Source organism: Microcaecilia unicolor, chromosome 1 (assembly GCF_901765095.1).
Source record: "Microcaecilia unicolor chromosome 1, aMicUni1.1, whole genome shotgun sequence".
NCBI lineage: Eukaryota > Metazoa > Chordata > Amphibia > Gymnophiona > Siphonopidae > Microcaecilia > Microcaecilia unicolor.
In genome coordinates this window covers 460,429,543-461,006,258 of record NC_044031.1, presented here as the reverse complement: position 1 = coordinate 461,006,258, position 576,716 = coordinate 460,429,543, and the positions used below count along the sequence as shown (strand labels likewise).

The 576,716-nt window shown below is 43.2% G+C and overlaps 2 protein-coding genes across 2 annotated transcripts; one reads left to right on the top strand and one right to left on the bottom strand.

The window, feature by feature from the left end:
- Positions 1 to 122,168: 122,168 nt before the first annotated feature.
- On the bottom strand, positions 122,169 to 123,608 carry LRRC30 (leucine rich repeat containing 30). Its single transcript, XM_030190127.1, has one exon. It carries the CDS (start codon positions 123,440 to 123,442, stop codon positions 122,555 to 122,557), a length of 888 nt encoding a protein of 295 aa, XP_030045987.1. The 5' UTR covers positions 123,443 to 123,608; the 3' UTR covers positions 122,169 to 122,554.
- Positions 123,609 to 194,192: 70,584 nt separating this feature from the next.
- Positions 194,193 to 551,218, top strand: LAMA1 (laminin subunit alpha 1). The gene is given in 65 exon segments (XM_030213227.1): positions 194,193 to 194,345; positions 272,262 to 272,431; positions 274,070 to 274,182; positions 280,862 to 281,104; positions 296,866 to 297,045; positions 302,025 to 302,114; positions 306,319 to 306,436; positions 311,237 to 311,415; positions 314,590 to 314,695; positions 325,344 to 325,504; positions 325,803 to 325,943; positions 327,505 to 327,675; positions 331,593 to 331,694; positions 333,800 to 334,011; positions 345,267 to 345,378; positions 348,940 to 349,050; positions 355,389 to 355,516; positions 356,063 to 356,149; positions 363,020 to 363,231; positions 365,360 to 365,466; positions 370,110 to 370,290; positions 371,679 to 371,815; positions 375,900 to 376,136; positions 376,543 to 376,686; positions 377,468 to 377,647; positions 389,055 to 389,240; positions 392,854 to 392,981; positions 396,648 to 396,699; positions 396,701 to 396,769; positions 399,188 to 399,240; positions 399,242 to 399,326; positions 400,511 to 400,632; positions 408,440 to 408,526; positions 414,318 to 414,511; positions 421,459 to 421,601; positions 434,980 to 435,078; positions 441,924 to 442,035; positions 443,144 to 443,306; positions 447,757 to 447,967; positions 452,415 to 452,531; positions 452,619 to 452,782; positions 458,875 to 459,013; positions 462,658 to 462,760; positions 466,833 to 466,949; positions 485,502 to 485,684; positions 487,497 to 487,651; positions 493,155 to 493,298; positions 496,876 to 497,009; positions 498,515 to 498,665; positions 500,076 to 500,200; positions 506,844 to 506,994; positions 509,705 to 509,849; positions 511,350 to 511,491; positions 517,751 to 517,865; positions 518,182 to 518,352; positions 520,639 to 520,790; positions 527,907 to 528,095; positions 528,342 to 528,543; positions 533,478 to 533,590; positions 534,435 to 534,624; positions 537,859 to 538,017; positions 541,556 to 541,709; positions 543,880 to 544,013; positions 549,388 to 549,610; positions 550,678 to 551,218. Coding segments are annotated over 64 exon segments (9,180 nt in total). The 5' UTR covers positions 194,193 to 194,345; positions 272,262 to 272,340; the 3' UTR covers positions 550,839 to 551,218.
- Positions 551,219 to 576,716: the final 25,498 nt, after the last annotated feature.

The following is a 576,716-nucleotide window of genomic DNA, read 5'->3' as shown; positions in this document are numbered from 1 at the left end:
CAATATTCAGCAACACTTAACCGTCTAAGTTTTATATATTCTTATGTTCTAACTTCTGTTGAATATCACAATTAGCACCAAACACAAAGTCAGCTATGTTGCCAGCATTCTGGGGGCGGAGTCAGCACTTGGCTGCTTAAGTGTTGATATTCAACCTTCAAGCCGCCAGGTTTACCATATAAAGTGGATCGCATAAAAGTTTGTCCTATTTTTATGCGGTAACCCATGGCCACTTAAGGGCTGAATATCAACTTAAGTGGCTACACTGGTGACTCGATATAATACGCTTTGATAGATCATGGACCCACCTACAACGCGGACAGCCTGTGGACCCCAATTTATTGTCCAGCCTCTTCAGATCCTGCTGCTTTTATTTCACCTTATTGTAGGCTACTGAGTTAAATTGGCAGTTAACAGCACAGTTCAGAATCAATTGGCTTGATTTGCAATGTTTTGCTGGACAAACCTATACCCAGGAGGTAGATTGCCTAAAAATTCTCCAGCTGCAGTCCATCATCAACTTAGTTAAATGGAAGAAAAAGAAAGGCATGAAACAAATGTCTATCACATCATTTTTCCAAAAATGAGCTCATCCTCGTCCTGAGTCAGTAAACTCATGTCCTCATGCAAAACATTGAATGTGTTTTATTCATGCCAAAATCTTTGTGTACATATTTTTCTAATCTAGCCCAACATTATTGTGTTTACTTGCTGCACCTGGCTTAAATTCCAAAGTGATGCATTGTAGTTAACTTAAAAAATTGAATGCTAAAAAAAAGTCTGTTTGATCAATCACATATGAAAGCTGAATTTGTCCAGCCACGATCAGGGCTCAGATAAACATAAGAATAGCCATACTGGGTCAGACCAATGGTCGATCTAACCCAGTATCCTGCTTCCAACAGTGGCCAATCCAGGCCACAAGTACCTGGCAGAAACCACCATGTGATATGGGTTGTTCATACAAGCTGCAGAAAAGATTCCTCCTTAGAAAGTGGTCTCATGTACAACGTGGTAAAATGTTTTGGACCCCAAGCACCATATTATATTAAGTCACCAGTGTTATCTGTTAATTGGCTTACAAATAACCAGATATTCAAAGTTGAAGTCTGTACAGGTCCCAGCTTTGAATAACCTGGAATAATGCCATCAGCGATTGAACATTGACCTCACTGAACATAGGAAAGGCGCTGAAGACAGCTACTGGGAGCTTCACTGATACAGCAAAGCTTGCAGAGTGTAGGCAGCGTCATTTTTTATATCTTAAAAAATATGGGGCAGGGAGCCTGAGGGATCTCCTGTTTTTGAGCTGCTTTCTAGTCCCTGTGGCTGCACAGGGAATGCTCTATTTGTGCCTGAGAAGGAAGAGAGGGAGGGGGCGAGAGCAATAGGCCGGAAGAGGCCACAAAAATGGAGGTGACAGTTGAGAGAGGACTCTGACCTCTTCATCTACTCCTTATCTCTGCCTCACACATTCCTGCATTTGTTCTTTGCCATCTATTTTGCATCCTTCAATCTCCCAGTCTTTATTCTCTATATTCCTCACTCTTCTTTCTCTCTGTGGAAAAGCAACTAACCATGTTCTGTCTGTTTAATGATATAGTTATAATCATATATGTCTAATTTTACCTCCTTTATCTTTTAATCCTGTGTTACCCAAGAATATAGCACCATTCTTGTCACAGGTTATTCACAATGGGTAAAAGTGAAATGATAAAACATAATTAACTCAAGCTTCCTGAATAATTTGCACGCAATAAAGAGCCTTATTTAATAACCACTTAGATATTAATATGATAGTTAATATGTGCCACTAATTAATCTAGGTGCCATGCTAACAGTTAACTCAGTTAACAGATAGAACACCAGCATCAGAAAGACAAAAATGCTGACTTAGAGCCTTATGTCTATTCTTACAGTCCATTGCTGGCTCCTCCTCACCCTAGTGCCAATTGACTTTCCTTGCCCAGGTATCCTAAGCTGGGCCCACCCACTCATCATTCCCCCCACCCTCCTTCCACTTGGCCAGGGAACCATGCGGTCACTGCCATGTTGTGCCCCTAGCCATAGTGGAGGGTGGCCTCAGAAGCTGAATCCTAGCCAAAAAAAGATATAACATCTACAGGAGTTTCAGTTGTGTTATTGTGTATTTCTTCTAGTTTTTACCTGCTCTGTCTGTTATCAATGATTAACTTAAGGTAGTGGTTCTTAAGTTTTTAGGCACTTATTGTTGCTGCAGATATAATATGAAATCAATCTGCCAAAGAGGGGAAACCACTAATATTGCCAGCAGGGCCTGTGCCATTGGTTGTCAAATAAAAAGGAATGACTGATGAAAGTGCTGTTGGAACTGTGTCCTTCTCCTGCTAAACAGAGAGTTTTGCTGCTCTGGATCCTAACTGAAGAAGAATTAATGCTGCTGTGGTAACAAGGGCAGGCCTGAATCCAAGTAAGACAGAACCACATAGCAGTTGCAGACAATGAAAAATAGCATTTATTAAAGCTGTAGGTAAGGGCTCTGTTCTGTTCACAGGCAGGAGAAACAAAAACCACATAAAACTAGTCCAATGCAACCAAGTCCTTGCGTGGCCTGCTCCTGTAGGGCCACTGTGCACCTTTCTGTCCCTCAGCACAGAAGCACACTTTACTTGTTCCTGGCCTGGTTCCTCAAGTACTCAGGTCAAAATACAAAATCTGCAGGGTTCCAAGTGAGGTTTGGCCTACCTGACTGTAGCAGTGGCAAGTCATACATAGATGGTAGAAGCATATGCCCTGGGGCTGCACTGTTTCCTTCTGGGCCTCCCTAACCTGCCCCTAGCTTTCATACTTCCTAGTTCCTGCTCTTCTGGCTCCAACCCTTCCATGTCACTTCCCCCTTGGGGGACGGGGACGGGACTATGGAACATAAGGTGGTTCTGACACTGTGAGGGAGTATCCTTAAGTGGGAGGGCAACATCCTATAGACTCCCTCAATAGAGGCTATGCTGTTGCTGTTTCCCCAGAAGACAAGAGTGATGTGACTAGACAGATGAAAGAGATGATAAGTAGGAAACGGAGCAATGGAAGTAGAGCAATAGGTGAAGAAAGAGAGATTAGAAACAGAATAATAGAGTGGATTGAAAATAGAAAGATGGAAAGGGAGAAAGAAGAGAGCAAGACGGATAAAGAATATAGAGAAACATACATAAAAGGAGGAGGGGTGAAAGGAGCAGATGGAAGGGTATCAGATGCAGACAAGAATCAGATAAATGGGCGAGAGGCTGAAACATTGCATATCCGCCTTGAAACAGAGCTCAAGAGTTGAGAAATAATTAGAAGATGGAGGAAGGTAGACTCAGAGACTAGGAGTATTGTCCTGGAAGTCCCACAATAAAAATGTTTGAAAACTTCTGTATTGAATGACCAGCCTATTATGGCACCTGGAATAAGTTAGTAAAATATCTGCATAAAGGTGACAGTTGTTTTTTAAAGGCCTAGTCTAATAAAATTATCTTTTCACTCAATTACTAATTTAATATATCTAATTACATACATAATTTATAACAAAGTGCTAAGGAAGTCCTGATATTAGGTATTTATAAAATCTAAATGTTGGTGTTTACCCTACAGTTACCAAGAGTTGTTATGCTTATAATTATTGTTTATTATGGTTTTTGTATTGTGATTGCATTTATTAAATTACTTTTTATGTTATTTCAAAATATCCTGAATTCTATAACCACAGCCCTCTTTCTCTCCACACAACACAGTTCCTCAATGCTGCTGAAAGACATTGGGGTATGAAAACCATGCAATCTCCAATTCACTGTGAGCCACAAGGTTAGGTGCAATTGAAAGCAGCTTCACATTCCACCAAAGCCCCATATTATTATTTGATGATTCATGAAGAAACTATTGATATTATTTTGGAGCTCTACCCTAACGAAGAACCTCAAAACCTGGTCGTGTCAGCAGAGACTTCATATATTTTCTAAGCAAAGTACTTTTTGAATTTTTGATAAGAAATGTTATTAAGATATAAAATATGGAATCAATGAGGATTATGCTGTGCTGCTTAAAGAAAACTGATCGCTAGCAGCATTTGTGCTGTATTATCTGAGGATCCCTGTATCAAAATTATTTAAAAGATAAAATATGCTTATTGGTTTATTAATATCTACCATAAGCCTGATGACATCTAATATAATCTGAACTCTAATACAGAAGTCTATCACATCACTGACTCCAATAACTTCATTGTCTAGGAAGACCTTTGCAGAACAAAAGCAAAATATTTTACTGAGTGAAATGTAAAAGTAGAATGCCAAAGAGACAGTTCTTTGAAGCAGGTAATTAAGCAAGTGAATCTAAAACCAAGAGGAAAAGTCTTGTTGGATCTAGCAGATTCCCGTTCTTTCTCTTAAGGCTCATTGAGTCCCTTCTTCACTTTATAGAATTTCAGATCCTCCAGGAACCTGTAAAGATAGATTCCCCAAAACAGACCCTCTCCAACCTTTTTCTAGACTCACAGGGTACCTCCATACTTTGTCACTCTTTCAGGCTCATAGAGCCACAAGGGAATCCTTGTGGACATACCCCAAGGGTACTTCTTCTCTCAGGCTCCTTGAGTCACTAGGGGCTGTGGAAAATAAAAACCCCTGAATCATATACTCCTCTTCAGTCCCTAGGCTACTGTGACTATCAGAGTTCTGAGCTTCAATGCCTCACAGGAAGATTTTTGAGATGAACAATATCTTCCTCAATACTTTAAGGCCACTTTTATCCAAACCTTAGACCTGCTGACCTGAAGACCACATTTCAGGGAGTGCAGTAGCTCACATATAAAGAGGAGAAAGGATATGATTCCATATTTCCTTTGTCTATGATCAGTTTGGTGGTTAGGACTCAACTCTCAAAAGTCAAAATACTTCTCTCTTGCATGAGACACTGTTACAGTGACAGAAAAAGTATGGCTAGAAAAGACAAAAAAAACCCTTTCGAAAAGGAATTTGTATACTGTAAATATCCCTCTCATATTTCAAATAGGAAACACATATTTTACATAACCACTCCCACTTCATTGCTTCTACAGATACAGGCATATCCACAAAGCAACAAGTAAGGAAAGAAGCAGCAGAGGCTAAATTTATCTCTGAGATGGCAGTGTAACAGTCAACTTTAGAGACAGGTCACACATTAACATGGTTACAGTCTTTAAAATACTGGAATCTGAATCCCACTTTCTACTTTTTCATTTTTATTAAGAATTTCATCATATTGCAAAAGGGAAAAAAATTAAAAATACACAACAATTCTCTTGATAGAAGCAGAAAAAAATACAAAGAAAAAGAACCCTCAATATAGCCCTCATCACTTGAGTAGCAGCAGAGGACAAAAATGAATGAAACAGATTAATGTACATTATCCCAAACAAGCATCCTCCACATCTTAGGACTGAGATCAGGAACTTCCACCTACCACCCCCTTATGCTAAGAAACTCATCTATCAATGATGGTTCAAAGTAGACTTAAAGTGATTCCCAGAATACAAAATTAAACATTTACAAGAGAACCAAAGATAGAAAGAGGAACCCAACGGGTCATTAACTGAGGTTTCAATGCAAAAAGACCCTATGCTAGAGAATGACACATGGACAAAGCTTGTCCCCCGTCCCTACCCCATTCCTGTGGGTTCTGTCTCCATCCCCATCTCATCCCCGCAGGCCCTGTCTCCATCTACTCCCCGTCCCCACAGGTTCTGTCCCTGTCCCCATGGGCTCTGTCCTCATCTGCAGAAGCCTCAAACAATTATGATTTTATATTTAAATCTTTTTATTAAAGTAGAAAAAGGAACAATATGCTGTGCAACTATTGTGTATAAATTACAAATAGAAAACAATAACAGTGAGCAACTATAATAAACCCTCCCACCACCACCACCCTCTACTCTTCCTACCCCAACAATAGCTGATTTCTACTACCCTAAGGAATCCTAATCCACCCTGTTAAAATGTCCAGAGGTACAAAATACAGCCCATTCTGTATGCCCTAGAGGGGAGAAATATGCTCTATGAAGCACTGTTATGATTTTTTAATCTATTGATGAATAAGAAGTCATCAACAATCTTAGGATACAGTCTAGCTCTCCTATCTTCCACAGGCCTTCCTGCAATAGAAGATGTCTTCTTAGAAGATGTGCTGGTAGCAGGATGTACAGGATCTCCCATGCAAAATTTGCTAGTTGTAGCCAGCATGTTTGCTTGTTTTCCCAAAAAATTAAAATATTGTCTGCATCACTCAAACATAAATAACAGTCCAGTTCATTAATAGGCTTCAAAGTAGAAAATGACATGGGGACAAACTTTGTCCCCATCCCCATGAGCTCTGTCCCCATCCTTGCCCCGTCCCTGTAGGATCTGTCCCCGCCCCATCCTCACAAGCTCTGTCCCGGTCCCCATCCCTGTGTCATTCTCAGTGCTTTTTTTGTAGAAAAAAAGGTGCCGGTACTCATTGTGGGCGGGGTCACCACACATGGCACCGCCCCTATTATAGCCACACCCACATTAGCCACACCCCTTATACCAGCCATGGCGCATATAAACAGACATCATTGAAAATATTATACTAGTATAGGAGAAAAAATAATGTGATTTTTTTTCATTATAAATAATTTCTGTAAGCTCTTACAGCTCCAGTATACCCAGTGCAAAATAAGACAAATTCCAAACACTAAAATGAAAATAAAATGATTTTTTTCTACCTTTGTTGTCTGGTGACTTTGTTTTTCTATCCATATTGGTCCCAGTCTCTGATTCTGCTGCTCTCTATCTGTTCTCTTAACTCCGTTTCCAGGGTTTCCTTTCCATTTATTTCTTTACTTTCCTCCTTTCTTCTTCTTTTGTTGCCCTGCATCCATAAGTAAAAGCTGGGTCCTCCTCCATGGAATTGACTGGAGGAGGTATGACATGGATCCAGCTTTTGCCTATTTTCTCCATCCATGTGCAGTTTTTCTCCTCTTCCCTTTCCCTCATCTCCATCCATGCGCATCTTCTTTTTTCTTTCCTCCCCTACATTCATGTCCAGCACTTCTCCTCTCTCTTCCCCTCCATCCATGTCCAGCATTTCTCATCTCTCTTCCCTCCTCTATATCCATATAAAGCAATAATTCTCTCTCCCCTCTCCTCCATCCAAGTCAGCATTTCTCCTCTCTCCTAGCCAACTCCTCCATCCATGTCCAGCAATTCTTCTCTATCTCCTGCTCTCCTCTCCATCCATTTCTAGCATTTCTCCTCTCTCTCCTCTCATCCATGTCCAGCAATTCTCTCTTCCCTGTCCAGCGATTCTCCTCTCTCCCCTCCATGTCCAGCAATTCTCTCTTCCCTATCCTCCCCTCCCTGTCCAGCGATTCTCCTCTCTCCCCTCCATGTCCAGCAATTCTATCTTCCCTGCCCTCCCCTCCATGATCAGCAATTATCTCATCCCTGCCCTCCCATCAATGTCCTGCAATTCTCTCTCCCTTGCCCTTCCCTCCCATCCCATGTCCAGCAATTCTCTCTCCCCTGCCCTTCCCTCCCATGTCCAGCAATTCTCCCATCCCATGTCCAGCAATTCTCTCTCCCTTGCCCTTCCCTCCCATCCCATCCTATGTCCAGCAATTCTCCACCTCTCCCCTGCCCTCCCATCGACGTGCAGCGATTTTTCCGTCCCTCCCCTGCCCTCACCTCTCCCAATATCCAGCGATTCTTCGTCCCCAAGGGTCCTCCTTCACTGCCTGCCTGCCAGCCAGCGTCGAACTCAGAAGTGAACGGTGCAGGCAGCGATTGGCTGGCAGCGTCGTAGCTTCCCTCTGCAGGTCCCGCCTACAACTTCCTGTTTACGCATAGGCGGGACTTGCAGAGGGAAGCTACGACGCTGCCAGCCAATCGCTGCCTGCACCGTTCGCTTCTGAGTCCGACTGGCTGGCAGGCAGTGAAGGAGGGCCCTGGGGGACGAAGAATCGCTGGATATGAGAGAGGTGAGGGCAGGGGAGGGACGGAAAAATCGCTGCACGTCGATGGGAGGGCAGGAGAGAGGCAGAGAATCGCTGGAAGTAATGGGAGGGGAGGAGGAGAAAAAGGTGCCGGTACGCCGTACCGTTGCGTACCGGCACAAAAAAAGCACTGGTCATTCTCTACCCTATGCCTCAATAGAGTTGAAGATGCAACATCTAGGAAGAGCTGAATCTTCTGCCCACAGAAAGAAATGTCTTTACATAAAAATGTTATTTTGAAGTCTTACTTTATATCACTTTCAGATACAAGTGAGACCAGGAAAGTCACTTTATGAGGAAAAGAATCTTGCAAAACGTCAAGAAAGCAGAGATCAAAATTCAGCTTTTTCTTACTATATATCTACCTCCCTCCATCTCATTTATTGAGGCAGTATTATCAAAAAGGTAATACAATTTAGAAATAACAATTTTCCCTTTGTTGGAGAGTTTAAGTACCTCAGAGAAATGCTTTTTTAACCATTTCAGGAGATAGTAATCTTGTTATAGGACAATTAAAAAATCTCAGATTCTTGGACCTAACCACATTTTCAATGCTTCAGACTCCCAACTTCCCATATACCACTAGGCAATCTTTTATAGCAGACACCCAATATGATTCAGTGTCTCTCTCTGTCTCTATTGCCAAGGATATTTTTTTCCCAACTTCAAAGTCCTAGCACTTAATTCTTCCGATTTGCCTTGGAAAAGGTACACAACTGAGACACTGTCCCTCATATGAGATTCTCAGTCCTTGCGACAACATTCCATATATCCACCAAGGATATTTCTGTTTGGGATCTCACTGCTGGCTCTTTTGTATCAATATTGACAAGAAATTAATCTAGAATAGGCAATAACACAGCAGAGACAACCAAAGAGAAATCTTGGTTCTCTGGACTAAATAACAAGGCATTCATGAACCCTTCGCCTGACATGGCCCCTTAAGGCCTGTCATGCAGACCATAGGATGAGAGCCCTGGTTCTGGGGAGGAGGCTTCAGATTTATTCATATCTTCACCTAAACAGTGACATGTCTATCCATTGGCCCAAATCTTAGGAAAACAAGTTTGAATACTGTAGGAATTAGCTTTCCCTTTCCTCATAACTATATAGAGAAAAATAGAACAAACTTACTGTGGCACAAACAGCCGTCCAAATCATTCATCAAATAACTTCTGTGCCCCTGGCTTCCTTGCAGTTCTTTGCAGCTCCTTCAGGAACTCCCCAACAGCTGTGTGTCATGGAGGGGCATAATTGAACAGGGGCGCCCATCTCTAAGGGCACCCATCTCTAAGGATGGCCCCGTAAAGGGGCGTCCCTGACCATATTATCGAAACAAGATGGGCGTCCATCTTTTGTTTCGATAATACGGTCGGGGACGCCCAAATCTCAACATTTGGGTCGACCTTAGAGATGGCTGCCCTTGGTTTTCACCGATAATGGAATCCAAAAACGCCCATTTTAAAAACGGCTAAATCTAAGCCATTTGGTCGTGGGAGGAGCCAGCATTTGTAGTGCACTGGTCCCCCTCACATGCCAGGACACCAACCAGGCACCCTAGGAGGCACTACAGTGGACTTCAGAAATTGCTCCCAGGTGCAAAGCTCCCTTACCTTGGGTGCAGAGCCCCCCAACCCCCCCCCAGGTCCGCCTGCCTGAAGTACACTGCACCCACTACAACTGCTCCAGGGACCTGTATACTGCTGCGATGGACCTGAGTATGGCATTTGAGGCAGGCATAGAGGCTGGCAAAAAAGTATTTTTAACCTGTGGTCGGAGGGGGTTAGTGACCACTGGGGAAGTAAGGGGAGGTCATCCCCGATTCCCTCCGGTGGTCATCTACTCAGTTTGGGCATTTTTTCATGGCTTGGTCATGAAAAAAAATGGACCAAGTAAAGTCGGTCAAGTGCTCGTCAGGGCCACCCTTCTTTTTTCCATTATCGGCCGAGGACGCCCATCTCCTAATCACGCCCCAGTCCTGCCCCAGTCCCGCCTTCGCTACCCTGCAGACATGCCCCCATGAACTTTGGTCGTCCCCGTGACGGAAAGCCGTCGAGGGTGTCAAAAAATCGGCTTTCGATTATGCCGATTTGGGCGGCTTTGCGAGAAGGGCGCCCATCTCCCGATTTGTGTCGAAAGATGGGCACCCTTCTCTTTCAAAAATGAGCTGGATAGTGACCCTTGCTTTTATACCAGAGCCCGTCTTTCCTTGATAAAATCAGTTGGTCCAGATTGCCGAAGGGAAACAGCGATATACATGACACTGCTGTGTACTTCCCCTCCGTGTAGTAAGTTGTTCGAATCTCTCTTTCCTCCTTACTTATACTGTATATATATATATATAAATGTATTATCAAGTAGGCAATATCTATGAATCTAAATCTCCTTTCTTCCTAACATAATTATATCTGACATGGAGTGACTGGCTTAAAATAAACAGATTTATTAACTGTGATTGCCACAGTATTTCCAAAAATATGGACATTGTCGATTTCTTTTAGTCATCCTTTCCATTTTTGAAGTCCCACTCTATGAAGCATGTCTAATTTGGACTCTTTGTATTCTATTATCCAATAATAAATTACAAATTCCTTGACTATATAAAATCTGTTACCAATCTCCTATAGCAATAGAATAGCAGATTAATCTTAACTTGTCAAAGAAAGTACACAGTGAGTGTTCCACTGAATACTCATTGTGCTTTGATTTGCTAAAAGCTGCTAGATTTATTTGCTGTCTTTGAATATCTCACTCGGCTGGCAATAGAGTATAATGGTTATAGCACAAAACTGTGAAGGTGAAGTGCCTGTTTGATTTCCGTATTCATAAAAGTGAACAATGTGTTGAGTTTAAAATTCTTACCCATGTATGCACACAGTCTGTGCCAGGTATGACTTTCTTAAAAGGTAAATCTAAAATGTAAACCTCCATTTTAAAAAGAGTGTGTGTAAAGAGCCTTATTGAATATGGATCACTGTTGGTCACCACTTTTAACAGCTTCGATGCCACATTAATGTACCCTTTTTGCTCCTGGTGTTGAGAGATAGGGATTCTTAGTATTGTTCACAATGAAGGAAGCAAATAATTTAGGAGCTGATATTCAGCCCGTGGAGGTCAGCAGTTTTTAAACACTGACATCTGTGAGTAGAATTAAGTCCAGACGTTCAATGTCAGGCCATGTACGGACACTGACATTGAATATCTGGTACCCCAAAATTCAAAGTTTAGAACATGGTTGGACCATCAGAAGGTGCGTATGCTCAAATAATGTTTCTGAAAGAGCACCATTACCAACACAAGCAGTCTTCATCGGTCCTTATATAATTTTTTAAAAGAAAATTTTCAACCATTCAATAAAATATAATTCCCAGGTTATTTCATATTCAGCATTTCAACTCACTTAGATCAGAATTAAGAAATCTCCCACTTGAAATCCACGGACTCCACAAGCTCCACTGCCACAGAATATGGCCAGTTCCCACGTATCTGCCAGCTCCTCCACGACTCTACCCACAGACTGCCCCGGCAATAACCATACAGTTCCATGGCATTTAGAGGGCTATTCAGTGGTACTGTGCAGTCAAGTGCTGCAGAATATCAGAGGACAGCCTGCTGAGTGGGGATCAATTTGACAGGAGCTTCTCCTGCCTGCTTAAACCTCATTGAATATTGACTCCCTTAGATTCTGAATTACTTAATGGTGTGTCTATATTGGATCTGGAATAAAACACAAATCTTGCAGTGGAATAATGGAAGATGAAATTGAAGAGCTACCAAAATCTTTAAAAATGAGGGTACATTTCCTTCTCAGAAATGCCTGGAAGATCAGAATAAATACAAAAAAGAGGTAGGTACTGAAATGTGCCAAAGTGTCAAAAAAGCGATAGAACCAAAACCAGTTGGGGCTGGCCCTTGGTGCACTGTTGTAAAATCTTGCTAGTTTTGTTGTTTACACTATTGAAATAAAGTATCATTTTTTTAACCTATATGGTGAATGCCTCCCGCTATCCTTTCCTTATTATCTGGTTGATGTGGAGGGGCATAATCGAATGTCGCCGGCCAAATAGATTGCTGGCGATCTATGTTGACGGCGGCGCTACAGCTGGCCGGAACCATATTATCGAAAAAGATGGCTGGCCATCTTTTTTTTTCGATAATATGGTTTAGCCTGGCCAAATGCCTTGGAGTTCGCCGGGTTTGAAATGGCCGGGTTTGTTTTTCAGCGATAATGGAAAAAATGCCGGCCATCTCCAACCCGGCGAAATCCAAGGCATTTGGTCGTGGGAGGAGCCAGCATTTGTAGCGCACTGGTCCCCCTGACATGCCAGGATACCAGCTGGGCACCCTAGGGGTCAGTGCGGTGGACTTCAGAAAAACCTCCCACATGCATAGCTCCCTTACTTTGGGTGCTGAGCCCCCCCACCCCCCCAAAACCCACTACCCACAAATGTACAACGCTACCAAAGCTCTTAGGGGTGAAGGGGGCAACTACATGTGGGTACAGTGGATTTTGGAGGGCTTCCATTACCAGCACAAGTGTTACAGGTAGGGGGGATGGGCCTGGGTCCGCCTGCCTTAAGTGCACTGCAGTACCCACTAAAAGTGCTCCAGGGACTGCATACATGCAGGCCTCTAGGACTTGTTGCTGCTGTATAACCTTGGCACACCAGTTGACACCTGAAGACTAATCTCTTTGAAAAAGTCCTTTATTTGAATAAGCACGTTTACTCACAGTTAACTGCAGATCAGAGGTTCTGCCCCACTGGCAAAGAGTCTCCCTGGTACTGAGATTAGCAGTAGGTCAGAGCTGGCAGAATGGCGTACAATGCCCTCTTTCAGCCACATTCAAGGTAATAACGTTCTCTAACGTGGGTAACACATGAAAGGGATCTAAAACTGGCTTACAAAAATGGCCACTACCTCATGGACTACCGGAAACAAAACAGGGCACACTCTGACCCAGTTAGCAGGGGGGAAAAGCACCATGGGAGTAGAGCCCAGTACCCTACACCCACCACAATGCATTGCTGATGTGACTCTGCAGGGCACCTAACAGAAAAGGTGTCACACTCACCCAAGAGCCACATCGCAACCAGGGAAGGGCTGTCGGAGGATACAACACATTCTGCTGTCATGGAGGTGGGTACGGCATTTGAGGCTGGCATACAGGCTGGCAAAAAAGGTTTTTAGTTTTATTTTTTTAGTATGGGAGGGGGTTGGTGACCACTGGGGGAGTATGGGGAGGTTATCCACCATTTCCTCCAGTGGTCATCTGGTCATTTGGTGCACCTTTTTGAGGCTTGGTCGTGAAAATAAAAGGAACAAGTAAAGCCGGCGATATACTGCTTATTGCCGTTTTTTTTTCCATTATCGCCGAAAGCCGACCATCTGGTAGCCATGCCCGTGTCCCGCCTTTGCTTTGCCGCCGACATGCCCCTTTGAACTTTGGCCGGCGACGCGACGGGAAAGAGGCGATGTTGCCAAAAAAGCGGCTTTCGATTATACTTATTTGGCCGCTTTTCCGAGATCGCCGGCCATCTCCCGATTTATGTCGGAAAATGGCCGGTGATCACTTTCGAAAATGAGCTGGATATTCTGCTAGGGAATATACTAGAGGCAGAATGAAGGGAAAGAAATGATAGTTGCAAAATTGAGATGGAGTTTTCTAATGAAAGGCTGGTTTGATGTCTCAGCAATAACTTTGACCTTCACATTAAGAATGTAACTTTATAACAGTGCACTAATGTCTGTACATAATCTTGGCACTAAGCACACAGCATTAAGGCACCTACATTGAAGTGCCAATTTATAGAATTGTCCATTAATATATGCAAATGTCAGTTTTAGAAAACTGTTATTTCCTTGTGTAGAGTCCTCTAAGTTTTGGTCTTGCTTAGAAGGCAGGTGGCTCTACTGGTATACTGCATTTTAAACTGTTTATAACTCTTGAAAAAAAATGTCAAAATTCCAAGTGAATAATGAAATATATCATCAAATAATACCTGGGCATCCATTATCTACAACTTAGTAAAATGGACCATCATATCCAACATCCTCCTCAGTAATTCAAATAGAGAATATTAATTATAATCATAGGTCTCAATTAAGTTACAACTGGATCTTCCAAATGTAAAAAAAAAAAAAGCTATGTAGAAAAATCTTCACTGAATTTCAATCAATAGTCAACTGCATACAAAACACCAAAAATCCACTTATCTTAGTGCAATAATATTGCAGCCTCTCAAATTACTTATAGCAGATGAGGACTCTCCTGATCTGTCTGATAATGGTGGGAAGAAACCATTCTTGGGGAGAAACTGAGACTGGTATAATACTTCACACCCAATGAGCATCTGGTCTTTAGATAACCCAGCCATTGCACCACAAGGAGCAGAAAAGTGTTGAGGGGTAACAGCGGTTACTTAGGCCCCTGTATTTCACTGAAAGTGTGCTCTGGTCAGCTATACCAAAGCACCTCTGCTCTTAAAGAGAAGTAGCAGCAGAAGGTTACACTATCCATAAGGAAAAGGGAAGCCATAATCCCTGAAAAGAGAAGGAGAGGATACTGCGGTCCCCATGGGGTCTGAGACAGAAGGCCAAGATCCACAATAATTGATGCACCTGTGATTATATCTGAGTTCAGAATCCTGTTCCATATGGTACTTGTGAAGGAAAGAGATGGGTTCTTGTGACCCAGAGAAGCCACTGCAGAAGTAGGGTGTCTGACTTATTCTAGATTTTCATACTTTGCGAACTACTTTAATATGGATTTGACCCCTAATGATTTTAGTACATTTCTTGGTTCAGAACAAAATCCTAACTTGGACTGAATGTTGGAAATTAGGGGGTTGAGTGAGTGGATTTTACTGCCAACAGCTTTCCAGTTTTACTGGTCCTGACCTGGAATCCTAAATTCCTAGATAGATAAACCTACAAGACTCAGTGCTATCTCCCTGAAGTTGTTCCCCCAGTATGCCATACATCAAAAACTAGCCACTGTGAGGGTCCCCACACTAGAGTTACAAGATTCACTCGAGTAGCTGGTCCTCCAAAGTGTTGTTTCTGACGGTGACCCTAGGGGGCGGGTATACACTTTATCTATCGTGCCTATGCTATAAAAACAAAATCTCTTCCAAAATCCTCTCCCCAGGCACACAGAACAGATATAAAGGGTCCCTGTGGGATGGCTGAATAATCTTTGAACAGTCTTTGGACAGGTACACAAGACCCACACAGGAAAGATAACTGAAGGAGGCTGAAAGGGGTTTATGTTAACAAAACATATAGGAAGCATAACTGGTGCTTTTATTTGGGCACCCTGAAGACACATGGTGGGAGCCTATTCTATAACGGTATCTGGGCACTCAGATTCCATCATGGCAAAAATTAGTGTAACCCACAGTGTTGTATACTAACTAAGTAAATGTAGGTAAAGGTTTTGTCACGTTTTACTTGTAAAGAAGTATAAGAGAACATTTGTTACTTTTACTGAAGTAGTATTTCACCAGTTTCACTACTTTTACTCAGTTACATCTGATGCTTGCAGTTAAAAGTAAAAGCAGAAGCAACACATAAATGAGAATTCCTCAGGATTTTGCTATTGCAAACCTCGTCACACAAACAGTGGATCATCTCATCTTAAATTTTGTTATTCAGTGAATATAGCCTATGAGAACAGTGGAGTTGCCTGTATTTGTTGATTTTGTTACTGGTTGCCAGCCAGATAGAACAGTGATGAGTTGGGTTACTTTGAAGTGGAGATGAAGCTGAAGCTGTTTGCAATTCTTGGTGAATATCAAACATATAAACGGCGAGTGACCGACTCACTCGCAAATGCGCAGTAGAGACTTCCCTCTCTGTCCCGCCCCCGCGTCAATATGTGATGACGAGGGCGGGACAGAGAGGGAAACTGCGCCGCCGAGGTTGATACCGCTCCCCCCCACCACCCGCCCACCCGAGGTCGCCGCTACCGTTACCCCCCCCTGGCCCGGGCCCTCTCTCCGCTACTAAACTTACACATCCATTCGCCGGACCGCAGCATGCACATCAGCTGAGCTGCCGTCGGCCTTCCTTCCCTGCCTGTGTCCCGCCCTCGCTGACATTACGTCACAGGAGGGCAGGACACAGGCAGAGAAGGAAGGGCCGACGGCAGCTCAGCTGATGTGCGTGCTGCGTTCCGGCGAATGGATGTGTAAGTTTAGTAGCGGAGAGAGAGAGGGCCCAGGCCGGGTAGAGGGATGGCGGCGACTCCGGGGGGGGGGAGGAGAACGGTAGCGGTGGCGACCTTGCGGGGAGGGGGGGAGGGAGAAGGAAGGAAAACCCCAATACCAGCCCGTTTTTACGGGCTCAACTGCTAGTACAGTATATATATATATGGATCTATCACAACAGACTGCTGATCATTCAATGGAAATTTTTACATTGGGGTGACTCTCTACTGGATTGCTAGGCTTTAGAGAAGGTGTCTTTCCCCACACATTTGACATTCTTGTATCAGTTCTTGAAGATATTCAGAGTTTGCCATCAGATGAAAAATTGTTAGAACAACAGACAATGATTCTGTAATTGGACAGCATGACAATGATAATGAAGATGAAGATGCAAATGATGAATTAGACTGCACTGCTTCTAATGTAGTTGATCATGACAATGATGATGATAAAGCATTCTTCACTATACGGAAGTCAAATGTTTCAGACAAAGATTCTCTTGATCAATATCTGCAGATTCAGTCAGAAGTTATCAGTCAAACTGCAGTCTGGCCTGATTTGAAGAACTTTTTATCAGACTGAACAATCTGCTTCCTGCCAGTGCAGAACACTTTTTTTTTTTTAGCTGCGCTGGTTTAATAATGTCTCACAAGCGCACTCATATGAATGGAAGTCATTTTCAAAATTTGTTTTAGTAAAAGCAAAGTGGATTGAATTGAGCTCAGCTTCTTCCACAGGGTCTTTGGAGCGAATCAGTGGAACTGTGTGATGTGCTGATTGTTCATGTACCATACCTGATACAACAAGACACATTCTTGGATTTCTGTATCACCACACTGCACAAAGGTTTATGGACTCCGAAACACGGCCATGTCGAGTCCCTACAATAAAGTGTATTACTGTTTTATCCACTTGGGTTTGTCATTTGTACCTCACTCCTTTTTCCTTGCTGTGCTACCCCCATGAAGTCCTGCTTGCTCCTCTTTTGCTGTTCCTTAGTTTAAAACAAGGCTGTCCAACTTTGGCCCTCACCAGTCGCCAGGTCGGGTTTTCAGGATTTCCTCAATGAATATGCATGAGATCTATTTGCATACAATAGGAACAGTGCATGCAAATAAATCTCATACATATTCATTGGGAAAATCCTGAAAACCTGACTGGATTGCGGCCCTTGAGGACCAAGGTTAGACAACCCTAGTTTAAAACATACCATGATAAAAATGAACTTCACTCCTAATTTACTACACCTTAGTACTTACATTATGCCTAAGAGAGCTTTCTTCTGGTGTTCAAAGGATGTCAGATGTAGATAAGTACTTTCTTGGCACCTAAAAATAGGCATCCCTTTGTAGAACTGAAGTCATGAGGGAAAGTCAGTAAATGGTGGCCAAAGTTAGGTTTCAAGAAGATCATGCTAAACCAGTATTTTACAAAAGGTGCTCTGCATGCAACAACCTTTACAGAATACTGGCTTATGCCTGCCAAAACCTGATGTAGTTGGATACGTAAATTACACTATTCTGTGGCATTGAGGGGCATAATTGAACGTCGCCCGGCGATCTATTTTGCCGGCGGCGCAACAGATGGTCGGAACCGTATTATCAAAAAAGATGGCTGGCCATCTTTTTTTTCGATAATACTGCTTAGCCCGGTCAAGTGCCTTGGATTTCGCCGGGTTTGAGATTGCAGGTTTTGTTTTTCAGCGATAATGGAAACTAACGCCAGGCCATGCCCGGCGAAATCCAAGGCATTTGGTCATGGGAGGAGCCAGCATTTGTAGTACACTGGTTCCCCTGACATGCCAGGACACCAACTGGGCACCCTAGGGGGCACTTCTAACAATCGTAAAAAAATATACAAATACCTCCCAGGTGCATAGCTCCCTTACATTGGGTGCTGAGCCCCCAAAATCCCCCCCAAACCCACTCCCCACAACTCTACACCATTACCATAGCCCTCATGGGTGAAGGGGGCATCTACATGTGGGTACAGTGGGTTTGGGGGGGGGTTGGAGGGCTCAACACTTAGGTAGGGGGGGATGGACCTGGGTCTGCCTGCCTGAAGTGCACTGCATGCATTAAAAACTGCTCCAGGGACTTGCTTACTGCTGTCAGGGAGCTGGGTATGACATCTGAGGCTGGCATACAGGCTGGCAAAAAAGGTTTTGATTTTGATTTTTTTAGTGTGGGAGGGGGTTGGTGACCACTGGGGGACTACGGGGAGGTCATCCCCCATTCCCTTCGGTGGTCATCTGGTCAGTTGGGGCACCTTTTTGAGGCTTGGTCATGAAAATAAAAGGACCAAGTAAACTTGGCAAAATACTGCTTAACGCCGCTTTTTTGTTTTCCATTATCCGCAAAAGCCGGCCATCTGGTAGCCACGCCCATGCCCGCCCATGTCCCGCCTTCGCTACGCTGCTGACACACCCCCTTGAACTTTCGCCGGCGAGGCAATGGGAAAGTGGCGATCCTGTCAAAAAAGCCACTTTCGATTATGCCGATTTCGCCGCTTTTGAAAGATCGCCGGCCATCTCCCGATTTATGTCGGGAAATGGCCGGCGATCACTTTCGAAAATAAGCCTGATTGTGCCTAAATCCTGGGAATGCCGTGACCCACCCAAGCTCCTTCCATGGCCACATCTCCTTTGGAGTTGCATGCCATAAAATTTAGGCATGTTATAGACTAGGGTGCAGGGCATATCCATGTGTAACCACTAATGGCTGCCAATTAATACCAATTATTGATTGTTAACGTCTCATTACTAAGTAATGTATATGCAGATTTGCGATCCACACCCAAATTTGCGCACCTAGCTTTGGCCAACCTATACAGAATCCAGAAGTTAGTGTCTTTGTACACAACTTCTGACATCTGTACATCACAACCAGCAACCTAAGCATACTCACTTCTGTCTCAACAATGTCCTCTGACACCAATCTTTGAAAATTATTACTGACACATAAGCTTCTCAGTTGCTCTCCCCAACATGTTCTCCTCCAAGTCTGTCCCGGCTTGTCTCAATTCCCATCAGTTCATCATCCCGTCTCCAATTCCAACTCCATTAAGATGAGTATTATCCTCCTCCCTGTCCACCCCCCCACCCAAAAAAAACAATTTTCAATCATACTATATTTTCTCCATAGAATTGTTGACAGTGCCACTTCTAGAACAGTTATTCTGTTTTTCTATTGGAGCCACATGACTCTCCGCAAGTGTGAGTTGCTCAGTGCCCAATTTCCCACACTTCTATCTCAACCTTATGAGAATACTGAAGAGGGTGTGGTAATACATGGCTCAGAGTTACAGAGAGCTGCAAGTATAAAAATGCCAGTAGTAAGACTCAAGATGGGGTCAGAGGTAAGATCAAAACTTAGGGTCAATGGAGGCTGCCAATGGACCCTGGGCTTTGCAGCGAAGAACACACTGAATTATTGTGACCAAGGTAACCCCTCATTTGCATATGATGTCCCTTCGTTTGCAGGCACAAGCATCCACATAAGGCTTTCCTGCGTGGCATTTTTTTCATTGTGCATATGAGGACATTATTATCCATGTTAAAATCTATTCAATATGACCCTATATGTTTGGAATTTATCAAATAATTCTAATATAGAAGTTCTAGGAAAGAGTTTCCTCTTTGAAGCCATCACAACAATACTCTCAAGGCAAATACATAGACATTGCTGCTATTATCAGAATCATACACAGACAGAGGGCTCTTAATTTTCTACATTTTGTTTTTAAGTCATTCCTTAGAAATTGGAAGCCAGATCCTAGAGAAAGAAAGGTCCAGTTGATAGATCTTTTGAAAAGTCTATTACAATAAAATTTTTCAGGAAGTAGCTATTCCTGTGACACATCTCATCAGAGATTCTTCCATAAGCACAACAGAATCTATAAAAAGTCATGCATTATGATCCTTTGAGGTGGGAGAGAGAATAAGATTGGATCACTTTCAGTCAAAGTAGTTACTTTTTTATCTTCATACAAAATGTAAACATGAAATGCATGAACATATTTCTTCAGTGAATCAAGATTTTCTGGCTTGAAGAATTAAATATTGCAAAGTATAAAATTCTACCTTCTTTGACTTGCTGAACTAATATGCTGAACAGGAGGCCATTCATCAGAAATTGGCTCCTTCTCCTACTGCATCAGGACAGTTAGGAATAATAATTCATGTTTCTAATCCACTCTACTCTAGAGATTTGTTTTTGAGCAGCTCTAAATTCAGAAATTAGTCACTTAATAACCGCAGGAGAGAGAAAATTAGCTCCAGAGTAATCCTTACTGATTCAAGGAGCCACAACTTCTAACTATAGGGGCACTGGCTTCTCAGCAATTTTTGACTGAATTTCCTTCCCCAGCCCCAACTAATGAAAAATCTTTGACTACCTCAGGGGCTATTTTAAGATTGTCCGTCTTATGGCAGTTCTAGCAAAAGAAATTAGTAAAATTTGCTTTTTAAAATATCAGTACAAATCCTCCTGGGGCTAGCCTGGTGGTTCAATAGCAGTGCAGTATCCATCCATGCAGAGGACCTGGGTTTGATTCCTTGATCAGGTCCTTTGCTCCCTGGGCTAATTGTGGTTGGAGATTCTAGAGAGGCTCACAGCCTCCTGAGAAGAAGGATACCGAGTTATCATATAATGGTGACTTCTATTGGCAAGATTGTTGATATTGCCAATAGGAGTCATCATGTCCACATTTTGTTTAAGGTAGCTTGTTTTATATTTAAAATCTATTACAGTTTCTCACCAACCCATATCGTTGAAAAGATTCCTATTTCCCATGCTTGGGGAGCCCCACCAGCTATAAAGCAAGGGTAAGGGCCAGTGTTAGACATGCTCTAGCCCAGGTCAGAAAATAAAGGAGGGCACTCTCTCCAATCCCCTCTCTTCCCTGCCTCCCTTCCGATTTCTGTACCTGCCATTACTATCACACTGACAGACCCTCACCAAAAACAGAACAAGGGATCACAAGTTAGAAATAAAAATATTTACACAAAAATTGAAGTGAGAACCCCAAGAAGTTAAACTTAACATGTACTACAACCCTGGAGAAATAAAAACCAAAAGTGCATTTCCTTTCTACTGAACACAATGCAAAGACATTTGCTATGCACTTTTCACAAAGCTAACATATTCCATTTAAACATTTAAAATAAAATGCTTTTTTCTACCTTTGATGTCTGGACATTTTATTTTTCCATTATGTTGCTTCTAATTTCCTGTCTGTCGTCTACTAATTCTCCTTCAAGTGACTGCTGTCCATTTGTCTTTTCTCCTCTCTACTGTCTATTCCTTCACTACATCTACCTCTGACATACTGATCATTCCTTTTTAGCTCTTTCCTCTTTTTTTTATTTTTTGCCTGTCAACTCAAATTTTACTCACTTTCTCCTTCTTTTTACTTTACAGCTGCCTATCAGATCGTCATCTTCTTCTCTCACCCACTACCTCTCCCATTACCCAACTCACTCCTTCTCCAGCCATTCCCTTTCATCTTTAATCTACTCCCCATTACTATATTTACAGTATATCCTCTGTAATCACTATCCTCTCATCCATTTTCTTGCCACCCTCTTCCACATGGTTCCACCATTCCCAGCATCTTCCTCCATCCACCCTTCTAGCTCAGTATCTACTCCCTCTTTCTTCCCTCCCTGCTTTCGTAGCCCAACATCTCTCTGTCCTTTCTCTTCTCTCCTCCCCTGTCCCCCATGGTCCAGCATTTCTCCCTCTCTCTTCCTTCACTCCCATTGCCTGGCATCTCTCCATCATTCTCATTTGCTCCTGGATCCAATATCTCCCTCTCTCCCCTCTCCTATGAATCTCCCCTGCCTCTCATCCAACCCCATGTCCTACATCTCCCCCATTGTCCACATCCTTCTTTCCCCCTCCCTTGTACCCCAGATCCAATATCTGTCTTCCCCCTTCATCCCATGCAACATTCTCTTCCTTCCTCCACCATGTCCAACATTTCTGCCTCTCTCCCACTGTCCACCATTGTCTTCCCCCTCCCTTGTGCCCCAGAGGTCAATATCTCTTTCTCCTCCTCCCATACAGCATCTCTCCCTTCCTCCCATCCACTGTCATGCCCATCATTTCTCCCTCTCTTCTCTAGGCACCATCTCTCCCTCCCCTCTACCCCCATATACAAGATTTCTCCCTTTATTGCCCCCCTTTATCCCTTTGTCTCTCTCTCCCTTCCTCCCCTCCACCCTCATGCACCATCTATCCCTCCCCTTCACCTCTGTGTCCAACATTTCTCCCTGTGTTCTCCCTCCCCCTCCGTGCAACATTTCTCCTTCTCCATCCACCCCATTATCTCTTGTCCCTATCCCCCTCTCCCTCCAGGCAGCATTTCTCCCTCTCCTCTGCTATATACAACTAATTTCTCCCTCTGCTCTGCTGCCTGCCCGGTACCTTGGCTGAGCCCAAACTTTTAGCTATGGGCACTTCTTCCCGGGCTCCGCTTTGCTGCACGATCGCCGCTCCCTGCATTCTTCTTCTCGCAAGTCATGCTGCACGCAGCGCTGCCATTCACACAGGCAGCTGCGCTCTCCTTTGCCGCGTCCATCCGGTCCTCTGATGCACTTCCTATTAGGATCGGATAGACGCGGTAGGGGGGAGCGCAGCTGCCTGTGTGAATGGCAGCGCTGCGTGCAGCGTGACAGGCGAGGACGGAGAAGAATGCAGAGCAATGCAGCGAAGCAGAGCTGGGGAGAAAAGGCAGCCAGCGAAGAAGAAGGTGGATGGGTGGGCCTGGAGGCAAAGTGGGTGGGCCTGGGCCCATCCAGGCCCACCCGTGGCTACGCCCCTGCTCCGCCCTTTCTGCCTCGCCTCACCCCATGCTTGGAACAAACTCCCTGAGCCCGTATGGCAGGCCCCCTCCCTGCCCATCTTCAAGTCCTTGCTCAAAGCCCACCTCTTCAATGTCGCTTTCGGCACCTAACCACTACACCTCTACTCAGGAAATTTAGACTGCGCCAACTTGACATTTCGTCCTTTAGATTGTAAGCTCCTTTGAGCAGGGACCGTCCTTCTTTGTTAATTTGTACAGCGCTGCGTAACCCTAGTAGTGATCTAGAAATGTTAAGTAGTAGTAGTAGTAATAGAAACCAAGATTTTCGTTTTTGACCGAAACTGAATCTGTGACTGAAATTGGTTGCTGGGTTTCAGCCGAAACTGAATCTGAAAATTAAACTAGCCTTGCCCCTGAATAGCCCCTCTCCCTCCCCCACCTGACCAAAAAGAGCCCCCAACTGGATTCCCCTGGCAACAGCCTCCTCTGTAACCTCCTTTTGATGAAAGCTCCCTCCCAAAACCCCTCCTAGTAATAACCTCCTCCTGTGCCTACCTTTTCATTGGTGGCTGGTTGGGGTAGGAACAATCCCCACTTGCTCCTGCCCACTGCCGGCTTTTGCCTTATAATAGCTTCTAGGACTTCCAGCAGCAGTCTCACAAGACTGCTGCTGGAGGTCAAGGCAGCCATTTTGAGATTGAAACTGGCAGGCAAAATCAATCCTCTAATACCTGTGCTGGTTCCAATTTCAAAATGGCTGCTGCAACCTCTAGCAGCAGTTTTGCAAGGCTGCTACTGGAAATCCTGGAAGCCATTTTGAAGCAGAAGTCCGCCATGGGGAGGAGCCAGTGGAGATTGCTCCTGTCTCCACTAGCCACCAACAAAAATGTAGGCCCAAAATGGGACTGCCACTAGGAGGTGGGGGTCAGTTCCGAGAAGGAGGCTTTTTTGGTGGAGGGGAGAAGAGAGGGGGTGGGGGCTGTGCAGCAGTATTGGTTCCAACCAAAAATGCACAGGTATTTTTGGCCAAAACCGAATAACATCAAACACTTATTTCAGGCTGGTTTCAGCACTGAAGCTGAAACCAAATCTGAAATTCGGTCAGCATTTACTTATAAGGTAAGAAAGAGGAATTGAGGGTTAATGTGAAAAGATTAAATGGAATGTGTTTACATTGTTGTGGAATACAGGCCTCCCTCACAGGCAGAAGAAATATAGAGATTAAATTGAAGATATTAACAAAATTGTTATTAAAGGGGAAGTGATTTCAATCAGTCAGGTGTTGATTAGTCACCCCAGCTATGATGTCATCTAGAACAGTGTTTTGCAAGTCTGGTCCTGGAGTACCCCTTGCCAGTCAGGCTTTCAGGATATCCACAATGAATATGCATGAACTTGAATTGCATACACTGCCTCTATTATATGCAAATCTCTTTCATGCACATTCATTATGGATATCTTGAAAACCTGACTGGCAAGGGGTACTCCAGGACCAGACTTGCGAAACACTGATCTAGAAGTTGGGAACTGCATAGACACTTAAGGGGTTCTTTTACAAAGCCATGGTAAAAAATGGCTTGCGTAATATAGGCGCATCTTTTGGGAGCATGCTGGGCCATTTTTTATTGTGTCTGGGGAAAAGGCTATGTTTTAATGGGCGTGCACAAAAATTAAAACTAGTGCATGTCTATTTACAGCCTGAGACCTTACCGCTAGCCATTGACTTAGTGGTAAGGGCTCATGAACTACCCATGTGGTAACCATGGAGCACCGGGAATTTACACCAGGAATGCCTCCAAAGGGCACAAAACTCAGAATTACTACCAGGTGCATGCACTACCCCGGCGGTAGTACCGATTTGGCATGTACTACCCGCACATTGGCCCTCCCGCGGCTTTGGAACAGGGTCCCTTACATTCCTATATATAGAATAAAATTCCAAAAGGCACTCCTTTATAGAATTGCCCTCATAAACTGCGGATGAAATTTAATGTGGACAAGCACAAAGTGATGCAGATGGGAAAAAAAAGAATCTTAATTACAAAATGCTGGGTTCTGAGTTAGGAGTCAACACCCAAGAAAAAGATTTTGAAGTCATTATGGGCAATATGTTGAAATTTTCAGCTCAGTGTGGCACAGCTACCAAAAATATTTTTTAAATCCCTGAACAGGAACATCAGGGATTATATGAAAAGGAATGGAGAATAGAATTTAGTAAATTAGATTATTGCAACACTGTATATCTGGGTTTATCGAAACGATTATTGAGAAAAATTCAAACTGTTTGAATTTTTCTCAATAATCGTTTCGATTACAGCTTCTAACTGTTCAAAACGTGGTTTTACATCTGATTTTGGTTTTTCTCTTAAGAAATCAGATAGAATTACACCATATTTTATTAAGTTGCACTGGGTTCCCATAGACACTAGGGTGCTGTTTAAACTAGGATGCCTATTATTTAAGATTGCATGTGGCTTGATTCCACAATATATGATTTCTCTGGTATGTTATTTAAAATCAGAACAACACTATAACACTCGAAGTTCATTTTCTTTCCCAAGTCCTCGGGGGATTACGTCAAAGAAAGTGTTTACTTGCTTATTTGCATATCAGGCAGTTAGCTTATGGAACTCCTTTCCTAAGTTAAGGCATATGCCTAGTTATAATATCTTTAAAAAGGGATTAAAAACTTTGTTGTTTTATAAATATGTGATAAGGAAGTAATATGTTGCAGTTACTTTAGTGATGGTGAGTTTTAGTAACGTTATTGACAACAATAATATTAATATATGCAGCAATTCTGGATTAATTTTGTCACATCCTAGATTTATTTTGATCTACTATCTTAGTTGTAATCCGCTATGAACTATGTTATTGGTATTAGTGGGCTATAAATGAACTAACTGTAACTCTAACTGTAGAATATCTTTATGCCTATGTATACATCCATTTTCTGAACACACTTTGAGTACTGTGTGCAGTTCTAGTCACCCCATCTCAAAAAGGATATAGAAAAGGTTCAGAGAAGGAAGACAAAAATGTTACAGGGGATAGAACTCCTCCCTTATGAAGAAAAGGTTAAACAGATCAATTCAGAGAAAAGATTATTGAGAGGAGATATGACAGAAGTTTATAAAATCATGATGAGTGGGATGGAATGATTTAATAGGGAGCAGTTGTTTAATCTTTCAAAGAACACTAAAACAAAAGGGTGCTCCATGAAACTAATGAGCAGCTGAATGAAGACAAATAGTAGATTTTTCATCCAGAGATAATCAAGCTGTGGAATTTGGTGCCAGAGCACATGTTCAGAGCAAATAGCATAGCAGGGTGACAAGACGTTTGGACAAGTTCCTGGAGTTAAAATCCATACTAACTATCAGCCAGATAGATTTGGGAGAGCTATTGCTTATCTACTTTTTTGGAAATTGTCAAATACTTGTGACCTGGACTGGCCACTGTCAGAGACAGGATTCTGGGCTTGATAGGCCTCAGTCCGACTCAGACTGGATTAGTTTATGTTCTTATTGTACCTGAGACCAATAGATATAATCAGATTGGTTGGATAGCTTTCAGTCTTCAGGGCCTTTTCTGTGGTCTTTTTCTTCTGCTCTTGATACTTATAGGAATACTGATCAGCACTTGTGAGAGGATTAGGGGACTGGGTGAGTAAAAGGTTACAAGGCTTTCACTTCATTCTGGACTTGTGTGGGATACAGCAAGGAACATTCTTTCAGAGCTCTACCTATATGAGGGTCCCTTTTACCAAGCTGTGGTAGCAGCAGTGGCCATTTTTGGTACGCACTGAGGCCCTTTTTACCATAGCAGATAAAAAGACTGCATCAATACATGGCCATGCGGTAAGATTGCTTTTACCATGTGGTGATACAGGGGGGAGCACTTACTGCCACACATTGATGTGGCAGTAAGGGCTCTTGCGCTAACCCAGCAGTAGCCGGGTAGCATGTGGTACTGCACAATTACCGTTGAGTAGCCACCGTGCAAATAAAAACAAGCCCTATTTTCCCCAGCATGGCAAATGGCAAGTGCTAGGGCTGGAAATACAGCCAGCGCCCGCGTTGATCGGTGGTACCTCCAAATTAGCACGCGATAAGCCCACGTTGGCCCATGTTGGCTCACATTGGCCTTTTACAAACGGCATATGTTGGCCACTTGTAAAAGGGCCACTGAATGTTTTGCTTGGGTATGCTCCACCAACAATCACTCATACCTTCTCGATTTAGCTCACACCTTTTTTGTTCAGTTGTAGCTCAAGATGAGTTACATTCAGATACTGTAGGTATTTTCCTGGAGGCCTTACAATCTAAGGGGTCCTTTTACTAAGCTGCATCAGGAGCGAACACATGCCCAACACAGTTTTAAAAGGCTTACCATGGGACATGCTCAGGTGTCCTGTGGAATGTTTGGCATTAATGCGAACAAGCTATGCACAAAAGAATTGTTTAATTTTTTCTGTGGAGGGGGCATATCAGGGGGAAGAAAATGGGAGTTTCTGCACTGATGTATTATTACATCTACCATGCACTAACTGATTAGTACAGAATTAGTGTGTGAGCCCTTACCGTCTCCAAAATGGGTGGCGATAAGGGATCACACGCTAATTTTGTTCATGGCTGCGTGCTAATGGCAACATTAGCGCATGGCCATTAATTTGAAAAATAGAATATCAGTCATTTTCTGGCTGCAGGAGAAATGGTCAACTTTTCCCACAGCTTGAAAAAAAGGACCCCTAAGTTTGCACCTGAGGCATTGAAGAGTTAAGTAACTTGCCACAGGAAAAAAAATGGGAATACTGCACTCCAAAGAAGCTGCGTAAAAAAAAAAAAGCAGGATATATAAACAAATGTATTATTCAACTCAAACATATATAATAAAAACAATCAACAGCAATATAGTAACATAGTAGATGACAGCAGAAAAAGACCTGCACGGTCCATCCAGTCTGCCCAACAAGATAAACTCACATGTGCTACTTTTTGTGTATACCTTACCTTGATTTGTACCTGTCCTTTTCAGGGCACAGACCGTATAAGTCTGCCCAGCACTATCCCCACCTCCCAAACACCAGTCCCGCCTCCCACCACCAGCTCTGGCACAGACTGTATAAGTCTGCCCAGCACCATCTCCACCTCCCGCCACCGGCTCTGCCACCCAATCTCGGCTAAGCGACTTAGGATCCATTCCTTCTGAACAGGATTCCTTTATGTTTATCCCACACAAGTTTGAATTCCGTTACCGTTTTCGTTTCCACGACCTCCCGCGGGAGGGCATTCCAAACATCCACTACTCTCTCCGTGAAAAAATACTTCCTGACATTTTTCTTGAGTCTGCCCCCCTTCAATCTCATTTCATGTCCTCTCGTTCTACCGCCTTCGCATCTCCGGAAAAGGTTCATTTGCAGATTAATACCTTTCAAATATTTGAACGTCTGTGTCATATCACCCCTGTTTCTCCTTTCCTCCAGAGTATACATGTTCAGGTCAGCAAGTCTCTCCTCATACATCTTGTAATGCAAATCCCATACCATTCTTGTAGCTTTTCTTTGCACCGCTTCAATTCTTTTTACATCCTTAACAAGATACGGCGTCCAAAACTGAACACAATACTCCAGGTAGGGCCTCAGACAAAATTCCAGCCATTTCTAAAACTAGGTCAAAAGCCCGACATGTTTCAGCACCCGGCCTGCATCAGGGGCTGTTGATATTTCACATGAACCCAGACCTCTGTTGTAAAAAAGAAGAAAGACATATAGGAACACAAGAAGAAAGACCTCTGCTGGTCATACAAAAAATACAAAAGAACTCTTATACTTCTTTTATTAGAATGCCCTAATCGTGTTCTTTTTTGGTCAGATGTTTGGGATAAGCTAAGAGAGATATTTGGTTTCCAAGCATCATTTTTACCAAAATATATCATTTGGAAATCAATTCTTTCAGATGAAGATAAATTATTGTTTGATTTTCTAATATCTGTTGCATTAAAATTGATCATTTCACATTGGAAGGACAGCTCTCAAGTGAATGTCTATCTTTGGTGGAATTTGATTTTACTATACAACAAAATATGAACAGTCTATTGCTTATACCTCAGTGAGTATTCCAGCTAGACTTCGGAAATGGAAAACTTTAGATCTTTTTCTATCTCCTATTACTTAGTCTTATAGTGATGTTTGTTTGTAAATCTCAGCTTTAGAAATTATACAATGTACTGATGTATTTATTTTGTTTTGTCTTGAAAATGTTTGTTATATATTTGAAAAACTCAATAAAAAATAATAATAAAAAGAAGAAGAAAGAAAGGGGAAAATAATTAAATCAAATTAAATGATAGATGAATTTTAAAAAGGAGCAAAGGCAAAAGAAAAAGATAAGGAAAGAGAAAACTTCCTTATTTTATAAATAAAAAAGACATTCCACATGAGAAGAACCTAATGTGTGAAACCAAAGATCCCATATGCCTATCAGTGGCGTAGCCACAGGTGGGCCTGGGTGGGCCAGGGCCCACCCACTTAGGGCTTAGGCCCACCCAACAGCAGCACATGTTTAGCAGTAGCTGGTGGAGATCCCAAGCTCTCCCCCTGATGGTAATGAAAACGCTATTCTCCACAATACCAGCACCTGCACATGCTCAGTTTTCAGCGCATGCCTGCTGCAGACTTCCGAGGTGGAAAGAAGCATTTTCCTGCCAGTTGAGATGTCTTTTGGTGGTGGTGGGGGAGAACATTTGGTGCCCACCCACTTCTTGCCTAGGCCCACCCAAAATCTGTTGTCTGGCTACGCCCCTGATGCCTATATCAGGGTCACTGGGTCATGCTTACAAAAATTGCCACCCAACAGAACATCACCTAAAAAAAATACCAAAAACATGTCATTCAAACATGGTGTTCTTATCAAGTCTAATGCTAATAGCACATCTACAATAAATGCCCAAAAAGCACCAGACTATCCCCCCAATATTCAGCCGGCAGCAGTCAGTGTTTTTTTAAATGCTGATCGTCGCCAGCTAAATTATCCCTGATATTCAGTGCCAGCCATTATATTCTTATGGGCATCTTAACATTTAGCACATGTGAATTTTTAAAAATGCTAACGCACCCTTGTAAAAGATCCCCTAAGTGCTTAAAGTTAGGTCAGCAAAACAGCTGTCCTAATCTTATGCGCCAAGTTAACCAGGCACCGGTCTGAATATCAGCAGTCATACCCAGATATTCAAAGCCAGGGGCTGCGCATACCCCAGCATTGACTATCTGGAGTTAGTTCATCCTGCAGGTGGCAGTAGCTTACCAGCTGCTTACCGCCGCAGGCTAAATATCGAGCCCTTTATTTTTTACATTGTTCATACACAGAGAAAATGATGGCACTAATGACATTAAGGAGGTCATTTTAGACGGATTAGTCTCCATTTACATATGTAAATGGCCCTGTACATGCAAATCGTGATTTCAAGCACAGCATGCACAGTTTTGAAGGGGGCAGGTACTAGACATGGTTTCGGCAAGTCTCTAAAGCATGCATATTTCCTATTTTGTAAAAGCGATGCATGTACACTTCAACAAAGTTCCTAGTTAGAATTTGCATCTGCTCCGTGCGAGTCAAGTGTAAGATTCAGCTAAGTGCTGATTGGGACTAAGGCTTTGAAGGAACATAAGAATATTAGTGTTGCCGTACTGGGATAGACAGAAGATCTATCAAGCCCAGTATCCTGTTTCCAACAGTGACCAATCCAGGTTACAAGTACCTGGTAAGATCCCAAAACAGTAAAATAGATTTTATGCTGCTTATCCTAGAAATAAGCAATGGATTTTCCTCAACTCCATCTTAATAATGGCTTATGGACTTTTCTTTTAGGAAGTTATCCAAACCTCTTTTAAACTCCGCTAAGCTAATTTCTTTTACCACATTCTCTGGCAACAAATTCCAGAGTTTAACCGCACATTGAGTGAAGAAATATTTTCTCTAAGTTGCTTTAAATTTACTACTTTGTAGCTTCATTGCGTGCCCCCCTAATCCTAGTATTTTTGGAAAGAGTAAACAAGTGATTCACTTCTACCTATTCCACTCCACTCATTATTTTATAGCCCTCTATCATATCTCCCCTCAGCCATTTTTTCTCCAAGCTGAAGAGCCCTAGCTGCTTTAGCCTTTCCTAATAGGGTAATCGTCCCAACCCCTTTATCATTTTCGTCACCCTTCTCTGTACCTTTTCTAATTCCACTATATCTTTTTTGAGATGCGGTGACCAGAATTGAGCACAATATTCGAGCAGTGGTCGTACCATGGAGCTATACAAAGGCTTTATAACATTCTCATTTTTGCTTTCCATACCTTTCCTAATAATACTTATCATTCTATTTACTTTCTTAGCTGCCGCTGCCGCACACTAAGCAGAAGGTTTCAGTGATGACACCTAGATCCTTTTCCTGGGCGGTGACTCCTAATGTGGAACCTTGCGTGATGCAGCTATAATTGGGATTCCTCTTTCTACATGCAATAGTGCTTGCCTCTTTGATAGTGAAAGCTACTTTAAAAATCTAGGCAGTTGAGTTTTGCAGCTCAACTCATTTAATTTGCTAGCCCCGGACATCCTGTTTTATGATGTTGCAGAACTTACATAGGTAGATTGTGAAATCTTCCGTTTTTACACGATAATGCTGCTACGTACATGCTCAAAGCCACAAGTAATTCCACTTCTTTTTTGAATATATATTTATGTACACTAACCCCCAGATTCTATATATGGTGCCTAAAGTTGTGCACCCAACTATGGGCGTGCTTCCAAAATGCACACGCAAATAAATTGGAGAATGAGCTCTGAACCATCAATAATTAGGTGCTAACAACCAATTATTGATTTTAAATGGCACTCATTAAATTTGTGCACACATCTGGATGCACGCTATAACTAGCCAACACAGGAAATGTTGCTCAAGAGACTTTATTGAAGGCACCAGACACACTTGACCTGACATGGGCTGTGTTTCGTTGGATACAAACCGCCTGCCTCAGGGGTTACCAAAAATTCTTTGCAAGACAAGATTGCTCTTGTGGCTGGTACAAGAAAAGATAAGCGCACCAAAAAGTATCAACAGAAATGATGGAAACGGCACTCAGAATAAAAACTCATTTCCTGCGTTGGCTGGTCTTTGCGTCAACGTCTACTTCACCTTGGATTGACTGGATTTTCCTTAGAGGTCTTTTTTCCCTGTTCACTGCTTTGTCTGTTGCACGCTATAACTCCCATGTTGTGTATCTCAAAAAGGGGACATGACTATTGGCATGTCAGGAGCGTTCCGAAACGTTGCACCTGGGATTACAGAACACTGCCCAACTGCACCTAGCTTGGGCACCAACATTTCCACTAGGTTTTAGCAGGCATAACTCTGGCATCCAGTGCATTTTTTTCTAGCAAAAAAGGTGCCAGTACTCAAATGACAGGCCATCTTTCAGGGGTGGGGTGATCACTGAGGGACCCACCCCACAGTAGCCAGGCCCCCTGCAACCGGTCACAGAATCTATGACAAGGCAGAATTGGTGTGTAGAGCCTGAGCTCTTTCATTAAACCTTGGGGACCACAGGTCAATTTTAGCAGACAATGGAAAAGGTACAGGTACTCAGTACCCCCAAGTACCCCCTCAAAAATAGCCATGCTGGCATCTAAAATAGACATGAGATCCAAGCTAAATGCTGTTCTATATAAGGCATGTGCCCTTTATAGAATAGCACTTAGCGCTGAATTTTTTCAGCACCTAGGTTTGGTCACTGTTTATTGAACTTCTTCCCATATGTACATGTACATTCTCTATAGCAGGATTGTCCGACATCGGTCTTCAAGGGCCGTAATCCAGTCAGGTTTTCAGGATTTCTCCAATGAATATGCATGAGATCTATTTGCATGCACTGCCTCCATTGTATGCAAATAGATTTCATGCATATTCATTAGGGACATCCTGAAAACTCGTCCTGGCAAGGGCCAAGTTTGGACATCCCTGGTCTATAGCCTTATGCATATTTTACAAAATGTTCTGGGTTTAATGAATCTTTTGTAAAATACTTCTCAAATTTTCAACATCTCAATTTTAAATATCCCTTTTCCTACCTAGACAACATATGCAAAATTAGGCTTCACTTCTATTATTTTACCATTAAATATTCTTAGTGATTTAGAAAATGTCATCTGTTCTACTGTCTCCTTTAATTGGCAAAAAGAATACATTTCATAATTAGGGGTTGAAATCTCTTCTCTAATTAAGGATTTATATTGGCTAAATCACTTTCCTCTGATTTATTATGCTATGTTATGTTGTATTTAAGTACCACCTTCTTTAACCCAAAGTTCAACCAAGGTAGTTTACAAAGTAATGAAACACACACAAAAAAGACAAATTTTCCCTCATGTCGATAAATCTTTTCAATTGAGCAGTGATCTGTCAAGATGACCTTGTACTGCTCATTCCTTAATTACCAGGATTAAGGAGCAATTTTAGACTAGGTTGCCTAAAAAAATGTGAATATAAGCTCCCACGTGCCTTTATAAAATGGACACCCAGAGCTATATCATATAAATTCATATGTGCAAATTTATACCCACTCTGAGGTGGGTGTAAATGTGTGCATCTACTTTATGCATATAGGGATCTTTTTACTAAGCAGCGTTAAAAAGTGGACTACAGTAGTGTGGGCGCGTGAAATTGGTGCATGCTGGATCATTTTTTACCAGGGCTGAGAAAAGGGCTTTTTTAATGGAGTCAGTAAATGGCCTTGCACTAAAATTAAAAGTAGCATGCAGCTATTTACTGCCTGAGCCCTTACTGTCACCCACTGACCTAGCGGTAAGGGCTCACACTCTACTCCATGGTAATCAGGCAGCGCACGCCAATGTGGCCACACTGCCGATTACCACCGGGAACGCCCCTCCTGGTAGAAAATAGAAAAATATTTTCTACCATGGGAAACTGTGTGCCAACTGTGAAACTACCACAGGGCGCCCATGCTACCCCTGTGGTAGGGTCGATTTGGCACGTGCTAACCACGTGTTAGCTCTACAGCTGCTTGGAAAAATGGCCCCATAGAGCTGCATTTTATGAAATATATATATACATAGAGCAACTCGATCCCAGATCTACCCCCTGGAATGCCTATGCACAGCATGTATAGAAATGTGCATATGATTGTCAGCATTCATAGTTATATGCACACATACAGCTGTCTGATTTTAGAAAAGCTCCTTTTCCTTGTGTAAAAGAGGCTTTACGCAAAGAAAAACCTTTCTAAAATCAAATCCTCATGCAATTCAAATGAACATCATACCCATGTTGTCCTTCGTGATTTTGGATAATTGTTTTGTTGCTTTACAGTGTTATCCTTTGATACCTAGAATGGTAAATATCCCAGAGTCTTGCGAACACTGCCTAAAGTTCTGGCTGACCTCTCCTCACCAAATTTTAAAAATTACTACTGCGCTGCACAGTTGTAAGCAGCAGTCTCTTGACATCATCCAAGGATGAATCAACACTGGACAGAAATAAAAAAAAAACTTAATTCTCATGCAATTATAGATTTCACTTTTAATATCTAGGGTAAGATTGTACAATTATTTAAACTTAATTTCTGGTGTACGCATAAAAGCATGATTTTATGTAGGTGTTTCTACCTATAAAAACTTGCGGAAACAGGAAATGAGGGCGGGACCAGAGCTGAGAGAGAAGGAAAGGCTGAAGTGCCGAGCCTGCTCGCCTTTCACTGCTGCCGCAGGGACCCCGAGGTAAGATAAGTTTTAAATTCTGGGCGGTACGCAGGAAGGCGAGGGCAGAGGACTGTTGTGAGAGAAGAGGTCGGGCTGGGGTTGAGACTGGCACTTAGAGGAGAGGGGGGGCCTGGAACTCGGAAGAGAGGGAGGAGGCCTGTAACTCAAAGGAGAGGGAGGGGGCTGGGGGGCCTGGAACATGGAGGGAGTGAGGGAGGCCTGTAACTCGGAGGGAGGGGGGCCTGGAACTCGCAGGGAGGTAGGGGGGCCTGGAACTCGCAGGGAGGGAGGGGGCCTGGAACTCGGAGGAGAGGGAGGGGCTGAAAAGGGGCAGGTGGTGTTTGGGGCAAGTTACTGGACATGGAGGGGAGGGGAGGAAGGAGAAATTGTTGGACATGGAAGAGAGGACAGGGGAGAGATGTAACTTGTTGGGCATGGATGGATGGAGGCAGGTGAGAGAGAGAGGAGAATTCGCTGGACATGGATGAGAGGAGAGGGCAGGGGAGAGAGGAGAATTGCTGGATATGAATGGAGGGGGAGGGGGAGGGGGAGGGGAATGTCCCGCCCTCGCCTGACGTAACGTCCGTGAGGGCGGGGCACGGAAGGAAGCAGAGATCTGCACTGCTGCTGCTTGCTGCGAAGGTGAAAGGAGGCGTTTAAGGTTAGTTCCGGGAGCGATGGAGGGTGGGTGGAGGGGGGGCCTGGCGACCTCGGGTGGGGGCGGCCTGGGGACGGCCTTGTCCGGCTCTCGGCGGCCCTGGTTTCAAACAAAAATTTGCTAGGTCTTACTTTCGGGGGAGGTCTTATATCTAGCAATTCAGGAAAACCTCTACTAGGTCTTATTTTTGGAGGATGTCTTACTTTCAGGGAAACAGGTAGTAACATAGTAGATGACGGCAGAAAAAGACCTGCACGGTCCATCCAGTCTGCCCAACAAGATAAACTCATATGTGCTACTTTTTGTGTATACCCTACTTTGATTTGTACCTGTCCTCTTCAGGGCCCAGCACTATCCCCGCCTACCAACCACCAGTCCTGCCTCCCACCACCGGCACTTAACAACTTGCTACCACATTAACATTTTTTTTTACAGGTTTCTTGTTTGAACTTGAAAACACTTTATTTGTGGGGTTTTATATGACTATACCAATTTGTCTTTTTGTGCACTGAGCTTAGATCCTGAGTATGGTATCCACCAGGAACCTTTTTGAGCACTGGTACTGATATTGCTGTTCTCCCTGTTGTGTTAGTGCTAATCACATCTTTTTCTTCACCCCCTTGTAAGAGGCCTCTTATATCAAGTTTGATTTTCTAATGAGTTCAAGCTGAGGCATTCACCTAGAAGCTTTCTGCATTCAACAATTGAAACTGGCTGTGAGAATTTTCAAACCTGCATGCCAAGCTGATAATCTCATAATTTGCAAGGTCAGCAGGTAATAAACAGAAATAAATCAAAACAGAGAAAAGAAAATAAGATGATACCTTTTTTATTGGACTAACATAATACATTTTTTGATTAGCTTTCGAAGATAAACCTTCTTCTTCAGATTGGAAACCTTTGAAAGCTAATCAAAAAATGTATTATATTAGTCCAATAAAAAAGGTATCATTTTATTTTCTTTTATATGTTTTGATTTATTTTTATTTATTACCTTTAAAAGTGGACTAACACGGCTACCACACCATGTTGGTCCAATAAAAAAGGTATCATCTTATTTTCTTTTCTATGTTTTGATTTATTTCTATTTATTACCTTTAAAAGTGGACTAACACGGCTACCACACCATGTTGGTCCAATAAAAAAGGTATCATCTTATTTTCTTTTCTATGTTTTGATTTATTTCTATTTATTACCTTTAAAAGTGGACTTACATGGCTACCACACCACATGACTCAAGGTCAGCAGCAAAGAGGCAATGATTTGTGAGTTTAAAATGCTTGTAGGCTTGAACAGGAATGCGGAGACTGGCAGAGATCAACCTGCCAGTCATGAAGAGAGAAGTCTAGAGATCGCATTACTGAGGTTAGTAGAGATTGTTAGTGCAGGCATCTTCCCCTCCCCATCTATCATTCAATCTGGCACCTTTTATTTTACAAAATCATCCAAAGTTTATTTCAGTAAGGACTTAAGTTGAAACAAAAGTCAGTATGAGCAGATTGTTTATTCTAGTTCTAGAGCATAAACCCAATGACCTAGGGGAAGGACCAAGATGGCATCATGAGCAGACGCTCGAATGGGCACTCTTTGCCATACCTCTTGAGGCTTGCTTTTCTGGTCCCCCCTCCCCCCCAATGCTTTGAAATGGGGAAGAGAAGGAGACAAGTCCAGAAACCACCTTCAGCTCTGACCTTGACACTAGTTATGAAGCAGTCCATGCAAGAGGGCTTTCAAGCCCTGGCTTGTTTGAGGATGGCAGGCTCTTCTGCTCTGCTGCTGATGGATACCTCTGACAGCTGTATCAATGGGGTTTCTCTAAGCCCTGCATTCAATGCCTTTTGGAGCTTTGTAGTTACTGCTTGCCTCAGGGCATGCTGGGAGGAGCAGAATTCCTCCCTTCCTCCAATTGCTCTCTTTTGGAAATTGAGAGAGCTGGTAGCTGTACCTAAGTTTAAGTCTCTGAATAGACTCAGTACATAACACTGGGTTAGGAACATACTCCGTACATTACACTGAGTCGAGTTCAGAAGACCCAGCATTAAACTTCTCCCCCGGAGACAATGTGGGTAAAAGAGAAGAGCTGAAAGCACAGGAACATCCAACAGTGAGTACCCCTCATTCCTCAGGTGAAGGAGCTTCATCAGATATGGCAGCAATGCTTGTTATATGAAAATCCAACCCCACAGCCAAAAAGCTGCAAACAAACAAGTTATTATAATACCCACGATGTGACCCAAACACACAACCACAACCCAGCTGTTAGAAGGTGGAGAAAAAAAAGCCTCAGTAATGCCACCCAGCCAGCCTGATATAACAAGCTCTAAGGCGTGGGCCTGGCTCACCATCATATGGCTCAAAAAAACCTCCACTACTAATTGTGCTGAAGTGTTTGCTGAAATGTTTCCAAGTGACAAACGTGTGTATATGTATAGAACACAGAATACAGATTCATACAATTTCAGTTCAATTTAATCTCAATCCAAATCAATTCAGTGTAAATCGACAATTATGGTGAGACAGCCCCACAGCACTTATCTGAGGATTCTCCTGTTCTCATAGCACTCCGCTGCCAATCACTTCACCATTCAGTCTATTCATCCCAAACGACCCAACAGGGTCCCCGTTTCGCACAAGCTGCATCAGGGGTTCCAATCCTGTGTTGATCAGCTGAATTGCAAACCTAAGCAGGTAACTGACAGAAGGGCGCCATCTCAACTATTTAAATAGATGAAGCACCACCCACGTCCAATCGAAACAGCCAATCAGTACTGATCTTCAGTGGTGACATCACTTCAACCCATTGAAACCTTTCAAAAAATTCAAAAAAATGCCGACCATTCTATCCAGATACTAAGTCCATCTAGTTCTAATGAACTGAAGAAAAAAAATCCACTTCTGTTCAAGTTGCTGTAGAGCGCGACCCCTGTCACCTCTCCTCTGTGACTGCTGTAATTGCTCTAATGCCATACATTGTAACATGTCAAATTGATGATGTTCCGTTTCACAGTATGAAACCAGGGGGGGCCATATGATGGTGCGGTGGGCCCATGCCTTATAGATTGTTATGTCAGGCTGGCTGAGTGGCGTTACTGAGGCTATTTTTCTCTCCACCTTCTAACGGATGGGTTGTGGTTGTGTGTTTGGGTCACATCGTGGGTATTATAATAACTTGTTTGTTTGCAGCTTTTTGGCTGTGGGGTTGGATTTTCATGTTGAATTTGAGAGCTTAGGTGTATGATTAGCAATGCTTGTTAAGACAACAACAGGAACTTTACATTCATTGTGGGACGACACAAGGCTCTTAATACTTCTTTAATTGATTAAGAGCGACTACTAAGTTTTCCTCTGAAATAACAAATGTGAGTGGAACATTGGACACTCAAGTCCAAGTTGCAAAGCAGCAAACACTTAAGGTGGTTTCCATGGATAATAAAGATTCTGAGTTACAGGAGGTTTATAGTGCATTGGTTAAAGATAAGAACTTTATAACAAAGAAAATGGAATATTTAGAAAATCAGACTAGAAAAATTTTTGAGGCATTTTATTTGCACGTAAAAAAAGAAAAAACCCAATGGAGATAAGTTTATAACCCCCATGATAGAAACTATCAACAGCCCTTTTTTTGGCATGTTGTAAACCTAGGACGCATGGTCCGATAGGTTCTGAGGGGTTTTCTCTTAAAATATCATTATGTGATTGACCAATTTTGACTGGTGTGTTGTTGTGTTTAGCATTGATCTACTTATTGATCACATCAGTATATTTCTGCATTTATAGATTGAGTAGAAAAATTACTTCCCTAAGTCACTGTTAGTGACACCAATTGATATGGTTAGAAAATATCTGAAGGAAGTTTTACAGATGCCTTCTGATGCCCTAACACCTATTGTGAGAGCTCAGTATGTATCCTTGCCAAGATCAAAGGAAGGAGATGGCCCTCAGGCAACACCATAGTCTGGATTAAATTTGGTTGAATTTTTGAAGTCATTACTGGATGTAGTGACTCAGAGAGCCGCCTTAATTGTGACATTTGCCTTGGAACTAGACAGAAAAACAGTTCTAAAATTGTATTTCCACTATATGAATCAGTCGCTTTTAAGCTCCACGATTTGAATATTTCCTGATCTTTCAAAGAATACCCAAAAGCATCATTAAGAATTCTCGGCACTGTGCCCTTGGGTACAGGCTCTGGTAATAACTTTTTTGTTATGATTTCTTTGCTCATGCTGTTACATTTGAAGGCAAATCTTATATCTTTAGTGAACCTAAACAACGAATAGATTTTGTGGCTTGAAAAGAAGAATTGAGAAGGATAACATGATAGCTGGGGTATTAGTGTATGAACTGGCCAAAATGTCTCCCTAATTGTTGTCTGCTCTGATTTGAGACTTATTTTTCCTTTTTGGTTTATTTTCTTTTTCATTGTCCCATTACCTGTGATTTGGACGATATGGATGGGTTTTTTCCCCTCTTTTCTCTTTGTATTTAACTTTCTTGATTTTTATGTCTTTAATCCTGAAATTACATTGTTTGATACAATTGTATAATTGAAATTCTTTAAATAAAACATTTTTAGAAATCCAAGGTCTTAGAAGTGAATCTTTCCCCAGGCACAGAATGGATCTGCAACTCTAACCCTCCTTCATAGTGCTTATGGCTGAAGCCAGACTAAATGGAAACACATGAAGGGCAGTTCTATAACTTGCTTGCTTAAATGTACAGAATATTTACACTTTGGGAGATAAGTGAACATACATTAGTGGCAGCAAAATAACAGCACATAGTGTTAGGGTGCACATAGCATGTGTCAGGTTCTCAGGTTCAGAGCCCGCGGGGCCGGGCTCTGGAGCAAACATGAGTCCTTGGGCTGCTGCCGAGGAGCGACAGCAGCAGGCAAAACCCACCAACCAACACTGGGCAAGCACACCGGCAGGGACTGCAGGCACTGCCCAGCAAACCGGAACACATGAACTGGAATCCCCCGGACTGGAGGACACAGGACTGGAACACTAGATTGCAATTCCCCGGACTGGAGGACTCAGGACTGGAACACACACCGGACCGGAACACACTGGACTGGAGCGCACCAGATTGGAACACACCGGACTGGAACACATTGGACTGGAGCACACTGGACTGGTCCATACAGCTTTACCTGCGCTTGGCCACTACCCCCCCAAGGGTTGAGCCCTTGGGTTTGAGTGGCCGGCAGGACTAACCGGATACCGGATGACACAGGGACCAGGACTGGAAACAGAAGTACTCCTAAACCTAAACTGATCTACGTGCTCCCAAGCCCTAAACCAGCAGGAGTGTTCCTAACAGTAAACTGACAAAAGGACTTCCTAAGCCTATACTAAACAGGAGCTCCTAAGCCCTGCTCAACAAAGGGACTTCCTAAGCCCTAAACTAACAGAGCAGGGAATTAAACACAAAGCTAAAACAGGTGCTACTAAGCACCAAGCTACAAGCAGAGCTCTACACTAACAAGCTAAACACAAAACTAACAAGCTACCTAAGCACTGCTCTAGCAAGCTAGATACAAAACTAACAAGGAGTTTCCTAAGCCCTACCCTAGCAAGCGAGACACCAAACTAACAAAGTGCTTCCTACACCACCAAAACCCAAACAGCAAAGACTGCAATGCTCCCAATAGCACAAACACCAGGAGTACTTCTAACAGCAAAATCTGTAGTGTTCCTAACAACACCAAACCGTGAAGTACTTCTAACAGTAACAGAGTTTCCAAAGCCCTACACACAGCCCTACACACAGCTTCCAAAACCAAGAGGGAAAATCAGGGGAACCATAAGGGAAAAGCAGGAAAGCTAAACACACAAACACCAGTGCACACTGCACTAACACTAATCTGGACCTTAGCAAAAGCAAGCAGGGAAACTAGACACAAAGTCAGAAGTGCACACTGCACCACCCTACCTAAAGCAAACACCACCGTTGCAAAGGCTCTGAAGGAAACAACACCACTTTCTTATCAAGGCCCTCCCTGATGATGTCACACTCCCTAGACCCAGGCAGCACCCTGAAACACAGAGAGCACACTGAAACCCATAGAGGCCCAACCCACACCAATGCAGCACCGTGAAGCACTTGAAGCCAGTACACCCAAAGAGAGGTAGAGCTAACTCAGTCCACACACACACAGGTGCAGTATAGTGAAACAATTAGAGTCATGCTGCTGGAAGCTGCCAGCACAGAGAGAGAGAGAGAGCCAGCTGCTCAGAAAGGACAGACAAAAGAAACAGAAGCCAGCTAAGCTGACCACCAGGAAAAAGGTAAGTTTGAGAGGGGTTATGACCACAATCATAACAGCATGCAACACAAGTTAGCATTCACCAAGGAGGGGCATGGGTGGTGCTGCCACTTATTTGCATAACTCACAGGGTACTGTTACGAATGCCCTTGCCATGTGTATGCACCCGCAACTATGCCAGGTCTGTGACAGCTGTAACTGTAAGGCTGCACAATGCTAGTATTCTATAAAACCCACCACGCGGCATCAGAACACCTAAAAGGAGGCACCCACTTGTAGAATTGCCCACTTACCCCCAGATTATACATAGTGTGTCTAGAGATCCCTGCCGAAATTCAGGCATATTCAATAACAACGCGTGTATCTTAATTGGCTTAACAAGCTAATCAGCATTGATAACAGCACTTGACAAGCAATAATAAGCACTAAAGGGTAATAATTAGAATTTAAGCACACAACTCGCTAAGTGTGTTCTGTAATGAATGGCGCCTAAATTCTAATGCACACAGTTCAAAAGGGGTGAGGCTAATGGCAGGGAAATGGATATTTTATGACTGTTCCAAAATTTCCATGCATAATTATAAAATATGGCCCAGTGTGCGTAAATCTACATGCAGGGATTTACACCATGTTTTTGTTGGTGTAAATGGAGGTGCATAGTTTTAGGCGCTGGGATATCAACTAAGCGTATTCTATATGCCACGCCTAAATCTAGGCGCCACTTATAGAATATGCTTAGGCAGAAATGTTTACCGCGTGGATTTTGTAGGTGCCTTATACAGAATCTGGCCATTAATGCTGAAATTGTTAACTCAGTATGACAGAGGTTTCCAAATGCGTTCCCTATGGGATACAAACCAGCTTATGTTTCAGGATATTCACAATGAATATTTATCAGAGATATTTGCATGCATTGGGTCTATAACTAAAGCTAATTTGCATAGGTTGTTTATGCTGAAACTAAAGCTGCGTGTGGCCCTTGAAGGCTAGAGTTGGGATCTTCATGGGTGACAATACAGCTGAGACGTAGTGCTGTGGTGGGAGCTGAAGATCAAAGTTGTCATGATATGAATATCTGTGGATGTAAAAAAATTACAATTTCTTTATCTAATGATACTAAAGTGATACTTTGTTGATCCTCTGTAATGTGCTTTGCTCTCTATTTGTTCAATTCCTGGTGTCTATTAATGTGTACATACGCATAAACATCTACAGGGACCTTTGATTACCATTAAATACAATATATACTTTATAGAACAGTTATTCTCAGAGCTGTATCTGAAACATGAGAAAACAGATACCTACTGCACTGGATAAATATATTACACTACACTGCACTGGAGAAATTGCAAAGCATTTCAAATTCTTATCCTGGAAGGCACTTGGTAATTGGGGCTAAGAGGTTCAGTAATCATTCCTTCTCTAGACCATGGAATGAAGAAGATCCCTAAGGCATCTCTTTGCTTTCATACTACAATAGGGAACTATCTTTTCTGCTTTTATAAATAGAGGATGGAATGAATTTTGAAGGTTTAATTTAAAGCTAAGTGCTATTCAAATGACCTACATTGCTAACTGTTTTTTTATTTTATTTTTGTTTTATGTCTTGTGTTGGTTTTGTTATTGGAGTTTATTTTATTTTTTGAAGCACAGAATTCTACAAACTATTTAGGGTTGTATCATCCATGGTCTTTTTGCCATGAAGTAAAATCTCTTTTTTTTTCTGTTTTATGTTGACTTCACCCGTTTTTGTCCATCTATGTTTAAATCATTTTTGTTATTGTACGGATAGGTATCCAACATATGATGTAATTGGGAGCCCAGCATAAAAGCTTCAGATATGGTTTTCGGCACATCTTCTGTAAGATCTGTCCATGTTAATGATAGTATGAAACAGGGCCGTAGCGAGGGCGGCTGACACCCAGGGCGGGTCGGCCCTGCGCACCCCCCCTCCGGAGCAAATTCTTACTTGCGGGGGACGGGCGGGAGGGCCGATCCGCCCCAAGTGCACGTCGTTCGGAGCTGCGTCGGCTCCGCTGGTTCACTGCTCTCTCTGCCCCGGAACAGGAAGTAACCTGTTCCGGAGCAGAGGGAGCAGGGAACCAGCGGGGCTGACACCCCCCCAGCGTGTGCACCCGGGGCGGACTGCCCCTCCTGCCCCCTCTTCCTAAGCCACTGGTATAAAACGTCACAGTTGCAGGTAAGAAAAGAAATTTGCAGGTAATCAACGAAATGTGCTTACCTGCAACTGTGACATTTCATATTATCTAAGAAATTAGATGGAGGCACTTGATATTCTTGCTGTAAAGCAGCAAATGGCTTAGGGTGGCCCTCCTCATTCACCACATCAGCAATATAGCAAATGCCCTTCTGTGCTTAGCCAGAGAAAATGCTAGGTTCCTGACCAGGTGGGAATGCAGGGTTGTTACAGGGAGGCAGGTAAGGGGTCACAGAAGCTGAAAACTGGTGCCTCCTACAGATCCATTTCCAGACAGTCTTTAATGATCTTAGTAGAGGGTACTGTTGAAAGATATGAGGAGACTGCTTTTTAGTAGTATGAATAATATGGCTAAAGTATATCCCAGGAACCAATTTGGACTCCAAAGACGTAAGAGAAAAGTGTTCAATACCCCTATACCAATCGTTAATGTGACGCATTCCACTGGCCACTGTCAGATACTGGATATTCAAGAGGCCCATGCCCCCGTGGGATTTAGGGGTTTGAATCAGGGCCAGCGGAAGGCATGGTTTCTTCCCCCTCCCCATAAAAATAGCTGCAAGATTTTAGCAAGACACCACTCCTCCCTGCATCTTAAGAACTAAGGCAACATCTGAAAAACTAGTGGAACCCAGCCCGTTTCCTCAACAATGAAACGGGCCCTAGGAAGGCTCTCTTGTAAGCGATTTTTGTCTCTCCCCTGCCCTCCCCTCCATGTCCAGCGATTCTTCCCTTCCCTCCTCTCCTCTCCCATCCCCTCCCCTCCCCTCCATGTCCAGCGATTCTCCTCTTCCCTGCCCTCCCATCCATGTCTCGTGATTCTCTTCTCTCCTGTCCTCTCCTCCCATCCCATCCATGTCCATCGATTCTGCTGTGCTGTGCTGTGTTCTGCCCTGCCCTCGATGTCCCATGATTCTTTCTTCCTTTGTACGTCATCATTTTCTGGCTGGCGTGGCTGGCTTCCCTTCCGTTGGTAACATCCTGATGTCAGCTCGCCTCCAGCGTTCCCTTCCCTCTCACTGTTCCGCCCTCTGACGTCATTACATTTTGACGCGAGGGTGGGGCAGTGAGGGGAATGGAACGCTGGAGGCTGGTTGACGTCATGAGATGTTACGAACCAGACAGCCAGACAGCGATGGAACATTGGAGGTGCAAATTATTATATAGGATGTAGAGCTACTTAGGAGCCAGTAACATATTGAATAGATGAATACATCCCCAAAGCAAAAGAGGGTAGGTCTTCCAAAACTGAATTCTATGTTTGGTGTCATCCAATAATGGCATGATGTTCACTCTGTAAAGTGAAGATAAGTCAATGGGCAACAGAACTACCAGATAGCGCAGCATAGTGTCTTCCCATGCTAGAGGAAATGTCCCAGTTTCGACGCACATCAGAGATTATCAGTAATGCTTTGAATTTGGAATAATTCAAGGAAAACCCTGAGAAGTGATGATAACAGTGGGAGACAGTCTTAGGGGGGGGGGAAGTAAGTAGTATTAGAAGATCATCCACATAGGTCAGGGCCTTAATTAGATGACCAGAAAGGGGAGGCATTAATAATTCGAACAAGGGGCTCCAGGGAAAGAACAAATAGGAGAAGGGAGAGAGGACATCCCTGCCGAGTCCCACGACAGATAGGGAAAGAGGCGGTCCAGCCTCCATTGACCAGTAGTTGTATGTGTGGCGTATTGTAAAAAGTGTGTACTGCTTGGAGAAACCAACCCTGCAGGCCTATCTGGTCAAGAACCCGAAAGATGTGACCAGTGGACTTGATCAAAAGCCTTGGCCGCATCAAGGCTGACTAACATAGATGGAATATTATGGGCCTGACAGTGAGATACAGCAAGTAGAATCTGACACATGTTACGAACCAACTGTTTGGCGGTATAAAACCCACTTGTGTAGGGTCAACTAGATCAGGGAGATAACGAGGCTGGCACGAGGCCATTATACTTGCCAGGAACTTAATGTTTACATTAAGCAAGGAGATCGGATGGTAAGACTCTGCCTCTTCTTGCAGCTTCCCCGGCTTCGGAATTAGAGTTATTAAAGCCACGTTCTCATGAAGAGGAAAGGATCCTGTCAATACCACAGCTTGATAATAAGACAAAAGAGGGACATAACCTGTTGTTGCAGTAATGTATAGTATTCGCCGGAAAATCCATCTGCCTTGGGCGCAGAATAGGGTTTTAATTACTTAATGGTTTGCTGAAGCTCTTTGGCTTGAAGAAGCATATTCAATTCCCGAGCTTCCGAGCTCCAACAATCATGGCAGCTCTGCTCTGTCTATCTATAAACTGGAACAATCTTAACCTTACCCATTGATCATCTGATCTCTAGCTTACAATACATGACTATTATCACTGTCATTTGAGGCTACCAGCTTTCTAAGGAGAGGAAGCTAGAAACCTGATATGCAAAAGGCACTGGGCACATTGATTTAGGTACACTAACCTCTGGATTCTACATAGGTTGTCCAAAGATGGCTGCCCAAATTTGGGTGTGGAGACTAGATGCACGCATAAACTCATCAGTTTACTGGGTGCTAACAACCAATTATTGGTGTTGGAGTAAATTGACAGTTAATTGGCATTAACATGGAGACACGCGCTATTCTATAATGATGCATGGCCAAAGTGTATCATGTGCAACCCAAAAGGGGCCATTGCCATGGCAGGGAAATGGGTGCATCAGAGGCATTCTAAATATTTAGGTGCAGTGTTATAGAATACCGGGGGTTACACACCCAACTTGTGCACTAGGATTTACACCAGGTATCAGCAGGTGTAAGTCCTCGTACCCTAAGTTGGGCATGGTAAACCGCTCTAAAGCCTGTTCTATAAAGGCACTCAACCCAGAGTGCCCTTTAAAGAATAGTGCTTAGCACAAATTTTTCCTGCCGCCTAAATTGGAGCCATACAAGAACAGAAAACAAACAATATAAACCCCCCCCCCCCAAAAAAAAGGAGGAAAAAAGGGTGGTTATGCAGTGATAACTAACAAGGAAATATTCACAATCTTCACTCCCAAAACCTCTTACAAAGCTGGATGTGCATTGAGACAGAGGATGGACATCATATTATCAACACCTTTGTTTTCATCTGCATGTATCTCTAGTGATAAAGAAAGTCTTTAAAACTTTATGGAGGTTGAAAAGAATTAGACCCCTTTTCTCAAAAGAAATTTTCTAAAACTTAGCCCAAACCCCAGTACTATCCCAATTTGATTATTGTAATGCAGTATATGCAAGATGGATGGACATAGTTATAAAGAAACTACAAACTGCCCAAAACACTGCCACAAGACTTGTATGTAACGTCTCATGATTCATCAAGGCATCACCATTCCTTTACTCATTATATTGGCTTCTGATCAAAGCCAGGGTTGCCTTCAAATTATGTGTCTTTGCATTCCAAATTATCTATGGGGTGACACCGACTATATGCTCCCTTTGATTGACTTCCTTACATGTAATTCCATCCCTGGATCCAGAGAATTCCTAATTCTCCATCATCCAAATTGTAAAAAGTCTGCTGACTTCTCCTATCAACGTACTAATTGGTGGAATCTTCTTCCAAGGGCATTTAGATCTGTACATGATTACAGTTGCTTTCGGAAATTATTTTAAAAAATTCTTTTTTAAAAAGTTCCTGCAACAAGATAATGGAAGATATGAATAACCACTTTTATGCAAAATGCTGTTTCAAAGCTTATTCTGTATAACAGCTTATAATTTGATGTTTGTTACACAATAGAACCTTGTAAAATAATTCATAAACTAATTTTTGTAAAGTTTCATATGAACATATATAGAAGATTTACTCAATATTTTTCCTTTATCAGAAGATAATGTATGTACTAAATTGTCTGGATTGCAAGCTACATTGAACCTGAACTCTGTTTGGGATAATGTGGGATACAAATGTCATTATAAATAAATAGTACACCAATGTCGCCCTTCTTTGCACCTTTTCTAATTTCGCTATTTATTTTTTGAGATGTGGTGACCAGAATTGCACACAGTATTCGAGATGCAGTCACACCATGGAGTGATACAAAGGCATTATAACATTCTCAATTCTTTCCTAATAATACAAAATTCTATTTGCTTTCTTTGCCACCGCTGCACACTGAGCAGAGGGTTTCAACATATCATCAATGATAACACCTAGATCCTTTTCCTGGGTGGTGATTCCTAATGTGGAACCGAACCATGCATCACGTAGCTATAGTTTGGTTTCCTCTTTCCCACATGCATCACTATGTACTTGCTCACATTAAACATCATCTGCCACTTGGATGCCCAGTCTCCCAGTTTTGTAAGGGCCTCTTGTGATTTAACAACTCTGAATAACTTAGGGGCTCATTTTCAAGACACTTAGACTTACTAAGTTCCATCAGCTTTGAAAATATGCCTCCTGGCATTATCTACTCTTCTTCATTGAGGGCCCTGTTTACTAAGATGTGCTAGCGTTTTTAGCATGCGCTATAACTAGAGTCACCCATATATTTCTATGGGTGTCTTTAGCGTTAGCGAGTGCTAATTTTTAGCGTGTGCTAAAAACGCTAGTTCGCCTATAGCGTGGCTTAGTAAACAGAGCCCTGAGAATACTAACCATTTAACCCTACTTTCTGTTTTCTATCTTTTAACTAGTTTTTAATCTACAATAGGACATTACTTCCTATCCCATGACTTTCTAATTTTCTCAAGTCTTTCATGAGGTACTTTGTCAAATGCCTTTTGAAAATCCAGATGCAGAATATCGACTGACTTACCTTTATCCACATGTTTATTCACCCTTTCAAAGAAATGCAGTAGATTGATGAGACAAGATTTCTCTTGACTAAGTCCATGTTGATTCACGTCTCATTAATCCATGCTTTGTAAGTTTGTTCTTTATAATAGTCTCTAAACTTTAACAACCGGCTCCCAAAATTTGGGCTGAGGTGGCTCAGGTCCCTTCCTGACAGTGTCAGCTCCAGCTGCCCTGTGGCTGGACGTATCACTCCGACCCTTTTGGCAAAAAAAAGCGTGAAACCGTGCGTGGAGCCGTAGCCCTGCATGCACGACTGCCAGCTCCCTTCCTCCTCCCTCTCTAAAACAAAACGTTACATCCTGAGAGGTGGGAGGAGGAAGGAAGCCAGCAGCAGTGCGCATAAGGCTATGACCCTGCACACAGTTTCATGCTGCTTTTTGTTTTGCCCGCCACCAACCTGAGGATCGCAGCTCATGGTTCCTGCTTCAGGCTGCCGCAGTACCTGCCCGGGAGGAGAAAGGAAGCCAGCAGCGCGTGCAGGGCTGCAGCTGAAAGAGGTTAGATTGAAAACAGGAGACACATGAAGTCAAGATTCCACGGAGGTTTGTCTCTTTCCCCTACCCCACGCAGCCGTCATCCCAAATAAAGGGGGTCTTTTACTAAAACTTAACTCGAGTTATCTGCAGCAGGGTCCATAGGAATAAAATGGGCCCTGCTACAGATAACTCGAGCTAAGCTTTAGTAAAAGACCCCCAAAGCAAGCAGTCCTTTGAGCTGTTGCATCCATATTGTTGCTCTTTAATGTTGGTAGCATTTTTATTTAATCTCACTTATATGTTCAAACATGCCAGCTTTTCATAGGTAGAGTAGTAATCCTACTATATAAATGAAGAGTGATCGACGTGCCGCGCATGCGCAGAACAGCACAGCTGTTCTGCACATGCGTGGCACGTCACACCTCTCTCCCGTGCCTCCATACCTGCTGCGGGGATATGCGGGGACAGTACGAGCAGTTCTTACAGCTCTCTCCCGACTACACCCACTTCGCTGCCGCTACCACCCAGTACTTACGCCGCTGCTGATAAAATGCACCCAGTACCTCTGACGCTGGCACGCTGTTCTGCGCCCCGGTAAAGCGTTGCTCCACTGCAGCAAGCGGAAGAACGCAGCCGGAGTGTGTGGAGCAAGTTGTTTTGATGTGTGGCGGCTTTGGCAAGTTCGGAACTTTCCCGCTCATCGGAGCTCAGCAGCAGTGCCATGTTTGATGCATCGGGTGACGCGCGGCTCTCGGTCCCTTTAGAGAGTGAGGGCATAAATCGAGAGGGAGGGAAGGAGGGAGGGGTCCTGACACCAGAGAGAGAGAGAGAGCGAGAGAGAGAGAGAGGGAGGGGGGATGGGGGTCCTGACACCAGAGAGAGGGAGGGGTCCTGACACCAGAGAGGGAGGGAGAGAGAGGGAAGTCCTGACACCAGAGAGGGAGGTCCTGACACCAGAGAAGGAGGGGGGAGGGGGTCCTGACACCAAGGGGGGAGGGAGAGAGAGGAAGGTCCTGACACCAGAGAGGGAGGGAGGATGGGGGGGTCCTGACACCAGAGAGAGGGAGAGAGGGAGGGGTCCTGACACCAGAGAGGGAGGGGGGAGAGGGAGGTCCTGACACCAGGGGGGAGGAGGGTCCTCACACTAGAGAGGGAGGGGAGAGGTATCTCTGTCACACACACACTCATACACTCTCTCTCTCACAGTCAGTATCTTTCTCTCACTCTCACACACTGTCTCTCACATTGTATCACATTCACTCTCTATGTGTCACAGTCACTCTCACACACTCTCACTGTCTCATACACTCGGTCTCACAGAGAGTCTGTGTATCGCACACATATTCTCACACTCTCTCTGTCTCACACACTCTGTCACACACACTGTATCTGTGTGAAACACACACTCTCTCTCTCACACTCACTGAGTCTCACATACGCACTCGCACACACTCATTCTCACAAACACACTCACACCCAGTCTCACTCTCTCTCTGTCACACACACACACACACACACACACACACACACACTCGCACATTCACTCTCTCTCACACAGTCACTCTCACACACACTCTCTCAAACATACCCACTCCGAGGAACTCTCATTTCTTGCTTTCGCTAATTCATTACATTTTTCACAACAAAAATGCCACCCATTTTAACGGGCTTTATGACTAGTTTGTTATAAATCATAATTAGTGTGTCATTTGGAAGGGCTGGTTATGCGGAGACTCTAGCATGCGTTGTCTTTTTTTTCTCCTGTTAAAGGGCCACTAAAACAGGCATCATGTTATGAGAATCAGGTGCTCAACATCCAGAGTTTCTATCTATTTATTTACTTATCTTAAGTAATTAATGACATTTATATGATATTATCCCACATTACACATGAATTAGGTTGAAACATGGGAGCATTTAAAATCTTTTTTTTCCTGTGCCTAGATCAAAAGGGAAAGATAGTGCCTAGCATGCCGGCCTGGGGGGGGGGGGGGGGAAGCGGAGAGTGAGGAATGTGTTGCCCCCCCAATCCACCTCCCCCCCATCCCACATTGTATGGCTGGCTATGCCCGGAGAGAGAGCCTGTTGTTAAAAATTTTCCAGCACACCACTGCACAGACATCAGGCTCACTGGTCTATAATTTCCCGGATCACCCCTGGAACCCTTTTTAAAAATTGGCATTATATTGGCAACCCTCTAATCTTCTGGTACCATACTTGATTTTAAAGATAAATTACATATTACTAACAATAGCTCTGTAAGTTCATTTTTCTTTTAGTACTCTGGCCAGGTGAATTGCTACTCTTCAGTTTGTCAGATTGCTCCATTACATCTTCCAGGTTTACAGAGATTTGTTTCAGTTTTTCTTACTCATCAGCTTTGAATACCATTGAATACTATTTCTGGCACTGCTACCTCTTTCACATCTTCATCAGTGAAAACTGAAGCAAAGAATTCACTTAATCTCTCCGCTATGGCCTTGTCTTCCCTGAGTACCCTTTTTACCCCTCGTTCATCTAGCGGTCCAACTGATTCTGTCTCTCATCACATCTCCCCTTTTCCTTACCTTTCCGGCCTGGCACTGAAAGGATCTGGCAATTGCTTCACTCCCCCCTGCTCCTTCCCTCCCCCATGTCTTAAAATCTCATTCAGTCTTTACCCAGGCAGCAGCAGTGGCACCGGCTACTTGCAACCTGCACCAGAACTTTCTCTCAGAACCGTCCTGCCCCTTCTGAAGCAAATTCCTGATTTCTGAAGGATGGAACAGTTCAGAGAGAAAGCCCCGGTGCAGGCAGCCTATGAGTGCCACTGTTGTTGGACTGCCCTGGTGAAGACTGGAGGTAATTTTAAGGTATGGGGGAAGGATCGGGGGGGGGGGGGAGGGAGGGATTTGCCAGATCTTTGTGGGGCTGGGCCAGGAAGGGAAGGGAGAGATGTGGCAGGAGAGAGAAGGGAGGGAAATGAAGACACACTGCGCTGAGTACCTAACTTCTCCCCTCAACCTGTTTCTGAATGAATTTAGCCAATGAGCCTTGAAAATTTTAAAAGACAGGTGCCTAGATCTTTTGAATATACCACTCTAACTGCTGTAGCAAACCTATGCATAGCCTTTGACCTTTACCTGATTCCTGTACTCCATTTATACTCTAGATACAGTAGTGATTTTTGATGACTGAGACAACAGGCTACTTTTCTTTCTAGTTTGCATTCATTGCCATAAATATCAGCTAACAGTTGCCTGATTAGTTTTCAGTCTGGAACAATCTAGCCCAATGCCAATAACTGAACTTGAGTCACTTGCATTGAGATGTGCCTCCAGCATTAATATTTCAGGTACTGACTATTACGTTCTGTTCAATATTATTAAGGCCATTGCTGAATTTAGTTTTGAGCCCCAAACTTCAAAGGGGAGCTAGAGATACTGGAGAAAGCCCAATAAAAACAATAAAATGATTAGAGGCATAGGCAATATGACATATGAAGATAAAAAAGAAGCTTATCTAGCTTGGGAAAGGAAAGACTTTGGGGTAACTTGGTGGCAAGTCTTCAAACATGTAACAAAGGTGTCGGTAGGACAGTTTTCCATCTCTGTCCAGGTTATCAATAGAAATCAAACAAAATAAAACATGGAAAAGAAAATAAGATGATACCTTTTTTATTGGACATAACTTAATACATTTCTTGATGCCGGGGGTCGCATATCTATTCTCTGTCCAGGAATAGATGTGAGGATGGCCTCCCTACATTAATTCCTTTTTTCGACTCTGAGCTTACCAAGGAGGTTTAATGAGAGGAGATAGCATGACATCAAAAAGCTGAAGCCAGTTGCCCCAGCAGCCACAATCTTGGTATGTCCAAAACAAGCTATTAGCTGTTGCATTCACATTGTCCTTGTGCATTGTATGCCAGCTTGTGCAGTATAGGGATGTACACAGAGGAACTACACATGGGAAGCTTTGAAATAAATAAAAAAAGCTGTCAGAGAGCACTTGGAGCGGTGAAAAGCTTCCAGGAGGCTCTGTGTGCGAGACAATTAGCAGAGTCGTGGAGAGAGAGGAAGACGGAAACTTGCCGGTCAATATTCAGCGTGCACCACAAACTATTTAACCCAGCAGGAGCCTTTCCTGCCCAGTTAAATCGCTTTGCATCGGCTGGTTGGAGTCTAATCCTGGGATAGACAGAGGAAACCGGGCCATGGATTAGCAGTTAGCCCATGAGCCTCTCTGTGTATGAAATGCCAATATCTTGGTCTCATTTTCAGACCTCTTCAATAAGTGCCCGATGATTGAATAACAAAGACCAAAAATATTGGTGGTGGTATATACTAAGCTTAACATTTTCCAGTGCTTTTGTATTTCCTCCTGATGTTAGGTTTGCTTTAACTTGCTTTATCAAATTTATATTTTTTCACACCTGTAAGACATAACAGTGAACATCAATTCTGAACAATTTTTTAGGTAATTATGTAAATGTAAGGACAGCAATAGATCAAGGGCCCTGTTTACTAAGCCATTCTAGAGGCGCTCTAGCGTTTTTAGCACATGCTATGCATTAACACGCGCTAACCATGTAGATACCCATAATATTTCTATGGGCGTCTACATAGTTAACGTGTGCTAATTTTTAGCAAATGTGCACATGATTCTCATAACATGATGACTGTTTTTGTGGTCCTTTACTAGGTGAAAACATCTCTGCACGAATACAGGGAGTCCCTATAGCCAACCCCTCCAAATGACACAATGATGTAAAATGTAGAGCAAATTAGTACTCTAACCGATAAAACCAATACTTCCTCTGTGTACATTAGTTTGCTGCACAAGTCAGCATGTTTGAAAATAGAAGTGAGATTAAATAAAATTGCTACCAAGAATAAAGATCGACAACAAGGATGCAGCAGCTCATAGGTTTGCTTGCTTTGGGCCCTGTTTACTAAGCCACACTGTAGGCATGCAAGAGTTTTAGCGCACGGTAATGAAAGAGACACCCACGTTAACGTGCGCTAATTTTTAGCATGCACTAAAAAGTTAGCATGCCTACAGCGCGCCTCAGTAAACAGGGCCCTTTGTTTTGAGTGTACTAGATGATGGCTGCGTGGGGAAGAGGAAACAAAGGCTAACCTAAGTGTATCCCTGTGCAAAGGTGGAGTTTGGGTTTAATGAAAGGAGTTGTAGTGAGGTACAAGAAGTCTTTGGTTGTTTGTACCCCCACCAGGACCCTCAGGAGTGAAGAAATAAATACAAGCTGGCTAAAGGAGCAGTTACCGCCAGTGGCGTTCCTAGGGGGGCGGACACCCGGGGCGGCGCCCCGCCCCCCCCGGGTGCAGTGCCCCCCCTGATGCAGCGCGGACCCCCCCGGTGAAAGACACCCCCCGGATGCATGCCGCTAGGGGGGGTGCCGCAGCGCGCACCTTTTGCGAGTTTACTAACTTTGCTCGTTTGCTGCAGCTCCCTCTGCCCCAGAACAGGAAGTAACCTGTTCCGGGGCAGAGGGAGCTGCAGCGAACGAGAGAAGTTAGCGAACTCTCGCAGCAGGCGCGCACCGCGGCACCCCCCAGCGGCGTGCACCTGGGGCGGACCGCCCCCACCGCCCCCCCTTGGTACGCCACTGGTTACTGCCCCTATAAGTGGCAACTGGAGAGGGTGTGAGAGCTTTAGGTGGACAAGGGGAGTCTAGCCTGGAAGCAGGACTTGGACAGGGATAGCGAGGTGCGCTGCTGGAAGAAGGACAGCCTAAAGGGTCTGTGCCTGAAATTAGTGGATTGGAGTCAGGAGTAATAAAGCAGCTTTGGATTTATTGCTGACACAAAAGGATGAGTAAAAGGACAGGAGGTGGTGTAAATATGTACACTAGACATCCTATCTAGGAAGCGGGGAGAGAACTGAGAGTATTGCTAATGGTTTTGAACGGGACTGTAAATAGCAGAAGAGTTGGCACACGTGTTTGACAGTTGAAGTTAAAGTAAAGTTGTGTTGTATTCTATAAAACTCCCTGAGTGCAGCGTTATCATTGGCAAGAGAGGGAGAATGGATGTTCTGGACTGAGTGAAATGACACCCCGAGACTCTAAGTACTCCCAATACCCCGGATCTCTATTCTGGACCATTTACCCACTCCCAGCTCGACTGCAGGAGATATGGAATTTGAGTGTAGTGTTAGAGTGATCCCCTATGACACTGTGACCGGAGAGAGAGAGAGGAAAAATAAATCGTGTTTCCCTGGGTCAGGGTTTTTGTGGACCTGAGCTAGTAAAGGCCGAGACCCGAGTTACACAATTAGGGGCATAATCGAATGCGGATGCCCATCTCCATGGGCGACTATCTCTGAGAACGGGTCCACGAAGGGGCGGGACAGACCGTATTGTCGAAAAAGATGGGCGTCCATCTTTTGTTTCGATAATACGGTTGGTGCCGGGCAAATGCATCGGATTTGGGCGGATTTGAGCTGGGCGGTATCGGTTTTCAGCGATAATGGAAACCGAAGCCGCCCAGCTCAAAAACGAACAACTCCAAGGCATTTGGTCATGGGAGGGGCCAGGATTCGTAGTGCACTGGTCCCCCTCACATGCCAGGACACCAACTAGGTACCCTAGGGGGGACTTGTAAAAAGTTAAAAAGAAAATTAAAATACCTCCCAAGTCCATAGCTCCCTTACCTTGGGTGCTGAGCCCCCCAAATCCCCCCCCCAAAACCCACTGCCCACAACTCTACACCATTACCTTAGCACTTATGGGTGAAGGGGGGCACCTAGATGTGGGTACAGGGGGTTTTGGGGGCGGTTTGGAGGACTCCCATTTACCAGCACAAGTGTAACAGGTAGGGGGGATGGGCCTGGGTCCACCTGCCTGAAGTGCACTGCACCCACTAACAACTGCTCCAGGGATCTGTATACTGCTGTGATGGAGCTGGGTATAACATTTGAGGCTGGCATACAGGCTGGCAAAAAAAAGTTTTTAAAGTTCATTTTTTTTGGTGGGAGGGGGTTAGTGACCACTGGGGGAGTCAGGGGAGGTCATCCCCGATTCCCTCCGGTGGTCATCTGGGCAGTTGGGGCACTTTTTGGGGACTTGTTCGTGAAAAAAAGGGTCCAAAAAAAGCGGCCCAAATTCTCGCTACTGTCGCCCTTCTTTTTTCCATTATCGGCCGAGGGCGCCCATCTCTCCTCGGCCGATAAACACGCCCCAGTCCCACCTTCACCACGCCTCCGACACGCCCCGTCAACTTTGTTTGTTCCTGCGACAGACTGCAGTTGGAGGCGCCCAAAATTGACTTTCGATTATACCGATTTGGGCGCCCATGAGAGAAAGGCGCCCATCTCCCGGTTTGGGTCGAAATATGGGTGTCTTTCTCTTTCGAAAATAAGCTGGATAGTAAACCTCACAAATTTGCTATTCTTTTGGACAAACCAATATGACGGTAAGAGCCCACTGGCTTCAGCCCGAATAATGGGCCAGATAGGCTTATGCCTTCTCCTGTCATTAAACCTGGTGCTTCCATGGTGCTTTCAAAGGAAAAGTAACCCGGGCCACAAAAGAAGTTAACTATCTTTCTCACTTCAAACCTCGCAGTCTTCATTTTCACGCAGGCTACTCTTACCACACACCTCCTTTCCAGTCCACTTACAGTCAAACTGGGGTGGGTCAATGGTCCAGAATAGCTATCTGGGAGTTTGGGAGACACTTTACTAGTTCTGGGTTCCACTCAGCTCTTCAGTCCAGGAACCACACAGCACTCCAAAGACTTAATAATAAACTCAACCTCTATTGTGGCTGGTGAGACAGAGTTGTTGGAGGGTGTGCAAATCTGAGAGACAGTTTCAGGGATTTACAAAAGACCTGAGAGAGAAGAGAAACAATTTGGACTACAGAAGCTACACATAAGATTCCTACTGGAAACACACATCCACTTGATTTTCAGTTGCATTGTCCCTCACTGGCAGACAGAGAAAAGAGCCTGCCCTGGAAATACAGACTGTGTCTTAGAGAATGACAAAGGCTTCTTACTCAAGCTGGAAAGGAGTGGCCAGCAAACCAGTGGAACCTGGTTCAATTCCCACTGCAGCTCCTTGTGACTCTGGGCAAGTCACTTAGCCCTCCACTGCCTCATGTGCAAAATTCTATCTATCTATCTATCTATCTATCTATCTATCTATCTATCTATCTATCTATCTATCTATCTATCTATCTATAAACCACTTTGATTGTAACCACAGAAAGGCAGTATATCAAATCCCTCCCCTTTCCCTAATACTAAACCTGCTATCTTTGAGGAGCAATCAGGAATTCAGCTCAGAGGGGATCTGCATATGAAACAAACTGCTTTAGCTCTGATCTTTTATTAAACACAGAAGGGACAAACTGTTCAAATTCTATTAAAGTACTGAGAGGTTTATCATATCTTTTGGGAACTTATCTGAAAGCATTAAGAGCTCCAGCTGGGCGCCTGGAACATAAAGGCTCCTTTACCTTAGTTAATACTATTTTTGTCAGACAATAACTGTCTGAAAGTTCAGGTTTCTGAAGTAACCTTCGCTGTTTATAGGAAGTACGATTTATTATATATTACATGACTAATTCATCCCTGTGTTCCTGTTCTTTGAGTTAAAACCAGTACCCCACCAGTACCCCCCCCCCCCCCCGCCACACACACACACACACACCTTTTAGTGAAATAGAGGAGTGCACCAGACACAGTGCTGCTTAGCGTTCTCATAGGGGTCCTTTTACTAAGCTGTGGTAAAAAGTTGCCTTAGTGCACACTTATGTGGGTTTTTCCTACTCACTAAGGTCATTTTTACCGCAGCTGTAAAATGGCCGATGTTCTATTTTTTTTTATTAATGGCTAGGCGCTAATATTTACCATTAAAAAAATTACCACTTGCGAATTAAGATGGTGGCAACTGCCTGAACCATGCTTGGAGCACTTTTTTCTTCCTAAAAGTTTATTATCGCCGGATACAATGGAAGAAATGAACTTACCCCTCCATGTCCATTGGAACACCCACAACAGGACTGATTGATTCCTTTGTGCAGCATATGAAGATATTGGAAACTGGAGCAAAAAGTCCACTTGAGCAGTGTGTGGAAGCAGAAGCTACTCCCGCTTCTCCTGGGCTGGATACAACTTTGAGCCCAGAGTTAAGGCACCCCCCCCCCCCACACCACCACCAAATCCACACTATTCCAGCTATCTGGAAGCAGCTGCCCTAGGAGCTGACTCTCCTATTGATGAGGTTGGGGCCTACACTCCTGGAGGTGTTTCAATCTGAGTTATGAGACCCTGTCAGGCTTATTTTCGAAAGAGAAGGGCGCCCATCTTTCAACACAAATCAGGAGATGGGCGTCCTTCTCCCAGGGGTGCCCAAATTGGCATAATTGAAAGCCGATTTTGGGCGTCCTCAACTGCTTTCTGTTGCGGGGATGACCAAAGTTCACGGGGGCATGTCAGAAGCGCAGCAAAGGCGAGGCTGAGGCATGCCTAACACATGTGCGTCTTCGACCGATAATGGAAAAAAGAAGGGCGTCCCTGACGAGCACTTGGGCGACTTTACTTGGTCCTTTTTTTGTTACGACCAAGCCTCAAAAAGGTGCCCGAACTGACCAGATGACCACCAGATGGAATCGGGAATCACCTCCCCTTACTCCCCCAGTGGTCACCAACCCCCTCCCACCCCCCAAAAAAAATTCATTTTTTTTGCCAGCCTCAAATGTCATACCCAGCTCCATGACAGCAGTATGCAGGTCCCTGGAGCAGTTTTAGTGGGTGCAGTGCACTTCAGGCAGTCAGACCCAGGCCCATCCCTCCTACCTGTTACACTTGTGGTGGTAAATGTGAGCCCTTCAAAACCCACCAGAAACCCACTGTTCCCACATATAGGTGCTCCTTCACCCCTTAGGGCTAGGGTAGTGGTGTACAGTTGTGGATAGTGGGTTTTTTTGGGGGGGGTTGGGGGGCTCAGCACACAAGGTAAGGGAGCTATGTTCCTGGGAGCAATTTCTGAAGTCCACTGCAGTGCCCCCTAGGGTGCCCGGTTGGTGTCTTGGCATGTGAGGGGGACTAGTGCACTACAAATGCTGGCTCCACCTATGACCAAATGGCTTGGATTTGGTCGTTTCTGAGATGGGCGTCCTCGGTTTCCATTATCGCTGAAAATCGGGGACAACCATCTCAAGGGACGACCATCTCTAAGGTCGACCTAAGTTTCGCGATTTGGGCGTCCCCGACCATATTAACGAAACGAAAGATGGACGCCCATTTTGTTTTGATAATACAGGTTTCCCCGCCCCTTCACCGGGACGTCCTGCAAGGACATCCTCAGGAAAACATGGGCGCCCATTTCGAATATGCCCCTCTGTGTGAGAAAACTGCCAAAGGTGTGGAAAATATGGAAGGGGGATGGTTCTTTGTTGAAGGTACTGCAGGATCTTTGCAATCAACTTCCTTGCCTGCTACAAGTTTGTCATTGTCACAATATTTTCTTCAGCGTCCTGCTAACATTACTTTAGAGGTCATTTAAGAGAAGGCCAATGAGATCTCTTTAACTAGCACCTTGGTGGAGTGGATCATTGCCAGCCCTCCACCCCATTTCGTCAACCGAGTGAATTAACTGACGTTATATTCAGCTGGAAGACATTCGAAAAGAAATGTTCTGCCCAATTTCTGATCCAAGTTTCCATTAAACAGAGAAGATCAGTTTTGGAGGACGAGATAATCTCCCGAATTAAAGCAGAATTAGGGGCCCTTTTACTAAGCCGCGGTAGGGCTAACGCATGGGTAGCGTGTGCCAAATCGACACTACCACTGGGATAGTGCAGACGCCCGGCGATAATTCTGAAGATGACATGCACTGTTTCCCATTGTAGAATATAATTTTCTACCACGAGGGCGTTCCTGCTGGTAATTGGCAGCGCGGTCACATTGCTGCACAATGCCTATTACCGCACGAGTAGTGTGTGAGCCCTTACTGTCAAGTCAGGAAATAGCTGTATGCTAATTTTAATGTTAGCGCACGGCCTTTTACCGCCCCATTAAACAGACCTTTTTAACCGCTGCATTAAAAAACAGCCCTGTGCGCACTAATTTCACACACCCACACTAGCGCAGGCTACATTTTACAGCAGCTTAGGAAAAGTGCCCCTTATTTCGAAAAAGATCAACAGTTAAGATGTGAACAGGCAACTTCCGCGTTATACTGACATCAGAGAGATAAGCTGGCATGGAAAACTGATAATAAAATAAGTTACTCACCATTCTAGATCTGACACGGTCGGATTTTACTGGCTGATGGCTCAGGATGGCTGGTATTTGCTGAGTGAAATCCATACTTCCATAGAATAGTGATAAAGCCAGGAGGGAGAAAATAAGAAATAAGTGAGCGGTGGGATGGTATGGAAATGAGGGAAAAACAGACTCCTCCTAACACTGAAGCTCAGGAGAACGTTTAGCCTTAATAATAAATAGTGATATCCTTTTGCTCAAGTTTGAGTACCTATAATTTTACATTGCAAATTTTTAGTAATTTTCTAGGGGTCCTTTGACTAAGTCATGGCAAAAAAATGGCCTGTGGTAGTGTGGGTGCATTTTTGGTGCGCGCTGTCTGGGAAAAAGGGCTTTTCTTCAATGGGCCGGGAAAAGGGCCTGTGGTAAAACTGAAACCAGCGCACGTCTATTTACGGCCTGAGCCCTTAATGACACCCACTGAGCTAGCGGTAAGGGCTCACACCGTTACACATGTGGTGACTGGTTGGCACATGCCAACTGCTGATTAATGCTGGAAATACTGTGCGCGGTAGGAAATGTATGGCTGAGTGCCAAATCCGAAATTACTGCCAGGGGGTGCACTAGCCTGGCGGTAGTCTCGTTTTGGTGCATGCTGTACGCACGTAGAGCCTATTGCGCCTTTGTAAAAGGGCCCCCTAAACTCTTACCCCCTCAACTTGAGGACTTGAAAGCATTAGAAATATTTACCCCCCCTATTATAAAGGCGTGCTAGCGGCTGCTGGTGTGGTAATACCAACATAGCCCATTCACTTTGAATGGACTGTGTCAGCATTGCTGAGCAGGAACCGCTAGCACAGCTTAATAAAAGAGGCCCATAGATAGAACTGACTTTTATATGGTCCAATTTAACTGCTAAAACTTAGGGGCCCTTTTACTAAGCTGTGGTAAAAGGGAGACTGCGCTAGCATCAGCGCCTGTTTTTGACACATGCCGAGGCCCCCCTTTTACTACAGCAGGTAAGAGGCTGTCTTTTTTTTTTTAGGAAAAGAAATGTCCGTGTGGTAAGTGAATCACCATGTGGCCATTTTTGGAGGAATCCTTACCACCACCCATTGCGATGGATTACCGCTGGGTAAGCCCTGATGCTACAAAAATAGAAGATTTTTTTGTAGTGCCAGAAATGGCGCACACTGGAGGTGGGAACTACCTCCAGCCTCCTGCAGTAGCTCGGCAGTAGTTCCAGATTGGTGCACTGTAAGCCCGTGGTGGGCTTACCACTGCTTAGTAAATGAGCCCCTTAGGCAGTTAAGTGCCGAATATCGGCCAACTCTGCCCACAGACCACCCACAAATTAGCCGACTTTGAGTTTAGCAGTCTTTGATGATATTCAGAGACATTAACCAGTTAAGTGCTGCTGAATATCAGCAGATAACCCCGAGCAAGCGATTTCACCAGCCAGGAGTCAGTTATGGCCACTTAAATCAATTTGAATATTGACCCCCATGCATTCCAAGTGATGTGGGGACAACTTAGAACAATGATGCCCAGATGATCAAAAGCCCCACACTGTTCCAAACAGCACTCTAAAAGTAGCACTGGAACAGCACATGGCTTTACCGCCCCTATGATCAGAGATAATAGCATGCCAATTTATGCACACTATTATCTCTGATCAAAGGGTAAAATTTGGGAGGATTGTGCCTGAGCATGTACTCAGGCACAATCCTACTGTACTTGTTTGACAGGTCTGGGCAGTCAAAAGCCCAGACCTGTCAAACACAGGGGCTGGAGGTCCGTGGGACCACCAGACCCCTGAAATAGCAAGGCCCTGGTGGCCTAGTGCTTCCATCTAACCCCCATCTAAGCCAGAGACACGGGGGCTAGAGGTCCAGCAGACCTCCAGTCCCCCAACCCCCCCCTACACAGGTTCACGGGGGGCTGGTGATCCGGTGGATCTCCAGACCCCTCATTCCCTCCAAAAAAAGCCCTGGTTGCCCAGTGGACTGCAAACCAAGCCCCCCAACTCTTCCCCATCCCCTGTACCTTTGTTGGAAGAGGGACTGCCTTGAAAATGGTGGTGTCCAGCCCTGCCCAGTGCATCCTGGGGTGCGCTGGGCAAGGCTTCACACCATATAAGGGAAGAACTAGGCAGGGCTTTTTGGGGGGGGGTGTGAGGGAGGGCTAGGGGCTGCAGATCCACCGTATCGCCAGCCCCCGTGAACTTGTGTCAGAGGGGTCTGGGGAACTGGAGGTCCACTGGACCTCCAGCCCCCATGTCGCTGGCTTGGGATGGGGGGTCAGAGTTCCTGGGGGGGGGGGGGCTCCTGCCTGGGGGTTTATATTGGGGGGAACGAGGGGCTTGCTAGCATGCAAGTGCATGCTGGACAGGGCTCACTATTCCTCCCTAATGGTCTGTCAACCCTAACACCAGCTCCGAGCTGACGTAGGGTTTGCCATGGACAGCGCGCCAATGTTTGGCACGCTGCCCACTGATCACTGGGATGGAATATGTTTAGCATGCATTTGCATGCTACTTTCAGTAAGATCCCTGTTCAGAATGCATTTGCATGCTACTGCGGTCAGAGCCTGCGAGCTCTGATCATGGGGCGGTAGCCAACACAGGTGCTACTTTGGAGCTAATAGCTTCTAGCGCCCTCTAGCGTTTGCGTCTGATCATCCACCCATGAGTCACTACTGAGACCTTCATCACTATAAAGCGGAAGTCTCCTACATCCATGGCGGTAAATAAATCCTAATAAATAAATATAAAGATAACCAGCTATAATTAAACAGTAATTTTACCTACACAGCAGATCTTTGAAAACTGACCCCTAAGTAACCCAGGCACCCTCACCTTATACTTGAGCAAATGTTTCAAGCAAGTTACTGTATAGGAATATAACCTGGAATGCCAACCTCTCCTCAGTGTGGCAGTTCTAGCAATATGACTTTTCACTGCAGGGTTTCCGCCTCCACAAGGCTTCTTCATATACCCCAGGCTGTCTCAAAAAAATTATACACGTGTCTTCCAAAATTCTGTCGCTCTAAAAGAAGAGTCATCATAATCACAGCTAACATGACAGTAGTACGGTATGCTCCCATCATTTTCCTTTCTCACTTTCCTTCCAGGGGGCTTCTTCTGAACCTCTTCCACTGAGTGCACTTTCTTTCTCTCTTGAGTAAACTTGGCAGCTGCATCTTAAAAGGATCTGCAAACACCTGCCAGTAACAGCCTTTGGCTTGCCTTTCTGACAGGTACAGGTAATTTCACCAGGGCTCTAATGCACATGGATGCAATCAGATATGTATATTTCAGTATATAAACATATAACTGGAAGACTATACTTCTACCAGTGCATGTTTTAAAATATAAACTCAAATGAATTAACTATTTCTATGACAACTGTGTTTTATTATATGCTTGAGGCAATAGTGAGATCATATAAACACAATAGAAATCTGTTCACATTTTCACAAGAAGTAAGAATGAAGGAAAATCTCCACGAGCATTTCTGTAGGTAAAACAGTGCATTATTTATAAAAACATAAGAATAGCCATACTGGGTCAGACCAGTGGTCCATCTAGCCCAGTATCCTGCTTCCAACAGTGACCAATCCAGGTACCTGGCAGAAAACCAATAATACCAACATTCCTTGCCAGGGCCGGTCTTAGCAACTGCGGGGCCCTGTGCAGACCAGTTCGCTGCCCCCCCAGTCCCACCAGCCCCACCCCCAACCACACTTGGCGAATGCCTTTACAGTATGCCTGCAAATAGGTGGGAAAATGTGGGCTACAAATGAGAGAAATAAATAAAATAAATTCTGCATGCAGCACAATACCAGAAAAACAGAACATTGCTATACATTGCAAAATAAGACAGCAGATGTAAATTCTCAAATTGAACATATTCCAAACACTAACAAGAAAATAAAATGATTTTTTTCTACCTTTGTTGTCTTGTGACTTTATTTTTCTGATCATGTTGATCCCAGTCTCTGATTCTGCTGCTCTCTATCTACTCCATTAACTCCACTTCCAGGGCTTCCTTTCCATTTATTTCTTTACTTTCCTCATTTCTTCCTCATTTCTTGCCCTACATTCATAGGTAAAAGCTGGGCCCTCCGTGGACTTGACTGGAGGAGGTATAGAGTGGATCCAGCTTTTGCCTAGTTTCTCCAGCCATGTGCAGTTTTTCTCCTCTTTTCCCTTTTCCTCATCTCCGTCAGTATGCATCTCCTTCCTCTCTCTTCCCTCTCCTCCATGTCCAGCATTTCTCCTCTCTCTCCTCCCCTCCATCCATGTTCATCTCACGTCCTCTCTCTTTCCTTCCCTCCATCCATATCCAGCATTTCAACTCTCCCCTCTCCTCCATCCATGTCCAGAATTTCTCCTCTCCCCTCCATCCATCCATAGCAACTCTCATCTCTCCCCTGCCCTCCCTACCCATCCATGTCCAGCAAATTTCCTCTGCCCTCCCCTCCCATCTATGTCCAATGATTCTCCTTTGCCCCCTGTTCTCCCCTTTCATCCACAACCAGTGATTTTCCTCTGTCCCCTGCCCTCCCCTCCCATCCATGTCCAGCATTTCTCCTCTCTCCCCTCCCCTCCATCCATGAGCATCTCCTTCCTGTCTTCCCTCAACTCCATCCATGTCCAGCATTTCTCCTGCCCTCCCCTCCATCTATCCATGTCCAGCAACTCTCCTCTGTCCCCTGCCCTCCCTACCCATCCATGCCCAGAGATTCTCCTTTGCCCCCTGTCCTCCTCTCTCATCCACATCCAGTGATTCTCCTCTGTCCCCTGCTCTCCCATCCCATCCATGTCCAGCGATTCTCTGCCCTCCCCTCCATGTCCAGTGACTTGCCCGCCCCAGCCCCAACTTAACTTACCCCCCTTTTCAGCCCCCGAGTTTCTGAGGTCCCAACCCCAGCCCCATCTGTGCCCTCAGTTTTACTCAGCTGCTTTCCTTTTAGCCGCCCTGTGTTTAAAAAGTTGCAGCGGTGGCAGCAGCAGCGAAAAAGCGGGCTCGCCTCTAGCCTTTAAGCCTTCCCTTCTTTCTCAACGTGCACTGTGCCGCCTTCGCAGAAACCGGAAATGGGAAATTGCATCAGTGCACGCTGAGAGAGAGAAGGGGAAGGCTTAAAGGCTAGAGGCGAGCCTGCTTTTTCGCTGCCGCTGCAACTTTTTTAACCCAGGGCGGCTGGAAGGAAAGCAGCTGAGCGACAATACGGCAGGGAGCGACAGGAAGAGCCGCGGGGCCCCTGGAGGCGCGAGACCCTTTGTGACCGCTCCTGTCGCCCTTGCCTATGACCGGCCCTGTTCCTTGCTATCAATCCCAGGGCAAGCAATGACTTCCCCCATGCCCATCTCAATATCAGACCATAGACTTTTCCTCCAGGAACTTGTCCAAACCTTTTTTTAACCCAGATATGCTAACTGCAGTGAGTTCCAGAGCTTAACTATTCTTTGAGTGAAAAAATATTTCCTCATATTTGATTTAAAAGTATTTCCATGTAATTTAATTGAGTGTCCCCTAGTCTTTGTTCTTTTTTGAAAGATTGAAAATTTGATTCACTTTTACCTGTTCTACACCAGTCAGGATTTTACAGACCTCAATCATATCCTCAGCCATCTCTTTTCCAAACTGAAGAACCCTAACTTTTTTAGACTTTCCTCATATGGGAGGAGTTCCATCCCCTTTATCATTTGGTCGCTCTTTTTTGAACCTTTTCTAAAAGTTTTGACAACTTTGAATAGTTTTGTGTCATCTGCAAATGTAATCACCTCACTCGTTCCAATTTCCAGATCATTTATAAATATGTTAAATAACACTGGTCCCAATACAGATCTCTGCAGCACTCCACTATTCACCCTCCTCCATTGAGAAAAATGTCTATTTAAACCTACCCTCTGTTTTCTGTCCAATAACCAATTCCAAATCCACAACAGAACACTGCCTCCTATCCAATGACCTTTTAATTTTCTCAGGAGTCTCTCATAAGGAACTTTGTCAAAGGCTTTCTGAGAATCTAGACACACTACATCAACTGGCTCACTTATATCGACATGGTTAGTCACACCTTCAAAGAAATGAAGCAAATTGGTGTCCCATTAAACAATGTTTGTCTACGTGTTCCGTAATTTTATTCTTTATAATAGTTTCCACTATTTTGCCCAGCACTGAAGTCTGGCTTACCGGTCTGTAATTTCTCAGATCACCCCTGGAACCCTTTTTAAAAATCGGCTTTACATTGGTCACCCACCATGAACTTGTCTGTCTGATCGGTGGATAAACTTGGGTATGTATAGTCTCTATATGCATAAATTTAGCTGAACTGAGGGCAAGATGCACTAAACTTAACGAGCTAGCAACGTGGTTTTTAAACTGGTTCTAGCCAGTTTAGCGCACAAGTAGTAAACCGGGACATGCACAAAAGTGTTCTCCGAGCCATTTTCCTGTCACGGTAGCAACTAACGAAAATGGAATGCAAATTAGCTAATTACTATTATAATGTAAATGTGATGCGATGCACTACTGTTTTCGACCCCATGCACAAAAGCAGCCCCTACCTTTACCGTGGAAATTTTAACGGGAGGTGTGAACCTGCCGGTTCTTCATTATCGCAAGTAGGAGAAGGGGAGAAACAAGCAGGGAAGATGGAGCACAAAAAGAAAAAGTATACCAGCTTACATGCAGCTTCTTTGCGTGTATGAAAGCCGTGCCATATGTTTCTTTTTCAAATTACATTTTACTGGCAAGAAATTGGGGGGGGGGGGGGGGGGTAGTACCAAAATGTAGAGCATAAAAGTAATGGTGACTTACCAAAAATGCAAGGAAGACAAGGGTCCATCAAAGAAACAGCATCTGTGTGAAATGGACTTGGTTCCACCCCCAGCTGTTCCTGCTGCTTCCTTCTATTGGATCCAAACTTCCTGGTGTCCCCCTCCACAGAGAGGAGCTAAACCAATTGGACACCATCAGCCTGGGATGTCTCACCCACTCATTACTGGAAGGGGACCCCAGGAAGTTAGGATCTAATCAGTTCACAGCTGTAAAGTGATGTCATCAGGGAAGTCCTACAGGGAGGAGTTGGGACAGCAGCCAGCTATTAATGAGAGTCCATCTTCAGGGAGATGTGCATTCTAGGATGTCAGCCGGCCAGTAGAAAGAAGCAGCAGGAACAGCTGGGGGTGGAACCAAGCCCTGATGCTGCTGATTCCTCATAGAAGAGCCGAGAGCAGCAGAGAGGTTTTTCCCACTTTTTCCCAGCAGCAGGAGACAGGGAGCTGCAATACAGGTATGCCCATCCAAAAAAAGCACTTTTGTGCTTGCAAAAAAAAAAAAAAAAGGTTAAATCTAGCTTTCATACATGCAGTTTGTCTGCGTGTATGAGAGCCGTCTGTAGCATGCGCAGAGCAGCCACACATAGCGATTGACTGTTCTGCGCAAGCTCAGCTCACCAATTTGCTTCTCCCATATCGCACAAAAGCAACGAGCAGCTCATTTGCATGCAATTTTCTTTGTGAATCCCTCTGTGTTTCTAAATCGGTAAATTTTTACCGATTTAGAAACACAGACGGATCCTTAATGGGACCTTTGTGCATCCCCTTCTGAGTAATGTTCCTAGGTTCAGACTCAGTGAGAGGTTTGCACTTAATGGGGTGATATTATAAAGGTATTTTAAGCAGGTACAGATCTTTGTCTGTGATTAAAGGAGCTTTTATTTAATTACCCCAGGAACAATATGTGTTAAAGTGTATTTGGTACCAAAAAGGCATATACTTTTATGTGTCTGACATGTAGGCATGTACAGGATTGGAGTTTGGGCAGAGCGTGGGTAGAGCTGTGATTTATGAAAACATTTACAAGCATCTTTTATATGTTTGTGTCCAGAGAAATTAGTCTTCTAGTGTATATCCATAATTATTTTCCTTCCCTAGTGGTCCTTCAATAAATCTGGGTATTATATAGAAAAAAAAGTAAGAAGACATAATACATTTTCTGAGTAGCTTTTAAAAGTAATAGCTTTCAAAGGTAATACCTTCTTCTTCAGGTCAGATTGAAGAAGGTTTCACTGCCTTCACAAGCTAGTTGAAAAATATACTAAGGTGGTCCAACGAAAAAGGTATCATCTCTACTTCTTTTTTAAATTTTTGTTTTATTTCTACTGATTACCTTTAAAAGTGAACTAATGTGGCTACCACACTATTCTATCCAATAAATATGGGAAAACTCATATTTTGAAAAACAAAAACAGAGAATTGAGTTTCTTTCTTTTTTGGAGAAAAACAAAAGATACCAAAATATAGCTCTGTGTTTCATCTTACCTATACTCTCAAACTACTGCATAAGATCTAAACTATCCAGAATTAGTTGTTAATTAAGGTGTGAGGAAGTAGAGCATTTACAAAGGTTACTAAGGGCAAACAGATTACTGGGTTAACTTCAAAGGGTTTGTTTGAAGCAGTCTCCTTAGAATCCAAACTATATAGAGAGGAAAGGTCCCACTTACCTTTCTTTCTGAGAAGTTCTGAGAAAAGAGGACATTTCTCTAGGTAAGTGATATTATTTTGCTCTGTGCTTGGTAACTTAAGATTGGGTTTAAAAAAAGAATTGTAGGTTATTCATAATCACAGAATTTTTTAAAAAAAGCAAACGTTATTAACTAGTCTACATACCCTTTTCCCCATTGTTTTAAAAATTGAATTTTCTGCCACAGCCTTAACAGATAGACTTTAGGAGGCAAAGCAGGGCCTAGTTCAGTCCTCATTCCCACCCCCACTCTCCAACTACCACCCACCCCTAGCTCAACTCTTCATTTATAATCAATTATTCTAACTAGGACAACATGAAGAGAGTTTTCATTAGAGTTTTAATTACATTTAATTAGTTTCTGATAAGCAAACACTAAGGTGCGCTAGCATTTTTAATGTTGCTAAAAATTAGTGTGTGCTAATGCTAGAGACATCCATAGGAATATATAGGTGTCTCCAAACTTAGCGCGTACTAAGTTTTAGCATGGGCTAAAACTGCTAGCATGCCTACAGCGCAACTTAGTAAACAGGGCCCTAAGTGTGATAATTAGCACTTAACCGGTTACAGGTTACCAGGTAAAGATAGGACTGACTTTTATGTGGTCCTATTGATGTGGTTAACCTGACTGGTTAAGTGATGTATATCTGCACTTAACCAGCCAAGTGCCGACTCCATCCCTGGCACATCCCCAAAATAGCCAGTTTTCAGTTCGGCACTAACTGGTTATTTTCAGCGGTACTAACCGATTAAGGGCCCTGTTTACTAAGCTGCACTGTAGGCATGCTAACATTTTTAGCACACGCTAAAAATTAGTGGGTGCTAACACTAGAGACATCCATAGGAATATAGGGGTGTCTCTAGCATTAGCGCATGCTAAAAATTAGCACATGCTAAAAACGCTATCGTGTCTTAGTAAACAGGACCCTAAGTGCTACTGAAAATTTGCCATTATCCCCAAGCAAGTGATTCAACTGGCCATGAGCCATTTCTCTCCAGTTAAATCGCTTTGAATATCAACTCACATAAATTCTAATTCCAAATCAAACAGTGCTCCATCTTGGGCACATTATCTTATATCCCAGTTGTATCCTGATATAATATGAAATAGTTACTATTGTTCTTTCTGCTTTCCTCTTTCTTCTACATATGGTTATCTACCTCCTACTTGGTCATATGCTTGCTTCCAAAATGCTATTGCTGTAAAATGGTTTTGGATCTGGCCTGGGTTAAAATAATAATATCCAAGCAAATTCTTCCCTTTATAATTGTTATTACAGCTCTGAGATTGCAATACTGTGATTATTTCTCAACATACACAAAAGGGAGCTGTGAACCACTGCTACAATTTTCATCTGCTGCACATCAACACAAGCTTTTGCCAACACTAATCAAAAAACCCCTACTGTAATTATAATTGCAACTCTATGTTTTCCACAGTAAAAAGTAAATGGCTCAAGCTCTTTTTTTTTTTTTTACCTCTTTCTTGCCTCTGCTTTTATTGTGAAATATCTTTAGCCTTACTTTTTCAACTCACCAGTACACTCTTATAATGTTCAGTGGTCCACATAGTTTCAGAGTAAGCCAGAAGTATACAACTCAAGCCATGGGACACAACCAGCTAGTCAGGTTTTCAGGATATCCACAATGAATAGGTGTGAAATAAAAATTTGTATACACTGCCTCCATTGTATGCAAATCTATCTCACCCCTCATCGTGAGTGTCCTGAAAACCTGACTGGCTAGGTGTGTCCCATGGACTGGGTTGAAAACCATTGGAGTAAGCTGATAGCTTTCAAAGGGAGACATTATTAAGATGGGAAAAATCCACTGCATATTCTAGGATAAGCAGCATCAAATCTGAATTTCTGTTCTGGGATCTTGCCAGGTACTTGTGACCTGGTTTGGCCACTGTTGGAAACAGGATACTGGGCTTGATGAACCTTCGGTCTGTCCCAGTACGGCAGTGCTTATGTTCTTAATGCACATAGCTTCCCTATCAAAACTGTACACAAAATGTACCTGCATGGTTTGCACCTTCTTTACCTGAAAATACTGTATGTACATTTGAAAATCCAAAATATAAGCACATTGGGGGTAATTCTAAACTGATTGCCTAATGTTAGATACCAAGATGATGCATGCTAAATGCAAATTCTATAACATCAATTGTGCGCACAACTGCCATTGTAGAATAATAGCATACATCTGCATTAATGTGCCTAATGGCTGGTATAAATACTCATGCCTAAGTGTAGACAGGTGTGGAAATGCTAGTATTCTATAACCAGTATGCATAAGTGTCTAAAACATCCCTGACCTGTCCCTTTCCCTGCCCCTTCCAGTCCATGCCCCCCTTGAAGTTGTGTGCTCTGGAATTTGAGAGTGCAATTTATAGAATACTAATTAAGGGCAGTTATGTGTGTAATGACCATTGCGTTTTTTTCTAGAAAAAAAGGTGCCGGTACTCAAATGCTAGGCCACCCTTCAGGAGTAGGGTGATCACTGAGGGACCAACCCAACAATAGCCAGCCTCCCTGCAACCAGTCTCAGAATCTATGACAAGGCAGAATTGGTGTATAGAGCGTGAGCTCTTTCATTAAAACTTGGGGTTCATGGGTCAATTTTAGCAGACATTGGAAAAGGTGCCGGTACTCAGTACCCCCTCAAAAAAAAGCCCTGGTAATGATTAATTGGTGCCAATTAGCCCCAATCAAGGCCAATTATAACCTATTGCTTTTTAACACCAATTAGTGGCTCATTATTAAATTAATTTATGGGTGAAACTGACCTTATTCTTTAACTTGAGTGCACAAATTTGTGTGTTAATCACAAATTTGGGCATGCAACCTTTGAGAGTTATTTATTTATTTATTGTACACACTTGATATACTGCAAAGTAGATCCAGTCACTGACAACTAAGTGGTTAACAAAGCTGATCAAAAATTTAGTACTGGAGGTGAGGGGGAGAGTCAAAGGGAAGTGGGTGGAGAAAGGCAAGGACATATGGAAACAGGAGATTAGCTGGGGGATGAGCCAAAGGAAGAAGAAAAGAGGAGGATTGTAAGAAGACCCTTGAAGAACTGTAGGGTAGTAGCTGACCTAAGAGTGGGGGGAAGGGAATTCCAAAGGAAGGGGCCAAGGTAACTAAAGGCAGTATCATGTTAGATTGAAAGATGAAACATGGGGGGGGGGGGGGGGGGGGGGGTTGGGACGCAGAGAAGATTGCCAGAAGAACGGACAGAATGTGAAGGGGAGTAGGGATTCAGGAGTTTATTCAGATAGACTGGTGTGAAGGGAGAGTGACAATTAAAAACTAACATAAGTAGTTTAAAATGAATACAGGAGAAAACAGGATGCCAGTGCTTGAGGTGAAGAAATAGTGTGAAGTGATCGAACCGGTAAGCACGGTGGATAAGTTTAACTGCTGTGGATTGAATCAACTTTAGGCACCTCAGAGAAGAAAGAGGGAGACCTGAATAAAGTGAATTGCAGTAGTCAAGTCAAGAGATCACAAAAGCACGAATAAGGGAATGAATAGAGATGGGTGAAAGAAAAGAGCAAACAGAGTGGATATGGTGAAGAGTGAAGAAGAAGGTGCAGACCACGGAATCAATCTGTATTTTAAAAGTGAGTTTTGAATTTAAAATTAAGCCTAAAATCTTAATAGAATCGCTAAAATTAAGTAGTGTGTTGTCAAGGATTGTGTACTCCCTTGATCTAAAGGCACTCTCAGAAATGTTTCCTTTTGATCCAGCTAGAAGGTGTGCATTGTGAAAGCACCTATGTGACATTAGCTGCTGTGAAGGATGTTGGTTTCCACTCACGGCATTCTAATTGGGTAACTACTTTGAAAATTTTCCAATGTATTCTGTGTAGATCTTTAATGTTATGGCTGGGCTGTCCACAAGTTTCCCAGATGTCTGGTCTCTAAAAACAGAAGAGATACTTTAACACTATTATTTCACTTCAACAAGTTCCATCAAGTATCTTATACCCCTGCTTAAATTTGAAGGAAGACTGAGCAGTTCTGAAGGTGTTTCCCATGATAACTAAGCAGTTACCTAAGCCATTCCATGGGTTGAAAATCGCCCTCCTGTCATATGGTCAAAGGTTCATGTACTGTGAAGAACAAGGGCCTATCCAGAACATACCTACTTTGCACCTTCCACTTTTGTGCTTACAGGCCCCAAATTTTCAAAAAGAAGCTTTGCTTAAAACCTTGCTGTGGACCTGCAACATGCCATGCTTTAAAAAAAAAAATTGCCCCTAGAATGAGTTATGAAGGCAGGTGGTTGTTTCAATGTATTTATTAATGTTGTTGTATTTGTTATACCACTTTCCAAAGGAATATCATAGCGGTTTACTATGGCCTTTGTTTTGTGTATAAAAAATGATCTATATAAATACATTTTTATGGGACAGAAATTTACAACTGGGGCTGTGCATTCTGGATGTTTTCTGTCTCATTTTGTTCTGGGGTGGGGGTGGGGGGTTGAGTGTTTTTTCATTTATCATTTATTAATTTACTATACTGCTTCATTCATTCTCTAAGGCATGTTTTTGCAAATAGCCCATATTAAAAACAAAACAATTTTTTTTAATTCAATTTTTATTCATTTGGAAATAGCGCAAGCCTGTCTCATTGCAACTCTCGTTTCAGCTGAAAAAAGAATGCATATCCCTGTGAATAACCTTCTAGCCGGCTTGAATAAGTATGCATGCCATGGGCTGAATATCTCCAGTTGTTCAGCTATTTATGCTACCTAAGAAATTTGCAGAAGTGAGACTGCCATGTGATAGGCAGATGATTCTTAGTAGACAACCCCTGAAGAGACAAAGTTCTGCTATATTCTCACGTTTCTAAGGTCAAATCCTTAAATACTGAAAAGTCACATTGAATTGCTATAGAAGATTATACACTAAAACATGGAGAGCAGTTCTATAACATGGTTTCTGTTGTTTGGTGACAAGAAGGGGGCAATGAGGAGCCTATTTTGCATTATGAGATACTAGCATAACAGGTGTAGTATGAGTTTATATTTTAGGTACTATCACTTACAGCAGCCATAGAACTGATGTAAATGTTTGCATCTAGATGGTATAAATCAATGCATAAATTACAGTATTTTATAATTTACAGGTGCAATCATGCAGGCTACCCTCAAGTTATACACCATTATATTTATACACAAGGTTATAGAATAGCATGTAACGTGAGTAACATAGTAGATGACGGCAGAAAAAGACCTGCACGGTCCATCTAGTCTGCCCAACAATTTAAACTCATATGTGCTACTTTATGTGTATACTTGACCTTGATTTGTTTCTGCCATTTTCAGGGCACAGACCTTACAAGTCTGCCCAGAACAAGGCCCACCCCCCAACCACCAGCCCCGCCTCCCCCCACCGGCTCTGCCACCCAATCTCGGCTAAGCTTCTGAGGATATTGGCATTTAATATTGGCATTTAACACACTTTCTCGGTGCATGAGTATTGACTCCCTCCTTCATGTGCATACTAAGGCCGCCAGGGTGCACGCAGAAGGCATCACTTGTGCACTTATATGTACAGAATACAATCACCTTGAGACATAGCTATGAATGTGAGCTACCATTAAGATATGTTAGTTTACCACTAACTCCTTCTATGCGATGAATCCTAGTTACTGATAACTCAGGTTAACAGTAAAATAGGATGTCATAACAGTAGCCCATGTTGACAACTTTCCCGTTTTATCAGGAACTGAATATTTACGCGTGGAAGCGGCAGCGAAGCAACTAAGCAATATTCTGCAAATAGTGCATATTTGCAAGGGGAGCATTCACATGGGCAGAGCATGGAAGGGCCATGGGCAGGGCTCCCATATATACATGTAACTTACAGAATACTGCCAATTATGCGTTTCTCTGCCACATTTACACGACCGCAGTTATGCCAGGTCTAGGGCTGGTGCAATTGTAGATGTATAAACGATGAGGAGTGGCCTAGTGGTTAGTGCAGCAGGCTTGCATCCCAGCATCCTAGGTTCAATTCCCACTGCAGTTCCTTGTAACCCTAGGCAAGTCATTTAACCCTCCATTGCCTCAGGTACAAAAACCAAGATTGTGAGTCCTCTAGCAGCAGAAATAGCACCTGCTTATTATTGGATTGTAAGCCACATTGAACCTGAACTCTATTTGGGATAATGCAGGATACAAATATCATTATAAATATAAAATAGGCATGCTTGGTTACAGTAATTTTCTGTAATGCAGTTCTGGTGTTCAGATGCCATTGTAAAATAAGCTCTCACTACACAGCATCGGAGCACCTAAATGGGGGTGTCCAGTTGTAAAATTGCTCCCTAAGGCTCTAGCATGCACACTAAACCAGTCTCAAGAGACAGTGTGTACTTGCATGGAAATGAGAAAACATAATAGCATGCTCTCCTCCATTTCTTCATTTGATATTTTCCGAGGAAGACCACCAGCCAGTTCCCTGTTTACCATCTGTGTTGTTCTTCATCTGCGTGATGTTTGGAAGCAGGTGTGCTTCTTTCCTCTGCAAAGACATTTATGAGCATAAGCTTCCATTCATTTGCAAATGAAAAATGACAAGGATAGACGTGATCAAGCACATAAGGCATTCCAAGGCTTCCTGTTTTCACAGTAAGGCATAATCATCTCTACTTAGAAAACAATTTAAACAGAATTTAAGTTTAACTGTGGAATTTTCATGTCTTGGTATCATTACTCGGTCTTTTGTTTTACTTGCCTTTTTCTTTTTTTTTCTAGAACCATTGATATGTATAAGAGAACTCTCTTTGCACAATTTGTTTATCCTCAGCTTCATCCATTTTCAGACTTCTGACAACATTAAATATGTGGAGGGGACATTTCAGTATGACGTTCAAATGGCAAAACAAACGTTTTAAAATGGAAGTCCTTAATGAAAGAAATAAACAAATGAATTCCAATATTCGAAAATACAGAAAAAAAAGTGTTTAGAAAGACGATGCAGTGTAAATATCATAGACATTCAGAGATAAATATCTCCGCCAATTGGAAATAGAATATGCAAAACGTGCAACAGAGGTACTGGTCTCCGTGTCAAGAAAACGTCCTGGGCAACGGCAACCTGTTCTCTCCATGTGCAAAATGTACATATATACTTCCTGCCCATGAAGAAACATTCCTTGCTGTGGCCAGTCATGTCTCTTCGGAGGGAACCTAATTTCTCTGTGCCAGAGACAGAGCTCCTGAGAGAAATTTTCAAGCATCTTCACCATCTGCCACCGCACAATGTCTTCATGAGGGCATGGAGATCAATTAGAGGCAGCCTGGCAAGGTGAGTGTGAAGCAATGCCACCCAGGGTCACTGCACCACTCATGTGCAAGCATCATAAATAGGCAGGGTCACATACAGAAAGGTCCCTTTGTTGTTGCAATACATGTTATTGATTTTTCATAAGAAAGAATAACAAAATACTGCTGAAATCAGGATGGCCAGAATATTCAATGACAAGTAATTATGAGGCCCCTTCCACTAACCGTTCAGTCCTGAAATGAGGGGCTGCACATATCTGGACCCCCTTCCCCCTCCCCCTCCCTGGACCAGCATCCTGCCCCATGCCTACAAACTGATGGGAACTAGGCAGCAGCTCACTAAAGTACATTGAGCCACCCAAAGGCACATCTGTACCCCACTGCCCATCCCCCCTTCCCAGCAACAGTGCACATGTTCTACAGAAAGGCCACCATGCCATCCTCTGTCCCATGACCACCTCAGCTCAAACAGCACCTGTGCTGTGTACTGCATTCCCACCCCCTCAGCATTCCCCCCCCCCCCCAAAAAAAAAAAACATCTGGCTTTAACCATCTTTCAGAGGCTACGTGAGGAGCATTGCACAACATGTCCAAAAAGGTTTCTGTATGTGACACCAAGAAAGTTCATTACCTGAACCCTGTCTCCACCAGCTTGTGTTTTATAGACGATTTGGTATCCATAGGGACCTTGAGGCGCTCAGGCACTGGTAGAGGAAGATATGATGCAAAGACCCAGGCCTCATCCAGCACATGAGAGAGTGCTCAGGGCCCAATATAAGTCCCACTGACATTGCACCCCTATAACAGATCTGTCCTGGATCAAGGCCTGAGAATGCAGCTATCCTCATTACATTGTGTCCCCAAACCCAAACCCAAACCTATGAGATGACATGGAAAGGAAGAGAGGAGGGTGGAAGAGATGTTGTACAGCATCCTCCTGTGACCCAAAGAAAAGTATCCAGCATGTCACACAGAGCTACCAGGTTTTCTGGCCCGTCAATTACATTTCTGAGGGTCTTCTTTAACATTCTCTCTGTTTTATCTGCACACTGTGAACTGAAGATGTTTTGATAGAATTTGTTTGATTATTGTTTTCCCTGGCTTGTGGATTGTGTGTTCATTTAGAAACCGGTGGATATTTGGGATTTTTTTGTTACTGTTTGGTTCACCATAAAATTCCCTTATGGCAGCTAATTGGCAGGGTATACTTGGGTATACTGATGTCAATAAACAACTTATTTAGCCAATATATATTAATTTTCATAGACTCAATATAACAACAATCACCATAAAGTGTAAATGGTCTACGTAATTCACCATTCAAAAATCAAATATTTCTTACATTTTTGTGAAGACCTCAGCTGGCTTATTTCATGGAACAGTATACTTATAGTGCATTTGAGTAATATCCCCAAAACTTCACTGGTCTTCCTTTTTATATATATAAACATATTTTCACTTGTCTTTCTGAAATTTATTTTTGTATTATAACTTTCACATATTTACTGTTGTCTAAAGCGTATGACTTATCTTAGTAATTTCGGTGTCTGGGATGCTGCTGGTCCAACATGAATCGTGTTGTCATGAATGGCTGTTTCAAGGATTCACTCCCTGTGTAAAGACAGTTGGGGCCCTGTTTACTAAGGAGCATTAGAGTTTTTAATGTGCCTACAATTAGTGCGTGCTAATCATGTAGGTGCCTATAGGAATTTTGTAGGCATGTACACAATTAGCGCACGTACATGGTTAACGTGCACTAAAGACGCTAACATGCCTATAACGTGGCTTAGTAAACAGGACCCTTGGTTAGTAGATGTTTTTATACAACCCAAAAATAACAATCTTCTTCTGAACTTTATAAGATACTACATTTTTAACCTATAATCTTCCCCAGTCATCCGAACCATCTGTCATCGCTTTTAATGGTTAAGATGGTGGTGGAGTGTTTTACCTAATAAATTATAGAACAGCTGATAGATGAGCCTCATCAATCAGGGGCTTGGATTCAAACTAACGTCATCCATTCAAGTTCTGGAGTCACAGTTTTAAAGTAAAAATCCAATATTGTTCCTTATAGTTTAATTGTTGTTCTATATGTCCTCCCTCCCACCCTTCTTGAACATAATCAATCACCTGCCGTGTTAAGTCATTCCAGTCATGATGTTGTTCTTGCCAATGAGTTACTAATGGTGCTTGTAAATTTTCATTAATAATGCAAGATTTATGTTCATTCAATCAAATTTTTTTTAATGGTTGACTACTGCAGCCAATATATAGTAAACAACATGGACATGTAATCATATACACTACATTGGTGCTGTTACAAGTAGTGTTAAATTTTGATGTATAAACGTGACCTGTTGTTTCTAAGATGGTCCTGAGATAGTTGACATACACCATTGGCATCTGCCACATTGCTGGTGATTGTCTACATACGAGGGAAAACCATCGGAGAAATATTATCTCATCAAAGATATGAACATAGTAGACCCTTGAGAATTTAAGGCTTTCATGAGCAATGTGGCAGATGCCAATAGTGTATGTTGACTATCTCAGGACCATCTTGGAAAACACCTGAGGGTTTGGGGTGCCCCCAGGAACTGGCAGGGGAATATTTGGCCAAAGGTCTCATGTCAGTAAAGGCCTCACTCACAGATGCCCTACAGCCAGAGCCCAGCCAGTGTTCCTCTGGGAAGTTGGGGGGAGAGTAGCCAGCTGAACTGAATAATGCCAGTCTTCGCTTATGTAGCTACAGTAACCTGGATATAAGAAGACAAAGCAGTTCAGAGAAATAGCATTGTGAGTCACAGGATAGGGCTGATGCCCGTCTACATCATTGTTGTACTGTGTAGCCATCTGTTACCTGGGGGTTCACAATCTGTGCATAATCCTATAACAATGCTGCCTACAGAGATCTGGTCTGTGGGATAGTTTGGGTTAATAGGGCTGGATGGTACGTGACATAAACATTTGTATAAACCAGCATGTTATGCCCCCAGTCTAGCTTCATGCTGGAACCTGGAACAAAGTTCCCATCACAGGTGTCCCTTCACAAAAAGGATAGGTAAACCTTTGCTCTGCTACCCCTAGGAACAGGACAGCAGCTTACTCATATCAGCCACATTTGGCATGCCCTAAGCATTACCATGTCTTTGCCAACCAGCTAGCAGCAGGATTCCAGTCCCATATAACCCCTCCACCCTGCAGACTCACATCCATTTGCCAGACTGCACAAATCATAGTAAAGGTTTATTGTCTCGCACTAGCCACCAGTGTGGTACCAACCAGCTGGTGTTCCTAGGCAGTGCCCAGACTAAAGTTTGCTCTCTGCTCAGCATGCTGCCTTGCCTACAACCAGCATGGCTGAGGGCTTAAGAAGATGTGCAAGCATCTGCTTCCTATCTATATATTGTAAGAGGGAAACAGGAGCTAAAGGAGGAACACCGCTAATCCCACCACCTTTCCCTCTTATTTCATCAGGGAAAATAGATAAGTAGAGAAAATTTGATGCAACTAAAGGTTTCCCCAGTAGAAGGCACTAGGACTCGATTAAGCAATGGGGGGGGGGGGGGGGGGGGGGGGGGGGCTCCAGATTGAGGAAGAAAGGTCCAGAAAAATTCTGGTGGTACTGCCCAGTGGGAGAGAGGCTTCCTGGTAAGGACAAGAGCTATATAAGCCTCAGGTTATACTAGAAAAGAGTGAGGGGGAGGAATACCCTGAAACCTAGTGAAGAAACCATGAGTTATGAGGAAGTTGCACCTGTGCTCCAAGATTCAGATGAGAAGATTGAAGTCCAGTTTATATAACAGCATATAAAGTAGTGGCAAGCAGTGCCTCTGTAAAGAAACTCTGTGTAATATGAAGAGATCATTTACTTTTGTTCTTTATGTTTTTCTTGCAGAAATGGGGAGGGTAACACAATGAAGCTTAAACCTGCTTAACTGTGACTGATAAGGGTTTTGGGTCTGTCAGCAGTTTGAACCCTAGGCTTATTAAAAAGCAGCTCAAACTCTTACATTTGGAAGTATTCCTTTTCTTTGATGTGTGAACAGAGGAGGCTTCGTGTTTTTTGGTTTTGCTTTAAGTGTTTGGACTTCTGACATGCCCTTCTCTTAAGACAAAGGGGGGAGGGGATCAAGCTTGTTTATGAGAAAAGCATAGAGAAGATTAGCCTAAATGCTGAAAGATTGTGTTAAGACTGCCTCGAACCAGGAAATGAAGAACTGGGACTGATTTTGGTGGAGATAGCAGTTGAATATAAACTAATTAGCATAAAGCTTTGATGAAGGTTATTTCTGTTTTTTCTTCCTTCTTAAGAGGACAAAGGAAGGATGTGAATTTGGAGATAACAATCTATTGTTTTGCATTGAGGAGAGAAGGCAGAATGACTTTCTAGGACCACTCACCCTGAAATAAAGGTAGTCCTCAAGCTTGACTTTTGAGAGTGACAGGAAGCACTAGAAAAAGAACCTTCTATGGACTTCTTTTTGTGGGGAGAAGTTCTGGCTTCTTAGCACCTTCTGTTGAACAGGAGTAAGAGCTATAAAGGCCACCTCTTCATTGAAAGGAGGAGGGGCCTGTGGGAGTTTCTACCTTGAGGCTCTGACTAGCAGAACCCCAGATGTCATTTGCTGGTGGAAAGAGAGCATGTTGCAATATTTACATATTTAAAATAACATATAAAATTACAGGTAAGGGAATAGAAAAGAACTATATACAAATATGGGGGATATAGGGAAAGGAACTTTTATACACATGTCTTATTTCACAATAGTGACTAGTCAGGTACAAACTAGCAGGCCTCCTTTGCCATTGCACAGAGTTTACTCTGTTTAGCAGGCCAGAGGGCAGGGGAATAATCTAGGCACCATGCACACGCTGAGGTCTTGTTCAACATACTCCCCACCCCCCAGCAGGCGCATGACCCTCCCAGTGGAACTGGTGAGGCTCCCAGAGGCAACTGTCACCACAGATGGCAGGTGGGAACCAAGCAGATTCTATGTGACCTCAGCTTTAGGAATCCTAAAACTAGGACAGGGTCCCTGGCATCAGGGTCTACTGAATGTGAGGGCCAGGACAGGGATACAAGCACACAATACTGGATGTTGTGAACCTCAAGGCTGGGAATAGTTGGCCATATGCCTTAAGCTTAATGGAGTTTTACAGAAATGGAGATCTTGAGGGCTGGCCACATAAACAGGGTTACTGGTGAGGCCAGCATTCCAGCAGCACCACACCAGCTGCAAGTGGCACTAGTGCACACACCACCCAGCCCAGCTTCACAGCAACCTCCTCAGCTCTGGCCAAGCAACCGGAATCTAAGCGGGCGCAGATGGGATTCACTAGACCCCAGGCCATTGGGTCTACCTTGCAGCCAGGTCCCTTTGGGGAAGCACACACTGGCCTGCTGGATGCTGTGCCCAACAATAACTCAGCTACAGGGCCAACCAGGTGGCCTTATTTCCATGGGGCACCAGAAGCAGCTGCATCTCCTGACACCCCTGAGGGCAGTAGCAACCCCACAGGGGAGGACTTGGATAGTGCGTATGCTCCCGCAAGGCCTTGACCATCCCAGGATGCTAGAGGGAGGGGTGGGAGAGATGTCCTGCAGAGGGGACAGGAAAGAGGGGAGGGGGAGGACGTAGAGCTATGAGACAAACACCATGCTGTGGTGGTGTGTGCTGGTGGGTGTATGTGATGGGGGAGGGGCTAGGTGTCTGGTGTGGAAGGGGTGGGTGTGTGCTTGTGAGAGAGGGGAGGGCGGGGGGGGGGGGGGGTAGAATGATATGGTGACCACAAATAAATACTGCATTGACCCTTACTGGAGATTGGTCTTTGAGTTTTTGTCTGGTATGGACCCCTGTGGTCCCTGGTCAGCTCTGTGGGCAGCTGTTGCTGCTGTGTGTCCTCTGGCAGGGGCTGTCTTCATTGCAGTGCAAAGTTGTGCAGTTTGCAGCAGGCCATGAAGATCTTGGTAACCTTTTCTGGGCTGTAGAGGAGCTCCACTCCTGAACAGTCAAGATATCTGAATCTATTTTTCAGGTATCCAAGCGTATCTAAAGGTGCACTGAATGATGGTGCAGGCATTCTTGTGGCTCTTGTTGTATTCCTTCTCTGTCTCATTTTTGGGGTGAACAATGGGAGTCATTAGCCAGGTTCGCTGGGGATAGCCTCTGTCATCTTTAGGGGTGGGAGCAAGATTCACAGACATGGGTGTGCATTTATATGTGGACCTCGTGGAGTGCGGGCCATGGGTGTGGGTTCTAGGGGCATGTTGAGGGAGATAGGGTGGTGATGTAAGGGGTGGGGGAGTGGGTGTGGGAGTTAGGAATCCCAGTACTGCTTACCTACAAGCCAGCCGCTGGTGGTCTCCTCTTGGTCAAACCTGTGGTAAATTCCAGAATGCTGCAGGATATATGCATCGTAGGTGGACCCCGGGTAGCAAGCACACACATCTACAATCTCCCCCTGGGCATCACACATGACCTGCATGCTTATTGAGTAATATGATTTTCATTTTCCTATAGGTCTCCTCGTGTGCCTGGGGGGGGGGGGGGGGGTCTGAATGTGATGTTTGCAGTCAATGATGCCAGTGACTGAGGGGAAGCAGTCTATGGTATAGAACTGAGCAATATTGTTCCGGAGGGCCTGGTGGTAGTCAGGGCCACTGAGAGGGGGGGGCAGGGGGGACAAAATTCCCCAGGCCCGGGCCTCCAAGGGGGCCCGGCGCCGGAGTCCCACCCCGCCCTCCGTCATCAGGACCTCGCACCTCCTGGGGCCCTGCGGCGCTTCCTGGCGCTCCCTTCCGACGCTTCCTTGCGACGCTCTCAGCTTCATTTTTTCCAGCCGCCCTGCATTTAAAAAGTTGCAGCGGCGGCAGCGAAAACGCAGGCTCGCCTCTTCTTTAAGCCCTTCCCCTTCTCTTTCAGCGTGCACTGATGCAATTTCCGGTTTCCGCGAAGGCGGCACAGTGCACGCTGAAAGAGAAGGGGAAGGGCTTAAAGAAGAGGCGAGCCTGCGTTTTCGCCGCCGCCGCTGCAACTTTTTAAATGCAGGGCGGCTGGCCTGGAAGGAAGGAAGGGCTGCCCTCAGTTTCTTCATTTGTAGGTAGCATTTTTATTTATTCTCACTTATATTTTCAAATGTGCCGGCTTGTGCAGCATAGGAATGTACACAGGGGAAGTATAATAACGGAATAACTTTTGGTAGTAATTTGTCATTTGGAGGGGCTGTTTATAGGGACTCCCTAGCACGTGTTCTATTCGTGCAGACATTTTTTTTTCTCCTGGTAAAGACATCATTTATGAGAATCAGGTGCTCAACACTTAGAGTTTTTATCTGTATGGTTATTTACTTATTTATGACACTTATGTACTGGAAACCTGAGGGCATAGCTGGGGCTGGGAATTGAAACTTGGGGGAGGGGGGGTGAAAAGGGGGGTAAGTTGGGGCAAGTCACTGGACATGTAGGGGAAGGGAGGGAGGACAGGGAGCAAAGGAGAATCACTGGGGATGAGTAGGGAGGGCAGGGGAGCGAGGAGAGTTGCGATGGATGGAGGGGAGGGTAGGAGAAATGCTGGACATGGAAGTGAGGGAAGACAGGAAGGAGATGCACATGGATGGAGGGGAGAGGAGAAATTCTGGATATGGATGGAGGAGAAGGGAGAGTTGAAATACTGGATATGGATGCAGGGGAGGGAAGAGAGGACATGAGATGAACATGGATGGAGGGGAGGAGAGAGAGGATAAATGCTGGACATGGATGGAGGAGAGGGAAGAGAGAGGAAGGAGATGCATCCTGATGGAGATGAGGGAAAGGGGAAAGAGGAGAAAAACTGCACATGGCTGGAGAACATAGGCAACAGCTGGATCCACTCTATACCTACCTCTTCCAGTCAAGTCCGCGGAGGACCCAGCTTTTACCTATGGATGTAGGGTAAGAAATGAAGAAGAAAGTAAAGAAATAAATGGAAAGGAAACCCTGGAAGTGGAGTTAAGGGAGCAGATAGAGAGCAACAGAATCAGAGACTGGGACCAACATGATCTGAAATACAGTCACAAGACAACAAAGGTAGAAAAAAATCATTTTATTTTCATTATAGTGTTTGGAATATGTCCAATTTGAGAATCTACATCTGCTGTCTTATTTTGCAATGTATAGCAATGTTCTGTTTTTCTGGTATTGTGCTGCATGCAGAATCTGTATGCTAATTTGGTTTCTGTCATTTTGGGTATACTGGGGAGGGGTGGGTGGGCTCTGAGAACTGGTCTGCACAGCTCCCTGTAGTTGCTAAGACCGGCCCTGTCCGTCGTCAACCGTCTGCCACCAGGCCGGGCCCCCTGCATTGAAATCACAGCGCCTCTCACCTCTGTGTGAAAGCGCTGCAGGCAGCAGCAGATCGCCTCCCTTCGGGCCTCCTTCCCTCTCTGTGTCCCGTCCTCATGGAAGTTACATCAGATGAGGGCAGGACACAGAGAGGGAAGGAGGCCCGAAGGAGGGAGGCAATCTGCTGCTGCCTGCAGTACCTTCACATGGAGGTGAGAGGCACTGTGATTTCAATGCAGGGGCCCACTGGTGCGCGGAGGAGGGACGGGTGGTGTGGGAACGGTGGCGACCTGGGGGGGGGGGGGCCTGGGGGGTGGCCTTGTCCCGGGCCTGGCCCAGTCTCTCGGCAGCCCTGGTGGTAGTGGGGAAGGTAATATAGCCTGAGGTGTGGGTGAGGAAGGCATCAAGGAGTGAGCAAGGTAGTTGGAGATGGCGGGCTAGGTGAGGACTACATTGACTGAAATGTGCCAGTGGCAAGAAAGGTGAGGGAAGCAGTGATGTTAAGGTGTACTGGCTCTGGATTATTCCTGCATGTCCTAGACTGGAGGAAGGGTTGTAGATGGTCACAGAGATGCTTTATAGCAGTCTTATCAAAGCATACCTAGTAAGGCATTTCTGGTCAGTGAGGTCTGTGAAGTAGGTCCTCGGCCTACATACTTCTGGTCTGGGGTCTCCCCTCCAAACTCTCATCCACATTCAGCAATATTTTTCTTTCGGTGAATATCGGACTTAAATTTTTTGAAATTATTATATGGTTTTAAACATTTTCCTGTGATAAATACATCCATCTGCCCCTTGTGCCACTTTTTGCACATTCTTTTCTTTTGAAAATAAGCCCCTTGATGTCATAAAGGATAGAGTCAGACATTCTGCAAGGACATTTTTTTTTCTTGGTCAGAGTGTGATTTTTGTCTACTGATGTTCCAGAAAGGTTTAATTTTAATGGATTTATTTATTTGGATGTAGCTCATACCTTTTCAGTAGTAGCACAAGGTGAGTTACATTCAGATACATTAGATAATTCCCTGTCTCCAGAGGGCTCACAATCTATTTTTGTACCAGAGGCAATGAAGGGTTAAGTGACTTATGCAAGATTACAAGGAGCAGCAGTGGGATTTGAATTGGGCTTTTGATGGCAATTTGATTTCTACAACACGGAAAATGATCTGCAAATAGGCTAATACAACACAGAAATTGTCTTGAAAATTGACTAATTAGACACCTGATAATTTCTCAATGATGAATTGAACATCTACTGTTAAATATGGAAAACAGTGAGCAGTTGAGAAGTGTGGTCTTACAGTGGATACACTGTGTTCATTGTAAGACCTAGCAAATTCCTCTTGCTGCTTTAGGGGACAATTCTATAAAGTGATACCTAAATGTAGGTGAGAAAAAGGGGCACCCTTAGCGTCAATTCTATAATGGCATTAGAACTTGCCTGACCCATTATAAAATAGAGGCACAAAGCCTCTTTGGGACACCAAAACTTAGGTGCAATCACTCATGCCAAGTCAATGATTGGCATAAGTTGATGTGCCTAAGTATGCCATGCAGCACAAGTGAGAATATTCTTTATGTTGTGCATGTCACATGGTGACACTCCTATGGTTATGACCTATGGTAACATACAGTAACATAGTAGATGATGACAGATAAAATACCTGTACAGTCCATCCAGTGTGCTGAACAAGAAACTCATTACAAAAGAGCCCGCCTTGGTGGGAATATGTGGGATATAAATGTTCACAATAAATAAATAAATAAATAAATAAATAAGGTGTGAATTGATGCTTCATATGTATACCTGATCTTGATTTGTCCCTGCCATTTTCAGGGCACAGACTGTAGAAGTCCTCCCAGCACAATCCTTGTTCTAAAACTTCTGAAGTTGTCATTGAAGCCCCTGAAAAGCTGTACTCCAACCCATCCAAATCTATTCAGCCACGATTAGGGCACAGACCATAGAGGTCTGCCCAGCACTGGCCTTATTCGCCAACTTCTGAAGCTTAATCTGTCCAGCCACAATCAGGGCAACAGACCTGTAGAAGTCTGCCCAGCACTGGCCTTGGTCTCTAGCTACTAAAATTGCATCTCTCCAGCCATGATCAGGGCACAGACAGTAGAAGTCTGCCAGAACTGGCCTTGCTTCCCAATTACCAGTGTTGCCACCTAATCTCTGCTAAGCTTAGGTGGCAACACCAGTATTTGGGAAGCAAAGTCAGTGCACTTGCAGGTACACACTATCTGAGTATATAGAATAGCAACAAGCACTTATGGATGTAAGTGCCAATTAATGGTGCCAATCCTGTGCATTAATGCCTCTATTCTGTAAACTTTGGCACACAATTAGTGCCTTACTTTAGGCATGCTTTATTGCTCTTTTAGGTTTCCATCTCATTCGGAACCTGCCCTGAATAGGGTCAAACAGCCACAAGCCTTCAATTGCAACTCCCAAGATTGATTTACTTTAGTTTCATTCTTTTCTTTCTTTCTCTATAACCCACCAATGCAATCATAATCTTTGGCAGGAGGCAATTGCACATAGCTCCCTTCAGAAGCCAGTGCATTCATGCCCTAAAGCTTACCCATAGGTAGTACTCTTGTGTGGTGGTTGGGATTTCTTCCGTCTCTGCAACATCCTCATTCTCTGATTGGCAGATGAAAGCAGCCAATCCAGCAAGAGAATCCATGCAACTTTCAGTCTTAGCAATCTAAATATTCCATGTAGTAGTTCACTAGGTATTTAAGAGTCTAATTGGGCCTCTTTATTTCTGTTTTCAATCTGCTATTTGCCTCAGGATTTAGCTGTTTGTCTCTTTCTATGTGCCTGAACTTAGGTGAGTAAAATCGTGGTTGGACAGAGATTAACTATATAAGTTTGAAAATTTAGCTGTCTTTCTAATATCTCAACTACCACCTTTGCCAAGTAAAAGAATATTTTTATCAGCAGAATTTCTAAATAAACCTCACCAACTTTTCTGCTCCATTATTCAGCTACAGTCAAACACCATTTCAGTTATTCTGTGTTTGGCCGAGTAATACAATTTGATATTCTGCAAAGCCCAAGTATGGAATTTATGAAGCTTCTAAACCATATGATGAAATTGGAAAAAAAAAACCCTAAAAAATGCTTCTATATTGCTCTGTGTTATTAACATCCCAGGCTAGTCGTACTGGAATGCTGCTTGCTGAATAAATCTGGTATACAATTGAACCAGTGGGAATAAATCATTATGCAAATATGATGGTTTCATTTACATGAAGAAACTGTTTTAATTTAGTGTTGAACAAAGCAAGCTTTGCTTCTCCATAATGCTAGTCTATAAGCAGCAAGACAGGAGGAAAGGGGAAGCAAAGGACTGCCTGTGACTGCCACTGGAGTGTTAACAATGCACTAGGTTGCAAATTGACATAATAGAAGGGAAGGAAGGGAAATGCATCTGGACTTTTGTTGTAAAAGAATGTCCTGTAACTAGTCCAACTCCAGTGCCAGTGCAGGAGTGCCACCTACTGCTGCCTCTAACACTCTGCACTATTATAATCAATATTTGCATGAATCTGAAATTATTTGCTGCTTACAAGTGATTCAAACTATCAAAGTTTTAAATACTATTTTTTAAGACAACAAAAACTGACTAGAATAATGAGTGATATCCCACAGTCTGTTCAGCTTCCATGGCTGGCAAATTGGAATATATCCCTACCAGTATGAAACAAGATAATTAGGCAGACCTGATGGACAAACAGGATGTACTTTGTTATACTGTATATAGAGAGTTAATATATAAACATATACACCCATATAGATAGATAGATAGATAGATAGATAGATAGATAGATAGATAGATAGATATTATGGAGGGGCATTTTCAATATGACATCCAAATCCAATTTTGGACGTTTTGCAAAAACTGTCCAAAAATTCAGTGCCAAACATGGTCATTTTTTAATAAAAAAAATGTCTATCTTTTTGGTTTGAAAATCACCCTATTTTAGATGTTTTGTTTTGGGTTGGTTTTTTTTTTTTTTTTTGCTCAGTGAATCTTTCTTTAAGATCCATTTTCAAACAAAAAATGCACAAAAAAATCAAGCCATTGGGATGTCTGGGAACCAGCAGTCTTACTAGATTGGCCACACAGACATTCCAGCAGAGCAGTGGGGCAACCTAGGGAACACTTTAGTGAGCTTCACGTAAAAAGTCCCAGGTACACATCAAATCATAGCCCCCTTATATTATATGGTGAGCACTCCAGGAATAGCAAAAAATGTACTATACCCAACTGCACACCACTACAAAAGCCCTTATGCCTATACGTGTCACCTATATGTGGGTTCAGTAGGTATTTTATGGTTTTTGGGGTGCTCACACTTTACACCACAAGTGTACCAGTTAAAGTGGGATATGGCCCTGGGTACCCTTCTCTACAGTCCATTGTACTGACCACTAGGCTACTTCAGTGACCTAAGAGGAATGGCCATTATATCTGCAGCTGTCATAGAGACTGGTATATACTGTCACTTTCACCTCTCAGGGGACCGGGAGGGGATCAGTGACCACTGAGGGATTAAGGGGGGGGTCATGTCTTTATCCCTCCAGTGGTCAGTTTGGGCACCATTTTGGCACTTAGTCGTTATTGAAACAGGTCTAGCCAAACAGTCCTATTTTTTGCCCTAGATGTTTCACAATGTTCCATTATTGCATAAAAACATCCAAATCATAAGCCCGTCCTAGTCCTGACGAAAACACACCTCGAACACACCCCCTTGAGATTTTGATGAACTATATAGAAAAACATCTTACAATGAGTTTCAAAAATAGCGAACAACAAAAAAAAAGTCTATCTGCAACTTTGTGCCCGTTTTGGGGTGTTTTTTTCTGTCTCAAAAATGAACCCCATAGTGTATCTGGCTTTTCAGAAGGCATTTGACAAAGTACCTCATGAACAACTCCAGAGAAAATTAAAAAGCCATGGGATAGGAGGCAATGTCCTAATATGGATTAAGAATTAGTTAAAAGGTAGAAAACAGAGAGTAGGGTTAAATGGTCAATATTCTTAATGGAGAAAGGTAAATAGTGGAGTTCCCCAGGGATCTGTGCTGGGACCGTTGCTTTTAAACTTATTTACAGCATCACCTCGTATTTGTTTCTCTACCGGATTTGGCGAACACCTTTACGGTACTATGTAAGCCACATTGAGCCTGCAAATAGGTGGGAAAATGTGGGATACAAATGTAACAAATAAAAAATAAAACAAATTTATAAATAATCTGGAAACAGGAATAATAAGTGAAGTGATGAAATCTACAGATGCCACAAAGTTATTCAAAGTTGTTGAATCACAAGAGAATTGTGAAAAATTGCAACAGGACCTTATGAGACTGGCAGACTGGGCTTCCAAATGGCAGATGGTGTTTAATGTGAGCAAGTGCAAAGCGTTGCATGTGAGAAAGAGGAACCCAAACTATAGCTACATGATGAAAGGTTCCACATTAGAAATCACCACCCAGGAAAAGGATCTAGGTGACATTGATGATACATTGGAATCCTCTGTTCAGTGTGCAGCAGCAGCTAAGAAAGCAAACAGAATGTTAGGAATTATTAGGAAAGAAAAGGAGAACAATACTGAGAATAGTGGCCCACTGAGCAAAAAGATACCAAAAGTGGGGTTAAAATAACAGATATAAAGGCTATAAAAATTTGAAGAAGTTCATTTGGGCAACTTTCATTTTAGAAAGTTTTGTGTACTATAGAGGCTACAGAGCACTGTGTAACTTTCATGTCTATGTGCTTTGAAAATGAGCACCATAGGGTCAGTAGAATGGGACTATGCAATTTTTTTTTCACAAATGTGATGTTTTTCATGTTCTATAGCCTAAAAACTGCAAGGACCAATGTGATTTCCGGAGTTAATTACTTTTTTATTGGTAAACATTTCTTATTTTTTTAAAGATGCAATTGTCCATGCCCAAGGCTTAATTTATGCAGGATTATGCAGTTGATATCCCTGTATCTTGTAGTATAAATAAGTCACATACCCCACTTCTGGTATCTTTTTGCTGAGTGGGCCACATATTGTAATGGCTTTGTATCACTCTATGGTATGAATGCAAATCAAATATTGTGTGCAATTCTGATCACTGCATCTCAAAAAATATCTAGTGGGATTAGAAAATGGATAGAGAAGAATGACCAAAAGGAATGGGATAACTTCCATATAAGGAAAAGCTAAAGATGTTAGGGCTCTTCAGCTTGGAGATGATATGGCTGAGGGGAGATTTGATAGATGTCTATAAAATCCAGGGAAAAGTAGAATGGGTAGATGTGTCTAACTATGAAAGCAGAGGTCAAATGGTAATATTCCTATGGTGGTGCTTCTGATACTGCACTGTAAGTAACTGTTCCTGAGGAACCCAGTAGAAGAGTGAAGAGTAACCCCACACTGAAAATGCAACTCTCTCATTCTGGGTCTGTCTCTTATGGGGAGAGAAGACCCTGATCTTGGGAGAGAACAAAGAATTGTGCAATAACATGAGATCCAAAAGTATCCAGTAGTGATATCTCAAGGTACCTTTCCAGATATAGTATCATAATAAGATTGGTAGATAAATCATCTTCTTGACTGCAGCTGTTATATAATGGCAACAATTTGAGTTACTCAAGGCTCAGCATGATAGTATCAAACAATTATCAGCAGGATAAACAACAATTTCATAGAACAGAAAGAACACAGTTTACACTTTCTAAATTATTTTAATTTTTCAAGGAGATGGAAGTACTGTATCAGTCAACCAAATATTAAATTAGTTGAAAGAACATCTGCAAAGTGGTTGGGTAAAGATAATACTTACATAGGATTAACTTTGGGGTTTAAAAGTCTTTTCCCATTGCCTGATTGGAGGTAGAAATAAACAATAGGGGATTAAAGAGAATGGGATCTTTAATCACTCATGTAGAACTTGGATGAAATGAGCACTTTTTTAAAACCTATACATCCCATTGAGCAGGTCTAAAAGTTGGAGAGGAACATTTTCCCATACACATGTATTTCCTTTGTGAAATGGGGAGCATACATATAGATTTTAGTCCTGCCCAAGCCCCCCTCCCCCAACTATGCTCTCTTGAAATCCCATCACACATGTGGTGCATAACTTCTACAGCACACATACTGGCGATTTCACTAGGGTAGGGCTACAATGTGTCAAGGCAACACTAGGACATGAGAAGATGTACAGTAATACTGTGTGTCCACTCCACATTGCTCTGACTATTGTACCACTGTCACCCCAGCACCCACCACAGTCCCTGCTGTCTCATCTTGCCAATGTTTAAGGCCACATGAATCGGGTCCTACACTAACTGCCACTGAACTCACTTTTCTCTCCAACCATCCAGATCTATGGACATAATGAACATACAGGGGCAATTCTAAATGGGTGCCAGGGTTACATGCCCAACTTGCACACCAGGATTTACACCAGGTTCCAACTGGCATAAGTTCTTTGCCCAAAGTTGGGCATGGGACTCCATTCTAAGCACTATTATATAAAGGCACTCAGCCCAAGCATCCTTTATAGAATAACACTTGGCACTGATTTTTCCCAGCTCCTAAATTTGTGTATCATTTACTGAATCTAGCTCTATTTGGGTTTTTGTAATATTCACGGGAGCACTTGTAGTAAACTTTTCATATATGAAAAAGAAGAAATGTGTATGAATAAATTCATTCCTCATTGCCATTGCCTGCTGGTGGGCCTGTGGGTCTATAAAGTCTCTGAACTGCAAAACCTCATCACTGTCTTGGTTTGCCAGCATCTGTGGCTAAAGATTAGGCAGCTGCTATGGATGAAGTAATGGAGTATATAGAAAGACCAGGAACGAGTCACATATTTTGCCAGGATTGTAGAGAAGTTCTTCCTCTGACCTGTCCAGGCACTTGAAGCAGATTTTAAACATGCCAAAAGTCTGCTCAGTGATAGCCCTGGTACTCCAGTGCACCTCATTATATTTTACTTCAGCTGGGCCCTTAGGGTAGAATATAGGCTAGCCTCTTTCACCTGCAAGGAGAAACTACATGAGTGCTACTTTATCTAGTGTAATGGGGGTTGGTACATCACAACCTTGATCCCAGAGGCTCACAAGACTGGTTGTTGCATGCAGATGGAGTTATCTGTGGGAAGAGAAAGAGTATATTAGTGACAGTAAGGTTGTTAGAGGGTGTAGTAAACTCACCTGGAAGCCATCCCCTGGTGATCTTGCCACTCTCAAAGCCGTCATGGATGCCAGATTGACAGCATGTAGGCATCATGACAAGAGTTTGGATAGCAGATACACATATCAGTTATGATATTGGAGGCGTATTAAGGGAATGGTATGACTTCTGATTCCTTTTGTAATGTATGGTTAAAATAATTTTTCTTTTACTTTGTCAGGGCCACGTTTTGGTCTTAAGTCCTGGAGCACGTGCCTGAAAAGAAGGGGGAAATTAGGGAAAAATATAAGCAGGGGTCGAGGATAAATAGGATTCCTTGTTTCCAAAGTTAAGTGTATATTTAAATGTGTGCATAGGATATAGTAGTTTGCAGTTGTATAGAGCTTATCCTGAGGGCAAAGAAAGTACAAGCTCATGTTAAGAGGAAAGGCTCTGAGGGAAAAATAAGGCTGAAAACTGAATTGTTTGTGTGACCATTTGAGTAAGTGACTGGGAGACAAAGACCACTGACCATTTTAGTAGCTGCCCTCTGGACTGACTCTATCTTGTTTATATTTTGATGAAGGTACGGTCTCCAGAATTGTACACAACATTCTAAATGAGGTCTAAATGAGAAAGATAAGAGGGACACAATTTATTTATAATCTTAAAAAATAAACACTATTTTAAATTCAATACCTGCTTTAATAGGCAACCAATATAAAGAAAAAAGTAGAAGTGTTGCTCTATCATGTCTGCTTTTATATACATTTATTCTAGCAGCTGTATTTTGAACTAGTTGAACCCTATCCATCAATTTCTTTGGTAAGCCCAAACATAAACGGTCTTTTACTAAGCCGCAGTAACGTTTTTAGCTCACGGTAGAAATCAGCTGGCAGCAAATGCCGAGATGCCCATTATATTCCTATGAGTGTCTCAGCATTTACCGCCAGCTGATTTCTACCGCAAGCTAAAATTGCTACCATGACTTAGTAAAAGACCCCCATAGGCTGTTATAATAATCTAATTTGGAAGAAATTAGTGCTTGTACAATCAATTGCAGATCATTTAGAGAAAAATAATCATGACCTTGCCTCAATAATTTCAATTTGCAAAAACATGATTTTATTATCTGATTAATCTGGGGTTCTGAAGGTAAAGATGAAGCAATCAATATTCCTAAACTGCAAATAGTTGTTTGTAAAGATATTTCTTTCTACTCAATAATTGGTCCCTTTAAAGAACAGAATGATCCTTGTCAGACATCCACAAACATTGTTGTCTTATCAGAATTCAATTTTAAACAATGTTTTGATCCAAGCAGCTATTTTGTCAAACCATAGACATAGAAAAACATATTCCTGCATTAAAGACTGGTGTATAGGAATAATCAATTCTTTGTCATCCATGTAGATAAAATAAGAGAGTCTGAAAGTATGCAACTTTCTACCGAATAAATTCAAATTAAACATTAAACGATATCGGTGCCAATGGGGGACCAATACTCGGATATCTTTTCTCTATGTCAAATTCTATAGCATCTATTTTTCAAAAACATGAGAACCATAATAATATATTACCTGTTATTCCTATAGAACTAAGTTGAAAAAAAACAAAATATCATAGGACGCCAAATCAATTGCTAAATTTGAATCCAATTATAACAATAGAGCCACACCTCCTTTATCTAAAATCATCCTAAGTTCAGTAATTAACACAAGCAAACACGTTTCTGTGCTACAATGCTTCCTAAAACCCCACTGCATATCATCCAATATCTCAAAGTCCCATAAATACATAGGGGCCTCTTACAAAGCTACAGTAAGCACTAATGTGTGCTTATTGCAGCAAATAAATGACTTATTGCGGGGCATGCTGAGGCATCCTACAGTAATTTGGGGATGTGCGCACGTTACCCATGCACTAAAAAATAACATTTATTTTTTAAAGCTGGGGACAGAGAGTGGATATCTTCTGCGCTAAGCAGTTAGCACGTTGGCATTGCTGCATGCAATCTGATTAGTGCAGGTTTAGCATGTGAGTCCCTACTGCCTAAAATAGGTAGTGGTAGGGACACACACAAACAAGTGGCCACATGTTAATGAGAAAATTAGCATTGGCCATTAATATGAAAAATAGGTAACTTGGCTATTTTACCCCAGTGGTAAAAATGGCCTTAGCATACACGAATGACCCTCATAAGGGCGCACAAAGGTCACTTTTTACCACTGTTTGGTAAAGTAAGTTGCTCAGCTAATTCTGATTCATATGTTTTAGCCAAAAATGGTATGCTTGCTACTGGACAATAATTTATTTATTTATTTATTTATTACATTTGTATCCCACATTTTCCCGCATAGCAGTAGGCTCAATGTGGCTTACAGGTTCCGGAGAGGAGAGTACCAACTCCGAGAAATATATACAGAGTGGAAAATAGAGTAACAGTAGGTGCAAAGAAGCTGATAAGGTTCCGGAAAAGAGAATGCAACTCTGGGATGAATATATAGTAGCATATAGAGAGAAGTAATCCCAATGAGGCTGATAAGTCTCCGGGGATGGGACTACAACTTCTAGTGAGCAATACAGAGTAGGATAAGGGTAGAAGTACACTTAATTATAACTGGCTTGGTAAAATCCGTACAGTTTGAAGTAATAGGATTATGTAGAAGGGGTATTGTTCATTTCTTAGATCGAAAGATGTGATCAGTGGTGTGCTGGAGCCGGCTCGCACCGGCTCGCAAGAGCCGCTTGTTAAATTTTGACAGCTCTTGCGAGCCGGTTGTTGTAGGGGGCGAGCCGGCTCCACTGCAGGAGGTAAGCTTGGCAGGAGGGCGCCATGCTTACCTCCCCTCCCGCTTCCATCCATGTGTAGTGATGTCCTTTGCCCCCCATCCTCCCCTGCCGCTCCCATCCATCCGTTAATTACCTGCCTCGAAGCGCCGCATTATCTAAAGCCTGCCTGCTGCCCGTCTCCAGCTGCCTGCCTTCCCTGCTTGCTTCTCAGGAGTTGGTTCGCGCCTTTAGTCCCGCCTTCTGACGTCATTCTGACGTCATTTCCTTTTCCCGCGGCGGGACTAAGGGCGCGAACCAACTCCTGAGAAGCAAGCAGGGAAGGCAGGCAGCTGGAGATGGGCAGCAGGCAGGCTTTAGATAATGCGGCACTTCGAGGTAGGTAATTTAACGGACGGATGGGAGCGGCAGGGGAGGATGGGGGGCAAAGGACATCGCTAGACCTGGATGGGAGCGGGAGGGCAGGGGAGGGAGGAGAACTGCTGGGCATGGATGGGCAGAGGGAGGCAGGGGAGAGAACTGCTGGGCAAGGATGGGCAGAGGGAGGCAGGGGAGAGAATTGGTGGGCATGGATGGGCAGAGGGGGGCGGGGAGAGAACTGCTGGGCAAGGATGGGCAGAGGGAGAGGGAGGCGGGGGAGAGAATTGCTGGGCATGGATGGGCAGAGGGGGGCAGGGGAGAGAACTGGGCATGGATGGGCAGAGGGAGGCAGGGGAGAGAACTTCTGGGCAAGGATGGGCAGAGGGAGGCAGGGGAGAGAATTGCTGGGCATGGATGAGCAGGGGGAGGCAGGGGAGAGAACTGCTGGGCAAGGATGGGCAGAGGGAGGCAGGGGAGAGAACTGCTGGGCATGGATAGGCAGAGGGGGGCAGGGGAGAGAATTGCTGAGCATGGATGGGCAGAGGGAAGCAGGGGAGAGAACTGCTGGGCATGGATGGGCAGAGGGGGCAGGGGAGAGAATTGCTGAGCATGGATGGGCAGAGGGAAGCAGGGGAGAGAATTGCTGGGCATGGATGAGCAGAGGAGAGAATTGCTGGGCATGGATGGGCAGAGGGGGGCAGGGGAGAGAACTGCTGGGCAAGGATGGGCAGAGGGAGGCAGGAGAGAGAATTGCTGGGCATGGATGGGCAGAGGGGGGCAGGGGAGAGAACTGCTGGGCAAGGATGGGCAGAGGGGGCAGGGGAGAGAACTGCTGGGCATGGATGGGAAGATGGAGGCAGGGGAGAGAACTGCTGGGCATGGATGGGCAGAGGGGGGCAGGGGAGAGAACTGCTGGGCAAGGATGGGCAGCGGGAGGCAGGGGAGAGAACTGCTGGGCATGGATGGGCAGAGGGGGGCAGGGGAGAGAACTGCTGGGCAAGGATGGGCAGAGGGAGGCAGGGGAGAGAACTGCTGGGCATGGATAGGCAGAGGGGGGCAGGGGAGAGAATTGCTGAGCATGGATGGGCAGAGGGAAGCAGGGGAGAGAACTGCTGGGCATGGATGGGCAGAGGGGGCAGGGGAGAGAATTGCTGAGCATGGATGGGCAGAGGGAAGCAGGGGAGAGAATTGCTGGGCATGGATGGGCAGAGGAGAGAATTGCTGGGCATGGATGGGCAGAGGGGGCAGGGGAGAGAAGAGAAGAGAATTGCTGGGCATGGATGGGCAGAGGGGGCAGGGGAGAGAACTGCTGGGCATGGATGGGCAGAGGGAGGCAGGGGAGAGAATTGGTGGGCATGGATGGGCAGAGGGAGGCAGGGGAGAGAACTGCTGGGCAAGGATGGGCAGAGGGAGGCAGGGGAGAGAATTGCTGGGCATGGGTGGGCAGGGGGAGGCAGGGGAGAGAACTGCTGGGCAAGGATGGGCAGAGGGAGGCAGGGGAGAGAACTGCTGGGCATGGATAGGCAGAGGGGGGCAGGGGAGAGAATTGCTGAGCATGGATGGGCAGAGGGAAGCAGGGGAGAGAACTGCTGGGCATGGATGGGCAGAGGGGCAGGGGAGAGAATTGCTGAGCATGGATGGGCAGAGGGAAGCAGGGGAGAGAATTGCTGGGCATGGATGGGCAGAGGAGAGAATTGCTGGGCATGGATGGGCAGAGGGGGGCAGGGGAGAGAAGAGAAGAGAAGAGAATTGCTGGGTATGGATGGATAGAGAGGGGCAGGGGAGAGAGGAGAGTTTCAGGACATGGATGGCGGGGAGAGCAAGAGAAATTCTGGACATGGAGGGAAGATAGAGGAAGGAGATTAGATGAGGGAAAAGGAAGTGAGGAGAGAAACTGCACATGGATGGAGAAAATAGGTAGAAGCTGGATCCACTGTACAGTCAAGTATGCGGAGGACCAGAAATGAAGAAGAAAGGAGGAAAGAAAAGAAATAAATGGAAAGGAAGCCCTGGAAATGGAGTCAAGGGAACAGATAGAGAGCAGCAGAATCAGAGAAACAAAGTCACCAGACAACAAAGGTAGAAAAAAAATAATTTTATTTTCATTATAGTGTTTGGAATATGTCCACTTTGAGAATCAGGTGCTGAACGTCAAAAGTTTATGTTTATTTACTTATTTATGGCATTTTATCCCATATTAAACATGAATTAGATTGGAACCTGGGATCATTTAATTTTTTTTGCCTGGAGAGAGTAATGTGTTGGCCACCGCCCCCCCCCCCTGGTATAGCCAGCTCTGCAATTTTTTTGGGGGGGCGCAGAGGTGGGTGGGGGGCGCAGTGGTGGATGGGGGGGCGCAGAGGTGGATGTGGGGGCGCTGAGGTGGGGGGGGGGGGCGCCGAGGTGGACCGGGGAGAGAGCCTGTTGTTAAAAATTTACCAGCACACCACTGGATGTGATGCATTGTTCATGAATTAGTTCGGGTCTGCTGGGTAGACTTTCCAGAAGAGGTGAGTCTTGAGGTCTTTTCAAAATTTTAGATGGGTGTTCACAGTTCTAATGTTTCTAGGTAAAGCGTTCCAGAGCTGGGTGCTAATTTAGGAAAAGCTGGATGCATATTTTGATTTGTATTTTAGTCCTTTACAGTTTGGGTAATGCAGGTTTAGAAACATTCTTGATGATTCAATGATGTTTCTAGTTGATAATCTAAGCATTGTTTAATATGTTTCTTCTTGTCCAAGAGTAAAATTCATAAAAGATTGCAGCCACACATAACCCTCTAAAGGAAGATATCTAAAAAGATTTGAAGGACAGGAAGCAATATCATAGACACCGTTACTGAATTTCGGTACCAATCTACTTACAAAAGCAGAAGAAATAGGTGCAAATTCATCACAGCAACGGTCTGCAGATATCTCCCTCAAATTATCAACATATAAATTGCTTTCTTTTGTTATTGCATAGTAATCCACTTGACTCGTAAACAACTCTTTGAGACAAATAATTTTGTTTAAAAATAATTCTATGAGGTCAACTGCTGATGAGTTCCCATTCTTTTTCATGAGTTTGAGTATAAAGTAACAAATTTATTACCCTAAATAATTTATTTCATCCTAATTGTGTCCTATCAATATCAGGGTTTTTTCAACATTTAGGTCTTCTTTTATAAAGCTGCTCTACCAATTAGCGTGCACTGAATGCGACAAAACCCATGGGAATTAAATGGGCTTCTTCACATTCAGCATGCCCCTAATTGGTAGAGCCACTTTGTAAAAGGAGCCCTTAATTTCCTGTTTGTAAATAGAAATAGCTTTCCTCCAGTTCAATTTATCCTTATACATGCTATTCAATCAATTCAGCTGTTGGCAAAAAGAAGTCTCTATCCTCCTTCCCAAACTTTAGTCACATGGTACCTTGCTGATCCCATGAAGGCCACAGCCCCATTTGTCTTGGCATATTGGGCACACAAAGTTGCAGTCTGGCCAGACCTCACCAAGGTCACCCAGCATTTCCTTTCCTGCTCACCAACCAGCCTGCCTAGTGAATAAGTATTGTAAATAGGATGCAAAAGTTATTTGAAAATACTTACCCCATGGCTACCGGGGTTCTGGGTTTGGGTTGGCTCTAGCTGTGAGTGCTGGAGGTCTGTGGAGCAGCTACTGGTCTGAGGACTGGGAGCTGCTAGGACTGTAAGGGGTTCAGTTATGGCACTCATAGCCTGGAAGTGTGCAGGGCTGTGTGCTGCAGCACTCTAGGGCCAGTGTAGGCCTAGGCTGCTCAGATCTGATGGAGGAGGCTGGTCTGAAGTAGTCTGAGTTGTCCAGAGCCTTGCTGCAGATGTCAGGTTGGTTGTTCAGGTGCACTAATCATGCGTGCACTGGAAAGCAAAAGCAGAGGAAAGGCATAGATGTGGTGTACAAAGGAGTGCACCCTTGTAAATGGTGACTCTGTCCAGTCCAGGTTAAATGTACCTGGTAGAGTCCCAAAAAGTGGCAAGATTCCATGCTACTTAATTCCAAGGATATGCAATGTCATTCCCATGTCCTACTTTAGTAATGGTTTATGAGCTTTTCCTCCAGGAATTTAGCCAAACCATTTTTTAAACCCAGCCACATTAACTGCTTTTAGCACTTGCTCTGGCAATGAGTGCTGGAGCTTAACTATACATTGCGTGAAAAAATATTTTTTTCCTATTTGTTTTAAAGGTGCTACTATCCATAGGTGCCAGCTCTGTGGATGTAGTGGGTGCCTGGGCACCCACAATATTTTAATAATATATTTATAAGCCAAACAGAGAGGGTAACCAGCATACATAAAAAGTAGATGAACAAAAAAGCAACACTGGTCCTTCAAGACTGAGACAACAGGAGTGTTTTATTAGTGAATGACCCGACACGGGCCACGTTTCGGCGTAAAGCACTGCCCGCACTGAAACCATTAGAGCACTAGGTGGCACACTAACGACAGTGCTAATTGTCTTTAGCGCAGGCATTAGGCATCAGAGAGGTGTTTAACAATGTTAATCTAGAAAGTGAAATTTTGAAGTGGATGAATAAGGAAAACACTTGAGTTAACTTGAGACAGTGTTTACTAAAGTTCATTACCTGAAGTATGCTACAAGCCAGTGATTCCTGTTTGACAAGCTGATAAATGGGTGAAATTATTTTAACGTGCCTAACTGTTTTGAAATCTTCTGAAATCTCAGAGGAATGCAAAGTTATCTATGAAGAGAGAGAGAGAAACTGACATTAAGTATGGCAGGTTATTCTGAAGAGAGCCTGAATAAGACTAACTGAAGAATGGAATAGTTAGGAACTCATAATTACCCATTTACTTTAAAGGTAGATAGCAGACAAATTTAACATGAAAAACAACACATGAAAATATAAGTGCACGCACATAAGGAAGTAGGGTTTTTCTTTGTTTATTTAGCAATCCTTTTACAAAGCTGAGGTAGAAAGTAGCCTTAGTGCACCCTTACACGGGCCTTTAGCATGCCCTTCTCACAGCCAGAAAATGGCCAATTTTCCATTTTCTGAATTAATGGTCATGCACTAATTTTAGAGGATGAGATTCCCACTTGGGTCCAGTGGCGTAGCTACATGGGGCCACGGGGGCCTGGGCCCCCATAGATTTGGCCCTGGACCACCATGCCGATGACCCTCTCGACCCCCCTCCTGCCGCCAACTCTCCCCTGCTGCCGTCGCCTACCTTTGCTGGCGGGGGACCCTAACCCCTGCCAGCCGAGGTCCTCTTCCTCCGGCGCAAGGCTTCCTTCTGTTTCTGTGAGTCTGACGCAATTCAGTCAGCATTTCAGATGTTTTGATTTTTTAATTAGGATGATCTGTTTTAAATTACATATTTGTTTTTATCTCTTGTATTTATTTTATGCTTATATACAGGTGTAAGTAGATTATAAATAAGGTTTTTTTTTTTTAAAAAAAGGAAAAACTCTTTTCCTCTCTGCCCCTTTTGGATGTCTTGGGATCTTCTCACCCCTGTGCCTAAATTTGGATGTGAGGACTTATGCCAGCTGAAACCTAGTATAAATTCTGGCACACAAATTGGGCACTTATCCCACAAATTCTATAACACTGCATGTAGTTTATTGGAACACTCCTGACCCACCCCTGCCCCTCCCATGGCTATGCCTCCTTTTGAGTTACATGTGACAGAATTTGGGCATGGATCATTATAGAATCATGCACAGCCAGATCCATGGACAAATCCAAATTAGTGCCAACTAACTTCAGTAATTTATTAACAGCCAATTATTGATTGTTAACACCTCATTAACTAATTTATTTGCAGAACTCAGGGTCATGTGCAAATTTTGGGCACCCAAATTAGGATGCCATTTATATAATCCTTCTGTGTTAAATTTGTCTGCTATCTACCCTTACAGTAAATGGATAATTATGAGTGCCTAACTATTTCATCCTTCATTTAGTCTTATTCAGTCTCTCTTCAGAATAACCTGTCATACTTACTCACCCCCCCCCTCTCTCTCTCTCTCTCTCTCGCTCTCTCTCTCTCTCTCTCTCTCTGTCTTCATAGTTAACTTTGCCTTCCTCTAAGATTTCAGAAGATTTCAAAACAGTTAGGCAGTTTTAAATCAGTTTGTCAAGCAGGAATCACTAGTTTGTCCCATACTTCAGATAATTAACTTTAGTAAACACCATCTCAAATTAACTCAAGTATAAATCCTTCCAGTAACCAGCACAGAATAAAAACATACCTACATGCCATTTTTACCTTCCCACATTTCTGCATATAAAGCCTGTCTTACACAAAGAAAAAACTTTTATACAATTTTGCAACCATATACTTGGGTAAAAGGTATGTGCATGAAAAGTATGTGCCTACTTCTATGTTGTGTAGTATAGTTATTACAAGCAGCAGAGTTTGGACACAGCAGAGATAGATTTGCAATGTACTTGTGTATAATATATAAAAGAGGTGTACATTTACATCATCTTCAGAGCAGGGTAAAATATGTGTATCAGGATTTGTAAGCTAATGAGGTTGGATCTGGAAACTTATTTTGTAAACGAATGGAAGCACCTTCTTGGACTTCTGACATAGGTGCCCTTTTATAAAATGAAGTTCAGAAGCTGTTATATTTTTAACCATAAGAATGTGTTTGTTGAAAGGTAATATAGCATTTCTTGAATGTAATATTATTTAAGAAATTCACATAAGAACATAAGAATAGCCATATTGGGTCAGACCAAAGGTCCATCTAGCCCAGTATCCTGCTTCCAACAAAGGGCAATCAAGGTCGTACCTGAAAGAATCCCAAACAATAGCAAGATTCCATACTACGAATTCCAAGAAAAACTAATGGCTTTCCCCAAGTCTATTTTAATAACAGATTATGGACTTTTCTTCCAGAAACTTGTTCAAACCTTTTTTAAACCTAGATATGGTAACTGCTGTTACCACCTCCTCCGGCAATGAGTTCTAGAGCTTAATTATTTGTTGAGTGAAAAAAATATTTTCTCCTATTCAATTTAATAATACCATGTAATATCACGGAGCATCCCAGTCTTGGAACTTTTTTAAAGAGTAAACACTTGTTTCACTGGCGTGACTTCAGACCTGATTTAAGTGTTACATAAAAGTCAGCACTGTCTGATGGACCAGACTAGCATATGAACTCTGTTCTCAACAACTTGTAGCCAAAATAGACACCAGAGGTGGCTCTAAATCATGAAGAGTTCCTCTCTGTCTGCATACGCATCTCTCTTGTTTTCCATATACAGTCTGAGTTTGAGAATTAACAGGCAGCATATGTAGGTCACAGATGGCTGGTGGAGTCTGTTCTGTGCAGCACACACACAATATTCCTCCTTTTTCATGTTCTTGAACCTCCTCCTCTGAGACTTTCCAACATTTTGTGGGGATTTCAGTGCCTCTCTAAATTTTCTTTTGGCCATGAGTCCTTTTTCATGGCCACACTGTGTGCAGTGATGATTGGTATACATACAATATTTTTGAAAATGTTGGTGACCCTTGAGATTGAAAACTCAAAAACACTGCTTTATTGCTTTAGAAGAAATTCTTGGAGTTCTAGTTTTTATGGAGAAAACAGTTTTTGGAGTGGAGCTTTTCAGGGGCTTTGACAACAACTTCAGAAATTTTAGAACAAGGCCAGTGCCGGACAGACTTCTACGGTCTATGTCCTAAAAATGGTAAGGATAAATCAAGAACAGGTGTACATACCATATGTAATGAGTTTATCTTGTTGGGCAGACTGGATGGACCTTACAGGTCTTTATCTGCTGACATCTACTATGTTACTATAAAGGGCAACGCAATCTCAGACTGGTATATGCAGAATCAAAGCATATCATTGTAGAACTGTTTTATACACATAGGGGCCGATTTTCAAAGTGATTTAGCCAGCAGGAGAGCCTCCTATCTACTTAAATCACTTGTGCCTGCCTATCTGCTGATATTCAGCAGTATCTAACCAGACCGTGCCACTGAATATCAACACTAAACACCTCTGAACTGTCTGGTGAATGCAGGGGCTGACTATGGGTGGAGCTTGGTTAGTGTCCATATTCAGTCCTCTAACTGGATAAATAAGTGAATAAAGCTAGGACAGCAAAAACGTTGTCCTAATTTATCCACTGAGCTTATTGGGCACCTGTCTGAATATCAGCAAGTTAAAGGAGCTGATTCTTAACGCAGAGAAGATGTTGGGAGATAGTCCAATCAGCAATTTCTTCTACAGGGATAGTGTTTTTGCAGCTTGATTGCTGGAGCGAAGGAAGAGGAGGAGACTTCTGAAGAAGATGTCAAAGAAGCCAGAAATGCAGAAAAGGACTCTTGATTCAGAGGGAGGCAGTGACTTGAAGAGCAGGAACTCATCCATTCAACCAAGTTTTTATTTTATTTTTCATGGTGTCTGTAAATACTCAGATGAGCCAAGCTTATTGTTTGATTCATGTCCTAATTTTTTTTTAATACAGTGGACTTCCAGAGTGAATAGTAAATCATTTAAGAGTGAGTGTTGAAGAAGGCAGAGGACATAGGATTTATTGAGTGACCATCCACTGAACTTGGGCTTTGGAAAAAAGTCTACTCCTCTCCCTATCCCCTCCCTTTCTGTGGTCCCTGCAGCCAAAACCAGTCTATCCGGGGCCTAGATATAACAGTTTCCAGCACCTATTGCTCAGTTCCTAAACTGTTTTGCTTTACAGTAGTAAGATAGTATTAATAATCTTACCATGCAGTCAGTGTACTCACAAACATTAATGTTCAATATAAAACATCACCTGGGTAAACCCCTGACACATACGTGCCATGTGTTTTTGAATACGTTGACTTCTAGCTTTTTTGAACATTTGCAAACTGAATTTGTAAGTGGTGAGAACAGCAAGTGCCACATCAGATGTATTCTTTGCATTTCCATTCCTCTAAGGAGGCTTAAAAATGTAACAGAAGAAAGAAGAATCCATCGTTCCTGCATGGAAAAAAACAACAGGGGGGACTTAACATACTTTATTCAAAACCACCTGCTATATTTGAATGCATTTGCTTACAATTAGGAAAATGACCCCAATTCATATCAAAGAAGAAAAGGAATTTGAGTAATAGACTTTGACATCCTCTGCTCAACTTTATATGCAAAATGTATCTGTTTTAAGCATTAAATTATCCAAAAGAGATCACTCCTGTGGGCTAATCACAAATGCAGGCAAAACACGCTTTAAATTGTATACCCAGACTGTCACAATGCTTATGGCCCAACGTTTGTGAAAATTCTTGGGGTTCTGCTGAGAAGGACCAAAAGATGGATTTTCTACGAAGAGTCAGTTTATTTTAAAGTATTTATATGCCACATATTGGAATTTCTAGTCTTCATCTGGGGATAAGAAAGGGTCCCAATACCTGTGAGAGTGCTTCAGAAGCTAGAGGGCAATGGAGGAAGACGTCCGTAGTCTGTGCTATGTGCAAATTCTGTTTATACTAATATTACCACCCTCTGAGCTCTGATGTTGAATTGTGTGTCTGGCTTTTACTTTCTATTGGAAGTATATACTTTTATTCATTGAATTTAGTTCACATCTTTTCACAAGTAGCTTAAGGCAAGATACATCCAGGTATATTAGGACAACATGCACACTGTTTGTACTGGTTTTTTTTTTTTACTTGTATCAAGTTACCCAATAAAGGTTTTGTTCTTGAACAACACCAACCTGGTATATTGTGAAATCTGATTCTGGATTGGGATTTATGCTAAAAACCTCAGAAACCTAGGTCCCTCAACGACTGTCTTTTTCCCCATTCACTAGGAGTCCTAGAGAGAATGGTGGACCAGTTTGATCTATCATTTTGAATATGCCCCTCTATTCTACTAGCCAACACTTAAGTTATATTTACTAGCAAAGTATATCAAAGAGGTAAGGAGGACATCATGCAAAGAGCACTCACTCAGTCGATCTTTGACACCTAAATAACTTCAGAAATAGCTGTTACAAAAAATTGAACTGCAGATCTTCTTTCAACCTGTTTAATTATTTCTGTATTATTAATACACTAGTAAAAAAGGCCCGTTTCTCAAAGAAATGAAATGGGCGCTAGCAAGGTAATGACTTACTGCGATTAATGTTTTAAATGGAAGTGTTAGGATAAATGTGCTGTGATGGTAATGAATAATTTTCATTGTTGTATTATATGTAATATTATGGAGTAAAATTAGATGTGTATTGTTGTATGTATTTCGATTGTTTTGTTTTTCTGTGGTTGATATTTAATGTATGTATAGGATTTTAATAAAGGAAAAGAGAATGTAGATTTTGAAACAGTTTTATTCCGAATATATATATATTATGTTTACATTTGTAAGATTTCTTTATAAACAATATCTGCATGCTGCACAGAAAATGACCCCTTCTCCTGACGCTCCTCCTTTCTTCCCATACACTTACCTCTGCTAGGTCCCTCGATGTCGCGTACCATTGCCTGACACTCCTCCCTTCTTCCCATACACTTCCCTCTGATAGGTCCCTCGACGTCGCGTACTGTTGCCTGGCAACTGTGCACCGTTGCCTTGACTCATAGAAAATGACCCCTTCTTCTGACGCTCCTCCCTTCTTCCCATACTGTTCCCTCTGATAGGTCCCACAGCATCGCAACTATGCACCATTGCCTTCACTCTCAGTGTTCTGCCCTCGACGTCATCATGTTTTGACGCAAAGGCGGGGCAGAGAGAGATGTGACAGACTTACGAATATTACGAACTTACGAATGTTATGAACCCTTCACTGAAGCCACGGAGTCAGCTTCAGAACATTGGAGGTGCGTTTTATTATAGTAGATTAGCTGTGATCCTTAGAAAATTCAGCTGAGGATTTTTGGCCCTCACCCCTCCCCAGCCCAATACCAGAACTGTTCCCTCATGTCACCAACATCCTTCCTCATCTCAGCAGACCACAGCAACACCTTATTCTCTCCTCCTATACCTCTGTTGCAGGTACGCTTTCCATGCTGGCCGCCTGTCTTGAGGCCTCTCCACAACTCATTACACAGATCTGCTACCTCGCTCTCTTTGTGAAGTACATACACTGGAGGTAATTTTATATGCTTTTTTCGGCATATAAAGCCTGTTTTACATGCAGGAAAATGCTTTCGTAAAAATTGTTTGATTGCACGGTCAAATAAAAAGCAGGTGCAGAGACAAACCCCTTAACTCTATAAAATGGCTTAGAACATAAAGTTGAGTGCCTGATTTATAGAATAAGGTGAGCTGAACGTGCACCTTAATTTAATAATTGGTTGTTAATTGGAGGTAACAGCCAATTATTGGCTTAAATTGGTGTTAACTGGCACCAGTTGGCAGTTGTACACACAGGGGTGGCCCAAGGCAATCTGCTGCCTGAGGCAAAGGATGACATGGCGCTCACCTTCCCCACCGCACCCAGCTCCTCATCAAAACTACAATCAGGGAGATCTGCATGAAACAAAATATTTATTTTTATTGTGACTTATAAAACTACTTGTCCCTGAGATATGTTCAAAAACAGAATAATCCATTTGTGCATCGAAAATTTAAACTTTTACAAAACAGATGCAGATATGATTCCATGCGCCCCAGTGAAAGGAGGATTTAATTTTACTTCCGTCTTACCGCTTGCTAAAAGGGAAGTACCGCCAGGCTACCACAGCAGTCCGGCAGTAGTTCCACCCCCAGCACTGGTGTGTGCCCAACGGTAATCGGGCAGTGCTGCGTGCTGCCCGGTTACCGCCGGGTTAGTGTGGGAGCCCTTATCGCCACCACAATGGGTGGTGGTAAGTGCTCCCCCTGAAATGGCCGCGAAGCAAGTGCTTCACTTGCTGCACGGCCATTTCCTGAAAAAAACCCCAAAGACCTGCCTTTTACCCGCTGTGGTAAAAGGGGGCGTTGGTGCACATGAAAAACACGCACCGATGCCAGCTCAGGCCCCTTTTGCCGCAGCTTTGTAAAAGGGGCCCTATATGCACACATCTATTCTTTTTTTTTTCACAGCAGATGTAAGTTTGTGCAAGGACGTTTGTATGCTATTGGAATGGTCATGGACCCTATTTTGTAAAAATCCTCAAATTCCAATACTTTGGGACTAATGCATCCAAACAATATATGTCCAAAAGAAGCCAATGTCTTTTCATTATAGCAGTTCTCAATTATTTTTATATAGTATCAGTGCATAGGATGACTTTCATATATGGAGAACACCTTTTTTATTTATTTACTAAATTTTCCAAATTAAGTAAACAAAGATACAATATCTTTGAGGAAATATTACAGAGCACAGGAAAAAAAAAATTCATATGGAGAACACCTTTTGGCAATCAGCCTAACAGTCCCACCATATACCCTAATCACCAGTCCTGGAAGTTCTAATAAATACGTTTGTTTTCTTTGTACGTACTTTATTCAAACTTTTATATTTCAGAAAGACAACTGACATAAAAATCATCAAAAAACATCACAATAATGAACATAAAAATCCAACATGTAGTTCTTTTCTCTTCATTTAGTTAACAAAACTTAAAACCAGACATTCCCCAAATTGAATTCATGTTTCAAGTTTCCATTTTTCTACATCAGGGGTGAATTCTTCAGCATAGGTCTTCAGTTCCTGCTGTCCCGCTAGCGTCTAGACCAAAAAGAAAATGGCGCCAGTCTTTGTATCATTCAGCAAAAGGAGCAAGTTTAAAATATATCAATCCATAATGCGTCATAATCGGATAAGGGAGAGCCATTCATTTTCTACATACAATTCTTTGAGATGTGTGATTGTAACAAAAAAATTTAAAACTGTTCACTGTAGCGCAGTTGATGATCTTGATCTTCAGAAATGAATCCACCACATACCATCATCAATCATCCAATTTATGTTCAAATTTCAAAAAAATGATTAACTAAAGGGGTGTTCCGCTACAGTGTCCATTAAGGCAAAGGTTCACTGTACATAGTCTGGCCCACATAGGCTAATTTACAAGGACAAAAAATAATATATACTACATATTTAGAGGCACATGTTGAATTATATCTATCTAACCCAACATTGAAGAAAGGATCATTTTATGGAAACATTTTATGATAATATCTTCGTTCTTTAGGGTGGAACTATTGATGAGTCAGGTCTTTTTTTTATATATGGTTTAATTCCTATGATCAGAATTTGTTTTACCATGCAATTCAGTTTTTCTCAAATTATCTTTCTGGATATAGAAGTGAATATGGTAAATTTAAAATTTCTTTATACTATATATAGGAAATGCAGTCCAGAAATATTTTGCTATATTCAACTAGCTTTCATCCACGTTCAATGATTATTCATTTCCTCTACTCACAGTTTTTGCACTACTGGTGTATTTGTTGTACCACTAAGGAATATAAAAAACAACATAAAATTCTGGTTCAGAAAATCAGAGAAAGAAATTACGATGAGCGAGACATCTTCCATTCTTAAAAGAAGGCATTGAACAGTAACAGAGATCTACTGTTATTAACTACACTAAGAAGAAAGGAGAAGAAGATGAAGCCAAGCTCACTTTTATTATGATATATTTTACAATATCAAAAGATATTATTCAATTATATATATTTTAGGGGCCCTTTTACTAAGGTGCGTAGGCGCCTACGCATGTACAACGCGTGTCAAATTGGAACTACTGCCCGGCTACCGTATGCCCTGGGCAGTAATTCCATTTTTGACATGTGTCCAAAACACACGGTAGAAATTTTCTACCATGTGGCTCTGGAATACACTACCAAAATGACTGAAAACCACGAATAATCATCTAAAATTCCGAAAAAACTTACCTTTTCAAAAAGGCATACCCCACAGAACTGACATAAATACCGAATAATGAAATATGACAATTTAACCAGGAAACAGACAGTACTCAACCCTGACATGATCCCACCCTAGCATTCTGCTTGGGATGAGCCACCCCAATCTATTTAATGATGCGTCTTTACTGTATTTGTCACTGTAACGGTACCCCTACACTGTATTTGTTCATACCGGAGTCTGTAACCACCTCTCCGGAACTATGTAAGCCACTTTGAGCCTACTAATAAGTGGGAAAAGGTGGGATACAAATGTAAGAAATAAATAAAAACAAATAAATATCACCTCTGACTGGCCACAAAAAATGTGGGCCGGTCAGGGGCGAGTCATGGGACATGTTGAGGAGGAGCTGGGGCTTTTGTGGTTGCTGACAATATTCATCCAAAGCCCACATAAGCTTAAGTGGGTGATTTACAACAGCTCAAAATTCACCCACTAAAGCTTATGCGGGCCCTGACTGAACATTCGGCTAGGACCCACGTAAGCTTTTTTTTAAAAATTGAAGCCCTTCCTTGATCCCCCCTCACCTCCCAATCTGTGGCCACAAGACTCTCCTTCCCCCTTAAATGCCCCTGCCCCACCCCTAAACCCCTTCGTAGCTCAGGTAGTCCCCCCTGGCCTATCTTGGTCCAGTGGTGGTTATTGAGGGCAGGAGAACAGCCCCTTTGCTTCTATCTCTTGCGGTATCTTTGCAAAATGGCTCTGCTCCTGCCCCCAATGGCCACCACTAGACCACCAGGGATCAAGGTAGGCCCATGGGGGTGTACTTGAACTATGGAGGGGTTGGGGTGGGGGCAGGAGTGTTTCAGGGAGGGGGATGCAACAAATCGGGGGCTTGGGGGGGGCTTCAATTTTTTGGAAAAGCTTATGCGGGTCCCGGCCCAATATTCAGCTGGGGCCTGCATAACTCTTATGTGGGCCTGGCTGAATATCGGCTGGGCCTGCATAAGCTCTGCCACCCAACCTACCCAGACATGGTCCAGTAGTGAATATTGGGGGCTAATTTAGCCAGCAATGGTAAGCATTTTTTTAAAAATGACCATTGTTGGCTGAATATCGGGGGGGGGGGGGACAGAGCACAACAGCTTCTAGCAAATGACCATTTTCGGCAAAAAAAAAAAAAAAAGACTTTTCAGCTTCAAAAATGGCCATGTTCACTGCTGAATTTTTGGACGTTTTTCACAAAAGTCCAACATTGGATTTAGACATCATATCGAAAATGCCCCTCCACATGTCCTATCAAAACGTTTTATGCAGGTACACTATTTAAGCAAAAAAATGGTAGTAGTAGACAGTAGTAAAGCACAACAGATTCCTCTCTTTTTTGACACTGTGTATTATTAAATCATTCTTCTGAATCTTTAAAATGCTGGATTATAGATCACATTCCAGCAATTTAAAGAGGAGGAAATTGTGATATGTATTTGTACCAGAGAGAATGCTAGATGCACAAGCTTCAGGCTATGCAACCGTGGGGTCTTAACGCAGCTGTTGAGTGGCATTATTTATTAATTTTGTTTTTAAATTAAAGATAACAATAAGCACTATCCAAGGAAGAAATGTTAGTAGTGTAGATAACATTATACTATTGAAGCTGCTGAGATAAAATGAATTCTTGAATGCTTTTCATTAGCTAAAGTGTCAAACTTTTTAAAAATGATATTTTTTTTGTTTGTAAACCTTGATTCAAACACTATAAAAATTTTCAACCTAAAAACTATTGGAATAAGAAAGTTTTTAACTAACTCCCCCACACAAGCACACACACACTTTTTACAAAGCCATGCTAGTGGCTGTCATGTGGTAATGCCAACACAGCCCATTCACTTTAAATAGGCTGTGTCGGCATTATCGCGCCGGCTGCTGCTAGTGCGGCTTTGCAAAAGGGGGAGGGGGGTAAGATTAGTGCTTTTAATCAAATTTCCAAAGTAGCTCCACATTTAAAAGACACTGAATAAAGACAGCCAAAGTAAGAAAAGCAAGTTCACAGTTTTGTTATGTACTGGAGTTAAAAGTTTCACCACATAATTTATGGGTAAGAAACAAGTTTCAATAGCGGAATGTATAGTTTTTAATGTTGAACCAAGGTCTGATGATTTTATTGTATGTGACTTTAAAATTGGAGCAGGAGAGTCATGTGTTCATGGATCATATGTCTCTAGCATAGTTATCATCAAATCCCTCATCAATAACTATTATTGCTGTTGCTCACAGACATCACACAGTTAGCACCATATTGAATGGATGCTACCACCCACTGTAGTCAACATCAGAACAAACCAATGCATTTCTCTGCACTATCCGATTATTGATAGCACAAACAGCATTGATAAGGCTGCTCTATACCTAGAAGAGTGATATGTGCTAGCCTATCTTCAACGATATCAGTTTCAATGGACACTAAACTGCTCCTAGGGTAACCAGCATCGGTAAGTGCTCACCTGCCCTAGCACCATCAACATCAACAAATGCAATCGTCATCAACGAGTGTTGGCCTATACCTAGCACCATAATGAATGTCGGCCTTTATACAGAACTGCCAGCAGAGAGGAGCATTGGTCTTTCCTAGCAGCAACGTGTGCTGGCCTTCATCTGGCATGGCCAAGAGCAATGAGGGCTGGTCTTAATTCTAGCAGAAACCAGAGAAAGGAGGGCTGGTCTTCATCTAATGACATCAGCCATGAAAAGCATTGGCTTACACCTAGTGCATGCAACAGAGACAAGCAGCGATGAGTATTGGCTCTATGCACACCAAAACAGAAAGTTCTGTTCTTATTCTGGTACCAAGAGAAGTGAAAAATGCTGATCTCAGCTTAGCACAGATAACAGTGATGAGAACTGGATGCAACACATTGCAACAGCAGTAATAGGTACTGCCACTACCTAGTGCAGATATAAAAGTGACAAGCACTGATATTAGCTCAGCTCAAATAGCAGTGCTGAGTGCTGGCATTAACCTAATGCAAACAGCAGTGGTGAGAACTTATCTATACCTTTTCTGCCTGGAGCAATGAGATTTGATCTTTAGTGTGATCCTGGGTGATGAGTGCTGGTCTATCTGTCAAACAGCCAGCAGTGAGAAGGACTGACCTACCTGTAGCAGTACTAGAAGTGAGGAATACTGGTCTTAACTTTATGCAGGTACTAGTAGCAGTAATGTGCACTGGTATTCTTTAGCACAGCCAGCCTTTAAATCCACTCAGTTTGGTACCCATTACAATCAATTGCCCTCCTGTTACTAAGGGTGTTTTTTTTTTCTCAAAAGGTGATAATGCTGCTTTAGTTGAGAGAAAAACTCAGGCCAGCTGCTTAGAAGGCACTAATACACTCTGCTATATCACAATCCAAAGCTTTGGTTGTTACCTTTGTTTCTTCTGTCAGTTTTAAATAATCCAGACAGGCAGCTCTAGGCCAAAACTCCCTTCCTGTCCTCAAGGGACTTCATTCTAAGGCTCCTGGGGAGGGTGAAGGGAGGGAGAAAGCAGCCCACTGCTGATTGAACCAAGCAGAGAGCTTCCTAAGGTCTCTGAAGGCACATCTGCAACCTTGCTTCACCAGGAAACCTCTCACCCACTGCAGACAGAGCAATATTGATCAATTTCCAAGTTGCTCCAGCCTATATAGGGAAGACAAGCAGATTTGTTTTGTCTCTGCTGACCTTTCATTTGAGCAGTCATGTTGGCTTTATGAATGGAGGCGAAGCTAGTCACCGATATCCTTTTTTCTGATTCAGGACCATATCTTTTAAACCCTTCTACCTGTAGTCATAATCATAAAATTACTGTATGTATGCAATGTGTATTGTTACAGAACTTAGTTTTGATGCTAATAAAGACGCAGCTATCCACTGAATAATTAGCACAGTTGTACTGCAAACTACAAAGTGCACCAAGCTAAAACTGTACCAAAGGGGCAGCCTTAACTGAGGAATTTTTATTTCTTGTAGGCTTTAAGTCTACAAGACGCAGATGCCCCACTGTACATGTTTAACCTTGTGAACCTACTGCCCAGAAATGCCAAGAGATCAGCCCGCAAATTCCTCAATCTGAACTTCCCCAGTTGTAAAGGACTTAAATCAGTGGCGTACCAATGGGGGGGCCGTGGGGGCGGTCCGCCCCGGGTGCATGCCGCTGGGGGGTGCCGCGGCGCGCGCCTGCTGCACGAGTTCGCTAACTTCTCTCGTTCGCTGCAGCTCCCTCTGCCCCGGAACAGATTACTTCCTGCTCCGGGGCAGAGGGAGCTGCAGCGAACGAGCAAAGTTAGTAAACTCGCAGCAGGCGCGTGCTGCGGCACCCCCCCCAGCGGCATGCACCCGGGGGGCTCTTTCGCAGGAGGGCGTCCTCGCTGCATTGGGGGGGGGGCGCTGCACCCTGGGGGCGGGGCGCCGCCCTGGGTGTCCGCCCCCTAGGAACGCCACTGACTTAAATATAAGCAGGCATATGCCACTACCTTCTCCTACAGAAGTACACTGATATGGAATGGGTTACCCCCAGCCCTAAAAACTATGGACAATCTAAGCAACTTTCACAAATCTCTGAAGACACATATCTTCAATAGAGCCTACAAAAAGAACCCTTAAAGACACAAATCACCTCCTAAACTATCCTATCTAACACCACCTTCTCTAATTCCTCATCCATCTTCTGCTTACTTTTGATTGTATCCAATATCCTGTCATGACTTTGTCATAACAACACTCTGTAAGCCACATTGAGCCTGCAAATAGGTGGGAAAATGTGGGGTACAATTTCCATAAATAATAATAATAATAATAATAATAATGTTAGGAATTGATGGGATTATATAACAGAGTCTATTAATAGGATGTTTAAATCTGAAATTAATTGTGGATTCTTTGGTCTATATCTTTTGCTGTATACATGTTTATGAGTTTTTGAAGCATACATCCTTCTTCTAGTAGCTAAGTAAGGTATCATCTCATCTCTAAAAGCTTGTTTTTCTAGAGATATAAAATACTGAATTATATATATTTTATTTTATTGACCTGGCAGTTTCCTCCTGCTTCTCTGTACTTCAAGTCCAATCAAAACCACAGCTGAGATCTGGCACTATGAAATAGATACAATTTTCTTGACAACCTTTCATACCAAAAATTTATCAAAGTAGTTCACAATAAAGCATATCTATAAAATAATAAAGGAAAAGAAAAGAAAATCCGGTAATCCCGCCCCTACTCAGACTTTACACTTCAAATGCAACTACCCAGGGATGTATCCCCTACTTTATATACCATCCCCTCCCCCCTCCTGAACATAATTAGTCCATTCACTACTGTAACACTCCTCTCACCAGAACTCTTTCCAGAACCCGGCAATCATGAGCAATGAATCTGGCCACTAGGTGGCACATGACTTTCAAAAGGATTTATGCAGTCAACATAAGGGAGGGAGGGAGGGAGGAGGATTGGAAGGGGACTTTTTCTTAGGGTATTGGGAGTGAAGGAAGAAAATTGGAAGGGGGCTGCTTCTATGCTTCCAGGGGGTGAGAGGGAGGGATAATTGGAAGGAGAGCTGTGATTTTCCTTTCTGGGGGGATGAAAGGGAGGGAGAGAAGGGGAATCAGGGAAGCAGAGCATAACTGCATTCTTTATGTTTGGTCTGGGGCCAATATTCAACTTGGGCCCCAACTGTACTGAACAGCCTTTCGCTAGATAAATTTGTGGAAGGAATGGCCAGAAAGGCTTTAGCAGAGATGCTCAGGTTTGGGTAAGGTTGTTGATTCAGTTTCCACCATAGAATTGGGTCTTCAGTTCTTGGTAAACATGGCTCTGTGAGGAATTTGTTAATTATAGTTTTCTAGTCTAAAGTTGTTGAAATTTTTCCTTTACATCATACTTGAGGATGAGAAGAATCCTGTGCAGCCCAAAAATGAAATACATCTGAAGAGCGTTCCTGATGTATTTTCTTTTTGGGAGGTTCTGTAGTTTTGTCTTCAATTTCAGTTAATTTCAGATTATCTGAAGGTTGAGATGAATTATGTGAATGTTGAACAAGTTCATGTGCAGTTGAGAAGAATTTCACAGTCCATTGTAATTCATCTGTTATCATTTATAACTTAAACCTTGTTGATGCATGTGGCAACCACACGAAATGCATTTGGAAATCGCTCTATAACAGATTGTATTGTCTTTGAAAGTGCTTTCTTTATTCCATCATTAGGCATGTTATTGAGGTAAAAACTTCATTGCAGGCAAACGAGAGATTTGAGAAGGATTTACTTATTTCACGGGTTATATTCAAAGCGTTTTACCAGAGAGAAACTTTTCATCAAGTACCATTGGTGAATGTTTGTCCTTTAACATCATCCACTTCATATATGTAATGAGGCATAGCTCTGTTGCTTTAACAAATATTCCAACATATAATATGCTAAGTTTCATCTAGTCACAACATTGACCAGAAGTTGATGCTGAGGCAGATCCAGATGGTTTGTATCAGGGCCTAAGAAAGACCAGAAACTGGACAATGAATGAACATGAAAAACCAGACAATGGGGAGTGAGCAGAAGGGAAATTTTGGAGACTTTGAGGCAGTTGGTAGAAAGTATCTGTTTTTACAGAACACCATGGAAAGTGGCAGTTGAATGTGTGCAGGTGGTAAGAACCCAGGCATATAGCAAACAAGGGGAGGAAGACCATATTTGGTATAACAGTGGCTGGGATGGAAGGGGAAATCAGTGGTACCATTACAACATAAGTCACGTACACATGTTTTTGTGACCATTATGACCTATAAATATAACTGAAAAATAAGCAGAAAGGGAGGGGGAGGTAGATTTTCTCTAACTGATGAATCAGGTAGTAGGAGTCTCCCCCATCTAACCTGTATTCTTTCCATTGGCCTGACTTAGCTTTTATTTTATTCACCTGACTTAATTTTGTTTCTTTCATAATAAACAAGTAATTGTTTATCCTAGCTTTGTATTACATACTTCTTATTTCTAAGGTACTAAGGGGTCCTTTTACTAGGCCGCGGTAAAAAGTGGCTTGTGGTAGTGTAGGTGCATGTTTTTGGTGCATGCCGGGCTAGTTTGTACTGTATCTGCAAAAAAATGGGCTTTTCTTAATGGGACAGGAAAAGGGCATGCGGTAAAACTGAAACCAGGGCGTGCCTAAAACCGGCCTGAGCCCTTAATGCCACCCATTGATCTAGTGGTAAGGACTCACGTGCCAACTGCCAGTTACCACTGAAAAGAGCGAGTGGGAGGAAAAAAATAATCATCCAGGCATTACAGGCACACAGCAAATCTGAAATTAACACCAGGGGGGCATGGTAGCCTGGCAGTAGTCTATTTTTGGTGCATGCTACTCGCGTGTAGAGCCTAACACACCTTTGTAAAAGGGCCTCTAAGTAATTTTGGTATAAGAATTGGTAAGTAAGGGGGTCTTTTACTAAGGTGTGCTCATGTTTTTAGCGTGTGCTGGCCTTACAGAGTTTAAGGGGGGTTTGGACAGATTCCTGAAGGAAAAGTCTATTGAACATTATTAAATATATATATTTTTTTTGGAGGGAGGGGGGTTGCCAGGTTCTTGAAGCTTGGATTGGCCGCTGTCAGAGACAGGATGCTGGGCTTGATGGACCCTTGTTCTTTTCCCAGTATGGTGGTGCTTATGTGCTTATGTGTGGGTGCGCTAAACGTTAGAGACTCCAATGCATTCTTATGGGCATCTGTAACATTTAGCGTGCCCACAATTTTAGCGTGCACTAAAAATGTGAGCACATCTTAGTAAAAGACACCCTAAGGATTTCCCTAATAAGGTCGGTTTTTGCGTGTAAGGGTGGTTAGCGCTGTCCCTCACAGGTCAGCGTTATTCCCCCCACCGCTTACAACTTCACATGAATAGCATGTAGATGAAGATGTGGCATTGGATGCATGTTCAAAATGTCCAACTTATTTTCTTGACATATTAATCAATGTTGTTATGGAAGCTTGAGAGAATAATGAGTTATGATTGCATAATTGCAGTGTGTGAAAAAACCACTATGTGACGTACCTCTACATCTCTCAGATCTTTTGTTATATTGCTCCGAATATGAACTCAGCTTACTGAATATTCTAATTTGCCAGCATTTCTTACAGGGCTTTAGCTAGGCCAGCTCCTGTGTGACTTCCATGAAAACACTCACAATGCAAAAACAGCAAACTGTTGCCAGAAGTCATCATTGATCCAGTGAGCAGTAAGACTTACAAAGGAATCATTTTTCAGAAGTGCATGACACAGTAGTGAAGAAAATTCTTTTAGTTTATCAATAACATTTTGCACATTTTCTTTAATCCATTCATACATTGAGATACACTTTTCTGAAATATTTGCTTGACAGCATTATCCCCCTGAAACTATATAGTGCGCCTAGTGTTCCGCACTGAAATTCAAATAATAATGAGCACTAATTGGCAGTAATTAGAATTTACATGCACAACTCGTTAAGCGTATTCTATAATGCACTGTGCCTAAATTCTAAAGCACGCAGCTCAAAAGGGGCATGGTTATGGGTGGAGAAATGGGCATTCCAAAATTTATGTGCACTGTTATAGAATATGTCCCAGTGTGCCTAAATCTACACACCAGCATTTACGCCATGTTTCCCTTGGTGTAAATGGATGTGCATAGTTTTAAGTGCTTTTAAAGCGCCACTTACAGAATATGCTTAGGTGGAAATTTAATCCGCGTGGAGTTTTTAGGCTGGCCCTATGTGTCTAGACTTTAGAATGAATGTTGCCTTTTTAAAGCTGACATCTTTGATGATGAAGAAATGCTGAGCGTCAATGGTTAGCGTTTCACCAATAGCCTTGTGTACCCTTTGGGGCTCTGGGCTGTATGTACCACTACTTTTTCTTCAACATAAAATCACTTAAGGTTGGTTGACTTTCCAGGTTCTTATTTGTACTTTCAAATGATGGCACCTCACAGTTCATCAGCATGCTTTTATATTCATTGGCATGTTTGTGCTTTAAACGATTATTTAAAGTTAGGGCCAGCGAGAGACACATGTAGGCCTGGGACAGGATTACCCCACCACCACCACCACCTGGGCCACTGCCAGTCTGCCGCGCCATGCCCCCCCTCACACTCGGGCAGCCCCCCACACTCAGGCTGCGGCCCCCACCCCTGCCTCCTTATCTTACTGTCCTGTATCTGATCCTCCGTCGTCTCCTGCTCATGTGTGCTGGGACCATGGTTATTGCATTAACACAATCATCCAAATCCTGGCACACAGGATCAGGAGAGAGACAGACCTGGAAGCAGGTAGGCAGGAAGAAACTTCTACTCCTTCGAAACCTTGCTGGTGCTGGGCCCCACCTTGGAGGCCGGGCCCGGGGAATCTTGCTCCCCCTCTCCACAGCCCTGTTTAAATTGAAGGGTGTGAAGTTTTTTGGCTGGCCTATGATGTGAGAAATCAATGCTTTTCACATGGTGCATATAACTTTTCTTGGATCTTCATCCATTACCATAAAGATTTCGTTATCCATTTCTTTAGTTACAATTTAATAACTCCCTTCTATAACCTCTAAAGCCTAAATTACACCACTTGAAATAGTCACATTTACACAAGACAAAAGAACTGATGTATGATACATAAACATTTGCTTCTCAACACAAAGGTTGAGCTGGAAGTAATAATGTAATAAAGCAAAGTTCACACCAGCCCAGCATAGGATACCAGAGAATCTTGTGTGAAATGTTTGTAGCACATTTATTATTCATATTTTGTTTCAAACTGTCAACATACATGAAATCTGAGGAATTCTGCATTTGTTCAAATAAAGTTATAAAACTGTAAAAAAAAAAAAAAAAATTGCCACAATTTACCTATGCAGATGATATTCAGATAATGGTCATCTTGGCCCACAGGCCAGTCCTAATATTGCTGACTAGTTGCATAGAAATAGGCTTAAGCTAGATCCAGATAAATTAAGTGCCCTTATCTTTTCTAGGAAAGGTAATATTTGCAGTTCCCAATACTTATTATATCTGTGGTTCAAAAATTCCACTAAGCAGTTCTATTAGGATTTTGGGGGTTTCCTTAATGAACTAAACGTACAACTATTTCCCATCTGGTTAAAACAATGCTTCCAAAATGATTTGCTTAATCCATAGCATATTGGATACAAAAGCACTATGGGGTGAATTCTATTTATGGCAACAAAAAAAATCAGCGCTGAAAAAAGTGCCATTTTATAAAACATACTTAAAGTTAAGTTAAGTGTGGTTTATAAAATAGTGCTTACGTCCATGAATCATGGCAAACTTTAGGTGTGGCCATGTGCACCAACTGAAACATTGCGCAAATGTACATGCCTAAATTAGGTGCATATCCCTCTCATTATATAACAATGTGTGCAAATGTTGGGGATGCCCCATTCTACCCAAGACCAGGGCCGTGCCTAGGGTCTCTGGTGCCTCCCTGCAGACTATCAGTTGGCGCCCTTGATGCTGACGCCCCCTCCCCCCCCCCCCCATGGCATCTTCTTTCTCTCTTCTCCCACCCTGCCCCCTTTTTCAGCCCATTACCATAAAAGGTGAATGACAAGTTGAAGAACAGCAGGCAGAGGGCGCACAAGATGTACCCTGCATGCAACATATTTTCGGATATGTGGCTAATAAGTCAATACAAATAAATGTCTGGCTTGATGATTGATGGCTGCCTTGGAAGCCTGAAATCCCCCAGAAATGGGGAGGAAAGTTATTCTGCGTGCCTGAGGGTTCCACACAGCCTTCAGAGGCAACTCTTTGCCAGCTTTGAGAAACAGGAGTGGTAGCTTGTAAATATTTCAAAAGGATCGCAGGAGGCCTTAATACTGATTCAGACTGTGCAGAAAACAGCAGGAAACAAAGACCGAGCTTCTCAAGGAAAGTAGCGACCACCGTGCTGCTAGATAGATTATAAGCCTTCCTTCTGGGATTCTACATATAGGTCTGATTTCAAATGGAAATCAGTGTTACACTTTAGGCTGTAATGGCTCTGGCAGTTTGCTTTTAACTACATAAGCTGCACTTTTCACACCTGACACAAGGAATCAGCGTTCGGTATCAAACTGAGCAAGGCTGTATTAAAATACAGTTCTCTGCAGGTCAGTGTTTTTTTTTTTTGTCCTTTGTATTCCACCATCGGATCTTACTTACCCTGGTCTTGCTCTGCCCTTAAGAGTGCTTATAAAAGCTGTTACAGTAAAAGGATTTGAATGTAGTCGTGTGCACGTAGTAGCTCTCAGTAAATGAACTTCCAGACCCACGGCAACACCCAGTCCTCCTACGGTCCAAATAACTACTCGACGGCATGGAAGAGCTGGCTGGGCGGTGCCAAAGTCAGAGCCGAGCGCTGCGCGTGGGAAGGCAGCAGCGCATGCGCACTGACACGCCAATGCGGTATGGCGCTAGTAGGTTGTTTTTTTTTTTAATCAACGGCCGACGCAGCGCCCTTGAAGGCAGGCGCCCTCCTGCGGTGCTTACCCCGCTTACCGGGTTTGCCCGGCCCTGCCCAAGACCTTCCCATTCCATGCTCTCTTTTTAAATTTCTGCATATATTTTGATTAAATCTAATTAGGTTCAATAACTGGTTGTTAAAAAGATAATTATTGGCACTAAATAGTTCATTATTCAATTAAATTGCGAGTGCAAATTGGGTGCACACACCCAAATTTATGCAAACAATTTTTATCAACTTTTGTAGAATTCAGGGGTATGGGGCAATTCTATAACTGGGTAGAGGTGCCCAAATTATGCAGGCTGTGACCCTAGTCTATAAGAGCACGTATATGTCTAAGCGCTCTGATATAATATTAGCGTAAGTTGGCATCAGTGCACCTAAATTTAGGTGCATACATTTATAACATCCCCCAAATTCTATATATGGCACCTTAAGTTGTATGTGACAATTTGGCCACTTGGCCAAATTGTACACACAACTTAATTGATTAACAAGCAAATCAGTGCCAATAATTGGTACTTAACAACCAATTAGTGGCACTAATTGGCTGTAATTAGAATTAACATGCACAACTTTCTAGGCGTATTCTATAACGTGGTGCACGTAAATTATAATATGCATAGTCAAAAAGAGTGCATGGCCATGGGCATGGAATGGGTAGGTTATGGGCATTTCAAAAAACTATGAGCAGTAATATAGAATACACCCGATCTGCACCTAGGCACAGATATTTAGGCCTGGTTTTAGGTGGCCTAAATGTGTGCACCTAAATCTTTTGTCACAAGAACAGCATGCCTAACTTTAAGTGTAGTTTATAGAATCATGCTAACAGCATAGTTTTACAGCGCTGATTCTTCAGGCGCCATATATAGAAACGCTCTCCCCCCCCATGTCAATAGTAGGCATAAATGCACACACCTAAATGCAACAATAACATACATAAATTACACAAATGTTAGATTCTTCTATGCTCTGCTCACGTTCCTCCCCCTGTGAGGGTACACCACATTTCAATGCTTTAGTGTCTCACCAAGTGGAACAGAGCTGGTTAGAAGCCCTTAGTAAGGAACTGACAACACATTACAGGATATATTTGATATGTCCCTTGTGGCTTTCTTTCTATATGGTAGACATATCACTTGTTGCAATTTTATAACAAGTAACCAACTTCTTAGATTTAGATCAGGGTCAACATGGCTGCTGTAAATTCACTACACTCGGTATTAACAAAATAACAAAACTAAATCTGTGATGACAGCAAATGGCTTTGAATGGAGTCTGGTGATTTACTATTTAATTTTGTTGGTTTATGTCTCTCAGGTAGTTGTAGAGAGCATCCAGGCCTCCCTCAACTATCTCTGGCAATGGTTTTGCCAAAGGGTTATGCAATATATGAAGCCCTTTGTCTATTGGATTCCAAGCAAGTTTTGACAATTTAATCAACATGAAAAGATTATCAGGTAGAGTCTGGATAGAATTGTAATCCACATTTAGCAACTCAAGTGCAGTCAAAAAGCAAATGGATTTTGGTAGTACCCGAATGTTATTACACTCTACAATGAAAATCTGCAAGTCTTGCAAGTACTGGATATTTTCTGAAATGCTTTCAACCTGGTTGCATCCCAAGTGCAGGAATTCTAAACTCTTCATTGAAAAAACACACAAAGGAATGTGAATGAGTTGATTGCTGCCAAGATTTAGTTTTCTTAGATTTGCCAGGTCCATAAAGCTTAAAGGCAGTTCGGTAATGCCATTATGTGACAGACTCAGAACTTCAAGCTTGCCACAGAGGCTCAGCTCCCCTGGTACTTCAGTCAAGCAGTTCATATCAACAAATAAAACCTTAAGGTTTCTGAGAAGTCCAAGCTCCTTGGGCAGGCAGGTGATGCGATTTCCGCACAAGTTCAGCACAGCAATCTGGTCAAGTTTCCCCACAGCAGGGGGAAGAGTAGAGAGATAGTTGTGTGAGAGGTTCAGTTTCTGTATTTCTGGAAGATTCCACACAAAGCTGGGAATATCTGTCATACCTTTAAGGACTAGGCTGAATTTAACATATCCAAATGAGCGTGTGAGCTGGGACTCTGGATCTGATGCTCTTGGAAAGACATTTTGCCTTGAAGGATATTTACGTCCTTTCTTCTGTTTGCTCTTTGAGGCATGTCTGGAGTGATTGACACCCATATCCCTTGGATTATAGATATTGTAGAGTAAATTTATGTTAGTCTTTCAGCTTTAAAAATATTCGTTTGAAAGTAAAATGAAGGTTTGAAAGGAAGACGAAAGGTGCTGGGATGTGACTTGAGAGCTGTTTCTTCTACAGTGAAATGGAACTTTTGAAGATGCTGGTTTAAAGTTGTTGTCAGGCAGATGGTAATGAAACACTTATTTCCGAATGCTGAATAGTCTTGTTCGGTTCATACTGGATGCCACAACCCAGCTGTGCCTGTCACTCCTCTTGCTTCATTGGACTGATAATTTGTCTTCACTGTAAATAGGCCTTTGGAAGCTGTAGATAACTTTGACAGGTCAGTCTTCTTAAATATCTAAAGTGTGCAGTTTCAACAGAGACACACTGAGGCACATCGTACAATCAGCAAGGCTTTTAACATGAAGGCAAGTAGAAATCACATAATTAACTAGGGATGTACTCTTAATTGCTTGGGTGATTGATTTATTTGTGCAAACGACCTTGTTGACATGGTCGCTGAACACAAATATTTAAATGTGCATTTCACAGGAAAGAGTTCTCAAGGTAGTTTAGGCTGGTCCTTGCACATATGTACTGAAACCATTTGCATGAGGTTTCCCCCTAAGACTGATGTAAATAATCACCATAGCATAAATAATACAGACAAGTACTGTTATATATATATAGTGTGTATGTGTGTGTATGTGTATCTCTCTCTCTCTCTCTCTTTATCAATATATATATATATAGATAGATAGATAGATAGATAGATAGATAGATAGATATATCTATATCTATCTATCTATCTATCTATCTATCTATCTATCTATCTATCTATCTATCTATCTATATATCTATATATATATATAGATATAGATATAGATATATAGATATATAGATATATAGTTATATTAAATAAAAACATCAATTCATCTTATCTGACCCACCATGATCATATCAGTCTTGTTGAAATGCCCTCAAGGATCACTCATTCAGATTTGTGTCAAGTTCAGTAACAAGCAGCACTATACAGATTAAATACAAAACTTCAGTGAGAGCTCTCCTGTTTTTCTCTCCTGAATAAGATTGATGAGATTTGCATAATTCCCGACGGTTTGGACCTTCAACTGATGCATCCTGGCAAATAGTCCAAGATTGGCTGGATATTAACCTCCCAATTCTATAAATGGCACCTAAAGTTAGGTGTGCAAATGCTTGCCCACTTATAGAATAGGGTCAGTTGTGCACATGACATAATTAGCTAATTGGCACTAAGTAGAAACAATTGGTGTTAACAAGCACTAATTAGTAGTTGTGCGGGTAACAGAGTTACACCCCTATTCTGTAAACGGTCTCCTACCTTCTCTTGTACGCAAACTCCAAAGTGGGTGTGGCCAAGGGAGGGGCAAGAGAGTGTCAGCGGCATTCTAATCCTCCCATGGCCACACCCACTTTGCAGATCCACACAAAAACACTTAGACGCTATTCTATAAATGGGCATGTAAGCATGTTTTCGCACAGGTCTGACATTTCTGCCCCATTTCAGCGCCTTGCATTCATTAGAACCTTTTTCTGCACTGAATACCCAGTGTGGAAGTAGCACCTAATTTTTGACCCATATATAGAATTTCCCTCTAACTGTCTTAGAGAGGGTGATTGTACACATTATTTTCATGCATATAATATACATTTATTCATGTAAACAGGTTCTTATACAATTAGGTCACACCTAAAAGTACATACAGTGCAAGCTGGCATGCACAGGAACATGTGCCAATTATGCCTGTAAGTTAGTTGTCTAATAAAAATCTATCTAATAAGGTGTGAATTGACACTAACAGTCATTAGTGATTATTGGAGTTAATTTGCTCTAATTTGCAGTTACATGTGTATTTCCACTTAGGCGGTATTCTAAAATTCTTGCATCTAAATTCTTTAGCATGTAATTGCAAAAGGGACATAGGCAGGGCTAAGCATTTAGAATACTGGCAGTTAGACTTGTAACTTCTACATTTAGACACAAGCATTTATGCCTATCATAGAGCTAGTAGTGCTCATGCCTAAAGTTATTCACGTCACTGTGAACTTAAACCAGCAAGGCTTAATTGCTGCTCTAGAATTTGTGCTCACAGCACACACTTTAAGTGCCTGACATTAGGTGTCCTGTACAGAAACACCTCCTATGAACAGAAAAATTCTCTATGTGGCATACACACAGATCATAATACTTTGGTATTGTGCCCCCAGATTGTTTAATTAATATTGTCTTGCTAAAACAAAAAAAATTGAGCCTTTATAAGTGGTATAATCAGGTCATCAGGAAAGGAAGCATAATCCACAACAACAACAACAAAAAGATGTTTATGTATTGGTAAAGGTTAAATCTATCAAATGGGCTCATTGAAAAAGATAGAGAAGACCAAAAAAAGAGGGGCCCAAAAAAGAGCAAGAATCCAAGGTTTACGTTTCTGTAGCCAGACCAATTTTTTCATTCCAGCAACTCGCCAAATTTTATCTAGCCAAAAGCGTTGGGAACGTGACTCCAATTCCTTTCATTTCTGTGCAATGCAAACCTTGGCTATAAATATTAATTGTCTGATCAAATCCAAACGCTCATGATAAACTAAGTATTGTGGTGGTATTCCCAAAAGAACGAAAGCTGGGTCCAGTGGAATCTCTACTTGGAGTAGATTTGTAATATATGTAATTACCATCTTTCAAAACAATAGGACATGGGGGCATGCCCATCACATATGTGCCATATGTCCTTGGATGGATCATCCTCTCCAACATAAGGGAGAAGACTGTGCTTGCCATTTGTGTATGCGGTGCAGAGTGAGAAAGGTAGAACAGAGGATTCTCAACTGTGTTAGTAAGTGTCAGTGAGACGGAAGAATGAAAGGAATAGGAGGGGTACCATGTGGCTCTAGAAAAAAAGAAGACAGATTGAGCCAGTCCGGATTTTACTTCCATTGAAAGCAATGGAAGTAAAATCCAGACTGGCTCAATCTGTCCTCCTTTTTCTGGAGCCATATGGTAACCCTACCGTAGTGCAGAAATTCTCACTGTTACTTGATTGATACTTGCTAAACACCAAAATTTAAATGTGCTCACAGGAAAGAATTGCTGCATTGTTCTTGTTTTGATTATTATAATAAAAATTATTTGAATGAAAAAAAAATTGAGCCTTTGGTGTTTCTGCCTTGATTTTCTGTGTTAGCATCACTTTGTGCCTTCCCTGATCTTACCTCAATTCCTTTTGTTTACATTTTCATCCCCTCCGCTGCCCCGCCCCCTTCTCCTATTTTTATTTTCGATTTCAATGCTTCCTTCCTTCATTGGCATGGAGGAGTGGCCTAGTGGTTAGGGTGGTGGACTTTGGTACTGAGGAACTGAGTTCAATTCCCAGCACAGGCAGCTCCTTCTGACTCTGGGCAAGTCACTTAACCCTCCATTGCCTACCATGAGTGAGAAAGCACGGGGTACAAATGTAAAAAAAAAATTGTCTCTTTCTTCTGAGTGGATATTTTAATGCGCTATCTTTTCTTTCTTTCTGTTTCAGCTTCTCTCCTTCCTTCCTTTCTTTCTTTCTCCTTGTCTTCGCTCCCTATTCTTCCTCTTCCTGGCAGCATTCATTTTCCTGTAATTCTTCTCCCATTCTTCACTCCCTGGATTCCTCTCCCATACCCCTCTACAATGCATTGCTTCTCCTCTCTCTTACATCCCCCATCTCCATTCCTGTCTCTCGCCCAGGGCTGGCGCAAGGGGTTGTGGCACCTTAAGCCAGCTTTTGCTTTGGTGCCCCCACCTTGGATCTGTAGTAGCTCTCCTGTCCTGCCCACATCACCTCCTTTCCAGTCAGTTCCCATCATATTCTTTAAACAGCAACAAGAGTGTGTTCCTTTGCTGTCACTGCTTTGTTCTCTTCTCTGCACTGTTGTTGGGTAGATCTCTCTTATGTGCACCCTTCTCCTCCACTGCTAACTCCAGACTCTGTTCCTTTTATCTTGCTGCACCATATTCCTGGAATAGACTTCCTGAGCCGGTCCGTCAAGCTCCATCTCTGGCCGTCTTCAAATCTAGGCTAAAAGCCCACCTTTTTGATGCTGCTTTTAACTCCTAACCCTTACTCACTTGTTCAGTACCCTTATTTTATCATCCCCACCTTAGTAATTCCCTTATCCCTTATTTGTCCTGTTTGTCTGTCCTAATTAGACTGTAAGCTCTGTCGAGCAGGGACCGTCTCTTCATGCTCAAGTGTACAGCCCTGCGTACGCCTAGTAGCACTATAGAAATGATAAGTAGTAGTAGTAATACGAATAAGTAGTTCCTGTTCTCAGAAGAACAGGAAGTATCTGTTCTCGTGTTTTTAATCCTTTAATTGTGCCGGTGACAGTGCAGGGAAGAGAGCACAACGGCAAGACCAAAGCAACACATTTGTGCTGCTGTGAATGCTGAACTGGTGGGGCAAGTTTTCGGTGCCCTTGAGGTTTGAGGCCTTGAGCCAGTGCTTTACCTGGTTCATGCCTTTAGCCAGCCATGCTCTCTCCATCTCATTCTCCCCCTAATTCCCAGTCCTTTATTATGAATCTTTTGTCCTGTACCCGCTCCTCCATCTTCACTCCTATAAAGCATTCTCCTTCCCTTAGTCCTTTATCTCTCCTATTTCTGGCCCCCTTTTCCAGTCCATTCTTCTTCCTTGTCCTCTTTGTATCACATCTCATCTGCCATCCCTAGGTCTCCACATCCTCCCATGATTCCTGGTGATTTTCATCTGCCAGCCTATCCTCTCATCTCTGAGCCCCACTTTCCCTACTCTCCTCCAGTCCAAGCTCCGCACTATGAACCCACCAATACCAGTCCTCTCCACATGGTCGAAGGAAACATCAGGGCAAACGATCCATACCATAGCCCCTGACACAGCACTTGCATGAGAGAAACTCAGCCAGTATCGGGTATATCGTGTACTTTTATACCTCTCGTGAATAAAGTATTTCCAAAGGAAGTTTTCCTTGTGTGATCTGCTCTTTTCATATTTTTTGTTACATTTGTACCCCGCGCTTTCCCACTCATGGCAGGCTCAATGCAGCTTATATGGGGCAATGGAGGGTTAAGTGACTTGCCCAGAGTCACAAGGAGCTGCCTGTGCCTGAAGTAGGAATCGAACTCAGTTCCTCAGTTCCCCAGGACCAAAGTCCACCACCCTAACCACTAGGCCACTCCTCCACTGTTGCTACTATTTGAGATTCTACATGGAATGTTGCGATTCCACTAGCAACATTCCATGTAGAAGTCAGCCCTTGCACATCACCAATGTGTGCAGGACGTCAGACTCACAGAAACAGAAGCCTGCGCAGCCTTCTACATGGAATGTTGCTAGTGGAATAGCAACATTCCATGTAGAATATCCAATAGTATCTATTTTATTTTTGTTACATTTGTACCCTGCGCTTTCCCACTCATGGCATGCTCAATGCAGCTTACATGGGGCAATGGAGGGTTAAGTGACTTGCCCAGAGTCACAAAGAGCTGCCTGTGCCTGAAGTGGGAATCGAACTCAGTTCCTCAGTTCCCCAGGACCAAAGTCCACCACTCTAACCACTAGGCCACTCCTCCACTATATTGCTCTCCTCATGGTCGTACAGCATGAATTCCAGCTGGAAAAGCAACAGTCAAGCAAATTTATAAAACAAATAAAAAATAAATATGATATGTGGATGCAAATATACTTCTTACAAGATTAGTCCCATATGGCACAGGAAATTGGCATGCTGTTAAATGTCATGTGTTCTCTAAGATCAGCTGCATGCTGCCAAGGCCACAGTGGAAGAGCTGGAAAAAGAGAGGAGAGAGGAATCCTGCAACAGTCAGTCACATTGGAATTGGGGAAAGGATATTGTTGGGGTACTGAAGTCGAGGGCATTGGCTCCAAATTGAGAACTACCCCCCCCCCCCCAAAACTGGGGGCATTTGGTAAAGTTAAGCAAAATATTACGACAGAGATTTTCAAAACCTCTTAATCACATAAATCAGCCTCCCTGAAAATTGCTCTCCTCAGCTCAGTGGAAAGTACATGCAAGTTTTATGTATTTATGTGGGCTTGATATACTGCCAAATAGATCCAGACAGGCGACTAAGCAGTTTACAAAAAAAACCCAAAAAGTCAAAATAAGGCCAATGCAGATGAGAATGCCACAGAAAGGGTGGTAGAGAGAGAATCTAAGAAAGAGGAATCTGAGAAGGGGGCTCAAAAACCAAGGAAAAGAGATAGGTGATAAAAAGAGCTATGAATGAAGGGAGAGAAGAGATGGACCTAAAAGAAGAAGGAAGAGAATTCCAAAGTTTGGGGCCAAAGTAACTAAAAGCAGTGTCATGGGAGATGGTGAGGTGGAGGGGAAGGGGACACACAACAGACGATCAAAAGTCACATTTTGAAGAGGGATTCCTGAGGGTAAGTTTAGATTGGGAGAGTAAAACAGCATGTATGTATGGGATCTTCACATGTCCATACTTTATTTTACCCCCTCTTAACTCCCCATACAAATAGCAGGAGCATAAGCACATGATGATTTGTTCCATGTGTAAAGCCTGACTCACGTGCAGAAAAGGGCTTTTATAAGATTGTCTGAAGTATATGTGCATAAAATGTAAATGCACAGAAAGCCTGCTTTTAGCTGACCTCCATGTGGCATTCCGGGAGACGTAGTTAGGGCAGGGCACAGCAGCCATAATGGAACAAAACAAAAGTGAAACTAAGACATTTTGAGCTAGACCTGTTTTTTATAACCTAAATGACAAGATGGCCACTGGAGGGAATCAGGGATGACCCCTAATGCCCCCCCAGTGGTCACTGACTCCCACCCCCCAAAAAATGTGAATAAAAGTATGACTTACCAGCCTCTATGACAGCTTCAGATGTTAAAGTCAGGTCTATTAGAGCAGCAGGTCCCTGGAGTACTGTAGCAGTCAGTGCACATTATGGAGTGGGGGACTTGGGTCCCTATTTCCTTCTACCTGTCACACTTGTGGTGGAAATTGTGACTCCTCCCAAAGTCACCAAAACCCCACTATACCCACATATAGGTGCCCCTTCACCCATAAGGGCTATTGTACTAGTGTACAGTGAGGGGGGCAGGTTTTGGGCGGGTTTTGGAGTGCTCAGGGAACAAGATAACGGAGCAAAAGTGAAAAGTGTGCCTGGGAGCATTTTCATAAAGTGCACATAAGTGCCCCCTAGGGTGCCCCATTGATTTCCTGGGATGTCTGGGGACCAGTCTGCTAAAAATGCTGGCTCCTCCTACATCCCAATGACTTGATTTTCTACATTTTGCACGTATTCATTTTTTTTATATGGACTAAAAAACAAAACGTCCAAAGCACAAAACCTTGGTCAAAGCAGTATTTTTGAAAAAAAAAAAAAAAGATAGACGTTTTTCTTTTTCGAAAATGACCTTCTTTCCAATTCAGATTTTGGACGTTTTTAGCAAAATATCCAAAGTCGTTCTCAGTTGTCACAATAAAAATGCCCCTCCATGGGCCTTTATGTTTAAACGGTTTTTATTGATGATCAAACATTTGAAACAGCTTTATGAAAGGCAAACATTCTGTAATCATAATGACACATCATATGCATTTATGTACATCTTAACTGCATCATCAATTTTTACAACATTTTCTCCCCTTCTACCCCCCCCCCCCCCTTAATATAACCTCTATACCGTGAGCTTCTTACGTCATGGTCTCTATTCCTTCCAAAATTCTGTCACCAAACTTTACTGACTTGTACAAGGAGTATATGTCTACCGGGTTCCCCTTACGTTAGGGTTTGCTAAAGTTGTTTAGTACAGCACTTCTTGCTTTATGAGAAATATTTTGCAGATAAGGGTTCCATATATTAATAAAATTCTTTCGTCTCTTTGGGTTACCCTGGGCCACCCTAGCCTCCCAGAGCATTAACTCATGGAGCCTATTCCTCCAGAACCAAACGCCATCCATGGGCCTTTATGGATCAGTCTGTTTCAAGCAAAACATTATCAGATTCATTATATAATACATGATTCTTATTATCTCTTTCCAAATATGCACAGCTGCTTTTATACACTTACTAACATCTGAAATTAGGTGAAAAAAGTATAACAAGTGTCAGCATGTCATGATGTCACCAGAAAGTGCAAAAAGGATAAAAAGCTTAGCCACGCTTCATTTTCTACACAGTGAGTATTGTCAAAGCATGATTGGCTCCCTCCTCCATAGGAAGCAAAGGGGAAAAGAAGAAAACCAAGGGAAATAGAATATTTGGAAAAAGAAGGTACTAAACTAGAATGCTATAAGGGTGTTAAGAAATTATCACATGAGTACAAACACGTGCAAAGCAACAACCTCCCCCCTCTCCTCTCCAATTTGATTTGTACCCGTTGCAGACCTTTCTGCCCTCACTAGCTCAGCAGTGCTGCACTTCAAAGTATGAACATTCCCTGCATTCAAAAATAGCACCCTACAACGTTTTGCAACTTGAAGGCTTAATTCTGCTTATACACTCATAGTAAGTACAGGCATCTACAAGCTATGGACTAGGTTCAGTAAATAAAAATGCATGCCAAGTGCTATTCAATGAATGGTGCTCTGAGTTGGGTGATAGAATAGTACATAGTGCAGGGATCTGAAATCTGGTGTAAATCCTTGTGTGTAAAATGGATCCCCCAAATTCTATAACACTGCATGTATGTTTAGTGAATGCCCCTACCCACCCATGCCCCTTCTATGGCCATGCCTCCTTTTCAGTTGCACGCTAAAAGATTTGTGCGTGCATCTTCATAGAATAGCGCTTAGCAAGATACGTGTGCAAGTCCTAATTGGTGCCAATTAACAGCAATAATTGGTTGTTAGTGCCCAATTATTGCTAGTTATTGGCTTGTTACTTAATAAAGAATATAAGTGTTGACGTACTGGAACAGACCGAAGGTCCTTCAAACCCAGAATCCTGTTTCCAACAGTGGCCAATCCAGGTTACAAGTGCCTTGCAAGATCCCAAAACAGTACAATACATTTTATGCTGCTTATCCTAGAAATAAGCAGTGGATTTTCCCCCAAGTCCATCTTAATAATGGCTTACAGACTTTTCTTTTAGGAAGCTATCCAAACCTTTTTTTTAAACCCCACTAAGCTAATTCCAGAGTAATTTTGAGCACCATATATAGAATCCTGGGGTGTATGTATAGCAGAGCACTATCTAAAGTTGGCATTAGGTTAAGGTAGGGGTTGACTGACAATGATCTGGACCCCAAACCCTCAAGTGATTAGATGGAAGCTTGGGGAGAGTGGGCCCCCTACTGTTATGGTCTTTTGGGCACTGCCCTATTGTCCCAATGGTCAATCCACTCCTGGGAATGGATATGTCTTATACCTGTGTGTTTTGCTCAGTATGGAAGAAAATGCATGTATTTTTCATCAGTATGTTTTGCTAGTGAAAGAGGCTCATTTATCGAGCTTTCCATTTCATTTTTTTGTTTATATACTTATGTTTCTAATTTGTAGTTATCTATTCTGTGTTTGGTGAAGGTCTGTTTGGGTTCTGCATGTGAATTATTCCCCTTGTGTAGTTTCCCCTGGATTTTAGATTGCGCGGCCAAAGTTGCGCCCTGAAATTTTGGCATGCATCCAAGATGCACACACATCTTAATTGATTAACAAGCCCTTAATTAGCAATAATTGGACATTAACAACCAACTATTGCAGTTAATTGACTTTGATTAGAAGTTGCTTGCACATCTGGCTACGTGCTATTCTATAAGAATTGGCGTTTAACTTTTCTAGTGTGTATTTGAAAAGGGGGGCGTGGCCAGAGACATGTTGGAGGCATTCATGAAAGTTGCATGCAGAATTACAGAATTTGGCATAATTGCACCTAATTTGGGTGCTGGCAGTTACAACTGGTTTCAGCAGACATACGGAAGTATTCTAGGGCCAGTGTAATATTTGCAGTGTTTTCTTTACCTTAGTAGGGTTGTTGCTTTTTGAGTCCTGGGAATCAGTGTTGTTATGGTATGGTACGGTATGGTAAGATTCTGAGTATTTTGTTGTAGGGTTTTGTGTTACTTCACAGAGATGGAGCTTGATCTGCTGTTAATAAGACTAGGACTTAAATATAATTTTTTTGTTTCACTTTATACTCCAAATGTATTCTAGTTCATCTCTGTATCCATGGAACTTTTATGCTCTTATGATTGTTGCAATATTCTTTATAGTTTTGTTCTCTGCCTTGAGCATCCTGGAAAATGGACTTAAATAACTCATTGATATTTACTTTATTAAGGGGCCCTTTTACTAAGCTGCCGTAAAAAAGCCCTGCACTAGCAGTGGTGGCCATTTTTGCCGTGTGCCAGGGCCCCTTTTACCACAGCGAGTAAAAATAGTCAAAAATTAAATGGCCAAGCTGTAAGTTCACACTTGCCACAGGCCATTTCGGAAGCAGCACTTACTGCCACCCATTGAGGTGATGGCAGCATGCAACACCGCCCGATTACCGCCGGGTAACCCCATGTATTCATTCATCACCGGCTGAAAAACCTCCTATTCTTCTATATTTTAAAGCAATTCTTTCCAGTAACGCTTAATTCATATGTCACTGTGGGCACAAATGTGAATCCTTTGGCTAGCACCTCATGTTCCACTGCTGACAAGGGATGTCTTGACAAATTAATAACCACTAGGATTAATAACACTAGGATTGAGTGGAATAAATTCTTTTGAAAAAATCTTTTTGATAACCCGGTTGGTTTTCTGTGGTTTTTCGGGGTTTTTTTGAAGTCTCCACAGAAAGAGAGAGGAGGGGTGGTCTTTGAGTAGATTGAATTTGCTTACAACCAATGGGAGTGGCTTTGTTAAAGGCGTGTGACGTCAAGGGTTTATAAGGCACAGGCCATATTGACTGTCTAACGCTACAATAGAGAAAAGATCCAGCAATGAAAGTGAGACGTTTGTGCGAGCAGGGGGATGGGTTATGTGTGAAGAACTGTGTGATGTAATGAACATGCTCTCTTGCAGATATCGGTCGGTGGACACCACGGACCCTGATGCAGGAGTCGAAACCTTGGCCAAAGTCGCCGTGGACAGTGGAAAGAGACTGAGCAGCTGGAGAGATAAGTTTCTTTTTGATTTTGATGTGGAGGAGTGGCCTAGTGGTTAGGGTGGTGGACTTTGGTCCTGGGGAACTGAGGAACTGAGTTCGATTCCCGGCACAGGCAGCTCCTTGTGACTCTGGGCAAGTCACTTAACACTCCATTGCCCCATGTAAGCTGCATTGAGCCTGCCATGAGTGGGAAAGTGTGGGGTACAAATGTAACAAAAATAAAATAAATAAATTACAGCATATGCTGAATTAAGCGTTACTGGAAAGAATTGCTTTAAAATATAGAAGAATAGGAGGTTTTTCAGCCGGTGATGAATGAATGGGGCTCCCTAAGGTTGATTAACAGATCGACAAAGGAGTACCTTATCATTCTTTGAGGCGTTTCCTCCTTCAGCAGTGCTAGCATTATAACACACACGGATAAGTAGAGATCAACATAATTTGATGAGTTAGATGAACATTGTGATACTCTACCAGCTCTGGGTCGCTGTCTTTAGAATAGACATGTCGGCTCAGGTTTAAAGTAAGTTATGGGATATGGCCTTTTGAGACATTGTTAAATATAACCAAACTGTTTCTATAAGTATGTATGTGACTTAACATTAGTAACTGCTTGAAATAATTGAGTTTAAAATAATTAGAGTGTCATGCAGGATGCATGACAGCTGTTGCAGATTACTTAGAAAACTGTTGTCAGGTGCAATCAAGGCATTGTTTGTCTGTCAACATATAACTCGTATGGCTCATATTTGTATGCCTAGTGTCTACCTGTGTTATCTTGCCCCCCTCCCCCCAAAAATCTGGTTATGCCAATTCAGCAAAATAAAACAGAAGTATCACTGGCACATTTACATATATGCACATTTACTACAATTTTCTTAATAGGCTATGTAGACATGCAATTAGGTCATAAACTTTCCTTCAAAGTTTGACAGTCCTTTATTTAAAGCATTGGTGTGTCAGCTTTGTAAACAGGAAAACAGCTCTTTAAATTACTCTATTTGCCAATCTTGTGACATATAAAGGGTTCTCACACTGGACATTCAGCAGACCAATATAAATTGTTCTGCGAGAGCCTGACCATCTGTTGCAGGTAGGCTAGAGTCACTATCTGAACCCTAAGGAGGTATTCTGGCAAGTTCTTTTCCCAAATGCTATAAGTATTTGGTTAAGTTAGGTTTGATCTAATTGTAAGGAGTTGATAAAAATGGAAATGTGAGGTTATAAGAGAGCTAATCTCTCTTGTACACTGAATGAGGAGGAACGCCTTTGGGTGAGTAGCAAAGATTCTGTAACTTTTCCAGAGACTGAAAGGGCTTGGGAGGATTTTTCTTTTAATATCCATATGGATAACAATGTATTGGGCATGTCTTCCCCACCAGTTGGAGCAAAGGAGAGGATTGTGACAGAAGGCTGGGAGGAGCAATCACCACCAAATAAGGCTTCTGAGGAACAGTAACATAGTAAATGACGGCAGATAAAGACCTGTACGGTCCATCCAGTCTGCCCAACAAGATACTTTATATATATATACACGAGTTTGATTTGTCCTTGCCTTTCTCAGGGCACAGACCATAGAAGTCTGCCCAGCACTGTTCTTGTACTAAGTTCTGAAGCTAACGTCGAAGCCCCTTAAAATTTACACTCCAGCCCATCCCTCTCTATTCAGTCACGATCAGGGCATAGACCGTAGAAGTCTGCCCAGCTCCTGTTTTGTTTCCCAATTACCGGCGTCACCACCCTATCTCCACTAATCCTGTTCGGAAGGAAGGGATCCTCAGGAACTTAGCGGAGAATGGATGGCAGAGGCGGGGCTGGTGGTTGGGAGGCGGGGTTAGTGCTGGGCAGACTTATACGGTCTGTGCCCTGATCGTGACTGAATAGAGGTATACACAAAAAGTAGCACATATGAGTTATCTTGTTGGGCAGACTGGATGGACCGTGCAGGTCTTTTTCTGCCATCATCTACTATGTTACTATGTTACTAACAGAACAAGAGATATCAGTTAGGAAGTGATAACACAAACTCAGTAGGACACCAAAAGGCCCATTTTAGATATCATAAAGAGGGGTATTGAGATGTCCAGGTCAGGACCTGCACAATTCCCCCCTGTATTTTACATAGGCTCTGCCAAATATGGAGTTTTTTTCTTAATACCTGATTGAACATTGACAAATGCAATGTTATTTGCTGGCATGTCCAGAGGGAGTAGAAATTTTAAAAAGCTGCAAGTGGCCAAAAAATTCATGCTTCCTCCTAACAGTGCTTTTTAAAATCACTGCTCCCAAGATCCATGTACCCTCGATCCCCTAAGGGTAGTAGGGCATCTTCTGAGTCACCTCACCTAAATTCTCAAGCAGTCAACATTGAGCAGACAATTTCTGTTTGTGACAAGGTAAAGGAGTCAGTGGAAATTGGTAGCAATTACCCTTTTCCAGGGTTAAAGATTATGGTGGAGGAACAGGTCACCCGGGCTGATGCCTGTGCCACCAATGAAGAGAAACAGCAGCTTTGGAATCTGATCTACAAGTATCAGGACCTTTTGCAGTGGACTCATATGATTGTGGTCTGATTGACCTCCGTGTCACACATGTTCCAACAAAGCCTAACAGTAAACCTATTTTTATATGCCAATATAAAATCTGTTTGGCATTCTATGAGTCTGTGCAGGAGATTTTAAACACTTTGGAAGAACAGCACATATAATTCACCCAAATGGCCCATTTTAAAAAATAAATGGAGGCTCGCCATGAATTATAGTCAGCTAAACAAGCAAATTCCACTGTCTCAGTGGCCAATGGCCCCATTAGACCAGAATCTTGCCACCATAAGAGATTCCAAATACTTCAGTAGCCTAGACTTTGCCTCAGGATTTTGGACCATAAGTATACTTCCTCATGATTAATACAAGCTAGTTTTACTTTCAGTAATAAACAATACACCTTGAACAGAACACCTTGTGGATATCTCAATTCCCCAGTGGAATGTAACATTTTCCTATACAAGGCACTTCCAGTTGCTGAGGCTAGAGGCACTTTAGTGCATGTAGATGACATCTTGATAAAAAGTGCAACTCTCATGGACATCTCACAGACATTGAGCACATCTTCCAACAATTGAAGGATGCAGGTGCAAACTTTTCCCTGGCAAAAGGACTATGGTGATGCAATTCGCTTAATTATCTAGGATATGAATTGTCAGCTGAGGGACTCTGTCCCCAGAAACAAAGAATTCAGGCATTACAGCACTTGAAGGCACCTACCAATATATCTGGATTATGATCTTTCATAGGGGTATGCAATTATTCCCGGCAGTTCGTAGATCAATATACAGAGATTACACAAACTTTGATCAAGCTCTTGAAAAAGGGAGAGCCTTAGATATTGGGTTCCGAGCAGGACTCCACTGTGCGAGAGCTGAAGGATGTCCTTGGTCGAGCTCCATGCTTGTCTTACCCCATCGAGGCAAGGAATTTTACCTCAAATTAGGATTCACGCAGAACTGCATGAGTGCCATCTTATATCAAAAATATGATGCCGATTCTCGGGTGGTGACTTATGCCAGCAAAGTCTTGTCAGAGGTTGAAAAGAAATATAATGACTGTGAGAAGGCACTATTGATTGCCGTATGGGCCCTACAACATTTCTGCAGTTATGTCCACAGCGAAGAATTGATTGTGGAGACTAGTCAACAAGTCTTGAACTTCCTGGGTAGTAATCGCCTTAAAGCTGGCTGTATTACCAATAGTCAAATTATATCTTTGACTTTAGCACTGCAAGAGTGGCCCATAAGAGTGAAATATGCTCAGAGACACAAGTGCCCTGTAGCATAGGACCTGGCCGAGCTACATGATTGTATTATGGATTATCCTGATCCCAAGATAATTCCTCCTGTTGCACCATCTCAGGTCGCAGTAGATATGTCTCCACATCCATTGTGAGGAACACAGTGGACAAGTCCCTCGGGTATATGTGAATGGATGTGCCTTTCGTAGAGACGGTGATAAAGAAGTAGTAGCCGGAATTGGTGTGGTTTGGGATATCATGTAACCTCATTAACAACTGAATTTCCAACTGGGATGTAAAACAAACCAATATGCCGAGATTGCCGTTGCGCTTGTGGTTGTACAGTCTGCTATTAGTAAAGGTGTCAAAACCATCATCATCACTGATTCTGACTATGTCCATCATGCATTCGTGTCCCACCTAACCATCTGGAAAACCAATGGCATGCTCAACTCAAAAGGGAAACCTGTCATGAATGGGGATCTTATCTTGGTCTTAGACCACCTGGTCAAGGTTCATGACATGGCTGTTGATTTGAAAAAAGTGAAATGGCACGCTAGAGTAGATCAGTTAGATAGAAGAGGGAATGAACTAGCTGGCCAGCTGGCTAAAAAAGGTACTTTATCGGGGGAACCTTGGGTATGTGAACAGCTTGTATCCACTCCTGTCGCAGTTCTCCCACGATAGAAGACAAAAGTTCTGGCAGAAAATCTTTTAGTGCAGTGGTTTGCTGATGAACCCTCATTCGATCTGATCACTGCATAACAGAAGGACCCAGTCATTGGGAGGTTCTACGCTTACGTCTCAAACCCCGAGAAGGATCCCATCACTCAGGCAGAAACTGAGGAGGATGAGGAACTAAGAGTATTGTATGCCACCCGAGGGATGTTTCAAATGAACAAAGGACTGCTGGTGCAGGTGAACCAGGAAGGAGGCCATCAAAGGGCAGTCCCTCGATCTTATCGAGGGCTAATGCTACAATATGCACATGATGAGCCCTGTGCTGGACATCGGGGAGACTGGGTTATCTATAAGACTTTAAGACAGATGGCCTAGTTGCCCCATATGTATCAAGATATGAAGGTTTACACCTAAGGTTGTTTGATTTGTCACAGGTTCCAGCCCTCTGCCCTATCCCATTGGGCTCCTTTCAGAAGTAAGGGCATAACAATGTCCTGGTCTGACACACAGATTGACTGGGTAGGACCGGTGATTCGGTCCACCTGTGGCAATCAATACATGCTTACAGTCATATGTGAATTTACCAAGTGGCTGGAGTATTTGTCCACACCTAATTGCACTGCAGAAACAACAGCCGTTGTTCTCATCAAACATGTATTTAGTCGGTGGGGCCTACCTGTGCGCATCAACTCTGACCAGGGACCCCATTTCACTGGTTAGGTGATTCAACATCTATAGAAATTCCTAGGCATTGAGAATAGGTATCATATTGCCTACCATCCTCAGCCCTCAGGTCAGAGTGAACAAAACTATAGTGGATATACTTAAGAAGCAGTGCTTTTTTTGTAGGAAAAAAGGTACCAGTACTCATTATGGGTGGGGGTCACCATCTATGGCTCCGCCCATATGGTAGCCACACCCACAGTAGCTGCACCCCTTATACCAGCCATGGCGCATACAGGTATTGAAAATAGTATACCAGTATAGGAGAAAAAAATGACGTGATTTTTTTTATTATAAATAATTTCTCTAAGCTGTTACAGCTCCAGTATACCCAGTGCAAAAAAAAAAAGACAGATGTAAATCTCAAATTTGGACCAATTCCAAACATGAAAATAAAATGATTTTTCTACCTTTGTTGTCTGGTGACTTTGGTTTTCTGATCATGTTGGTCCCAGTCTCTGATTCTGCTGCTCTCTATCTGTTTCCTTAACTCCATTTCCAGGGATTCCTTTCCATTTATTTCTTTATTTTCCTCCTTTCTTCTTCATTTCTTGCTCTACATCCATAGGTAAAAGCTGGGTCCTCCGCAGACTTGACTGGAGGAGGTATAGAGTGGATCCAGTTCTTACCTATTTTCTCCATCCATGTGCAGTTTTTCTCCACTTTTCCCTTTCCCTTATCTCCGTCAGTATGCAACTCCTTCCTATACTTCCCTCCCCTCCATCCATATACATCTCCTTCCTCTCTCTTCCCTCTCATCCATCCATGTCCAGCATTTCTCCTCTCTCCTCCTCTCCATCCATGTTCATCTCACTTCCTCTCTCTTCCCTCTCCTCCATCCATGTTCATCTCACTTCCTCTCTCTTCCCTCCCCTCCATCTATGTCCAGCATTTCAACTCTCTCCCCTCCCCTCCATCCGTGTCCAGAATTTCTCATCTCCCCTAAATCCATGTGCATCTCCTCCTCTGTCTTCCCTCAATCCATGTACAGCATTTCTCCTCTCCCCCTCCCCTCCATCCATGTTCATCTCACTTCCTCTCTCTTTCCTCCTTTCCATCCATGTCTAGCATTTCAACTCTCTCCCCTCCCCTCCATGTGCATCTCCTTCCTCTGTCTTCCTTCTCCTCCATCCATGTCCAGCATTTCTCCTCTCTCCGTTCCCCTCCATCCATGTGCATCTCCTTCCTCTGTCTTTCCTTCCCTCCAACATTTCTCTTTCTTGCCCTCCACTCCATCCATGTCCAGCATTTCTCCTCTCTCCCCTCCCCTCCATCTATGTGCACCTCCTTCCTGTCTTCCCTCTCCTCCATCCATGTCCAGCATTTCTCCTGCCCTCCCCTCTATCCATGATGGAAAGACAAATAAGCAGATCAGTAAAAAAATGTTTTATTAAATGACAACCAAATATTCAAATCAGCTGATTTGAATATTTGGTTGTCCTTTAATAAAATATTTTTTTACTGATCTGCTTTTTTGTCTTTCCATCTTGGAGTTTGCAGATCGTTTGCCTTGCTGTTTTCTTGGACCCTCCCCTCCATCCATCCATGTCCAGCAACTCTCCTCTCTCCCCTGCCCTCCCCTCCCATCCATGTCCAGCGATTCTCCTTTGCCCCTATCCTTCCCTCCCATCTCCCATGTCCAGTGATTCTCCTCTCTCCCCTCCCCTTAAAAATTTGTTTAATAGTTCTTTAGAGATGGGAGAGGTTCCACGAGATTGGAGATGAGCGGATGCGGTCCCTCTTCGCAGCTTCAGGATGTTACTTACTACAGGGAGATCGATGCTGACCCGTCGGGTTACATTTATGCCCAGGTAGGCAAATTACTATCTCAGGCACAAGAGGAGGGGGTCATTTCTAGCAAGGAGTATCAATTCCATATATTTATTTTGTGCCGAAGGTGCACAAATCCCTGGAATGTCCTCATGGCCAACCCATAGTATGTAGCGTCCTCCATTGCATGCCTATAAATGAGCAGGTTCGAGGACTTGTTCGTGTACGGGTCCCAATACAGTAGTCATATGATATCATGGATGAGGTACATCGATGATGTCATTATAATATGGAGAGGCTCGGAGGAACAGCTCAGGGAATTTGTGTCCTATATTAATTGGGTGGACCAGAATATTTCATTCACGTCCCAGTGGGATCAACAACAAGCAACGTTTTTGGATATTTCCATAACTCTGTCTGATCAGAGAGTATTCAATACTTCAGTGAATAGAAAGGTGACTGATAGGAATACAGTCCTTCATTATACGAGTTATCATCCGAAGGCACTGCGTAATAGTATTCCAGTAGGTCAGTTCCTCCGGCTGAAAAGATTGTGTTCCGATGTAATGCAATTCAAGATACAAGCACAGGATATATTTCAGAGGTTTTGCCACAGGGGTTATCCTAGGAATATTGTGAAAAGAGCATATAAACGGGCGTTATATGCGGATAGGCAGTGGTTACTACAGGATGCTATGCTATGGAACTTTGTAAGTCTAAGTGTCTTTGAAAATGAGCCCCTATGCCATTCATGTAGCTCTGGGAAATAAATGACCAATTCTGTGGCAGATTGTAGAAGCCTGCTTCCAACCAAAATAGCATTTAGTGCTTGGCATAAGATTTTGTAATCAGTATCAGCATTTTAGTCAGTAAAGTATACTAACCAATTGATTGGTAATGTCAACTCATTAAACAGAAGTGCTGACAATATATTCTCAACTTTAATCATGATTTTACACTAGAACATTATGTATTAATTTTCTGTCCATGTTGGTGACATTTAGATCCATCTATTGTAAATTATAGAGAGGTATAAAAGTGTAAAAAAGTTAATATATTCAGAGCTGTAGTAGAACCTTAATCCAAGATGCAGAGAGATGATTTATGTGTGGGCCTTGAAAATTGCATAGTGCAAAACTGTGCCAAATAACTGTGTGCCATTGCAGAAATGTCCCTTTACAGGAGGATTTATTTTCTTGCAGGTATAAATCTTTGCTAGTCTCATACCCTTGCTCTTCATGGGATTATAAATATTTTACTGAGCCCATGTTCTATACCCAGGGATGCAGCCCTGAAAAAGAAGTTTTATGTGGCACATTTAGGTCTGTCACACATCATTTTACTTCCTTCCTTTTAAAAAATAAAAGCACAACAGCATCTAATATATGAAAACTACTTTCTAAAAACAAAACTATAGTTTACAAAAGCTGGGGTCCTCAAAAGATAAAGCTTTGATATGGTTATCTGTTGAAATATGAATCCTAAAGATAAAAGGTGAAGTAATAAAAAGCTTTTGTCAACATGGCATATCTAGACCATTCACACGCAAATTCTTTGCCTGTTATGATACCTTTACTGAAAATAAACAACCCCCCCTCCTGATATTCAAAATCTGACCAGTTAAATGGCACTTAATCGGCTATCTGTGAAATCCACTGAATATTCCAGGTTAGCACCTAACAGATAACCAGCTATATTGCGCGATATAGCCAGCTATCCCCAAATATTCAGTCCATAACCGGCTATTGTAAGCAGCCACATTGAGCTGCTTAATTAGCTGACATATCTTTGCCAGTTTAAAAGTAACCAGCTATCTCCAAAGATCTGCTTAGCCGGTTAGGTTTAAGGGACCCTTTTACTAAGCTGCATAGACGCCTAAGCACATCCTACGTGCATCAATTTTGAACTACTGCCCGTCTACCACGTGGCCCGGGTGGTAATTTCAGTTTTTACGCACATCCGCTATGTGCACCAGAAAATATCTTTTATTTTCCGGTGCTTGGAGCTAACCAGGCAGTAATCAACATTATGTTTAAATCATCTTTATTAATGATCAGAATAAACATCAACCGCAGCACCGACTGGCAGCTGCTAAAACAAGCATCAACACAACTTTTATTTAATTACTAACATCTCATCCACCCCCCTTTTATTCCGCTCATATCCTAGCCTCCTCCCCTCCCCCATTCCCCCCCCCCCCCAAAAAAAATGCTAGCTTTAAGTCATTTCTTCGCAGAGTCTGAAGGGTGGTCGGGTCTCCAAGTACTCCAGTGGTTGTAGTGTGTTCCAGAACCTCTCCCAGGTTTTCTGGACTGACGATTACTGCCCAGTTAATGCCAATGGGTGGTCCAAAATGGACATGCGCCAATTTTCATTTTGCCGCATGTCCATTTTCATCCAAAAAATAGGCCTTTTTTGCAGGTGTGCTGAAAAATGGACCTGCGTGTATCTAATACATGCGTCTACACCAGCACAGGCCATTTTTTGGTGTACTTTAGTAAATGGACCCCTAAATCGGCCACAAATAAACTGGATATTCAATACCGGCCACCAGAAACATACCGGCATTGAATATCTAGGCTGAGCACCAACCGCAGGAGTTAACCAGTCTCCCTCCCATGGTCTGAATATTTATTTATTATATCTGCACAGCAATGATATTTGGTCATCATGGTGGTAATTCTAGATGGTACACCAAAAGTTAAGCACCAATTAGATGCCTAACGTTTGGTGCTGAAATGGAAATGAATGGTAATTAAGCACCAAAATGGGGGTAAAATGTAAAGGGCTCGATATTCACACCGGGTGAGGCAGCCTGCCTAAGTGCCATGATTGGCGCAGACCCCAGATATTCAATGCCGGGCCATTTCCGGTGGCCATCATTGAATATCCATTTTTTGCTATTGGCTGGCTCAAACTTAACTTGCAAAGTGAATATTCAGCACTGGCCGGTTAAGTTTATAGCAGCCAAAGGTAGGACTGCTAAAAAGTGGATTAAGGAGGTAGGGAAGGAGAAAAATGCTGCAGATCATGGTGGAAGGGATAGAGAGAAGGAGAGAGATGTTGAAGAGGGGGTGATGGAGGGAAGGAAGGAAGGCGGTGAAATGCTGAAGAGAGTGTGAGGGAGGGAAGGAAGGACAGAGTTGCTAGAGAATATGGGGGAAGGTAGAAGGGGATGAGAGAAATGCTGGACACTATGGGGGGAGGTTTGAGAGGGAGGGAAGGAAGGAGAGAGATGTTGGAAAACATGGGGTGGGGAGCCTATGGGATTGTGGAGAAAGTTTGAGGGTACAGCTTCAGGACCCCCAAACAAAAAGGCATTCCACTATTCCTGCCTAAGTGCACTTAGGTGCTATTCTTTAATTGAGTGCCTAAGAGGGGCATAATCGAAAGGGACATCCTCGTTTCGATTTGGATGTCCTGCAAAACATCCCTGTTCAGGGGTGGGGAAACCCATATTTTCGAAACAAGATGGACGTCCATCTTTCGTTTCGATAATACAGTCAGGGACGCCCAAATCCTTAAATTTGGTCGTCCTTAGAGATGGTCGTCCCTAGATTTGGTCGTTTCTGATTTTCGGCGATAATGGAAACCAAGGACGTCCATCTCAGAAACGACCAAATACAAGCCATTTGGTCATGGGAGGAGCCAGCATTTCTAGTGCACTGGTCCCCCTTGACATGCCAGGACACCAACCGGGCACCCTAGGGGGCACTGCAGTGGACTTCATAAAGTGCTCCCAGGTACATAGCTCCCTTACTTTGTGTGCTGAGCCCCCCCAACCCCCCCAACCCCACTACCCACAACTGTACACCACTACCATAGTCCTTACAGGTGAAGGGGGGCACTTAGATGTGGGTACAGTGGGTTTGTGGTGGGTTTTGGAGGGCTCGCTGTTTCCTCCACAAACATAATAGGTAGGGGGGATGGGCCTGGGTCCGCCTGCCTGAAGTGCACTGCACCCACTAAAATTGCTCCAGGGACCTGCATACTGCTGTGATGGAGCTTAGTATGACATCTGAGGCTGGCATAGAGACTGGCAATCAATATTTTTAAAGATGTTTTTTGAGGGTGGGAGGGGACTAGTGACCACTGGGGGAGTAAGGGGAGGTCATCCCCGATTCTCTCCGGTGATTATCTGGTCATTTCAAGCACCTTTTTGTGCCTTGGTCGTAAGAAAAACACGACCAGGTAAAGTCGTCCAAGTGTTCGTCAGGGACGTCCTTGTTTCTTTCGATTATGGGTCAAGGACGTCCTAGTGTTAGGCACACCCAAGTCCTGCCTTCGCTACACCTCCGATACGCCCCCTTGAACTTTGGCTGTCCCTGTGACGGAAAGCAGTTGGGGATGTCCAAAATTGGCTTTCGATTATACCGATTTGGATGACCCTGTGAGAAGGACGCCCATCTTCCGATTTATGTCAAAAGATGGACGTCCTTCTCTTTTAAAAATGAACCCATAAGTATTCTAGTGCATAACTGCAGAGGGCATGGGAAGCTCATGGGCATTCTGAGTATTCAATGCGTGCATTATTGAATACAGTCAGTTAGGCACCTAGATGCTGCATTTAGGCACTCACATTTACACCTTCCATAAAACAGGTGTAAGTGGTGGTGCCTTAATTTAGGTGCCTAATTGCTGACTTATGCTTGTATTCTATCACACAAGGCTCAACAAATCCCAGGCACCACGTAGCCATTGTGTCTAGAAATTGCACCCTGGCACTTGGGATTTCTAGCCCCCCCAATTTACGTTGCCACAGAAAACACATTCCCAACTTCTCCTCTGCATTTTGTCTCACTGAAAGTTTGAGCCACGGAGCAGGAAGTTTGGGTAGTCTAGTGGTTCCCAAGTCTTGCAGGACTTTAAACCACAAGATCAGCCTAAACTGCCTGCACTGCATGGCTCAAGCTTTCAGTGAGTTCTGCAGAGAAGTAGGAAATATATTTCTTCTGCAGCTGGAAATTTGAGGGCAATAAGTGACAAGCACAGAGAGAGAGAGAGAGAGAGAGAGAGAGAGAGAGAAGCAATGGCATAGCCATGGGTGGCCCTGGGTAGGCACAAGCCCACACACTTTGTGCTCAGGCCCACCTAGCAGCAGCACAGCTGGTTTGTGGCTGGTGGGGCCACTGAGAGACTGAGCTGAGCCAGGCCTGGGGCAAGGCCGCCCCCGGGGCCCTCGCCGCCGCCCCCCAATTGCTACTACTGTCACCTCCCTCTCCTGCTCCCAAGCCACCGGTGCCGTAGTCCCCAGTCTCCACCTGCCTACCCTCAACTCCATCGACAGCCCCCTTCTGTCTGCCACTGGGCCCCCTGCTTTAAAAAAAAATCTCTAAATCGGCAGCGCAGTGCCAGCGAGCAGCGCCTCACCTCTGTGTGAAAGCGGCAGACTGCCTCTCCTCGGGCCTTCCCTCACTGTGCCCCGCCCTCGCAGAAATAGGAGGTTACATCAGACGAGGGCGGGGCACAGTGAGGGAAGGCCCAAGGTGATCTGCCACTTTCACACAGACTTGAGGCGCTGTGTTGCCAATTAGAGATTTTTTTTTTCAAATGCAGGGGGCCCGGTGGCAGACAGAAGGGGGCTGTCGACGGAGCTGAAGGAAGGCAGATGGAGACTGGGGACTGCGGCGCCAGCAGCGCTGGTGGCCTGGGAGCAGGAGAAGGACAGAGACCCCAGCACCGGGCCCCCCTTGGAGGTCCAGGCCTGGGGAATATCGTCTCCCCTGCCCCCCCCCCCTCTCGACAGCCCTGCCCTTAGCCTTCCCTCTGATGCAACTTCCTGTTTTTGGAACCAGAAAGATGCAACAGAGGGAAGGCTCAGGGCCGGCGCGAGCAGCCAGTATGAGTGGCTGCTCGCTACCAGCCCAGCACTGAAGGATTTAAAAGGTACCTGGGAGGTTGGGGGAGTGGTTAAGAGATGGGGGGGAGGGGGGGTGACGGGATAAGATGCCAGATGAAGGCGAAGGGCAGGGTTTCAATCCCCTTTATCATTTGTTATTCCCTTAAACCACATTAATGTTACCCTTGGGTTAAAAATATTTAAAAGAATTAATTTATGGTTCTGGAAGAGTTGAGAAAAAATACTTTTAAATTTACTAAACTTTGGAACAGTGTAGTACAGCTCTGCTAAAACAAGCATGCATGTGTCTGCCAGTTACCCTGGTTACCAGGGTAAACATTCTAATTGCTGCAGTTGCTGATCAGGGTGGTTGGGAGGGTGACTAGTTACAGTAAGGACATGTGTGAATGTGCTGGATGGCCACAGTTAAGAAGGAGATGTTTGATAAACACTATGGGTGAAGCTTTGAATGCTCTAGTTTAAAAAATTGAGCCTCACAGAAATCTTTTGGCTCCAGAGTGAGTGAGAAAAATCATGCTGTTAGGTTCTTAAAAGTTTTGCTGAGTTACCTGTGACTGGGTAACTATTGAATTTGGTAGCTGCTTTTTTTTTTTAAGTGCGCTCTGTCTATAAATATTTTTTTTTAAATCTGGCTGAGGCTTCATTATTATCCAAAAAGGTCAGAGAGGTCCAGTAGCACAGTTTTCAAAAGGCTGTCATAGTTTCTCTGACACTTTAAAAGTATATAATTAAGCATGCAATACTTGAATCCTGCTTAATACTGCTATTTGTGAACTTAAGTTATTGAACTAGTGCAGCTAGTCTTGTTAAATAGTAATAATACAATTTTGCTGTGGTTTTACTTTTGACAAGATGGAAAGCGTGCTTATATGAGAGACTGCTGAGTCCTTGGGGTAATGTTGGGAGGGTGTGCTAATAAAGGATGGACGTGAGTAAGCACATCTGTCAGAACTTAAGGATGGGTATTTTCTTGGGAAATTTGAACAGGATTGAAATGTATGTTGATGGTTTTTGGCTCAAGACTGAGTGTTTAGATGTGGGGACAATTAAAGGGGCTGTAAGAGTAACTGCTGGGAACAGGATGTGATTGAGAATTGTGAGTTTTGACAACTTATAAGAGTTGCTGATGGGGCTATACTATGGGTTGGCAAAATTAGGGATTTATGCTTATCTGTTTATTTTTTAAAAATAGTAAACATAAAAAGTTATATATTCGTGCAAGGCACATTTAAAAGGGAACACTCATTTAGGGAGAGAGCTTTTTGTTACTGAGTTTTTAAAGGAAGGATAGTAGAGTGAAGAGACACCTACAAGACCTCTGTTTGATGCTGGACAAGGCAAGCAAAGAAGATTTCAAGCTGAGACATTAGTGACATATAGAAGAATAAAGGTAGAAAGATAGAGAAGAAGAGTTAAACTCATGCAGAGTCTGGAATAAGACAAAAGTTATTCACAAAGTATCACTCTCAGAAAGGAAAAGGCTAATCTGATATGAAGTTTATTTTATTATACTGCTGGAAATAAGTACAATTACTTATCTGACGTTTGTGTAACGTGCTGGTCTGAAATGTTATTAATATGTTCCGGAAGTTCTGTAAAGCGAAAGGTGGATAAAAACTGCAGTTAATTTGCTTAAATGTTTGCAAATAAATCATTTATTTTCATTGTTAAGCTCCATGGTTATCGTAGAGTTTATTTGGTGAAACACAGTGACAAACATGAACATCATTCTATTTTTTAGTGTAATACCTTGCTCTGCCACCAGGGAACTTATATTAATAACTAATGGGCCAATGATCAGAAGAAAAAGCAGGCGCTAGAGGTTGTTAGCGCCATACTAGTGCCTGCATTTGCTACCACCCCATGATCATAGCCCCCAAGCGCATGAAACAACGCACTCGCGTGCTCTGAATTCAACTAGCATGCAAATGCATGCAAAACAGGGCTCTTAGCACAAGCAGCATACAAATGCATGCTAAATATATTCATCCCCAATGATCAGCAACCAGCACGCCAAACATTAGTATGCTGTCCGTGGCAAACCCTATGCCAACTCGGAGCTGGCGTTAGGGTTTGCAGATCATTGAGGTGGAATGGTGAACCCTGTCCAGCATGCATTTGCATGCTAGCAGACCCCCCATTCCCCTCAATGCAGCAGCCCCCCCCCCCCACCGCAGGAACCCCGACCTGACCTTCCCCAGCGACACAAGGGCTGGTAGACACAGGCTCAGGGGGGCTGAAGATCCGGTGGGTCTCCACTGCCACTAACCCCCCACCCCAGCATCCCCTGAAATGGAGCCCTGGTGGCCCAGTGGGCCACGAGTCAACCCCCCCCCAACATGGTGGACTAGCGGTCCTCAAACCCACCCCCTACCCTTGTTGGAGGAGGGAGGTGTCCTCTCTCTTTTTTCCATCGGTGCCGCCTTGCAAATGGCGGTGTCCAGCCCTGCCCAGTGCATCCTGGGATGCACTGAGCAGGGCTTCACACCATATAAGGGAGAAACTGGATTCTTTATCAGTCCAGACAGGGGCACTGGGCAGGGATGGGCGCCGACATTTTTGAGGCGGCTCTGATAGAAGAGGAGGGAGACCACTTCCCTCCTCCAACAAAGATATGGGGGTGGGTTTGAAGGCTGCTAGACCACCAGGTCAGGGGGGTTGACTCACAGCCCACTGGGCCACCAGAGCTCTATTTGAGGGGCCGCTAGGGGGGTTAGGAGGGCTGGAGACCCACCAGATCTCCAGCCTGGGGGAGGGAGATTTGACTTATGGCCCACTGGGCCACCAGTGCTCTATTTGAGAGGATGCTAGGGTGGGTTAGGGCGGCTGGAGACCCACTGGATCTCCAACCCCCGTGAACTATACCCTAAATTGACATAAAGTACCTCCAAACTGACAACCATGAGCATCAAAGTTCAGCTCTCAGCAGCAAGCCATGGTAGCAGGGGACCCATGCTGTTTAGCCCATACCACCAGGGAAAGAATGGAAGGGAAGGGATTCTATTCCAAGTATTTCCTCATGCACAAAAAGATGAGAAGATCTTGTCCCATCCTAGACCTAAGAGCCCTGAACAAATATCTGTTCAAAGAAAAGTTTAGGATGGTTTCTCTGGGCACACTGCTCCCCATGATTCAGGCAAATGATTGGCTATGCTCTGTGGACTTAAAGGGTGATTACACTCACATACAGATATGTCCATGTCACAGGAAGTAGTTCAGATTTCGAGTGGGGAACTGACACTACCAAAATTGCCTATTGTTCTTTGGCCTCGGGTCTTAACAAAATGCCTTGCTGCAGTCGCAGCACATTAATGCAGACTGGACTTGCATGTGTGCCCCTACATAGAAGATTGGCTGGTCAAGAGCCCATCCAAAGATGGAGCTTAGGAATCAATGCAATAAACCTTTTGGGTGTTGGATCTTCAACTACCAAAAGTCTCACCTTCTTCCAGTTCAGTGATTTGAATTAATTGGAGCCCTGCTAGACTTGGTTCAAGCAGGGGTTTCCTTATACATATCAGGACAGAGGCATTGATAGCCATCATCCTGCAGGTCCATTTCAGTCAGCAGGTTACAACTCAGCAGAAGTTGGGTTGTTGAGCCACATGGTCTCTGTCACGAAACGCCTAGCCACCTGCCTGGAGTTACCTCACAGCCACCTAGAGGGTCTATCCCCAGCGCAGCTCAGGTCCACCTGCACCTGCCGCTCGTGCTCTACAGTAGCACCCTCCTCCCACCAATTTGGTCACAACTACCTCTGGGCAAGTCTCCTTCTCTCAAATTATCCCCAGTAATTTCTAGGTAATTGGAACCACACTCCCAATGGTCCCACAGTTCCCAGAAAGCACTCACAAACCCAACACACAAACCACCAGGATTCTTTATCAGTCCAGACAGGCAGAGGCAATAAACAATTATGTATTGTCTTAAAAATTGAACAATGAACAAAAAATGTGAAATCAGCAAAACAATAACAGGTAACTGAAATATGGATCAATTATAAAACTAAATGTTTGCTTACTTCCTAGAAAGTACCTGGGGAGATCAGGACATATATCTGTTCACCAAAGAGATCTCTCTCTCTCTCTCTCTCTCTCTCTCTCTCTCTCTTCTCCCAAGCTGAAACTGAAGCAACAACCAGCAACAACTGTTGGGTAATTTCAAACTCTAAGCCAATGAGAGCCCAGTCAACAAGTTTTAAAGGTATACTACTGCTTGCTTCCTGTTTGTGTTAAAGAAAAAGAACATTCAGTTCCCTATTACAGCTTTACAGCAAAGAAACACCACTTGCTGGCCAAATAGGAGAAATACACTTCAGGACATAATTAAAACAGAAAAATATCTAATACATTTTACAGGCTTAAAACATGCTATTTCTTCACTGCCTCCATGGTGAATGTGACACCCATGGCACATCTCCATTTGAGAGAGGCTCAATGAATCCTAGCTTCCCTGTAGTCATAATGAGGGCTGCACATTAATCACGATTAATGCTGCAATTAATGTGTTAATTATTAGGCACGATTTAAAAAATCAATCATGACTAATAATTAATTATGTAGCACAGCATTTCCGTCCTTTCTCCTTCCTGTCCTCAGTTCATGCTCTGGCATCTTTCCCACCCCTCCCTGCCCCACCTTGCACATGGTACACTAAAGCTCTCTCAATTCCGTCCCTCCCTTCCCACATAAAAGAACATAAGCACCGCCATACTGGGAAAAGACCAAGGGTCCATCAAGCCCAGCATCCTGTCTCCAACAGTGGCCAATCCAGGCTTCCAGAACCCGGCAAAACCCCAAAAAACAAAAAAAACCCTAACTTAATTCTTAATAATGTTTAATGGACTTTTCCCTACATGTTTCGCCGTAGCTCGCATGTAGGGCACCAACAATGGATGACAACCGGGAACTGGTTTAGTGAACTCCAAAAAATTTTTTTTCGATTTATAGCACTGCACAATTTAAAGTGACTGAGAGCATTTCTAGAGAGTGGGAACACTCTGTCAAATATTAAGATAAGTAGCTGTACAATTTTGGGAGTATATGTATAACATATAAAAGAACTACATATAGAAGAGGGTAGATTCATTACACTCGTAGTAAAACATCATACAAGATAGGTAGGAGGTGGAGTGCAATGATGTACCATAAGGAAAGCATTATATATGGCTGCTAGTCAGTCTAGAAATGTTTTTCCAGTCACTGAGCACTATTTTGAATGCAAGAGAGAAAAAATACAAAAAAAACGATTGGTGATTGGAGAAGTAGAGTTGTTTAGAAAGATACACTGCATAAGTTATATAATAGGAGGGGTTATTAGTTTATATTTGGTAAATAACAAAAACTCTGGAGGGACATCTATACCCCAGAAGTGGTGACTATTGAATTTTAATTGCCAAACCTTAGACCATTCTTCTAGCTTCTTCAGATCCTTTTTTATGTTTTCCACTCCCTCCGGGGTGTCCACTTTGTTACAGATCTTAGTATCATCCGCAAATAGGCAAACTTTACCTTCTAACCCTTCGGCAAGGTCACTCACAAATATATTGAACAGAATCGGCCCCAGCACCGATCCTTGAGGCACTCCATTACTCACCTTTCCCTCCTCTGAGCGAACTCCATTCACCACCACCCTCTGGCGTCTGTCTGTCAACCAGTTCCTAATCCAGTTCACCACTTCGGGTCCTATCTGCAGCCCATCCAGGATCATTAGTCAAATCAATCTCCTTGGAACAGTGTAAAGACTTTCAAAGATTGGCTGCTGAACAAAATTATTCTCATTCAAGCAGACAACCAGGTTGCAATGTACTTCTACTCCAGTCTGAAATCACACAGCAGACTAGCATCAGATGCTTTCCTCCTTCATTGGGGAGATGGTCTTCTATTTACAAATCCTCTGATATGTCTTGTTGGCAAAACTTTGTTGAATCTCAAGCAGGGAACCGTAGCAGGTGATCTCCAAGGACAGCAGGACACACATTACTACATTCCTTCCCACCTCTCCAAGGAGTTGCATTCCTTATGTTGGTCCTGCTGTGCTCATGTCGCACAGGAAGGCACGTGCACATGTGTGGCAAGCACTTCCAAAAGCCTATGAAACTTCCAGAACATTGGGTTGTGTCTGGTCTGGACTCCATCAGATGTCGTCCCTCAAATGTGGTATGTAGTGTCCAAATGTGATAATGTCTGTCCTGCTGCCCCCTGAGAACACCTGCTCCAGGTAACTTCGCTTGCTTGCACAATATTTTCGCTGTGACATGCAGCCAATCACCTGCATGCATGTTTTTTTCAACATTCATTCCTTTGTTTGATTGCCTCTGCACACAACTTAACATTGTCACAATTTTAAAATAATGTTTTTAAATACAGTACTTTACATTTCTTCTAATTTGTTACTGTCCATACAAACAAAGCCCTGGAGCATACTTTCAATGTTAGCCCCAGGCCCTTAGTCAGCTCTGGCGCTTCAAACTCCAGCCTGGTTTCAGTCATCTCACACATGCCACAGTCACCCTTGCTTTCTTTTCCAGAAGATACCGAGAAGGTAAAAAAAGCTTATTTAACCTTTAGTTACATTAATTGAGATTTTTGAGTTACTTTTATTATCAATATAGTCATCCTATATAATAATTCTCACCTCCAACGTTCTATTGGTCTTGCTGCCTGTGTTCGTGACTTCTTTGGAGTTGGTCTGCTAGGCTCCGTAACACAGGCTGACGCCACCGCGAAAAAAGGTGCCCATTGGTCACGGTGACGATGGACGAGCAAGGGAAGAAGATGAGTGCCGTCATGGTGCGATGGACGAGAAAGGGAAGAAGATGAGCGCCATCAGCAGCAGTGAGTAGGGAGAAGTAGATGCAGATCACGACGGCGCCGCCGGGGATGGCAATGGGAAAGAGCAGGGTGGGCAGCAGCAGCTATGCCGCGGCGATCAGGAGCCCCTAGCGCAGCGGAAAGAACACTCAGAGAGAGGGAGGGACCCTGAAACTCAGAGGGAGGAAGAGAGGGGACGACCCTGAAACTCGGAGGGAGGGAGGGAAGGACCCTGAAACTCGGAGGGAGAGAGGGAGACCCTGAAACTCGGAGAGAGGGAGGGGACAACCCTGAAACTCGGAGGGAGGGAGGGAGGGAACGACCCTGGAACTCGGAGGGAGGGAGGGGATGACCCTGGAACTTGGAGGGAGAGAAAGAGGGAGGGAGGGAGGGAGGAGACGACCCTGGGACTGGGAGGGAGGGAGGGGATGACCCTGGGACTGGGAGGGGGGGCCCTGGCACACACTCTCATTCTCACAAACACACTCTCTCTCTCACAGACACACTCGTTCCCAGTCTCACTCTCTCTCTCTGTCACACACACACACTTGCACATTCACTCTCTCTCTCTCTCTCACAGAGTTACTCTCACACACACTTTCTCAAGCATACACACTCCGAGGAAAACCTTGCTAGCGCCCATTTCATTTGTGTCAGAAATGGGCCTTTTTTTTACTAGTATAGTATAAAACTAGGAACACCTCTTCCAATAGGGAAGGAGATTATTGTGGAAAATATCTTTGGTTGACACACATATAGGGTAGGCATTAGAACTGAGAGTCGGGAGCATACTTGAAATGATTAAAAATAGTTCATTATTTAAGAAGTGAAAAAAGTCCAAGAAGAGGTGTTAGCAGACATCGTCTCCTGGAAACCAGACCTACCTCAGAGCATTTACAGGTCTTAACACAGCTAACACTACAGATTGGGGCAGAGGAGATTTTTAGAAGTTGATAATTCTGATTAGAATACATATTTGTGCTAAATACTTAAAAAGAGGAGATTACAAAACTTGGATCCAATAGTAAAATTGTTAAAGAATTTAAGCCATATTTCTCTTCAACCATTTAGAAAGTGTTTATATACTGTCAGGCCTGTCAAATTTAAATTTGTAGCATTGCTTCCAACAGCGTTTCTTGCACTTTATCATATATTGTGAAATCACTTCAGTACTGTATACTTTATTTATTAATGTATTTATTTATTGGAGCTGCCTACCTTGCCAGGAAGGGTTCAGTTCAATACTGCTATATTTCTTTAAAATTTATAGAAATTGGTTTAAAAAATCACAATATATTATCAGAAAAAAGGGATTTCTGTCATTTTCAGCCTAACAACCTAACCTGTCCCTAATAAAGTGTGAAAACATAATCTGCATGATTCATTCTAACTTTTTACTGGAAACTATGGGGAAACTGCTAACTGGGTTGTGTATATGGTGCAGCCCCCCCCCCCCCCTCCCCTTTATTCTAGATGCTTCTCTAAATAAAAGCCATGGGATAGAAAAGAATGTCCTATTGCAGATTGAGAATTAGTTAAACGCCAGGAAACAAAAAAAATAGGACTAACTGGTTTAAATAGTGAGTGTGCACTGGGAATCCGTGCTTGAATCAGTTCTTTTAAATGATCAAGCAAAGGAAACAAAGAGTGTGGTGATCAAATTGTAGAAGGCACAAAGTTATTCAAAGTTGTTTGAATAACAAAGTTGTTCAATCATGACTGAATTTAAAGAGTTGCAGGAAGACTGTGCAAGACTAGAGGACTAAGCATCTGAATGGAAGATGTAATTTAGGGTCCCTTCTACTAATTTAGGATAGACCCTCCTAAACCTAAGTTGTTTCAGATCTTCAAAATAATGGGTAAGAAGGTTGAAATTTTATAGTAGGTGGCAGTGTATTCCATACGTTAATTTATTTGGATTTTGGCTCACACCTTTTCTGTAGTAACTCAGATACACTGGGTATTATTTATTAGTGCAAGTAGCAAATTATGGTCTACTACATCGACATCAAAATTGCATAAGGATGATCTACTGCCTAAGTTAATTTCTTTCCTGAAGTTAGCAATTAATGTGGTTAGGACTGTTTCTGTGCTGAAAATGGGTCTGAAACCAGATTGTGTATAGTGAAGAAGGGAAAAAGAGGACAGATAATCCATAAATTATGACCGACTATGCCCTCAATTACCTTTACTAGTAAAGGGATAGAGGCCAACTGGCCTGTAATTTGTTACATCGTTTATTTTTACCAGAGGATTTTTAGGGAAATGTCCTAAGGATAGCAAAAGTCTGAAATATTTTAAATGTTTACTTACCAGAAGAAGGAGTTCCTGTAGGAGGAAAAGAAGTGAATTGGTTAGATAAAAGTTTACGAAAGAAATTGAAGTGAATTCTGTGAATGGGTACATTAGATACTTACTTACCTGTTTAGAAATGTAATAGATTCCTATTAAAAGAGAATACAAGTTAGAGTGTAATAACTGGATCCAGTAGGGTTTTTTTTAATACTTATAGTATTTATTATATTTAAGTTTTTATCCAATTTTAATTAGTTGCATAACTATTTCAGTGCCATAGATTTATAAATGTGCACTTTAATAAATAAGTTATAGACTACCTGGATTGATATTTGGCATTTGTTTGAATCCAATTGATTCTCTTTATAATAACTTTCTATAACTTTAATGTATTCATCTGGTAACATCTTTCTCAGGATGATGTTTGTTTATGTTCACTTTGCCTTTTTGTGAGCTGCACACAGTAGACCTCGGCTCACACGACTACATATCAGAGGGATAATTGAACTGTGTGTTGTTTGCAGAACAGGCAGGTGACAGTAGGACCACACATTTATTTTTAATAATCTTTTGCTTCTGCTTTAGCACACACACAGCACGTGCCGCGGAATGGTCTCTGGACCCTTCTTACCTTACCCCTTACAGCCTAGCCAGCCATTAAAGAAGAAAGAAGAACAGCTCAGAGCTCACATCCATCAGACTCACACAGCCAAGCGCCACCGCCGAACAGTTGGGCTGCAGCAGTGCAGCCTGCCCTGCATCGACCACACACCGGGTGACGAGGGCCATGTGCTGAAGAGGACCCTGGCCTGGGCCCCGTGCGCCCCCACATTGCTGCCTGCCTGCACTGCTTGAAGCCAGGAGCAGGAGGAGAAGAATGTTGTTGAGACAGCTCAGAACAGCCGCTGCGGCTCCGGCTGAGCAGCTCTCTGGACGACTTTCTCCTCCTGGCTTCAAGCACTTCTGCAGGCAGCACAGTGTGAGGATGGGAGACGGGGAGTGTGCGGACACTGGACGGCTCACAGCAGCAGGCAGTAACCGGACAACAATCCTGTTCCCGCATGCAAGCGGGAAGTTGGTGGCACATGCGCATAGGCGGGAAGGTGAGATGCTGCTTTGCATGCGTGCCGCATAGGCGCTTTTTTAATATTGATTTAGGGGAGCTACTCCCCTGCACCCCACCTAGCTACGCCACTGCTTGAAACATAAAAATGTCTCTCTTCAGATTCCAGTATAACCCAGGGCTTCTCTGAAGCGGAGGAGTATCTACTCTTAGATATAGATCTTTTTGGCATGATCCTTGACGGGAAATGCTCTTATTACTTCTGGATCGTTAAAGGCAAATTTTTGAAGTCTCAGCTTGGCCTCTGCCAGCATTGCTTGTATTCTCTTCAGCAGGTTCCTTAAGTGACTCATTTAGGTATTGTGATAAACACAGCCCTGCCCTACCCTGAAGAGACCACTAGAGGGCGCACTTCTACCAGTAATAGGAAAATGGTCATCAGGGTAATGACCAGAATGGGCCAGCAGGGGGCGCACCAGCTGAGGCCTGTTAAGAGAAAGACACCCAAAGGGTGCTGGACTCTTCCAGAACTAGGAGGAGAGGGCCAGAAAGGGTGGTGGGCTAGTAGCAGCCCTATATAAACCGTACCTCCTGAGGAGATAGAGAGAGAAGATGGGGGGGGGGGGGGGGGGGGGGGAGGACCTGCAACGCCTGGAGCCTGAGGATTACAAGCCGGGAAGAAGTGAAGGAAGAAACCTGCTGAAGGAGAGCTCCACAGAAGGGTTAAGAGAAGGTTCCCTCCAAACCCTAAGAGGTACTGACCTGGCTGTGGACAGGATTTGGGACATTATGTATTGTGTGAAATTAAAGTAACTAACAGCCGTGGGGTGGAGGATAGGACAATAAAGTTGTGGAGAGTGAAGAGTGTCCTATCCAGGGGTAGAGGCTGTTAGACACTGAGGCCCAGATGCATCAACCAAATGTAAAAAAAGCAAAAACATAAAAGCCATTACCGAATTTTAAAAAACGAACAATGCTCCAAAAAAAAGTCGCACATGTTCGGTGTGGTATTGTAAAGAACAATGCATCAAACTGGTGTAATCCCCGTCAGTAATCGGCTCCTAAAACATGTGCAGAGCAGCCCAGCGTTATGCTGGCTGCTCTGAGCATGCCATAAACGTCAAAAAACCAAAACACAAACACGTGGATCGGGAGGGGGCAAAGGTGCTCGTCAGGAGAGTCCTGTATGGACGGCCTTGCCTCCCCCATGCCCGTGGTCGCCGCTGCTGCTCCCCGCTTACTCCGCCAGCATTAAATAAAGAAAACAAAAATCAAAGCTTTAAGAGACCCGGCCCCCCTCCCTTCCTGTCTCAACTCTTTCTTTCTGCACACAGCTCCGCCTCCTGCCATCCTCCGCCCCCTGTGCCCTGCCCCCGCTGCCCCCCTGAGATCATCGCCGCTGCTCACCCCCCTTCACCGGGCCCCCCCCCCCCACATTACCGGGCCCGTGCAGCGCCTCTCACCTCTGTATGAAGGCGCTGCATGGGCAAGAAGACCATCAGATCGCTGCAGTCTTCAGGACGTCTCTCTCCTTCGTCTTCCCTGACCTGAGCCCGCCCCCATCTGACGTAGGTTTCTTACGTCAGACAGGGGCGGGGCCAGGTCAGAGAAGGAGAGAGACGTCCTGAAGACTGCAGCGATCTGATGGTTTTCTTGCCCGTGCAGCACCTTCATACAGAGGTGAGAGGCGCTGCACGGGCCCGGTAATGCGGGGGGGGGGGGGGGGGGGGGGGGGGGGGGGGGGGGTGGAGCGGCGGCAGAGGATGGCGGGAGGCGGAGCTGTGTGCAGAAAGAAAGAGTTGAGAGACAGGAAGGGAGGGGGTCCGGGGCTCTTAAAGCTTTGACTTTTGTTTTTTTTTATTTAATGCTGGCGGAGGAAGCGGGGAGCAGCAGCAGCGACCACGGGCGGGGGGGGGGGGGGCAAGGCCATCCATAAAGGACACTCCTGATGAGCGCCTTTGCCCCCTCCCGAACCTTTTTTTTTTCTTTTCTTTTTCACTTTTATAGTGATGCAGGGGGAGCGGGGAGCAGCAGCAACCTCGGGCGTCAATAAAAGACGTCCCTGACGCGTGTTTTCGCCCCCTCGCTTTTTTTTTGTGTGTTTTACATTTAAGTTTTTAGTCGGATAGCCCTAACGACAGGTACAGACCTGTCGTTAGCTTTCCGGCACTTTTCCTGCGTTAGGGTAGTTGGAAAACTTTGATGCATCTCGTTTCTATGGGGTTTCTACACAATTTGCTCATCTGCATTCCATTTTCGTTTTCTGCTACCGTGGTCGGAAAATGGCTTTTAATGCATGCCACAGTTCAAAAATTCTTCGTTAAAGGGTTGTTAAAGGGTCATTAAAGTTTAGTGCATCTGGGCCTGAGACCCAGGGTCTCCCAAAGCAAATGGGCTCAATGAGTGGATTTACAAAGTGAATAACTTGTTCCCCACAAGACTGAATTCAGGTTCTAACAATAAATTGAATTTGCATATGTTGACTGTCTGAATTTTGCATATTTCTGAAGGCTGGAGAAGCAGAGTTATAGACCCAGGGAAATGCAGTAGGTCACTGTCCATGAGCAAGAGGAGTGACCGGGGCACGTTGGACATAACTAGAAGGAGTTCCAGGGGGAAGGAAGGCAGGTCTGAGCAGTCACCCTGAGTGAAGCAGGAACCCAGGATATTGAGGTGAGTGCCTGCGAGTCACTAGGAAAAGACCAGAAACTGAGAGGTGAATCTGGATGGGAGCCACTAGAGGGCCTCAGGACACATGAGAGCACTATTGGGGGTTTACAGTATCTCAGAGTTAAATTGGATTTGGAACTCAGTTTAAAGAGCAGATTTTAAGGTTGGTATAGGGAGGTTATTCTGTGTTATGAATGCTGACGTTAGCAAGATCTTATTTTGATGCAGGTACTCTGCATGTTATTGTATTCTTTGGTAATCTCTAGATTGGATTATAGAAATGTTATTTATTTGGACCGCCTATATTGTTTGAAAAGGTACATAAGAAACATAAGAGTAGCCATACTGGTTCAGACCAATGGTCCATCTAACCCAGTATCCTGTTTCCAACAGTGGCCAAGCAGAGTTACAAAGTTGGCAAGGATTGTGTACAGCTGGACACAGGCATGCCGAGAAACTATAAGAAATAATTGGGCCAGGTGCAGAAAAGTTAAATGTAACCCTAGAACGCATATTGGGGGCCTTTTAGGCCCCCATGCTTACATTTTTGCTATTATCTGCAAAATTACTTTAGTTAGAATTTTGAAACTCAAGGTATTACTCAAGTATGTCATTGTTGATAATATCCAGTTGTTCATATAATTTTTTTTCATAGGCATTATGGTGTAACAATGCTTGTTTGGTGAAAACTACATCTGTACGAATTGGGGGCCTTTTATTTGTACTCAGTAATGCTGGTGGAGGGGCCAGGGTGTGGATAATAACATGTGAGGATGTCATGTGATTTTTGGAGGGAGTGATAAGGCCATGACATCACCTCAGGTCCTCTGAACACTGAGGACAGTATACACTGTGAGCTAATTGCTGAAGGACCTGTGATAAGATAAGCTGTTGAGAGGAAATCTGTTTCATTTTCTAACATCTAGTCAGCAATGGCACAGTCTTCCTCCAAGTGTCTGACTGACCAAGAGATTGAAGCGATTATGTTTCAAAGCGATGATGAAAGTGAACTATCTTTGTCTGATGAAGAATATCTGCCACCAGCTAATCAAACATCCTCATCCAGTGATTCTTCTGATGATGAAGAAGTGAATCTAGTGGATCCTCAAGAAGTAGAACATCCAAAACGAATGTTTTTTGGGACAGTAATCCTACATTAGTCGGACGTACTCCAATACACAATATTGTGAGACAGGCTCAAGGAGCTGTGGGAAGTCCCAGTTACTTTACCCCTAAAGATGTATTCTGTACTTATTTTTCTGACAATATTGCAGAAGAGGTCCTATTATGTTCAAACCTAGAAGGAAGATGTATCGCTTCAGCAAAAAATAAGTCCTGGAAAAATATCTCAAAAGAGGAACTTTATGCATATATTGGACTTTTCCTGCTGGCAGGGAGTCAAAAATCGTATGATGTCCCAATACGAGAATTATTTCTGGACCCACTTTCTGATCCACACTATAAGGCGACAATGTCATTGGGCAGATATGAGGAAATTAGAAGGATCATTCGCTTTGATGATAAGCGAACTCGTGCAGCGAGGTTTGAAACAGACAAATTAGCCCCTATCAGTTATATCTGGAACATATTTATCAAAAATTGCACAAAACTTTACAATCCTAGTACTAATGTTACTGTAGATGAGCAACTTGTACCGTTCAGAGGACGCTGCAAATTCATACAATACATGCCCAGCAAGCCAGCCAAGTACGGTATAAAAATCTTCTGGATGTGTGATTCTGCAAATTATTATGGCATAAATGGCGTAATCTACTGTGACAAAGAGGTTGGTGCACCAGTACAGAAGGATCTGGGGTCTGAAATAGTCAAAACTCTTGCTGTTCCAATATTCAATTCAGGTAGAAACATCACCATGGACAATTATTTCACCAATGTTGAACTAGGCAATTTTCTGCTTGCAAAAGCTATTACACTTGTTGGTACTATAAAGCAAAACAGACGAGAAATTCCAGCAGCACTCAAACACAATCGTCAGCGAGCACTTTATGAGAGTGTCTTTGGATTCAATAACAAAGCGACTTTGGTATCTTACAAGGCAAAGAAGGAGAAATCTGTAATTTTACTCAGTACCATGCATCACGATTGCAGTGTTGACAGCAATAACCAAAAATTGAAACCAGAAATCATCCTGCATTACAATGCAACAAAAGGAGGTGTAGATAAAATGGATGAGATGGTGGGAGAATATTTGTGTAAGAGGCAAACAAAACGATGGCCTGTAGTACTATTTTCAAATATGCTTGATGTAGCAGCCCTAAATTCATTCATTATTTATACAGAAACTCATCCTGAATTTCATGCACAGAGGAAGGACAGGAGACGCTTATTCTTGAAGGACCTTTGTCATGAACTTGTAATACCTCACATGATAGAGCGAAGCGACTTGAAATGCTTGCCAAAGAAAACTAAAGAAGCAATGAAACGGTGTGGCGTACAGTTTCAGATTACTCCAGAGCCAGGAGAAAGAAAACGAAAGCGTTGTTTCATGTGTCCAAGAAACATAGAGAGGAAAACTGAGCGATATTGTTCCACTTGTAAGGAAACTGTTTGCAAAGAACACTCTTCTGAAAAAATAACATGTCAGAATTGTTTGGAAGACTAATATAATAGAAAAGAAAGTTAGAATAAAAAGCGAATGCTACATACCTGTAGAAGGTATTCTCCGAGGACAGCAGGCTGATTGTTCTCACTGATGGGTGACGTCCACGGCAGCCCCTCCAATCGGAATCTTCACTAGCAAAGTCCTTTGCTAGTCCTCGCGCGCCCGCGCGCACCGCGCATGCGCGGCCGTCTTCCCGCCCGAAACCGGCTCGAGCCAGCCAGTCCAGTATGTAGCAAGACAATACAAGGGAAGACACAACTCCAAAGGGGAGGCGGGCGGGTTTGTGAGAACAATCAGCCTGCTGTCCTCGGAGAATACCTTCTACAGGTATGTAGCATTCGCTTTCTCCGAGGACAAGCAGGCTGCTTGTTCTCACTGATGGGGTATCCCTAGCCCCCCAGGCTCACTCAAAACAACAACCATGGTCAATTGGGCCTCGCAACGGCGAGGACATAACTGAGATTGACCTAAAAAATTTACCAACTAACTGAGAGTGCAGCCTGGAACAGAACAAACAGGGCCCTCGGGGGGTGGAGTTGGATCCTAAAGCCCAAACAGGTTCTGAAGAACTGACTGCCCGAACCGACTGTCGCGTCGGGTATCCTGCTGCAGGCAGTAATGAGATGTGAATGTGTGGACAGATGACCACGTCGCAGCTTTGCAAATCTCTTCAATGGTGGCTGACTTCAAGTGGGCTACCGACGCAGCCATGGCTCTAACATTATGAGCCGTGACATGACCCTCAAGAGCCAGCCCAGCCTGGGCGTAAGTGAAGGAAATGCAATCTGCTAGCCAATTGGATATGGTGCGTTTCCCCACAGCCACTCCCCTCCTATTGGGATCAAAAGAAACAAACAATTGGGCGGACTGTCTGTTGGGCTGTGTCCGCTCCAGATAGAAGGCCAATGCTCTCTTGCAGTCCAATGTGTGCAGCTGACGTTCAGCAGGGCAGGAATGAGGACGGGGAAAGAATGTTGGCAAGACAATTGACTGGTTCAGATGGAACTCCGACACAACCTTCGGCAGAAACTTAGGGTGAGTGCGGAGGACTACTTTGTTATGATGAAATTTGGTGTAAGGGGCCTGGGCTACCAGGGCCTGAAGCTCACTGACTCTATGAGCTGAAGTAACTGCCACCAAGAAAATGACCTTCCAGGTCAAGTACTTCAGATGGCAGGAATTCAGTGGCTCAAAAGGAGGTTTCATCAGCTGGGTGAGAACGACATTGAGATCCCATGACACTGTAGGAGGCTTGACAGGGGGCTTTGACAAAAGCAAACCTCTCATGAAGCGAACAACTAAAGGCTGTCCTGAGATCGGCTTACCTTCCACACGGTAATGGTATGCACTGATTGCACTAAGGTGAACCCTTACAGAGTTGGTCTTGAGACCAGACTCAGATAAGTGCAGAAGGTATTCAAGCAGGGTCTGTGTAGGACAAGAGCGAGGATCTAGGGCCTTGCTGTCACACCAGACGGCAAACCTCCTCCATAGAAAGAAGTAACTCCTCTTAGTGGAATCTTTCCTGGAAGCAAGCAAGATGCGGGAGACACCCTCTGACAGACCCAAAGAGGCAAAGTCTACGCTCTCAACATCCAGGCCGTGAGAGCCAGAGACTGGAGGCTGGGATGCAGAAGCGCCCCTTCGTCCTGTGTAATGAGGGTCGGAAAACACTCCAATCTCCACGGTTCTTCGGAGGACAACTCCAGAAGAAGAGGGAACCAGATCTGACGCGGCCAAAAAGGAGCAATCAGAATCATGGTGCCTCGGTCTTGCTTGAGTTTCAACAAAGTCTTCCCCACCAGAGGTATGGGAGGATAAGCATACAGCAGACCCTCCCCCCAATCCAGGAGGAAGGCATCCGATGCCAGTCTGCCGTGGGCCTGAAGCCTGGAACAGAACTGAGGGACTTTGTGGTTGGCTCGAGATGCAAAGAGATCTACCAAGGGGGTGCTCCACACCTGGAAGATCTGTCGCACTACTCGGGAGTTGAGCGACCACTCGTGAGGTTGCATAATCCTGCTCAGTCTGTCGGCCAGACTGTTGTTTACGCCTGCCAGATATGTGGCTTGGAGCACCATGCCGTAACGGCGAGCCCAGAGCCACATGCTGACGGCTTCCTGACACAGGGGGCGAGATCCGGTGCCCCCCTGCTTGTTGACATAGTACATGGCAACCTGGTTGTCTGTCTGAATTTGGATAATTTGGTGGGACAGCCGATCTCTGAAAGCCTTCAGAGCGTTCCAGATCGCTCGCAACTCCAGAAGATTGATCTGCAGATCGCGTTCCTGGAGGGACCAGCTTCCTTGGGTGTGAAGCCCATCGACATGAGCTCCCCATCCCAGGAGAGACGCATCCGTAGTCAGCACTTTTTGTGGCTGAGGAATTTGGAAAGGACGTCCCAGAGTCAAATTGGACCAAATTGTCCACCAATACAGGGATTTGAGAAAACTCGTGGACAGGAGGATCACGTCTTCTAGACCCCCAGCGGCCTGATACCACTGGGAGGCTAGGGTCCATTGAGCAGATCTCATGTGAAGGCGGGCCATGGGAGTCACATGAACTGTGGAGGCCATGTGGCCCAGCAATCTCAACATCTGCCGAGCTGTGATCTGCTGGGACGCTCGCACCCGCGAGACGAGGGACAACAAGTTGTTGGCTCTCGTCTCTGGAAGATAGGCGCGAGCCGTCCGAGAATCCAGCAGAGCTCCTATGAATTCGAGTTTCTGCACTGGGAGAAGATGGGACTTTGGATAATTTATCACAAACCCCAGTAGCTCCAGGAGGCGAATAGTCATCTGCATGGACTGCAGGGCTCCTGCCTCGGATGTGTTCTTCACCAGCCAATCGTCGAGATATGGGAACACGTGCACCCCCAGCCTGCGAAGCGCCGCTGCTACCACAGCCAGGCACTTTGTGAACACCCTGGGCGCAGAGGCGAGCCCAAAGGGTAGCACACAGTACTGGAAGTGACGTGTGCCCAGCTGAAATCGCAGATACTGTCTGTGAGCTGGCAGTATCGGGATGTGCGTATAGGCATCCTTCAAGTCCAGAGAGCATAGCCAATCTTTTTCCTGAATCATGGGAAGAAGGGTGCCCAGGGAAAGCATCCTGAACTTTTCTTTTACGAGATATTTGTTCAGGGCCCTTAGGTCTAGGATGGGACGCATCCCCCCTGTTTTCTTTTCCACAAGGAAGTACCTGGAATAGAATCCCAGCCCTTCTTGCCCGGATGGCACGGGCTCGACCGCATTGGCGCTGAGAAGGGCGGAGAGTTCCTCTGCAAGTACCTGCTTGTGTTGGAAGCTGTAAGACTGAGCTCCCGGTGGACAATTTGGAGGTTTTGAAGCCAAATTGAGGGTGTATCCTTGCCGGACTATTTGAAGAACCCACTGATCGGAGGTTATGAGAGGCCACCTTTGGTGAAAAGCTTTCAACCTCCCTCCGACTGGCAGGTCGCCCGGCACTGACACTTGGACTTCGGCTATGCTCTGCTGGAGCCAGTCAAAAGCTCGCCCCTTGCTTTTGCTGGGGAGCTGAGGGGCCTTGCTGAGGCGCACGCTGCTGACGAGAGCGAGCGCGCTGGGGCTTAGCCTGGGCCGCAGGCTGTCGAGAAGGAGGATTGTACCTACGCTTGCCAGAAGCATAGGGAACAGTCTTCCTTCCCCCGAAAAATCTTCTACTTGTAGAGGTAGATGCTGAAGGCTGCCGGCGGGAGAACTTGTCGAATGCGGTGTCCCGCTGGTGGAGATGCTCTACCACCTGTTCGACTTTCTCTCCAAAAATGTTGTCCGCACGGCAAGGCGAGTCCGCAATCCGCTGCTGGAGTCTATTCTCCAGGTCGGCGGCACACAGCCATGAGAGCCTGCGCATCACCACACCTTGAGCAGCGGCCCTGGACGCAACATCAGAGGTGTCATACACCCCTCTGGCCAGGAATTTTCTGCACGCCTTCAGCTGCCTGACCACCTCCTGAAAAGGCTTGGCTTGCTCGGGGGGAGAGCATCAACCAAGCCCGCCAACTGCCGCACATTGTTCCGCATGTGTATGCTCGTGTAGAGCTGGTAAGACTGGATTTTGGCCACAAGCATAGAAGAATGGTAGGCCTTCCTCCCAAAGGAGTCTAAGGTCCTAGGGTCTTTGCCCGGGGGGCGCCGAAGCATGCTCCCTAGAACTCTTAGCCTTCTTTAGGGCCAAATCCACAACTCCAGAGTCGTGAGGCAACTGAGTGAGCATCAGCTCTGGGTCCCCATGGATTCGGTACTGGGACTCAATTTTCTTGGGGATGTGGGGATTAGTTAATGGTTTTGTCCAGTTCGCCAGCAATGTCTTTTTTAGGACATGGTGCAGGGGAACAGTGGACGCTTCCTTAGGTGGAGAAGGATAGTCCAGGAGCTCAAACATTTCAGCCCTGGGCTCGTCCTCCACAACCACCGGGAAGGGGATGGCCGTAGACATCTCCCGGACAAAGGAAGCGAAAGACAGACTCTCAGGAGGAGAAAGCTGTCTTTCAGGGGAGGGAGTGGGATCAGAAGGAAGACCCTCAGACTCCTCGTCAGAGAAATATCTGGGGTCCTCCTCTTCCTCCCACGAGGCCTCACCTTCGGTGTCAGACACAAGTTCACGAACCTGTGTCTGCAACCTCGCCCGGCTCGACTCCGTGGAGCCCCGTCCACGATGGGGGCGTCGAGAGGTAGACTCCCTCGCCCGCATCGGCGAAGCTCCCTCCGCCGACGTAGTCGGGGAGCCCTCTGGGAGGTGGCCGCAGTCGGCACCGCACGCGGTACCGACGTCGGGGACCTCACCCCGGGCGATGGGCCAGTCGGCGCCACGCTCGACGGTACCGGAGGCGCAAGCACCGCCGGTACCGGAGGGGTAGGGCGCAACAGCTCTCCCAGAATCTCTGGGAGAACGGCCCGGAGGCTCTCGTTCAGAGCGGCTGCAGAGAAAGGCAGAGAGGTCGATGCAGGCGTCGACGTCAGAACCTGTTCCGGGCGAGGAGGCTGTTCCGGGCTGTCCAGAGTGGAGCGCATCGACACCTCCTGAACAGAGGGTGAGCGGTCCTCTCGGTGCCGATGCCTGCTGGGTGCCGACTCCCTCGGCGACCCAGAGCTCTTGGTGCCGACGCGGGGAGGAGACCGGTGTCGATGCTTCTTCGACTTCTTCCGAAGCATGTCACCGGAGCTCCCCGGCACCGACGAGGAGGACGTAGAATCCAGCCGTCGCTTCCTCGGGGCCGAGGCCGAAGGAGGTCGGTCTCGGGGGGGCTGTACCGCAGGAGCCCTCAGGGTAGGAGGAGACCCACCCGAAGGCTCACCGCCACCAGCAGGGGAATGGACAGCCCTCACCTGCACTCCCGACGATGCACCACCGTCCGACGACATCAGCAGACCGGGTCCCGGTACCCCCGACGTCGATGCAGCTATCCGATGTCCCGGCGCCGATGCAGAGAGCCGATGCCTCGATGCACTCGATGCACTGGCGGCCGAGGATGAAGCTCTGGACGCTGACAACGTCGATGCACTCGATACCCTCGGTGCCGATGCCGACGAAGAGCCCGAGAACAAAACGTTCCACTGGGCCAATCTCGCTACCTGAGTCCGCTTTTGCAAAAGGGAACACAGACTACAGGCCTGAGGGCGGTGCTCGGCCCCCAGACACCGAAGACACGACGCGTGTCTGTCAGTGAGCGAGATGATCCGGGCGCACTGGGTGCACTTCTTGAAGCCGCTGGAAGGCTTCGATGTCATGGGCGGAAAAATCACGCCGGCGAAATCAAAATCCGAAATGACGAATTTGAGCACCAAAAAGTTTTAGGGAGAAAATCTCGACCGAGGCCGAAAAGAGGCCTACCCCGACGACGAAAGAAAACTTACCGGGGCAAAGGCTGAAAATACGGGAAGGGGCAAACGAAGCCCGGAGGGCTTCCGGAGTACTTCCGACAGTTTTTTAAGGATTTTCCGAAGAAAAAAATAAACACGCCAAAGAAAAGGACGCGCGAGGTCGACTTTCCGTGGCTCGACACGGCGAAACACGACCGTACCGAGTGTGGACAAAAGAAGACTGGCCGGCTCGAGCCGGTTTCGGGCGGGAAGACGGCCGCGCATGCGCGGTGCGCGCGGTGCGCGCGAGGGCTAGCAAAGGACTTTGCTAGTGAAGATTCCGATTGGAGGGGCTGCCGTGGACGTCACCCATCAGTGAGAACAAGCAGCCTGCTTGTCCTCGGAGAAATGTAGCTGCAGCTAGTTTGCTATAGATTTTTATGCATTTTTGTGTGTTTTCATTTCTTTGCGTGAAATTTGGGAAAAAAAAGATTTTTTGGTGTTTTCTGTGAAAAATTATAATTAAAATGTTGTCCACTATTCATATTTTATTGAGCAATTTTGAAATAAACTTGTGGAAGTTATTTAAGTGTGTTTTTCTACATTATGTGCATGGGGGCCTAAAAGGCCCCCATGACGTTAATATGTATATTTTTAACGTCATGCGTTCTAGGGTTAAATAGCACCGGTCCCAGTACTGATCCCTGCAGCACTCCACTGTTCATCCTCCTCCATTGAGAGAAATGACAATTTAGCCCTATCCTCTGTTTTCTGTCCAGTAACCAATTCCTAATTCACACCAGAACCTTGCCTTCTAACCTCTGACTTTAATTTTATCAATCCTGATACTAATGCTGAATACCTTGATTTTTTTTTTTTTAGTTCCGTGGCTGGTATTTTTTAAAAAAATGCCAGTATCAGAACAACAGGTCAAAGGGAGCAATTCAGTATCTTTATCAAATAATTTTTGATACCACGTTTCTGATAGCCTCACTAAATAGTAGTGTAGTACCAATCTTTAACACTAGATAGAGTCATTGCTCTGTCTTTAGAGTGAAGAAGAAGAAAAGATGACCAGGAATATTTTTATAATGGCCAGATCTCGGAGAGGAGATGAAGGAGGAAATTCATGAACTATGGGAGTAATTTTTTTTAATAATTAAATACATTGTATTGCTTACAGAACAACAACCATTAGCTCAAAAAGTGGACAAAGAATTCTGGTTGTCATGTTTGTTACTAGGATACATTTATTTATTATTTAGATTTTGCTCACACCTTTCTCAGTAGTAGCTCAAGGTGAGTTACATTTAGGTATACTGGATATTTCTCTGTCCCAGGAGGGCTCATGATTTAAGTTTGTAGCTGAGGTAATGGCAGGTTAGGTGACTTGCCCAAGGTCACAAACAGCAGTAGTGGGGCTTGAACCAGCCACCTCTGGATTGCAAAGACCAGGGCTTTAACCACTAGGTCACTCCTTCACTTGAAATAACAAGTTGTATTTACTAATAGCTCTATGACAAGCATTTGAGAGCTCTCCTGTTTTCATCAGGTCAATGTTGAAACAATGCAATTGCACTGGGTTTAAATAGTATAGACTCTTGAGATCTAAAAGACTGTCTAGAATTGCCATTACAGTTCAGAAGGAGTGTGCGTATACTGGGGGAGGGGGGAGAATAGACCTAGGTGATAAGACAATAGCATTTTATAATTCAAAGGCTCTGTATCTAATAATGTATGAGAAAGCCAATACCTCAAGCCCTTTTGTGTCACTTTCAAACTATTTTGGCATCTTAATTTTAAATGTTTTCTGCTCCTGTGTACTTCTGAAGTTTCCTTTAAAAACTTTCATTATGTTTTTTCTTTTTGCAATATTTTATTGTATGTCTATGAAGATTGATAAGTGTTCTTGTGTAGTACCACAAGGCTGTCACAAGTGGTTGCTGCAGCCATTTTCTGAAGGCAGTTGCAAGGTGCAGGAATGAGTGGGCTTCGCTCCTGTACCCATCACCCTCACTTGGACCACCAGGGATATCAGGTATGCTTGGGGGGGAGGAGATGGGGTTTGGGGGGGCCGTTCCAGTGGGGAAGGGAGTTGTCACTTGTAACCTGGAGGAGGGGGAGATGAAGAAAGGGAGCTCTTGTGGGAGCTTTAAAAAAAATTATGCGAGTCTCAGCCAATATTCAGTGCTCAAAAACTATCCTCACTTGGTAGGATTAGCTATCACGCGGGTCTCTGCATTGAATATTGCTGTCATCCACATAACAACTGGCTCCTCCCCAGTGCCACCCCTTGTACTACCTCTCACTTGCCCACTTTCAACATGGGTGGTCAAAGACGATATTCAGCAGTACTGCCTGGTTTAGTGCCACTGAATACCAGCGGTGGGGCAGCTCAAAGTGATTTAAGTGGACCGGAGCCACTTCTGCCCACTTAAATTGCTCTGAATAACAGCCAGAGGGGCCAAAGGACCAGCTTTTTCAACGGGAGATTTAGGACACACCCCCAGCTCACCCATAGCTCTCGCCAGCCCTGCCCACAGCTTCACCCAGCCCAGTTTGCAGCTCTGGCCCTGACACACGTTGCTGATGTGGCCTATGGCACCAGCAGTTGCCTCCTTCCAGTGGCAGCAGGAGATGCCTTAATAAAACGTTATCTCTTGCTGCTGCAGAAGCAGTCCCAAAGCTTTTGTCGCGAGACTGGTCTCTCAGCAGCAGGAAATGACATGGTAACATGGTAAATGACAGCAGAAAAAGAACTGAACAGTCCATCCAGTTTGCCCAAAAAGTCACATTCATTATCAATTCATGATTAAACCAACAATGAATGTTATATAAAATACTTGACCGTGGTCTTTCTTTGGCATTTCTGGGACGTAGATCATAGAAGTCTGCCCGGCACTGTAATTATGTTCCAATTACTGGAGTTGCTGTCGAAGCCCACTCCAGCCTATCTGAATCCATCTTGTCATTTGCAGGACACAGACTTTAAAAGTCTGCACAGCATTGTCCTATTTTCTAGAAGTGATGTGGAAGCCCTTTCCAGCCCATCCTAAATCGGATTGTCATATACTAGACACAGACCATACGAGTCTGCCCGGCACCGGCCTTAGTTCTCCACAGCCAGAGTTGCCACAGCCAGAGTTGCCATCTAAGTGCCGCTTGACACATCCACACACATGCAGCCACTTAAGTTTTTTTTTTCATATCATCCATTTTCTACCTATACATCCTCCTTGTTCATCCCACAACTTTTTGAATTCTGTCACCATTTTTGTCTCTACCACCGCCCTCAGGAGGGCATTCCATGAAAAAGAATTTCCCGACATTACTCTGAAGTCTATTACCTTGCAACTTCAATTCACATCCTCTAGTTTTACCATTTCCCCTTTTCTGGAAAAGATTTGTTTCTATATTAATATTTTTCAAGTATTTAAATGTTTGTCATATCTCCCCTAGGGATAAATGTATCATATCTCCCCTAGGGAATACATATTCAGGTCTTCCAGTCTCTTCTCATGTCTTTTGGTGTAAGCCCCATACTATTTTTGTTGCCTTCCTCTGGACAACTTCAAGTCTTTTTATATCCTTAGCAAGATATGGCATTCAAAATTGAACACAATACTGCAGGTGGGGCCCCACCAACGACATGTATAGGGGCATCAACACCTCTTTTCTTCTGCTGGTTAAGCCCTATGTAGCCTAGCATCCTTCTGGCTACAGCCACCACTTTGTCAAACTCTTTCATCGCCTTCAGATCCTCTGACACTATCACCCTAAGGTCCCTCTCCCTGTCTATGCATATCGGCCTCTCACCTCCTAGGATATACGTTTTATTAAGGCGTCTCCTGCTGGCACTGGAAGGGAAGGCTGCTCAGCGGGATATCTCAGCTCACCAATGGAAATGCGGGAGATGACCCACAAATACGGGAGTTTTCCGCTCAATGTGGCAGACTTGACTTGGCAGATCTGTATCGGCTGGAAGGTAGCCAACAAATTTCTCTCTGCCTGATTTAAGGTAATGAATAACAATGTTTTCATAGACACTATGAACATTTAAGTTAATACAAAATGTGTAGAGTAGGGAGTTGCAATAGATTGGTCAGAAGCACAAATCTGACAGGGCACTTCATCACAGAATTGTGACTGAAGAGGCCACCTGAGGATGTGGTCACTGTAACACCAGAATGGCATTTTACAAGTGTTATTGATCGCAGAACACTGGTACCTAGTTCCTAATAACAGACCAATGTCTCCTTTCTAAAACTGACTTCTGTCTATGTCCTCTTCACAAAAGTGGTGATAGGGAAGTAGCTGGAAACTACAGGCCGGTAAGCCTCACTTCGGTTATTGGAAAAGTAATGGAAGCGATGCTGAAGGAAAGGATAGTGAATTTCCTGGAAGCCAATAAGTTGCAAGATCCGAGACAACATGGTTTTACCAAAGGGAAATCGTGCCAAATGAATCTCATTGAGTTTTTTGATTGGGTGACAGGAGAATTGAATCAGGGACGAGCTATGGACGTAATCTACTTAGATTTCAGCAAAGCTTTGACACGGTTTCTCCACAGGAGGCTTTTAAATAACTGGATGGGCTGAAGATAGGACCTAAAGTGGTGAACTGGATTAGGAACTGGTTGATGGACAGACGCCAGAGGGTGGTGGTGAATGGAATTAGCTCGGAGGAGGGAAAGGTGAGTAGTGGAGTGCCTCAAGGATTGGTGCTGGGGCCGATTCTGTTCAATATATTTGTGAGTGACCTTGCCTAAGGGTTAGAAGGTAAAGTTTGCCTATTTGCGGATGATACTAAGATCTGTAACAAAGTGGACACCCCGGAGGGAGTGGAAAACATGAAAAAGGATCTGAAGAAGCTAGAACAATGGTCTAAGGTCTGGCAATTAAAATTCAATGCCAAGAAATGCAAAGTGATGCACTTAGGGAATAGAAATCCACAGGAGACATATGTATTAGGTGGCGAGAGTCTGATAGGTACGGACGGGGAGAGGGACCTTGGGGTGATAGTATCTGAGGATTTGAAGGCGACAAAACAGTGTGACAAGGCGGTGGCTGTATCTAGAAGGTTGTTGGGATGTATAGAGAAAGGTGTGACCAGCAGAAGAAAGGGAGTGTTGATGCCCCTGTATAAGTCATTGGTGAAGCCCCATCTGGAGTATTGTGTTCAGTTTTGGAGGCCGTATCTTGCCAAGGATGTGAAAAGAATCGAAGCGGTGCAAAGAAAAGCTACGAGAATGGTTTGGGATTTGTGTAACAAGACGTATGAGGAGAGACTTGCTGACCTGAACATGTATACCCTGGAGGAAAGGAGAAACAGGGGTGATATGATACCGACGTTCAAATATTTGAAAGGTATTAATCCGCAAACGAACCTTTTCCGGAGATACGAAGGCGGTAGAACGAGAGGACATGAAATGAGATTGAAGGAGGGCAGACTCATGAAAAATGTCAGGAAGTATTTCTTCACGGAGAGAGTGGTGGATGCTTGGAATGCCCTCCCGCGGGAGGTGGTGGAGAGGAAAACGGTAACGGAATTCAAACATGCGTGGGATAAACATAAAGGAATCCTGTTCAGAAGGAAAGGATCCTCAGGAGCTTAACCGAGATTGGATAGCAGAGCCGGTAGTGGGAGGCGGGGCTGGAGGTTGGGATGCGGGGATAGCACTGGGCAGACTTATACGGTCTGTGCCAGAGCCAGTGGTGGGAGGCGGGACTGGAGATTGGGAGGCAGGGATAGCGCTGGGCACACTTATACGGTCTGTGCCAGAGCCGGTGGTTGGGAGGCGGGGCTGGTGGTTGGGAGGCGGGGCTAGTGCTGGGCACACTTATACGGTCTGTGCCCTGAAGAGCACAGGTACAAATCAAAGTAGGGTATACACAAAAGTAGCACACATGAGTTGTCTTGTTGGGTAGACTGGATGGACCGTGCAGGTCTTTTTCTGCCGTCATCTACTATGTTACTATGTTACTATATTTACAGATGCTTTTCAGCAGGACTACGCACACATTTTACAGGCTCTTGCCCATGCCTATCCCAGAAAACAGGGTTCTAAAGGCTGTGCTCCTCTCAGTTTCACAGGTCCAGACCCCCTGTGGCCTGACCATTCTCCAGTGGTGACCCCCTACTCTGGATCCACTGTGGTCTTGGGATAGGCACTCCCTGGCTCCAGTCTCACACTCCTGTGCCGGGTCTCTCTTCTGCCCACCCGTAGCTCCACTCCTCATCAGTTGTCGTTTTGCTGAGCCACAACTCCCCTTTACATAACAGCCAATTTGGATTCCCCTTTCTCTCCTCCAGGTCAGTGGTAGGAGACCATCAGACAACCAAAGACCCCTCTAAAGGGCAAACACTCCTCCTTATCTCCGTCCATTCTCCTTCCCGCTGTCACTCTTCAGTCCCAGGATCAGGGGCGTATCTGCGTGGGGCCACAGGGGCCTGGGCCCCCGCAGATTTCGCCCTGGCCCCCCTCCCCGCCGTCAACCCTCCCCCGCTGCTTACTTTTGCTGGCGGGGGGCCCCAACCCCCGCCAGCCGAGGTCCGACCCGCAATCTCCATATTTCGTCTTCCTCCGTGGCCATGTGCTTCAAGGAAGTAACGCTACAGTGCTGATTGGTTGAATCCAGTTCGGCGTCTGACGTCGCTGCGACGTCAGACGCCGAACTGGATTCAACCAATCAGCACTGCAGCGTTACTTCCTGGAAGCACATGGCCAAGGAGGAAGACGAACTATGGAGATTGCGGGTCGGACCTCGGCTGGCGGGAGTTGGGGCCCCCCGCCAGCAAAAGTAAGCAACGGGGGAGGGTTGACGGCGGGGAGGGGGTGGAGAGAGGCGGCAGCGGGGGGGGGGGGGGGAGACAAAAATGTGCCCCCCCTCTCTGGCTCTGGCCCCCCCTACCGCCGGATTCCAGATACGCCCCTGCCCAGGATACTATCTCTCTGCATTTTATTTCAAAACTATTCTCCTTGGGCTGGGCTTCCTCCAGTGGTGTTCCTAGGGGGGGCTGACACCCGGGGCGGATCGCCGATGCGCCCCGTCCCCTGGGTGCAGTGCCCCCCCGCGCGGATGCAGTGCGACCCCCCCCCCCGGCCAAAGGACACCCCCCCGCGAAAGAACCCCCCACCCGGGTGCACGCCACTGGGGGGGTGCCGCGCGCGCCTGTCCGTCGTTTGTTCCATGCTCCCTCTGCCCCGGAACAGACCTGTTCCAGGGCAGAGGGAGCATGGAACGAATGACGGACAGGCACGCGGCACTCCCCCCAGAGGCGTGCACCTGGGGTGGACCGCCCCCACCGCCCCCCCCCTAGGAACGCCACTGGCTTCCTCCCACCCAGAGACCTCCCAGTCACTCCCCCCAGTGACTTTCCACAGGGATTACTCTTCCTAACAGGAGATTACATGTGTATATTTTTAATCCGGTTTCATGGTAGTCCTATTATTAGGTTTCAATTTGTTGTTTTCAAGTTTACCTCATTTATTGTATTTATGTTTATACTTCGTCATGTTTTCATTTTACTATTATTATGCTGTTAACAAAATTGTAAGTTTTATTTTAAACTGTACCTGCTGTACACTGCCTTGGGTGAATCTCTTCATAAAGATGGTTAATAAATCCCAATAAGTATATAAACCAGGATTTAGCTGAATTTATACTTCTCTAGAAATGGACAAGAGAATGGCATCTCTGCTCAGATCTTTCATTTATTTATTTATTTATTTATTTATTTATTTATTTATTTATTTATTTATTTATTTAAAGCATTTATATCCCACATTTTCCCACTGGCTGTAGGCTCAATGTGGCTTACATAGGCTAAATCAGGAATACAGTACTAATGGCATATTAAAACAGTACAAACAGTAAATTAAAGTCTGGTATTATATTAAACAGTAGAATAGTAAAGAAAATAGATTCATTTACTTTTAATCTTGTTGATCATGATGTTCTCAGAATTTGTTTGGGGGGGGTGGGGGCTGGGGCTGGAGCAGGGGCATGCTGTGATAGTTTCATTCATTTCTAATAAGTAACACTGAATCTGATAGTGTGCTGTGTGTTCTCTCTCGTTCTCTCTCTCTCTCTCTCCTTAGAGCAGTGAGCTGAGAACCAGTGAATCCAAGTTTCAAATTCCACTGGTGCTCCTTGGGATCTTAGCCAAATCACTTAACCCTTCATTGGCCCATGTACAAAATTAGACTGTGAGCCCTCCAGGGACAGGAAAAATACCTAGTTAATGTAACTCATCCTAAACGTCTAAGAAAGATGTAAGCTAAATCCCAAATCTAATTCACAGATCTATGGTGATGACATCCAGTTGGCCTGCTTTTTTAACTCAGGTAATCTGAACCCTGTTTGAAGCAGAATCTTGTTAAAATCATCAGCTGGATGAACGTGAATCAGTTTTAATTTCAGTATAAGAAAACTGAGGTTTTATGAATTGGGACCCCCCTCCCCCAGCCAGATTATAGGTGCATGAGAGAAGCACCCCCCCCCCCCCCCAATATTGTGAGTACTGGTGCTAGATTGGTCCACCTCTCCACTGCCAATATTATTTCCTTAGCCTTTACCCTCCCCCAAAGTATGCAGGCAAAGTATACCTATGACCCAGATCGCTTGTTTCAGGTGTACTTAGGAGAATCCTTGTCTGTCAGCATGATGCACTGTTGTGCATCCTTATCAGCTCCTCATTGTTCATAGAAGCCCAAACTCCTGCCATCTGCACAGCAATTTATTTATGTATTTATTTATTTATTAGGATTTATTTACCGCCTTTTTGAAGGAATTCACTCAAGGCGGTGTACAGTAAGAATAGATCAAACATGAGCAATAGGCAATTACAGCAGTAAAAATAGTCAAGTAACAATACAAAGTATGGCATGGTATACTACTTGCAATGACTACACAATACATAACAGAACATTATAATTGGTAGTGAAGGGTAAGGCAAAGTTGTAACATATAGATGAGTAAGAAAAGTAGGAAGAATTAGAAAGTAAGGTGACTGATTTTGTTACAAGAATTAATTTATACTTGGGGATAGCTCTAGAGCACTCACTCATGTTTATATATATATATATGACGTCAGAAGAAGGCGGGACACAGCGAAGAGAAGCGCTTTTACTGGGAGCGCTTTCACTGACGCTGCCGGACTGGAGGTAAATTTAAAAGCAAAAAAGGAAAGGGATCGATGATCGATCGTGGGGGAGAGAAGAGGGCGGGCAGGGGAAAGAGGGACATGGATGGGATGGCAGGGCTCAGGGAGAGAGGGGAATTGCTGGATACATGGGTGAATGGAGGGGGGCAGGGGAGAGAGGAACAGATGGGAGGGCAGGGCCCAGGGAGAGGAGAAATTGCTGGAAATGGAGGGGAAGGGAGAGGGGACAATTACTGGATGTGGATGGAGGAGGGAAGGGCAGAGAGGGCCAAGGATGGATTTGGATGGGATGGCAGGGCCCAGAGAGAGGAGAAATTGCTGGAAATGGAGGGGAGGGGAGAGAGGAGAATTGCTGGATGTGGATGGAGGAGGGAAGGGTAGAGAGGGCCAAGGATGGACTTGGATGGGATGGCAGGGCCCAGGGAGAGGAGAAATAGCTGGAAATGTAGTGAAGGGGAGAGAGGAGAAATGCTGGATGTGGATGGAGGGCAAATTGTTGAATTTAAGGGCTGGATCGGAACACTTTGAAGGCAGATGCTGAAACTGGAGAAAGGATAGGGACAGGGGGCTACAGATGGTAGACAGAACACTTAAGGACACAGGAGGATGGTGGACACGGTGAGAGAAAAAATATCAAACGGAAAGAAGACACTGCATAAAACAGAAGACACTGGGACCAAAGCGAATAGAAAAACTAAATGATCAGACAACAAAGGTAGAAAAAAAAGTATTTTATTCAGAATTTATTAATTGGAATATGTCAGCTTTTAGAAATGTGCATCTGTGATATTTTGCATGTAAGTTTCAATTTTTCTAGTATTGCTGCATGCTGCGTCTGACTTCTTGAGGTAACTTTCCATTCAGTATTTTGCCTTCATATTTGTTGTGTCATGTGTTTTTCATGTGTGATCAAGGTACAGTATCCTGCTAGCGTGTAGTATTTGCAGCCCTTTTTTTTTTCACAAGGTAGTGTATTGGTGTTATAGAGCCTGGTGTAATTACAGTTCTGCCTTTCCATGCATAAGGTTGTAGCTGGAATTAGTGCTGTTATGGTTTGGTAAGGTTCTGACTGTGTTTTTGCACAAGTTTGTGTATAGTGTTTTGCAGTGGAGAGATTGTGTGTCCGCACCTCTGACCCCCCGGGGTTATGAGAATTTGAACTACTAAATGTGGACTTGAACTGAATAATTTCTTGGGAGGGAGGGTTTCATGATAGCATTGTGCTTATTATTTCAATCAGTTTTTCTGTACAAGTTTAGCTTCATTTGTCTTTATTTGAAATTTCATAAATAAAAAATGTTCTAAAAATTGAATAATCTTATCAATGGGTGGGGGCGAGGCTAGGATAGGGGCGGGGCTAGGATGGGGCCCCACCAAATTGGTCTGCATAGGGCCCCGCACTTGCTAAAACCGGCCCTGGCTGGAGGAGAGGGGGGTTGAGAGAGAGAAAGTGGGTGAAGGCTGAGGGTGGGATGTGAAAGAGATAGTGAGTGAAAGCTTGGGGGGTTACACAGAGAGTGGATTAAGGCTGGGGGATTTCAGAGAGAGAGAGAGAGTGGTTATTGCTGAGGAGGGGTTGAGAGAGAGAGACTGGGTGAAGGCTGGGGCGGGTATATGGGAGCGAGCAAGAGACTGAGTTAAGGCTGGGGAAGATGAGAGAGAATGAAGGTTGGGGTGAGTATGAGCGAGTGAGAGAAGGGGTGAAGGCTGAGGGGTTGAGAGAGACTTGGTGAAAGCTGGGGACGGGTATGAGTGAATGAAATTGGGTGAAGGCTAGGGGGATGTTGAGAGAGACTGGGTGAAGGATGTGGGGTTGAAAGAGACTGAGTGAAGGTCAGGGGTGGGTATGAGCAAGTGATAGAGAGACTGGGTGAAGTCTGTGGGGAGGGGCGTATGTGCAAGTAACAGAACGAATGGTGAGGACCCAGATTTTTGTGACATGTGAAACAAATAGGCAATTGCCTCTTTGTTTAACCTATCTAGAGGGTGCTGTCAGACAGCTGACAGCATGCTTTGAAAAGTGAGACTACTGGCTTCTGCCAATGATTTGCAGAGGCACTGTAAGAAACTGATTTACTAAAGTTTCTTTGCACAAAGACACAAAATTGGAAAAGAGCCCTTAGTAAGCCAGTTTCTAAAAGAACTATTGCTAATCTGGAAGGGGATCCCCCCTCCCCAACTTCACTGGGGACGCTGCAAGGATGGGGAGGGAGAAGCAAAAGAGGTGTCCGCTGCTGGCTCCTAGATTTTGTGAAAATTTGTCAAAGCCCGCTAACAGTAATCCTTAAATCCTGCACTTTGGTCATAAACAGACTATTTTGCAAGCCTCACAATCAGGACAATCTACTGATGCATGGATCAAAAAAGGTTTATGCTTTCTGGACTACTTAGTATGGCTGGCAGCTCAAAGGAAGGCCTTCTCTCAGATTTGTTCTGCCCTATCACCTAAAAGCATCCACTATGTACTGTTATATCCTGCCAAGTTGAGGGTAATCTACAATGGCATCATGAGCTTGTTTGACTTTCCATATGTTTGGCATCGTTACAAGACCTGAGAATTTTAGGATTTAGTAATATTTATTAATGGCAGTGTAGTGAAGATTTTGGAATTGTGACATGTCACCTGCAGAGATGGGGGGATGTTAAATAAATTGGACATGTGTGTGGTTTTGATGGAACACTGAAAACAAACCCTTCCTAAGTATCAGGCTCTTTGCTTTTATATAGGAGTAGAGTTTAGAATGTTTTATTTTCTTTTTCCTTATTCTCTTTCATATTTAAATACTTAGGGCCAAGTTTACTAAGCCACGCTGTAGATGTGCTAACATTTTGGGTGTCTCTAGCATTAGATTGCGCTAATTTGTTGCGCACGCTAAAAACGCTAGCGTACCTTGGTAAACAGAGCCTTTAGCTTACCATATTAGTATGGCCCACTGGACCTTTTATATCAGTGCTTGTAAAATCTCGGGAGCCAGGTTACTGTGGTGCCTAAAATTGCACACTAAGAATATAAGAACATAAGCATTGGCGTTCTAGGACATACCGAAGGTCCATCAAGCCCAGTATTCTGTTTACAGCAGTGGCCAATCCAGGACACAAGTACCTGGCAAGATCCCAGAACAGTAAAACAGATTTTATACTGCTTATCCTAGAAATAACTGTCAATCTACTGTGGCAATGATCTACTACTACTGCTTAAGCATACAATACACAAACTAGTAGAAATAATTGTGATAGGAGTATCTAATGGCTTGCAAATATATATATATATATATATATATATATATATATATATATATATATATATATATATATATATATATATATATATATATATATGTATGTATACCACTATAGTATAAAGGGAAAGTCTCATACGGTCACCGGGGTAATTTTTATCACCAATAAAGGTGTGCCCCTATTTTGTGACAGCTGTAATCATCAACTGACCTCCCTCCTGCCTCTGTCGGGGCAACATTAGCACCTGGACACACAGATAAGTGTTGATTGCAATTGTTTGGTTACAATGAGTACAGCCGGGACGAGTTTCTAATACCGTCTGATATATGATTCTACAAGGGAGTAGACAGAGGCCTTTAAGCATAAAAGAGTAGCAATAGCATACCGAGACATTTAAACACAAAAATATAGAAAAAAAAGACTTAATGTTCCAAAAAAATTGTTCACAAAAAAAGCGAACAAAAGAAACTGAAAACAGAGGCAGGAGGGGGTCAGTCGATGATTACAACTGGGTGATTCGTGAGGAGGGGGTATCTGTGAGTGAGAGAGAGACTGGTGAGGACTCAGGTTTTGATAACATGTGAAACAGAAGCAATTGCCTCTTTGTTTTATGTATCTAAAGTGTGCTGTCACACACATACTTTGGAAAGGAAGATTACTGACCTCTGCCAGTGATTTGCAGAGGCACTGTAAGAAACTGATTTACTAAAGTTTCTTTGCTCAAAGACACAAAATAGGAGAAGAGCCCTTAGTAAGCCAGTTTCTAAAAGAACTATTGATAATTCCCCCCCCCCCCCCCCCCCCAACTAGGGACAATGTTTGGAGAGTCAAAAGAGGAGTCCACTGCTGGATCCTAGATTTGTGGAAATTTGTCGAGGCCTGTTTTATATGATGTTAATATTTCCCCAATGCAAGTTGATTATTGAGAATTTTGGGGGGAACTTTTTTTTTGATCATTTGATGATGGGGGTCCTGATGTTGTTTTTTTTTTTTTTAATGCTTTAGGAAATCAGCATTCATGGTGAGAGAGTTGAGAGTGGAGATGGTTATTTTAAGGGAGTGGCTAGCATAGGAGATTAGGGGGAGGGGCAAGGCATGCAACATGATCAGTTCCATAGGTGGGGGACGGGGGGGGGGGTGTAATGTTGAGGGAGGGGAGTTGGAGAGGTTGAGATGTTGTTGTTTTCACTAAATGGGTTGAGAAGGTTTTAAATGTGGTCACAAGGGACAGACCTGTTTAAGACTTTGTATACAATTTTCCACTCTTTTCTCCCAGACAGCATGTTTGCTATTTTGGCGGAGCTGCAGGCTGGGACAGCCTTCTCCATTTCTCTGGAGGTTACGGCTTTATAGCTGTCAAGGCTTTTGATTTGGGTAATGGTCAGACTGATATTTTGAAATGTGGGAGTGATCTCTTCTCCCATTAAATGATTAAATGTTTTGCAAACCTGACCGAGGGATGAGGCTTCCATAGGATTCCTTCAGGAACTCCATTTAGACTCAATTGAATATAGTAAACTTGAATGGTGATGGGTGGGGAACTATGTATAGATAAATGCCTGTTAGTAATGTGCAATGCAGAAGCATAGCCAGGCCTTGATTTGGGGGGGTGAGCCCAAAGTATGGGGGCACATTTTACCCTGCCTCATTGCCGCTCTCCATCCCCGCTGCAACCCCACATACCTGGGCTGGAGGAGGGTACCCAAGCCCCACCAGCAGAAGGCTTCCTGTGGCGATACTTGGTGCCGCACTGCCTGCCCTGCTTTCCCGCCCCAGCGCGCATGCTCAGTTTTAGTTTAAATTGGCCAAAGAGAGGCCTACTATTTATACAACTCAATATGGCCACTTGACTTAGCCAGCGACATACTGACTATTCGTGGCTAGCCGGCTATATCATGCGATATAGCCGGTTAGCTGCTCTGTGCTGATCGCGAATATTCAGCGGAAGATAGCCAACTATACTCCATTAAATATTCACAGATAACTCAACTGGTTGTGTCATTTAGGGGTTACATTATTTTTCCACTCATTCCCCATAGAAAAATTAACCATTTCTGCAGTACACATTGTTTTACAACAATTAGGGAGTTCTAGAAATTATGCAGATTTGAAAGCTGGGTTGAAAAAAGACTTAAGTCATTCTTTGAGATCTTGGGATGTTGAGAGTGCTATTAAAGGCATACCCCATATAATTTCTGGAGCAAACTTTAGGGAAAGTCACTCTAGAATCCTACACAGAGCATATTTTACACAATCGCAGATGTATAAAGCAGGGAAGGTAGATACGTTCCTTTGTCCAAAATGTAATAATTATTTTCATGTCCTATGGTTCTGCTTCTCAGTCCAGAGATTCAGGGGGCAAATTCACATCTTTCTGAGTCTCTTCGTTATCCCAGATGTTTTTTTGTTAGATATAATAGATAAATCTGAGGTCCACAGTAAGGGCATGAGATTGTTAGTCTGATTAGCTTTGTTGATTGAGAAGAAATGCATTCTTCAACACTGGGTGGCAACTGGCCCACCATTGTACTGGGAGTAGAGAAATACGCTTCACTCCCTTATGATCTGAGAAGCTTGTATTTCTCCTGGCATAAAAAAATTGTTTTTGTTAGTATGGGAGCCTTATATTTAGCCTCTATCTCCAAGCCAGGTTTTGAATAGGTTGCCATGGTATTTAATGAAATGACTATGCCTTTGGTGCTATGCACAATGGGAGAAAGGGGGTATAGGGGGGTGGGTAAGATGATCATAGTGAGTTCTGTGGGTAGATTGGGGGAGTTCATTTAGATAAGGGGTTATAAGAACCAAGATCCCTTGCCTAATTTGTAGTATCCATGCGAGTTGCTCTCCAAGTTGAGTTTTGAATGGGGAGGCAGAATGTTTAAGATTGTCTATATTGTTACAGTGAAACCTCGGTTTTCGTTGACTGGTTATTGTCGGTTTCGGTTTTCGTTGATTTTTTCAGTGAAAAATTTGTCTCGGATTTCATTGGTTGCCTCGGTTTTCGCTGCTAATTTTGCGAAAACAAAGGGCAACCCACGCGTTCTCCTGCTCATTGGATTACATTGATTCATATGGAAATAATTGCCTCGGTTTTCGTCTGTTTCGGTTTTCATTGATTGTTTTCGGACGGATTATCAACGAAAACCGAGGTATCACTGAATAAGAAAATTATGTTTGGTTTGATGATGTAGAACTTATATTATCCTTATCGCAATAAAAACTGAGGACACCACCTCCTATCCTATGACATTCTATTTTACTCTGGAGTCATTGTCGAGGTATTTTGTCAAATGCCTTCTGAAAATTCAGATTATACTGGCTCTCCTTTATCCAAGTGTTTATTCACCCCTTCAAAGAAATGTAGCAGATTGATGAGGTAAGATTTCACTTGGCTAAATCCATGTTGGTGTTGTCCCATTAATCCATGCCTATATATATGCTAAGTAATTTTATTCTTCTTGGCACCAGCGTCAGGCTCACTGGTATATAATCCCCTAGGTCACCTCTGGAACTCTTTATTAAAAATTAGCGTTAAATTGGCCACCCTCCAATCTTCAGATACCACATGTGATTTTAAAGATAAATTGCATATTACTAATAATATTTATTTATTCCATTATTTAGCCCATCCTCCCAGAATGGGTTACAAGTTCCTTTTTTAGTTTTATCAGTATTCTGGGATATATACCATCTTGTCCAGGTGATTTGCTACGTTTTAGTTTGTCAAAATGCCCCATTACATCTTCCAGGTTTATAGAGATTTGTTTCAGTTCCTTTCTCTCCCGGCACCACCTAAGGCAGCCCCTGGCAAGGCTGGTACAACAGTTATCATGGTCCTTGGCTTATGACAGCTTTTGGTGCCCTCCAAAGGTTGGTACCCCTGCTACACTTACAGTGCTTACTGGGTTGCGCCAACCCTGGCCTCGGGCTCTTCCTCTGTGGACAGTGGTAGGATAGTTCTGCCAGTAATCACACTTCTTCCTCTCTTCAGTGGCTTATCAGTTGCCCTGTGTTGGCACCATGAGCTTTTTTAAAACTTTCAAGTCAGCCCTTTCTTCCTGCTCATCTTGCAAACTTTGAACCTGATCTTGCAGGTAGGAAGAACTAGCCTGAAAGCTTTTAATCTGCTTGTGGTGCTGGCCCAGCACAGCCATTCCCTCTGCTCCTCAGTGAACGATTTGGAGAAACATCTGTAGAGGGCATACAATTCAGCCTGTCAGAAACAGCTTAACAGTGATCTCTATTACTTCTACCAGTAAGAGGAGTGTGAACTTTTGACCTGGATATCACTTGCCATTTCCTGAAGCAGACCTGATTCATCCTGCCTGGTAGGAGGAGAACCCCTGTGGAGGTAAACTGAGGAACTATAAATACCAAACATATGGTAAGGGCCTTGTCTTTGGCTTCTGCACCTGCCCACTTCACCATTGATGTAAGAGAAGTTTATGACTGACTAACACAAACAGTCCACAAAGGGAGAGAAGGAGTAAAGGAAAGGGTAACAGAACCTACTCAGTTGCTGTGCTGATCCCAGGTGGATTTGGAATGGCGACCAGACAGAGATATAAGGAGAGGAGAAGAAGAAACCATCTATCAAAGAGAAGCACCAGGACAGAGAACCCCAGTATTGTGTTTCCATCGGGGAAAGAATATACTACCAAGAATACACACCTGCAGGCTCAGAGCGCTTAGCCATCCCTCTCTGGAAGCAGAATCCAAAGAGAAAGAGAGCAGCTGTAAAGGACTTTGCATCAAACCTCTATCAAGTGTTTAACACATTACCGAATTAGTGACTATAAATGTTGGATTCTACTAATTAATGTAAATAGTTACTGAGAGCAAAGATTGTCCATTTGATTTAATTTTCATCCACGTCAAGTGAACCTATGGTTAGAATTTCACCATCTGGCCTTGACTGACTTCTTGGAGTGTAGTGAATAAGTGGAGTTAGAGTGCCTTCAGGACTCCCGGCTTGCTGGTCCCAGCCCTGACCTCATGACAGTCCTTAAAGTATTTTCAGAGGAATCTACCCGGATACTCAGTCGACAACCTGAGGTTACATATGAATAATAGTTTGGTTTTACATCCTTTTAAATAGAAAATACAACACTAAATAAAAGCTAGCTTTGACATTTTCCATTTTGCTTCAAACTACTGCACACCCCTAATATATTCTATTATTTGTAAAATTTAAAAAGGTACTTTTAGCATCTACCATTTGTAACTCCTGTAGAAACACAAGAAAATTAATTTACTTCCTGTTATGACTGGTATATTTCCTATGAACAATAATTCACTAATTTGTAAAGAACATAGAAGTTTGTACACTTTACAAATGCTTTTCACTGCATCCAAGATGGATGCTGAGTAATACACTTCTGCACAGCTGTTGTCACTATACTGATTTTGACTATTTTTTCCATTCCTTATTGAACATTTTCTGCTAGATAATTATTTTCATCTAAGCTGATTTTGTTCCGAAAGTCATTAAAACACATCTTGGACTGTTAACAACCCAGGTGTTGACTGAGAAATGCCTAGCCAGGCCTTACAGTGTAAATTTCTCTTATCCCTTAGACACTGATAGCTAGCTGTTAGGACTTCAACAGAGACCTTTGTTACACATGGGCTTCCAGCAGATTTGGAGAAAACATCTGGTATATCATCCCTGGTGGTCTCATCATTTCAACCACAGGCAACGCTTCCCTATAGCTCTCTCAGTTCCTTTTGATGTCTCAATGTGCTCTAATGTCTTTTTAGCCCCCTCACAGATGTCTCTTTCATCAGAAATGTTGCCCCGAGGAGGAGAAATATGACTGATAGCATTTAATTCCTGAGAGTTAATTTTATAGACTTTATTAGCTGCTATGCAAGACTTAGAAAGAAATATTAAGGATTTGATATAATTGACAGTAATCTTAAAGAATTTTCAATGTTAACCGAATGCCTGGAAAAAGGTATCAAAGCTTGGCAACAGAAAATTAGAAAACTGAACTCTCATTCTGAATTCTGTAGGGATGCAAGTAGATCTTTAATATAACAGAATGCTAATTTGTATCCTTAGAATTAATCATTAATGAATAAAATCCAATCCAAGAATATTAATGTTGTTGGTTTGTCTGAACAGACTCAGGAAATTTCAAGCTACTGCAAGAAGGATTTTTTTTTTTTTTTTTGCTTTATCAACGAAGATTATGGCTGTTGCTTTCAATCACATATCTCACACTGATAACCTTATCGGATCCCTAATCTGTTTTCTCAATCTACTTGGACCAATTAATGGATAAATTTGGGAGAGAACAACCAAACTAATGATTCTACTAAATCTAACATCAGCATCTTTGACTCATCTCAGCCCATTCCCCAATACCTTTGAAAGAAGATACTTTTCACAGAAAATACCAGACTCTTGATAGAGGGTCCAAAACTTTATTTGCAAAATCATAATTTGGTCCAAAACAAGCAAAGACTGTGGAGAGGACAAAGGACAGCTTGTTACTTCAAAATCTTTTTTTTTCAAACCTCTAATGACTCTTTATTGTTCAATCATAAAGAGTCGTTAGAGGATTGAACAATAAAGACTTTGAAGTAACAAGCTGTCCTTTGTTGTTTCCACTGTCTTTGCTTGTTTCAAGATCATAATTTACCATACCTAAACCAGCTAGGGTTTCTAACTTTTTCAAAGGGGGAAACCTGTCACCTGGCCATGCCTTGCCCCATCTCTCTGCAGCCCTACCCATATCACACCCTCTGCAACTCCTTCAGCCTTGCTTCCTGGATCACCTCTTCAGAAGACAGGTGAAAGTGCTCATTTTCAAAACAGAAAAATGTCCAAAAAGCAGCACATGGATTTTTTTTGTTGCCAAAAAAGTCCAAATCGCTGTATTCGAAACCCATTTTAAAGGCATTTTTCTCTGCAGTTCATCTGCAGTACATCCAAATCACAAGGGGACGTGTTGGGGTGGGATTTAGGCATACTCAACATGTAAGCTCTAGATAAACAAATTTAAATAATCTGTGTTTGAAGGCATATGCCCTAAGTATGTAACACTTGGTAGCAATAATGAAACAGGGGATAGATTAACAGGGGTTAGATAGAACATAAGAGTTAATAACTTAAGGACAAATTGTACTTGGAATCAGAAAAGTTGAATGAAAATTACCTCATCTAGAATAGGATTGGATGCTACTGCATGTGTAGTTGGTGTTAGTCATTTGTGTGACCTGTTACTTTGGTGCTTCTTCCAGAGCCAAGCTTTCACCTACTTCCTCAAGTAGAGATAGTCTTGTGTAAAGTGAAGCCTTTCTGTGACTGCATTCTAGACTGTAGGGCCTACACCAGAGAAGGTTTGTTAGCAGGTGTCAAATCACATAATTTCCTTTGGAGAGAGTGTGGTTAGGAATATTCCTAAAGAGGTCCTTAGAGACCTTAGAGGTGCATAGAGGGCGATTCGGTTCTTCTTCTACCCTGTTTCCTTTAAGGGCCTTGAAAATCTGAGAGTGTTAAATTTAGCCCTGTATTGTACAGGTAGTCAGTGAATTTTTTGCAGGAATGATGTGATGTGATGTGATCACGTCACTTACAGCCTTCTATCAGTCATGCTGCACTGCACCATTCTGAATCAATTGGAGCTAGTGCAAACCCCTTGTAGTCAAACCAATCTTATCTATATAATAATTTGTCAATCTGCGTCCCTGGATGGCTGGCTGGATTCGTAACCGTATGCAAATGAGCTACCACCCTCTTCTCCCACAACAACCCTCCTTTCCTTCCTGCCGCCCTGCCTTTAAAACTTTTATTTTACCTCAAGTCGCAGCAGCGGCAGGCTTGCCTCCAGCCTTCCCTTCCCTCTCAGTGTCCCGCCCTCCGGAAAGAGGAAATTACATCAGAGGAGGGTGGGACACTGAGAGGGAAGGAAAGGGAAAGCTGGAGGCAAGCCTGCCGCTGCTGCGACTTGAGGTAAAATAAAAGTTTTAAAGGCAGGGCGGCAGGAAGGAAAGGAGGGCTGTTGTGGGAGAAGAGGGTGGGCAGGTGAGGGCTGGGGTTGAACTGGAACTCGGGTGCTTAAAAGGGGGGCAGGTGGGGGCTGGACATGGATGGGATGGGAGGGGAGGGGAGGGCAGAGGAGAATTGCTGGACATAGATGGGATGGGAGGGCAGGGGAGAATCGCTGGACATGGGTGGGAGGGGAGGGCAGGGGATAATCGCTGGACATGGATGGGAGGGTAGGGGAGAAAGGAGAAATCGCTGGACAAATTGCTCCACGGAGTGGAGAAGTGGCCTAGTGGTTAGAGCACTGGTCTTGAAATCCAGAGGTGTGGTTCAAATCCCACTGCTGCTCCTTGTGATCTTGAGCAAGTCACTTAACCCTCTATTGCCTCAGGTGCAAACTTAGATTGTGAGCCCTCATGGGACAGAGAAATATCCAGTGTATCTGAATGTAACTCACCTTAAGCTACTACTGAAAAAACGTGTGAACAAAATCTAAACAAATAAAAAATTTAAAAAATGGAGGGGAGGGCAGGGCAGAGAGGAGAAATCGCTGGACGTGGATGGGAGGGGAGTGCACAGGACAATCGCTGGACATGGAGGAGAGGGCAGGGAAGAGAGAGGAGAATTGCTGGATATAGATGGAGGAGAAGGCAGGGAAGAGAGAAGAGTTGCTGGACATGGATGGATGGAGGGAAGGGCAGGAGAAATGCAGGACATGGATGGGGTACAGGGAAGACAAGAAGGAGATGCCCATGAACAGCCAAAGTGCAAAGAAACAGGCATGCAGCTATGAGCAAAGACCAAAAGGCCATTGAAAGGGAACAAGCCACTGCAAGGAAAAGGTCCAGGGTGGCAAATATGACTGATGAGTAAAGAGGAAACAATAGAAAAAGAAACAACAATTTGGAAAGGCAGAGAATTTAAAACATAATGGCGATTAGAAGATAGCCTTGCTAGGGCCCATTTCATTTTTTGTGAAACGGGCTTTTTTGCTTGTGTATAATACATTACAGTAATCCAGCCTTGATGCTATCAGTGCATCAGCTGCTTAGTCAGGCAACACATTGTGGGAGGACCTAGTGGCAGAATGGGTGATTATGAAATGTCATCTCTGCCCTCCCAAGCCTTACCAGCTGAAGACCTCCTCCGTTCTTCCAAATGCGCTCAGGAGCCTAGAATGCCATGCCTCCATGTTCTGCGGTCAGCTTGGTTGCAGTATTCCTGAGTCCAAGCCAGCACATAGCATGAGTGAAAACTGAGCATGCACAAAATGCCAGCATCTGACAGCTCCTGAAGGTGCTTGGATTTGAGGGGTCAGCATAATTGTTGAGTCTAGCTGTATCCCAGGGTTCAAGACCTGTGTTTTAAAGGGGAGTTCATAGCTCCTTAAGGGAATTTTGATGTTAGGTATGTGATCACTTTTGTTAGGGACCCACAGGAGCACTTTTTACTTGTTTTACTTGGATTCAGGCAAAGTTATTAGTTCTTAGCCCCAGTGGCGTTCCGAGGGGCGCTGACACCCGGGGCGGATCGCCGATGCGCCCCGCCCCCCCATGCAGTGCGACACCCCCGGCGAAGGGACACCCCCCACCCCAGCGAAAGAACCCCCTGGTGCACGCTGCTGGGGGGGGTGCCGCGCGCCGGTCAGCGTCATTCGTTTCCATGCTCCCTCTGCCCCGGAACAGGTTACTTCCTGTTCCGGGGCAGAGGGAGCATGGAAACGAACGACACTGACTGGCGCGTGGCACCCCCCCAGCGGCATGCACCCGGGGCAGACCGCCCCCACCACCCCCCTTGGTACGCCACTATTTAGCCCATTTTTGAATTGCTGTTAAACAGATAGCTTATTCAGCAAGCACATTTCCTTAAATTAGTCACCTTCTTGTCTAACTCCTCTTACTCTCTTACCTATCTGTATGTTAACAATCTCTCTGACTTGGATATAACAAAAGAGAGGGAACGAAGTACAAACTAAAGTCCAAACAAAAAAAACAGCACCACAGGCCTTTAAAAATGGAACACAGTTCTTTAATGAATGAGCCTTAACAAAAAGACCCGACACGGGCCGTGTTTCGGTGACTAGCACCTGCGTCAGGGGTCACAGTGATGACGTGGAAAACTTGGGGAATAACTCGAATATATTCCTCTACAATATATTATTCCTTACCCCACGTCTCATATAGTAAAAGCTACAAAGCACCAAGGCACTTTCACTTTCTGTATCCAAATGGATGAAATCTCTCTGACCTCATGTGCAACTTTCTTTAAATTGGTCTCCTTACTTTCTAATGCTTCTTATTCTCTCACCTATCTATATGCTCCATCTTTGCTTATACCCTTCACTGTCAATTCAAATGTTCTATTGTGTTGACATTGTAAGTAGTATACTATCCTGCTTATAATCGAAATAGAAAAACGCCTATATTATGACTCAAATCGGGAGATAGACGTTTATCTCACAAAAACGAATAAAGCGGTATAATCAAAAGCTGAATTTGGACGTTTTCAACTGCACTCCGTCGCGGATGCGGACAAAGTTGATGGGGGCGTGTCGAAGGTGTGGTGAAGGCGGAACTGGGGCGTGGTTATCGGTCGATCAGAGATGGGCGCCTTTCGCCGATAATGGAAAAAAAATATGCGTTTTTAGCGAGAATTTAGGGCACTTTTCCTGGACCCTGTTTTTCCATGAATAAGGCCCCAAAAAGTGCCCTAAATGACCAGATGACCACTGGAGGGAATCGGAGATGACCTCCCCTGACTCCCCCAGTGGTCACAAACCCCCTCCCACCACAAAATATGCTGTTTCACAACTTTTTATTTTCACCCTCAAATGTCATACCCACCTCCCTCGCAGCAGTATGCAGGTCACTGGAGCAGTTATTAGGGGGTGCAGTGGACTTCAGGCAGGTGGACTCAGGCTCATCCCCCCCACCTGTTACACTTGTGCTGGTAAATGGGAGCCCTCCAAACTGCCCCCCCCAAACCCACTGTACCCACATGTAGGTGCCCCCCTTCACCCCTTAGGGCTATAGTAATGGTGTAGACTTGTGGGCAGTGGGTTTTGAGGGGGATTTGGGGGGCTCAACACCCAAGGGACGGGTGCTATGCACCTGGGAGCTGTTTTAGCTTTTTTTTTTTTTTTTTGTAAAAGTGCCCCCTAGGGTGCCCGGTTGGTGTCCTGGCATGTGAGGGGGCCAGTGCACTACGAATCCTGGCCCCTCCCACGAATAAATGTCTTGGAGTTATTCGTTTTTGAGCTGGGCGCTTTCGGTTTCCATTATCACTGAAAAACAAAAACGCCCAGCTCAAAAAAAGAAACGTCCATGTTTTTCGAAAATACGGTTCGGTCCGCCCCTTCACGGACCCGTTCTCGGAGATAAACGCCCATGGAGATAGACGTTTCCGTTCGATTATGCCCCTTTATGCCATACTTCGTATTGGAATTTGAATATTTTTACTGCTGTAATTGCCTATTGCTCATGTTTGATTTATTCCTACTGTATACCGCCTTGAGTGAATCCCTTCAAAAAGGTGGTAAATAAATCCTAATAAATAAATAAGTCTGGTTCAATGGATATGAATAGCTGTAGGTCATCTGCGTAGATGTAGAACACAGTATCCATTGACTGAATCAGCTTGGTTAGTGGCTTGAATTGGATATTAAGCAAAACAGGTGTCAATATTGATCCTTGGGGTACCCACAGGTCAGTGTCCATGGAAGCAATAAAGTTTTACCAACAGTATGAACTGTTGCCTATTTGATGGATAGCATCTGAACTAAGCAAGTACTGTACCACTGATACCTGTTTCTGCCAGTTATACTAGCATGATATTGTGGTCCACAGCGTCTCAGGTCATCTATTAGAGATACAAGGGCCGTCTTCAGTCCGTAACCAGGTCTGAATCCAGATTAACACAGATCTAGCCAAACAAGGAGCTGAATGCAGACCATTTGTTTATAAGTTTTCCTAAAAATGGGATGTTACATTCTGATCAGGAACGTTTGAGAGTTTGTTCTGGTCAAGGTTTTTCTTCAATAGCAGAGGACGCACTATTGCCCTTTTGAATGCCGTCGGTAGTTGTCCATTAGAAAAAGAAGCATTCATGATTTTTGTAGCCCCTTCTATGAGGCCCCTGCTTGCCTGCTGTGCTGTCTTTGATGGACAAGGATCAAGGGAGCAGGTTGGTTAAAGGCCTCACAAAATCTTGTCAAGACCCTACTTTAGTAAGTTGAGAGTCCTATATGATGTTTATTTTCATTTCTGTTATTTGTTTTGAAAACCACCCTGGGTTTTGTATGCAAAGGGCAAGCAAGAAAATTTTGATAAATTAAAACAAACTTGTTTTTAATCTCCATCCTGTTTCTTCATGAAGCCATCTGCAAATATATGTATGTATCTGATTACTTATTTGCACACTCGTGATAATAGTACTGTTCATGTTATTGTTAAAGTTGGCAATATTTACCAATAACCATATAACCTTAATTTTATGAATTGGCCCCTTACAGGGCTTTGCAAAATTTAGCTATAAGTTTTATCATAACCACTACTTATCTGGAACCTAAGTTAGATACAAATTAGTCTCCCGTTTAAAAACATGTGTATATTTAATGGAAACAGTTTGATTAGGAAAAAAAAAGTGCTGAAGCAGCACAAATAATTTTAACAAAATCGTTCTCTGTAGAAAGAACACATCAGTGACACTAACTAGCGCATGAAGAGACACTCCAGGCATTGGAAAGCCTCTTCTTCATAGACTCACATTGCATTTTTTGTCTCCTCAACCAGGTCCTGAGCGTCTCCGACTACAAAGATTACACCAAAAACAGGGGCAGCACATCACTGTCTCTCCACGTCCACGCACACACAAACACAAGTATGCCAATGAAGAAACTAAACTAAGTTAATGTGTACCATATGAATGCGCTTATTCAGCAGTTACCACCAAACGCCGGTTTAGACCAAACAAAACAAAAAAAAAAGTTGATCCTGTCCTGTGCAGGAAACTCCTCCCCTCCCCTCGGGTGAAATAGTTTCAACCTGTTCCATCCCCCCAACCCCTGCGGTTTGGAAGTCGGATTTCTGTTCTTTGTGAAGCGCAAAAGGAGCAGAAACAAGAGGAGTGGGGGATTACAATAAGAGGCGAGAGGCAGCAGGGCGTGGGAACCCTGCAAGAAGGAGATGGTCAAGCGAGCCCAGCTCGAGATGCTGCTGCTGCTGCTCCTCTGGCTTGGTGTCCCGGTGACCGGTCAGCTGAGAGGTGAGGCGGGGGGCGAGCGGCGGCGCAGCCCCTATTTCAGTAGGCAGTGAGGGGTTCTGCGCGCAGTTTGGAAAATATGCGCTTATAAATGCAATAAACGCAGGCTGAATGGGAAGGGAGAAAGGTGGTGTTTTCTTACCTGCTCCACGTGTTTCTTGCGCTTTTTCTAGTTTATTATTGCTTTGTCAATGTGCCTGTGTGTGTGAAATTTTTTTCGGTCATTCTTACGTTCTTCATGTATTTATATGTGCAGGTTATTGCAAGTGTTGGCTGGTGATAGAGTACCATTATTATTATTATTATGTGTGTGTGTGTGTGTGTGTGTGGGGGGGGGGGGGGGGGGGCAGTTTCCCAAATAGTCCGCTGTAACATTTCAACTTGTAGGTTAGGTTTTACAATAGCTGTCCCACTTAATTTGTAGAAAACATATATGATCTCGGTCTAAACTAAAGTACGAGGTGGAAAGATTTGTGTTGCACTAAACGTATGTTCAGTTCAAGACTTGATCACTTTCTATTCACTGATGGCTCGGATCGGACAGAAATTAATTGAATTGCAAGGTGCTGAATTCTCTTTCTCGGAAAACTGTAGGTATTCATAGTGCGGTCGTGTGTTAATAATTCGCTTTGAATGGATTATCTTCGTCTAATGAAAAGACACTTCTTTTGGGGTTTATCATCTTCTGCGCATGTGTTAAGTAAAGTACTGGGATCAGCCCAAGGCAGATGGGCTCTTTCCCTTTGGGATTCTGAGAGTGCACTGTTGCATGCTGGCTAGGTTTTACCACAGTACAGGCTTGTGACACCGAGGGGCCCTTTTACTAAGCCGCGTAAGCATCTGTGCGTGCCCAAAATGGAGTTACCACTCGACTACCGCGTGGCTTTTGCGGAAATTTCTTTTTTGGCATGCGTCTGATACGCACATCTGGAAAATATTTTTTTGTTTTGGGCGCGAGTAACGGACGCGCGCCAAGATCATTACCGCGTGGGACTTTAATGCTAGGTCAGTGGCTGGTGGTAAGGTTTCAGACCCAAAATGGATGCATGACAATTTTTTTTTTGCTGCACGTCCATTTTCGGCAGAAAATTTTTTTTAAAAGGCCTTTTTTACAGGTGCGCTGAAAAATGATTCTGCGCACACCCAAAACCCGCGCCTACACTACCGCAAGTCATTTTTCAGCCTGCCTTTGTAAAGGGACCCCTGAGTTGTGGCAACTGAAGCTGACCCAGACCCTTATTCTATCGATTATTTCCAGCCATCTGGCAAGGAGCTTTCTTCATCTATAGGAGCAAGGTGTGATCAGAAAAAGAGAAAGAGGTTCTTTTACTAAGCTGTGGTAAAATGTGGCCTGCGGTACTGCGGGCGTGTATTTTGGGCGTGTGCTGGGCCATTTGTTTTACCGCGTTAAGGGGCCGGAAAATGGACATGCCCAAAAATTGAAACCAGTGTGTCCATTTTCAGCCTGAGACCTTACCGCCACCCATTGACCTACTACTACTACAAATCATTTCTATAGTGCTACCAGTCGTACGCAGCGCTTCACAATTTAACATGAAGAAAAGACAGTCCCTGCTCAAAATACCTATCGGTAAGGTCTTGTGCTACCCATGTGGTAAGCGTGCAGTGCACACCAACTTCTGTTTAGTGCTGGGTAAGCAGCCCAAATAGAAAATTATTTTCTACCGTGGGATTCAGCGTGCACCAAATTCAGAATTACTGCCCGGCTTGTGTGCTAGCCGGGCGAAAGTGCTGATTTGGCGCATGCTGTATGCATGTAGGCCCTTATGCAGCTTAGTAAAAGGTCCCAAAGTGACTTGAGACCAGATACTTTGGGGTCTTTTTACTAAGCAACAGCACTAACGTGTGCTTACCATGTGGGAAAATGCACTACAGTGGGACACGCTCAGGCATTCTGCGGTAGTGTTGGCATTTGCACACGCTTCCCACGTGCTAAAAAAATAGCATTGGGTTGTGGGGATTGGAGAGTAGGCGAACTCAGTGCTAATCGATTAGTGCAACTACATTACCATGTACCTACCAATTAGCTCATGGTTATTGCATGAGCCCTTTCTACCTTGTCAGTAAGGGCGCACACAGTAATGGCCACTTGTGTGCATGGCCATTAATTGAGGGAATGAGAAATCGGTCACTGTACAGCTGTGCTAAAATTGGCCTCAGCGTGCGGAAACCCACATGCCAGTCATAGTGCAGGCCATCTTTTAGCACAGCTTAGTAAAAGATCCCCTTTTTTTTTGTTTTATTTGTAGGTAGACACCCCCAAAATCCTATTTTTTTCTTGTCTATGCATAGGAGTAGAGTAATTTGTAATTTTTCGTGACTAAAAAATGATCAATATTGATATAAAGTCATAAGCTACCCATCTCATTCTGTACATTTGAGCTTGTGTAGAAAATTTAATATCGTAGTAGATTTTCTTTGCAGCCTACATATGCTGCATTACAGTAGTCTAGTTGGGACAATATCAGCATCTGTACTATAAGGTGGAATGACTGTCTGGGGAAAAGGACTCCTTAGGGAGCATTACATGTCTGAAGTTTATTTTATTTTATTTTTTTGCTCTTTTCCTTTACTGTTGGTGAGATTTTGTCCTTTATGCTTGAAAGCTATCTTTTTTCTAATCTAATCCAAAAATTTTCTAGATCACTAGATCCTTCTGGTCCTAAGCCGTTTACAATTGACTAGCCCTTAAACATAATAGGCTAAAATAATGTTATAATTAAAAGACTAAAATCCAATTTAAAATAATAATATCTAATACAGTTCAAAAGCTGATTCATTGCAATACTAAACCTTCATAAACCTCTTAAAAGATAAGTTTTCAATTTTTTCCTAAAAGTAAAATAAGAAGGATCCAATCATAATTCATTCAAAATTGAAACAAAAGTATGAGAAGGATGCCTTCCAGTATTTAGTATATCTAAGACCAACAAGGGAAGGAGATAAAAATAAATTATGCCTAGAATGGCATGTAGAAATAGAAGTGTGCTCCAAGAAATCAACCACACAATGTCTGAAAGGCCTTACAGACTAAATACATCATTTTGAATATAATTCTGGCTTGAACAGGAAGCCAATTAAGGTTACATAATAAATGAGACTCTCTGCCATACTTTGTACATCCAAAGATCATCCTTGCTGCTCTATTTTATAATAATTGTATTTTAGTTAATAGTTTCTGGGAAATACCTGTATATATAGAATTACAATAATCTAAGTAAGAGTATCATAGCCTGAACCACTAGAGCAAAATGCTGTCTGCAGAAAGATGAACAGACAAATCTTAATTGTTTTAACTTAACAAAACACCTTCTTCATCAATCAATTTATCTGAGGCTCAAAAGAAAGAGTGGAATCCAATAGAATTTCCTAAGTCTCGAGACCTGCTGCACAATTTGCAAAATAATTCCATTGGATAGAAGGGCTGTGGATGGAATATCAGCTACAGTGTTGCAAAACTATATAATGTTGGTTTTATCTGCATTCAATTTAAGTAGTTGGCTATGAGCCCAAGCCTTAACCCTTGTTATAAATAAATCTGTATTAACAAGGATTAATGCTCGATTGCAATAAGCTGGTAATAAAATGAAAATATCATCAGCATGTGTTGCCAAGTAGGAACCTTCAGGTAATGGAATTGTTCCCAAGTTAGCCATAAACAGAATAAATAACAGAGGCGACACAGGAGGGACATCACATAAAGATTTCCAAACAACCTTTGAACTAATTATACCAACAAAGCCCGTTTCGTGAAAAATGAAACGGGCCCTAGGAAGGCTCTTGTCTAAGCGATTTCTCCTCTCTCCCCTGCCCTCCCCTCCGTGTCCAGCGATTCTTCCCTCCCCTCCCGCCGCTGAGACCTGAGGTAAGATGAATGGCTTAAAGGCAGGGCGGCAGGAAGGACAGAATCAGTGGCCATGGATTGCTTCTATGGTATTCTTGCATCTTTTCATTGTAACCGCGGCCTGTGGATCATTGCTCCAGTCTGCTGAGGTTGTAGTACCCCACCCCACTTAAGGACTGCTTTGGTACATCTCACTGAGCAGAAGTAACTTCCTACATAGCCTTATGCACTGCTAAAGACTGTAGCGGTCTTCTAGTGCTCACCATTTTAAGATTAGCAGATGTAGCTGTGTCAGATATAGACTCAGTGTCTTCCTGAGGACGTCTACAAGTTCTTTTCGGTCGGGTCAGGCTCGCCCTTATCTTTATGACACCAGGGCTATCGTCTTGGGCAGCCTAGTTTTCTTTACCAATCCAGTCCAGGCAGGTTCTCAGAACTCCCGACTTCATCCGTTTGAGATCCTCTGGATTTGTACTGGTGACGGGCGAACAGGAGGCCTGGGGAGGTTTGCAGACTCCTGTGGAAGTCCTCGGGTCTCCCACAGCTTTGAGTCTCCCGCAACTTTCCAGGGGTGAGGTCGAGACCCATTAGACCCCCTGCAGCTGTTCTGTGGCAGCGAGAGCCTTAAGCTGCAGCTTGGAAAGTACTGACTATCTGAGATGCCTGTGCTTCACTAGGTTATTTAGGAAGAGACCCTGCAACCGCTGTGCTCGAGCTGAAGGAAGAGAAACTATCCCTGTTCGGGTATCGAACTGGGAGGGCGTAAGGCTGCACTTTGGGAAGTTGATCACCCAACCAAGCGATTGGAGCAACCCGACCACTCTGTTGGTTGCCCATCGACTCTCCTCGAAAGAAGATGCCTGTACAAGCCAGTCGTCTAGACAAGGATGGACTTGAATCCCTTCCTTTCTGAGATAGGCCGCCACTACGACAAGGACCTTGGAAAAAGTTCGAGGTGCTGTGGCTAGGCCGAAGAGCATCGCTTTGAATTGAAAATGACAACCGAGCACTGCAAAGCAAAGAAAACGCTTGTGGGGAGGCCAAATTGGAATGTGTAAATAGGCCTCTTTGAGATCGAGAGACATCATAAACTCTCCTGGCTGTACCGCTTCGATCACCGAGTGGAGGGTTTCCATGCGGAAATGAAGACCCGTAAGAACCTGTTGACGCACTTGAGATCTAGGACGGGTCACCAAGAACCGCCTTTTTTGGCATGACAAAATAAATGGAGTATCGACCGTACCCTCTTTCTGCTGGGGGTACAGGCTGGATGGCTCCCAGTTGTCGTAAGTTGAGGAGGGTGTGACGAACTGCCCGCACCTTGGTGGGAGATTTGCAAGGAGATTCTAGAAAAGAGTCTACTATTGGACAAGCCAATTCTAACTTGTAGCCGTCTCTGATAACCTCCAAGACCCATCCGTCGCCTTCCCTCTCAGTGTTCTGCCCTCCTCTGACATCATTTCATCTTTACGCGAGGGCAGGACACTGAGAGGGAAGGGAATGCTGGAGGCGAGTTGACGTCAGCATGCTGTTACGAACCCAGCCAGCCAGCCATCCAGGGAAACAGAGTTACCAATTATTATATAGATGGGGGGAATTCTATATATGGTGCCTTAAAAATTGGTGCTGAAAAACCACACAGTTAGTGTGATTCTATAAAATCCGCCTAAAGTTAACACATAGTTTATAGAATGTGCTCATGCGCCGTTCTTGAGATCAAAATTTAGGTATACCCATTTAGGCCACCTAAAACCAGGCCTAAATACCTTCACTTAAGTTAGGTGCAGATCGGATGTGTTCTCTAATAGTGCGCATAGTTTTTTGAAATACCCACAACCCCCCAGTGAATGTCATATCTGTTTGCCATGATTTAATGCTGCTCTAATCTTTGTTACTAAAACAAGAATTAGGGGCCTTTTTACTAAGCCACGTAGGCACCTATGCGCATCCTACGCCCGTCAGTTTTGAATCACCACCCAGCATAAATCACAGCTTTGATTCCATCTGTCTCAAATAACCTACAGTATACCAAAATTCCTTATGTGTATTTCAGTTGCTGCTTTAAGGGAGAAAAATGTAGAATTTTTGGAAAAAGTGGAATGAGATGAATGTATCAGATAGTGAGGCCATCACATTCCAGAAATGATGCTGATCAACTTATTAAGAAGTAAAAATAAACAAAACTAATCACCAGGGGACCTTTGCTTATTGTAGGTCATTAGAACCAGCTGGAAGCAAGACTGTGGTTTTCTGCCATTTAATTAGGTGACATTTCGATAAGGTTAATGACTAACTTGGAAAATTGGATGCATCTGGGCAAGCTGAGCTGTGCATAATAAATCTCTCACTCTTGGGTTTTCATGTTTGATTTTAGGCATGTGATTTTTGTAAATATTTGAGACTAATATTTGTATATAATAAAACTTATAGTAGTAAAAGCTACATTCAGAAGAAACTGGGTTGACATAGGGAAGGAATTTTGGATTTGGCTCATACCTATGTTCACTTGTAGCTCAAGGTGAGCTCTATTCAGATACACTCGGCAGTTTCCTGTTTCTGGAGGGCTTACAATATAAGGTACTTGAAGCAATGGAGGGTTAAGTGGCTTGCCCAAGATTACAAGGGTCAGCAGCAGGATCTGAAGCCGGTGTTCCTGGTTCTAAGGAGGTTAGGGCTGCACATTAATCACGACTAATGTGTTACTTATTAGTCACAATTCAAAACATCAATCACTTCACAACTAATAATTGATCATGTTGCACAGCATATCCCTCCCCATCTCCCTCCAGCTACCCATGCATACTCTGGCATCTCTCCCTTCCCTCCTCACTCTGCCCATGGTCCCCTAAAGCTCTTTGTTCCCTCCCTCCCTCCCCCCTGTGAACCTTAAAATCAAGTCTTTACTCCGGTAGTGCCTGTGGCAGCGATACTCAAGAGGCTGCCTGCAGCCTGCACTAGGGCTTACTCTCTGATCCATTCCACCCCTTCTGATGCAACTTTCTGTTTTCACAACGGTAGGATGGGTCAGAGGGAAAGCTCTGGTGCAGGATTCAGGCAGCCTTTGAGAATCGCTGCCAGTGACACTGCCAGATTGAAGACTTGGTTTTAGGGTAACGGGGGGAGGGGGGAGGGAATTGAGAGAGCTTTAGGGAACAATGGGGGGGAAGGAAGACTGTGCACAGGGGAGAGAGGGATCCAATCAACTTTACCAACGCCTTCATAATGACCCCACGTAAACCTCTTCACCCAGCAACATAGCAAGACTATAATTGTACTGGACAACATGCAATCTTCAACCCTTCAGACCCTCCACTTATACCTCATACGATCACTATACAACCTTGTATCTGTTATCAACCAACTAGGCATATGCCTCTTGACGGTGCTATGTAAGCCACTTTGAGCCTGCAAATAGGTGGGAAAATGTGGGGTACAAATGCAACAAACAAATAAATAAATAAAGAGGGGAGAGATGCTGAACCGAGGGAGAAGAGAGAGAGGGAGATATGTTGGATTCAAGAGGGAGGAAGGGAAGAAAGAAAAAGAGATAATGGACTTGGGGATGGAGAGGGTGGCATGAGGGCGAGAGAGATAATGAACCTGTAGGTTGAGAAGGGGAGAGGAAGAAAGAAAGAAAGAGAGGTGTTGGATTCTGGAGGGGATGGAGAGAGGGAAGATAGAGAAAGAGAATGCACTTGGGGTTGGAAGGGAGGGAGGGAGAAATGCTGGACAATTGAAGGCAGGGAAGAAAGAGAAGGGTGGACCTGGGGGCGGGAAAGAGGGAGATATTGGTCCTTTTTTTTTTTTTATTTATAACCATTTAAATTTTTACAAGCGATAAAACAACTTGCCAGAAATACAGAGAAAGTAATATATAGGAATTATTTCAGTCAGGTAATTCTATTCTCTTCCTTAGACCACTAAATAGGGAGAGAGAAACAAGACAAGGAGACCAATTAAACAGTAAACAGAAAACAAAATATGGTATTAACCTGATTATCCCCAGATATTACTCATCTAACTCATTATTCCACATTGATCATCTGTTTGGCTTCTTCAAAGCCAATACGGTGGTGTATAGTCAAATCATTTCATTGAAAACATACTTATTGTCCAATATTAGTTAGAAATAATAGATCTAATTACATTCTTTCTCTTTTAAAAAACAGAAGTTATTTAACAATACATCTCTAATTCAGATCCCACTGATTAAAGTAATCCCAGTTTTCACAGGCTTCACTCCTTTTAAAGTAATAATTGAGGAAATATTTCTAAGGAAATCTTTAGGAGTCATACCCAGAACTCTGGGAAAAACAATAATCTCGATATTAATCATCTATCTATATATATAAAAGGCACTTTGAAGCCTCAAGCCGGAAACTTGAGGCGCCCGAGATATCCGGTTTGGCCTGCAGGCTCCAGTCACTGTAGCTCCGCCCTCGCGTCAAAACGCGATGATGTTGAGGGCGGGGCGGCCCTCGCGTCAAAACGCAATGATGTTGAGGGCGGGGCGGCCCTCGCAACCACGTCACTGAGGGACGAAGGGACGAAGAGGAGAGGTGTGCAACTCGGAACGGAGGCATGGAGGGGGTGTATGCAACTCGGGAGGGAGGACGGGGGGGGGGGGGGATTACCCTGCTAGCGCCCGTTTCATTTTTGCCAGAAACGGGCATTTCTTACTAGTCTATAATAATGTTCATTTATTATTCAAAGTTTGTGGTATATTATCATAACCACTTCTTGTTCATGTAGAATCATTTGTTATATCAAATTTTCACTCTCAAAGGGTTCAGTTAAATTGTCCATGTAACTCTCTAATAAAATTATATCTGAAACAAAATTTTTTAATGCCACCGTTAGGTCCCGAAGTGCCTTCCAGATGGTATTCAATGTAACCTCCACAGGAGCCAAAAACTCCAAGTTGATCTCTCTTAGGTGTTTAGGGGTGGTTCCACCGATTCGGGTTCTGCTGTAAACGTCCTCCGTTTCAGCATATGCCTCTAACTCACTCCTCCACTCATTTGGACATGGTGGTTGAATAATTCGGGAGCGATGGAGTCGTTTTTTCCAGGTCCAAGAGCGTCGACGCTCCTTCGCCGGCGCTAATCAAAGGACTTGCCAACCCTTTCATTTGTGTGCAGTTCGTCACGCAGCGGTCCCGCACTTGCTGCTCAGGGGACAAAACGCTGGCCATCAGCGGCTGACCGCCGGTTGTCCCCTTCCTCTCAGTTAAGGTAACTGCAATTGCATAGAGGAAATTTACGTAAAGAAGACAAAACTTCAGAGGGCAGCTGGGCCATTGGGCATACGAACTTCAGGTCGCCATCTTACCACTCTCCCAGTTTGGGACACTCTTTGTCTGGTTTCTCCTCAGAGGCCTGTCTGATATGGGTAACCCTTCAGCATAGCCCTCTGAGTCATTGAAACATAGAAGCTCCTCCACCACTACAAGGTGGTGTCCCTTCGGAGGGGGATATTGGTCCTTTTAATCAGTGGCATAGCAATGGATGGCCCTCACTTTGGGCTCTGGCCCCCTCCAAAGCTGCAGCACCTGTTCAATGGCTGGCTGGGTTGACCAAGCCCTGCCAGCTGAAGGAATCCACTGCTTGAGCTGCCCCCTTTCTCATTGTACTGCCTTGGGAGCGAGGACATCGGCAGCATGCCTCCAGTTGCCATTGCTGGTACTCCCTGAGCATGCTCAGTTCTCATATGAGTTGGCATGCCACCGATGTCCTCGCTCCTGAGGCAGTACGAAGAGGAAGGGGGCAGCTCATGCAGCAGATTTCGTCGACTGACAGGGTTTTGGCATTCTTGCCAGCAAAGGTATGATGCCTAACGTGGTTGGGAGGAGGGAGAGGAAATATGTGTCTCCTCCGTCATCCTTGTGCCCCTCCAGTCCACCCCTGTGTGCCCCTCATGGACTTCTGACTACGCCCTTGCCTTTAATCATGTGATTAAATAGTTTTAATCAAAATGCAGCTCTATGGAAGGATAAATGTGCTTTAGTCTGAGGTTTTTGCTCATCTCAGATGGGATGAAAGCAAAAGACAGAGTAAATTAGCAGTGTGAAATGATAGGTTGATACAGTGAGTTCAACCATTTTATGTATATTTTGTTTCTAATCCGCCTTGATATAGTGTTTCTATTGGTAAAGTGTAGTGTTCTTCCCAGCACGTTTTGAATGGGTGCATCACGCAGCTGATTTTATTGGCCACTTGGCTAATTTAACAGATGGTTTTACAGCACAATGCAGGACTCCCCTGCTGCCACTGGACTACTCCTTCATGACATCTGGCTGGCAAAAATTTCTGGGGAGAACACTGGAGTGGTATATAAGAATTGCTAATAAAGATAATAGGGAGAGCCATGGCCAAAAAAAAGTTTGGCTCCTGCTTGTTTTAATGATTTTCAGGCCTTTTTTCTTGTTTGTTTTACCTATTTGCTTGTTTTATGCTCATTGTATGCATTCTATAAATTTATAAGACATGTAAATGATTGCACACATGTTGTTTGCAGGTACATGTGCGTATAAGCAATTTACTATAACTCACCCAGTGTTAATGATCTGTTGAACACACCTCAGTACCACAATCAGCGTGCACAGTCAAAATACTTTGTTAGTAAAACCTTAGTAGTGACTCGTTTCACAAGAGCTAAAAATCATCTTCTTCTCCGTATTACAATGTACTTAAGTGTGATTGGTACTCCTGGGACTGCTCGCTGTAGTACTAATCACACTTATGTTAAGTACACAGTACTATGGATAAGGAGGAGATGATTTTTTAAAAAGTTTTCTCTAAAATCAAAACATTGAAAAAATATGGCGTGATGATAAAAAGAGTTGTTGTTGATTCATTAAAGTAATTAAGAAGCAAGCTCTTGTGAAACGAGTCGCTACTGAGGTCTTACTAATAAAGGTGCTTAAGGGTCTATGCGCGTACAGCGCCTCTCAAATCAACATTACCGCACAGTTAGTGCATGCGCCTGGTGGTGATTCTGAGTTTGGCGCACACCAAAAACACGCGGTAGAAAATACTGTTCTGTTTTCTACCGCAGGGGCATTCCTGGTGGTAATCGGCAGTTGGCATGTGCTGGCTGGGAGGGTAAGGCATGAGCCCTTACCGCTAAGTGAGTGGGTGGTGTTAAGGGCTCAGGCCATAAATAGACTGATTTTCATTTTGCAGCACATCCATTTCACGGCCCCCAAAAAACACCCCTTTTCTACCCAGATGCACTGGAGAAGTGGTCCAGCGCGTCCAATACACACGCCCACAGTACCACAGGCCACTTTTTGGCGTGCCTTTATCAAAAAAAGCCCCAAAGTATTTTGATTATGCGTGCTGACTGTGGTACTGAGGTGTGTTCAAAAGATAATCAGCGCTGGGTGAGATACAGTGTATTGACATAGGACCCCCACTATTTAAAATTCTATTGCGGCCAAACAAGAGGATTTATCATATAAGCAATTTATGCATGCTTTAAATTTGTAGGTGCCCAAATGAATTGAATGCATGCTCACAAATGCATACCCGTAAAAGATAACATTGAAGGGTAAAGCCAGTCCATGCTATGTATATCTGTGATACTGCGCAATTTGATTGAGAAAGAGGAGTGTGTGTGTGTGTGGTTTTTTTTGTCAAGCAATGATATTTATAAACAATTTATGTGTTTCGTCTGTAAGCGATGTGGGAGGAGGCCAGATCTGAACCAAACGTGCATAGCATATGTATTACAGACATTTTAAGGCTCTTTGTTTAAATGTGCCTGATCCTGTTTATATAATTTGAAGAAGAAAAATTGTGAAAGTGAGAATGTTGCATTCTGATTCAGTTTGCTGGCATTCTGGTATAGTTTGAGTGCCATTGAGACGCATTGTCATGCTATCTGATATTAAACGGATCTTCCTTGTTGTCATTAGCTAGAGACTGGCCAGACACATAACTTGAATCTTTCTTTCCTGTAGGCAGTGAAGGACATACTGCTAGATCTGTGATACATTAGTGGCCAGTGAGATAAACCAAACTAATTCAACAACTTAAAGGCATCCTTTACTAAGGCACGCTAATGGATTTAGTGCGCACTAATGATTAGCATGTGCTAAGTGCCGTGTAGCCCACTGAATTCCTATGGACTGAATGGCACAACACACACTAAATTCGCTAGCATGTCTTGATGAAAGGACCCCTAAATTATTAAACAAGGAAAAGTGCATTCATTCAATCCAGACACTAAGGGGTCTTTTACTAAGCCGCGTAAGGCTCTAAGCGCACCCAACGCGCAGCAAAATGGAGTTAGTGCCTGGCTACCGCGTGGCTCTTGTGGTAATTTCAATTTTGGCACACGTCCGATATGCGCAACCATTATTTTTGAACGTGAGTATCGGACGCGCGCCAAGTGGCATTTGATTACCACCCGGTTACTGTGTGAGTCTTTACCGCTAGGTCAATGGCTGGCGGTAAGGTCTCAGACCCAAAGCGGACGCGCGGCAATTTTGATTTTGCTGCACGTCCATTTTCGGCAAAATTTTTTAAAAAGGCCTTTTTTTACAGGCACACTGATAAATGGACCGGCGTGCTCCCAAAACCCGCGCCTACACCACCACAGGCCATTTTTCAGCGCACCTTAGTAATTACTAGATATTAGAGATGTGTTTTCATTAGTGCATTTAGGGATCCTTTTACTAAGCTGCATTAGGCAGTAACATGTGCCTAGCAGGATATGATAAAGTGTCCTGTGTTAGTTTTGCTGTCTGCGGACCCCTTTTACAACAGCCCATTAGTGTTAGCACACACTAAAAAGGGTGCGCTAAACATTAGAGATGTGAGTTTAGCACACGCTAAAAACGATAGTGTACCTTTGTAAAAGATCCCCTATGTGCACTAATCCCCGGATTCTATATAAGGCACAGTAAGTTGCATGCGTTAAATTGAGCATGCGCCCAATTCACGCATGCAACTTAATTGTGTAACAAACCAATCAGCACTGATAATTGGCCGATAACCAATTATCAGCACTAATTGGCAATAACTGGAATTTACACATGCATCTTAGGTGTATTATAAAAAAAGGCATATGTAAATTTTAATATGCATAGCTGAAAAGGGGGTGTGGCTATGGGAGGACTGTGGGTGTGTCGGGGGTATTACTCAAATTTATGTGCATGGTTATAGTATTCGGGGGAACTGTGCCTAAATTCGGCACGGGTATTTACACTAGGTTTTCAGTGGTGTGGATGGCAGCGCCTAAATGTAGGCATGTTCCTGTGAGCTACTCGATAAACCATGTCTAAATTTTTGGTGCGGTTTATAGAATAGTGCTAAGTGCTATTTTTGGATGTGCCTGTTTAGTATAGGCCATTTAAAGTATCTGGTCCTGTGTGTGCGGTATTTAATTTTTTTTACATTTTTTGGGGGAGGGGCAGAGCATGGGCAGAGAGAGTGGGTGTGGAAGCAGTAAATAGTTCATGCACATTTTTTTAAAACTGCATTTTTATAATACATCCAATACAAATTGAATTAAGGATAAAGAGTCAATACAAGAAACAATAACCAAAACAAAAAAATTATACTAAAGACAATATTAACTCTATATAGTCCATCAATGAAGGGGGGGAGGGGAGGGCACAAAAATCTCAAAACCCCAAGGAAATGGGGAGAAAAGAAAAAAAAGTAGAATGTCAATTACTCTTCTGGCTCAGATTACAAAGGTAGCTCATTCTTCCTTCACAGAAAAACTGCAACTGAGAAGCATCATAAGATGTATGAATGTCAAACTGAATAACACAGTTGCAGGGGTTTCTTAATTGAAACAACACTGATATCAGCTCTGGTGAAGGCTCAGGAATTGCCTACATCTGGATTGGGTGGACTTGGCCACATCAGGCAATACCAAAACTTTCCTACCAAAGAAATTTAAATCTTTAGTCTTAAAGCCACAATAAAGGTTCCTTATCTTGGTTGAAAATTAAAGTCACTAATGAGATAGTCTTCCTAACAATTACCTCCTGTGATTTCTCCAAAATGCCTGTCAAGTCCAGACTATCTGATGAGATGGATAGATGACTCTCTTATAAGGGTTGATTGTTTAAATACTCCCCTCAGGGAGTATTTAAACACCTTCTGCAAATCTTATAAAAAAACTTCCTTAGGAGACATTGTCAATAATTGAGGGAAGTTTAATAGGCACAAGTTCAATTGTTTAGTATATTTCTCAGAGTTCTCCAGTTTCCTCTGGAACTGCATACAATCTTGCAATAAAGTACCTTGAGACTGTTTAATCTGCTGAACTTGGCTTGTAAACTCTTCAATGTTCCCACCATGTACCCTCAAAGTCTCTTTAAATTTCTAAATCTTGGCAGCATTTTCACCAACTGTTGGTAGCGCTGAAGCACATACCTTATAGATGGTTTGCAATGCAAGTCAGATGGAATCAAGAGTCACCTCTGTAGGTCTTCCCAGGTCTTCCCTGGATCGTCCAAAGTTTCTCCAGATACAGGCAGAACCTCAGCTCAGCTTCCAGATGGTATAAATCCTGAGAGGGAGAGAGAGCGAAACCTACCCTCCAAAAGAAGCTGCACAGGACAGTGCAGTTCCTGCTGCTATCGGTGTCTCAGGCATCATCATGTCTCTGAGGGCCAGATGCACTAAACTTTAACGACCCTTTTACAATCCTTTAACTAACAAGTTTTAAACCCTGACATGCATTAAAGGCCTTTTTCCGATGATGGTAGCAGCTAACAAAAACGGAATGCAGATGAGCAATTCGTGTACAAACCCCATTGTAACGAGATGCACTAACCTTTTCTGATTGCCTTAACACAGGAAAAATGCAGGAAATCTAACGAGAGGTCTGTACCTCTCGTTAGGGCTGGCTGGCTTCCAAACTGTAATGTTCAAACATTTTACACATTTCCACCATAGGCATCAGGCGCTGACAAAAAAAAATCTCTCTCTCTCTCTACAACGCCACAGGCCTTAAACAAATTTCCCTAGAAAGAAATGTAATCGTGAAACGCTATTTTTTTTTTTAAATCCCTGGATGACCTGGCACGGAGAGCTATCTCCCCACCCTGATCGCTTGCCAAGCAAAAATAAACAATGTGCAGTAAGACCTATATCATTAGAACCACCAATTTGATTTCTTGAAGTGCAAACTTTTTGATGATAAAACTGCTCTGTATCACTATTTAGAAAAAAAACATAATAAACATTTTATTTACAGTATTTTCAGTGCACACCACGTAGATTTTCTTGTGCCCCGGTCCCCCTCCCTTCCTCCCTTCCTTTCTTTCTCCCCAGCTCCGCCTCCCGCCATCCTCCGCCCCCCTCCATCTTTAGTAGCTCAACAATAAACTAAAAGCCAGCAGATCTGAAGCCTGGTAGTTATTTGACAACCTACTAAAAACATTGATAGGCAATTCATGTTATGGTTGCCAGTAACCACAGGAGTTCTGTAACAGTGCTGCTGAACATCACGGTTAACATGGCCAACGGGAAGATGCTGGACTAGGGTCGACTGGGAGCCAAATGTTAAAGTACCAGCATATGTTTCCAGAATACTGCAATATTGTTCTGTTTAATATATTGTATTGTTTTGGTGCATTGTTTTCATTTTTTTGGCATATAATTCCCTGGAGTGTATTCAATGTGTATACTACCATCAGTAATAGAGGTAGTAGTAAGGGAGGCAGCTGGTGGGGCTGCACCACAGGGAGTAATGGAGGGATACTTCCCTGCTGTGTTCAAAAGTGACCCATTTACTGCCAATATAATTATTTTATTTATTTATTACATTTGTACCCCGCGCTTTCCCGCTCATCGCAGGCTCAATGCGGCTTACATAGTAACAAGAGAATACAATCTATAGTAAACAAATCAACAAAGGGGGTATGTGATAGGACAAATGAACAAGGAGTAAATGGGATAGAAGAGGTATGAGAAAAAGGATAGGGATAGGTAAGGCGATGGAGCGATTAAGGAGAAGATGGGAAGAGCATGGAGGGTAAGAAGGTTGGTAGGAGATATATCTGAGTCATTGTAGATAGTGGTTATTTGAACTGGTAGATAGATGTCACCCCCCCCCCTATTCTGCCCCCTCCCACCCCTTCCTAGCCCCACTCACTTCACTGTAGCCCTGCCCAGTTCCGCCCCTCTTTAGCTTCCTCAAACATTTGAGTCACGGACTGCTTATATTGTAGCTATTGCCAGCAATGATTACATCAGGCCTTCCTCTTGCCCCCTCCCCCGCATACCTAACTGCCCCCCCCCTGTTGCCACTCCAAATATTTCTGTCTAGAGACACCACTGGTCACATGATAGCCTATTTGTGTGTGTTAACCACTTGTTAAGGGCTTAATGCAGGTCAGTGAACAGGCTTCTAAGTCTACTAGTATGCGTTAAAATGAAGTAGTGCACATTAAAATGTTGCTATTAAAAGTGTGAAAACTGAAAAAAAAAAAAACCTTGAAAATCAAAATCAGGAAAAAACATGGAGGGGCAGAGGGTAAATTTTCAGGTTGTTTGGAATTTTTCCTGATTTTCATGCTTTTCCAGGTAGTTTCAGACATTTAATTTTGTTATTATTTATTATTATTATTAATAACATTTTACTGCATAGTAGAACTATTGAACATGTACTAATCAATTTATCACGTGTTATTTCTTAGGTTAGTGTACATTAATCCGACTTAGCGTGCATTGAGGGGCCCTTTACTAAGCTGCTGCAAATAGTGGCCTTAGCGCACCCTTCCATGTGCTAAGTTCATTTTTACTGCAGCCATAAAAATGGCCCATTTCTGTTTTTGCAGTAATGTTGCCATTAGGGTGCAGCCATTAAAAATTAGCGTGTGAGCACTTACTGCCACCCATTTTGGTGGTAAGGGCTCAGGTGCTATTCCTTCGCTAATCAGTATGGCAATGCTAAAAAAATATTTCTTTCTTTTGAGGGGGCGTGTCTGGGGGGTGGAGAGTGGGCTGAGGGGGAATGTCTGGGGGTGGAGAGTGGACACTCTTCACCCCCACTCTACTCCCAGACACACCTCCTAACCCCCCCCCCCCCCCCCCAGAATTACCATTCAATTTGTGTGCGCAGATTTGGCTGTTACTGCAGGCATGTCTCAGCGCGTCTCAAGTACACCATTTTCAGCTGCGTTAAGTGCACTTTAGTGCTTAACGCAGCTTAGTAAAAGGTGCCACTAGCAAACTGGATGTGCAACATGGGAGGTGTGTGTGAGCAAGTCATTCATGTTTCCTATATCCAATTGCTTACTTTCTCACAAAAAGAGATTGTTTGGTTTTTGCAGGCATTTATTCCTTGTAGTTAAAGCAGCTGCAGTGCTCCCTGCAGGCATTCCATGCTGCCTGTGGAGATACTTTCAGTATCCAAACAAAGATAAGTATTGTCATACTGAGACAGAGGGAAGGTCCATCATCCCAGTATCCTGTTTCCAGCAGTGGTCAATCCAGGTCACAAGTACCCAGCAAGATTCCAAAACAGTAAAACAGATTTTATGCTGCTTATCCTAGAAATAAGCAGTGGATTTTCCCAAGTCTATCTTAATAATGGCTTATGGACTTTTCTTTTAGGAAGTTATCCAAATTTTTTAAAACCCTGCTAAGCCAACTGCTTTAATCACATTCTGTGGCAACAAATTCCAGAGTTCAATTACACGTTGAGTGAAGAAATATTTTCTCCAGTCTGTTTTAAATTTACTACTTTGTAGCTTCATTGCATGCCACCTAGTCCTTTTTTGGAAATAGTAAACAAGTGATTCACATCTGCCCGTTCCACTCCACAGTATTTTATAGACCTCTATCATATCTCCCTTCAGCTGTTCCTTGTCCAAGCTGAAGAGCCCTAGTCACTTTTGCATTTCCTGATAGGAAAGTCATCCCATCCCCTTTATCATTTTTGTCACCCTTTCTGGACCAGAATTGCACATAGTATTCAAGGTACGGTCGCACCATGTAAGCCGCATTGAGCCTGCCATGAGTGGGAAAGCGCGGTGTACAAATGAAACAAAAACAAAACCATGGAGCACAAAGGCATTATAACATTCTCATTTTTGTTTTTCATAGTTTTATGTTGGAGGAGTGGCCTAGTGGTTAGGGTAGTGGACTTTGGTCCTGAGGAACTGAGTTCAATTCCCACTTCAGGCACAGGCAGCTCCTTGTGACTCTGAGCAAGTCACTTAACCCTCCATTGCCCCATGTAAGCCGCATTGAGCCTGCCATGAGTGGGAAAGCGCGGGGTACAAATGTAATAAAAAAAAGAAAATAGTGTGATTGTTTGTTCTCGGGGTATAGAATGTTTGTGGCAATTTTGGATGTCATGGAACACAAATTTCAGACACATGTACTAAAAAGTGAGTTTGATTGTTACCTGTTAGATTTGTGAAGTAGCAGATGGTTTTTCCAGTTAACCTATATTAATAGCTTATATATTAGACAATTTAGGACCTTTTTTTAATTCATTGTAAAGAAAACTGCCATATTAGAAACAGCATAAGACATCTGCATAATAAATACCTGTGATAATTGGATTTATATAGCGTCTCTAATCCAAATGGGATTCCATTATGCTTTACAATTGAATATGTCAAATGCTATCTAGCCATTACTGGTGTCAGCACATTAGTGCTGCCTGGATTATATGAAAACGTTCCTGTGGAGAGAGAGAGAGAGCAGAAGAAACCGTGTTATTATAGTCCTCAGTCATCTGTTTCCTGGATTTTCACAGTGAATACAGAGGAATAAGGGATTTGCCTAAAATCACCTTAAGGTGTGACAGTGGGATTTGAACCTGGCTTCCTGGTTCTCAGTTTACTGCTCTAACCGTCAGGCTATACCTCCCCATTTAGGGCTATTATGGTATGATTAATTTTCTATATTACATATTCAGCGCTATTTAACCAGTCAGCAATGGTTGCTGAGCGCTTAAATAGCGTTGAACTGGCTAACCGTGAATATTCAGCTGAAGATAACTGGTTATTTCTGCTGAAATATTTGTGGTTGGCACCGATATTCACTGCTGGATTTAGCGGTTAAATAGGACCACATGAATATCAATCCTGTCTTTAACCACTAGGAACTTAACCGGTTAGCGCTGGATATCTGCGTAACCCTTTAAGCTCCAAAGAGCAGCCAGAAATGAAACTGGAAATTCAATGCTGATCACCGGATATGGCGTGGCATTGAATTTCCGGGTTCAGTGCCAACAGCGAGTTTTAACTGCGCTGCCTGCTGCTGGCTGAATATCGGCCCCACAGTGTGTCTTTCTGGGATTTCTGTGTTATTCATTTAGGGCTAGATTCTATATATGACGCCTGAAAAAAAACCTTCAGTAAAAAAATACACCTACATTTTATGGACTCGGCTTAAATTTCCACACAGTATATCGAATATGCTGAGCGCATCTGCATGCGACTAAATTTGGTTGCATCCATTTAGGCCATGTTTTACTTGGTGTAAATTTCGACGCCTAAATTAGGCGCAGAGTGGGTGCATTCTATAATAATGTGAATAGATTTTAGAAATTCCCACGACCCGCCCATTCCACGTCCTATAACCGTGCCTCCTTTTCAACTGTGCGACTTGGAATTTATGCACATCAGGTTACAGAAGACACTTAGCGAGTTGTGTGCGTAAATCTAAATTAATGCCAGTTAGTGTTGATAATTGCTTGTTAACATTCAGTTATCAGCGCTGATTAGCTAGTTAACCAATTAAGTTATGCACATTGTTATAGAATATGCTTTGATTTCCGTGCAGAAATTAAGGCACAATATAGAGAATTTGGGAGATAGGAGGCAATTCTTTAAAGAGTGCCAAAGATTAGGCACCAAAATGCAGCATGTTGAATGCTAATTCTGTAATGGATCTTGGTGCCCAGGTTCCAGGGGTGGCCCGACCATTAGGCCACCTGAGGTGGGGGCCTCAGGTGACACTCTTCAGGAGCGGCATCTTGGGGAACGGCATCTCCCCCTTCGTGGCGTTTTACCTCATGGTGATGTTCCAAACCCGGCAGCTGCAGCAATTCCCATACGCTGCCTTCCACCGCTGGCACCTGCCTCTTCCCTTTACTGCCTTTACTATCCTCTGCCTTAGACACTCTTGCACCTCTCATGCCCCTCCTTTAAGACGTACCAAACCCCAACCATGGCTTACCCCTAAAATCCGCTATTTACGTTCCTGTACCCATTCCGCCGAACGCCTCTGGCTGAAATCTCATGCCCTTACTGACTTCTCACACTTTAAGTTCATGTTGACCTCCTTCCAATCTGCTCTCTTGCTTGCCAAACAAGACTACTATATCCAGCTGACTAATTCTCTCGGCTCAAACCCTCGACTTCTCTTTGCCACACTAAACTCTCTCCTCAAGGTGCCTCCACCCCCAACTCCCCCTCACTATCTCCCCAAACCCTAGCTGAGTTCTTCCATGACAAGGTTCAGAAGATAAATCTTGAATTCTCTACCAAACCACCCCACCTCTCCTTCCCCTTGTCCCTCCCCTTGTCCATTCCCCTATTTTCTCAACCCCTCTGTCCTTTTCCTCCTTTCCTGAGGTCACTGATGAAGAAACGTCTCATCTTCTCTCCTCCTCAAAACGAACTACCTGCTCCTCTGATCCCATTCTGTTGCATTCTCGAGGGTCTTGGCATTCTGTCAGGCTTCTTCCCCGGAAGCACTGGGTTGTGAGCCCTTGGACCACTACCGTGGAGTGGCAGTGGCAGGCAAGGTCACCTTCAAGGCAGAGACGAGGCAAGGCTGGACTGGAACCCTGGACTGGAGTTCTGCACAGGGATACACAGGACTGGAACGCACCGGACGGGTGCGCACTGGACTGGAACCCACTGGACTGGTACACACTGGAGAGGAGCCCACTGGACTGGAACCCACAGGACCAGAACCCACTGGACAGGAACGCACTGGACCTAGGCTTCACCTACACTTAGCCACTGTTCCCCGAGGGTTGAGCCCTCAGGTTCGGGCAGCCGGCAGGGCTTACAGGAAAACTGGAACTAGCAGGCAGGAACAACAGGAATCAGGATACAGAAGTGCCCCCAGGCACCTAATCGAAATCAAGGCAGACAGGCAGGGAATGTCCGGGTTCCGGCAATAGTCAGGTCTGGCCGCAGACAGAGAATATCTGGGTACAGGCAGTAGTCAGGTCAGACAGCGGGCAGAGAGTAGTCAGATTCAGGCAATGGTTAGGTCAAGGAGAAAGACTATGGCTGGAGCTCCAGTAGCAAGGAGTACAGGCAGCAGACAGGACTAGGGCTGAAGCTCCAGAAGCAAAGGAAAACACACACGGGAAAACCAGAAAGCTAAACACAAGAAGACTAGAAAAGCTGTACACAAGCTAACAGGGAAGCTATGCCCAAGCTAACCAGTCACAAGCTAGAAACTCGCACAAGCAAAACACAGGAGAACTAGGAAAGCTGTACACAAGCTAACAAGCAAAGCTGTGCCCAAGCTAACTAGTCACACGCTAGGAACTCACACAACACAACACACAGGAGAACTAGTAAAGCTGTACACAAGCCAACAAGAAAGGCTATGCTCAAGCTACTAGTAACAAGCTAGAAACTCACACTGAACTTGACAAGGTAGCAGTGCACAGAGCACTCTATCATACCAGGGACCTTAGACGATGCAAAGGCAAAGGCTACAGTCTCTAAGTGCTTAATAAAGCCCTTCAACACCAGAGGCGCAGCTGCAGCAATCTCTAAGTAACTACGGAGGCTGTTCAGGCACAAACCAAGGAGCAGGCAGAAAGCACAGTGAAACACAGAGAGGCTTCCCACACCCAGGTGTAGTGTAGTGAAGCAATTAGAGTCATGCTGGAAGCAGCCAGCACACAGAGAGAGAGAAAGAGCTAACCCAGGCAATACCCATAGGTGCAGTATAGTGAAGCAATTAGTGTCATGCTGCTGGATGCAGCCAGCACAGAGAGCCAGAGCTAGCTCAGAAAGGACAGACAGAAGAAACAGGAGCCAGCTAGGAAGCTGACCCCCAGGAACAAGGTAAGTCTGAGGATGGTCACGGCCACAGACATGACACATTCCTACCCACCTTAACACTATCTCTCCTGACTCTCACCCCTTTTATCTGTCATATCCTCAATCTCTCTCTTTCCACTGCAACCTTTCCTGATGCCTTCAAACATGCTGTGGTCATACCGCTCCTGAAGAAGCCTACCTGTCCCTACCTGTCCTTCCAACTATCGACCCATCTCCCTCCTCCCCTTCCTTTCCAAGTTACTTGAATGTGCCGTTCACTGCCGCTGTCTTGACTTTCTCTCATCTCATGCTGTTCTTGACCCACTCCAATCTGGCTTTTGCCCTCTTCATTCAACTGAAACTGCACTTGCAAAAGTTTCCAACGACCTGTTCCTGGCCAAATCCAAAGGTCTGTATTCTGTCCTCATCTTTCTCGATCTATCCGCCGCTTTTGACACTGTCGATCACAGCCTACTTCTTGATACGCTGTTACAAGTGCCTGTACCACTATTCAATAATGATCAAACAAAAAGTGTCGCCGTAACTGATTTAATTTTCTAAGTTTGAAAAAAATGCTTCTTTATTAGCATTAACAGGATCCTTCAATAGGAACAATGCTGATTAAAACATATCCATAGCCACACAAGTCTATGCCATGAAAAAGTGGTTTAATGGTGAGAGAAGCAGGTTTTTCCATTAAGAAAGCCAGGGTCCAAATCCTGCTTCTCCCACTCTTTGTGAGCTTGGGCAGGTCACTCTCCATTGCCCTGGAAGAGTGGCAGTAGTGCTGGCATTCAGGTAGAGTGATTATGAGAGGCTCCTACATTTATTTGTAGGGAGTCTAAGAGGAGGGAGAAGATAAAGGGAACCCCCCCTTCCCTTAGGTATGGTAAATGCTATGTTTATTTATTTTATTTGGGTATATTCTGTTGGACGGTATTTTTTACTTTGCTTGGAGAGGTTTTTGGTAGCTTTTGTAGCTCAAGCATTTAGTTCAGTAAAACTCATGATTGGAAAAGCAATCCCAATGTATGAAGCGTCTCTTTTTTCTGAATCGGTATCTCCCAGGGCCCTGGTATAATAGCTGGCCCCACTTTGAGAACTGTACCAGAGATATTCTGTGCTTTACAGGGGATCTACAGCACCTGAAGGTGTTTCCCTTTACTGCAGGAGCTGGATTTATGTTTAATTGCTCACCTTTCCAAATCTGAGCTCAAGGAAAATTAAATTTAGGTACAGAAGGTATTTCCTTTCCCCAGAGGGCTTATAATCTTATACCTGAGACAATGGAAAGCAGATCAATTTGCCCACAATAACAGAGAGTGTTGGTGGGCGATGTGAGATTTGAACACTGACTTTTATGGTTCTCAGCTTGCTGCTAATCTACTCCAGTCATCTGCATTTTTTATCTGTTTGAGAGACAAAAAGAAAGGAATCTAGCGATTGCAGAAACAACACACAGCACCAAAATGGACTCAGCCAAATGGAAAGAGGATCTTCAGTCATATGGGTAGAATAAAGAAAAGCATTGAAATGCGACCTGATATGGGCTATGTTTCGGCAAGTCGCCTGTATCAGGGGTCTAAATTCTACAGTGTCAACACAAACATCATCATTTCACCCATGGTTGAAGATCCTTATCCTTCCGTTCACTGAACTCTGATGTTGTATGTTGTATTTGTGCACTCCCCCCTCCCCCACACTATTTAAACACCACAGACAATGTTCATTTCAGACACTCACTGCAGTATTTAAATGTATACCCAGATATTCAGCGTCAGCTGTACCCGGATACCAATGCTGAATTCTGGGTATAAGTTGGCCATCGGAAGTTATCCGAGTACTAAGGATATTTAGTGCAAATAAGGACAGCTATTGTGTTTGAATATTGACAGTGCCTTATACTGCCAAATGGGAGGCGGCAATGGGACAGACCTTTGAGCCTGAAGCCTGGAGTAGGGCGTTTAGGTCTTTGCTACAGGTATCAACCTCTAGTACCCTAATGGAAAATGGACATAAGATTCTGTATTGGTACTACACACCCAGCCACTTGGCTAAAATGTACAAGACAGGGTCGGGGCTATGTTGGAGACAATGTGGGGTCTGGGGGGACATGTTCCATATGTGGTGAACTTGTGAATCTACAACGGTTCTGGACAGACATAGTAGCATACTTGAATAAATTAACTTCTGTGATATATCCAGTAAATATGGACTGCTGTCTGCTACACTTCAAACCACTAGGAGTGCACCGCGATGTTCATCGGTTTGCCACCCATTTGTTTGTGGCAAGCAAGCTGATCATTGCAGCAGCGTGGGAAAAAACAAAAGTGCCGGGACTCCAGCAAGTACTAGACCGACTGGACTATGTGAGATTGATGTCCAAGCTGACGGCTATAAGGAAGGGCACACTCGCCCAATACCATAAGGTCTGGGATATATATGAAAAAGGACGATAAGCGACCTAGAAGATCTCTTCACTATGCCTGAAGTCACTGGAAGAAGGGGGGGGGGGGGGGATAGGGAGGGAGGGAGGGTGTTATGTATACTGCCTCTGTTTGATAAGAGTTGAGTTGATATGTTACATATTGTATAACAAAAAGTGACAGATATATTGTTATATTGGAACTTGATTTTTTTTGTTTTGAAAAATGTCAAAATAAATACATTAAAAAACAAGAATATTGACAGTGCCCAGATAACTTCTGGCTCTGCCCCTGGACTATCCCTGGAAGTATCCAGATACCCCCGGGTTCTATATATGGCACCCAGATTTGTGCCCAAATTTGTGTGTGCCAATCAATTGAATAATGAGCTCTGAATCATCAGTAATTGGGCACTAATAACCAATTATTTATGTAAATTGGCACCCATTAAGATTTGCACACGCATCTGCCTGCATGCTATTCTATAAGGCAGGGTGCCCAACTCTTATCACGTGCATCTCAAAAGAGGGGTGTGGCCATGGGTGGGGCATGGCTGTTCCAAAAAGTTACACATATATTTATGGAATACTGAGCGTGCCCAGCTTTGGCACCAGCATTTACACCAGGTTTCAGCAGGCGTAAGTCTGGCGCTCAAATTTAAGGCATTTCTCTTTTATTGCCAGTTCATGCTTAGGTACAGTACAAGGTGGATGGTTTGTATTTTGTTCTTCAATACCTTAAAGATGTAATTCAGGAATATTGTCCTGTTCGATCTTTGCGGTCTGAAAATCTGAAGTTTTTGATGAATGACAGACTGGAAACTGTGGTATACACTAACACAAGGAACACTTCATTCTCAATAGCAGGTCCGCAAATCTGGAACAAGTTACCAGGTTACTTGAGTCTGTGTAGTAGTAGTAGGGCTCAATTCAGTAAGTTGCTGAAGACATATTTGTTTGAACCTGCATGGGATTGATCTTGTCTGTTACTGTATTGAAAATTGTATACTCTAGTGCCTGTTATTGTCTTTTTGCTTTTTTATTATGTATGTTGATTTGTGATCCGCCTAGTTGTAGGCGGAGTAGGAATTTTAAAATAAATATATAAAATTAATAGCACTTAGTGACATTTTTTCGACACCCATTTTTGAATCCAGCTCATAGTGCTGAGCAATCAGACATGATTTTCAGCAGTCTGATCTGGATAATGATGATGATGAAAATCACTGTCTGAATCTAGTGAGTGCAAGTTATCTGGGTGCCAGGTGCCGCTTGCTGGATAATTAGCTTTGAATGCCAGGTCCTACCTTCCTTATTCCATTTTACTTAATTTTACTTTATGCATTTTTACAATGATGAAAATTGAATGTTCAAAATGCCAGCTTGCTCTTTTGTTTCTGTTTCGTTCTTACTTCTCTGCTTTTTTTCATGCTTGAAATAAGTTCTACTTGAAATAAAAAGGGTGTACTTTTTCTTGCCACAGGCACACTCATATAACTTTTTTCCATTTTTTTTTTTCATATTTTCAGCTATAATTACATTTTTAGGATTTGAGGTTTTCAAACCTGTCCTCTGAAGCCAGTTGTGTTTTTCAGGATATTCTCAATGAATTTGCATGAGAGAAATTGCAAGGCAATAGATTTTGGCACGCACTGCCTTCATCTCGTGAATATTCACTACAGATATCCTGAAAACCTGACCAGCCGGGGGTCTCCAGGACAGGCTTGGGAGCCAATTATGTATTTTTATTTATTTATTTCAAAGATTATAGCCTGCTTTAAATCAAAACGGGTAACAGTAAAAACATATACAATGTAAAAAAAAAAACCCACCAACAAGTGAGATGCCTATCCAGCTTATTTTCAAAAGAGAAGGCCGGCCATCTTCCGACACAAATCAGAAGATGGCCGGCCTCAACTGCAGTCCGTCGCGGAGCTGGCCAAACTTCAAGGGGGTGTGTCAGAAGGGTAGCGAAGGCGTGCCAGGGGCGTGCCAGGGGCATGCCAGGGCGTGCTTAAGAGATGGGCGCCCTCGGCCAATAATGGAAAAAAGAAGGGCGTCCCTGGTGAGAATTTGGTCCACTTTATTTGGTCCCTTTATTTTCAGGTCCAAGTCCCAAAAAAGTGCCCGAACTGACCAGATGACCACCGGAGGGAATCGGGGATCATCTCCCCTGACTCCCCCAGTGGTCACTAACCCCCTTCCACCCTCAAAAATACAACTTTAAAAACTTTTTTTGTCAGCCTCTATGCCAGCCTCAAATGTCATACTTAGGTCCATCGCAGCAGTATACAGGTCCCTGGAGCAGTTTTAGTGGGTGCAGTGGACTTCAGGCAGGCGGACCCAGGCCCATCCCCCCTCTACCTGTTACACTTGTGGTGGAAAATGGGAGCCCTTCAAAACCAACCCAAAACCCACTGTACCCACATGTAGGTGCCCCCGTTCACCCATAAGGGCTATGGTAATGGTATAGAGTTGTGGGGAGTGGGTTTGGGGGGGATTTGGGGGGGGCTCAGCACCCAAGGTAAGGGAGCTATGCACCTGGGAGCTATTTTTATTTTTTAATTTTTAGAAGTGCCCCCTAGGGTGCCTGGTTGGTGTCCTGGCATGTCAGGGGGACCACTGCACTACAAATGCTGGCTCCTCCCACGACCGAATGCCATGGATTTGGCCGGGTTTGAGATGGCCTAGCGCGGTTTCCATTATCGGCGAAAACCGAGGCCGGCCGTCTCAAACCCGGCCATCTCTGACATTTGGCCGGCCCCAACCGTATTATCGAAACGAAAGATGGCCGGCCATCTCGTTCGAAAGTACGGTCGGCCCCCGCCCTTCTCGGCGCCGTCCCTTCCAGATGGGTTGCTCTTAGAGATAGGCGTCCCCGGTCGAAAATGCCCCTCCACGTGAGCTCTTATAAGGTTCAGCACAGCAGGGCTTCAGTTTCTTTTTAAATTCATAAAACTATAAGTAGCCAAGAAACAGGGGCATTCACAAATTTTAAATCTTGAGCAAAATATAATTCCAAAAAGGTCCTATACGAGTACTGTTTGTTCCTACAGACTGAATCTTATATTTTATTTTTGCTAGTGCCCTTGCTTTGAAAAAGGAAGTCTTTGTGGCCCGTGCGCTTCATTAATTTATTAGGCTGAAAGGCCCTGGAGCATTGTAGAAGTGGGATAGCCACCTTTACTTCAAAAGCCTTTGATTGTTGGGAAGGAATGATTTCACCCACCATTCTTTAACTGCCGCTTTTAAGCGTAGATCTTACATGATTCAAAAGAATGTGACTGTTGTAGAGTTTATAAGAGCTTTAACAATTGATCATTATCTGGATAGGAAGGGGTCTGTCTAGCATACTGAGAACATTTAAATAAGCATAAAATAAAAGGATATGTTTCTAGACAAGTCGTATACAGTATCCATTTAAAAAAATGCAGACAGGAGGAGATTTTGAAGCCACTTCCCTCCAATAGTTTCCCTTTGTTTAGAGCTGTCTAGACAAGTTATGAATGTTTGCTATTATCCTTAAATTGAAAAAAAAAAATGGATGTTTTAAAGGCAGCTAGCATGACAAAGATACGTTTTTGGAAAGAACAAAAATAGGATTTCTTCCTTCCATCTTTGCCAATGAGTGGTCGTCTTCTGTCCAGCAGATGACGACAGAACAAAAAGTGCAGACACAGGAGACCTTTCCTTTAAATAACTCTGTTCCAGGCTTCTGTGTTTGGCTTTTGTTTTGTCCCTAGTAGAACTGAGTTCAGGTGGGAAAACATAAAAATCAGCAAGTTTACATGAGCATTTTCTGCAAGGGGTCCAGGAAGTTTCCTGGAGGGTTCAGAATTCAGAAGTGCTGGAGAAACGCAGATTTGGCTGTGAGATCAGTGCAGATCTGGTTGTTATTTGTCTAAGTACATTTTAGGCCCAGATAAGACCTAGAGGCTTTGACTTAATGATCAGGTCCCCACCATAGGCGTAGACTGGGGGAGGCGAGGGGGGGCAATGCCCCCCCAAACGACGAGGACGTGGACTGGCGCTAGAATGAAAAAAAACCAAAAAAACAAGCAGGCACGCGCTCGTCTCCATCCGCTTCGCTGCTTCCCTGCCCTTTCTGTCTGCATCCCGCCGAAAGGAAATGACATCAGAGGAAGGCGGGACGCAGACAGAGAGGGCAGGGAAGCAGCGAAGCGAATGGAGACGAGCGTGTCTATCTATCCTCTCTCTTCCTACCCTCCGGCGCAGGCAGCACCAATCTTCTCTAAGCCTTTCTTGTTCCTGGCAGCGGTAGCGACGTACACGCTGCCTTCAGCTCTGCCCCGAAGCCTTCTCTTCAAGTTCCTGTTCCCGCATAGGTGGGAACAGGAACTTGAAGAGAAGGCTTCCGGGGCAGACCGAAGGCAGCGTGTATACGTCGCTACCGCTGCCAGGAGCACAGAAAGGTTGAAGAAGACTGCTGCCTGCACCGGAGGGAGGGAGGAAGAGAGGGGGTAAACGGAGTCATGATCCTGGACCTCGCGGGGGGGGGGGGGGCAGCAGAGGGAAGATGAATGGGACTGGGAGGAGGGTGGAGAGCAGAGGGAAGGAGTAAGAGATGGATGGGACTGGGAGGGTGGGAAGCAGAGTGAAGGAGCAGGAGATGGATGGACTGGGAGGGTGGGAAGCAGAGGGAAGGAGCAAGAGATGGATGGGACTGGGAGGGGTGGGTGGGGAGCAGAGGGAAGGACCAGGAATTGGATGGGACTGGGAGGGTGGGAAGCAGAGTGAAGGAGCAGGAGATGGATGGGACTGGGAGGGTGGGAAGCAGTGGGAAGGAGCAGGAGATGGATGGGACTGGGAGGGGTGGGAAGCAGAGGGAAGGAGCAAGAGATGGATGGGACTGGGAGGGGTGGGTGGGGAGCAGAGGGAAGGACCAGGAATTGGATGGGACTGGGAGGGTGGGAAGCAGAGTGAAGGAGCAGGAGATGGATGGGACTGGGAGGGGTGGGTGGGGAGCAGAGGGAAAGACCAGGAATTGGATTGGACTGGGAAAGGAGGTGAGCAGAGGGAAGGAGCAGGAGATGGATGGGACTGGGAGGGGTGGGAAGCAGAGGGAAGGAGCAAGAGATGGATGGGACTGGGAGGGGTGGGTGGGGAGCAGAGGGAAGGACCAGGGATTGGACTGGGAAAGGAGGTGAGCAGAGGGAAGGAACAGAATTGGATGGGACTGCGAGGGGTGGGGAGCAGAGGGATGGACCAGGAGATGGATGGGATTTGGAGAGGTCAGGCACAGCAGAGGGAAGGAGCAAGAGATGGATGGGACGGAGGGATGGTGAGCAGAGGGAAGGAACAGAAGATGGATGGGACTGGGAGGGGTGGGGAGCAGAGGGAAGGAGCAAGAGATGGATGGGACTGGGAGGGGTGGGTGGGGGAGCAGAGGGAAGGACCAGGAATTGGATTGGACTGGGAAAGGAGGTGAGCAGAGGGAAGGAGCAGGAGATGGATGGACTGGGAGGGGTGGGAGCAGCGGGAAGGAGCAAGAGATGGTTGGGACTGGGAGCGGTGGGGAGCAGAGGGAAGGAGCAAGAGATGGATGGGACTGCGAGGGGTGGGGAGCAGAGGAATGGACCAGGAGATGGATGGGATTGGGAGAGGTCAGGCACAGCAGAGGGAAGGAGCAGAAGATGGATGGGACGGAGGGATGGTGAGCAGAGGGAAGGAACAGAAGATGGATGGGACTGGGAGGGGTGGGGAGCAGAGGGAAGGAGCAAGAGATGGATGGGACTGGGAGGGTGGGGAGCAGAGGGAAGCCTACTGGAAAGAAGACACTGCATAAAACAGAAGACACTGGGATCAAAGCGAATAGAAAAACTACATGATCAGACAACAAAGGTAAATAAAAGTTTATTTTATTCATAATTTATTAATTGAAATGTGTCAGCTTTTTGAAATGTGCATCTGTGATAATTTGCCTGTAAATTTCATTTCCTTTCTCCATATTAGCATATTCATTTGCATATGTATATATGCAAATGATATGCTAATATGCTCCGCCCATTTTTTTTTTTTGCCCCCCCCAAATGAAACAGTCAAACTACGCCTATGGTCCCCACCAAATGAAACTGAGCCACTCAGGAGGGAGACAACCAGTGTAGTATTTTAGTAAATCACTGTTGTATGGCTCCTAAGATGTAATCAAGTTTCATATTTTGGCATGAAAGGAATTTCATAAAGTAATCACACAATGCTGTATTAGTCGTAGGCACTGGTGGCTGTTGCATAGGTACAATGGTGTGAAGGCATCGAGAAAACCAAAGTCTTTAAAATGTTACAATGAATGATGAAAACATACCTTGCAGCAGTCCATCCCTGGTGTCTTTGTCTGTCCTTTAGCACAGCAAAAGAAAGTGCTACCATTTGAAGGCTTTCCATCCTGGGAGAAAGTCAGGCTGACCAGTAGGAGGACGGACTATTTCTGGTGTGACTGACTCCATTGCTCCTAGAGAATCTGCTGGCAGAACCAACATGGGGAGATGCCACAGTTGCACACTGGATGTGTGAGAGAAAGGTATACCCTGCTGTTGGCTTGGTAATAAGATGGCAATCATGGAGAGAGACTGAGAAGGTAACAGAGAAGCACCGGCCTGAAATTGAGTGCTGAGAACTGACATTGGAAAAGTGTTCATTCAGATTGTCATCAGTCTGAGGGTGTCGGTCAGTGTAAGGAGAACATCTTATGAGAGATGACAGGGGGTGCAGGAAGAAAACAGTCTAGATTGCTGCTAAGCTGTTGACACCAAAATCTGGTTAAAGGGCAGGCAAAGAGAGGGTATGCATTTCAACAATTTTTATTGATGACAAAATATAAGAAAGCTAATCCAACAAATGTGCTGTACAATAAAGAAAGGTGCAATCACATAAACACAGTAATGAAAAATTTCATCATCCATTATTTCTAACAGTTTTTCCCCCCATCCCAACCCCTACTGAAGCCAGCCTGCCAGCCAGCCCAAACTGACCGGAGACTTTTAAAACATTTGGCCTCCCACCGCTACACCAGACAATTCAAATCCAATAACTGCCTCCCCTCTCCCCTGGTGTGTATGGAATAGTTAAGGCTGCAAGATATGTTGGAGTGGCCCTATGGATCTGCATTACGTGCTAGGATGAGAACTTTGAATGTAATGAGACTCCAATGAAGATGTTGCAGGAGCAGGGTAACTGTCATTGAGCTGCAGCAAATGATGCAGGCCGCTCTATTCTGGATGGTTTGTAGACATTTTAAGCTCATTTTTTAAAGTGTTGGCACAGATAATATTACAATAGTCCAGGTGCAATGTAATATAAGCAAATATCAAAATCCTCAGTGATTCTGGATCTACCGAATTTCTAATTGAACGCAGCTGGCAAAGATGATAAAATGATTTTTTTTTACAACATCTGAAATTTGATTAGTGTGTAGCTCGCTCCTCCATTGACAGTGAGAGGGGTCTTCAGGCTGAACCAGTTGTTCACATTTTTCCCCCACCAAAGCTGCCTTAATTTATGATCCTTACCCAGGGTACCCAAGTAAAGAGATGGTGTGTAAAGGGGATGGAGGAATTGAACTGCAGGCAATCTTATGACTCACCAGTCACCACTGGATGGAGCAGAATGCTAGCATAATCTCATTTTCTTTTTTTATTTAAATTCCCCCCCCCCTAAGCTGGCTACAACAAGATAAATACAGCATACTTCCTCTATCCATTGTAACAATGGAATTGAAATGAAGAAGCCTTATTCTAAGTTTGGGAAGGAACAGGAAGCCTTAGTGGGATTACTTCTGATGTCTATTTAGTTGTCATAGTTTAAAAAGATTGCAACTTCAGATCTGAAGTGTTCATTAATTTAGGAGTTCAAAATAATAAATCCACAAAATATGAAATAACAACAATCAGGGAAAAAGCCTCAAAGAACTTGGAGATTATATAGAAAGTCTCTACAAGCTAAATGGACAAAATGTCCTCTCTTCATCATTGGCAAAAAACCCTGCGGCCTACAGCTATAAAAATTTCTTTTAGCTGAAGCAAAACACTTTATTTTAATTTTTGAAATTTTTTTCATTGATAAATCAGTCTTCAATGCATTGAACGCTACACTATGAACCCAGAAAAACATTCATATATAACAGGTTCACGTATCTCTGCTCAATGTTCTCAATCCTGCTCTCGCTGTGTGATCCCTCAGAAGCTGCCCAGAGCCGACGATGGCCAGCGTTTCACTTCTTCAGGGTCTCCGGCTGCAACTGTGGGAAAAACAAATAGTGAACGTTCTAAATTTAAAGTTGCATCCAAGCATATAATCTATCAAAATCAATAGTCAACACTCAAACATCACAGTACATAGAGTACGAAGAGAGCTGTGAACCCTAATCTCTTTAGCCTTTCCTCAGGTGACAGTCATTCTACCCCTTAATCATTTTGTTTGCCCTTCTCTGTACCTTTTCCAGTTCCACTATTATACTTTCAAAATGGTTGAAAAGTTGGAAATGCTGTCCACGTAGCAGCTTTCTTCTCTAACTGTCCCCCTTCATTTGTTCAGTGTTCGCTGTCTCACCCCCCCCCCCCCCCCCTCACCCTCATCCCCTAGACTCCATTGTGCACTTTCAGACTCCTGTCTCTGCATGGCTCTCAGTGGCTTTGAATTTCATTGTGCCTTTAAGCTCATTCTTCAGTCATTGCAAGAGCAATGCATAAGTCTGGGTAAGGCATGGCTCAAAGTAACTGAGGGCTGTGTAGAGCCAAGAATTTAAAGGAAAATGCTGTGGCACATAGAGTATTTCCTTTCAATGTCACTGAACAGCAATGCCATGGAAACAGGTCTAGAGATGAAGATGGGGCTGTGACCCAGCCACAAGCATGCCATAACCCAGTACAGGATCATGACCCCAAGTTTCAAAATCACTGCTGTAAAGATATATAAAATGATTTACATTCAGTCAGCAGAGTTCTCTGTACAGAAATGTCCAAGTAAGAGGAGGACAGGCTTTTCAGTCTGGTGAAAAGGCATGCAACTTAAGAAAAGCAGCAGCACCTTATCACTAGTAGAACCTAAGGATAAAAAGTCTGCTGTATTAATGGATTTTTTCCTCCAACACAGAGCAATCAAAAATATGACTGAAAATGAATGGAAGTGTCTGGAGAAATTCTGCATTAGTGTATTTTTGACAGACCTGTTGACGCTCAAAAGGAAGAGATAGTTGGATGGATGCATCTTCCTAAGACTGATGTGAGGAAATTCAATAAACAGTACCGAAACTTGGGTGTTGAAAAAAGTTCAGTGCTAAGTGCTATTCTATAAAGAGCACAAGCCTTAAATAGAATAGCGTTTATTACAGATTTCAAGCCTAATTTTGAATGCCAGATTTATCCCTGCTGAAACCTGGTATAAATGTGGACACCCAAGTTAGGCAGTATTCTGTAATTCCTCGCACAAATTTTCATAATGCCCCAACATGCCCATGGCCATGTTCCCTTTTAGGTGCTGTGCCTTATAGAATAGCTCACATCCAGATGCCTGTGCAAATTTTAATGATTCCAATTAGCATCAATAATTGGTTGTTAGCACCCAAATACTGAAAGTTTGGAGCTCATTATCTGATTTATTGCAGGCAGATCTCAGAAGTGTGCCCAAAGTGGACACACAACCTTGGGCGTCATATATAGAATCTGGGGATAATGAACTTGGAGGAATGAGAAGAGAACCCATAAATAATCTAATCATGGTAACGGAGATCATATGGATAGAAAAAAGGAAGCATTCCTCTAAAAGATATTTGAGATGGTAGAGGCTGCTTTGATGTAGCAATCTCTAGTCAACATAAGTTTCCAGGGCTTTAGTGCTATTGTTTATAGACTTAGAAACATAGAAACATGACAGCAGATAAAGGCCATTTGACCCATCCAGTCTGCCCATCCTCTGTAACCCCTAATTCTTCCTGTTCCTAAGCGATCCTACATGCTTATCCCATGCCTTTTTTAAATTCTGGAACAGTCCTCTACTCCACCACCTCCACCAGCAGGCCATTCCACGCCTCCACCACCCCTTCTGTGAAATAATACTTCCTTGGTTACTTCTAAGCCTATTCCCTCTTAACTTGTCATATGGCCCCCTCATTCCAGAGCTCTCCTTCATTGGAAAGTCTCTCTTCCTGGACCTAAATGCCCTTGAGTTATTTAAACGTTTCTATCATGTTCCTCTCTCCCTCCCTTCCAGTGTATACATGTTGAGGTCATAAACCGTCCCTATAATTTTTGCATCAAGACCGCTTACTAATTTCGTAGCTGCCCTCTGGACAGACTCCATCCTGTTTATATCTTTCTGTAGGTGCGGTCTCCAGAACTGCACGCAGTACTCCAAATGAGGCCTCACCAGAGACTTATACAATGGCACTATCACCTCCTTTTTCCTGTTGGTCATGCCTCTCTTTATGCACCCAAGCATCCTTCTGGCTTTGGCCGTCGCGTTTTCTACCTGTTTGAAAGCTTTAAGGTCGTCAGACACAATCACCCCCAAGTCCCGCTCTTCCTTTGCACACTGAAGCACTACACCCCCTATACTATACTGTTCCCTTGGATTTTTACGACCCAAGTGTTGTAGTCAGATGCATCACATCATATGCACAACGTATCAAAATAATTTTTGGGACTAAATACAATACAAAATACCCCTCCCTTGACATAACAAAGAAGCTTACTCAATATTGGGGTGCTTAGCACAAACTGGCACTTGGCTCCTATGCATCCAGTATCATAGTTTAGGTTTATCAAAGCAGGCTGGTAGCATATTTTCCACAGGAGTGGAGCTACACAAATACAGACAGTCCAGCCCTGAATATTGTTACTCATGGTCATACCCTGGACTTTCTCATAGCTCCATAATGAAACATCTATCCAGTCTTCAATGTCTTGAAACAAATGCAAGGAAAAAAAAAGTAGCAATGAAGATGACTGGAAATGGGGGTTAGGGACTGACTGCTTCAAGCTCTTCAAAATGGAATCCACAAATATAGCAAAGCTCAGTGTAAGGAAAAGGGATTAGGTGACATCAATATATCTAACCAAAAATGCATGTGTTGAAGGTCTAATGCCAACACTAAGGGGGCTAGTTACTAAGCTGTGGTAAAATATTGCATTTCACTGCAGCTTTATATATGCAGTAGTCACTAACCTGTGGTAATTCAGTATAGCAGATTAGTAACTTCTACAGTTTATGAATAATGCAACGTGTAAGCCACATTGAGCCTGCAAATAGGTGGGAAAATGTGGGATACAAATGTAACAAATAAATCATACAAGTTGCTTTATTCTGCTCCTGGGGCTAGTGTTAAAAAAAATCATCCCCTCCCTTACCCCATCCCCCATGGCCTACTGGGGGTTTCCCTGGTTTCTAGCATCTGAAGCAGGGGTGCCCTTTTGGGCTCAGTGTGCAAAATAGTGCCAGTTGACCTCTAGTAGGTTCTGGGGGGGTGTTCAGATCCTTTGGAGCTCAACTTGGGTTCTGGAGGGGTGTTTGGGGGAGTGGGGGAGGAGGTTGAGGGGCTTGACCTGGGAGAGAAGGTGAGTCTATGCAGGACCGTTTTAACACTGCTTTAAGATAGCACCCAGTAACTATCAGTAAACTGAGCTGAACTGAAGACTGGAAGTATAGGACTGGATTTCTCCATGGAAAATATTTTATTATACAGTGTGTTTGAGTCTTTCATGTTTGCTGCCCTGGCACTTTTTCTTCTTCCCTACTGGGACTTTCAGCTAAGTCAGAACCTGGGAGATTAGCCTTCAGTTTCGGAAAGCTGGGCATTGTTCCCTTTATTTTATCTCTCTTAGCTTAGCCATTATTGTGGTGACAATCCTCTGCTGGGGCTGTGCCCCAAAATTTCTTTTGGAACCACTGCAGTCATGGTTCCTAAGAGCAGCAACCTAAAGAAATGGGCTTTTTGGTGGAGTGCCTAAGAAGATCAATCCTGTGAATCCGAGTTTGGATTTACAATCCCAGAGTGTTTACATTTGAGAGGTCAATTTACTAAGATATATTTTAAGGAACATTCATTCTTTAATTCAGATGTGGTCTTGCATATATAATGTTATAGAAATGTGTCCTGGAACTTCCTAATACTTGTCATGGAATCTACCCTGTGCTACTTGCTCTTGGAAAATGCTGAGACAACTATTGAAAATCAGTTTACTGGAGATGTCAGATAGGTTTGGTCTAATTCTAAATCTTTGGAAATTATTTATGTTTTAGGTGCCATCAGTCTGTATTTGATTATTTTAGAGGACAACGTTTTAATCCAGCGTGTTTGTACTTCCTTGACAACATGCCAGTCTGCTGACCTTTGACCTGTTGATCTTTTTGTTTGAAGGCTGTGGTGTTTGTGATAGATTTTGAATCAGTTACCAATGCTGTCAAATTACAAAGAATTTTGTCCAAAGGACTAATAGTGGTTTCTGCTGCAGGCCATTCTAAATTGTGATTTTACAAGTGTCTGTGCTATACTTTTCTATATTACCTGACACAACTAGTGTTTTTAAGATGTCCCGCTTTTTTAGTTGCACTGCCTTCCTCCTTGCTGTGTCTTTTGTACAGTTGCAACATTGCGATAGAGTCATATATTTTTTAAAAGTTGTGCCATGCTTGCTTAATCTTGTTCTGGATCCTTCCATGCACAGACACACACACACACACACATCTCAGTCATTGGAAACTCTGTGAGCATTACAATATCAATGTACTGGAAAGGTACTGGAATTATGAACCTAAGGGGCACTTTTACTAAGCCGCGTAGGTGCCTACATGCGCCCAATGTGCGCAATTGCAGTTACCGCCCAGTTACCGCGTGGCCCTTGTGGTAATTTCAATTTTGGTGTGCATCCACTACGCACGTCTGAAAAATATTTTTATTTTCTGACGCGTGGCAGCTACGCGTGTCAAGTGGCATTTGACATATGTAGACCATTACCGCCCGGTTACAGCGTAAGACCGTACTGCTAGGTCAATGGCTTGCGGTAAGGTCTCAGACTCAAAAATGGACATGTGGCAATTTTCATTTTGCTGCACGTCCATTTTCGTGAAAAATTTTTAAAAGGCATTTTTTTTGCAGGGTGCGCTGAAAAATAATTCTGCGCGCACCCAGAACACGCATTTACACTACTGCAGGCCCAATTTTCAGTGCACCTTAGTAAAAGGACTCCTAAGAGAATTGTGGAAAATGAAACGGTTATGATCACCTGGGACATCTCCATACCGACTGATAAAAAATTAGATACAGGAAACCAGATATAGTAGTAAAAGAGAAAACAACCAGAACTGCATTGATTATAGAGGTGTCGGTCCTTAGGGATTACTTGGTGAATCGGTGGAGAGAGGGAAGATCCTCAAGTACCAAGAAATGTGGTCTGAGACTGAAAATGTGGCAGAAAGATAAAGAAAAATTTCCCCTTGTTTTAGGTGCCACAGGCTTGATAAAAGAACTTCCAAGCGCAACTCCATTGCCCCATGTAAGCCGCATTGAGCCTGCCATGAGTGGGATAGCCGCGGGTACAAATGTAACAAAAAAACCTGGATAACTTGCCCTATACATATTAATCTTCAGAAGGAATCTCTCATTGGCACAATGCAAGTATTACGGTGAGCATTAGCCATAAATTGACTAACTGAGATCATACTCCACATACCCTGGCTTAGGAGTGAGGTTCATTCTTGTCATGGATGTGCAAAACTACCCACTTGGAGAAATGCCCCCCCCCCCCCCCCCCCGAGAGATTTAGTATTGACTTTGTCCATGCATGTCTGTTATATAGCCTGCTCTTTTTCCGTTCCTTTATAAGGTTAGATTTTTATGCTGGAATGTGCTGCTGTACTGTGCAAATTGGGATTCTGCTCATTTTTGCTCGGGCCAAAATGTTGTGGTTGAAGGAGGGGGTGGCATTGGAAGAGAGAACAGTTGTGGCAGGATGGCATCTGTTTTTGCCCTTCTTTCATTAAAGATGCATTGCATTAGTGAAAAACAGTGCTAGATCCATTTCTGGTACTGTGCCTACTGTTTTTCAAGCCAGTTTCCACTGGACTGAAGAGCATCAATGAGCGTTCAATTTGGGCCCCTTTTAATAAACTGTATTAAGTACTTAGGGCCCAATATTCAGCCCTCAGTGATCAGTGTTTTGCTAACTCAGCAGTGTTAGCCTGGCATTGATTTTCCTAGTTTTATGTCTGTGCACCAGCATTGAAGGCTAACACATAGCTGGTTAAGTGCGATATTCAGCACTTAACTGGTTACGGGTTACCACATAAAGATAGGGCTGACTTTTATGTTCCTATTTCTGCAGTTAACCTGACTGGTTAAGTGCTGCTAGAAATGAGCAGTTATCCCCAAACAGGCGATTTAACTGGCCAGGAGCCATTTCTGGCCAGTTTAATCTCTTTGAATATCGACCCCTTAATGCATGGTTAACACCTGGAAACAGGCTACCATGTGACTCCCGGTAAGGGGTTTAGTGGTAGTTTGCCAGTTTCCGTGCATTAAACCATGTATTACTGAATTTTTTAGATTTTTTTTTTGTCAGAGGGTGTGGCGTGGTGTGGCATGGGCATAGAAGCGTTGGCCAGCTAGTGCATTACACTTACCATGCGCTAACTGGCTAAAGGAGACTACCAAAAAAAGGAGGCAGTAAGTGTTCCTGTGTTACCTCTCAGCATGCTGATGGAAACATTAATGCAGAATCTGCAGTAAAAAATATTGGGAACAGCATTAGTTTTGGGCTTGCCGCACATTAAAATCCTGCGTTAAAATGCTTTAAGCCCAAAACTTAACACATGTTAGTAAAGGACCTTGATTATAGTTTGTACTATGACTGCCCTGATTTTAGTAATACATTAATGATTATTTCTGCATTTTGCTGTTCAATGTTCATTTTAATTTAATATTTTTGTAACCAGTGGGTTAAATAATAATAAAATATTATTTTTACCTGAATCTGGGATTCTGGGCCATCCTGGGTCCGAAGAAACATCGGTGGCCAGTAGAGTAGTTCATTTTCACTCTGGAGGTTGTTTGGGGCTTCCAGGGCAGGACTTGTGTCAACTGCGACCTTCCTGATACTGCCGGCAGCTGAATGAGTCTCCCCAGGCGAGTGGGTGCAGGAAAATGGCCAGATTCTACCTGTGAAGGGAGCTCGATCATGTGCGGTTTATCGTGCACGCACAGTAGTGCTTGGAGCCATGGACTAGCCCCAAACAGGAAGCCAGGGCCTCGATTTTAAGGCCTCCTGGCTTCAACTCTGCCGGGAAACTGCAGTTTTTGTCCGCTGCCGCAGAGAGTCCACTGGGACCCAGATTGGAGGTGGGAGGTCATGTTCTGACCTTTACGGAGCAAGGTAAGAGGTCTGGTAGCCCAAGAACTTCAGTTTATTTTAATGGTGTTTTTTTGGTACCATTCAGTGGGACTATAAGATGTTAATTTTAGAAAATTTTGGAGGTAGTTATGGGATCCTGGGATAGTACAGGAAACTTTTGGAAAGATTCATTTAGGTGGTCAAAATTAAGTGTTGGTTGGGGCCCAGTTCTGGGGACGTGCGGTGGGATGGTGCTTTCCTGGGAGTCTGGTGTGGGTGTTTACACTCGAAAACATACAATAGATCACAAGAATCAATTCTTAAGACATACACCGCAGAAGAAAGCTGTAGTATAAAGAAAGAAAGTGAGATAGCTTGATTGATACTTATCTGACAGTTTCACTTTGTGACAGCACAGTACTGTTGTATCTGTAAAAGAAATTCAAATTTTGAGTTGTTTTTCTTCATGAAGAATTGTTTGAATATATATTCATGCAACAAAAGAACTAACTTTGTTAACTTGAACATTTTCTCTTCCCAAATTGGGTTTTTAAATGCTTTCCATCTGTCTAGTTACTGGGTCTCAAATCCTTTAGAAACATTGCTCTCCATTGTTTTGAACATTGGAGATATGGTTAGTTTAATTGTCACTGAGCTCAGAGGTCAGCTGTCAGCTTGAGTTATTCGGTCACAGGTAATAAACTCACAGGGCCCTTTAAGACTCAGATGCTACATTATGTAGCTGTATTAATTGGTTTCCTTTAACTCTTGACCCCTATTCACCTGTTCAATACCCCATTTGTTTTAATCATTCTCATAATAACTCCCCAATACCGTATTTATAGTCACCAGCTCTGTGGAAGCCCGAGCACCCCCAATATTTTTCCTTGTAAGCAAAAAGCTCCATACTGAGCTACAGGAAAACACAGGAAGTAAGTGCTTCTCTGTCCTAGCTACTGCACTTGCCTTCCTCAGCAGCCTGATGGCTGTCCAATAGATTGCAGAGGAGGAGAGAGTTACTGTAGGCTTGAGTGAATTCTTTCAAAAAGGCGGTAAATAAATCCTAATAATAAATAAATGGGGAAGGCAAGTGCAGCAGACACATTGAGAAAAGGAACAGATTCTACCTATAGCAGTACTACCTATAGCAGTTAAGGTAAAAGAGACAGAGAGCATAAGAATAGCCATAGATTGATGTGTCTTTCTATACTGATGTTAGCCTTTTTGAACTAATGTAAACCACATTGAGCCTGCCCATGGGCGGGAAAGTGTGGGATATAAATGCCATAAATAAATAAATACCAGGTCAGACCAATGGTCCATCTAGCCCAGTATCCTGTTTTCAACTGTGACCAGTCAAGCTTACAAGTATCTGACAGAAACCCAAATAATAGCAACATTCCATGCTTCCAATCCTAGGGCAAGCAGTGTCTTCCCTGTGTCTATCTCAATAACAACTTTGGACTTTTTCCCTTCAGAAAAGTTTCCAAACCTTTTTTTAAACCCCTATGCTAACCACTATTACCCATCTTTGGCAATGAATTCCAGAGCTTAACTATTTGTTGAGTGAAAATATATTTCCTCTTATTTGTTTTAAATGTATTTCCGTGTAACTTCATTGAATGTCCTCTAGTTTTTGTACTTGTTGCAAGAGCAAAAAATCAATTCACTTCTACTCATTCTACACCACTCAGGATTTTGTAGACATCAATCATTTCCCCCTTCAGTTGTCTCTTTTCCAAGCTGAAGAGCCCTAACCTCTTTAGCCTTTCCTCATGAGAGAGGTGTTCCATCCCCTTTATCATTTTGGTTGCTCTTCTTTGAACCTTTCTAATTCTGCTATATCTTTTTTGAGATATGGCAACCAGAAGGTACTGGGTGAGGAATAAAGGGAGCAAGGAAGGGGTGAAGGGAATGGAAAGAGGTCACTGATTATGAGAGACAATGCAGCTCTGAAATGTTGGAAGAGGCAGAAAGGAGCTGTAGAGGGAAGAGAGACTGGATGATGGAGACATGGACTGATAGTGGAGCTGTGGGAGAACAGTAGACACAGACTGTGAGGATGAGAGGAACTCAAGAAGACCATGGGCTGTGTGGTGGAAGGTTGCTAGCAGAAGGAGCCATGATCTTGGAGAGAGGAAGGAGAGCAGCTAGAGGGGACACAAGCTGCAGACAGAAGAGGAGCTGAAAGAGATGGTGGGTAGGTGTGTGGGACTGGGAAAAGAGTGGTTGAGGGAAAGGGGAGTCATGGTGGAAAGAACAGACATGAAGGTGATAATGGAGGAGGGAGTAGGACTAGAAGAAAGTGATTTGAATTGGTATGTTATTTTACTAGAAGGACATGGGGGAGCAGGAGGGGACTGTGCCAGTATTTGATGCCATAGTCTGAAAAATATCTTTACAATTGCTTCTCTTGGGCAGCTTTGAAATGCAGAGACCTATGATTGAGTCTCAAATTGAAAGAGGAATAGACATTAACACCATCTCCCTTTTTTCACAAACAGTCATTTCCTTGTTACATTTTATGGGAGACAGTGATGTTAGACTAAGTGGGCACATTATGCTGTATCATCCCAAACAAATAGCATGGCAGCAGCAGGACGAGGTTACAGGAGAGATGGGTGGAGTTTGGAAGGGATAAAAGGTTCTTGGTTTGATTTTCCTCTTGGCTCAGCCACTTAGCACTAGCTTTCCATTCTCACTCCCAGCACAGTTCCTCTACAGGCTTGCTTTTTGGAGTGTGTGACCTGTATAGTTGTGCGGACACCATGAATGAGGGGGTACTCTATAGTGATGTGCCACCCCCATTTCCTTCTACATTGTGTGGACTCTTCTCTTTCCTTCTCTGCTCATATCCAGCAGATCGCCAAGACCTGTCGTTTCTTTCTTTACAACATCCGCCCCTTTCTTTCCGAGCACTCTACCAAAACCCTCATCCACACCCTTGTCACCTCTCGTTTAGACTACTGCAATCTGCTTCTTGCTGGCCTCCCACTTAGTCACCTTTCCCCTCTCCAATCGGTTCAAAACTCTGCTGCCCGTCTCGTCTTCCACCAGGGTCGCTTTACTCATACTACCCCTCTCCTCAAGACCCTTCACTGGCTCCCTATCCGTTTTTGCATCCTGTTCAAACTTCTTCTACTAACCTATAAATGTACTGACTCTGCTGCTCCCCAGTATCTCTCCACACTCGTCCTTCCCTACACCCCTTCCCGTGCACTCCGCTCCATGGATAAATCCTTCTTATCTGTTCCCTTCTCCACTACTGCCAACTCCAGACTTCACACCTTCTGTCTCGCTGCACCCTAGGCCTGGAATAAACTTCCTGAGCCCCTACGTCTTGCCCCAGCTTTGGCCACCTTTAAATCTAGACTGAAAGCCCACCTCTTTAACACTGCTTTTGACTCGTAACCACTCGCCTCCACCTACCCTCCTCTCCTCCTTCCTGTACACATTAATTGATTTCTTTACTTTATTTGTTGTCTATTATATTGTAAGCTCTTTGAGCAGGGACTGTCTTTCTTCTATGTTTGTGCAGCGCTGCGTATGCCTTGTAGCACTATAAAAATGCTAAATAGTAGTAGTAGTAGTAGTAGTAAAAGGGAGTGGGGGAATAATGGTGCTGGGTAGTGAATGGAGGAGAAAGAAAGAGAAGTTTGGTAAAAGAAGAGAGTAAGAGGGATGTTGTGCTGGAGTCACCTCTGACAAAAGAGGGGGTATTGTGCCATAGCTGTTACCACCAAATGAGGTGCCTATTTCCATTTTTGAAAAAGGCGCTAGAGTTGGTTTTAACTCAGCTCCCCAAGCCAACCGCTTACTCTGTGATCGCTAGAGCTTTAGCAGGTGGGCTGGCACACAGTGAGTTGATATAAATGCATGCTTTTGGGTTCACTGATTTCCTACTCCGCATGTGATCTTTGGGATTTTAAGTCTGAGGTCAGGAAGCACCACATGCAAATGTGGCCCTAGGGGCTGAGCGTCCAAGGTTTGTGCTTTAGGTGGTGGAGCAGTTCATAGGACCTTTCTGGATGTGGAACTGATCAAGGTTAGATTAGAGGGAACCTAATAGGGGAGGAATTAGTAGGGGACAAGGTAGGTTAGGTCAGGAGGACGTAGACAGCAGAGAAGTATAGAATGGGGGAATAGAGCAGTAGGTCCTGTGGGAGGGGAGACAGAAGTTAGGAACAACTGAATTGGGAGACAGAAATGAGGGAAAAACAGAATAAGAAGATCAGAGGAGGAAGAAGACGTTAAGGTGGGGAAGGACTGAGAAAGAAGTGGGGATGGTCTAAGAAGGAGCTTAGCTACTATTGAGCAAACCCGGCAAATGTCCAGGGCCGCCCATGGTAGGGACCGCCTGAAGCTGCACGCACTGATCCTTTCTCCCTCCTAGAGTTGCCATGTTTGTGGAGACAAAAAAAGAGAGCCTATGGTTAGGCTGAGATCTGCTAGGAAAGAGCATTTTCTTACATATTGTAACACTGTTATGGAATCGCTTTCCTGAGGATGTTAAGTGTTTGACAAATTATCTGCAATTTTGCAAGTCAGTTAAAACATGGCTCTATGTACAGCTTTATTATGATGATGTAACGAGATGTCTGATTCATTTCTGCTGTTTAATTTGATATATATCATGTTTTAATTAATGTTATTATGATTTGTGAACCACTTTGGTGCCTAAGGGCATAAAGTGGTACATCAAGTTAATAAATCAAATAAAAATGCTTGCCCCCGCCCCTGCCCACTGCACAGTCAATCTTGACCCCCCCAAGAAAGCCAGATTCTATAGAAAAGATTGTACATTTCCCTCCCTCCCCTCCTCCGGGGCAGGACCCAATCCAGCCTCAGCCCCCAAAAGCTTCCTCATCTCTCCTTAGTGCTGCAGGATTCAGGAAGGATCATAAGGGCTGGCTACACTGTACACAATAGTGTCAGGCTTCGGCTTGCTTTCCTCCCTTCTTCCCTCTCAGACTTAGCTAGTGTGTTGCTTGGGGGGGGGGGGGGGGCCCAGGCCAGACCCAGTCCAGTTGCAGACTTGCAGCAGCATGATAGTGCAAGTGTGCGCAGAGCATGTTCAGTCCTACAACCTCGAGAGAGAGATGGCTCCTGGGTCATCAACTGCGGCTGCTGGCCAGGCTGCATTGCATTGGCAGGAGGATGTTCATGAGCCGACTGAGCCACACCACACACACGCCAGTAGGTCGTGACTGTGACCTCATTAATACCAGTGTGTATGTGTGTGTCTGCGACTGTGAGTTCAGTGTTCGTTGCCAGGATACCAGATAAACTATCAAAATAAAGAAAACTGGACGGACACCTGACAGTGCCCTAGAAAAGAGGACATGTCAGGGGAAAACCTGGTCATATGGTAACCCTACTCCCTTCCTCTCTCCCTCCCATTGTCCAGTACAGCTCTCTCCCTTCCCTTCCCTCTGATCCTGGATCCAACATTCCTCCATCTGGCTTCCTTTCCTCCCATTGTCCAGTATATTCCTCTCCCTCTCCTGTCCCACACCTGTCCATCTTGCTTCCTTCATTCCTTCCTTCCCATTGTCCAGTATAGTTTTCTTCCTCCCTTCTGCCCCCAGATCCAACATCCCATCATCTGGTGTCCTTCCATCTCTCCCTCCCCCACATTGTCCAGTATAGCTCTCTCCCTCTCCTTTGCCCTGGATCTAACATACCTCCATCTGGCTTCCCTCCCTCCTACTATCCAATATAGCTCTCTCCCTCCTCTCTACCCTGGGTCCAACATCCCTCCATCTGGCTGGCTGTCTTGGCTGGATTTCCCCCCCACACACCCATTGGCCATAGGTTTCCTCTCCCCTCACCTCCCCCTTCCCCTCTGGTCAGATATCTCTTTGCATCTCTTTTTCAACCCTCTCTTCTGGCCGCAGGTCTGGCGGTTCCTACTTTAATCATTCTCTGCCCGGACTTCCAGTAGCAGCAACAGTAGCAACAATTCAAGCAGGTCGTCTGCCCAAGCCTGGAGCCTGCTCTGTGCTGCACCCCACCATTGTGGAAGTAGGAAGCTATGTCACAAGGGGGTTGGGTGGGGTGGGGTGCAGCAGAGAGCAGGCTCTGGTTTTGGACAGACTGCCTACATGGCTCACTGCCGGAGGGCCTGGGCAGAGAAATGATTTAAGGTAGGGAGCGCAGGATCTGAGGCCAGAAAGGGGGGTGAGGAAGGGGGTCCAATCCACCCCTACTGTGGCATCAGAGTAAACCAACAACAACAAAAAAGGCACCTTCTCCTGGCGGTCCACAAGGGAGGGCTTTCGAGGTCCACAGTCTGCTATTTGAGAAAACCTGCACTACATTGTAGAAATTGTTTTAAAATGAATCCTTTTTTATAATGGAACCTACCATTTGCATGACAGTTTCTTGGCAGATTATTAGCAGGGTGGTTTGCCATTGTCTTCCTCAATCATCTTTACCCCCAAGTTAAGGCAGGGTACTTGTTTACCAACCAAAAGTGGATGGAAAACTGATTTGGCTGAGACCAGCTACCTGGCAGAAACCCCAGTGTGGGATCTGAACTTGGGTCATGGATGCAGTAGGCAAGCAATCTACCGAGGGTACCATATGATAAACAAGTAGAGTTTCTTTTTCTAAGATGCGGTAAGTAGTAGCACGTGCTTACCGCAGCTTAAAAGGGCTTACCATCGGATGCGCTGAGGCATCCCGTGGTAAGTTACCAATGTGTGCATGTAAGCCATGCTCTAAAAATAATTTTTATTAGGGCTGCATATTGATTAAAATTTTAATCACCATTAGTCACTGATGGAAGGTATGTTATTTATTTATTCTAAATACAAAAGTAGAGGGGAAAAAAACTCCTTCTTAGGACAGATCATCAACAAAAACGATAAAGGAGGAAAACGAAAATGGGAAACATTTACAAAACTATATCAAGTGAGGAGGAGCAGTTGTAAGCATTGAAGTTTTGTCACCTGTTACAGATAGTAGGATTTTGGGGGCTGTGAAGTGATTTTTGCTGGTGCATGGATGTTGGTGATTACAGCCCCAGAAGCTGGGCTTGCTGCTAAAATGCTATGATCTTGTGAGCGCCTGGATCATTTGTGGAGACAAGTTGTTTTTTAGTTTATTTACTGTTGCACCTTTGGTCATATATAAATATATTTAATATAGGCTTGTGGAAGAAATAATCTTTTTTTTTCTAAATATTATAATAAAGATAAGAACTTTTTAATTCGAAGTTGGAGGTATGAGAAATGATTTGAATTCTCTAAAACTATCTTGGACTTCTGTGTGCTTTAAGGGAAAAGGAACTGGGGCTTGATAAACTGCCTGTCTGTGGTTATTGCAACTGCATTGAAAGCTGTTTATATAGTATATACATGTACTTATTTGTACCTGGGCAAATGGAGGGTTAAGGGCCCCTTTTACCAAGCTGTGACAAAAAGGGGCTGGCACTTGCGTCGGCATATGTTTTACATGTGCGCTGAGGCCCCCTTTTACCGCATCTGGTAAAAGGGAAGTCTAACCTTCCTTCAGGAAATGGCTGTGCGGCAAGTAAAGCACTTGCCGCACAGCCATTTCAGGGGGGGGACCCTTACCGCCAGGTAGCGCCGGAAATGATGATGCGCTAGGGTGGGAGGTGCCTGGGGGCTGCTGTGGTAGCCTGGCGGTACTTCCTCTATAGTGAGCGGTAAGCCCACGCTGGGCTTGCCGCCACTTAGTAAAAGGAGCCCTAAGTGACTTGCCCAGAGTCACAAGGAGCTACAGTGGGAATTGAACCCAGTTCCCCAAGATCAAAGTCCACTGCACTAACCACTAGGCTACTCCTCCACTGCAAAGAGGTCCCAAGACCAGATTGATTATTATTCTAATGGTCATTTCCTCCTCATTTGATTATATTTTTGTAAAATGTTTTCCCATTTTTCTTTAGGGTATTTATATGTATTTTAAGGTATTGCTACACATATTATCCATTTTTGTTTCCCTCCCTTTATTGTTTTTGTTGATTTATTTATTTGTTCCCACTGCAACTCCGTGTGACTCTGAGCAAGTCACTTAACCCTCCATTGCCAGGAGCTGCAGTGGGGTTATCTCTGCTGAATATTAGCGCTTACCCCAGATTCTAAATATCGTGTCTAGAAATCTGTGCTGAAATCTAGGTGTATTCTGTATGCATATATCAAGTGAATCAGTGTTGATTACACCAATTATTATTTTATTAATTTATTAGGATTTATTTACCGCCTTTTTGAAGGCATTCAGTCAAGATGGTGTACAGTAAGAATAAATCAAACATGAGCAATAGACAATTACAGCAGTAAAAATATTCAAACAATGATACAAAGTATAGAATAGTACAGTACGTACAATGCCAATAGTACGTAATAGAACATTTTAATATAAAGCGTAGGTTGTTAGCAAAGAAGGAACGTATAGATAGGTAAGCGTGTAAGAGGAGTTAGAAAGTAAGGTGACTAAAGAAAGTTGCACATGAGGTCAGAGAGATGGTTAACATGTAAGAGAGTAAGAGGAGTTAGAAAATAAGGTAATTAATTTAAGGAGAGGTGAATATGAGGTCAGAGAGATAGTTAAATATTATCTCAGCTAGAGTAGGAGTGGATAAACATGTCCTGCTGCAGTATATGCAGCCCAAGTCACTCCTTGTGTGTGTTTGAGACTAACAAGTTAGTTCCTTCTTCCATTAAAGGCCTGGTTGAAGGGCCAAGCTTTCACCTGCTTCCTGAAGTAGACATAGTCTTATGTTAAGCGGAGCCTTTCAGGCAGTGCATTCCAGACTGTGGTGGCTACTCCAGAGAAGGCTTTCTTGTGGGTATTATATTGTGTAATATCTTTTGGAGAGAGTGTGATTAGTGATAGTCCTTGAGAGGACCTTAGTGTCCTTGGTGGTGTCCTATTCTTCAGGTACTCGAGGCTATTTCCTATAAGGGCCTTGAAGATCAGACATAGAGTTTTAAATTTAGCCCCATATTGTACTGGTAGCCAGTGAAGTTTTTGCAAAAATGGTGTGATGTGGTCATGTCGCTTGCAACCTTCTATTAGTCTTGCTACAGCATTCGGAATCAATTGGAGCTGGTGCAGGTCCTTTGCAGTCAGACCATTGTAGAGTGCATTGTAGAGTAATCCAGTCACGATGTTATCATGGCATGCACAACTGGGATAAGATTTACCTTCTCGATGTAAGGAGAGAGAATCTTAGCTGTTGCACGCAAATCGTAGAAACAGCTCTTGAAGGTTGCTTGGATTTGGGGAATCAGAGTAAGTGCTGACGCTAACTGTATTCCAAGGTTCCTGACTTGTGATTTGAAGGGGAGTTTGTACTTCCCCAAAAGAGATTTTGAAGTCTGGTATGCATCCACTTGTGTTAGGGACCCAGAAAAGCTCAGTTTTACTTTAGTTCAGGCAAAGTTTGTTGTGTTTAGCCCATTCTTTAATTGATGTTAGACAGGTAATCACTAATGAGCACTAATTGGCAGTAATTAGAATTTACGCCCATAATTCGCTGAGTGTATTCTGTAATGAACTGCGCCTAAATTCTAATGTGCAGAGTTCAAAAGGGGCGTGGCTATGGACAGGGAAATGGGCATTCCAAAATTTATGCATATGACCCAGTGCGCATAAATCTACATGCAGAGAATTAGGCCACGTTTTCGTTGGCCTAAATGGACATGCATTGTTTTAAGGAACTAGGATTTCCACCTAAGCATAGCTATTTAGGTGACAGCAAGGGCTCTCAAGCTAATCCGGTGGTACAAAAATACAAAATATTTTTGTAGCACCAGAAATAGTGTGCATTGGGGGTGAGAACTACCGCCGGGCTCCTGCGGTAGGCCGGCAGTAATTCTGGATTGACGTACGACAAGCCCATTGCCGCAAACCAACCCTTTAGTAAAAGGGCCCCATAGCCAGTTAAGATAAAGCCAGACAAAAAAAATCCCAAATATTCAATACCCTTCATCGAAAACTGCCCAGCATTGAATATCCTGGGTCAGTTCCACTGGCAGCAGCTAACCACACTGCCTGCCGCTGGCTGAATATTGGGGTGAGTATACGTATTAGAGACACATTTTATAATCTTGCAAAGAATGCACTGTTTGAATAATAATGAGATGTTTAGCAAAAGTCAGCATCTTTTAGCATTTGTTTTTATTTTTTTAGATGCTGGTATCTCAGTTGAAAGGGACAAGTAACTTGATATTTTAACTCAAAACTTCACAACTACTGATCTATGAACAAAGCCTTAATTTCCTCCCAAGATTTGGTTGCAGGAAGAAAGAACAAAAAGTCAACAGCCTCACACCAGTGAAATAACTTTTGTCACTGAGGCATAGCAAGTGGGAGTATCTCACTTGAATGACTCCTTAAATTCTCAGCTAAGTGCCCTTAGCATAACAAACTCTAAATTTACCAAAATAATGGTAGCCTTTGAAAGTACTGAAATGGCTGAAGGATTTCCTGTTCCCTGAACAGCTTGGGGGACTTTGAACTCCAATCTTCATACATTTTGGTAGCCCTGATCACAGATGCTTGAAGATAATGAAAACAAAGGATTGAAGCAAAGGAAATCTTTGTAGCTCAGGGTACTTTTGTTGTATCCATGAGAGAACTCAAAGAGGGGATGAGAGTGGGAAGATGATAAAGTTGATAATTCATCAGAGGTATAAAAAAAAGTGTGCAAAATTTTCGTTTTGCTGCTTTCCATTCTGTTTTTATTATCCAAAGTCATACCTGCTTCTCTGGTTTTTCCAACAATGGCAACTGTCTTTCAACAGAGCTGCCAAAATCACAATTGCTCAGGCACCTGAAATTGAGCTACTGGAATTGTGTTTGCCAGTTGAAAAAAAGCCCCCCCAAATTTTTTGAAGTATGCAAACGCACATATGCTTACCCCTAAACATACTCCAGGAGCCCTACTAGTGAAAAGATTGACCTAGTATGGTGACCAATATATAACTACTAGTAAAAGAGGCCCGTTTCTGAGCAAATGAAACGGGCACTAGCATGGTTTTTGTCACCAACACCGCCCCTCCCTCCCTCCCTACCCAACCCCTTCATTGTTCTGCCATTGCTCCGCCCTCAACGTCATGACGTTTGATGCAAGGGCGGGGCCCGGAGCGATTTCGCAACCCCCCCGCCTCCCTCCCTGTGAACCCCTTTGTTGTTCTGCCATCAAGGTTTTCGTCGGCAACACCCCCCCCGCCTCCCTCCCTGCCTACCCCTTCTTTATTCTGGCATTGCTCCGCCCTCAACATCATGATGTTTGACGCAAGGGCGGGGCCCGGAGCGATTTCCCACCCCCCCACCTCCCTGCCTCCCTCCCTGCCAACCCCTTCGTTGTTCTGACATTGCTCCACCCTCGAGGGCGGGGCCTGGAGCGATTTTGGTGGCTTGACCACCACGAACCTTCGAACCTTTTTGAAGGAAGTCAGGGCTTGGCTTCACTGACGTCACTGTCTTCAGAACGTTGAGGGTGAGTTTTATATATATAGATGTACTGTTTTAAATTAATAGAGATGTCCACAGAAGTGTAAACTCACCCAAGTGAGACCCCCCTTATTTTTGGGGAGCCCTCTAAGGGTGGACGAATTTCTCTATCATAGGACTTCTCTATAATAATTTTGTGACAATATTCTAAAAAAAACACCCTTGTGAGCTCTAAGCTTCAATCTTTTTATAAACTTTCACAAATCTCAGAACCGAGTAAGTCAATTCTAGCACTTACTTGTGTTTGCAGCAGAAAACAATAAAATGAAATATTATGTATTGGATAAACAAGGAGCTATCCCTGAGACAAGAGAGGTTGTCACCACTTCCACTGCCAGAGGAAGGCCAAGGAGATGCCTGCATTAGGGATCAGGCTGAGGGTGGGAGGAGAAACATGGGAGAAAGAGATACAAGAAACTCAATGAAAAATAAATATAAAGAATTTTTTTTAATTCCTCCCTGGTTCCCCAATTTTTGATTGCTCCCAGGGTTTGCCAAAAATTATTTCAATCCAGGGGGGTCCTTTTACAAGGCTGTGGTAAAAAGTGGCTTTAGTACGGCCTTACGTAGGTAAGGCCATTTTTAACGCTGATGGAAAAAGGGCAGTTTTCCAGTTTCAAAATTAATGGCCACATGTTAATGTTGTAGACTACAAAAATAATGAGGAAAAGAATAAAAAAAATGCCTAGCAAAATAAATAAAATGATTCTTTATATTCTTATCAGTAAGCAATAAAAATAATAAATAGGGAGGAAAAAGCCTCAAGAAGCTCACAGCTACTAGCTGAAAGAGCAGGGCTTCATCATTGGCAAAAAAACTCCCTGGTGAGTTAAGTGCAAATTGTGAAATCTAAACAGATTTATCAAAAATACCAGCTTTAAGTACTTAGCTGTAAAGTCTCTTTCTTCCAGCTACATCACAAATTGGACCGTGACCAACGGTGGCCAATGTTTCTTTGAGCTGCGTCAGGGTCAACCGGTCAGAAAATCTGCAGGAAAAAAGAAAAATTATAACAATATAAAGTCCAAAATTTCTTCACATTAACATGTATTCACTTGTGCTTACTTAGGGGTATGTTTACTAAGGTGCATTAACATTTCTAACACACCTTTAAATTGAAAGTGCGTTAAACGCTAACGTGCCTATTCATTTCTATGGGTGTTATAAATGCTAACGCACCCGTAGCACACCTTAGTAAACATAGGCATTAGACTCCTTTCAAAACTGACAACTATAGAGACAGTCTTGAAAAAAATGGCGATCCCTCTTTATGACCTATCAGTGATGTCAGACACCCAGAGAGGCCTAAGCCAATCAAAAGGACATCAGCTGAAAAGCGGAAGTAATCAAATGAGCTAAGTATTTAAAGATGTATTTCTTAATAAATCTGTTTAGATTTCTTGAGGCCTTTTCCTCCCTATTTATTATTTTTATTGCTTACTGATGAGAATATAAAGAATCTTTGTATTTATTTTGCACATTCTATGTTTCAATTTGTTTATTAAATTTTTACATTTTAACAAGAATATACTTGTTATTGAAATACAGCCATAATACAATTTATACAGAAATAATAACATTCCTTAAGAAAACTTCTTACAGAAGTAAAATCTACTTCAAAAATAGTATAATTTCTTAATTAATTATGATAATTATTGCTTCCTTAGACCTCATTTTTGAAGGAGACGAAAAGAGTTATGGGGAAAATATAACAATAATTCACAAAAAATAATTAGGTGGCGTAATATTCCCTTGTAGTATTACAATTGTTTAGAATCTAGAAAAGATTTAAGGGCTTCTGGTGAAAAAAATGTATATTTAACCTGACCCAGTCTCACAAGGCACTTGCATGGATAGGCCAGGAAAAACATCCCTCCTATCTCAACAGTTCTTGATTTCAATGCCAAAAAGGCTTTCCTCCTCTGCTGAGTTGATTTTGTAACATCAGGAAAAATCTGTACCTTAATACCCCCAAAACAGGTTTTTTAAATTCTTAAAATACTGTTTCATTATGTTATTCAAGTCCTGTTCGAATATTAAAGACACTATCAATGTAGACCTTTCTGTTGTCTCATCAAGTGTTTGTTCAAGTATAGCTGAAATGTTTCCAGGATCTATATTCATAAGTTGAGCTTCTTGAGTTTTCCCAATCTCTCCTTTAGGAGTAGGAATATAATATAACTTATTAACAGGCGGTATAGCTTCCAGAGGCATTTTCAACACCTCGTTCAAATATCTCTTAAATAGATCTAGAGGAGTAATCCCTAGGAGTTTGGGAAAATTCAGTAAACGTAGATTTAGCCTTCTATTAAAGTTTTCAACTTGTTCCATTCGTCTCCGAAGTTCAACATTATCTTTCACCACATTTATTTTAAATTCTTGTAAAGAGTTTACATTCTTTTGAATAACAGTCAGTTTTTCAGCTGTTTCTTCTTTTAGCAGGTCTACCTTTGCATTTAACTCACCAAATCTCTTATTAAAGTTACTGACTTCACCCGATGTTTGTTGTAAAGTCATATCCATTCTGTTCAGCTTTACCCAAATCATTTCAAGATTTACCTCCTGCGTTTTCCTTGAGGTTCCTACAACCTCTGCTCCCAGCATCTTCTGTGGAACTTCCCGACCCTCACCGTGAATCTCACCCGATACACTTCCGGTAGGGCGTTGATCCACATCGGTACTCGCCATCGATGCTGGGCAGGGAGGTTTACTAGTAGATGGTGGAGAAAGAGATACATCCTCTCCCAGCGGGACCTCCACTTCCCCAAGGAGCCCTGCTATGGGATCCACATCTCTGCTTGTTTGGGAAATCGGGCTGAAAAAACGCTCTAGTCCCGTCCGAGGCAATGAAGGAGTCGAGGTAGGTGGGGGAACTATCCTCGTCAACCCCTTCCTTTTAGTATGGGGCATATTGTCCGCAAGAGTTTTCTCCCGGGCTGGTTCTCAGAGCGACTTTTCGGCGCTGCCTGTTACGCCGCCATCTTGAATCGTCTCCCTTTATTTTGCACATTCTAATGTTGTCATTAGCAAACAGCCATTACCAAAAAGTAGCACTTGAGCTACCTATTTTGTGGGTGGTAAGGGCTCATGTCCTAATTCCGAACTAATCAGCGTGTGGCAGTGTAGATGCACTAACTGAGTTGCACAGAAACACTCATTCTTCATCCCAGACACACACACACCCTCCCAGAAACAACATAAAATATTTTTCAGTGCTTGGTTTGCACACATCATTCAGAAATTACCGCAGGATGCCTCAGTACGTCCCGTGGTAAGCCCTTTTAAGCTGTGGTAAGATGTTCTAGTGCTTACCGAAGCTTAGTAAAATGAGCCCACGGTCTTTAATCATATCATATGGGGCTCAAGGAACTCAGCAAGCTATTTTATAGCTTTAACAGATTAAAAAACAAAAAGAATGGTTGTTTTTTCCTTTCTTTCCAAATTTGTTCTGATTTGTGGATTTTTTTTTTTTTTTTTTACAAAACTATCCCCAAACTAACCATAACAATTCAATTTAATAGAACAATTTTAACATGCACTGTAGAGTCTTAGGGCATCTTTTACAAAGCCACATTAGCAATTCCCACAAGGCAAATGAGAGGAAGCCCATAGGAATTGAATGGGCTTCCTCTCATTAGACGCGCCAGGAACCACTAGCAGGGTTAATGCGCACTATCTAACACATATTATTTTGTAGGTTAATGTGCATTAAATCAATTTATTTGGATGTAGCTCACACCTTTTTCAGTAGTAGCTCAGTGAGTTACATTCAGGGGGACTAGGTAATTTAATATGTACTAAATTTTTTTATGGCACACTAATGAACTGAAAGCACAGCAACAAATGCATATCTGTAGTCTCTGATGGTTCACAGCATCACTGAAATAATCAGTCTGTTGTGTAGACTTTTAATAGCCATTTTGATTGTAGAAGAAAATATGAAGCCTTTATTTCTGTTAAACACTATTCTTAGACAATCCATGCACTGTATATTATATTAATCATAAAATTAATGAAACAAACATTTTACAATCAAGCATTAAAACACAGCATATTAAAATTACATCCGTAATCTCAAACATGATAAATACAGGACAAATATGCAACCAACCAGCAGTTTATCATTTGTAAGCGATATTGTAGAAGGGCTGTCAGGTAAGGTTTGCCGCTTTGTGGATGATACCAAAATCTGCAATAAGGTAGACAGCCGTGATAGTGTAGAAGATAACATGAGGAGGGACCTAAAAAAGTGTGAAGAATGGTCTGGAATTTAGCAGGTAAGATTTAATGCTAAAAAATGCAGGGTCATAAATTTGGGCTGCAAGAACATGAGGGAGTAGTACGGTTTAGGGGGTCAAGTGGAGATGAAAAGTGTATTTGAACTCAAGAAAGCTTGGGACAAATGCATAGAATCTCTAAGGGTTAGGAAAGAGATGGTATGGGTAGGTAGTCTGGATAGGCCATATGGTCTTTATCTGCCTTTATTTTCTATCCGGTCAGTATTCAAAATGATTTTAGCAGGCAGGAGAGACTCCTGCTCAGTTAAATCATGCTGTGTGAGCCAGCTGCAGATATTCAGTAGCAATTAAGTGGACAGTGACACCAAATATCAGCTGTGACTGACTGTTTTCTAAATGGGCCAGAGGGAGCATTCCAAGGGCAGAGTTGAGGAAGAGCTGGCAGCTGTGTGGGTGGAGGAGTAGCCTAATGGTTAGTGCAGTGGCTTGAGAACCAGGAAAATTGGGTCCTTGTGACCCTACAGAAGTCACTTAGGGGCCTTTTTACTAAGGCGTTGGAGGTCTAACACATGGGTAGCAAGCAACAAATTGGCACTACCAACGGGCTAGTGCATTCGCCTAGTGGTAATTCTGAGTTTGGTGCGCACCGTATCCTGCAGTAGGTCCTTACCGCCCAAAATCTTTACTGGTAGGTCTATGGCTGGCAGTAAGGTCAGAGACCCAAAATGGACGCATGGCAATTTTGATTTTGCTGCACGTCCATTTTCGGGAAAAAAGAGGCTTTTTTTACAGGTGCGCTGAAAAATGAATCTGCACGCGCCCAAAACCCACGCCTACACTACCATAAGCCACTTTTCAGTGCTGTTTTGTAAAAGGACCCCTTAGGCATGAGGATTTACACCAGATTTGATTTGTGTCCAAAACTAAGGGATCATTTTACTAAGCTACTGTAAAAGGGGGCCTGCACTAGCATCATCAGTGCGTGTTTTTGACATACGCTAAGGCCCCCTTTTACCAAAGCAGGTAAAAGGTTGTCTTTTTTTCAGGAAAAGAAATAGCTGTGCAGTAAGTGAACCACCTGCTGCGTGGCCATTTTGACGGGAAGCACTTACCACAGCGTGCTAACCTGGCAGTAACAGGATTACCACCAGGTAAACACCAGAGGTACAAAAATAGAAAATATTTTTTTTAGTACTGGAAATAGCGTGCTGGGAGGGGGGGAGGGGGAAAGCTACCGTTGGGCTCCTGTGGTAGCTTGGTGGTAGTTCTGGATTGGTGCATAGGAAGCCTGTTGCCGCATGCCATCCCTTTAGTAAAAGGGCCCCTGAGTGTGGATCCTGGCGCTAGGCGCTTATCTACAACGGTGCTCAACTTTTTGTGCCAGTTATAGAATAGTGTTTCACACTTTTGTGTGTGTGTGTGCCCAAATTGTAGTATAACAGAACTTGGTCCAAAAAGCAGTCCTAACATTCACTGAATCAGACCTTAAGGGGGCAATTCTATAAAGTGCGCCAAAATGCAGCACACCGAGTGCGAATTCGCTAATGGCATCTGAGCACCTAGATTCCAGCAATATTTAGGCGCATCCAGTTACACCATGTCAGTAGCAGGCATAAATGCAGATGCCAAAATCTAGCACTTTAGCACAATGTTGGTGAAAGCTCTTGTTTAAGTTTATATATCTTCCAGGCTAAAATTGGTTTTTCGTTGAATTACATGAATTTGGGAACATTGCTATTCAGAATCAGTCATACGGATATCATTGACTCCTGAAGCAGTCTCCTCTTTTTTAAGTTTTTCAGTAAACTTTTTTTTGTTTCCCCTGGTGTTGGTATTGGGTTGGTCCTCCCAAACATTTTCTTTTCCGTTTTGGCTTCTGTGTTACAGGAATATTTTCATCCTTTTTTTTAGTATTCTATAACCTACATGCACAAACGTGGGACATGCCCATGCTCCCCCCCCCAAGTCATTCCTCTTTGAAACGTAATTTTTTAATACAATGAAGAGAATTTGTTTGGGTGTTCTGATTTTTCAATCAAGCAATCTTGAAAACGATATAGCATTGAGTTGAGTCTTTGGTTGAGAATGTTTCCCTCCATATAGTAAAAGGGATGCTTACCTGGTTATGTGCCTCTGAATATCCCCTGATAGCCCCACACAAGTGATTTAAATTGCTTTGAATATTGACCCTATCATTTTAAATGCACATTCCTACTGCATATTACCAGCATACAAACATCCATTTTTCCATGAATTTTACAACAGGCTTTAGCAGATGCTGTTGTAAAATACTAGCAGAACTTGAGTTGTCCGAGCCTGGATGTGTCTCAATTCCAGTTTTGTATGTCTTTTCCAAAATCCACCTCCACATCTGTTACACTGTCTGGAGTGTTTTATGAAAAGGAATTCAGTTGGAAATATGTTTAAATTGGACAGAAGGAAGAGTCAGAAATTTGGCCTTCCTGTGTCACATTCCATCTGTTGACAAATGGAGACTCTGCAAAAACATGTAAACTTTTATCAGGAAAAAAATGTGCATTTTGTATTTTATTGCTGTGTCTGTGCAGCCCTTATCAGAACCAAGGACAAATTTAGCAGCTGTTATGGATTGTTTGTTTCCTGTTTGATGGTAGATGCTTGTTCTGCTGTGGGAACAAAGTGACATCTAAGGAAAAAAACCTCTCCAGAAAGACGAACTTTGCATCATGCTGTGCAGTTCTTAATGGTGCCTAGAAGTGTCTAATGTTTGTTCAAGCTTTTAGTTTATTTTTTTTTCTCACCCTTTCATGGGAAATTAGTGCCTTAAACAGGCCTAGTTCTCACTTTTTCCAGGTGTTTTCTTCTTTGTTTGGTTTTAGGAATAGAAGAAAGAGGAAGCTGACCAGAGAAAGGAAACAACAGCTTTTTTTTTTCTTTTTCCACAAACAGAAGTTTCTGCAAACAGTTTAGGTATCTAGTAGAACAGCTGGACAAACATATTAACTACAACCTCTAGGATTCTTTAATTGTGTGTAATAAATGAAATGAAGAGTGTGTTATATTACAATATAAATATTTTCTCAGACAATTGCACTTAAAAAAATAATGAATTGTCCTTGTAAGTAATGAATAAAAATGAAATAAAGTTAAAGTACCTATGGAACATGAAGTGCCACTTTTATTACTAATCATTAACCTACGGATTATGACATTTTATTCACTATTCCAGTTATGCTGACTGGATGACTATTTCAATGAATTGGCCCAGAACATATTACATACTTCTTAATTGAATCCTGCAGGTGGAGTAATGGGCACAAAATCTAGTAACTTTGTGACATATAGGATAACTCCAAAGTCAGTACTTATGGTGTTGTGTAAAAATTCAGTTGTTTTGGAAGGCTGGGAAGGCGTTTCTGCAGAAAATCTGTTGAAGTGGAACTTTCCTTAATTATTAAATGACTACAGGGATTTTACTACTACTTATCATTTTTATAGCGCTACTAGACGTATGCAGCGCTATACACTTGAACATGAAGAGACAGTCCCTGCTCGACACAGCTAATTAGGACAGATAAACAGGACAAACAAGAGATAAGGGAATATTAAAGTGAGGATGATAAAATAAGGGTTCTGAACAAGTGAATAAGGGTTAGGAGTTAAAAGCACCATCAAAAAGATGGGCTTTTAGCTTAGATTTGAAGACGGCCAGAGATGGAGCTTGATGTACCAGCTCAGGAAGTCTATTCCAGGCATATGGTGCAGCAAGATAAAAGGAACAGAGTCTGGAGTTAGCGGTGGAGGAGAAGGGTGCAGATAAGAGAGATTTACCCAGTGAACGGAGTTCCCGGGGAGGAATGTAGGGAGAGATGAGAGTGAAGAGGTACTGCGGAGCTGCAGAGTGAATGTACTTATCTATATACATATAAAACTCACCCTCAACGTTCTGAAGACAGTGACGTCAGTGAAGCCAAGCCCTGACTTCCTTCAAAAAGGTTAAAAGGTTCATGGTGGTGAAGCCACCAAAATCGCTACGGGCCCCGCCCTTGAGGGCGGAGCAATGGCAGAACAACCAAGGGGTTGGGAGGGAGGGAGGCAGGGAGGCGGGGGGGAGGGAATCACTACGGGCCCCGCCCTCGCGTCAAACGTCATGATAGTGAGGGCGGAGCAATGCCACAACAATGAAGGGGTTGGCGGAGGGGGGGTGTTGCCAACGAAAACCTTGCTAGCGCCCGTTTCATTTGCTCACAAACGGGCCTCTTTTACTAGTAAGTCAATAAGAGGAGTTTGAACTGTATGCGGAAACGGATAGGAAGCCAGTGAAGTGACTTGAGGAGAGGGCTAATATGAGCATAACGACACTGGCGGAATATTAGTCGTGCAGTAGAATTTTGAACAGATTGAAGAGGAGAGAGATGGCTAAGTGGAAGACCTGTGAGAAGCAAGTTGCAATAGTCTAAGTGAGAGGTGATAAGAGTGTGGATGAGGGTTCTGGTAGTGTGCTCAGAAAGGAAAGCGCGCATTTTGGTGATATAGAGAAAGAAACGACAGGTTTTAGCAGTCTGCTGAATATGTACAGAGAAGGAGAGGGAGGAGTCGAAGATGACCCCAAGGTTACGAGCTGATGAGACAGGAAGGATGAGAGTGTTGTCCACAGAAATAGAGAATGGGGGAGGAGGAGAGGTTGGTTTAGGGGGAAAGATAAGAAGCTCAGTCTTGGTCATGTTTAGTTTCAGATGGCGCTGAGACATCCAAGCAGCAATGTCAGACAGGCAGGCTGATACTTTGGCCTGGATTTTGGCTGAGATTTCTGGTGTGGAGAGGTAGATCTGGGAGTCATTAGCGTAAATATGGTACTGAAAACCATGGGATGAGATCAGAGTATAGATGGAGTATAGATGGAGAAAAGAAGAGGTTCCAGGACAGATCCCTGAGGTACACCAACTGACAGTGGAATAGAAGTAGAGGAGGATCCACTAGAGTATACACTAAAGGTATGCTGGGAGAGATAAGAAGAAAACCAGGAAAGAACAGAGCCCTGAAATCCAAATGAGGACAGCGTATCAAGGAGTAGGCTGTGATCAACAGTGTCAAAAGCAGCAGATAGATCGAGAAGGATGAGGATAGAATAGAGACCTTTGGATCTGGCCAGGAACAGATCATTGGATACTTTAGCAAGCGCTGTTTCAGTTGAATGAAGGGGGCGAAAGCCAGATTGAAGTGGATCATGAATAGCTTGAGATGAAAGAAAGTCAAGGCAACGGCGGTGAACAGCACGTTCAAGTATCTTGGATAGGAAAGGGAGGAGGGAGATGGGGCGATAGTTGAAAGGACAGGTAGGGTCCAGTGAAGGTTTTTTAAGGAGTGGTGTGACTGCGGCATGTTTGAAGGCATCAGGAACAGTCGCAGTGGAAAGTGAAAGATTGAGGATATGACAGATAAAAGAGATGACAGTAGGAGAGATAGTGTTAAGTAGATGGGTGGGAATAGGATCAGAGGAACAAGTAGTTAGTTTCGAGGAGGAAATAAGATGTGTAGTCTCCTCTTCAGTGATTTCAGAAAAGGAAGAAAAGGAGGCAGGGGTTGGAGGGTTGAGAGTGGACTAAGGGAAGGAGAGGTGGAGGTGACCTGGTTGAGAATTCAAGTTTAATGTTGTGAACCTTATCATGAAAGTACTGAGCCAGAGTCTGGGGGTAAAGTGAAGGGGGAGTTGGAGGTGAAGGCACTTTGAGGAGAGAGTTCAGTGTGGCAAAGAAACGTCGAGGGTTTGAGCCAAGAGAATTTGTCAACTGGATGTAATAGTCCTGTTTGGCAAGTAAAAGAGCAGACTGGAAGGAGGTGAGCAAGAATTTGAAATGTATGAAGTCAGCATGGGCACCGGATTTCAGCCAAAGGCGTTCGACAAAGCGGGCACAGGAATGTAGGTAGCGGATTCTAGAGGTCAGCCAAGGCTGGGGTTTGGTACATTTTACAGAACGGGGAGTGGGAGGAATGAGAGTATCCAGAGCAGAGGAGAGAATAGTATTATTAGGAAGAGACAGCCTCAGACTTGGATAACATAGTGGTAGAGAAGAGATTTGAAACACTGGAGGACAGAGTAGAAGGGTCAATAGTCTGAAGATTCCTAAATGTATTGGTTAAGATTGGACGGGACTGGGGAGGAGGGTGTTTAAGTGTGAAAGTTATCCGATGATGGTCAGAGAGGGGAAGAGTTGAGGCACAGAAACTGGAGAGTGAGCAGTTTGAGAAGAGGATAAGATCAAGACAGTGGCCATTCTGGTGAGTGGGGGCAGTGGAGCACAGTTGAAGATTGAAAGAGGATGTTAAAGCAAGAAACTGAGAAGCATAATAGTTGGAGGGATCATTAGTATGAATGTTAAAATCCCCAAGAATGAGGGAAGGAGATGAAGGTTCAAGAAAGAAGGAAAGCCAGGCATCAAAGTCAGTGAGAAAGGAAGAAGGGGACTTATCAGGGGGTCGATAAATGACTGCTACTCGGAGAGGCAGAGGAGCAAATAGACGGATGGAGTGGACTTCGAAGGAAGAAAAACAGTGAGACTGAGGTGGAAGAAGAGGTTGAAATCTACAAGAGGGTGAAAGTAGTAGCCTGATACCACCTCTTCGGCCAACCTGGCAAGGAATATGGGAGAAAAGATAACCTCCATGGCAAAGGGCTGTGACTGAAGCAGAGTCTTCAGGGTAAAGCCAAGTTTCATTTAGGGCAAGCAGATGGAGAGTACGAGAGATAAAGAGGTCATGGATGTAGGAAAGTTTGTTACAGACAGAGCGGGTATTCCACAGAGCGCAAGAGAAAGGCAGGGAAGAAGGGAGGAGGAGAGGAACAGAAATTAGATTGGAGATATCATGGTGTGACCTGCACAAATAGGATGAGAGATGATGTGGAGGACCAGGATTGGGATTAATGTTCCCAGCGGAGAGAAGGAGCAAGAGAGTACGGAGAAGAGTAGGAGAGGTATGATGACAGCGACAAAGGCGAGATGTACTCAGATAAAAAGGAGATGAATGAATGGAAGGAAGGAAGGAAATCTTGAAGGTTGAGAGCTGAGAAAAAGGAAGAGGAAAAAAGAGATGGTGAGATGATGAATACAGAGGGTGACAATGTGTTCCTGCAGTGTACAGTGGTTTCAGATGGAGAAACAGATTAGGAAGAGACAGTACCAAGAAGAAAAAGTGTACTGGAGCCATAAGTAGTAACTGGGAGAAAAATAAATAAATTTTAAAGACCATAAAGCTCATCACAGAAATGGATAAAGTATCAGACCCTGAGAGGTAGGAGGACCTCATAGTACATATGGCACAGGAATGCTGTTTTTATTTTCAGGGAAATGTGGGGAAATGAAAATATCAATGGGGAAATAAGTTCCTGGGTAGATGTGATTTATCAGGAAGTGGAAGAGAAAAGAATGGGTCTATTTATTGAATTTGATATTCTGTCTACAATGAAAGTGTGTGTGTGGGGGAGGGGGGGAGGGGGTCTATTGTCTATTTTTCCCTTTTATTTTTGGAGTTTTCTTTTTATTACAGTTGTTTAAAAGGGTAATTTTATAAAGCCTTTTCCATGTATAAAGGACTCATATAAAATAATACAATTGCATATGTATATAAAAACGATGTGCACGGAAAGTGCGCTCCCACATTTTTATGCGACCTGTGTGTTAGCATTCCTTGAGTTGCAGTTTGGGTGGAGAGGAGTTGGAGTTGTGATATACACACATATTTTATACAGTGTGAGTACATGTATAGAGTACACACACACAATTACATCAACTTCAGAGCAGGGATCAAGTGTGTGCCTTCTTTAAGCTGGTTCTGGGAGCAGAAGACAAACAAATAGGAATGACAGTGTGGAAGCAAAGGCAGTTGATATTCTGCCTGTGCTTTCACACAGATCAAAGTGGTTGACAATATAATACTTACAATTAGAAAGGAACAACAGTATCAAATAGAAAAATATCTCCATAAACACAAGAAGAAGAATACACTAGTAAGGAATGCAAATTAGAGAACCTACAAGAAAGCAGCTGCTCTATGACTAAAGGTAGACAAATCAATGGGGCCAGATGGCATACATCCGAGGTTATTGAAGGAACATAGGGAACTTTTGGCGGCTCCATGGTCTGACCTTTTCAGTGTTTCTCTATAGTTGGGAATGGACCCGGAAGACTGGAGACGGGCAGATATGGTCCCTCTTCACAAAAGCTGAAGTAAGGAGGAGGTTGGGAACTTCAGACTTGTCAATCTGATCTCTGTGGTAAATAAATTAATGAACTAGCTTCTAAAATAGAGAATAGTGCAGTTTCTGGAATTCAGTGAATTTCAGGACCTGAAGCAGCATGGTTTACTAGGGGTAGGTCTTGTAAGACAAATCTGATTCATTCTATGACTGGGTGACCAGAGAGTTGGATCAAGGGAGAGCGTTAGATGTGTGCACTTAGATTTTAGCAAATCCTTCAACACAGTTCCGCATAGTTAACTTATAAACAAACTAAACTATGTTCCTATGGGTGTCTCTATCGTTAGCGCATGCTAAAAAGTTTGCGCACCTATAGCGTGGCTTAGTAAACAGGGCTCTAAGTGCCTTCGGGATGGGTTGTAAAGTGGCCCTAAACTAGCTGAGTGGAAGCCTGCACTGCTTGCACAGCCTTTGGTATGGCGCTGTTCTGCTCTATTCCTCTGCTCATTTTGATGCCTGGTACAGTGGTCATCTTCTCCTTCTTCCTACTAAATATTATATTATCCTACCATTAATAAAATGTGTTTATAGGAAAATAGTAAACCAGTTTGGATATTTTTTTTAGGCTAGCATGTGGTTTACAGTGCAAGCTTTCAGGACTAAAAAAGTCTCTTTCTAGCCAGGACTTTACTAGCCCAACAAGCTTGATTTTTAAAACATTTGTCAGCCTAATCTTTCTACTCAACCACTATGGTTTTCTTTCCAGAATCTAATTTGTAATTCTACCATTCATTACTCAGTTTTCTCCTTAGAAAGACTGGTCATTGTGCCTCTCTACAGTTATCCTTTTCTTTTTTTTTTTTTTCATTTTCTGGAAACTAGAAAAAAACACAGCATCTCTTTTCTCCTTTGTATGAAAAACGAGTGCCTTCTGGTTGTCCCCTCCCACACGTCTGTGCACAGGTCGGATGGTTCACATGACACATGGCTTCACTTGCGTAGTGGGAACACATGGGTTAGAAGGAGGGGAATGCCATATTTATGACAGCCAAACACAAACTGGAGCAAAAGACAGCCTGCTCCCCCTTTGGCTGTAACTGAGAAACTTACTAATGGCAGCTGAAAAGGTGTAAGGCAAGTTGGACACCGGAAGAGTCTGATCCGAGGTGGGAGGTGGACAAGGAAAGAGAGTGATGGGTTCAAGGAGGGAAAGAGTACATGAGAGACCTTTTGAAAGTGTTTGCTTCAATCTGCAATAAAGAACATTTTCAAGACCCAGGTCTTTCCTCTGTGCTTTTTGGTCGTCTGCCATGGCGAAGAATCTCTCCACTCTCGCTGGAAAATCTCAAGGGTGGGGAAAGGCTTTGTTTCTAGGCCTGTAACATCATCATTCATCAGCAGACTAGGAATAGGTCTGTTGCTGTAATGAAATGTATTGATGAAGTATGTGGAGTATTAGAGATTCTTAGTGTTAGACAATCACACTGTACATTAGATGCCCCCAGAAATGCATCTAAAGAAAAAAGGCAAGCGTTTTCTTATGCAGATAATGCACTCTACACTGGTCTGACTACAAAGGGTCCTCACTGGCTTCAATTGATTCAGAATGCTGCAGCAAGGCTACTAGAAGGTTGCAAATGACATGACATGACCACGGGGTTTATGTCATTTCTCAAGTAGAGGAGTGTGGTAGTCGTGTTAGTCCAATCTTAAGGTTATCAATAGAAATCAAATAAAATAAAACATGGAAAAGAAAATAAGATGATACCTTTTTTATTGGACATAACTTAATACATTTCTTGATTAGCTTTCGAAGGTTGCCCTTCTTCGTCAGATCGGAAATAAGCAAATGTGCTAGCTGACAGTGTATATAAGTGAAAACATTCAAGCATTACTATGACAATCTGACAGGGTGGGAGGATGGGAGGATGGGGGTGGGTCGGAGGTATGCATGGGGACATCAAAGCATATCATTGATATTCTAACAGGATGGGTGTGGATAGGTGAGGGGTGGGGTGATCAACAGAGACATACAGCTTTATGGTTTATAATGGGCTAGGTCCTTGTTAAGTCCTTTCTGTTGGGTGTTAAAATATTCAATCATTCTGACTTCAAAGGTCTTACGTTCTTGTATGGTTTTAAAGTTACCTTTCAGGATTCTCACTGTGAAGTCATTTCTCAGAAGCCCTGGCTTATACATTAGCGGACCAGTGTTTGCCTAGAAAATTAATACTACCTCAAGGGTTGTTGTTAACTTGTTAGTAAAAAGAAAGCTTGAGAAGTTTACAGCAAACAAAGTAATTTTATGTGCCTATTAATGAGCAGCTTTACAGGTGACACAGTTCATAATTTTTTCCTGCCTATGCGGAAGTGGGAAGTTGTGACGGAGAGAAGACTTAGGTGTTGCTACTAGTAGGCTGATTGGATTGCTGCCACCGACCACTACAAAAGAAAATTTAAAATGCTGGGTCGCTGACTGGGTAGGGGGTCAGAAGTGATGCCAAACTCCTGTGGCACACCAGTTGAAAAATGCTGCTCTGGGATGAGACCTGGGCAGCTTATCCAGAGGACATCTGTAAGGTTGGTGCTCCTCTCTTTTGTGAAGCATTACAGGATTGATGTGCTATTTGGAGTTTGGTAGAGTCATCATTCAGGGGGGCCTTGTCTTCCCCCGCCTTGTGAGTCTGCTTGGGTACTTCCCGCTTGTTCAGGATGGTATGGCCCAGATGACTAAGAAAGTGAAATTATGCTGTATCTGTTAATTTCCTTTCCTTTAGTTGGGCCATACTGTCCTGAGCTCCACCCTTAGAAGATTTGGGCCTGAGGCTGTTAGGCTGTTGTGCCTTTTTTTCCCCATAAAGTTAAAAAAAAATTTGAGGAGAACAATCTGTTAAAGCAGGGAAAGATGAGTGCTTCTGATGTGGTGTTGAGGCTTATTTTACAAAAAGCTGCAGTGGTTGAGGGGCATGGGTGTGCAATACTAGAGGGACCTTCTGCTGCTTTGGCAGATGTATACTGGAGTTTTCCACTGAGCACCAGCAGGTTATACCAGTGAGTTTAGTGGAAAAGATCAGTTTTCTTTACCTCCATCTTCTGGTCGGAGGGGATAACACCTGCTTCTTCAGGACTAAAGGAAAGGAAATAAACAAGTATGACAATTTCACTTTATAAAATTATGCCAAGTAAAAATATTCATGATGACCATAGCACGCTTACTTTTACAGGACCCTGGTGTAAAAGGGTCTTTCAGAGGTGAGTTTGAGGTGGATTGCAGGTGGAGTCGTATTTACACGCTTTATAAAACATGCATATATATGTGTACGTAATGTGCAAATATTTACATGTGCTGCTGAGCTTCTTTTCTGCCATGATTTTCTGCAGGTTTTGCAAGACCAATTTTTTAAAAACATTTGGGCACCTAAGTGCTTGTATAAAAGAGGCTACAAGTAGCTCTCTCAGCCTAGGCAACTTGTTATAAAATTACCTGCTACCTTGCATCAAGGGTTACCTTGTGGAGAGTATGAAAACTCCTCAGTCATAAAATTGGGGTATGTACACACATTTGGAATCAGAAGACCTTTTCCCATGACCTGCTAGTCAGGATCTCTGGGTCTGAAAAGACAGTTGAAGGGAAAGGGAAACTTTGTGAGGTTCTGTTGAATGATTATATATTTGTGGTTTATGTAGAAGAACATGTAGAACAAAATTAGATGTGAAATTGTAAGATTGATAAACTTTTCTTATGGAAGGTCTGAAATTTTCTGAGAGATCTTAATCCCTTTCTCTTCACCCCCCTCCCCCCCATTGTCTAGTGTTTCTGATGATAAAATACCCTCAGCATTATTTAAAAAAAGGACCAGTGACTTAAATGTATTTTTGTAACAGGTTTGTTTGTTATTAGTTCCAGTGAAGGCTACTTTGATTGAAAGTGTATTTGCTTTAGCTAGAGTTCAGGTTCTATGAATCTTTTTTTTTTTCCTGTTAGCGGATATATAAATCATCCTTATCTTTAAAGGTGAGCTTTATTCCAGATGTCTCCAGGCTTACACAGGTATGCAGGAAGAAATTCCTGGCTCACTGCCTAGAGGCACTGAATTTAGGAGCAAATTTTGTTCCTCAATTCTCTATTAATTTTAAAGGTATTATCAGTGGAACTGTCTATTTTTATGAACCTGAACACTTGGAATCAATGTTCCCTCTAAACTGTGCAGCTTGTTCCACACTGTCACTGATTGCTGAGCACCAGTCACACATGGGGGCAAAGAGTTGTGTGTCCTGAGTCTGACTCCTGCTCCAGCCAAATCAAGCGCATAGCTATGGGTGGTCCTGGGTGGGCCCATGCCCCAGGCCTACCCAGTTTGTCCTGATCCTCCAATCATTACCGGTCTTGCAAAGGCAGCCGGTACAAAAAACAGCATCAATCTCCTTCCTGCCTTATTTATTTATTTATTTAGTGCGGGGTGAGTCCGTCTGGGTCAGGAAGCCGGGAGATGGCTGTTTTTTGCTGCCGCTATTGTGGTTGCTCTGTGCCTTGCTGCAGTGCTGCTGTCTCATTCTCAAGGTGCCTGCCTTGCCCCCCCCAGTGCCCCCACAGTGCATACGATGCATGGTAAAATCTGCAGCCAGTGCTGCAGCTTGACGGGCCAGGTCTCCTTCACTGTGAATTCAGTATTGGGCCCTCAATCAGCTTTCAGTTCAGCCCTCAGGCCTCAGCTTCACTCCTGTATGGCCCACAGTCACAAACAGGCATGGTAGCCAGCACTGAGCACAGTCTGCAGTGCTCTGCACCTGCTACCACGTGGGAAATTCAAACCCAGCTGCATAGGTAAAACAAATGTTTTTTAATATGTAGAGTGTATTGCTGGTGGTGGGCTTCTGGGTGGGGGTGGGCTCAGTGTCCAGGTAAAAAAAAAAAAGGTTGTATATTCATGTTGGTGCGGGTTTTTGGGTGGGAATGGTCTCTGCAATGCCCAGGAGATTGGGAAGGACAGGGGAGATGCCATACTATGGGGGCATGGGAAGGGGGTAGGACAGGGCTGACGCTAGGTTAAAGGGAAGGGTGGGGTAGGGTCGGGCTGATGCCTACCTACGGCATGGATTTTTTTAAATTTATTTTTGTTACATTTGTACCCCGCGCTTTCCCACTCATGGCAGGCTCAATGCGGTAGGTAATGGAGGGTTAAGTGACTTGCCCAGAGTCACAGGGAGCTGCCTGTGCTGGGAATCGAATTCAGTTCCTCAGTTCCCCAGGACCAAAGTCCACCACCCTAACCACTAGGCCACTCCCCCACTCAATGATGGGAAAGGGAAGGGCTGATGCTGGGCTGTGAGGATGGAAGGGGGAGTAGGGTAGAGAAGGAAAGGGCTGATACCGGGCTACAGGGATAGATGAGGGGGAGTAGGGTAGAGAAGGGAAGGGCTGATACCAGGTTATGGGGATGGATGGGGATGGATGGTGACGGGGGGGGGGGGGGGGGGGGGGGAGGGATGGACTGATGCCGGTCTGTGTGAATGGATGGGGGTAGTGCTTGCTCAGCACATCTGATTCAGCCTAAAAAGGTTCTGTTTTAGTGTTGTTGGACCAATATATTCTGGGTCTCAAATAGGGCCATGTTTACAAAGCTGCGCTGTAGGCATGCTAACCTTTTAGCACACGCTAACGCTAGAGACAGCTGTTGTTAGCGAGTGCTAAAAAGTTTGCTTGCCTACAACGTGGCTTAGTAAACAGGGCCCATAAGATCTAAAGCGATATCCTACAGTAGTAGGAAAAGATTTTATTTTAAAAATATCAGTTTTGTGTGTGCAATTCTTTCATCTTTGCATTTTGCTCTGTACTTTTTTTTCTCCTGAATTGTACTGCTTAGAGACTGTGATTTCTCAGTATTTCCATTTGTAATTTTTGGTAGTTTATTTTGTAATTGATGAGGGGTTGGTCTGTATTCTGTGTGTGACTGAGGTAACAGATTCTGTTGGCGGTGGTAGTTCAATGGTGTAGAGATGCTTTGCTTCCTCAGGACCTGGAAAATTTGCCATTATTGAAGGAACCATGAATTTCTGCACTGTACCAGGAAATTCTTAAGGAGAATGTCCAGTCATCTGTCTGTGAGCTGAAGCTGAAGCGTGATTGGGTTATGTAACAAGACAATGACCCCAAATACAAAAGCAAGTCTACATTTCAATGACTGAGGAGAACAAAATTAGTTTTGGATTGAGCTAGTCAAAAATTCTGACTTGAACCCAAGAGAGACATTATTTATTTATTTGCTGCATTTGTATCCCACATTTTCCCACCTATTTGCAGGCTCAATGTGGCTTACATTATATAGCAATGGCATCACCATTAACAGAATAAGAGGTTCAGCATATTGTTACAATTAATGTACAAGAATAACAGGTAGGTAGGGTAAATAAAATGATAATACATAACATACAAGTGAGAGTAGGAAAAAAAATGTAATGTTCAATAATGATAATATGATAAAATAATCAAATCAGAAGGGATCAATATTGGTTGGTTCTGGTATAGATTAGGAAACAAGTCATTAAGGAGGATTCTTTTTGTAAGTCTCTTTGAACAGGTACGTCTTCAGTAACTTCCAGAAGGTTGTCAAGTCGTGCTTAGTTTTTATAGTATTCGGTAGTTTATTCCATAATTGTGTGCAGAGGTAAGCGAAGCTAGATGCATGTATTGATTTGTATTTAAGACCTCTGCAATTGGTCCTGCCATATGTGTCTGAATTAAAACAGCTCTGCAAAGAAGAGTAGGCTAAGATTCCTCAACAGTAATGTGAAAGACTGATATCAAATTATAGAAAGTATATGATTACAGTTATTGCTGCTAAAAGGTGGTACAACAACTTCTTAAGTTTAAGGGGGGCCGTAACTTTTTCATGCGCAGTCTCTGGCGCAGTCTCTAGCGCAGCCGCGTTCACTGCCCGCCTCCTGCTCTTCTTTCAGCGTGCACAGGAGGAGCAAGAAGAAAGAAGAGCAGGGGGAAGGCAGCGAATGCGGCTGTGCCGGAGACCGCACTGAAAAAAGCTTCGGCTGGCAGGATTGGGGACCCCCGCCAGCAAACGTATTTGTTTGTGAGGGGACAAGGTGAGGCGGTGGAGGGGGGGAGAGGAGGTGAGGTGGTGGGGGCGAGGAGGCGAGACGTGGTGATTGGGGGGCGGTGGGGTGGCACTCAAAATGTGCCCCCAACCTCGGGCTCTAGCCCCATCCCACCATGCCGTAGTTCCACCCCCAACGAACGCCATTTCTGATGCTAGTGGAAATACTGAAAAAATATTTCCACAGGGGGTTACTCGGTGGTAATCAGAAATTTTGAGGGGGAGCCTTTCCCACCACCTCAATGGGTGGCGGTAAGTGCTCCCCCTCGAAATGGCCGTGTGGCAAGTGCAAACTTACCGCTCGGCCTTTTCATTTTTGGTTATTTTTACCCACTGGGGTAAAAGTGGCCCTGGCGCACGGCAAAAAACTGGTGCTAGCACAGGGCCCCTTTTACCGCAGCTTAGTAACAGGGCTCCTTTGTTTCATAAAGAAATTCATTATGTGTTTACTCAAGTTCCCTTTGTCTAATATTACACATCCTATATAATAATTCTCACCACCAACATTGTAATGTGGGACTTCCTGTGTCCGTGGCTCCTGGAGTTGCTGAGCTAGGTTCTGTAGCCAGGATGACGTCACTCACAGCTGATTCCCAGGCAGGGGGAGGAGTAGGGAAACACGTGTTTCCCTACTCCTCCCCCTGCCTGGGAATCAGCTGTCAGTTCGCCGCTACCTGCCACTTGGGAGCAAGTGGCAGGGAGCGGTGCATCAAAAAACTACAAGCGCGGCATCACTCAAGCCCCCCCCCCCGACACATCAAACACCCCCCTCCCCCCACCTGGGGTACATCAACCCCCTCGCCACCCGCAGCTGCCACTGGTAACGCTGTCTGGCCGCTGCTGCGTCTCCTGTTGAGCAGCAGCGGCCGCTACAAAAAGAAAAAAAACATTAATGTTTTTAAACCCAGCCCAAATCATTCGCAAATGCCCGACTCTTAAAACGCAGTATCTGCAGCTGCTCCTCCTCTCGCCTCTACGTCACTGCCCCTGGAGTAAGACCCTGGAGGAGCGCAGCGACGTGACAGGCGAGAGGAGGAGCGGCTGCAGAGACTGCGTTTTAAGACTCGGGCATTTGCGAATGATTTGGGCTGGGTTTAAAAACATTTATCTCTTTTTTTTTTTTTGTAGCAGCCGCTGCTGCTCAACAGGAGAAGCAGCAGCGGCCGGACAGCGTTACCACTGGCAGCTGTGGGTGGCGAGGGGGTTTGATGTGCCGGGGGGGAGGGGAGGGGAGCTGGACATGGGTAGCTGGAGGGGGGGAGGGGATGGTCGCTGGACATAGGTGGCTGCAGTGGGGGCAGGGGAGAGGAGGGCACTGGACATGGATGGCTGGAGGGGGTAGGGGAGAGGGGGTCCTGAGACCAGAGAGGTGGGGGTGGGGGCTCACACTCACTGTCTCTGACATGCACTCTCTCTGATACACACGCTGTCTCTGTCTCTCTCTCATTCTCTCTCTGACACACACACTCCATCTCTCACACACATACACACTCCGAGGAAAATCTTGCTAGTGCCCGTTTTATTTGTGTCAGAAATGGACCTTTTTTACTAGTTCATATATAATATCATCAAACAATCAGAGATAAATCTAAAAACATTACATCCCCAAAAAACTGATCTGTCCAGAGAGCAGGGGTGTAGCTATGGGGGGCCATGGGGGCCTGGGCCCCCGCAAGTTTCATCCAGGCCCCTGGCTTGGCTGGCAGGGGTCCACAACCCCCGCCAGCTGAAGCCTTCTTCGGCGCAGTCTCTGGCGCAGTCTCTAGCGCAGCCGCGTTCACTGCCCGCCTCCTGCTCTTCTTTCAGCGTGCACAGGAGGAGCAAGAAGAAAGAAGAGCAGGGGGAAGGCAGCGAATGCGGCTGTGCCGGAGACCGCACTGAAAAAAGCTTCGGCTGGCAGGATTGGGGACCCCCGCCAGCAAACGTATTTGTTTGTGAGGGGACAAGGTGAGGCGGTGGAGGGGGGGAGAGGAGGCGAGGTGGTGGGGGCGAGGAGGCGAGACGTGGTGATTGGGGGGCGGTGGGGTGGCACTCAAAATGTGCCCCCAACCTCGGGCTCTAGCCCCATCCCACCATGAGGTCTTTCTATGCCCCTGCCAGAGAGGCACAGGCAAAACAGTAAAGTAAAACAAAGGCTTACCCTTCCTTTTCTAAAAAAAAAAAAAAAAAAGCCTTAAAAAAACAATGCATTTTCAATAATTTTACAAACTGTTGGACACTTTCACATTATGGAAGATAGCCAAGTAACCTGTTCCAAAGAACAGAGGCAGCCATAGAAAAAGCATGGTTCCGTTTCTCCACATAACGACATGCTGTAACTGATGGACCACATGAATACTTGGCAGATTCAGAATGCAATGCAAGCCTTGGCATGTATAATTTCAACATATCAATGAAGTACCTAGGTACGTCTGTATATAAACACTTAAAAACTAACAAAAGTCTCAAAATGTATTCTGTGTATAACTGGAAACGAATGTAACCTTTTCAGTACAGGTGTAATGTACGCAGTTCGAACCCACTTGTGTTGAGTCTCGTAGTACACTTGATTAAAATATTCCTGAATGAATGATATGTAAATTTTATGTACAATTTTATATTTTCTTTTCAGTTCAATAGAAATAATTTAACTTCTTAATTTTTTACTGGCATTTTTCAAAAATCAGTTGCTGTCCGGGTCTCCCCTCCCTTCTCTTCCCGAGCCCCCAGCCCTGCTCAAACCAACTGCTGCTCAGAACAAATCATGACTTGCACATCTGCTTCCCTGGCTTAGATGGGAACATTGCTTGGAATATTTTGTTAGGTCACAAAAGGCCTGATATTTAAAAAAACAAACAAACTTATCTTTGATACCAATGACTGCATAAGTGGGGTTTTTGAAAAAAAAAAAATTTGGTCGGTTATATAAGTACATAAGAATTGCCATACTGGGAAAGACCAAAGGTCCATCGAGCCCAGCATCCTGTTTCCAACAGTGGCCAATCCAGGTCACAAATACCCAGCAGATGCCTCAGCAATGTGGCCTCTGCCTCAGAAGCTCAGAGAGGAACTTTATGGAGTCTCTGTTCCCAGGTAAGTCTATGGACAGTGTGATGTAATGAGGCATGACTTCCCACACTCAGTCATAGAATAGAAGTCACCACATTTGGAGGGAATTATAACGTGGAAGCAGCAGAGGATGTCTGCCTATTACTTAGGAACAGCTCTACCTGTGTGTAGTTTCTTGGATGGCCCAATCAGCTTTCAGCTTCAGAAGGACAGTCATCTCTAAGGGGTCCTTTTACTAAGGTGCGCAGAAAAATGTGCTGCGCTAGTGTAGGCTCATGTTTTGGGCGTGCGCAGATCCATTTTTCAGTGCTCCTGTAAAAGCCTTTTTAAAATTTTTGCCAAAAATGGACGTGTGGCAAAATAAAAATTGGCATGCGTCCATTTTGGATCTGAGACCCGACTGCCAGCCATTGACTTAGCAGTAAGGTCTCACACGTTAACTGTTAAGTAATCATCTACACGTGTAGAATAACTATTACCGTCCGGTTTCTGCCATGCGCCAGAAAATAAAAATTATTTTCCAGTGTGTGTAGTGGCCACACGTCAAAAATGAAATTGCCGCAAGTGCCACATGGTAGCCAGGCAGTAACTCCAAATTGATGTGCGTTGGTCGCATATAGGTGCCTATGTGGCTTAGTAAAAGGGCCCCTAAGCCAGCTAGGCTTGATCCAGCAGAGTTGCAAAATTAAGGAAGAGATTTGCAGTCTAGAGGAGGGTCTGTGGATATAGCAACAGAGGAGCTGCGATACCAAAGGAGGGGTAACTGTCCATATATGTGTTGGAAAAGATGCTCAAGGTAACAGGTAGGGACCTACCAGGGGCTTCCTATTCTGCTTCCTAAGACCCTTTAGGGAACTCAAGAGCTATATATATATCTCAGTTGATAACACCCTCATCGTCCCGTCTCATCTGCCCGCAACCTCGGTGTCATCTTCGACTCCTCCCTCTCCTTCTCTGCGCATATCCAGCAGATAGCCAAGACCTGTCGCTTCTTCCTCTATAACATTAGCAAAATTCGCCCCTTCCTCTCTGAGCACACCACCCGAACTCTCATCCACTCTCTCATTACCTCTCGCCTTGACTACTGCAACCTACTCCTCACCGGCCTCCCACTTAGCCATCTATCCCCCCTTCAGTCCATTCAGAACTCTGCCGCATGTCTTATCTTCTGCCTTGACCGATATATTCATATCATCCCTCTCCTCAAGTCACTTCACTGGCTTCCGATCAGATACCGCATACAGTTCAAGCTTCTCCTACTAACCTACAAATGCACTCGATCTGCAGCCCCTCCTTACCTCTCTACCCTCATCTCCCCTTACGTCCCTACCCGTAACCTCCGCTCTCAAGACAAATCCCTCCTTTCAGTACCCTTCTCCACCACCGCCAACTCTAGGCTCTGCCCTTTCTGCCTCGCCTCACCCCATGCTTGGAACAAACTCCCTGAGCCCATACGCCAGGCCCCCTCCCTACCCATCTTCAAATCATTGCTCAAAGCTCACCTCTTCAATGTCGCCTTCAGCACCTAATCACAACACCTCTACTCAGGAAATATAGACTACCCAACTTGACATTTCGTCTTTTAGATTGTAAGCTCTTGTGAGCAGGGACGGTCCTTATTTGTTAATTTGTACAGCGCTGTGTAACCCTAGTAGCGCTCTAGAAATGTTAAGTAGTAGTAGTAGTAGTATATTTGGAGAGGGTCTGTTACCCAAGGGAATCTCTAGCTTCTCAGTAAGAGTTACTTAATATGTATCAGAGCTTAAGATTTGTGTATACCCATCTTGGTTAGAGGGCCATTGTTCTGTCCTCATGATACATGCAAATGCATTACTGGATAGCTTGCTAAACCAGCAGTACAGAAAAACAACACAGGAGTAGAGGTCGACAAACTGTCTTCCAGCCTGGGAGGAGATATTCGGAAGTTCTTTATTTAGAAAGGACAAGTAGAATGACCCGACACGGGTCCACGCTTTGGCGGACACAGCCACCTCCAAGGAAGAAGAAAGAGCAGAGCATTTGTGCCAGGGCCACCGAGAGATATAGCTGAGCCTGGGGCAAGAATGGACCACTTTGCCCCCCCACTTGGGTCGCTGCCATGGCGCCGTCCCCCCACACTCGGACCGCTGCCGCAATAACTTGTGCCGCCCACCCCCTTACCAACTTTTGCTGTCCTGCTTCTGCTATGCGTGCCACCCAGGATCTAGATGAATGCATTAATGCACGTTAATACAATCATCCGGATACTGGGTGGCATGCGCAACAGGAGCAGGAGAAAGACCAACCTCTTTGAGAGAACACAGATCCATCCCGCAAGCAGGCAGGAAGATGCTTGCCTGCACCAGGCCCCCCCATGGAGGCCAGGCTCAGAGAATTTTGCCCCCTCTTGGAGGCTGGGCCTGGAGAATTTTGCCTCCCCTGCCTCCACTCTCAGCGGCCTTGATTTGTGCCTTGCACAAGTGTGATATATACAGTGCTTTTTTTGTGCCGGTACAGCGTACTGGCACCTTTTTTTTGAGGTCCGCTCACCTGTCTTCTCCCTTCCGTTCATGCACCTGTGCTCCCTGCTTTGAAATCGTTTGTTTACCCGAAGTCACGGCGAACTGGCAGTAAAAGCAGCAGGCAGGCTTGCCTCCTCGTCGCTTCCCTTCCCTCTCAGCGCGTCCCATCCTCTCAGAAAGGAAATTACATCAGACGCGCTGAGAGTGAAGGGAAGCGACGAGGAGGCAAGCCTGCCTGCTGCTTTTACTGCCGGTTTGCTGTGACTTTGGGTAAAGAAACGATTTCAAAGCAGGGAGCACAGGTGCATGAACGGAAGGGAGCAGACAGGTGAGCGGACCTCAAAAAAAAGGTGCCAGTACGCTGTACCGGCACAAAAAAAGCACTGTATGGAAAGTTGGGTGGGGGGGGGGCTGGGGTTTGAATGAATCACTGGACATTGATTTGAGGGGAAGGCAGGGAACAGAGAATTGCTGGAGATGGATAGGAGGGGAGGGCAGGGCACAGGAAAATCACTGGACATGGATGGGAGGTGAGGGCAGGGGAGAGAGCAGAATCGCTGGACATGGATGGGAGGAGAGGGCAGAGGAGAGAAGAGACATGCTGGACATGGAGGGGAGGGCAGGGAAGAGAGAATTGCTGGACATGGAGGGGAGGGGAGGGCAGGGGAGAGAGGAGAATCGCTGGACATGGATGGGAGGGCAGAGGAGAGAGGAGACACGCTTGATATGGAGGAGAGGGGAGGGCAGGGAAGAGAATTGCTGGACATGGATGGCAGGAGAGGACAGGGGAGGGAGGAGAATCGCTGGACATGGGAGGGGAGAGCAGGGGAGAGAGGAGAATCGCTGGACATGGATGGAGGGGAGAGAAGACAGGAAGGAGATGCACATGGATGGGAGGGGAGGAAGGGGAGAGAGGAGAAATGCTGGAAATGGATGGAGAGGAGAGCAGGAGATAGAGAAGAACTGCTGGACATGGATGGATGGAGGTTTTGCTGGGAGAGAGGAGAAATGCTGAACTTGGATGGAGGAGAGGGGAGAGAGAATTATTGCTTTATATGGATACAGGGGAGGGAAAAGAGGACAAATGCTGGACATGAATGGAGGGGAGGAGAGAGGAGAAGTGCTGGACATGGATGGAGGGGAGGAAAGAAAAAAGAAGAAGATGCACATGGATGGAGATGAGGGAAAGGGAAGAGAGGAGAAAAACTGCACATGGATGGAGAAAATAGGCTGGTTCACAATGGTGAAGTTTTGCGGTTCAGGCAAGGTTCCGAAGTCGAAACCGATTGTCTCAGGTGTGAAACTCCCCTCTGTGCTACACCAGAAAACAGAAAGAGAAGTCACATGCTTCTAAATGTCAACGTGATGATGTCACCGGGGGGGGGGGGGGGGGGGGTTCTGTCAGTTTTTTGAAGGTCGGATAATTGAGACCGTACTGTATATTATATTTTTCCTCCAGGCAAGTAATGCAACTTGACTAAGCTCAGTCGGGACTTGGACCAGCACTACAACCTGGGAATTGTGCTTGTTGTTTTGTTTTTTTTAATACCCTGCAGTTTTTATGTTACTTTTCTTATACTTTTTTGTAAATTAAATTACTACTTTCCTTTTTTTAGCCTATGTATTACTTTGACAACCAATAGAAAACTGTCATGCCAATAATGTAATTGGAATCTGGCTAGCGCCCTTATCTGCCATCATGTTCTAAACAATATGTGTGTCTTTGTGGCTTTCTTTCAGGCTTGTTTCCTGCCATTCTGAACCTGCCAGCAATGCACATATTACTACTAATGCTACCTGTGGTGAGAGAGGGCGTGAAATGTTCTGCAAACTGGTGGAACATGTGCCAGGTCAGGCTATACTCCATTCACAGTGCCAGATCTGTGACCAGAATAGTGTCAAGCCTGAAGGTAAGTCTGACATTTGTAACTTATGTTCATGTTTTTATTATTTATAGCTCGCCTTTATCCGAGGTGGGTAACAAATCAATATATACAGTTACAAATACATTCAACAAACAACTGAGTAAACACAAACACACAACAAGCAGTGATGTCAATAAGTCACAGACGAATCATGGCAGTTCATAGGCTTGACTTAGTAGTCAACCTTTTTAATCAATTTGAAGGATGTGACAGTCTGCTATCTGTAATTTTCTCTTTTTCTTTTTTTATCGCCACTTAACATTATTTTGCATGTGGTTTACAACTGGTTAGTGCCATTATGAGGGCAACTGTGTTACAGAGTGCCTGGTAGGGGTCTATTCTATAAAGAAACATGGGTGCCAACTTTTCTTTTAGAATACTAGCGTGGGATATATATGCACATAACAGGTGTGAGCACTTAATGCCATCCATTGATCTGGTGTAAATTTTTGTGCCTAAATGTCAGATAAGTGCGCGTAACTTAAAGCATTTTGTGTAAGTTACACATGCAATTGGGAGCCCTGCCATGGCTCTACCCATCCCTACACCCTCTTGCTGATATGTGCTATGGTGCTTTTTTGAGAAGTGCTATCCTCCAGATTCTCTATAAGGTACGGCAAGTAGCACGTGTTAAATTGTATGCATGGCCAATCTATGTGCACTACTTAATTGAGTAACCAGCAAATCAGTGATGATAATTGGCCAATAACCAATTATCACTAATTGGCAATAATTGGAATTTGTAAGTGCTTTTTAAGCATATTCGGAAAAAAAAAAAAAGGCACACACAAATTCTAATGCATGTAGCTGAAAAGTGGTTGTGGCCATGGGAGGAGCCGTGAGTGTGTCAAATTTTCATGCATTATAGAATTTGGGGGAATGCGCCTACATTTCTACATGGATATTTGCACCAGGTTTTCAGTAGCGTAAATGGCCACACCTAAATGTAGACGTGCTTCCCAGTCCTATGCTCTATTCTGTACACTGCCCCTGTGTTATACAGGGTAGCGCTAGGCATGTTAATCGGCCACGCCTAGATTTTAGACGCCATTTATCCCCCTGACTCCATAAAGGTCACTGAAAATTTAATAGGATAACAAGTCAATTAGTGCCAATAATTGGCTTTTTAACAAGCAATTACTGGCACTAATTAGATTTAATTGGATGCTAAGCATTTAAAGTTAGGTGCATCCCGAAAAAGGATATGCAGAAAAGGGAAGGTTATGGGCATTTTGGGACAGAACAGGGGCATGGCTTTGAGCTACGCATGTAATTACGGAATAATGGTGCCCCGTGCGTAAATTAGGCGCAGGTATTTGCACCACATTTTTATTGGTACAAATGGTTGTGCCTAAATTTACGCACGATCAGAATGCTTAAGCACTATTCTATAAACTGCGCCAAACTTTAGGCGCAGCTTATAGAGTACTGCTTAAGTAGTTTTTTTTTCGGTACCAATTTTTTAGGCATCATTTACTGATTCTGGGCATATATGTTGTTCTATTCATCATTCATATAAAGAGAGAAATATTCCCTGACAGTTTTCAAGGTGAACTAATTTTCCATGTCCACCCTTGCTTATTGCTGTGTCTGTTTTTAATTTTCTTTTTTATCATTTTACAGAACAACATCCCATTTCAAATGCTATAGATGGTACCAATAACTGGTGGCAAAGTCCCAGCATTCAAAATGGGAGGGAGTACCACTGGGTCACAATTACCCTGGACTTGAAGCAGGTGAATATATGATTACTGCATATTGGAAGTCTGTGCTTGAGGTTTTAAGGTCAAAGTTGTTTAACTACTTGTATTATTATTAACATAAAAAAGATAATTTGAAGTGTCTTTGGTCCCTTGATGTAAAGAACTGTAACCTCTCTGTGTCCTGGAGGCAATTTGCATTGTAACATCTATTCTCACAAAATCTGTACTTCCTCAAAATTGTCTTTTAATAAGATGAGTTATAAAACACTGAGGTGAAGGTATGCCTTTGGGCTGTCGTAAAATAAGACTGCATATCTGCTTATCAGCGGCCTTTGATCTGCAGTAATTACCGTGATGATGATATCTTGGAATATTGGTACTTCAGAGAATCACAGTACTCTCCACAGGTCAGGAAAACGTTAGAGTTTAAAGTATGTGTTCTGCCTGAAGCACAGTGTTTCTTTCATGTCTTTGAGGTGCTTTCTGAACAGTGTTGCAGTTGCACTTGCCTGTTTCTATGTGGAATTTTCTTCAGATTTGCAGCCATATTTCTTGCTACAGTTGTAGACTTATAGGCCAACACGTAAAGACTTCAGGAATTAGTTGTCTAAATTGACCCCTGTGAAAATTGTTCAGTGCTTACATTTAGGGCTTATTTATTTATTTATTTAATTGCATTTGTATCCCACATTTTCCCACCTCTTTGCGGGCTCAGTGTGGCTTACAATATAAGATGAATGGTGGAAATACAATTCGTTACAACTTGGTTATGGATTACATTGTGAAGAGTTATGCGAGACAATCAAAGTGTCGTTAAGGAATATAGCAATGGAACAAAACTTTGAAACATAGGAAGGAGACAAAGGGAAGCTAACAGGGCAGTATTAAGATACGAAGACATATGGTAGAAATAGTTCTGTGAGTCAAGGAATGAGTGAGGTGAGGTTACGGGGGATGAGAGATCGGGAGTGGATGTATTGATGCATACAGACCCCGTAATAAGTGAAAGTGGCCAGAGACATGCTTAGCTTGGGTAAATAAAATGTAGGTGTAGCCTCCCACATCCCAGAAAAATAAATAAATAAATAAATAAATAAATAAATAAATAAATAATGTCTTGGGCCCAATGACATCACATAACCCTCTTCCCACTTTTCTTTCTTCTTTCTTGCATCCATGCGGACCTTCCACCTACCTGCCAGAAACCTGCTACTGAAAAGTTCTCCATCCAAGCTGGGAGGCTACAGGCTTATAACCCTTCCAGCCTGGTGTCTCAAAATGAAACTAAAACTATTTTATTTTGGTTTTGCATGGGCTAAAATGGTTTAGCATGCAGTAAAAATGATTTTGTGCATGTTAAAATGGTTTAGGGGGGAAGTTATCAATGTGGGATACCATTAAGAAATGCTAGTTTACATTAATCTGAGTTATATGTAACTAGGTCTCACTGCATCAAATGGGACCTGTGATACAATAGCACAATTTAGTGGTAAAATAATACATCTTAATGGTAGCCCTCAGTGATGTTTCTGCCTGTGTCGGCTCCAGTCCCAAAGTGGCTGCTGCGACCTCTAGCAGCAATCTCGTGAGACTGTCCCTGGAAGTTGCCACAGTCATTTTGACTGAGGAGATGGCATAGGCAGGAGTGGATGGGGATCGCTCCTGCCCTGACTCGCCACAAAACCACCAGAGTGGTATAGTAGGCTCAGGGGGAAGGGGGTGCAGGAGAGGGGCTTCTTCTGTTCAAGGGGAGAAAAAGGAACTGGGAGCTGTTTGAGTGTGTGTGTGTGGGGGGGGGGGGGGTCAGTGGAGGGACACCATAGGGAAGGGAGCAATGCTGAATACTGGGGGGGGGGGGGGGGGGGAGGAGAAGAGTGCTGGAATATAAACCTTGGTTTATATTTCAGTTAACATTTTTCTTCCCTTTTTTAAGGGACAAGTGTTATCTTGGTTTATATTCGGATGGGTTTATATTGAGTAAATAACAACTGTTAACTTTTGTTTCTGAAAAAACTCTCTAGTGAATGAGGTTTTTAGTAGTCAATATTCAAAAGATTTAACTGCCTAAAATTGGACTTTAGCTGGTTAAATCTATTCATTCAAAAATATGGCCCTATAACTGACTAAATTAGTGTAGTTCAAATTACAGTCAACACATGTGAAAAGACTGTGATCAGAGGGTTTCAAATATATCTGGTCAGTATCGTATTAAACCTACACAAAAGGGAGAACTAAATCTACAGGTTTCTGAAATTTGAACTCATAGAGGGGTATTTTCGAAAGGGGCATCCAAGTTGCGATTTGGACGTCCTTGCAAAACGGCGAAATCCAGGGGCAGGGAAACCCGCATTTTCGAAACAAGATGGATGTCCATCTTTCATTTTGAAAATACTGTCAGAGACGTCCAAATCCTTAAATTTGGATGTCCCTAGACATGAACGTTTCTGACTTTTTGTGATTTTCGAAACCAAAGACATCCATGTCAAAAACGTCCAAATGCAAGCCATTTGGTCGTGGGAGGAGCCAGCATTTGAAGTGCACTGGTCCCTCTGACATGCCAGGACACCAACCGGGCACCCTAGGGGGGACTGCAGTGGACTTCATAAATTGCCCCAGGATCATATTTCCCTTATCTTGTGTGCTGAGCCCCCCAAAACCCACTACCCACAACTGTACACCACTACCATAGCCCTTATGGGTGAAGGGGGGCACCTACAATATGGGTACAGTGGGTTTGTGGTGGGTTTTGGAGGTCTCGCTGTTTCTTCCACAAATGTAACAGGTAGGGGGGTGGGCCTGGGTCCGCCTGCCTGAAGTGCACTGCACCCACTAAAACTGGTCCAGGGACCTGCATCCTGCTGTCATGGACCTGAGTATGACATCTGAGGCTGGTATGACATATTTTGAAAGATGTTTTTTGAGGATGGGAGGGGGTTAGTGATCACTGGGGGAGTAACGGGAGGTCATCCCCGATTCTCTCTGGTGGTCATCTGGTCATTTTGAGCACCTTTTTGTGCATTAGTCGTAATAGAAACAGGGCCGGGTGAAACGTCCAAGTGTTCGTCAGGGACGTCCTTGTTTTTTTCGATAATGGGTCAAGTACATCCAAGTGTTAGGCACGCCCAAGTCCCGCCTTCGCTATGCCTCAGACACGACCCCATCCTTGCGATGGAGTGCAGTTGGAGACATCCTAAATCGGGTTTCAATTATACGGATTTGGACGTCCCTTGGAGAAGGACGTCCATCTTCCGATTTATGTTGAAAGATGGACGTCCTTCTCTTTTGAAAATGAGCTCCATAGTGACCTAATGCTACAGAATCCTATTTATCAAAGTTTGTTATTGTTTAAATATGACTTGATATACCGCTTTTCTTAATTAAAATCAAGGTGGTGTACAATACTAATGCAAATCGTAAAGGAAAAGAATTACAAAAATCAGTCTTTGCTTCCAAAAAGGCTGATTCTGAGACAAAAACACTTTTCAGTAGAAATAGTTTCTCTTTGCTATGTTTGTCTTAGATGTCATGTAATCTGATAGAAAGCAACCTGACATGAGCAATGTGTAAAACTAAAACAGCTGTGTTGATCTGAAGGTCTTGAACGTATGTTCTTATAACTACAGCTAAGATACCAAGTTGCATCTCTTCAAGGATCAGTTATTACTTGTTTAAACTGGTTTGAAATTTTAGCTGCATCACTTGCATTTCTGCAAGCCCCATACTAGTTTTGGGGCCATTTGGCAAATATTTGCTTAATAGAAAGTGGTTCATATGTTCAGTCAACTGTGTAACTAGCAAGGACAGGACCCAGCAGGCTGGCAATTGAAGTGTGGAAATATTCATCATGGGTTCTAGGTGAAAAGAGGGAGTGGAAAGGGCATTCTTAGTTATGCATTAATAAGAAAGCACAAAAAGTCAGAACTTTTTTATATGGTCAAAATACTAGCCGGGTTGATATTCAGCCAGTGACGGTCAGAATTGTTTTAGCTATATCGGCTTTTCCCCCGGATATTGGCCAGATAATAATTTATTTATGACATTTTTATCCCACATTAGCCTGAGGAAGACTCAGGTTCAATGTGGCTTATATAACAAACATCAATGAAATGGAATATGTTTAGATAGATAACAGTTTATATAATACTTTATATAATGCCACTGCAATGACTTAAAATGAATAGACACAACGTAGATAATAATTAGCCTGATATGCAACAAATTCTTTTGGGGGAAATGGATACGAGTAGGAAATTGATTGGACAGATTAAATTAGGCAAACAGATTATAAGCGAGGATGATTAAGTAAGGACTTGATTATCCAGGGGCAAGTTGGTATTAGTAGAGGATAAGTATCAGAAGTAGATTCTTTTCAGATTGGTTCTTTGTTTTGTGGAATGTTAAAATGAAAAAAAAAAAAGGTTTTCAGTAAACTTCGAAATGACAAGTAATCATCTGTACATTTAATTATTTAGGTAAAGAATTCCACGTTTTGGAGCCTTGATACGAGAAGTTAGCAGTATGAATTGTTTTTTAGGTCACATTCTTGCAATTTGGACAATGTAAGATGAGATTCTCTGGACGATTTAATAGCATTACATGGTGATAATTCAATGAGATTGTTCATGTAGGATTGGGCTATTCCATACAGAATTTGGTGAATGAATACACGTAATTTAAATGATATTCTGTCTTTTATTGGCAACCAGTGTAAATCATAAAGAAGAGGGGTTAAGTGCAGTATTTAGCACTTAACTGTGTAAGTGAACCGCATAAGATAGGATAGCTTTTTATATTGCCCAATTTATGTGGTTATCTTATATGGTTATGTGCTGAATAACGGCTCTTTGTGTCTACTTTGGTCCGGACCACCTACAATTTAGCCGGTTTCGGCTTAGTCACTAACAATGAATATTCAGTAGCACAATCTGTTAAAGTGCCGCTGAATATTTGTGGTTAGGATGGACAAATGATTTAAATGGCCAGGAACCTCTCCTAGCTGTTTCAATTGTTTTGAATATTGGACGGTCTGTGTAAAATCTTGATTTTGTGTTTTTTTCTCTTTCTAAGTATATCCTTATTACCCCTTCCAAAATTAGATTTGTTTTACACTTGAAATTAAGCTAGAATGTCAGGTGATGTGCAATAAGAATAAGCCACACATAGACAATTACAGCAGTAAAAATATTCAAATAACAGTACACATTATGGCATAGTATGCTGCTTACAGTGTCAACACAATAACCATTAACATATCTTAATAGACAGCATAGGATGTAAGTGGAGTTGGAACATACCATACAGTAGATAAGAGAGAGTAATATCTACTAGAAGAGCCCTTAGATCCCTATAGGATAGTAGACTGGTTCCACCCAGTCGCCAAATATGCCATCTGAAAAGACCTCACAACACTACTGGGAAGGGAGCGGAGCTTTGGAACTCCTTACCAACGGAGATTAGACAAATATCAGACTATATGCGATTTTGCAAATTACTGAAAACATGGTTATTCCATAAATATTATGGAACACAATCAGATGTAAACAAAAAAAGATTAGCCTAGAGATCAACAGGTGGCAAAAAGAACTTAGCTCACCAGAGATTATCAGTTCCCCTGGCCTCCAAGTACTATACTCTGTTATCAGGTACTCTGTTATCAGGTTAATATTCCCATATGTCTGTGTATGAAGAGGGCAAGTTTTTATGCTTCTGATTAACCAACTGGAGACTGGGTGAGACTTTTAATTTGTTGGCAAAGTGTACAACACAGTCATCATTGCTGATTGTGGTGCATACTTTCACTGTTCAGTTTCGAATGGGCAGGTTGCTTCTGTTGTGGGGGTTGTAGTAAGCCATTACAATGCTGAATAGGCGCTTGGTTGAATTGTTAGCCTGTTCAGTGTACTGAGAGAAATATCATTTTATGGCTGCCATTAAGGCAACGGTTAAGACAACGATTTTCTCAGTTATTTGCAGATAGGGATATGGCTTTAGTGACATGAATTTGTTTTGACAAAATAATGTTTCACTGTGTAATGGGGTTAAACTGACAAACACACTTGCTGAAATGATTTAACAGGGCAGGAGAGGCTCCGCTTCACCTGGGTTAAATTTTACTCAGTGGGCCAGTGCTGCTGAATATTGAAGGAGATTGCCATGGTTGTGTCTGGCCAGAGCCAAGGTGGTCCTGAGGAGGTATGAGGCGGAGTCAGGAGATATGAAGGTACCAGTTCTAATCAGTATTGGTGCCCACATACCGAACCAAGCACAAAAAGCTGCTGTCCTAACTTTGCCTGGTTAAGTAAGTGGCTACAGCACTGAATATTGGCCATACCTGTGTATCTTCCAGGTGACTGCACTGACCTTGGATATTCATTGGCGGAGCCCCAACATGGCCTGGCATTGAACATCCAGGCTTAATTCAGCTCTTGGCTGTCAGTGGCTTAAAAATTACTGATCACCGCTGGCTGAATATTGAGCCCATGGCTGCTGTATAGCAATTGAAGGTCTAGTCCTGAAAGTGAAGAGGAGATGATATGAATTTTCCTTTGTATTAACGTAGACCCATATGAATCAGTTTTAAAACATGCTTGAATGGATCAAAGAGACATTTACTTCAAAGCGTCCTTCCTTTTCAAACGGAGTAATTATTTAAAGTAGATCCAGAATTTAGTTTTCAGAAGTACTAATTGCAGTGTATCTGTTTCTTGTTTAGGTCTTCCAAGTTGCATATATTATCATCAAAAGTGCTATTAGCCCTCGACCTGGAAACTGGATACTGGAGCGCTCTATTGATGGCATCGAGTTCTCACCCTGGCAGTATTATGCAATTAGTGACACAGAGTGTTTAATTCATTACAATGTAACACCAAGGCTTGGGCCTCCCACTTACAAAAGAGACAATGAGGTTATTTGCACCTCCTACTACTCCCGACTTAACCCTCTGGAGAATGGAGAGGTATGAAGCATGCTGTCAGCATTGAAAATTAATATATTTCTGTGGCTTGAGGATTTTGTGGATACTGTAGTTTTGTGACGTGTGCAGGCCGATATTGTGGCATATGCAGGCCGATACTGTGGCTTGAGGTATTCAGGGATATTGTAGTTTTGAAAACGAGCCGGCCAGTATGCAAAACAAATTATGCATTAATTGACAGCCGTCAAAAAACATAATGAAGTCAATATTTTGTCTGCGGCGGTGAGGGTTTGGCTGATTGCCACTGGCATTTTCCCAAGATATGCAATGCCAGGCCATGTCCAGGCTTCGGTATTGAATATCTGTTGCCAACTAACACATGACTGGTTAACTCAATATTCAGAACTTAACCAGTCATGGGTTGCTTCATAAAGATAAGACTGTGCTTTATGTAATCCCATTTATGCGGTTACCCTGGCTGGTTAAGTGCTGAATTTCGGCACATAACCAGCCAAGTGCCAATTCCATCCCCTCGGAATGCCCCCAAAATAGCCGGCTTTCACTTAGGCGCTAACTGCTAATTTTCAGTGGTGATAACCAGTTAAGTACCATTGAAAATTAGCGGATGGGCCCGAACAAGTGATTTAACCAGTCAACGGCTATTTCTGGATGGTTAAATCATTTTGAATATCGACCAGAATGTGATTATCTGTATATTAAAAAAAATATATGTGGATAGTAGTGGGCCTCTTAAATCACTCTACAGATGGGCTAGGGTTGGGATGAAGGCAGCACTAAAAATTATCAATTTGGGAGCAACATTTGGCCACTTAACAGACACTGGTTGAAAATTCAGTCTATGGAATCTACCATAAGTCACTCGTGTACTTTTTATGAACTCTTTGAATTTTCTTTCGACATTGTCCTAATTTCAGCAGTCTGTGAAAAATAAACTGAACTCTACCATGCCTGTTTTATAAAGAAAGTTCTGTAGAAAAGATTCTAGGGACTACTGAGTGTAATTTTTAGATAGCCATTATAAATGATCATTGCTCTCATTTTTTTTTTAAATACAGTAGAGTTTCAATTATCAGATATAACTGGGACCAGCCTGTTGTTGGATAAGTGAAAAGTTGGGAACAATAGAAAATAATGGGAACCCCTCACAATGCATGGAAAACATACTTTATGCATGAAGAACAGACATAGGGTATCTTTAATAATACTAATCAGCAAGAACAAAAAAAAATGAAAAAAAAATTATACAGCAGGCAATTTGAGCACAAATATAGAGCAGTTTACATAGCACAGCAGTTGTACAAAAGGCAATGTGAACAGAAATACTGTACAGGTAGAAGTCCGAGAAAGGGGAACTAACTCGTTAGTCTCACTCACACACAAGGAGTACTCGGGCTGCATATACTGCAGCAGGACATGTTTATCCACTCCTACCCTTGCTGAGATAACATTTAACCATTTCTCTGACCTCATGTGTAACTTTCTTTAAATCAGTCACCTTACTTTCTAACTCTTCCTACTTTCTTACCCTTCTATATGTTACATATTTGCTTTACCCTTCGCTATCACTGTGTGCATGGGAACTTACGTGCACCTCTTTATAGAATACACCTAGAAAGAAACGTGTGTAAATTCCATTTAACTCCAGTTATTGTTGATAATTGGTTATATTTGGCCAATTATTATGACTAAGTGGCTCGTTAAGCAATTTAGTAGTGCACGTAAATCGGCCACATGCACAGATTTACGCGTTCTACTCAGCGTGTCATATATAGAATCTGGGGGAATGTACCTATTTTCTGTGTCAGTCTTCAGCCTACACCTAATTAACCTAGTCGTAACCCCACATCTTCCACAGGTTGCACCTCCATTCAGATGCAGTCAGTTATGATCAGTTTTATAGCTACACTTGTGATACTTACAAATTCCATTTTCAAATTAAAACAAACAAACAAACAAACAAAACTTCCAGTAACTAGTGGCCTCTTTGTTAGTGCAGCGGGCTTTGATCTTGGCAACCTGGGTTCAGTTCTCACTGCAGCTCCTTGTGACCTTGGGCAAGTCACTTAACCCTCCATTGCCCCAGGTGCAAAAACTTAGATTGTGAGCCCTCTAGGGACAGAGAAAGTACCTGCATATAATGTGTATAGCACACTCTGTAAGTCTAGTAGTGCTATAGAAACGATTAGTAGTAGTAACTTACATGTTGATTTTCTGTTGGTCATTTCTTGCTATATGCTTTGTACTTCTGTCTTTGTTATGCTCTAGCAGACACACAAAATATTCATGTTGGCCTTAGCATTCACCCCTCTGTCCCAGGCTGACACAGGTGCTTTCTTTCTCTTGCACATTTCCCTTCCCTCTCATTATCCCTCCCCCTCCCCTCACTGCCAACATTCTTTCTCTCTTCCTCCCATGCAAAGCGCTCTTGTCTCTTCCTCTCAAGTTCCCAAAAGAAATGTTTTCTCTCCCTCTTCCATCTCCAGGGTCACTTACTCTATACTCCACAGCTTACCTGCTCCCAAGGCCCCCACTGCTCCCCGTAAACCATATGACTCAATTGCTTCTGAAGTCTTTCTGTTGCCCAGACCATACAAGTCATCTGTCTCTGAGACTCTCCTGCTTCCCCATACTGCAACTCAGCTGCTCCTGAGATCCCTAGATCAGGGACTCAGCTATTCCCAAGATGCTGCTACTACCCTGGACCATGTGTCGCACCTACTTCCGCCTACTTCTTGCTGTCTTGGACCACATGACTTAACAGCTTCTTCTAAAGCTCTTCTGCTCCTCTGGTGGTGCCATTTTACTCCACTGTTCCCTTATATCTGCCCTTTGTTGGATGAGTTATGTATGCATGCAGTCCATTGTTTAGCAACAGAAACAAGTTGCCAATTAGCATCTCTGTGCCAGTAGAAGAAATTACAGTAATGTTAAAAAAAAAACCTTGAATAGAGCATTCAGTTAAGCTGTCTGCAATGAGGGGGGGAGGGGAGGGGTTGGCAGAGGTAGTGGAGCTTCTGGCCAGAGCAGGGCTGCATGTAGGAAACGTTCTCCCCTATGCATAGGGCTGGCCCTGCACTAGTAAAAGAGCTGGCATTAACACAGCTAGGGCTCTATGTCGGATCCAAGAATGGAACTCTCCAGGGTGACGATGGAGGTCCCCCCTAATTGAGTCAGTCATACCTCTTTATCTGGTCAGCAGCACCCCTTTAAAAATGCAGGGATAGCCTCTGTGGCCGGGGTGAGGGGGGAATGCCCTCTCTCAGAATGCAGCAGTCAGCGATGCCGTAGCAGTTAGTTGCCCCTGAAGCAGTGATACCCTGTTCAACCACACAGGTCACATACATCCTTAAAGCCAGCCCTGTTTTCAAGGATCTTATAAATATGACCTGTGGCTTTGATTTAAAACAACCAAAAAAAAGCATGCACACTTCTGGGGAAAAATCATCAAATTATGAATGGACCCTCAACTTGAAATCTTTGATAATGATGATTGTTCATCTAGTTTCTAACCATATGCAGTGTAGATTGTAAGTAGAATTTTAAAAATATGACAGTCCTACTTAGCATAATCTAACTATATCCAGGAGCCCTCAGATCTTGTAATGCTCCAAGACTGCACAGGGTAGCAGCATCTGAATTGTGGCTTAACCTTTCTAAAAGTAGAATGCATCAAGTTATTGCCTGTTCTTAAGATTAGTTTTGAATGTAAAGATGCATTTCATTGTCTGTGGTTGTTATTGCTCATTCATAGTTGTGCAATGATGAATATTGTTAGTAACATTTACTAAAAGCCTTACTGCTTTTACAAAGTCCTAGATATTAGTTGTTTGTAGTTCTTTTATACCAATAACGGCAGAGTTAGATTTGGAAACCACTGCTTAGGCCTTTGATATGCCGCAGCCACAGCAACTCCAGGCTACAGTGTCAGTCAGCTGCAACCTGACTTAAAAGAAACCTTGGAATTTTGAATACAGGCATAGTAAGTGTTGCCAAATTGCTATCTATGACAAGAAACCTGCTGGATTTAAGCACTAGAAACCAGTAGCGTAGCCAGAGTTTATATTTTGGGTGGGCCTAAGGGGGAAATAGGTGGGCACTAACTGTCCTGTCATCAACTTAAAAAAAAGTACTGTAAGTGTCTGAGCTGGGCAGGGATCCCCAAGCCCTGCTAGCTGAAGATCTCCCTGAAGGTATGCAGAAACTCTTGTGCACCCCTGTTTACTGAGCTGTTGCTGCCAGCACTCTACACATGTGCGAAAACTGTTCACACACAGTACCAGCACCAGTATAGTACTGTTGGGTGGGCCTAAGGAGGTTTGATGAGATGGCACGACATTGCAAAGCTGAAGCAGGTCCATCCAAGGAGGTTTCCATTCAGCTGCTATCTTGGTACACCCAAAACAATTTAATTGTTTAATTGGAAAACATGAAAAAAGATCTGAAGAAGCTGGAAGAATGGTCTAATGTTTGGCAATTAAAATTCAATGCGAAGAAATGCAAAGTGATGCACTTAGGGAGTAGAAATCCAAGGGAGGCGTATGTGTTAGGTGGGGAGACCCTGATAGACACGGACGGGGAGAGGGATCTTGGGGTGATAGTATCTGAGGACCTGAAGGCGATGAAACAGTGCGACAAGGCGGTGGCCGTAGCGAGAAGGTTGCTAGGCTGTATAGAGAGAGGTGTGACCAGCAGAAGAAAGGAGGTTTTAATGCCCCTTTATAAGACGTTGGTGAGGCCCCACCTGGAGTATTGTGTTCAGTTTTGGAGGTCGTACCTTGCGAAGGATGTTAAAAAAATGGAAGCGGTGCAAAGAAAAGCTACGAGGATGGTATGGAAGTTGCGTTCCAAGACGTATGAAGAGAGACTTGCTGACCTAAACATGTATACTCTGGAGGAAAGGAGGAACAGGGGTGATATGATACAGACGTTCAAATATTTGAAAGGTATTAATCCGCAAACGAATCTTTTCCGGAGATGGGAAGGCGGTAGAACGAGAGGACATGAAATGAGATTGAAGGGGGGCAGACTCAGGAAAGATGTCAGGAAGTATTTCTTCACGGAGAGGGTGGTGAACGCTTGGAATGCCCTCCCGCGGGAGGTGGTGGAGATGAAAACGGTAACGGAATTCAAACATGCGTGGGATAGGCATAAAGGAATCCTGTGCAGAAGGAATGGATCCACAGAAGCTTAGCTGAAATTGGGTGGCGGGGGGAAGAGGGGTTGGTGGTTGAGAGGCTAGGATGGGGGAGGGCAGACTTATACGGGGTCTGTGCCGGAGCCAGTGTTGGGAGGCGGGACTGGTGGTTGGGAGGCGGGAAATACTGCTGGACAGACTTATACGGTCTGTGCCCTGAAAAAGACAGGTACAAATCAAGGTAAGATATACACATATGAGTTTATCGTGGGCAGACTAGATGGACCGTGCTGGTCTTTTTCTGCCATCATCTACTATGTTACTATGTAATTGATAGGGCAAGCTTCAGGCCAGATAATGGGCCCACGCATGCTCCTTCCGTCTCCTGTTCATCAAACCTCCTTGGGTGGGCCTGTGTCCACCCAGATTCACCTGTGACTATGCCACTGCTAGAAATATCCATTTGTTTCAAAAAAACTTTGTGTTGTAGACAAGAATACAGGCAGCAAATCATATTCAAATCAGAAGAGGACTCACTCTTCCCACTCTATTTATCTCTGTGTTGCCCATCAATTAGAGTTTTCAGTGAGATGATCTTTTATATGTGTTAAATTTAATAAATGCATAGGAACTTGAAAATTAAATACAGTTGGGTTACCATTAGACATGATCATGACTTTTAAGATATATTTTTCCAATCATCTTTGGTATGACATTTTAACTACAGATATGAACATGTTAATTAGTGTTTTCAGAATTTAGCATGAAACAGTTGCAGTGCAAGTAATTCACATTTTTCTTACTTATTCTTTAAAAGGATAATTTTATATTGGTCGGGTCGTCAGAGAGGTGCACCAGGAAATGGGGCTGTGAAGTGTGCAGGTATTTTATAAACTGTATGGCAAAAATCACACAGTTTATAAAACTGGAATATCTCCTGAAGCAAGTGTCTGCATGTCAAAATAGTGTGTTCACATTTCTGAGCAATGTGAACAAAGCTATGCTTGCATGGAGAAATAGACTTTCTGGCACAAGGGGCCATTTTACCAATTCTAAATGAGGAGGCCATCCTACTCTGGGCCTAGGTAATGGTGGGCCAGGAGGAGAAACTCATCCTTTTTTCAGATCACAGATCAGTGGAGGGATCAGCAAGATGTGAGCAGGGCCCGTGCACACCTGGTGAGGTACTAGAACAGAAGCGCATCCTACAGAGGAGAGGTAAGAACCTAAAATAGAACCTACAAGGGAGTGCAGCCAGGAGCTACAGAGTGGCCATAAAACAGAAGGGTTGGTGTCAATTGAGGGGGTATTTTAGGAGGATGAGGCAGTTGTAAGTGGTGAGACAGTTGTGGAGGTAGACTTGGTGGTATAGGGAACTTTGAACAGTTGGAATATCTGTGGGGCAGTTGGGGTGGTAGTGTTGTGATGGGAGAGTTTCAGGGATGATGGGACAGTTGCGGGAAGATAGATCTGGGGGTTAGAGACAGATTTGAGAGGTGGTGGGTGGTTATGAGGTTAGGTTGGAAGGTATAGGCAGTTTCAAGAGGTGGAGCAGTTGCTAGGGTGTAGTTTTTGTAGTGTGGGGTAGTTTAGGGTGGTGGTACAGTTTGGGGTGGTGAGTTCAGTTTTTAGGTAGTGGTACAGATGCAGAAGGATAGTTTTGTGTGGTGGAGCAGTTGCAGTTGACTAAGGGTGGTATAGTAAGTCCATAATAAAAATAACATAAACATACTTAGGAGGGAAGGGGCAGACTAGGGTGGTGGTGGAGGAGTAATTATAGAGGTACAGTTTGGTGGTGGAAGCAGTTTGGGGAGGTGCGGGTAGTTTAAGGGGTTGTTAGCAAGGGGTATTTTAGGATGATGGGATCCATTGGGTTGATGAGGCAGTCAGGGGTAGTCTGGGTTTTTGGGGCTCTTTTGAGGGAAGTTTTGGAGATATTTCAGGAGGGTGCGGGTTGTTGGGGGTTGAGGGAGTTTGGGAGTGGTGGTCAGTTGCAGGATTAGGTTTTGGGGTTGGGCAGTTGCATGGAGTAGGCTAGAAATGGAATACATTTGGTAGTATGAGAGTTTGAAAGTGGACATTTTTAGGTGGGTATTTATGAGTGGTGGTAGTTTAGGGATTGGGGCAGTTGAAAGTGTTATTTTAGGAGAGCGGGGCAGTTGAATATATTTGTAGATGGGAGGGGCAGTTTGGGTGTAGTAGTGTAATTGCAGAAGCTAGTTTGGGATAGAGGCAATTTGGAAGTCAAGCACTTGTGGAGATACTTTGAAGGGTGCAGACATTGAGGTGGTTTAATTTGCTTCTAAAAAAGGAGTACGATATCAGTTGGCCTGTTGGTCCTTGGTGACTCTCTTGCAAATGGTGCTTTCTTTCCCCTCACCACCAGGTCCCTGCAGCAAAGTTAAGCTTACTAGTGGAACTATTACCAGAGTAGGCTGAGAAATATTCCTCTGATTTAGAAGACTTTGGGGTATAAGTTTATAATCAAATCCAGAATTCCTTTTCTTACTTTGTTGAATGGTTTTCTTAGATCTATTTTGGGTAATTGGATGCCGACAAGTATGGCTTTCCTTGGAGAATTTTGTTTTAATAATTTTTCCAACCTGCTGCTTGTTTGGGAGAGGGGGATGGAAAACACATTTCTACCACATGCACTGCTGAACACACGTAGACAATTTTACAGCTCGCCAGACAAGTGGATTCAGTGGTGTCTATGCAGATAGTGGCATACACTTTCCCTTCTGCTTACAAGTGAATCTAATGACAGCAGGCACACAAGTATATTTATGCCTGCTCCAGAGCAGGTGCAAATATGCAGTTGTATATTTGCTGGGATTTAAGCACATGAAGAACAATTCTATAGCTAAACACCCAAGGTTACAAACTTGTTGAGTGTGTAAATGCAGAGAAAATTAGCACTTATGCATGTAAACAAACTAATCATGATGGGCTCGATATTCAGCCAGCAGCGATCAGCATTTTGCCGACCACCACCAGCGTTAAACCAGGAAATTCAATGCTAGGCCATGTCTGGACTCTGGCATTGAATTTCCAGGTATGGGCAAGTCACTTAACCCTCCATTGCCTCAGGTACAAACTTAGATTGTGAGCCCTCCGGGACAGAGAAATATCCAGAGTACCTGAATGTAACTCACCTTGAGCTATTACTGAAAAAGGTGTGAGCAAAATCCAAATCTCTACTATAATATAAAGCACCTCCAACGTTCTAAAGCTGACTCTGTGGCTTCACTGAAGTGAAGGGTTAGTAAGGTTTATCAGATTTGTCAGTCTGTCACCATCTCTCTCGGCCCCGCCCGTGCATCAAAACGTGAAATGTTGAGGGCGGGGCCGAGAGAGATGTTGACAGACTGACGAATCTGACGAACCTTACGAACCCTTCACTTCAGTGAAGCCATGGAGTCAGCTTCACAACGTTGCAGGTACGTTTTATTACACTACACAGCTCCCTAATTTTGCAGTTAAACATCGCAGGGTGGCTGGAGGGGGGGAGAGGGGGGGCAATGACACTGGAACTGGGAGGGGGGGGCAACGATCCTGGAACTGGGAGGGGGGGGCAACGATCCTGGAACTGGGAGGGGGACGGGCGGACCCAGGAACTGGGAGGGAGGGGGCGAGGGCTGACCCTGGAACTGGGAGGGAGGGGGCAGGGCCACCCTGGAACTGGGAGGGAAGGAGGGGGGGCCCTGGCACACACACTCTCATTCTCACACACACACTCTCGCACCCAGTCTCATCTCTCTGTCACACACACTCACACAGTCACTCTCTCTATCACACACTCACTCTCACACACACTCTGTAAAACACACACACTCCGAGGAAAACCTTGCTAGCACCCATTTTATATGTGTCAGAAATGGGCCTTTTTTCCTAGTAAATAAATAAATTTATGGAGCTGGCAAAAACATTGCTGGTTAAGTGCAATATTTGACACTCAACTGGCTAAGAAGAACAGCATAAAGATAGGACTGCTCCGCCCCTGGAACATCTTTAAAAGCTGGTTTCAGCATGGGCACTAACTGGGCATGTTCAACAGCACTATCCAGTTAAGTGCTGCTGAAAATGCCCAATTAGCCCCAGACAGGTGATTTAAATGGCCAGGAACATTATCTCCTGCACAACAACCCTCCATTCAACCTCAAAAGTTTGATTGTTCCCTCATTGTCAGGAGTTTAATCAATTAAGGAACCTTTTTACTGAGCTGCAGAAAGAAATGGGCTTAGCACGTCCTTACACTGGACTTTCTCGAATACTAAACCCATTTTTTGTGCAGCTGTCAAAAAGGTTTTTTTTTTTTCTATTTATTGAACACATGGCCTTACTCTAGGGGTATTCCCTGTATCTTGCCTTTTGTAGGCATGAAGACTGACTAGGCCATGAACCATCTTTTCTGAGCAATACTGTCATGGATGATATAAGACTTTGTGCAGCACTGTTTCTAGCTGACATCATCCAAGGCCATGCTGAACACTTGCACAGGTTCTCCGGTTCTCCCTGTGAGAATTTTGGAGGACTGAGACCAGAAGATACAGAAAAGAGGCAATTCTTGTTAGCCACCTTGTTAGCGAACCATCCTGCACTAGCTCTGATAAAGAGTACCCTCTGGACATCTACAGGCCCTTCATGATCCGAGGTTGTAGATCATTTGCGGTACAGGAATATACAATATCTGATAGGTCCACACACGTCACCAAGGGGTTCATCAGCATAGAACCAAGACTGTTTATTATCCCCCCCCCCTTTTTTTACAAAGCTGCACAGCAATGTCAACACAGCCCATTCACTTTGAATGGCGGGAGATATGAATGTATAAATTAAATTATCTGCCTAGAACAATTTGATTGTGCAGAATATATGATTTTAAATAAATAAAATAGTAACATCTATGAACTGTATCTCTCTGTACACAGTGTAGTACAGGGAAGACTTTAGTAGCTGATTATTTTTTGGCATCTAACAGACTAAGGGGTCCTTTTACAGAGCGGCAGTAAGCCCAACGCGGGCTGTTTTCTGGGACTACAGCTGGCCCAACGCGGCCATCAGTGGTAGTCCTGCCCCGTGCGTGTGCCGTTTCTTGGGGGGGGGGGGGGGGGAGAAAACCCCTGGAAATGGCTTGCGTGCCGGTAACTCAGCAGTAATCGGGCATTGCCAAGCGCTGCCCAATTACCACCGGGTTAGCGCAGGATCCCTTATTGCCATCTCAGTGGTGGGCGGTAAGGGCTCCCTGCCTCATGGTCATTCGGTAAGAGTTCTCTTACTGCATGGCCATGTGTGCCTCGGCTCTTTTTACCCACTGCAGTAAAAAGAGCCCTAGCATGGGGGAAAAACAGCCCCTGCCACTAGCGCAGGGCCCTTTTTCCTACAGCTTGGTAAAAGGACCCATAAAAGAGAGTCTGGCATCCTGTGCCGTGTGAGGACATGTCTGGTTTACCTCTAATGCCATCCAGCTATCTGAACAGGCTTGCTGTGTACATAATTTGAGCTTTGGAAGAAGGATCTTATCCATCACCAAATGGATTCCATCTCTAAGATTGCTGTCAGCTGCATAAGATGAGAGAAGGATCTCTTCTATGGTGTGGGGGCATGATTAGCTTTCTGTCCTTAGCATGCAAAGAACTAGGGCTGTACAGCGAGTAAAAGGCTTAATCGCTCGCCTCATCATGATTAAAAGTTTTAAACACACAATTAATCGAACAAAGTGTCCCCCCTCATATTTTTACCTGTATAGTGCTAAATATAGACTGCAGATGTAAATTCTCAAAACTGGCATACTGTACTTCAGTTACTAAACTGAAAATAAAATCATTTCTCTTACCTTTGATGTCCGGTGATTTTATTTTTCTAATCATCTTATTCCCTGTATCTGGTTCTGTTCCTCTGTCTATCCTCTCTTCTCACTATTTCATTTCTCTCCTCCTCCCTTCTTCACTTCCTATATACATCTTTCACATTCAAATTTTCTGCCATTTTTCTTCCTCCTTATTATATCTGTCTTATTTCTATCCCTTCCTTTTCCCTTCATCCACGGGCACCATCTCCTTTCTCCTTCGGTCTTTCCTCCCCTCCCCTCCATGTGTACCATCTCCTTTCTTCTCTCTTTCCCTTCCTCTCTATGGGCACGGTCTCCTCCATCTCTCTTCTCTTTCCTTCTATGGGCACCATCTCTCTTCTCTTCTCTCCTTTCCTTTCCTGTCCTTTCCATTGGCACAATCTCATTTTCATATACAACCCAGTGAGGAGACAGGATACTTTGGTCTGAATTTTCTTCCCATCCCCTGACTGGCATATTTTTCTCTTCTACCGCTTCCCCCCTCTCCCTCCCCCTCCTATTTCTCCTTCCCCATCCTTCCTCCTTCCCCCTCCCCTCTCCACCCTCCTCCCTCCTCCCCAGGTGCCCTGCGCTCTCTCCTACCCCCCCCCCATACACACACCGACAGCCTTATCTTTTCTTACCACCCTGTGACTGTTCTAGACTTTTCCTCCCTCCTGCATATATTTTTCTCTCCTACCGCTGACCCCTTCCCTCCCTCCCTGCTGCTCCTGCAGCTTGCTCTTTCCTACCCCCCCCACCGCACACCAATAGCCTTTTCTCTCCTGCCACCCCGTGTTCTTTGGCATTTCATTCCCCACTCTGCATGACCCCCTCCAAACTTGCCTTGTACACATGGCAGCATTACGCACATCCTGCTCTGCACCACTGTAACCGGAGCCTTCCCTCTGTAGCATCTGACTCCTGCAAGTTTCATCAGAGGAGGCGGGATGCTAGAGAGGGAGGGTTTTGATTAAAGAGGAGTGGAGCAGTGTGTGCTTAATGCTGCTGAGTGTACAAGGAAATTTCAGAGGTCCATGCGCAGCAGGGGGACATGAGATGCCAGAGAGTGGGGTGGCAGGAGTGAAAGACTGCTGGTGTATATTTTTGCTTGTTCCTGAGGATATATTTCACAAGTACATTCCCCTGTCTTACTGGAAACAATGGGTCCTGGTGTCTCAGGGAGCGATTACAGTCAGCAATATACATTTATGAAGTATTTTCAAACCTATTTGAACAATGTGATACTATTAAAGAGGGAAAATAGGATAAAAATATGGTCTTTCAGGAAGGTGAGTGTGCCAGATTTTATATGTACCTCCTACACAGGGGCCTACGGGTACAGAAAGAATATGCCAATCAGGAATATTTTGGCTAGGATACTTTGCTGCAGTAATTCAGATGTTCCATGAAAGATGTCTTGTCTGGTAACTGGTACAGCATGTATGAGTGCTCATGCCTAACCACATAAGTGTGTATATCCCCAGTTATGCCAGTATCCTATAAAGGAAATTAGCCACCTATTTTCCTTTATAAAATGTATCAGCTTCTCTCTCTCTCTCTCTTTCTCTCTCTCTATATATATATTATTATTACCAGTGGGATTATTATAATTGTAAAGAAAAAAAAGAAAAGTTAAAAAATGTTACCTGGATCTGGGAGGGGGGACCATTTTGTGGCCTGCTTGTTTTGTTGGTGGCCAGCAGGTAATTGCCCTGGGTGTCCGAGGTGTTTCGGGACCCTCTAGGAGAAGGTTGCATCAGGCGCGACCTCTCTTGATGCTGCCTGGCCGGGAAATTAGATTTCCCGGGTTGGTGGTGCTCAGGAAAATAGCTGGCTTCAGCCTGGGCATGTCCTCGGAGCGTGTGCATTTTTTCCACGCATGTGCAATAACACTCGGGAATGCGACTAGGTTGGCATGTTCCTAGTTTGCTTATGCCTTAATCTAACCCTTTCTAAGGTAAATTATGTCAAGTTAGTGCCCTTTAGAATGTGTTAAGGGGCCAATAATACAGCTTAGAGCCCCAGCACAGCTTGATAACTTCCACTCTAAAAGGCCAAAGTTCAGTTAAAATTGGGTTGGGATTTGGGCAGGGGCAGTGTTTAAAGTTATCCATTGAGTGGCAAAATTCAGCCACTGAAAGGGTAATTCTATAAATGAGTGCCTGCATTTATATTCCACTCATGGTTTGTTAAAAAGAGAGCCAGCTGATGATGTGTATTTTTGACATCTCTTCCAGATTGTGTGCAGCAGTCTGGTTTTACTGCTTTAAACAGTTCATCATATTCCTTTAGTGACACAGTTTAGAATTTGTGACTTCTGACACAGCCATTTTGCCGAAACACAGTCATGCCAAGTCCCTTGTGCCATGGACTATAGTACATGAACACAACATTTATTAAAGACCTTTTTAATTGGATTAGAGTGGAGGAGTAGCCTAGTGGTTAGTGCAGTGGACTTTGATCCTGGGGAACTGAGTTTGATTCCCACTGCAGCTCTTTGTGACTCTGGGCAAGTCACTTAACCCTCCATTGCCCCTGGTACAAAATAAGTACCTGAATATATGTAAACCACTTTGAATGTAGTTGCAAAAACCTCAGAAGGACAGTATATGAAGTCCCATTTCCCTTTCATTCGAGCTTTTTCCTCACTTATCTACCTGTCTGCTGTTTTAGTAGGGATTGCATCCTCCTTCCTTTTCTCGCATATAAATGTACAGAATGCCTACACTTTCACATGTAAGTGTATCTTTATGCACGTTATGGCAGGAGAGTGACTAAGTTCTATTTTGTCAGGGTGCGCCTAAGAGGCATTCATATGGATGAAGCATGAGAAGGGTGTGGATGGTGCTGCCATTTATGCATGCAGCCTACAGAATACTGTAATTTATGTGTGTCCTTGCCACATTTCTGTGACCACAGTTATGCCATGTATGGCTGGTGTGGCTGCGGGTGTGTAAATGTGAGAAGCATCGATGCTGGGTTGATAGTATTCATTCTGGGCCCCCAGATACCATTAGAGAATAGGCTTTCACCGTGTGGCATTGGGGCACCTAAAAGGAGATGCCCATTGTAGAATTGCCCCTAAAAGGATTCATTTAACTGCAGGGACATAAGTAGCAAAAAGGTTAAGTTATTCATGGATTTTTCGGCAGCCAACTTGTGTGTTTGGTCTAGGTAAACGCACTGGTTGCCGATCCATGCACACATCAGATTTAAATTAGCTTGAGTGGTTTTTAAAACTCTAATGGGTCAAACTTCAATGTATTTGTCTAAATATTTAATTATGTTGTCTTTGGGGCAAGATGCTTGCTCTAAACATTCTAATATCTTATTGTTTCCAAATTTTCTGGAAATTAGGTTTAAAAGTTATTTGAGTAATTTGTTCCAGTATCTAGCTGTAAAAGTTTGGAATGAAATCCCACATCAGATTAGATCTACCTTTTCTTATTTTTTATATAAGAGTCGAAGACTCTTATTTTCAGATGTAGGTTTAGATTAATTTAGTCTATTCTAATCTGAAGTGTTATCTTGTAGTTCTGTTTGTTTCAGATGTTCTTCTTATTGTAATCTGCGATGAATCCAGTAGAGATATAGCGGAATATAAGCTATGTACAGAATAGAGTAGAATAGAAACCTCTTTCTTTAGTCTCTGATTCCATTTTGCAAGCTTGTTCCACTCTACAGGTTTTTTTTTTCTCTCTCTCTGAAAGATCAAATTTTATTTGGCCTACAAATGTTGGATAGCTTGCAAGACTGTTTTCAAGATTTATCTGTAGACAAAGCAGAAGAGGCTTCAGGGTCACAATCTCCACAGTCTCTAGAATAACAGGGATTGAAACAATTGAAAAACAAATCTCAATAAAAAGGGTTTATCTGGTATTTCATATTAAATGGAGTTTAAATTCATCTACAGTGTCTGTATTCATAGAGGTGACCACTAACGCAGGCCTCCAGCCAGACTCACCCATGTTGTGCTCCACCAAATCAGTCTTGCACAGGAAAGACCATAGGGCATCTTTTACTAAGGCACGCTCACGTTTTTAGCACACGCTAAAATTGTGGGCGTTCTAAACGTTAGAGATGCCCATAGGAATGCATAGGCATCTCTAACATTTAGCGCACCCACAATTTTAGCGCTCGCTAAAAATGTGAGTGCGCCATAGTAAAAGACGCCCATAGTGATTTGTGGGCCTGGTAAATGGCAATAACCTCTACAGCTCCAGTCTTTTTGTGGCCACAGGTAGCACTAATTCAATGGCTGATCAATAAGCCTGTTGCTATTGAGTGCTATTGACTAATGTGGCATTATGGCCAAACACACAGAAAAGTGGAAGCATGCTCCTTTCCACCACTCCAAAGTAGCATTGGCAAAATGCATGGAAACAAAAGAACCAGGATTATCCGAGTCTGCAGTTGCATCAAATAAAAAAAGTGGAATGTCTCTGGAGCTCAGAGTAAACATCTTGGTGTGGAGTCCATTTTGCTACTCCCATGCAAGTGGTCCATCTTAATAGCAGGCTAAACCAAATATAGAATTTTGTTGTACCTGGGAAACATTTTCACTAAACTTAGTTCCAGTTTATTTATCCAGTAGTCTATTACTGTGAGTCTATTAGGGATGCTGCAGTCAACACAACAACCTCTATATGTAGATGTATGTAGTATTTGAAGCCACTGTAATATATATCCTTAAGTGAATTTTTGCTTACAAGGATTAAGCATCAAAATAAATTCTCTGTATCAACAAGTGATCATTTCAAAGACAAAGAATAACATCTGCTGGACAGTTTTACTGCTATGCCCTTTTTTTTTCAGATTCACACCTCCTTGATTAATGGTAGGCCCAGTGCTGATGATCCCTCCCCAACAGTCCTGGAGTTTACTTCTGCCCGCTATATCCGTCTTCGTCTGCAGCGTATTAGAACGTTGCATGCTGATCTCATGACTCTCAGCCACCGTGATCCTAAAGATGTCGATCCAATAGTTACCAGAAGGGTAAGTGAACAGTTTGTGTGTGATAGGCTTCTAAGAATGTTGTGCATGATAGGACAACAGTACATGGTTTGAACTCAGTAGGCATTCTCATTGAAAAGCAATAAGGAAAAGCAGTTATCCGTAGATCGTCAGTGGCTATATGGATAAAAGCACTATCTGGAAATTTTCGGTGGTACTGTCTGCAGAACATTGCTGAAAGTTTTTACAGACTACTTCAGCACTATTTGGATAGTGCCTGGGTAGAGATATGTGGATAAAGACTAGCAAAAAGGGTGTACAAACTTAAACTGCATACCTGTACGTATTCAATGCCACTCACTGTCCAGACAGCAGTGCTGAATATATAGTGCATTTTCTCTAGCGAAAAAGGTGCCGGTACTCAAATGCCAGGCCACCCTTCAGGGATGGGGTGATCACTGAGAGATCCACCCCACAATAGCCAGGCCCAAGGCAGAATTGGTGTGCAGAGCCTGAGCTCTTTCATTAAAACTTGGGGACCATGGGTCAATTTTAGCAGCCAATGGAAAAGGTGCCGGTACTCAGTACCCCCAAAAACCCCCTAAAAAATAAAAGCCCTGTGAATATTTTAAATATATTTAAGTACTGTGTCTGGCATGCAGACTGTGGCATTTGAATATTAACCTAATTGTTTTTGCAGTGTATTTGCTTTCTGATACAATGTTAATTTTATACCTCTTAAAACCATCTCTATCACATATGTCTACTGTAGATATTCATCTAGAACATATAAAGAATAGTTACAAAAATAGTCCCTGTCCTCACAAGCCGTTTTGTTGATGACCTTTACCTCAAAGAAAGACCAATTAATGATTCTTATGGCTCATTTCAAATTTAAGGATGTATTGTTCTGTGGTTAACACCAGCAAGCATTTCCCAGTGTTGTAGGCAATTTCTTGCCTCTGAAGACACAGACATAAGAACATAAGACTGGCCATACTGGGTCAGACCAATGGTCCATCTAGTCCTGTATCCTGTTTCCAACAGTGGCCAATCCAGGTCACAAGTACCTGGCAGAAACCCGATTAGTAGCACCAATCCATGCTACCAATCCCAGGGCAAGCAGTAGCTTCCTCCAGTGTCCATCTCAGTAATAGACTATGGACTTTTCCTCCAGAAACTTGTCCAGACCTTTTTTTAAACCCAGATAAGCTAACTGCAGTTGTTCCAGAGGAGCAAACAGAAAAAGATGTTTCAGGATTTCTTTTATTTATTTGATTAGATTTCTAACCCATCAAATCAATAAAAGGAGCAGTAGTTTCAAAATATCTACATATGGCCACAATAACAGAATAACCACAACATCAAGATAAGAGACATCAAATTAAATACATCAAATAAAATAAATGAACTTGCCTATGATAACAACCTCCAACATAAGCTATGATTTAACTAATTTGTGAAACGCAACAGAAACCTGACAAGTCCTGAGCTCTACTGGTAAGAAACTGCAATTAAACATTAAGCTTTTTTATGTAAAGTTGTCAGTAGATATACTCTATCATCGCCAATTATTTTCCCTTAAAAATCAATTGCTAGACAGACTAGAAAAGTGATCAGTCCTTTTCCATTTCATTCTGGACTTGTTGCACTTGGATGTTTATGATAAATGATAGCCTTCTCTGCACTCACATAGTACCATGTCATAGATGTATTAGGACAACTTGTAACTTAATCTTTAAAAATTGCTCCTTTTTACCAGCTGCCAGTTTTCTGTGTGTTCAATAAATGGGTATAGATTAGACCAAAAAGAACAAACTGTCTTCTTGGTTTTAACAGTGCACAGACACTTGAGGTAGAGGTTACCTTTATTTTATGGTACTCCTGTAGGTGTTTAATGGCCTTTCAGGACAAGATATTTCTATTTTTTGACCCATTACAATTGGAAAAGTTAGGTCAGAAGAAGGGGTGATGACTGTGTGGAGGTATGGAATGGGGTATCATTTCAAGTTAATGGCTCTATCATTGGGGTGGGGGTGGGGGGGGGTCTCCCTATTAGTGCATATTTTTTCTTATTTTATTTTCCACCTTTCTCTCCATAATAGACTCAATTTTGTAAATGTTGCTCCCTAAAAAAATGCTTGCTAAGTGCTATCCTATAAATGGCACTCCATGTTAGGCGCCCTGTAGATAATAGTGTTAACGCTAAGATCTGTGCCCAGTTTTGGGTGTCACGATTTACACCAACTGAACCCTAGTGTAAATCCCTCTGCCTAATATCCCGGATTGTATAATATTGCACGTAAATTTTAGAAACGCCCCTGACCCACCCTTTCCCCTCCCATGGCCACGCCCCTTCCCAGGTCCACTCAGAAAAATGTATGCACACATCTGTATAGAATAGCGACAATAAAGATGCATGTGTAGATTCCAATTATTACAACCTAACACCAATAATTGATTTAGTGTCCAATTATCGGCTCTAATTGGCTTGTTAAATTGCTTGTGCAGATTTGGGCGTGTGCCCAAATATTGTGCATGCAATTTTGAGCACTATATATAGAATTAGGGGGGATATGGACTTTTGACGTCTGTTGATAATGCTAGTTTCTTGTTAGTTTTAGTTTGTTGATTTGAGTTCATTTCTTGATCTTTGTAATGAGATGTTTAAAGGTAAAACTTTATTTTAAAAAAATGCTCCTTTTTACTAGCTGCCAATTTCCTGCGTGTCCAATAAATGGGTATAGATTAATCAAAAACGATCAAACTGTCTTCTTGGCTTTAAGAGTACACAATCTGGCACTGTAATTAGATTTGCAAGGACTCAGTTGGTTCCAACCCAAACATTGTGAATGCGGGAGGCTTTGTTTTGTTTATAAGCAGGATTAGATAGGGATGATTCAGCACTCTTGTATTTATACACTCAGTTTTTTACAAATGGACATATTCTTTACTCTGCCAGCAGTCCTGGCTGTTGTGTGACGTTGCAAGAGAAAGTTTTCATTTTTAAAATGTCAGCTGAGTAGCAGATGACATGCCATAGAGTTAGTGACCTGAGCCATGAAACATACTCTGTCACCTTATGGTTGGTGCCTGCTGATTAGATTTATACATGCAGTATTCAAAAGCAATTATACATTACCCGGCTGCTGTGCTAATTCACTTTGAATGCGCTGTGTTGGCATTGCCGTGCAGCACGCACTAGGAAGTGCTAAGTCAGGTTCAAATTCTACTGTGGCTCCTTGTGTTCTTGGACAAGCACTTGACCCTCTATTTCTTCAGGTACAAAGTTAGATTGTGAGCTCTACGTGGACAAGGAAATATCTAGTGTACCTGAATATAGCTCACTTTCAGTTACCACTGAAAAAGGGGCGAAGTAAATCCAAATAAATAAAGAACTGCTAATTAGCTGAAAAATGAATGCATTAATTTATAAATGCCCAAGGATAGTAGTCATACCTATGTTTATTTTAAGCTTAAACTAAAAGCATAGTACTGGCATAATCACTGCACTATCTGTGCATGTTGCACACTGCTACCTGTAGGACAGTGACTGTTAAATGCCAGGAACCAGGCCAGCTGAACTTTACCCCATAGCTTTTCAGTTTGAAGGTGGTAATGGGAAGAATATGTTGACAGAGTCTGGTCTTGTTATTTTGCAGTACTTGATTACTCTATAGGCAACAGTGGGACAATGGCAATGGCCCTGTTCTTGTTCTTCCTAAACTCCTAATTCCTGACACACTTGACAAATCATTATTCCCATTTCTTCCAGAGGTGTACCCCAGGGTGAACTCCCCAGCTGTTCCCTTTTCTTTACCTTGTCTTCCTCTAGAAACCTCTAGTATAAAAAAAAGTGAAATAAAATACACATGAGGCCTCTTGAGGTTCTACAGGGCTCAAGGCTCTACCATGTTCTTGCCACCAACTTTGGTAAAGACTTCTAGGGGACCTTTGACAAAGCAGCAGTAAGCCCAACACAGGCTTACCACATGCTAATCTGGAGCTACTGCTGGCCCAAAGCAGGCTCCGGCAGTAGTTCCAGCCCCAGCGTGCACCATCTCCCACGCTACAGAAAATCAGACCTGATTCTCAAGCGTGGGGGCTACCTGGGGGTATTGCCTGGTTACCTCCGGGGTTAGCGCAGGATCCCTTACTGCCACCTCAGTGGGTGGCGGTAAGTGTTCCACCCCACATGGCCACACGGTAAGAGCAGTCTTACCGCATGATCAAGTTTTTTGGCAGCCTTTTTACCCACTGCGGTAAAAAGGGCTACAGCATGTAGCAGAAATGGCCACTACCACTACTGCAGGGCCCTTTTTACCGCAGTTGTCTGTGCTGAAGCAGTGAATGGGAACATGGCAAAGCCTTGTGTCCTGCAGCGGCTCAGAGGCCCTTTGTTTATTGTTTACTTCTTTCTTCCTCTTTGCTTCCTCAGTGATATCGCAAATGTCACGCGCATGCACAGCAGCACTTAGCCCATCAAGACGAGGCTGAACATCCAATGGGGCACATCCAATAGGGCAATCCGTCACTGGATATACCAAATGATGCTTAGAACTGCATTCTAAACTTAGTTCCAAACTCTGCAGTAAATAATGCATATTAATGCCCTTTTGTAAATCTAGCATCTGAAGCACAGCAGGCTTTTAATTCTGGTTTACCGCCCAATGTCCAGTTGTCTTAAATCCCAGCCCTTTTATGTCACGTTAAATAGCAACGGAGAACAGTTGTAGAGTAAAACCTGGGTGTTATATCTTTCAGCGACACTGGTTCTTTTTATGATGCTGGAAGTGGCGTGTTTGCAGAGTGCAGTTTTCTGACTTCCATTTTTGGAAGTGCATGAGCTAGAAATGTTGGCCATTGAGAGAGTAGGGCAGTTATGCCCAGTTTTTAAGCATTAGGTTGAGCCAAAATATTTGATTTGTAGTTAAATGAAGCTGATTAAGTATCTTTGTTGTGAGCTGTCAGCTGCCTTTGATCTTGCCAGTGACCTTTGTTCCCATTTACTTTTAATGTAGTATTTCTATTCGTTGAAAGATATCTCTGTTGGAGGCATGTGCATTTGCTACGGTCATGCTCAAAGCTGCCCCTGGGATGAAACTACAAAGGTAACTTCTTTTTTTTATAACTGCGTCATAGAATGCAAATGTCACTAAAAATAAGGGAAAATGCAAATTTGCAAATGTTGGGTAAGATTAAGGCTCCGATATTCTGCGACACTTACCTAGGTATGAGTGATTTCTTCCCTGATATGTTCTGCTCACCAGGGCCAGAAACTTATTTTCAGCAGCACTATGCAGATAGTACCGGGATGGTCCAGGAATGGAGCGGGAAGTTATCTGGGTTCCACTGGTTTCCAGATAATTACCCAGAAAAGTTAGAATAGCTGTTTTTTTTGTCCTAACTTGTCTGGGTAGGTATCCATGTACTGATACTTAATATTGCAGACCTGGATATCTTCTAGCAGCCATCTTATATCCGGGTACCAGCTGGCGTTGAATACCCAGGTATAAACTTTAGATGCCACAGACAGTGTTTTAAAGTAACACTGAACATGGAGTCTAAATATTGGGGGGAGGGCGGGTAACGTTTTTTTTTTTAAATTTAGTTTTCAATAATTTTCATTGGTTACTTAGGGGCCCTCTTTCTAAGCTACGTTAGGCACTAACACAGCATAAAATGGTGTACTGCAGGTCACAATCAGCAGAGGCATAGCTAGGTGGAGTGCAAGGGGAGCAGCTGCTTCCCTAAATGGATTTTGAATGAAATGGTGCCTATGCCAGTGGTTCCCAGTCCTGGTCCTGTATGCACCCCAGCCAATCAGGTTTTCAAGATATCTACAGTGGGAAAGCGAGGGGTACAAATGTAATAAAAATATATATATATATTTTTGAGAGGGATTTGCATGCTATGGAGGCAGTGCATGCAAATCCCTCTCATGAATATTTGTTGTGAATATCCTGAAAACCTGACTAGCTGGGGTGCCTCCAGGAACAGGTTTGGGAACCACTGACCAATACAAATTGGAAAACGAGAAAAATGTCAGACCTTATTGAAGAAAATGCAGCCTTTAAATAAATTGTATGATGCTCCCAGGATTCACAATAAGATGCCCAAAATTCTTGGTAGCATCAATACAACTTATTGAAGACTATCCACCTTATAATTGAAAGAGAAAAACGCCTAGATTTTGACCCAAATCGGGAGATAGACGTTTATCTCACAAAAACGAATAAATCGGTATAACGGAAAGCCAATTTTGGACGTTTTCAACTGCACTCCATCGCGGAAGCATACAAAGTTGACGGGGGCGTGTCGGAGGCGTGGCGAAGGTGGAACTGGGGCGTGGTTATCGGCCGAGGAGAGATGGGCGCCTTTCGCCGATAATGGAAAAAAAGTATGCGTTTGTAGCTAGAATTTAGGGCACTTTTCCTGGACAATGTTTTTCACGAATAAGGCCCCAAAAAGTGCCCTAAATGACCAGATTACCACCAGAGGGAATCGGGGATGACCTCCCCTGACTCCCCCAGTGGTCACTAACCCCCTCCCACCACAAAAAATGATGTTTCACAACTTTTTATTTTCACCCTCAAATGTCATACCCACCTCCCTGGCAGCAGTATGCAGGTCCCTGGAGCAGTTGTTAGGGGGTGCAGTGGACTTCAGGCAGGTGGACCCAGGCCCATCCCCCCCTACCTGTTACAATTGTGCTGCTTAATGCTTAGTCGCCCAACCCCCCCAAACTCACTGTACCCACATGTAGGTGCCCCCCTTCACCCCTTAGGGCCATAGTAATGGTGTAGACTTGTGGGCAGTGGGTTTTGAGGGGGATTTGGGGAGCTCAACACACAAGGGAAGGGTGCTATGCACCTGGGAGCTCTTTTACCTTTTTTTTTGTTTTTGTAAAAGTGCCCCCTAGGGTGCCCGGTTGGTGTCCTGGCATGTGAGGGGGACCAGTGCACTACGACTCCTGGCCCCTCCCACGAACAAATGCCTTGGATTTATTAGTTTTTGAGCTGGGCGCTTTAATTTTCCATTATCACTGAAAAACAAAAACGCCCAGCTCACAAATTGTCGAATAAAACGTGGACGTCTATTTTTTGCGAAAATACGGTTCGGTCCGCCCCTTCACGGACCCGTTCTCGGAGATAAACGCCCATGGAGATAGACATTTTCGTTCAATTATGCCCCTCCACATTTTCTTCAATAAGGTCTGCTGTTTTTCTTGTTTTCCACGATGAATATTGTGGACCGATTGCCTTCTTGTTTCCTTACCTATGCGAATTGGGCCTGCAGCCTTGCACTGGCACCTATTTTATAAAAATATCTGCTCCCACAGATGTCAAAACCTGGCTATGCTTCTGACGTTCAGGCATCCTTCTGTAACTGTCAAATCAGCACACGCTAACTGCTCGCTAAAAATATTTAAATTTTTTGAGGGGGTGTGTCAGGGCAGAGAGTGGGCGATCCTGTGCTAATAAATTAGCACGGCTAAATTATTATGTGCTGACTGGTTCATCAGTAATACCATGTGAGCTCTTACTGCCTACAAAATGGGTGGCAGTAAGTGCTCACGCGGTAAACTTTTTAAATAGCAATATTAGCACATGGCCATTAATACAAAAAGGGCCATTTTTATGTCTGTGGTAAAAATGACCTTATCACACAGGAAAAACCCATGCACGAGCATGCTGAGACCACCCTTGGTGGCAGCTTAGTAAAAGGACCCCATAGATAATTTTATTATTTTTTTCTTCTATTCTTTCTAATCCTGTATAATAATTTGCACCTCCAAAGTTCCATGTCTGGCTGCCTGGGTTCGTAACATCTCCTGACATCAGCCAGCCTCCAGTGTTCCATTCCTCCTCACTGCCCTGCCCTCGTGTCAAGACGTAATGACGTCAGAGGGCGGAACAGTGAGAGGGAAGGGAACGCTGGAGGCGAGCTGATATCAGGAGGGATGTTATTAATGGAACGGAAGCCAGCACCAGCCAGCCAGAGAACGTTCAGGTAGAAATTGAGTGGAGGAGAGAATAGCGGGACATCGAGGGAAGGGAGGAAGGGGAGGGCAGGGCAGAGGAGAATTGATGGACATGGATGGGTTGGGAGGACAGTAGAGGAGAGGATCGCGGGACACGGATGGGAGGGCAGGGGAGAGAGAAAAAAAAAGCTTACATGACAGCCTTCCTAGGGTCCGTTTCATTGTTGAGGAAATGGGCATGGTTCCACTAGTATCTTAATATAGTGGACATAATTCAGTTCAGATAAAAATATATAATTGTGACACCACATTTTATTTTCCTGCTGCCGTTTTCTTATCATGCCATATGTTACACTAGGAGCAAACTCATAAGATTTATCAAATGATATGGGCATATTGTATGACTATTCAACTAACATAAGACTCCAACATATTCCTTTATATCAAAATGCTTTTATTACATCGTTTGTGCCCTTAAACAGCACTCAACATCATTAACCTAATCAAGCAGTCATTCTTCCATGTTCATTCACCAATCACCCTCTGTACCTTGTAATTATAATACAAATTAAGTCACATAATGCAGCGAAAAACACATTTAACAGTGTCATTAACACAACCCCCCCCCCCCCCCCCCACACCCAGTACCTGTAAGCTGGTTACAACGGACGCCGCAGGATAACGTGGCGGTCATTTAAGGAGCAGCGCTGAGGTTGAATATTAATAACATTTCATCAAGTCAATGGTTCAGCGGATTCACTAGCAGCCTGAACAAGATTGGATAAGTGCTAAGGCGCTGGGGCTTCAACTGGTTTGCATATATAATTGGTTGTGAATTCAATATTGGTCTATATGATATGGGCCAATGTTTGCTGACTGGACATTTATAAATTATATGGATTTTTTTTGTGTGTTAATGACACTGTTAAATGTGTTTTTTGCTGCATTATGTGACTTAATTTGTATTTTAATTACAAGGTACAGAGGGTGATTGGTGAATGAACATGGAAGAATGACTGCTTGATTAGGTTAATGATGTTGAGTGCTGTTTAAGGGCACAAATGATGTAATAAAAGCATTTTGATATAAAGGAATATGTTGGAGTCTTATGTTAGTTGAATAGTAAATATACTACTCTGGCTTATCTACTTTTTCCCCTATTTTTGTCATATTGTATGACTGCCATAGGCAAATTGGGTGCAAAGATGATGGCCAAATTTGTCAGTCCTCACTGATGGTATGGATGTAAAACTGCAGCTGTTCGTGCTGGTGTGTCATTTGATTGCAGTAGACAAGGACTTCTTTATTGTGTGTTCCTCTTACTTATTTAGAAACTGCAGTGCCAGTGTGAGCACAATACTTGCGGAGAGAGCTGTAATGAGTGTTGTCCTGGCTACCATCAGGCACCATGGAGACCTGGAACCATTTCTTCTGGCAATAAATGTGAAAGTAAGTAGTTTTGGTGGTTGAGGTGACAAAGAGTTCTCTGAATTGAAGTTGACTTTTTATTTTTACTACGCTGAATAAAGCCATCAACTTTTTCTAAGTGGTGTAAAGATCACAAGAGAATTATGTCTGGGCCAGGATACTTTCACTGATGCTAGTGTATAGCAGTTTACAAAATGAACCAGGGTAAGGCTAGAACTCTACTCTAACCACTGGTAATACCTAGGGTATGGATGGAGAGCTTAAAAGACCTATCTAACAAAAAAGAAAAACAAAAAAATAAATAATAAAACATTTTTGTGGGAAAAGGAGAAATTCTCAGAGGCTAAACTCACCCAAGTGGGCAGCCCACTGAACGTGGGCTTATCCTAATGGGTGGATGGGTTTCTCTATCATGGAATCTCTCCAAAGTTTATAAGTGCACCCATGAGCACCAATTGAGCAACCCTATGCTCTACATAAACTCTGCAAACAATCACAATGAATACCTACACGTGTAAGCTAAACAGGCTTAAGCTCGCAATTCATATCCTGATCTAAATCTAAATCCCACATTAACAAGTTCCCTTCTGACTTTCACCACATGCACAAATTGGAAAAAAACTTTACTCCCATGCCCCCATAATAATAGATAGGTCTTTTAAGCTCGCCATCCATACCCTAGATATCACCAGTGGTTAGAGTAGAGTTCTAGCCTTACCCTGGTTAATTTTGTAAATTATTTGTGTTACCAGAGGTATTCTAAGGGGATTGTATTTTTGACTGTACAGCAGTGACATCCAACCTGTGGCTCAGAAGCTACATGTGGGGATTTTGGGTCCTTGGCATATTTGTTCTGGGTTCCACTGATATTCAGCATTGGTTGCCAGATAATTATCCATCCAACAAATCTGTTTTTCAGAATATCCGCAATGACTATGCATAAATAGATTTGCATACTCATTATAAATGGTGTTCTGGTGGGTAGGCAGAAGCCACAGTCTAAAGGCCCTCATTACCTGATAACATGGGGAAAAGGTTATCAGTGCTCCACATTCAAGTCCAGCCCAGGAGAAAATTTTCTCAGAAGTATATTCCCCCCAATATTCAAAACTATTTAACTGGCCAGGAACAGCTCCTGCTTGGTTAAATAGTATTTAAGCGCCTAACCACAGATATTCAGCAAGAGATAACCAGTTATCTCCCGCTGAGTATCCCGGTTAGTGGCTAGTTGGTTAAGCGGGATATTCAGCACCAAATTGGTTATGTTGAGTGGTAAAAATAGGCTGTTTAAATAGCAAGCCTATTTTTGACTGCTATAAAGTTAATTGGTTAACATTTTAGTGACCAAAATAAACCTTAATATTCAATACCAGTTTCCGGAAATGACCGAACGTTGAATATCTGGGTTTAAGGCTGTTGGCAAACAGCAAACACATTGTTTGCCACCGGCTGAATATCGGGCCCAATGGATATATCCTTCAAAATTAAGCATTTAATGAAGTTAAAACCATACTGCAAAGTTAGAAAAATCATTGGTATAGTAAAGAAGATATATCAAAAAGGAATAGCACAATGTCTTCGTAACCCTGCTGATAATTTTTCCTTCCTCCTTAATATAGAATTCAGGTAACTTCTTCCTCTGGATACTTTTCCAACTTTTCACTTTCCTGTGTCCTGTTGTTACACTCATCTTCTTGCCCTGGTAAACATACTGTATTTCACACAGAATATACTTCCTGAAAATATCTCTTTAGCATTTGTGTTAATTGTAAAATATTATGCCCTGGTCTTTGCATAAAAAAATCCAAACCCACTCTCAATTTAGCACCTTTAGGGAAGGTAGAGAAACACAGGGGAAAATATATAAACTCTCCAAAGACAAAAATTCAATTTAAAAGATCCTCTTAAAACTCCTCACTGAAACGCATAACGAAAATATGCAAAATCCTCTTGTGTGCTTGAGATGTGCCAGGATTTGGTTCCTGACGACAAAGATAAGGCTCCCAAAAGATAAAATGGGATGCACCCTCCAGGTTCCTCGAACCTTCTGAGGGTATACCAAAAAGCACTGCTGCATCTGGACTCCTCCCATTCCATTTATTGAGTCATTAGATGATTTTTAGGCACTATTGCTGATATGGTTTTAAATGATCATTTTATTATAGTGTTAGGAGGCCTTAATGTTTCTTCTTATCCAGAGTTATGTGGGGTGAAAAGAAGTTCATTAGGCATTTATCAGTTGATTGAGGTTGCTACATATTTACAGGGCAATAGTTTGGATTTAGTCTTTGTTTTGATTTCACATAGTGCATGAAGAACGAACTCTGCTGAGCTGTTGCTTTCTCCAGTATTTGGTCAGATCACTTTCTTATCAAATTTGATTGTTTGATAAGGGGGAATGGAGATCCATAATATATGTAAACTAGAGGTCAGGGAGGTCCAAGTGCAGTTGATCTAGCTTCTTCTGCCACTAGTCTTTCCAAACTACTGGCAGATTTATCTCTTTTGATGCTGGATGATTAATTTGAAATTTGGAGTTTGCAGGTAGGATTATTATATGTGAGTTTGGCATAAAGAAAGATGATTAGAGAAAGTTCACAGATATCTTCTCTTTGGAGCAGCTCATTCAGCAACTGACAAGAGGGGGAGATATTTTAGAGCTCGTCCTTAATGGAATGCAGGATTTTGTATGAGAGGTAACGGTGTTGGGTCCACTTGGCAACAGTGATCATAGCATCACAAAATGAGGAGAATGGTTAAAAACAAAGATAAAAGGAGCAGCTGCAAAGGTTAAAACTTTAAAGCAGACATGGATATTATTTAATAACTTGTAAAAAAGGCCCGTTTCTGCCTGAAATGAAACGGGCGCTAGCGGGCACGGGACTCCCTTCCCCTCCCCTTACGCTACTATCCCTGGTGGTGTAGAGGTACCTGTTCGCTCGGGGCAGGAAAGAAAGAGCCCCCTGTTTCCTGCCCGTAGCGCTGCTGATAGCTGCCCTGCTGCATCCTGTGCGAGTCTGGCTCTCGGTGTTTCAAAATGGCCGCCGAGAGTTGAAGTCTGACATGAGCCGTGTTTCGGCGCAAAGGGGCACCTGCGCAAAGGGTCAAACCAGTATTTTTTAGAGTGAAAAAAAGTGTCCCAAATCATCCTTCTGTTATAGAGTGACTATAATAAAATGAGGAAAATGGTTAAAAAGAAGCTAAAAGGATCAGCTGCTAAGGTTAGGACACCCATTTTCGAAAGAGATGGATGTCCATCTTTCGACATAAATCGGTACTTGGACGTCCATCTCTCAGAGACGTCCAAATAGATATAATCGAAACCAAATTTTGGACGTCTCTAGCGAAAGTCCGTTGTAAGGATGTCCAAATCTCAAGGGGGCGTATCGGAGGCATAGTGATGGTGGGACTTCGGCATACCTAAGACTTGGACGTCTTTGAGCCGTAATGGAAAAAGGTAGAGTCGTCCTAAACTAAAACTTGGACGTTTTCACACAGACGTGTTTTTATAACGAATAAGGCACAAAAAGGTGCCCAAAATGACCGGATGACCACTGGAGAGAATCAGGGGTGACTTCCCGTTACTCCCTCAGTGGTAACTAACCCCCTCCCACCCTCAAAAAACATACTTTGCCTGTCCCCTATCCCTATCCTGTAGGCACTGAAGCCTGCACTTCTACCTTTATTGAAGTTTTTGGGAGTGGGATAGGGGTAGGGTAGGGATGGGGCATGAGTGCATTAGGTGGCAGGTTTTTCTCTAGTGCCCACCCATCCAACCTGTTGGCCCACCCAGAAATTGCCTTCTGGCTACGCCACTGATGCAGAAACAGATAGGGAGCCAATGAAGGGACTGTAGAAGAGGGGTTATGTGACTGTAGCGGTTGTGGCGCCAATGAAAGTCAAGTGATGTAGCAGAATTTTGAATAGATTGAAGGTGAGAGAGATGGTTTAATGGGAGACCCGTGAGAAGCATGTTATAGTAGTTTAAAGAGGAGGTGATAAGAGTGTGGATAAGGGTTTTGGTAGTGTGTTCAAAAAGGAAGGGATGGAGTTTGATGGTTAGAGAGAAAGAAATGACAGGTTTTAGCAGTTTTGGATATGTGCTGATAAAGAGAGAAAGAGGAGTTAAATATGACTCCCAAGGTTAATAAGCTGAGGAGACTGAGAGGATGATAGTGCTGCCCACAGAAATAGAGAACGGGGGAAGAAGAGAGGTTTGTTTAGGAGGAAAGGTAAGAAGCTCAGTCTTGGCCATGTTCAGTTTCAGACGGTGGTGGGACATCCAGGCAGCTGAAATTTCTGGGTAGATCAGGGGCGTCATCAGTTCCTATATGTATAGTGGACTAATATATTTACCAGCAGAGCTCATAAGCATTTAAGTCGTTTTGTAGTTTCTAAATTCACTTGAAAGCCTCAGTGAAACATCCTTGCAGTGTAGATTGGAGTACACTTTCATTTTGGGCTATCTTAATCAGCATTCTTTCTTCATGGACCAGTGTGACAATTTAGACTGTACTGGCATATGTGTGCACACTCATTTGGAGATGTTTGCCAGCACAAGCCAAAACAGCCAGTCTCACTTGCTGGTCAGCAGTCATTAATTCTAGCTGTTAGTTTACTATAAATCTTTGCTTTTACCTTTGACAGACTGCATCTATGTCACTTGATGGAAAGTTATGAAAAGCCTCAAGTTTGTTTTCCCAATATGTTATTTTCAGAGACACTTTATATTGAAGCTCCAGTGGAAATATTTCACAGAAAAGCAGAAAAAAACCCTGGTATTTAAAAACAAGGTCTGTATTATTGTTTTGAATCTTATAGAGTGCAACTGTCATAACAAAGCAGACGACTGTTACTATGACCAAACCATAGCGGATCGCAATATGAGTCTGAATATCCAAGACCAGTTTATTGGTGGAGGAGTTTGTATAAACTGTACCCAACACACCACAGGAATCAATTGTGAAACCTGCACTGAAGGATATTACCGACCACACAAAGTAAGAAGTTTTATTTTTACGTAACAATTCTTCCATACCATTGTTTTCTTCCAGCTGAGTTGACAACAGGCTGGGATGTGGTGTCATAAGCCTTCATTTGAATTGTGTGGAGATTTTTATCCTATTTCATATCCCTCCACTTTCCTCTTTCTACATGCTCATATGTTATGTTACATCGAGGGGCATAATTGAACGAAAACGCCTATCTCCATGGGCGTTTATCTCCGAGAACGGGTCTGTGAAGGGGCGGACCGAACCATATTTTCGAAAAAAATAGACGCCCATGTTTTATTCAACAATGTGTGAGCTGGGCGTTTTTGTTTTTCAGCGATAATGGAAAATGAAAGCGCCCAGCTCAAAAACTAATAAATCCAAGACATTTATTCGTGGGAGGGGCCAGGATTCGTAGTGTACTGGTCCCCCTCACATGCCAGGACATCAACCGGGCACCCTAGGGGGCACTTTTACAAAACCAACAAAACAGGTAAAAGAGCTCCCAGGTGCATAGCACCCTTCCCTTGTGTGTTGAGCCCCCCAAATCCCCCTCAAAACCCACTGCCCACAAGTCTACACCATTACTATAGCCCTAAGGGGTGAAGGGGGGCACCTACATGTGGGTACAGTGGGTTTGGGGGGGTTGGACGACTAATAAGCATTAAGCAGCACAATTGTAACAGGTAGGGGGGATGGGCCTGGGTCCACCTGCCTGAAGTCCACTGCACCCCCTAACAACTCCTCCAGTGACCTGCATACTGCTGCCAGGGAGCTGGGTATGCCATTTGAGGGTGAAAATAAAAATTTGTGAAACATCATTTTTTTGTGGTGGGAGGGGGTTAGTGACCACTGGGGGAGTCAGGGGAGGTCATCCCCGATTCCCTCCAGTGGTCATCTGGTCATTTAGGGCACTTTTTGGGGCCTTATTCGTGAAAAAACAGGGTCCAGGAAAAGTGTCCTAAATTCTAGCTAAAAACGCATACTTTTTTCCCATTATCAGTGAAATGCGCCCATCTTTGTTCGGCAGATAACCACGCCCCAGTTCCGCCTTCGCCACACCTCTGACACGCCCCCATCAACTTTGTCCGCATCCATGACGGAGTGCAGTTGAAAACGTCCAAAAATCGGCTTTCGATTATACCGCTTTATTCGGTTTTGTGAGATAAACGTCCATCTCCCGATTTAGGTCGGAACTTGGGCGTTTTTCTCGTTCGATTATAAGCAGGATCATGTCTTATATGCCAGCACTACCTATTTAGTTCAAGGTGGATTACAATGGAAATAAGCCAGACCTAATACATCTGGGAATTATAATACAAAACAAAAATAGCCAAAATGATCACTTTACATTCACTCATTGCTATGCCACATGTAATACAGATCTAAAGAACCTGAAGCCCCCTCTGTGAAGAGAGAAAAGTTTTTAAATGTTTCCTAAATGACAGTATCGGCAGCATTGCAAAATAGTAGCCATTTGATATTGAAGTGATAGAAATGTTTCACTGAATTTAGATTAGTAACAGGGAGCCCAGAGTGGAAGTGAGATGGGAGGAGTGGAGTCAGAACCAGGAAGTATAAAAGAGAGGGCCAGAGTGGGGTTGAGGAGGCCCAGGGAAGAAAGAACTGAAGCCCCAGCACATGCCTTTACAACCTATGTCTAGCGACTGTGACCCTGCTGAGATAAGTCAGCTTTTGGATTTGAGACTTGTAATGCCTATTCTGATGTCTAGCTGGAGCCAGACCTGGAAGCTCAGAGAAAGAGTGCGAGAAGAACTTATAGGCTGTGTTTGGGCATTGCAGTCAATAGCCACAGACTGTGTTTTGGGCCCTGTCAGCCGCAGGCCCTGGTTATGACTGTGTTATCTAAACTAAAGAGACTTTTCTTCTTTTGTTTCTGGCCCTGTGATGTAACAGGCCTCAAGTTTCTATTAATAAAGCACTCGTTTCAATTTATTTCTTTGTCTGGCTGTATTATTGTGCAGGCCGACCCTCAGTCCTCACTCGCCATATCACAGTAAAGTGTCAGGCCATTCAGTCAGATATTTGGCCCTATTCTATCTGTATTGATATTGGAAATATAGGAATAGTAATGTTATATGTTCACTTGTGGCTATATAAGGGCAAAAGCAAAGTGGAGATGCACAAAACCCAAAGTACTGGATTTCAGACATGCTGGTTTTGGTAAAATGAGGATGAAGGAGCTGATAGCATGGGTATGCTGTCATAACATTAGTTAGTACTTTTCTTCCATATAGTTTTTTTTTATGACCTAGGATGTTAAGAGTTTTCACTGTAATGAATACTGTTGTATTTTAAAATGAAAATACTGAGCTCTTTTACTCCACTATTATTAAGTTTAAGTTATGACAATTTGAGAGATTTTTTGAAATAGTAGTTTGGAATTTTGCAGAGATATTTGCTATCAGGCAAAAATTTTAGTAGTTGGGATTTTTTCTCCTTTTTTTTGTACTTGTTTTACTTTTACTTTTGTTGCGTTTTTGCTCCTAACCTCTCTTATTCTCTCTCTTCTCCAGCATTTTCAATTCCCTCCCTCTCTCTCCCTCCTTTCATGCTGTTCTTCCATTCACAGAGGATGAGTCTGGCGGTAGGGGGCTTGGTTTTGAGTACAGGGGAGAAAGTGCTAGTCAACAAAACTTGGCACTTGGTAGCTTTCCACCACTGCATCATTGTTTTTTTTTTTTTTTCCTTTTTTGTTTTTATTTGAATTGCTCTGTTGGTGTTTTAGAACTTAAGTGGTCCTTTCTCTTTTATTACTTATTTTATGCAATATTTTGAGCCTTCTCACTGCAGAACTAAAGAGAACTAATGCAGTGAAACATAAAGGGTGCCATGAAAGATAAAGAAATACGGTGACGGCCATCACATCAAGCTGGCATGTTTTGATTAAACTTGAAAGGATTTTTTGTTACTTCCAAGTGGCATGAGAGCAAAGGAATTGTTTCTATAAAGGAATCAAAAACATCAAGGACCAGAGAGAGGCTCTTAATAGTCCACCAATTTCGAGCATGCACGTGGTGCTGTTGTCATTCTCTTGTAACCTACTTTTCAACTTTTAAAGCAAAAGTGAATTAGTTTTGCTGCACATTTTTCCACTACAGGTTTATGGTAAGTTGGGGAAAAATAACTGTTGTTAAACTGGTTTATTTTCTCTTCTTGTAGATTTCTCCCTATGAGGATAACCCATGCCTTCCTTGTGAATGTGATCTGTTTGGATCCCTCAGCCTCGTTTGTGTTAGGGATGACAAGAAGGCTAACCAGCAGCTTGGTAAGAAAACACTCTTAATTCTATTACTAGACTTTTTTTTTTTTTTCAGATATATCAGATTTCATTAATGGCTAATTGTTATAAGCCTTCTTTGCTACAGAACTGTTTTTAATTTCTGAAAAACATTTTCAATGTAATTTACTTTCAGTATCACACCTACTCAGAATTCTTCCAAGGCGCTTTATTAGATTAGACAAGAAGACTATTCTTGTCTCATTACAAGGCTGTGACAAAATCTGGAGACTCACCGTGAAATCATATCCTTTTCTTTTCATTCTTCATGTTTCTTTCTTTCTATAACCATCATCTCAGCATTTTGAGATGCGTGTCCTCTAAGGCTTACTCTTGCTGCTGATGCTGCTTTGAGTCACAGATTACTGTGAAGCACACCAAAAGGAGAAGCCATAAAAGCCACTTTATGAAAAATCAGTTAAAAAAAAAGCCCTGACACGACCAGATTTTGATAGTTATCTGCTTCATGGGTCTAAAATTCACACATATATTAACAAAACCATGAAGAACATAAAAGGTATAAATGAAGAGACAAAACCCATTGGAGTAAAAGAAATTGGGAAGCAATGATTGGAGTGGCAACAGGAAAAACCACAGTAATCCTCTTCATAGTCACTCCAGCTCCACCCCCCCCAGAGACAGAAAAATACCTACTGTAACTTAAGCTACCTGCAAGCCTGAAGGCTATTGAAAATGGTGCACTTTTAGGTACAGTAGCTATTTTTCCATTCCTGGAGGGCTCATAAATAGCTGTAGTGGGATTTGAACCTGGGCCTCCTGATCCTCACCCCACTTCTCTAACCATTAGGCTACCCCTCTGCTCTGCATGGATGTCTAAGTGGCCATTTTATTTTATTTTTTGAAATCTTGTTTATTAACAACCAGAACATTTGTTACAGTGTCATTCTCAAATACTGATTACAATAAAGATCGTTCTTGGGATTTTTATAATCTTACTACATAACCCCTATCCCCCTTTCCCTACCCCTCCCCCCCTAACCTCCACCCCCCCCCATCCTAATCCACTAACACCCCTATCCAACTATCCATTCAAAAGTTTACTTCTAGCTACGGGGGTGAGAGAATCCCAGAATGGAGACCAAGTTTAGCAAAATCTGTCACCTCTCTTGGAGGCCAAGTCCACAGTTCCCTTCCTCTCCAGTGCACAACAATGAATCATGGCCGAGTGCCAATGGGCCACACTTGGGGGTTCTGAGTCCAGCCACAACTGCAATATTGTCCGCTTTGCCATTAAAATGGTTCGTTTTAGAAATCCCTTGTATCCTTCAGGCATCGGTCTTTGCGTGCGAAAGATGTCGAACAGCTGCCCCGGGGTCGGGTACCAGCGGCAGGACCAAAGTTGTGAGACATGGGTGCCAAGCAGACTCCAAAAGGCAGAGACTCGTGGACAGTGCCAGAAAATGTGGCCAAGATTAGCATTAGTGGCCCCACACCTCGGGCAGGAGTCCGTTTCTCGAAGGGCAGCTCGGAATGCTCAATGGGGAGATATATGCAGCCGGAGTAGAAATTTATATTGAATCTTGCCCCACGCTGCATTCTCTGGTAGGGTGTGCGCAGACTTGAGACACATCACAAGCTGTTCTGTAGTGAGGCAGGTATGGAGTTCTTGGTTCCAAGCTTGCAATATCAAAGATAAGTCCAGGTCCGGAAGCGAGTCCCTTAAATGTTTGTGGAAATAGCTCATTGGCACTCTCAGCTGCGCAGCCAACCCCAGCAACTCCTCCAACTCCTCCCACGCTTCTGAAGTCAGTGCAGCCGAGGGGAGCAAATTAACATAGTGACGGATCTGGTAATAAGCAAATATGTCCTGACTGCCCAACCCATATTCATTACACAACTCCTCAAAAGGCCTGATCTTTCCCTGCTCCGATATCACATGATATATGTAATGTATCCCTTGGGCGGCCCATCTCTGAAATGTAGCCGAGTCACTCCCTGCCGGGAATGCCCCATTACCTTGAATCGGCAATAAGTGTGAGACCTCTCTATTTCTCCGATAATGCTTATGCACCCATCTCCATGTAGTTCGTAATGGTGTAAAGATGCATTTGAAGGGGCCCAATTTTGGCAATGCTTCCGTGGGACCTTGTAGCCAGTATGCAAAGTGTAGAGGGTTTAGTAAGGATGTCTCAGTAAGTGTACAAGTAAAGAAATGTTTCGAGCGAAACCAGTCCGATATGTGCCTGAGGTTGCTAGCCACAGTAAACAAACGCAGGTCTTGCAAACCCAGGCCACCCTTGGGCCGTGGGAGCATCATCCTGGCCATCGATAGTCGGGCCCTCTTACCCTGCCAAAGGAAGTGTTTTAATTTTCTCCTCAGGCATTGATCTTCCTTAGCCCACCACCACATAGGGAGCATTTGGAACAAGTATGTCCATTGCGGAAACAATACCATATTGTATAATGCAATGCGACCTGAAAGGTTAATTGGGAGCGCCTGCCATCCCTGCAAAACTTCAGTCGCCCGCTGTTTCAACCCACCCACGTTTACTTTAAAAAGTTGGGTTAAATCAGCTGTTAACCGGATCCCCAGGTATTTTAGTTCCGTCCCTGCCCATTGAAAAGGAAACTGACCTATCCAAGATGGTCTAATGTCCTGAGGCACAGGCAGGGCTACCGATTTTTGGTAGTTTAAGGAAAATCCCGTGAGAAACCCAAACTCCTCCAGGGCTCCCATGAGATGTCTCACCGAGTGTATTGGGTGGGTAAGTGTGAGAAGAATGTCGTCAGCGAAGGCGAGAACCTTCACTGTCTGATGTGGCAAAGTAACCCCTACAATGTCTGGATCTACCAGTATCATTCTCAAAAAAGGTTCCAAGTACAGCAGGAATAGTGTCGGGGATAGGGGGCAGCCCTGCCGAGTCCCTCTCTGTACTTTGAAAGCAGCCAATTGATTACCGTTTACCACTACCCGCGCCGTAGGAGAATGATATAATGCTGTGATAGCTTCCATAATCCATCCCCCTAGCCCAACATATGTCAATACCTGAAATAAGTAGTCCCATTGTACCTTATCAAAAGCCTTTTTGGCATCTAAGCTTAGTAACATTAAGGGAGGTTTAGTAGATTGACAATGCGCTATGGATAGAAGTGTTTTTCTGATGTTCAGGGTGGCATGGCGGCCTTTCACAAAACCTACTTGGTGTTCGGCAATTAGTTGAGGAAGGAATTTTGCCAATCTGTCCGCCAGTACTCGCGCCAAGATTTTGGAATCAACGTTTATTAAGGAGATGGGCCGGTAGGACTCCACCTGATCCTGGGGCTTACCAGGTTTTGGAATAAGGGTTATTAGTGCTTCATTTGCCCCTGGTGAGAAGTGTCCCCGCTCAATTACCGCTTCATAGTATGAGAGTAAGGGCCCTATCAAGTCTTGATTTAGAATTTTATAATATTCACTTGAGAGCCCATCTGGGCCTGGCGCCGATTTTGTTGGTAAGTTTTTTATGATCCGTTGTATTTCTTGGGCTGTTATGGGGGCAGACAGTTGTTCCCTAGCATTCTGGTCTAATCGGGGCATGCCAGCATCCTCTAGATAATCAACTGGGGAGTGATCTTGACCTTCTCTCTTGGCTGTGTATACCTCTTTGAAAAAAGTGTAAAATGCGTCTGTTATCTCACCAGGTTTGCTAAGCAACGTCCCATTGGGTGCCTTCAAAACTGGGATGAAACGCTGTGACTGTTTTGCTCTTGCTACTTGAGCCAATAATCTACCCGGTTTATTTCCAAACCTTTGAAAGTTCAATTGCCTCGCAAAAAGGTGTTTCTTAGTTTGTTCATGTATTAGGGAGTTTAAAACCGTAAGTGTGGTGGTCACTCTTTCACTATTTTCCTGAGTCGGGTTTTTGAGATGTGCTGTTTTTGCTGCTTTGTAATCATGCTCTAGCCGGACCACACCCGCCGCTAGGTGTTTGGCCCTTGCACTCACGAATGCTATAATTTCTCCCCGCAAGACTGCTTTGGCGGCCTCCCACAATAACAGGGTTGATGAGCATGATTCTTCATTTGTATCTAAATAAAAAGCCCATTTTGTTTTAAGGTGGTCTATAAAAGATCTATCCTGGGCTAAGTAAGAGGGGAACCGCCAAAATCTAGCTGCTGTCCCCACAGTATGAAACTCTAACACTATGCCTATCACTGCGTGATCAGATATCTCTGTTGGGCCTATAAATGCCCCTTGTACTCTATAAAACCAAGAACTAGCTAACAGGATATAGTCTATGCGCGACCAGGAGTGATGTGCCTTAGATTGGTGGGTGTAGTCACGTGTCGATGGATGAAGCAAGCGCCAGGGGTCTACCAAGTGTAAAGAGTTGCACAGGACAGGGAGATCAGCTCCCCTTCCAGCTGCTGCCCAAGCAGTACTAGAGGATCTGACTAGTGATGGGTCCATAACTTGATTAAAATCGCCTGCCCATACCCATGGAGCGTCTGCATATTTCATTCCCAGTGCAGCAAGCGACTGAAAGAACGTTGGACAGTAGGTGTTGGGCCCATATATTGAACATAGATAGAACTTGTGACCAAGATAATTTAAATTTATTAGTACTACTCTCCCTTCTGTGTACACCAATTTGGATTGACAGGGAATACCCTTTCTCAGCAGAATAATTACCCCACTCCTCCGCTTCCCAGACGACGAGTAGTGACACTCCCCGACCCATTGCTGCCTCAATTTTGCATGTTCACTGTCAGATAGCTTTGTCTCTTGTAGGCAGGCTGTCGAAACTTTGTGTCGGTTCAACTGTGCAAGAATTTTGCTACGTTTCACCGGCGAGGAGATCCCCGACACATTCCAGGAGAAAATTTTAAGACTGGATTTACCCATGTCCCTTGGTCTCTATGGGTATTCTTATGTACTCGTTCCACCCCAAAAAGGGACTCCCCAAGGGCCCAGCCTCCCCCCTAGGAATTCTAAAACTTATCGGAGCAGGGTAGGTGCCCCCCTCAATGTTCTTCTCCTTCCTGGTCTCCATTCTCTACATGTCCATCGTCTCTCCTTCCCAACTGTCCTCTAAACTTCCCCTTATTCCTTGTCCTCCCCTTCCCTCCCTCCCTCTCCTTTACCCGTCCTATCCCCATCCACACTGGCTGTGTCCCGCACCCACCTGGGGGGTGTGACATGGGTCATCGAGATGCATTTTTAGGGACATCTCCCCCCTTATAATAAACATAAATTAACAGCAAAAGAAAACAGCACTATCGTAACAACTGTACCTAAAAGGTACTATACCATTACTTTTCAACACAAACCGGTATAGTAAGTACTTAGCCAAACTGCAGCTTTGGGACAGTCAAGTTAAGTGTCCAGGTCCATCAGCTGACCGAACCCACGTGGAAGCTTCCTCCGGCGAGCTAAAGGAGTGCCATTTATTGTTGTGCTGTATTTTCAACATCGCTGGGTACTGTAGCAAAAATCGCATGTGGGTTCTCACCAGTTGTGAACAGATGGTAGAGTAAGCTCTTAGTTTTGAGGACAACTCTGCGGAATAGTCCTGAAAAATTCGGATCGGTTGGCCCTCAAACACAACTTCGTCCGGTGCACTTTTGTAGAGACGCAGAATCTGTGTTTTTTGGGAGTAATTATGAAATTTGGCTATCACAATTCTTGGGTGCTCTGCTGCTATGCGCGTTGGCCCGATCCAGTGAGCTCTATCAAGCTGAATTGGGCCTTGCTCCCCCGCCGCCGGAAATTTCTCCAATAACCAGGCCTCCAATTTGGTTAGTAGGGCGGAGTCCTTCAAACGATTCCGGAAAACCCACAAATCTCAAGTTTTCTCTTCTGGCTCGATTCTCCAAATCTTCGAGCTTTTGTTGCTGAGCTTTAGTTAAGGCTTTCAGCGACTCTAGGGTTTCTGACTGCTCTTGAATCGTGTCTTCCGCATCCGCCACTCTGCACTCTAGTTCTCCCGTTCGGCGGGTGAGCTCCGCCGTAGCTTGCAGCATGCCCGCAATCTGCTCTGACAATTGGGTGAATCGGGGATCCAGAGCTTTCACCACTGCCTCGGTAATCTCCGGGATGAGTTCCGACGAGGGTGGCGTGGAGACGGGCGAGGCCACCATTTTCTCTTCGCTGGGGCGCGATTTTTCCGTGGCTCTCCGTGGCGTTTTCGAGGACATTTGGCGGTCCGTTTTGGACACGAATTTGTCCATTCACTTCTCCACTCCTTTGTGTGGCTCTGTGCCCGCTTGATGCTATTAAGTGCCGGTTTTAAAAGTAAAGGGAGAGTGTCCCTGGAGGAGCTCCATCTCTACATGTCCTCCTTTGCTTACAGCATCACGTGACCTCTATGTGTGGCCATTTTATAAGATTGACATTCCTATGCTGCCACAAAGACATCCATGTCCCTTGTTTTCCCCTGTTCATATTCTGGCCGTTTGTTTGTAAAATGGTGTTCATACTGGATGTTTCCAGCACATGGATGTCCATCTCACGTGTATTTTAGGACAGGTTGTATCCTTTTCTAAAATACATGCGAAATGGACGTCCATTTGTGACAGTACTTGGATGTTCGTATTCTGAGTTGGATGTTCTTTCTAAAATGCCACTCATTCTGACTAGTCCACTAAAGCACGCTACTACCCTTTGCACTGGCTAACTGTGCCTCTAGGCAGAGATAGCACAGATGTCCTGGATGGCATGTAGTAATTAAGGTCTAAGAGATATTCTAGCTGCTTAAATCTCATCTTTTCAACCTTCTAGAGGGGTCATCATAGCCCAGATTCACAGTGTTAACCATAATTGATGCTGTCTGCCTCTAAAAACTACTCCATGTCATCCATGGTGACTTGCTTAGATGGTTGTTGGGTTACTTGCCTGCCACCTCACAGGGAAAAGAAACTATGGATCAGCTTGGAAAATAGATTTATTCTTTTCTGTAGCTTTTCTGCTACTCCTAATTATTGTGCAGGATACAGTTCCCAGTCTAGTATCAGTACTCTTCCTTGATCATAGCTTGAAAGGGTATTGATTCTGCAAATGATGCGTCATGCCACAATTCGTAAAGTGGCCTAATTTACTCTACAACTCAAATTAATATTCCCAGCGCTTCAAATATCTCAACATACATTTAAATTGCTGCATCGATTAAATATAATTAAATACTTTATTGGACCATCAGTAGTGAATCATCTTACAGGGGAAGAACTCATTTCTGCTCCTGGGTCACCCAATTCGTCATAGGCCTGTTATATTTCTTGTTTTTATTTGCATTTAAAAAGTTATTTATTCTTAAGCACTCTTCAGTTTTCTGTAAGAACTCAAAATATGTCAACCTACTTCAGGGGAGTTGGTCTGCTCGAAAAAACTTAAGCATTAAAAAAAAAAGATTTTACATGTTAAATACTTTTTTTTTAATGCAGCATAACAACATGCACGTTAGTGTTCCTTTTCTTCTGTCTACGCAAAGCACACTACAGCAAAATGGCAACCGCTTCCTATGTACAAACTTTCAGTATAGTCCCATGATTCCTGAAGACCAATCAGATTTATTGTATATTGTCTTCTGATAGTACATGTATTTTGCATGCTTCTGATCCTCAGGCACTTTTCTATAGGGTTTCCTCTGTTTCTTGCTGATGCTGGAACTCAGACTGAGGGTTAAATTTCAGTGTCCTCCCTTACCCTCCCTACTTCCTGCTTTTGTTCGTGGCAGTATCACTTCCTACCTCTTCACTGCTTAGTGTGTTGACAGCTAGTCTTTCTAGACCCATCTCATCAACAAAACTTTCAAAATCTGATGTTTTTGGAAATTCCTCACAAGATTCATGAGATGCTATATCTGCCAAAATCCATTTTACGTAGTTCTCAAAGGGGATCAGTGTGCCTGATTGTTGCTACTCTCCAGCCTCCCCCTCCGCCCCACCTTATACGGCCCATGTCATCTTTTTCCCCTCACTTTGATGGGAGAAGACTATTTTTTTCACATTTTCACTGGAAATTGCAACTGTTGATATTCTTCTCTTAAAGAAATCTCTCTTTAGCTGGGCTGTTCTACAGGAGACTGGAGACTGTTCTCTCTGTTCATCTCAACTAATTCTGATGCTGACACTAGATCTCCAGGAACAACAGCTATCTCCTCCCCTCTGCTACTACCACCATTTCCAAATGTACCCATTCTAAACATTGTAGTTTGATTAAATTAGATTAGCTCTATGAAGCAAGAACTGTCTCTTTTATATAGTAACATAGCAACATGTGGAAGGCCATAATCGAAAGGGATGCCCAAGTTTTGTTGAGGATGTCCTCGCAAAACATCTTGATCGAGGGGGTGGGGAAACCCGTATTATCGAAAAAGATGGATGTCCATTTTTCGTTTTGATAATATGGTCGGGGATGCCCAAATCTTGAAATTTAGGTCGTCCTTAGAGATGGTCGTCCCTAGACTTGGCCGTTTATGATTTTCGGCGATAATGGAAACCAAGGACATCCATCTCAGGAACGACCAAATGCATGCCCTTTGGTTGTGGGAGGAACCAGCATTTCTAGTGCACTTGTCCCCCTGATATGCCAGGACACCAACCGGGCACCCTAGGGGGCACTACAGTGAACTTCATAAATTGCTCCCAGGAACATAGCTCCCCTTACCTTGTGTCCTGAGCCCCCCAAAACCCACTCCCCACAACTGTACACCACTACCATAGCACTTATGGGTAACGGGGGGCACCTAGATGTGGGTATAGTAGGTTTGTGGTGGGTTTTGGAGGGCTCGCTATTTCCTCCACAAAAATAAGGGGGTATGGGCCTGGGTCTGCCTGCCTGAAGTGCACTGCACCCACTAAAACTGCTCCAGGGACCTGCATACTGCTGTCATGGACCTGAGTATGACATCTGAGGTTGGCATAGAGGCTGGCAAAAATATTTTGAAAGATATTTTTTGAGGGTGGGAGGGGGTTAGTGACCACTGGGGGAGTAAGGGGAGGTCATCCCCGTGGTGGTCATCTGGTCAGTTCAGGCATATTTTTGTGGCTTGCTCGTAAGAAAAACAGGACCAAGTAAAGTCGTCCAAGTGCTCGTCAGGGACGCCCTTTTTTTCCATTATGGGTCGAGGACGTCCATGTGTCCCGCCATCGCTACGCCTCCGATACGCCCCCTTGAACTTTGGCTATCCCTGCGATGGAAAGCAGTTGGGGACGCCCAAAATTGGCTTTAGATTATACCGATTTGGACGACCCTGTGAGAAGGACGCTCATCTTCCGATTTGTGTCGAAAGATGGGCGTCCTTCTCTTTTGAAAATGAGCCTGATAGTAACGTAGTATATAAGAGAGATGGTTCCTGCTTCATAGAGCTAATCGAACGTCTGTATATCTAATCTATATGTTTAATCTAATGTCTAATCAATATGTCTGTAGACCACTGTGAATGTCTGGTAGCATTTTGAAATGATAAGTTGTGGTAATAGTAATAGTTGACTATTTCGCTGCCTCTACCTATCTGTTCTCCCTATGATCACACTCAATGAGTAAATAATTAAGGCTGGTATCCCCTAAGGCTCAGCACATTTAGCTGCACTGTTTAGTATCTATTTGCAACCTATTGATGCAGTCCTAATAGAATCTGAGTTCCTTTACTGTTTTTATGTAGATGTCATCCAGTTTTATCTTTCTTTTGCTTTCAGCTGTTTAGATTTATTGTAGACTGCTGAATTGTTTCCATACTGTGATGAGGTAGAACAATTTGGAAAATAAAAATGAAGCTTTACTCGTTAGCTGTAATCAAGTTCCTGATTTACCTTCACACTTACAGTCTGGTAAATGTCTAACCCCCCCCCCGATATTTAAAAGCATTTAGCCGGCCAGGATTGGCACCTGGCTGGTTAAATGCCTCATAACTGGCTCTCTGGCTACATTCAGCAGGGGATAGCCGGCTCTGTGTCACTGAAAATCACCGGTTAGTGATTAGCAGAAGGCCGGTTATATCGTCCAACATAACTGGCTATCTGCCGATTTTCAGCCCCATTTTAGCGGCTATATTTGGCCACATGAATATGTGGGATTTCTTTGGCCAGTTAGAAGATAACCGGCTAAATCTGAATATCAACATAGCCGGTTTAGCCGGTTATCTTCTAACTGACCAAAACTAAATCGGATATTCAATGCCGGTCACCGGAAACGGCCCGGCATTGAATGTTTTAGCAGTGACCGTGGGAGTTAGCCAGGCTAACTCCCATGGTCTGAATATCAGTCCCTTACCGCATGTATTAACTGAAATACGGAATTTAGGTGTTGGTGAAGCTTCACATTATCGAGGAAGGCTCTCCACAGAGTGGATGAACACAAAATCCCATGGGGTACAGATATAGAAAAACAAAGTGGGAAGTGGAAGCTTCACATTAGAAGTGTTATTAGAGTTGCCTTTTGTAAGGTTTATTTGCTTCGTTGTTGAAACAGTTACTTTCTTCTGATGAGTTTACAGTGGTTCTACAATATATGGTGGTGGTCTTGTTCTTTGTAAATTTGTTTACTTGGACCTGCTGTCATCTGCAATAAAAGTGCTTCAACTTGTTCTCAGCCCTGTTGCATATTTGCTAACGTGGTGGCTATTACGTGACAGTGTTAGCTCAAATCTGTTTACTTAGCAGCATTAGGAGTAATCTGTGTGAACTTTTGTAATTCTAGGCTCCTTTTCGGGTCAGTGCCAGTGCAAGGAGGGCTATACTGGAGAAAAATGTGATCGCTGTCAGTTTGGATACCGGGGTTATCCCCACTGCGTACAGTGCAACTGCAGTCTAGCAGGTAGCGTCAATGATGACCCCTGCTTAGATCCCTGTCTTTGCAGAGTAAGTGTACAGATAAACTGAATGTTGTTTATAGTGCCAAGCTCAATTAAGACTCCACAAATGTGTATTGTGTTTTTTTAAAAGGTTATTTTCTGGTTACAATAGAAGTTCACATGTTCGGAAAGCTAATTTCTAAGTCTTGGGCAGAGCTCTTTCTGCTATAGCTGCCATCACCCTTTCCCTAATTTCTTTCTTGATGGGTGATTAGTGTGCAAACGTTTTCTGTTTTCTTGCTCACGTTTTTTGTGCCGGTGATGTGTGTTTAGAACAGAGTTAACATGATTTGTTTATGCTTCAGGAAAATGTGGAGGGTGAAAACTGCGACCATTGCAAGCCAGGATTTTACAATCTGCAAGAGAGGAATCCTCAAGGCTGCACTGAATGCTTCTGCTTTGGGGTCTCGGGAGTCTGTGACAGTCTGTTTTGGCATAGAAGTCAGGTATAATACTGTGCATAAACACACTATCAAATTACTCAGTATAAGTTTAATTTTAGTGGTTGGTTTAATTTTCTTTTTGCATTTTTGTTTATAGTTCAGCATTTCTGCAGAGTTCACTCCCTATCTGTGATTTATTTTTGTTACATTTGTACCCCGCGCTTTCCCACTCATGGCAGGCTCATGCGGCTTACATATTGTATACAGGTACTTATTTGTACCTGGGGCAATGGAGGGTTAAGTGACTTGCCCAGAGTCACAAGGAACTGCTTGTGCCTGAAGTGGGAATTGAACTCAGTTCCTCAGTTCCCCAGGACCAGAGTCCACCACCCTAACCACTAGGCCACTCCTCCACTATGATTGACATATCTGCTGGCTTATCTGACATTGAGATTGGCTTATTGACATTGGCTTATCTGCTGTTTCTTAGCAGGTAGGCGGTACCCATAGATCATTCAGTGATCTACTGCTTCATCGCTGTCGCTAGACCCATCTGTTTCATGAGCCTCCATAATTCAAGTCTCCATTGCTTTCCAGTGTGGCAGTGCAGAGAACAGTATCAAACAGGGATGGGCTGTTGTTTGCGACAAAATGTAATTTGTTGATAATGCGCACTCTTCTTAAAGAATGCACACTATGAGCCGGATTCACTAAATGGTGCTGTTTTATATATATTGAAAAAACTGGAGATTGTGTACATTTTTTTCATCAAGGAAGGGATGGATACTGGCAGATGCAATCTAGTGTATTGTCTTTAATTAAAGCGCATGTGCATGCAGGTGCAATATAAAATCTTTGCACGTCCCAATATATTGTACTGATAATTATTGTTCCACATTTTCTAACAAATGATCTTTGGCTTTTAGGTATTCATAAGCGATGGCATGTGTTTTGTGATACATTTATTGTCAGAATGGTCATTTTGCGTGTGTCACGATTTTGTAAACACTTCTACTGCCTGCAATTTTTGTTGAAAATGTTTTCTTTTTAATTACCCACTGGTGTAAATATACTGTAGGTGCAGGATCTGTGCTTAAAATTCACATGTGGCTCAAAAAGGGGGCATGGAAATGCGAGGGTCTTGGGCATTTCAGGGAGGATTGGGGGGCGTGGTTTTGAGTTAAACGTGTAATTATAGAAAAATGGTGCTACGTGTGTAATGTTAGGCAGGGGCATTTGCACCACATTTTTATTGATGCAAATGGTGGCACCTAAATTTATACACAACCTCTTCGCTTAAGTGTTGATTCTATAAAGTGCACCCAGCTTTAGGCACGCCTTATGGAATACCGCTTAAGTGGGATTTTTTGGCACCAATGTTTTTTAGGTGCCATATACAGAATCTAGCTACAATGTGTACTCTTTAAGAAGAGTGTATGTTTGTAATGATATTCATGCCAGAATGAAAAAAAAAATGACACAATGTGTTTTGCTCAAAGAACCTAGTCATAAACTTCTAGATTAAGTTTTGGATCAAAATACAATTAGATTTAACTTGTATGTATGACTTTATTAATGTTGTAAGCAATCTGTAATTAAGATTTTCTCTTCTTACCTCTGCCAGGTGTCAGATAGTGGTGGCTGGCTTGTCACTGATCAGTATGGCGCTAACAGGATCCAACCCCAACATGACCTCTTTGACCCCCACCAAATTAGCATCAATAATACAGAGGTTAGGAAAGATCTGAAGTCTACGTACTACTGGACAGCACCAAGTGCATACCTTGGGAATAAGGTACATTTCCAAAATTCTTTGTCAACCTGTGTATATACAATACATTTTATGGGCACAGTGTATTCTACTGAAGATACCAACCATTTGAATTTACTTCACTGGCTTTACTTACAGATCTTGCTTCTAGTACAAAACTTGATTGACAACTCCAAAGAGGATTTTGGGTCACTAATACAAAAGATGTGGCGGGATCGATATTCAAAGTGATTTTTCTGGCCAGAAATGTCTCCTGGCTGGTTAAATTCCTAGCCTGTCATATTTAACAGGACTTAACTGGACAGTGCCACTGAAAATGTCTGGTTAGTGCTCAATTCGAAACTAGCTTTTTGGGGGCGTTCTGGGGACAGAGTCAGCACTTGGCCAGTTAAGTGCTACAATTCAATTAAGTGCTGTTATCGATGCTGATTAGCTTGTTAAGCAAATTAAGTTACGCATGTTATACAGTGCGCCCAGATTTCATCGCAAATCTCTAGGCATGCTATATAGAATCCGGCAGTAAGTGGCTATTCTGTAAAGAAAACTACACACACACTTTCTGTTATAGAATAGGAACTAAGTCTTCATTTACATGTGTCCATTTAGACACATCCACTCATTCCAGCTTAGAGGCCTGTGTAAATGTGGATCCCTAAATGTGCGAAATGTGTGCATATTCTGGGCACGTCCCTGATCTGTAGTGTCCCTCCCATGTCAATATCCCCCTTGAGATGGACATGGGGGAAGCTACTGCTTGCCCTGGGATTGGTAGCATGGAATTTTGCTAGTAATTGGGTTTCTGCTAGTCACTTGTGACCAGGATTTGGCCACAATTGGAAGCAGGATACTGGGCTAGATGATCATTGGTCTGACCCAGTATGGCATGTTCTTTTGATTTATGTATGTGTTTAGGTTATAGAATAGTGACTAAGGGCAGTTGCACACACAACTGCAAATTAGTGCCAATTAGTGTTAATTAACTCCAATTATAGCCAATAATTGGCTGTTAAATCCAATTAACAGACAGTTATAGTAATTTGTGCACCCAACTGACCTTATTTTATAACAGTGCTTGCAAATTTGGGTGCTAACCCTCAAATTCTAAAGAGGGTATATATCCCAGATCTGCGCCCAAAATAATTAGTTATTGGGCTCCAGTGATTTAATTATTAGAGTTAACAAACACTTAATTGGCACTAATTATAATTTGGCTGCTCACTATTCTGTAAAAATGGGCACCTAAATCAGACCGCGCACAAGTTTAAAAGGGGGTTTGGCCATTGGGGGGTGCGGCCATTGGGGGGTGCATGGGCAGGTTCGGGGCATTCACAAAAGATGTACATATTGTTACAGAATAGTGGGGATCCACGTCCAACTTGTATGCCAGGATTTATACTAGCTTTCAGCTGGCATAAGTCCTTGTATCCAAAGTTGAACATGGAATTTGGTGCGCAACGCTATTCTATAAAGAGCGCTCATCCCAGAGAACCCTTAAGCTTGAGTGCCAATTTTTATCGGTGCCTAATTTTTGGTGCCATTTATAGAATTTCCCCCTAAGTGTCAAGTGTCAATAGAATCTGGGGATATGTGCCCATACTCCCTGGATTCTATATATCATGCCTAGCGTTCTGTGCTGAAATCTAAGTGTATTCCATAAGAATGCATGTAACTTAATTGGCTTAACAAGCTAATCAGAGTTGATAACAGCACTTAAGCAATAATGAGCACTAATTGGCAATAATTAAAATTTACACTCAGAACTCGCTAAGCATATTCTGTTTTGAACTGCGCCTAAATTCTAATGCATGCAGTTCAAAATGGGTGTGGTTATGCGCGGGGAAACGGGTGTTTCGTTGGTGTTCTAAAATTTACACGCATAGTTATATAATATGGCTCAGTGTGCGTAAATCTGTGTGCAGGAATTTACTCCATGTTTTTGTTGGTGTAAATGAAGGTGTGTAGTTTTAGGCATGAGGATATCAACTAAGCGATTCTATAAGGAACTCCTTATAGAATACGCTTAGGCAGAACTGTTTTCCGTGCAGATTTTCTAGGCACCATATATAGAATCTGGCCCATAATGTGAACTTTTTCCTGATAAGGTATGCATGCACAATGGTTTGGACATGTGTGATGACTCATGCATGTGCCCTTACAGAAGAGGGCACTCTAGTATCTGCAGACGACATTTCGTTTCAAACAGCCTGGCACTATCATTTAGGCAGGAAGAACTGGGAACAGTGGGAGAGCGAAGAGGTTTTTATCTGCTGGCAACTTCTATGTTGTAATACAAGGGGCTGATAGTCAGGGCACTTATCCAGTGGTGTGCTGGAGCAGGCTCTCACAGGCTCTCGAGAGCCGTTTGTTAAGTTTTTAAGAATTTTGGGAGCCGGTTCTCCATGGCTACTTTAACAAATGGATCCCAAAATGTGGGCTTGGGCCCCTCCTGAATTCTCTTTTACTTTGCTGGCGAGAGAGAGCCCCCTGTTAACAATTTACCAGCACACCCGTGCGTGACTTATCCTGCTACTAAATAGATAAGTGCCAGCAAGCAATACCGTCTTTCCCCGAAAATAAGACACTGTCTTATATTAATTTTTGCCCCCCAAAATGCGCTAGGTCTTATTTTCAGGGGCTGTCTTATTTTTCGGGGAAACATCGGGGTTGGATTGGGGTTGGCCCGCCCACCCTCCGTCGCTCCCGGAACTAACCTTAAACGCCTCCTTTCACCTTCGCAGCAAGCAGCAGCAGGGCAGGCCACTCCTTCCTTCCATGTCCTGCCCTTGCCTGACGTAACGTCCACGAGGGCGGGGCACGGAAGGAAGGAGAGATCTGCACTGCTGCTGCTTGCTGCGAAGGTGAAAGGAAGCGTTTAAGGTTAGTTCCGGGAGCGATGGAGGGGGGGGGCCCGGCGACCTCGGGTGTGGGGGGGGGGGGGCGGCCCGGGGGCAGCCTTGTCCGGCTCTCGGCGGCCCTGCTTTCAAACAAAAATTTGCTAGGTCTTACTTTCGGGGGAGGCCTTTTATCTACCAATTCAGGAAAACCTCTACTACGTAGGTCTTATTTTCGGGGGATGTCTTACTTTCGGGGAAACAGGGTATATTCAGGGGCACTAACTGGCTCATGTTGCTGAATATTTCCCTGGACCACCTCAGGTCTGGACAGTGCCAGGGTGGTGATGGAGATTAACCAATTAGCAGCCATATTTAGATCACTGATCAGACAGCAAAATGACTGCCATGGTTCAATATCAGCCGACAAGTTTTATTATTACATAGTAATAGTGTGGCAACACTAGGCAATCTCAATTTGTTTAAACAACCTGATAATCTCTATTTGGGATCTTGGTTTGGACCAGGGGTTCTCAACCCAGTTCTTGGGAGACTCTCAGCCGCTCAGGTTTTCAGGATTTCCACAACAAAATGCACGAGAGAGATTTATGTACTGTGGAGGCAATGCATGCAAATGTATTGCATATATATTCATTGTGGATATCTGGAAAACCTGACTGGCTTGCTGTATCCCCAGGACTGGGTTGAAAACCCTGGTTTAGACTTGTAGTAAACAGCTCTTCAAATCTACATTGATACCTGTTACCACTCTGTTTGAGTCATGTGTTTGCTTGCCAAGGGCATACGGAGAAAAACGTTTTACCTATCATTTCAATCATTTGACAATATTTTTTTCAGTAGGTTTCACTTTGCAGTTTCTCAATGGGATCGCTTTCATTTCATTTCATTTTAATGCATGCAAACAACATGAAACAACATTGACCATAATGAAATTCTTACTTGCTTGTGGGCCGTTTGCATTTTTAGTTATTATGTTGGTATTCTGTGGCTCATTGAACCTTGTGTGAGACACAAGTGTGGTGATCATTTTGTGTTTCTAGATACCTCTATCTGATTTTATTTTCTTTTTCTAATTTTGCTTGAGTGCAGCTGTCAGCCTTCGGTGGATACTTGAACTACACTGTGTCTTATGATATTCCAGTGGAAAGCACAGACAGTGAATTAGTTTCCAATGTGGATGTAATTATTCAGGTAACCTTTTATTTTTTTCATTTCTTTGCTGATAGTAAAGATCTTTATTAGCGAGAAAATGGAAAGACAATGCAACTTGATATACCACCTTTCTGTTTACATGTTATATACAGCTACTTATTTTGTACCTGGGGCAATGGAGTGTTAAGTGACTTGCCCGGAGTCGCAAGGAGCTGTGGTGGGAATTGAACCCAATTCCTCAGGTTCTCAGACTTCTCTGCACTAAGCACTAGGCTGCTCCTCAACTTCTATTGTGGCATCTGAAGCAAAAGAACAATGCTGCAGTGCTTAATGCTTCCATATTTACTCCTGCTGGAATTCTGTGCCCCCCCCAAAAAAAAATCAAAATTCTGCACAAAAAAATTCAAACTTCTGTACACAGAATTTGCAAATTCTTCAAGTTTGTCATAATTTAAGCTATATTACAATCCTTCCTCCCTGTATACAGATACCATCCATATTTTTCCCAGCCACCCTCCCTGCATCTATAGCATCCACCTTTATTACAGCCCCCTCTCTGCACCTAGACCACTAGGGCATGTTAAGGTTCGGGGGTGGCGGTAGGGGGGAGCCATGCAGCCATGCTTTACTGTGGCCCGTTGCTGCATTATTTTTCTTTTATTTCTCCTCAAGGCACAGATTCTGTGCGAAAATGGTGAATCCTGTGCAGCTGGGGAATTCTGCTCAAATCCTGTGCTCGCAGTTGCGCAGAATTCCGGCAGGGGTACCTACTCTTAATAGTCCATGAAATGAAATGATCTTATGCGCAGTTCTAGAACTGGGTGTGTCAATTTGCGCATGTTTTGCACATGTAAGTGCACAGAAAAGTGGAATGTGTGTAAGTGCACTATGCGCTCTTCTATAAGGGCTCACGTAAGTGCTATAGTTTGTATCTGTAAGGGGGTGTACAGATAGGCAGAGCATTGGAGAGGCATGCATGGGGCTGTTACCTATGCACACAACTTACAGAATATAAGGGTCCTTTTACTGAGCAGAGGGAAAAAGGGCCCTGCGATATTGGCGGGGGCCATGTTTCCCACGTGCCAGGGCCCTTATACCATAGCAGGTAAAAAGCCCCTAAAAAAATGGCCAAGCGGTAAGAGTACTCTTACTGCATGGCCATGTAGGGGTGGGAGGGGGGAAAGACATACAGCCACCCATTGAGGTGTCGGTAAGGGCCCCCGTGGTAACCGGGCAGTGTGCGGCGATGCCTGATTACTGCTGGGTTAGCGCCACGCTATTAGGTTAAAAATATTTTCCAGCACACCGGAAATGGCGCACGCTGAAGCCGGAACTACCGCCAGTGGCTGCACTGGGCTGGCGGTAGTTCTGGGATAGCGTGCGATAAGCCTGCATTGGGCTTACTGGCGCTTTGAAAAAGGATCCCATAATAAGTTAATGCACTTTGCATGTTGCTCTCAGGTACGCTTATTTACATCTGCCATTGACCTGGCATAAATGGGTGTACTTACCTCTAGGCACGCCATTCACTGTTCCCTCTAAGTTGAGCAGGTGTTCTCCATCTACAGTCCTGCCAGTGGGGGGTGCTGTTTCACTATCACGTTTTCAGTAGTAAGGGACAGACAAGCTCTTCAGGATCCTAGGAAACCTGCCTGTCCCTAGTGATTGAAAATACAATATTGAAGCACCACCCCCTACTGGTAGCAATGCAGTTGGAGGACTTCCGTTCAGCTTAGAGGGAACAGTAACGCCAATGTATTCTATAATAGAATCTGTGAGCCCAGATACCGTAATAAAATAGGCATACCCCGTACAATGGGAACAAAGGCAGAGAGAATTAACAGCACAATGTGGAAAAGTCCAACAGAAGCAATGATGTTAGCCCAAAAGTGGCATCAAGGAAGCGGCTTGCTTGAAGCAATTTAGAATACCAGACACAGGCCATGTTTCGATAAACTTGCGTGCATCAGGGTCATTCATGAGTAATGTAATATAGATATAAAATATGGACCAATGAGGAAGTGGCTAGGCATCCTGTAATAGAATTTGTGGCTGTACATGTACAAAATTTTCTATGCTACAAACATTGGGAATTTTGTAAAACTTGCAGCCTTACAACTGATATCTGTACTTCATCATTTTAGGGCAATGGACATGTGTTAAGTACAAGGTCTGAGGGGCTGTTGTTACAGCCCTATGAGGAACATACCAGTGAGGTGAAGCTTGTACCAGAGAGCTTCATAGACTTCAGTACTAAGAGGGCTATCGATCGGGACAAGCTGATGATTGTTCTAGCAAACATAAATAGTCTCCAGATCAGAGCCAGTTACAATGTTGCACAGAGAGCCGTCTACAGGTAAGTAAGTCAGAAGCAAGGGTACTGTAAAACTCCAATATAAAAGATAAATAACTTAATCCGATCGGATATGCTTTTAAGCTCTGCAGTTTTCTAGCATTTTATTTGCCATATCTAGCTGTCAGAGCTTGTAAGTTACTGTGATAAGATTCTGGTAGTATAATAGACAGTGCTAAGCATAGCAGAGCAGTTCACTGATGGGTTTTAGCACAGATTTTTTTTATGTGCTGTGATTCTCATGTAGCAAAGATCCTAGTGCAAAACAAAAATGTATTTATATATTTATAAGGTTTATATCCCACACCATCCAAAGTTCTGGATGGGTTATAAAAAATATACAGTACAAAAATTACAAAATAAATTATTCCATTTTCCTACATATATACAAAAATACTATTATAACCAGGGCTATATCAGACTTATTCATAAGTTAATGACCAGACTATATAACCATATTGATCTCGTACACATACTGGTCATTAGATTACAATACCATTGCGAAATATGAAGTGTGCTGTTGCACTAACATTCTGCATTTCCAGACAAATTACTGTGCTGATAAGGTGAATCTGGAATTATTTCCTGTACCGTAGGTGAAGTAAAATTTTAAACACCCATTGACTTCAGTGGTAAGATAAAAATGTAGCTTGTTTGGGTATCTGTAAAGGATTCTAGATCCCGTGTCACACCTGGCCAGGACACTCTGTACTTGGGGCAACAATTTAACCATTGCCATTTTCTTAAATGACTGAGCAGAAAAGGAGGAAGGGCGACACATGTGATCAGCTAATTCCTTGTCATCAAGCAGATGAAGCCATTACGTATGGGTTATGTCCATCAACCAGCAGGGGAGACAGAGAGCACTCAAACTTTCACAGTGCCCTCTTGGCCAGCTAGCTCCACTGCCTCTTCAGTATTCTCTATCTCCCCTAGCAGGGTGGCTGCAGCTTGTTCGAGCTCCAGAAAAATCTGCCGGGAGGTGGTTCCTGGCTTGCCAGTTGTTAACCGGAGTGTTGGAGGCTATAGCAGCCTCACTTTAAAGGCACATAGGTTAGCCCTTTCCCTGCCTTACCCATACCTCTGTGGATGTGGACATATTGCCTTGCTTTCCCTGTCCTTACCCACCAACAGTGGATGCAGGCATATAGGTTCGCCCTTTCCCTGCCTTTCCCACTCATCTGAGCCTCCGGAGTCTTCAATACCTCTGCTTTCCTCACAGCTTAAAAAAAAAAAAAAAAGTTGCGTCGCGTTTTTAAACGCAGAGATGCTGGAACAGAGGTTTTTGACCTGATTTTCAGCATGATCGTAGTTGTACACTAGATTCTTTGAGGTAAGAGTGTTTTCCAACTCCTCCGGGGTGGGCCCGCGATCAGGGCGATTTTGGCGCGAAACCGCCATTTTGGATTTTACCGCCGTTTTTCGGCGATGGCTGCGGACAATGTAAAGCGCTGTTCCACTTGTGGCAAGCGCAAATCAGCAGCAGGGCTCTGTAAATCGTGCTGTTCTGGCGTTGGAGCCGGCCCGAGCATGGCGAGCGATGTTTCTTCCCGCTCTGAGCTGGCAGCGTGCGCCATTTTGCTTACACCGCATGGCGCGGCCTCCGTGGACACGGAGAGACCTGAGCCGGGTGGGGCACCTCGAGATGAGGTTATTTCAGGAGTGGCTAGCACCGGACAGGATTTGGGTGCTCAGGGTAAGATTTTCTCCCCGGATTTTGTGCTTTTGCTGCATAAAGCATACATGATGAAAGAGCCCTTCCTCAAGGGTCGCCTGAGGCTTCTCTGATTGCCCCCCCGATGGATTCTGGCCTGGGACTGCCCAGTGAGGCCTTTTTCCCGGATGCTTGGCCTAAAGATAAGCGCAGAAGGGTTAATTCCCCTTCAGATTGTGGTGCACCTTTTTCCCCCCCCGTGGTCGGGGTGTGAGGATTCGGAGAACTCTGACAGACGTTCTTGGTCTGAGGAACCAGAGTCAGGTGCGGATTTACCACAGGATCTGGATGATCCCTCCGCGGTGAGGATTTTCCACCGTGATGAGCTGCCAGCACTTTTTTCAGATACCCTGCAGGCCCTCTCGATTGAAGATCCTGACAGTGGCATGGCCTCCTCGGGTAATCCCAGGATGGCTAGTACCAAGAAAGCTGCTCGGGCCTTCCCTTTGCATGACTCCATCCTAGAGCTTATTTCGGCTCAGTGGGCTGACCCCGAGGGACCTTTGAGAGTTTCCAGGGCTATGGGGCAGTTATACCCTCTGCGTGAGGGACATATGGCACGTTTTCAAATGCCTACAGTGGATGCCCTAGTCACTGCGGTGACAAAGAGAACTACCCTCCCTGTTGAAGGAGGTGTTGCCCTGAAGGATGTTCAAGACCGTAGGCTGGAAACAGCATTGAAACGGTCCTTTGAAATTGCAGGTCTCACTGTTCGGGCATCTGCATGCAGCTGTTATGCTGTTAGAGCCTGCCTAGCTTGGCTGCAACAGGCAGTGGCTCAGCCCGGTGATGGAGCGGAGCCCTTCTTGGATGTGGCTCCGCGGATGGAGGTGGCCTTGTCCTTTCTGGCTGATGCCCTTTATGACCTTGTCAGAGCTTCGGCTAAACAAATGGCAGTAGCAGTGGCGGCTCGCCGTCGTCTGTGGCTACGACACTGGGCAGCGGACATGGCCTCTAAGCAAAGGTAGGTGAAGTTGCCTTTTCAAGGACTTCTCCTATTTGGTGAGGAGTTGGAGAAAATTGTGAAAGGCCTGGGTGATCCAAAACCCCAGCGCTTGCCCGAAGATAGGCAGAGGCCTTCCTCTAAGGGCCAGGCGGTCCACTCCTCGTACAGACCTCGCTTCCGTGAAGCTAGAAGGTACCGCCCGGGGAGTTCTGCTGGGTTCACTTCACGTGCCCGTGGTCAGCAGAGGAACTCCTTTCGCTCGGACAAGCGTTCCGCAGCCGGTGGCTCAAGACCAGGAGTTCAGGGGCGACCCTCTCAATGACGGTGCGCCGGCCCTCTCCTCGATGCCTGTCATCGGAGGACGGCTTTCCCTCTTTGTCGAGGAGTGGGCCAAGATTTCCTCAGATCAGTGGGTTCTGGACCTGATCAGAGATGGATACAGAATAGAATTCAACGCCCCAGTAAGAGACGTGTTTGTGGAGTCCCGATGCGGTTCTGCCGTCAAACGGGCGGCGGTGGAGGAGACTTTACAAGGTCTGATTCAGTTAGGGGCAGTGACCCCGGTGCCTCCCGCCGAGCAAGGCTGTGGCCGATACTCCATCTACTTTGTGGTGCCGCGAAAAGGTGGGTCCTTTCGCCCTATTCTGGACTTAAAAGAAGTGAACAAGTCCCTGAGAGTGCGGCATTTTCACATGGAATCCCTGCGCTCCGTCATTGCGGCGGTACAGCCAGGAGAGTTTCTCACGTCTCTAGACCTGAAAGAAGCTTACTTGCACATTCCGATTTGGCCCCCGCACCAGAAGTTTCTGAGGTTTGCGGTGTTGGGAAAACATTTCCAGTTCAGGGCCTTGTCTTTTGGCCTCGCCACAGCTCCCCGAACCTTTTCGAAGGTAATGGTGGTAGTAGCTGCTTTTCTCAGGCGAGAAGGTATCAGGGTTCACCCGTACCTAGACGACTGGCTCTTCAGAGCAGACTCTGCAACAGAGAGCTTACAAGCTACAGCCAGAGTGGTCTCAGTACTGCATTCTCTAGGCTGGGTCGTCAATATGGCCAAAAGTCACCTGACCCCTTCACAATCTCTAGAATTTTTGGGGGCCGGGTTCGACACAGTCTCGGGCTATGTGTTCCTACCCAAGCTAAGGCGGTGCAAGCTTCAGAATCAGGTCCGTCTGCTCCTGAGGATGCCCCGCCCGCGAGCTTGGGACATTGTCCAGCTGCTAGGATCGATGACAGCCACGATGGAAGTGGTGCCCTGGGCGAGAGCGCACCTGAGACCTCTACGGTATTCCCTACTCCGGAGATGGTCTCCTATTTCTCAGGATTACCAATGCAAACTTACTTGGCTCCCTGCGGCCCGACTCAGTATGGAGTGGTGGCTCTTGGACAGCATGCTGCGGCGAGGAATGCCGCTGACGCTCCCCGTTTGGTGCCTAGTGGTAACGGATGCCAGCCTGAAGGGCTGGGGCGCACATTGCAAGGGGAAGCATGCCCAGGGTCTATGGACACCCGAGGAGTCGGAGTGGTCCATCAACCGCCTAGAGTTGAAAGCGGTGTTTCAGGCGCTTCTGGCCTTTCAAGTGACCCTGGAAGGATTGGCTGTCAGAGTGATGTCGGACAACACGACAACGGTGGCCTATATAAATCGACAAGGCGGAACAAGGTGCAGAGCACTAGCCGCGCAGGCCGAACTGATTTGCCACTGGGCCGAGCTGCATCTTCAGTGTCTGTCGGCAGCTCATATTGCAGGTCAGAGCAATGTGCAGGCCGATTATCTGAGCAGGCATCAGATTGATCCAGCAGAATGGAATCTGGCAGACGAAGTATTCCTGCAGATCTGTGCCAAATGGGGCAAGCCCGTGATGGATCTAATGGCGACAAGTGCCAATAGCAAAGTCCCGTGCTTCTTCAGCAGACGGAGAGATCCTCGCTCGGCGGGGTTGGATGCCTTGGCTCACCCCTGGCCTCCGGGTCTACTTTATGTGTTTCCCCCATGGCCCTTGATAGGGTGCCTGCTCTTGCGGATTCGGCTGCACCCAGGAGAAGTGGTCCTCATCGCCCCGGATTGGCCAAGGAAACCTTGGTATGCAGACCTCCGACAGATGCTCCTGGAGGCTCCTCTGCCGTTACCTCTGGTACCGAACCTGTTGACTCAGGGACCGGTAGCCATGGAGGACGCCGGCCGCTTTGGTCTTACGGCATGGCTATTGAGAGGGCGCAATTGAGGGATAAAGGTTATTCCAATAAAGTTATTTCCACTCTCCTGCAAGCCCGCAAGCGGTCCACTTCCGTGGCTTATGCCAGGATTTGGTGCCTGTTTGAGTCTTGGTGTGCTTCCAGAGCCATTGCTCCAATGCGGGCTCCTGTCTCGCCGATTCTGGACTTTTTGCAGGAAGGTGTACAAAAAGGCTTGGCCTATAATTCCCTGCGGGTGCAGGTGGCGGCGTTGGCCTCCCTTCGTGGTAAGGTGGAAGGCGTGTCTTTGGCTGCTCACCTAGATGTGGCACGGTTTCTTAGAGGGGTGCTTCGGCTCCGACCTCCAGTGCGAGCACCCTGTCCAGCTTGGAACCTGGGGCTAGTTTTGAAAACCCTGCAGGCATCTCCTTTTGAGCTGCTTCAGCGAGCATCGGAGAAAGATTTGACACTGAAGGCCGTTTTTCTGGTGGCCATTACCTCAGCGAGACGGGTGTCAGAGCTCCAGGCGCTGTCCTGTAGAGACCCATTTCTGCAATTTTCAGAGTCCGGAGTCACGGTTCGGACCGTGCCTTCCTTTATGCCTAAGGTGGTTTCAGCCTTTCACCTAAACCAGCCTCTTTTCTTGCCCTCTTTTTCAGAGGAAGAGTTTCCAGAATCTTTTGGGCAGCTGCACCTTTTGGATGTGCGCAGGACTCTGCTGCAGTATCTGCGAGTTAATAACTCTTTCAGGACTTCTGATCATCTGTTTGTTTTGCTATCCGGTTCTCGCAGAGGGTCTCCAGCGTCTAAAGCCACTATTGCCCGCTGGCTCAAAGAAACTATCTTTTCAGCTTATCTGCTGGCCGGCAGGGTTCTGCCTGTAGCCTTTAAGGCGCATTCTACTAGAGTGATTTGTTCCTCTTGGGCTGAAACTGGAGCACTCTCTCTTCAAGAGATATGCAGTGCAGCAACATGGGCTTCTAAGCTCTCCTTTGCCCGACGTTACAGGCTGGATGTGGCTGCCAGGAGGGATGCGCGTTTTGGTGCACAAGTGCTAGCGCGTGGTGTGGCTTGTTCCCTAGGGATTGCTTTGTTACATCCCATACATAATGGCTTCATCTGCTTGATGACAAGAAAGGGAAAATTAGGTTCTTACCTTGGTAATTTTCTTTCCTTTAGTCATAGCAGATGAAGCCATGAGCCCTCCCTGTATGATTGTCTGTATGCGGTGAATCTGTTTTTTTTCAGGTTCTGTTCTAATTTCCTGAAGTTCCTTCCTTGGGAGAAAGTTGGAAAACAATCTTCAGGATTCATGTTCAGTTTAAATTTAGGAGGATGTGTTCATTCCCTCCAGGAAGCGCGTGTGTTCCCCTCCAGTTCTATAAATAGGAGGATGAGTTCATTCCCTCCAGTGTGTTGGGAGGATGTGTGATTCCCTCCAGGAGGCACGTGTGTTCCCCTCCACTTATACAATAAGGAGGATGAGTTTATTCCCTCCAGGAGGATGTGCATTCCCTCCTTTATGAGTTCATGCCCTTGTGATGGGCCATCGTTCGCTGTGAGGAAAGCTCTTGTGATTCCCATTGCGGTTTGCCATACTGCTTTGGAAGCTTCAAATACTGAAGAGGCAGTAGAGTTAGCTGGCCAAGAGGGCACTGTGAAAGTTTGAGTGCTCTCTATCTCCCTGCTGGTTGATGGACATAACCCATACGTAATGGCTTCATCTGCTATGACTAAAGGAAAGAAAATTACCAAGGTAAGAACCTAATTTTCCCATATTGCTGGTCTTTTGGGGCAGGATTGGTGCTTTTGGGGTTCTCTGACCTGGAGGAGGCCTTGATAAGGAGTATCCTGAGCAGGACAGCCCTGACTTGGAGATACCCCAGGAAGGTGGGGTTAACTTTAGTTTTAAAGCATTTCTTTGTAGTTGTATTTACTTTTTTTGTATTTATGTTTACACTGATTTATTAGGTTGTCTTCCTTGACAATGTGTTTTAAAAAAATAAATTATGGATTTTGTAGTGTCCTTAGGACAATATAATTTTATTTACACAATATAAACATTTAAAATGAAATAATTCCAGTTTATTGCAATTTTATTTTACTTTGACACTTTTTGTTTTGCATATAATTACATCAGAATTAAAGCAAAAAAAAAAAACACAATAAAAATTTAGCACAGATTTTTAACTCAGACTTATTATGTAGGCCTATGGGAGAGATGAGCAGATTTCAATGCAGAAGTTGTTGTCATGGTGACTCTTGTGAGGCCTCCTCCTTCTGCTCTCTTTCCTGCCTGATGTTCTGTTGTGCTCAGTAAGGGAGAGATTGTCTTGAGCAGCAGTAAAATTGCCAGCACTCCAATAAGTGGAGAAAGGGGCATCTGGTATGTAATTATCCAGTCAGCATATCAGAACTGTAAGGTAGCAGAATGCCTAAGGTTTTCAGACCATTTCCTTCTGAGTGTTTTACTGAATGGAATCTCCTTATGAACCTCTGGGTTCAGCTTCTGTTTACATTTTGGTCACCATTGCTGCCCTCAAGACCCTAAAGACCCTAAATCCATAGATCAGTAATTTGAAGAGAGTGTATTCTGGCCTGCTGTAGCTCAAATCCAGTACCTGCATATGAGACAGAAGTAGGAGAATAAAGGGAAATCCCCAGGTAGTGCGAATTAAAGCTCCTGTCACCAGATCTGAGCTTGGTTCCAGCTGAGCTGGAAGATATAGTACAAGGAGAGTTCTGGGTCAAAAACTGAGAGCACACAGGAAATGAGGGCACATGTGTCTTCAGGTGCTTGTATCCAAGGTGGTTGAAGAAAACAGTAGATGGGGGTGTTCCTTTCTAGTCCATTATACGGGCTGAAGCCAGTAGGCGGAGCTTGCTGCTGTTTTAGTTCACCCAAAACAATAGCAAAACGCTATTGAAAATAAGAGCAAAAGATTATTATAAATAAGAGTGGTCCATCTGTAAAAAGTCTAAACCTAATCTAGTTGGATAGGCAGTGCCTTAAAAGGTGGACAAAAGATTTTTTTTTCTTTTATAACTTATTTGACAGCTTTTTAATTAATTTGAAAACTTCCCCTATGCAGATACAAATATCGCAAAATAAAATTTGAATTTCACTAAAACAGCTTAAAAACGTATTGTAGCTGGTAGAAACAGCAGTTATAAACTTTTGTGCTAATTTTTCTACACTGTTGTATACAAATAAGATGGCCAAATTTCAATGAGGATATCCTGTTTCCTGATTGGTTCATCTTAATTGTAATTTGCATTGGGAAGCTTGCTGTTATAAAGATGGAATAGACTGCAATTAAATGGAAGTACAATTAAACTCTGATTGGGGCACATGGAATCACATCTTCACCTCATCTGTTATGTAGAAGTTTACATTTTAGATACATAAATGGATTATTCTGTTTTTAGGTATGTTTTATAAGTCAGAATAAAAATAAATATTTTGTTTCATGCAGATGTCTTTTGTTTAAACATAAATAAATGGGCTGTAAGCCCCTAATGCAGTCCATTGGTTTTCTTATATTTTGTTCTTGTGATGACTTATACTGTGCCAAAACTGAAAACTCTCATCTCTCATCTCTCTATATAAAACACACCTCCAACGTTCGAATGAAGCCTCTGTTAGCCAAAAGTGAAGAGGGTGAGATCGCATTGTGTCTGCCCCGCCCACGCGTCAAACGTGATGACGTCGAGGGCGGAGCAATGACACTCAACCAATCGCAACGCTCGGCAGCGAAGCGTCAGGGAAGGAGGCGGCGCTCTCAACGTCTAGCCTTCCCTTCGCTGTGTTCCGCCTTCTTCTGACGTCAAGGATGACGTCAAAAGAAGGCGGAACACAGCGAAGGGAAACCTAGACGTCGGGAGCACCGCGTCCTTCCCTGACGCTTCGCTGCCGGAACCGCCACGGAGGTAAATTTAAAAACAAGAAAAAAAAAAAAACCATGTTGGGGGGAGCGAAGAGGGTGGCCACAAAAGAAAAACAATGGGACCGGGAGGGCAAGGGGAGAAACGACAGCATGGATGCGGGGGGGGGGGGGGGGGGGGGGGGGAAGAAGAGGGCGGCCCAGGCTGGGACATGGGAGAGAGAGGAGCATGGATGCAAGGGGGGGTCATGGAAGGGAGACAGGGGACTTGCTGGAAAAGGATGAATGGAGGCGGCAGGGGACAGAGGAGCATGGATGGGCATGGATTGGGAGGGCAGGGCTCAGGGAGAGAGGGCAATTGCTGGAAAGGGATGAATGGAGGGGGCAGGGGACAGAGGAGCATGGATGGCCATGGATTGGGAGGGCAGGACTCAGGGAGAGAGGGAAATTGCTGGATAGGGATGAATAGAGGGGACAGATGGGCATGGATGGATATGGATTGCAGGGCAGGCCTCAGGGAGACAGGGCAATTGCTGGATAGGGAAAAATGGAGGGGCCAGGTGACAGATGAGCATGGATGGGCATGGATTGGAAGGGCAGGACTCAGGGAGACGGGAATTGCTGAATAGGGATGAATGGAGGGGACAGATAGGCATGGATGGATATGGATTGCAGGGCAGGCCTCAGGCAGAGAGGGGAATTGCTGGATACGGATGAATGGAGGGGCCAGGTGAAAGAGGAGCATGGATTGGAAGGGCAGGACTCTGGGAGAGGGGAATTGCTGGATAGGGATGAATGGAGGGGACAGATGGCCATGGATGGATATGGATTGCAGGGCAGGCCTCAGGCAGAGAGGGGAAATGCTGGATAGGGAAAAATGGAGGGGCCAGGTGACAAAGGAGCATGGATGGGCATGGATTGGAAGGGCAGGACTCAGGGAGAGGGGAATTGCTGGATAGGGATGAATGGAGGGGACAGATGGCCATGGATGCATATGGATTGCAGGGCAGGCCTCAGGGAGACAGCGGAATTGCTGGATAGGGATGAATGGAGGGGCCAGGTGACTGAGGAGCATGGATTGGACTCACACTTTCACTTTGACTCTCAAACACTCACTCTCACATACACTCTCCCAAACATACACACTCCGAGGAAAACCTTGCTAGCGCCCGTTTCATTTGTGTCAGAAACGGGCCTTTTTTACTAGTCAATAATAAAAGGAGCTCATTGTGAACGCTATCCACCCTAAAAAGTTGTTTTCTGGCTGTACATGATGAATTGTGATATCAAATAAATAAGTGTGTGTTTGTGTCCCAAGTCGTGCATCCAAAAGTTATATAATCCTTTCAAGATAGCCAGTTAATCGTTTAGCTTATTAGTGGAACATAACCACAGAGGCATGGTATGGTCACATTTTCAATATGGTAATACTAGGGCTCAGGTAAGGAACAGGTTATTTTGAGTTAGTCTTCACTGGACCGAACTTGCTTTCCTTGTGCCATCACCATCCAGCTGGATAGGCAGTGTCTTAAAAGGAGGAGGATAAAGGATTTTTTTTTATTTTTTACACTTTGTCTCACATTATCCCAAGCAAGCTTGGTTTCAATGTGGCTTACATTTGAAAATACAGTGAGACAGAGTAATAGAATTCAGTTATATCATGGGAGCAAGTACATGGATATGTCTGAAACATTTAACAAAGATGAGATCACTATCAGGCTCATTTTCGAAAGAGAAGGGCGTCCAAAAAGTGACACAAAAGGCACATGGGCGGTTCCATGAAAGAAGGTCGCTCAAATCCAATAATTGAAATTGGGCAGTAAGGACGTCCTCAGCACGAGGACGCCCATCTATGGTCGTCCACACAGGAGGCGTGTTAGGGGCGGCATTACGAGATGGGCCCCTCCAGCGTATAACGGCTAGCGAAATGGTTTCGCTTGGGTGAGAACGTGGATGTCCTTAGTTAGACCTGAAATAAAAGCGACCGTGTTTTGGCCGTAGCCTTCTTCAGGAGTCCTTAACAAATATGAAAAAAATAGTGTATACATACATATTGAGATGAATATAAGGGATAAATCACACATTTATAAAAACCAACATAAGCTGAAAAGAGGGCAGAGGAAACACAAAAGATGGAAGGGGAGAGCCAGTGGTGGAACTATATGTGAAAGGAAGGTATACCTTACATCCTACAATATGTGATTGTGAAAGGTGAATGTAAACAGTCATACCATGGAAAATGGGAACAATGTGAAAAGTGCCATAAAGCAAAAGTGACAAAAAATGTGATAACTGAGAATAACCTGACAGACAGATGGTCAGAGATTTATCTGAGTAGCAATCAGTGAGAGCTTGCCAAGCTTTAAAACATGCTGCTGAGATTTATTCACTTTTTAATTACATTTATGTTTTTGCAGCAGCGTGTTTTTTGAATGAGCCTCATAACCTCATTTTCATGTATTAAATTGTAGTTGTATATTTAATGAAAATTTAACACATTTTCTGTTTCAGAATAAAGCAGTCTCTTCCTCCCTTTCTCTAGGTTACATTCTGTCACTTTGGATATAGCAAGCCCTAATGTCATTGACCTTTTACCAGCAGTAGAAGTGGAAAACTGTGAATGTCCTAAAGGCTATGCAGGCATTTCCTGTGAGGTAACTTGTTTAAATATTCATAGGCATCCCTTTATTGTAAAGGTAAAAGAAGAATTTCTAACATTTTGGTGACTTACTTTCTATTATGTATATATTGCATTTGTCCTAGAGCTCTATCAGGCTGATATTTGAAAGATGTTGGTGTCTGACTTAAGGAATTAGGCTCCCAGATGATGCAAACTGAAAATGCTCCTTATCTGAGATTCTAAATTTAGCCTCCTAACAAGTGAGCAGGGCTAGGCTAAGGTCAGGAGAATAATATTACATACTCAGTACATAGTGGTTTAGGGAGGTTTTCCCAGGGTCCAGTGTTTTTATTTGTGTCGTGTCCACCCCCCCCCCCCCCCCCCCCCGGGAGCCACTCTATTACAGGAGAGTTCATCTGGTAGCACAGCAGACCCAGCATTTCTCTAAACTACTTTTCCTGCCCATGGTGCCTCTCCTTTCTTTACAGTTCACAGCTCAGATCAGCTGTTTGACTTAGTTTGGTGTGCACAATAATCATGGTGGGCACTATAAATTTCTGTAACAAACTGTGGGGCCCTTTTACAAAGATGCGTGGAGGGGCATAATCGAAGGGAAGCGCCTATCTCCATGGGCGTTTATCTCTGAGAACGGGTCCGTGAAGGGGCGGATTCAACCATATTTTCCAAAAACATGGACGTTTATCTTTTTGTGAGCTGGGCGTTTTTGTTTTTCAGTGATCATGGAAACCGAAAGCGCCCAGCTCAAAAACGAATAACTGCAAGACATTTATTCGTGGGAGGGGCCAGGATTCGTACTGCACTGGTCTCCCTCACATGCCAGGACACCAACTGGGCACCCTAGGGGGCACTTTTACAAAAACACCTGCCTGAAGTCCACTGCACCCCCTAATAACTGCTCCAGTGACCTGCATACTGCTGCCAGGGAGGTAGGTATGACATTTGAGGATGAAAATAAAAAGTTGTGAAACGGCATATTTTGTGGTGGGAGGAGGTTTGTGACCACTGGGGGAGTCAGGGGAGGTCATCCCCGACTCCCTCCAGTGGTCATCTGGTCATTTAGGGCACTTTTGGGGGCCCTATTCGTGGAAAAACAGGGTCCAGGAAAAGTGCCCTATATTCTTGCTAAAAACGCATATTTTTTTTCCATTATCGGCGAAAAGTGTCCATCTCTTATCAGCCGATAACCACGCCCCAGTTCTGCCTTCACCACGCCTTCGACATGCCCCCATCAACTTTGTCCGCATCTGCAACGGAGTGCAGTTGAAAACGTCCAAATTCGGCTTTCGATTATACCGCTTTATTTGTTTTTGTGAGATAAACGTCTATCTCCCGATTTGGGTCGCAATATAGGCGTTTTTGTCTTTCGATTATAAGCTGGATAGGCGCCTACACGCGTCCAACACACGTCAAATTGGCACTACCGCCCGGCTACCATGTTCCCCAGGTGGTAATTCCATTTTGGTGTGCGCTCAAAACATGCGGTAGAAAATATTTTCTGTTTTCTACCGCGGGGCTGGTGGTAATCGGCCATTGGCGCGTGCTGGACGCTTATCACCTGGTTAGCGCGTGAGACCTTACCACTTAGTCAATGGGTGGCATTAAGGTCTCTGGCTGAAAAGGAACACACGCTGGTTCTCATTTTGCCGCACGTCCATTTTCCGTCACATTTTAAAAAATCCCTTTTTCCCAGGCGCACTCAGGAAATGGACCAGTGCGCGTCAAAAACACGTGCCTACACCAGCACAGGCCACTTTTGGGTGTGCCTTAGTAAAAGGGCACCTGCATGCTTCAAACAGGAATGGTCTGTTAAAGAGCATCTGGCCCATCATGCCACTACTCTCCTTTTGTTTGAAAAGATTGCAGCTTGTGCACATCAAATCCACAAGACTAATGGTATATGCAAAAAAAAAAAGTTATCATAGTATGTTGATACTTTCCAGGGTGCACTGGCTTCCAGTTGCTCCTTGAGTAACTTTAAAATGCTTTGGGGGAAGTTATCAAAGTGGGCTACTGTTAAGGCGTGTTCTTTTGCCACAAGTCATGCTATTTTAGCAGAGGGTCCCATTATATGCAGTGAGACATTTAACAACATCTCTTTCTGTCTCTGTCTCTCTCTCTTTTTCGCCACCCCATGTCCGATATCCCCCACTGTCACACTTCTCCCTCCATGTCTCCCCCTACCTCTGTTCTTCCTCACCTCCCCCCTCCCCCCCACACACACATCCAAGCATTTCTGCCATTGCTACGTCCCAGAAGCAGCAGTGGCAAAAAAACCCCCCAGAAAGACATGGAGCCATTTCCACTATGTTCACTTCTGCAGATGGAAGGCTGTCCTAAGTTATCTATATAAGTTATCTAGATAGCACTAAATATTGCCACCATCTGGAAAATTTCTGGCACTTACCATCTTACTTGGATATTTAGTATTGACCAATATTTGGATATTTTTTTTTTACCACTGTAGCTGGTATTTAAAGAATCAACAACAAAACCATGAGACCATATGATGCAGTGGGAGGAGAACTATGTGTTTTCTTCCTCTGTGGGGAGCTCGCTTTATTTCCGCCACATTTTTTTCTGAAGTACCCCCTCGCTGTTAATCTACTTTACCTCGATTGTTGGTGAAGCCCCCATGGACAAATACTTGCAGATATTAGAGGGTGATATGTCTAGCAAAAGGCTGCTCAGTGAAAAAGTGACATCTCGGTCAGCGGAAGGGAAGATGGAGAGAGCTATGATGGCGGTCAGCCCCCCTGTTTACTGTGGGTTTGGGGGGGGTTGGGGGGCTCAGCACCCAAAGTAAGGGAGCTATGTACCTGTGAGCAATTTCTGAAGTCCACTGCAGTGCCCCCTAGGGTGCCCGGTTGGTGTCTTCGCATGTGAGGGGGACCAGTGCACTACAAATGCTGGCTCCTCCCATGACCAAAGGGCTTAGATTTGGTCGTTTCTGAGATGGGCGTCCTCAGTTTCCATTATGGCCGAAAACCGGGGACAACCATCTCTAAGGTCGACCTAAATGCTGAGATTTGGGCATCCCCGACCGTATTATCGAAACGAAAGATGGACGCCCATCTTGTTTCGATAATACGGGTTTCCCCCGCCCCTTTGCGGGGACATCCCACGAGGACGCCCTCAAGAAAACTCGGGTGCCCCGTTCGATTATGCCCCTCCACGTAGCACAACTTCTGAAGCATAGTTTTTTGATGAATATATTCAAAACTGTAGAATTTTTTCACAGTACATGAAAATTTGAGATCAAACCTTAATGATATTTCTCATTTCATATAGTATTTTTTCTTTAAATTAGATGACATATTTTTGTGTGCATCTCATAATATTCTAACATTAAATTCCTGTAAATGTCCTTGGGAATTTGATTCATAATAGCAGATTTTGTTGATGACTTTGTATCTAGCATAATCCTATAGTAATCTTATACCAACAAAATCTCTAAGTAGTATTTTAATTGTACTAGTAAGCTAAGCATTTAATTTGTTTCATTTTTGTTTCCAAATCAGTTCCAGTTCCTTGCTTTTCATAAATGTTTGGTTTAACATTATCTATCCCTGTATAGTCTTGTATGTCGGGATACTACCGTGTGGATGGAATTCTATTTGGAGGTATTTGTGAGTCCTGCAAATGCAACGGCCATGCTGCTGAGTGTGATATCTACGGCGTATGCTTTGTAAGTGAACATTTGACTTCTGTAACCATGTTTCATATTGTTGAAATGACTTTGACGTGCAGATGATTGGAAATATGCTAATTTTTGACAAATGTATATGGCTATGCTTTCATGAAGCTTATCTTGGAGTTAAAATGTCAAATCTAGGCAAGTTGTTGTATAAATCTATGAGCTGAATTTCCTTTCAATCACTGGAAATTGAACTATTATGCATTGGAATATATTTGCAAAGTTTGTAGTGAGCATAAGTGCTTTAAGATATGTAAAAATGCCCCCTTGCTTGGCTAATGTTGCAAAGTTGCTTAAAATAGTTTTTGATATTATAAATAATTTCATGACATTTCAGGTCTAACTGTGGTAGTAAAAAAATAAATAAATAAAAATAAAGTAAAAACTAATGCTTAACAGAATTGCTCATGCTGAAATGAGTGGCTAAACAGGGCAGGGAGATTCAAACAGCATTTTACTGCATAAAGTATTTGCACAGATGGTTAGATGGACAATAACACTTTGCATTCACATGGTACTGGGAACTATCAGTTGTTATTGCAACAGTTACACACAGTAGGTATAATGAATGTTGTCTTTTCTTGCAGAGAGACCTCAAATGTAGCATTGGGCTTGTGGTTATCAAACCCTTGATGAATAGGGTTCCTCAAGACTCAGTAATATCACTTTTCCTATGTAATACTTGAAGCTATTATGCAAGATCTTTAAAAAAAGGAGGGTTTAAGTACCTTTCATTTGCTGATGATGACCTTGTTCTACTTCCAATAATGAAAGGAGAATCAGGAGATCTGAGTGTCTCGCTTAGGTTACAAACTACCTTCAGACACTCAGAGGGTAAACAGGTCATCTAGGTGGGAAGTCCATGTAGGTGCCTATTTTGGGACTATTTTATATAAAGACAACATAGGAGCTTGTGAGCTGTACTTTAGACACATCATGGAGGTGGCAATTGAGATGCCCGGGTTCAAACATACACAATTCCCCCTGTATTTTACAATGGTCCTGTTAAATGCAGAGTCCCTTGTATGCATATCCGTACCCCTCCATATCCCTCTATGTTCCTTATCTGATGGCCTCCCATAGCAGTAGTACCATGAGAAAAATGTTAGGTGTCATGGGTGCCATTTTGAAACCTGAACTGAAGGATCAGAAGTGAGTAGGAATTGCTTCTGCTCCCACTAGACAACAGAGACCCCCAGTAAAGCCAGGGGTGGGATCACAGATGGGAGGTGGAAGCTTATCAGGGGGCTATTGAGCTTCAGTCTGGGGGCAGTTAAAGGGGGAGTTTGACCTTGGAGCTAGGGGTGCAGGTACAAATGTATCTCATGCATATTCATTGTGGGTATCCTGAAAATCTTGACTGCCTAGGTGTGTCCCCAGGACTGAGTTGAGAATCCCTGTCCTACATGTTAATACATTGTCCTAATTTAGGGATGTTTTGGGAACACAGTCTCACATTTTTGTATGCGCCATCTTTAAACTACCCAGAGACTTACCTTCAGATTCTATACAGGGTGCTCAATTTTCTGCATCAAAATTTGGTCACGATCCTAAGATGCTTGTGTAAGCTAATTGATTAATGAGCCAATTAACATCAATAATTGAATGCCAACAATCTATTAAAACATTAGTATGCTGATATTTTAACATATAATATATTGGTATTACAATCTAGGCAGGTTATAATACCAACATACATAATAAAATCAAACATAACAAAACATAAAAACAAACCAATTAACACAATATACAATCAAGCCATTTGAATCACCACATAATTTCAATTCAAATCTGAGACACATTTTCACAGTGATCAGTTATTGACATTATTTGGCACCAATTAGGGAATTGCACGTGTGTTATTCTATAAGTCTGGGTGACCAAATCTCATTGTGTGCAACCGAAAAGGGGTATGGCCATGGTGGAACATAAGCAGGTCATGGGCATTCTCAAAACATGCACGTAGTGTTACAAAATTTTGGAGATCTGTGCCCAACTTGCATGTCAAGATTTACACCAGGTTTCAGCTGACATAAGTCCTCATACCCAAATCTTGGTGTGGGAATCCTTGCTAGTTGCTATTCTTTGCAGGGTGTTCATCACAGAGCGCTCTTTATAGAATAGAACCAAGTGCTGATTTTTCCCATCACCTATTTTTCAGTGTCATTTATTGAATCTGTCCCTTTATCTATATTGTGGTAATAATATACAAAGCTCTTGGACTGCGGTTATCCTTATTAAGCGAAGGCTTGCAGCTCTTTCAGTGTTGATAGCTGTAATAATTGTTTATTTTAAACCACTGGGAGGACAGTACAGCTTTAGACTTTGCTTTATGGTGGAACATTGTTTGTAGTACACATTAGTTTGAAAATACTCAGAGGAGTAAATCCCTGCATACATGGTTATCTTTGGAACAGTTCATCGGTGGATGTTGATTCTTGATCACTGAGGCTCAGATGATCAAAAGCAGATGCGGGCACTAGAGGCCAATAGTGCCATAATAGCACCTGCGTTTGCTCTCATCCAATAGAGCCGGTGAGCGCTTGTCACAAAGAGCTTGCCAACTCTGACCGCTAATTGCAAGCAAATGAGGGTCTTCCACATTCCTCCTTCATGATCAGCAGGCATCACACTAAACAAGGGCACTGCTCCCACTGCAAACCCTATGCCATCTCGGAGCTGGCATTAGGGTTTAGAAGAATGGGGGAGACCAGGGTCTGACAGGTCCTGGACTTTCTCCCAGACCTGTTAAACCTAAAGCCCATACCTTCAAACACAAGGCCTTGGGATCTTGGGCAAGTCACTTAACCCTCCATTGCCTCGGCTACAAGCTTAGGGGGTCTTTTATTAAAGATTGGCACATGTTATCTGCCATAGGGCCCTTCTAAGCAACTTGTAGATGCAAGGAATAAACAAAATTTGAAGTGTCGATATACAAATGCTAGAAAACTAAAAATAAGATGGGAGAGTTAGAGTATATAGCACTAAATGAAGAGGTAGATATAATAGGCATCTCGGAGACCTGGTGGAAAGGAGGACAATCAATGGGACACTGTGTTAACAGGGCACACATTATATCGCAATGAAAAATGGATGAAATTGGAGTTGGCACTATATATTAAAGAAGGAATTGAGTTAAGGCGGTAGGAGCCTATGATGTTGGCCATTTCAGTGGAGTCCTCATGTTAGGTTCCCTGGGCTGTTGAGGCTATTTTATTCATATAAAATGTTTTATGTTAGATCGAGGTCTTGCGCCCACCTATAGACTGTATAAAAGGAGTGATACTTAGTGTTTTCAAATAAAATGAAAAATTTACATGAAACATATAGCATGGAATCAATATGGTTAGAAATTCTATGTGTAAAAGGAAAGAGTATACTGGTAGGGCTGTATTACCTTCTGCCAGGACAGAATGAACAGACAGACGAACAAATGTGTACAGAAATTAGGAAATATGGCAAATTGGGCAACAGTATAATAATGGTGATTTCAATTACCCCAATATTGACTCAAATGTTACATCAGGTAGCACCAGGGAGATAAAATTCCTAGACATAATAAATGACTTCTTCTTGGATCAACTGGTTCAGGAACCAACAAGATGGGGAACTATTTTAGATCTAGTCCTTAGTAGAATGCAGGGCATAGTACTAAAAGTAAAGGTGTTGGATCCGCTGGGAAACAGTGATCACAACATGATCAAGTTTGAGCTAATATCTGTAATGAAGCCACAACGGAAATCTACTATAGCAGCATTTAATTTTTGAAAGAGCAACCATGATAAAATGAGGAAAATGGTTAAAAGAAGCTAAAAGGATCAGCTGAAAAGGTTAGGACTTTAAATCAGGCATGAATGTTGTTTAAAAATACCACCTTGGAAGCCGAGACCAGATGCATTCTAGATATTTACAAAGGTGGAAAGAAGAGCGAACGACAGCCAGCATGGTTAAAAGGTGATGTGAAAGAGGCTGTTAGAGTCAAAATAATGTCCTTCAAAGAATGCAAAAAAGACCCAAATGAAGAAAATAAGAAGCAACATAAGCACTGTCAAGCTAGATGCAAAGCATTGATAAGGCTAAAAGAGAATATTAAAAAAAACTTGCAGAGGCAAAAACTCACTGTAACAACCTTTTCAGGTACATCAGAAGCAGAAAGCTTTTAAGGGAATGTGTGGGACCTTTAGATCATGAATTAGCAAAAGGGAAGAGAAGGCTATAGCGGAAAGGCTCAGTGAATTCTTTGCTTTGATCTTTATGGAAGAAGATATAAGAGATCTACCTGTACCAGAAATGGTTTTCAAGGTTGATGATGCAGAGAAACTGAAAACTCTCGGTGAACCTGAAAGACATACTGAGCCATATTGACAAGTTAAAGAGAAGTAAATCACCTGGACCGGATGGCATGCATCCAAGGGTACTGAAAGAACTGAAACATGAAATTTCTGATCTGCTGTTAGTAATCTGTAACTTGTCATTAAAATCATTCTTAGTACCTGAAGATTGGAAGGTGGCCAATGTAATGGCAATTTTTTAAAAGGGTTCCAGGGATTACCCTGAAAATTAAAGACCAGTAAGCCTGACATCAGTGCTGGGCAAAATAGTGGAAACTATTATAAAAATTATGGAACACATAGGTGATAGTTGGGGAGGGGGAGGGGGAGGAGGAAGGGAGGGAGGGAGGGAGGGGGTGGTAGGGAAGGAAGGAACGGAAGAGGAGGGCTAGAGGGGGAAGTGAGGCAATTATATGCTTGAACAAATTTAAGGGGGTAGGACAGAGCTGAGGGTGTAGACCCTTGCTTATAGTGATTGGGAGTTGTTAGTTCAATTTTCACCATAAGGGTGACTGGGTTGTTGTTTTGTTCTTTTCTGTTATATTATAAGGATGTCTTATATTTTAGGTCAACTTGGCATTATCTGTACTGTCTTGAATGTTGCAAGTTGCTTCATTAATAAAAATATTTAAAGTGAAAAAAAAATTATGGAACACATAGATGTACCTGGCTTAATGGGACAGAATCATTATGGATTCAGCCAAGGGAAGTCTTGCTTCACCAATTTGCTTCATTTATTTGAAGGCATGAATATGGCTATTCTTATGTGCTAATCTTTAGTAAAAGACTCCCTTATATTGTAAGCCATTCAGAGGAAGGAAAATATCAAGTGTATTTGAATTTAACTTCAGCTAAATCTGGAAAAGTTGTGAGCTAGATCAAAATTTCTTTCCAACCCCTGTTATGAGATTTACCTTGAGAACTATAGGGTCATACACAATGGCTTTAAAGCTGTTGACCACTGTGGATGGAATATAACCTGGATATTTAATGCTGTGTCATGTTGGGCACCTGCATGAAATATCAGGGTCAGCCTCAGACCTGAAAGCCCCCACAATGCTAACCAGGCAAAGTTAGGACTGCCTTTTGTGTGGTGCGCCTTGCTGGTTATTGTCACGGTTGTGGTCGTGCCCTTATGTCCAGACCTACTGTTTCTCTGTATCTAGCTCTGTGACCTCTCTAGTCTGCCTTTTTTCCTGTTGTTCTTCTTCCTGTTAGCCAACTTTGGTGTCCCTGAAACCAAGCCTCGCTTTGGTCTTCCTGCTTCTGCTTCATTTCCTACTTGTGACATAATCAGCCTACTCCTTTATAAGGACTCAGGGAGCTTTTCTGCGTTGCCTTTGCAACAGGTCTATTTTTCCCTTTTCTTGTTGTACTGTTGTTTGATTCTAAGGGAACCGGTCTTCTTGTTAAGCTGTGTCTCTGGGCACAGCCCTGAACCCTGTGTGTGTGGTTTTGGTTTGAATCTGTATGGATTACTTTCCTGTTAGGTTTGCTGTCAAGTAAAGCCCCTTTCTGTTTCCCTGTGTGTGTGTGGTTCTGGTTTAAACCTGTATGCATTACTTGCCTGTTAACTTTGCTCCCAAGCAAAGCCCTGTTCTGTTTTTCTGTGTGTGTGTGTGGTTCTGGTTTGAACCTGAATGGATTGCTTCCTTGTTATCTAGGCTCTCCAGCATAAGCCTGTTCTGTTTCCTTGTGTGGTTTCCCTTGTTACCTTTCACTGTTCAGAGAGCCGGTTGTTGGCAGCCCAGCTCTTTCCTTGATTACTTTGCTTCCCCAGCCTAGCTGCTTTCCTTGATTACCTTGTTTGTGTGCAGCTGTGTGTGCTCTGTCTGCTCTGTCTCTGCCTGCCTTTCCTTTCCCTACCTGGCTATTCTATTAAATTCAGCTCATTTGGCTTGACATTGTCAGCCGTACTATCTTCCTTCAGGTGCCAAAATTTGTGAATATTTCATTACCAATGTAATTCTTAAGGTACATTTATTTTCTTTGATTTAGGACTGTCAACACAACACCACAGGAGCTCACTGTGATCAGTGCTTGCTGGGTTTCTATGGAACTCCATCCAGGGGAACCGCCGAGGACTGTCAGCCATGCGCCTGTCCACTGAACGTTACATCCAATAAGTACGCTGGTTTTATCAGACCTCATGTGGCAATGTCACAAGCTGCAGTTCAGAGAGCTACTTCAATGTAATAAATGCTCCAATGTAAAACGGACTTTGTGGGAGAAACTATGACAAAATGAATACTGATGGGGCATATGAATCTGAAGCATTAGGAGTATATCATTGTCTGTTAAAGATGGCTAAATCCGTGAGGAGGATCTCAGTCAGTCTGATGTTTGCTGGGATTTCCAATTGTAATATAAAACCAGAAATGTTAGTTTTATTGTGTCCTGTTTCTATACTTGTGTAGTCTGAAAAGTTATACAAAGTTAGATTAGCATATGTTCCAACACTTAAGGCGTGTATGTGTCATTAGTCTTCGAGTGTTGTAGCTTAACATTAACCCAGTATATTTTAAATGCTGAAACATCTGCAAATCTTCACACAGCTTTATTGAGCAGTGGTAGCCTGACTTGGTTTTGCTTTAATTTCAATCTCTATACGTCAGAGTTTGACACTTTGGTTGTTATTTGTGTGCTCATAATATGCCGATTATATGTTTCAGTTTCAGTCCAACATGCCACTTAGAGAAAGAGGATGAAGTGATCTGTGACCAGTGTCTACTGGGCTATGCAGGATCCCGATGTGAAAGGTAAATGCCACATCCTGGTGACACCCAGCCCTTTTCAATGTTCTTCCCCATAACCCTCCATCTTCCCAGTAGTACCAGTGATTGCTTCTTAATGTCAGATCAGCAAACTCTCTTCCCTCTCCTCCTCCTGCAAAAAATTGTGTTCTAATATTTTTTGTTTTACTCTTTTCTGCCGACACACTCAAGAAATTACTTTGCATGGTGTCCTTTAGGTATGATGTGCAGAGCAGTCTTTTATTGACTTAACTTTGAATCCCAGTTCTCAGGAACTCTAGCTCATAGACCACAGCTGCAACAATAAGCAAGAGCCTGCCTCTAGGACAGTTCCGCCTGAACTGTGGACACATGTCTACAGCTTTATGGGGATGTCATGTAGAGGTCTGGTAGAAGCCTTTTTTGGGACTGGACTAGTAGCAGCTGGAAGAGGAAGAGGCAGTTCAGTCTCGAGGACCCCTTCTGCCTTAATGCTACAGAAATTCAAGACGGTCAGCACCCGAGTGACTCAGTTCTCCTGTTCCGACGGCTGTTGTCCCGCTCCCAGGACCTGGAGTATCAGCTGTAGGAGCTTTTGTTGTTTCTTATGCTGCTTATGCTATCACAGTCATAAGAATATTAAAAATGGACTTGGAGGAGGGGATACAAGATAGGAGGTTAAAGGGGAAGAGAGCAATGAAGGAAAAAGAGAGCAAAGTGAAAAAGGTCACCCCTCCCTTTTGAAGTATCACTGATGTAGCTACCACAGAAATAATAACATATGTGCTGATTGAATGAATGCTGGTCTCTAGGGTTTTAAGCCTCTGGGAGACCTTATGTGTTTGATCTGTGTTCATCTGTATTTTTCAACTACACGTGGGCATGAATTTATGCGCCTGCCTTTCAGGCTCATTTTCAAAACAGATAGACGTCCAAAAAGTGACATAAGTCAGCATTTGGACGTTTATCTCACAGAAATGTCCAAATCAGTATTATCGAAACCACTTTTTGGATGTCTTTCTCTGAAGTCCGTCAGAAGGATGTCCAAATCTCAAGGAGGTGTGCCAGGGATGTGTTCAAGGTGGGACTTGGGTGTTCCTAAGACTTGGGCGTCTTTTAGCCATAATGAAACAAAACAAAAACGTCCAAGACTAAAACTTAGATGTTTTGAGCTAGACCTGTTTTTTATAATGAATAGCTGCAGTGGGAATTGAACCCACTTCTCCAGGATCAAAACCTGCTGCACTAACCATTAAGCCAGTCCTCCTCGAAAATGGACCAAAAAAAAGGATGTCCAAATCACAAGACATCCATAGCATTTTTGAACACAAAAGATATCTTTTTCGAAAATGACCTTCTTTCCTGTTCAGAATTTGGACAACTTTGTAAAACGTCCAAATTCTGATTTAGACGTTTCTTTCGAAAATGCCCCTCTTTGGTGACTTAAACACCTGAATTTGAGAACTATGTGTACTTCAATTATTGTTTGTCATATTTTTGAAACATTGCAAACATTGGCTGTTTGTTAGCTGATTGCAATTGTAATGTTTGTATGTTGTACACTCAATACAGCAGTTTGGACATACAGTTTATAAGTGCAAATAAGTAAATAACAAATTGTAATATGCAACCAGAAATTTTAGATGTTAATTTTGTCCTTGGCAGAAAAAATTCTGGGAACTTCTGGTCTAGAAAGAACGCATTCAATCCTAGCTTATTTCTGGCAGAATGAGTGAATGGTGTAAGATGAAGGTGGTGGTGAATGCAATGCCTGCCTTGCCAGCCCAACACATCAAGGAAGGAGGTGCTTCTCATCCTCAGAGGCAGTGGGTAGCAAGCACTGCTGGAGCGGAGAGTGGTGAAACTGCATGACAGCTTGCCATCTTCGTTAATCCTTTTAAAATCTTCAAGCAGCGCTCCCTAATCCCCATTTACTCCTGGCCTGTACAAAGCTTTCAGCAGCAGCATTCGTGTTACAGAGTAACCTTGAGCAGGTGGTGTCAGTCTCATACCTCTGGTTCATCTGCAATCCTTATTCTATTCTGTCCTATCTTTATGTCGAATAGTGACCAAATCCTGGTCAGTCCAGCCACCGATGCCATATTATTTTGTGGTCATCAGTAGCTTCAGGAGTTGATCATCTCTTTCCCAGCCAGGCCTGGGTTTAGTCATAGGCAACTGTCTAAGGTACCAAACATTGCTTCCTCTGAAGTTTTGGCTTCGCCTCATGGTTCCATCTGTGGCCTGATACAATTCTTTTACTGTCTGGAATGAAGGCTGTGCAGAGGCCCTGCTTCACAAGGGATAATGCAGTAAAATGCTTCCTTCCACCATGCTCTGCAATCTCTGGGACAGAGGGAAGATTTCCATTTCTCAGTTCCTAATATTTGGTCCTTCCTGCGGGTGCCTGAATCTTAAAATCTGCCATGCTTTCAGTGGCACCTAAGTTCCTGTCTTCCTTCCTCAAGTGTGTTTCGTGGAGACAGGCTCAAACTCACTTCCTGTTTCATGACCACTAGAAGCAGTGCATCTGATGCTGACCACATCCTAAAAGTAATTGGTTCTTTTCCTATAGTGATGAATGTCTGAGCCAAATGCAAATTAGTACCATGTGAATATTTTTTAAATTTATGAGCTGGTTGTGCAGATAACAAGCGCTGTGAGAGTTTTGTAAGTATTTGTAGAACCCTGCTAGCATTTTAGACCAGTTGGTGGTAAGAATGTGCACCATACTAACAAATTCGTCTTCCCAAAAATGAAACTCATATGCTTTATTTTTGTTCTGCATATTTCTCACTTCTTTGTGTTATTGTCTCTTTTTGTTCACCTTCCTCTTGCATTTCTCTTTCTATTTCGTCCATATAATAGATATTCACTATTGGAAAGAGGGTGGCTACCTGAACAGAAATATACCTTGCCCTATTCTGTTCTTGGATTTAGGTAGCTTTAGTCACTTATCATCTTTTCATATACCTTCACAGGCAAAAGTCCTGAAAATTATTTCTTCAGTATCATCTTCTGCACCTATAGATCCTATCCCAAATTATTTACTGAAACATATCTCCGGTTCTTATGTTTCTTATTTATGATGAATGATTTCTTACAACTAGTCTATTACGTTCAGTCTGGAAGTTTGCTACTGTCTATCCTCACCTCAAAATTCTCAAAGTAGATGCTACTGAACCGACTAATTACCATCCCATGTCTCAGCTTTCATTTATATCAAAAGTTACTGAAAAGTTGGTAGCAGAGCAGTCAACCTCTTTTCTTGATAGAACAAATTGTTTGCACCCCTGTCAAACAGGCTTTAGGCATTCTCTACCGAACATAAAGTACTTGCCCTTACTGATTTTATCCACTGTACTCTCGAAGGGGACAGAGAGGTACTTTTGATTTCTCCCGATTTGGGCTGCACATTTTGCACGTTATTAATGCGATTAACATGTTAACAATTTAACTTGGGTTAAAAAACAATGTGATTAAAAATGCATTGAGGCGTCCTTTTACAAAGGCACGCTAGCGTTTTTAGTGTGCGTTGATTAGCGTGTGTTAAACACTAGATATGCCCATAGCAATATATGGATGTCTCTAAACATTTAGTGCGTGCTTATTTTTTAGCAAGTTTTCTGCTCCTTTTCTTGCATCTCTCTTTCTCCCCCTCCCATAGTCTGGCATCTAATTCTTCCTCCTTCTAGCATTTTCCTGCACTCCTGCAGCCTCCCTCCACCTGCGGTGCACATGCTCTAGCAGCCCCTCTCCTCTGCTTTCTCTCTCTCTCCCCTTCTCTACCAAACTCCTTGTGGCCCTCAGAACTTGCTTTGAATGTGTAGTGAAAGCACAAGAAGTACCTTGAGAGGTTACAGCAGCCATTTTGACAGGCAGTCGCGAAGGGGCAGGAGCGAGAGGGCTGTGCTGCTGCCCCCAATGACCTCTGCTGGATAACCAGGGAGAAATGGAGAAAGGTAGGCCCCAAGGGCCTACCTAGACATCGGGGGAAACAGGAGAGGGATTTAGGGCATCAAGGCCAGGGGGGTAGGAGGGAGGGAGGGAGGGGCTATTAGAGAGGCTGGGTGGGGGTTTGGGAGGGTTTTAGCTACAAAAATTAGTTATGCAGGTGCCAGCCTGATATTTTGAGCTGTCTTAAATTAGGCCGCTTAGCTATGTGGGTGCCAGCACTGAATATTGCCAGCACCTGCATAACCCCAGGCTCCTCCCCCGTGCCTCCCCCCAGCACCACCCCTGATCTGCCTACTTTTTGGTTGGGTGACCTGTGGGGATATTCAGCAGCACTCTCCAGTTAAGTGCCACTGAATATTTATTTATTGCATTTTTATCCCACATTTTCCCACCTATTTGCAGACTCAATGTGGCTTACAATACATCATGAATAGTGAGAGTACGTGAGAAAGTATACCTTTAGTAATAGCATAGAATTTTTTGGTAACATGATAATGATAGAACATGAAAATATTCCCACTTAGGTGGCAGAAAGTGCTTTAAGCATGCTGGAGAGACTCTAAATCGTGTTGAAAACCATCTGATAAACCACTATTTATACAAAACCTCAACAGAGACTTAAAAGGCTACACTATTATCTAAACTGTTAAATAAATACAGTAATTTAACAAAAAAAAAAAAGACAATGAAATTACCATTAAACCCCAAGTTTACCCTTTCCCAAGTTTAAATGCAATTTCAGCATGTAAGGTACACCAATGAAGTTTTCCTCCCCTCAGCAAGTCCTCTCTCAGCATCTCTTCAGTAAACCAAATGCTGTTTCATTTGGTTTACTGAGGAATCATCATTTACATCTTGCTTCTACTTTTACTTTTTACTTTTAACTGCAAGCATCAGATATAACCGAGTAAAAGTAGTAAAAGCTGGTGAATCTATTACTTCAGTAAAAGTAATAAATGTTTTCCTATACTTCTTTACAAGTAAAAGTAACAAAACTTTTACTTAAGTACAGTAACGTATTACATATATAGAAAGGTTAATAGGAAAAGCTTTATTTTTGGAGATTACACCAAAATCCATAATAGAGTGAACATTCTGAGGGAATAATCAAATGAGGAGTGGCCTAAGAAAGTTTGAGGAGTGAATTAGAGCTTGGAAGCACAGATTATATATATATATATATATATATATATATATATTTAAACCAATGTACTGATATATAACCTAGATGAGAGGAGAAATAGGGAGTTGTGATACAGATATTTACATGCAAGAAAGATACCAATGCACTAAGAAACCTTTTCCAGAGGAGAGACAGCTGTAGAACTGGGGACATGATATGAAACTTTAAGGAGGTAGACTCAGGTACAGCATCAGGAAGTATAGTATTTCTTCATATAAAGGATGGTGGATACCTGGAATGCCTTCCCTCAGGAGGTGGTGGAGACAAAAACAAAATTAAAAAAACACAGTGGATATAGAGGATCCCTACATGGCAATAGGGTGGAGAACAAATTTTGAGTATTTCAGCTCAAAACAGCAGTGACATGACTTTCTGCACTAGGTGAACCTGAAAGATGTAAATTGATAAACTAAAGTGTAGTAGATCACCTGAACCAGATGGTATCTACTATAGACTTCTGTGAGAACAAAGAAGTGAAACTGCAGACTATTAATAGTAATCTGTGACCTATAATTAAAATTGACTACTTTGCCCAAGGATTTGAAAGTGGCCACTATAACACGAGTTTTTTTAAAAAGGTCTCCAGGAGGGATCCAGGAAACTATAAACCAGATAGCCTGGCATCAATACTAGGCAAAATGGTAGAGGACATTCTGAAAAACAAAATTACAAAACAATATAGACTTGGCCCAATGGGTTGGAGCCCACATAGATTTAGCAGAATGAAGTCTTAGTTTACCAATCTACTAGAGTGTTTTGAAGGAGTTAATAACATAGGGGTATGGGTAAGGGTAAGCAAATTAATATGCTGTATCTAAATTTGCAGAAGACATTTGATAAACTCCCTGATGAGAGATTCCTTGGGAAAGTAAAAAGTCAGGGGATAGGAGGCATTTTCTTATTGTGGATTGATAATTTGTTAAAGAATAGAAAACAGAAAATAGGACTAATTGGTTAATTTTCTCAATGGAGAAAGGTAAATAGTAGAGTGCCCCAGTAATTTGAACTGAGGCTGATGGTTTGTAACATATTCTGCCTGATATTAAAGAATCCTTTCTACCAGTTAACATTAAATATTAGACAGCAGAGATCCAAACTTATTGTGAAGTATTGCAACAGGTTATTGGGATTCATAAGGGGGATGGGATTTGATAGACTGCCTTTCTGTGGTTACAATCAAAATGGTTTATGTATTATATATATTTATTTTGTACCTGGGGCAATGGAGGGTTAAGTGACTTCCCCAGAGTCACAAGGAACTGCAGTGAGAATCAAACCCAGTTCTCAGGCTGCTGCATTGACCATTAAGTTTCATTATTTCAGCAAAGTCATTAAAAACAAGTTTGCCCAAGTTTAAGAGGATTAACATTTTCATTTCTTTGCATCTCAAAACAGGCCCAGCTATTATAAGCTTTGTTTTGTTGGTACTGTTTATTTTGATACATAAGCCTGTGAAGGTTTTAAATAATGGTCTTTGCATTAATTAAAATTATTGTAATTTATTCTAATTTTAATATATTTTCTAGATATGAAACCAAAGGCACAACTGTGACTTGTTTTCACATGACAAGAAACTGGTATCATAGTTGTAATAGCTTAAAACAAATAATTCAGTATTGCGTTAGAGTTCATATTACATGATGTCTTTTTCTGTTAACTATTTGTACAAATTCCAGTTTTAAAAACATATAATAGAAAATATGTAATAAGTTATTGGTTAATATATTATTGAGTTTAGTGCTCAAATTGCTTTGTAGATGTGCAAATGGTTACTATGGGAATCCAACAGTGCCTGGAGGGTCTTGTAATCCCTGTGACTGCAATGGAAATGCGGACCAGCTGGAAAGTGATTACTGCAATGCGACCACAGGGGAATGTCTAAAATGCATTCGGAATACAACTGGAAGTCACTGTGAGAGGTGTGCTAATGGCTACTATGGGGATGCTGTGATTGCCAAAAATTGCAGTGGTAAGTTGGTTTTCTATAGTATAATACAGGTGCATAATCTAGTTTCTATTCTGCTGCTTTAGGAAAAGTTCTCTTGATTCTTTTGAAGTATAGCTCTGATAGTTTAATTCCCACAAACCCATCTATTCATCACATATCCAGGAGACAATGACAACGACCTAGACTACATCTCCCGCCACATTTTCCCCTGCTCACCCCTTGTTCTATCCCCTTTCGCCTCATCGACCCCTCCCCAAATGCTCACCTACCCTTACTCACACCTCTCCTATTCCCTTCACTCTTCCCATCTCCCTCCACCTCATCTACCCCTCCAATTGCTCACTTAACGTTGCTCATACTTCTCCTACTCCCCTCATCCCTGCATTTCTTCATTCTTATTTCTTTTATTACTCCGATAATACTCAACTTTTTTGTCTCCACCAATACTTTGTAATCCCCATTACTATGTAAGCCGCATTGAACCTGCTTTGAGTGGGAAAGCGCGGGGTACAAATGTAATAAATAAATAGTTTACTGTCTAACAAGGCTCTTAATTTTGTAAATAACTAGTCCTGCACTGCCAGATCTCAGCTACATCCCACCCTAAACACAACATACTTATTACGTTGCTTGAATCCATTAAAACCAATGCAGAAAAACAAACTATGCGAGTGTGGGCTAAAAAAGAAATGAAAGCTTTTTTTATTTATTATGAAACTTTCTCAGATTGCGTTTCTGGGGGAGTTTTTTTTTTCATTTTTATTGGTTTTATAAAGAAAGGGGATGGAATTGCTTGTTTTAGTGGACATGGGTGTGATGTGGATTGCACATTTTGTTATCTCTGTAGGTATTTATGTTTTATGTGTTATAGTGGTTAGATTGTTGATAATTATATTTGTATTGTTTCTTGTCAGAGGTTAATGTTGTGGACCAAGAGGATGAGCTAATAAATTCAAATATAATAAATAAAAAAAATAGTTTCAGTCCTTGGAGAAATTGTTCCATTGTAATAACATAGTAGTTGGAGTGAATCATGTTTGGAGGTAATTCGTTCCTGAACTTACCATATGTAAAACAATAGTATAATAAGTCTTAGGTGGGAAAGGGAAATGGGACTTGATATACCGCCTTTCCATGGTTTTTTACATTCAAAGCAGTTTACGTAGTACATACAGGTACTTATTTGTACCTGGGGCAATGGAAGGTTAAGTGACTTGCCCAGGGTCACAAGGAGCTGCAGTGGGAATCGAACCCAGTTCCCCAAGATCAATGTCCACTGCTTTAACCACTAGGTGGTGATTTTACACATCAGAGCCTCCTTGTAGATGCTTTGATGCCTCACAGGGAGTGCCTGTTTTCTAATGGCATTTGGGTGCCCAGATTTCTTTATAGAATACTAGCATAAGCCAGCATTAGTACGCCTTAAATTTAGGTGCCTGCATTTACACCAGCCTTAGAACTGCCAAAATTGAACACTCCCAAATTAAGCAAGGGCTGGTGAAACTTATAATGTTCTATAAGCTGCATACATAACTGGGAGACACACCTGCGCTTTTCCCATGTATATGCTCCCTTGTATGTGTACTCTAGAGCAGTGTTTACCAAGTCCAGTCCTGGAGTACCTCTTGATAGTCAAGTTTTCAGGATCTCCATAATGAATATGCATGAAAGAGATTTGCATATAATGGGTGCATTGTATGCAAATCAAGTTCATGCATAATCGTTGTGGAGATCCTGTAAACCTGACTGTCAAGGGGTACTCCAGGACTGGACTTGGTAAACACTGCTCTAGAGCACTTACACAGGCCTTATAAAATAGCAATTAGGGTGCTTAAGCATCTAAGTTCTACTATTTGGTGCACATACACATGCAAAGAGGTGCCTTACCTCAGGCAACTAGTTACAGAATTGCCCTTCACGTGTTCTCCTTCTGAAGCACCGAACGAGTGGGGATTAATTTTCCTAATCTTCTTGATGTGGTTGTGATTTACCAAATGAATTCTACTATCCACTTCCCAAAATACAGCATGGGAGGCTGAATCTAAGAGCTATAGAGACCAGTGTCTTCATGGAATTATGTATTGTCCTTGTAGTGGAAATTACTTTCTAATTGTAAATGTATGCTTTTTTTTCTATTTTTCTGTAACAGCTTGTGGTTGCCATGCAAATAGTTCCCTTTCAAGCATTTGCCATCATGTGACAGGCCTGTGTCAGTGTAGGCCAAACGTGATTGGACAACGGTGTGATCAGTGCTTGGTAAGTCCTGTATTTATGAGGCAGCAGTCATAGGCAGTGGAACAGGGTGGGCTACAGGGGCCAGGCCCTACTCATTTTTTGTTCCATACTGCATCAGCAACCATGGAGGGGGAGGCCGAATTGTCACCTGTGTAGAATAGAAACATTCTCCAGATATAATGAGAAATGCTTACTAACATAGGTTTCTAGCATCTTTGTGAAAAGGGGAATATTAGCTACAGGGCGGTAGTTTGGTTATGTCTAATCCTGAGGCCTTCAGCAGAAAGGTGTGAGAACAATTTTGCCCATGTCTAGAGGAAGGGAGCCTGTTTCTAAAAGCCTGTAAAGACTAGATGTTAGCTATTGAACTAACTCATATGGAATAGACTGAAACAGAAACTCAGGACAGCAGTCAAGCGAATAGTGAGAATTAGAGCATTTCAGCAGCAGTGCTTTTTCACCCTCGAGTTTGAGCGATTGAAAGGCATCCCAGGTTTGGTCCACTTTCGCACCTTGAGTGTTGCCTGTGACTCCGAGCTCAAAGCTGTGATTGGCATGTTTTCCATTGTAATATTAGCTTTGGATATATCAGTTTGGATTTGATTGATCTTATTGGAAAAGTAGTCAGCTAATGTTTGTGCAGATGGAGGTCCTGGATGGGAATTATTGCCAGTGGTGGTGGCTGTCAAACTTTTTACTAAGGTGAATAGCTTTTGATTGTTGAGAGCATCCTGGCCTGCCAAGCTGCTATAATAATTTCATTTGGCATTGGTTACCTCCGATTTATAATGAGGGAAAGCAAGTCTCCAAGTGGATTTGTCCTCTGCAGAACTACTTTTTCTCATTGCTTTTCAAGACGTGTACATTTCAGTTGTAGCTTGGATAGTTCTTCAGATGTTTGAACATCTGGAAAAGGAATACCCTGTTATCTGGCATAGGTGATGTATTTCATATGATTGAAAGTTAGAGGGCCATACCCTGAAATAGCTGTTGGCAAAACATGATTCATGTTGGTTGTGGGTCCTCCTGCTCAAGATAAGTGCACTGTGGTGCTAATTAAGTTTTTTAAATAAAAAATAGTTAAAATGTAAAAAGGAAGTTATGAAAATTGTAAAGTAATACATTGATTTGACTGATGATGATGTCAGAGAGCCATAGGACTGGGATCCTATATGAAAAGAGTCTCCACCGAGGTCAGTAATCATAAGATCTGTATGTAGTTCTAGCATGCCCTATCATATGAATTTGTATGAAGAGTGAATCTAGCGCTGGGTTTTAGTATGTTTGTTTTATTGACCCCCCCCCACTATCAAATTTCTAAGGATCTGATTAATTTCACTGGAGGGATTAAAGCATGACACCTCCTTACTCCCCTGCGGTCACTGCCCCCCCCCCCCTCCACTCCCCAAAGATGTGAAAGAAACAGTACATACCAGCCCCTATGACAGCTTTAGATGTTATGACCAGTCCTAATTTTGTGTATTTCTCCCTTGGACTTTTTTTTTCTTCCAGAAATGGTCCTAAAAGATAGATGCATTGAGCTCAAAAAGATCTGTCAAGTGGCCATTTTTGAAACAAAAAAATTAGACTTTTTCTGGTTTGAAAATGGCCATGTTTTGCTACTGCATTTTTGGATGTTTTCCCCAAAATATGTTGGTATGTTGATCATCTGTGAGTGTAGTGCACCTTGTGTCTACCAGTAAACAAGCATTTAATTACATGGGTCCCAACTTGTGAAATTATCTGCCTCTGGGTTGTCGAAAGAGACAAATTACTGTCACTTTTGGAAATGCTTGAAAGCCTGATTAGTTGTGTGTTTGGTGAATGAGGAGTGAAGGCTGTTCTATGTTATTGTCTTTTTGCTAGACTTACCATTCTAAATTGTTTTGACATAATGGGGCAATTCTATAACAGGGTGTCTCCAGGTAGGTGCCCCAATAACCCATGATAGGACCATATTCCGTAATGATACCTGGGCACCTAGGTGGTATTCTGCAATACTTGCATAAACCGATATAGGCACACCTAACATTTAGCCCTGGCATAACTACAGGTACTAAAATGTGACTGGAATGCGCTTAACTTGTTATAACATTCTTATCTTGTTATGTGTGCCCATAACCACGCCCCTTTTGAACTGTGCACATGAAAATTTAGGCTCTCTGACATCATCATCAGTCAAATCAATGTATTACTTTACAATTTTCATTACAGAGTACGCTTAGAGGGGCATAATTGAACGAAAACGCCTATCTCCATGGGCGTTTATCTCCGAGAACGGGTCAGTGAAGGGGCGGACTGAACCGTATTTTCGAAAAAAATAGACGCCCATGTTTTATTCAACAATGTGTGAGCTGGGCGTTTTTGTTTTTCAGCGATAATAGAAAATGAAAGCGCCCAGCTCAAAAACGAATAAATCCAAGACATTTATTCGTGGGAGGGGCCAGGATTCGTAGTGCACTGGTCCCCCTCACATGCCAGGACACCAACCGGGCACGCTAGGGGGCACTTTTACAAAAACAAAAAAAAAGGTCAAAGAGCTCCCAGGTGCATAGCACCCTTCCCTTGTGTGTTGAGCCCCCCAAATCCCCCTCAAAACCCACTGCCCACAAGTCTACACCATTACTATAGTCCTAAGGGGTGAAGGGGGGCACCTACATGTGGGTACAGTGGGTTTGGGGGGGTTGGACAACTAATAAGCATTAAGCAGCACAATTGTAACAGGTAGGGGGGGGGATGGGCCTGGGTCCACCTGCCTGAAGTCCACTGCACCCCCTAACAACTCCTCCAGTGACCTGCATACTGCTGCCAGGGAGCTGGGTATGACATTTGAGGGTGAAAATAAAAATGTGTGAAACATCATTTTTTTGTGGTGGGAGGGGGTTAGTGACCACTGGGGGAGTCAGGGGAGGTCATCCCCGATTCCCTCCAGTGGTCATCTGGTCATTTAGGGCACTTTTTGGGGCCTTATTCGTGAAAAAACAGGGTCCAGGAAAAGTGTCCTAAATTCTAGCTAAAAACGCATACTTCCTTCCCATTATCGGTGAAATGCGCCCATCTTTGTTTGGCAGATAACCACGCCCCAGTTCCGCCTTCGCCACACCTCTGATACGCCCCCATAAACTTTGTCCGCATCCGCGACGGAGTGCAGTTGAAAACGCCCAAAAATCGGCTTTCGATTATACCGCTTTATTCGTTTTTGTGAGATAAACGTCCATCTCCCGATTTAGGTCGGAACTTGGGCGTTTTTCTCGTTCGATTATAAGCTGGTTAGTGACCTCCAGGTAGGTGCCCCAATAACCGATGATAGGACCATATTCAGTAATGACACCTGGGCAATACTTGCATAAACCGATATAGGCACACCTAACATTTAGGCGCCCATAGTTATGCCAGCCATAGCTCTGGCATGCCATAGCCCTGGCATAACTAAAGGTACTAAAATGTGACTAGAATGCACTTAACTTGTTATAACATTCTTATCTTGTTATGTGTGCCCATAGCCATGCCTCTTTTGAACTGTGCATTTGAAAATTTAGGCGCAGTTCATAACAGAGTACGCTTAAGTTAGTGACTTGTGCACGTAAATTCTAATTATTTCCAGTTAGTGCTCATTATTGCTTGTTAAGTGCTGTTATCAATGCTGATAAGCTTGTTAAGCCAATTAAGTTACGTGTGTTAGTATAGAATATGCCTAGATTTTGGCACAGATCACTAGACACGCTATATAGAATCTGGCATAAAATATGTGTAGTCAGCACTGGTGTTTCAATTGATGTAGTTACACAAAATAATCTCTCAAAATTTACAATAATGGCAAGAAACTGTACTTCTTCAAACGACTATAATTCTCTGGAGTGCATTGAACTATGGAAATAAAATGAATAGGGGAACCCCCCCCCCCCCCCCCCTGAGTCTAGCCCAGCCTCCAGCCCGAACAGTTAGTATTAATAACAAAGGTTGAGAGAATTTACTGGGTGTTTTGTCTTCATCGGCATAAACCCCCCCAAATTTCCAAAATACAGAAAATGCTAAAACTCCACAGAATAACTAGGGATCCAAAAGAATGTGAAAGCTTGAAAACTTAACTTTCAAATGCAGGTGCAGGTGCAAAACAACGTGTGAAACAACGGTCCAACACACTAGTTGCCACATCTGCTGCTTATTGAACTCATACCAGCCGATATTCAGCGTTTTTATGTCCACCGCCAACTGTGTTCCTGAATATTCAGTGCCAGGCCATGTCCAGGCACAACCAATGAATATTCAGTTATATGTTGGCCACTAAAACTTATGCAGTTAGGTGCAATATACATCCATTAACCGCATAAGCTGAAACGCTTAAAGATAGGACTGCTATTTATGTGACCCAGTTTAAGCAGTTATATTTTGTGGTTAAGGGCTGAATATCAGCATTTAACTGCATAAGGTCCAACTCTGCTCCTGGAACACCCCAAGTTAGCCGTTTTTGGCTTAGGAGCTAACGGTGAACATTCGGCTGTTCTAACCAGTTAAATGCTGCTGGTTATTCGCAGTTGGCCCTGGACAAGCGACTTAAAACAGCCAGGAGCCTCTCTGTGTCATTTAAATTGCTTTGAATATTGGGTGGTTTGTTTTTAAATGACTTGTGAGATTTGATTAAAGTTGTTTTTCTCTTACATCAGTCTGGGTATTACGGTTTGAGCACTGGACTCGGATGCCTTTCCTGTAATTGTAATAAGTCTGGCTCTGTCTCTGAACACTGCAGTGACGATGGGCAGTGTCCGTGTGTCCCAGGAGTGGCTGGGGAGAAGTGTGATCGCTGCGCTTATGGCTTTTATTCATTCCAGGATGGGGGCTGCAAACGTAAGCTCTCATCTTTCTGTTTGCTTTTCTCATGTTTGCTATGAACATTGCTTTCTGTTAATATTTGTGGTGTGCAATAATTAACCTTTCCTGGAAATCAGATCTGCAAGGTTATTTGAAACATAGTCAAAATGTTTCCACTAGTAGTTGCTCACTTGTCTGCCAATAACAAGATTTTTTCTTTTTCTGCTTATTTTGCTCCTATATTTGTGCCAAAATCAGTGGTGTAGCCAGGAATTTTTTTTTATAGAGGGTGTGTCTCCTGTATAACCCCGTCTCCTGTGCCCCCCCTCCCCGGTGCTTTAAAATTATCTGTACTCCAGTCTTCGCCCAGGCAGTGGCACTCATAGGCTGTCTGCACCAAGACTTCCTCTCTGAACCATCCTGCCCTTCACAAAACAGGAAATTGCGTCAGAAGGGGTGGGACAGTTCAGGTGCAGGCTGCAGGCAGCTTATGAGTGCTACTGCTGCTGTCTATGCGAAGACTGGAGCAGAGATGATCTTAACATACGGGACGGAGGTTGGGTATGACAGTGGGTGCATATGCAACACAGCACCTTGAATAAATACACCACTGGCCAAAATTAAATGATCTTTTTTCTAGAAAAGGTTGCTTAAAAATGTATTATATTCATGCCTGGAGTCATATAAGGAACAATAAGAGGCTACATTGTAATGGTGGCCGAAATCACTGCTTGCCAAACTTTTCTCTGTTGCAATCCCATTTTGGTTGTTGAAAAGTCAGTTGACCACCAGGAAGGTAACCAACACTAATTATTACTGAAATGTCATGACATACAGCACATTCATTGTGTTTCTTAAAGTTTCAGTACATGGGTTTTTAAAATAATTGTTTCAGATGTACTCACTATGCATAATATACATGGGGGGCTCATTTTCAAAGCACTTAAGTTCCATAGCTTACTATGAAAGTTTGTAAGTCTTAAGTGCTTTTAAAATATACCTCATGGGCTTCCAAGTAGCATCACAGCTTCTCAAACCCCTTTTACAGCAGAGCTACTGAACCATTGAGCCAGTTTACCGTTTTTGAGGCGGTGGGTCTAGGTAGGAGGGTGTCAACAAGTGTATAGTTGGGTGTCTGTGTGTACATGAGTCGGTACAAGGGGGGTGTATGTGATAGTGGATTTGGGTATGGGTGTATGTGTGTGAGTGACTATGTGGGAAGTCAGCATCTTGATGTGTTTTGTTAGAGGTAAAGCAACTTCAGAAATAGTAGGATCAGCAGGATTAGAAAGGGTTTCAGCATTTAGCTCAATTACAGACTTCAAAAGGGTGAAAATCCTCCTAGTAAACAGGGCCCTTAATTTTTTTTTCTAGTTTTCTGCTGTCGCTTTAAACAGTTTTTTCTGGCTTTTTTTTTTTTTAAGCTTGTGACTGTGCTCATACACGCAACAACTGTGATCCAGATTCTGGTCAATGCATATGTCCACCTCACACTTTGGGGCCAAAGTGTGAACTCTGTGAGACAAACTACTGGGGACATGATGATGAACTTGGATGTGAGGTACTATTTTTGGGAGCAGATTATATAGACAGACTGTAAAACTCTAGTTTAATTGCATGACTTTCCACCCCCCCTCCCTTTTAGTCCAATAACCTCTTGCATACTAACAGCATGTATGAACAATAGTTAGAAATATAAAATACTAGTAAAAAAGGCCCGTTTCTCACACAAATGAAATGGGCGCTAGCAAGGTTATCATGTAATGGCGATTATGTTTTTAAGGGAACCGTTAGGAGAAATGTTCTGTCATGATAAACAATAATTGGGAAGGGTGTATAATGAGTAATATGCTCTAGGGGTATGAGATGCGGATTGTTTTATCTATGTTTTTTTTTTTTTTTTAATCTTTCTTTTTTGTGTTATTTTTATTTGTAGTATTTTTAAAAGATAAAGATTACGCAGACTCCATCCATGTCCAGCATTTCTCCTCTCTTCCCTCCCCTCAATCCATGTCCAGCATTTCTCCTCTCTTCCCTCCTCTCCATCCATGTGCATCTCCTTCCTGACTTCCCTCCCCTCCATCCATCGATATCCAGCAACTCTCCATTCTCCCCTGCCCTCGCCTCCATATCCAGCAAATTTCCTCTCTCCTGCCCCCTCCATTCATCCATCCATGTTCAGCAATTCTCCTCTCTCCCCTGCCCTCCCCTCCATCCATGTCCAGGAACTCTCCATTCTCCCCTGCCCTCTCCTCCATCCACCCATATCCAGCAAATTTCCTTTCTCCCCTGCCCTCTCCTCCGTCCACCCATATCCAGCAAATTTCCTCTCTCCCCTGCCCCCATTCATCCATCCATGTCCAGCAATTCTCCTCTGTCCCCTGCCCTCCCCTCCATCCATCCATGTCCAGCAACTCTCCATTCTCCCCTGCCCTCTCCTCCATCCATCCATGTCCAACAACTCTCCATTCTCCCCTGCTGTCTCCTGCATCCATCCATATCCAGCAAATTTGCTCTCTCCCCTGCCCCCTCCATCCATCCATGTCCAGCAATTCTCTCTCCCCCCGCCCTCCCCTTCTGTCCTGCCCAGCGATCTCTTCTCTCCCCCTGCTCTCCCCTCCTCTCCTGTCCAGCGATCTCTTCTCCCCCTGCCCTCCCATCCATGTCCAGCGATTCTCCCCCCCCCCCCCACGCGTTTAACCCTTTTACTTTCAGGCGCAGCGACTGCAGTGAAGAGGACAACACAGCTTATCCCTTCCCTCACACAGTGTCCTACCCTCGCGGAAATAGGAAATGCATCATCGCAGAAGGCGGGACACTGTATGAGGGAAGGGAGAAGCTGGAGGCAAGCCCGCTGTGTTGTCCTCTTCACTGCCGTCGCTGCGCCTGAAAGTAAAAGGGTTAAACACGTGCAAGGGGGGGAGGAACATAGAGGAGGGCTGAGGGTGGGAAGGAGCGGAGGGACCGTCCAAGAGCTGCCTGGTCAGTTCGGGCACCTTTTCACAGCTTGGTCGCATAATCGAAAGCCGATTTTGGGCGTCCTCAACTGCTTTCTGTCGCGGGGCGAACAATGTTCACAGGGGTGTGTCGGAACCGTAGTGAAGGCGGGACTGGGGCGTGATTAAGAGATGGGCGACCTCGGCCAATAGTGGAAAAAAGAAGGGCGTCCCTGACGAGCACATGGCCGACTTTACTTGGGCCATTTTTTCTTGCGACCAAGCTGTGAAAAGGTGCCCGAACTGACCAGATGACCACCGGAGGGAATCATGGATGACCTCCCCTTACTCCCCCAGTGGTCACCAACCGCCTCCCACCCTAAAAGTTTTTTTTGCCAGCCTCTATGCCAATACCCAGCTCCATGACAGCAGTATGCAAGTTCCTGGAGCAGCTTTAGTGGGTGCAGTGCACGTCAGGCAGATGGACCCAGGTCCATCCCCCCTACCTGTTACACTTGTGTGATAAATGTGAGCCCTCTAAAACCCACCCGAAACCTACATGTAGGTGCCCCCTTCACCCCTTAGGGCTATGATAGCAGTGTACAGTTGTGGGGAGTGGGTTTTGGAGGGGGGGTTGTGGGGCTCAGCACCCAAGGTAAGGGAGCTATGCACCTGGGAGCAATTTGTGAAGTCCACTGCAGTGCTTCCTAGGGTGCCCGGTTGGTGTCCTGGCATGTCAGGGGGACCAGTGCACTATGAATTCTGGCTCCTCCCACAACCGAAGGGCTTGGATGTGGTCGTTTTTGAGATGGGCGTCCTCGGTTTCCATTATGGCCGAAAACTGGGGACAACCATCTCTAAGGTTGACCTAAATGTTGAGATTTGGGCGTCCTCAACCATATTATTGAAACAAAAGATAGACGCCTATCTTGTTTCGATAATACGGGTTTCCCTGCCCCTTCGCGGGGGCTGTCCTGCAAGGACGTCCTCATGAAAACATGGGCGCCCCATTCGATTATGCCCCTCCACATCATTTCCTTTCTCCTACTGGCTATTCCTCTCCATATATACTCAAGTATCCTTTTGCTTATTTACCTGTTTTGTGACCTTAAGATCTCACTTTTGTTTGCAAAGAAACATTTCACCCACCATACTGCAGCACTTCCTTGTGTGTTTGCAACCCAAATGGATGACCTTTTTTTTTTTTTTTTTTAAATCTTAGCTATCAAAATGAAGACCAAGTTTCTGTTTTTTGTTTTTTTTTTACACCTTCCAAGATGTCTTTTCTTTTGTAGATTTGGAGCCCGGTTTACTAAGCCGTGCTAGAGACATCCATAGGATATATGGGTGTCTCTAGTGTTTGCGCTTGCTAAATTTTAGCATGGACTAAAAACGCTAGTGTGCCTTAGTATACAGGGCCCTTGGTATGTTCCGCAAAAAGACAAACATTTCCCAGTTGCCCTTCTGCAATATTACTTATAAAAATGCAGAACAGAACTGGATCAAGGACTAATTCCTGTGAATCACCACTGAAAAACCCCTCACCTTTGAATAAACTTTATTTACCACTGCACTTTGTCTTCTCTCTCTTAACCAGATTGTCACCTAGTCAGTCAGTTTAGGGCCTATTGTAAGTTTATTTGTAAGTTGCCTATGTGGAACTATATCAAAGGCTTTGCTGAAATCTAAGTATGCTATATGTATATCTAACTCTGTTCACCCAGTTGATTTGTATGGCAAGACCTGTCTCTAGATAACCATGATGCCTTGGATCCTGTAATCCATTGCTTTCCAGAAACTGTGCTAGCCTTTATTTTAGCAGACATTCTATTGATTTACTTACCACCAAGGTCAGATATGGTTCCCAACCATCTTATTAATTACAGTTTTGCAAAGAGGAACCACATCTGCCTATCTTCAGTCCTTTCAAACCACACTAAGGAAGTACAGAAACAGTCAGGCAGTGGAGTTGCTAGAACTTCTCCAAGTTCCCATATATACTCTTCAGTGTATCTTAAGATATTTCTTCAGACATCCTCGAGCAAATAAGGGAAAAATTCTACATTTAGGTACCCTAAGGATGTGGGGTAGAAGTTGATTCTGGGCACCCAGATTCAATTATAGAATATTAGTGTAACCTGTAATCTACACGCTTAATACTGCCTAGACTTAGAGAAAACGGTTTATAAAATTTGTTAAAGTGTTTGCAATTATATCAGCCATGGGTACCTAAATGTGTCAGGGATGTGTGTAGCATACAGTATTCTGTAAGTTACACGCATTACTGGGAGCTCCCCCCCCCCCCCCCCATGTCCTGCCCATGCTGCGCCAACGTGTATGCTATGTAAATTAAGCAGGTATTTCTGTTTTGTTTTGTTTTGGTTTTTTGTTTGTTTTTATTACAGGGAGCAATATTGTTAAGGGTACACACTCTTTCAAAAACATAAACCAACCCCACAATGTTGCTAAAATTATTTGACTGTACTCTGTGTAGTACTGTGTATATTAAATGGAGGAAAAAGACTGCCAGACTTTACTGCAGAATTTACATTGTGGAGTTTGTATTTTAACAATGAAACACAAATCATACTATTTTTCACTGCTATCTTTCTGTTGTTTTGAAAAACCAACTAGCATTTTTAGATATGAAAGTTATTACTACATTTCTCTTTGTTGAAAATGTATTATTTTTGTGTTTTGCCTTGCTAGATTTGCAATTGCAGTACTGTTGGTTCGGTCAGTCCACAGTGTGATGTAGCCACTGGCCAGTGCCAATGTAAACATGAGTTTGGAGGGGAAACCTGCGACAAATGTGCCTTTGGGTTCAGAAACTACCCAGATTGTATCTCTTGTGACTGTGATGTAAATGGGACCAAACCAGAGTGGTGTGATGAAAAACGAGGAGTGTGTAGCTGTGAGGATGACACTGGTATCTGTGCTTGTAAGGTACTGTATGTATTGTATGTCAATAAGTTATATAGAAAAATTAATACTTAAAAAATCTGGCAAACAATTTTTTTGCTGCCACATACCAATTTGATCAATGTATCTCATGACATTACATCTTCTTGAGGAGGACTGGTGCCTTTTGGGTCCTAAGTTAAGGTGCATGAATGCTACTCAACATCGCATGTGTTTATACATGTACCTTATAGAATACTATAAAGTATGTTCATATCTTCAGCATTGCATGTGCTTACTCATATACCGTGTAGAATTCTGTATAGTATATTCATTTCCTTGGCATGGCACATGCAGTTATACATGCACCTTATAGAATACTGTACAGTAAACTCATATCTTCAGCATTGCATGTGGTAAATCTCACTCTTGTTTCTATTTTGTTTTTCAGGAAAACGTTTTTGGAATTCAGTGCAGTGAATGCAAAACTGGAACATTTGCTCTGAGAGCAGATAATGATATGGGCTGCTCTCCATGTTTCTGTTTTGGACTGACTCAGTTTTGTTCTGAGTTGGAAGGTCATGTCAGAATTCCTGTAAGTCCATTCCAATATAAAATATGATACAACTGTGTATATTGTCTTCTTAAATTAAAAAAAAAATCTTGCAAGCTGAGGTAAAGCACTCCAAAAAAAGTAGCAATACGGAAACAAAGTATTTACCATGTTGTGAAATAATATAAAATATTCAGAGGCATGCTTTCTTCTTCACATTTTCTGACCTTCCAAGCCCCCACATGTACAGACGTTCCCTATAAGGGCTATATCAAATCATTCCAGCTTTCCTTCTGGTAGAAAAGGCATTTTATAAGGTCTATTTCTTCTGCTAGCAGATGTTCCCATAGTTGTGTGAAAACCTTGCTGTCATCCAGGGTCTGAGAACATCATTTCAGCAATGTACTCAGAACCCACCTCTTATGACATCACATTACACAGTGCTGGTCTAAGCTGATTCGAAGATGCTACTGCTTCAGCTAATTACTATGCTTCGATTGAGACAAGGAATAGGGCTTTTAGTCTATGTGGCCTATTTGTTTGGAATAGCTTTCCACCAGCTGTTAGAACCTTGATGAATTATCTTACTTTCAGAAATCAGGTAAAGAGTTTCTAGTTTTGTCAGGCATTCAGTATTTCATTATTATTGCAGTGTAAATAATATTTTTTTCAGGTATTTTGATGAGTGTATGGTTATGTATGTCTTTGATTAATAAGACTGTGTATTGTTTGGATGCCACTTATGTGCATGCTACTTAAAATTATTAATTTCTATTCCAGGTTGGAAATCATCTCTTTTTTTTTCTTATTTTACTGTTACTAGATAACTCTGATCCCAGATCATTCAGTTCTATATGTGGTTTCTCAGAGTAACTTGACTGGAACCACTGAAGGCGTTTTTTCTCAATTTCCCGATTTTGTACTGGATGTCACAACAGTGAAGCAACACCTGGATAGAGAACCCTTTTATTGGAGGTTACCTGCCCCGTTCCAAGGAGATAAGGTGGGAACAACCTCAGTGTACCACCATCTTAGGAAATAGTACAGTTTGATTTATATGTGTTAATTCTGGCTTGTGAGACTCTTATTGTGGGAATGCTTGACAGTTATTAACTGTCAAACAGGCTAAACTGAAAAATGTCCTGTTATACTATACTACTTGTATGGTTATGTTTTGAGATTATATTATAAATAATTTCTTTTCTCTTTTTCACTTTAATCACTACAGGGGGTTGGCATTTAGAAGCATTAGACATTAGAGTGGAGGAGTAGCCTAAAGGTAGTGCAGTGAACCGAGATCCTGGGGAACTGGATTCATTTCCCACTGCAGCTCCTTGTGACCCTGGGCAAGTCACTTAATCCTCCATTGCCTCAGGTAGAAACTTAGATTGTGAACCCACTAGGGACAGAAAAAGTACCTGCATATAATATGTACAGCACAGTGTACATCTAGTGGTGATACAGAAATGATTAGTAGGATTATGCATTGGGTATTAGTCACAAGCTTGTGTTAGAAAATCAGTAGCCAGCAAATGGGAACATGTTTATATAGTCTGTATATAGTCAAGTCTGTATATAGCCAAAACTTTATCCATATATCTTGAGGACCATTTCAAGTCTGGACCAAACTTTACTTGGATTGGTGTGTGGACTATGCCCTATTTGGAGGATGTCTGGTGTAGCTTGTTGCTGAAACTGTAATGTTTATCTTTTGGATCACTGAATATACCAGTTATAGCTGAATATAGGTGATATGGCCTTATGAACCCAATTGCTGAATTGTTTGAAAGATTGTCAATAGTGCTTAAATCTGAACCTGCAGTCCCCTGGCCCCTAATGCAATTGTTGATATTTTGGAGCCATTTCTAATTGTTATGCTTTCTTCTGTAATGCATGATCTACTTGTTCACAGTAAATCAGATGTATTTTACATCACTGAGTTCAAATTCTCTGTTGATTTGCTTAATCAGCTAGTGATTGCTGATTATAGTATTTTCCACTGTTCCAGCTTATTGAAGCAAGGGATTGGGTTTGATCTACTCAAATGCCTGGGGTGTATGCAAATATCTGTCACTTTACAAGGGACCCTTGATATGTTATCACTGGAAGGTAGGCATTTCTGTGTCTGTTAGCTTCCTATATACATCTGTCATAAAAGTTCCTTTATCATTAGTTATACATATATCCAGAAAGCCAACAGACATAAATATTTTCTTGGACTATTAAAGTTATCACAATATATCATTAAGGGGCAGACTCTGTTCAAGGGCAGTATTTTAACTTACTTTAGTAAAGATTTTTTAAAGACCTTTCCAACTTTGACTGTGTCTACCTCCACGATTTCTTTTCTTCAGGACTTAGCAGGTCTTTCCTTATTAGCTTCAGTGCTGGTGTAAACCAGTAGCAGGTCTCTCCTGAGCTCCTCACTTTTACCGTCTTTTTTTGGTGCTACTTGATCTAAGGCATTTGTTAGAGTTTGTCCATTGATCGACTATGCAGTCTATATCGACTGATAATTTATCTTCCAGACAAGCTTTGAGATTGCCAGTTCAAATTTGGACCTTGTTTGCAGTGTGTTGACTTCTTTTTCTTTTTTTCACTCTGTCTTTCATTGAGAATTCAAACATTACTAAACCGTGGTCAGACCATGCAATTTCTTGGACGACCGGTGATACGCTCATGAACCGAAATAATGTTGATGGTATATATACTAGGTCCAACATATTGTCCTGCTGTGTGGTTGGGGTCTTTCACAATTTGTCTAAATTGAAATTGTTCTAATATTAGCTTCCATGCCCTTTGTTGTGGGAACAACTCATCTACAGGTAATTCACCTGGTACATCAAAGTTGCCTAAAATGCATACTTTCTGGAGATCAATTGGTAATGTGGATAGAAAGTCTAAGAATGGTGATCAGTCAGTGGTTATTTTTCCTGGAGGAAAATAAACTAAGCAAAAGGCTATGAGTGTGCATTCTATAACTAGGAATTCTGCAAACTCGGATGATTCTGCACATAGCATTTTGAGTGACAGCGTCTTTTTATAAAATACTACTCCCCCTTGCTTGTAAGATCTGCATTACCATTACCATTTATATTCCTTAGGGCAACATTGTCTGACTACCACTAGGATTGACTTTAAAAGCCGTGATTCTGTAACACGTGAGCAATGAGGTTGTGTATCAGTATAATCTTAAGATCTTGCATTTAGTAGGCCTACTTTCAGGTTAGAAGTTTTGTCTATATGAACGTGCATATTTTTCAGAGGTGGCATAACACCGGAAGGTTTTCTTTGAAATGTACATAGGTTAACGAGGGGGTCCGTGTTGACCTCTGTTCGAGATTACCTCAGTTGGCCTGTACAAACATATCTTAAGATGTAGATTGAACGTTACATATATAGTATGAAAGGTTTCATTAAGCCATAGAGGAGAGGGGCAGCCAATGTACAGCATGATATCCTCCGCAGTGGGTAAATAGTCACCGCTATCTCTCATCACAGTTCCTTATCACTTTACAACAGCTGTCCTCAAAAATATCAGTAATTCATTTCCTAGTGTTTTTTTAATTCATACACAGATGACGGGATAAACTCAAGACATTTATCTCATTAATCCATTGGTGAAACAGTTCAACTGAAGAACGCTCTATTGATGGACGTCATTGGAGGACAGCATCTGTTCATAGATACAGTGTATCGAATAAATGATCCACTCTGACTTGGATCCAGGTTTCGCTTCCATAAGGTTCGTCAGGGGGTACCAGAGAGATAGAGAAGGTGGAGCAAGGAGAGATTTAAGAAATAGGAAAAAAAATGTAAATTTATGGTGGTATGAGAAGGAGGGCCCGGCAGGAGTTTGGAATGGGGGGGGGGGGGGGGGTCAAGGTTTCCTGACTTCCCACATAAGGGCCCGATTCAGAAATCAGATTAGGGTGGAAAATCCAAGGTGGAGTGAGATTGGAGTCTCTTTAAATTCAGAAGTCAGAGCAGGGTGGATATTCCGAGACGGAGGTGAGATTGATTGCCAATTGAACATCATATTCAGATTAAGAGTCTTATGCTGATTTTTATGCTTCAACACAGTTTGGCTGTGGAGTGCTTGTAGATTCTTTGAAAGCCCATTTGACTAATTAGCCACTTTGGGTCAGCTCACAATGGGTATGGGCATTCTCTTGCCATGCCTTGCTCTTTTGGAACACTTCACACGATTATCCGCACAGCATGCAGGGCTTGCAGGAGTTTTGAAAACCCAAATAGGTGCACTGTTCTTTTTGAAGTATTCCATTTACTGATGTCCATCTCTGATATGCCTGTTGTCATTATGACAATGTTGTGTGTGTGTGAGACTTATTGTATGTTGCTATTTTTAATTTGTGTTGATTGAATTTTACCTGTCAATTGAAGGTAACCCACTATGAACTTTGGTGACTTGGGAAATAAATTAATTTATAAATAAACAAAAATATTTATAAACATATCCACGTGTAAATAGCAGCATTCAAACGTGTATACATCACATACACATGTAAGTACTGATGTCAGAAAGCTGCCATTTACACATGGATATCTACACCATGTAGAGATTTAAGGAGGTGTGGTTTAGGTGGGACTAAAAATCTACAAAGGGACCATTTATGTGTGTATTTGACCATATACATGTGAAAATGTCTTTATAGAATTGTCTCCTTTATGTGTAAAGAAGGCTTATTAAAATCACCCCCAAATGCATTACTTGGGCAACACATGTACAGCTGTCATACTAATAAAGTAATCTGCATATGTCTTCAATACACAGTTTATCCACTGTAATTCTCCAGTTCTTAGTTTTCCTTTCTTTTACCCAGGTTTCCAGTTTATGACCATTATTTTTATATCATTGCCATGGATGGCTCTCTACTTTCCTCCGTTTCTCAGCCATATTGTTAGATTCTTATATACAAAGTAGTTATCAGTCCATGAATACATCCCTGGCTGTATAATGGTATTTGAGCATTGTCTTCTCACTGTAGTTGACGCATAGCTTTTAGTAGTGAAGATGTATGAGAGGTATGATGACCAGAAATACTGTTGAATAGGCTTCATTGGTCAGTGTTGTCATTGGTCAGTGTTGTCTGTTGTCTAGCTTCCCAATAGGAGTGTTGTTTTGGGCTTCCAAGGAGACTGTGACAGCTCTGGAATATTTTTATTTTATTTGTTAAATTTGTATCCCACATTTTCCCACCTATTTGCAGGCTCAATGTGGCTTACATTATACCGTAGGCGTACGCCAAGCCAGTTATGAACAAATACAAAGTGGTATTATGGTAGAATAAGATACATGTTTTACAGACACATTTGGGAATCATAGAGAGGAGGGGTTGCAGTAGGTCCATTTCTAGCTTTAGGTAATTGTGTTGCAGGGTTCAGCCATTTAGGTTATGTCAATAAGGTATGCTTACAAAAAAAAAACAAAAAGTAAGACCAACACAAATCCAAAAACTTTTTTTAAAAATAATCTATTTATAATTTTTCATTTTACAAGGATCACTTGCAAACAGTAATACAGAGATGACTGTACATTAATACAATATTAGAAGAAAACAATCTCAACTAGATAAATAGATTATATACAATCTTTCTCTTTCTTAGACCACAAAATAAATAGGGAGAGTGAAACAAGACAAGGAGATTAATTAAACAACAGTAAACCAAGAAAACGTGGTATTAACCTGATTATCCCCAGTTATTTATCTGAATCATTATTCCACATTGATCATCTGGTTGTTTTCTTCAAACCCAAGATGGTGTATAGTCAATTAATTCCGTTGGAAACATACTTATTGTCCAATATTAGTGGAAATAATACACCTGATTTCATTTTTTCCCCCTTTTAAAACTAGAAATTATTTAACAATACAAACACTTGAATCTCTGATCCAATTCCCACTGATTAAAGTAATCCCAGTTTCACAGGCTTCACTCCTTTTGAATTAATATACTAAGAGGAGTCATTTCAGAGGAAAAAAAAACTTTAGGAGTCATACCCGGAACTCTGGGAAAATAGCAATCTCGATATTAATCATCTGGAATAATATTCATTTTGTTCAAATCTTTCTGGTCTATTAACATTTTCAAAATCTTAACCATTTCCTATTCCTGTAGAACTTCATTTGCTGTATCAATTTTTCATTCTCAAAGGAATCGATTAGATTATCCATGTGGCTCACTACTAAGATTATATATGAAGCAAAATTATTTACTACCATCGTTAGGTCCTGGCGCGCCTTCCAGATGATATTCAGTGTAACCTCCACGGGAGCCAAAAACTCCAAGCTGATAGCTCTTACGGGTTCAGCTGTAAACGACTTCCGTTTCAGCATATACTCCTAACTCATTCCTCCACTCCTTTGGACATGGTGGTTAAATGATTTGTGAGCGATGAAGTTGTTTCCAGGTTGAAGAGCATCGACGCTCCTTCGCTGACGCTAATCAAAGGACTCATCAACCCAGTCAACTGTGCGCAGCTCGTCGCGCAGCGGTCCCACACTTGCTGCACAAGGGACAAAACGCTGGCCATCGGCGGCTGACCCCCTATTGTCCCCTTCCTCTCAGTTAAGGTAACTGCAGATGCAAAGAGGAAATTTCAAGTAAACAAAGACAGAACTTCAGAGGACAGCTGGGCCATTGAGCGTACGAGCTTCAGGTCACCATCTTTCCACTCTCCCTGGTTTGGGACACTCTTTGTCTGGTTTCTCCTCAGAGGCCTGTCTGATATGGGTAACCCTTCAGCATTGCTCTGAGTCATTGAAACACGGAAGCCCCTCCACCACTACAAGGTGGTGTCCCTTCGGAGGGGCCAAAAACATTTTTAATAATTGCATAAGTATGAACACATTGGGACTCATTTTCGAAACAGAAAAACATCCAAAAAAGTCCAAAAAGCGGCAGATGGACGTTTTTGTTTTGCAAAAACACCTAAATCGCTATTTTTGAAACTGATTTTTAAGACGTTTTTCTATGCAGGTCGTCTGAATCTCAGGGGGTGTATTTTGAACAGGACTAGGGCGGGCTTATGAATTGGACATTTTTCTGCAATACTGAAACTTTCTAAAAACATCCAGGGCAAAAAAATTGAACTTTTTTAGCTAGACCTGTTTCAATAACAACTAAGGGGTCCTTTTACAAAGGTGCATTAAAAAATGGCCTGCGGTACTGTAGGTGCGGTTTTGGGTGCGCACATAATCATTTTTCAGTGCACCTGTAAAAAAGGCCTCTTTTTTCACAAAAATGGACGTGCGGCAAAATCAAAATTGCTGCACGTCCATTTTGGGTCTGAGACCTTACCGCCAGCCATAGACCTGGTGGTAAATAATTTCGGTGGTAAGGACCTGTGCTCGTCCGCTATGTGCGCCAGAAAATAAAAAATATTTTTCAGATGCGCGTATCGGACATGCACCAAAAATGAAATTACTGCAAGAGGTATGCGGTAGTCGGGCAGTAAGTCCATTGTGGCGTGTGCAGGCGCCTATGTGGCTTAGTAAAAGGGGCCTTAAATGACAAAAAGGTACCCAAACTGACCAATGGAGACATAAAGGCATGACCCACCTTAATGCCTCAGTGGTCACTGACCCCCTCCTACCCCCCTAAGAGATGAACGTGACAGTACATACTACTTACCAGTCTGTATGACAGCTGCAGATATAATGGCCATTCCTCTTAAAGCAGGAAGCAGGTCCCTAGAGTAGCCTAGTGGTTTGTGCAGTGGACTGTAGGGAAGGAAACCCAGGCCCATATCCCACTCTAAATGGTACATTTGTGGTGGAAACTGTGAGTGCCCCAAAACCCACAAAATACCTACTGAACCCACATATCGGTAATGCCTGCAGGTATAAGGACTATTGTAGTGGTATATAGTTGGGTACAGTACATTTTTTGCTATTGCTGGAGGGCTCACAATACAATATAAGTGAGTTATGATGTGATGTGTACCTGGGACTTTTTATGTTAAGTTCACTGCAGTGCCCCCTAGGCTGCTCCACTGCTCTACTGGGATATCCATGTAGCCAGTCTAGTGAGACTGCCGGCCCCCAGACATCCCAGTGGCTTGTTTTTGTGTGTTTTTTTCTCTTGAAAGTTTTTTATTTGAAAATGACCCTTAAAGAAACATGCACTGAGTACAAAAGTGTCTAATGTGGACGGTCATTTTCAATATGACGTCTAAGTCCATCTTTGGACGTTTTGCTCAAAATGTCTAGAATCTGAATAGCAAATATAGCCATTTTCTAAAGAGCAAAACATCTATCTTTTTTTTTTTTAATGGCCATTTGCTAGATGTTTTTGTGCTCTGTACGTTTATCTATTTGGTCCATTTTGAAAAAAAAAAAAAGTCCAAGTGAAATATGCAGAAAATCAAGCCAATGGGATGTAGGAGGAGCCAGCATTCTTTGTAGATTGGCCAAACAGACATTTCAGCAAAGCAGGGGGTACCCTAGGGGGCACTGCAGTGGACTTCACAGAAAAGCTTCTAGGTGCATTTCTCACCATTACTCCCTTATATTGTATAGTGAGCCCTCCAAAACCCACCAAACACCTACTGTACCCAACTGTACAACACACAATAGCCCTTATGGCTGCAGGTGTCACCTATATGTGGGTATAGTAGGTGTTTGGTGGATTTTGGAGAGCTCACACTTTTCATCACAAGTGTAACAGAGTGGATTATGGGCCTGAGCCCCCTTCTCCATAGTGCACTTCACTGTCCACTATAACATCTGAGCCTGTCATAGAGGCTGGTATGTTTCTTTTATATCTTTGGGAGGTGGAAGGGGGTCAGTGACCATTGGGGGAGTAATGTAGGGTCATTCCTTTTTTCCTCCAGTGGTCATCTGGTCATTTAGGGGACGTTTATGTGGCTTAGTTGTTATAACAGGTCTAGCTCAAAATGCCTTAATTTTAGTCCTGGACATTTTCATTTGTTCCATTATGGCTAAAAAACATCCAAGTCTTAAAAATGCCCAAATCCTGCCCTTAACAGGCCCCTGACACATTCTCTTAAGATTTGGATGCACTGCAGATGAATTGCATAGAAAAACGTTTTGGAAAATGGGTTTCAAAAATAGCGATTTAGACATTTTGGTGAAAATAAAAGTCCAAATGCTGCTTTATTCCACTTTCTAGACATTTTTCTATTTTGAAAATAAGCCCCCATAGGGTGATTTTTGAACCAAAAAGATAGACATTTTTCTGGTTAGAAAATGACCATGTTTGGCACTGGGTTTTCAGATGTTGTCAAAAATCAGATTTGGACATCATATTGAAAATGCCCCATATTACGTTCTAAAGCCCAGCATGACCATATTTCACCTCGCACCTGTATAAAATAGGTTACAAATAAGATTTATAAACAATAAATATTATATAGTTAATCTGTGTTGATCCACCTTTTTGCATATTTAAGAGATTTTTATAAATAGACACAAAAGCAGCCCCCTACCTTTCAAAAATTCATCCAACATAAACTGTCCAAAGATGCACCATAAGCTGTAATATAGAAAAGCAAATTACATAAAAAGTACTCTAACAAACCACATTAAACGTATTCAAATTAGTACAACAATCACTATCTTTACTGAAACTGCTTCCGTGAAGAACTTCCTCTTTTTAGAGTATAAATTGATCATATCCCTTTTAGCAAAACTAGACATATAAGGGTCGATATTCAAAGCAATTTATCCAGCCAGATGTGGCTCCTGGCCGGTTAACAGGCTTATTTTCGAAAGTGATCTTCCGACATAAATCGGGAGATGGCCGGCGATCTCTCAAAAGCGGCGAAATCGGTATAATTGAAAGCTGCTTTTTTGACACCATTGCCGCTTTCCCATCACCGAGCAGGCGAAAGTTCAAGGGGGCGAGTCGGCGGCATAGCGAAGGCGGGCATGGGCGTGGCTACCAGATGGCTACCAGATGGCCGGCTTTCGCAGATAATGGAAAAAAAAGCGTCGTTAATCAGATTTTACCGGGTTTACTTGGTCCTTTTATTTTCACGTTCAAGCCTCAAAAAGGTGCCCCATCTCACCAGATGACCTCCCCATACTCCCTCACTGATCACCAACCCCATCCCACACTAAAAAAATAAAAATGAAAACCTTTTTTGCCAGCCTGTATGCCAGCCTCAAATGTCATACCCAGCTCCCTGACAGCAGTATGTAAGTCCCTGGAGCAGTTTTTAATGGGTGCAGTGCACTTCAGGCAGGCAGACCCACGTCCATCCCCCCCCTACCTGTTACACTTGTGATGGTAAGTGTTGAGCCCTCCAACCCCCCCCCCCAAACCCACTGTACCCACATGTAGGTGCCCCCCTTCACCCATAAGGACTATGGTAGTGGTGTAGAGTTCTGGGGAGTGGGTTTTGGGGGGGGGGATTTGGGGGGCTCAGCACCCAAGGTAAGGGAGCTATGCACCTGGGAGCTATTTGTATGTTTTTTTTTAATTTTTAGAAGTGCCCCCTAGGGTGCCCGGTTGGTGTCCTGGCATGTCAGGGGGACCAGTGCACTACAAATGCTGGCTTCTCCCATGTCCAAATGCCTTGGAGTTCGCTGGGTTTGAGATGGCCGGCATTTTTTCCCATTATCGCTGAAAAACAAAACCGGCCATCTCAAACACGGCGAACTCTGGCATTTGGCCGGGCTAAACCGTATTATCGGAAAAAAAGATGGCCGGCCATCTTTTTTGATAATACGGTTACGGCCAGCTGTTGCGTCGCCGCCAAAATAGATCGCCGGCGACGTTCGATTATGCCCCTCTAAATCATCTGTTCAGGGCTCACTGCTAACTGTCAGCATCACTTAACTGGTTAGTGCCACTGAAAAAAAATGCTTAGCTCTGAACCAAAAAAATGGCTATTTTGGGGGCATTTCGGGGCAGAGTCGGCACATAGCTAGTTACGTGCTGATATTCAGCCAGGTGAACATCATAAATAGGACCACATAAAAGTCAGTCCTATTTATATGCAGTAACCCCCTAGTTGGTTAAGTGGTAAGTATCGCAGTTAACCAGCTGTGTGTTTGCTGGTTCTGGAAATCTGGAAATTCAATGCTGGTACTCGGACGTGGCCTGGCATTGAATTTCCGGGTTTAACACCAGTGGTGATCAGCAAAATGATGACCGCTGCCAGCTGAATATCAGGCCCCTAAATTTAATTCAAACACACTCCTTTCTATATTTTGCCTCTGATAAATATAGTACTGCTTCAAGTACATGAATAAGCCAAACCCTGAACATTAAAATGCACAACTAAATATTTGAAAAACATCTCAATTAAAAAATCAAACAAACAAACAAAAAACAAACAAACTTAAGGGCCCCTTTTACCAAGCAGTGGTAAAAGGGGCCCTTCAGTGGTGTCGGTACTTGGGTTTTGCATGTACCGAGGCCTGGAAAACCCACAGAGGCCCACCTTTTACCGCTGTCTGGAAAAAGGAAGGAGGCGGTAAGGGCTCCCGCACTACCCCGGTGCAAAAAAGAAAAAAAATCTGATTTGCTAGAAATGGTGTGCTTTGGGGGCAGGGGTTTATGCCGGATTGGAATGCAACAAGGTTTTGTAAAAGGGGCCCAAAGGACAAGTTTAAATATATCTGTTGAAGTTTAAAAACATTTGTTATAGTTTTAAACTATCAAAACTACTCACAAAAGCTCACACACTTTGCAATGCCGTCACTGTCTGCAGTGAGTTACAAGAATTGCTCGTCGACTGCTTCTGTTTTAAAAGGGATTTCCTACACTGGAAAGAATGACAGTTGCCGGCATTTCTTTTACCAACTTCAGAGTGATAGCATTACAAGCTGTGTCAACCAAAACATGGCTTTGTCAAGTTATAGAATGTAATGTTTTTGTACAATTATTGAACATTAAAACAAATGGTGATCTTACCCTTTATTTTTTTTTGTTTTATTTATTTTTGTGTGCGTGTAATAATTGGCCTCTTTTTTTTCCCGGATAGTCCTAAGCTGTCCAAAATACTGGAATTCTTAACTTGGTATTCATTGAAACCCTGGAGTTTTGACAGTCCTTGCACTTTCAAATTGTATATACTGTTTTAGCAGAGTTGCCAATTTTCCTTCTTTCAGAAAATTATTGTTGGCCAAACATATTACCATTCTCTGCCTTGTCTTTCTTAAATATTAATGATTCCAGCATAGTGCAGGTTAAAAATATCTTCTTACCATTTTTATGGGGAGAAATAATACCTAGGGATTACAGATGGGATGTAAATGAGGACAAGTATTGTTTGAATTGCCTCATAACCTATGTGTGGCTACAAGCCTCTGATTTTATATGTATGTCTTGTGGGGGTTCTGATGTTGAAAGGGAAATAAACATTTTATAAATGGTATTACAGAAAGTTATTGTCTTACAATTTATCATTTGTACAGCTAATGGCCTATGGAGGAAAACTGAAATATGCTGTTGCATTTTATGCCTCAAATGGTTCTGGTGCTTCAGACTTTGAGCCACAGATTCTGATGAAAGGGGGTCACTTTGGTAAACTAGTGATCTACAGCGATATTCCTAGTCCAAGCAATGGAGTACAAAGTGAAGCTAAAATTGAAATGAGAGAGGTGAGTTTAAAAAATTGGATAAGGAAGTAGTTTCCTCCTGCAGGGTTTTTTTTTTGTAATTGGATTTTATTTTTTTGTGATTATACAATAAAATAATCAGAACGAGTAGTAATATATATTATGGCCTGAGCGTGGATCTCTTTCTTCCCTAGTGAATGCAGTTCAGATGGGTTGCAGAAATAATTCAGAAAAATGGGAGGATTGATAAGGCCTGATATTCAAAGTGATTTAAAGAAGGTCGGAGAGAATCCTGCCTGCTCAACTTGTGCTCAGGTGCCTGGCTGCTGATATTCAGTGTCACTTAACTGGCACTGAATATCCGCACTAACCGGCAATTTTGAAAAGTGGGCAGGAAAGGGGTGTTACCAGGGGGTGGAGTTGGGGATGAGTTGGGAGTTATATGAGTGACCACATAAAAGTCCAAACTTTGGTTGCTTAGCTACGCAGGTGCTGGCACTGAATATCAGCTGGCACCAGCATAACTTCAGAGTACCAGCCCATAGTTGCCTGTGTTCTTCTCGTCCTCTCCCCCTGCCTGAAGAACAGCTGTCCCCCTTCTTCCCTCCCTCAAGAACAGCACCCCTTCTTTCCTTCCTTCTTCCTTCCTCTTTTTCATGATGAGCAAGGCCTCGCTGGTAGCCCCCCCCCCACCCCTAGTAAGCCCCCCAGGCCTACAATTCCAGTCACTGAGAGTCTTCGAGGCAAGAGCATTGTCCAGCTGCTTCTGCTCATGCCGGCTCCAGCATCAAAATGGCTGCTGTTAACTGGGTAACTCCTGGCTCTGTACACACTCTGATTCTGGATTGCCCTGGCACTACCCAAGTACTCCTACCCAGATGAGTCCTGCTTAATATCAGTTCCTAACTTATTTAAGCTGCTCCCTTATAGTTCTGTTGCATGAGAGCAGTGATATTTGGCAGCGTCAGAAATTACTCTGAATCTGTGTAGTATTGACTATTTCTTGGCTGTCCATGGTGACCAAAGTGACTAGAATCATTACAGTGCCAGGTAAGTCCATGGGATCACCACAGATTGCCAAAAGTTAAGAGCAACTGTCACAGATGACTGTTATACACATGTGGAGTGTAATTCTATAAAGGGGCAGCCATTTTTAGCCAAGTAGTGGAAAAAAGCACAAAGGACCTTCAAAACTGAGTTGCTGTAGAAATGAGACTTTATTAAAAGACCCAACATGGTCCATGTTTTTTGGCAAAAGGCTTGTGTCAGGGACCTGGCAGATGTCCCCTTCATAAATGCCCTGTCAGTCCCTGAATGATTGGTGCCTGTTCCTCGACCTAGAGAAACGTCCTCAGAAGTTTTGAGAGAAAGGACATTTCTTTGGGTGGAGACACAGGCAACCAATCATTCAGGGACTGACAGGGCCTGCCTGAAGGGGACATCTGCCAGACCCCTGATGCAGGCCTTTTGCCAAAACACAAACCATATCGGGTCTTTTAAAAAAAGCCTCATTTCTACATCAACCCAGTCTTTTGAAGGTCCTTTGTGCTTTTTTTCCACTACTTGATTTGTTTCCCTGACTCACTCTCTTGTGTTTGCTGTAAGCTATTTTGCCACAATAAAAGCACCTATTGGAGCCTGTTCTATAAAGAACAGTAGGCCTCAACTTTTCTTCATAGAATACTAGCGTAACAGACAAAAAAAAGTGCCTATATTTTAGGTGTGATCACTTACACCAGCCATAGAGTTGGTGTAGATTCTCATACCTAGATTGTTAAAGAACGTGCGTACATTACAGTATTTTAACATGCTGTGAATTCCGTCCACACCGCACTCAAGTGAACCCCCACCTACAAAGTGACTATTGAATACTGGCACATACTTACAGAATGGCACATATCTTGAAATGGTCATTTACACATTTGTGTCAAAGGCACACATACATCTCTTGAATACCGATATTACACGCATTCTTGCTACCTAAATCTAGATAGCTTCTATAGAAGTACCCCCTTGTGTAAACCAGTTAAATTCCAGTGTGCACTTCTTTTATTATGGTTGCTTCCGGACTGGAGGACTTACGAGGTGGAAGCTGCCTCCAATAATTAGAAACATTTCTGATACATTTATATATGATGCCTGTGGTACTTTCTGAGTATTCCTGAAGTATTGCAGAATATATAGCAAGTAGTTTATGTGCTCAGGAGAGAAGCACACTTATTTTCATAGAAGGCCTACTCAGCTGCTAGATAACCAAATGTTTCAAAATGATAATTAAGTCTGCTGTTTGGAAAACAGCTAGATACAGCTAATCGGATTAATTTATCTGGATAAGTTTGGGATAGGTATCTTTTCGGCTGTACTTAAGCTGCTATATTTAACCAAATAGCTCTGGGAATCAGCATTCTTCTTACTGTTCCCAGATCTAGCCGGTTAAATTTAACCCATCAGTGAGTTATATCCCGATAGAATTTAAATGTTTCTCGGGGCTGGAAATTCAAATTTAGGGGCACAGTTATCCACATGAGCTACCATTAAGATGTGTTACTTTACCACTAACTCATGCTATGTTAGTACAGGTCCCATTTTAGGCTAGATTCTATATATCACACCTACAAAATCGGCGCAAAAAAATACGCCTAGGCATATTCTATAAAGTACACCTAAATTTAGTTGTACTTTATAGAATACACTTAAATTTCCACACAGTTTATAGAATACGCCAAGCGCCCATCTACACGACTAAATTAGTCGCGGGCAGTTCCACCAAGTAAAACTTTGTGTAAAAACTGATGTCTAAATTGAGTGCCGACCAGGTGTATCTATAACATGCACGTAGATTTTAAAATGCCCATGACCTGCCCATTCCATACCCATGGCCACGCCCCCTTTTCAACTATGTGACTTAGAATTTACGCTCATCACATTACAGTATATGCTTAGACAGTTGTGCCTGTAAATTATAATTAATGCCAATTAGTGTCAATAATTGCTTATAATTGGCAATTATCAGCGCTGATTGGCTCATTAATAAGTTGCACGCACAAAACCAGAATATAACTGGATTTGCGCACACAAACTTAAGTCATGCTATACAGAATCTGGGGGTTTATGCAATGAAACCTAGTTATCAATAACACAGGTTTAACAGTAAAGCAACCCATCTTAACAATAGCCCACTTTGATAACTTCTTTTATCTAATTAACTCCCTAATTAGCTGGATAAGTCATTGATTTTTTTACGTAAAGCTTTTGGAAAGATCATGTAAATTTAGAAATTTGCATGTGAATGATGTGTTCTGTGCTCATCGGCTGCACATACTGTAGCAAGAAATGTTTATCCACTCCTACCATAGCTGAGATTATATTCATCACCTTTCTGACTTCATGTGCAACTTTCTTTAAATTATTTCACACACTCATGGAACTGCAGGCTTCTAACACCCCCTGCATATTTCGTATGGTTGACCTTGTACTGTTTAATATTTTTACTGCTGTAATTGTCTATTGCCTGTGTTTGACTTATTCTTGAGTGAATTCTTTCAAAAAGGTGTAAATAAGTCCTAATATATTAATAAATATATTCATTAATTCATTATACTCTTTCTCGTTTGTAGCACTGATTAAGCTTTTGTGGAATTGTTTTCTCTCCTAGCATTCCTGGAAATATTTTAACTCTAGGTCTGACCAGTCTGTTTCACATTCTGACTTCATGTCAGTTCTAAGCAATATTGACTACATCCTCATCAAGGCTTCTTATGGGCTAGGCCTACTACAAAGCAGGTAAAATATCATAGTTTCATGTCATTATTTGTAAATTGGAAATAGAACCATTAATAAATGTTCAGTGTATGTAAAGCTTCTATTTTTTTTTGTTTTGTTATGGCTGTGGCAACTTATGTGACATTTCACACACTCCATGGAACTGCAGGCTTCTAACATCCCCTGCATGTTTTGCATGTTAGCAGTCCTGATGCTTCTGGGCAAGGAAAAACACCAGCTTTAAGATGGCCTTATTTTTCCTGGAATAGCACAGCTTGGAAAGTTCAGTGCAAGCTGCATTATTTGATTTACATAATAATGAGGTGTTTTGGATATTATTTGCATATTTTGGCATCTCATTATGTAGCCTGCTATCATGTACTACTGCCAGAGCACCCCACTCTGGAAACCTCCACACTTTTTGAATCCATTACTATGAGCTAAATGCTGGTGTCTGTTTTTCCTAATGGTTTTACAATCTTAGGACTACTGCAACCTAGGCCTGTTACAAGTTCCAGTGCCAGGTCAGATTTGCTTTCTCTTAGTTCAATGTTACTAATCACAAATCCCTTCCAGTATTAGTATAACTGTGGGGTTTTCCCTTCAACCGGCATTAAACCACTGTGCTTACAGCATTAGAATAGCTGTGAGGTTTTTCTTTCAACTGGCCCTCTCCCTCTGTACTACAATCTAACAGGACAATTCTCTGTAGTCCCATTTCCTCCAGACTGCCATATAATATTTAAATTGCCTCTCCTTTTATCTCACAATGCAGGAGAAGGAGAACAAACATACACAACCATCTGGGAACTCACTGTGAATCCTGGAGCTACTCTGGGTTCCTAACTTCCTACAGCTGAGGATTCTGCCCTTTCCCCCTGTGGTGTAACTCTTCTGCCCTAGAGCACCAGGCTGGTTCTCAGCCTCAGGGAATTCTGCTCCTATGTTCTGTGACCTATGGAAGTATGACCCCCACCCGCTAATCTGAAGGCTGAGGATTCCTGTTACAGAGAAATGCCTTCAACATTTTCCCAGTGTCACGTTTGTGACCATTTCCTTGTCTGTGCTCACCTCGCCTTCTGGTGGCCAGAACCGGTGGCTGCTATGAACTGTCACACGTTCCAGACTTCAGCCCAGTCCGGTCTGGATCTTCCAGGCCGCCAGACTTGCTTTTCTTGTTTGTGCCTGAACAGCACCCGTAGCTGCCTTGTGATTCCTGCATCTGTACTTCAGCTGCTGATGGGCTTTATTAACCACCTGGAAACTTCTATGTTTGCCTTTGCATCGTCTAAGGTCCCTGGTATGTTGGTGTGCTCTGTGCACTTCTGCCTTGTCCAGTTTCTTGTCTGAGTTCCTTGTCTGATTCTAGTTCGTCTGTGTTAGTTTAGCTTATTTCTTAGTCTTGTTTCTGGTTTGTATTCTTGGTCTAGTTTCTGTTTGTCTGTTGTCTCTTGCTTAGTGGCTGCTCTGCAGCTTTCAGTCCTGTCTCTTTTCTGTCAGTGTTTGTACCCTGTTTCAGTGGCTGCTCGTCAGCTTTCAGTTCCTGTCCTTTAGCTTGTCCATTCCTGCTTTGTGTAGTTTTGTCTGTCTGTGAGTCCTAGCCCAGCTTCCTGCCTTGCTGCCCATGTACATTCCTTTCCCCTCTGACCCTCAGTCTCTGTTCAGCCTAGTTGGTATTCAGTTCCTGCCCTGTCCAGTAAGTCCTGCCAGCCGCCTGCACCCAGGGGCTCAACTCCTGAGGAACGGCGGTCAAGTGCAGGTGAAGTCTAGCTGTTCCTGTCCAGAGTTCTGCCTTGTCTCTGGTGTGGGTGGTTTTTGCCTGCCACTGCTGCTCCATGGCAGTAGCCCAAGGGCTCAAGAAACTAGTTTCTGCCTTGAAAATGTGACACCCAGGTCTTCACCCTTTACTATGGAGAGTTTACCTCCCACGCCAGACCTGGATGCTGGTTTACTAGAGCTGAGGTTTCCCATGTTTCATAGTCTTGGAGAGCCCTACCTTAGAAGTGGGAAGAAATGCACTGGTGTCTAGCCCTCGATGTTAGGAAACGCACTCTTTTCTCTAACCTTTGGAGTACTATCTCTTCCCCTAGATATTTCCTATAATTCCCTTCTCTCTCCAAGAGAGCAGTGCTAATTAAAACACTTGGAGGCTTGATGACTCATCAATTTTCCTGGGCTTCCCTTAGCACAGCTCAAGGAGGTTGAGGAAAACAGGAGACGGGGTGTTCCTTTAGTCTATTACATGGGCTGAAGCCAATAGGCGGAGGTTGCCACCATTTTAGTTCACCCAAAACAATAGCAAGTACTATTGAGGCATTGTTGATATATTTGTGTTAGATTTTACTTGGTATGACCTGGTAGTCAGAAAGCCTTGAACCAGTCAAGTACATTTCCACCAATTCCAAAATGTTCTAGAAGTCGAAGAAGTATACTATGGTTAACCATATCGAATGCACTTGACATGTTGAATTGGAGTAGTAGTATGCTACTTAATGCAAGTGACCACTGGCCTAGTGGTTAGGATGGTGGACTCAGGAACTGAGTTCAATTCCCACTTCAGGCAAGGCCACTCCTTGTGACTCTGGGCAGTCACTTAACCCTCCAATACGCATTGAGCCTGCCATGAGTGGGAAAGCGCGAGGGGTACAAATGTAACAAAAAATAAAAAAAAATTAAGAAGTAAATATTGTGCATTATTCCCTTAACACACATTAGTAACTACACTCCATAGGCTTAGATCAGGAACCTTTGTGGAGCATTCACATAGGCACCCTGTTATATACTCAAGCCCTTATGGAAATTTTTTTATTGCAATATTGGCTGAAATGTCTTTGAAGAAATTTAAGATGTTACTTAAAAACACTTTTTTTTAATAGCTTTTGGAACATCAGATCACTATGGATGGGCGGGTTCATCAGGACATTCCTGCAATGTCAAAACTTGTATTAGAGTTTAAGTTTATTTTAGTTGTTTTACCCACCCTGTTTACTAAGCCACGCGCTAATGCCGACACACCCCACTCACTTTTTTTTTCATATTTTTATTGAAGGTTTTTCAAAACACACAACATAAAGAAAACACAAAAGCAAACAAACAATATTCACCTTTGAGTGGGCTGTGTTGGCATTGCTGCCGCGGTAACTGGTGACAGCGGCTTAGTAAACAGGGGGATTACTTTGTTCATTTTTTTGATTAATGTAAGTAGTCAAATTTTGTGGTGAATGATCTGTGAGGATGCATTAGTGTCTTTTCTTTCACAATTATGGAGTTTGTTTGCTTTCAGATTATTTTACTGTAGACTGCAATGACTTATTTTAAGCCTGGTGGTATATTAAATTTTAATAAATGATCAACGATAAATTGTATAAAACAATTCTTGTGAATGAATGACACATAACAAACGCTGAAAATGAGCATTTGTGTTTTCTCATGCTGTATGTGCAATGTGAAAATGAAATTTTTCCTCTGAGCAGACCTTTTTATGTACTTAAAATAGGTTTCATTGCATTCTCTTTAGCAAATAACATATCTTTATTTGCATATCTGTAAGCTCCTCCTCAACTGAACATGTTCTAACTCAATGACAAACCAAATGACTTTTAGAAACAAGATGAGTTGTAAATCTCACAAAGAAACTCTTGAGAGCATTGATCACTACTAATTATGTACCTTTTTTTAAATATAAAGAATCTCAAATATCTCACTGGAGATTGCAGTTGAAGCGGAGGAAATACATTCTGAGAGGAGAAGCAGCACATCACATAGAAATGTGTGACTGTCCTTCAGGCTACTCTGGATTTTCATGCCAGGTATGAAGCTATATTGAAAATAAAAGGCCTAAATGTTGGGGAAGGTGATATTCAAACAATTTTACATGGTTAAGTAAATATAATCTGGGTAATTTGGGGGGGGGGGATTGAAATTGCCCTCCCCCTCTGTGGGTAAACAGCCATGAACATTTGCTTGCGCTGAAAAGGAGTGCCTCTGGGGTGAGGGGAGACGGTTAACTATGTACAGGGTTTCATTTTGAAATTTTTGTGTTGTTTGAATCACAGACTTTGGCACTGCTGCAGAGCAGAAGCAAAAATTTGTATGTATTAACATCCCTGTGGTGTGACCAGTTTCCTTTGAAAATTCGTTTGCAGGTCTCATCCAGAGTTTCAGAACCTCCCATTAAGGGGCCCTGTTTGCTAAGCTGCATTGGCTGTTAATGCAGCAGTTAATGCCCTCTAGCAGTTAATGACACCTTAGCAGTTAGGGAGATAAGACACTAACATGTAATGCCAATTATCTGGGTAAATAGCATGCATGTATGGCACATGCACATATTAAATACCAAAATTCTGCCTAGGTGCTTTTCTATGAATACCATATATCTTATGGGACATATACACATAGGTGGAGGAGGTCTGGGTGGACCGTGGGCGGGCTCACACATATACACGAGTAACTTGTATAATGCTATTAAGTTATGTGTATATTGCCAGCATTTTGGCACAAGCTCTCTCACCAGCTCTGTGGTTGGTATAAGTGCTTATGCCCAAATTATACATGTGTATCTAACTTCTACATGTCTTATAAAGGAAACTTGGATTTACTTTCCTTTACAGAATAGGTGCCCTGCTTAGATTGCACCCCCTAAATGCACAATATTTCCATGTTAACAGCTAATGCAGAGTGGGAAGAGAATAGTTGGCAAAGGGACAGGACTGTGGGCAAGTTACTGTACATTAACTGTTATGTGACCGGTAACACAGTGCATTTAACACTACCTGGATAGCAGAGCCATAGCTAGGTGGGTCGCCAGGGGAACGGCTGCTCCCCCAAAGGACATGACCGTGCCTATTTTTCACACGATCTTTCTCATTTAAAATATACGCTGGAGCCATTGGCAGGTCCGCTCTCCACTCCCCCTGCACCCTCAACTTGGCTTCGCTACTGCTGGATAGGTGTGCCTATCTGTAGCATTTTATCTGTGTCCATTTGGCGTGTTCATTTAGTAGCCTAGTCATGTTTTGGATATATGGTTGTTTTGGACAAGACTAGGAGGGGGCAAAAAGATACATAAGCATTCTTCATTTCAGAAAGGGAATAATGTTGGAATTACACCTGCTCCTGGTTATAGACAGTTGCTTGTTTTGTGCAGCGCCCCACTGGAGATTAGGGTGATAGGCTCTTAATTCCCTCCCCCTCCCTCCCTGTGATACGGGTGCTGGGACAGCTTGGTGAAACAGATGTGCAGGTTTCAAACATTTATGTTGCGTGTTGACCTACCTGATATTTTAGATGTTGATCCTGCTGCATGTAACCAGTATATAAATATCCATTTCTGGATATATTTTAGAACATGGTCTACATCCGCAGATCATGTTCTAAAATAATAGCAGAACTTAAGACCTTCTGATCTTAATGTTCTCATTTCCAGTTTTGTACATTCTGTCTAAAATATACCTCATAATGTGCCAGAATTTTGTTTAAATTGTCATATTTTCTTATATGGGCCTGGTCTTATCTTACTTTCATGGACATTTTAAGCTAGCAAAAAATAACAGGGACTCTAGGAAAAAGGGTATAATCATTTTGTTATCCTTCCAAGCAGCTAGATTCAGAAAAGAAATTTCTACATAATTAGATCATCCGGCTCTTATATAGAATTCTTTCATAATATTAAAACATTTTTATTCAGGAAGTATGTTTGAATTTAGTATAGTGTTAATTAAACAGTTGAACATTAGACTACATTTTTTATTCTGTTAATTGCTCTGAATGTTAAGTGGATAGTGAGGTAGGAAATATTTTTATAGTTTTATATTGTAATTCCTGGTTATTGACCAGTATCTTATTCTGTAAACCGTTCTGAACTGGAAGGCTAGAGCAGGTGATATGTTTTGTTATTTGTTGTTATCATTATTATTATTATTATTATTATTATTATTATTAAATCTTTCTCTGAGTTAACTGAATGGGAAATTACTGGGAACAGTCCAAAAGTTAACACTGTTAATTTTCTCAGCACATGTGAATTATAAATTCTTAGCACACTTTGGTCAGTAGGGGCCAAAATGTTTTCTCTGATGTGTCTAAAACTGAAAGCTTGAACAACTAGGTCACAATTATTAGTGAACACTTAAGAGGGTATTTCTGCATGTGTGAAGAAAATTATGCTGTCTAGCTGTCTAATTTGGTAGTTGATTTCAACCCTTTTAAGACATTGTCTCCATGTACAGGACTGTGCAGTTGGTTATTACAGAGAATACCCATCAGAACCTAATGCCAAAGGAGCACACACCCATCATTGCACCTTGTGTACCATGCCAGTGCAACAATCATAGTGAAACTTGTGATCCTGAAACTGGGAAATGCCAGGTACGTCAGCCCTGCTGTGCTACTCCTCCTTTTGAGTTTTAGTAGTGATGTGGTGTGATCAGTTTGTGGTGTGAAGGGTAAAGCAAACAAAGAACAAAAACTAAACTCTTGGATTACAATTCAGAATTTTGTTATGAGAATGTATCAAGGTTTAAATACGAGACATTTCTGAATGTCCAGTGGATGGACAGATTTAGAGGATAAATGCATGATTCTGTAAGAAACAGTCCAAATACTGTGATGAATGATCATTAGTTACAAGACTTTAAAAATAGAGACTGGTAAGAGCTGCACATTCACTTGGCATCCAAGGACTAGAGCTGTTACCATTGATATGGTAGACCCTGCTTGGTGGCTGAGACTTGGAGCAGACTAGAAGACTTTTTGATTTCTCTTCCTGCCCTTACTTTCTAAAATGCTGGACTTACTAGTTCGTGGCATGTAGAGAACTGTTGTGAGATAAAACGCATTGATTATTTTCAGTGCCTCCCTGCATATTAGGCTTGCATAGTTGCATATTTAGACTGACCCAAATATGTGGTGTGGCCAAGGTCCACTTTTGGGGGTGTGCAACCCATGTGGCTATACAGGCTGTAGAGGGATTCCATGCTAGACACACTCACCTGCTAGCACCCTTTCGGAACCAATATCCAATCTAATGGGGTGGAAGTGGCCACACAGATGCAGAATGTGGTACTTGCTGAGGAACGTGAGAAGCTTACGCAGCACTAGGGCTGTATTGCATAGCTACCTCCATTCTGTGCTGCCACTCTTGCTGCTTATAAGTGTTGGTGTCAGGGGCTTGCAAGGAGGGTGAGCCACTGCTGGAAAGGCTTGGGCAATATCTCCACTCCACATACTCTCTCTCCCTGTCCCCTCTTTTTCTCTTTCTCTCTATTTCTGACCTGGGAAGAGAGAGTGAGAGAGCACCAGTTTGTTTTCACACTGCTGGCCCTGGATGTGGTGTCCCTCTCTCCACCAGTTTGGTGCCTATGGTGGCTGTGCTTCATATCAGCCCCTTGCAATGATTCCTGGGCCCCACATAGGGGCCCACAATTCCCACCATAAGGCCATAGACAAAATCATAACACTATTCACATAAACAAAAGAGAATCAGTACCAACATGCATTTACTTTATTTTTCTTATGTTTCTTAGTAATCCCTCTTTTTGTTCTTTTTCTAGAACTGCCGAGATAATACAGGGGGTGATAACTGCAATGTGTGTGCCTCTGGATACTATGGAAAAGTAACTGGGTCGATCAATGACTGCTCTCTTTGTTCATGTCCCAAAGCCAACACCAAAAGGTAACAGGGTGATCTTAACACAGATATGCCATCTTTTCCACATGGATTGCTCTAAGGTCTGTGACTTTGACATGTGTGGCTGCTAATCTGTCGCTGGAGAGAGAGGAATGCAAGCCTAGAGGTTCTGAGCAGGGAGGCTGAGAAACCAAGGAAGCCAGGGTCTTTGCTGCTGCTTGTGACTTTGGGCAAGTCACTTCACCTCCATTGCTTAAAATTAGATTGTAAGCACACTTGAACAGAGAAATACCTTGTGACAAGGCAAGGCTTATATGAACTATGCTATGTCTTGAAAAATCGCTATGCTACAATAACATTCAGCATCTACATCCTGCCTTTCCCTCAAGGCAAGTAGATAGTGAAATTTGTTCAGGGGAAGCAAGGAAGAATGTTGGTTCTGTGACTTTCGGTGCCTGGATTTGAATTGCGGTGCTCCAGAAAGGCATTCTGTAGAGGAGATGTTCTGTTTCACAGACATTTTTCCTTGAAACAGATTCGTTAGTGGTGATTCAGTATTTCACGGTCTATCTCCATTTAATGATGTCAATTAGATTGGTATCAGTCCTTATTGACCAAAGTAACAATATTCATATTTCAAAACTGAGCAGTTTCCGTATTTTGTAATAATGATTACTACAATAATTAAGGAATATTTGTTTAATTGTAATTTCTGAATCTCAAGCAATTATGAGATTAGTTGAGGAACTGTTTATAAAATCACTGGAGAAACAAAGGTGGGAAATCCAAACTAAAAAGGGACATGTGATTTAGGAAAAAATAAAAGGAATTAGAAAATGAAACATCTTTAATGTCAGGGCAGAGGTTCAGAGAGGCCCTAAGGACTATATAGTTGGGTTAAGGGGGCTTGGTTTAGAGAGGTCAGGGCTTCACAATTACTCTTTGGGCGACTATAGAGAGAATATTGGGGACAGAAGGAGAGGGGAAGGAGAGCCCAAGAGATGAGCAACCAGTCATGACTTACCTTTTTCATAAATTACAAATGTTTATCATGGTGGGTGATGGAACTTACAGGCTACAAAGGCAATTTTGTAACTGTGGCCACAATGGTGGCAGCCTGTTCTATAGTGGAATCAAGTCACCAAAGTTCTGTTACTTAATACTAGCATAACTCGATGTCAGTGCACCTAATACTTAGGCACCCGCAGTAACTGTGTGTGTCTAAATGTAGCAGGGTTAATTTACTGTATTCTCTGAGTTACATATGTAAATGAAAGCCCCACTTCTGTCCCACACCCGCTCCACTCCAAAGAACTTAAAAGCATAGCCATACTGGGTTAGACCAATGGTCCATCTAACCCAGTATCCTATTTCCAACAGTGGCCAAGCCAGATCACAAGTACCTGGCAGAAACCCAAATAATGGCAACTACCAATCTGAGGGCAAGCAATGGCTTCCCCCATGTCTACCCCAATAATAGACTACGGACTTCCCTCTAGGAACTTGTCCAAACCTTTTTCAAACCCAGATATGCTGCTGCTGTTACCACATCCTCTGACAAAGAGCTCTAGAGCTTAACTATTCTTTGAGTGGAAAAATAACTACATAAGTGTTGCCATACTGGGACAGACCGAAGGTCCATCATGCCCAGCATCCTGTTTCCAACAGTGGCCAATCCAGGTCACAAGTACCTGGCAAGATCCAAAATCAGATCAATACATTTTATGCTGCTTATTCTAGAAATAAGCAGTGGATTTTCCCCAAGTCCATTTTATGTTTAACAATTTTATTGATGACCACACCAAAAGTACAAAGCCACCGGAACATGTCATTCTCGAAACATTGTATATAACTCAGTGGAACATCACTTAAAACAAGTATCAGTACATACAGCCATCAAATTTTGTCATATAACATTGTCCCTCCCTCCCCCCAACCCCTATTCTGTATTATTTAATAATAAAAGAAGAAGCTATTGTATTGATATTACAGTCAATTGCAAATATAATCAATAAACATTTACCTGATACAACTCTTTGTCTGTTTTTTTCCGTTTTGGTTTCTATCATAATCTAATCTAGAATGACATCAAAGGTTTCATTAAATGTTCCTTTCCCCCCCTTCCCCCCCCCACCCCTCCCTCCCTGTACCTATACCATGTAATTCTATATCAGCGTTAACCATGTAACATATAAGCCATTTATCTTCCCTACCTTCCTCTCCCATGAGTGTGTTCACCAATCCAAGTCCATTTAAATAAGTTCCTCCTATTTGTTTTAAAAATATTTCCATGTAACTTTCTTGAGTGTCCCCCTAGTGTGTGTACTTTTGGAATGAGTAAAAATTGATTCACTTCTACTCATTCAGGATTTTGTAGATCTCAATCTTATCTCCCCTCATCCGTCTCTTTTCCAAGCTGAAGCGCCTTAACCTCTTTACCCTTTCCTCATATGAGAATACCCTTTATCATTTTGGTCACTCTTTTTTGAACCTTTTCTAATTCTATTTTGAGATACAGCGACTAGAACTGAATGCAATACTCAAGGTGAGGTCGCATCATGGAGCGATACAGAGGCAACTTAATTTTCATATTCTCTTTTAGCCTTCTTTATTAATGCTTTGCATCTGACTTGCCAGTGCTTATGTTGCTTCTTATTTTCTTCATTTGGGTCCTTTTCCCATTCTTTGAAGGCCGTTCTTTTCACTGAAATAGCCTCTTCACTTCACTTTCTAACCATTATCCTGTCGTTTTCTCTTCTTTCCACCTTTGCACATTCGTGGAATGCATTTGGTCTGCGCTTCCAAGAGGGTATTTTTGAACAATGTCCACGCCAATCCTTTAGTTTCTTTTTAAACCATTTTCCTCATTTTATTATAGTTGCCTTTTCAAAAATTAAATGCATCTACAGTAGGTTTTATTTGTGGCTTCATTCCAGATAGTAGCTCAAACTTGACTGTGTTATGATCACTGTTTCCCAGGAGACCCAACACTGTTACATTTCGTACTATGCTCTGTATGCCACCAAGGACTAGATCTAAACTGGCTCCCCCTCTTGTCAGTTCCTGGATCAGTTGCTCCAAGAAGCAGTCATTTATTACATCTAGAAATTTTATCTCCCTGGTGCTCCCTGATATGACATTTATCCAGTCAATACTGGGGTAATTGAATCACCCATTATTATACTGTTGCCCAATTTGTAATCCCAATTACTATGTAAGCCGCATTGAACCTGCTTTGAGTGGGAAAGCGCGGGGTACAAATGTATAAATAAATTTGCCTGCTTTCCTAATTTCTGTAAACATTTCTTCATCAGTCTGTCTGTTCTGTCCCGGCAGACAGTGTACAGTCCTACAAAATACTTCTACCCTTCACACATGGAATTTTTATCCATAATGATTTAACGCTGCTATCTGTTTCATGTAGAATGTTTATTTTATTTTATTTGACTGAATTACCTCTTTAACATATGGTGCAACTCCACCCCCCCTTCCAATTTGATCCTCTCTATCATTGCAATACAATTTGTACCCTGTACACTATCCTGCTTATAATTGAACGAGAAAAACGCCCAAGTTCCGACCTAAATCGGGAGATGGGCGTTCTTCTCACAAAAACAAATAAAGCGGCATAATCGAAAGCCGAACTTTGGACGCTTTCAACTGCACTCCGTCGCGGATGCGGACAAAGTTGACGGGGGAGTGTCGGAGGCGTGGTGAAGGCGGAACTGGGGCGTGGTTATCACCCGAACAGAGATGGGCGCCCTTCGCCGATAATGGATGCGTTTGTAGCTAGAATTTAGGGCACTTTTCCTGGACCCTGTTTTTTGACGAATAAGGCCCCAAAAAGTGCCCTAAATGACCAGATGACCCCCAGAGGGAGTCGGGGATGACCTCCCCTGACTCCCCCAGTGGTCACTAACCCCCTCCCACCACAACAAATGATGTTTCACAACTTTTTACTTTCACCCTCAAATGTCATACCCTCCTCCCAAGCAGCAGTATGCAGGTCCCTGGAGCAGTTGTTAGGGGGTGCAGTGGACGTCAGGCAGGTGGACCCAGGCCCATCCCCCCCCTACCTGTTACAATTGTGCTGCTTAATGCTACTAGTCGTCCAACCCCCCCAAACCCCCTGTACCCACATGTAGGTGCCCCCCTTCACCGCTTAGGGCTATAGTACTGGTGTAGACTTGTGGGCAGTGGGTTTTGAGGGGGATTTGGGGGGCTCAACACCCAAGGGAAGGGTGCTGTGCACCTGGGAGCTCTTTACCTTTTTTTTTGTGTTTTTGTAAAAGTGCCCCCTAGGGTGCCCGGTTGGTGTCCTGGCATGTGAGGGGGACCAGTGCACTATGAATCCTGGCCCCTCCCATGAACAAATGCCTTGGATGTATTCGTTTTTGAGCTGGGCGATTTCATTTTCCATTATCGGTGAAAAGCAAAAACGCCCAGCTCACACCTTGGCGAATAAACCATGGGCGTCTATTTTGTTTTGGAACATACGGTTCACTCCGCCCCTTCACGGACCCGTTCTCGGAGATTAACGCCCATGGAGATAGGCGTTTCTGTTCGATTATGCCCCTCTATGTATACTACATGCAAATATTCACGTGTATATGCTATTCTAAACATTTTCACGTGTGACATACATAAATGGGAACACCTTGTTTATAGAATTGCCTTTATATGGCCCTTAAGATCTGTGAGAGACCCATATCATACATGGCTGTGGTCGGGAATGTGAGATGTTCTCAGGTGTAGCAATGTGCTAAAAATGACTGCTCTCTCTTTCTCTGCACATATCCAACAGACTGCTAAAATCTGTTGTTTCTCTCTCTATTAATAGTAAAACATGCCCGTTTCTGAGAGAAATGAAACGGGCACTAACAAGGTTGGCCCCCTCCCTCCCTCCCCCCCCACCCCTCTCATCCGAGTTCCAGGCTCCGCTCCCTTTCCTCTGAGTTGCAGGACCCGCTGCCTCTCCTCTGAGTTCCAGGACCCGCTCCCTCCCTCCCTCTCCTCCCCTCTGAGTTCCATGCCCCCCCTCCTCTGAGTTTCAGACTCTCGTGCCTCCCTTCCTCTCTCTCTTTCTCCCCTCCGAGTGCAAGCACGACCTGTCCTTGGCGTTCCTAAGTGCCGGCTCTAAATTAAAACTTGTTACCTCGTGGTCCGGCGGCAGCAGTGAAATCAAGCAGGCATGGCGCTTCAACGTGTGTTCCCTTCTGTCTCAGCTCTGCCTCTGGTCCCGCCCTCATTTCCTGTTTCTGGAAGGGCGGGACCAGAGGCAGAGCTGAGACAGAAGGGAATGCACGTTGAAGCGCCGTGCCTGCTCGCCTTCACTGCAGATGCCGGACCCCGAGGTAAGAATTTTTAAATTGTGGCCAGCACTTAGGAAGGCGAGGGGCAGGCGGAGGACAGGTCGTGCTTCACTCGGAGGGGAGAGAGAGAGAGAGGGAGGGAGGCGCGGGGGTCTGGAACTTGGAGGAGGGGGGGCATGGAACTTGGAGGGGAGGAGAGGGAGAGAGGGGGTTGGTCCTGCAACTCGAAGTGGAGGGGGATCATTCCTGCAACTCAAAGGGGAGGGGGGCCTGGAACTTGGAGGGGAGGAGAGAGAGGGAGGGAGGGAGGGAGGGAGGTAGGGGGCATGGAACTCGGAGTGGAGGGTGGCTGGAACTCTGAGGAGGGGATAGGAGAGGGCCTGGAACTTGGAGGGAGGACAGGGGGTGAGGGAGGACAGGGGGGAGGGTGAGGGAGGAGGAAGGGGCGATTCTCCCACGATTCTCACCTCACTTCCAACGTTCTGTGGCTGGCTGGTGCTGGCTTCTCTTCCCTCTCACTGATCCGCCCTCTGACGTCATTGCGAGGGCGGACCATTGGGAAGTGTGTTACGAACACAGGCATCCAGACATAGAACGTTGGAGGTGCAAATTATTATACAGGATATCACCACAATTTGTCCTTTCCTGTACACACTACTAAAACCCTTATCCACACTTTTATCACCTCTCGCTTAGACTATTGCAACTTGTTTCTCATAGGTCTCCCACTAAGCCTTCTCTCTCTCCTTAAATCTGGTCAAAATTCTGCTGCATGACTTATATTCCGCCAGTGTCACTGTGCTCATATTAGCCCTCTCCTCAAGTCACTTCACTGGCTCCCTATCCATTTCCGCATACAGTTCAAACTCCTCTTGTTGACTTAAAAGTGCATTGAATCTGCAGCTCCTCAGTACCTCTCCACTCTTATCTCTCCCTACCCTTGTCCCCGGCAACTCTGTTCATTGGGTAAATCTCTCTTATCTGTACTCTTCTCCTCCACTGCCTACTCCGGATTCCATCTTTTAATCTTGCTACACCATATTCCTGGAATAGACTTCCTGAGCCAGTACGTCAAGCTCCATCTCTGGTCGTCTTCAAATCCAGGCTAAAAGCCAACCTTTTTGATGCTGCTTTTAACTCCTAACCCCTATTCACTTGTACAGTACCCATGTATATTTTACCTTTCCCACCTTAGTAATTCCTTTATCCCTTATTTGTCCTGTTTGTCTGTCCTGATTAGATTGTAAGGCTCTTTCGAGCAGGGACTGTCTCTTCATGTTCATGTGTACAGCGCTGTGTACGTCTAATAGTACTATAGAAATGATAAGTAGTAGTACATAGGAAAATGTGGGATGGAGGTTCTGGAAGCCAAATTTATGCTCTTAGTTAGAAGGCTGATATTCAGATCCTCCAGGGTAGCATTTTCGGAAATGCTACCCGTTCCATGCGCAGGACCCAAGAGGCAGCCAGAGTTCCGAAGTCTCAATGCATGGTTGAGATGATGGTGCAGGGATGAGGGATTTAGATTTCTTGGGAACTGGGCAACATTCTGGGAAAGGGGGAGACTATTCTGAAAGGATGGACTCCACCTTAACTGTGATGGAACCAGGCTGCTGGTGCTAACATTTAAAGTTGACAGAGCAGTTTTTAATCTAAAATGGGGTGGGGGGAGACAACAGTCATCCAGGACCACATGGTTCAGTGTGGAGTATTCTTGAATGATACTAGTGAAACAGGACATTTAGGGAATCCCAATAGAGAGGTTTCAACAATAGTGAAAGAAAACTAGGAGTGTTTAAGGGGAAAGCAGAGTAAAGGATACAAATTAGCCCCGTCAGCTTCTAAGCAGCTTGTAGAAACAAGGGAAAAACAATCTGAAGTGCAAATGCTAGAAGCCTAAAAAATAAGATGGAAGAGTTAGAGTGGAAATATAGCAACTAATTGCTATTCTCTAAGGGGTGCATGTAAATGGCATAGCGAATGCATGCAAGGGAGGATATTCACATGGGTGGAGTATGGGAGGGGTGTGAGCAGAGTCACCATGTGTGCACACTGTTTGCACAACACTGTAAGTTTTGCATGTTTTCACCACATTTATGCAAATGCAGTTATACCAGGTCTATGGCTTCTGTTGTAAATGTTAAGCGTGCCAAAGCCGGGTTATGCTACTGTTCTATAACAGAATCTGGGCTCCTGATAGCATTATAGAATAGGATCTTACTGTATGGCATTTGGACGCCTAAAAGAGGGCACCCACTTATATTGCCCCTTTAATATATACTATCAAAATGGGGAGGAACTGTGTGTTTTTTTTTAGCTTTGTATTAACAGTTAACTTGCATAAAACCTGCAATAACTCTATTGTGGTAAATAGGAGTCTTAGGGAATTTATTAGAAGGCCATCTTATACCTATGTGCTGCTTAACATTTAGCGTCCGTTAATTCACTTAACATGTGTTAAAGTTAATGCTGCTTATGAATTCCTTCTTCAGTCTATAAATGAAAAGTTAAATTAACTTATGTGCACTGTTTCCTCTTAGTTTCAGTCCCACTTGTGTATTGGAAGGTGATAGTGATTTTCGCTGTGATGCCTGCCTCCTTGGGTATGAAGGCCAGTACTGCGAAAGGTAGGTCCAGCCTTTATGAAGCAAACATCCATATTTACAGTAGGATTATCAGCTGAGCTGACTGAAAAGCCAGCTAGGCTGACCATTTTTTCACTGGTTTATTAGGAGTAAAATGTACTGCTAAAACACTCTAAAGGAGGACATAATAATTGGGAAACAGGGGCAGACTGACAGGGATCTGGGACCCCGGGCAATAAGAGGGTCCTAGGTCCCCCCCCCCCCCATCCATGGGTCCCATATCCTTCTCCCTCCCCAGATCCAGTATCTTTCTCCCTCTCCCCCCAGATGCAACATATCTCCCTCTCATTCTTTCTTCCTCCCCTCAATGCACCATCTCTGCCTCCTCCCTCCATTCCCCAGGTCCAACATCTCTCCCCCCCTCCCGAGGCCAGCATCTTCCCCCCTCCCCTCTCTCCTTGGATCTGGCTCTGTCCCCCTCATGTTTACCTCAAAAATGCCTTTCTCTGTACAGGGCCCTGGCTGTTTGCTGCTGACTGGAACCTCTCTGCCACAGCCCACCCTTGCAGAAGCAGGAAGTTACTTCAGAAAGCGACAGGCTGCGGCAGAGAGGTTCCGGTCAGCAGCAGACAGCCAGGGCCCTGTATGGAGAAAGGGACTTTGGGGGGAGATGGGGGGGGGGGGGGTGGGTGTGAGAGAGAGAGAGGGGAATGCTGGACCTGGGGACAGAGGGGAGAGAGTTGTTGTACTTATGGGAAGGAGATACTGGGCCCCCCAACTGAACTGGGCCCTCTGCCCAAATGATCAGTCTACCCCTGTTGGCAAGTGCAGAGTTGTTTTCTGTATAATGTGATCTTTGATGTAGGCCTGGTTATAACATGCATGAAGGTTTTAATGTGAAAAATATAGTAAAAAGGGTTTTTTTTGTTTGTTTTGTTTTAATATAACCTATGCATCTTACAGTGGGGTTACCTTATGATACAGTGCCACTAAGAAATTGGTTCCAAATAAGAAGAATGACAATTTCCCTACCTGGACAGTGGTAGCACAAGTTATCTACATTCTTTTTCTCTTCCTGCTTAGCTTAGCTTGTTAGCGTCAGTGACTCAATGGCATTGCACTCCTCCAGTGGCGTTCCGAGGGGCACTGACACCCGGGGCGGATCGCCGATGCGCCCCGCCCCCCGGGTGCAGCGCCCCCCTCCGTGCAGCGCGACCCCCCCCCCCCCCCCGGCGAAGGGACCCCCCCGGGTGCACGCCGCTGGGGGGATGCTGCGCGCTGCTCAGCGTCATTGGTTTCCATGCTCCCTCTGCCCCGGAACAGGAAGTAACCTGTTCCGGGGCAGAGGGAGCATGGAAACCAATGACGCTGACCGGCACGCGGCACCCCCCAGCGGCGTGCACCCAGGGCGGACCGCCCCCCCCCCCCCTGGTACGCCACTGCACTCCTCACTTAGAGGGTTTCTGTGTCATGCATTTAAGTCTTTTGTCTTAGGGCTACTGCTGCAGATAGGACTTATACTTCACATGTTTCACAGAAGGAAACTAACTGACAACGATCTTTAGATCTAGAGAGCAAATTGTTATTTCCACTGTAAATAATTCCACAGAATAATATGGAACAAAACCATAAAAATAATTTATGGATGAAAATTTATATTGTGCTTCAATAGGAAGCCAATGAAGAGATTGCCACAAAGGAGTGAGATGATCAAATTTATGTCTTCCACAAATCAATTTTGCAGCCGAATTTTGCAAACGTTTTAAAGATAATTGTTAACATCCGATATAAAGTGCATTACAATAGTCAAGCTGAAACAACACCAGTGCCTGAACCACTACATGAAAGTGAGTTTTACTCAACACTTAGGGGTCCTTTTACTAAGCCATGGTAAAAAGTGGCCCGCAGTTGTGAAAGCGCATCTTTTGGGTGCCTGCTGGGCCATTTTTTACCGCATCTAGGAAAAGGCTTTTTTTAAGGAGCCAGAAAATGGACATGTGCCAAAATTGAGACCAGCGCATGTCCATTTTCGACCTGAGACCTTGCTGCCACCCATTGACCTAGCGGTAAGGGTTAATGTGCTACATGCGTGGTGACTGTTGGCATGCACCAACTGCCAGTTAAAGCTGGAAATACCACGTGCAGTAGGAAATAAAAAAATAATTTGTCCTAGCATTATGGGCGTGTGCCAAATCCGAAATTACTGCCGGGGGGGGGGGGGGGCACAATAACCTGGCAGTAGTCTCATTTTGGTGCACACTGCACTTGCGTAGAGCCTACCACACCTTTGTAAAAGGGCCCCTTAATGCTTTGGAGCTGTTTCAGCCTGAGAAATACTTTTTTTAAACTAATTAACACCTTTAGAGTAGATTCTAAGGAAAAATCTGAACCACGAATATTCAAGGATGAACAATACAAAGCCTTAGTAGAAGGGGTTAAACATAAAATCTTGGTTTTAGCAGTAGTTAAGCTTACAACTTGAAGCCAATTGCTCCATGGTCTCAAAGTAACCAGCGATTTCATTAATACTATCTTCAACTGCTTTTTTAAATGGAAATAAGATAGTTATGCCATCTGCATACAGATATATATTATTTTTTGAAAAATCAAAAAAAAATCTAATTTTGTCATCAAGACATCAAACAAAATGGGGGACAAGTAGACACAATTTTGGCAGATTTTGTGCTTGTATCTTGTAAAGACACATAGGTGCTTATGGTGCTCATTTTTGAAAGAGAAAAACGTCCAAAAAGTGTCATAAAGTACCATTTGGACGGATTTATTTTCAAAACATCCAAATCGGTATTTTCGAAAACTGTTTTGCAGACATCTATCTATGCATTTCGTCTGCAGTGCATTCAAATCAGAAGGGGGCATGTTGGGGTGTTTCAAAGGTGGGTTAGGTAGAGCCTAATACTTGGACGTTTTACAGCCATAATGGAACAAAACCAAAGCATCTAGGATAGAAACTTCAATGTTTTGGTCTAGACCTGTTTTTCTAATTAATAAGACACAAAAAAGTTCCCTAAATGACCAAATGATTACTGAAGGGATTAAGGGTTGACCCCCTTACTCCCCCAGTGGTCACTGACCCCCTCCCACCCTCAAAAAACGTGAATAAAAATAGTACTCACCAGCCTCTATGACAGCCTCAGATGTTATAGCCATTAGAGCAGCGTGCAGGCCTCCGGAGCAGTGTAGTGGTGGGTGCAGTGCACTGTAGACAGGTGGACCTAGGTCCATACCTCCTCCTAACTGTTTCATAGGTGGTGGAAACTGTGAGCCCTCCAAAACTCAACAGAAACCCACTGTACCCAAATATAGGTGCCCCCTTCACCCATAAGGGCTATTGTAGTGGTGTACAGTTGGGGGTAGTGGATTTTGGGTGAGTTTTGGAGGGCTCAGCAGACAAGATAAGGGAGCAACGGTGAGATGTGTACCTGAGAGCATTTATATTAAGTGCAAAGCAGTGCCTCCTAGGATGCTCTGTTGCTCTTCGGAGATGCCTGGGGGACCAGTCTGCTAAAAATGCTGGTCCCTTCTACATCCCATTGGCTTGATTTTGTGCATTTTTTTTTTTTTTTACAAAAATGGCCTAAAGAGATAACGCATAAAGCCTTGTTCAAAACGTTTTGTGTTTTTTAGAAATGGGTATATTTCCTATTCAGATTTGGTACGTTTAGCAGAAAGTGTCCAAAGTCCGACTTAGATGCACTATCGAAAATGCCCCTCCGTGTCACTTATTTTCAAAAGAGACAAATGCCTCAATAGCAGCACGACGTGCTGATGGAGATTTCCTTGCCTAAACCTCTAAGTAGCAATTTTTGAAACTCGGAACTGGGATGTTTTACTCCACAGTTTGTCTAAATTGCAAGGGGGGCCTATTGGAGGCATATTTTGGGCGGGCTTTAAATCTGGCTGTTTTTCTGTGATAATGGAACAGAAAAAAAAGATCCAAGGCAGAAAAGAAGCATGTTTTTATCTAGACCTGTTTTAGTCATGACTAAGCCAGAAAAAGGTGCCCTACTGATTGACCAGCTGACCACTGGAGGGATTAAAATATAACACCCCCTTTAATCTTCCAGTGGTTACTGAACCCCTTCCACCCACAAAGAAGTGACAGTAGATACCAGGCTCTATGGCAGCTCCAGATATTATGGCCATTCCTGAGACAGCAGCAAGAAAATGGATGGAGTAGGCTAGTGGTCAGTGCAGTGGACAGTGAACAACGGGACCCAGGAGGGGTTTTGGTACAGTTTGTACCTGGGTCCCTTTATGTGACGTACACTGTACTGACCAGTAGAATGCTCCTCTGCACTGGTGGGATGTCTGTGTGACCAGTTTACTAGGAATGTTGCCAGACAGATGTCCCTATGGCTTGTTGTCTACTATTTTTTCCCAGGGATGAATTTTTTTTCAAAAATGGTACTTACAGATGGATGTGTTGAATATGAAACTTCTAGCTCAAAGCCATAATGGAACCATAAATTTAGATATATAGTTCAATTATATCTGTGTGCTAGATGTTGGTTTGAGAGGTTTTCAGCAAAACATCTCAGTTCGGACTTAGACGTTATATTGAAAATGCCCCATAGTTCTAGTTCAATTATATCTGTATGCTAGATGTTGGTTTGAGAAGTTTTCGGCAAAACATCTTAGTTCGGACTTAGTTGTCATATTGAAAATATTCCTCTATGTATCTTTACAAAGTAGCCTCAGACTAGACACCTACTTGGCCTTCCTATTTACGTGACCTATTATAAAATTAACCTCCATGTGGGTCCCTGCCGGCCTCACTAAGGGATACTCTGGGTGGGCCTAATGTGACTGGGCCCTCTTACGGTTACACCACTGCTGTTGCTGCTACTTCCCACATGCTTTCTGAGGGAAGAGGAGAAGGGGGGGGGGGGGGGTGTCTGGGTACCTGAATGTATGTTGGTGCATCTAAAAACTGAGTGGAGCATCTGTTATGGGTTTCACCTGCCTTCTCTAAACACCCTTCTTCAGGCAATTATAAATATGTTGTTTTTTGATGAATATCTTTCATATATGCATTTACATTTTACAATTGTTATAATTTGTGGTTTTTGCATTACTCATCTTCCAGAGGCCAAAAATGAATCATTTTTACTTATGGGTTTGTTCATTTATTATTAATAATGTGCATTACAGCCATAATACATGCTTTTTGCTCCTTAATGTGTGTTAAGTGGCAATAATGTATGTTACATTACCTTAATACAGGTACCATTTGATACATAGTAATAAGATAAAAGGCAAGCAAACATATCATTACTATGTAAATCGAATATGGCAACTTGACCTCTAGTGGTAGTGCCATGAGCTTACCATTAGGAGTTGCTGGCACCATTTTGAACCCAGCACAGGTAGGGGCCAGCGCAATTAGGGATCACCCCTGGCCCATACCTACTAGACCCGAGGGTTTTGAAGGAGGCTCCTGGGGGAGTTTGTGAAAGGGGGCATGTGAAGTGCCGGGGGGGGGGGGGGGGGAGACTATCTGGCCACGGCTAAGCATCCGATGCTCCCAGGCAGTATGAATATGGCAGCTTTGCAGCTTCTGCGGTTGATCATAAGCTATATTATTCATATACCGCAGGAGTGTCTAACCTGCAGTACTGAAGTATTGTGGGTTAGTGACTCCTGTGGTGAATTGATGTGTGGTAATAGGCCAGCTTTTACACACCTTAATAACTACCTCCCATAACGATTTAGGCTCTGTTCTGACATTAAGGTATTCCAGATATGGAAATTAATCTCCCCCCTCCCCCCACACACATTACATGAAATTACAGCCATTTTCTTTAACACACAGATGCACTCTAGGCTACTATGGCAATCCCAGTGAGTCTGGTGGCAGCTGCAGTCCATGTGAATGCAACCCCAGTGGCTCGGTGGACATTCTCTGTGACAGAGTATCGGGACAGTGTGTCTGTAAGCAGGGTGTAACTGGACACCTCTGTGATATGTGCCAGCCAAGACATGTTCTCTTGGAAAAAGAATGCATATGTAAGTGTAAAATCTTTCAGCCTGTCTCTTACCTTGAAAAATTACTACTATGTATCATTCAGATTCAGACATTACTTCCCTTATTCCCATAGCTGCTGAGAGGGGGGGCAGGGGGGACAAAATTCCCCGGGCCCTGGCCTCCAGGGGGGGCCTGGCGCAGCAGTCCCACCTGCCCTCCATTGTCCACTGTCTGCCACCGGGCCGGGCCCCCTGCATTGAAATCACAGTGCCTCTCACCTCCTTGTGAAAGCTCTGCAGGCAGCAAGGCAGCAGATTGCCTCCCTTCGGCCCTCCTTCCCTCCCTGTGTCCTACCCTCGTGGAAGTTACGTCAGACGAGGGCAGGACACAGGGAGGGAAGGAGGCCCGAAGGGAGGCGATCTGCTGCCCTGCTGCCTGCAGCGCTTTCACATGGAGGTGAGAGGTGCTGTGATTTCAATGCAGGGGGCCCAGCCCGGTGGCGGACGGGGAGGGAGGGGGGAGTGGCGGCGGTGACCTCAGGGGGTGGAGGGGGGAGCAGCGGCGGTGACCTTGGGGGCCCAGCCCAGTCTCTTTGCGTCCCTGCTTATTCCTAGGGATGTCTTCTTATGGACAGTTCTGATATGCTTTGAAAACTCAGCTATGCTATACTATCCTGTCTAACTGAACTGTATACTTCTTTAGTGACAAATTGTATATTTTATGGTGTATGTGTTAATATTAACAGAAGTCTGCCTAGAGATTGATGGTTAAGTGGAATATGAATACTATAATTTAATTAAATTAAATTATAATAGTGGAATTTAATATTTTTTTGGATTAAGAATATGCATATAATTCTATAGTAATGTGATCTTTGAGTTTATGCTCAATTCCAATGGCACATTTTTCCTTAACATAAGAACATAAGCATTGCTATACTTAGACAGACCAAAGGTCCTTCAAGCCCAACATCCTGTTTCCAACAGTGGCCAATCCAGGTCACAAGTATCTGGCAAGATCCCAGCAGAGTAAAACAGATTTTATGCTGCTTATCCTAGAAATAAGCAGTGGACTTTTCTCAAGTCCATCTTAGAAATGGCTTATGGACTTTACTTTTAGGAAATTGTCCACACCTTTTTTAAAACCCTACTAAGCTAACTGCTTTTACCATATTCTCTGATAACGAATTCCAGAGTTTAATTACATATTCTGGGGTCCTTTTACAAAGGTGTGCTGAAAAATGGCCTGCGCTAGTTTAGACACATGTTTTGGGTGCATGCAGATCCATTTTCAGCGCGCTTGTAAAAAATGTTCTTTTTTTGGGGCCGATAATGGACATGTGGCAAAATAAAAATTGGCACGCGTCCATTTTGGGTCTGAGACCTTACCACCATCCATTCACTTAGCGGTAAGGTCTCACGCGTTAATTGCGCGGTAATCATCTATGTGCGTAAAATGCCGATTACTGCCTGGTTAGCACCATGCACCGAAAAATAAAATATATTTTCTGGCGCACATAGCGGATGCACATAAAAAATGAAATTACTTGCCTGGCCATGCGGTAACTAGGCAGTAGTTCCAAGGCTCCAACGCGGTTTAGTAAAATGACCCCTGAGTGAAGAAATGTTTTCTCCAGTTTTTTTTTAAATTTTACTACTTAGCAGCTTCATTGCATGTCCCCTAGTCCTTGCATTTATAGAACGAGTAAACAAGCAATTCATGGCTACCATTCCGCTCTACTTATGATAGAGATCTATAAAATACCCCTCAGCCGCCCCTTCTCCAAGCTGAAAAGCCCTAGATCTTTAGCCTTTCCTCGTAGGGAAGTCATCACATCCCCTTTATCATTTTCGTCGCCCTTCTCTGTACCGTTTCTAATTCCATTGTATCTTTTTCGAGATTCGAGACCAGCACTGCCCACAGTATTTGAGGTGTGGTCACACCGTGGAGCAATAGAAAGGCATTATACTATTCTCATTTTTGTTTTCCATTCCTTTCCTAATAATTCTTACCATGGAGTGGAGGAGTGGCCTAGTGCTTAGAGCACTGGTCTTGAAATCCAGAGGTGGCTGGTTCAAATCCCCCTGCTGCTCCTTGTGATCTTGGATAAGTCACTTTAACTCTCCATTGCCTCAGGTACACACTTAGATTGTGAGCCCTCCTGGGACAGTGAAATATCCAGTGTACCTGAGTGTAGCTCACTTTCTACTACTTAAAAAGTTGTGAGCAAAATCCAAATAAAATAAATAATTCTATTTGCTCTCTTAGCTGCCACTGCACACTGAGCAGAGGGTTTCAACATATCATCAATGACACCTAGAGATCCTTTCCTTGGCAGTGAAACCTTACATCATGTAGCTATATTTTGGGTTCCTCTTTCCTATATGCATTACTTTGCACTTGCTCATATTAAATGTCATCTACCATTTGGATGCCCAATCTCCCAGTCTCGTAAGGTCCCCTTGAACAACTTTGCATCATCAGCAAATGTAATTACCTTACTAGTTATTCCCATCTCTAGATCATTTATAAATATGTTAAAAAGCAATGGTCCCAACACAGACCTCTTGGGAACCCCACTGTCTACCCTTCTGCATTCAGAATACTGACCATCTAATCCTACTCTGTTTTCTATCTTGTAACCAGTTATTAATCCACAATAGGACACTACCTCCAATCCCATTGTTTTCTAATTTTCTCAGGACTAGTTCATGAGGTATTTTGTCAAATGCCTTTTGAAAATCCAGATACAAAATATCAACCAGCTCACCTTTATCCACATGTTCATTCAACCCTTCAAAGAAATGTAGTAGATTGGTGAGGCAAGATTTCCCTTGACTAAATCCATGTTGGCTTTGTTTTATTAATCCATGCCTATGTATATGCTCAGTAATTTTGTCCTTTATAATAGTCTCTACCATTTCGCCCAGCACCAACATCAGGCTCACTGGTCTATAATTTCCCGGGTCACCTCTAGAACCCTTTTCAAAAATTGGTGTTACATTAGCAACCCTCCAATCTTCCAGTTCTATGCTTGATTTTAAAGATAAATTACATATGAGTAACAATATTTTTCAGTTCTATCAGTACTCTGGGATGTATAAATCCAGTCCAGGTAATTTGCTACTCTTTAATTTATCAAATTGCCCCATTACATCTTCCAAGTTTACAGAGATTTGTTTCACTTTCTCTGATTCATCAGCATTGAATACCATTTTTGGCACTTGAATCTCCACCAACATCTTCCAAGTTTCCAAGTGAAGACTGAAGCAAATAATTTAGTCTGTCCACTGTGGCATTATCTTCCCTGGGTGCCTCTTTTACCCTCGGTCATTTAGTGGTCCAGCCGATTCTTTTACCAGCTTTTTGCTTCTAATATACCTAAACATGTTTATATTATATGTTTTTGTCTCCAATACAATCTTCTTTTCAAGTCTCCCTTTGCCTTCCTTATCAACGCTTTGCATTTGATTTGCCATTCCTTATGCTGTTTCCTATTATTTTCAGTAGGATTCTTCTTCCATTTTCTGAAGGATGCTATTTAAGCTCTAATAGAGTCCTTTGCCTCACTTTTTAACCATGCCGGCTATCATTTGGTCTTCCTTCTATCTTTATTTTATTATGTGGAATGTATCTGGTCTGGGCTTCTAGGATGATATTTTTGAATAACATCCATGCCTGATGTCAATTTTTGACCTTTCCAGCTGCTTCTCTAAGGTTTTGTTGTTTGTTTTGTTTTGTTTTTTGACCATTCACTTCATTTTATTATAGCCTCATTTTGAAACTTAAATGCTAATAAATTGGATTTCCTGTGTGTGCTTATTCCAGATATTATACCAAATCTGATTATATTATGATCACTGTTATCAAGTGGCCCCAGCACCAGTACCTCCTGTACCAGATCATGTGCTCCTCTAAGAACTAGGTCTAGTATTGTTCCCCCTCTTGTTGGTTCCTGAACCAGCTGTTCCATAAAGCAATCCTTGATTTCATCTAGGAACTTTACCTCCCTAGCATGTCCTAATGTTACATTTATCCAGTCGATGTTGGGGCAATTGAAATTACTCATTGTTATTGTGTGTTACCCAGTTTGTTAGCCTCCCCAGTTTTTGCTAATGTTTCTGCATCTGTGTGTTCATCCTGTTTAGGTGGATGGTAGTACACTCATATTTATTTATTTGTTACATTTGTATCCCACATTTTCCCACATATTTGTAGGCTCAATGTGGCTTACATAGTACCGGAGAGGTGTTTGCAGACTCCGGTGTAAACAAATACAAAGTGATATCGTGGTAAGGTAAAGTTCATGTGGCACAGCCACATTAGGGAATCATACAACACAAGAGTTGTGTTATGTCCATTACGTACTTTAGTTTTGTTGTGTAGTAGAGATCAGGCATTTATGTTGGATTTAAAAGTATATGACTATACGTTTCCCTTTTACACATGGAATTTCTATCCATAGGGATTCCAATGTGCGTTTTATGTCCTGCAGAATTTTTTCCCTTGCTTTCATGATATCTTTTAAAGCTACCTTGTTCCGAATCATGTACTTTTGAGCAACTGTCAGCCTTCCCCCAGTTTGTACTTTAAAAGCCACTCTGTCTCCTTTTTAAAAATGTTAATGCCAGCAGCCTGGTTTCTCCCTGGCTGAACTGTAGCCCATCTTTCCGGAATACCCAGGATTTAGTCTAAACTGTCTTTTGTATTGAAATCTATATTTCTGAAATCCAGTAGATATATTTTACATATAAGACTGTTTTTTTTTTTTAAATCATTTATTTATAATTTTTTCATTTTACAAGGATCACTTGCAAAACAGTAAAACAGAGATGATTGTACATTAAAACAATATTTGAAGAAAACAATCTCAACAAGATAAATGGATTTTGTACAATCTTTCTCTTTCTTAGACCACAAAATAAATAGGGAGAGTGAAACAAGACAAGGAGATCAATTTAAGCAACAGCAAACAAAGAAAACGTGGTATTAACCCGATTATCCCCAGTTATTATTTATCTAAATCATTTTTCCACATTGATCATCTGGTTGGTTTCTTCAAGACCATAACGGTGCATAGTCCATCAATTTCATTGGAAACATACTTATTGTCCAATATTAGTGAAAGTAATACACCTGATTTCATTTTTTTCCCTTTTAAAACCAGAAATTGTTTAACAATACAAACCCTTGAATCTTCAATCCAATTCCCGCTGATTAAAGTAATCCCAGTTTCACAGGCTTCACTCCTTTTGAATTAATATATTAAGAGGAATCATTTCAGAGGAAAAAAAACATTAGGAGTCATACCTGGAAGTCTGGGAAAACAACAATCTCGATATTAATCATCTACAACAATATTCATTTTGTTCAAATTTTTTCTGGTCTTATTATCATTTTCAAATCTTAACCGTTTCCTACTTCAGTAGAACTTCATTTGCTGTATATTCTCAAATGATTTGATTAGATTATCCATGTGGCTCATTAACAAGACTATATCTGAAGCAAAGTCATTCTCTACCACCGTCAGGTCCTGGAGCACCCTCCAGATGACATTCAATGCAACCTCCACGGGAGCCAAAAACTCCAAGCTGATAACTCTTAAGGGTTTAGGAGTAGCACCGCCGACACGGGTTCAGCTGTAAACGACTTCCGTTTCAGCATACACTCCTGACTCACTCCTCCACCCCTTTGGGCATGGTGGTTAAATGATTTTGAGCGATTAAGTTGTTTCCAGGTCCAAGAGCATCGACGCTCCTTCGTCGGCGCTAATCAAAGGACTCATCAACCCAGTCATCTATGGGCAGCTCGTCATACAGCGGTCCCACACTTGCTGCACAGGGGACAAAACGCTGGTCATCGGCGGCTGACCCCCCATTGTCCCCTTCCTCTGTTAAGGCAACTGCAATGCAGAGAGGAAATTTCAAGTGAACAAAAACTGAACTTCAGAGGACAGCTGGGCCGTTGAGTGTACGAGCTTCAGGTCACCATCTTTCCCCTCTCCCTAATTTGGGACACTCTTTGTCTGGTTTCTCCTCAGAGGCCTGTCTGATATGGGTAACCCTTCAGCATAGCCCTCTGAGTCATTGAAACACGGAAGCCCCTCCACCACTTACAAGGTGGTGTCCCTTCGGAGGGGACATATAAGACTGTTTATCAGACTACTTCAGCAGTCTTCCAAAGTTATATGTTTCTATGTCTTGTATCTTATTCAGAACTAATTCTCCCAGAACCTCAGTGATGTTAATCACTGCAACTTCAACTGCAGTGATATAATTAACATCAAAATCTTCATAGGTTCTTTAAACATTTAACATTCTTTGTATTTTAATATTTTTGAAAGATTTTTTACTTATCTCATCTCATTGTTGAACACAGGGGGAAAATGTCCGACATGCACGTTTCGCCCAAACCTGGGCTGTCTCAAGGACCTTCCCCCGGTCTTTTCGTTAGCATCAGCTCAGCAAAAGAAACGACGCTAACGAAAAGACCGGGGGAAGGTCCTTGAGACAGCCCAGGTTTGGGCGAAACGTGCATGTCAGACATTTTCCCCCTGTGTTCAACAATGAGATGAGATAAGTAAAAAATCTTTCAAAAATATTAAAATACAAAGAATGTTAAATGTTTAAAGAACCTATGAAGATTTTGATGTTAATTATATCACTGCAGTTGAAGTTGCAGTGATTAACATCACTGAGGTTCTGGGAGAATTAGTTCTGAATAAGATACAAGACACAGAAACATATAACTTTGGAAGACTGCTGAAGTAGTCTGATAAACAGTCTTATATGTAAAATATATCTACTGGATTTCAGAAATATAGGTTTTATGGTGATAGAAGATCCAGTTCTAGAATTATCAATTTGCCTTGTTATCTAGCTGTTTTGTATTGAAATGGCATTGCCTTTCAATTTTAAAACATTGTTCACATACATCTTTTTTTTATATAAGAGATTGTAATATATTTTTGGGCATGCCCTGTCCCTAGCTTGTGACGATGATTGCACTGGAGTGCTATTAAATGAATTGGAGAGCCTTACCACTGCCATTCCTGTATTGAACTTTACTGGGGTAATGCTGAAGCCCTATGGCATCCTGCTGGAATTGGAAAACATAACAAAACATGTGAAGGTATGTAATAAATATTACTGTGCATGTAAGTTTTGAATGTTTTCTATAGCTAAACATGAGATTTTGGATGAGCTGGCAGGTTTGATTAAAGAGATCCTGAAGTTGAAATTCAAGATTTTGCATTGCATTTTTGGGTATCAGTGTAAAAAGAAAGCCCCAAACCAATTATGGTCTTCCTGGGGGGGGGGGGGGGGGATGAATATTAACTGTTATGTAATCCAAGTATGGCCAGAGCTAATTGCTCAGGTGTTTAGAAAGAGGCATAAAGGCCTAATAGTTAGTGTAGCCTTCTGGACCGACTCCATCCTATTTATATATTTTCGTAGGTGCATTCTCCAGAATTGCACACAATATTCTAAATGGGGCCTCACCAGAGACGTATACAAGAGCACTGTAACTTCTTTTCTTCTGTTGGCCATTCCTCTCCTTATGCACCTGAGCATCCTTCTGGCTTTGACTGTTGCCTTTTCTACCTGTTTGGCCACCTTGAGATCATCTGACACAATCACACCCAAGTCTCGCTCTTCTTTTGTACAAAGAAGTACTTCACCCCTATACTATAACGTTCCCTTGGATTTTTGCAACCTAAGTGTATGACCCTTCATTTTTTAGCATTAAATCTGAGTTGCCAGTTGCTGCACCATTCTTCAAGCTTCGCCAGATCTCTCCGCATGCTATTCATACTCCTGGGGTGTCCATCCCATTACAGAGTTTGGCATCATCCGCATAGAGACAAACCTTGCCAAACAGTCCTTCCACAATATCACTCACCAAGATGTTAAAAAGAGCCAGCCCAAGCACTGCTTCCTGTGGTATACCACTTGATAATATCCTTGTCCTTGAAGCAAGCTCCATTTACCACTACCCTCTGTCTTCTTCCACTTAACCAGTTTTTAACCCAGTCAGTCACTTTAGGACTTATACCAAGGGCACTAAGTTTATCAGTCACCCTTTGAGGAAACGTGTGAAAGGCTTTGCTAAAATCCAAGTACACCACATCAAGCTCCCTTCCTATATCCAACAGTTTGATCACCCAGTCATAGAAATCAATCAGATTTGTCTGACAAGACCTGCCTCTAATGAAACCATGCTGTCTTGGGTCCTGCAGTCCATTCAATTCTAGAAACCTCACAATCCTCCTCTTCAGAAGTGTTTCCATTAGTTTACTCACCACCAAGGTGAGGATAACAGGTCTGTAATTCCCAACCTCCTCCTTGCTTCCGCTCTTGTGCAGAGGGACCACATTTGCCCTTCTCCAGTCCTCTGGGATCACTCCAGACTCTAAGGAAGCATTGAAGAGGTTAGACAATGGAGGTGCTAAAACTTCTCCTAGTTCTTTGAGCACCTTCTGATGGATACCATCAGGCCCCATCGCTTAGTCTATTTTTTGTTTAGCTAGCTCCTCCCGAACTAAGTTATCTGTAAATCTGTCCTGGTCTACCAAACATCTATTTCCAGTAGCAATTGTTTTCTGCCCCAGCCTTTCATCCATAAACACAGAGCAGAAATATCCTTATCAGCTTCTACATATTCCTCCCCTTCACCCTTGAGCCTCAATATGCCATTTTGGCACTTTCCTAACATATAATGCCACTTCTCCAACCTTTTTTTCTACCCTGTCTTTCCTGAATAGATTGTAGCCAGGTAAAACTATATCCCAGTCATGGTTCTTCATGAGCCACGTCTAAGTGACCGCCCCTAAATCCATGTTGGCTTCTACCATTATCGCCTCCAGATCCAGAAATTTGTTTCCCATACTACAGGCATTGGTGGTATACAGTGCCTTTAAATATTGCTGTTCTTTCCCATTGCTATAAAAGTTTTAGATATCTTACATTCCTGAAAGTTGTTAATGACTTTGGGGCCTTTCTCACCCATCCCAATTTTAAACCCCTCTTTAATACATTAGCGATTATGTTATGGAACACACTGCATTCCTTCTTTGATAGCTGGATGCCATCTCTGCTCAGTAGGTTGTGGAAAAGCATCCCAAGGTCAACGAAACCGAAGCACTCTCACTGGCACCATCCATGCAGCTACACATTCAGCTCCAGAATATGAGCTTCCCTTATTTGACCTTAATCAATCGGGGAGGGGTAATTTATATTGTGCCTATACACTGAATATATTCATAGTTCTTCAGTAGTGCAGTAAAATTGTAGAGACATGACACACACCTATCTGCTTTACATCAATAATATGTGATTGTCTCTGGGAAAAGGTGACTAATATAGCGGATTCAAAATGTTTAGAATGGCTGATTTTTCATGTAGTGGACCCATGTGGACATTTTCATGTAGTGGACATGTGAAAAAGTTACATTTTGAACTTCTGTAACTTTTTATTTTTTCACTTAAAAGGATGAGGTTTGGATTGTTGTATTACAAATTGTTTGCTCTAACAGTATTAAAACCTCATTTTTTTTGTTTCTGGTGACTTTAGTCACATTTTCCCAGAAGTGGTCACATATCCTTGTCCACAAAAACGGCATCCAGAGTCAGCTTGTTTCCTGAGAGTGAACAGAGAGGGAAGTTTACTAAAGTTTGTAAATGAATTGTGAAAACAAATTTGTATATCACTTGCAGCAGGCACTAAATAATGCTTTATGGTACTATGAGGAATTCCTGTGCTGGTTAGGCCACAGACACTTCACTGACATTATACATTATTAACATGTTGGGTAAAGAATATTGATACACTTTGTATTTGTGTTTAATTTGCTGTAATACATCTTGTCCCAGGTAAGGTCTACACCACAGGAACAAATTGCCACTGTGTAGCACACTACAATTAAAAATATAATTAGCATACTAATATACTGCTACTACTTATCATTTCTATAGCTATATTAGATGTACGCAGCACTGTATACTGAACATGTAAGAGACAGGCACTGCTTGACAGAGCTTACAATCTAATCAAGACAGTCAAACAGGACAAATAAGGGATAAGGGAATTACTTAAGGTGGGAATTATAAAACAGACACAGGTACTGAACAAGTAAACAGGAGTTAGGAGTTAAAAGCAGCTTCAAAAAGGTGGGCTTTTAGTCTAGATTTGAAGATGGCCAGAGATGGAGCTTGACCTACTGATTCAGGAAGTCTATTCCAGGCATGTGGTACAGGAAGATAAAAAAAGGAATGGAGTCTGGAGTTGGCAGTTGAAGAGAAGGGTACAGATAAAGAGAGATTTACCTGATGAAAGGAGTTCCCGGGAAGAAGTGTAGGGAAAGATAAGAGTTGAGAATACTGAGAAGCTGCAGAGTGAATGCACTTGTAAGTCAATAAGAGGAGTTTCAATTGTATGTGGAAATGGATAGGGAGCCAATGAAGGCCCTGAGAGAGAGAATGGAGGGTCTCACATAATGACAATGAGGCCTCCCAGAACTGTCTCAAAATCCCTCAGATCCTCTTCTCTTTTATTAAGTCATAGATCAACTGGTTACATCATGAATCATGGGACACAAACTTTGAAAAATCATTGGCTAGATTATTTCCTGCTTACATCTGCAAGTTCAGGGGTTCAGAGTACTTTCCAAAACTGCTAGTGGTTCCAGTAAAAATTTAACATTTATAGGAATGTGGAACTATCATACATTATTCCATGCATCATCTGTATGCTCAGACATCAGCATGCATCACAATCACTTCTCTGTTGTCTTCCAAACTTGTTTATGTCGAATGAAAGTTTCCTGCCTCTGGTAAAAGACAGCATTTAGTAATTTTTCATCATATTTACTATACTAACATTTAACCTCTAATATTCCTCTCTCTGAATGGGGGGGCATTATTTTCAAATATAATCTTAATATAATCAGTGACTTGAGGATAGGGCTAATATGAGTATAATGACATTGGCGGAATATGTCATGTAGCAGTGTTTTGAACAGATTGAAGGGGAGAGAGATGGCTTAGTGGGAGACCTGTAAGAAACAAGTTGCTGTAGTCTAAGCGAAAGGTGATAAGAGTGTGGATAAGGGTTTTGGTAGTGTGCTCAGAAAAGAAGGGACGAATTATGGTGATGCTATAGAGAAAGAAACAACAGATTTTAGCAGTCAGATATGTGAGCACACCAACTGATAGTGGGATAGAAGTGGAGGAGGGTCAACCACAGCATACACTAAAAGTGCGATGGGAGAGATAAGAAGAAAACCAAAAAAGAACAAAGCTCTGAAATCCAAGTGAGGATAGTATGTCAAGGAGTAGGTGGTGATCAACATTGCTAAAAGTAGTAGATAGAACGAGAAGAATGAGGTTAGAATAGAGACCTTTGGATCTGGTCAGGAATAGGTCATTGGAGATTTTAGCAAGGGCTGTTTCATTCGAATGTAGAGAGTGAAAGCCATATTGAAGTAGATCAAGAACAACTTGAGATGAAAGAAAGTCAAGACAGTGGTGGTGAACAGCAAGTTCAATTATCTTGGAGGGAAAGGGAGGAGGGAGATGGGGCAATAGTTGGAAGGGCAGGTAGGGTCCAGTATATTAAAGTATGCAGACTGAATGCTAAGGATGAAATCTAATCTCTTGTAATGCCAAGGAGAAAGAATTACTGCCAGTCTTCAGCAATGCGGATTTTGCTAGGTATTAATTAGTTCTGATCTGAAATCATATGTTTGTCTGACTAAGAAAAGCTTGTTTGAATAGATATATGTCCCTTGTTTTATGTGTGAGGAGGGGGAGTAGGAAGGGAATAGTTTAGAATAATAACTATCTGATTTCAAAAGGCCAAGTGGGGACAGATTTTATTAGTGTGTGGTATCAGGTTCCAATTTCATTTAATTAATAATCTGTACCAGCTGGTGCTAGATGTTAGCCTGTGTGTTCAAAAGGCCACAGTGACCCCCTGCAAGGGAACATGAGCTCTCAAACTTTAGCTTAATCAAATCACAGGCAGCAGGATGCCTGATCTGCACTTGGGACATACATAAAAAAAACAAAAAACCCCAAGAAGTTCCACCCAAAACTAAAACAGCCTGCTCTTCCAGATATGCGTGTATACATGTGAGATCTGCAGCCAGATATGGATACAGAACCCCCTGCCATGTTCTAAAAATCATACTTGCCCCACAGCACACACATCCCTACAACTTCATAAGTCTTTTCCTTTGAAAATAGGTTAAACCCCTTGAAAATTAAATAGAACCTGTTACTTTGCTGTATACTTCTTGGTGTGTGGCTGCTCCTTATTTTTGTAATGTTGAGCAGAATAATAGAATGCCTTGGATCTTTTGGAATGCTTGTAGGATTGGCTGAGGTATAAGGTAAATGTTAGAACACAGATGTGAGCAATTATCTGAAATACATTATGACCTAGACCTGGCCATTTCCTGCTTCAAATCCCATGGTTTTGGGTTTTATTCAAGGTTCGATGAAGGGTCAGATTGTTTTTGAGCAAGCCAAACTAGTTTACGCATACAGGAGGGAATTATACAAATAGCACTGAAATAGCGTTGCTGAAAAAAAATCAGCACAGGGTGCTATTCTATAAACAGTTCTCTGGGTTGAGTGGCATTTATAGAATAGCAATTAGAGCTCATTTCTGTGCCAGAAGCTGGAAATTATGCCAGCTAAATCCTGGTGGAAAAATGCTGACGCTCAACTTCGGGCATTTTGGAGCGAAAATGGGTGTAATCAGTAACTGTGCAGGGAAGCTTTTGTAGTACCCCTAACATGCCCATGTCCCTCCCATGGCCATGCCCCCTATTGAGTTAGGCATGAGAGCAGTTAGTCATCATGCCATATAGAATAGCGTGCATCTAAATGCACTTGCAGATTTTAATGGGTGCCAATTAACATCAATAATTGATTTTTAGGACCCAATTGTTGATGTTATTTGCCTCATTTGCAGATCCATGTGCAATTTTTGGTGCCCAATATAGAATCCAGGGGACACTGAAGACCTGTAAAATGAGACTGTGCTGTAAGGTTTTCCTGTTTTGCAGAGCTCATATAAGGGGTAATTTTATAATTGGTTACCTGAACTGACGGGGTCAAAAAGGCTCCTATTTGCAGCTTGTCCTATAAAGATACAGAAGTACATATGGGGGAAACATTATCAAGGCTTTTTACCATTCCTTCATGTACCACAAGAGTCACCAATCTGTCGTATCTCAATACTGCAGGTTACTTAACTCCCCTGCTATCATAAGCAGCGTTATTCTAAGATCCCACAAAGCCTGCCCAATGTTCCTGGGCCGCATAGTAAAGGGAACATGTGCCTGCCGAGACCCTCACCCATTCAATCGCAATCCCCCCAAATCAAGCTCTACTCCCAATTCCCCCCAAATCAAGTTCCTCTAAATTAAGTCCTGCCCCCAACAAAACCAATTCCCTCTGCAAGCTTTGGTAGCCCCCTCTCCCAACAGGTCTGCCTTCAGAACTCCCTTGTATCTAGTTGGATCAGGCAGATTTGGCATCGGCATCGGGAAAGTTATTTAGGGGGCATCGGGACGGGAGCTTGAGTTGGTGGGTACCCAGAAAGGAGCTTGATTAAGGAGAGACTGTGATTGGGGTGTGGAGGTCTGGGTCAGCACAACATGGCTTTTTTAAAAGGCGACCCAGGAGTATTAGGCTGGTTTTACAGCCGGATCTCCTGGAGTGTTAGAATTACCCAGATTTTTGCTGGAGTTATTTTTCCTTCTATAGCGTGGCGTGAAGTGTTTACTTCATGCTGTGTTATAGTATTTATATTGTAATAGGCTGCTTGATGTGTATTTGCATGTTTTGCGTCTCATTACTGTGTAACTAGCAGTGACTTAAATAACTATGTCAGGGCAAAAATACCTGCTTTAGTGCCCTTTAAGTCTTAAGTAGCAAATAATGTAGGTTATTGCCCTAAAGCAGCTTTGTAACTTCTCCCTATTTGTCTTATATGTTATGTTACACGACTTTTCTATTCCACATTAACCGAAAATAGTTTTATGCAGATCACATAATCAAGCTAACCAGGCCATTAATCTAGGAATTAAAGTACAATTTTAGTTATAAAACCAATATCAGAAATATTCTCCAAATAATCTTGAGATTCTTACTAAAGATCAAATAGTGTTATAGAACACAAATCGGCTTTGGTAGCGAGTTCCACACAAAAGCAGCTTGATAGAACAATGAAAAATCAAACATTTTAAATCTTGTAACCTGTTTAGGTGATGGAAAACAGTAACATTTGGTAACAAGTCCTACTATTAATACCATTAGAAAGAAGAACCGCCCAGTCAGTTAGATATGCTGGAACATCACCATACAAAATCCGAAAAGCACAAATCCTGCAGAAATTGTGCCTAGTTGAAGGTGCAGACTTTATGCCTGCTCGACAGCAAGGAAGGGACCATGTACTAAAAGGAAGAAAAAAAAAAAACCTCTTGCAAAACAGGGCTGCACTTATTAAATCCTGGAACAGATGTGCATTGTTGAAATAATGGACATTATTTCCACTCTTAGAATATGGAATGCAAAATTTTACACATTCTAGTCTAGTAAAACGTTATGCATGAAATGCTACACACAAGATTTTATTCAAATTCATAGTTTTTATTTTATTTTACTTATTTATAAAATCTTATATCCCACCCATCTACTGTTCTAGGCAGTGCCCAGCAGTAATTTTCCTTTGAAAAGCTGGTTTCTGATGGTTACAGATGTATTCAGGCCACAGGCTGTAGAATCTATATTGTTATAAAAGAATGGTTCAGGCTTGTATAGGTCCCAGATCAGCAAAGGTGAGATTGCAGGTAAATACTCGTACAGCGGCTCACAACCCCCCCGCCCCCCCAAAAAACCCCAAACATCATAGAACATGACAAACACAATTACAATAATATTATTTTATAAACATAAAGGAACAAAATAAACCATCAGCTGTAGTACGGATCATCCAATATATCCCTGTCCATCCTGCTGAGAAGGCTCACATGAAAAGATACGCTTTTAACTGTTTGCAAAATGAAAGGAATAATGATACTGAAGGTAATTGTACTGGCAGAGCTGCTCAATATTCATCTCAAATAACATGTCGAAAAGAAGGGTCGTCCAAAAGATACTTTTCTGTAAAGTGCAGCGCTTGTGATTGTTAATGATGTGGCAAGATAGAGAGGACTATCATCATTCAGTGCTCTATAAGTTATATACCATATCAACAATGTATAGAGAATTCCGTGAGAAAATAGCACACACCTTAAGAGTTTTCAAATCTAGTCTAGTTAGATCGGAGGAAAAAGTTTCAAAGAGCTGCAGACATAACAATAGGCTTGAAGCTAAATACTCTTTCATCATAGGCATTAAAAAAAACTTAAATTTATGGTGTGTGCTTACTATTTTCTTGGGTAGAGGAGTGTGGTAGCCATGTTAGTCCACTCTTAAGGTTATCAATAGAAATCAAACAAAATAAAACATGGAAAAGAAAATAAGATGATACCTTTTTTATTGGCCATAACTTAATACATTTCTTGATTAGCTTTCGAAGGTCGCCCTTCTTCCTCAGATCGGAAATCGGATTTCCGATCTGAGGAAGAAGGGCAACCTTCGAAAGCTAATCAAGAAATGTATTAAGTTATGTCCAATAAAAAAGGTATCATCTTATTTTCTTTTCCATATTTTCTTGGGGAATTCCCTATACATTGCTGATATTGTACATATTTTTTTTAGATTCTCCTTCCTTTTTGATTTTTTGATATAGTGGACTCTATAAATTATAACCAAAAATTTTAAAACAAATTCTTTATGTAGCGTTGATTGTTGTTGAATCAGTTTATGTTTTTCTTCATAATCATTGCACTTTTCTAATGCTTGTTTATTATAAAATCAATAACATTTCAGGAAAAAAACCCAAATTGTGCATAAGATTGGAAGTCAATGTAAACTCATTAAAATTATGATCAGGTTTATTGTAATCAGCCATGTATTTGCATTTCGAGCAAGTTGTAGTGCGCAAAGTGATTGTTTTGGAAGTCCAAGGAAAAGATCATTACACTAATCAAACAGCAGAGTAACATAAGCTTAGACCACTGTTTTAAAATTAAGTGAGATGTTGCAGTACAAAGGCATATGAACAAGCTCAACAAGGACTGGATTTACTGACGTTCAATACTGTAAAACCACAAGCTCACGTTCTTAATACACCATTATTAAATAAGTTCAAATGCATAAAATGGAACTCGATATATATAGGGCTAGATTCAGTAAATGATGCTCAAAATCAGCACCACAAAAAAATTGCCTCTCAACGCTGTTCTATAATAATCACTCAAAGATGAGCGACCATTATAGAATAGCGTTGAGTGTCGATTTCCACATCCAAATTTGGGTGCCAGGTCTTATTTCTCCTGAAACCAGGTATAATTCCTGGATCCCAATTTAGGCACGTATCCCTGGTATTCTGTAACACTGCATGTGTAACCCTGGACCTGCCATAAAGTTCTGGGCACGGGCACCAGCACGGGCACTGAGTGGAGGAGTAGCCTAGTGGTTAATGCAGTGGACTTTGATCCTGGGGAACTGAGTTTGATTCCCGCTGCAGCTCTTTGTGACTCTGGGCAAGTCACTTAACCCTCCATTGCTCCTGGTACAAAATAAGTACCTGAATATATGTAAACCACTTTGAATGTAGTTGCAAAAGCCTCAGAAAGGCGGTATATCAAGTCCCATTTCCCTTTCAGGTCAGCACCTGAACCAGGGTCACTACAAAAGTTTTAGTTTCTTTCTGACCTTGGCACAGGCTGGGGCCGGACTTAAAATTGGTAGAGTATAGGGTTTTAAATCATACTTTATTTAGAGTTCTTTATTAGTCCAAGAGCAAATGAACTTCACTCTCACTCCAAAGAAATTTCCCACCTTAGGTAATATGAAACAAATGCAAAGTTTACTGGAATGCTGCAACAGGCAGATATCCAAACTTCATACTTTTTGGTAACAAACAGTTCACTCAGTATGAAAACAGTTCAATTTGTATCCAAAACAATTAAGTTGCTGAAAGAGGTTTATGTGTTAAACAGGCTGACATTTTGTGTCAGTTTTGATGTGACATGATTGTGTGTGCTGCCAATGAAATGTAACTTTTCTGACCTCCATAGCAACTTGTACTTAGAAAGAGGAGGAGTTTTCTGAGTACATAGAGAGGAATTTCTTTGCTTGGGGAGTGTGGGGGGAAGATCTGTGGAATGAATGTTACAGATGAGAGAGAGGAGTATAACAGCAAGAGAGTTAAATTTGCAGAAGTCTTTGTTGTTGTAGTTTCTTGGAGAAAAGTGAGGGAAATCCAACCAACCCTCATCCCTAGGTGGAGGCACACGGCGCTATCTATCTATCTATCTATCTATCTATCTATCTATCTATCTATCTATCTATCTATCTATCTATCTATCTATCTAAAAGAGACTGTCTGAGCTGGCCCCATGGGGTTCCTGTCAGGTTGCCCCCCCCCCCCAATCCAGGTACACTCCCAAGGGGAGGCACATTAATGGGACATGAAAAGGATAATCTTCAGAGTTGGCTGCAAAAACCCAAGGGAATGGTACAGTTTAGGGAGTGAAGAACTTTTGTGCATGAAAGATGAGCGGGACTTGGGCTTGATCATATGTGATGATCTTAAGGTGGCCAAAGGTAGAAAAACTGATGACAAAAGCTAGAAGGATGCTTGGGTGCGTAGGAAGAGGAATAACCAGTGATCTTCATCATAAAGAATACGGGGACAGACTTAAAGATCTTAATATGTATACTTTGAAAGAAAGGGGAGATATGATAGAGACATTCAACATAGTAACATAGTAGGTGACGGCAGAAAAAGACCTGCATGGTCCATCCAGTCTGCCCAACAAGATAAACTCATATGTGCTACTTTTTGTGTATACCCTACTTTGATTTGTACCTGTCTTCTTCAGGGCACAGACCGTATAAGTCTGCCCAGCACTATCCCCGCCTTCCAACCAGGGGATAGTGCTGGGCAGACTTATACGGTCTGTGCCCTGAAGAGGACAGGTACAATCAAAGTAGGGTATACACAATACCTATGCAGCATAAATGCACAGGAGGTGAGTTTCTTTCAGTTGAAAGGAAGCTCTGGAACAAGGGGGCACAGGATGCAGGTGAAAGGGGGATGGACTTATAAGTAACCTGAGAAAATACTTCTTCATGGAAATGGTGGTGAAGTCATGGAATGGCCTCCCGGTGGAGACAGTGGAGACAAACCCAGCATCTGAATTTAAGACAGCTTGGAACAAGTACATAGGATCTCTAAGGGCGTGATGGGGAATATACATGGCATGGATGGGCAGACTGGATAGGCCATGTGGAGGGGCATAATCAAACGTCGCCGGCGAAATAGATTGCCGGCGATCTATTTTGGCGGCGGCGCAACAGCTGGCCAGAACTGTATTATCGAAAAAGATGGCCGGCCATCTTTTTTTTTGATAATACGGTTTAGCCCGGCCAAATGCCAGAGTTTGCCGGGTTTGAGATCGCCGGTTTTGTTTTTCAGCGATAATGGAAAAAAAATGCTGGCCATCTCAAACCTTGCGAAATCCAAGGCATTTGGTCGTGGGAGGAGCCAGTATTTGTAATGCACTGGTCCCTCTCACATGCCAGGGCACCCTAGGGAGCACTTCTAAAAATGTTTAAAAAATACAAAAAAAGCTGCCAAGTGCATAGCTCCCTTACATTGGGTGCTGAGCCCCCCAAATCCCCCCCAAACACACTTTCCTCACCTCTACTCTATTACCATAGCCCTTATGGGTGAAGGGGGGCACTTACATGTGGGTACAGTGGGTGTTGGGGGGATTTGGAGGGCTCAACACTTAGCACCACAAGTGTAACAGGTAGGGGGGGATGGACCTGGGTCTGCCTGCCTGCAGTGCACTGCACCCATTAAAAACTGCTCCAGGGACTTGCATACTGCTGTCATGGACCTGGGTATGACATTTGAGGATGGCATACAGGCTGGCAAAAAAGTGCTTTATTTTTATTTTTTTTGTGTGGGAGGGTTGGTGACCACTGGGGGACTACGGGGAGGTCATCCCTCATTCCCTCCAGTGGTCATCTGGTCAGTTGGGGCACCTTTTTGAGGCTTGGTCATGAAAATAAAAGAACCAAGTAAAACCGGTGAAATACTGCTTATTGCCGCTTTTTTTTTCCATTATCTGCGAAAGCTGGCCACCTGGTAGCCACGCCCATGCCTGCCCATGTCCCGCCTTCGCTTTGCCGGCGACACGCCCCTTTGAACTTTTGCCAGCGAAGCAATGGGAAAGCGGCGATGCTGTCAAAAAAAGCAGCTGTCGATTATACCGATTTCGCCGCTTTTCCGAGATCGCCGGCCATCTCCCAATTTATGTCGGAAGATGGCCGGCGATCACTTTCGAAAATAAGCAGGATAGTCTTTATCTATCTACATTTTACTACATTTCTATAAGGCAGTTTTCATGTGTAAAGTATGTTTTACCTCATGAAAGTGGCTCTTCTAGAATTGTTTGGATGTGTAAAAAGTAGGTGAATCTATACCCTCAAGCAGTATAAGGGGTGGAGTGGCAGATTTGGAATTGTATTCTTCCACTCTTTATCCCTCCTTTTTTCTCTTTTGTTTTAATGCTATGGTGTATTTAGATTATGTATGTTTTGAACACTAATTTTCAAGTTGATGTATATTGCACTTTGCTGTTTTTTTCAAAGGGCAGTTCAACAACTCTGTAGATAAAGTAAACTAAATTATATATGTACTTTATAAAACAACCACATGAATTGGAGGAACACCAGTACCTATGACTGTAACAAGATAAACCAAAGAGCAGGATGAAGGGGTAGGCACTTCCAAGGAAAACAAGGGAGACGAGATTATCCTTATATGCAGAATTTATACCCTCATCATCTCGTTTCCCTTGTTTACTTTGGAAGTATCTTCCCTTTCACTCTACTCTTTAGTACGTCTTTATAAAATGCAGACACGCATGCTTAAGTGTACATGCATAGACTCCATGTATACTGTGCACCTGCTTCATAGCAAGTATAACTTTGGGTGAGAGCATTTATACATTATTGGAGAGAGCTCTGGGTGCCTGCATTATAAAGGGCCTCAGGTGCCTACATTGCCTTTATTTTTAAACAGGCATAAAATAGACACATTTTTAGAATTATTTTGTAGGCATCCTGGTGTAAAATTAGCCCGAAAATACCTTCGTGGGTCAATTTTCACAATAACAGATAACCATCTCACACATAATTATCTTTCACGGGTAACTTTTACATAGTTTTTGTCCCAGTCTTATTTGCCTGTATAGAAAAATTCTACATAAAAAAAAGCAATAGTTGCCAGAGAAGGGCACATTTCAATACATAGGACTCATAGTTTGAGTGAATTATAATATTCTGGTATAAGATACTTTATTTGCACATTACAGGAATCTTTATTCTCAAGAGAACATTCATCTGATACCTTAGAGAACATAGAAGAAAAGCTGAGGAACCTTTCCAGAAGCACTGATCTAATGCGAGAAGAGGTAGGTCTCACTTTTATGCCACTGCTGGTGCCATTTTGGGGGAAATGTTGTGCTTGCCAATTAAAGTCTAAAAGATTCTGCATGTGACAAACACCTTTTGGTAGCAGATAATCCTTGAAGGTTTTGGCCTTAATTTTTCTTCTGTTCTAAATCAATATGTAGACACTATTTTAGCAAAAACAAATGTCAATGACAAAACAATGACCTGAAAATGTCAAATGTCAAAAACAAATGTCAATGACAAAACAATGAGCTGAAAACAATACCATATTCCTGGGAATATGGTATAGTTTTCTGCTCATTGTTTTCTCATTGACTTAGTTTTTCTTCTACAGTGTTTTTTTTTTTTACACAACTGCTTCCTTTTTCTGGCCCATTGACTGTATACTATTAAAGGGAACTCTTGTTTTTTCTGGCTGCTTTTTTTTTTTTTTACAAAATTCTGTCAAAATACATACAGATACATTCAACTGGTACAAGAGAGCCATTCCATTTAAACATCACAAGAACATTCCTCATTTCTTTCATTAGCACTTAATTATCATTCTAATCTTTACCAAAGTCCTTTTAGCATGTATGTTTATGATCAGGTTGAGTACAGTTTTCATTTCAGCTTTTCTTTCCTTATTGTGTGAAATTCAATGCATGTGTATGCTGTATATATAAATTTTTAAAAATATAGCAGGGGACTGACATGTTGCCTCAGTGGATTGTGGGATATCAGGATCTGATTTTTGAGTGTGGCTCCTAATTTATTTTAGTTATTAAAAAAAATGTCTAAGCCACAGTTCACAAAAGAAAATTCTCAATAAAATCAACGCAATAAAACAATAACATGTACAGTACCAATAGTACATATTAATTATAATCATTACAGACCAGAATCAAAATCCATTAAACACTTACCACTATAAATACAGGGAGATGATATTTAGGCTTGAGGTGTAGCCTAGTGGTTAATGCAGCAGACTTTGATCCTGGGGAACTAGGTTTGATTCCCACTGCTCCTTGTGACCTTGGGCAAGTCACTTAACCCTCCATTGTCCTAAGTACAAAACTTAGATTGTGAGCCCTCTAGGGACAGAGAAAGTACCTGCATATAATGTGTACAGCACTGCATATGTCTAGTAGCACTATAGAAATGATTAGTAGTAATGATGTCAGTCCTAAATTGTAGAATTTACTTCCGTTCCATATTCGACAATCTCAGCCTATGCTCTCCTTTAATAGCTAGACTTAGAGCGTATGGATACCAGGCTCCAAATTAAACCAAGGAGATCTACTGAGATGGCAGGGTTAGACAGGGGGAGAGGGAGAGCTCAATAGCTAGGAATGAAAGCTCATGGCACTGCAGTGAATGAGCTGGAATCTCTTAAAGGAACAAGGCTGAAATGAAAATAAAGTATGTTATATTTCAGTCATATCAAACCCAAAACTACTTATATGTATATGGGGAGCATATAGGAATTAAAAAAAAAAAGATTTTATTAAACCTGTTTGTATATTATCCCATGGGTCAATATTCAGCTGGCTGCAGTGGTGACAAAATATCCTGATATATCAGCACTAGGGCTGCATTTTGCTTTAATCTTGATTACTCATGATTAATTGTGTGATTAAAGGCGGGGCATAGCCAGCAGTCCATTTCGGGGGGGGCATGCATTTCTTCTCCCCCCCATTAGATATCACACGACAAGTTAAAAAGTGACAAATCACCTGGACCGGATGGTATACATACAGCCGAGGGTACTGAAAGAACTTAAACATGAAATTGCTGATCTGCTGTTAGTGATCTGTAACCTGTCATTAAAATTGTCTGTTGTACCTGAAGATTAGAGAGTGGTCAATGAAACACCATTTTTTAAAAAGGGTTCCAGGGGTGATATGGAAAATTACAGACTGGTAAGACTCACTTCAGTGCCAGGCAAAATACTGGAAACTACTATAAAGAATAACATTACAGAACATGTAAGCTAACATAGTTTAATGGGAGAGTCAGCATAGGTTCAGCCAAGGGAAGTCTTGACTCATCAACTTGCTTCATTTCTTTGAAAGCGTGAATAAACATGTTGATAAAGGTGAGCCAGTTCATATAGAGGGGCATAATCGAACGAAAACGTCTATCTCCATGGGCGTTTATCTCCAAGAACGGGTCCGTGAAGGGGCGGACCGAACCGTATTTTGGGAAAAAATAGACGTCCATGTTTTATTCGACAATTTGTGAGCTGGGCGTTTTTGTTTTTCAGCGATAATGGAAAATGAAAGCGCCCAGCTCAAAAACGAATAAATCCAAGGCATTTGTTCGTGGGAGGGGCCAGGAGTCATAGTGCACTGGTCCCCCTCACATGCCAGGACACCAACTGGGCACCCTAGGGGGCACTGTTACAAAAAAAAAAAAAAAAAAAGGTAAAAGAGCTCCCAGGTGCATAGCACCCTTCCCTTGTGTGTTGAGCCCCCCAAATCCCCCTCAAAACCCACCACCCACAAGTCTACACCATTACTATAGCCCTAAGGGGTGAAGGGGGGCACCTACATGTGGGTACAGTGGGTTTGGGGGCGGTGTGGAGGGCTCCCATTTACCAGCACAAGTGTAACAGGTGGGGGGGATGGGCCTGGGTCTACCTGCCTGACGTCCACTGCACCCCCTAATAACTGCTCCAGTGACCTGCATACTGCTGCCAGGGAGGTGGGTCTGACATTTGAGGGTGAACATAAAAAGTTGTGAAACGGCATATTTTTGTGGTGGGAGGGGGTTTGTGACCACTGGAGGAGTCAGGGGAGGTCATCCCCGACTCCCTCCAGTGGTCACCTGGTCATTTAGGGCACTTTTTGGGGCCCTATTTGTGGAAAAACAGGGTCCAGGAAAAGTGCCCTAAATTCTCGCTAAAAACGCATATTTTTTTTCCATTATCGGCGAAAGGTGCTTATCTCTGATCGCCCGATAACCACGCCCCAGTTCCGCCTTCACCACGCCTTTGACACGCCCCCATCAACTTTGTCCGCATCCGCGACGGAGTGCAGTTGAAAACGTCCAAATTCGGCTTTCGATTATACCGCTTTATTCGTTTTTGTGAGATAAACGTCTGTCTCCCAATTTGGGTCGCAATATAGGCATTTTTCTTTTTCAATTATAAGCTGGATAGTGTATCTAGATTTTCAGAAAGCTTTTGACAAAGTTCTTCATAAGAGACATCTGAGAAAATTTAAAAGTCATGGGATAAGAGGTAATGTCCTTTTGTGGATTAGGAATTAGTTATTGGACAGAAAACGGAGGGAAGGGTTAAATATCCAATTTTCTCAATAGAGGATGGTGAATAGTGGAGTGCCACAAGGATCTTTACTGGGACTGGTGCTTTTTAACATATTTGTAAATGATCTGATAATTGGAGGAACGAGTGAACTTAAATTTACAAATGACACAAAACTATTCAAAGTTGTCAAAACACATGTGGATTGTGAAAAATTGCAGGAACACTATAGGAAACTGAAAGACTAGGCATCCAAATGGCAGATGAAATTTAATGTGAACAAATGCAAAGTGAGGCACATTGGGAAGAATAATCCGAATCATAGTTACCTGATGTAGGGTCCACCTTGGGAATCAACACTCAAGAAAAAGATCTAGATGTAATTGCAGACAATATGCTGAAATCTTCCCAGTGTGTGGTGGCGGCCAAAAAAGCAAAGATGTTGCTAGGAATTATTAGAAAAGGGATTAAAAATAATACTAAGAATTATAATGCCTCTGTATCGCTCCATGGTACGACCTCACCTTGAGTATTGTGTTCATTTCTGGTCGCCATATCTCAACAAAGATATAGCGGAATGAGAAAAGGTTCAAAGAAAAGCAACGAAAATGATAAAGGGGATGAATCTCCTCCCATATGAGGAAAGGCTAAAGAGATTAGGGTCCATGTGTTTCCCTACTTGGATGATTGGTTGGTAAAAAGCAACTTGAAGGACGGTGCTGAGGAGTCTATGTGAAGAACTGTTGGGGTGCTAGAGCTACTAAGGTTTGTTATCAACTATCCCAAGTCCCATCTGCCACCAGTTCAGCATTGGGAGTATGCATATCCTCCCATCCCTCTTGTGGGGAAGATATTACTGAATCTCAAGATCGTGGAGCTATGATCTTGATTGCCCCGTGTTGGCCCAGGCAGATATTGTTTCCACTTCTGGAGGTATTTTCTGAACAACCATGGAGATTGGACTGTTTTCCAACCTTCATGAAGCAGAACAAGGGATCTCTTCTGCATCTCCAGTCTCTGGCTCTCACAGCCTGTTTTTTGAGAGTATAGAATTTGCTTCCTTGAATCTCCCAGAGGGTGTCTCCAAGGTTTTGCTGGCTTCCAGGAAAGATTCTACAAAGAGGTGTTATAATTTTAAATGGAGGAGAGGTAAGCCATCTGGTGTGAGAGCAGAGCCTTAAATCCTCTTTCATGCCCTACACGGAACCTGCTTGAATACCTTCTACACTTTTCTGAGTCTTGTCTGAAGACCAACTCTGTAAGGGTTCATTTTAGTGCAATTAGTGCTTATCATCATTGAGTAGAGGGTTTACATATGACAATGCCCCCAGTCAAACCTCTGCCTGTGTCATGGGTCCTCAATATCAACCTCACCCAGCTGATGAAAGCTCCTTTTGAGCCACTGGATTCCTGTTCTCTGAAGTACTTGACTTGGAAAGTTTTGTTTTTGGTGGTGGTCACTTCATCTTGCAGGGTCAGTGAACTTCAGGCCCTAGTAGCGGATCACCCTACATGAAATTTCATCATAACAGAGTAGTTTTCTGGTGTCAGGTTCCATCTTCAGTTGTCCTTCTTCCCTAAACCGCATGCCCATCCTGGCTAAAGTGCACTGCACACCTTGGACTGCAAGCGAGTTTTGGCCTTTTATCTGGAGCGGATTAGGCTCTATAGACAGTCCACTTGGCTTTTTGTTTCTTTTGATGCCAACAGGATGGGAGTAGCCATCAGTAAACACACTCTTTCAAATTGGTTGGCAGACTGCTTCTCTTTCACTTTTGCCCAGGCTGGGTTGACTCTGGAGGACCATGTAAAGGCTCACAATGTCAGAGCGATGACTGCATCGGTAGCCCACTTGAGATCAGCCTCCATTGATGAGAGTTGTAGGGCTGCAATGTGGTCTTCTGTCCACACATTCACATCCTACTGCTGTCTTGAGCAGAATATCAGATGTGACAGCTGGGTTGGTCAGACAGTCCTACAGAATTTGCTTGGGGTCTAAAATCCAACTCCACTCTCCTAAACCTGTTTTCTTCTGTTCGAGACTGCACTCTCACAACCAGTATGTATATAGTTTCAGGTTAATTGACCTACAAGGTCTTGCCATTGCAAGTTCCTACTGCCCGCGTGTTGTTATTTTCGGTGAGCCTAGTAGCTAGGGATTCTCACATGTGAGATTAATATGGCCTATTTGTTCTCAGAGAAAGTGAGGTTACTTACGTGTAGCAGGTATTCTCAGAGGACAGCAGGCCAATTATCCTGACATACCCTCCCACCGCCCCTTGGAGTTGAATCTCTTTTTAGCTTTGTTATTGTACTGCTGGTCGGGTGGGAAGGTATCTGTGCATGCACAGTGGGAGTGCAGCTTTAAACTCTTAAAGGAAAAGTACACTGGGCAGCATTTCTGTACCGGGCTCCGTGGATGACGTCGCCCCACATGTGAGAATAATTGGCGAGTTGTCCTTGGAGAATACCTGCTACAGGTAAATAACTTTGTTTTTCCTCAGACTGAACTCCATTTATCACTACCCTTTGTCGTTATTCACTAAGTCAGTTTCTAACCCAGCCAGTCACTTTGTGGCCTATACCAAGGGTACTCAGTTTGTTTATAGGTGGCCTATGTGGAACCATGTGAAAGGCTTTGCTAAATCTAAGTATACCACATCTAGAACTATCCCACAATCTAACTCTGGACACCTGGTCAAATAAATTAATCAGATTTATATGACAGGATCTACCTCTAGTAAACCATGCTGCCTTGGGCCCTCAGTCTAATAGATTCCAGGAACCTCACTACCCTGTGTTGTAAAAGTGTTTCTGTTAATTTACTCACCACAGAAGTCAGACTAGCCTATAGTTTCCAACCTTCTCCTTACTTCTACGTTTGTGGAAAGGGAATGCATCTGCCCTTCTCCTATCCTCCAGGACCACTCCTGATTCTAAAGAAACATGGAAAAGGTCAGACAGCAGAGCCACCATAAATTCCCTGTGTACCCTCAGGCCCCATTACTTTGTCTACCTTTAGTGAATCTAACTCTTCATGAACAGCCTCCTGAAAATTCTGTAAGGTTTACCACACTTTCATTCTGTTTTGTGAGGTCTAATAGCAGAATCAGTGTTTCTGGTGACTGATTCATTCTCATGGTGGCACTGTCTGTAGCAATGTGCAACCCAGTTAGGTCCTTCACAAATAATTCTTCTCACACCTCCACCTACTACTATATGCATTCCTTGGGTCCTTTCACCGCTACTGTGGCTTTGTAAATCAGATGTGCTCTTAAAACCTTTCCCATGAACCAGTTGACAGTAGTTTCAAAGGCTCTTGAAGCAAGAAATTCAAAGAAACCAACATGGTGATACAGATGGAAGACAGAAAGTGACTCTAAAAACACTTTTTCTGGTCAGATACTAGCAAATAAAAAAATACCAAAAAGAAAAAAAAAAGCTCAGATACTAGATAAGTGCACAACCAGCTACTTAAATAGTAATAAGTATATTAGTACATCTCTTTTCATGAAGTAGCTTTGGTGACAGTGGTACTGGAGACTTCCATTGGTTCATAATGATTTAGTGATAATAAAAATCATTCTTTTCCTTCAGGTGGCACAAGTATTTGCAAGTGGGCAGCAGCTGAACAGCGCTACTAAAACAGCCTGGAACAAAACTCAAGAGGTGATTGCATTTATTGTCAAGATGCAAGCAACCATTAAAGGTAACAAAGTAAACCACTGTGTGTTTGACATACATTTTTCTCTTTCCTCATCCATATATTACCTATTTTGGACTGGCTTGCAGGCTTATTTTTGAAAGAGAAGGACGCCCATCTTCCAACACAAATCTGAAGATGGGCGTCCTTCTCATAGGGTCACCCAAATCGACATAATCGAAAGGCGATTTTGGGCGTCCCTAACTGCTTTCCGTCACGGGGACGAACAGCTCCTCTGTTTCTTTCTCTTGTTTCAGGCAGGCTTCTAAAAGAGAGGTAGCCAGAAGCACTTTGAAGACCTGGGGTGGAATATAAAATGATCATGTTCACAGGGAAACTGACTGGCTCTTTCCTTCGAGGAGGTTAGATTGAGAACAGGAAAGGGTACAAGACTATCTAGCCCATTATATAGGTTGAAGCCAGAAGGTGTAGCATGCTGGCAGTAGGCAGAGTCACAAGTACGCCCAAAACAATAGCAAACGCTGTTGAAAGCAATAGTAAAAGATTATTAGAAATAATGGACTGCCTATGTGTGGTCCATCTGTAAAAGGTCAAAAGCTGTTCCAGTTGGATAGGCAGTGCCTTAAAAGGTGGAGGACAAAAGATTTTTTTAAAGCTTATTTCACAGCTTTTTTATTTATTTGAAAGGTTCCCATATATAGATATAAATATCATGAAATCAAAACTGATTATCACTAAAACAGCTTCAAACATTATTGTAGCTGGTGGACTCGCAGGACTCAGTAAAATGACGGGAAAGGGACTGGTAAGAAGTTGGAGATTTAAAGAGGTTCTTTAAGGGTTTTTTAGGAGTCCCACCTGCTTCCTTGCCACAAAACTCAGTCCTGCTTATGGTGTTGTAAACCAGTAGGGTCTGAATCAGATTGTACTGGAAGTCCAAGTGGAGCAGGCTAAAGCAGTTATCTCTTTTCAGTGCTGTTTGCAAGGATGCCTTAATTCCAGCTGTAATGGATTTGGACTGCTTATCTAGTTTTGCTGTTTCGCATGTTTGTGTTTTTAGTTTGTAGACTAATTCCTAGCCTTCTCATTTGTAGTATTTTCAAATAAACTTCCTGCTCTTAATCAGGGCATATTACTATGTTTTGGTTGGCAGTGCTTGCTGGAATGGCCATTAGTCTGAATGAGTCTCTGGGTGCTGACTTCCATCTGTCTAATGACACACTGCAGGACCTGCACAAGGAGCTCTCTGCTATCCTACAAGTAATGCGTGCAAGGGATTTCCTGCAGCACCATCAAAACGCTACCATTGAGCTCAAGTAAGTCCTTAAGGGAATTCATTTTGGGTCAGTATGACCTTCATGCTCGAAAAAAAGTTTGTTTTTCTTCTTGTATATTTTTTCTGAGGGACTAATACTGTGGCTGTACTGTTCATGTTTGCAAACTCATACTGCCACTTTGAGTCACAGTTGTAGCTAAATTCTTCAGAATATCTACATGCCTTTTCTTGACTGTATTGCCTATGGGCTTATTTCCATGTGTGTTTGATTTCTTTTAGGGAACAAACAGACTGCTGCTGTTTTTAAAGGAAAATCAGGACTCAAGGATCCAATTCTTTGGAACAGGAGTAAGACTATAAATTGCACCCGTTTAAAAAAATTAAGGAACTATGAACGAATATGGGTGACTTTATTTATTTACACACGCACACACACACACACACACACACGTTCAAACTTCCTTAAGTTTTTTAAGAGGTGCAGATTTTATATTCCTGTTCTGAACAATTGGCTCCTTGAGTCCTATTTTTCCTTTAAAAACATCAGCAGTCTGTTCATGTCCTAACACAGATCCATAATGGTTGACATGATTAAGACCTTCAGCAGGGCTGGCTCTAGGCCTGCTGGTTTCTTGTGTGAAAACTGAAATTGGTACCTACCCTCCCTTCCCATTTTCTGACAGTGGCATCTATGTCACAACACACCCCCCCCCCCCCCCCCATCATCCCCCAGTATACTTTTCCCTCTCTTATCCACATCCTCTGTCCAATATCTTCATCTTTGTCCAGGGCCAGTGCTAGGGTTTCTAGTGTGCCCCCCCCCCCGCAGCCTATTAGTCAACACCCCCCCACTTACCCAGCATCTTGTCTCTCTCTTTTCCTCTAAACCTCTCGCCCTCCCCACGTCTCGCACCTTCTTTCTCCCCCTCCCCTCCCAGGGACAGCAGAATGCTTTTATGTTTGGTGGGATCCAAGCTCTGCCTTCAGTTTCACCTTCAGTTCCCAGTTCCCACACCAATTTACATCTGGTCAATTTTTTGTAATTCATAGACATGCTAATTCTATAACAGAGTGTTAAGGTTAGGCACCATTTGTGTACATGTTATAGAACAGTGTTTCCCAAGTCCAGTCACTGACTCCATTATATGCAAATCTCTTTCATGCATACTCATTGTGGATATCCTGAAAACCTGACTAGCAAGGGGTACTCCAGGACTGGATGAAAACGGAATGCAGATGAGCAAATTGTGTAGAAACCCTATTGTAATGAGATGCACTAACCTTTTCCGATTGTCTTTAACGCTGGAAAAATCTAACGAGAGGTCTGTACCTCTCGTTCAGTATGCACGCAAGCCAGACAAATAAAAATGCTTTAAAAGAGAAAGACAAGCGTAAAACGGAGCAGTGAGAGGAGGCAGAGCAGAAGGAAAAATCACGTTTAGCTGCACAGGCACAGCAAGAGAGGGCTCAGCAGTTCCCCTTTCACAGGCTCCCTCCCTCCCTCCGTGTGTGATCGGGATCCAAGAAGAAGGCACAGCTCCCTCCTCCAGGTCTATCTCAGCCAATCACAGCGCGTTTAGCTCGGCAAAACGTGTTGTGATTGGCTCAGGGACTTCCAGGTCTCAGCTGAATGAAGCACTGCCAAAAAAGACATTTTTATTATTGCAGGGGGGAATGACGGCCAGATTTTTTTGGGGGATGGGCGTCCATTTTGGCTGTCATTCCCCCCCCCCCCCCCCCCCCCCCGCAATAATAAAAATGTCTTTTTTGGCAGTGCTTCACTCAGCTGAGACCAGGAAGTCTCTGAGCCAATCACAACGCATTCAGCTGAGCTAAACGTGCTGTGATTGGCTGAGATAGACCTGGAGGAGGGAGCTGTGCCTTCTTCTTGGATCCCAATCACACACGGAGGGAGGGAGCCTGTGAAAGGGGAACTGCTGAGCTCTCTCTTGCTGTGGCTGTGCAGTCCGAGGTACAGGTTTTTAAAGTTTTGTTTTTTAAAGAGAAGCACGTCCATAAAGGACATTTTTGGCATGCATAGAGCAGCCAGCATAACGCTTGGCTGCTCTGCGCATACTCCATGGACGACTGTTTACCAATGGAATAGAGAATGCAAGTGAGCTACAACGAGCAGCTCATTTGCATTCCTATTCTTTGATGCATGCCCTTCCCTTACCAATTCGTTAAGGGAATCGGTAAGGGAAGGGCTCTAATGATTTTTTAGTGCATCTTCCCCTTAGTGTATTCTGTAACGCAGAGCGCCTAAATTTTAATGTGCGCAGGCAAAAAGGGGCATGGTTATGGGTGGGGAAATAGTCGTTTCATGGGCATTCCAAATTTATGTTCACTGTTATAGAATATGGTGTTTTGCGCCTAAATCTTCTTGTCGGGATCTACGCCACGTTTGATTTGGTTGATATCCAATAATAAAGAGTTACTTGTACCTACTACTGATTTGCTTTGCTTGTTTCCACATTGGAGTTTGTGGATCATCTGTCTGTCTTGCTTTCTGAGAACATTTTCATTGGTGTTAATGGAGGCATGTAGTTTTAGGCACTAGGATATCAAGGAGTGGAGGAGTAGCCTAGTAGTTAGGGTGGTGGACTTTGGTCCTGGGGAACTGAGGAACTGAGCTCGATTCCCATTTCAGGCACATGCTGCTCCTTGTGACTCTGGGTAAGTCACTTAACCCTCTATTGCCCCATGTATGCCGCATTGAGCCTGCCATGAGTGGGAAAGCGCGGGGTACAAATGTAACAAAAAAAAACAAAAAACTAAGCATATTCTATATACCACGCCTAAATCTAGGCGCCGCTTATAGAATACTCTTAGGCGGAAATATTTTCCTCGCAGATTTTTCAGGTCCATAATACACAGTTATGTGCATATGTAAGCCACATTGATCCTGCAAATAGTTGGGAAAATGTGGGATACAAGTGTAACAAATAAGGGCTAAAGCACTATTCTATAATTTACACATACAAGTCACTTAGCATATAAGTGCAAGGGGCATGCACATAATAAGCTATATGTTAAAGTACCACATTTAGCCGTGAACAGTTATGCCTGCTATAGACTTGGTGTAATTGTTCACGCCTACATTTAGCTGCATCAATTCCAACTTAGGTTAGCGTTCTGTAACGGCATCTTGGCGCACAGATGCAGTTATAGAATTAGTGCTTAGCATGCAGCCCTAGCACGCTCAAATTGTGGCATTCAGCTATAGAATTGTCTTCATAGAGTATAATTATTCATTTACATGGAACATTTCCAAATCAACCAATAAAATTAATAGCAACAGGTGCACAGCAGAAGTACAATTACAAAAACATGCTGCTGAAACTCTGGTGTCACATTAGTGACAGCAATACAAACACCTTCACTACCAAACACTGAGAAGTAACACAAAACCTTGCAAATAGACACTCAATCTGCACTAACCCTACCCGATAAAAAATAATTAGATGTATATATATGTATATATAAGGTCAGTAAATTCTGTTGACATCTAATTAAATCTTGTTTTACATCTAATTTTTATCAGTACCTACTTAATGATGCTCTTATAGATGTGTTCTCATGATATATGTATTCTTTTCAAAGATGGAGTGCTGTTCTCTATACATACTGTTTGCCTGTTTATTCATATCATTTTATATTACATTTTATATAAATGTGTATACTTATACATTTTGTTTTTTATATATATATAATCTTTTATATATAAATCTACTTATGTATTCATTATTTTGATGTAGTGTTCTATACTCTTTTCCGTATTTATTTTTGCTGTTATATGTATTTTTTCTTCATCTCTCTGTATACTGTATGTTTTGTAGACTCCTGAAGTAGGCGCTTAGGCGCCGAATTACAGCCTCTGTGTCGAGTCATTTTTGATATTTTGTAATAAAAACTATTAACCACCTATACGTCTCCTTCATTGTTTGGGAAGAGCCAACTCCCCCTACTCCTTCTCTGCTCTGATTGACTTGCATAGGGATCAAGTGCACCTCCACATTTTGTGTGGTTTTTTTCCCCTTCTCCCTATGAATTGTCAGAGCCATTCCAGTTTTCCGAACTCTGTATGGGATGTGTTGTGGTATAGTTGGAATAGGAAAGACTTAATTAAGTATCACTAAAGCTGTTGCAACTCAACTGTGTATCATCTTGGCCCAGATCCGGTCTTGTTCAACTAGCTGGCTTCAACCCAGCAACTCATAAAAAGTAGATTGCATCTACTGGCTCAGTCAGGCATTAGTGGAGAAAGGGTTTAGAAGGGTTAAAGATCCCCAGAGAGGTCTGTTTTCAGGATGTCCAAAATAAGCATGCATGCAAACGTGTCACTTAAGATTAATTTTCATAGTTTGGTTACCTTGAAACCAGGACCTGTTTGGTGGTTGGGTGGAGGTATATCATGGAAGCTGGAGTTAAGTATGTCTGTTTAAAGAGCTTTCACCACTCATTTATCTATCCTGCATGTATCCATTTAGAGCTGCAGAAAAATTGTTGCTACGCACTCAGAGGGAATATGAGAAACCTCAAGAGGAGCTGAGTAAGCTGAAAAACAATATACGCACTTTGCTAGAAGATCATAGTGTCAAACTGCGAGAAGCCAAAAAGCTGGTGAATGAAGCACGCACAGCCAGTGATGAAACCAGTCAACTCCTCGTACTTATTCTCCGTAATCTGGCTGAGTTAAATGTAAGTGAATTAAATATACATCTCTTTCCTCAGAGCAAGCTCCATTTACCACTACCCTGTGTCTCCTCCCATTTAACCAGTTTTTAACTCAGTCAGTCACTTTAGATCCCATATCAAGGGCACTCAGTTTATCAGTTGCCTGTGCAGAACCATGTCAAATGCTTTGCTAAAATCCAAATACACCATATCTAGCGTCACCCAGTCAAAGAAATCAATCAGATTCGTCTGACATGACCTGCCTCTAGTGAAGCCATGTGGCCTCTGGTCCTGCAGGCTATTCAATTCGAGAAACCTCATGACTCTTCGCTTTAGAAGCGTTTCCATTAGTTTATTCACCACAGAGGTCAGACCGACAGGTCTGTAATTCCCATCCTGCTCTTGTGCAGAGGGACCACATCTGCCCTTCTCCAGTCCTCTGGGACCTCTCCAGACTGTAATGAGGCATTGAAGAGGTCAGACAGCAGAGCTGCCAGAACATCTCGAGTTCCTTGAGTACCATCGGATGTATCCCATCAGGCCCCATTGCTTTCTCTACTTTTAGTTTAGCTAGCTCCTCATGAACACAGTCTTCTGAGAATCGGCCTCAGTCTACCACACATCCATCCCCTGTAGCACTTGTTTTCTGTGGTCCTACCCCCTGCCTTTTATCCGTGAACATAGAACAGAAGTAATTGTTAAGCAGTTCAGCTTTATTCTTATTGGTTTCTACATGTTTCTCCCCCTCAGCTTTGAGCCTCGCAATGCTATTTTGGCACTTGTTTCTGTCACTTGTATATCTGAAAAACGTCTTGTCCCCCAATTTTACCATATTGGCTGTCTTTTCTTCCATTTGTCTCTTCATTTTCCTGACAGCTTTTCCAGCCTCTCTTAGATTTTCCAGGTATTTTTGCCTGTCTTCCTCTTTCTGAGTCCTCTTGTAACTTGTGAAGGCTAATCTTCTTTCCCTTACCTATTCAGCTACTGCGTTCGAGAACCAGAGCAGCCTTCTTTTCCTCTTATTCTTATGTAATTTTCTAACATAAAGGTTAGTCGTCTTTGAAATAGCTTCTTTTAGTTTCGCCCACTGCTCTGTTCTACTTCCTTCACCTGTTCCCATTCAACTAACTCTTCCTTGAGAAATTCCCCATCTTGACAAAGTTAGTTCTCTTGAAATCTACAACCTTCAATCTTGAATAAGCCCTCTCCTCCTTTGTCTTAATATTAAATCATATCACTCGGTGATCACTAGATGCCAAATGATTTCCCACAATAACATCAGAAACAATGTCTTCTTTTGTAAGCATGAGGTCTAGGATAGCTCCATCCTGCACTGGTGAAACAATTCTTCCTGTGGAGAATCCAAGATCCATTTGCTTCTAGTCGACCTCATAGCAGGGACGCCCCAGTCAACGTCCGGCATATTCAAATCACCTATCAGTAGTACTTCCCCTTTCCTAGCTATCTTATGGATATCTTCTATTAAGTCTTCTGTCCATTTCTTTGGACTGTGGAGGTGACCTGTATATTACACCAGCATAAATATATTTTCCTTTCCCTCTTGTGAGTTTAACTCACAGCACTTCTTCCTTACCCGATACGTGCTGCAGTTCTGTCACTTTGATATTATTCTTAACACATAATGGCACTTCTCCACCCTTTTTTCCTACCCTGTCCTTCCTGAATAGATTATAGCCAGGTATAATTACATCCCAGTCACGGTTCTCCATGAACCATGTCTCTGTGACTGCCACTATATCCAAGTCGGCTTCTATCATTGCTGCCTCTAGATCTAGACATTTGTTTACCATACAACGGGCATTGGTATGTAAGGCTCTCCAGATGTTACCCTGTTCTTCCCTTTCTATAGGGGTATTTGATGTCTTACTTTCCTGAGGATTGTTGATGACTTTGGGGTTTTTCTCACCCATCCCCTGCACATTTAGTTTAAAGCTCTCTTTAGTACTTTAACCAGTCTGTTACTGAAGACACTTCGTCCCTTTCTTGAAAGATGGATACCATTACCGCTTAGTAGCTCTTGGAAAAACATCCCATCTCAAGGAAACCAAAGCGCTCGTGTCAGCACCATCCATGCAACCACACATTTAGCTCCAGGATGCCAGCTTCCCTCACATTACCGCTTAGTAGCTCTTGGAAAAACATCCCATCTCAAGGAAACTGAAGCGCTCACGTCAGCACCATCCACGCAACCACACATTTAGCTCCAGGATGCCAGCTTCCCTCATTTGGCCTTTACCTTTAACAGGAAGAATCGATGAGAACACCGCCTATGCACCTAGGTGCTTCTAACCCAAAGCCATGAAGTCACGTTTGATATGTTCAGTGGGATACCTAGCAGTATCATTTGTGCCCACATGGATTAGCAGCATAGGATAGTGGTCAGTAGGCTTGATGAGTCTAGGCAGTCTTTCCACTACATCTCAAATCTTGGCACCAGGCAGACAGCACACCTACCTTGACATTATGCTTGGTCGGCAGATGTGCGCTGCAGTACCCTGCAGAAGAGAATCACTGACCACCACTACCTTTTTGCTTCTTTTCATTGTTTCCGCTTGTTCCTGAGATGTTTTCAGTTCTTCTTCTTCCAGGACTGTGAACTGATTCTTCAGTTCAACAGAAGATAGAGTTGGGGGGTTGATTTTGCAGGATTTGGTGACCTGTGTCCTGCTGTCCTTTTTCTGCACAAATATTCTCTCTGTTTGCTGGTGATCCTCAGTGTTTCATCATGTGTCTCCGGAATGAATTTCTAGTTTTCACAGATGCTTCTTAGTTTTGTCACCTCCTCCCTTTGTTCATATACTTCTTTCATGAGGGATTCAATGTACATGCATCTATCGCATGAAACCAGTAAGTTGTCCTGGGTCAAGCATTCAGTCTGGACCGAGGCAGGAGCTGTATTGAGAGCCAGAGCTTTAAGGGCATGATGTTTCTTTGCCATACTATAATTGTAGGAGCTATTTGTACCTGTAGATAAAATAAGGCCCTTACAAAATTGCCTGAGGGGTATGTGCAGAAAAGTAGCCACAGAGAAACTATGATATGCACCTAGGCATTCTTGGGTGGGGGGGGGGGGGGGGATTGGCACTTACATGTTTTACAAAATACAAACATACACAGCGATTCATACCAGCACATCAGACACATAGTTATACCTGTGTTGGGGGGGGGGGGGGGGGGGGTAAATGTGTGCATCTACTTTCCCTGGGATGATTTTATAAAGACAGGCACCTATGTGCCCTTTCCTTCCTTGGCACCCTGTTCAGGGCCTGTACTAGGGTGTGGCAATTGGGGCAATTGCCCTGACCCCCAAGCCTACCTAAAGCAGAAGGAAGCATAACTAGAAAGGGGGGCTTGGGAGCTCTCTCCCCAATTTCTGCCCTGGGCCCCTGCATGTCTAACACTTACCCTGACCCTATTTCTGGCCAGCCAGAGTTTCCCTTCTGTTGGAAGGTGGAGGTGTCCATAACACTATCTTCCTCTGTGGGATACCTGAACCCTCCCACTAGAGGTTCAGCCTGGGAGGGAAGATGGTGGAGGGAAAAACTTCCTTCCTCTTCCTCCTGACAATTTTGCCTCCCTCCTTCATGCCCCAATGATCAAGTCTGGCAGAGGAGTCCAACTATTCCTACACGTATGATCATCTCTCCCTCCTGCCCCACTGACCACTGGCAGGTATGCTGGCTAGCCCTCTCAAATCGTCTTCCCATCCCCAGCCATAAAGTCTTGAAGTGACTATATCATTCTCCTGTTTTGGCCAGAATAGTTTGGGAGGCGTCTGCGAATGGGGAGTCAGAAGCAATTAGTTGGGCCACTCTGCTATACTTGATAACTAGGATGGGAGAAAGGGAGGATCACGGGGCAAGCAGCAGTCATCTGCCTGTATTTTAACAATCTGGCAGGTGGAAGGAAGATTGTTGGGCCCCCAATTTGCCATATCAGAAAGTGTAAATGGACAGCCAGCTCGCGCTCATTTTTAATACAAGCCAACTATATATAGTAATAATGCCTTGATTCCAGCATGTTGTTTTAGCCAGCTAGATTTTGGTTGAAAAATAACTTACCTTGGCCATCTAAAATTTGTCCAGTTAAGGACCTACTAGTGTAGCAGAAAGGTAGAAAAAAGCTTGTTACATCTGTCCCCACTTACAGAGCTTACCTTGGGAGTTTAGTCTAAACCTGAAAGCACAGTGAACTTATCCATCTGAGAACTGCAAACTCTGGAATTCCCTTATTACTGGGATAAAACGAAGGTTTCAGATATGCCATAGGAATCAGTGTGTCAGATTTCAAAATAAACCTTTTAACTATTGAATAAAACACTGCCATAACTACAAACACATGCCACGGAATTTAAAAAAAATAAAAGCTTCAGAGGAGAAGGCAATGCTCTAAGTATGTTTAATTTCTTCTGTGATATGTTGACTTCATTCAACAAATGACTTAACTGCAGGATAAGAAGCATATTGTCCTTGAGAGCAAGGATCTCTCCATTACGCTAACTGAAGAAGGGCTGGGGCTGGTGGCTGAAGCGGCTCTTTTAGCTGAAGAAACATTAAATATGACATCTGTAAGTATCAGCAGTAGTATATTTATTTTACATTCTGAACTGATGCCCAGCAGGAAAAGCTTATTACTGATTGGTTCCTATTTACAGTCCTTAGAGGCCCACCGGGATGAGCTCATTTTATGGAATGGCAAGATACGCCACCATGTGGATAACTTGGTCATGCAGATGGCCAAAAGGGGAGCGTTAGACCTTGTGTACCGGGCAGAAGATCACGCGGCTGAACTTCAGAGGCTTGCAAGAGCACTAGACAGGTGAAAAGAACTGGATGACAAGTGTGTGTGTGTGTATGTGTATTGGTGGTGGTGGTGGTGGTGTGTGGGGGGGATAATATTATAGAAGTATACATGTATATAAATGTGCATGATGACAAGGCAGCATATAGCTATATGTACATTGTGTGTAGGCATCAGCAGGAGCTTAGTTTGAGAGGAGCAAACATGGAGCTGCAATGTACTTGTGCATTACATAAAAAAGGCGAGTGCATGCATTAGAGTACACACGTTTTACATGTGATCCAAAGCAAGTGTAAATGTGTGTGTGTTAACAGCCTGTTGTATAAAGTCACCTAAGTTGCCTTTATATAATAGGTTTAAAAAGAGACACGTTTTGGATTTCACCTATGGTGGCTTTATTATAAAATTTCCATCATAATTCAATGGAGGCTTCAGTAAACCTGCTCACAGATATGATTAGAATACATGAAGGATTGTTCAGACTCTGTTGAACTATTTTATTATCTCGCTTTTCAGTTCAGACTGAAGAAAGATGTTTTTCATGATCTGTTCCCCATAATGCAATCAAAATGCAGATTATGTTTAAGTAAAAGCATGCATTATAACACATTTTTCCATTGCGTAGCACTCCACCATTCCAGAACCTGTGGGATAGTTTTGCCCGTCAAACTGCAGGTGAAGATAGAGAACTGAAAACTGATCTGAGTCATATGTCTCTTGGCATCCAGTCCAGCTCCTCAATGTTTTTTGTCTCCAGCAGGTGAATGGACACACTTTTCACCCTCTGGTTCTGGGTGATTTCTTCCTGGTCCAGTTGGTCAGCTGGTCTCCAGTTGAGTGATTTTGGTAGCTTGAGTCTGCAGAGTCATATTTGGAGATCTTTGTCTGTGGTACCCCATGAATTTCCATCTTCTCTGGAGAGCGTGGGACAGAGTATCAGTCCTGAGCCTTACTCTTCTGTGGTGAGACTTGTGCAGACTGTGAGCTTTGGTGGGGGGGGGGGGGGGGGGGGGGGAGCAGCTGGCAGTGGTAAGTCCAATGAAAGTTTGACTCAGAACTGCTTTCTACTTGGTGCAGGGGAAGGATCCTGACTCACTGCTTGGGACATGTTGTGCTGCGCCTGTGACAGTCAGGGTTAACAGCAACTCCCGTAGAGGCAGTTAATTTGTGCTCCCACTGTGGGTCCCGCTGACCAATGTAGGGACGTTGCAGTGCTGCAAGCCAGGAATCCTTTGGGACGCAGAGGAAATGGTTGGTGGCACCACATCTTCGGATATAGCGCAGCATTTGAATATGCTGGGGTCTTTGGGCTCTCCAGTAGGGCCGGTGCACAGTTTGATGCAGGGGAGAGCGGGAATGGGTGCGATTTTGTTGGGACCAACTGGCAGTGAGGAGCAACTACTGTCTGATCATAGGCAGAGCACAGCTGCCATTTTACAGCCTCAAGGCCCAACAGAGCATTTAACTGTATCAGAATCTTTGTTTTCTCTGGAGTTTATATTGCTCTTATACCAGACCTATTTAGTTAAGCAGGGACAGTCAGAGTTGCTGCAAGGTGCTTCAGTTTCTCACCCTGCTGCCCCTACGGCTCCTAAGAGATCCAGAAGTGGACAAATGAGGCTATCTCTGCTTCTCTCTACTTATCTGATGACTCCTCTGACATCATTGAAGGAGCCATTAGAGGAGGGAAAACTTCCTCCTGAGGAGGGGGATAATCCAAAAGTACTGAGGTTGTTAAAGAGAAGCTCAGTACTCTTATTGCTAAGGCACTGGCAGTACTTTTGATTGAGGTGTCACGGCTGTGGCCATGCCCTTATGTTCAGACCTACTGTTTCTCTGTATCTATCTCTGTGACCTCTCCAGTCTGCCTTTTTCCCTATTGTTGTTCTTCCTGTAAGCCAAGCCTTGCCTTGGTCTCCCTGCTTCTGCTTCATTTCCTGTTCTTCCTGTTAGCCAAGCCTCGCTTTGGTGTCCCTGAAGCCAAGCCTCACTGTGGTCTCCCTGCTTCTGCTTCATTTCCTACTCGTGACATCATCAGCCTACTCCTTTATAAGGACCCAGGGAGCTTTATTTTATTTTTATTTTATTTATTGCATTTGTACCCCACATTATCCCACCTTTTTGCAGGCTCAATGTGGCTTACAGGGTGTTAATTTGGTATGATCGTTACATAGTGTTAGATACAGTCAGTAATAAATTGGAAGTAAAAGAGGAATTAATTAGAAGGTAATGGGTAAGGTCGTGTCGAAGTGTTTTAGAGCGTTTGGGTGATGTACGGAGTAGTATGATTCATCAAGGATTGTTTTTGTAGGCTATGTTGAAGAGAAATGTCTTCAAAGATTTGTAGTTTGATTCATCAAGGATTATTTTTGTAGGCTTTGTTGAAGAGAAATGTCTTCAAAGTTTTGCGAAAGTTGGTTAAGTTGTCCGTGGTTTTCAGGGTCTTGGGTAGTGCGTTCCATAGCTGTGTGCTTTTGTACGCAAAGGTAGTAGCGTATGCCTGTTTGTATTTGGTTCCTTTACAGCTGGGGAAGTTCAAGTTGAGGAACTTACGGGCTGATCTTCTGGCATTTCTGGGTGGTAAGTCTATTAGGTTCAGCATGTAGATTGGGGCCTCTGCGTGAATGATTTTGTATACGGTCGTGCAGATCTTGAACTCAATTCGTTCCTTGAGCGGGAGCCAGTGTAGTTTCTCTCTTAGGTGTTTTGCACTTTCGTATTTGGGTTTTCCAAAAATAAGACATGCTGCGGTGTTCTGGGCTGTTTGGAGTTTTTTAATGGTCTGTTCTTTACATCCTACATACAGAGCATTGCAATAGTCCAGGTGACTTATCACTAGTGATTGTACCAGGGTGCGGAAGACGTATCTAGGGAAAAAAGGTTTTATTCTTTTGAGTTTCCACATTGAGTAGAACATTTTTTTCGTTGTATTCTTCACATGGGTATCGAGTGTGAGGTTTCGATCAATAGTGACTCCCAGAATTTTCAGATTTTCTGAGATGGGAAGTGTGCAGTAAGGTGTGGTTATGGTAGGATAGTTGCTTGTGTTGTATTGGGATGTGAGAACCAGACATTGAGTTTTTTCTGCGTTCAGTTTTAACTTGAATGAGTCCGCCCAAGAGTGCATGATGTGGAGGCTCTGATTGATCTCGTTGGTTATTTCGTTTAGGTTATTTTTGAACGGGATATAGATCGTCACGTCGTCCGCATATATATAGTGGTTTAGGTTCTGATTTGCTAGTAATTTGGCCAGTGGTGTCATCATCAGGTTGAAAATAGTTGGTGAGAGGGGGGATCCCTGAGGAATTCCACACTCCGGTGTCCAGGTTGGTGATCTGTCATTGTTCGTTGCTACTTGGTAGGACCTGGTGGTGAGGAAGCCTTTGATCCAGTTGAGAACTGGGCCTCCGATTCCAAAGTATTCTAATAAGTGTAGTAATATTTCATGGTCTACCATGTCGAAAGCACTAGACATGTCGAATTGTAGTACGAGTATATTTTTGCCGGTTGCAATTGTTTTTTTGAATGAATTCATTGCAGACACAAGTACAGTTTCAGTGCTGTGGTTTGATCTGAATCCTACATTGCCTTTGCAAGAGGTCTCTTAATCTTGTGTTACAGGTTTAGATCATATCCATGCTTGGCTTTATTCTTGAGTGTTTTGCTCCTGAAGGTCTTTGCTGTGTTTCAATGCTTTCCTTTGTTTCTGTGAGTTTGCTTTTGAACCTAGTTTCCTGAAAGCCTGGCTGTTGAGCCACACCCTGCCCTTGGTGTCTATCTATTTGACTCTACCCTTGGCTCCTGCTTTTAGTCTAACCCTGCTTTTGACTCTTGCTATAGTTAACTCTGTGTTTAAGCCAACCTCTGTGTTTAGCCAAGCTTGTTTCTGTATTCCCTGTCCTGTTTCTTGTGTGTGTGGTTCTTGTCTGTTTATTCTGAGTCTGTAGAAGCCAGCATCATACCTGATTACTTCACTGCTATCCAGCTGTGGGTGCTGGTAAGCATTCTGCTTAATCCTTTGCCTGCCATGTTTGCTTCCTGGCTCTTGAGCTCTGTTTCTGCCAGGTTCTGCTTCTGCTCTGTGTTTGAGCTAGTTCTGTCCCAGTTCCCTGCTAAGCCAAGTCCCTTTCAGTATCCTGTTCCAGCCAAGCCAAGTCGCTTTCAGTATCCTGCTCCAGCCAAGCCAAGTCCCTTTCAGAATCCTGTTCCAGCCAAGCCAAGTCCATTCCAGAATCCTGTTCCAGACAAGCCAAGCCTGTTCCAGCCAAGCTTGTTTGAGAATCCTGAATCCTGTTTGAGAATCCTGAATCCTGTTCTAGCCAAGCTTGTTTGAGAATCCTGAATCCTGTTTGAGAATCCTGAATCCTGTTCTAGCCAAGCCTGTTTGAGAATCCTTAATCCTGTTTGAGAATCCTGAATCCTGTTCCTGCCAAGCCTGTTCGAGAATCCTGAATCCTGTCCCTGCCTTGTTTATTGTCTTGTTTCTGCTATTCTTGTTGCCTAGCTCCTACCCTGTCTTGCCTGTCTAGTTGTGCTTTGTCTTGTCTTTTTCAGTCTAGTCCTGTCCGGATCCAGTTCTTGCCTTTTCCTTGTTTTTCCCTTTTCTGGACCTAGTTTTAATCTACTTCCGTATTTTGCCTTGTCGTGCATTTCTGGGTCCCAGTCCTAGTTTTAATCCAGTTCCGAGTCTTGCCTTGTTCTGTCTGGGTTCCAGTTCTGGCCCTTTGCCTTATTTTCCTTGCCTCGTCTGGATCCGGTTCTTGTGTTGTCCATTGTGTTTAGTTACCTCTGTCCTGCCTTGTTGAGTCTGTTAGTTTATCCTAGTCCAGTCTGTACTGCCTGTGCCAGTCCAGGTAATTTGTCTGCCAAAGCTCTAGCTTTGGTCCAAGGGCTCACCATTCCTGACAGTTGTGACATGAGGTGTCTTCTGCTTCAGCATCAGGAATTCTATCTTTGTGGATTATGAGGGGGCTTAGAGGTCCTGCTAAGGCCTTTCTGATGCATCCAGACATTCAGGACCTGATTACAGCAGAATGTGTCTCACTGGATGTGGGGCTGAGAGTGGGAAGAGCCATGGCTCACCTCTACCTGTTTCTTCCGGAGGAGAAAGATAAATTGCAGCTTCCCATGGTGGACTCCCTGGTTATGGCAGTGACTATGAAGACCACCTTGCCGGTGGAATGGAGCATTGTCCTAAAAGACCTACAGGATAAGAAGCTAGAAGACTCATTGAAATAAGCCTTTGAAGTAGCCTCTTTGGACCTTTAAGAGACTGTTTGTGCTTTTTGTTAAACAGAGGCTTGGCCTCACGGCTTCCAAGGTCACAATTGCTAGATGGCTGAAGGAGACTACCGCGTCAGCTTATTTGCTTGTAGGGAAGCAGGCTTCTCAGATCTTGCAGGTTCATTCTATGAGGCGCTCAATGACATCCTGGGTGGAGACTATCTTACTGTCTCTGTCAGATATTTGCAAGGTGGTGGCGTGGTCGACGCTGCATACGTTTGCCAAGCACTATAGGGTGGATGTTGCAGCATGCTTGGAAACCAGTTTTGGGGCTTCAGTCCTCAGAGTGGTGATGCCAGGATCCTACCCACTCTAGGGATTGTTTATGAACATCCCACAGGTTTTGGAATAGTAAGAAGCTATGCAATGGAAGGAGAAATTAGGTCTTACCTGATAATTTTCTTTCCATTAGTCTTTCCACTATTCCAGAAGCCTGCCCAAGGTTTCTGAGATGTTTGGTCGGTACAAAATAATGGGTCAGATAATGACTATCACGTTGCATGGTGCTTCCTGTGTATTTCTTGTTCTCTACAAGTTGTCCAGAGCTGAGAGAGGTCCACATATGTTTGCTCATCTGGTTGTTGATAGTGAGTTGTTTAAGGTTGTTGTGTTTATTCTGAATTTCTCCTTCCTCCTTGTCTACGTAAATGCTGAGGAGCTGGATTGGATGCCAAGAGAGATATGTCCCAGGTTAGGCTTCAGATTAATCTGCAACAGCTGGTTGATGGACACAACTTTCCCACAGGTTCTGGAATAGTGGGAAGGACTAATGCCAAGAAAATTATCAGGTAAGATCTAACTTCTCCTTATTCCTGTTGGTGTCTCAGTGCTCTCTTAGATGTAAGAAATGTGTCCCTGAATGCTACAGCTGCTATCCATGCACCCTCCACCATCCAAAGCCTAATTGAGCATGTTGAGAGTTTGGGTGAAGAGTCTAACCGCACAGGAACTGCTACATTAGAATTGGTAAGGTCACTTTCACAGCACCAGTGTTTCATATATTGCTGTTTTCCAACAGTATATTTGACATTCTTTAAGCTTATATATTTGTCAAGCATAAAAGCCATTTTGCTTTTTGATTTCATGTTTGATTTCATATTTTGTATGTGATAGACACAGCATTTGTCAATTAGACATTGCCTTATATATTCAGGGGTAGCAAAATAATGTATTTTGTGATTTTGTTTTTTCTTTCAACCTATACATTTCCGGGCAGCATATTTAGTTTTAGTACATAATATAAGATGAGTAACATAGTAACATACATAGTAACATAATAGATGATGGCAGATAAAGACCTGTACGGTCCATCTAGTCTGCCCAATAAGATAAACTCATAGTATAAGGTTTGATTCGTATACTTGGTCTTGATTTGTCCTTGTAGGAAACACTTCTTGGTGTGTTTGGCATCTTTATGTTTTGTATTGTTGCATTTTATTATGTATGTTTATTTCTGTAACCCATCTAGAATCGCAAGATAGAGTGGGCTATAAATATTTTAAACAAATCCAGTGAACTAGAACACAGTTCTACATTGTTTTCTAATTCTTGGCTCAAAAGAAAAAAGCTTTTAAACAGAGATGGAATTCTTCCAAAATTTATGACTGTAACTAGAAGCATTTTATTAATTAATAGGCTCTTTCAGTCAGCTCAGTTAGGCCTTTGTATAATTCTTAGTAACCCTTTGCTTCTCTGTTAAGATTAAATAGATGAACAAAATAAACAAAGAGCTAATTGTTAGCTTACTTAAAATCTATTTGTGTATTTGGTACATTTGTTTGAAGAAGATAGACTACATTACGTCCCAGGTACGGACGGGGAGAGAGATCATGGGGTGATAGTATCTGAGGATCTGAAGGCGACGAAACAGTGTGACAAGGCAGTGGCCGTAGCTAGAAGGTTGTTAGGCTGTATAGAGAGAGGTGTGACCAGCAGAAGAAAGGAGGTGTTGATGCCCCTGTATAAGTCGTTGGTGAGGCCCCACCTAGAGTATTGTGTTCAGTTTTGGAGGCCGTACCTTGCGAAGGATGTAAAAAGAATTGAAGCAGTGCAAAGAAAAGCTACGAGAATGGTTAGGGATTTGCGTTACAAGACGTATGAGGAGAGACTTGCGGACCTGAACATGTATACTCTGGAAGAAAGGAGAAACAGGGGTGATATGATACAGACGTTCAAATATTTGAAAAGTATTAATCCGCAAACGAACCTTTTCCGGAGGTGCGAAGGCGGTAGAACGAGAGAACATGAAATGAGATTGAAGGGGGGCAGACTCAAGAAAAATGTCAGGAAGTATTTTTTCACGGAGAGAGTAGTGGATGCTTGGAATGCCTTCCCGCGGGAGGTGGTGGAAATGAAAACGGTAACAGAATTCAAACACGCGTGGGATAAACATAAAGGAATCCTGTTCAGAAGGAATGTTTCCTAAGAGTGGGTGGCAGAGCCGGTGGCGGGAGGCGGGGATAGTGCTGGGCAGACTTACATGGTTTGTGCCCTGAAAAGGACAGGTACAAATCAAGGTAAGGTATACACAAAAAGTAGCACATATGAGTTTATCTTGTTGGGCAGACTGGATGGACCATGCAGGTCTTTTTCTGCTGTCATTTACTATGTTACTATGTTACATTATATTAAGTACAACTTTGCACGCCATCTGAAAGGGTATAAAGGTGTGGAGCTGCTGTCTAGGCTGCACAGCTGATGACTCTGTTGGCCCTGCCCATTCTGACATGGACTTTCTGTTTTTGAAGTGCAGAACTAGTAGAGCCATCATAGGCGTGACTAGACAGTGGCTACACATCTTTATACTGCATTTATTCCGGCAGGAAGTGACTTGTCTAGCAGAGGAAGTGGCAGTGCTTGACGTGCAGGAGGCGTCCATAAAAGTTTGCTCAGGCCCTCATAATTAAAGTGGCCCTGGAAGTTTTAATGTGAGCTACCATTAAAACATGTTGCTTTACTGTTAACCCCAGTTATTATTAATTATGGGCTCCTTTTACAAAGCCACGTAAGCAGTTAGCAGCACACCAAAAGCGATGAAGCCCATTCAATTCCTATGGGCTTCGTCACATTCAGCGCATGGTAATCACTACCACGACTTTGTAAAAGGAGCCCTAAGTCTCATTGTATGAAATGGGACCTATGCTAAAATAGCACAATGGTAAAATAACACGTCTTAACTGTAGACCATAAATCTAACCACGCAAAGTTGTGGTTACATATACAACAGACATGTACGTGATGGAATTGTTCGCACACATTTAGCAAGTTAGCCCTGAATATCGCACTCACTGGCTAAATTTGGGATGCTCACTCCAGCCATACACCAAATGCCGTCATTTTTGTTAAACTAAATCTATGCAAATGATAATTTTGAACATACCAAGTATAGTGGAGAGGATAAATTTATGCAGTTAAAAGCACTGTAACTACACAGATCTGTTGTTCATTTATCAAATTTTCTAGGCAATGCACAATATAACATAACATATCAGTCAAAACAATAAACAATAGAAAAATTGAGACATCACAAAATACAAACACAGACGTGCAGCCAAAGCACAGACTGAAAACAAATGTTTGAATACTAACATTTAGATTTTTATTACTGGCAACAAAGAAATAAGGACTCTCCATTTATCTATAGTGCAGCCCAAGCAGAGGTAGAATCATGGCAAACCTGCAGTGGAGGGACTGTCTCTTACAGAAAGATTTTGAAGATCACACTATAACAAAAAAGTGAACACAAGGTTGAGCCCAGAAATGCAATATGTGTAGAAAAAGTCCTTCTGATAAAGGCAAATATTTTAATTAATTGTTCACCACAAAGATGTAAAAGTGCTATATACACATCTGTAACTTGTGAGGCAATCATTCATTTGGAGAACAGAGACTTGACACGGCTGTGTTTAGGCAAAAATGCCTGTGTCAGGAGTCATATGTTCAAAACTCATAAATCTCAATAGAGTGTGATGAAAATGTTCATTCTCCAAGAAGCATATCACAGCAAATAGGAAAGATGAAACTGAGTGATTTCCTCTTGAGTTACAGATGTGTACTTTATGCATAGTTGGTGCATTATGCATTAAAAAAACATCATTATAAATCCTTAAAAAAACCTTTAGTTTCATTAAAAAAAATGAACGTTTATAGAATGTCTACTTAGCTTTAACACAGTGAGTTGAGTGTTAATCCACATTGGTCCCATACAGCAGAGAAAAAAATTGAATACCTTAAATATAGACTATGTTTCACCAGTCAGGGCTCTTCAGGCAGGATTTGTCAACTTGTCGTGCCAGTCTGATAGAGATTTCTGCACATGTTTTGAGTATATGACTATAGATGTGAATATTGAATGTGAATAACAGTGATGCAGCCTACTGAACCTCAAAGACAGGCTTGTGGGTTCCAAACCAAACATGGAGATCACTAAATATCCGGTAAAATAAATACATAAATAAATAACTGGATAACTTGGTCTTTTTATCTTTAACTGGCTATAATACCAATGATTATCTGCCTGTTAGTATTCAGTGATCAGTGCTCAGTCTCCTTTCCCTTTCATGACTTGTGTTAAGCTTTTGATAGTATTAAAGTGATTCTCTTGATTTCAGGTGTTTAAATCTGATGGCTCTCTTGACTCCATTGGGAAGGAAGCCCTTAAACTCAACATTGAACTCCTGAAGGATGCAAGAAATTTGAGCAGAAAATCAGAAGGTGAGAATTGCTGGATAGTTACTACTACTACTTGACATTTCTAGAGTGCTACTAGGGTTACGCAGCGCTGTACAATTTAACAAAGAAGGACAGTCCCTGCTCAAAGGCGCTTACAATCTAAAGGTGTCTTTTTCACTTATGAATACCTCTGAGATCTAATTGTAAAAGCTGGTTTCTGTTTGATAACAGATCACCAGCCATTCCCTAGACATGTGGGCAAGGTTGTACCCGCACATAAGGCCATGGGTGCCACTGGCAACTCACAGAGCAAGCTGGGCACCCTGCTGGGGCTGCTGCCTCCAGGCACTTGTCTTCATTGCCTGTTGGTAAACATGCCCTTGATTCTGTTTCTTTTTTCTTTTTGACGTATTCAGTAACGTGTTTGATTCAGTGTTAAAATAATTGGTGGGCGTGCACATGGGCAGAGTTTGAGCATGGGCAGTGGGCACAAGTGCATGTGAAAATTATGAAATGCTATATTTATATGTGAACTTGCAAAATATAGACATAGACACAAATGAAATGAAGTAGCTCAGAAAGACTTGTCACAGTCCAATAAAAGATTGTTACGTACATCATAAATGTTGACTCTTATTTCCTCAAGGTGCTAAGTATAGTTTGTTGTTGAAATTTATCACATTTTTAAGAGTAGGGATAAATAAGAATCAAGCTAATCTTAAAGCCTTATTATACTGTACTGTATAAGCTGGTATAGTAATTTAGTTTACTTCTTAATTGTGTTCCTGTATAAGAAAATAAGAGTAGCCATACTGGGTCAGACCAATGTTCCATCTAGCCCAGTATCCTGCTTCCAACAGTGGCAAATCCAGGTCACAAGCATCTGGCAGAAATTCAGATAGTAGCAACATTTCATGCTACCAATCGCAGGGCAAGCAATAGGTTCCCCATGTCTATCTCAATAGCAGGCTATGGACTTTTCCTCCAGGAACTTGTCCAAACTGTTTTGAAACCCAGATACGCTAATCACTGTTTTCCACATCTTCCAGCAGCGAGTTCCAGAGCTTAACCATTCTTTGAGTGGAAAAATATTTCCTCCTATTTGTTTTAAAAGTACTTCCATGTAATTTCATTGAGTGTCCCCTGGTCTTTGTACTTTTTGAAAGAGTGAAAAATTGATTCACTTCTTGTTCTACACCACTCAGGATTTTGTAAACCTCAATCATATCTCCCCTCAGCCATCTCGTTTCCAAGCTGCATTATTTCAAAAGAAGGAAAAGATTTCCTTGTACTGTGCACTTACCTTTGTACACATTATGGGTAAGGGTAATGCATTTGATGTACTGCCTTTCTATTGTATAAGCAAAGCTGTTTACTTTCTCTGTCCCTAGTGGGCTCACAATCTAACTTTTTGTACCTGGGGTTGTAGCGGGTTAATTTGCCCAGTTTCTCAAGGAGCATCTTTGTTCCCAAGTTTTATTGTAGTAAAGAATGACAAATTTTAATATTTGTTCTATCTGCTTTTGTTTTGATACTGTATTTTGTACAGACTGGTTTGTCTCTTTTTTTTTTTCTGGTAATTTTATAAGGAGTCACTTAGGGCCCTGTTTACTATGCCTCGCTAGAGGCATGTTAGTGTTTTTAGCACACGCTAACTGTGTAGGTGCCTACAATATTCCTAAGGGCACCTACACAGCATGTACTAATTTTGTGCACACGCTAAAAATGCTAGCGTGCCTTAGTAAACGGGGCCCTTAGTTTTAGGTGACAAGAATACACTTATACACAGAGAGGACACTTCTATAGAGGAGCATCTATTATAAGGCACCAAGAAGGGGCATAACTGACCAGAATACCAGCATTTGCGCTCCTTTGTGGGTACATACACATGCACATGCCAATATTGCATCTACATGTTGTTCAAAACAAAATGGCATTTAAATGTGATGGTGCATAGTTTGAAAGTAGCCACTCACATGGGCAGAGTCTGGGTGGAGCATGGGCAGGGCACGTGCAGAAATTACAGAGTACTATCATTCTTATGTTCTTATCATTTATGTGCACTTTTAAAGTCATCTGTGGCTGGTGTAAGCGATCACGCCTAAAATACACAAATGTATTTGTCCTGCTACACTAGTATTTTATAAAGGAATATAACCCCCAATATTAAAAACCATTTAACTGGCCAGGAGCAGGGCCGCTGAGAGACTGGGCCGCCCCAGGGACCCCGCCTCCGCCACCCCCAGAGGTTGCCATCGCCGCCCCCCCCCCACCCTCCACCCGCCACCGGGCCGGTCCCCCTGCATTGAAATCATAGCGCCTCTCACCTCCATGTGAAAGCACTGCAGGCAGCAGGGCAGCAGATCGCCTCCCTTCGGCCCTCCTTCCCTCCTTGTGTCCCACCCTCGTGGAAGTTCAGTCAGACAAGGGCGGGACACAGGGAGGGAAGGAGGCCCAAAGGGAGGCGATCTGCTGCCCTGCTGCCTGCAGCGCTTTCACACGGAGGTGAGAGGTGCTGTGATTTCAATTCAGGGGGCCCGGCCCGGTGACAGACGGTCGACAACGGAGGGCGGGTGGGACTGCGGCACCGGGCCCCCCTTGGAGGCCCAGGGAATTTTGTCCCCCCTGCCCCCTCCCTCTCGGCGGCTATGGCCAGGAGAGACTCCTGGCCGGATAAACGGTACTCAGCCAGCTAAGCACTAATATCCAGCTCAAGACAGCCGGCTATCTCAGCTGAATATTAGCGCTTAGAAGCTAGCTGGATGACTGGCTATGTCACGTGACATAGCTAGTCAGCACCAATATTCAGCGTCTGGCTGACTATGTTTGGTAGCCAAATATGGCCACCTCAATAATAGGAATATATTTGGCCGGTTTGAGCTTAACCAGCCAGCTCTGAGTATCGGCTTGGCTGGTTACGTTCAAACTGGCCAAAATAAAACTGGATATTCAATGCTGGTTACTAGAAATGGCCCAGCATTGAATATTTGGGCTCAGCACACTTGATCGTCTATGTGTTGGTCGGTTCTGGAAACACTGAAATTGAATGCTGGTGCCCAGACATGGTCCAGCATTGAACTTCCAGGTTTAACACTGGCAGCGGTCATCAAAACACTGATCACTGCTGGCTGAATATCAGGCCCTTCATTTTCAATAATTCTTTATGGAGGCAATTCTATAGCTGAGCACTTCCATTTAGGTCCCCAAGGCCATGTGGTGCCAACCTATTTCGTAATGGAATCTAGACACCTAGGTTCCATCATAAAATACTAGCATAACCTGGTTTTGGCATGCCTAACATCTAGATGCCCACACATAATCCAACCATAGAGCTCGCGTAAATGCAGTCACCTAAATTCACCATGGACACACATAACTTACAGTATTTTGTAAGTTACATACATCAGTGGGAGCCCTGCCTCTGTACCACCTATGATATGATCCCTTGCAGATATGTGCAATGTGAGCTAAGTGAGTATTTGCAGAATAACGCTTAGGCAGAATATTGACATTTATACGCCTATATGCACATACATGTTTATATGCTAGGCTTCTGGTCATTTGTGTGTGTACATACACAGTTATGTGTCATTATTTTTAAAACATTTATGCATGTGAGAATTGCCCTTCACATGACCTCTTTTAAAATACCAACCAGAGTAAAAGTATGCACCTTGTTTGCTTGGCGAATCATTTGACTGTTGGCATGCACATGGGTGGAGTTTGGGCAGAGTGCACATAAATTATAAAATACCATAAATTAAAGGCATTTTTGCTCTTATCTAGATGTGGGCATTTAGACCAGCCTTAGGACTGGTTTAAGTGATCTCATCTTAAATCAAAGCATGTTTTGGCCCCTTACTCTAGCATTTTATTAAAGAGGCTCGAAATAAGCATGTCTTTACTGCCTTTAATTAGATGCCTGGTTATAAAATTATCCAGAATTTTACTATGTGACCAAGATCACATAGTCAAATTCTGGGTAATTGATTTAATAAGCCCATGGTAAATATAACTACTAGATCAACCCTCAGGATTTGGGTGCTTGCTTTATGCTAAAACTTGTGTCCATAGGCATCCTAATTGCATTTCCTTCTTCTCCTTCTGTGCTTAGATCTTCTGTCTGATTTAAGTGAATTGAAAAAAAGGGAGAGGAAAATTCAAGATGGCGCCAATGAAATTAGCAAACAGCTTAGTAATCCACTGCTTGTACTGAGATCACTGCCCAATGGTAAGAGAAAAAGGTTAACTTCTTGCTCACCCAGCTACCAGAGACTGTATGCCCAGAAGAATAACATGGTGTGTATCTGGAAAAGAAACCCCAAGTATATGAATTATAAGAGACTGCTTTACTGCTCTGCGAAATCATTATTTTGCTGGATAAACTGTTCATTCTTGGAGTCTACCAGGAGGTTAATTTTAAGTGGAACAATGACCTCATAGAGTTAAATGGATAATTTATCGGTTTAACTTTTTATGAATTTTCAGCAATCCTATTTGTCCAATAGGATCACTGAATATACATGTAAATCTTTAAATGGATCAGTCTTCTTCACCTGTAATTTGTATGATGCAGCATGGATGGATAAGTTATTTAGCAAACTGCTGAATGCTGTTGCTTGCCAGATAGCCTGTTCCCTGCCCCCTGACCACCTCAAATTACATCCAAAATCCAAGTAGATAACCATAAGTACATAAGTAATTCCACACTGGGAAAAGACCAATGGTCCATCGAGCCCAGCATCCAATCCAGCCCAAGGGCACCTGGCGAGCTTCCCAAACGTACAAACATTCTATACATGTTATTCCTGGAATTGTGGATTTTTCCCAGGTCCATCTAGTAGTGGTTTATGGACTTGTCCTTTAGGAAACCGTCTAACCCCTTTTTAAATTCTGCCAAGCTAACCGCCTTCACCACATTCTCCGGCAACGAATTCCATAGTTTAATTTTGCGTTGGGTGTTTAGCAAGTTAAACAGAGTTATCCATGTAAGTGCCTGACTTTTCTTCTTTAAAGTGTTTAAAGACACCATTCCAACCATATAAGACTTTTGAAAATAAGCTCTAGATTTATTGTGACAACAGCGCTGTGTTTAAAAGTTTAATTCTTATTTTGGCAGTACAATATATAACACAGGCTGTAATATATAATAACTTGCTAAGCAAGTACCATCTGTGGAAATGCTGAATTTTTTCCTATTGTAATTTATGCTTCAAATAAATATACAAGAACTTTTATTAACTAAATGAAAGATGCATATTCACTGTGGTAAACCCAGACAGCACTGGATTCAGGGATGCTGCTCATTGTAGAACCATACCAATCACTGAAACAGTGATACAGTGTCAGAAAAGAAAAAATCTATTTTGATGGATTATCTTTGCATTACATTACACATGTTCTTATATTCCGCAAATACCATGAGGGTCTATGGGGATTCCAAAGACAAAAAAGCCAGGTAATCCCTAGGATGAACATTATTATTATTATTAGCATTTGTATAGCGCTACCAGACGCATGCAGCGCTGAACACCTGATACAAAGAGACAGTCCCTGCTCAAAAGAGCTTACAATCTAAATAATACAGACAGACAAGACAGTTACGGGTGAGGGAATAATGGGAGCTAAAAAGCAGGAGTGAAAAGGTGGGTTTTCAGCATAGATTTGAAAACAGGTAGAGATGGAGCTAGATGTATAGGTCCAGGAAGTCTATTCCAGGCATAAGGTGCCGCGAGAGAAAAGGAGCGAAGCCTGGAGTTAGCAGTGGAGGAGAAAGGGGACGACAAGAGAGATTTATCCAGCGTGCGGAGTTCACGGGGAGGAATGTAGGGAGAGATGAGAGTGGCAAAGTAATGGGGGGCTGCAGAGTGGATGCATTTAAAGGTCAGTACGAGAAGTTTAAACTCAATGCGGAAGCGGACAGGGAGCCAGTGAAGTGACTTGAGGAGCGGGCTAGTGTGGGTATAACGATTCTGGCGGAAAATAAGTTGTGCCGCAGAATTTTGGACAGATTGGAGAGGAGAGAGATGGCTGAGCGGAAGACCAGTGAGAAGTAAGTTGCAATAGTCCAAGTGAGAGGTGACAAGGGTGTGGATAAGGGTTATGGCAGCGTATTCAGAAATGAAGGGGGGAATTTTGCTAATATTGTAGATAAAGAAACGACAGGTTTTGGCGATCTGTTGAATATTCGCAGAGAAGGAGAGAGAGGAATCAAAGATGACTCCAAGGTTACGAGCCGAGGAGACAGGGAGGATATGAGAGCCATTAACAGAGACAGAGAAAGGGGGAAGAGGGGAGGTGGGTTTAGGGGGAAAAACAAGAAGTTCAGTTTTGGATATGTTGAGCTTTAGATGGTGTTGAGACATCCAAGCAGCATTGTCGGACAAGCAGGTTGAGATTTTGTCCTGGATCGAGGCTGAGATTTCAGGGGTGGAGATGTAGATCTGAGAGTCATCAGCGTAAAGATGGTATTGAAAGCCATGGGATGAAATCAGGGTACCAAAGGAAGAGGTATAGATGGAGAAAAGGAGGGGTCCAAGGACAGAACCCTGAGGCACACCATCAGAAAGCGGGATGGAAGTTGAAGAGGATTCACTAGAGTGAACACTGAAAGAACGAAGTGAGAGGTAAAAGGAGAACCAGGAAAGAACAGGGCCCTGGAATCCAAGCGAGGACAGCGTATCCAGAAGTATAGTGTGGTCAACAGTGTCGAAAGCAGCAGATAGGTCAAGAAGGATAAGGATAGAATAGAGACCTTTGGATTTAGCCAGCAGCAGGGCATTAGAGACTTTGGTAAGTGCAGTTTCAGTAGAGTGAAGAGGGCGAAAACCAGATTGGAATGGGTCAAGAATAGGTTGTGTAGAAAGAAAGTCAAGACAACATCATATTAATATAAAGTAACAATAATAGGTGGTTATAATTTTCCTGTTTTTAGCCTGTTTCTTGCTTCTTTTTTTTTTTTTTTGTTACATTTGTACCCCACACTTTCCCACTCATGGCAGGCTCAATGCGGCTTACATATACAGGTACTTATTTGTACCTGGGGCAATGGAGGGTTAAGTGACTTGCCCAGAGTCACAAGGAGCTGCCTGTGCCTGAAGTGGGAAGCGAACTCAGTTCCCCAGTTCCCCAGGACCAGAGTCCACCACCCTAACCACTAGGCCACTCCTCCTCTTCAATTGGGACTGGACCCCACTTAGGCTACTGTGCCACGAGCCTTCGTTTACAGCCATCTGTCCAGAAATTGCGGCAAAGGTCCTGTGACTTGGAGACAGAGTTCAAGGTTTATCAGTCTGTGATGCTATTGAACAATGGCTGGGGGTCCCTAAGACTGATGGTTCTTGGGGCTGCTACTTCTATTTAAATTATTTTTCTATTTAACTATTTATGTATATATGTATATACATTATATACAGTGGTGGAAATAAGTATTTGATCCCTTGCTGATTTTGTAAGTTTGCCCACTGACAAAGACATGAGCAGCCCATAATTGAAGGGTAGGTTATTGGTAACAGTGAGAGATAGCACATCACAAATTAAATCCGGAAAATCACATTGTGGAAAGTATATGAATTTATTTGCATTCTGCAGAGGGAAATAAGTATTTGATCCCCCACCAACCAGTAAGAGATCTGGCCCCTACAGACCAGGTAGATGCTCCAAATCAACTCGTTACCTGCATGACAGACAGCTGTCGGCAATGGTCACCTGTATGAAAGACAGCTGTCCACAGACTCAGTGAATCAGTCAGACTCTAACCTCTACAAAATGGCCAAGAGCAAGGAGCTGTCTAAGGATGTCAGGGACAAGATCATACACCTGCACAAGGCTGGAATGGGCTACAAAACCATCAGTAAGACGCTGGGCGAGAAGGAGACAACTGTTGGTGCCATAGTAAGAAAATGGAAGAAGTACAAAATGACTGTCAATCGACAAAGATCTGGGGCTCCACGCAAAATCTCACCTCGTGGGGTATCCTTGATCATGAGGAAGGTTAGAAATCAGCCTACAACTACAAGGGGGGAACTTGTCAATGATCTCAAGGCAGCTGGGACCACTGTCACCACGAAAACCATTGGTAACACATTACGACATAACGGATTGCAATCCTGCAGTGCCCGCAAGGTCCCCCTGCTCCGGAAGGCACATGTGACGGCCCGTCTGAAGTTTGCCAGTGAACACCTGGATGATGCCGAGAGTGATTGGGAGAAGGTGCTGTGGTCAGATGAGACAAAAATTGAGCTCTTTGGCATGAACTCAACTCGCCGTGTTTGGAGGAAGAGAAATGCTGCCTATGACCCAAAGAACACCGTCCCCACTGTCAAGCATGGAGGTGGAAATGTTATGTTTTGGGGGTGTTTCTCTGCTAAGGGCACAGGACTACTTCACCGCATCAATGGGAGAATGGATGGGGCCATGTACCGTACAATTCTGAGTGACAACCTCCTTCCCTCCGCCTGGTCCTTAAAAATGGGTCGTGGCTGGGTCTTCCAGCACGACAATGACCCAAAACATACAGCCAAGGCAACAAAGGAGTGGCTCAGGAAGAAGCACATTAGGGTCATGGAGTGGCCTAGCCAGTCACCAGACCTTAATCCCATTGAAAACTTATGGAGGGAGCTGAAGCTGCGAGTTGCCAAGCAACAGCCCAGAACTCTTAATGATTTAGAGATGATCTGCAAAGAGGAGTGGACCAAAATTCCTCCTGACATGTGTGCAAACCTCATCATCAACTACAGAAGACGTCTGACCGCTGTGCTTGCCAACAAGGGTTTTGCCACCAAGTATTAGGTCTTGTTTGCCAGAGGGATTAAATACTTATTTCCCTCTGCAGAATGCAAATAAATTCATATACTTTCCACAATGTGATTTTCCGGATTTAATTTGTGATGTGCTATCTCTCACTGTTACCAATAACCTACCCTTCAATTATGGGCTGCTCATGTCTTTGTCAGTGGGCAAACTTACAAAATCAGCAAGGGATCAAATACTTATTTCCACCACTGTATATATATATATAAATTTCTGAAGTTTTACCGGTTTATATGGAGGGGCATTTTAGATATGACATCTAAATCCAATTTTGGACGTTTTGCTGAAAACACCCAAAAAATCAAGTGGCAAACATAGTGATTTTCAAACCAGAAAAAATGTATTTTTGTTTTGAAAGTGGCCATTTGCTAGATGTTCTTGTGCTCAGAATATCTATCTTTTTGGTCCAGTTAAAAAAAAAAAAAAAAGTCTAAGGCAAAAATGCACAAAAATAAGACTTTGGGACGTATGGGGGGGGGGGGGGGGCAGCACTCTTACTAAACTGGCCACACAGACATCCCAGCAGAGCAGTGGGACACTCTAGGGGCCACTACAGTGGATGTCACAAAAAAGGTCCCAGGTACACATCTCACCCCCTTATATTGTTTAGTGAGCCCTCCAAAACCAGCTAAAAACCTACTATACCCAACTGTACACCACTACAGTAGCCCTTATGGCTGCAGGTGTTACCTATATGTGGGTACAGTAGGTTTTGATGGGTTTTGGATGGCTCACACTTTCCACCACAAGTGTAATCATTAGTGGGATATGGGCCTGGGTTCCCTTCTCTACAGTGCACTGCATGGACCACTAGGCTACTTCAGGAACCTGCTTGCTGGTCTAATAGGCCTGGCTATAACATTTGAAGTTATCATAGATGCTGGTATATACGGTTTCTTTCATATTTTGCGAGGTGGGAGGGGTTCAGTCATTTGCAGGCTCATTTTCAAAAGAGATGGACGTCCAAAAAGTGACATAAATCAGCATTTGGACGTCCATCTCACAGAAACGTCCAAATCGGTATAATCGAAACTGCATTTTGGACATCTTTCTCAGAAGTCCATTGGAAGGACGTCCAAATCTCAAGGGGGCATATCGGGGGCATGTTCAAGGCGGGACTTGGACGTTCCTAAGACTTGGACGTCTTTGAGCCATAATGGAACAAAGCAAAAATGTCCAGCACTAAAACTTGGACATTTTGAGCTAGACCTGTTTTTATTACGAATAAGGCACAAAAAGGTGCCCTAAATGACCAACCTGCTTATAATCGAAATAGAAAAACGCCTATATTGTGACCCAAATCGGGAGATAGACATTTATCTCACAAAAACGAATAAAGCGGTATAATCAAAAGCCGAATTTGGACGTTTTCAACTGCACTCCGTCGCGGATGCGGACAAAGTTGATGGGGGCGTGTCGAAGGCGTGGTGAAGGCGGAACTGGGGCGTGGTTATTGGGCGATCAGAGATGGGCATCTTTCGCCGATAATGGAAAAATAATATGCGTTTTTAGCGAGAATTTAGGGCACTTTTCCTGGCCCCTGTTTTTCCACGAATAAGGCCCCAAAAAGTGCCCTAAATGACCAGATGACCACTGGAGGGAATCGGGGATGACCTCCCCTGACTCCCCCAGTGGTACATAAGTACATAAGTACATAAGTAGTGCCATACTGGGAAAGACCAAAGGTCCATCTAGCCCAGCATCCTGTCACCGACAGTGGCCAATCCAGGTCAAGGGCACCTGGCACGCTCCCCAAACGTAAAAACATTCCAGACAAGTTATACCTAAAAATGAGGAATTTTTCCAGTCCATTTAATAGCGGTCTATGGACTTGTCCTTTAGGAATCTATCTAACCCCTTTTTAAACTCCGTCAAGCTAACCGCCCGTACCACGTTCTCCGGCAATGAATTCCAGAGTCTAATTACACGTTGGGTGAAGAAAAATTTTCTCCGATTCGTTTTAAATTTACCACACTGTAGCTTCAACTCATGCCCTCTAGTCCTAGTATTTTTGGATAGCGTGAACAGTCGCTTCATATCCACCCGATCCATTCCACTCATTATTTTATACACTTCTATCATATCTCCCCTCAGCCGTCTCTTCTCCAAGCTGAAAAGCCCTAGCCTTCTCAGCCTCTCTTCATAGGAAAGTCGTCCCATCCCCACTATCATTTTCGTCGCCCTTCGCTGTACCTTTTCCAATTCTACTATATCTTTTTTGAGATACGGAGACCAGTACTGAACAAACCCCCTCCCACCACAAAATATGCCATTTCACAACTTTTTATTTTCACCCTCAAATGTCATACCCACCTCCCTGGCAGCAGTATGCAGGTCACTGGAGCAGTTATTAGGGGGTGCAGTGGACTTCAGGCAGGTGGACCCAGGCCCATCCCCCCCCCCACCTGTTACACTTGTGCTGGTAAATGGGAGCCCTCCAAACCGCCCCCCAAACCCACTGTACCCACATGTAGGTGCCCCCCTTCACCCCTTAGGGCTATAGTAATGGTGTAGACTTGTGGGCAGTGGGTTTTGAGGGGGATTTGGGGGGCTCAACACCCAAGGGAAGGGTGCTATGCACCTGGGAGCTGTTTTACCTTGTTTTTTTTTTTTTTTGTAAAAGTGCCCCCTAGGGTGCCCGGTTGGTATGAGGGGGACCAGTGCACTACGAATCCTGGCCCCTCCCACGAATAAATGTCTTGGAGTTATTCGTTTTTGAGGTGGGCGCTTTCGGTTTCCATTATCGCTGAAAAACAAAAACGCCCAGGTCAAAAAAAAGATAAACGTCCATGTTTTTTGAAAATACGCTTCGGTCCACCCCTTCACGGACCCGTTCTTGGAGATAAACCAGTGGCGTAGCCAGAAGTCAATTTTTGGGTGGGCCAACAGGTTGGATGGGTGGGCACTAGACAGTGGTGTGCTGGTAAATGTTTAACAACAGGCTCTCTCCCCAGTCCACCTCTGCGCCCGTCCACCTTCCCCCCCCCCCCCCCCCCCCGTCCACCTCCCCTCAAAATTGCAGAGCTTGCTATAGCCGGGGAGAGAGTCTGGGGGGGGGGGGGGGGCAATGCATTACTGTCTCCAGGAAAAAAAAAATTAAATGATCCCAGGTTCCAATTTAATTCATGTTTAATGTGGGATAAAATGCCATAAATAAGTAAATAAATATAAACTTTTAATGTTGAGCACCTGATTCTCAAAGTGGACATATTCCAAACACTATAATAAAAATAAAATGATTTTTTTCTACCTTAGTTGTCTGGTGACTGTTTTTCTGATCATGCTGGCCCAGTATCCGATTCTGCTGCTATCTGTCCTCTTAACTCCGTTTCCAGGGCTTCCTTTCCATTTATTTCTTTACTTTCCTCCTTTCTTCTTCATCAACTCGGGCATTCGGCACACACTCAGACGTATCAACCCCCGCCCCCTTCAATACCACACTACAAGCCATATCTTCGATAGAATTGGATTTATTTTGGCCGCAGCCAGGAACATCAAAATTGTTACAACTTAAACAAATTACATTACATCTTCTACTAATCATTATGCCAGCATGCATTTCTACCCGGGTACACAGCTTCTACACGTAGTTGCATATTCTGGGCCACAGGCCAAGCCCCTGTGGCCCCCTGTGCTGTTTTCCAAGCACCCGACGTCACTTGGTGTCTCCCGTTGAAGGAGGCACCTACCACATTTACAAAATGACGTTCTAGGCCTCCCGGCCGCCCAAGCCAGGAGACAAGCTGTATACACGTTGTTTCCCGTTGAAGGAGGCACCTACCACATTTACAAAATGACGTTCTAGGCCTCCCGGCCGCCCAAGCCAGGAGACAAGCTGTATACACGTTGTTTCCTTATAACAAGGCTGCTCACATGCAAGCCTACCATTTGCATCAACTTGATAATTTTCCACACAACTCTTTCTGCAGCAGTAGTTACCCCAAACTTGTAACTGTTATGTGTCAAGCTGCTGTGTACCCATTGCTGGCTGTGCGTAAACATTGTAGTCTAACGCCACAGGCCACGGCAATGACACCTCGTTTGCCGTGGTCCCCCACCCCTCCTAGCTGCGGTCATGCCCTAACGCTATGGCTTGTATCTATTCGCAAGTCATGTGGGATCGTATGACTTTTAATGCACACATGAATGCCTGAAGCATCCCTCCCTTACCTATACCCTGTTATGGCTACTCTATCGCCCTGGCTCCTCTATCGCCCTGACAACCCAGGCTCTCACTGTTCGGTCTCACTGCTGCCCTTCTATGCGCCCACCGCCTTTCCCTGTGCCTAATGTACATACAAGTGATGAGTGACCGCATATCCAAATCCGCTGCAGCTCATTCTGGATATGGATACCTGTAATAGAATATAATGGGAAACGACATGTTAGCACAGTGCAAGCAACCATTATCACTTTGCTGTGGATGCCTTAATGGGTCCAATGTACCGCTTGTATACACTAGATGGGTCTGATGTAGCGCTTGTATACATTAGGTCGCCATCGGCCCAGTCTTTTGATGGCCTCTATGGACACTCCTAGCGCTGCCACTGCCGTAGCTGCCCTAATCCTAAATGAGTGGGTACTGTACATATGTACCTAGTGTATGAATCAGCAGGCTGGTCTTTGGTCTTTGTTTTAAGTCGGCTTGAAGGTTCAGGACAGGGCATGTCCGTTCCGATCCATTCTGATTTGCGAATAAGTAGGTCAGTTGCCGCGGCTGTAATGGCCGCGTCACGTATTAAGAGGGACATGCCATGGTGGGCATGCTTGTACGTAGCCACCAACTCACTGACTCGCAGAGCACCATGCAAAGCTAATGAGAATGCACATTTGACTTGACAGCCCTCAAACTCAGTGTCACTTATCTCCTCTAATGATGCAAAGAGACGGCCCATTTCCCTGCCGGTACTGGGTTTTCTTTTACCTGGGTAGGGTACTCCCGGCCTGCCCTATCCTTTCATCAGTCTCGTGACAACAAATGACCTAGATGGATTTTGGACAGCCACCACTTTGGCGAGAAAACTGATGGCTGCGAACATGATTGAGACCTGGTTTCTGCTAATTCCCTTCATACATGCCGGGGACCGGGAATATATCAGTACCACCCTTCTCTTCTAAGTGTTGACTATATGTGCGGTTGTGTATCTTGTCCGCGAGGTATCTGTTAACTATCGCAGCATCGGGTCCCATTTCCGGGTCTGCGCTCTAAAAACGAGAAGGAGCATCCACTATAACCATTCTCCCTGCCTGGTATATGTTTAGCTGTAATCACTGCGGAACTATCTGTCTGCGCACATAACTTGTGGGAAGTGCATGGCGGACAACTACTGCCATATTGTCTGAGGGAATTACAATTGACTTGTGAGATATGCCAGGTCCCCCCAGGAAACATGATATCCTACGTGGTCCCTACTGAAACCCGAGCTTGCTGCGCACCACGCTCCCTGGAAGTAAATCTGCCGCATCTGTAAAGAAAATGCAGGGCTTCCGTGAGAGTGGGTGAATCGTGCCAAAATGAAATCCCATGGGCCAAGAACCTGCTAAATCTCGCTTGATGTCCTGTGTACGTCTGAGATGAAAATGCGCTTTGTTTGTTCCCGATGTTGCTAAAGCTATTGGGAATCACCCTTATTGCGAAGCCTACTGGACCCAGGAGTTCCTGTACCTGCTTCAGCCTTGCTTTTTTACAGTGCCGCCTCGTATTCGCCGCTCTGGCAAGCTTATCAATTTTGTCAGCCGGCAGTCTGGAACATCTAGTTCCAATTCAATACCTATAACGTAAGGATTCGCCGTGGGCTTACTGTTTTTTCAACGGCTAATGGGATGTCCAATTTCTGTGCCAAGTGGATAAAGACCTGTAACACATCCGTCCACTCTTGTGATTCCCGGTCTTTGAACAGGAAGTCCTTCAGATGAGGACCAGAGACCTAGCGGGGGCTAGTTGCTCCACTACCCCATGCACAAACATGCTAAGCTCTTTGAAGTATGCGCACTAGATGTGGCCACACATGGGGACACATTTATCGTAATAAAACCTCTCCTGGAACCTGACACCTAACAAGGGAAAGGGCTGTGGGTGTAAAGGCAAGGTGTGAAAAGCCGAATCTCCGTCCACCTTAGCCCAATGTGCCTAGTTGCCTTGCCGCCAAATTATTTGAATGGCATTGTCTACAGATGCATATTGTACTGTACAGCTGCTATGGTCAATGTAGTCATTTACTGATGTTCCTATGTGGCGGGACAAATTACGACTGGGCCTACCTTTCCCCAGCTCCTTCCTTGGTATTATGCCTAGCGGAGACACTGTTGTTGCCTTGAAGGGTGGGTCCTCAAACAGCCCCGCTATGCAGCCTAGCAATAGTTCTTTGGTAATCTTGCCTGCAGCTATCTGTCGATGCATGTGAATCGAGGATGCATTGTTGGGGTAGTGTTGTCACTGTGGTGTTGTCCTCTAATATGGAATCATGCAACCTGATTGGAAACCTGTGGTGATGCACCCGTTCTGTCAGGGTAACGGGCTAACCTTGAAGCTTGATGGCTTCCGGACCCTGTACTGAGTTAATAGGTTGCTTTCTCCTGTCTCATAAGCTTGCTGGGGGGAGCGCTAGCTCCCTCAGTACCCTGTCCCGTGTTACTAGATTGCTGTTCCCTGTCTCTGGGGAGCCTGCCTTGCCCTGCAGCATGCCTGCCCGCGCGGGCGTGTCGGGTGCTAGGTGCAATGTCCGCTGCCTCCGTCCTGCCTTTGTCCTGACGGCATTGCCTGACAGGACTACCACTGGTGCTGACCCGATATGAATGGATTGTCTGCACTGCTTTCTTGTAAATTTAATATCTTAGTTAAGGCATGCCTGTCCCCTAAATATCTCATGCGCTTTTAAAATTGTATTCCATATCCCACACCAAGTCCGGGCCCCTTTCCGTTTCCTTCACTATAGTGAGTGTCCTGAGTATGTGAACAGCTGAGTGTCCTAAGTATGTGAACAGCCTACGACCAGTCCATGAAGGACCCGAATATCTTGGGGTCTTATCTGTTACGCTATCCCTGCCTACGGTACTGTCCTCATGCAACTCCCACACAAGGAGGGAGAAGATATCAATCCACCTGTATTGTGAGAACGGTACCTAATGCATCGCTCCTGTGATTAAGTACTCCCACATCCTGACTGGTCCCCTGTGCACCGACCGGTACCACAACCGCATTCTGTCCTGCCATATTGGGCTCCGTTACCCGTTCTTTTCGTCCCATACTGCATATCTAGTTATGTCATGCGTCTGCGCTGGAAGGAGTGTGGTGCTGTCATTAGACTTACCCCTTGCCGGTACTGGCGGTAGCCCCGCAACTATGGAGGTGGAGTCTGCGGTGCTGCTACCTCCCTTGCAGGCCCCCGCACCGTCTGTGCTTGTGGTGTAGGTCCACTGTGACTTCTAAGGTCTGGGGCCGCAGCACTCCACGTCTTAGCTGGCGGAGTTTTGGTGGGCCGCTTGGCTGGCCTTGCTGGTGCATATGTCTCCTTCGCACACTACAATGACATTACTGCAATGGAGAGACTAAAAGAATAGACAATTTAAAGCAAAATGACCTCATAATAACTGATTGTGGTGACGCCGGCTTCCCCAATCGCTGGGTGCATCCTATGGTGCCTGTGTAAACTGTACCCTCCTTGCTCACAGCTACATATCCGACTGCGTGCTGTCTGCGCAGTGCGCCCTTCCTTAAATGGCCAGCCTAAAGCCCCACGGGCGATGGCTGTTACATTCAAATTTGGCCTGGTAGTCAAAACGGCTGCCGTATGCAAAATGGGCCGCTAAAATTAAAATGGCCGGGCCCCTGTAAATCCTGCAGATAAATCAGTAAGACCGGTGGTCCTTCTATCAAAATGGCCACCGTTTTCAAATTAGCTGCTTTAGTCCACGTGGCCGCTCTAGTCAAACTGGCCGCTAAGTGCACATGGCCCTCTAGGACTAACACTGTTGTACCAACCCTTCCCCCCGTGGACCTGGTCCTAACGGCAGCTGAGAGTAGCATACTGTAACCGATATGTTTGTCTGATGCCCCTAAGTACTGTGTCCCGCTATGCTGGCACCAAACAGTATGATATCAATTGTTCCAGCCTATGCCGTGTGTCAAAGACACATGTGTGCGGTATCCAAGGTGGCCGCTGCGGTTAAATTTGTATTTGGAATGTCCATTCTAGTGAATTTTAGCGCCATAAAACTGGCTGCCTTTTCCAAATTTTACTGCTAGTCGGAATGGGTGGTGTATTGAAAGTGGCCACCGTTTTTACAATCGGCACTCATGCAAATGGCCACCCTATCGAAATTCACCGCTGCCGTACGTGCCTCTGTAGGTTAATGGCCGACTGTATGGGCGGGCAATTACAACGCGTAGCGAAGCGCGTGTCCCGCCAATTTGGGACTCCCCCTAAGTGGCCCACAAGAGAAGACCCTGACTAGCGAGGATCGCAATGTGGACGTTTCTGCAAAAACCCGCATCTCAAATATCGCATGGCAGGCCAATCATACAGACATGGCGCCGGTAAGTAACGTTTAAGGTCCGTCGCCGTAATGGCATGGACGGCTTATACCGCATTAATTTATCGAATTTGATAACACGGCGTGGCCAGCCACAACGGGGCTCAAAGGTCCGTTGCCGTATAGCGCGTAACTGTCGGCCAAGTATTATTGGCCGGCCATCACCGCATCTTAACATGCGGTGTGCCGCTGAGGCAGGAGAAGAGCAAAAATGACGTACCATTAAAGATGTTTTCGTCTCCCTGGGATCGTTTGCGTTTCGGTTCAGTGCTGTGCACAAGGTCTTCCAAGTCGTGCCTCAGTGCCGTGCTATGCACTAGGTCTGCCGGATCAACCGAAATGGGCCTAGACACGTGTGCCTGTAGAACAATCAACGGCCATAACGGGTTTTAAGGTCCATCGCCGTATTGGCATGGACAGCTTATAACGCATTAATTTTTCGAATTAGATAACACGGCGTGGCCGGCCACAATGGGGCTCGAAGGTCCGTTGCCGTACAGTGCGTAACTGTCGGCCAAGTATTAGTGGCCGGCCATCACCGCATCTTAACGTGCGGTGTGCCGCTGAGGCAGGAGAAGAGCAAAAATGACGTACCATTAAAGGTGTTTGCGACTCGGTTCAGTACTGTACACAAGGTCTTCCGAGTCGTGCCTCAGTGCCGTGCTATGCACTGCGAATTGCGAGCACTGCATGGCCGGCCAAAAACGGTAACCGCGCTGTGGCAAACCCATCTGCCATGCGCCATGGGCAGCGTATGTAGGACTCTAGCCTAGTGCGCGTAATGCCGTGAGATAGGCAGCTAACCCGAGATGGCCGGCCATCCTGGAAAAGCTAAATGGGGGTCGGCAGGAGAAAGCTAAAATGCCTTGCAGCTGCACAAAGTTTTAAATGTCTACATACCGGAAAATTTGTTCTCAATTTGCTGGAATATCGTGCTCTGCTGTAAGAGCTTCTTTGGCTGTACTCTGCACAAGCTCTACCCAGGGCAGACACAAAACATGTGCCTGTAAAAATTTCAGGAGCTGCTGCCCAGGGTTGCTCTTCTCCTGCTTCCAAATTCAAAAGGACTTCCTGTGCAGTTCAAATTCCTCTCTCCTCCTCCCTTGCTCCTCCCCTTCTTTCCTGCCCCCTCCCCTTGCTACCCCTTGTTTCCCTCCCACTACTACCTCTGCTCTCTAACTAAGGCCCTCCCTGTACCCTCCCCCACACTTCTGTCTTCGCTGGCCTTCAGCCCGGTTGTGGTCGGCCCCCCTTTAATGGGTGTGCCTGGTTCTTTCTTGCTCTATATCCATAAGTAAAAGCTGGGTCCTCTGCAGACTTGACTGTCTAGTGGATCCAGCTTCTGCCTATTTTCTTCATCCATGTGCAGTTTTTCTCCTCTCTTCCTTTTCCCTCATCTCATCTCCTTCCTCATTCTTCCATCCCCTCCATCCATGTCCAGCATTTCTTCTCTCTCCCTTCCCTCTCTTCCATCCATGTCCAGCAACCCTCCTCTCCCCTTCCCTCCATCCAGCAACCCTCCTCTCCCCTTCTTCCACCATGTCCAGCAACTCTCCTCTCCCCTTCCCTCCATCCAGCAACCCTCCTCTCCCCTGCCCTCTCCTCTCCCCTTCTTCCACCATGTCCAGCAACCCTCCTCTCCCCTTCCCTCCATCCAGCAACCCTCCTCTCCCCTTCTTCCACCATGTGCAGCAACCCTCCTCTCCCCTTCTTCCACCATGTCCAGCAACCCTCCTCTTTCCTTCCCTCCATCCAGCAACCCACCTCTCCCCTTCTTCCACCATATCCAGCAACCCTCCTCTCCCCTTCTTTCACCATGTCCAGCAACCCTCCTCTCCTCTTCCCTCCATCCAGCAACCCTCCTCTCCCCTTCTTCCACCATATCCAGCAACCCTCCTCTCCCCTTCTTCCACCATGTCCAGCAACCCTCCTCTCCCCTTCCCTCCATCCAGCAACCCTCCTCTCCCCTGCCCTCTCCTCTCCCCTTCTTCCACCATGTGCAGCAACCCTCCTCTCCCCTTCTTCCACCATGTGCAGCAACCCTCCTCTCCCCTTCCCTCCATCCAGCAACCCTCCTCTCCCCTTCTTCCACCATGTCCAGCAACCCTCCTCTCCCCTTCCCTCCATCCAGCAACCCTCCTCTCCCCTGCCCTCTCCCCTTCTTCCACCATGTCCAGCAACCCTCCTCTTCCCTCCATCCAGCAACCCTCCTCTCCCCTTCGTCCACCATGTCCAGCAACCCTCCTCTCCCCTTCCCTCCATCCAGCAACCCTCCTCTCCCCTACCCTCTCCTCTCCCCTTCTTCCACCATGTGCAGCAACCCTCCTCTCCCCTTCTTCCACCATGTGCAGCAACCCTCGTCTCCCCTTCCCTCCATCCAGCAACCCTCCTCTCCCCTGCCCCCTCCCCTTCTTCCACCATGTCCAGCAACCCTCCTCTTCCCTCCATCCAGCAGCCCTCCTCTCCCCTTCTTCCACCATGTGCAGCAACCCTCCTCTCCCGTCTGCCCTGTTTCCTTCCCGCCCCCCCCCTTTAAATATTACAGTTTTGCTGGAGTCGCGGGCAGCCGGCATTGAAGACATCGGCAGGCTTACGCCGGTTCCAGCAGCCTTCCCTTCCCTCGTTGCAAGTCGGATGATGGCTCCGCCCTCTTCTGACGTATTTCCTGTTTCTACGAGGGCGGAGCCATCATCCGACTTGCAACGAGGGAAGGGAAGGCTGCTGGAACCGGCGTAAGCCTGCCGATGTCTTCAATGCCGGCTGCCCGCGACTCCAGCAAAACTGTAATATTTAAAGGTACGGCGGGCAGCGGCGGCGGGGGGGGGCGGGGCAGTGGCGGCAGATGCGGGATCGGAGCTCAGCCTGCTCCCTCCGCTCCGCTGCCTCCACTGCTGGGTGGGCCTGAACCAAAACTGGGTGGGCCTGGGCCCACCCAGGCCCACCCGTGGCTACGCCCCTGAGATAAACGCCCATGGAGATAGACGTTTTCGTTCGATTATGCCCCTCCAAATGACCACTGGAGGGAATCAGGGATGACCCCCCCCTTACTCCCCCAGTGGTCACTAAACCCCTCCCACCCCCCAAAAATGTGTTGAAGAACATTACTTGCCAGCCTCTATGCCAGCCTCAGATGTTATACTCAGGTCCATGAGAGCAGCATGCAGGTTCCTGGAGTAGTTTAGTGCACTTCAGACAGGTGGACCCAGGCCCATCCCCCCACTACCTGTTATTTATTTATTTATTTATTACATTTGTACCCCGCGCTTTCCCACTCAAAGCAGGTTCAATACACTTGTGCAGGGAACTGTGAGCCCTCCAAAACCCACCAGAAACCCACTGTACCCATATATAGCTGCCCTCTTCACCCATAAGGTCTATGGTAGTGGAGTACATTTGGGGGTAGTGGGTTTTGGGGTGCTCAGCACACAAGGTAAGGGAGCTGTGTACCTGGGAGCATTTTATGAAGTCCACTGCAGTGCATTGCCACGTCCCAATGGTTTGCCTATGGACGTTTTAGACTTGGACGCCTTTTTTTCAAAAATGGCCGAAAAAAAGATGTGCAAATCGCAAAATATCCAAAACACAGGACGTCCATGGTATTTTTGAACACAAAAGATGGACGTCCATCTTTTTTGAAAATGACCTACTTCCTGGTTCGGAATTTGGACGTCTTTGTAAAACGTCCAAATTCTGACTTAGACGTTTTTTTCAAAAATGCACCTTTTTGTGACTTAGTTGGGTTTGAAACAGGTCTAGACCAAAACGTCTAAATTTACCCCTGGACGGTTTTGTTTTCTTCCATTATGGAAGAAAAACTTCCAAGTTTTGGGAACACCCAAATCATGCCCCTGATGTTCCCCCTTGTGATTTGGATGCACTGTATACAAACTGCATAGAAACTCGTTTTAAAAATGGGTTTTGAAAATAGTGATTTGGATGTTTTGGGGGAAAAAAAAGTCCATCTGCCACTTTGTGCCGCTTTCTGGATGTTTTTCTGTTTTAAAAATGAGCCCCATAATGACACAAATATGTCAATTTTAGACTAATACATATCTTTTATATTGTGCATTTCTTTGTAGTTAAAGGAAATATCTACCTCCTGTGTATTGTGTAATATGTCAAAGGTGTACAAAGGTAGTAGTTGTATTTCCATGTAGTTGTTAAGACTATTTTTGTAAATGCTAACCCATTATTTTTAAAATTTCTTTAAGATGCTGTACTGCAATACCTTTAAACCTCTAGTGTTAAAAGTTACCTCATCAAGAGAGATCCAAATGCTGCATGTATGATTCCATTTGTGATAAACTACTGGTCAGTATTCTGCCTGCAGCAGTCAGTGTTTTTTATTCCACTGATAGCCGAGGACAGATTTGATCCCAGATATTTATTTATTTTATTTATTTAGATTTTGCTCACACACCTTTTTCAGTAGTAGCTCAAGGTGAGTTACATTCAGGTACACTAGGTATTTCCCTGTCCTTGGAGAGCTCACAATCTAATTTTGTGCCTGAAGCAATGGAGGGTTAAGAGACTTACCCAAGATCACAAGGAGCAGTGGTGGGATTTGAACCGACCACCTCTGGATTCCATGCAGGGCTATGTCCAGGCACTGGTACCTAATATTTGGAGTCAGGCGGTGACCCAGAATTTATGCAGGTGCCAGCCAGTATTCAGCGCAGGCAACCACATAGAGAAGCAGGCAAGCTGTCTGCTTAGTTATGTGGTCACTGTCACTGAAGATGGTCAGTGACTACATAATTTTTAACTCCTCCCTGGCTTCATCCATGGACCATTCCAGCACTACCTGGGTAGTTCCATGGTGGTCAGAGACAATATTTTGTGGAATTGCCACTGAATAGCAGCAATGACTAGCCCGCTTATTGTGGTTTAAGAAGACAGGAGTCACTTCTGCCCACTTCAGCCACACTGAATATTGACCTAACCAGTATAGACTAACTGGTGCTTGAAGTTATTCATGTAAGTTTGTCTGGGTGTTCAGTGGGACTTGTGGATAAACCTGTCTAACTTTAGGACAATCTTTTACCTTGACCAGATTTAGTCACATGTCTTTATCTGTTCAATGCTGAATTTCAGCACTGTGTGCTTAAAGTTTTATCGTACCTCAAAAACATCTCCACCTCTTTTTGCGAGACTAGATTTTCTTCACAGGAGTTGAGTGCATAAAATTTACGCAACAAATTATGGAGGAGGATGTTTTCAGCCCGTAAATCTGACAAATTAGGCAAATTCTGCAAATTGTAGTGAGTGTGCGATATTCGCTAATATCGCTACTCTAGAGATTTAGCAAAAAAAATATGTGTAAATTTCTCTTAGCTGATAACAGTGAATTTTTACTAGTATTCTGGGTATCTCTGAAGTATTGCACAGAGTGAATAGCATGTTCTTTTATTGACTAGCTTATCTTTTGTATGTATTTCAGATACTGGTGAAAGCCTGCTTTTAGCAAAGGAGCTTGCTGTGTCAGCTAACACCAGTGCACTGTATTCTTTGAGCCATCTTATGAGTTTCAGTCGGACGTTGATAAGCAAATCCTCTGCACTGTCCAAGGTTAATGATACATTGCTGAAAACCAATGAACTCTTAATCGACTCATCAAAGGCTGGTATGTTAGCTGCCTCATAGCACTGTGAGAAAAAATGTCACTGAAGCTTCAGAATGTAGAAGATTTCAGAAGGAAAAGACCATTTGGTGCACTCAGTCTGCCCATTTGTATTATCACAGGTCTTACTCGACATGAGCCCTTCTCCCTCCCTCTGCCACTCAGATTCCTTTGGAAGTAATTCTGTAAGGAGCTGCTTAGTTTTTGTCATTGGCACAGCTGGTAGGAATTCTTCGCAAACTCTGAGGTCTTTTCCTCCTTTTTTTTTTTAAGCTAATGGATCATTTGTAGTTCACTTTTGACTACTATTAGACATACTTACTGGGACACACTGACAAATTTTAGTCTCATCATGGGTCCCTGAAGAAGATGTTTTTAAACTGAGTACCTTGTTGGACCTAGCATGCTGGATTACAATAGATAAGTAATGAGCTGTTGTTGACATGTTATTTCAGCGATTTATGGGGTAGGTATTCAAAGTGATTTAAGTAGCCAGAAACGACTTCTGGCTGGTTAAATCGCCTGTTTGGAGCTAACCACAAATTTTCTGCGGCCCTTAACTGGTTAGTGCCACTAAAAATAACCAGTTAGCACCAAACTGAAAACCGGGTATTTTAGGGGCATTCTGGGGGCAGAGTCAGCACTTGACAGGCTATCTACATAAATAGGACCACACAGAAGCCAACCTATCTTTATGTGGTAACCCATAGCCAGTTAAGTGCCGAATGTTGCACTTAACCCGCTGTGCATCAGCAGGCTCTGCAATCCCAGAAATTCAAAACATTGATCGCCAGCAGCTGAATATCGGGCCCTATATTTTTAGTGTTCTCTGAACAGTGGACAGTATTGTGGCACAGTGACTGAATAATAGCATTATTGTGTCAATATTTGTTTTAATCAAAAACTGTAGAGAGTTTAGACAAATAATATTTTGAACATTTAGGGGGAATTCATCAAGCAGAGTTAGGGCCTTAAGTCACATTATTTGTCCCTTAACATGATTTAAATGCCCCTAATGCCACTTGAAATAAAATACTGCGGCAATATTTAAGTCATTGCGGGTTAACACGACCTGCGATGATACACCATAACTCACGTTGAGGCCCAAAAAGCATGATAAAATAACCCCAGGAGCATTGGGCCGCAAAGTTGTAGCCCAATGCTCCCAGGTCTACGGAGCTGGGTCCCCTCTCCAGCCTCAAAACCACCTGGCTCAATCCCCCCTTCCAACACCATACCACCTCCAAGCCTCAAGACACCCCATCCCCATAGGGGCTTCCTTTAAAATCAGTGGTGGTTTTGGGGTAGGGGGTGGGGGAGTTTACTGTTTAAAGTTTGGTGACCATGGACATGGTTATGTTTGTATTACATTTGCTTGAATACTGTTCACGGGAATGTGTCATCAATAAAAATTATTGAAACATAAAATCAGTGGTGGTCGGGGGGGGGGGGGGTCTTTGGGCAAAAGCGAGGCCCAATTGCCCCTGCTCAATCTGGCACCTTTAGGAAAATGGTGTCCTTAGCTGTAGTCTCCCATGACTACTGCTAGGGGTCATGTTTCCTTTGGAAAAATCCTTTACTTTCAAATTCCTGCCCCTATGAATGGATAACATTTGGTTATATAAGGCATATTGACATACGGCCAAAGTATATGTCAGTATCACCCCCAAATTTATAAAAGAAAATGCTCATGTGATGTCAGCTCCTGATGGTGAAGAATGGATCAATATGTTTAACTGAGTCACTCTTTTAGTGATTGATTCAGCTCTGTCTCATTTCACATTGTGGTTCTTGTTTCTGTTTGGTCTGTTGCAGCTGTCTCAGCTGAAAGGAAGGTAAAAGAAGTGGAGACTCAGGCAAACCAGTTATTGAATAGATTGAAACCTCTGAAAATGCTGGAGGAAAACCTCAGCAGAAACCTCTCTGAGATTAAAGAACTCATCAGCCAGGCACGCAAACAGGCAGCGTCTGTAAGTACAACATTACTTTCTTTGAAGGGTAGATTAGAGTTTGACATCTAAGGACTAATTTTATTAAACATTTGCACAGAAACAGAGAAAATGAGAGCAATCAACTCTTTTGAAAAGAACAGAGGATAATAATCAGCCCACAGTGGTAAGCTTCTCCCAGCTGTGGGCTGAACTAACCTTGGATACTGAATACCGGGACATGCGTCTCCTGGCATTGAATATCTGGATAGGACCGTGGACCCAGATGTTAACTGGTCACCAGTCTGATCAGTTCCCGGTTAACTAGATGCATAAAGCCTTTTTGCTGCCATAACTTTATGCACTTAGTACACTGATTAGCAGACTGAATGTCACCATTAACCAGCTAAGTGTTGGCTCCACAAGGTCTGCCCCCAGACCACCTCTGCCCCCAGACCACCCCTAACCTAATCAGTTAAGGAATGGCTGGTTAGTGGAGATATTCAGTGAAGTGCCGTGGATCTCTAGCCCCCCATGCCCTTATGTTGGGGGGAGGGGCTTGAGGGGGTACTAGGCCATCAGGGCCTCAATGATGGGGGGGGGGGGGTCCAGGGGTCCCATGGACCTTCATCTCGTGCATTTGATAGGTCTGGGCTTTTGACAGTCTGGACATGTCAAACAAGTGCACTCGGGCACAATCATCCCACACTTTTACCTTATGATCAGAGCTGATAGCATGCCTAAATTTGCATGCCATTAGCTTTGATCATAGGGGCGTTATTGCCTCATGGGGTGTCCTGGCTACGGGGTCATCTAGAAGCAAAGAGATCTTAGATTCTCTACAGGAAGAATTGTTCCAGCAGTGGGTAGCGGAACCGACACGGGATGGAGCTGTTCTGGACCTGGTGCTTACGAATGGAGAGTACGTTTCTGACGTCAAGGTGGCGGACCATTTGGCATCTAGTGATCATCGTATGGTATGGTTCAATATTAAACAGATGAGCGGGCTCATTCGAGATTGAAGGTCCTGGATTTCAAAGGAACTAACTTTGCTGAGATGGGGGAATTTCTCAAGGAACCGTTAGCGAGATGGGAACAGCTGAAGGATGTAGAACAGCAATGGGCAAGACTGAAAGGAGCTATATTAAAGGCGACTAACCTTTATGTTAGAAAATTACATAAAAGTAAGAGGAAAAGAAGGCCCCTCTGTAACTCGAATGTAGTAGCTGGAAAGATAAGGGAAAGGAGGCTAGCCTTTGCAAGTTATAAGACGACTCAGAAAGAAGAAGACAGGAGAGAATACCTAAATAAGCGAAGAGAAGCTGGAAAAGCTATCAGGAAAGCGAAGCGGCAAATGGAGGAAAAGATAGCTAATACAGTAAAATTGGGGGACAAGACCTTTTTCAGATATGTAAGTGACAAGAGGAAGTGCCATAATAGCATTGTGAGGCTCAAAGCTGAGGGAGAAAAATATGTGGAAGATGATAAGGATAAAGCTGAACTGCTTAACGATTATTTTAGCTCTGTGTTCATGAATGAAGGACTGGGGATAGGGCTGCAAAAAACAAAGGCTAAAGGGGATGGATGTATGGTAGACCAAGACCCGTTTATGGAGGACTGTGTTCGTGAGGAGCTTGCCAAACTAAAAGTAGACAGAGCGATGGAGCCTGATGGGATACACCCGAGGGTGCTTAAGGAACTCGGAGAAGTTCTGTCAGCTCCGCTGATGGACCTCTTCAATGCTTCCTTAGAAACTGGAGTGGTCCCGATGGACTGGAGAAGGGCGGATGTGGTTCCTTTGCATAAGAGTGGAAGTAAGGAGGAGGTTGGTAATTACAGACCTGTCAGTCTGACCTCGGTGGTGAGTAAACTAATGGAAACGCTTCTAAAGAGGAGGATTGTGACATTTCTTGAACTACATGGAATGCTGGACCCGAGGCAGCATGGCTTCACTAGTGGCAGGTCATGTCAGACGAATCTGACTGTCTTCTTCGACTGGGTGACCAAACAGTTGGATGGGGAGGGGTGCTAGATGTGGTATACTTAGATTTCAGCAAAGCCTTTGACACAGTTCCACACAGGCGACGGAAATAAATTGGGTGCCCTCTGTGTAGGACCTAGAATAACTGATTGGGTAAAAAACTGGTTGAATGGTAGGAGACAGAGGGTGGTGGTAAATGGAGCTTGCTCTGAAGAAAAGGATGTCGTCAGTGGAGTACTGCAGGAATCGGTCCTAGGGCCGGCTCTTTTTAACGTCTTTGTGTGCGATTTTGTGGAAGGGCTGTCTGATAAGGTTTGTCTCTTTGCGGATGATACTAAACTCTGCAACAGGGTGGACACCCTGGAGGGTGTGAATGACATGAGGAAGGACCTAGTGAAGCTAGAGGAATGGACTGATATTTGGCAACTAAGGTTTAATCCCCAAAAATGCAGGGTCATGCACTTGGGTCGCAAAATTCCGAGGGAACGGTACATTATAGGGGGATAGTGCTTTCAGTGTGCAAAGGAAGAGCGGGACTTGGGGGTGATTGTGTCTGACGACCTTAAAGCTTTCAAACAGGTAGAAAAAGCGACAGCCAAAGCCAGAAGGATGCTTGGGTGCATAAAGAGAGGCATGACCAACAGGAAAAAGGAAGTGTTAGTGCCGTTGTATAAGTCTCTGGTGAGGCCTCATTTGGAGTACCGCATGCAGTTCTGGAGACCGCACCTAAGGAAAGATAAAAACAGGATGGAGTCGGTCCAGAGGGCGGCTACAAAATTAGTAAAGCAGTCTTGAATGCAAAAATTACAGGGACAGGCTTAGGTACCTCAACATGTATACACTGGGAGAGAGGAGACGTGATAGAAACGTTTAAGTATCTCAAGGGCATTTATGTACAGGAAGAGAGCCTTTTTCAAATGAAGGAGTGAGGGGGCATATGACAATGTTAAGAGGGAATAGGCTTAGGAGTAACATAAGGAAGTATTATTTCACAGAAAGGGTGGTGGAGGCATGGAATGGCCTCCCGGTAGAGGTGGTGGAGTCGAGGACTGTTCCAGAATTTAAAAAGGCATGGGATAAGCATGTGGGATCGCTTAGGAACAGGAAGAATTAGGGGTTACAGAGGATGGGCATACTGGATGGGTCATATGGCCTTTATCTGCCTTCATGTTTCTATGATGTTCCGGCGCTAATTTTAGAACTCTGTTTGGAACAGCACGGGGCTTCTGATCATCAGGACCTAGGTGACACTCCATGAAGTTACATAGTAGCACATTTAATACATATAGGACTAAAGCTCTGGAACTCATTGCTAGAGCAAGTGGTAAAAGCAGTTAATGTAGTTGGGTTTAAGAAAGGTTTGGACAGATTTGTGGAGGTAAAGTCCATAAACTGTTATTAAGGTAGACTTAGGGAAAGTCAATTCTTATTTCTGTAGTTAAGTAGCATGGGATCTTGTCACTTTTTGGGACGCTGCTGGTACTTGTAACATGGACTTGGCACTGTTGGAAATAGGATACTGGGCTAGATGGATGTTCTTATGGCAGAAAAGAACAAGGCTGAGATCTGGTACCACCCAAAGATTTTTCCCCCTATTTTATATCTCTCCCCCCCCCCCCCCCCCAAAAAAAAAAAAAAAAAAACCCACGCTCAGCTCATTTTAATAGTCCTATTGTGCTAGGCAGCACAGAGCCTGGTCCCTTTCAGAATGTTAGAACTATGGGCCCTGACTAATCATTTGTGTCACTCCTATGCAATGACCATAACTATCCTCCCGCTCCTGCGGATCAAAAGTCCTTATGCAGGACCACCTTCAAGTAGTGCACAAAACATACTGTGTATATGCACATAAATGCCAGTACTCTTAAGTGCTATTCTGAGTGCTGTTCCCTCCTGTATGGTAGTGGGGCGAGCCGCTCCAGTACTCATGGATCAGCTGTGCAAAATTTGTGCATTGCAAGATCATGACACAAGGCTTGTTCAGAGTTTTACTGTTGAGAGAACGAGGTGTGAGGCTTTGAAGATAGAGTTGCTTACATTCTCTATTGTAGTGATCGAGGCTACTGTTGAAATACTGTCAAAGTAGGATTTTCAGAAGATTGAACGACTCCTGACGCAGGCACTTGGTCACGGAAATACGGGACCATGTTGAGTCCGTTTGCATGCAAAATTCAACCAATAAAGTTGATTATATATCCACTTCCAAGTGTGTTTTGGTTTTCTGGAATAGCAAACCAAAAGAAATAAAGCAGATCAAAAAAGACAAAAAAATGGAACAGGAGGGTAACAGAAGAAGTGGTTTATTACAAGCTTACCCACTTCTTCTGTTACCCTCCTGTTCCATTTTTTTTTCTTTTGGTTTGCTATTTCTGTGGCAGATCTTTGCCTTTTTTTGTTTCTGTTTGGTTTTCCGGAAGGCTATCAGGCTTATTTTTGAAAGAGAAGGACGCCCATCTTTCGACACAAATCGCAAGATGGGCGTCCTTCTCACAGGGTCGCCTTAATCGGAACCCAATTTTGGGCGTCCCTAACTGCTTTCCGTTGCGGGGATGTCGAAAGTTCTTGGGGCGTGTCGGAGGCGTAGCGAAGGCGAGACTTCGGCATGCCTAACACATGGGCGTCCTTGACCCATAATCGAAAAAAGGAGGGCATCCCTTACGAGCACTTGGACGACTTTACCTGGTCCTTTTTTTCTTATGACCAAGCCACAAAAAGGTGCCCGAACTGACCAGATAACCACCGGAGGTAATCGGGGATGACCTCCCCTTACTCCCCCAGTGGTCACTAACCCCCTCCTACCCTCAAAAAAATTCTTTAAAAATATTTTTTGCCAGCCTCAAATGTCATACTCAGGTCCATCGCAGCAGTATGCAGGTCCCTGGAGCAGGTTTAGTGGGTGCAGCGCACTTCAGATAGGCAGACCCAGGCCCCCCCTCACCTGTTACACTTGTGGTGGTAAATGTGAGCCCTCCAAAATCCACCAGAAACCCACTGTACCCACATCTAGGTGCCCCCCTTCACCCATAAGGGCTATGGTAGTGGGTTTTGGGGGGCTCAGCACACACGGTAAGGGAGCTATGCACCTGGGAGCAATTTGTGAAGTCCACTGCAGTGCCCCCTAGAGTGCCCGGTTGGTGTCCTGGCATGTGAGCGGGACCAGTGCACTACGAATGTTGGCTCTTCCCACGACCAAAGGGCTTGGATTTGGTCGTTTCTGAGATGGGCATCCTCAGTTTCCATTATTGCTGAAAATCAGCAACGACCAAGTCTAAGGACCACCACCTCTTAAGGTCGACCTAAATTTCCAGATTTGGGCATCCACGACCGTATTATCAAAACGAAAGAAAAACGTCCATCTTGTTTCGATAATACGGGCCCTTCACGTGTTCATCTCCACTTTTTAGTTTTTTTGTCCATCCATGGGGGTGTTTTGGCCTTTTTTCTTTTGTAGTGACAGCGTTTGAGAGGACAGCATGATGGCTGGGGTGGTGGGGAGCATTTACTCAAGGATTGGAGGCATTTACACAAGGATTGATGTTAGTAATGCATTTTTTTCTTCTTTAGATTAAAGTTGCAGTCTCAGCAGATAGAGACTGTATCCGGGCCTATCACCCACAAATCTCTTCCACCAACTACAACACTTTAACTCTGAATGTGAAAACGAGCGAACAGGATAACCTCCTCTTCTACTTGGGCAGCAGCACCAATGTAAGCCACACACTGCACTGCATGATCTTATGGGAGTTTGTATTTCAGTATTGATTTATCTTTGGTTGTAGTGGATATTCCTATCTGTGAGTGACAAAAATGCTGTTTCCTTTTATATAACCAGCAAAGAGGTAATTTTATAACTGCACATATTAGTGGAATGGATTCTGATATACTGCCTTTCTGTGGTACAAGCAAAACGGTTTACAGTTATTATGTAGAGGTACCTTGTTTATCCCTCATGGGATTAAGGGGGTCTTTTACTAAAGATTAGCTCGAGTTATCTGCAGCCGGACCAATTTTATTCCTATGGGCCGTGCTGCAGATAACTCAAGCTAATCTTTAGTAAAAGACTCCCTAAGTGAGTTACGGAGGGTCACAAGGAGCCACAGTGGGAATTGAACCCACTGTACTAACCATTAGGCTACTCCTCCACTCCTGAAGATTTCTTTGCTTGTGCATTCGTTTTGAAAATCAGAAAACTACATGAACATCTGCTGTTTAGTGCACATAATTTTTTTTAGGTAAAATACATATCTATTTTCGTAAAACTCAATAGTATGTGCCTAAATGGAAACTCTTCCCCAGTCCTAGGCTTAGGAACACCTGTATTTGCTGTGGGTAAACTTTGGTGATAATTGTATAAGGGATTTGAGCGTGTAGAGCAGTGTTTCACACACTCAACTAAGCTCTTATATAATTGCTCTGAGCTTTGTACATGTAAAAAGTAGAAAGATGATGGCTCCTTTTATACGATCTGCAAGTAGGAATTTCTGGTAGTGGAGTCTAAGTGGAGTGTTGGCCAATTCTATAAGTGGGCACCCTGATGCCACATGGTAGGAGCCTGTTCTGTAAAGTCATCTGGGGACCCTGATTCTGTTATCGAAGACTAGTGTATTCCGCTATCAGCACAACTTACATTTAGGTGCTCACAGTTAGACCTGTTGTACCTGCGGTCGCCAAAAGGCATCAGGGATGTCCGTAACTTACTGTATCAATACACGCAACAAGCACACCAGCTTATAAAAGAAAATCTTTTAATTATACAACTGCCTGACGTGGCTACGTTTCGCCAAAAGTGTGTCATAAAGTTAAAGTATTAAGTGTATTATAAAGCCCCTGATACAGCCTTTTGGCAAAATGTGGCCACATAGGCAGTTGTATAATTAAAAGATCTTCTTTTACAAGTTGGTCTGCTTTGTTTCTGTTTATTGCACCAATTGGCTGCAGATCACTGCCTGTCTGGGTGTTTTGATATTCAGTAACTTACTGGCTTATGCACACTAAGGGACAGCCCCTCCCATGCCCCTTGCATTTATGTGCTATGCCACTTAAACGTACTTTTACAGAATTACGCTTAGCTGCTTTGTTTGCCACTGAAGCGCATAAGTGTGCACTTGCCTGCGAAAGTGACAGTATTCTATATACTTATGCTTTTGAGTGGTGCATGAATGTGAACGACCTGTTATGGATTGGCCATTTACCCCGGATTCTATATACCTCGCCTAGCATTCCGCGATGAAATCCAAGCGTATTCTATAACAACATGTGTAACTTAATTGGCTTAACAAACCAATCAGTGTTTTTAATAGCATTTAACAAGTAATTATGAGCACTAATTGACAATAAGTAGATTTTATGCATGTAACTTGCTAATGAGCTCATTTTTGAAAGAGGACGATGCCCATGTTTTGACATAAATCGGAAGATGGACGTCCTTCTCTCAGAAACATCCAAATCGGTATAATCGAAAGTCGATTTTGGACGTCCCCAACTGCACTCCGTCGCAGGGACAAGGGTGCGTTCCGAGGTGTAGCGAAGGCGGGACTTCGGCGTGCCTAACATTTGGACATCCTTGACCTATAATGAAAAAAAAAGAAAGATGTTCTTGACGAACACTTGGATGTTTTCACCGGACCTGTTTTTATTACGACTAAGGCACAAAAAGGTGCCCAAACTAACCAGATGACCACCAGAGAGAATTGGGGATGACCTCCCGTTACTCCCCCAGTGGTCACTAACCCCCTCCCACCCTCAAAAAACATCTTTAAAAATATGTCGTGCCAGCCTCAGATGTCATGCAGCCTCAGCAGTATGCAGGTCCCTGGAGCAGTTTTAGTGGGTGAGTGCACTTCAGGCAGGCGGACCCAGCACCATCCCCCCCCTACCTGTTACATTTGTGGAAGAAACAGTGAGCCCTCCAAAACCCACCAGAAACCCACTGTACCCATATCTAGGTGCCCCCCATTCACCCTTAAGGGTATGGTAGTGGTGTACAGTTCGTGGTAGTGGGTTTTGGGGGGCTCAGCAAACAAGGTAAGGGAGCTATGTACCTGGGAGCAATATATGAAGTCTGCTGCAGTGCCCCCTAGGGTGCCCGGTTGGTGTCTTGGCATGTCATGGGGACCAGTGCACTACAAATGCTGGCTCCTCCCATGACCAAATGGCTTGCATTTGGTCGTTTCTGAGATGGACATCCTTGGTTTGGAAAATTGCCGAAAATCAGAAACGTCCATGTCTAGGGACGACCGAATTTAAGGATTTGGACGTCCCTGACGGTATTTTCGAAATGAAAGATGGACATCCATCTTGTTTTGAAAATACGGGTTTCCCCGCCCCTGGATCGGGACATTTTGTGAGGACGTCCAAATCTAAACTTGGACATCCCTTTCGAAAATGCCCCTCCACGTGTATTCAGTAATGCACAGCACCTAAATTCTAATGCACGGAGCCAAAAGGGAGCATGGTTATGGGAGGGGAAATGGGCGTTCCAAAATTTACGTGCACTGTTATAGAATATGGCCCTCCGCGCCTAAATCTACACGCCATTATTTACATCATGTTTTCCTTGGTGTAAATGGATTCACATACTTCTAGGTGCTGGGATATCAACTAAGTTTATTCTATATACACTGCCTAAATCTAGGCACCACTTATAGAAAACGCTTATGCGGAAATTTGTTCCGTGCGGATTTTTCAGGCACCATATATAGAATCTAGCCCTTAGTACATAGCTGCCTATTCTTACTGGCACTTGTCTGCATGTAATTAAACCTGTCTCAGATCATATGTTTCATCTGTCTTGTAAAGGTGCAAAGTTGTACACATTTCTTTTCTAAATTAGGCATAATATATGCAACCAAGTGCCTTGAAAGCTGAGGCACCTATTATAAGACTACCATCAGCATCTATACTTTTATCCACACATTAGGTGGATAGTTTTGTACTAACCCAGTCCCAGGAGAAAATCATTGCTTTACCTTTTGAAATGGCTTTGAAAATTACACCACTTCCTCTGCTTTTTAGCTCCTAGCCACTGCTCAATTGCCCTCCCCTTGTCCCTTCCTTCCTTCTCACCCATTACTTCCCTCACCCGTAACTGTCTTGTCTGTCTGTATTATTTAGATTGTAAGCTCTTTTGAGCAGGGACTGTCTCTTTGTGTCAGGTGTTTAGCGCTGTGTGCATCTGGTATCGCCATACAAATGCTAGTAATAATAATAATAAAAGCAGTTTTTGAATGATGGATCCTTCAGTGAGATTTTCTGCAGAAGCTTATGCGATATTTCCTTTTTGTAGTCTGATTTTATGGCGATAGAAATGCGGCGAGGTAAAATCTCTTTCCTGTGGGATTTGGGCTCAGGATCTACAAGGTTAGAATATCCCGACTTTCAAATTAACAACAACAAGTGGCACAGAATACATGCAACCAGGTAAGAGAATGGTACAGAGCAGAATGTGCTTGAAGAAATGTTCATCTTGCGGTTGCATAGTATTTGTTTGTGTGTGTGTTTTTTAAAGAATAATTTTGCTTATTTTATTTTGCTTTACATTTAATTGCCCATTATAATACAATTATTTATTTATTTTATTTATGATACTTATATCTCACATTATCCCCAAAACAAGCTTGAGTTCAATATGGTTTATGGTTTAGATTAAAAATACAAAATTTGAATTTCAGCAATAGTGAAGTATGATGAAGTGGCTGAGAGTAGCAGATTAGCAAATAAATTACAAATAGTGCACATATTGATAGATTGACAATACAAAAAGGAGACAAGATTATCAACTGGTTAGGAAGAAAGTGGAGGGAAATGTTGGACTTGATGGGGAAGATGAGTAGGGGAAAAAGGAAGAAATACTGAACTTGAAGGGGGGAGGGGGACATGAGAAACTGGCATGTATTTGAGCCATTCTTCAAAGAAAGAATTTACAAACTTTACAATCATCTGTTGGCTTCTACACAGTAGAACTGTCCTTTTATGATTGGCCTAGTGGCTATAGCGTCAGTCTTGACATCCAGAGGTAGCCAGTTCTAATCCCATTGCTGCTTCTTGTGATCTTGGGCAAGTCATTTAACCCTCTATTGCCTCAGGTACAAAGGTGTAACTCACCTTGAACTACTGCTGAAAAAGGTGGGAGCAAATCCCCCCCCCCCCCCTAAAAAAAAAATCACATTCCTTTATCATATTTAGACCAGTAAATATTCAACTGTCAGTGTTTTTTTTTTTTTAAATGTTGACCACCGGGCAGAATTCAGCCCCAGTATTTAGTGCTAAGCTGTGTCCAATCACCGGCATAAGAATGTCAGTGGCTGACTGGAGTGTGTCATGCTTCTGGCCCTTACGTGGGTCTCAGCCAATATTCAGCCGGGATCCACATAAGTTATGCAGGTCCTGGCTGAATATTGGCCAGGATCCATATAAGTTTGTGTCCATGTCCACCTCCCACCTTCTCATCAATTAAAGACCCCTCCTAGCCCCCTTGAAAACTCACGACCTCCCCTCTCAGCCTCCTGACAAGTCAATTCTTGGAAGAATTCACTCAAGGCAGTGTACAGTGGAATAAATCAAACATAAGCAATAGACAACTACAGCCGTAAAAATATTCAAATAACAATAATACAAAGTATGGCATAATATACTACTTACAATGTCAACATAATATGTAATAGAACATTTTAGTAGATAGCATAGGGTATAAGTAAAGATGGATCATATGGATAGCTAAGAGGAGTTAGAAAATAAGGTGACTAATTTAAAGAAAGTTGCATTTGAGGTCAGAGAGATGATTAAATGTTATATCAGGACAGGCGTGGATAAGCATATATTTATCTGTAAAGATATTCAGACTGTTCGGTGGGAGATGAGATTCTGCTGTTTCGCTATCTGCTAATATTATTTTGATATTTTTGAACTCTTAATATGTTCATCAGGTATGGGAAGACTGGCACATTGAGCATCCAAGAAGTGAGTTCCTCCCAAATACCGTTAATGAAAACCACCAAGTCGGTGGGGACTTCGACTGTACTGGATGTCAACAAGTCGACACGAGTGTTCATCGGAGGACTTGGAGGACAAGTCAAGGTAAAAAGTCCAGCATTCTGACTTATTTTGCTCATGTGTAGCATAGGATTTAAAGATATTGCAGCTGTGCCACCATTAAACTACTAGGTAGTTGTTTATCAATTCTGAAACTGAGTGTTGCCAAAGGACCCGATATTCAAAGCATTTATGCTCCTAACTTTAAGAGTAATTCTCATAAATTGGTCTCTGAGAAAATTTACTAGGGCTGAGTACATAAATTATTACTCAAAGGGGTCAATATTGAAAGTGACTTAACTGGTCAGAAACAGTTCCTGGCCAGTTAGATTGCCTTTGAGGGGCTAACCACTAAATTTCAGTGGCATTAGACCAGTTAGTGCTGCTGAAAATAACCAGTTAGCGACGGACTGAAAACCAGCTATTTTAGCGGCATTCCGGGGGGTGGAGTTGGCACTTGGGCGGTTAAGTGCTGATATTCAGCACTTAACCGCCCAGGTTAACCGTTACCCGCATAAATAGGACTGACTTTTATGTGGTCCTATCTTTATGCAGTAACCCATACCCGCGCTTATTCATTAGCCAGCTCTGGAAACCCAGAAATTCAATACTAGTGGATATGGCCTAGCATTGAATTTCTGGGTTTGATGCCAGCAGTGGTCACCAAAATGCTGATTACCACTGTCTGAATATCGGGCCCAAAATTTCACTAAACTCTTAAATTTAGGAGCATAACAAGTGGGTGGTAACAGGCTGATTTATGGCGGGGAGTAGAAGTTAGGAACTTAGCACTGATTTTCAGCACTATGTCATAGATCAGACTTAGAAATGGCAGGCCTAAATTTATAAGCATAACTTTTATGCTCCTAACTTAAGATGAATTTTAAGCTGAAAATATGGCAGAAATTTAGAAGCTCAGCTTTTTTTCAATATCAAGTTCTAAATGTCTTGCTCTTATTTGGATGTTTATTTGGATTTATTAACTGCCTTTTTGAAGACATTCACCCAAAGTGGTGTACAGCAGGTACAGTTTAACAAAAAAACTTACAATTTTATTAACAGTATAACAATAGTAAAATATCCAAGCATAAACATAAATACAATAAATGAGCTAAACTTGTAAACAGTAAATTGAAACCTAATAATAGAATTGCCCTGAAACAGTATCAAAAGTATACACATTTAACAGCACTGGAATTCAAATACTAGAGATATAATACAATGTTAGCATAATACTACTGATACACCTAATAAGCATGCATTAGAACATTCAACTAACATAGAAATGATGCTAAAGATTTTCTACAATACAGCTTACCATATAGCTGAGGGACCAAGAGCAGATATATGATGGGAACAAGATGTGTGGTACAGAGTCAGTTGGGATAATTTGATGGTTAATAAATCCCAATCAATCAATAAATAAACTTCAGCAAACTTCTTTCTGTTTAACAGAAGTCACCGGCGATTAAAGTGACCCATTTTAAAGGTTGTATGGCAGAGGCGTCACTGAATGGGAAATCCATTGGTCTCTGGAACTACATTGAAAGGGAGGGCAAATGTGGTGGATGTTTTGGAAGGTATAGTAATAGACCAACTTATCCCTCTGTCTTTGAGTTATCATCATTTTGAAATTTAATGCATCTTTATATGCCTGTTATTTGTATGTACATTTATTTGATTTGAGAATGCATGTAGTGAGTTGTGAAGCCTCCCAGTACAAAAGATGAAATACAGTGTGAGGAAGTCCATTTTTCAGTACATTCTTAAATTGTCTTTTTACTGTGATGCATATTGATACAGGTAAAATGAGCATATACAGATCTAATATAGATTTGGTCACAGTGCTTAAACTGAGGGGCAGACTTAAGGGACTTAATGGTTCCGTATTTTATTTGGATTGAGCAACGTTCATATTCACGTGTTATCTTTTCCCTTCCCAAGTATACTGAAACATCCCATAGATGATACCACATAGGACCTAATCCAGCTTTCTACACAATGTTTTACTTCTTTACAAAGAACAGTGCTTCCTACATCTTTTAAAACATCACTTTGACTCCTGCTCTGCTCCATGGCTTCCTCTTTTGGTCATCTCCCTGGGTCTCCTCTGTTTGGTATGGTTTTATGTCTTATATTGTAGTGATATTGTAGTGATAGGGTGGACGAAATTAGTGGAGGGGTAGTTTTATATGTTTAAAAGGCCTTGAACCAAATAGACAAGAAATTTTGCAGGACACAAAATATGCCTTTATGGATAGAAACTCCATGTGTAAAGGGGAAAAGGATAGTGATAGGAGTGTATTACTGTCTATTTGGCCAGAATGGACAGATGTAGAAATGTTAATGGAAATTAGAGAGGCCAACAAACTGGGTAACAATAATAATGTGTGAATTCAGGAGGAAGTGACTGCTTCTGTGTATCTCAGGCTCTGTGCATCCCTCTGATTCTGTGTGTGTCTGTCATTGAACGAGTGTTTGTCCTTCTGTTGGGGCAAAGACGAGGAATGGTGTGTATCCTGTGTCTGAATGTGTAGGATATCTGAAAGTGTGGTATTTGTGTGTGTGTGTCTGAGTGTACGTGTATGTCCTTTGTGTGAATGTCTGTGCGTGTGTATGTCCTGTGTGCGTGTCTGTCTGTGTCCCTCTCTGGGTTTAAATATCTGAATTAGTTTTCCCAGCACTAGCCTGTGTACAGTTTGGTTTGTTTGATTCTGATATCTCCTCATTACCAAAGAGGTGTGAATTCCTATGAAGGCTCCGTTTATGGAAACAGTGTTCTGGCTTCTATTATTCTCCTGAGCACTGGTTCTTAAGACATGTAAACTACACCCAAAAGGGTGGAAGACATCCTATCTACCTGTACTGACATCAGACCAGGGATGGAGGAGAAATGTCAGAGGCCTCTGGGTAGGCCCGGGATCCTTAGGCTAATTCTCAGATTAAGCTCTGAACTGCAGAAGGTAATGCTGACACAGTACAGAGCATCCAACAAACCCAGCAGGCAGATCTATGCATTGCTTTTGGGAGTACCAGAGGGAGAATGGCAGGAGCAGGATTGGAAGAAAATTAAGATTGATCGAGCCCAATGGGGCATGGCACAGCGCATGGATGATGTCCCTCGGGATATTATCTTGTGTTTCTGTGATTATGTCTTGAAAGAGGAGATTAAGTAAGGCCAGAGCCCAAAAGGATTTTGTGTGGGAAAACTGCAAAGTTTTGGTTTATCAAGACCTGGCCTGTACAACTTTATAAAAGCACTGGGCTTTGTGGAATGTAACCCGGTACTTAAAAGCAAAGAATTTTGGGCTCTTCGTGGTGTCGGGCAAATCCAGGAAGATTCATACTGCAGCTGAAGCTTGGAAGGCCCTTTCTGAGTTGGGTTTCACAGATTTGCCAGCAGGCACTGCCGGGCTCCCGTGTTCTAAGGCTCCAGCGTCTTCTACCTCATGGCAGTGAGTGCCCAGTATGTGATCTAAGGCACAGGCCTCCATGGACAATATGGACACATGAATCAATATGAGGTGTTGGGTTGTCTTACTATTTGTTTTTTTTGCCTTTTGGTTAAGGGGCTTGTTTGCTGGGGGAGATTCTACGGCCATGTCGGGTTGTTTTTCAGCTTGTTTACAATAGATTCTTTGATATCCTTTTTGGATCCACTTCACTTTTGTACTTATTATTCATGGTTCCGTGAGGGTGAGCTCCTCCTTTGTTCTCATCTTTTGTTTATTATGAAAATTTCTATATGGGCAAGCAAAAAGGTTAAATCTCTGGGAGTGGCATCTGTTTCATCGGGTACCAAAGGCCCACGGATAAGTATGGGACTGTGCTAAATGATTCCTGCATTCTGAATCAGCAAGTTTTCACATTTCACTATACCGCAAAATCATTTAAAAAATGTCTAAATTGTTTACATGCTAATCAAAGAATCTTCTAAAACTCACAACCAGGGCTTAAGAGGATAACAATTCATACAAACAAAAACCACATTTTCTTTTCATAAATATTACTGTAATATAGTCCTTAGCCACACACTTATACAACATTCAATATCAGGAAATTATCAAAAAAACTGGAGGAAAAGCCTCAACAGACTCCGTTCTTTTAGGCACACAGCCATTGATTTCAAGGAGCACTTGCTGTCATCATCGGCAAAAAACCTACATGAACTATCAAGCTTTCAAAACTTGGAATCTATACTTTGGTGTTCTACTTCCAGTTTTGTAATTTTGCATAAGAAATTATTAATAATGTGAACTTTAATCTCTCTATTTTTGATAAACATTTGTCTGTGTTGGACACACATGGCTTCTCTTCAGGCAGTCTCTGCCTCCTCAATTAAAGCTCAGGAATTTGTACTTGTTAAATTGTCTTCATACTAAATTGTTGTCAGCAGAAATTCTTCTCAAGAAATATTTTAAGGTGGAATTGGCTCTTGGAAATGCAGACAACCTTCTGGTATCAAATTGTTATTATATACCTGCAGAGATGGTTATCTTGGAGAACAGAGGAGAGAATGGCTTCTTGGAGGATTCGCTAGATAATATTTCTACTAGGGCTATTTTCTGTGTGACATTTACATCAGAGATGGATTAAAAAATGCTAGTATTGAATACTTTTTACAAAAGATGTTATGTTTTGTGGAGCAGACAAACCAACACAGTGAGCTGCATCATAATTGTTTATCAGGTTTTCTTTTCTGTTCCCCGTGTATCATGCCTTTTTAATTACTTACATCCTATTGAGACTCCTGATGGAGACCTAGTGGCTGAAACACGGCCCTTGTTGAGTCATGGATGACAATAAACATTTGAACTTGTAGAGCGTCGTCTTCTGATTTTCTGTCACCTGAATTCGCTGTGTTGGTTTTTCTGCTTGGATTGCAAAGGTTTGTTCTTCTTGTGTTCATCTGCTCATGTTTTGTGGAGCTACAAAAAAATATTTCCGGATATGGCAAGAGCCACTCAATTTTACAGGAAAGCCTTTTTTTTTTTTTTTTAACTTCCAAAGCCTCTGGTTTTAGCCTTAGACGCAGCCTTTTTTTTTTTCTAAAGGTTCTCTGTAAATGGTTCATTTTTCCTGGTAAGGATAACTTTTGATTCTTGCACAGCTTGAGGGACTTTTGTGAATTTGGAGAATAATGACTCAGCTGAAAAATCCAGAATTGGGATTTTTTTTTGGATAGATTTAACACTGATAATGGAAAGATTGATTGTTTCATTCCCCTCTTTTGTTGCCTTTTTGCTTTTTCTTGATTTCTGTCTGTGCCTCTTCTTAAAACAGGCTATTTGGTGTAATACCATTTTCTTTTTCTGTTTATTGGAGTGCATATTGTTAAACATTTAGGGATCCTTTTCCTAAGACTTGCTAACAGATTTAGTGCACACTAACAATTAACATATTCTAAATGATAAGATGCCCGTAGGAATATAATTGGCATGTTATCATTTAGTACATGTTAAATTTGTTAGCGCATAGTAAAAGGACTCCTTAATGGAAAACAGTATGATACAAGTAAAATTAAAATGGTAAACATGCCGTACAAGGTCATTACATTAAAGTTCAAAACAGAGAAAAATGACAGCAGATCACGTGATCTATCCAGTCTACCCAGCCATACCATTCACTATCCTTTCCTTTTCCTTAGAGATCCTATATACTTGTCAAGCTTAGGTACAGTATTTGTGTCCACCACCTCCACCAGAAGGCCGTTCTACAAATTCACCACCCTTTCCTTGAAGATGTATTTCCTCAGGTTACTCCTGAGTCTGACCCCCTTCACCTTCAACCTATGCCCCCTCATTCCAGAGCTTCCTTTCAATATAGAAACAGAGAAGAATGAAGAGGACACAACAATTAGCATAAAAACATCTACTAAAAGGTCAGGGTAAACAAAATACAAACATTATCAAAATTAGATAAAAACAAATCACCCCTTTGTTAAAGCTATTTGCAATCTGGCCGATATTCAGCGCTATGTAACCAGCCAGAAATAGCGGCCACTGACCGGTGAAATGGCATTTCAATGCCTGACCGCTAATATTCAGTGCAAGATAACTGGCTATCTCTGCTGAATGCTGCCGGTTAGCACCGAAAAGGTAACTGGCTGTATCGCATGGTAACTAGCAAAATTCAGCACTGACCATCTAAGTTTAGCAGCCAAATCGGACTGCCTAAATAGCAGGCCTATCTTTGGCCGCTATAAACTTAACTGGCCAATGCTGAATATTGACATAGCCGGTTAAGTTTGAGCCAGCCAAAATAAAAAAAACCTGAATATTCAATGCCAGTGGAGTGGCCTAGTGGTTAGAGCACCAGTCTTGCAATCCAGAGGTGGCCGGTTCAAATCCCACTGCTGCTCCTTGAGATCTTGGGCAAGTCACTTAACCCTCCATTGCCTAAGGTACAAACTTAGATTGTGAGCCCTCCTGGGACAGGGAAATATCCAGTGTACCTGAATGTAACTCACCTTGAGCTACTACTGAAAAAGGTGTGAGCAAAATCTAAATAAATAAATATTGAATAGCCAGGGTGAGCACTGATTGCAACACTGAGGCAGGCTGCCTCCCACAAGCTAAATATTGGCATGCACTGTTGCTGCAAGTGCTATACCAGCTGGGACCAGCAGAGGGAGATACTTGATTACTTATGAGATACATACCACCATAAAATCATACAAAAGGTTCTTACACTTGGCTAACAGGTTATTTCAAGTAAAAAAGGAAAATCCCTGTTTTACCATTAGATGTCTCCTTTATGTTTGTGCTATATTCTTTGGATAAAGTTTTTAATAAATCATATGAATCAAGTGTTTTGAATATAGGGGACCTTAAAGTGCAGTAATGTTTTGCACTTTCCATGTGGTAAGCTCCAAAATTATGGTGTGGTAAATGTAAAGCCTGTGCAGTAACTATTGAGGGCGGTCCCAACATGTTCCCATACAGTTACCCCACAAGAAAAATCACTTAGGAGGCGGTAAGGTAAGTGCATCAGCGCTATCTGCAAAGAAGATTGCAGACGGTACATTACTGTGTTATAACTGCAACATGCTGTCCTCGCCTACACCCCATCCCAAAAGAAAGGATTCAGTTACCCCAGATTCTCTATATAGCACTCACATTTGTACACTGATCCATCTAAAATGTGTACTCAACTTAATTGGATAATGAGCCATTAAAGAGCAATAATTGAGGCTAACAACCAATTCATGTTAATTGGCTCCAATTAGGATCTGGCTGCACGCTATTCTATAATACCATAGCACACAACCCGGGCAAGTCACTTAACCCTCCATTGCCCCATGTAAGCCGCATTGGTACAAATGTAACAAAAAATAAATAAATAAATAAATAAATAATTAAAAAGTTGTACGGCTATGGGAGAGGCATGGGAAGGTCAGGGGTGTTCCAAAAAGTTGGGCACAGTGTTTTGGCATCTATGCCCAGCTTGTGCACCAGGATGTACACCAGGTTTCAGCTGGTGTAAATCCGGTGCCCAGAGTTGGGTGTGGGATTTCATTCTAAGCTCTATTCCAGTGGTTCCCAAAGCTGGTCCTGGAGGCACCCCAGCCAGTCAGGTTTTCAGAATACCCACAATTAATATTCATGAGATCGATTTGCATGCAGTGGAGGCAGTGCATTCAGATCTCTCTCGTTAACATTCATTGTGGGTATTCTGAAAACCTGACTGGCTGGGGTGCCTCCAGGACCAGCTTTGGGAACCACTGCTCTATTCTAGAAAAGGTGCAGGTGCTGTATTAGAATTATGTTTACCATATGCTAACTACATAACACATGTTAGTAAAGGGGCTCCATAGGTTTCTGTTTGTGCACATCATTCCATGCAAATAGCGACATTATCATATGCACAATGGTTTTCACTTTCAGGGACTGCACATTGGTTCATCTTCCTCCCCAGCACCCTCCCTGGAAAAAAAATAAACTTACATTACAGCTTGACAAAGTTATAAAATGCATAAAGTTTAATAATATATTTGGAAAAGAAACTTAGTTATTCCCCTTTCATTTTGACAGGCATGCACAGCTTGGTGTAAGAGTGTTTGTAATAACTGCATTCCTATAGGTCGACTTAAAGAAACATTTCAGTTTTCACTTTTGATTTTGTAATAGCTGAGGATTTGGTGCACCATCGGTTCACGCTGGTAGTCGGTGCAGTTAGCTGGGTTGTGAACGAATGTGGTTGATCACAAGTTTGCTTTTGCAGCCCGGAAGATGAAGATGCGTCGTTCACTTTTGATGGCAGTGGATATTCCGTTGTGGAAAAGACATTGCGCTCTACTGTGACACAGATAGTGATGCTGTTCAGCACCTTCTCTCCTAACGGGCTTCTTCTTTATCTTGCATCTAATGGCACGGTAATGGATATTTTATATATAGAAGGTCATCTTTGATTAATGGATGCATTATTGACTGGTGTACTAACTGTATTTAGTCTGAATTATTTGATCTGTGGGAACTGTAAACTTGTCTTTATTTACAGCAATGGAATATACATTGTAGGCATCAATTTTGTTGTGTGTCTTATTATGTAGGGCAATGATGGTCTCTTCTATTTTATGGTCACACAGATGTATCAAAGAAAGAGAGTACAAAAGCGGTTTGTTATTTTTTAATTTTATGTGCCCAATATTCACGCTATCTAACCGGCCGGGAATGGCTCCTGGCCGGTTAAATAGCCTTAAGCTGGCTAAGCACTAATATTCAGCGCTTTTGGGTCTGCTGCGATTTGTGCATATTCGTTTCTCGTGATTAGCGCTTAAGGGCTTGCAAGGGCTTCCTTCTGCTTCCAAAAGCAATCAAAGCCAGCAGAATTTGAAGAAAGAGTCGTGAGAAATCTCTTCCAACACCCTAACAACTGCTCCGACCTGGAGTTATTTCTTGCTGCAGTAAGGCAGTTTTGTTTTGGGAACTCTTTCTGAGAATTGGGGAGGAATACAAAATGAGCTTGACTACATTAGCCTGCTACTTGCGCTGTTCGTATGCATGCTCATTTGTTCCCACGCTCCGGGCCTCTGAATATTCTGTGCAGGTAAATGCAGGCGCAAGTCCGGCACTAATGGCCTCCAGAGCCCATGTATAGTTTTGAACCTTCTTCAAAGGCTAGCTGCACTCCCTGACATTGTTTTTTCCAGCTCTCCCCCTGTGGCATAGCCAAGCTCCTCTTAGGTAAGAGAAAGCTTTAAAGGCAAGAGGAATATATCTGGGTTTTCTTTGTAGTCTTTTCAGGATTCATGCTCTGTTTTCCTGATTATCCTCACCGTGCGTACATACCAGTATATGTGCATAAAATTACTGGAAAATACTTAGTTGCCACCGACGTTATTCCCAGATATTCAATGCTAGGCTGTGTGCAGGCCTCGACATTGAATATCCAGTTTTTCTGGAGCTGGCTAACGCTTAGCTGGTGAAGTCAATGTTCGGCACTTAACCTGCCATAGGTTACCGCATAAAGATAGGATTGTGTTTTATACGGTTACCTTGGCTGGTTAAGTGCTGACTCTGCACCCCCCCCCCCCCCCAAAAAAAAAAAAATAGCTGATTTTCATGTAGGTGCTAATTTTCAGTGGTTTTAACCAGTTAGGTGCCGCTGAAAATTAGTGGGTAGCCTCGAACAAGCGATTTAATTTGTCAGCAGTCGTTTCTGGCCGGTTAAATCCTTTTGAATATCGACCAGTACATTTATTTTTTATTTTATTTATAACCATTTAAATTTTTACAAGCAATAAAACAACTTGCCAGAAATACAGTGAAAGTAATATATAGGAATTATTTCAGTCAGGTAATTCTAAATAGGGAGAGTGAAACAAGACAAGGAGATCAATTAAACAGTGAACAGAAAAAAAACCGTGGTATTAACCTGATTATCCCCAGATATTACTCGTCTAATTCATTATTCCACATTGATCATCTGGTTGGTTTCTTCGAGGCCAATACGGTGTATAGTCAAATCATTTAATGACCAGTACATTTATAAAATGACTTCTTTGCATAAAAGTATGCCAGATGGGAGTGGATTTTGGGTGGAACTCTGGCTGAGTCAAAATACTTGCAAACGTCTGAGCAGGTGTCTTTGTACGTGAGGTCATTTTAGTTGTGCTTTGGGCTGTTTTATAAAGATCCATAAATACTTATGTGTCTATATAAAATTAGCAGTTAGCCCTAATAGGTGATTTAACCGGGGAAGGTGGGGCAGGGACCTGGCACCACCAGGTGGTACCCCAAGTGTAGGCTGCAATGTAAGCCTAAACATCCCTGCTCAACTGAGTTTGTGAGAGACCTTCCACCAGCTTCTGGAGATGTAGAGATATACTAATTGCCCAAGGATCATACCATCCTAGATAAAACAGTTTCGTTCAGTGCTCTCTATCGCCACTTGCTGGTAGATGGTCATAATCCACAAGTCTCTGGATTCATCCTCTGCTGATGACGAGGAACTGTAAAATATGTGTTATGTAAGATTTGTGCACACTTTCAAAATAGCACTTAGGAAGGTTTTTTCACATTTATGCACATTTGTGCACACATTCTTGCATATATGCTATTATTCTAATAATTAATATGCACAATTGGTGTGTCAATGTTAGCACCTAGTTTGTAGAATTACCCCCATATTGCTACTGAAAATTCTTAGACTGACCCATCGCTATCTTGATAAGCTGGGACAGAGCAGGGGCAGAATGCAGGCATTCCTTGTACCTCTGTGGACAGTTGACAAATATCCATCCGCTGTCAACATGGCTATGCAGTTTAATTTAGACCAGCTGTCCTAAATTGAACCACATGCTATACGGATAGTGGCTGAATATGCTTCTATTTGTAGAGCTAGTGACAGTTACCCCACTGCATGTATATTTGGTGCCACTCACTATCCAGAAAGTGGTGCTATTATATTTAAACATCTTGGCTAGGATTATAAATTTGTTGTGGCATTTGCATATTGACCAGGCACTTGTTCACTATGAAGCTGATATCAGTATCCAACAAAGTATTGCACTAATGCCTATTGAGACAAGTAGACCCAGGCCTAAGCAATAATCATTTCTCTTAATTATTTCTTTTTTCCAGAGCGATTTCTTGTCGCTTGAACTAGTTGATGGCAGGGTTAGACTAACTGTTGACCTTGGATCAGGACCTCTATCTCTCACTACAGAGAAACGTTACAATAATGGGACGTGGTATAAAATTGCATTCCAACGCAACAAGAAGCAAGGTAGAAACTAATTTTTCTCTTTTCTTCTGCAGTCACAAGTCATGTACAGTAAGGGGTCCTTTTACAAGCACTAGTGTCTGCTTACTGTAGCTGAAACAGGCTTACTGTGGACATGCTGAAGCGTCCCACAGTATTTTGCAATATGCGTGCACAAATCGTGTGTTTCAAAAAAAAATTTGTTTTTACTGAGGGGGCGTGTCTGGGGGGGGCGGAGAGTAGGTGTTTTTGTGCTGATCAGTTAGCACGTCTGCATTTGCACGCGCTAACTGTTTAGCGTGCAACCCCTTACCAGCTACAAAATAGGTGGCAGTAAGGGCTCACATGCTAATCTTTTTGAATGGCTCAAAAAATTATTACTGGTAATGTATAGAACAGTGATTCCCAAGTCCGGTCCTGGAGTACCCCTTGCCAGTCAGGTTTTCAGGATATCCACAATGAATATGCATGAAAGAGATTTGCATATAATAGAGCCAGTGTATGCAAATCTAGTTCATATTCATTGTGGATATCCAGAAAACCTGACTGGCAAGGGGTACCCCAGGACTGGACCTGGGAAAAAATGGTATAGAATATACAATACTTTTATTCATAATACTATTAAACATTTTCTCATAACATACTATCTCACATTCAGGAGATGAAATGAGGTAATCTAACACACAAAAAATAGTCTGTAAGACCTAAGTACCGTCCATGACAAATGATGCCAAAATCCAAAAAAACAATGTATCTTAAGTTAATAAAGATCACACTGTTTATACTTCCAAATTCAATCACACAAACCAGCTTAAACAAGCCAAAATCTTGCCATGTGTTCAAAAGCATCCAAAAGCAATCATCCGTGGATGGGTCTGTGTGTTAAAGGCCAATAAGGGATAACATTCCCTCCTCATTCATGCTCCAGAAGCTATAAAAATCCAGCAAATCTTCTGCTGTCAGCGATAAAATCCTATTTGAATTTCTGGTTTTTATATTTGATATACCACTGAAATTTTATTAGTTTTAATCTTTTTTAATGGCCATGCCCTAATGACGACATTAGCACATGGCCATTTATTCAGTAAATGGAAAATTTTCCAGCTGTGCTAAATTTGCCTTAAATGCATGGGAAAGGCCTAAGTTATGAGTGCACTAAGACCACTTTGTAGCATGGCTTAGTAAAAGGACCCCTAAATGTGAGAAGTGTTTCAATAATGCAAGGCAGATCGGTATGGTTTTTTTTTTTTTAATGTTATTTTTATTGAAATTTTCCAAATTTTACAACTTTTCAAATAATTTTTTACATGTCATTTCGATTCAGTATATGTTCATCTTGGGTATTTCTTGGATATCTTTTTCTGAATATTTACAGATTTAAAACTTTGAATTTTATTATTCGCATTTCTGATTGTATATTTATGTTAACTTGCTTTAGCTTTTATTCTTAGCATTTTACATTTACTGTGCATACTTGTTTTTAATACATGTTGGTTTTAAATTTCTTGTTTTATTGATTGACAGGCCTGTTAGCAGTTATGGATGCATATAACTCCAATTCTAAGGAAACCAAGCAAGGAGAATCCCCTGGCATGGCCTCGGATCTAAATCGCTTCGATAAAGATCCAATATACATTGGTGGACTCCCTCGATCAAGAACTGTCAGGTACTGTGTTAAGTATTAAGACGTTATGCTTTATTAGTGGTCCTTTTCCACCTCTTTTGCTTTCATTGTTTATATGATTCTAAATACTATGATAGCCCACATTGTTTTTATGATAGCAGGGGTGTAGCTGTCTCTCCCCCACCCCACATCTCCCTGTTAAAAATTTTATCATTGTGGCGGGATGCCGAAGCTCTGCCGACTGAAGAGCTCTGTAGCCTGAACCTCCCCTGGTGTGAAGTCAGCGAGGTGCTTTCCAGTCATTGATGTTGGCACTCCTGGCATATGCTCCATTCATTCCGCTAGTCATTCAGGATACTGTAGTATGGGGGGGCCAAGCTCCAAGTGAACCTCTCTTCTCCCTCCCCCCCCCCCCCCCCGGCTACACCGCTGTATGATAGTGTTAAGTGGGGGTGTAAATGTGTGGAAACCCCAATTAAAATAATGATTAAAGGGGTAATTTTTATAAAGGTTCTGGACTAGATTCTGTATTTGACACCTAAAACATTGGCGCCAAAATTAAATTCACAATCGTAAGGTATAAAAATCTTTTACAAAAATGTTTTACCACAAAATATGTTTTAAAGTATATGCTAATAATAAATTTAAATATAAATATAATTTGAAAAGTGCTCAGTTCACACGTCAGTCATAATAAATGTGACTGGCTGAGTAGAGAACCATCATCTCACTCTTGGCGTTCTCAGATATATGGGATCAGTCTCGTTGGCCCCATAAATATCAAGCAGCAGAAAAACTTGATTAGATGATTATGCAAGCTGTGCTGGGTTTTGTTTCAATAAATTGTGTTTTTATATCTATATTTTATCTGCTTTCATATTATCAGACTGCTTTTGTAAGCAGATTTTGTGTGTGTGTGTGTGTGTGTGTATATATATATATATATATATATATAGCTATAGCTGTCCCTGTATAAGGGTTCCATTTTGTTGCTCCTGGTTTGAAGCTGATGCAAATATACCGAGTGTAAGTTAATTTGGGACTTTCAAAATGAATACCCTGGTCATACCTTGCCTCTCCTGACCTCCCTCCACCTTATTTCATCCTATTTTGCTGGTGGGCAAACGTGTGTGCACTGCGAACATTGTTCATATTTTTACTTCCTGAAATGGGGAGCAATTTTCAAATGGGAATTTTCCATAGGTAACGTTTTTATAAATTATTCTTAAAAAAAAGCAATTATAGCACTGGAGATGCTCATGAACCAATTCAAGATGGCAGCTTAATAACATTGGTCAAAGAAAGGCAGTGCTTGAATATAAAATATATCTGCTTTGCAACTACAAGCTGTTCATAATTGAACGTCCATAGTTGTACTGTACTAGATTTTTCTTGGTTTATGGTTCCAATTTATCTTTATACATGTCTATTAGCAAAGTAAGCAAAATAGAAGCTGTTTTCACTGGAGGGAAAAAATTGAATCTAGATCCTCCATTTTCTTTCCTCTGAGAGAAGTTTGAGGTTTATGGGAGCTGGATATGGATTAGTTCCAGTGCCTCAAAAATGCTGAAATTAAACAGGGATGTAACTTGAGAGATTAGAGGAGAATTATCATTTCTTCCAGTGGGGGTTTCTTCTTTCCTACAACATGTCATGAAGATAGAGTTCCTAATCTCAAAAACGATATGTAACCGTTTAGTAAAGTCAAATATTGCTGAACCTGAAGTTTTTGAGAGCGCTTGCAATATATCACTAGTGCAATAGCATTTGTGTTCTGGGACTGAATGGAAGGAGAAGATTCTGCATGGCTAGTTAAAAATTTTATTCCATGGTTATTAAAGCATTAATTTCCTAATCTCTGTCAGCTGGAGAGTTCCTACAGTGTTCAGTCACACTGGACAACAAGAGCTATGCCAGACCCTTTATTACAATACTTTGTTTTTAGCCTATGATAGGGTGAGCAAGGATCGAGCGTGGGCCTGCACAATAACACAGCTGGTCAAAGGTGTAAAAATGAAACAAGTGCTTTATTAATAGAAAACCTGAGACCTATTACATCACAGGGCGAGGAACAAAAGATGAAAATAGTTCAGATAATACAGTCCTCTCTCTCTCTCTCTCTCTCCCCCCCCCCCCCCCCCCCCCCCAGTTTCTAGGTTCCAGCCATACGTGGGCGATATTAGTGGTTTTAAGGTGACTCAGGCTATCTGAGGGACTATTCTTAAGGGTGGGGGGGCAGTGTTATGCATATCCCTTCACATAACCTCAGTGATCGGACATCGCAACCAAGGGTAGATTTAAAGCTTGAAGCCTGTCAGAAGGTAATAAACTGCATTTCAGTAACCTAACAAATAACACTGCTGTATATCGTAAAAATTCTTGGCTATGTGTCCTGAATTGAAAACTCAATGCAATATTTCGTATTTTATTTTCTTCCAAAATCAGGTAAATTTGTATAATATTAATGAGAACATTATTGATTCTACCGAGCTAGTGTATGATCAAGTTCAAGTTAATTAAAAGACTGTCTATCCCGCTAATCAACAGTGTGTCTAAGCAGCTTACAATTTAATAAGGTGAGGATATAGGAAAAGCATAGTAAAGACAAAATACCACATAGACTCACACAAAAGGAAACTGGAAGGAACTACTACAATGATGATAGGAAAGAGAGAGGGTCAGGCAAAAACAAAAGGGAACAATAATCACCAGTATTCCATACATCTTGGTTAGCCCTCATAAGCCTCCAAAAAAAGGTATGTCTTCAATTCTGTTTTGAACTGGGCCAGAGTTCAGACTGAGAGGGATATGATTCCTAAGTAGGGGTGCTTGAATTGAAAAAGTGGAACAGCTTATCGTTGTAGTAGGAATTGCAGATAGGAAGGGACAATTAGAAGATCCTGCTGAGACAAACATAGAAGACACGAGGGACAATAAGGGGTCAGATACACTGACGGCTCCTTGGAGATTTGAAGTTTATATACTACTACTAGTAAAAAAGGCCTGTTTCTGAAAGAAATGAAATGGGCCCTAGCAAGGTTCCAGGGCCCCCTTCCCCCCTCCTCATCACCCCCCTCATAAACCCCCTCCCCCCTCCTCATCCCCCTCTACTCCCTCCCTCCCACCCTTCTCCTCATCCCCCTCTCTCTTGTCTCAGGACCCCCCCTCTGGTGTCGGGACCTTCTCCACCCCCTCTGTGGTGTCGGGTCACCCTCCCCCCTCTGTGGTGTCGGGACCCCCCCTGTGGTCTCGGGACCCCCTCCCCCCTCTGTGGTCTGAGGACCCCCTTCCCTCCCCCGTCTCTCTGGTCTGAGGACCCCTCCCTCGCTGTGTCGTCTGAGGTTGCCCCCGCCCTGTCTGGTCTTACAATCCCCCCCTCTGTCGTCTCTAGACCCCCACCCCCCTTGTCTCTCATCCTCTGCCCCCCCTCTGTTTCCCGGTGACCCCCGAGTGCAAGGAGGACATGTGCTGCTGGCCGTACCCTTCGTAAGTGCCGGCTGCTGTTTAAAATTGTTTACCTCCTGCAGCGCCGGCAACAGTGAAGGGGAGCACGCACGGACGGCGCTTCAGAGTGCCTTTGCTTTTGGTTGTGTTTCAGCTGTTTCTCTGGTCCCGCCGTTCTGGAAACAGGAAATGAGGGTGGGACCAGAAGAACAGCTGAAACACAAACGAAAGCAAAGGCACTGTGCAGCGGCATCCGTGCATGCTAGACTTCACTGTTGGAGCAGGAGGTAAAATGGAGCCCACAGATAGAGAGGGAGGGAGGCACTGGGCGGCAGAGAGAGAGGGAGGGAAGTGCTGGGCAGCGGAAATTGGAGGAGAGGGAGGGTACAGAAATCGGAGGAGAGGGGAGGCGTTGATCTGGGACCAGAGTGTGGCCGTCGGACTGCAGTGGGCCAATGGAGTGGAGAGAGGGAGGTAGGTAGGTAGGTAGGGGGGGTCATGGAAGTCGGGGGGGGGGGGGGGCCTCCGGTGACTGTGGCTGCGGCTGCTGCTGGGTTCCCTTCCCTCTCACTTCTCATTGGTCCGTCCTGTGACGTCATCCCCAGGGTGAACCAATTACGAACCCAGGTGTTACGAACCCAGGCGTTACGAACCCAGGCATCCAGACCGAGGAGCAAATTATTATATAGGATAAGAAGCTTCTTATAGGTAACTCAGGAGGAGACTGGTAGCCAGTGAGTATATCTTTTAGGAGTGGTGTAATGTGATCTTGTTTAATAGAAATATACTATATTCGCTATGGGGGAAATTCTATATATGGCACCAAAAAAATGGCACTGAAAAAAGCCCTGTTCTATAAACCCTGCTTAAATCTAGGTACGGTTTATAGAATAGTGCTTACACCCAGGGGTTGCACCTAACTTTAGGTGTAGCCATTTGCACCAACGAAAATGTGGTGCAAATGCCCGCACCTGAGTTTATGCATGGAGCTTCAAATTCTATAATTACAGACATAACTCAAAACTACAGCGCCAAAATGCCTATGACCCTTCCATTTCCATGCCCCTTGTTTGGGCCACACGGGTAAAATGTAGGGTCGGATATGTTAATTAACTCTAGTGCTAATTGCTCATTAAAATGCTGATTATTGATGCTAATTAGCTTGCTACTCAGTTAAATTGTGTGCGCAATTTGGTTATGTGCTCAAATTTACACACACAATTTTTAGCACCTTTTGTAGAATCAGAGTATATGCATAGTCAGGAGCAGCAGCACGGAGTGCCACTGCTAGTGTCAACTAAACAGTAGTGTATCTGGATAGCAGCTGAAGAGTGCCACTGCCTGGATAATTTTGTGCCAACACCCTTGCTCCAACCTCTGTCCACCTCTTGACTAGTCAGATAGTACTGGACCATTAGGTAGATTTTCAGCTCAATACTATCTGTGTGAAGGGCAATTCTTTAGCTAGTCGCTTACATTTATCCGCTAACTGTGCAACTAAATGTACTGACATTTAGGCATCTAAGTTTACACTTACCTGCAAAAATGTCATTTCAGTGCCTAAGACAAGTGATATTCTACAAATAGGCATTCAAATGGTATATCTCCCGATTCTATATAGCACGAGGTGTGGTCAACTTAATTAGTTAACAAGCTAATCCACACCAATAATTGCCACTTAACAAGTAATTGACACTAATTGGCATTAATTAGAATTTACGTGCAGAACTGTCTAAGTATATTCTATAACCTGATGTGCGTAAATTCTAAGTCGCATAGGCGGGTCATGGGTGTTTCTAAAATCTATGTGCACGTGTAATTTAGGTGTCGGCATTTACACCGAGTTTTACTTGGTGTAACTGCCTGCGACTAAATTTAGTTGCAGGGACGGTCACTCGGTATATTCTATAAACCGCGCAGAAATTTAGGTTTATTCTATAAAGTACACCCTAAGTGTAGGCATACGTTGTAGAATATGACTAAGCATATTTAATTTCGGTGCCAATTTTGTAGGCATGATATATTTATTTATTTACTTGCTTATTGGAATTCATTAACCGCCTTTATGAAGAGATTCACCCAAGGTGGTGCATAGAATCCAGTCCATAGTGTACATTTGTAAGGGGGTGTGCCATAGGTGGGCAGACATCTAGGTGAGTAACTTACAGAATATTGTGAGTTACCAGAATGCCTGCTACATTTTGGCACCCCCATGTGGGGTGGGGGGTGGGGGGGGGGTCTAAATTTGACCGAATATTGGGCACCCGAGTGTGCATTTAGAATAGGCTTTCACCCCGCATTACTGGGGCGCCTACATGGAGGCACCCTGTTGTAGAATTGCCCCCAAAGTGGCCGAAAAGCCATGTAGAAGGAAGTTATAGATTCACCGGCTGCTTCTGAACGTGTGACTTGCTTTGCATATTGGCCCCTGTGTAAACATGAAACTGTGCTTTAAAAGGAGGTGGGAGCGTGATATAGAGAATGCCTTGTAAATATTTTGTGTATTAAAATAAGTGTGGTTTATCAACAGCAAATTTGATTGGACTCTATTGACAGAACTGTGACATCTCTAAGTTAGCCAGTTGTTGTGGGTACATTTGCACTACGAGCTCAGTTGGAACTTTTGAAGGCCTCGGGGATATTGGTAGTCACCTGAAAGACAGCAAACAGTTCTGCTGGAACGAGTAGTAGTACTGACTTATCAGCTTCAACAAACCTTATTACTGAAAAGCCCAGACAAAAAGTGTAAAAAATCCCCTATGGAAAAAGAGGTGGCTTAACTAGTTTGTACTTTTCCTTTTCTGTTTTGCTGATGCCAGTAGCCTTAAATGTGAATCTCTATCCCTTTGTTTTCCAGGAAAGCTCTTAGCAGCAGGTCATATGTTGGCTGCATTAAAAATGTGGAAATTGCACGCTCTAACTTTGACTTGTTAAGAAACTCCTACGGTGTAAGAAAAGGCTGCAAAATAGAGGTAGGGAAGATTTTTGCCTTTTGGAGCTGATTGATTATGAGTGCTGTAATCTGACTTTGTTGAACTTTTACTGCAGCTATTGCAGTACTGAAGAGATATCTATTCCAAGGGCAAAGCCAGATATATAATATCAGAGCACTTGTGGTTTATTTTATTTATTTGTTTCATTTGTATCCCACATTTTCCCCACCTATTTGCAGGCTCAGTATGGCTTACATAGTCCCGTAGAGGCGATTGCCAATACTGTTATGAACTGGTTCTTCTCCTTTCCCCGGAAGATTTGCTTATTTATTCCTTTTCTCCTTTCTTAAAACAGCCTATTCGCAGCATTACCATCTTGAATGATGGCTATATTGAATTACTGCCCAAAGCCTTGGCACCAGAAACAGAGCTGATGGTGACATTTGCCACCAAGAATGACACTGGAATTATTCTTGTGGGGCTCAGCAAAGGACTGGTAAAACGAAGCCGCAGGCAAGCCCATGTGGTAAGATTACTCCTTTCTGCCATGTTTTAATGAGCCCTGAAAGAGAAACACAATCCCCCCAATATTCAGCGCTATTTAACCTGCGAGGAACAGCTCCTGGGTGGTTAAATAGCATTTAGCTGGCTAGCTGCTAATATTCAGCAGGAGGTAGCCAGTTTTTGGTGACGAATATTTGTGATTAGCACCAATATCAGTGGTAGATTTAGCAGTTAAATAGGACCGCTTAAATAGCAGTCCTAACATTAGCCGCTATGAACTTAACCGGTTAGTGTTGGATATTGGCTTCACTGGTTAAGTTCTGGCAGCCAAAAATGAAACCAGATATTCAATGCCGGTCACCGGAAACAGCTCGGCATTGAATATCCGAGGTCAACATCAACTTCAGCACTTATGCTGGATGCCTCCCAGCAGCTGAATATAGGCCCCAATGACTTTAAATATTTGAGAATCTTTTCTCTCTCATTCGTAGTGAAGTAGATGAGCTGAGTGATGATTGATTTGTAGGTGTAAATTCATGTGTCTTACATTGTGGCAGTTTTTTTTTTCACCATCACCACTGCTTATGCTACTGCGTCTATACTCACTTATATAGTGCTTCAAGATGTACACTGTCTCATAGAGTCTTCCCTTGAGCTTTGAACACTTCATACAAGATATACAGATAAGAAAAATAGGAGAATAAGGGAGGGCTGGAGCAGGAGAGAGAGGTGTAGTAGAGAGATTAGGAAAGTAAGACGAGAAGAAAGGTGTTGACCCATGGTGGGATGCAAAAAGTTTCAAAAACTCCAGAAGTCTAATATCTTCCAAATAAGATAGCTTAAAACAGTCCAGACCCAACACGGTCCGTGTTTCGGCAATAAGCCTTCTTCAGGGGTTGTAACTACACAATAATAAAAACATAGCCATAAATAAATATATAAATGCACAGTTATATAAGTCATAGATGTTCAAATGTGGCAAAAACATGACAGCGCAAAGATAATATAAATATGTAAAATATATAAATAGGTAGTGAAATGTGAACAGAATGTGCCCAAATTATACTTATATATAAATGAATATCAAATAAGTGAACAAATACATGTTTTTGAGACTATTTCAATATGAAAAGTGTGTTAAAAAGTATTAATTAAACCGTGGATACAGAAAAGATGTGTAAAGCCTATGCTAGAGAAGAAGAGGGAACAATAACGAGAAGAAGAGGGCAAATTGATATAGAAGAAACTTTTATATATATACGTCAGAAGAAGGCGGAACACTGAGCGAAACAATGGAAGGCTAGAGACGTCAGGACTGGGAGCGCCGCCTCCTTCACTGACGCTGCGCTGCCGGAGGAAGGTAAATTTAAAAGAAAAAAAAAAGGAAAGGGATCTTGGGGGGGAGAAGAGGGCGGGCAGTTCCTACATGGGAGCGGGAGGGCAGGGGAGAGAGGAGCATAGATGGGAGGGCAGGGTTCATGGAAGGGAGAGAGGGGAATTGCTTGATCGGGATGAATGGCGGGGGCAGGGGACAGATGGGCATGGATGGGTGGGAGGGTAGGGCTCAGGGAGAGAGGGGAATCGCTGCCTTGGAGCCAGGCAAGTGCGGGGGGGGGGGGGGGCGGTGCCAACTGGTAGTCTGCAGGGGGGCGCCAGAGACCCTTGGCATGGCCCTGCATGCCTGTCTCAATAGCAGACTATGGACTTTTCCTCCAGGAATTTGTCCAAACCTTTTTTAACCCCAGATACGCTAACCGCTGTTACCACTTCCTCCAGCAAAGGATTCCAGAGCTTAGCTATTTGTTAAGTGAAAAAATATTTCTTCCTATTTGTTTTAAAGTATTTCCATGTAACTTCCTCGAGTGTCACCTGCTCTTTGTGCTTTTGGAACGAGTAAAAAATCAATTTACTTCTACTCGTTCTACACCACTCATCTTTTTTCCAAGCTGAAGTGCCCTAACCTCTTTAGCCTTTCCTCATACGCGTGAACCCTTACCGCCAACTATTTTGTAGGCGGTAAAAACGCAAGAGCTAATCCTGCACTAATCAGCATGCAGCAATGCCCACTCGCTAATTGATTAGCATAGCCATGCCCAGTGTCCACCCCCAAACATGCCCCCAGCGCAAAAAAGTAAAATAAATTTTTTTTTAGCATTTGGGTAGCGTGCATATGGAAAGACCACTGCGGGTGCTGGACTGCACCTCACTGTACTGTATTTTAACCTGCAGGGGATGCACCCCTTAACCTTTTTAAAGAATTGTGATATTTTGATAGAAACAAGAAACTAATATGATTAACTGTCTGCAGCCTTTCTTTTCCATTATGCTGATTGATGGCCATATTGAAGTGCAAGTTAATCCTGGGGATGGAGCAAGCACTAAAAAAGTGAGCATCAAACCTACAGCAGCAACATATCATGATGGAGAGGAACATTCCGTTATCCTTACTCGGAATAAGAGGTACCTGGGAAGTAGAATGAAGTGTTTGCTAAATATATTTGCGCCGATATTTAAAATGATGTAACTGGGCTGGAGAGTCTCCTGCCCAGTTAAATCAAGCTGTCCGGATGATCCCTTGATTTTCCGCAACACATAACTGGACAGTTCTGCTGAAAATATGAGTCGACTGAAGCAGCACTATTCAGTTAGTGCAGAGGCAATCCAGGGGTGGAGTCTGGGCAGAGCCAGGATTTAATTGTCTCAGTAAAGATGGGACAACAAAGTGGCTTGCTCCTGGATAACTTCTGGCAGTTGGCTAAAACCCAGATATTCAATGCTGGTGCTTGGATTGATTGGGCCATATTCTGCCCATGGCGGTCATCATAGCACTGCAGGCTGAATATTGGCCCAGTTATGCCCAGAAGTAGGGGCCCACTGGGGGTGTGGTTCTATGTATATGAAAAGAGTGCATCAGGCAGTTTAATTCTGACTGTAGCCATAAAGTCATTCTCTTCCCCTGCCTCATGTAGTGTACCCTGTCACACTGTTCTCACTTCCTTAACTTTCAACTCCCTTCTTTTGTCTCCCTTCCCATTCCTTCTCCAATTTCTACTTTCTCCCTCCTTGCACATATCCTTCAATCCCTATTTCCCTTGTCCCCTTGTACTCAGCCTTCCATCTCTCCCTCTCCCTTTACACTCTTTCCTTCCTTGCACTTTTCTGCCCCACTCCTTTGCACTCATGCTCCCCTTTCACTTCTGCTCCTTTTCTCCTTCCACACACTTTCCCTCCTTTTCCCACACACTTTCTCTCCTCCTCCCCTCCAGGGCTGCCGAGAGAGGGGGAAGAGGAACAAAATTCCCCTGGCCCAGCCTCCAAAGGGGGGGGGGGCCTCAGGCCCGGTGCCGGCAAGCTTCTTCCTGTGGCTTCTGGGTATGTCCTGTCTTTCTGCTGCGTGCCACCCAGGACCTGGATGATTGCATTAACGAGCTATTGCGTTAATGCAGTCATCTGGGTCTTGACTCCTGGCATGGACAGGAGTAGTGCAGGAGAGGACAGAGCGAGGGAACAGACAGAAAGGTGCGGAGGCAGCAGCCCAAGTATGGTGGGCAGGGGTCGGCACGGCAGCAGCACAGGTTGGGAGGGGGCATTGGGGGATGCATGCGCATACATGCACATGGTGGTCCAGTCCTTCCCCTGGCCCAGCTGTGTCTCTTGGTGGCCCTGCTCCCCTCCATTCAGTTACTCCTCCTTCTATTCTTCCCTTCATTTCCAGAACCTTTTTCTGCTGCCAAACATTGGGTCCTTGGCAACATCCAGCAGACAGCCCCACCTATGTCTCATTCTGTCTTCTACTGCCAGGGACCCACCCCACAGCAACAAACAGACATCTTTACCATGGCTGTGGCTCACTCCCTATCCTTCTCCAGCAGTAACCCACAGCCACCTTCACTGTGGCCACAGATTTCTTACCCTTTTCTACTGCCAGGGGTTGGGTCGCCAGACAGTGGCACACTACAGATAGTTTCTCTACAGGTTTTTCTACTTTTCTGTGCTGCTGGGGTTGCGTTCCCAATGGTGCCATCTTTTAAGTATCATGGATTTGTCGTGCACGTGAAAATAAACTTATGTGTTGAGAGACAGACAAATGGATGGAATCTCCACAAAAGAAACTATTATCTGAGCAAAAGATGCCTAAAAATGCTCTTTAAGAAAAACACTCTAACAAGTGTTTTCAGACTGGGTCATTCTCTAAAATTGTCAGTCTTGCCAAGCTTCTTATGTTGGTCTGTCATTTTATATTTTTTTGAAAATCAAAACTTGAAGAAGGAAAAGCCTCAAGGCATTCAAGACCCAAAGGTCTAATGAGCCAGTATCGATCAAAACTGACCTTAATATTGGTCAAATGATCTGTTCCTCATCATTGGCAAAAACTTTCTATTATTATGGGCAGAATATCAATCTAAGTATGTTCCTAAATATAGGCTACACACTTCAGTGCCCCTCTTTCAAATTCACTTGAAGCCAGAGATTCTTTGAACAATAACACTACATTCAAGTTTTGATTTTCTGCTATCATTGTTATACGTGGATCTTACAGTAGTTGATACTTTGGAAAGATTTAGATTCCACTACCACTGTTTTAGCGATATAGAGGATTTTATATTTTTTGAAATTGCATGTTTTTGAATTTTTTTTTAGTCTGCCTTTCCAAAGTCAGCTACCATAAATCCCTTAACAGGATGCCTACGTAGGAAATCCAAGAAGACACATATTTTTAAATGTATTTTATAATGGCAGCATAGGCACTCGTATGCCTTTACAAAATCAACTCACAGAGCCAGCAACAATAGTGGATAACATTTCAGTGCACTCATTTACACCTGCTCCCGAGTTGGATGTGTACATGTGTTCTATCTTTGTACCCAAACATTTTATAAAATATGTGCACTCACCGCATCTCTGTCTGCACTCCCCCTAAACTATGCCTCCAAGAATGCCTGTGCATGGCACACATTTAAGTATGTGTCTTCTTAATGGCACATCTGCCAATGGTCGCACAAGTTTATAAAAGGCTTTGCACATAGGAAAGCTTTAAAAAAAAAATCGACCACTAATCCCCCCCGATTCTATATAGTGCGACTTAAGGTGCGCACGCAAATCCGGTTGTACTCTGGATTTGCACACACAACTTAATTAGTTGACAAGCCAATCAATGGCGATAATTGCCACTTAACAAGCAATTGGCATTAATTATAATTTATGTGCAGAACTGTCTAAGCATATTCTGTCACGTGATGCACGTAAATTCTAAGTCGCATAGTTGAAAAGGGGGCGCGGAATGAGCAGGACATGGGCATTTCCAAAATCTGTGTTATAGAATACTCGATCTGCGCCTAATTTGCACCAACTGCCCATGACTAAATTTAGTTGCGCAGGCGGGCATTCAATGTATTCTATAAACCGCATGGAAATTATAGGAGTATTCTATAAAGTACTTTATTGAATACACCAAGGCGTATTTTGTTTCAGTGCCATTTTTTAGGTGTCCTATATAGAATCTAGTCCTAAGTGGGTACCTGAAGCAATGGGAGAAAAAAAAGAGCATAAGTATTGCCATACTGGGACAGACCAAAGGTCCATCATGCTCAGTATCCTGTTTCCAGCAGTGGGCAATCCAGGTCACAAGTACCTAGCAAGATCCCAAAAGAGTAAAACAGATTTTATGCTGCTTATCCTACAAATAAGGGATTTTCCCAGTCCAACTTAATGATAGCTTATGGACTTTTCTTTCAGGAAATTATCCAAACTCTTTTTAAACCCTGCTAAGTTAACCGTTCAGAAGAATTGTTGATAGCAGGAGGTGGGTTTTGATCTCTGGCTTCTCTGGTTCATACCCATTGTCCCAGCAATTAGGCCACTCCTTCTTTCCAGAATCTCCTGCACACAGCTGAGTTGCTTTGGTTGATGGACCCAAAACTCTATATCTGTGCCAATGATGAACATCTACTCATTCCCATTGAACCAGATCTACCCATAGCTTTGAGTACATTGGCTGTCTGTCTTACAGCAACTCTGGAATGGGCTAAAAAAAATACCCAACAAACTCTGCCTCAACCAAAGTAAAACAGCCCTCTTCCCCTACACCGCTAAGCTAACTGCTTTTACCACATTCTCTGGCAACAAATTCCAGAGTTTAATTGCATGTTGAATGAAGAAATATTTTGTCCGATTTGTTTTAAATTTACTACTTTGTAGCTTCATTGCGTACCTCCTAGTCCTAGTATTTTTGGAAAGAGTAAACAAGTGATTCTCGTCTACCTGTTTTACTCCACTCATTATTTTATGGACCTCTATCATCTCTCCCCTCAGCCATCTTTTCTCCATGCTGAAGATCCCTGGCTGCTTCAGCCTTTCCTCATAGGGAAGTCCATTCCATTTATCATTTTCATCAACATTCTCTATACCTTTACTAATTCCACTATATCTTTTTTGAAATGCGGTGACCAGAATTGCACACAGTATTCAATGTTCGGTCGCACCATGGAGCAATACAAAGGCATTATAACTTACTCATTTTTGCATATATAGGAATAACATGAGCGTGGTGGCACTTAGTGCATGCTAATATTTTTATTTTCAGTAAAGTTTCATATATATGGCCCCAAATCTTTAAGTCGAGAACAAAAAGTAGTGTGATCAACAAATTTTTTTAAGGCAGACTGATGAACTAAATGTGCCGTACATATCTTTATTATCGTTATTACGGTTAATATTCAGCCCGCATCAGTCAGCAGTTTTTAAACTGCTGGCATCCTTGGGCAGAACTGCGCCTGTATATTCAATGCCAAGCCATGTCTGGGCTCCAGCATTGAATGTCACCCGGAAGTAACTAGTCACTGCCATATATTCAGAAGAGTACCCAGGGGGTCCTTTTACTAAGGTGCGCTGAAAAAATGGCCCTGCAGTAGTGTAGATGCGTGTTTTGGGTGCGTGAAGAATCATTTTTCAGTGCACGTACAAAAAATGCCTTTTTAAAATTTTTGCTGAAAATGGACGTGCAGCAAAATGAAAATTGTCGCGTGTCCATTTTGTGTCTGAGACCTTACCGCCTGCCATTGACCTACTGGTAAAGTCTCACACGGTAACTGGGTGGTAATAACCTACATGCGTCAAATGCCACTTGGCACACGCCCAATACTCGTGTTCGAAAATAAAAATTATTTTTCGAACACGCGTATCAGACGTGCACCAAAAATGAAATTACCGCAAGAGCCATGCAGTAACCGGGTGGTAACTCCATTTTGGTGTGCGTTGGGCATGCATAGATGCTTATACGGCTTAGTAAAAGGGCCCCCCAGTTAACGCTGCAGATAAAATTAGGACAGACTTTTTGTTGTCCTAACTATCTGCTTACTTAGCTGAATAGGGCCAGATTCTTTATATGGTGCCTAAAAAATCCATGCAGAAAACATTTTCAACTAAACGTGTTCTATAATCAGTGTCTAGATTTAGGTATGGTATATAGAATATGCTTAGTTGACAATTCAGCGCCTAAAACTACATGCATCCATTTACACCAACGAAAACATGGCATATATCCCAGCGTATAGATTTAGGCGCACTGTGCCGTATTCTATTACTACGTGCATAATTTTCAGAATGCCCATGAAATGCTCATTTCCCCTCCCATAAGCATGCCCCTTTTTGCCTTTGCTCATTAGAAGTAAAGTACACTGCATTACAGAATACGCTTAGCGACTTATGCGCATAAATTCTTATTATTTACAATTATTGTTTATTGCTTGTTAAATGCTATTAACAACGCTGATTGGCTTGTTAAGCCAATTAAGTTATGTGTGTTGTTATAGAATACACTTGGATTTTGGCACAGATCTCTAGGCGCAATATATAGAATCCGAGGGATAGTGGACTTAAAATCACCTCTATCCAGTTAAATACTGACCCCACTGATGGACCGTCCCAGCACTAACTGGATAGTGCTGATATTCAGCAATACTAACTGGTTAATTGCCGCTGAATATCAGTGGTAGGCAGGCATGAGAAATTTAACTGGGGAAGGAAGGCTCTTCTGCCCAGTTAAATCACTTTATTTATTTATTTATTTATAACATTTATATCCCACAATATTCCCGCCCATGGGCAGGCTCAGTGTGGCGTACAGTAGTTAATAACCAAACCATAACACAATAGCACAAAGTACAGTGGACAGGGTCACAGGAGGGAGAAAGAGATGACTGATGAGGGGAGAGGAAGAGAGGGTGGGTGATTGGGTATCACAGAGTGAGCTGTGGGCTAAAAGGCTGCGGCTCCTGCAGGACTCGTGGCAAACGCTCTGCCAAAAAGGAAGGTCTTGAGACGCTTCTTAAAGGTCGGGTGATCCAAAGTGATTTTGATCTCACGAAGCAGCCCGTTCCACAGTTGAGTGCTGAGATAAGGAAAAGAGGAGCCATAGACGGCCTTATATTTGAGGCCACGGGAAGCAGGGTAATGGAGAGTGAGGTATGAGCGGGCCGATCTGCGGGAATTCCTGGGTGGTAGGTTAACAAGAGGGTCCATGTAGGAAGGGGCATCTCCATAGATAATTTTGTGCACCAATGCACAGGTCTTGAACGAGATGCGGTCCTTCACAGGAAGCCAGTGCAGCCGCTCACGCAATGATCTCGAGCTTTCAAATCTGAATTTCCCATAGACGAGCCGGGCAGCTGTATTCTGGGCCGTTTGCAATTTTTTTAGGAGCATACCTGCACATCCTCCGTAGATACTATTGCAGTAGTCAAGACGGCTAATCACCAGAGACTGGACTAGATTGTGGAAAACACCCCGAGGGAAGTAAGGCTTAGAACATTTGCTGGACTGTAGAGGTCACATGCTGCTCCAACGTCAGGGTTCGATCAACCAGGACACCCAGGATTTTTAGGGATAACGAGATAGGCAGGGTGAGCTGAGGAGTAATTAGCGCAGGAGGCCAGAGTTTACAATAAGGAGAGGAGAGGATCAAGCAGTGCGTTTTCTCGGGGTTGAGCTTGAATCGAAAAGAGTTGGCCTAGTCAAGCATGGTGTTAAAGCCGTGACGAATCCGACTGATAATTTAATATCAACCTCCCAAATATTTATTTACATCACATGTATTTTATCTGTGTTTATTGCTTAAGATCCAAAAACCTAATCCCTATTTGTAATGCATGGAATTTTCACCAGTCCAATCAAATTCTAGGCCAAAAATATCTGCTACCTTACAATTCAGTTAACAAGGTTGGATGGTATATGTTATACTTTCTAAAAATGTGTGTAACATTATTTTATAGTCAGTGAAGTCCGTTCTCAATTTCATTGGGCATTCCCAGATTTCAGTAGCATAAGGAGGAGTAAAACTGGCACAGATATGAATGCTTTACATCTAGGGAAATATGTAAGCCTCCTTTGCACTTGGAGCAAAATTACTTGTTAAAAATTTCTGAAAATATGATGCATTTTAAAATGTGTCCTGTACATAAGCGTTTTATTTGTGATTTGTAACAATTTTTTCATACACGAGTAAGGAAGTTTGTTGTTTATTGCCATTTTTATGCTTAATAAGTTGGATTTTTTGTTTCTTTATATATTACCTTCTAGAATAATTACAGTGCAAGTTGATGATGGTAAGCCTACAGAAGTGAAGCTGGGTGGGCCCCTGGCTGAAACCAGCCCCATGAATGTTTCCAATTTGTATGTTGGAGGCATCCCTTCTGGAGAAGGAATAACTGTACTCAAATCACAGAAATCATTTTATGGCTGCATCAGGAATCTTATCTTTAATCAAGAGTAAGTCAATGTGAATAGCACTGCTGTGTTTGTGATGAAATATACCCCACAGAACACTTTTTTTTTTCATTACTTTGTATTTCACATCTTCAGGGACTATTAAGTGTGTTCACTCTTCCACTTGAATGCTTTGCTTTTGCTTGGTTGATTGAAGTGCCTGAATAATTCAAGAAGGAAAATATTTCTCTGATTTTAACCGATAGTGATTTGAAGAATGCTGCTAATATCCTGTTCTCTTGAAACCAGGCTCTTGGATTTTACTACTGCACTAAAGTATGAGCAGGTAGATATGGAGAACTGCTTACTCTCAGAAAAGCCAAAGCCAGTTGCAATGTTGGAAGAAGCAAACCCTCAGCCTGCACCACAAGCTTTTCCAGCCCCTGCCAGAGTCACCGCAGACAAGAACATACATATGACAACCTCAGCCCGAACTGCTTCTGCTGCAAAAGTGAGTTCTTATAGAAGTGGTAGGAAAAGGTTTTTTATCTCCCCCCAAAAGGAAGGAATACGGAAAGGCTCTTTAGCCTCCTTTTAACTAAGTCACAAGCTGCTGGTGGTTCCTTTTTGGCCTTTTGACAGAGATTAAGAACATGTGTGATACTTATTATTTGTTTAGTTACTTAAATTATGTGGATGCCAATTCGATATGGCTCCTGCCCAAACCAACACCATTGAGGATATGAAATTGCCTTCATTCCAGTCGAAGTGGGAGGATTAAACCACCTGTTTGCATGCAGTTCTCTCTGCTTTATTACCCTATCTGTGTCACTCGGTGGTGTAAGTTTCCTCCCATAATGTTGAAATTTAGCTGTTTCATTTATTTATGTGTTTATTTGAAAATCTTTATATCCTGCCAATCACCAATGGTTCTAAGCGGTATAACAATAAAGCATAAGAAATACTAAAAGTCAAGTCAAAAACAATAAACAACACAAGATTTAAAATAACAAATATATATAATTATAATCTTCCTACAAATGCCTTTGTGAAATAATGTGTTTTAACCTTCTGAAAAAGTAATAGATCGCTTCGCAAACTATTGTCATGTAGTAAATGATTCCAAATACTTGGACCTAACATCCTACTATGGATTATTACCCTACAAAAATTATTCGATAACAATTGCCCTCTAGCTGAAGATCTCAACAAATAGCCGCACTGTAGACTTGCTGTTTTTAGCCCGCGCTAACAGTAGCGACACCCATAGGAATATATGGGTGTCTTTAGCACTAGTACACGCTAATTTTTAGTGCACGCTCAAAACACTAGTGCGCCTTGGTAAACAGAGCCCGTAGAGATCAACATAGCCTTACCACTTAATAATAGTAGAAACGAATATGGCATTCCATTGGAAACCAATGAAGCGAATATAAAACGGTGGAGGAGTAGCCTAATGGTTAGTGCAGCGGGCTTTGATCCTGGCAACCTGTGTTCATTTCCCACTGCATCTCCCTGTGACCTTGGGCAAGTCACTTAACCCTCCATTGCCCCAGGTACCAAAACTTAGATTGTGAGCCCACTAGGGACAGAGAAAATACCAGCATATAATGTGTACAGCACTGTGTACATCTAGGAGCACTATAGAAATCAGTAATAGTAGTAGTAGTTAGTAGCAAATATAATCATATTTCCTCTTGCCTGTTAAAAAAGATAAGCTGCGACATTTTGAAGCATTGTGACCAAGGATGTTCAAAGCCTTCCCTTTCTCACACCCTTGGGAAAAAAAAAATCAAATTACAGTAATCTGCTGGGGATAAAACCAATTGCTGGGAAAAAAAAAGTTCTAAAACTCATTAAACTCCAAATAATCTAAGAAACAGTCATAACTATAAAAATAATTTATACAGAATAATAATTCCCACCCTATTTGGAGAAAAAAGATAATTCAGTAAATATTTGAACATATTGGCCCTTATATTAGAAACTTTATTCACTATGGGGCCCTTTTACTAAAGGTGCTTAAGGGCCTATGCGCATCCAGCGTGCACCAAATCGGCATTACCACCCAGCTACCGCATGCCCCGGTTGGTAATCCTGAATTTGGTGTTCGCCAAAAACACGCAGTAGAAAATATTTTCTATTTTTTACTGCTTAGCGCTTACCCAGCATAAACAGCAGTGGGCATGCGCTGCATGTCTACCGCCCGGGTAGTGCGTGAGGCCTTACCGCTTAGTCAGTGAGTGGCGGTAAGGTCTCAGGCCAAAAATAGACATGCGCTGGTTTTTATTTTGCCGCACGTCCATTTTCCGTTCCCCTAGAAAAGGCCCTTTTTCCAGGACACGGTGAAAACTGTTCTTGCACGCGCCCAGAAGACACGCTCGCACTGCTGCAGGCTACTTTTTGCCACAGCTTAGTAAAAGGGCCTTTATGTATACAGTGGGGGAAATAAGTATTTGATCCCTTGCTGATTTTGTAAGTTTGCCCACTGACAAAGACATGAGCAGCCCATAATTGAAGGGTAGGTTATTGGTAACAGTGAGAGATAGCACATCACAAATTAAATCCGGAAAATCACATTGTGGAAAGTATATGAATTTATTTGCATTCTGCAGAGGGAAATAAGTATTTAATCCCTCTGGCAAACAAGACCTAATACTTGGTGGCAAAACCCTTGTTGGCAAGCACAGCGGTCAGACGTCTTCTGTAGTTGATGATGAGGTTTGCACACATGTCAGGAGGAATTTTGGTCCACTCCTCTTTGCAGATCATCTCTAAATCATTAAGAGTTCTGGGCTGTCGCTTGGCAACTCGCAGCTTCAGCTCCCTCCATAAGTTTTCAATGGGATTAAGGTCTGGTGACTGGCTAGGCCACTCCATGACCCTAATGTGCTTCTTCCTGAGCCACTCCTTTGTTGCCTTGGCTGTATGTTTTGGGTCATTGTCGTGCTGGAAGACCCAGCCACGACCCATTTTTAAGGCCCTGGCGGAGGGAAGGAGGTTGTCACTCAGAATTGTACGGTACATGGCCCCATCCATTCTCCCATTGATGCGGTGAAGTAGTCCTGTGCCCTTAGCAGAGAAACATCCCCAAAACATAACATTTCCACCTCCATGCTTGACAGTGGGGACGGTGTTCTTTGGGTCATAGGCAGCATTTCTCTTCCTCCAAACACGGCGAGTTGAGTTCATGCCAAAGAGCTCAATTTTTGTCTCATCTGACCACAGCACCTTCTCCCAATCACTCTCGGCATCATCCAGGTGTTCACTGGCAAACTTCAGACGGGCCGTCACATGTGCCTTCCGGAGCAGGGGGACCTTGCGGGCACTGCAGGATTGCAATCCGTTATGTCGTAATGTGTTACCAATGGTTTTCGTGGTGACAGTGGTCCCAGCTGCCTTGAGATCATTGACAAGTTCCCCCCTTGTAGTTGTAGGCTGATTTCTAACCTTCCTCATGATCAAGGATACCCCACGAGGTGAGATTTTGCGTGGAGCCCCAGATCTTTGTCGATTGACAGTCATTTTGTACTTCTTCCATTTTCTTACTATGGCACCAACAGTTGTCTCCTTCTCGCCCAGCGTCTTACTGATGGTTTTGTAGCCCATTCCAGCCTTGTGCAGGTGTATGATCTTGTCCCTGACATCCTTAGACAGCTCCTTGCTCTTGGCCATTTTGTAGAGGTTAGAGTCTGACTGATTCACTGAGTCTGTGGACAGGTGTCTTTCATACAGGTGACCATTGCCGACAGCTGTCTGTCATGCAGGTAACGAGTTGATTTGGAGCATCTACTTGGTCTGTAGGGGCCAGATCTCTTACTGGTTGGTGGGGGATCAAATACTTATTTCCCTCTGCAGAATGCAAATAAATTCATATACTTTCCACAATGTGATTTTCCGGATTTAATTTGTGATGTGCTATCTCTCACTGTTACCAATAACCTACCCTTCAATTATGGGCTGCTCATGTCTTTGTCAGTGGGCAAACTTACAAAATCAGCAAGGGATCAAATACTTATTTCCCCCACTGTATGTGTAAATACCAGCAATTACGTATGTATTTAAGAAAGCCAGTATTTACACATGTATAACCACACTATGTATAGTTTGCAAGGGAGCATGGTTGTGGTGGGGCCAGTGCAGGGCTTGGGTGGAACCAATATGTACACATTTCTTATTTATTTTTTGTTACATTTGTACCCTGCACTTTCCCACTCATGGCAGGCTCAACATGGCTTACATGGGGCAATGGAGGGTTAAGTGACTTGTCCAGAGTCACAAGGAGCTGCCTGTGCCTGAAGTGGGAATCGAACTCAGTTCCTCAGGAGCAAAGTCCACCACCCTAACCACTAGGCCACTCCTCCACTTCGTCCTCGTTTCAGAAAGAGAATGCAAGTGTGTGTCCTGATATTTGTTCATCGGGATATGCTACCCCTTCATTTGTCTATTTTTTAAAATTGCTTGTTTTGGCCAGCCCTTTCCTAGGGGGAATTCTCTCTCTTAATTTCCCATTGCATATTTTTCCTTCAAATTGTATATTTGTGATATGTCTACATGTGATAGACATGTATATTGTGAAATACAAACTTACAGCTGTATAACAGAAAATCATATTATATATAAACAACCTTTCAGGTTTCACAAGTATTCCCCCGGATTCTATATTGCATACGTAGAGATCCGCACCGATACACGTAACTTAACAAGCTTAAGCTAATGAGCGCTGATAATAGCACTTAAGAAGCAATATTGACTACTAATTAGCACCGATTAGAATTCAGGCGCACAAGTCGCTAAGTGTATTCTGTAATGATGTGCGCTGAACTTCTAACATGCGCAGGCAAAAAGGGGCATGGTTATGGGCGGGGAAATGGGCGTTTCGTGGGCGTTCTGAAATTTACGCCCCTAGTTATAGAATATGGCCCAGTGCACCTAAATCTATGCACTGGGATTTATGCCACATTTTCATTGGTGTAAATGGATGCGCATAGATTTAGACTCTGAAATATCAACTAAGCGTATTCTATAATCTGTGCCTTAGCGCATCCTTACACGGGTTATTCCTGCATGCTAAGGCCAGGGTAAAATACTGATTTTTTTCAATTTTCACTATTAATGGCCACACGGTAGTTTTCCCCATTAGCATGTGGCAATTAGCAAGTGATCCGCTGTCACCCGAAGTAGTGCAGAGCATGCCTACTCTCCACCCCCAGACCCACCCCCCAGCGGTAAAAAATAAATTCTATTTCTTAACGCATGGGTAGTACATGCCAATCACAAAATTACCACAGGATGCCTGAGCGTACCCTGCGTTAAGTCATTTTTAGCTGCGGTAAGCATGTATTAGTGCTTTAAAAAGACTCCTATATGTTTGATACTGTGCTTCTCGTGTGCAATAGCTAAAATCAAACAAGCAAAACAAAACAAAAAAACTTTCAATTACAGGTGCAATGTGCAGCAGAGGAGAAACCAGGTCATGTCACAGGTGCCCATCAGTTTGGACTCACCATCAGCAGTCACTTGATAGTACCATTTGATCAGACCAATGTCAAAAAGAAGTAGGTGGCTCTTTTTAAATTCAAACAGAGCATTCTCTCATCTTTGTGCAGCAGAGATTTTGATGTAAGAGTTGCATTTTCTGATTCTGGGATTTGTACAGCTTTAGATTTGTATTTATTTAGCTAGTTCATACACTGTACCTGCTATACATTGCCTTGCCTGAATCTCTTCATAAATGCGGCTAGTAAATCCCAATGAATAAATAAAAAATACAGGTATCATTGTGCGTTTTATGACAAAAGGGATTGTTCTTCTCCTGTTGTGTCTTCCCTTCCTCCCCAGATGTTATCAAGAATATTATCTCAATGTGTGGTATGCCTGGAATAGACTTCCTGCACTTGAGCGTCATGCCCCCCCTCTCTGGCCATATCTGAGTCCAGACTAACAACCCATCTTTTTGAGTCTGCTCTGACACCTTAACCAGTTCTCTCTAATAAATAACACTTCCTATAGACTTTTGTTTTGTCACATATGTTTGTTTTGACTAGATTGTAAGTTCCATAGAGCAGGACCTGTCCATTATGTGTCTCTGCACAGTGCTGTGCATGGGTAATTGCACTACTGAAATGATCAGTACCAGTTTGCAAATCAGTGCACCCCAGTTCTGGCTGGCTACTTGCATATTTGACATCCTGTGATAATATGATACAATGGGATTCTTAATATATGGAAGTTATGACATCTAAACCAGTGATATACTGAAAAGAGGAAAATGCATGTTCTACTGAGAAATGGAAATTGATAAGGATCGTTGCTTAATGTCATAGAAGAAATACTAGCTGTTCAAATTTTTGTAATGGAGATTTAGAAAGGTAGGATGTAAAAGTATTGTTTCTATTCTAGGCTGTCTGTTCAACTGAATCTTAGAACCTATGCATCCAGTGGTCTGATTTATTATATGGCTCATCAGAACCAAATGGATTATGCAGCTCTACAGCTTCAAGAGGGGCGGCTCCATTTCTTGTTTGACCTAGGGAAAGGAAAGGCGATCGCTTCTCATCCCACTGTCATTAGTGATGGAAAATGGCACACAGTAAGTACTGAAGAGCAACACCAAATCAAGCTCTTTGATCTTTTATTGTGCGTTGTATTTCTTTCAAAATGTTCTTTGTACAGCATCATGCACACTATGTTGGGTGTCCTAAAATCAAATTCGCTCAGAGGCCCTTTTACTAAAGCTTAGCGTGTGCTAATGGAATTAGCATAATTAGCCTATGCTTTAAAGCCCATAGGTATAAATCCCCTAATTCTATAAAAGTCACCAAAAATTGCATGTGGAAATTTAAGAGCATGCCTTGTGTGTGCAATTTAATTGAATAATGAGCTAATTAGTGCCAATAATTGGCTTTTTAACAAGGTCTTTAGTAGTTTCTAATTGTCAATGTCATTATTTGATGTATGTTTGTTATTTAATTTGATTGATTTAATCTTTTAGTGTGAAAGTTTTGTTTTCTATTTTAAATGGAGTTTTAAATAGTTTGAGTTGTGTGTATTTTATTGTATCAATATAAGTGATGGCATAGTAAAATAAATAAACGATAAATGAGTTACAATGTGTAAACTTAGGTGCGGGGTCCACACCTTAAAGGTGTGCACAATCTGAAAACGGGGGAGGGGGTATAGAAATGGGAGAGTCATGTACGTAAAAGGGGGCATTCCTAAAATGAACACACGTTGTAGAATAATGGTGATATGTGCCTAATGTAGACATATATGTTTGCACTGCGTTTCAATTGGTGCAGATGGCAGGGCCATAGCAAGCTATGTGCAGGTGGTGCGGCTACACAGTGCGCAAGGGGAGCCGGGGCACAAAAATCATGGCCCTTCCATTGGCTTCCCTTGCAAAGTGGGCGGGGGGGGGGGGGGGCGCGCCAGTAGCATTTGGGGATGTGTTGCACAGGGCACACACTGGACTTTCCATATTCCCAAAGCACACTTCCCAAAAGTGCTGTTATATAAATCGTTCCTAACTTTAAGCAAGGTTTATAGAATAGTTATTTTTTTTTTCTCACCATCTAGTCCAAAATGGGCTTCTAAACACTTAGCGTATACTAAGTTTTGGTAAAAAGGCTTCTCACTGAGTAATTCTATAACAGGACACATAAGATAAGAGGGTAAACAATTGCCTATTTCAAGCAGAGGGGAAGGGATTGCATTATTTTGTCAAGAATATCTTTGTAGTATTGCATATGTTTCTTACTGGGGAGATTAAGAATTGTTACTATGGTGCAGCGTTCAACTGTTTGTTTTATTATTTGCAAATACAAATAAAGTGTAAAAAAAAAGTCCTGTTCTATAGAAAACGTTAGGTGCCTACCTTCCTTTATAAGATACTAGTGCAGGTGGCAGAAAACATGTTTACATTTAAAGCGTGATCACTTGCAGCATCCCTATAGCTGGTGTAAATGCCTGTGCAGGAAACAAAGAACAGCAAAGATGACCAAAAATATAATAGACAACGCTTCAGTTCAAAATCCAATAAAACAATAATGAACAATAAAAAAGTCGGTGACACGTGCTATCAGACGCCAGACGAGAGAAATCCAAGAAGCTGCTTTTAGCGGCGCTTTAAGACAACTACAGGCTCAATCTAAAGAAAACGAAGCTGAATTGATCAGATTACACAGTGAAAGATCCACATATTTTTCTGTTAGTCGACGTTCTATAAGAGGCCCCGCTAGATAAAACTAGATGATCCCCTCAGTGCCTAAATAAAATATGGTCCTTAGTCACTATTTTTGTTTATGTTCACTAATTGTTTGGTAAAAAGGGGTCCTTTTACCAAGCTGCAGGAAAAAGGGCCATGTGTTAGCAGCGGGGGCCATTTTTCCCATGTGCCAGGGCCTTTTTTAACAACAGTGGGTAAAATGCCACAAAAACAAAATCGCCAAGTGGTAAGAAAACTCTTACCGTGTGGCCATGTGGCGGGGAGCCCTTACCACCACCCACTGAGGTAACGGTAAGGGCTTCCGTGGTAATTGAACAGCTCGCAATGATACCCAGTTACTGCCAGGTTATCACCATGCTAACCATCCCCCCCCCCCCCCCCCCCAGGAATGGTGTGCCTTTGATCCAGAACTACCACTGGTGGTTCTGGTGGTTGTGTTGGGCTAGAAGTAGTCCTGGAATAGTGAGTGTTAAGCCCATTTTGGGCTTACCACTGCTCTGTAAAAGGGCACCTAAAATTGTATAAACTGAAATACAGAAAATTGGAGGTATTCCCTCCCTATTTTCCCTAGAATTGGAGGTATTCCCCCCTCCTTTCCCCAGGCATCACACTTAATCAACATTTTCCATCTCTGCATACCAGTATTATAGTCTGGTACAGTTAGCCCATGGTGAGGGTGGTTAGGAATTGTGCCTCTGATGATATTGCTATAGCAGTGAACTGAAAATGCTCTTTTCCGGCTGTGAGAGATTTAGGGAACAAGGAAAATGTTGCCCTCTTTCTGCCATGCTTTGGACTTCCTGCTTTTGCAACTTCTATTCTCTGTTGTGTGCAGTGTATTTGAGGGATCTGGGCATTTCCCTGGCTGATTTACTGTTGAAAGGGGATTCCTATCAAGGACACAGACAGAAACCCAATTTTGGAGCGTGCCTGAGCCCAAAGTGAGTGAGCATGAGAACCCCACTTCCCGCCTGATGTCTCTCCCTCCCCTCTCCCCAGGCGATCAGGGATCTCTTAACTGCTGTCCCCAACCCCTCTGGTACCTTTTTAAGTCTTTAGTTCTTTGCCAGCAGCAAGCACTGACTCATACCAGCTGCTTACTCCAGCCCCAAGCCGCCTTCTGATTCAACTTCCTGGTCACGCAAACAGGAAGTTGCATCAGAGGGAAGGCTCAGGGCCGGCACAAGCTGTGAGTATGAATCACTGCTCGCTGCCAGTGAAGAACTGAAGGATTTGAAAGGTACCAGAGTGGTTGGGGGAGTGTGGTAGAGACCCCCCAATTGCCTGGAGGAGGAGGGGAGGGACAGATGCTAGGCGTCTTCAGCTGATGGGGCTTGGGGATCCCCACCAGCACCATAACAGTTGTGCCACTGCTGGGTGGACTTGAGCCCATCCATGGCTATACCATTGGTTCCTACATTTGTAGTTTTCCAAAATAGTGCATTACTGAAGATACTACGGAAGTAAATAAATGTGAAGGTAAACTATCTGATGTTACTGTTGCCTACTTAAATGTATCACCTTTCAGTTCTTGTAGTATAACCTTTATAGGTAGATTTCACAAATTCTCATTGTATTTTGCTGTTTTCTTTATTTCAGATAAAGACAGAATATCTTAGAAAGAAAGGTACAATCTTCATTGATGGGAAGGCCTCTCCTGCTGTCAGTGTTATGGGAGACAGTAACACATTGGATGTGGAAGGAAAACTCTGTCTTGGAGGTCTGCCCTTGGACTATACAGCAAAGCATATTGGAAATGTAAGAACTGTTTGTGTTTTGTTTTCAAGAGAAGTTTATATTCAGTCTTTATCTGTAAATTCAGTTAGAAACGTTGTAAATGTCTGCCATTCACTGTGGAGTCTGTTCCAAAGAGAAATTCCATACCTTTATAAAGATGTGTCAAAAGATGATGTAATGCATGCATCTTTCACAAGAAGGAAGGGAAAGTGCTAGAAATTACGGGGCTGATATTGTACCACCGTGGTCAGTGTTAAGTCAAACTTCCAGCTGCTGTGGTTAAAGGAAAATTGGATATTCAGTGCTGGCACTAAATATGGAGTTTCAGCACTGACCTGGAAGAGTTATCCGGATAGCATCCATCTGCAGACCACTAACCAGAACACTATCTGAATAAATATAGGACAGCAGGGTGATCAGAGACAACCTTTGCTTTCCCTAGGTCAGACAAGAAATGGAACTTCCCCTCATGAAGCTGCAGAGCTGCATAATCCATTTGATTCTGCTGAGCCATGTAATAAATCAGCCCATATAGGTTGTAAGATTCAGCTGGCTGTCCTAACTGTATGCAGGCAGCTATCTGGTTAGAAGTCTGAATATAGGCCGCCCACAGGATAATCTCTGGCTCTGCCCAAGCTCTGTCCACAGACCGCCCCAGCACTGTCCAGGTAATGCCACTGAATATCCCTTTAACCTGCTAACTAGATAAGTAACTTATTTTATTTTATTTATATCACAGTTTATATACCGCTATCTCTTATATTCTAGGCGGTTCACAGCATATCAGTTCCATAATTTCAAACATAAAACATCTGACATCATACAAACATAACATTGTGTAATCCTTAAACTATACCAGCAATACATTCCAACACATAAAATCTCCTTCCCCTCAAAATCCTGAAATCACAAGCCCCTACAATCACGGAATCCTCACTCCTATTCCAGATCAAAGGCACTGCTAAACAGAAAAGCCTTTAAATGCTTCAAGAATTGTAAATAATTTTTCAAATTACGAATTTGAAAATGATTAAACTATCAACCTCTATATATTCAAAGGCGGTGTCATCTGTACAGGTTCACATAAATGCTGTTGTGGCATTAATATTAACTTCTTGGTTTGCGTTTGTGAAAAAGGTCCACTGCTTCCCAGCAAAGTGGAGCCGTCCACCTGCCGAACTTCTAGATCTCACCACACTTGCAGACAGTGGCTAGGTCAAACGAATGTTATTATCAGGCCAATAACAGCTGTCTCAAACTTCAGTACATACATTATCCCCAAACAAACAGGTTCCACCAAAAATAGGTTTCCAACCCTGCAGGGTTTTCAAAGTCAGGCTTTCTATGAGCAGGTAAATAAAGCAGGCTTCCAATAAAGCAGGTAAGTAAAGCAGGCTTTCAAATAAATCAGGCTTCCAGTAAAGCAGGTTACTCTCACCTCTTAACACCATTTCCAAACCCTTGGGAGCTGCCATCCCTGCCTTCGAACTCTCCCACTCCATAGAGGTTTCTCCCCCCCTCCTGGGATTCCTCCCCCATCTGATCTGCCCCCCCTTCCATATAATCCATCCAATCATCTTCTTTCCTGTCCTTGGGCCCCTCTGTATCCCAGCTGGGCCGCATGGTATATTGATTGCGTATCCAGGTGAACTGAGCTTCTTCCCTCTGCCTCCCCCTAGTGGGTGACGAAATTATAGGCTTAGCCTGACTATCCCCCTGGCTCCCTCTGCTGGAGCTGGGAATACATTCCCTTGTCTCCAGACTACTCTCTGCCTCCCTCCTTGCAATGGCTTCTGGTACTTGTATTTCAGGGTCTAACTGCTTCATCCTAGCTGACCTGGCAGTAGCCTTGTCACACATTTTAATATAGGGAAATATTTCTTTGTAGTTTCCCCAGTATACTGTACTCTCTTTAATTTTGTGACCACTTGTAATATGTTTAAAACTTGTATTTCTAATGGCTTTGGCTGCTTTCATTGAGGCCACAGGTGTTGGCTAGGCCACCCAGTGCTTTTCATGAGTGAAGAATTCTTCTATTGGAGGTACATTGTTTCCTCAGTGCATCCCAGAATTCAACCATCGTGGTAGCACTTTGAGTGTTTTCTGTTTGAAGACTTAAGATCTATTTTTGTCCTTTTTGTCAGTTAATGTACTTTGGTACAAAATATAGTAGTTACTCTTGGGTTGCTATTCAGCCACTGTAGTCAGTGTTTTTTTGTTTTTGTTTTTTCCAATGCCAGCTGCTATGGTCAAAAAAGTATCCAAATATTCAGCACAACTATCAGCGCTGGAACTTATCCAGATCATGGCAATATTCAGTCTGTATCTGGATAACTTAGGACAGCTTTCTATCTGTCCTAGGTTTTCCAGATAAATTATTCAGATAACATGTAGTAACATAGTAACATAGTAGATGATGGCAGATAAATACCCGCACGGTCCATCCAGTCTGCCCAACATGATAAACTCATAGCATAAGGTATGATGCAATATTATATATGCATACTTGATCTTGATTTGTCCTTGCCATTTTCAGGGCACAGACCGTAGAAGTCTGCCTGGCACTGGCTTTGCTTCCCAGTTACTGGAGTTGCCATCCAAGCACCGCTAAGCTGTTTGGTTCCATTCTTTCCGTACAGGATTCCTCTTTTGTTTATCCCATGCCTTTTTGAATTCCAATACCATTTTCATTTTTACCACCTTCCATGAGAGGACATTCCAGGTATCTACCACCCTCTCCGTGAAAACGTTATTCCTCAGTCGACCTCCCTTAAATCTAAGGGCCCTGTTTACAAAGGCGAGCTAGCATTCTTTAGCATGCGCTGTGTAGGCGCCCATAGCAATATTGTGGGCGTCTACACAGCCAACGCTAAAGAACACTAGCACGCCTTTGTAAACAGGGCCCTAAATTCATGCCCTCTAGTTCTACCACCCTCTCATCTCTGGAAAAGGTTTGTTTGTATATTAATACCTTTCAAATATTTTAATGTCTGTATCATATATAACAGACTGAATATTGCCACTATCCAGATAAGTTTCTGGACCATTCCATCCACATGATTCAGATGTGATTAAGGTTATTCAGAGGCAGTATCCTGACAGTACTTCTCAATATCCTGGTCAGCAACACTTAACCAGAGAGCAGGTGCTGTTATCAAGATAAGTGGTTTTGAATATTGATTCTTCTGTGTTTCTCTCTTTACTATATCCAAGTGTAATTGCATAAGGATGTCACACTCCAGTGAATTAGTCTCTTTCTGCTAGCATATTTTCCTTTATGTAAGCGTCCACAGGATTCATTTAAAAATATTATACATCATATAGCTTTAAAATTGTGATTTGTGTCTAGATATAGTGCTGAATATGTCTCATTGCTACAGATGAGTAAGTGTCAACAAAGTATTACAGGAGGTTGTGAGGTAACTTATCTTTCTGTCTGCTTGTGAGAGGGAGTATAGTCCTGTGAGCCAGGCTAACATAGAAAAAACAAGAAAATAAATAGTCAACATTTCTTGATTTTATCTGATTTACGTTAATTATTTTAATCTCTTCTGTTCAGGTTACACACAGTCTTCCAGCATGCATCAGTAGTGTGAAGATTAACAGCAAACTGCTGGACAAAGAGAGCCCCACATCAATCCATGCTGTGAATAAGTGCTATACAGTCGCACAAGAAGGCACTTTCTTTGAAGGAACTGGATTTGCTGCTCTGGGTAAATAACAAGAATGAAAGTGATAGAGTAGTTGCTTGAAATGATGATTATTTCTTAATTTGTAGCAAGAGCTGCTTGTCTGTTTTCATTTCAGTATTAAGAAAATGAATTGGAAACAAACGAACCTCTGTCTTCTATGTAAACAGTCTCTTTAATAACTGGTACTGGGCATATCAGAATCCTTCAAAATTTTGATGTAAAAGACTGTGAAATTGGACCCCTCCTCCCTACACTGCATGAAGTAATAGTTTATTCTTGTAATAATAAAAGAAGGCCGACAAAAATGATAAAGGGGATGGGACAGCTTCCTTATTTGGAAAAGCTAAAGAGGATAGGGCTCTTCAGCTTGGAGAAGAGATATGATAGAGGTCTATAAAATACTGAGTGGAGTGGAACGGGTAGGTGTGAATCGCTTGTTTATTCTTTCCAAAAAATACTAGGACTAGGGGGCACGCAATGAAGCTACTTAGTGAATTTAAAACAAATCGGAGAAAATATTTCTTCACTCAATATAACTCTGGAGTTCATTGCCAGAGAATGTGGTAAAAGCAATTAGCCTGTCAGCCAATGAATAACAGTTTAACTGGCAATGTGCATAGCGGCCCCCCAAAAAACCTGGAAATTCAGTGGCGGTCATCAGATACAGCCTGGCATTGAATTTCCAGGTTTGCCGCCAACCACGGGAGGCAGCCCGGCTAACTCCTACAGTCTGAATTTTGTCCCCTATATGTCAACATTTCTAGATTTTGATGTTTTTAATATAAATGTACGTTTTAGTGGTTGTTGTTGATGAGGAATTTTCAGAATAAGGTGGCATTGGACAATTTATTCTCATATTGGGCTGCTGTTGAGTGGAATGCTTTGCCTGCTGATATCAGAGGGTTAAGGAACTATCAAAATTTCTGACATGCTATTAAAACATTTTTGTTTCAAAAATACATCCATACTGATTATGCGGTGTTAAGTTGTTTGAAGCCTTTGGCTATGAACAGTTTCTGTTCTTTCTCTGGACCATGTCTTGATGCTTTGGGGGTAAGAATGAGTGGTAGGGATAACTTTGTTTTACTTACTTATAATGGATTATATAATAATGTATATGATCATGTGATTGTATGTATTGTTTCGTAATCCACATTGAAGTAAGTGGGAAATGATAGAATATAAAAACAAATAAGCTGTAAGACTAGCAGAGAAGGATGTTTCAGTGGGAAACCTGTGATGAACAGGTTGCAGTAGTCCAAACAAGCAGTGACGAGACAATGGATAAGGCTTTTCTTGGTATGTTTAGAAAGGAAAGGGTGAATTTAGGTGTTACAGACGAGGGCATTGTAGCAATTCTGTGAATGAGCACAGAGAAATGAGAAACGGGAATTTAAAATGACCCCAGGGTGCATGCCGAGAGAAAAGGGAGGTTAATGGTGTTATCTATTATGTTAAGAAAACATGGAAGGGAGAACATAAGTTTGATAAAGCACCCATCACTATAACCTCTGAGCGCTCTATGGAAATTTATACTAAGGTGTTTAAACTGGTGTTGTGATATCCAGGCAGCTACATCAGAGAAATAAGCTGAGATCTGAGACTGGATTCCAGATGAAAGTTCTCGTTCAGAAAAAGAAAGAGAGAGAGAGAGAGAGAGAGAGAGAGAGATTTAGGAGTGATAGGATGAGATCAGAATGCTTTTCCTCCTTCCACTGTTGCATGATTTGGCCACCTAATGATTGATGATGGGATCATACTGCTCATGATGCCGCCATACATGTTGCTGTGGCTCTTTAGTCTAGGACTTGTCGGCTGTAAATGACTGCTGTTGTATCCTTCTGTGTCATCTTCTGCTGAAGAATTATGGAGAGGCCATCTTTTGAGCAGAATTTATTCACTGGATATCTACTATAATTCGGTCTTGCTGGCAGTGTTTGTCTTTAACTTCACCCTTCCTCCTCCTCCTCCCCCCACCCCCCCCCCCCACTTCCTGCCAAAGCATTCCTGATCCTTTGCCTCTTACACTGCTCACCTTGCTTAGCTGTGAGCTAAGTTATGTCCACCTTTCTTAGCATCTAGAGACTACATTATTTCCATAGTACCATGACTTTAATTGTTGATTGATTATACCATGTATAAAGACTTACATGTTTGCAAATGGAAATTAAAATTTTCTTTCTTTGTCCAGTCAAAGAAGGTTACAAAGTACGGTCAGATGTGAACATTACATTTGAGTTTCGCACTACAGCTATGAATGGTGTTCTCCTTGGAATCAGTAGTGCCAAAGTTGATGCTATTGGACTAGAAATTGTGAATGGCAAGGTAATATATACACATCTATTATATATCTTAACAGTTCAACAGGCAAATCCAAAATGTAATTTTCCAAAATACACAATAGCATGGCTCAAAGCAGCTGTAAATGTTGGTATTCAAATGTTCCCAGTATACATATATTGCTTTTGTATAATGCAGAGCATACAGTCTGAATATTTGAAAGGCCTGACCAAAACATACCCACAACGTGCCTCCTTTAATTCACCAATACTCAAGCACCCTGATATTCAGCAGGCAGCACTTTTAGGACCCTGTTTACTAAGCCGCGCTGTAGGTGTGCTAGTATTTTTAGCATGATGTAGACACACCCATATATTCCTACGGGTGTTTCTAGCGTTATCGTGTGCTAATTTTTAGTGCACACTAAAAATGCTAGTGCACCTTAGTAAACAGGGCCCTTGCTGTCTGCTGCTGGCATTAAACTTAATGACCGACATTGAAAGGTCCTTACTAAAGTGCGCTGAAAAATGGCCTTCACTAGTTTAGGCACGTGTTTTGTCATGCGCAGATCCATTTTTCAGTGTGCCAGTAAAAAAATGCCTTTTTAAAATTTTGGCTGAAAATGGACATGCAGCAAAATGAAAATTGGCGCGGGTCCATTTTGAGTCTGAGACCTTACCGCCACCCATTCATTTAGCGGTAAGGTCTCACACATTAACCAGGCAGTAATGGTCTACGTGCGTACAATGCCTTTTACCGCCCGGTTAGCGCCGCATACCGGAAAATATAAAAACATTTTTCCGGCGCGTGTAGTGGACGTGCATAAAAAAATGAAATTACCGCCTGGACCATGTGGTAGCTGGGTGGTAATTCTATACTGGCGCGCGTTGGGCACACGTAGGCATCTACGCGGCTTAGTAAAAAGGCCCCTGAATATCCAGTGCTAACTGGTTAAGTGTTAAAGCTAGTATGCGTATATAGCAGGTCTATTTTAACCACTAAACATAGCCAGTTTGGCGTTGAATATCCACACCTAACCAGCTTTGTCACGCGAAAGAGCTGGTTAGTGCCTGGCTCCTGGCCATTTAAATCGCCTGTCCAGGGCAAACCTGTCATTTTCAGCAGCATTTAACTGGACAGTACTGCTGAAAATGCCTGGTTAGCACTCATGCTGAAACTGGCTATTTTGGGGGTGTTCCAGGGGTGGAGTTGGCTGAAAACACAGTCCTAGATTTACGCCGTTATTCATAGCCAGTTAAGTGCTGAATATCTCACTTAAGCAGCTATATTTTCACCAACTCCGTATATACCCAGAAATTCAATACCAGGGCCTGGATATGGCCCAAAATTGAATTTCCTGGTATAATGCCAGCAGTGGTCAGCAAAATGCTGATTGCCGCTGGCTGAATATGAGACCCTTAGATTTAGCTCACGCTTTTTTCACTAATAGCTCAATCTGAGTTACATTCAGGTACACTGGTAACTTCCCTGTCCCCAGAGGACTTACAGGTTAAGTTTGGACCTTAGACTCCTAACCTCTACTCACTTGCCCAGTACCCCACCTCTTTAATTCCCTTACCTCTTAGTTGTTCTGTCTGTCTACCTGTCTTATTTAGATTGTGAGCTCTTTGAGCAGGGGCTGTCTTTTCGTGTATGGTGTACAGCGCTGCGTATGCCTTGTAGCGCTATAGAAGTGATAAGTAGTAGTAGTAGACGACAATGCAATATTAAGTAACTTACCCAAGATCACAAGGAGCGAAACTGGGATTTGAACTGGGCTTCCTTTGTTGTGAGCACGGTGCTGTACTATACTGTATGTATACGGTTAATTTTATAGAAGGTCATCTAGGCTGACAAGCCAAAACATATGCATTTACGTGACTTTATGAAACACAAAACCTGCTGAAATCACTGCTAGATTGGGTCTTTATACACTTAAACCTGCACAGGAGCAGTTCGAGCTATACATGGCTGAATTACACATGTAGGCGCATATTTTTGAAATTACAGGAGAACTTCATGACTTGGTCCATGTGCTGCCTGAACATACCTACACTTCGGTCACTTGCAAATAGACACCTGCTTGTGATACCATATACCTTATGGGCCAGATTCTATTTATAGCGCCGAAAACAAAAACATGCTTAGCATTATTCTATAAACCCTGCCTAAAGTTAGACGCAGTTTATAAAATACACATAGGGCCTATCCCCCTGACTAAAATTTAGGTGTGACTATTTACCAACTAAACCTGGTGTCAATTCTCGCACCTAACTTAGATGCAAGCCAAGCATGTTCTATGACAGTGCATGTAATTTTTAGGAACCTGCTCATGCCCCCTCCCTAGATCACACTTCCTTCTGAAATCCACGCATTAGAATTTACACACACAACTTTACAGAATACGCTTAAAAAGCTGTGCATCGAAATTCTAATTAGTGCTGATAATTGCTAGTTAATCAGTGAAGTTCCACGCGTAATATGCCCTCACTGCCAAATTTGCACATGCAACTTTAGTCACCACATATAGAATCTGGGCATATATGCATGGGGGAATATGACAAGAGGCTTTTTATACACATACAACAGCATTTACATGCCAACATGGTGTTATAAAATTACTCCCATTGTGTCTGCAACCTCAGCAGTGTTCAGCATACAGCATACAGGAACGTAAGACCTTTGAAGTCAGAATGATTAAATATTTTGACACCCACCAGACAGGACTTAACAGAGATCTGGGCTTTCTAGCCCATTATAAGCCATAAAACTGTAAATTGTACTGCTTTGTTTGTCACTCTCCTGTCTCCATGCATATCCCCCTGTCTCACCTATCCACCCCCACCCTGTTAGATTGTCACTGAAAAGCTTTGATGTCTCACTTAAATATACTGTCATCTACCAAGATTTGCTTATTTCCGATCTGACGAAGAAGGGCAACCTTCAAAAGCTAATCAAGAAATGTACTAAGTTATGTCCAATAAAAAAGGTATCATCTTATTTTCTTTTTCATGTTTTATTTTGTTTTATTTCTATTCATTACCTTTAAAAGTGGACTAACACGGCTACCACACCTCTCTACTCAGCATACAGTTTGTAACAGTATGAAAAAAGAAGATAAAACAAAGAAAATCAGAAAGAGAACCAACATCGAAGGGAAATTGAATCCAGTGAAGCATAGCCAGCCAGTACTAACACACTCATATTTGTGCGGGTTCAATTTTAAGTCAATAGGGAGCATAAATCTGTATTTTTGTTTGATGTGATTATTTGATGAAATGTCAAATATTTTCTTAAAAGACAGCAAGCATAAGAAAAGATCGTCATTATCATACTTCCATCATAGAGTTCCCTCTTTTATGTTGAATAACATTTTTTAATAATCCTTTAAATGTCAGCCTGCCTGATTTTATTTGAATCTGAACGTTGCTCAGCAATCTGCTGTCTAGTGGATTCGTTCCTCGGTTCAACTTTTGTCCTCAGCCTTCTTCGATAGCCTGACCCCAGTTAGGCCTCTGTGATGGAAAACAATAAAATCTAGGCTATAGTCTTTGCAGAAAAATTCATGGAAAATATCAGCTTTTGCAAGCCTTTTCACCATAGCATTTTAAGGCAGTGGTTCCCAAACCTGGTCCTGGAGGCACCCCAGCCAGTCAGGTTTTCAGGATACACACAATGAATATTCATGAGAGAGATTTGCATGCAGTGGAGACAGTGCATGCAAATATCTGTCATGAATATTCATTGCGTATATCCTGAATGGCTGGGGTGCCTCCAGGACCAAGTTTGGGAATCACTGTTTTAGGGGGAAAATATTAAGAAAAGTGAATAATGGTAATTTTTCCCTCCTTTTCAATCTTTGCTAAGCACCCTCCTTGTTTTCATGGTTAAAAAGAAAACTTACTGAATTCTATAACTTAAACACATTAGTGTGCGTTCCGCCTATTTGAATGCCCACTTATCAAAGATATGTGTGTACTTACAGAATAGCACATAGTCAGATTGTTACTTGTGTGTTTATGTGTTGACATATTAATGACTAGAGTACCAGCATTTACACTTGTACTTGCTGCCTACCTTCAGGTGGTTCCTTATAGAATTACCTCCTATGAGCAGAATGTTAAAAGGATGATTGTGTGTTTTGTTATTTTGTTATTTATTTTTATTGTAAACTGCCTTGAATGACTTCTGACAAATTGGTTATATAGAATATTTTTCAAAATAAACTACCAAAATTCCTCATGTGACTGTAATCCCAAGTGGGGATTGTTTGACCACACCACGGGGTAACTTACTGGTTAAATCATTTTGAATATCAGGCCCTTACTTTATTCTCTCTGCTGCTGTATTTCTCCCACTCAGTTTCTTTCCAGTATCTCAATATTTATGGCATCAGAATGGGGAATTGGACGTTTTGGCAAAAAAAACCTTTGTTCTTATAGTCACGTCTTTACTTCTACCCCGGCCTCTCCATCTATATCTATCACCTCCATCCACAGCTTCCTCCTTCATCATGTCTCCCTGATACTTGTCTTCTGTTCTTACCCTTCCTGTCTCCCCTCCTAACCCTATTCTTCCTCTTACGTGTGTTTCCTTTCTGCATGTCCTTTTCAGGCCCTGGCAGTAGTTGGCAGTATGTGCATCCCAGAGGAGAGAACAAGAGATTACTGTAACAGGGTCTTATTTGGCCTGAGCAGGCTAAACTGAGCAATAGAACCAAGATATTGTTAATCTAAAGTGGATTCTGTGGCCCTACCTATAGAGGTTCATCTAGAGAATATTTTTTTTTACTTCAGAAAAAAGAGTATAGAGATTTGGTAGCCATGTTAGTCCGCTTTTAGAGGTAATCAATAGAAATAAAACCTGGAAAAGAAAATAAGATGATACCTTTTTATTTTTGATTAGCTTTCGAAGGTAGCCCTTCGTCAGATTGGAAATAAGCAAATGTTGGTAGATGACAGTATATATAAGTGAAACAGCATTTCAGTGACAGTCTAACAGGATGGGGGTGGATAGGTGAGAGACAGGAAGAGTCGGGTGGATGAGGGACACGGAGATATGCATGGACATAGGAGGGTGACAAAGCAGTACAATTTTATGGTTTATAATGGGCTAGAAAACCCAGATCTTTGTTAAATCCTGTCTGGTGGGTGCCAAAATATTCAATCATTCTGACTTCAAAGGTCTTACGTTCCTGTATTGTTTTAATTCCCTTTTAGGATTCTTACTATTAAATCACTGGTACAGTGAAAGCACAGTTTTTTTACATTGTTTTTTACATTTTAGGATTTGTAACCTTTTTGTTTTTATTTATTATGCATATATTTTATAACTTGTATGTTCCACTGAGAACTTTGCAGACTGGCAGATAATGTATGTTTTTAAATAAATACAATTAATAAAAATGACATTTGTACAGGTTATGTTTCATGTCAACAATGGAGCTGGCAGAATCACTGTCAGCTATATGCCCAGCAGCACCAGGATCCTGTGTGACGGCAAGTGGCACAAACTTGAGGCAATCAAGAGTAAGCACCATATTGCTTTGACCGTAGATGGGAGCGCAGTGCAGGCGGTGAATCCTCATGCCCAGTCCACGTCTGCAGATACCAACAATCCCATCTATGTTGGTGGCTATCCCGGTAGGTGCTCTATATATTCCTTCAGTTAGGAATAACTTTTAGTGTATCTTCAAAATCCAAACATACAGATGTTCTAAAACATCTGTTCTCAATGTTTCATCAGGTGTATTAGATGGCTTCTGTAATTGCGTTGTGTCTTGATGTCCTGAACACATGCTGGTTGATTGTCATTCTCAATATTGTGTTGTAAATTCCACTCACCATATACTTGATTCAGTAAAGATTTCTCTCATCAGCACCGAGAAAAGGGGCTTTATTTTTTTGTTCTTCTCAATTAAAGCCAGTCTCCAATGGATTATGGCACCATAAGCCTTTATTCACAACTATCAAGGGTAATTCTCCCCCCTTTCCCCAATTTTATATATCCTGACAATTCACTCAGCTTAGTCGCTGCAGTGATAGTCCTCAACTCACGGGGGGGGGGGAGTGCATTCATCAGGGCTCCCTCCTACAATAATGATCCCTAAATTCAGCCCCTCCTTACCTCTCTACCCTCATCTCCCCTTACGTCCCTACCCGTAACCTTCGCTCTCAAGACAAATCCCTCCTTTCAGTACCCTTCTCCACCACCGCCAACTCTAGGCTCCGCCCTTTCTGCCTCGCCTCACCCCATGCTTGGAACAAACTCCCTGAGCACATACGCCAGGCCCCCTCCCTACCCATCTTCAAATCATTGCTCAAAGCCCACCTCTTCAATGTCGCTTTCGGCACCTAATCACAACACCTCAACTCAGGAAATCGAGACTACCCCAACTTGACATTTCGTCCTTTAGATTGTAAGCTCTTCTGAGCAGGGACCGTCCTTAGTTATTAATTTGTACAGCGCTGCGTAACCCTAGTAGCGCTCTAGAAATGTTAAGTAGTAGTAGTAGTATGTCTGAATAACTAGGAATCCGTCCTTCCCTATCTCCGCAGCATCCCCAGCTATAATTTGCAACACTTTTTTTTTTTTTTAAAGTCATTTATCTTTGTGTCATTTGTGGCTGTGAGTTTTGTTCTGTCTGTGTTAAATGCAGGTTTTTAAAAAGCATTTTCATTTGCCTCTTCTCAACCCTTGTCCCAAATAGCTGATGTGAAGCAAAACTGCCTGAGCAGCCATATTTCATTCCGGGGATGCATGAGAAACCTGATGCTGATTAAAGGCCAGCAGACAGATGCCTATGACTTCAGCCGGGCTTTTGTCTTGCGCGGAGTCTTTCCTCATTCCTGTCCTGGGAAGGAAGATTAAGATTTAGAGAAATGTGCTGCCCTCTGGGACACTTCTGCTGAAAACTGAGGACTCCTCTGTGTTAATTTACTGTCCAACTCAGGTCAAATATTTGTAGCCATATGTTTTACAATAATGTTTTAACTTAGAGCAGTGGTGCAACAGATACCTCTACTAAAATGTTGTCTTTATTAATTGGATATGAAATGTTATTATGTTCAATGCATAATCTGCTGACGACTTGACAGTGTTTCGGGTTTTTGTATGTTGGTCATTTTTGATAAGACAATAAAATAAAATGTACATGATTTCCTTTTACTCTGTGAGTGTTAAGGGCAGGATTCTATATATGGCGCCTGAAAATTCTGCGTGGAAAAAAATATGCCTACGTGTATTCTCTAAAGTATGCCTACATTTTATAGAATAGGCTTAAATTTACATGTGGTATATAGAATATGCTGAGCACCTCTCCACACAATACCAAATTTAATCTTGTCCATTTAGGCCATGTTTTACTTGGTGTAAATCCCGATGCCTAAATTATATACAGATCAGGTGTATAACAATGCACATAGATTTTAGAAACACCCATGCCCTATCCCTGGGCACGCCCCCTTTTCGAAAATGCCACTTAGAATTTAAGCGCACCACGTTATAGAATACACTTAGTGAGTTCTGTGTGTAAATCTGAATGCCAATTACTGCTGCTAATTGCTTGTTAACATCCAGTTAACCAATTAAGTTATGCGCATTGTTATAGAATGCGCTTCGATTTCCGTGTGGAAATTCAGGCACCGTACATAGAATCCCGGGGTAAATGTGTCTGCAGCAGCATTTAACATTAAATGATAGACATCTAGTAACCATATTGATCCTGAGGAAAGCTGGGATCTTTGCAAACTGTGATAGGGTGGTGGATACCTAGAATACCATTCTGGAGGAGATTGTGAATACAAAAACAACAATTGGAATAAAAGAGATAAATACAGAAAATCCCTGGAGGCAAGAGGATGTTAATGAAGCACAGGGTAACTCGCATGGAGTGGCAGTTCATCCTATAATAGCAACAGTGTACCTACTTTGTGCTTCTGAGAATGCATTAGGGTAACCTACACAGGGCGGGAGATACAACCCTAAAGAGCGATATTAGGGCAACCTTCCCAGAGTGGCAGTTGCAACATTAAGGAAGAAATGCTATAACAATGCACCTAGGCACCCGGAGGGACTCTGTGGTGCCTATTTCATAAAGGAAAGCAGATGCCAGTTTTGGTTAAAATACTTAAGTAAAAATAAAAATAAATGTAAATTTTAATACTTAAGTAAAAGTACAGTGAAGAACAGATTATGGGGCCCTTTTACTAAGCCACGTAGGCGCCTACGCGCGTCAATTTTGAACTACGGCCTGGCTACCACGTGGCCCGGATGGTAATTTCATTTTTTACACGCGTCCACTAAGTGTGCCGGAAACTTTCCAGCACATGGCGCTAACCGGGCAGTAATCGGCATTGTACACGCATAGACCATTACCTCCTGAGTGAGACCTTACCACTAGGTCAATGGGTGGCGGGTAAGGTCTCAGGCCCAAAATGGACGTGCACCAATTTTTAATTTTGCTGCACGTCCATTTTCGGCCAAAAAGGGGACCTTTTTTGCAGGTGCGCTGAAAAATGGACCTGCACGCGTCCAATACCATGTGTCTACGCTAGCGCAGGCCGTTTTGCTGCACACCTTAGTAAAAGGACCCCTAAAAATTTTACTTAAGTGAAAGCAAAGAAGTTATTGTCTAATATAATACTTGAGTAAAAAGTAAAAATGCCACAACTACAATGAATGCAACTATTGTTAATGTTTTCGTCCAATAACTTTATTGCTTACAATTCAATCCACTGTTTTCAGTAAAACTAAATTTTGAAAATGACTGTGACTGGTGTGTGTGCTTGTGAGTCATTAATTCAACACAGGTGTTCAACAACTGTACTAACAGGAAGTGGATTGTTCAGTCTGATTAAAAAAAGAAAAAATCCTTCAAATTAGACCAGGCTGCAATATTAATGATATCGTCTGATTGGGCCTTCAGGTATTGATCAGGGGAATCTGTCTGGAACACTTGATTTCCTTATGGCAAAGAATGCTTTTATCATCATTGTCATTATCATTTCATTAGTAGTGCTGTCTAATTCATCATTGTATCTTCATTATCATCGACATCCTAATTACAGAGAAGGCTTTCACAAAATTGGAACCATTATCTGTTGTTCTAACAAATTTTCTTCTGATGGCTTGAATATCGTCAGGAACTGATGAGAGAATGTCAAATCCGTGGGAATCCTTAAGTCTAGACAAGGAGACTTCCTCTCTAAAGCAGAAGCGTAGCCAGGTTGAGACGTCGGGGGGAGTGGATGATACGATAGACTGACAGGATCACGTAAAAAAATTAATAGGTGCCGGCGCTGTCAGAAGTCCATTTGGGGGAGGGGACACTCCCCTGGCGACCCACCTAGCTGTGCCACTGCTCTAAAGACTCCTTCAATCCAGTGGACAGTCACTCCAATGAAAATTTTCCATAGGATGACCAGCAGTCTTTGTGATAAAGACATATGTATAGTCATCAAGCATTGTAACCAGCTTCATCTTCACTTCAAAGTGAACCAATGGTCGCTGTTCTGTTTGGGTGGAGACCAGTAACCAGTTCAATAAACACAGGCAACTCCACTGAGCAGCAAAATTTAAGATGAGATGATCCTCTGTTTGTGTGCCGAGGTTTGTAATAGCAAAACCCTGTTCCAAATTTTGCTGTTTTGCTTGGTTTACTGAGGAATCGTCATTTACATCTCACTTCCGCTTTTACTTTTAACTGAAGCATCAGATGTAGCTGAGTAAAAGTAGTAAGAACTTGGAAAATTATTACTTCAGTAAAATTAAAAAATATTTCCTATACTTCTTTATAAGTAAAAGTGGCATAAATTTTACTTAAGTATAGTAACTAGTTACATTTACTTAGTTATTATACAACACTGGTAGATGCCTACTTTCCTTTATAGCAGGGCTGCCGAGAGGCTAGGCTGGGCCCAGGGCAAAGCCACCCTGCCGCTGCCGCCCCCGTCGCTCCCCCGCCGCTGCAGTCCCCGATCTCACCTGCCTGCCTTCACAGCTCCAGGCTCCCTGCATTCGAAGCAGCAGTCGCAGATCACTTCTCTTCTGGCCTTCCTTCCCTGTGACCCGCCCTCATCTGATGTAACTTCCGGTTTCCACGAGGGCGGGTCACAGGGAAGGAAGGCCAGAAGGGAGGCGATCTGTGACTGCCGCTTCGAATGCAGGGGGCCCGGAGCGGAGGAGGCAGGCAGGTGAGACCGGGGACTGCAGCGCCGGCGGCCTGACCCCGGCGCCGGGCCTCCCTTGGAGGCCAGGGCCAGGGGACATTTGTCCCCCCCTGGCCCCCCTCTCAGCGGCCCTGCTTTATAGAATTCTAACCTAACCAAGTATAGATGCACCTAGAATTTAGGCATGAGCATGTAATCCGGCCATAGATCTGGTGTAAATGCTCACATCCAAATATCAAAAATATGCAAATAACTTATAGTTTTCTATAAGTTATTCATGTGTGAGTCCTACCCATAATACGCTCAAACTCTGTCTGTGTGAACATCTACCTGTAAAACATGCAGTATATAAGATATGCATGTATTTACCAAATAGTGCTTAGGTGTATTTTTGACATTTTCACATATATGTACACATATATGTGTGTATGTGCCTGTATTCTAAACATTTATGTGAGCGCAAATGTTAGTGCCTGCCATACAGAATTACCCCACAAACAGCAGTGGTAGGATTGCACTGGACACTTGAGAAAGCACTGAGGGGCCCTGCATAGGGGGTTACGGAGAGTCTGCATGGTGCTCTATCCATGCTGTCCAAGCAGTAGGGAAGGGACGTGGGGGAACCAATTCAGGCAGGACACCAAAAACTGAGTAGATAAAATCTTTGTTTCACACTTCCTGCTCTTTAAGCGATATTCTTAGTGCTGTGGTTTTTGAGATGTCACTGGACGATTAGGAAAGGTAGCTTTCCAGCTACAAGATTGCACAACTGAAAATATATCCACAAATGACACAGATACAATTGACTCCTGAGGCAGGCATACCATTTGCTAAAACACGGAACCATGTCGACTCTTTTATATCTGGACATTGGCAAAAAAGATTTTTCTCAGAGTTCTGACTGATTTTCTGCAACAGGAGAAAGAAAATAATTGATGATTCTACGTTGATGACAACGTAGTTGTAATTTGGGTTCTTAGATAGTGTTTGTAATTGATCTGAATCTGGAGAATGTCTGTGCTAATAATTGGCTGGTCTTGAGTGTATGAGCTTTATTATCAGATTATGAAGTTCCTTTTGTCTTGTTTTGTTGCTTGAATTTGTTTTTACTCTACAATGTAAACCGTTTTGGTTTGTTTACAAGAAAAACAGTATATCAAATGTAATAAATGATAATTGATTCTTGGTGTGTTTGGCATTACTGTTCTATCCATGATATCATGAGGCCATTGCTAAATTTGGTAATAGGAAGGTACCCTGGGTATTGACTTGGTTAAAGCTGGTGCAAGGGCGGTGGACACCCTAGACAAACCTTCACCCTTACACTTCCACACTCTTCCTTTAACTTTCACACTTTCAGCCAGCAGCCCCCGCCCTATAACCTTTTACATTGCCAGCTTTCAACCCCCTCCCCATCATTTTGATAACTAAACACGAATTATGCTTATCATATAATGCAGGTTAAAGTAAATGCTGATGGTTCTTTAAGTTAGTCCCTCCAATATTTAAAAATATTTAAATGGCCAGGAATAGCTCCCGGCTAGTTAAATGGCACTTAACCCTGGCTATCAGACAATATTCAACGGGAGATAGCTGCCATTAGCACTTAGCAGATAACCGGTTATATCACGCAATATAACCGGTTATCCGCTAATAATGCAATGTCAGCTAAGTTTGTCAGCCAAATTAGGCCACAAAAATAGCAGGCCTATCTTTGGCCGGTTTCAACTTAACATAGAGAGGCATAATCGAACGTTGCCGGCGAAATAGATCGCCGGGGATCTATTTTGGCGGCGGTGCTACAGCTGGCCGGAACCGTATTATCGAAAAAGATGGCCGGCCATCTTTTTTTCGATAATACGGTTTAGCCCGGCCAAATGCCAGAATTCGCCGGGTTTGAGATGGCCGGTTTTGTTTTTCAGTGGTAATGGAAAAAAAATGCTGGCGATCTCCAACCCGACGACATCCAAGGCATTTGGTCGTGCAGGGCCGGTCTTAGCAAGTGCGGGGCCCTATGCAGACCAATTTGATGGGGCCCCACCCTAGCCCTGCCCCCACCTAACTCCGCCCCCACCTAGCTACACCCCCACCCTAGCTCCAGGGCCGGCTACCCCTCCCTCCGAGCTCCCGGTCATTTTTTAACACCCCCTCCAAAATCCAGTACTAGGTATGCCGAGAATACAAAACACTCAGGACCTATTGAGCAATTCTACCATACCATAAGCAGTCATTTCTACGAATCACACAAAGAAAAGGAAAACATCTTAAAACACTACAGTGAGCACTAGAACATCAATTCACCTATTGTAAAATGAAACCAGACAGATTAGTACAGATCGTCGATCCTGCATAGTTATTGCCAACTGAAAGCCATGTCTTTTCCACAAACACAGATACACCCTAATCCACTATAGAATAAGTAGTAATATTTAAACTTTCTATTTAGACAAAAATTAAACTGAACCCCCAAGATGCCAGACTCTGCATACAATTCAACACCACAGAAACAGAAAATGACCCCTAGTACTGTGCAAAATATAAAGACAGCAGATGTAAATTTGAAAAAACTAACAAATACCAATCACCACTTTACAAATTAACAAATAGAAATAAAACAAATACAGAAACTAAAATAATACCATTTTATTGGACTAATACATTTGGCTTCCAGAGGCCAAAATCTCCTTCCTCAGGTCAATACAGTATAGTACTGTTACAGTATCCTATCCTGACCTGAGGAAGGGGGTTTTCTTCTCTGAAAGTTAAGTCGAAATGTATTAAAATTAGTCGAATAAAAAGATTACCTTATTTACATGTTCTATTTATAAACATTTATTAACACAGCTACAATACTACTGTATATCCTAAAGCAAAAAAATAAAAATATATATTGTATTTACAGTTTGTTGTCTCTGGTTTCTGCTTTCCTCATCTTTTTTTCACTGTCTTCCTTCCATCCAGCATCTGTCATCCAGTGTCTGCCCTCTCTGCTGTCCCCTCCATCCAATGTCTGCCCTCTCTCCCTGCTCCTTCCATCCACATCTGCCCTCTATCTTTACCCCTTCCATGATCCATCCACCATCTGCCCCTGTCTGCCCTCTCTCTCTCCCCCATCCATTCACTGTCTGCCCTTTCTATCCCTGCCATCCACTGTCTGCCCTTTCTCTCTGCCCCTTCAATCCACAATTTGACCTCCCTCTCCCATCCATCCAGGGTTTGCCCTCCCTCTCGCTACCCCATCCAGGATCTGCCCCTCTCTCCGCCCCTTTTTCAGTCCCCAGTTCCAGCCCCACTATCCCACCAGTCCCCCATTTCAGCCCCAGCCCTTTTCTGCCACCAGTCCCGAGCTTCAGCCCCCCAGCCACTTCTCCCTATCCCGTTTTCAGCCTCCAGTCCCAGTACTAGCCCCCTTATCCCACCTACCCTCCTTTTCAGCCCCCAGTTCCAGCCCCCTTCATCCACATGCCTTGTATTAGGGCCCCCTTTTTAGAACCATTCTCCCACCTGACCCACGCATGCCCCATTTTCCCACCAGCCCCAGGCATGGCCCCCATTTCCCATATGGCCCCTTCTCAGACCCCAGTGCCTGCCCCCTTCAAGCATCCAAGAACCCCCTCCCCAGTCCCCTTCTCCCATCCAAGAACACCAGTCCCCTCCCCACCCGTCCCCTTTAACCATCCAAGAACCCCCTCCCCACCCCCTTCTCCCATCCGTGAACCCCCTCCCCACCTCGGTCCCCTCTCCCATCCAAGAACCCCAGTCCCCTCCCCACCCGTCCCCTTTTCACATCCATGAACTCCCTCCTCAGTCCCCTTCTCCCATCCAAGAACCCCCTCCCCACCCCCTTTTCCCATCCGTGACCCCCCTCCCCACCTCGGTCCCCTTCTCCCATCCAAGAACCCCAGTCCCCTCCCCACCCGTCCCCTTCTCACATCCGAGAACTCCCTGCTCAGCCCCCTTCTCCCATCCAAGAACTCCAGTCCCCTCCCCACCCGTCCCCTTCAACCATCCAAGAACCCCCCTCCCCACCCCCTTCTCCCATCCGTGAACCCCCTCCCCACCTCAGCTTTAGAAATGTTAAGTAGTAGTCTCCTTCCCATTTGAGAACCCCCTCCCCACCCTTCCCCCACCTGAGAACCCCCCACCCCACACACACCCTTCTCCCATCTGAGTCCCCCCCCTACCTACTAGCTTTGTTCTCCTGCCGCCCACCACCCTCACTGGCTTTAAAAAAAGAATTTGGAAGCGCCAGAGGGACAGGCAGCACCTCGTGTCTGCCCTTCCTGCTACTAAAAATGTCTTCGACGTCGTCATTGGGCCTTCTCACATTGAGTCCCGCCCACCCTTGTGGTAATTGGAAGTTACCTCAGAGAAGGGCAGGACTCAATGTGAGAAGGCCCAACGATGACGTCGAAGACATTTTTAGTAGCAGGGCAGACGGGAGGCGCTGTGTGTCACTCTGGCGCTACCAAATTCTTTTTTTAAAGGTAGGACAGGGTGGGAGCAGCGGGTGCAGGGCACCCCCCACCCGCTGACATCCGGGGCGGACCGCCCCCGCCACTCCGCCGTCGCGCGCCATCCGAGGGAGGGAGGGAGGACTGGAACTCGGGCGGTCAGGGCAGGGCGACCTTAGGCGCGCCACGCGGGGCCCCCCTGAGCGCGGGGCCCTATGCGGCCGCCTCGGTCGCCTCGCCTTAAGACCGGCCCTGTGGTCGTGGGAGGAGCCAGCATTTCTAGTGCACTGATTCCCCTGACATGCCAGGACACCAACCGGGCACCCTAGGGGGCACTTCTAAAAATTAAAAAAAAATACAAATACCTCCCAGGTGCATAGCTCCCTTACCTTGCGTGCTGAGCCCCCCAAAACCCACTCCCCACAACTCTACACCACTACCATAGTCCTTATGGGTGAAGGGGGGCACCTACATGTGGGTACAGTGGAGGGGGTTTGGAGGGCTCAACACTTACCACCACAAGTGTAACAGGTGGGGGTGGGGTGGGCCTGGGTCCACCTGCCTGAAGTCCACTGCAACCAACATAAACTGTTCCAGGGACCTGCATACTGCTGTCAGGGAGCTGGGTATGACATTTGAGGCTGGCATACAGGCTGGCAAAAAAGGTTTTTATTTTATTGTTTTAGTGTGGGAGGGGGTTGGTGACCACTGGGGGAGCACGGGGAGGTCATCCCCCATTCCCTCCATTGGTCATCTGGTCAGTTCGGGCACCTTTTTGAGGCTTGATCGTGAAAATAAAAGAACCAAGTAAAACCGGCGAAATACTGATTATCGCCACTTTTTTTTCCATTATCTGCAAAAGCTGGCCATCTGGTAGCCATGCCCATGCCCGCCCATGTCCCGCCTTCGCTTCGCCGCCGACACCCCTCCTTGAACTTTCGCCAGCTTGGCGACGGGAAAGCAGCGATGGTGTCAAAAAAGCAGCTTCAATTATACCAATTTTGTCGCTTTTGCGAGATCGCCGGCCATCTCCCGATTTATGTCGGAAGATCGCCGGTGATCACTTTTGAAAATAAGCCTGATAGGTACCATTTATAGAATTCACCCTAGAATGTGAATGGAACTCACACTATAAGTTACACAAATAAGTGTGAGTTCCATCCACGTTCTGGGGTGAATTCTATAAATGGTGCCTAAAAAATCGCTGCCGAAAACCCCCCGCTTAAATGTTCTATAAGCTGCACCTAAAGTTCGGCATGGTTTATAGATGAATGCTTATGTGGCGAGGTCATGTGTAAATTTAGGCTCCATCATTTGCAATAATGAAAACGTGGTATAAATGCCATACCTACATTTATTCGATAAACCAAGCCCCTGATCCGCCCTGAAATGTCCATGACCCTCCTATTTCTGTGCCCCCTTTTTTAGGCCATGTGTAAATTTTAGGCATGGAGCTCCCACTTAAATTTACGCATGTAAATATCAAATCTAGTGCCAATAATTGCTTGTTAAAAGCCAATTATTGGCACTAATTAGCTCATTCTATTGCATGCACAAAGAGCTGGTGAGCCTAAATTTGTGCATGTAATGCAACTTTTATAGAATCAGGGGATCTGCCCAGGTTTTGCCTGTTTGTACCCTACCAGTAAGATATGCACTATATGAGATATGTATGTCTCTACAGAATACCATTTTGCATATTTCTGGCATTCACATATGCTACTTTCACAATCATGCATATATGCTTGAATTCTAAACAACCATATGTGTAATTGGCACTGATAGTATTCTATAAGTTGTGCGCATTACTTGGTGACACGCCCCCACACTGCCCACATGTATGCTTCTCTTGCAGTTGCAGACTTAGGGGGAGATTCTATATATGGCACCTAAAAAAATCAGCACTGAAATCAGTTCCGACTAAGCCTATAATCGGTGTCTAGATTTAGGTGCTGATTATAGAGTATTCTTAGTTGATATTTCAGTGCCTAAATCTATGTGCATCCGTTTACACCAACAAAAACATGGTGTAAATCCAAGCACATAGATTTAGGAGCACTGGGCTGTATTTATTTATTTATTTATTTATTTTAGTTGTAGGCTCAATACGGCTTACACAATAACATGGGTAGGCTACAGTTCAGTATAATATCATTAAACAATGTCATAGTAAAAAATTAATCGTAAATGTATCGGTTAAAACAACAAAGATAATAAAAGATAATGGAAAAACATTAGGGTCCATAAATTTTGCTGAACAGATAAGAAATAAACTAAGTAACGTCTGGATGGTATGCCTTCTTGAACAGGGTGGTCTTCAATAATTTCCTGAAGTTTAGATGATTCTATATTTAGTATTCTATAGTATTCTATAACTAGGCATGTAAATTTCAGAATGCCCACGAAACACCCATTTCCTCGCCCATAACCATGCCTCTTTTTGCCTGCGTGTGTTAGAAGTTTGGAGCACATCGTTACAGAACATGCTTTGCGATTTCTGTGCCTAAATTCTAATCAGTGCCAATTAGTGCTCATTATAAGTGCTGTTATTAGTGCTCATTAGCTTATTAAGGGCTCTCTTTACTAAGCCGCGCTGTAGGTGTGCACACTTTTTAGTGCACACTAAAAACTAGTGCACGCTAAGGCTAGAGACACCCATTAGGAATATAATGGGTGTCTATCATTACTGCGTGCTAAAAAGTGTGCATCTCTACAGCGCGGCTTAGTAAACGGGGCCCTAAGCTTGTTAGGTTAAACACATTGTTATAGAGTCTGTGCCGATTTCGGTCCAGATCTATAGGTGCGCTATATAGAATCTGGGGGTTAATGATTTCTATGCGGAGTGGAGGAGTTGCATACCATGGAGGCAGTGCTTGCAAATCTATCTCATGCATATTCATTGTGGATATCCTGAAAACCTGACCTGCCTGCGGCTCTCGAGGACCAGAGTTGCCTACCCCTGGCCTAGTGGTTAGAGCACCAGTCTTGCAATCCAGAGGTGGCCAGTTCAAATCCCACTACTGAACTCCCCCAAAGTAGCCAGTTTTCCTTTAGGTGCTATTCGGTCATTTCGGTGGCACTAACAGTTAAGTGCCACTGAAAATGACCAAATAGCCCTGACCAAGCAATTTAACCTGTTTTGAATATCGACCCCTCCCCTAGTGCATCTTATTAAACAAGCTGTGCATTATGATGCTATTATAACTTAAATTGGAACAAAGATTAGCCAAGAATGATAATGTTAGCTATGCTTTTTAGACAATGTAGGTCCCATCTTCACATGTGAAGAAAAAAAACATGAAAATAGCATGAAAGTAAAATTATGGGAAATATCAAGCAATTGAAATGTACAGAAAACCTAAACAACCGTGGGTTCTATGAGGAAAATAAAAAAATCTCTAAAGCTCACACAAATTGAACAGCTCCACAGTAACAAGAATCAGTAGAGGGCAGTGAAAGCTCACTGTATGGTAGGAGTGATAGAATGATAATATTATACCCACAAAGATAATGTTCAACTTTCAGAAATGCTATTGCTGCATCCTTCATTTCATGCCAGTTATGGTGCTTTTATTATTATGGTTTTTTTTAAATGTGAATCCAAGCTTTATATCCATTGCAGTAGTCTCTAGTAGTATGGTTTGTACCAAGATTTCTGCATTGCTTATCATACTTTTTCCAGGAGCAACAATCCTTGGCCAGAAACCACACATCAAATGTCACCTCTTTACAGATGGCATCCAGCTATGTATCAGAACAGAGACTGATCATGCCAGAGCCATTTCCAGTTTAAACAATTAGCTCTCAGCAGTAGCTCAGGGGCTTGACAAACATAAATTTAAGCAACAAGGTCAGTCTCTCTGTTTTGCCCTCCTTTTCATGAAATCCCTTACATCTCAAAGAATCAGTATATACCACAATCATCATCTCACTAACATCTCAGCCATGTAAGGACTTCATAACTACATTTGAGGCCAATTTTGCTAAAATTGAACTGAATCCCCATTGATAGCAGAGCAAAATCCAAAACCTCTATGTTTTGTGTCTTCAAATACTTAAAGTATTTGATACCTGAGTATCTACTGCTACTCGCTTCATAGGAGCCAGCTCTGTGTGTACAGTTGGTGCTGAGTGCCCTCAATATTGAGCATGCTCCTTCATTGTGTCCAGGGAGGGGTAATTTGTATTGTGTTTAACACCCCTTCAATCACTTTGAAATGTTGACACCTGTAGATCACTTTCCACTTCCACAGGGAAACTTTTGGTGCTTCTAGCAGGCCCCTCTACATCACTGGCTTCAGTAAGATTAACACGCATGAGAGTTTGTGCATTCAGATGCTTTTAATCCAGAATATGGAATAAAATATCATCTAGAGCTATACAAGGACAATATCCAAACAGACTTTTCTTCCCCTATACAATTTGCAGAGACATCTTATTGCTTCCCCGTCTACCTCCAACTGTTGTAACTATGAGTTCTTTAACCCATGGTTCACCTTTTATTCCAAAATGTTCTCCCTACCTTCCTCCCTTTTGGTGTTCATGAATCTTGCCTCATTCTTGTACCAATGTGTTCCTCTTTTATGTATAGTACCGAGACAAAGTTTGTGAATCCTCCTAAAGTGAGCTATGTTAGCACGAGCTCAAACAATGGTTAGATAAGAACATAAGAAGAGTGATAAATAACCCAATGAATAAATAAATAAGAAAAAATTATCCCCCAAATTTGATGTAGTGGAACCAAAATTGCACACACAAATCCAGTCATATTCAGGATTTGCATGTGCAATTTAATTACTTAAGCCAATCAGCGCTGATAATTGCCACTTAAGCAATTATTAACACTAATTGGCATTAATTAGAATTGAAATGCACAACTTGCTAGGCGTATTCTGTAAAGTGGCGCATGTAAATTTTAATGCTCCCTGCCAAAAAGGGGGCATGGCCATATGCAGGCCATAGGCATTCCAAAAATCTACTTGCAGGGTTATAGAATACATCTGCTCTGTGCCTAACTTAGGCGCCAGTATTTACACCAAGTTTTACTTGGCATAAATGGACACACATAGAGTTAGGAGCAGGCATGGCTGCTAGGCGTATTCTATAAACCACGCCTAAATCTAGGTGTCGTGTATAGAATACTACTACTACTACAACTTAACATTTCTAAAGCGCTACTAGGGTTACGCAGCGCTGTACAGTTTAACAAAGAAGGACAGTCCCTGCTCAAAGGAGCTTACAATCTAATGGACAAAATGTGGAGACAATCAAATGGGGCAGTCTAGATTTCCTGAATAGAGGTATAATGGTTAGGTGCTGAAGGCGACATTGAAGAGGTGGGCTTTGAGCAAGGATTTGAAGATGGGCAGGGAGGGAGCTTGGCGTATGAGCTCAGGAAGTTTATTCCAAGCATAGGGAGAGGCGAGGTAGAAAGGGCGGAGTCTGGAATTGGCGGTGGTGGAGAAGGGTGCAGAGAGGAGGGATTTGTCCTGTGAGCGGAGGTTTCGGGTAGGAGCGTAAGGGGAGATAAGGGTAGAAAGGTAATGAGGGGCTGCAGATTGAGTGCATTTGTAGGTTAGTAGGAGAAGCTTGAACTGGATGTGGTACCTGATCGGAAGCCAGTGAAGTGACTTGAGGAGAGGGGTGATATGAGCATATCGGTCCAGGCGAAAGATAAGACATGCAGCAGAGTTCTGAATGGATTGAAGGGGGGATAGATGGCTACGTGGGAGGCCAGTGAGGAGTAGGTTGCAGTAGTCAAGGCGAGAGGAAATGAGAGAGTGGACGAGAGTTCGGGTGGTGTGCTCAGAGAGGAAAGGGCGAATTTTGCTGATGTTATAGAGAAAGAAGCGACAGGTCTTGGCTATCTGCTGGATATGCGCAGAGAAGGAGAGGGAGGAGTCGAAGATGACTCCGAGGTTGCGGGCAGATGAGACGGGGAGGATGAGGGTGCCATCGACTAAGATAGAGAGTGGAGGGAGAGGAGAAGTGGGTTTGGGTGGAAAGACAATAAGCTCTGTCTTGCCCATGTTCAGTTTCAGGTGGCGGTTGGACATCCAGGCAGCAGTGTCGGATAAGCAGGCCGATACTTTGGCTTGGGTTTCCGCAGTGATGTCTGGTGTGGAGAGATAAACCTGGGTGTTGTCGGCATAGAGATGATATTGGAAACCATGAGATAAGATCAGGGAGCCCAGGGAAGAGGTGTAGATTGAAAAAAGAAGGTGTCCAAGGATAGATCCCTGAGGAACTCCGACAGAGAGCAGGATGGGGGTGGAGGAAGATCCATGAGAATGTACTCTGAAGGTATGGTGGGAGAGATAAGAGGAGAACCAGGAGAGGACAGAGCCCTAGAACTCAAATGAGGACAGTGCGGCAAGAAGTAAATTATGATTGACAGTGTCAAAAGCGGCGGATAGGTCAAGGAGGATGAGGATGGAGTAGTGACCTTTGGATTTGGCAAGGAATAGGTCATTACAGACTTTAGTGAGTGCCATTTCTGTCGAGTGTAGAGGGCGAAAACTGGATTGAAGCGGATCGAGGATGGCATGAGAGGAGAGAAAATCAAGGCAGCGGCTGTGAACGGCGCATTCAAGTATCTTGGAGAGGAAGGGTAGGAGGGAGATGGGGCGGTAGTTGGAGGGACAGGTGGGGTCTAGGATAACCCTAGGAGGACATATTTTTGGCAATGATTTTTCAGGTGCCATGTATAGATTGTAGATTATCAGATTTAAAGAGACTGATAATGATAAAGGTGAAGAACATCCTTCCTGTTTTTGGATACAGGAAGTTTACCTCTGATGGTCCATACCTAATATTTATATAATTCTAAGGTAAGGAAAATAAGGCTCTTTTTGATTTTGGGGGTGAAAAAAGGGCATATCCACCCCCATCCTGTTAGACTGTCACTGAAATGCTTTGATGTTTCACTTATATATACTGTCATCTACCAACATTTGCTTATTTCCGATCTGACGAAGAAGGGCAACCTTCGAAAGCTAATCAAGAAATGTATTAAGTTATGTCCAATAAAAAAGGTATCATCTTATTTTTTTTCCATGTTTTATTTTGTTTTATTTCTATTGTTTACCTTTAAAGGTGGACTAACATGGCTACCACACCTCTCTACTTCAACTACTGAATGTGAAAAACATTTCAATGCCTTCAACGCTCATAATATCAGTATGGCACAACAAACAACCTGCATCCAGAAACTGTGTAGGCATTTAGAATTGTTATTGAAAGATATATGAACAAGCCGCTGAAGTGACTTATGCAGGGACGCAAAGGTTCACGCCTTCCACAAAAGAAGAAGCACATCACACAGGTGGAAGCAAGACCAAGTCCAAATGACCAGGCCAGACAGGAAGTAAGAGCGTCAAAACAAGTTTATTAGGACCCAGCATGGTCTGTGTTTTGGCATTTCTCATGTGGTCACTGTTTCTTTGATTTTCCAATGATGCCTGCACTCACATATTTACATTTTTTGATTATGTCTGTTTATATCACTATCATTCTTATACTATATTATATTTTATATTTTATTATCTTTTTCATGTTTTAATTTTTTACACTGAATTTTATGTTTTTTAGACCCCTGAAGAAGGCCTGTTGCTGAAGCAGAGCTCTTTAAAAAAAAATATTATTTCTAGGTTGCCTTCCTTGAAAAAAAAAGAATAGAATAAGAAAAACTAAGTTGCCTTTTCCCAAAAAGTACTTTTTGACTGTTGGTTTTGGATTTTTCCCATTTTCCTATTTTTTTTAAATGTAAAAAGAGCATACTGTAGCTAAGGAAACCCTTCTGTCAGAGCTGCCATCCTGCTCATCCTCAAAGAAGGATACCTTTTAAGAGGATTCTCTAAGGACAAGCAAGATATCAGTGTGACCCAGGTGTCACTAGCAGCCCTGTAGGTAATGTGAAGATTTTCTTTTTTTCATGCCTCTCAAGAGTGTAACTGCCCTGTAAGCAGTATGAAAGGATAAACTCTATCCCCTGATATTCAAAGCTATTTAGCATGCCAGACGTGGTCACTGACTGGTTAAATAAAATATTGGCACCTACCTGCTAATGTTCAGAGGAAGATAACTGGTTATCTCACCTGAATATTGCTGGTTAGCACCTAGCTGCTAACTGGCTATATCGTGTGGCATAACCGGTTAGGTGCAGATATTCAGGACTAAACCAGCTGTGCTTAGCAGTTAAAATAGATCTACTATTTATGTGGCCTATCTTAATCCGCTAAAAAAATTAATTGGTTAGCTCTGAATATCGACAGAACTGGTTAAGTTTTTAGTGGTTAAAAAAACCTGGATATTCAGTGCTGGTTATCGGAAGATGGTTGCTGCTTTGGCGGCTGGGGGTGGAGGGGCAGAGGTGCACTGAGCAATACTTTTGGTCATGTCAAGAAATCCAGCACAGCCAAAATTTTTACATTGAAAAGTTCTGCGCTGTTACAGTGGAGCAGAAATGCAGTCGCTGTAACAGCGACACCAAGAAGTCCTGCTTCGACCTCAATGGCATCCCTTGCAACTCATTTTCACTGGCTGCGTGACAACAGGCTTTCCCTCTGCTACATCCCACCATCAGTGAGGAAACAGAAAGTAACGTCAGCGAGGGTGGGGCATGATGGAGGGAAAGTCTTCAGGGCCACAAAGGCAGGAAAAATGAGTTGCTGAGGTATACTGGGGAGGGATGGGGGGGGGGGGGGCTAGAGAGAGGAACAGCTACTTGGTCTATTAGGGGTGGAGAGGGCAAGTTAAAACAACTCTGAATTTTATATATCTATGGGAGGAAGGTCGAAGGTCCCACCTAAGTTAACGATGTGCCCTTCCAAAATACCAGATCGGGCTTTAGGACTGTAGCCCAGGTGAATGGTGTGACCTATGTGGAACTAAACCAGCTGTGGATAGGAAGAGAGATGTCCTTCTAGAGAAAAAGAATGAGAGAGTGAGTATGAAAGATGGATAGAGAATCTAAAGGTAGAAGGATACTATTTTCAAAATCTGTTATCAAAACTGTATTTTCCCCTGTTGTCTTTGCAGAGAATACTATAATATACTGAAGTTGACTTGTGTTTCAGTAAAGTTGTAATTTAGTATATACAGTAATCCCTGGAAAGAGTGAAAGCTGCCTGAACTAGGACGTGGAGTAGTCACTGAGCAAGCAGTGGCATTGGGCTTTGGAAAAGAGTCTCCCCTTTCTCTTCCTGCACTCTTGGGACTCAGAAATTAAAACTAATTCATGTAACAACAGAATCTACCATACCAACAGGAGGTTTGCCAGAGATCTTTACACCACCCTCCTCTTTAGAACCGAGTTTGCCGAACACAGTAAATATAAATGCTTTGTAAACAATGCTCTGACCTTGGGCCGTTATCTGTGAGGACTGGTACCTGCCACTTCAGAGAACACTTGTTAAAGGTAAGCAATTTTGTTATGCAATGTATTTCTTTATGAGCATTCAACTTGACCACCTTTTAATCTCGGTGACTAACAAAGAAGTTTACAAATATAAAAATAAATTAAACAAATACATAATATAATTTCAATTTAGTACATGAAAAATGAATAAAATAAAACAGGCAAAATTAGCAAGAGAAAGAGGTAAAAGACAGAAGAGAAAAGAGATTGTAAGCTCTTTGAGCAGGGACTGTCTTTCTTCTATGTTTGTGCAGCGCTGCGTATGCCTTGTAGCGCTATAGAAATGCTAAATAGTAGTAGTAGTAGTAGGTTCTGCTCCTTTTTTAAAATCTCATTGTGGTAACATGATCGAAACTTGGATCTGTCACAAACACAGTTCTACACGTAAGCAAACGGGAAATACTTTACTGTTATGACTCAAACTGTGCACCCCTGTTACTTCACAGGCTTTAGTGCCACACTAGTAAAGTCTCTTTACATCTGTCTGGTTCTTCATGTATCACTGACAGCACTCTTTCTAGGGCTGGATCCTAGACTGGCCCAATACAGTGTCTAGTAACACCTTCCTGGGTCCCTTCTGGACACACCACAAACACATTTTCTGAATACAATTCAAGGTTATTTCCTACTTTGATAGTTTTGAGCCACACTGCTTCCCTGATCATCTTCTCAGGTACTATAGCTCCAGAGCTGCCAAGGGGTCCCAATTTTTGAGAGGGAGATTTTAGTACACGCCCCAGCCCCGCCCATCTTTCCATTGGCTCCACCCCTCTACATGGCTTTGCCCCCTGGCACACCTCAAACCCAAGGCCATTTTAGAAAATATTTTAATTAATAGCCTAATACCTTTTTCAAATACACAGCTCCTCCACATACATCCAGAACTGTCTTACAATATCTGCTTACTATACTACTATCACGTTATATCATTATCATGTTACCCAAAATCCTTCTTGTTATATACTACTACTACTATGTTTTTTCATTGTCATGTTGTCCAAGATCCTTCTATAACACTAAATGTCTATTTTCTAACATATTTCCACCACTCATGATGTATTGTAAGCCACATTGAGCCTGCAAAGAGGTGGAAAAATGTGGGATACAAATGCAATAAATAAAATAAAATAAAATAAATAAATAAATAAAATAGCTTTCAGAGGCCAAAACCTTCTACCTCAGGTCAGTATAATGCTGTTATGATATCCGTTCCTGACCTGAGGAAGGAAGTGTTCATTTTTAATTTAGGATAAAGTAATGTGGTAGCTGTGTTAATAAAGTTTAATAAATGCAAAGAAAACACAAAATAGAAAATAAGGTGATACCTTCACTGATTTTAAAACGTTTGATTAGCTTTCAGAGACCAACACTTGGTCAAAAATGTTTTAAAATCAGTGAAGGTATCACCTTATTTTCTATTTTGTGTTTTATTTGCATTTATTAAACTTTATTAACACAGCTACCACATTACTTTATCCTAAATTAAAAATAAAATTATATTCTTTACCTTTTGTTGTCTGGCCATTTACTTTTTCTAATTGTGTTGCTCCCAGTCTCTTGATTCTGCTTTCCTTCATCTTCTTTTAACTCTCTTGCCGATCCAGGTGATTTACTACTCTTTAATTTGTCAATTTGGTTCAGTACATCTTCCAGGTTCATCGAGTTCAGTGGCGTTCCTGGGGGGGGGGGGGGGGTGGGGGCGGTCCGCCCCGGGTGCACGACGCTGGGGGAGTGCCGCGCACGCCTGTCTGTCGTTCGTTCCATGCTCCCTCTGCCCCGGAACAGGTTACTTCCTCTTCCGGGGCAGAGGGAGCATGGAACGAACGACGGACAGGCACGCACGGCACCCCCCAGCGTCGTGCACCTGGGCGGGGGGTTCTTTCATGGAGAGGGGGTCCTTTCGCTGGGGGAGATGTGCTGCATCCGGGGGGGCGCTGCACCCGGGAGGCGGGGCGCATCGGCGATCCGCCCCGGGTGTCAACCCCCTAGGAACGCCACTGGTCGAGTTCCTCCGTACCTGGATTAGTTGTCTATACATGTTACATCTTAAGAGCTCCAGAATGAAGCTCTCCTTTGCACAATGCAGGGAAAGAACCGAGGTGGCTAGAGGTAAGCAAGTGGTGAAAAAAAAAGTAAAAAAGGAACCCCTCACTAAAAAAACAGTTACATGCATTTAATTTTTAAATAAATATGTTGATATTTACACACCCTGCTTTTACATTATTAAATGTATGTATATGTTTGTTATCTTTTGTACACATATTTGAGTACATTATTTGTGTTTGTAGACTCCTGAGGCAGGCATCGTGTGGAGTCTTTTAACAAGTTGGAGGAATAAAGTAGATTGGTTGGACCAGTGGTATGTCCAGCTGTCCTTCATTTCCCGCTTCCATTGTTATTGACTAGGGAGTGGAGGAGTGGCCTAGTGGTTAGGGTGGTGGACTTTGGTCCTGGGGAACTGAGTTCAATTCCCACTTTAGGCACAGGCAGCTCCTTGTGACTCTGGGCAAGTCACTTAAGCCACATTGAGCCTGTTATGAGTGGGAAAGCACAGGGTAGAAATGTAACAAAAAAAAAAAAACCCATACACTCATTTATTCAATATCACAATTCCTCATGTACAGCCAGAAAATAACCTTTTAGGGTGAATCATGTTCACAATGAGCTCCTTTTTATTATCGACCAGATAGAAGAGTTTTCAGTTTTGGCACAGTATAAGTCATCATAAGAACAAAATATAAGAAAACCAATGGACTGCATTAGGGGCTTATAGCCCATTTAGTTATGATTAAACAAAAGAGGTCTGCATGAAACAAAATATTTATTTTGACTTATAAAACCACTTGTCCCTGAAACATGCCTAAAAACAGAATAATCCATTTGTGTATCTAAAATGTAAACTTCTACAAAACAGATGCAGATGTGATTCCATGTGCCCAAATGAAAGGAGAGCTTAATTTTACATGTATTTAGTTTCAGTATATTCCATCTCTATAATACCAGGCTTCCCAAGGCAGATTAAGCAGTTTTAGTGATATTTATTTTTTTATTTCATGATATTTATATCCAGATATGAGAAGCTTTCAAATAAATTACAAAGCTGTAAAATAAGTAAAAAAAAAAAATCTTTTGTCCTCCACCTTTGAAGGCATCTATCCAACTGGAACAGCATGAAATTTTTTACAGATGGACCACACATTTATTTTTAATCTTTTGCTATTGTTTTCAATAGTGTTTGCTATTGTTTTGGGTGAACAAAAGCTCCGCCTACTGGCTTCAGCCTGTACAATGGACTAAATAGGTACACCCCTTCTCCTGTTTTCTTCAACCTCCTTGACTGTGAAGCAGCCCAGCTCTAGTCACAGGAAGTGATCTGCAAAAGGTTTTTGTGCTGTGGATGTATATGGTGAGAGGTGGAAGATAAATAAATCTCCTCCAAATATATACAAGCAGTTCCAGCAACTGCAGGATGCATACACTGATTCACTGTAACCTAGTAATAAAGGAATTGTACCTTTCAAACTGCCTTTCACTCTGATCTTCTCTACTGATCGCAGACACATGGAAAGCAGTGAGCACACCTATGCAAACACAACACACATACATAACAACAACAACAACACAAATACACATTTACAGACACACATATACCTAACCTCCCCCAATACACACACTCACACACACATGCATTACATGCGAAGAGGCTGGAAAGAATTCCATGAGACATGATCCTCATACTTTCCCCACAAAGTAGTTGGAGGTTTGAGAATAACACACTCCTGTAATAACAGATAGAGAAGGGAATGCAGCCACTGCTCTATATAACAATCATATCCAAAAAAGAAGAGTACAAATGTTTAACCTTCAAAACCCTCTATTCCACCCTCCCTACCAAAAAAAAAATGATTGCTGGTATCAAATTAATGTGCTATATTGCTGAAGCATGGAAGATAGCTGTATCTATTGGAAACCCATAATCAGCACAACTGCACTATTTTAATCGAACACCTACTCTAATAGCAGGCTGCTGCTCAAAAAAAAAAAAGTAATAAAATGTTGAAGTTTTGTCAAAAATGTTGTACAGTGCTATTGTAGAGCCAAGCAGGCATTCATGAAGCATCCACAGATTACATAGCAAAACGATGACCTACTTTCTGTAAATTACACTCTAGAGAACTCTAGAATGACTCATGTGCCCCTTTCAGCAATGTACATGTAATTGCAGATTTGTTTTTATTAACCAAAGGAATTTTAATTTGTAACCAGGCTTCAGTGAAAAAAAAAGCAAACTGAGATACTATTATACCAGTATACAATATTAGCAAACTAAAAAAAAAGAATCCTTATTTTGGCATTTGAAATATCTAGCTCCCTTAGGGTCCCTTCCTCAGATACAGAATTACATTGTGAGTCCTCCAGGGACAGGGAAATACTTCAAACAAACCTCTTTCAGTAGTAACTCAAGATGAGTTACATTCAAATACGCTAATACAAATACGTCCAAATAAATACTACACATTTACATTGGTTGCCGGTAGAGGCCCAGATGGAGTTTTAAACATCATACAATGGCTTTTTAATATCTTATATGGCAATATTCCTCCCTACATACAGGAGTTAATAGGATTCTCTAATTCTGGAAGGCTTAGGGTTTCTAGGAATCCTTTATTATAACAATACCCTAGACTGAGAAATGCTTGTTTGAAATCTGTATTTTCGACTACATTCCCATTTTTAGCAGCTCAAGTTTGGAATACTTTGCTAGTCTAATTAAGAACCTTAACTAAGTGTTGTCAGTTGTCAGTTCAGAAAGTCTCTAAAAACTCATTTGTTTAAGAAATTTGTATCTTGTCAACTGGGGTACTGTTTTATTGTAATTCATAATTCTTCAGGAATTGCCTGGATTTTTAAAATGTTGTTATCCGCATAGAACTTGGTGGTTATTATGGACTATAAAAATACACTGTAACAGTGGCGTAGCCAGACTTCGGCAGGAGGGGGGGCCAGAGCCCGAGGTGAGGGGGGCACATTTTAGCCTCCCCCGGCGCCCCTCCCCTTTCGACCCACCCTTCCCGCTGCCACCAAACCTCCCCCGAGTCCCCGCCGCAGTCAGGTACCTGTGCAGGATGTCAGGACGAATCACACAGAAACAGAGGACTTCGGCTGGCGGGGGTTTGGGACCCCCGCCAGCAGAGGTACTCGATGGCGGCGGCGGGGGAGGGTTGGCGGTGGCGGGAAGGGGGGTCGAAAGGGTCGGCGGGGGGGGGGCTAGGGCCAAATCTGGGGGGGCCAGGCCCCCGTGGCCCCACGTAGCTACGCTCCTGCATTGTAATTGTACAAACTGGCACCTTTCTGGCTGATATTCAGCCTGCGGTGGTCAGTGTTTTTTAAAATGCTGACAGCTATGAGCAGAATGGAGTGGAGGAACGGCCTAGTGGTTACTGCAGAGCCTAAGAACCCAGAAAACCAGGCTCAATTCCCACTGTAGGGTATGAGGGGTACTGTCAATCCCTAACCTGTTTTCCATGGTCTCCAGCAGCATTCTGTACCAGAAGTGTCTGATTCACTTCCTGAAAGCTCTGCATTTCCTTTATGTCTGGTAGTGTATAAGGAAGTTCCTGACTCTCATCCAGTGTCTTTGCAACAGGTCGCCTAGCCTGATCTAGTGTGTGCTCCAGCCATTTTACAGTCTTGTTTCCGCCTGTGTTCCAATCTGTGGTCCAGTCCGTGCCTTCAGCTTTGTTTCAGCCTTTTTCCAGCTGTTCGTTGGGCTGTCAGACCAGCCCCCAAGAGCTCTTTTTAAGAACCACATTCTGGTCTAGTCTCTGCAGGATAGGGTTACCATATGTCTGGATTTACCCGGACATGTCCTCTTTTTGAGGACATGTCTGGGCAACTGGGCGGGTTTTGCCAATCTGCCCATTTGTCCGGATTTCTGGACAAATGGGCAGGCTGGTGGGTGGGCCGTCCTATAGGACGGCCTGCCTGCCAGCCTGCCTGTTTGTCCAGAAATCCGGACAAATGGGCAGATTGCTAGCCTCCCCTCCCCTTACTTACTACTGCCCTGGTGGTCTAGTGACCTCTTCTGCCTTCGGGGCAGGAAAGAGCCCCCTCTTTCCTGCCCGGAGAGCTGCCCTGCATGCATCCTTCCTGTTCGTGATCTTGGCACTGATTCAAAATGGCCACCAAGAGTTGAAGTGAACTCACGAGACTTCAGCTCTCGGTGGTCATTTTGAATCGGCGCCGAGATCATGAACAGTAAGGATGCATGCAGGGCAGCGCTCTGGGCAGGAAAGAGGGGGCTCTTCCTGCCCCGAAGAGGTCACCAGACCACCAGGGCTGTAGAAAGGTAAGGGGAGGGGGGTGACGGGGAGGGGGAGTGAGGGTGTGTGTGACAGGGGGAGAGGAAAATGTGACAGGGGCGGAGCTAGGGCATCAAAGGGGGTGGGCCATGTCATGAAAGGGGCGGGTCAGGTCATGAAAAGGGCAGGGCATGTGTCCTTCTTTTGGGGGGGACAAAATATAGTAACCCTACTGCAGGGGCATGACTCGCCTGCCACCAGCTGGGGCCTGCCTAGTCTTCGGGTTGGGTAGGTAGCATAAACCCAACTGTGGTCCAGTGGCGTAGCCAAGGGTGGGCCCGGGTGGGCCCAGACCCACCCACTTTGGGCTCAGGCCCACCCAGTACTAACACACTTATGATGTGACTGGCAGGGATTCCCAAACTCCACCAGCTGAAAACTCCCAACAACTGTCTCTCCTGCATACCTTATAAATAGCAGATCTTCGCCTGTAGCAAGCACTGGCCCCACAGCCTTCCCTCTGACGTATTCCGACCTATGTAGAAACAGGAAGTTGCATCAGTGGGAAGGCTGTGGGGCCAACATAAGCAGTGTGTATTAATTGCTGCTCACTGCCAGTGAAAATCTGCTATTTACAAGGTATATGTGAGAGAGGGGATGTTTGAGAGACCATATGGCATGCAGGTGAGAGAAGTAGAGATCAAAGCACCTGTGGGATGGGGAGGGGTTCTTCTGTCCACCCATCTTGGGCCCAGGCCCATCCAAAATTAGGTGTCTGGCTATGCCCCTGCTGTGGTCCAAGGGCTCATCTACCCTGAACCGTGACAGAAGCCTACTTTGTCCTGCCCCTAGTGGCTGACCTCACAAAATGACTGCCATGACCTCTAGAGCTTAAAGTTTACTTGTTTACCCAGTCATATTCCTTATCTCCATAGAAGTGGTTGTGATTTTTATCAGAAACACTCCCCAGTCTGTGATCTAACATTTAACTGCTGGCCCAGATATTTTACTGTATTTTATTGTTTTCATGTTTGTGCTTTGTATTGTCAGTTTTTATTATGTAATGTTTTAATGCTATAACCCACCTAGATTTGTAGGCTAAAGCGGGCTTAACGTTTTAAAAAATAAACTAATAGTACCTTTCCCCACTCTGCACCTACTGGTGCATCCTTGGGGGAGGGGGTTTCTAGTGGGTGCAAGAGTCAGGGACAGGTCAAGGTATTGTGGTATCCTATCCTGAGCCAAATTTTGATTTGGCAAACCTCTGTATTGGTGCGTTCACTTTCATACTGGCACCCCCCCCCCCCCCACCTGTATCAGCTTCCTCCACATCAGCTCCCTTCTAACCAGCCTGCCCACCTACATCAGTTCCCAATCAGCCTGCTTCCCCCACCCTCCCATATCAGTTTGCTTAGAGCCAATATTTCCCCCACCCATGTGTGTCAGCTCCCTTCTAGCCTGCTCCCCCTGAGTCACCCAAGGAGTCCCAAGAACAAGAGTGATTCCCACTTGCAGGGCTATGCCTAGGGTCTCTGGTGTCCCCCTGCAGACTATCAGTTGGCGCCCCCCTGCCCTCCGTGTGGCACAAGATGCAAAGGAAATAGGAGCTGAAAGATGGAGTGCATCTTTGTGGGATTGCTGAACAAATAGAGGGTTTACAACCACTTAGCTTTTCGTGCTTTCATGTTCAAGAAATTAGTAATTAAATCTTTGATATCTAACTGGGCACATATATCATTCTCAATAGCAATCATGGCAAGGCTTATAAGCCTTTCTTGCGAATTACTTGATTGCAAATAATCCTATATAATAATTCTCACCTCCAACAGGATGTGCCTGGGACTGTGCCTCCCTCGGAGGTGGTCTTCTAGGCAGGCACGCAGTGACGTCAGTGACATCAGTGACAGCTGATACCAAAGCAAGGGGAGGAGTGGGGAAACACTATTACACTATTTAGTTTTTATTTCTCCCCAGTCTCACTTGCACACCTCCCTCCAAACCTGGCTGTTCTCTTTAATTTGAATGTTGTTCAAACTCACCCTGAATGAGGAGTTCACCCCACACCAAAGACATAAATAGCACTGGTTGTATTCTTTCACACAGCTTCAGCAGAGCCTGCCTGCCTCAGTGATCACTGTGGTCAAAGAGGGGAGGGCAGGGGAGAGAGAGGAGAATCACAGCTTCAGGTAAAACATTTTGCAAGTGAGCTGACCTCAGGAAACGGTAGGCGCCCTCCAGAGGTCGGGTAGGTGCCCTCCAGAGGGCGGCGCCACCCTGCGGTGCTTACCGTGTTAGCACGGCCCTGCCCACTTGCTCCTGCCCAAGCAGCCACTTTCTTCAAAATGTTGCCACTGATCCCTAATGGTATTCTCTTAGTACTATTTCTAGAGGGTTCATGTTGCCAT

Coding starts and splice junctions, on each gene's coding strand:
- LRRC30 (XM_030190127.1), bottom strand. CDS start 123,442: ATGGGTGTCAATCACTCCAGACATGCCTCAAAGAGCAAACAGAAGAAA.